Source organism: Schistocerca piceifrons, chromosome 3, assembly GCF_021461385.2.
Source record: "Schistocerca piceifrons isolate TAMUIC-IGC-003096 chromosome 3, iqSchPice1.1, whole genome shotgun sequence".
NCBI classification, from domain to species: domain Eukaryota; kingdom Metazoa; phylum Arthropoda; class Insecta; order Orthoptera; family Acrididae; genus Schistocerca; species Schistocerca piceifrons.
Window position 1 is genome coordinate 168894483 of NC_060140.1, and position 576716 is coordinate 169471198.

General features: G+C 45.7%; 1 protein-coding gene across 1 annotated transcript; it reads right to left on the bottom strand.

Moving 5' to 3' along the window:
- Positions 1 to 6210: 6210 nt before the first annotated feature.
- LOC124788490 (odorant receptor Or2-like) lies at positions 6211 to 477638 on the bottom strand. The gene is made up of 5 exons (XM_047255759.1): positions 477232 to 477638; positions 52193 to 52292; positions 31970 to 32083; positions 11077 to 11241; positions 6211 to 6282 (listed from the first exon to the last, which is right to left on the bottom strand). The coding sequence occupies exons 1-5, from the start codon at positions 477636 to 477638 to the stop codon at positions 6211 to 6213; spliced, it is 858 nt and encodes a 285-aa protein (XP_047111715.1).
- Positions 477639 to 576716: the final 99078 nt, after the last annotated feature.

Sequence of the window (576716 nt, forward strand, 5' to 3'; positions counted from 1 at the left end):
GTGTGCGGGGTGACAGCAGATCTCTCTCTGAAAGTGTGTGAAAGAGTAATTTTAGTTTCCTATTCCCAGATTGCTGTACGCCAGAATTAAGGATGGAGGGAAACCTAATCATGGCGGTACTTCATCTCCTCATCAAAGGTGGAATGGGAATGTTGTAAGATCAAGAACTGGAAAATGCTTTTATTAGGCAGCAGCATGTGCTTCTTAACAAGCCTTCAATGGATGTTGAGATTAAACTTCTAATGTCTGACAGATGAAAAACAATGGGAAAAGATTGGAGGATGAGTTCTCAGAGTTACAGTAAGAAGATGAGGAGCAAAGGGATACTCAGGGAAGTGTGTGGAGAATATGAGAAATCGCATAGGTCCTATAAACAACTACAGGGGTAAATCCAGCAAGCAACAGACATGGTGCTGCATACCTTTTGACGACACAAAAGGTGTTGGAGCTAAGTGGAGTTTTCAGTAATCTCCCCTGCATCTAACCATGATGTCAACATCATCTGCAGTTCCAAATACAATCTTGGGAAGAGTGAGGGAGATGGCAAGAGGAAACAAGGCAGTGGTTGAGTGGCTTACCATGCAACTGACCAGTTTGAGACAGGTGCTGCTAAATAATACATGCATGTTATGAACATAAACCACTGAGGTACTGGAGAATGTAAAGTCATGAGTTGGTAGCATGAATCAAAATCTAGGAATCATACAAACTTGAGTGGATACATTGGACACAAGGGTAAAAGTCATGGGGCTAATTAGCCAACAGCATATTGGAGGAGCATGGTAATAACAGCGAAAAAACTCCAGCACTGTCAGAGAGAAAGGATTACTGTATGGCCAAACTGAGTGATCCAGGCTTGCACAGACACGTGTGAGGTTCAGTTATTTTTAGGCAAAACAGATGACCAACATTGTTGGAAATGTGGTTAAGGCTTCAGTATGTGACACAGACAAACAGCGCTACACTAGATCTCTTCTGCGTACAACACCATAGTGCTGGTGGCAAATTGCTAGAAGGTCGGGAGCCTTGCAGGCACAAAGCAATTGGAACTGCAGAACAATGGGCTATTAATTAATGGGATGGTATGTGACACAACAGAACCAATATTTCACTTGTCAGCCGCAGTTGTAGGAACTACCAAATTGAACATAACGCAGCCGCAATTTTACTGGTCAGACAAACCACTAGGTGTGCTCCCAATACAAAATGTGACCTAAAGCTATAATATATTGAGACCAGACCTAATTCTCTCTTTCAACATGTTCACAGTGACGCAAGAAGAGCATATTTCAGTGGATCAGATACTCTGGTGTGTGCAGCAATATAGTGAAAAACAGAGTCTTACAGCTGTGACCTTCAATGTCACCATATGCAGTATCATGCTGGCTCTAACTCTGTTCTTTGCTGCCTTCATCTACCTTAAACTCAGAACTGCTCACCCAAATGGAACCCCCGTAATGTAGATCCCAATGGAATGGATCACCGATGAAGCATGAGGTGGGGATGGAAGGCGAGAAATTTTTGTGGACATGTAGATAGTAACACAAGTAACAATAAGAACATGCCGCAGCCAGCATTTCGTATGAGAAAGCAACTTCATTCTTGGTATGATACCAGCACCTAAGTGTGGACCCAAAAATATGGCCAACAACCCAAATGGGCCCAGGCGACCATCGAAGAGACAAATATCTGCAATACCTTTACCCATAACGGAGATGGCTTTTCATGCCATCATCACATTTCCACCACTGCCCCTGGTGACACACTAAACCTTTGAAGCAAAACAGTCTTCAGCTTGGTCCATAGGCCATGTGACTGCCACCTCAACATCACCCTCTGCCATGGAATCAGATCTCGCACAGTAGTAAATTTGGGATGCCAGTGAAATGATCCCCAGTGTTGTCTGCAGTAGAGTGGTAGGATCTCCGTTTCTACTCATTTCCAGTGCAGCCAGTCCTGTATTGAACCAGCAACACTTGGGACGACACCACAAAACCTGTGTGTGTCGCTCAACCAGCTGACACCACCGATGTCAGGATGCCAAAAACCAGCAACCTCCCACCCTGCAAGATGCAATGAGCAAAAATTTGGGTGCTTGCACTAATACATTTTGTCACAGTGGTTGGGAGGCGGGTGCAGGATGCTGTAACTGACTGTGAAATGGACACCAGTCAGGAAGAGGTCACCTGTCTATTATCACTGTGGGAAGTGCACCAACTGAGAAGCTCATCACAGGAGCAGTGTTGCTTATGACAGACCCATCCCTAGTCACTATGTCATATCATGGAGTGTGAACCTGTGGCTTCTCTGGAGTATGAAGTAATAGGGCATTATGACAGGAAAAGGATTCCTTTTGTATGCGTGCACTACATGTCCAGCTCAACCAACCGCCATTTTAATGGTGATAAACCTTGCAATGGACTTTGTATAGCTGTTGCATTCTCTTCAATGGTTTTTTGTGTTACTTTGGTTACTTGTGGCATCATAGCACAGAAATAAAACCACAGAAGTAAAGAGTTGAAATTTTTTAAACTGACACCTTGTATGGTAGGACTCACTGTTCCATCACCTTGTACACGTGGTACGAGCACCTCTGTGCAGATGTCCGTCATGGTGAATGTGGCTGTAACTTTGAGAATTTAAGGAACAGAGCACCTATTTTTCCCCTTCACAACGAAAAATGCTCTGAGCACTATGAGACTTAACATCTGAGGTCATCAGTCCCCTAGAACATAGAACTACTTAAGCCTAACTAACCTAAGGACATCACACACATCTATGCCCAAGGCAGGATTCGAACCTGCGACCGTAGCGGGTAGCGGTCACGCGGGTCCAGACTGGAGCACCTAGAACCTCTCGACTGCACCAGCCAGCTCACTTTTCTACCACTTAATAGATTTAAAATACTGGTGTTCTGTGCGTCAGTCTGTGCATCAGCTCATTGAGGCAGTAACAAAAGATGTCGGCCATTGGCTGGATGTAAGTCAGGTATGTAAGGTCTAGTTCTTTCTGCAGTGTTCTTAATATGGCAGCACGTGCTTCGCTGCTGTCAAGCATCCCATGAGGATCTTTATATTCTGATCAAGGTTCTTGGTTATTGGGAACTCGTTCAGTCTAAAATTTATAATTTACACTGGGATAAGGTGCTGGTTATGTCCCAGAAGAAATGAGAAAGATTCTGAAAAAAGAAACTCATCGAAATTTAGTTCAAATGCACTTAGTAGTTCTCATATTATTCCCATCAACACTGTATTCAAGGCTTCCAATGTTGTTGATCCATAATAAAACTGGAATTCTACAAAAGAAATATTATGTTAAGTAGTCCTCTCAGCAGCTTGGACATTTTTGACAGTACCGAAACACTTTAGTTTGAAGTGTACATTATATACTAGGGTATAAAAAAAAGTTGTTAAGTGCCATGTTTGGATTGTAAGGTGGTTGGGAAACTGCTGGAATGTTCTTCATACTAAAACACTCTCTCAATTTTAAATACAGTGTTGTTTAATCTTTTGATGCAGGCTTCTACTCCATTTTGTGTTATGGCATCTTCTGGGGCAATTCACACTCATCTAAAAAAATCTTCCTCATGCAGAAAAAAGTAGTCCGTATAATGTGCAGAGTACCCCTAAGAACCTCCTGCCGTATGCTCTTTAAAAAACTTGGAATACTTTCCACAACCTGCCAGTATATTTTTTTCCCCTAATGAGTTTCTTGGTTGACAATGTTGCCCACTATGAAACCAATGAAAGCTTCCATTATCACAATACAAGAAAGAAGGCTGACCTCCACTTTGAACTAAAAAGTTTAACTCGGGTACAGAAACGAGTGCATTACTCCAGTGTCAATATATTTAACTTATTACCAAGCTATATAAAAAGTCTACGTAGTAACAGTGCATCATTCAAAAACAATCTAAAGACATATTTAATCGAGAAAAAGTTTTACTCACTTGATGAATAGTTCAACAGAGAAAAGTAGTCTTTGCATGTATTTATATTTACTGTTGTTTGTTTATGTTCTTTTTGTTCCTATTTGTAACCATATACTTACTGTGACAAAAAGGCTTTTGCAATGTGATAAATAAAGTCGTAGGAATAATACATTATGCTAAGTTTTAGTTCAATATTATTTTTTGCATGTCTTATGTAATTTATGTCTAGTTCTGCTCTTGTAAACCAATTGATACCATGGTCTGTGAACATATATTAATCAAGTCGTTCTACATCCTAGCGTCATACGCATAACAGGATCTATGGAATTTGTAGATAAATAAAATAAATAAAAAAATAAAAAACAAACTCTTTGTCGACATCTCCAATAAAATCAGACAGGCACAATTTTTCCTCTAATATTGAACTCATGGATAATATTGTTTGTGATCAAACAATCAGTCAGCTTGTGTGAAATAGAAGATAGATGAAGATCATAATCCAGATCAAGGTAAATTGTTGAAGATAGAATACAATATGATGCAGATCAGAAGAGACATTTTTAACAAAGCAGAGTGATTCTTTGGTATACTGGTCATTTTTCCTGTATAAGCTGCTCTTTTATTTTAAAATAAACATTTTATTTAATTGTTAATCAGTCAGGTAAATTCAACCCCCTTAAGCTTTACATAACTGCATCACAGTAATTAGTGTTATGCTTATGACATGCTGTTGCTGCCTATACTGATGTGTTGAATTCAAAGAGTTATCACGTCCCTACCAGCAGTTTCAAACAATTGCAGTAAGTACAGACACATCTATTCCAAAGGTGAAGTTCACGTGAAAAATGGAGAAAATTGTAACCCATGCAAAAATGACTTCAAATGATTCTTCAGTATCATTTCATAAACAAATTTGATAGCATATTATGAACCATATGTCACTTATTGAGTCATATCTTGGATATACTATGTGTTACACGTGTGGTGAAACAGACAATTGATAATGTTCCTGTGGAAAACTGAGCCAAGTAAATTTTTTTACCACTCGAAGGTGCTACCTCTGACCATCAATAGCAATTTTCACAGGGATGAATATGTTAAGAATCGCACAAAGCATACAAGCTGTACATCAGTAGAAGTTGCAGAATTCAGTGGGAATGGCAAGCACTTGCACTTTAGAATGTATGCCTGCAGCATAGCTAGTGTACCATGTGCCCTTTTTCCTTGCCTTAGCAGCAGCAGCAGCAGCAGCAGCAGCAGCAGCAGCAGTATGGTGGTTAAATTTTATGTAAGAAGTTCTTCTTTCTTGCTGAGGATGACGAGTTAGCTATCATATTTGTGGGCACTCTGGTCTCTGTATAGTTAGTTGGAGAAGTGGGACACAAGCAGACACAGCTTGCTTTTTTGTCACTTTTCACTGAGGTTGTAGCTTTAAAAATAGATGCTTTAAGATGTGTGTAAAATGTACAAAATCTCTCAATGCACAGCACTAAATAACAAGTCATATCAGTGATTATCAAGTCTGTGCTAATACGGAACACTTTATTTCCTGTTGGGTTAATAAGGTTCTAAATTGAATTATCATCCTTGCATATCTAGCAATAGGCAAATTAATCACTGAAACAACTGAACAGCGGTTAGCGTTGTGTTTACTGTGTTAAAATTTCAGAAAGGACATATCAAGTAATTTCACTTCAATACTGATCACTGTCCATATTCTTTATCTGTTAATAATTTCAGTCAATTTAGTCAGCCCCAAAAACAAGCCTTTCTATTTCTTTAGCTGATTTATCAGACTTTTGCAATAAATCAAATAAACCACAATTTTAATAATACTGATTTGGTGTTTCAACTTCCAATTCAAAACTACACATCACATAAAACCGACTAGTGCAAATGGACAAGATTCTTGCTGAACTGATATGAATACACTGAGAGAATACAACGAATGTTTCACACTTACACAACCCTATAATGCCCAACACCATTGCCCATAGTCCTAAAAAATGTATTTCACCAAAATGTCTTATTATTGCCTCTTTTTACTATTTCCTAAGTATTTCTAACTCGTTTAATATTTTCCACACCAAAATTCTAATGTGACATACTTGTCGCACCAGGCAACAGACAGTATAAAATATTGGATACCAGATCACGTTGTTAAGATTTTAATTTAATTTGTAGGTTCTAGCTGCAAAATCTCTTATTTTTATTTTTTTATGGGAAATTCTATGTTGAAGAATGAATATATTAATACTTTTAAATGCAATTATTTATAATTAATACATATAGAATGAAGTAAATAACTGATCATCATCATACAGCTGCAAGTCACCATATGTATCACCATTCTGCACAGAGACATTGTTATATGCTATAAAACAGCAGCTGGCTCACTAAAGAGAACATTATGCAAAATTGTTAATTCCTTTTCACAATAAAACAGAAATAAAACCAACTGAAATTACCACCAAACTCAATTTTTCAGTTTTTATGTGTGAAATCTTCTCAAACAACACGTATGACACCATATTGACACACATCTTGCATCGTCCTTGTTTCTTTCCATATGGGCCAAAGATCATACTTCTCCTTTGGCAGTCAGTAACTGGCAGAACTGCTGTGGCAACACTCTCACTCTGACGTGTCGTCTTTACTTGGGTGGCCTCACTTTGATTCGTCTTTCTCTGTCCACCTGCTTAGCTGAGTGGTTGTATGCTTGTGTTCCATGCAGTGGGCCCAAATTCAATTACCGGCCGGGTTGGAGATTTTCTCTGCTTGTGGACTGGGTGTTGTGTTGTCATTATCATCATTTCATCCTCATCACTGGCACTCCAGTCGCCCAGTGTGGCATCAATTGCAATAAGACTCACATTCGGCAGCCCAACTTCCTCGGATGGGGCCTCATGGACGGCAGTGCCATACGATCATCTCATTTCATTTCATTTCATTTCATTGTCTTTCCCTGTCAATATTAGTACACCCCAAATTCTGTTTGGGATTTATTCAGTGAAATATGTCATTCTTCAAGAAACTTGCAGCCCTTACAGTATTTGAACCAACTATTGACTACTGCAACTTTAATTGAATGCCAGAAGACGAATAAACACCATCTCCTTGATTTTATGTGGTATTTGTATAGTAGTGATAGCATGCCCATCAGATCCCAGTTTACGATACCTGTATTGTTGATATTGATAACAGCTGATCTTGGAACTTACATTCTCTTTGTGATTTGCCACACACATTTGCTTTATCCTGTAACAACACCAATGTAAGATGACAGCAGAATAACAAGTTTGATGTCATACTATCTCACTACAATGAATTACCCTGTGTGGCCTACTAGGCTTGCTATAGGTCCTCATCTCGGCCTTCGTGTCTTTTTCATTCGGCAGACCACAGTCTTTCAGTCTATTTGTTCTTATGGTTCCAATGAAACAGATACCTCTATTCATCAGATACTGGGCAAGTATATTGCTCGTAAAGAAGTTGTCAGCACGTACCTTGAAATTGCAGTTTTCTGGCAATGTGTCTTAATTTTATGACAAATTCACAGGCAACCCCTTTCCCTGCCACTCTCTTCATTTTTACATTTTCACCTGGTGCACCCTGACAAAATCTCAAAGTAATACACTCCTGGAAATTGAAATAAGAACACCAAGAATTCATTGTCCCAGGAAGGGGAAACTTTATTGACACATTCCTGGGGTCAGATACATCACATGATCACACTGACAGAACCACAGGCACATAGACACAGGCAACAGAGCATGTACAATGTCGGCACTAGTACAGTGTATATCCACCTTTCGCATGGAGACGATCGTAGAGATGCTGGATGTAGTCCTGTGGAACGGCTTGCCATGCCATTTCCACCTGGCGCCTCAGTTGGACCAGCGTTCGTGCTGGACGTGCAGACCGCGTGAGACGACGCTTCATCCAGTCCCAAACATGCTCAATGGGGGACAGATCCGGAGATCTTGCTGGCCAGGGTAGTTGACTTACACCTTCTAGAGCACGTTGGGTGGCACGGGATACATGCGGACGTGCATTGTCCTGTTGGAACAGCAAGTTCCCTTGCCGGTCTAGGAATGGTAGAACGATGGGTTCGATGACGGTTTGGATGTACCGTGCACTATTCAGTGTCCCCTCGACGATCACCAGTGGTGTACGGCCAGTGTAGGAGATCGCTCCCCACACCATGATGCCGGGTGTTGGCCCTGTGTGCCTCGGTCGTATGCAGTCCTGATTGTGGCGCTCACCTGCACGGCACCAGACACGCATACGACCATCATTGGCACCAAGGCAGAAGCGACTCTCATCGCTGAAGACGACACGTCTCCATTCGTCCCTCCATTCACGCCTGTCACGACACCATTGGAGGCGGGCTGCACGATGTTGGGGCGTGAGCAGAAGACGGCCGAACGGTGTGCGGGACCGTAGCCCAGCTTCATGGAGACTGTTGCGAATGGTCCTCGCCGATACCCCAGGAGCAACAGTGTCCCTAATTTGCTGGGAAGTGGCGGTGCGGTCCCCTACGGCACTGCGTAGGATCCTACGGTCTTGGCGTGCATCCGTGCGTCGCTGCGGTCCGGTCCCAGGTCGACGGGCACGTGCACCTTCCGCCGACCACTGGCGACAACATCGATGTACTGTGGAGACCTCACGCCCCACGTGTTGAGCTATTCGGCGGTACGTCCACCCGGCCTCCCGCATGCCCACTATATGCCCTCGCTCAAAGTCCGTCAACTGCACATACGGTTCACGTCCACGCTGTCGCGGCATGCTACCAGTGTTAAAGACTGCGATGGAGCTCCGTATGCCACGGCAAACTGGCTGACACTGACGGCGGCGGTGCACAAATGCTGCGCAGCTAGCGCCATTCGACGGCCAACACCGCGGTTCCTGGTGTGTCCGCTGTGCCGTGCGTGTGATCATTGCTTGTACAGCCCTCTCGCAGTGTCCGGAGCAAGTATGGTGGGTCTGACACACCGGTGTCAATGTGTTCTTTTTTCCATTTCCAGGAGTGTATAAATAGCCAAAAGCTCCTGCGTTACCCCACATTTTGTATCCCCACCTTACAAGGCTGTTTTGCATAAACTGTTTTAAGATGCTTCTGCCTTAATCACTGCTTCATTGACACTGTGGTGTTGTTCTGGAACTTCATTCAAACTATTTTTTCTGGACTGATTCAGCCGTGGTTGAATTGTCCAGAGCCTATCACTAGTTTTAGTTTCATCAGTTACTAATAAATTAATTTTGATGTGAAAGACACTCAACAATTTTTCCAAATGTGTTTAGTCCTATGACATTACAAACCAATGGGTTAGCATGTGGGTCTCCTAGGAGTAGCGAATGCTAGGCTTTGAGCAAGTCCCATTCTCAGGTACATTCCTAACATTTGTTTCAGTTGTGCCTTGCTTATTTCACTGTTATTCTGGTTTTTGTACATTGTACTGATTTTTATTGACGTACGAAGTTGTGAAGCGTATCATTAGTCACCAAAATAGTCTGAAATATTCAAGAGGACTCATTAATACAGTAGGAGTTGATGCAGGAACAAATGGCTGAATGACTGGAGCAAAATTTCCCTTCTTCCACTGCAGTTAATCAAACTTTTCTGCAACATTGTCCCCCTCCTGTATGGACTCTTCAGTTTCCATGTAAACAATCTTAAGCATCATTTTGACACACAAAAACATTTTATAGAATTGAAAGTACAGGGTTTTCCAGAAAGGACTTTTCAACTTCTAAAATTCTTATAAATTAATTGATAGTACCTACAAAGGTGATTGTAGTATCAATTCACAGGAAAATACGTCAAGTTTTGTCGCGTAGTTCGCTTGTGCCGAATTGCACTGTAAGACACGCTTCCAGCAGTTGCGTTACAGATGGCTGTCTTCACTGGACTCGAGCATGCTAGCTGTGTGTTTTGGTTTGAACAATCGACATCTGCGACTACATTTCAGCGTAATTCCCATATCAAGTATGCTAAAGGTCCTTCTAGTAGACCTACAATTTATGAGTGGCATAAATTTTTTGTAGAAACAATGTGCTCGGTAAGACATGGGAAATCAGGTCGTTCAAACACATCTGACAGGATAGTGTAACGGGATATGTTACAACAATTTTTGATACCACAGATCGGCCAGGATAACCAAGAGCGAAATGTTTACGTCATGATAAATGGTGCACCACCCCACTACCTGGCTGACGGCTGGGATTTTCTCAGCGACCTCTTTCCAGGTCTATGGATTGGCCATGATGCGCCAATTGCATGGCCCCCACATTCCCCAGATCTGACACCACTTTTTTTTTATTATGGAGATTCATCAAGGATATCGTGTTTGTACCTCCTGTGCCAACTTCTCTACCTGAACTTACAGCAAGAATTTACGCTGCCACTGGGCAACTTACATCTGCAGTACTACAGCAAGTTTGGAGAAGAAATTGACTCCTGAGGGAGATGTGTACAGGATAACCAACGGAAGCCACATACAACCTCTTTAGTTTAAGGTAAAAAAAAAACACAACTTGATGTGTTTCTCTACAAAATAGCTCTAAACCCAACTCTATCTTCTTTCAATAAATTTATACGGATTTTTAAGTTGTTAAGTCCTTTTTGAAACACCCTGTGCTACTTCAGTGGATAGCATTCCCAACCCCTACTACAGAACGGTATAGAAAAGTTATTCCGTTCCCAAACAATATCAGCTATTTGCAGTATGACCACATAAAATAATATATTTCAACAAACTGCGATAATACGAAGGCAATGAAGGCACAATATTACCTGGCATGAAATGGCTGTCCATAGCAGTGGTCAGATGGCGAAACTACCTCAGAACGCTTTGACCCACGCGATTCATTTGAACGCCACAGGAGATTGCTAGGGAGGCGTTAACAGATGTGTCACACCAGGCATTGAGCAGGAAGGAAGCACTTCGAACCCAGTGTGAAAGACATTTCATGCAGGGCACTAGATGATTAAGAAATTAAAGATCGAGGCCAAAGCTTGTTTGATTTTATAGAACCTTTACTCTTAGTTACTATCCTTCTCCTTTTAAATACTTTTTACAGAAATAGTATTGAAATACTTTTCCGAAATGGTTTGTCGGAAGAAGGAATGAATTAATGGTTACATTAGTTAGCTGCAGAAACGTGTGCCTGGAGAGAGTGTACATTTGGCCGACGGTGAGCTGGAGAGGCTGGCATGCCCTCAGCATGAAGACGAGCAGCACCCGCCGGAAACGAACCCCGCATTCGGGCCACCCGCTGCTGAAGGCCGACGTCGCCAGCCGCTCGCCCTGGAAAGTTTACCTGCTTTGCTCATGGCTACCAATCGGTAAGCAATAGCTCTTTCGTGATGTGCAAGTAAGAGACCTGATTGGTGTCGGATAAAAGAAAAGGCGAAGGAATGCGGAGGACTGTGTGTCGCAAATTGCTTCACTTACGGCGTGTTTCAGAATCACTGAAGTAAAAGTGTACGTATCGAGATTAGTATCAAAATGCGGGAAAAAGTAACAAATTTTTTATGAGATGGTTTGTCAAAAAATAAGAAATAAACCAGATTAGAGACACATCTGATGCGAAACACTGCACAGCAAATGAGACTGCAGGGCTACATAATCCATCAGACAAAACTCTCTGCACAACTCTTTAACAGTCTAAGATTTTAAGTTAAACATTGAACTTTAAATTATCACTCATCACCTCGCCTGTAGTACATTACTTTGAGCATAATTCAAACGCGTGTCCAATAAACTGAAGAGCCAAAGAAACTGGCACGCATGCCCAATATCGTATAGGGCCCCCGTGAGCATGAAGAAGTGCCGCAACACGACGTGGCATGGACTCTGCTAATGTCTGAAGCAGTGTTGGAGGGAACTGACACCATGAATCCTGCAGGGCTTTACATAAATCCCTAAGAGTACGAGGCAGTGGAGATCTCTTGTGAACAGCACATTGCAAGGCTTCCCAGATATGCTCAGTGATGTTCATGTCTGCGGAGTTTCGTAGGCAGTGGAAGTGTTCCTGGAGACACTCCGTAGCAGTTCTGGACGTGTAGGGTGTCGCATTGTCCTGCTGGAATTGCCCAAGTCCGTCGGAATGCACAATGGACATGAATCGATGTAGGTGAGCAGAGAAGATGCTTACGTACGTCACCTGTCAGAGTCGTATTTAGACGTATCAGGGGTCCCATATAACTCCAATTGCACACGCCTCACACCATTACAGAGCCTCCACCAGCTTTAACAGTCCCCTGCTTACATGCAGGGTCCATGGATTCATGAGGTTGTCTCTGTAACCGTACACGTCCACCCGCTCGATACAATTGGAAACGAGACTCGTCCGACCAGGCAACATGTTTCCAGTCATCAACCATCCTATGTCGCTGTTGACGGGCCCACGCGGTGCGTAAAGCTTTGCGTCGTGCAGTCATCAACGCTACAAGTGTGGTCCTTCCGCTCAGAAAGCCCATATCGATGATATTTCGTGAATGTTTCGCACGCTGACACTTGTTGATGGCCCAGCATTGAAATCTGCAATCAGTTTGCGGGAGGGTGGCACTTCTGTGACAGTAAACGATTCTCTTCAGTCGTCGTTGGTCCCAGTCTAGCAAGATTTTTTTCCGGCTGCAGCGATCTCTGAGATTTGATGTTTTTCTGGACACTAGATATTCACGGTCCACTCGTAAAACGGTCGTACGGCAAAATCCCCACTTCATCGCTACGTCGGAGATGCTGTGTTCCATCACTCGTGCGCCGACTATAACACCACGTTCAAATTCACTTTAATCTTGATAACCTGCCACTGTAGCAGCAGTAACCCATCTATCGTCTGCGCCTGACACTTGTTGTCTTATATACAGGTTGCCGACCGCAGTGTCGTATTCCGTCTGTATTTGAATGTGCATGCCTATACGAGTTTCTTTGGCGCTTTATTGTATGTCTCTAATCTATTTTACTTGTTACTTTTCGACAAATCTTTTCACAAAAATTTGAGCCTGCTACTTCAATTTTTTATTCAGAATTGTTTTTACTAAAGTTAAGTATCACTCCAATGTGACTTTTCATGCGCAAAATGTTAGGTCTTGATGAGATAAAGTTTTTAACACTTCATATACACTCATGCTCATAAATTAAGGGTAACCGCAGAATGTGGTGCCACACAACGTGGTACTACACAAAACTGGCGCTAATAGCATAGGCACACACACGACACACATCTGTTAAGTCCACGGTATTGGTGATAAGTTGAGAAAACCATCCCGAAAAGCATGTGCTACAAAACGCCACTGTTTCCTGCGCATGTACCCCGACATCAATATGGGATATGATCACCATGCACACGTACACAGGCCGCATAACGGGTTGGCATACTCTGGATCAGGTGGTCGAGCAGCTGCTGGGGTATAGCCTTTCATTCTTGCACCAGTAGTCCAGTCAAATTGCAGAAACACCGTGCAAAAGGTGGGGTAGAAGAGTTTATTTTTTCAACTCTTTCATATGGTTGGAAATATTAGAAAACCGAGTTTTGCTAACAAAATTTCGCTTGGGAAAACTTTCTGCAGTCAAAAAACTTGGAAAATTTCGGCCTTTTTCCGTTTTTCCAAAATATCTCAGTTTCATTTGCTCCTATCGCTTTAACGTCTATTTTCTTTTTTAAAGAGCACAAAATTCTCTACAAATTTGATTGTTGCCATTTTCTTCTACTCCCAATATCTAAGGCGCTACAGCACCTCAAAAAATACCAATTTTTCAAATTTTGAGCATAGTGGCAAGATACCTTATTTTTGAACACTATTTTTTAGTTTCTGTTTGTGTAGTATAAATATATTATACATCATGTTATATGTTGGAATTTACCACCTCACTTTCAAGTATTCAATCTCTCTGTATGCAATATGAGGATTGCTGGGCACCAAAACTATTGTGATTCTTACATCACTACCTGAAGTTCACTATGGGCCACCTCAGCCCTGGTATTTGTAAAACTATAAATATAAAAATAAATCATTAAGAGACAAACACACAAACACACAAACACACACACAAACAAACACACAAACAAACACACAAACACAAACACACACACAAACACACAAACACACACACACACACACACACAAACAAACACACACAAAATAAATTGTCTCAGGAAACTGAACTATTATTAGCTGCAATAGGCAACATAATTAGGTAGGCAATTATTCTTGTGTATAAAAGCCACGAAGTTGACATTAAAAATAAGTAGCTTTATTACAATTAAAATGCATTGTCAGTTACTAAAAAATGTTGACAGTTCTGGGTGTGTGATACTTGTAATATCGCACATTAGCGCACTTGAGACATATGAGCATAACTTCCAACGTTTTGATGGGCCTGGTTCCTCAGTGTCACCAGAAATACCTTGGGACACGGATTCAGGGTCTGTAACTAGAGTTGATCCCAGATTGACCTCTTCTTTAAACAGCGAGCCAGCCTCAGCAAGTTCATTGATTTCGTCAGCAGTTTCCTCAACATCCTCCATAACATCTTCTTCACTGTCTTCATATAAAAATTTTTGCACGTTTTCACAGTTGACCCCAATACATTTCTTGCAAATTGAAGAACATTTCAAACCCGCTTTTCTGCAGGAGCACGTTCCACTACAGTTCAGCTTGCATGAGCATGAAACAATGTGAAGAAGTGCTTCAGGTGCTGGATCTTGGCTCATTATAACGGGTATTGGACCGTGGTCACTGATTCCAGCCCCATTTCTCAGGAGGTTTCCAGTTTCCCATCCAACTTTGGACTAGTTGGTAAGTCTGTAACGAATGATGTTGTGCAGCATCTAGTGTAGGCGGCGACCGTGCAAGATTCAGTTTGCTTTTTGTGGCAGACTTGACGAATAGCTGGTACCGCAAATGGTCTAGTGTGTGGGAATTGCTGACACCCCCACTATACAATGCGATAGTAACCTGTTTTGTTGCTGTTATTATTTCTTCAAGGGTAACATGTGATTTATTGAACGTGCAAAGTGCTGAGGTTAGGTGTTCATTTTTCGCAACAATATTGCAGTACTTAATTTTTCCTTGACCAAAAAAAGCGGATGTTGTGTCACATCCGCTAAAGGCGTGAGTGAACAGAATATATTCACCGTCAAACTTTTAAGTTGCAGTGGAAAACCACTCGTCTTCTGCATTTCCTCTTCCTGGCTTTAAGAAAACTAAGTTTTCAATGCCTTGCCCCAAACCGGTCATGAGCACAAGCAGGTCATCATCATCTCCTACAATGACAACACTTACAAAATCTTTGATTCTTGAAATGACAGATGTTACAATCGTAACGTCAGCATCTTCTTGTGGCTGGTGCACTTCAACGCTACACTCCAGAAATTCCTTTTTAAGAAGTGTGATCAAACGCATCTTGTTTCGTTCGTTGTACAAGAACTTGTCCTGATTCAACCACAACGTCAACCGAGGAATGTTTTTGGGACCTACGAATTCTCTCAGCACTCTTTGTGCTACATTTGTCTCCCTCACATGGATACCCATCAAATACAATAGCAAATTGAGATCCAAATTGACGTTGCAGGTAAGAAACATAGCTTTGGGCTATTGACTTGAAGCAAACATTTCGAGTCCAAGTCACTTTGTGGATAAGGTACCCTCCATCAAAATGTCGTTTGGCATATGGCAGTCTTAACTGCTTGGTTATAAAGTCATCAGGATTCCCTTTAGCACATAAGAAGCATTTCTCTTTGAACTTCAACGGACCTTTTTCCTGCGACCGACGTAGCACGCCTGTTGGTTCCTGAGGATGTCGAAGGCTAGCTGCTATCATTCTCTCATTAATGTACTTCTTGTAGCATCCTTCATGCACCATCACTTCACTGAGCGTCTTCAAAAAATGGGTGTGAGCAGACTCCCTGCATTTAGCACTACAATCGATAAGTGTGCTCAGTCCTTTCTTTTTCACATTGCATCCACCACTCACCACAGTTTTTTCGCAAATGAAACACAAATTCATGTCAGACATACTCATTTTCAGCACCACAACATATACTGAATGGAAGCGACTCCAAACTGTAGGGCCCTTATTGTTGTGTGCTAATAGCTGTCAGCGTACTGTGAACAATCACCAGAGATCATCGCCTTCCGCCCGCCAAAGAATAAATACGCTTTTGTCCGCTAAAGAACAACTCCTACATTTTCTTATAACTGATCATTAACGTCAATCAACTGTAGAAAATGTACAGCACCTGCTTGCAATCGTATTACATATTGTAACTCAAACTTCACGCGATCCGACGTGAATGTGTTCGTAGTAACTGAATATGATGCTGTTTGTCCTGGCCCTGCAGCAGAGTGAGATGGTAAATTCCAATGAATAACATGATGAGTAGTATGTTTATACTACACAAATAGAAACTGAAATAGCAGTGTTCAAAAATTAGGTAATTTGCCACTTTGCTCGAAATTTGAAAAATTGGTATTTTTTGACGCACTGTAACGCCTTAGATATTGGGAGTAGAAGAAATGGTAAAAATCAAATTTGTAGAGAATTTTGTACTCTTTAAAAAAGAAAATAGACGTCAAAGCGATAGGAGCAAATGAAACATATTTTGAAAAAACTGAAAAAAGTCCGAAATTTTCGAAGTTTTTTGACTGCAGAAAGTTTTCCCTAGAGAAATTTTGTTGGCAAAACTTGGTTTTCTAACCTTTCCAACAATATGAACGAGTTAAAAAAATAAAATCTTCTATCCCACCTTTTGTAAGGTACAGGCTTTTTTTCTGACTGTTTCACTGGACTACAGTGCCTGTCGGAGCTCCTGAAGGGTCCTAGGCGTTTGAAGACGTGCAGCGATATGTCGACCAACAGCATCCCAAATGTGCTCGATGGGGTTTAGGTCTGGAGAACAGGCAGGCCACTCCATTCGCCTGATATATTCTGTTTCAAGGTACTCCTCCACGATGGCAGCTCGGTAGGACCGTGCGTTATCATCCATCAGGAGGAAGGTGGGACTCACTGCACCCCTGAAAAGGCGGACATACTGATGCAAAATGACTTCCTGATACACCTGACTTGTTACAGTTCCTCTGTCAAAGACATGCAGGGGTGTACGTGCACCAATCATAATCCCACCCCACACCATCAAACCACGACCTCCTTACAGGTCCCTTTCGAGGACATTAAGGGGTTGGTATCTGGTTCCTGGTTCACGCCAGATGAAAACCCGGAGAGAATCACTGTTCAGACTATACCTGGACTCGTCCGTTAACATAACCTGGGACAATTGTTCCAATGATCATGTACTGTGTTCTTGACACCAGCCTTTACGGGCTCTCCTGTGAGCAGGGGTCAGTGGAATGCACCTTGCAGGTCTCTGGGCGAATAAACCATGTCTGTTCAGTCGTCTGTAGGCTGTGTGTCGGAAGACAACTGTTCCAATGGCTGCGGTAAGGTCCCGAGCAAGGCTACCTGCACTACTCCGTGGTCGTCTGCGGGCACTGATGGTGAGATATCGATCTTCTTGTGGTTTTTCTTTTTTGTTTTTTTTTGTTTTGGTTTTAGGGCGCAAAACTTCTATGGTCATTAGCGCCCAGCCCGTGACTTAGGAAACAGTAAAAAACCGAATTTGAAAACCAGCAGCAATGGGAACAAAGTCATAAAATTGGAGAAACTAAAAGCAGAAGGAATGCTTAAAAATCCACTACAGAAAGGGGTTGGTTGTCCCCAAAAAAAGCTTCAAATGACTGACGTCATTTCACTGTCACTAATAAACTGGAGAACGCGGTCGGCTGAGCGCGTGTCATCTGCTAAAATCGACGATAGATCAGGCGATAGCTGTAGACGGGAGCGTAACGGATTAAAATAGGGGCATTCAATTAAAAGGTGTCTTACCGTCCACAGCTGAGAGCAGTGGGGACAGAGTGGGGGAGGATCGCCGCTTAAAAGATGTCGATGGCTAAAAAGACAGTGCCCTATCCCGAGTCTAGCTAAAATTACCTCCTCCCGACGACGCGTTCGGGAGGAAGAGCTCCAAGCGCAAGGAAGGGCTTTCACTTCCCGCAATTTATTATGGGGAAGTGTTGACCAATGCGCATGCCATAAATGAGCAACTTTGCGACATAAACCGCTCCGTAGATCGGTGAAGGGAAGCGACTGAATAGCTGGCCGAGGAAGAGAGACTGCAGCCTTGGCCGCTATATCGGCCGCCTCATTCCCACAGATACCAGCGTGTCCCGGGAGCCAGAAGAACGCCACCGAGACGCCCCCCAGGTGGAGCAAGCGCAGACAGTCCTGAATCCGGTGGACCAGAGGGTGCACAGGATAAAGAGCTTGGAGACTGAGGAGAGAGCTGAGAGAATCTGAGCAGATTACGTACTGTATCCGCTGATGGCGGCGGATGTAGTGGACAGCCTGGAGAACAGCGTAAAGCTCCGCAGTATAAACCGAACACTGGTCGGGAAGCCGAAAGTGATTTGGGGTGTCGCCAACAATATAGGCACTCCGTACACCTAACGATGTTTTCGAGCCGTCGGTGTAAATAAATGTGGCGTCCGTCATTTGTGCACATAGAGCAGCAAATGCCCGACGATAAACAAGTGTAGGGGTACCATCCTTGGGAAATTGACAAAGGTCACGGAGCAAGCAGATCCGGGGATGGAGCCAAGGCGGTGCTGTACCCCAAGTTGTCAAGGTGGTTTTAGGAAAGCGGAAGGAAAGAGAATGGAGCAGTTGACGGAAGCGGACTCCCGGGGGTAGTAGGGAGGAGGAGCGGCCTGCATACCCTACATCAAAGGAGGCGTCGAAAAAAAGGTCATGGGCTGGAGTAGCAGGCATGGAAGATAGATGGCTAGCATAACGACTCAGAAGGACTGCTCGCCGATTGGACAGCGGAGGTTCAGCAGTCTCAGCATAAAGGCTTTCCACAGGGCTGGTGTAAAAAGCTCCTGACACTAAACGTAATCCATGGTGGTGGATAGAGTCGAGACGCCGAAGAATAGACGGCCGAGCAGAGGAGTAGACTATGCTTCCATAATCCAATTTCGAGTGCACTAAGGCGCGATAGAGGCGGAGAAGGACCACTCGGTCCGCTCCCCAGGAGGTACCATTCAGGACACGGAGGGTGTTAAGGGATCGCAGACAGCGAGCCGAAAGATAGGAAACGTGGGAGGACTAGCACAGTTTTCTGTCAAACATAAGACCCAAGAATTTAGCGACGTCTGAAAACGGAAGGTTGACAGGGCCTAGATGTAAGGAGGGCGGAAGAAACTCCTTACGTCGCCAAAAATTAACACAAACGGTCTTACTGGGTGAGAAGCGGAAGCCGGTTTCGATGCTCCACGAGTGGAGACGATCGAGACATCCTTGAAGACGTTTTCCAAGAAGCTGTAGTAGATCGCAAAATCGTCCACAAAGAGGGAGCCCGAGACATCAGGAAGGAGACAATCCATAATTGGATTAATGGCGATGGCAAACAGTACAACACTCAGCACGGAGCCCTGGGGTACCCCGTTTTCTTGGGAGAAAGTACGGGAGAGAGTAGTGTTCAGCCGCACCCTAAATGTGCGCTCTGCCATAAATTCGCGAAGAAAAAGGGGCAGCCGGCCTCGAAAGCCCCAAGAGAACAGTGTGCGGAGGATGCCTGTCCTCCAACAGGTATTGTATGCTCTCTCCAGATCAAAAAATATTGCTACTGTATGGCGTTTCCGGAGAAAGTTGTTCATGATATAAGTGGAGAGAGCAACAAGATGGTCAACTGCAGAACGATGCTTTCGGAATCCGCATTGGGCAGGTGTTAAAAGACTGCGGGATTCCAGCCACCAAGCTAAACGGTAATTCACCATACGCTCCAAAACCTTACAGACACTACTCGTGAGAGAAATGGGGCGATAGCTAGAGGGGAGATGTTTGTGCTTTCCAGGTTTCGGAACGGGAACGACAATAGCTTCCCGCCATCGTCTGCGAAAGGTACTGTCGGTCCAAATTCGATTACAAAGGCGAAGGAGGTAACGCAGACTATGGGTTGATAAATGCAGCAACATTTGGATATGGATACCATCCGGTCCTGGGGCGGAGGAGCGCATGGAGAAAACAGTATTGTAGCTTTCGTGATTTTGAGAGGAGAAAGCAAGATGTCGCACTTCCGCTGCACGTTTCTTCGGGAGAAACGCTGGCGGGTAATTTGAAGAGCTCGAAATCTCAGCAAAGTGCTGACCCAATGAGTTAGAAATTGCGACGGGGTCCACTAAGGTATCATGCGCGACAGTGAGCCCAGAGACCGGGGAGAAACTAGGCGCGCCTGAGAACCGTCGAAGCCGACTCCAAACTTCCGAGGAGGGAGTGAAGGTGTTAAATGAGCTAGTAAAGAATTTCCAGCTTGCCTTCTTGCTATCGCGGATGACGCGACGGCATCGCGCACGGAGCTGCTTATATCGGATACAGTTGGCCAAAGTTGGATGGTGACGGAAAATGCGAAGAGCACGTCGCCGCTCACGTATTGCGTCACGGCATGCCTCGTTCCACCAAGGAACTGGGGGGGCGCCGGGGCAATTCGGAGGTGCGTGGTACTGAACGTTCCGCAGCTGTAAGAATAACGTCGGTAATATGTGTGACCTCATCGTCGACGCTGGGAAAGCGACGGTCATCGAATGTCGCTAGAGACAAAGAAAGTGTCCAATCGGCTTGGGCAAACTTCCAGCGTCGCGAGCGCATATATGGCAGTTGAGGCTGCAGTCTAAGGACACATGGAAAGTGGTCACTCGAGTGTGTATCATAAAGGGCGAACCATTCGAAGCGCCGAGCTAGCGGAACAGTACCGACCGTAAGGTCCAAATAAGATAAATTTGTCGTGGAGGCAGACAAAAATATGGGGACCCCAGTGTGAGGCAAACTAGATCCGCTTGGTGGAAGACGTCTAGCAATAGTGAGCCACGTGGACAAGGATGTGGAGATCCCCAAAGCGGGTGGTGGGCATTGAAGTCCCCAACCAGCAAATAGGGGGGTGGAAGCTGACCAAGAAGATGAAGGAGATCAGCTCGCGCCATTGGTGTGGACGATGGAATGCATACCGTACAAAGAGAGAACGTGTATCCAGAAAGGGAAAGACGGACGGCGACAGCTTGGAAGGAACTTTTTAAGGGGATTAGGTGATAATGGAGAGTATCATGGAGAAGAATCATGAGTCTTCCATGGGCTGGAGTGCCTTCAACAGAGGGGAGATCATATTGGACGGACTGAAAATGAGGGAGAACAAAGCGGTCATGGGGACGCAGTTTTGTTTCCTGAAGACAGAAGATGACCGGCGAGTAGGATCGTAAGAGGATCGACAATTCATCCCGACTGGCTCGAATGCCGCGGATATTCCAGTGGATAATGGTCATAGGGTGAACAGAAAATGGAGGAACGTGACCAAGGGTGCTGTCAACTCAACGACTGCTCAGAGCTTGCGACCGACAGCATGGAATGGCATTCAGTCGAAGGCAGAAGATCCTGATCCATAGGTTGGTCAGGAGCAGCTCCTGCCACCAGCGATCGGCCGGTTGACCGGCCACCAGCAGTGCGCCTCGGCGACACAGAAGACGGCCGAGGGCGATTTCCGCCAGGTGGTGTTGTAGATGGGACACGCCTTGGCGGAGAAGGAGAGGAACTGTGTTTCTTTGTAGCCTTCTTGGAAGTATGATGTTTAGATGAAGGAGGAACCGATGGTTGTGAAGTTGCGGTACGTAAAAACTCTTCACGAGTATGCTCTTTTTTTCGAAGACTTGGAGTCTGACTTTTGGGCTCGAGATTTAGCAGAACCCGACGAAGGGTGAGCCATAGAGTGGGCAGGCGAAAGTGGTGAGGTTGAACGGGCGATCTTTGCGCTGGCCGATCTGACGACCGTGGTACTAAAGGTGAGGTCGCAAGTCTGCGTGGCCGCCTCCTTTGTTGGCCGAGGAGAAGCAAGGACAGTGCTGTGTTTTCCTGTCTGAGGCACGGTGGGCTGTCGACTGGCGAATAATTTTCGAGCAGCAAAGGTCGACACCTTTTCCTTCACTCTTATTTCCTGGATGAGCTTTTCGTCCTTAAAAACGGGGCAATCTCGAGAGGAAGCAGCGTGGTCACCCATACAGTTGATGCAGCGAGGGGATGGAGGTGGACAAGCACCCTCATGGGCATCCTTGCCACACGTAACACATTTGGCCGGATTGGAACAGGACTGGCTGGTGTGATTGAACCGCTGACATCGATAGCAACGCGTAGGGTTTGGGACGTAAGGGCGAACGGAAATTATCTCATAGCCTGCTTTGATTTTCGATGGGAGTTGAACTTTGTCAAATGTCAAGAAGACAGTGCGGGTTGGAATGATGTTCGTGTCAACCCTTTTCATAACTCTATGAGCAGCTGTTACGCCCTGGTCAGACAGGTAGTGCTGAATTTCTTCGTCAGACAATCCATCGAGGGAGCGTGTATAAACGACTCCACACGAGGAATTTAAGGTATGGTGCGGTTCCACCCGGAGAGGGAAGGTGTGGAGCAGAGAAGTACGCAGCAATTTTTGTGCCTGGAGGGCACTGTGTGTTTCTAACAACAGGGTGCCATCCCGTAATGTGGAACAAGACTTTACAGGACCTGCAATTGCGTCGACACCTTTCTGAATAATGAAAGGGTTGACTGTGGAGAAGTCGTGACCTTCGTCAGACCGAGAAACAACAAGGAACTGTGGCAACGATGGAAGAACCGTCTGTGGCTGAGACTCAGTGAACTTACGTTTGTGAGCAGACATAGTGGAAGGTGAGGAAACCATTGCGGAAGAATCCCCCATGATTACCGGCGTCTCCGATGGCGCGCTCCTCCCTTGTGGGGGCCCTCATTGAGGGCACACCCGCCTTAGGTGATTGTTCACACCTCAGGTCACACCTCCCGACAAACGGATGGAGGGACCAATCGGCACTTTCGGAAGGTATCAGCTCGGGTAATCACCCCTCCCTGGGTCTGGCCATTACCAGGGGGTACGTACGTGTCCTACCTGTCTACCCGGGGCGGGGAATTACGTGTTACCCCGTCACCGGCTACGCATGGAAGTGCGTGGGTCGGCCTTCAGACACGCACAGGGAGGAAAAAAGAGAAAGGGAAAGGAAAGAAGAGGGGGTCTCAAACGCCGCAGCAGAGAAAAGGGCAAAGAGAAGAGGGAAGGACAGAGGACAGAGGAAGGACGAGGACTTGCAAGTGTAGAAAGCAAGGAATTTGGAACAGTTTCGAGCGTCCGTCTCCGGACGTAGGCACAAACCATACTCCCAGAGGGGGGAGAAAGGGAAGGAAAGAGCCAGAGGTGAGGGGGGGGGGCGAAGATGGGGGATGGGGAAGGATGCGGAAAGGGAAGGGAAGGTATGCAGCCTGGAAAGGGAGGGGGGCCACATTAGCTCGGGGTCCCGTGCTCGCTACGGACGTGTCCACAAAAGAGTTGTGGACCCCCTGGGAGGGGGGTCTTCTTGTGGTGTTTTACACTGTGGACGTCCCGTACTGTAGCGCCTGTACACGTTTCCTGTCTGCTGGAATCGTTGCCATAATCTTCAGATCACACTTTGTGGCACACAGAGGGCCCGTGCTTCAACCTGCTGTGTTTGACCAGCCTCCAGTCGCCCTAGTATTCTACCCCTCATAACGTCATCAGTATCTGTTCTTTGAGCCATTTTCAACACACAGTCTCCATTAGCACGTCTGAAAACGTCTGCACACTTACTCGCTGCACCGTACTCTGACATGCACCAACACACCTCTGCGTATGTGGATTGCTGCCCGTGCCACCGTGCGACGACCGCAGGTCATGTGCACCGCATGGTGATACCCCAAGGTGATTTAAACCCGTAAACCGCCCACCAGAGCGTTTTTTCACCATGTATCAGAATTATTCTTTATTTATGAGCACGAGTTTAGTTAGATAGTAGCCGCTTTTCGTTAAATATTCCAATTTCTCCTCAAATCATTAAGATTTATTAATTAACCTGATTACTTTCGAACAACTAAATCTTTCTTTGCTAAACAAGACCTCACGCTGGTCCGTTTGATTACCCATTTCTCCACTTGCCACTATTCGTTTGGCTATGAAAAATCGGACAAAAATCCATTGCGTAATTTGTAGGGAGACTTTTTTCGTTCGGCTCGAATTTTTTTTTTTTTTTTTTTTTTTTTTTTTTTTTTTTTTTTTTTTTAAAAAGAGGTTGCGGAGAAGATACGAATAACGGTTAAACTATAGCCCAATCGTTGCCCGTTCAGGCCCGTTCAAGTGGCAGTTGCAGTACGCGCGTACACCTGCTATTCTACAGAAGCAAGCGAGAGACATAATTTGCAGAATTTGTCGCTTACCACCACCTCCAGTGATGACTGCTCACATCAAAGGGAATAAAAACACACTAAATAACTTGCCACGATCATGTTTAGTACTTGCATTGGCTACGAAGTTCACAGCAGAACGCTCAGAACACTACTGAACACACACTGCCTGTCGAAAAATGTGCGACGTAGGTTCGCGGAACAAGCCTAAACTTGACCACGATACACGTAACGGAGACTTTAGTCACCAACAATATATTCGCCTCGTGGAAGCAAAAAAAGAAGGGACATGACACTATAGACTTACGCTGTACGTTGCTTTGAACCCAGTGTGGGCGGTGTCTCCCGCCAGCTTAAAGAGCCCAAAACATTAGCAGACTGCTTTTACAGTTGTTTCTGTTCATTATTTCTGTCGTGTGCACCCAACAGCTCTTTTAAATACTAATTACAGTGCTTACATGAGTAACATAGTGTCAGGGAGGCAATTTGGAACGTTTACGGGCGTTAGCTGTAGTAATACGATACATCGGACCTCGTTAATATAACTTGTTTTTTTCCTGGATAAATTTTGAATAACCAAGAAGAGAAGGTTATGATGTGAAAAAGATGCTTTCGTAACCCACGTAATTTCACTTTTACTGTATTTGTATCGATAACAAATTAAGCTGTAATTCCGAAACCAAAGCTCTTTTTTTGCTGGTACCGCTTGTTGTTCGATACATTTTCAGTTCGTATACACATTTTTAACCTCCATTTTTGCAAACAACGTACCTACAAGTTTTTTGTCAGCCCATAAACGTGTAAAATGAGGAAAGAAGCAAGGCGATTATTGAAATATCAATTTCTTATGGAAGAACTACGTCTCCACATAATCTAAGCACCAGATTTTATATGGAATACGATCACGGAAGTCGATAGTTATTCCCAGCTGTCGAAACTGCATGTGGGCACGTCAGAGGGTCATCATTGCGATGAACCATAGAGGTATAAATGTGGTGAACCCAATGGTTTTGGGTTACATAAGACGGCGGACATTGGTTTGCGACTTCCATGATTCTCCGTTATTTACAACAGGCTGCCAACGCTGGGTAACTTTTCGACTCCGCTACTGCAGAAATCACGTGGTTTTGGGGCCCATTTTCATCCGGAAAGGAATTTCCTTGAAGGTTCTTCGACAGAGAGCGGGAAAGGTGAAAATCCGAGCGCGCAAGATCAGGTGGTTGGTTGGTTGGTTTGTTGGGGGAAGGAGACCAGACAGCGAGGTCATCGGTCTCATCAGATTAGGAAAGGATGGGGAAGGAAGTCGGCCGTGCCCTTTGGAAGGAACCATCCCGGTATTTGCCTGGAGCGAGTTAGGGAAATCACGGAAAACCTAAATCAGGACGGCCGGACGCGAGATTGAACCGTCGTCCTCCCGAATGAAGATCTGGTGAATAAAGTGGGTGCGGAGTGGCTTCTCATCCCAACTCATGTGTACTGTTTGTCAGTCTAGCAAAATAACTCCTGTATACTGTTTATCAGTCTAGCAAACTGCCCCCGGGCACTACCATGGAACAGCATCACTTCATGCATTATTTCTAGTCGTTGTTCTTGGAATGCGTCTACAAGAAATGCCAGTACTTGACAGTAAATATCAGGAGTGATGGTTACACCTCGGGGAAGCAATTCGTTACACACCACACCATCGCTGTTCCATAGATAAATATCTTTTGTGGACGAGCGCACGTCTTAGCTTAGGGAGTTGCTGCTTTGTTCTCAACCATTCTTTTCTTTTCCTTATGTTAACGTGAAGACATTTCTCATCACCAGGATACAAATGAAGGGCTTATTTCAATAGTGGTACAAGTCAATTTTTTTTCATTGTTAGATACAGAGTCCTAAAGTTAATTGAGCGCTGAAAAATCTGCAGCTTACATACCAGAAATATTCAAGCATATGGCTTCTTGCTAGAGGTGAACCTTTCTGTTTGTTTGGATCATTAATTCCAGAAGAATTATAGGCAGAAAGGTGGAGGTAATGGACTTGTAAATAACATTGATCATTTGAAGGGCTTATTTCAATAGTGGTATGTGCAAGCAGAGATGCATGCCACAGGCTGATTTTTGTGATTTTGGCTTAGAGCATGCATACGTCGCACTGTGGTGGAATGATCACAGTTAATCTCACCTGCCAGTTCTCGAGTAACTGATGTAGATCATTGTGGATTTATGCGTTTAAACGATCTTCATCAAACCCTGAAGGCCCTCCTGAACGTGGAGAGTCACTAACCCCAAAACGATCCTTGTTAAAACGAGAAAACCATTTTCTTGCCGTGCTCTGACCAATGTACCAATGGCATTATCTCCATACACGGCGCCAAAGTTTCTGGCTGCCTCCGCTGCTGGCAAGTCTCTATCGAACTCAAACAGAAGAGTATGTCGGAAATGTTCCGATTCCCCCACTAGTCACTCCTTTTTTCAACGTCCACAGCTCGATTCACTATCACCAAATGAGAAAATGACAATATGTAAACTCAAATAGCAACAGCGAACAACAAATTAAAAACGACAATCGATAAATTAACCCATAGCAACCACGATAGCAACACGCAAAACAGAAACGCCACCAACTTATGCACCGACTTAATACGAGTACATGTGGCAACGCTAGCGCAGTGCAATCCATCACAAATTGTCAGAGGTGCAAAAGACAGAAAGTTGAACCTGAATGACACAGCCGAGGTACGTTCTACTTTTAATGTATTGCTGAATATTTGAAACAGGTAACAACACATAGTTCGAATGGACATTACCGAAATACCTCATGCTTTGATTAAAACGAGGAGGATGTGAATAAGTGCATTAATGCCCAATTGTAATACAAGCACCGTATATACAGAAATAAACCGCATTTTTGTACTCTTAATAATTCCTGGCCTACATTTTTTGATTTAATTAATTCCAAAGGAATAAAAACGTAACCAAGTTAGAAGATAGCTGGGATCACTTGAGATGCAAAACACAAGTTCAGGATGTCGTAGATGGAATACGAAGGAAGTTAGGCACAATCACGCACATAAGACGTGGTGGTATTACTCCGAATAGTACACGCATTGAAATTCGTTGCAAATGGTTCAAATGGCTCTGAGCACTATGGGACTTAACATCTATGGTCATCAGTCCCCTAGAACTTAGAACTACTTAAACCTAACTAACCTAAGGACATCACACAACACCCAGTCATCACGAGGCAGAGAAAATCCCTGGCCCCGCCGGGAATCGAACCCGGGAACCCGGGCGCGGGAAGCGAGAACGCTACCGCACGACCACGAGCTGCGGACAAATTCGTTGCATTTATTAATATGTGGCGTAGTTTGCTATATGTTGATTAGTTCTATTTCATGTCACTTAAAAAAAATGTCAGTTTACAATTTTCAAAGCCGCCAGTCTTTTTCTATCGGACTACTGAGAACTAGTTCAGAAAGTTATGAACCTCTTCTTTCCCCTCGTCGTCGGAGCTGAATCGCTTTCCGGCCAAATGTTCTTTTAACTTGGGGAACAGGTGATAGTCACTAGGCGTCAAGTCAGGACTATAGGGTGGGTGGGTGGGTGATGATGTTCCACTGGAACTATTGCAGGAGAGCAACGGTTTGCCGAGCTATTTGTGGGCGAGCGTTGTCATGGAGAATGTATACGCCCTTGCTCAACATTCCTCTTCTCCGGTTTTGAATTGCTCGTTGGAGTTTTTCCAGAGTCTCACAGTACCTGTCAGCGTTAATTGTGGTCCCAGCGATTCAGCTACGACGACGAGGTGAAAGAAGTTCTGAACAGCATGGCGGCGAGCTTGTATGACATGGGCATACAGAAACTGCCACAGCGTCTACAAAAATGTATCGACAGAAATGTTGATTATGTAGAAAAATAGCTAAATGTTCAAGCTGTAAACTGATGTAAATCACTGCAGAAATAAAGAGGTCTACGTACTTATAAAAAAAATAGGAGGCCTTACTTTTGGGATTGCCCTCGTATAATCAGCATCGGAGTTTTACAAAATTGTGGTAATAGTAACGATCTTCTGAAAATAATTTAGTCTCGTGACAAACAGAATCGAATCGTTTAGTTTTTACCCCTCGGAAAAAATGCTCTCTACCCATCAGTCGGCAAAAACTCTCTCAATCAAGCACAAGTGCCGCCTTACAAATTTCATCTGTGACCTGGTATTGTTGCCTTTGCGAAGAGGATCGTGTAGCTCGTATGAGGCTTTGTATTTAGTGCAACAGTTACGTTCATAAAGAGTATGTTGGACTAACAAAAATTGATTCAAAGCCCTAAGTGTGAAAATTAATTTATTTTCAAACTGGAATGATATTACCACATTGTATCCTAGGTTTATGTTATTTAATTCCATGTCAACATTTGAAAAACACATTATTTATTACTGACTTCAAATGCAGCTTTTTTTGTTTGAAATCATGTCCATCTAGTAATCGAGGTATTAAGTAAATAGAAATTTTATACTTTATTACATCTGTAAATTCTGACACACTAAGTTGGCTGTTTAGGTTTTTATGTCGGTAACGCCACGTAGTGCTCTGTATGAAAATCGCTGACTGTGCTGTGTGCAGTCTGTGGCTGGTTGGACTCATTGTTGGAATATTTGCTTGTGTGGTATTGGGCAGTTGGAGGTGAGCCGCCATCAGTGGTGGATGTGGGGGAGAGATGCCAGAGTTTTGATAGTGGACGATCTGGACGGTGTCCGATATACACTCCTGGAAATTGAAATGAGAACACCGTGAATTCATTGTCCCAGGAAGGGGAAACTTTATTGACACATTCCTGGGGTCAGATACATCACATGATCACACTGACAGAACCACAGGCACATAGACACAAGCAACAGAGCATGCACAATGTCGGCACTAGTACAGTGTATATCCACCTTTCGCAGCAATGCAGGCTGCTATTCTCCCATGGAGACGACCGTAGAGATGCTGGATGTAGTCCTGTGGAACGGCTTGCCATGCCATTTCCACCTGGCGTCTCAGTTGGACCAGCGTTCGTGCTGGACGTGCAGACCGCGTGAGACGACGCTTCATCCAGTCCCAAACATGCTCAATGGGGGACAGATCCGGAGATCTTGCTGGCCAGGGTAGTTGACTTACACCTTCTAGAGCACGTTGGGTGGCACGGGATACATGCGGACGTGCATTGTCCTGTTGGAACAGCAAGTTCCCTTGCCGGTCTAGGAATGGTAGAACGATGGGTTCGATGACGGTTTGGATGTACCGTGCACTATTCAGTGTCCCCTCGACGATCACCAGTGGTGTACGGCCAGTGTAGGAGATCGCTCCCCACACCATGATGCCGGGTGTTGGCCCTGTGTGCCTCGGTCGTATGCAGTCCTGATTGTGGCGCTCACCTGCACGGCGCCAAACACGCATACGACCATCATTGGCACCAAGGCAGAAGCGACTCTTCTCGCTGAAGACGACACGTCTCCATTCGTCCCTCCATTCACGCCTGTCGCGACACCACTGGAAGCGGGCTGCACGATGTTGGGGCGTGAGCGGAAGACGGCCTAACGGTGTGCGGGACCGTAGCCCAGCTTCATGGAGACGGTTGCGAATGGTCCTCGCCGATACCCCAGAAGCAACAGTGTCCCTAATTTGCTGGGAAGTGGCGGTGCGGTCCCCTACGGCACTACGTAGGATCCTACGGTCTTGGCGTGCATCCGTGCGTCGCTGCGGTCCGGGCCCAGGTCGACGGGCACGTGCACCTTCCGCCGACCACTGGCGACAACTTCGATGTACTGTGGAGACCTCACGCCCCACGTGTTGAGCAATTCGGCGGTACGTCCACCCGGCCTCCCGCATGCCCACTATACGCCCTCGCTCAAAGTCCGTCAACTGCACATACGGTTCACGTCCACGCTGTCGCGGCATGCTACCAGTGTTAAAGACTGCGATGGAGCTCCGTATGCCACGGCAAACTGGCTGACACTGACGGCGGCAGTGCACAAATGCTGCGCAGCTAGCGCCATTCGACGGCCAACACCGCGGTTCCTGGTGTGTCCGCTGTGCCGTGCGTGTGATCATTGCTTGTACAGCCCTCTCGCAGTGTCCGGAGCAAGTATGGTGGGTCTGACACACCGGTGTCAATGTGTTCTTTTTTCCATTTCCAGGAGTGTATATGACTTTTGAACACTATTAAGGTATATACATTGTTTGTTCTCTATCAATATCTTATATTTGCTAAATATGCCTCTCAGTAGTTAGAATCTTCTGTTTAGCTGGCAGTATTGGCGCTCGTTGTATTGCAGTAGTTCGAGGAACGAAGATTTTTGTGAGGTAAGTGATTCATGAAAGAAATACGTTATTGTTAGTCAGGGCCATTCTTTTGTAGGGATTATTGGAAGTCAGATTGCGTTGCGCTAAACAATATTGTGTGTCAGTTTAGTGCTGATCAGAACAACGAAAGAGAGAAATGTCTGAGTACGTTCTTGAAAATCAAATAACTTAAGAAGTTTACCAGCACAGTCATTCTTAATTTTCGAAGGGGAAGTTTCAACACACATGATTTTTCGATCTCGAAGTTTGTTGGTTTGAAACATAAGTATTATCTGCAATCCCATGAAATACGATGGCTTCTCAACGTAGTGGTTGTGGGCTGTGAAGGAAGTACGATCGTGTTGCACATTCGTAGTCGAACGCTTGAATCAGGTTCTTGTGCAGCCGTAAGGAAGGAAGATCAATGTTTACCGTCTCGTCGACGATGAGGCCATTAGAGAAGCAGCACAAGCTCGCATCAGGAAAGAGTGGGGAGAAATATTCGCCGTGACCTTTTCAAAGGAAGCGTTCCCGGCATTCGCCGTAAGCGATTCATGGAAATTTGGAAAAACGTAAATCGAGATTTGGATGGCCGGACGGGGATTTAAACCGTCCCTCCCGAATGCGAGACCAGTGCACTAGCGACTGCGCTATCTCGCTCGTCAGTGCAGCCGAAATTTTATACATCACAAGTTGAATTGGTGTTCACATCTAACTGCGGGAGGCCAGAGTTAAGAGGATCGGGGTAATAGTGTTAAGTTATTTTAACATTGTGTTCCCTACCTGTGATGGATAGGAACACTAAATGACAGCTACAACCGTCACAAATTTATCAAGTTTCCGGCAGAGACGTGATACTGTGACTCTCTGGAAAACATGATTAAACTGCAGTGCATTTCCTGGTTCGAGATGACGTAACTCGGGCTTTACACTTTTAAATATTAGAGAAGCGACTGCTCTACCTTGTTGGTTGGTCTGTTCTTAATTAATAGCGGGAAATCTCCTGGGCCACTCTCCTAGATATCTAGCCGGCGGATTGAGAATTCCATAAAATAAAGAGTAAATTCGTGCTGTTATCAATGAGAAACGAGTCCAGATACTTCAAAGTATACACACATACATCGATTTACTCAAGAGCGGTACTGTATTTGTACTGCTATAAAATTTGAACAACTGAATAACATGCTTTTACACAAATAAAATTCAGTTATGTTTCACAATTACTGTCTTTGTACTTGGGAATAGTATGAATAGCTTCTGTAGAGATGTGCTGTTAAGGCTTTACGAACGTACTAACTGGTTGAAAGGTCGTGCGTCGGATGAGGTTTTGGAAACTAGTTTCCGCATCAATATCTGATACAACCCCGAAAACTTTTCAAGAAGCTTCTGTACATTATGTCGGCTGGACCATTCGCAAGCTCTCACCTGATCGATGATTGTCTGTCCAAAGATGCAGTAGAGTCCAGTCTCGTACATGTAGATCGGAAGAGTGCTAACCATCTTGTACATCGTCGTCGGCTGTACTTCCTTCTGTAGCAGCTAGAAAATAAATGAAGTGTTTATTGTTGCAGCCAAGTATGTGACTGCTCAGTAATGTCGATGCACAACATGCGTTTACAACTAACCTTCAGACATCTACAGAGCTACTTTAACCGTTGTAATCCAAAGTAGAGGACGAAAGAGAGACAGAGCAATTAAAAACTGAAGACTCGTATATAGAAACTACTGTTGTCCTGCTTTAGGATTTGCATTTGCCTTGAAGAAGGTTAGGTAGGTAGCTGCGCTGATGCGATGTGCGTGCAAGCACACGGGAATAATAAGAATGTAGCTGCCCATTTGATTAATGACTGGAAGACCGTAGAAGTGCAGAGTCCATTTACGTGGCTGGCCCAAATGAGACCGATGACTTGTGTCCGGCGCCGCTTCCATTTATCTCCCTCCTCTTGTAACATGTCACACTAGGATCAGCAATTTAGACAAATAGTATGTATTAAATCACAAGGAAATGTTCCTATACCTCATAATTACCGGCTCCACCTTGCCGCCGCCGCCGCCCCCCCCCCCCCCCCCCCCCCTACACACACACAAACCAGTAAGGCTATATTGCTTTTGACGGCGTACGTACCTTTCCGTGAGAAACTTTGAATATACTGTGCGAGTTGATTCTTTAGATATTCTGCTAGACAAGTTTGTTTGTGTGGCCATCCTCCGCAGCAAGCATATAAATATTGGTTTTGTAAATAAAGCTGCTTTTTCTTGCTGCTAGTTACTTTATTTATCCCATACGCGTTTCGCCTTCTCCTGTTCTAAGGCATCATCAGTGGGATCTATAACGATACAGTTTTGTTAGTTTTAGATTATTAAACAGTTCACTTCGCGATTTTTTTGTAAAAAAAAGTAATTACTTACGATTTGCTGATTTGCGTTTCCTCACATCTGTAGAGGTCGTACTACCACTTTTATCACTGCCATATAATCACATCTTTGTGTTCTCGCCTTCCACATCCCAAAGACGATGAAACACGTAATGGAGTCGCAATATTTACTTGTGAAAAACAGTGTACGACGAAGTAGTTGTATCGAGTGACAAAAGAACAATAGTCCACCACAAAAAAGAGTGAGAAAATGGTGAAAAGTGTGTGGAAGGCGAGAACACAAAGATGTGATTATATGGCAGTGATAAAAGTGGTAGTGCGACCTCCAGACCAGATGAGAGGAAACGCAAATCAGCAAATAGTAAGTAATTACTTTTTTACAAAAAAAAATAAAAAAATCGCGAAGTGAACTGTTTAATAATCTAAAACTAACAAAACTGTGTCGTGATAGATCCCACTAATGATGCCTTAGAACCGGAGAAGGCGAAACGCGTATGGGATAAATAAAGTAAGTAGCAGCAGGAAAAGGCAGCTTTATTTACAAAACCAATATTCTGCTGGAGTTTATGGTGCTACACAGTTATGCTTGCATTTACAACGTTACAAAATACATCTGCGACATACTTTTCTATCAGAACATAACTTTTGTCAGAACCAATTTATTGGATGTATGCTACAGTGTTCTGAGATCAAGCCTTTTTTTAATAGGATGTCTGTGGCGAAGTGAACAAGCCCAGCTGCTGAATTTCAGTGATGAAAAACAGGTCAAGATTGAGTACGAAAACAATAGGGCGTATATGAAAGTGAGGTGCTGTTTGATGACTACTGGTACCACTGGACTACTTTTGTACCCTCAGTCATCAAATTCGCATTTGCCTATACTGTGTACCATGATATGCCAGAAAATTACACAATTTATAACTGTCATTGAGAAACATTTTTTGCAGTCCTAAAGCATCGACTACACACTGACCAGCTCAGTACCATGAAACGACATCAAGAAGGCGCTGACCCGCTCGCCAGTGGAAAAGCGGGCAACGTCACACCTCCAGGCAGACAGAGTTGAGTGCTCCCTGTCAACGCCGGGTTAATCCCCACACCTCCAGGCAGACGGAGTTGAGTGCTCCCTGTCAACGCCGGGTTAATCAGCCGCCCATCTCTGGTCAGCCCAGTTTGGTCTCAGACTTCGAGAGCATCACTACTGAATAATAGGATGATGTTACAAAACCTACGATCTGTGTGTAGTAAGAGATTGACGAAGTACTTGCAAGTAGGAAGCACTGGAAGAATAGTAATCAAGTTACACTTATTTCGTTTTTTGAAAAAGTGTTCTGTTAATCTCTAAGTTTAATGTACAGAGCATTTTGGATTCCTGTCACTGGCCATCGCAAATTGCTCTCCTTCCTTCCTTGCGTCGGTGCTGACTCCCACAGAAGCCGACACAACACATTTGTTCATCGGAACGGTAACTTCATTTCTTGTTGCAGCTGGATTAGGAGTCGCCGATATGAGTTACAACAAGCAAGTTCGTAAAATACGACCTAGATGTTTTCCTTCTTAAGGCGACGGTACACACAGCGTGCACTCAAACGTCGACGTTGCGTGTGTCGGGTCCAAAGAGCTGCTGACTGCTCGGAAACAATGAGGCTTGTGCATACGGTACTCGTGTCTCAACGTGGTATATGCGATCGCAGCGCACTACAGCGGCAGTTTTCGACCGTATACGGGCTGGTCCATTCATAGTGACCGGGCCAAATATCTCACGAAATAAGAGTCAAACGAAAAAACTACAAAGAACGAAACTCGTCTAGCTTGAAGGGGGAAACCAGATGGCGCTATGGTTGGCTCGCTAGATGGCGCTGCCATAGGTCAAACGGATATCAACTGCTTTTTTTAAAAGTGGGAACCCCCATTTTTTATTACATATTCGTGTAGTACGTAAAGAAACGAATGTTTTAGTTGGACCACTTTTTTCGCTTTGTGATAGATGGCGCTGTAATAGTCACAAACGTATAAGTACGTGGTATCACGTAACATTCCGCCAGTGCGGACGGTATTTGCTTCGTGATACATTACCAGCGTTAAAATGGACCGTTTACCAATTGCGGAAAAGGTCGATATCGTGTTGATGTATGGCTATTGTGATCAAAATGCCCAACGGGCGTGTGCTATGTACGCTGCTCCGTATCCTGGACGACACCATCCAAGTGTCCGGAAGGTTCGCCGGATAGTTAAGTTATTTAAGGAAACAGGAAGTGTTCAGCCACATGTGAAACGTCAACCACGACCTGCAACAAATGATTAAGCCCAAGCAGGTGTTTTAGCTGCTGTCGCGGCTAATCCACACATCAGTAGCAGACAAATTGCGCAAGAATCGGTAATCTCGAAAATGTCGGTGTTTAGGATGCTACATCAACATCGATTGCACCCGTACCATGTTTCTATGCAACAGGAATTGCATGGCGACGTCTATGAACGTCGTGTACAGTTCTGCGACTGGGCACGAGAGAAATTACGGGACGATGACCAATGTTTTGCACGCGTTCTATTTAGCTACGAAGCGTCATTCACCAACAGCGGTAACGTAAACCGACATAATATGCACTATTGGGCAACGGAAAATCTACGATGGCTGCGACAAGTGAAACATCAGCGACCTTGGTGAGTTAATGTATGGTGAGGCATTATGGGAGGAAGGCTAATTGGCCCCCGTTTTATCGATGGCAATCTAAATGGTGCAATGTATGCTGATTTCCTACGTAATGTTCTACCGATATTACTACAAGATGTTTCACTGCATGACAGAATGGCGATATACTTCCAACATGATGGATGTCCGGCACATAGATCGCGTGCGGTTGAAGCGGTATTGAATAGCATATTTCATGACAGGTGGATTGGTCGTCGAAGCACTATACCATGGCCCGCACGTTCACCGGATCTGACGTCCCCGGATTTCTTTCTGTGGGGAAAGTTTAAGCACTTTTGCTATCGTAATCCACCGACAATGCCTGACAACATGCATCAGCTCATTGTCAATGCATGTGCGAACACTACGGAAGGCGAACTACTCGCTGTTTGTAAGGAATGGTTCAAATTGCTCTGAGCACTATGGGACTTAACTGGTGAGGTCATCAGTCCCCTAGAACTTAGAACTACTTAAACCTAACTAATCTATAACACACATCCATGCCCGAGGCAGGATTCGAACCTGCGACCGTAGCGGTCGTGCGATTCCAGACTGTACCGTCTGGAACCGCTCGGCCACCCCAGCCGGCACTGCTGAGAGGAATGTCGTTACACGTATTGCCAAATGCATTGAAGTTTACGGACATCGTTTTGAGCATTTATTGCATTAATGTGTTATTTACAGGTAATCACGCTGTAAGAGCATGCGTTCTCAGAAATGATAAGTTCACAAAGGTACGTGTATCACATTGGAACAACCTAAATAAAATGTTCAAACGTACCTACATTCTGTATTTTAATTTAAAAAACCTACCTTTTACCAACTGTTCGTCTAAAATTGTCAGCCATATGTTTGTGACTATTACAGCGCCATCTGTCACAAATCGAGAAAAAGTGGTCCAAATAAAACATTCATGTTTCTTTACGTACTACACGAAAATGTAATAAAAATGGGGGTTCCCACTTTTAAAAAAAGCAGTTGATATCCGTTTGACATATGGCAGCGACATCTAGCGGACCAATCATAGCGCCATCTGGTTTCCCCCTTCAAGCTAGACAGGTTTCGTTCTTTGTAGTTTTTTCGTTTGACGCTTATTTCGTGAGATATTTGGCCCGGTCACGATCAGTGGACCAACCTGTATAGCTCGCAAATCAGAAGTTTGTTTACGAATCGAACGGACGTAAAATTACTACGTTAGCTTCATTAAAACCAATATTTCTTCTCTTGACCGAATGTTAGTCATGTTTATCTGTCTATAGTACACATAAATAAAAGACTCAGCAACCATGAACAAGACAAAAATGGAAATATCATGTCCAGTCAACAAGGACATCGGCTTATAAAAGTTCCATTACAAACAGTGAGGTACAAATTTGCAATAGTTCTCCACGTAAGTTAAATATTAATTCACCATTCTCTGCCTAAGGTCAATCTACTTGATCACTGTTCCTACTCAGCAGCAGAATCTTTACAACATGTGAAACACAAAACTTAAATCAAGAAGTCGGAAAATGTCTTACTGCAAGTAGAGCAAGCTGTCTTTTAGATTAAGCCAAGTGAACAATCACTTCTCAGAAAGAACGCACTTATATTTACATAACATAGAATATTACATAATATGCAGTTTTTATCGAAGTGGTAAGACAGTACAAGAACCTTCTAGAAAAAGCGAAGGTTCACAAAAAATGTTTGGATTCAGTGAGACGCGAACCTGCAATCTTACAATTCAGTAAGTTTACTCAATGCGCCTTACCGACCATCGATCGCTTACGACTGTAATTTGCATCTTATCATCTCCTGAAAGCTTTAATTGTACAAATGTTATTAGCTGATATTTAATTGTAACAACTGTACCAAGAATAATGCGTTTTTGACGAATGCGCAGTATGCCTTGAAGCTGCATTCTTTAATAGTACGCAAGCTACAATAATTCTTGATCCACCCATATGATGATCCCCGTCATTTTATTACAGCTAATCATACAACTAACGACGGGTTTTCGGGAGATCCTCAATTTTTTGGTACTCAGAAACGCCATAACTGTACAGGTATAGGCTTCAGGTGAAAGTCACTGTGGCGTGTCGCGACTCAGTACTGAAGAGAGGCAGCGTGCATATGACGTAGAAGGCGTTCTTCCTTCCCCGTGGTCTACGTTCAAACGCATGTTCATGATATATAACACGCTAGATATTGCTCTACATGTTCGAAAAGACTGCCCAACACGGTTTTTCCTCGCTGTGACGTCAGAAGCTCGGCACGCTCCACGTACTTCCCCAGGCCGTCGGCTTTACACCAACTGCAGGTCTGATCACATCATTACAGCTATCGAACATGTATACAGGAGATGGCAAGCATTACCTAATAATTCTGTGAATACTTCACCTGATATACGCCAATGAGACAAAACACTGTCAGCACTGCTCACCGCGAGACTCAACACCGGCCGGTAACAACACTGGCAAGTAACGTAGTACGGAAATTTTGTAAGTGGAGCGGAGATGACTGAGGCGTCTTCTGACGACGATGCGGGCCGAAAAAAGGGAAAATAAACCGACAACCGATTTTGACAAAGGGCAGGTTTTTATAGTAGCCCGGTGCCTGGGAACGAAGACCTCTCAAACGGCGAAGCTAGCAGACTATTTGCGTACCACCGTTGTGTGCAACTACGGAAAGTGGTTGAAGGATGGTGAAGGCGCGAATAGGCGGTAAGGTGTTAACTCCTCGCCTCACTGCAGAGCAGGCAAGCTTTCGACCTCCGTGTTCTGTGAAGCATGACAGGCTGCCATCTGTGGCAGATTTACAACAGATTACAATGCTGTTGTCGGTACGAGTGCTCCAGAGCACACCGTTCAGCGTGCACTGTTGAACATGAGGCACCGCAGGCTGTTGGCCCGATCCTGCGCATTTTTGCCTGTGGCGAGAATGTCGTCTAAGTAATTTTATGTCCTCAGTACATCGCGTGTGAGATGCTCTAAATATTGTTGAAATACAACTGGGCACTGTCTATAACAAAGGGAAGTCTGTCGTATTGGACAAACCCGAAGAGAGTATTGATGACTAGAATACATTGGGTTTCTACGGCCAATGCAGTTGGAAGTACTCATCGCTTAGGTTAATTCCTGCAAACGCTCTGCCGCCTGCTAGAGAGACCATGATGTCCTCTCCTTAGGTATTGAATACGTGTCAATGACTGGGCGTTGACGGTCGTCTTGAAATCTCAAGTGCGTAATGTACCATTTGTTTTTCGAGGTTCCTACCACATTCTATGGCATCTAGTAGTCAGGCCTACTAGATGAGTGGCCTGCCAAGCGAGTGCAATTATTATTCGTACATCAGAAATATTTTCATGATTATCATACCCACTGCAATTATACTTTAAATATGAGCCTTAGTGCCTATCTGTTAAGCTATAATTTATTCTCGTCTTTACTTTTTAATGCAACGTAATGGATAACGCATCTGACAAATAGCTAGTGCACATTTCTGATGGACTTACTCCACCCTGGCAAGGACACATTTCCTTCCTGTGGTAAATATTTTATCCAAAGCTTGGACATCCCAGGAAGAAAATGGAGGTTACGGTAAAATACCTCAACAAAATGGCTACCCACAACTCAATAATCAAGACAACTATTTGTCTCATATATCTCCTCTTTTATTACAATAAATTATATCACGATAATGTTGAAATATTTCTAGCACTACACTTAAACACAATAGTTAAACAAGTGATTCTCCATCCAATGGGCATGATATAACATTAGCATTTTACTATTCTATGGTCTCAGTGTATTTGTCTATTGCTACTGTGCACTATCTGGAATAGTAAGAAATCTTTCGTTACTTCATTCCCTCCCACTCTCTTAACCTCATTCATTACCAACATACCGAATTTACTGACTTTCGTGCAGTACTAGCAAAAATCATGCTTGACTCACTAAATTCGCTACTGTCTCATGCAGATCACGTAGATGAAATGCACAAAATAAATGACACTGGCAACATAAAACATCTCAAAAACAAGATGTTTGGTTATCTGCTCGTTCTGCTTTCCCACATCAAACAATAGTCATCCCATATTCACACGTCACTGCCCCACGTAATAATTTTCCTACCACAAACTCTGGAGGATTTATGCACATGTCCCTGTGCAATGCAACCCACATGGAGTTGCCGGGTAGACGGCTGACTCCCCTTAATTCACTCTCAGAGTATCAGAATATCAAGCTGGCGTCACACGAATGGAAGTTTTGATATCTTATTTATCTCACACACGTATCCTCAACTGAATGCTAGGACAAGCACTTCTAATTTTTTTTATTGTCTCATAGTCAGGTTGAGACTCTCACTGGACTCACCACGTGGAAGTGCTTGTCTCTAATTCAAGCTCTGCACACGGAAATCTTAATTATTTTCAACTTAGATTTACACACGCAAGTATTTCAATACTACCACATGCTAGTATTTCGTCTTGTAATTATAACACGTGGTTTTTTTTGTCTCTTCCGAGGAATCCTATGTTCCCCATGAATTTTTACCTGCCTATCTTTTTCCAAACAATTTACACGAGCCTCCCACCAAAAATTTCTGAAAAGAGGAATTATTAGTTCATCTGCTCTTAAATATTCCACATACATACCACTTTCATTTAATTTTTTTTTTCTGGAGCACACAGAGCACGTCTTCACACCTCGGGAACCAGCGACAGAGTGCTGAAACATGACCGTTCATCCGGTCATTCCGCGCTTCCGCAGAAGTGAGGGAGGACCTTGCCACCGTATTGGTCAGCCACATTCCAGGCCATCTGGTGCTCTGGTATACTTCCTCTGTTTGGTTCGGCCAAAGGTGACCAGAGAACCGTCTCAAAGACGATTAGAGAACCTACCTTCAGTATCTGTGGTCAGCAGACGACCAGCCATTCATTCAATTCACAAACATTACCATACTGGATTCGGGGATCTATTTCAAGGAAGTGCACATCTGAATAATTTAACATACAAATTGCCCTTCTTTCCCACATTGGTAACTGGCTTCGGTGTTTTAAATAAAATGTTATTCCACAAAAAACGCTATTTTGATAAGAACAACGAAGTATGTTGTTGTACATCTTTTCTATGTTGGGCAGTACTGTACCCTTTCAGTTTTTTCAACAATGACAACGGACTTGGCCCACTGATTATTTAGGACTGGAATGAGAACGTTCTCGTCTTTTAAGTGCTGTAATTCCCCGTCAGGTTTACCCCTGAGAGCAAAAGGAGCATTGCTAGCTTTAAAAAAAATTCGGTATTGCCAATGCAAGGAGAGTCACATGGGCTTCAATGTCTCTAACGCCCAAGGAGGATTGTGAAAATATGGAAATTAGTTTGGGTACAAACCAGTACCTCAAAGATTCTTTTTTCCAAAGAACTGACTGTTGGGGGCAGAGTCAGTAACTTGTAACTTAAGTGCATTAATAAGATCCATGCGTAAGAGAGAGACAGTTCTCGGCGCATTCACACCAAAAACCTGGCTGTGAAGTTGTGCGACCAATACTGTACTTTGACTGTGAATTCAGGTGGCAAAGGTTGTCGTTGTAACACGTTTCCTAACCGATATCCGTCATGGCGAACCCTATATCTATTGTAGTGTGGGAACACTGATTGAATGTATGCTACGTTTCGGCACAGCTCATCTGTGTTGTCTGCCCCATATCTGAGGCGTCTACGTGGGCGCAGTCCACTGACATCCCAAAATTGTGTCTGGATTTCCCCATATGAGGTGGAATTTGCTCGCTGGTAGTGGCACTGGTGTTGCTGGTGACTGATAAAACACTGACTGCAGAAAGGCAGCTGTTTGAGACGGCGCTGGGGTACCGTGTCTTTGCCTGAACATTGTAAGTCCGATTTGGGCAGGTGCCCATAACTGGGTTTGCGAACGACATGTTATATGAGCTGCAAACGCCTGTGAGGAATCCTGTAGGGTAGACAAAGTCCTCAGATACTGTTTGTATACTCTGATCATGGGAAGACAAGTTTCTAGAGGTGACTCCTTGAGTGTCAAGAGATGATGAGTTCTAAGTTTCTAAAAAAAAATGGCTCTGAGCACTATGGGACTCAACTGCTGAGGTCATTAGTCCCCTAGAACTTAGAACTAGTTAAACCTAACTAACCTAAGGACATCACAAACATCCATGCCCGAGGCAGGATTCGAACCTGCGACCGTAGCGGTCTTGCGGTTCCAGACTGCAGCGCCTGTAACCGCACGGCCACTTCGGCCGGCTCTAAGTTTCTCACCTTGGTCATGCACTAAATTGTATCTCTAACCAAAGCAGCAATATATGACTGCTTTGAAAACGGCGGACGGAAGATAAATCCTGTAAGCAGGTAATCCATTCTCTGTATTACCGTTCTTGGAGTTTATTACAACTAAAAAAAACTTGTGATGGGCTGCCGCCATGTGCACTTGAGAGCAATCTGGTCTTTGACGTGTCATAGAAAAGTGCCCTGAGCTCCGCCTCCCCATTTAATAGTCATAATAGGTGATAAATATTCAGCTCTATGGACGCAAAAAAGAAAGCGCGCCACTGGTTGTCACCTGAGATGTCGCGAGACAGGAAATGCGTGTAGGCTAGTTTGCCCACAGCTGTGCCTGTCAAACAGCTGGAAAGCTACTGGCCCTAACTGGAAACCCTTGACCGTGGAGACGATCCCAGAGATAAGACGAGATTTTTAGAGGCAACATGGACATGGACATGGCCATCAGATGATCAATCAGGAGTTCTTTGGTGCCCTTCACTGCTGTTGAAGTGTCAATATCTGGGCAGAAAGATCCCACTGTTCAATCAAGCTTTAAGCAACATTATAATGAGTTTAGTGTCAAATGGAAAACACATGTAAGCAGTGACTACCTGGCCCGGACTACGCAGGGTCGAAGTTGTGTGTTCTTATCGGGCTTACACAACAGTATGTCTGCTGACGGTGGCACAAAAAATATCCAGGTAGGAATCATTGAACAAGTTTGCTTACCAATGATTCGAGCCATGTCAGCATAGACGTGCTATTAAACTAAGCACAAAGCAAGTCACTTCTTGAAGTAGACTCACTATAAATCTAACCTTTCTTTACCCACCAGTTTCGTTTTAAGTTCTTTAAACACACACACTATAAAAGTCAAATCCCTATGATGCTCAGTGTTAAAGTACAAACTGAATGAACAAAATTTACGTCCCATAGGGAGGAAAATTCTCTGAGTTCGGCATGTAGCCATTTGAAAGTTCACCAAGAATAAATTTTCAAGTCTGCCACAGCAACAGAGTCCCCATCTTCTACCGCATGGAGGCTACAAACACCAAGTCCTCAGCTAGCAGCTCCTGGGGTCGTGAAGTCAGGCGTGAATGTCGGTGACGTCGTGGAAGCAACTCTGGAGTGAGGAGCTTAATGGATGGAATCCTTGCAGAATCGGACCTGGCCGAGGAAAACTCAAGAGTGCCGCCTAAATACCCCTCAGCACTAGAATACAGCCGGGCTGATTTTCGATCAAGTGTCTTGCGGAAGAGAACAGGTCTGTGGGGCCCATGGCCTCTAGCAGCGCTTGGGTCGCCTCCTGCTCGATGGTCGGAGCATGGCCTGTGTGTCAGGCATCTTCGAAGCGATAATGCAATGTTAGTTGCTGACACTGTAGGCATTAAGCCTCAGTACAACAGTTGCCAAATAAAACACCGACAGACGTTTGCACAGTAGTGGACATTTCTTCGTGCTGCTGCGAGAACAGGGTGCGTTTGCAGTCATTGGCCGAGAGAATGGCCTCTTCTCCTATCCGTGGTATTCCTATCTTCGATGTATGAGAACTCACGTCTTCTCCGAGTTAATTCTTGAATGGTCTTTAATTCCTGTCTTTTTGGTACATTTTTGCGACCTTCCTATAACAGTGCTCTATCCTACTGCGCCCACTGGATGGTCCTGCATCAGAATAATTTCTTCAGTAGCTTTCAAAATCAAAATATACGTAAAAGTGCTAGTAACTTTATGCGCTATACCTAAATAGATTGGTTTTGGTAAGCTCCTATGGGACCAAACTGCTGACGTCATCGATCCCTAGGCTTACACACTGCTTAATCTAACCTAAACTAACTTACGCCAAGGACAACACGCACCCATGCCTGAGGGAGGACTCGAACCTCCGACGGGGGGAGCCGCGCCAACTGTGGCAAGGCGCCCCAAGACCGCGCGGTGTAAGCCGCGCGGCACCTAAATAGAAAAATAATGCAGAGAACTTATTACTTCTGGGCGTATCCCTTCACTGCCGATTGTAAGAAAAGTCATCTCACCAGAAGAAAAGATTTTCTTGACATCAAATTATCTGCCTGCGTAATCAGTTCAAAAATGGTTCAAATGGCGGTCGCGCGGTTCCAGACTGTAGCGCCTAGAACCGCTCGGCCACCACGGCCGGCGCTTAATCAGTAGCTAATTATTTGTTTGCAGTGATATTTCCGGTTTTAGTTTTAAATAAAGTATTTGTAGAAGTGATTTTTCAGTCTTTATTTGAGAAGTACTTTATTTTAATCATAAATTCAATTTAAAATATGTTAGTGAAAAAGTAGTAAACTTATCTCGATTGTTTTCCAAACATTCTTAAAGTAATCATACCACGTCTGAAGTATCAGATCCATAGCATCACTTGCCGCAGCAAGAGATGTATCTGTGCTATTACCCTCTGGAAACAGATTTTTAAGGATTTCTATATCCCAGATAGTAATGCGGTTTGTCTGTGTGGTTCTAATAACTGTAATGGAGCATCAGGATCAGGCTGTGACGAAATTGAGGGTCAATAATTGCCACATTCTCCAACTAGACAGCGTCCCATAAGTGCTTTATTAGAAGTAGTTTCAATCTGACTAACATTCTTTGAGCTGGGCTTTCTGTATGACATTCATACCCCCAACACTTTTTTCAGTGAACACACAGTGGGGCGATCACACTGTTTTAGTAATAGTATTTAAGCTATCTTGGCTTTTGAATTGACATATCAAGGGTCGGTTTCTGATAAAATAGACCGACAGTTTCGTGGGTGCGGCGTGGTCCTGGCATTTAGCACGAAAAATAGTTTGCGCTCGAAACTTAGGCATACGATTAAAGACAGCACTGAAATTTATAAACACAGGGGTATACAGATTACAATGTGCCGGGTGTCAAGGCTTTTATGTGGGGCAAACAGCGAGATTATTCTTTACGCGTTTTCGTGAGCACACGAGTGCCCGCAATAAGTTCGCTTTGGTTTAATATCTGAGGAACTCTAACCATAAAATTGCTGATATGCAACAATGTATGAAAATCTTGCACAAAGCACCTAAAGGAAGCAAACTCTGTTTTTGTAAATTTTCATGTTTTCCAAAACGTTGAAAAGTTTCCAAGCAAATTGTTGAACGACCAATTAGAATCGGCAGACCATAATTTCTTTGACATATTTGATGCGGTGCTCTAGAAATCCTTTGCGGCCTATTCATACACTATGAAGGATGTTGCGTATCTACCACCTATAGAATACTGCTAATATCATTTACCAGTAACGTCTTTTTGCAGGGCGTGGCCTGCCATGTTAAGGTAAATGCTTGTTATGAGGCTTGACGTGTAGTCGGTCAGCCTCGCTAGTAGATCTTTGCCTGATGATTGCCATTGCCCGCCAAGTGTGTCTACGGCAAGTTTCTATATTCCACAGATATATTTGTGTATGGCCGGCCAGAATGGGTGTTTTCTTGGTATCGTAGTAATATGGTTCTCAATTGCTCCCCATTCGATGAGTTGAATGGACGGAACGAGGGCCATGCCGATGGGAGCGCACGTGGAGTGGCTGTGCACCTTGGTACGCACGTCTGTTATTCTCCTCTGTTCACGTGCCCCCTCGGTTTGTTTCTGACCTGGCATTCCTTACTTTCATGTGCCTATGAAGGTATACATAGTCGGTCCTTTCTACGTTCATAATGAGTGCATAGATGGTGAGAGCCTTTTATATCAAGTTAGTACTGTTTTGGCGCTTACAATACCTAAGACCGTAGTTCCCCAGCATACAGGTTTTAATCACTCCTCACATTGTATCTAAGTCATGTTATGAACAACTTACTATGTGCATATTCCTGACTTCCATATATGAATAATGGTTAATTATAGTATGTAGTTTCGTAATTCGCTAATATGGATTATGCCTTTGCTTCAGATGTTTTTATTCTGTATCTGACATACTTTATAGTATGTATAATATGCTTAGTATGTATAGCATGTACAGTAAGTGTACGCGAAAGTGTTATTTGGATGGGTATTCGATTAGCAGTAATATTTAAGTTGTAGTAGTAATGAGTGGTTATACCGTGGGACTGTGTATGCACTGCCTGGACAGCACTATCTAGTGGCCGGTTGTGAACCACTAGAATCGCTGCAGGTGTACCTGCGCAGAATAGTGCTGTGTGATGCCGACCGTTGTTAGCCGAGCAGCGATCATGTACCGAATAGTTTTATTTGTGGCTGAGGTTTTACATATCTTATGAAAAGTATAATCATGAGAGTAGTTTTTTATTTTTGTGACAATGATTTTATATCAGCTGGTCTGCCTCATGTATCGTTATATCCAAAAGGTTTATAAATGTTAATCTACATTCAGGTATGTGGTACTGTACTAGCTGTAATGTATACATGGTGTTACAAAAAGGTACGGCCAAACTTTCAGGAAACATTCCTCACACACAAGTAAAGAAAAGATGTTATGTGGACATATGTCCGGAAAAGCTTAATTTCCATGTTAGAGCTCATTTTAGTTTCGTCAGTATGTACTGTACTTCCACGATTCCCCGCCAGTTGGGCCAATTTAAGGAAGGTAATGTTGGCTTCGGTGCTTGTGTTGACATGCGACTCATTGCTCTACGGCATCAAGCACATCAGTACGTAGCATCAACAGGTTAGTGTTCGTCACGAACGTGGTTTTGCAGTCAGTGCAATGTTTACAAATGCGGAGTTGGCAGATGCCCATTTGATGTATGTATCAGCACGGGGCAATAGCCATGGCGCGGTACGTTTGTATCGAGACATTTCCAGGACGAAGGTGTCCCGACAGGAAGACGTTCGAAGCAATTGATCGGCGTCTTAGGGAGCACGGAACATTCCAGCCTATGACTCGCGACTGGGGAAGACCTAGAACGACGAGGACACCTGCAATGGACGAGGCCATTATTCATGCAGTTGACAATAACCCTAATGTCAGCGTCAGAGAAGTTGCTACTGTACAAGGCAACGTTGACCACGTCACTGTATGGAGAGTGCTAAGGGAGAACCAGTTGTTTCCGTACCATGTACAGCGTGTGCAGGCACTATCAGCAGCTGATTGGCCTCCACGGGTACACTTCTGCGAATGGTTCATCCAACAGTGTGTCAATCCTCATTTCAGTGCAAATGTTCTCTTTACGGATGAGGCTTCATTCCAACGCGATCAAATTGTGAATTTTCACAATCAACATGTGTGGGCTGACGAGCATCCGCACGTAATTGTGCAATCACGTCATCAACAGAGATTTTCTGTTAACGTTTGGCCAGGCATTGTTGGTGAGGTCTTGATTGGGCCCCATGTTCTTCCACCTACGCTCAATGGAGCACGTTATCATGATTTCATATGGGATACTCTACCTGTGCCGCTAGAACATGTGCCTTTAAAAGTACGACACAACATGTGGTTCATGCACGATAGAGCTCCTGCACATTTCGGTCGAAGTGTTCGTACGCTTCTCAACAACAGATTCGGTGACCGATGGATTGGTAGAGGCGGACCAATTCCATGGCCTCCACGCTCTCCTGACCTCAACCCTCTTGACTTTCATTTATGGGGGGATTTGAAAGCTCTTGTCTACGCAACCCCGGTACCAAATGTAGAGACTCTTCGTGCTCGTATTGTGGACGGCTGTGATACAATACGCCATTCTCCAGGGCTGCATCAGCGCATCAGGGATTCCATGCGACGGAGTGTGGATGCATGTATCCTCGCTAACGGAGGACGTTTTGAACATTTCCTGTAACAAAGAGTTTGAAGTCGCGCTGGTACGTTCTGTTGCTGTTTGTTTTCATTCCATGATTAATGTGATTTGAAGAGAAGTAATAAAATGAGCTCTAACATGAAAAGTAAGAGTTTCCGGACACATGTCCACATAACATATTTTCTTTCTTTGTGTGTGAGGAGTATTTCCTGGAAGTTTGGCCGTACCTTTTTGTAACAGCCTGTATAGTGTAATTCATGTAAGCCCTCCCTCAGACCTGTCATGCTATGTCTTCACAGATCCGATTTAATGTGTTGAAATCGGTTATCGAGTAGACAGTTTTTAAGCGATATTGGCTTTTGAATTATTTCTACTTTTTTTTCAGTTCGCAGTTTGAATAGTCGTGTAATGTAGCGTCCTAACTTTCTGATCTTATCTGGAATCTTGCAGGTAAAAGATTCAGTTACAAAACTATCCATAGAGCACGTGTGGAGCTGTAAGAGAACTGTGTAAGAGTGAGCAACAGGTAACGCCTGGCAGTTCTGCTGGCACCCTGGTGCGGGATCCTCCACAAGGTACCGTGCATTGCTTTGACAAGTGACGACACTGCCTGCCAGGCAGACCTGCCAGAAAGACATTGTGGCAGCATCGCTGGTGGCAGGTGCCAGGGAAGCAGGCTCCATTCGATTCCACATGTTGTGTCTGGCCCCTCTGGCAGATGAGCTGCTGTGGTATCACAACGCGGCATGTCCCTTATCCACCACATGGCAACGTGGATGTCAGTTCGCAGAATCTGGTTGGCTGTCTCAAAGCTCTTGCCGGATCAGTTGCGTTTGTCGTGACAAAATGGTATCGCTTAATTGGAGACGGCCTTACAGTTTTACTTGTCATTAAAGTGGGCAGAGGCTCGTATAATGGCCCAAGGCAGCAAGTGCAGAGATCAGACTCCAATATGTCAAAGTATCACCCGAGGGCATCATCTAACTGCATCCACTGAAGGGAAGGAAAGTGGGCTAAGGCAGCTGAGCACCGGACTTGTATAGTCTCCGACTGATTGCTCTTCAGTAAGCTTCCGATCTCAAGAAACCGGTCACGTCACAGGGAAGGACAGTCCTACTTACCGGGACACAGATGACAGACAGTGTGTTTTGGGAGACTGAGGTTCCTCAACTTTCAGTTACATGAAATGCACCAGTGCCGTCGCTTTTACTACTATTGTGCCTCATTGAAGAAGCAGGTGCCGTTCTAATTTCTAGCGGATTTTAACTGCAGTCGCAATTTTCAGCAGATAAGTAAATCCTTTCTTAATGACAGAAACGAAATTACAGAATAATGCTCCAGTATGTAAGGAATCTGGATATGTTACGTTTTACTGAAGTGTAAGTGTAAGATACAGTATTTATGCTATATGTCACCTGTCTACATAACTCTAATTTTGAGAATATTAAACAACAAAAGAATAAAGTCTGCATCAGCAGCTGGTTACAGGGAGGTACCGTTTCTACTACTTATTCCACCAGGAACAGCTTACGGTTTACAAAGTGAGATACTTTTTGTCATACAAGGGTATGGAATGGATTCCAGCTGAATTTGCCTTAAAGGATCGCGTCTGTAGAAGCTTGATTAAGAACCACAATAACTTTAAAGATTCGGCCTCTTCAAGCGGAAGATGGATTTCCTGACGTTTGCTGTTTTCAGAGGGAAAACTGTAACTTCGCGATGTCACCGTGTTCATCTTTGTCAAAGTAATGCAGAAGGTGTCACAAAGTGCAAAATACTTTCGCTGAGCAGCATCAGAAATGAGCCAAACTTTTTGACGTCAGCAGGTAAGTTTTAACGCTCATGCTTTTTTTCAGCGGCGTTGTAAAGAGCATTCTCTCATTTCAACATCTCACTTATCATGACTGTTTTTGAGCCAGCCAGAGGGAAAAGTGAAGAAGCGTGATAACATGATCATAAGGTCATCTCGAAGTATGTGTGGTGTCCACGGATGAATCTTGAGAGACTAAATGAACAGCGTAGATTATTTTTCATGTTTCCATAATGAAATTTTCATTCTGCAGCAGGTTGTGTGCTAATATGAAACTTCCTGATTGATTAAAACTGTGTGCTGGACAGTCTCGAACTCGGGACCTTCGCCATTGGAGGACAAGTGTTCTGCCATTTGTGCTACCCGAGCACGACTCACAACCAGTCCTCACAGCTTTACATCCGCCACTACTACTTCAATCCTACCTTGCAGACGTCATAGAAGTCTTACAGGAGAGCTTCTGTGAAGTTTGGAACTTAGGAGACGAGGTACTGGCGGAAGTACAGCTGTGAGGACGGGTTGTGTGTGAGTAGTGCTTGGGTAGATCAGTGGGTGAAACACTTTCCTGTAAAATGCAAATGTTTCGATTCCAAGTCTCGGTCTAATACATACTTTTAATCTGCCAGGAGCCGGCCGTGGTGGCCGAGTGTTTCTAGGCGCTACAGTCTGGAACCGCGCGAATGCTACGGTCGCAGGTTCGAATCCTGCCTCGGGCATGGCTGTGTGTGACGTCCTTAGGTTAGTTAGGTTTAAGTAGTTCTAAGTTCTAGGGGACTGATGACCTCAGCAGTTAAGTCGCATAGTGCTCAGAGCCATTTGAACCAATCTGCCAGGAATTTCAATTTTCCACGTTATTAAGCTGTGTTGTGCCACCTATATACAAACTTAAGAGAATTCTACGTTGGGTATAAATGAATGAGGTAGTGCATTTGTTAAGGCCTCGATTCAGGAGGATGGATACTCATGCTCTGATCAGCCAGCTTGAGTTTTTCAGAGGTTTTTGTAAATAATTTCGGGTAATTGGCAAGATGGTATCTTCAACAAGTCCACAGCTGACTATCTGTCCTCATTGAAAACGTGTGTAAATTTTCTTATGTCTCAAAATATGGCTTGGGTTTTTCCCTGTATTAATCTGTCAATTTCTGCACCATTGCAAAATGATGGTTGGACGAATAAATTACTAACACTAATGCAATGCCTCAAGTCTTGTCGGACAAAATGTTCTAGGTATATAACTGTAATTACATTGAAACTTCCTGGCAGATTAAAACTGTGTGCCAGACCGAGACTAACTCGGGACATTTGTCTTTCGCGGGCAAATGCTCTCTAGAGCACTCCGCTGCAGAGTGAAAATCTCATTCTGCAATTAAATTGCTTGTAGGAGTACTTCCTCCCACTTTTTCCCGCCTGAACCTGATCTACAGTCCAATACCACATTAACCATCCGAAATGGTTTGTACAGCGGAAACTGAACAGTCGATTCGCTGTCAGATATCGCATCGAGCGAGGTGTCGTAGTGGTTAGCATTTGGGAGGAGAGTAGTTCGAATTCCCGTCACCGACCGAGATCAAGGTTTCTTGTGATTCTCTAAATCAGTTGGGGGAGAAACAGGATTGTTCCTTTGAATAGGACACGGAATGGTCGAGAATGGAACACGATATCTTCCAAGATAGTGCTTAATCTTCAACGACAGCACCACCACCACCATCGACGAGACGTCAAACACCATTGTTAATTATTAATTCCTTCAAGCGGCTAGAGTTTGCCGACGTTATGTCAATCAAACTAGTGGAGCATTATATTTTTTCGCGAATCATCAAGTGATCGTTCGACGTGAGTATACAGGCATGAAGATGTCCGTTTCACTCCAAATATACCCGCGATTGCTTTTTCAATAGCCGTGTATCTGTAGAAGTGTGAGGCGGAATCTCTTTCCGTGGATTTGGAATGCTTCTCCACATAGGCCATCTTCATGGTGCTCAGTATAATATCATTAGGCACACCACGCTCTCGTCAGTGCAAAATATTACCCTGAAGAAGCAGTCTGTTCCCAACAGGACCAGACTACACTGCACACGTCAGTGATAGAAAGCTCATTATTCATTTTTTTGAGAACATATATCGGTATTCTACGCGATGATCGTTCTGTTTGAATTAGTCCCTCACAAGTCACAACATGCTGTATCTGAACACTCGTAAAACCAAGGATACTAATCAATGCTTAAAAAACTTACAAGGGCATTATATATCTATGAATGAGGTCAGTACTAAGCTGTAGAGAGTACAGAGTGTCGACAAACAGTAACACATAACATCACAGAAAGTGCTGACCGTTGAAGGTAAGCAGATAGAAAAATAAACACTTGAATTTATTCCATTTTTGTTTTCCATTACATAACCTATACAGTTCGCTTATACAACTGAACACTATCTTGTCGTCCATGGATTACGCCATTCTAACCCAAAATAACAATTAACTGATTTGCTTTACAATTTAACTAAAAGAATCACTCCAAATTAAAAATATTACGTTATAACAAAAATTTCGATTGTTCATCGGCAATGAAGTGACTTGCAAAGATGCCTTTGAGTAGTGTCTCCAGATTAGTCTTGACATACCTGGTTTCGCTTTATGAAACAGTACGTGTCAAAACTAATAATACTTTGTGGTAGATATGGTGTATGTGAAATGAATATATCTGTTGTTGACACTTTGCTGTGAGGTTCAATGATCTTATTCTATGTGACATGCTGCTGAGTAAATAATGACTGAAAATGTGCTTACCACGGCAGTGACGAAAGTATGTACGCAAATATTCAGCATGTTGAGAAACAGGAGAAGGAATATGGAGTGGTTCATCACGAGTTCCAGTTCTCGTATGGACCTACAAAGACAAGCGAGCAGCATGAAATAAGTAACATATATAATACTTGTGTCTTAACTCTCAGCATGAGCTAGAAATATTTTTACACGATTGTGTTAAAACTGATCTTGGAGAGTAGGTGAATAGCATGTGGTACATCACTTTGCCAAATATAAAATAAATCCAGGAGTATCCAAGTATTTGCCGGGGTCTTAGTAATACATGGAACTTTGTAAGTTCCATGTATTTTCATTCTTGCTAAACAGCTATTGTCAGATAAAATATGTAAAAATACTACACGAGATAAATGAGCAGTGATTTACCACCAGAAGGAGGCTCCTGCTCATACAGCATTTTGGTCTGAAAATGACCACAGGTGTGGTCGAAACAGGTTACCAGAATAAATAAATTTGTGATCAAGACTGATTTTAATAGTAACTATTAGTAATAACATTGATCCCTGTCTGCTCCCATGATGTATTTCAAAAGTAATTAATTTATTGCCAATTCAGGTATTGGGAGAGTACAAGTAGTTTAGAGGGTTATGCACTAAAATCATGAAATTCATTTCCAAAATATCTTAAACAATGCCTAATGAATCCTGTGATTACTAATTATGTAAAAATTAGCTTTAATACCACATCAAATACAGGAAAATCTTTATGTCAGAAGAGTAGCATTGTTTGGATTAGATCTGAAATTAAAGATGTATATAAAACATGCATTAACTCTTGAAATGTATAATTTAGATCTTCAAATTAGTAATCAATTGTCACCTTTAATATTTTCACATTTACTTAAGTTTATAGATGACAAAATTAATGCAGTATGTGAAACTATTCTTAATAGGCATAATAAGAAAATTGCAGTCCTTGTTATTCAACAAATTGTATTTTCACAAGATGTTTGATCAAATGTACGTAACTTTTATCGAAGAGTAACCAATCTAAATAAGATTACTTTCACTCCTGCTCAGACAGCACTTTTAAACAAAGGCCTAAATATAATCTAGCTCAAGAACTGAATAATGCAAGTATTAAACGTAAAGATTGCTGCAAAACTTGCTCAATTTAGCAAGACAAAAATATGTGACATTGCCCATAAAACTAAAAAAGGTCATTACTAATAAGAAATAAACATAACAATGAATTAAAAATTGTAAAACAAATTAACCAGAAGCTAATAACTAATAAAGCAATTGCAATCAAGGCAGATAAAGGGGATACCCTTGCCATCGTTAGTGAAGATGATTATGTTTCTAAGACTTTACAATTTTTCAACACCATGGAATAACTGAAGTTAACAAAGACCTGCCTCCAAGATTCCAAACAAAAATTAAAAAGCTGATTGATAATGACTCTCCATTGTCACCTAAAGATAAAATAACTCTTAAGGTTATCAATCCCACTCTACCTAAGTTGAGATCACAAATCAAATTACATATACCAAACTTACCAATTTGTCCAATTGTTGACAATATTAACAGCTCCTCTCATAACCTGAACAAAACCTTAATGAAATCTTAAAATCCTTTTACATTTATGAAAAAAATTATAGCAATACAAACAGTGTTGAATTAATTAAAGTAATTTATGATGTTAAATTCCACAAAACGCCAGGTTTGCATCTTTGCACATCACTTATCTTTACACGAACATACCCATTCAAGAGGCTATCTCTGTGATTAAGGATAAGCTAATGCATCATAAAATTATGAGCCTTGAAGAGAGAGTGGAGTTCATTGAACTGTTAAATACTACTCTCGATTTAAATTATTTTTCCTTTAATAATAAAATATATATTCAGAAGGATGTTGGGGAATTCCCTGGCTGGCACTGTAGCAGATATCTTCATCAATCATACTGAAATTAAATTTTTCAAAAAAGTCAGAAATAGTGGATAAAATTGTATACTACAAAAGATACATTGATGACACATGGGTATTATAGAACAGTTCTAAGGAAGAAATTGATACTTCCACTAACAAATAATCTCCATCCGAAACTTTTATTGACAGTAGAACATGGAAGTCATAACAGTATTATTTTCCTGGACCTCACAATTGAAAACAAGAACGGAAAACATAATATTTCTATCTACAGAAAACCCACATCAACTGATGTAATAATAAATGCCACATCATGCCATCCATTAAAATACAAAACACCATTCTTTAAAACAATGATACAGAAATTACCTCTTCAACCTGATGCAGTCCAGAAGGAAATTGATACCTTAAAACATACAGCAGTTGTTAACAACATAATCATCATCAGGTTGATGTGTTACATCAAAAATTACAATGAACTCATGACGCTGTTACAAATTCCAAGAGGAGATTTAGTAAAACGACATGCATGGCACTTATTTCAGATAAAATAAGTAAATTATTTAAAAATACAAATGTGTCAATAGCATTCAAAACAAACAACCTACTACAGATGAAATTAAAACACATAATCAGGGAATCAAATAAATATCAAAAGTCATGCACTTACAAAATACAATGCAACAACTGTGAGATACAGTAATTGGCCAAACTGGCTGTAGCTTTCTAAGACATTTTAAGGAACATACTACTGGTATTGCACATACCAAATCTATATTTGGTCAGCATCTTCATGAATACAATCACTCTGAGTGTTACATTTCGAACAGTATGAAAATATTACATAATGTACGAAAAGGGCTTCTGTTAAATACTTCAGAAGAAACAAATATATTCACTTAATAAAAGTAAACCATTATTTGTTTTAAATTAGCAGCTTGAATACAAACATTTCTTTGAGCTTTCTGGCGATTTACTTTAGAATAACCATTCTTCTGTCTCATTTGATAAAAATTATTCAAACCTTTGTAAAACATTTTATACTTCATAACCTTTTTTATTTTGCCAATTATTATTTTATGTCTGACAATCTGTTTTTAGTGTGTTTACTTTTGTCTTGCTTTAAGACTGCATAATGCAAATTCAAATCCCTTTAATATTCTGACACTGTGGCTTTTAGCATTGTAATATAAATATAATATAAACTGTTGTTATATATAATACTTTTGTGCATATATATTATTGACCAATAATGCATGTGACCCACTTCAATGTTTGTTACAGGTACCTGTTATTCCGTACCTTACACTGTCATTGTTTTATACTTAGTCTTTTAGTACTATTTTTATACATGTTAACTACATTTTTGTTTGTGAGTGTGGCATGTAAAATAAATCATAGCAATGCCATTTAATATTGTCAGATGTAAAATTTGCTATATATATATATATATATATATATATATATATATATATATATATATATATATATATACACACACTCCTGGAAATTGAAATAAGAACACCGTGAATTCATTGTCCCAGGAAGGGGATACTTTATTGACACATTCCTGGGGTCAGATACATCACATGATCACACTGACAGAACCACAGGCACATAGACACAGGCAACAGAGCATGCACAATGTCGGCACTAGTACAGTGTATATCCACCTTTCGCAGCAATGCAGGCTGCTATTCTCCCATGGAGACGATCGTAGAGATGCTGGATGTAGTCCTGTGGAACGGCTTGCCAAGCCATTTCCACCTGGCGCCTCAGTTGGACCAGCGTTCGTGCTGGACGTGCAGACCGCGTGAGACGACGCTTCATCCAGTCCCAAACATGCTCAATGGGGGACAGATCCGGAGATCTTGCTGGCCAGGGTAGTTGACTTACACCTTCTAGAGCACGTTGGGTGGCACGGGATACATGCGGACGTGCATTGTCCTGTTGGAACAGCAAGTTCCCTTGCCGGTCTAGGAATGGTAGAACGATGGGTTCGATGACGACGATCACCAGTGGTGTACGGCCAGTGTAGGAGATCGCTCCCCACACCATGATGCCGGGTGTTGGCCCTGTGTGCCTCGGTCGTATGCAGTCCTGATTGTGGCGCTCACCTGCACGGCGCCAAACACGCATACGACCATCATTGGCACCAAGGCAGAAGCGACTCTCATCGCTGAAGACGACACGTCTCCATTCGTCCCTCCATTCACGCCTGTCGCGACACCACTGGAGGCGGGCTGCACGATGTTGGGGCGTGAGCGGAAGACGGCCTAACGGTGTGCGGGACCGTAGCCCAGCTTCATGGAGACGGTTGCGAATGGTCCTCGCCGATACCCCAGGAGCAACAGTGTCCCTAATTTGCTGGGAAGTGGCGGTGCGGTCCCCTACGGCACTGCGTAGGATCCTACGGTCTTGGCGTGCATCCGTGCGTCGCTGCGGTCCGGTCCCAGGTCGACGGGCACGTGCACCTTCCGCCGACCACTGGCGACAACATCGATGTACTGTGGAGACCTCACGCCCCACGTGTTGAGCAATTCGGCAGTACGTCCACCCGGCCTCCCGCATGCCCACTATACGTCCTCGCTCAAAGTCCGTCAACTGCACATACGGTTCACGTCCACGCTGTCGCGGTATGCTACCAGTGTTAAAGACTGCGATGGAGCTCCGTATGCCACGGCAAACTGGCTGACACTGACGGCGGCGGTGCACAAATGCTGCGCAGCTAGCGCCATTCGACGGCCAACACCGCGGTTCCTGGTGTGTCCGCTGTGCCGTGCGTGTGATCATTGCTTGTACAGCCCTCTCACAGTGTCCGGAGCAAGTATGGTGGGTCTGACACACCGGTGTCAATGTGTTCTTTTTTCCATTTCCAGGAGTGTATATATATATATATAGTGTCGTAGGTAGTATTTTAAGAACATGCGCAAGTACTGTCCCATCTCAATTATTTTATTTCTCTGTTTTCATCTTCAAGAACTAATTATTATCCATCGATTAATCTGTACAAATGGATGTCTCTTATTACACCTTTAAATTCTATATGTGTGGCATTTACTACAACACATCACTCAATGATTTTTGCAGCCTCCTTAATGGAAAGCGCCCTGGTAGAGCGTCTATCGTTTCCATAACAGTATGTTGCTGTTCTTGGTACGTCGTCTGACGTGACAGTGTTTGTCTATCGATATTACAACAACCTAGTTGGAGAGTAGCCTGCTGCCATATCATTGGAATGGCGTCTATACTTACCATGCCAACCCGTAGCTTCTAAATGGTTCTCCAACAGGCCCAGAGAAGGTAACCCATGTACTGTCGAAAAGGTTTTCATTTATCTGATATGTTTGATATTGTTACATATTTTATCTGACAATAGCTGTTGAACCAGTTCCATGTATTTTCATTCTTTGTTCTTTTAATTATGAAATTTTACGTTGTTATTTGACTTTTTAACCCATTGGTTAACGATGACATCATTCTGTCAAAAGTGGGTGGAGCCTCCAGTATATACGTAATACGTTCACTGCTCTATCTAGCAATGATTTACCACTAGGAGGAGGCTCCAGCTCATACAGAATTGTGTTAATTCATCGTTTTATAACTTTGTAGTTTCATGTAATTCTCTTTAATGTTCGTAGGCCTCTGATCAGACTTTGCAGTTGACTTATAGGTCTGAAGATAACGACAGGCGTGGTCGAAACCAGTTACCAGAATAAATAAATTAGTGATCAATACCGATTTTAACATTAACTATTAGTAATAACATTTATCACTGTCTGCTCCCACGATTTATTAAAAAATGATCCATTTAAAACACTTCGGTACCGATTACGTGATAACTCCTTTCCAAATTCGAAATTATTCTATGAGCATCAACCAGGAGTGATGAGAATGGCTGTGGGCAGTTTATAATAGATAATACAATTTACGCAACGCTTTTCCAAAGGAAACGGTAACAGAAATTGAAAACATCGAACGTTACAAAGAAAACCGTGTTCATAACAAAACGTATCTAAGATTGTATATGATGATTGTGAATCCAGTGCAGAGCCTGTCCAACAGTACTGATGGTGCAAGTACTCACATTCACGTGTCAGAGTTTTACTTGTACCAACACAGAAGTCCACTAAAAGAAATGCGACTGCTGCGTTCAGGAATCGATTCTTAATTACAGAAATGTTATATCCGTTTATTATTGCATTAAATACTCATTCGTTAAAGACCAGCGCCATGGAAATACCAACTGATGTATTATTTTCATTATCAAATGTGAAGACGGAACCGAACCTAAAAAAGGTTAGTATTTACAATAACGATCTAACGTTAACGTCTCCTCGACACCTGTTGGTAACTAACATTGGTCTATTTGAGTTCTTGGGTACACTCTTCAACATAAAACCTGTCCAGCAGCTGGCTGCCGGAAAGTCTGAAGGCCCTAATAAACAGTCAAAATCGTTTGTCAAATTCGCTCTTTTTTAGGCACTGATTGTCAACAAAGTTCATTCGGGTTCCAGCAAAATTTGTCAGTTTAACCCCACTACTGAAGCAGACGCTGCTCGTACATGCTATATTGTGACACTAATGTACCAGGCGATCAGAAAGTCAGTATAAATTTGAATACTTAATAAACCTCGGAATAATGTAGATAGATGACACACATGCTTGGAATGACATGGGGTTTTATTAGGGAAAAAAACGTTCACAAAATGTCCGACAGATGGCACTGGACAGCAAAACGTCAGTGACTACAGCTCCTTTTAGGCCGGCCGGTGTGGCCGAGCGGTTGTAGGCGCTACACTCTGGAACCGCGCGACCGCTACGGTCGCAGGTTCGAATCCTGCCACGGGCATGGATGTGTGTGATGTCCTTACGTTAGTTAGGTTTAAGTAGTTCTAGGGGACTGATGACCTCATCAGTTGTCCCATAGTGCTCAGAGCCATTTCAATCATTTTGAAGCTCCTTTTATACACGATTGTCATGCGCAATGAGAGAGAGAATCAGATGCGCCAGCAGTCGCAGCGTGTTGACGTTACCTGAAAAGGCGCTTTTAGTGAAGCTGTATTATCAGAATGGAGAATGTGCTAGGTCAGCGTTACGATCCTATCACCATAGGAAGGGGATTCGAACGGGTAAAGGTCCGTTGACAAATGCAGCTGTGGCGAGAATGATTTCCAAGTTCTAAGCCACGGGCTGATTAGACGATAGACCCCGTAGTGGCCGAAAGATCTCTTACGCGCGTCGTTTGGTGGTGATCGTGTGCTCAGCCGCCACTTTCGTCATGCTTGGCCTCCCAGGGCCCCAGACCTCAGTCCGTGCGATTATTGGCTTTGGGGTTACCTGAAGTCGCAAGTGTATCGTGATCGACCGACCTCTCTAGGGATGCTGAAAGACAACATCCGACGCCAATGCCTCACCATAACTGCGGACATGCTTTACTGTGCTATTCACAACATTATTCCTGGACTACAGCTGTTGTTGAGGAATAATGGTGGACATACTGAGCATTTCCTGTAAAGATCATCATCTTTGCTTAGCCTTTCTTTGTTATGCTAATTACTGCTATTCTGATCAGATTAAACGCCATCTGTCGGACATTTTTTGAACGTTTGCATTTTTTTGGTTCTAATAGAACCCAATGTCATTCGGCATTCCAAGTATGTGTGTCAATTTGTACCTCTCTATCTACTTTATTCCGTGATTTATTCAGTTTTCAAATTTATACTGACCTTTTGATCACCCGGTATTTCGATCATTGACTCTGGCACTGCGTTTGAAGTGAAAGAGAGACAAAAGGACATGAAAATCTATTGAAGGATACGCGGAACCTGATGATTACATCAACTTTCAACGAATCGACAGGGAAACCCTGAAGGCAGTTCATTAAAATACCACTACGTGGGAAAATATAGCCTACACCTATTTATTTTTTTATTTTGTTACTCTCCCGCTTGTATGTTGTGTGCAGAATACTGATTTTTTTGCTTAGCCTCTTCCTGTTTAATATTTTTGCTTAGAAAGATGCAATACCGCTACCACTTTGTAATCAAGCATAAAAACATAATACTGGCAACTACCAGTTTCCATAGTTGTGTGAAGTCAGGATACAGTGAGCTGAATTGAAATGAACCTGTTTCTTACGTATCATTTGCAGTGAAACTTTAAAAAAAAAAACCTCCCCACCCTTCCCCCATCTTGTCGGATTTTTCGTCAGTAACATTTCTGTCAAACACGCTCTGTGTTTGACAAACATACAAAAAGCAGCGTAGCACACAGTCAAATATTTGGCACAAAGCTTGTAAGTGAGCGACCATTTGTAGCTGCAGTTTATGGCGGGTCTTGGCCCATCGACCATAGGTTGGTGTGAGGTGGAGCGCAGTAGTGGTTTTGACTTCGTAAATATGTACTGTGTTGTTTTCTTTTATAAATGTATAGCTATGGTGTTCTTTTAATATTGACAAAGGTCTTCTGAGGCACTTGTGGTTTTTGTTGCTGTTCTGAAGAAGGTGTAGTTATCTACGCCGAAACCTGTGTTAATACTTAACGCTAGGTGCTTTTTTCGCAATCGAGGGGGGTTTTAGTTTAATATATTTGATACAAACATTTTAAAATTTGACGACCTTTTCATCGTTTGCAGGGTCCATAAGTCCGCAAATAATATGGCCACTTTGATAATTCTCGAAGTCAGAGTATCTGGACAGTAGGCTGTGGCAGTTTCTGGAAGAAATATTGTCTTCTGTTCGAGCTTTTCTGCGATATCTATGCCAGTGGACTAATGGTAGATCATGTGTCGTGTGAATGCAAACTGTAGCAGTCGACACCCCTTGTTGCCAATTTTGTATAGCGCCGTCCGTCTGAACGCAAAAGTCTTTATTATAATGGCAGCGGAGATACAACGCGTCACACTTTCTGACACACTGGCAGTAGCAGTTCCATGAAGCAGCATTTTTATGACAAATTTCTTGGCAGAATATTTGCCTCGGAACGCAACATGCTCCAAAAGTCTCCCGGATTCATTTACTGGACACTTTCAGCGGCTTCCGCGGCGGCATTTCGCTCCCTCGTCCTTTGTCGTAAACATTGGGATGCCGAGGGATGCACCACAAAACATGTCTACGATTTTCATTTCACGCATGACAAAAAAGGTGGCAGACGATCCGTTTTAATATGACGAGTATTGTATTGCTCTAATATAAATTTTGAGATGTATTCAAGTCTTGCATAATTTGTGATCTAAGTAAGATACCTCAACACACTGTTTATTTTTCTTTTAAACGAGATATAAAGCTGTAACAATATCATAGGTGATTCTTTATGAAATTTTTTGTCAGGAATTCCAGGCCACAGTAACTGTGGTATAACGTGTTTACGTGTCGTCGTTCGATTCCTTATGGTAACACTGTGCGGTGTTCACACAGACACCTTCAACGGCCAGAGAGAGAGAGAGAGAGAGAGAGAGAGAGAGAGAGAGAGAGAGAGAGAGAGAGAGAGAGATTGATTTTAGTTGGTTGGTTGGTTTGTTTGTTTTGGGGTTTGATGGGGGCTAAACATCGAGGTCATCAGTCCCCTATTCCAAAAAGATATACTTGTAAAAGGCCTATACAGTAAAAGCGTAACCTCTAAACCCAGAGGGAGGAGACACCGAGGGATACAGAGCTAAAATGAACACCGCAATAACACAAAATGGACGACACTTAAAAGGAGCAGAGCAAATAGTTGACTAGAGTAAAACAGACTACAGTTGTTGACAGATCAGGTAAATGGTGAACCACTCGACTACAAACGAAGAACCTCCAACTGGAAAGTGTTGAGAGAGGTACCAACACAACTTGTTACCATAAAAGACACTATTTTGGTATCCACGTCACAACTAAAAATCGCTGGAGTGGGTGTAGCCAGAGAAATCATGCGAGAGCGCCCACACTAGAGTGAGTGATAAAACCCAGCCTCACAGATAAAACGTAAAACCGTGTCAGCTATAGAGGCATCGTCACCTAGAATTAAAGGACGTGCAGCTGGTAAATTAAAGGACTGCCGCAAGAGGGCTAAAAGGGGGCAGTCCATCAGAAGATGGACCACTGTCAGCCCTGCATCACAGCGACACTTGGGCGGGTTCTCACGACGAAGGAGATAGCTGTGGGTCAACCGCGTATGTCCATTTCGAAGACGGCAGAGAACAACCGAGTCCCTACCCGTGCTCCTCAAGGATGAGTTCCATACGGCCGTGGACGACATTACCATGCGGAGCTTATTGGGCGTGTTCAAGACAGACCACTCAGAGCTCCAGATATCGTGGACCTTGCGATGTAGGGCTGACCGGAGGTCTCTTTCCACGAGACTAAGCTCCAGGGGTGGCGAAGTGGTGGCCTGCTTGGTCAACCGATCGACACGTTCCTCTCCTGAAATGGTGGCCCGGGGTCCACACAAGCGTCGCTGAACGACCACATTCGGCGAGAGCAAAAACAGCATCTTTAATACCGCGCACGAAAGGGTCCCGAGAAAAACGCTGGTCGAGTGCTTGCAATACACTCAGGGAGTCACTGCATATGACAAATGACTCCCCAGGGCAGGAGGAAAGGTGAGCGAGTGCACGATAAAGAGCAACCAGCTCCGCAGTGAAAACACTGCTCCCACAAGGCAGGGAATGCTGCTCAACGTAGTCGCCGTCGATGAAAGCAAACCCAGTGCGTCCATCGACCACAGAACCATCGGTGTAGACTAAATCTGCATCGCGAAACGAGGCAAGAAGAGCCATGAATTGTTGAAGACTGGCAGGTGGAACGGAGGACTTAGAATCGAAGGACAAATCCAAGCAAAGCCGCAAGCGAGGGAGGGACCAAGGAGGGGTAGAAGAGGGCCGGAAGGAAGGAGGAAGGGGAAAGGACTCGAGTGACGAGAGAAGGGAACGAACGCGGATCGCGATCGGGAGACCCGACCTAGGCCGCCGTCGTGGGGAGGGGAGTGCAGAAGATGGAAAAAGGAGCCTGCGGCTTGGGTGGTCGGGTGAGGCATGGACGCGGTAGATGTATGACGCAAGCAACTATTGTTGGCGGAATCGTAGGGGAGGGATTCCAGCTTCTACAAGAAGGCTAGTCACCGGACTAGTGCGGAAGGCACCTGTCGCCAGTCTGACGCCACAATGGAGAATCGGGTCGAGGATCTGCAACGTTGAAGGTGCTGCTGAGTCGTACACCACGCTCCCGTAGCCGAGACGGGACTGGACTGGACTGGACTGGACTGGACCAAGGCCTTATAGAGCTGTAGGAGGGTTGTTCGTGCAGCCCCCCGAACGGTGTGGCTGAGGCAGCCAGGGATGTTGAGGTGTCGCAAGCACCGTTGTTTACGTTCGCGAAGATGAGGTGTCCAGGTGAGCTGAGCATCAAACAGCATGCAAAGAAAGCGATGCGTCTCCTCAGTACGAACGAGTTCATTGGCAAGGTAGAGCTCTGGATGGAGGTGGACCGTTCGACGACGACAGAAATGCATCACTCGGGTCTTTCAAGCTGAGAACTGAAAATCATAGTTGGATGCCCAAAAATTTGCCTTACGGATAGCTCCCTGCAGCCGCCGTTCAGCGACACTGATTGTTGGGGAAATGTAATAAAGACAAAAGAGATCGGCATATATTGATTTTAGTGTGTGACAAATTTGTTCCCTTGAAAACTTCAGCCCCCTCGTACCACCTCTCTGTTACCACACATGTAGTATCACTGATATCATTAGTACTAAGTTGTACATAAATCGAAGGAGGAAAAGGGAAGGGAAGGGAAGGGAAGGGATTGCTGATGTCAGCTGCATCGGGACATTACGCAGAATCAGCGCCTACGAATGAAAATGTGTGGCAGACTGGATTTCGAACCCGGAATCTCGTGCTTGCTAGGCAGGTGCGTTAACCGCTGCGCCATCTGGGACACAGCGTTTTCGCACGCCTTACGGCCGATCCACACACCCACGGAGCGCCACCTATCCGCAGCCCCTGTCCATTTCATCCATGCTCGCTGCTCAGATTCTCGCAGGTGGTCGGACGTACTTGTGCACCCCCACTGAAGAAGGTGGATCCATTACCCATCTAGGCGAAACAGTTATACGAATGAGTGGTGTCTGTTCTTTCAGACTTGTTCGAAAAAAACAGACACCATGCATTCAAATATTTGTACTAAGATTGCTGTACATGCGAGGTGCCTAGTTGCTTTCACCGTCCTGAGTGCGATGTGCAAGTGCCGAATAATGTCCACCAGTCTACAGTTTTGTATAGTAGTTGTGCCCTGTGCAAGAAACAGCATGTAGGTCGTGAGTCCGTTACCTTGGGACTGTAATAAAATGTTAGCGAGGAACTAGTATTGTAAAAATAATTAAATTCTGAATTGGTTTGTTGAAACGGTAAGCCACTCGCTTTTTTATTAGCAGAATACCAGAAACTGCACACTTACGGTCCACGTTACGAATCGCAAATAATTTCCATCCTTCACAATTTCACAGAATAAACAAAATGAACTGCGGCTTTGCGTAATTACTGTCAAAATAGTTCTCAATTGCATGACAAAAAAGTGAGAGAGATTTTGCTAATTAAGTTCTTAACCGATACCGACTGCGGCAGATAATACGTCTGTCCTTCGACGCTGCCGAACCAGCTCTGATCTTCAGCAGGAACACCTCGCCCGCCATTCAAGTTAGGTATGATCCGATCTTCGAAGTGCTTCGACTGCCTTTTTGTTTAGGAACTATTTATTATTCTGCTGGTTATAAACACTTTTTAAATAATGGAATGACAGCCAACTTGTGAGAATGCTTTTATACGAAAGGCAAGTGAATTAACTGTTTAGTTTTTCTAACATTGGTAACAGAAGTTTGTCACTTTGGCGTGCTACTTCCGAACATGGCAGACTATCGTGGAGAGGGACCACAATTCAGGCGCTCTTTCTCACTGTACACGTAGCGAATAAACCATCTATCAGCGGTACCTCACACCACAATACGTCTTCTTCCCACTACTGCCTTCTCAAATGCTCCAAGAATAGCTTCTTGTAGCTGCTTATGATCTCTGTAAAACCAGAAATATTGCCACTACGTACTTTAGGCACGTATGGATTAATGGTGAATTTAACGCTGATTGGACGTGGCAGTTACGGTATTCAGTTACATTTAATTGAAAAATCTGTCATTTCTGAAGCTACCCAAAATGGAAGGGAGTTGCTAACACAGGCATCCCAGTAGACCTTTGCTGATAGCTAATTGCTATTATGAAGATTTATCAGAGAGGAAGTATATTAATAAAGTATTTTCACTTCATATCTATCACCCAGACATGCGGGTTCTACATGACGAACAAAACCAAGTCGTCGTACATACATATTTAAACTGGATGAAGCTGGGACACAGCTGGTATAATTTTTATTAAAAATGAAATTCCTGCAGCTGTACTTAAGATTTTATATTTACTTCGGTACTAGTTTCTATGTTGCGTCAACGCCGTCTTCAGGCCCGTACACTTTGATGAAATCAGTTGTGTGCGCCCGCCATCCATGTGGAGCACGTGCTTGTCCTTCCCCGGTTTAGGAATTGGGACAACAATAGACTCGCGCCAGCATGCGGGAACATGTCCCTCAGTCCAGATGCGATTGTAAGTACGAAGAAGAAAACCTTCACCCGCAGGAGAAAGGTTCTTCAGCATCTGAATATGAATAGAATCAGGCCCTGGAGCGGAGGACCGTGACCGGGCAAGTGCGTTTTCGAGTTCCCGCATGGTGAATGGGGCATTATAACTTTCACGATTCGAGGAGCGGAAGTTAGGTGGCCTAGCCTCCTCTGCCTGTTTGCGGGGGAGGAAGGCAGGGTGGTAATGAGCGGAGCTCAAAACCTCTGCGAAAAAGCGGCCGAAGGCATTGGAGACATCCTCCGGGGCCACAAGGACGTCATTCGCGACCATCAAGCCAGAAACTGGTGAGTGGACCTTAGTGCCAGATAGCCGGCGCAGGCTACCCCAGACAACAGAAGAAGGAGTAAAACTGTTGAAGGTGCTTGTGAAAGCAGCCCAGCTGGCTTTCTTGCTTTCTTTAATAATACGACGACACTGAGCACGTAATCGTTTATAATTGATACAATTCGCCACTGTAGGGTGGCGTTTAAAGGTGCGTAAAGCACGTCGACGAGCACGTAAAGCGTCTCTACATGCTGCAGTCCACCAGGGGACCGGTACGCGACGTGGAGAAGAAGTAGGGTGAGGGATGGAATATTCAGCAGCAGCGAGAATAACTTCCATGAGGTGTGCGACCTGACGATTGCAGCTTGTGAAGGTTTGATCCTGAAAGGTCGCCCTGGAAGAGAAGAGCCCCCAGTCTGCCTTGGAGATGGTCCAACTAGAGGAGCACGCAGAGGGGGTATGCTGCAGGAGATGGATAACACACGGGAAGTGGTCGCTCGAATATGTATCAGAAAGTGCATACCACTCAAACCGGCGTGCAAGTTGGGTAGTACATATAGAGACGTCTAAATGGGAATAGGTGTGAGATGTGTCCGAAAGAAAAGTAGGGGCGCCAGTATTGAGGCAGACAAGATTGAGCTGGTTGAAAAGGTCTGCTAACAGGGAGCCCCTCGGGCAGGATGCTGGAGAGCCCCAAAGGGGATGGTTGGTTGGTTGTTTGAGGTTAAAGGGACCAAACAGCAAGGTCATCAGTCCCTTGTTTCAAAGAGACTCCATTCTGCTAACGGGACATCTCAGAAAAGTCAGAACAATAAAATGGAAAATGGGGAAACGTAAAAGGGCAGTCACGTTGTCAATAGTAAAAACAAATGAGGGAATTTGGCAAGAGAACGAACCCAACACTATGCTGAAACAGCATAGGCAAGACCACCTGTGGCTTAAAAGGTACAACTGCTATAATGCAGAAAGTACGTATGGGAATAGAAAAACTAACCAAGCCTTAAAAAGAAGGGGTAAAAACAACCAAAGGGGATGGTGGGCATTGAAGTCTCCAGTTAACAAGAATGGTGCAGGTAGCTGAGCAGTAAGTTGCATCATGTCTGCCCTGGTAACGGCAGATGACGATGGAGTGTAAACGGTACAAATGGAAAATGTAAAAGTGGGGAGAGTAATGCGGATGGCAACTGCCTGCAGGCCGGTGTGCAACGTGATGGGATCGTAGTAAATATCATCCCGGACCAGCAACATAACCCCTCCATGAGCTGGGATACCTACCACAGGGGGTAGGTCAAAACGCACAGAGGTGTAGTGTGCCAAGGCAATTTGATCGCATGGGCGTAGCTTCGTTTCCTGGAGGGCTACGACGAGCGGACCGTGCAAGCGGAGCAGCAACTTCAAGTCCTCTCGGTTGGAGCGAATGCTGCGAATATCCCAGGCAGTAAGTGCCATCGTAAGAAGAAAAGGAAGATGAAAGAAGGGGTCACCTCGAAGGCCGCTGAGGGCCTGGCTTCGAGCGAGCACTGCCGCCGCTATCAGTAGGCGGACAGTCATCGTCCATTGGGTCTATAGGTTCATCGGCCATCTTGGGAAGATGGCCGGGAGGGGGAGCTTCCTCCGCCGGTGAACGGCCAGATGTTCGGCTACCAGCGGTGCGGCCAGGCGAGACGGATGACGGCCTGGGGCGGCAACCGCTGGGTGGCGCAGGAGAAGAAATGCGCCGTGGCGGAGAAGGAGAACTGTGCTTCCTATGAGCCTTCTTGGAAGGACGTTTGGTGGAAGTACCGGTCGAAGTCTGGGAGGTCGAGGTACGTAGGAAGTCTGCACGGGACGGTTCCTTCTTGAAGGCACGTGTATCTGACTTCTGGGTCTTCGTCTTGGCAGAAGCTGATGAAGGTGCTTGTGTCTGAGGGGTGACGGGAGGAAGAGGAGACGTCGACCGCGCGATCTTAGCACTGGCCGAATGGACGACCGTGGTGCTGAAGGTCAGATCGCATGTCTGGGTGGCCACCTCCCTGGTAGTCCGAGGAGAGGCGAGGACAGTACTGTACTTCCCCGCTGGGAGCAGCGTGGGCTTCCTACTAGCAAATAGCTTGCGAGCAGCCGAGGTGGACACTTTCTCTTTGACCCGAATTTCTTGGATACAGAGTTCGTCCTTATAGACAGGACAGTCGCGGAAGGATGCGGCATGGTCACCCTGACAGTTCACACAACGAGGAGACGGAGGTGGACAGTCACCCTCATGGGCATCCCTGCCACACGTGACACATTTAGCCGCATTGGAACAATACTGTCATGTGTGATTGAAACGCTGACACTGGTAGCAGCGCGTAGGTGTCGGGACATAGGGGCGAACAGAAATAACCTCGTAGCCCACCTTGATGCGCGATGGCAGCTTAACACTATCGAAGGTCAAGAAAAGTGTCCGGGTCGGTACAAGGTCATTGTTGACCTTTTTCATGACCCTATGGACAGCCGTCACGCCCTGCTCAGCGAGGAAAGACTGAATCTCCTTGTCAGTCAATCCGTCGAGGGACCTAGTATAGACTACACCACGAGACGAATTCGAAGTTCAGTGAGCCTCCACCCAGACAAAGAACGTGCGCAGGAGTGTGGCCCGAAGCAGTTTTTGTGCCTGAAAGGCGCTCTCAGTTTCTAGTAATAAGGTACCATTACGCAACCTGGTACAAGATTTGACAGATCCGGCTATGGCATCTACGCCCTTCTGGATAACGAAAGGGTTGACAGAGGAAAAATCCTTTCCGTCCTCAGAGCGAGATTCGACGAGGAACTGTGGGGCAGGCGGTAGTACTTTTGTCACTGGTGGCTGGTCATGTTTCCGTTTTTGGGCAGAAGTCGAGAGAGATGGAGTGAAATCCATTGCGGAGGAATCCCCCATGATTGCCAACGTCTCCGATGGCGCGCTCCTTCCTTGTGGGGACCCTCTCAGAGGGAACTCCCACCTTAGGTGAATGTTTACACCTCAGGTCATACCTCCCGAGAAACAGACGGAGGGACCAATCGGCATGGTCAGAAGGTATCATGCTCAGGCAATCACCCCTCCCTGGGCCTGGCCTTTACCAGGGGGTACGTGCGTGCCTTATATGTCTACCCAGGGCGGGGAATTACGCGTTACCCCGTCACCGGCTACGCGTGCGAACGCGTGGGTCGGCCTTCAGGCGCGCACAGGGAGGAAGGAAGAAGAGGAAAAAGGAGAGAGAGAGAGAGAGAGAGAGAGAGAGAGAGAGAGAGAGAGAGAGAGAGAGAGAGGAACGACTGTCTCAAACGCCGAGGCGGAGACCAGAGAAGGCAAGGAGAAGAAGGCAACGAGAAGGCAAGGAGAAGAAGGCAACGAGAAGGCAAGGAGAAGAAGGCAACGAGAAGGGAAAGAGAAGAAGGCAACGAGAAGGGAAAGAGAAGAAGGCAACGAGAAGGGAAAGAGAAGAAGGCAACGAGAAGGGAAAGAGAAGAAGGCAATGAGAAGGGAAAGAGAAGAAGGCAATGAGAAGGCAAGGAGAAGAAGGCAAGGGAAAGAGTAAGGAAGACAGTGAGGTGGTAAAGAGCAAAGAAAGGAACCAACCAAAGGAAGGAAGTAACGAGAAGTGAAAAACCAAAATGACCACAAATATAGGTCGTGGAACCGTCCGTCTCCGGACGCAGGCGCTAACTACTCCCTTGAGGGGGATGGACTCCTTTTAGTCGCCTCTTACGACAGGCAGGAATACCTCGGGCCTATTCTAACCCCCGGACCCGCAGGGGGGGGGGGGGGGGGAGGCAACGTTTTGTGTGGAAGTAAGTCCGGGCAGATGCAGAGGTCATACCACGGGAGGCACCACAAAAAGCTCTTAGGGGGTTTACCGCGGCTGGAGTCAGCGACCGGACAGGTGACTCATACTGGAGAGCAAGTAACAGGCCACCAAAAGGACAGAAAGAAGCTTTAGAAAACTGCGTTTCGGAATTCCAAATGGATAAGAACAAAACCTGTGATTCAGTTGATCATGTGAACAGCGAATGGTGGACATGTTATGTACGCATGTAACTTTTCGGGGTCTGGAGCGGGCACAAAACGTCCGATTGGCGGAAACGGTCTAGGAAGGAGTAAAGTGCTGAAATTTTTGCTGCAGTTCAATGGTAGGGCCCTTGCGATTGGCAGAGAGAGATTCCACAAAATAAGAGGAACGGTCCTATTGATCGAAAAAAAAGCCATGACATGGAGAATGAAAGAGCCCAGGTGGGGAGACAGTTCGGCTACGAGAAAGACAAGAGCGAAATTTTCGAGGACTCTTCTCTGAACTGGGGACAAGTGCAGAATGGGCACATAACGCTCTGTGCGGCACAGAGGAGAAATTTGAGTGAACACTACGTTCACTGTGGCTGACATTCAGCTGGATATTAGCTGTAGCGTCGTTTAGCTCCAACTGTGGAGAAACGAACCCGCCAGTTAGTTAACTGTCCTGGTAAGGACTGAGAGGGCATTTTAATATGCACACTGCTCCAGCCATGGGCATGCAAATTCCCGTATTCCAAGACTAGGGATTAATACAAGTTTTCTCACATAACGAGAAGCAAGGGAGAGTTTCTACTGGAAAAATCAGAAAAGGCTTAATTTTTATAGGAATTTCAGTGGGTGAGAGCAACCATGCAGACGACAGCTCATTGCAGCTAAGGTAAATACTGTGAGCAGAGACATGAACTTGTTGGTTCACCAGCTTGCGTCCACTGTGAACTCAAGTGACCTTGCGTAATCTTTTGCTCAACTTGTCACAAAACTAACCATCCTCCATAGACTTGATTGTCATCCTAAATAGTACTGAACTTTGAATCGGAAGATTTATCGTAGTACTGGGCAACATCATGATGTAGTCAGAAGTATAATTTTGTAAAGAAACTTCTAGTTAAAATTTACCAGTGTTGTGTTTAGAATTATTTCGCTTTCTGAGGATGAGATGCATTCGTTCGACAGCTGTTGTACCATTGTCACATTGTAAACTGTGTGTACTTGTGTATTTCTATGATAAGATTGCATAATTAAACCTAAACTGTTTACAACTTACATAGTAGTTGTTCTGACCCCCGAAACCTTACAGAATGGAGACCCTGTCAGGACGGCAACTGGTCTGCCTGAATGGCAATTAGTCAAATTAGAAAGGAAAAACAATTTTTTGATATGAAAAGTTTGTGTTTTTGTGACGAGGTTAAGAATGTATGTGTATGTGTAGTGGTCAGTAAATGTGAGATCCGAATTGTAGGAAAGGTGTAGTGGTCAGTAAATGTGAGATCCGAATTGTAGGAAAGGTGTATTAATAGACAAGATAATGTTTCCGTTTGTGTAAAAGTAGCTTGTGCATGACCTTGCTGGCATGCGCGAAGTTATTCACAGTGTTGTTGAGTTAGTTTGAAATTCTACAAACAGTGAAGGGCGTTGCTAATGACGTGTACATAGTCTAAAAAACTGATGCGTTCTGACGTTGACCAGGTGCAGGATGCAGTGTCTAATGATAAACGAAGAGCTGATAATTTAGCACGTAAGATGTCTGGTAAGGCGCAACAAATCGTGGAAAAGGTCAATTTCAGAGAACGTGTCACACGAGCCGCATTAAAAAGATTCGATACACGCATTGAAAACGTCTCGAAAAATCAGAAACAGTATGAACACCTTTGTACAGAACTTCAACAGCGTATCGAGAGCCGTACAGAAAGCAGTAGTGAGGCAACGGGATCGGTAGTATCATTCAACATAGTGATGGACAGAAATCCAGAAGTTAACAAGTCAGTTGATAAATTCTTCTCGGGCTATCAGCCGAGTGGAGGCGTCGCCTTGTCGCAACGTTGCGACAAGACGACGCCACCACTCGGCTGATGACCCGAGAAGAATTCATCATTGCAATACGCCGAGAAAGACTGCAGTCGCATATATCACACCTCTACGGGGGCGATGTCCAGCGCAGCTACAAGATGCTGCATAATCTATGAAACAAGAAGGGAAAGCTGCTCAGCAGATTGGCCTTCTTGCAAAGGTGTCGGGATAAGGAAGTGATGCCGCAGTTTACGAAGTTTGATCCGATTCCAAGAACGTTACCAAAACGTGACAGCAGCAAATGTAGAGCAAGCCATACGTGGACTCCCACCAAGAGCAGCCGAGGAAGTGAGGAGGAAGACCAGCAGGGTACTCGAGAAAGCAAGAATGCCGAGGAACAACATTACGGCAGATGAGCCCAAGGCACTGGTGAACCTTCTCGATGACAAGGGTGTAGTGGTGTTAGCAGCAGACAAAGGGAATGCGACAGTCTTACTGAAGTCAGAAGATTACTGGCAGAAGATCGACACCTTACTACAAGATCCAGCATACAAAGTGGGGAAAGACTCGACTGCTGCTGTTACGCCCAAGACCATCGATCTTCTCAGCAGCTCAGGACTTGACAGAAACACCATCAGGAAGCTTTACCCTCGGGCACCGGCTCCACCGCGACTGTATGGCCTCCCGAAGACCCATAAGGATAATGTGCCACTATGAACTATATTGAAAACCATACAATCTCCGACGTATGGTGTAGCCAAACACCTAGTACAACTGTTAAAACGACTCTTAGGTCACTGGCCTCACCATGTCAAGAAGTTCAAGAAGTCGACCTAATTTGTTAAGGTACTCCAAGGGTTACGCCTGGACGAGAATGATCTACTAGTCAGCTTGGCAGGATTCGAACCTGCGAGCGTAGCAGTCGTGCGGTTCCAGACTCCAGCGCCTAGAACCGCTTGGCCACCACGGCCGGCACAACGTACTTCAAATGTGGTGGGAAATTCTATGATCAAAGAGATGGTATTGCCATGGATTCCCCTCTGGCTCCAGGCATTGCCGACTTGTACTTTGAAGATGTGGCACTGAGCACCGCCTGCCACAAACCAAAGGTGTTCTGCAGATACGCAGACGACACTTCTGTAGTGTGGCCCCATGGCAAGAAAAAAACTACAGAAGTTCCTACTACATCTCAATGGCATACATGACAGCATCAAATTCACCATGGAGGTAGAAGAGAATGGTTGCCTTCCCTTCTTGGATATTTTGATCAAGAAAAATCCGGACGGTACGTTGGGACATTCTGTCTACAGGAACAAGACGCACACGGACTCACATCTCAATGCTCGGAGCTGCCACCATCTAGCACAATGTAACTCGGTACTAAACATCTTAGTATGAAGAGCCAGGTCGATATGCGACAGCGAGAGTTTGCCGCGTGAGTTAGCAAATCTGCGGATAACCTACAGAAAGAACGGCTACACCGAGACAACGATATATCTCCCAGCGCTGTACTGAACACATCAGGGACGTACGACTAGGACAGAAACTAGTATGCGGTAGCAGAACATAGCATTATCGAGGGACACACCTTCGAATTCGAAAAAACGAAGAATTTGTGCAGCGTTAACAGTTTCTGGGACTCAATCTTCTAAGAGGCAGTGGAGATAGGTCTGCACAGCAATTTAGTAAACAGCGATAGCAGTTTTCAGCTCAGTGCAGCGTGGAATCCCGCAGTTGACAAAATACGTCAGGAACGCTCCGATCTGAAGGCAGCAGCGTCCGTAGACAGATTGGATAGCCACCGGCTGTCGACGCCGGTTGAGGTTGACGCTGAAAAGACGAGCCTGACCTTGGCTCGAGATGGTGCAGTTTAAACAAAAATTTGTTATTCCTGTGGTTCCTAGGGGGACGGGGGTAGGAGGAGAGAATAGATATTACCATTCTTGTTGACTTGTCCCTGCCGGTGGAGCCTGTAAAAAAACACTGATGGGGGATTAGTAAAACTTAGTCCCTCAGCAGGTCAGGCCAACGCGTAGTTGGCCTGTGGTGAGGTGGTTGGCCCAGTCCTCGGATGAGCCGGTTGCGCGAGTGTCCCGCTTTCTCGTAGAACTTCTTGGCGATGGCGCGAATCCTGTTTCGGAGAGGCAGGATCCCGGCGTCCTCGTGGAGTTTGCGAGTCGAGTACCGCCTCGGAAGATGCATGGCAGTCTTCACGGAGCGGTTCTGAATTCACTGCAGAGTCACAATGTGAGCATCTGCGGCTTTCCCCCACACCACAGCCGCATACTCTAACAGTGGGCAGACCAATGTTAGGTATAACGTGATTGCGGTGGCAATGACGACTGCGGGTTTAGCAGCGGATACAGGGCGCGAAGGCGTCCTATTGCTATCCCTTTGAAATCACGGATGTGTTGTTTCCAGGTGAGCGTGCGGTCTACAGTGACCCCTAGGTATTTCGCCGTCCCACTCCATGGGATAGGTTCTCCCAGGATTTCGACTGGCATAAGTCCTGGCGGCAGGAGTCTTCGGGTGAAGACAATTGCCCGGCTCTTCGTGGTGTTGAATTTAAGCCGCCATTCTGTTGCCCATGAGCCCAAGGCGTCGCACCTGCGTTGGAGTCGGTTTCTCAGCACTTGGGCGTTCATGCTGCTGCTAGTGAACAGGCCCATATCATCCGCGTACAGCGCCAGTTCAAGTCCTGCCACTTTCGGGGCGTCAGCAGTGTACAGGGTGTACAGCAAATGGCCGAGTACCGATCCCTGCAGCACTCCTGCACGTATCTGCCGGTCTGTGGACGTACCGTTGTCGGCCCTCACGTGGAAGGTTCGTTCAGACAGGTACGACTACAGTAGCGTCATGTGCGACGTCGGTATCCCTTGTTCAAAAAGTTTGAACTCGAGACCGTAGTGCCACACCGAGTCAAACGCTCCGGAGACGTCGAGGAACACTGCCCCAAGGTATTCCCTTGTTTTCAGTGCCCTCATCGTCGGTTCTACAGCCCTTAGGAGCTGGTGGGAAGTGGCACGTTCTTCTCGAAACCTGAACTGCTCGTCCGGGATGATGCCCTCCAGGGTGACGTGCCGCATCAGTCTTCTCGCTTACAGCCTCTCGAAAACCATCGAGAGGGACGGGAGCTGGCTGATGGGTAGGTAGCTGGACGCCTGGCGTGGGTCCTTGCCGGATTTCAGAATGGCCACAACCTCTGCGTGTTTCCGCGCAGAGGGGTAGACACCTGATCAGAGGATCTCGTTGAAAACATGGGCAAGTAACCGGTGCAATCGCAGCAGAAGGTTCTTCAGAAGGTTTGTGACGCCATTGCTGCCTCCAGCCTTCTTGGGGTTCAGCGAGGGAAGCTGCACAGCAAATACTTCCTCCGTTATCGGCTCGATAGCGTCGCCTTCCTCTCTTGCGGCGCTGAAGCTTGGTAATTGCTTGTTCCCCACGACGATGACCTTGGCCACCGGCGTGAAGTTCGCCGCGAATGCGTGAGCCAGAGCGCTGTCTTTCGCGTCCGGATCATTGGCGAAGTTGTTCCCGACCTGTAAGGGCGGTATACGCTGTCGCCGGCATAGGAAGGATTTTACCACCCTCCATGCACTACCATCCTCAGGATTGAGGGTAGACACAAGGTCTGCCCATTCCTGGTTCCGGTGATGCTCGACTGCTGCCTTAATTTCCCATCTCATACTGTTTAAGTGGCGCTTCATGTCTGGTTTGTTCACGAAACAGTCTGTTCTTCTCAGTGGTCGCGTCCAGAATAGGGCGCGGTAGCAGTCACGAAGCCACGCCGAGACATCGTAAAGGGCCACGAAGCTTCATCTGCTGCCCGGAGTATTCTTCGGCTGAAGAATGGTAGGGCAGAGTCTGCCCCTATTTCTGTGGGGTTTGGTGCATCCTCTAGCAGTTCGAGAGCTTTCGTCCGAAAGCGCTCGGCGTCCAGCCTGCGATAGCTCAAACGGCTCTCTGGAAGAGAAGCTCCGACTATGTCGAGGCCAAAAATGACCAATACGTGGTCAGAAGAAAGGACATTTCGCATCTTGGCGGTCGCGAATTGCCCGATGCCCTCTAGAAGAGCAACATCGAGCACGTCCAGTTGTCCCTGTACAGGGAAGATCATGGGGTCAAACCGCCCTCACGGTGATCGCGCCGTTGCACCGTTATGGTGAAAGCGCGGGAGAGACTGCGCCCACTGCAGTTTACAGTTCGTGATTTCCATTCGGTGTGTTTCACGTTGAAATCCCCAGCAATGAAAGCTCGCCCCTTCAACAACAGCAGGGCGTCGAAGTCTGCTTCATCTAGTGGTCTGCCAGGCTGCCGGTACACTGACAAAACAATCTTTCTGGTGGTGGCATTGACTGCCACTCCTGTGGCCTCCAGGACATTAAGCGTCGGCGGTTGGATCCGGTGGTGGCGCAGTGGCTTCACACAGATGGCAGTGCCGCCCCCGTGGGTGGTTATGTCATCTCAGCAGCAGCAAAAATTTGCTGCTTGCACGTCGACCCCAGGTTTGAGGAAGGTCTCCTGCGCAAGGCAGATGACCGCTTCGTGCTGTAGGAATTGGCGAAATTCACCCTGCTGGGGGTGGAGGCCCCTAGCGTTGAACATGCGAATGTTTAACCCATAAATGTGGTCGTTATCCATTTTATGACAGGATTCTCCCGGCGCTGGCCTGGAGGGCCGCCGTCACTGCTCCCGTGAGTACCGGTAGCTGAGTCATCAGCTGGTTGAGCGACCGCAAAAGCGCGGCCAGATCGGTGGTGTCTTCCTTCTTCCTTCGCTGTGTAGGGAAGGTTCGACTAAATGGCGACGTTTCCCATAGTCGGCAGCGTAGTGGCGTGCTGGCTACACTCTGCACGGGCGGTAACCCTCCTCGCAAGCACGGGCGCTGGCGAAGGCAGCTGGACGGCTGCGGTGCCAGTGCAGCCTCCCCCTAGCTACGTCCTCAAAGCTTCGGCTCGGGTTTACGCGGCTGGCGCGCTTCCCGCGCTTGAATGCGGCGCATCCTCAGTAACAGGCGACGTGGTCCCCACTACAGTTGCAGCACGTCAGCCGTCTTCTTTCTTGGGGCAGTCCCAAGACGGGTGCTCCTCGGCGCACTTGCAGCAGCGCACAGGCATCCTGCAAAACTTTGCCACGTGGCCCATGCGGTGGCAGTTCAAGCACTGGGCCCGTCTGCCTTTTGCGCGGAGTGGCTCGACTTTTACGTCAAGTCGGCAATGTTTCCAACCTGAAAAATTTTCCGGTTGTCAACATTGTCGACCAATACCACAAGGAACAAGGGCATGTCCCTGTGGGTCCTGGGCTACATCATCAGGCCGACGTGGCGGGTCTGGAAGCCGACTTCCTCCAGCTGCCGCTGTATGAACGCCGGTGCCATCTTCAGCGGCAGGTGGCGAAAAACGACCTTCAGCTGCTTCAGCTGTTCCATGCTCTGAGTGAAGCAGTTCCACTTCTCGGTCTCACAGAGCTGCATGGGTTTTGTGTGGTCCTCTATGTCCCCGCGATCATCTTTCGCGGTTTCACGATGGAGTAGAACTTCTCTCTCAGCTCACTGTAGACCTCACGCCACTGGATGGTAATCAGCGGCTGGCGGCGGGACGGTTTTGTCGCCGTAGTCGGCGTGGTCCAGTCCCCTTCGGTCTCTGCTACTTCCGGCAGGTCTCCAAACTGGTTTGCAACCTTGACCTCTTCCGGCGTCACCAGTTCGAACGACCTGGCTCTCTCTGTGTGGTGCCAGGAGGGCGCAATGAAGCCTCCTTCGTCAGGCTTCCTCGGCGACGAGGTCATCCTGCGACGTACCCTCGTCTTCTTCCGCCTGGCGCGACCGGAACTTGCCTGGGGGGAGGGAGAGTCCTCTACGGCCGCGGCTGCGCGCTTCCGCGAAGTTTGCTCGACCTCTGCAGGCTCATTGGGTGTTTGCCAGCCTGGACGTTGGCAGGGCGGCTTCTGTAACGACTGGTGAGACTGCTGGCGCGGCAGCTGTCGTGGCGACTGCGACAGGGACCGGAGTCTCGTACCTCCTCCCTGTCCCCTTCGGTGCCCATGGCCAAGCGTTGAATGCCGATGCAACTCTCTTCGGGGGTCAGCCTGACGATGGTGGCGGCAATTTCCTCCTTTGTCAGGGGGATCGGCGGCTCGATGCGTCGTCTCCGTCCTGAGAGTGTGCGGGCGCGGCGCCGTCCGTTCGCAGAAATTTCCTCGTCCATCCGGCGGCCGCGAACAACAGTCTCACTCGTCGTCTTCATCGGTGGTGGGGCTCAAGACGCTGCCGCCGTCCGGGAAACTTCCCTTGGACCGATATCTGCCACACCCTGCCTCTCCTCCATGTCGTAACCCCAAACACGTCCACTTTGCTTCTTTAGAAAGCCACGACAGTTTTTGCTTTCTTAGAGCGGTCATGCCACGTGGATTTTGCCACACAAGTCCCTAAAGGCCCTTGCAGGCTGTTGTCTAACCTGAAAGAGAGAAACGCTGGTGAGCGAGAACACGCAAGGCGATTAGCCAAATGCGTGAACCCGCGCAACCGGTCACTCCAAGATCACGAGCGAGAGGTTGGCCTCGGCAGCGTCAGCACAGAGCGTCCACACACTTCGGCAGCCACAGCGCAAGCGTGTGCATGTGCATATCGTCGGGATGCTGCTGCTGCTGCTCTCATCTTTTATTTTCCCCTCTTTGGGGAAGTGTGAAGGGGAGTTTGTAGCCTTTCGGCTTTTACTCCCGTGTGTGTGTGTGTGTGTGTGTGTGTGTGTGTGTGTGTGTGTGTGTGTGTGTGTGTGTGGGCGCGCGCGCGCGCGCTCGCTTTTTTATGTAGTTTTTTGGTGTCTGATATGTGATGACTGTTCTGTATGTGTCTGGTATTTGCCTGAGGTTGGCGAGATGTTTGGGGTTATATGGGCAAGGACCAGGATTTGGGATTTGGTATTGGATATTGGGATTTTCTCTTCGACTTAATCGTCGAAGATCGTCATACGGCGCTTATGCTTATCGCGGGACAGATCATACCGACCTAGGGAGTGGATGAGGGCGTTTCCTGATCCGGAAGAATCGGGATGCTGTCTGCCACGCACATTTGTAGCCGCTGTACCGCTATCAGATTCCCAAATTCCTGCCGCCAACCAATCAAGTACCAGCGGAATCGCACCGGGCGCTTGGCGACAGTCGTGGCGGGTGGGGGGGAGGGGGGGGGGGCGACGCGCGCGTGGGCGTCGATTCCCGTTGTCTGTTCATATCAGCGCCGGCCGCGGTCCCCTTCGGACCGGAGTATTCTTGCGGAATTTTCCTAATTGCAGGATCCCAAGCTGTACTGAGATGGTAACCACTGTCTCGATTAATTAAATTTTCGTGCAGACTAATCTCCACTGGTTCCTTTATCACCAAATCCCAAGATCCGCTGGCGCTGCATAACTTCTTTGTTTCTTCTGTATGCTTTTCGTTGATGATGTGTTCCGCCACGGCAAACTTGTCAACCCGTCCAAGAAGCACGTTTCTTGTATGTTCTGTACAGCGCAACGTTGCATCTGTCTTATGTATTGCATTCAACATTAGGACTAATGACACCGGGTGTTTATAGAATTTGATGCAACTGTGCCTTTGGTCGATTTGGTCGATTTGGTTGATTTGGTTGATTTTCTTTGCTGCGTGAAAGACGTTTTCCCTTGGTGCTTCTTAAGCATTCTTGCTATTTTCACTGTTGGCGGTCCACATACGGTAGGAACGCACAACCTCTTGTGTCGTCCTCCTCTGGTTGTAGTACTGTACCAGTCGTACTGTGCAGTGATCACGTGCGAAGCTGCAGGAGCTCTTACGAATATACAGCAAGCCATAGTGACCTGCTTGCGGGTTACGTCTCGAGGGTGCGTAACGCTTTAAAACTTGCGCATACCAAGGACGCAGGAGCGGCCAACTGCGTTTTTAATAAAAATACAGTTTGGCGCTCAAGGACCGTCTGAGGGCAAAGCAGCCTCAGAAAGCATTTGGAGCGGTATTGTGTTTTTCGCCGCTGCAGGATGTCTTATGCAGTTGATGCCTTGGGGTCAAAGCGGGCTTCCGCTGTCGACAGAAGGCGCGTCTTTTCTTTGCCGCGGGCCGCTTTTCCAGCCGTTTCGAGGACTCCAGCTGCCGCAGAGTCAGGCTCTGCCCGCTCCCCCCCCCCCCTCCCTCCCTCCAAAGTTAGGGAAAATGTGGGCCAGGAAGTGGAAGCCGGCTGCGGAACCGCAGAGAAGGTTGCCGCCGCCGCCGCCGCCTAGACCTCCGCGTCCACTAGGCCACCTAACGGTGACAACGAAGGCTGTAACTAGCACCCCCCTGGCAGCAGCCCGCTTTTCCGCTCCAGACATGGCGAGAACACAGAACGCAATATTACACAAATCGCCGAGAACTACATACATAGTCATGTACTTGCGATCCCGCCCCTCCTCCCCTTGTCCCAAGCCCACTCCTGCTTGCCAACGCCGCCAACAACCTCCCAAATTATATCGCGTCCCTCAGTAAAGGCAAGCAGAAGTCCTGTCTGCCCACCGCCGCAACCCAGCCCTCCACCCGATCCAAATTCCTAAAATCCCCCCCACACAAGTCCACTTCCTCCAAACAGCGGCGTGCAAGGAAGGATAGGCACTCCAAGAGTAAGAAAACGTCCACCATCCCTACCCCAACCCCAACCTCAACCACCCCCACTCCCTCTGAGGAGCCTGCGCCCCCGACAGCACCAGTTGTCGCCCTGGCCGGGAACTGCGTAACCGGGCGGGACTCTGAGGGTTTTGTGCTGGCGAAGAAAATCTTTCGCCAGCCGGAGCTTCCAGCGGCCTGGGGAGTAGAACCCACCCCAAACAGGTTTCAGGCGGTGGCTGATGAGCCAGAGACACCACATGACGCAACATAAACACAAAAACACGTCACCCACCACCTCACCACCTCAAATCCTCTCCCCCCCCCCCCCCCCCCCCCATTGTCGCTGAGTTGCTGAAAACAGAAATCAGGGGAGGCAGCTTCCAAGCAAATCCTGTAGGCAGAGACAAAAATTACAGTACACACACTAGAAAACTACACCACTGTCAAGACACTTTTAACAACAAAAACATACCCCACTACACATTCCCCACAACAAAAACACGCAACAAAGACATAGTAGTCAGAGACCTCCCAAGACGACTGTCCCCCCAGCCCCCAGACAATCAAAACAGACTTGACTGCCTGGGGGTGCGTCGTCAAGGCAGTCCAGCAGATGGGTAACGTAGACAGTAAGTGGCCACTACACCAGGTCACACTCCCGAACATCCCTCAAAACAAAAGGGAGATAAAAACGGTCCTGGCTGTGCCTGTCACCACTGAGCCACTGCGCCATACAAACAAGACAGTGCAGTACTTCAGGTGTCAGGGCCTGAACCACAACGCCGCACACTGCACTATGCCATTAAGATGCAGAAAGTGTGCTGAGGCCCACGACACAAGGACATGTACACTAAAACACATGGACCCACAAATAAAGTGCGCACTGTGTGGCAAAAACCGCACATCGGATTACCAAGGATGTGAGGTCCATAAACGTCACACACAGCAGGCAAAGGGCGCAAAGGCCGACCCCACACACGCAAACAAAACACCACCAACCCAACCAGTCACACAAGGAAACAAGGAAACAAAACAACAACAACAACAACAACAACATCATCATCAAACACACACACACACACACACACACACACACACACACACACACACACACACACACACACACACACACACAGAGATGTACAAGGCCTGGGTAAAACCAAGACTGGACACACCAATGGCAACATACGGGGAAGTGGTTTCTCCTCCGAGAAGCCATGAAAGCGTGGCCCTATCACCACAACAGCAAACACAGTCACTAGAACACCAGGAAACACACAACGACCGGGTCCACCAAGGCAGAGGAAGGAACCCCACACACAGTCACCACCACCCCCTCCGTGGATAAGTCGTTAGGCGTTATGGTGCAGACCATGAACCTCATATGGAAATGATGAAGGAATTCAGGGAAGCCCAGAAGCAGAACACACAGATCCTCGTTGTCCTTCAGGCAGCAGTCCAGCAGTCACTCCCCTCTGCGACTTCCTCAGTAGTTTCAAAGACCCATCATGAATAGACGACCAAACATCCAAGCCCTGACAATGTGCGTCTTTATCGCAGACGGCATTTTTAATCACGAGTAGCGTGCTATCTCAACTTCGAAACATGGGGACCAGTCGATCCCACACATTTTCGAAAAAATGAATGTTTGCTCGAAGTGTTAGACATAACCCTCACTAGGTGGATCGCTGGGTTTGTGGCCGCAAGGATAATCTACAGAATGTCCTCCGACCACAACCCAGTTATTCTAGAGGTCGATGTGGGAGAATGGGTAGCACTCCCACGATATCAGACGTCTTACAAACGTAGGGATTGGGAGCGATACCGAGAAACTGTCGCCTCTGATATCGCTCGCGCTCTGCCACCTACTGCCGAAACAGTAGAACAAGAGCTGTAAGACCTAACAGGTACCATCTTGCAGGCAGCGGAAGAGGCCACTCCCCCGCAAAGGGACTGGCCGCCCCCGCAAATACAGTTCCCAGAACACTTTCTAGCTAAAATTCGGCATAAGAATAGTGTCAAAAGAGTGTACGATCACCAGAAATCAGGCCACCAGGAGGCTGCTCAATCGTCTACAGAGAGAACTAAAGGTAGCGCTCAATGAGCACAGGAACTAGCAATGGCAAAGCCGCCTCACAGTTCTCAAAGTAGATGATCACACACTATGGCATGCAACCAAGCAATTCACAAAAAGACGCGCTAGAATGCCGCCACTGCACGGCGAGCGGGTTCTGGCCTACGGCCCTGCTGAAAAGGCCAACGCCCTCGACGACTCCTTCGAGAAGTAGTTTCAAGCGGAAGAACATGAAGAGGTAGTCCGTTGTCAACTGACTGTCATCCTCAATGCTGAGGACACAGAGGACGAACCCCGAATATGTGGCAGAAGTAATTAGGTCCCTCCCCACAATAAAGGCGCCAGGACATGACAGTGTCACCAATCAGTTAGTTAAAAACCTCCCACCCTCGGCGATCACACACCTCGCCAACGTATTCAACGAGATCACTCGTTCCCGCGAGTTCCCAGCTTGCTGGAAACACGCGGAATTGGTCGCAATACACAAACCAGGGAAAGACCCTCTATTCCCGCAGTACTAGAAGCCGATTAGCCTCTTCCCAGCTCTCAGCAAGATCTACGAGCGCCTCCTGCTAATACCCGTACAGGACCACATTACCAGAGAGCAACATCTAACGGATTTCCAATTCGGATTCCGGCAGAACCACTTTGCCCCACAACAGATCATGAGGGTGGTTGAAGCAGCCACAGAGGGGTTCAACCACAGAGGCTACTGTGGGATAGTGGTACTAGACATAGACGAAGCCTTTGACTCCGTATGGCATACAGGGCTACTCTACAAGTTGTGCACACAAGGGTTCCCTGGGAGCATAATTAAACAAATCAAAAGCTATCTCATGGATAGAACTTTTTCTGTCAAAGCTCCACCTCCACCACCTCCACCACCACCACCACCACCACCACCACCTCCACCTCCACCTCCACCTCCACCTCCACCTCCACCTCCACCTCCACCAAAATGCGTATTCGTGCTGGGGTCCCGTTTTGAACAGTTTTTTTACCTGCCCAGGTATCTAAAGCTGCTTCGAAATATAAAGAATTACAAAAAAATATTTTAAATACAAGTATGGCTATCTATTTTAACAAGCAGTGTGAAAAAGGGGACTTGTCCCGACTTATACAAAAGCCTATGCCAATTTTTCTGTATGTAAGAAAAATTCAAAATCTTTTAGACCTATCATTAAGAATATTATTTGTAATAGGATAAAAGCGCTGCACGCTAAAAAAGACCGTCTTAACGAAGAAGCATACCATTTGTACTTAAAATTATAGTTAACACGATAAGTGTTTGTGATATTTAATATTGACGACATGTGGACGCAAATTAACGAACATCTAGAGATTTGTAAAAATAGGTATAATGCAAGAAGGAGAAGAAGCTCAGCAATCTTTTTTGTCTGCTTTCTAATGAAAAATGGCCTCAGAATACATTTCACAAAAAGCGGTCATCTTTCAAGAAATAATTTTAAATAAAACCAACATCGTCTTTACTCAGAATGAAAAAGTCCTGTCAGGAAAAGGACTAAAATACAATGCCAGCCTAACTGTCAGAGAGAAATGCGAGAGAAAATATGCATGTTGATTTAAAAATCGGTCTCGCTTATCGTAAGATAGATAATGCTTCTCAAGCCAGAATTGCGTATGATGTAACCCGCATGCTAGAAAAAAATACAGCTAGTTTGTGTAATGCTACGCATAACGACAGAATTTTAGTAACTTGCATTAATAATAAACTTGAAACAACAAATGCTTTAATAACTAAATCCGATAAAGGTTGTTGTCTAGACATTGCTTATATTTCTGAGTATATTTCTAAAACAGAAAATTTCTTCAGTGAAAACAACATCGGAGCTGCATGATGATCCGACTCCTAAAATACAGAAAGAAGTGAGGTCAGCCATTAACAATGCAAAATTTCTTATAAAACCTTTCCAAAAGAAACTACTCATCAATATGAACCCTCAGCCCCCTAAACTTTGGTCCCACTTCAAAATTCGTAAACCTGATCATCCAATACGTCCAGTATCATGAATAGCGCATATCACGATTTGGCCAGATTTCTACACGAAACTGAAAAAATCCTTCGATTTCGAAAATAATTATTCCGTTCCTAACAGCCACGTTTTGGTCCAAAATATTAAAAACTTAGTATGCAGTTCAGACACCAAGCTCTTTTCCTTAGATATTAAAAATCTTTATAGCAATGTCCCGATACAATAGACGCTCATCATCGTGGAAGAAAATTTACGTCAATTTAAAAAAGATCTATCAGATGAACAGATTACCGATTTTATGAATCTCATTAATGTCGTTGTCAAGTACAACTACTCTGAATTGAACGGACAACTGTAGCAGCATTCTGATGGGCTTGCTATGGGCAACCCTTTAGCCGGCATCCTTGCCGACATCTCTATCAATTCCTCGGAAAAAAAGTCTTTAACCGTGTCTCAGCCGCTTCAATAGGTACCCTTTCTTACACAGGATACGTCGATGATATTCTCTAGTCATCTATAACGGACCTGCCGATAGAATTGATCGTATATTTAAACTTTTTAACGACCTCCACGAAAAAATTTCTTTCGCTATTGAACTCTAAAACGAAAACCGCCAATTACATTATTTAGACTTGACTCTTACTATAGAATACAATAACATCACTTACAATATTTTTCGAAAAGAAACTGATACTGACCAAATCGTGCCTTCCTCTTTTCATCCACAGTCTCAAAAAATGGCCTTTTTTCACTCTGCCATCCACCGAGCCACCTCTATACCACTTTCAACAGAAAAGTTTAATGAGGAGATTAATTTACTTAAAACCATAGCAGTCAGTAATGAATATACGCCCAACATGGTGGACGATATCCTAAAAAAGAGAACTGCAAGAACTACCACGATCAACACCTCATGCACTGAAATTAACCCAAAAAAACTTTTTTCTATTCCTTTCGTAGGACCTATTTCCTATCAGATTCAGCGCATGCTTCGCAACAAATACAACTGCAATGTTGCCTTCTCTACTAATAATAATCTGAACAGAAACTTCATAATTTGAAATCCATTCGCTCTAGTACAGAAAGTTCTGGCGTTTATAAGATCATCTGTGATACTTGCTCCTCCTATTATATAGCGCAAACTGGATGTGCTTTCACCTTCAGATATAAAGAACATCTTTTGAGAAAGAACGACACCAGTCCTAAGTTCATCCTTTGCCGATCATCTCTTAATTACTGGACACGTGCCTAAAGCCGTAGGCGATAGCAATATTCTGCATACCGAAAAGAAGGGGCGTAGGTTAGATGTTTTAGAGGAATTGGAGATTTTCAAACATCTATCTCGTCATGATGGCCTCAATATCAACAAACAGCTACAGCAGCGAAAGAAAAACTTTTCGACTGTATAAAGCCATTGCTTGATCTTTGATCCAGATTTCCTTATGCAGTTTGCTGAAATGATGTTTTCCTGTTACATCTTTGCTGTTTTCTTGTATGTCATAACTGATGCTTCTTTGCGTTACAAAATGTATCTGTTTAAAGCAGATAAATATGTAACTTCATCCTATTATTATTAGTGCCTACGTTATGCCTGAATCAGCTTTATCACAATTTCATGTGCTTAATTTTGAATGTACAGTAGCCCAGTTGTTTCTGGGCTACTAGATGGCGCTCGTAGTACCACCATGTTTACTTGCCCACACTTTCTAACGTGGCACCTCAGTCTTATTGCAACCCTTGTTCACTCAAGTATGGGCAGCCCTTCACGGCTCGCTATCTTATTTCCAACTGTTCATGACGTCGACTTACCGGCTTAGATTTATTTAAAACGTGACTTGTAAGTGCTGCATCTCATCCAAGCCAGTACAAACTTAAATTTTATTAATGTATTATATACCCGAAATATTTTTGAAGTTAGTTTAATTCTGAAGACGACGCACATAGTAGAGTCGAAACCTGGTCATAAAAAGATTCCAGCTCGAGATTTTACCGACATCAAGCAACGAAATGCACTTTTGTCCCCAAGTAACAAAAGTTCACGTATCACATCCACATACCTTCGAGAGGCAGCCTTCGCCACAGCTGTAACGGCGAGGAAGACTCCCTCATCCTACCTCCCCCCTACCCACCGCAGGTTGCAGAAAGCAGAGTGGTCCAGTGCCAACGTCATCAAAACAATTCCAGCTCGAGATTTTACCTACAGCAAGCAACGAGATTCAGCTTTTGTCCCCAAGTTACAAATGTTCACGTATCACGTCCACCTACCTTCGAGTGACAGAACTCGCCTAGCTGTAACTGAGAGGAAGACTCCCTCCCCCTTCCCACCGCAGGTTGCAGAAAGCAGAGTGGTCCAGTGCCAACGCCATCAAAACCATTCCAGCTCGAGATTTTACCTACAGCAAGCAACGAAATTCAGCATTTGTCCCCAAGTTACAAATGTTCACGTATTACATCCACCTAACTTCGAGTGACGGAACTCGCCTAGCTGTAACTGTGAGGAAGACTCCCTCATCCTCCCTCCACCCTACCCACCGCAGGTTGCATAAAGGAGAGTGGTCCAGTGCCAACGTCATCAAAACCATTCCAGCTCGAGATTTTACCTACAGCAAGCAACGAAATTCAGCTTTTGTCCCCAAGTTACAAAAGTTCACGTATCGAATCCACCTAACTTCGAGTGACAGAACTCGCCTAGCTGTAACTGAGAGGAAGACTCCCTCATCCTACCTCCCCGCTACCCACCGCAGGTTGCAGCAAGCAGAGTGGCCCAGTGCCAACGTCATCAAAACCATTCCAGCTCGAGATTTTACCTACAGCAAGCAACGAAATTCAGCTTTTGTCCCCAAGTTACAAAAGTTCACGTATTACATCCACCTACCTTCGAGTGACAGAACTCACCTAGCTGCAACTGAGAGGAAGACTCCCTCATCCTACCTCCCCGCTACCCACCGCAGGTTGCAGAATGCAGAGTGGTCCAGTGCCAAGGTCATCAAAACCATTCCAGCTCGAGATTTTACCTACAGCAAGCAACGAAATTCAGCTTTTGTTCCCAAGTTACAAAAGTTCACGTATTACATCCACCTACCTTCGAGTGACAGAACTCGCCTAGCTGTAACTGAGAGGAAGACTCCCTCATCCTACCTCCCCCCTACCCACCGCAGGTTGCAGTAAGCAGAGTGGTGCAGTGCCAACGTCATCAAAACCATTCCAGCTCGAGATTTTACCTACAGCAAGCAACGAAATTCAGCTTTTGTCCCCAAGTTACAAAAGTTCACGTATCACATCCACCTACCTTCGAGTGACAGAACTCGCCTAGCTGTAACTGAGAGGAAGACTCCCTCATCCTCCCTCCCCCGTACCCACCGCAGGTTGCAGAAAGCAGAGTGGTCCAGTGCCAACGTCATCAAAACCATTCCAGCTCGAGATTTTACCTACAGCAAGCAACGAAATTCAGCTTTTGTCCCCAAGTTACAAAAGTTCACGTATCGAATCCACCTACCTTCGAGTGACAGAACTCGCCTAGCTGTACCTGAGAGGAGGACTCCCTCATCCTACCTCCCCGCTACCCACCGCAGGTTGCAGAAAGCAGAGTGGTGCAGTGCCAACGTCATCAAAACCATTCCAGCTCGAGATTTTACCTACAGCCAGCAACGAAATTCGGCTTCTGTTCCCAAGTTACAAAAGTTCACGTATTACATCCACCTACCTTCGAGTGACCGAACTCGCCTAGCTGTAACTGAGAGGAAGACTCCCTCATCCTACCTCCCTCCTACTCACTGCAGGAAGCAGAGTGGTCCAGTGCCAACGCCATCAAAACCATTCCAGCTCGAGATATTACCTACAGCAAGCAACGAAATTCAGCTTTTGTCCCCAAGTTACAAAAGTTCACGTATCACATCCACCTACCTTCGAGTGACAGCCCTCGCCTAGCTGTAACAGAGGAAGACTCCCTCATCCTCCCTCCCCCCTACCCACCGCAGGTTGCAGAAAGCAGAGTGGTCCAGTGCCAACGCCATCAAAACCATTCCAGCTCGAGATATTACCTACAGCAAGCAACGAAATTCAGCTTTTGTCCCCAAGTTACAAAAGTTCACGTATCACATCCACCTACCTTAGAGTGACAGCCCTCGCCTAGCTGTAACTGAGAGGAAGACTCCCTCATCCTCCCTCCCCCCTACCCACCGCAAGTTGCAGGAAGCAGAGTGGTCCAGTGCCAACGCCATCAAAACCATTCCAGCTCGAGATATTACCTACAGCAAGCAACGAAATTCAGCTTTTGTCCCTAAGTTACAAAAGTTCACGTATCACATCCACCTACCTTCGAGTTACAGCCCTCGCCTAGCTGTAACTGAGAGGAAGACTCCCTCATCCTCCCTCCGCCCTACCCACCGCAGGTTGCAGGAAGCAGAGTGGTCCAGTGCCAACGCCATCAAAACCATTCCAGCTCGAGATATTACCTACAGCAAGTAACGAAATTCTGCTTTTGTCCCCAAGTTACAAAAGGTCACGTATCACATCCACCTACCTTCGAGTGACAGCCCTCGCCTAGCTGTAACTGAGAGGAAGACTACCTCATTATCCCTCCCCCTACCCACCGCAGGTTGCAGGAAGCAGAGTGGTCCAGTGCCAACGCCATCAAAACCATTCCAGCTCGAGATATTACCTACAGCAAGTAACGAAATTCTGCTTTTGTCCCCAAGTTACAAAAGTTCACGTATCACATCCACCTACCTTCGAGTGACAGCCCTCGCCTAGCTGTAACTGAGAGGAAGACTCCCTCATCCTCCCTCCCCCCTACACACCGCAGGTTGCAGGAAGCAGTGTGGTCCAGTGCCAACGCCTTCAAAACCATTCCAGCTCGAGATATTACCTACAGCAAGCAACGAAATTCAGCTTTTGTCCCCAAGTTACAAAAGTTCACGTATCACATCCACCTACCTTCGAGTGACAGCCCTCGCCTAGCTGTAACTGAGAGGAAGACTCCCTCATCCTCCCTCCCCCCTACACACCGCAGGTTGCAGGAAGCAGAGTGGTCCAGTGCCAACGCCATCAAAACCATTCCAGCTCGAGATATTACCTACAGCAAGCAACGAAATTCAGCTTTTGTCCCCAAGTTACAAAAGTTCACGTATCACATCCACCTACCTTCGAGTGACAGCCCTCGCCTAGCTGTAACTGAGAGGAAGACTCCCTCATCCTCCCTCCCCCCTACCCACCGCAGGTTGCAGAAAGCAGAGTGGTCCAGTGCCAACGTCATCAAAACCATTCCAGCTCGAGATTTTACCTACAGCAAGCAACGAAATTCAGCTTTTGTCCCCAAGTTACAAAAGTTCACGTATCACATCCACCTACCTTCGAGTGACAGCCCTCGCCTAGCTGTAACTGAGAGGAAGACTCCCTCATCCTCCCTCCCCCCTACACACCGCAGGTTGCAGGAAGCAGAGTGGTCCAGTGCCAACGCCATCAAAACCATTCCAGCTCGAGATATTACCTACAGCAAGCAACGAAATTCAGCTTTTGTCCTAAAGTTACAAAAGTTCACGTATCACATCCACCTACCTTCGAGTGACAGCCCTCGCCTAGCTGTAACTGAGAGGAAGACTCCCTCATCCTCCCTCCCCTCTACCCACTGCAGGTTGCAGAAAGCAGAGTGGTCCAGTGCCAACGCCATCAAAACCATTCCAGCTCGAGATATTACCTACAGCAAGCAACGAAGTTCAGCTTTTGTCCCCAAGTTACAAAAGTTCACGTATCACATCCACCTACCTTCGAGTGACAGCCCTCGCCTAGCTGTAACTGAGAGGAAGACTCCCTCATCCTCCCTCCCACCTACCCACTGCAGGTTGCAGAAAGCAGAGTGGTCCAGTGCTAACGCCATCAAAACCATTCCAGCTCGAGATATTACCTACAGCAAGCAACGAAATTCAGCTTTTGTCCTTAAGTTACAACAGTTCACGTATCACATCCACCTACCTTCGAGTGACAGCCCTCGCCTAGCTGTAACTGAGAGGAAGACTCCCTCATCCTCCCTCCCCCCTACCCACTGCAGGTTGCAGAAAGCAGAGTGGTCCAGTGCCAACGCCATCAAAACCATTCCAGCTCGAGATATTACCTACAGCAAGCAACGAAATTCAGCTTTTGTCCCCAAGTTACAAAAGTTCACGTATTACATCCACCTACCTTCGAGTGACAGAACTTGCCTAGCAGTAACTGAGAGGAAGACTCCCTCATCCTCCCTCCCCCCTACCCTCCGCAGGTTGCAGGAGGCAGAGTGGTCCAGTGCCAACGTCATCAAAACCATTCCAGCTCGAGATTTTACCTACAGCAAGCAACGAATTTCAGTTTTTGTCCCCAAGTTACAAAAGTTCACGTATCACATCCCCCTACCTTCGAGTGACAGCCCTCGCCTAGCTGTAACAGAGGAAGACTCCCTCATCCTCCCTCCCCCCTACCCACTGCAGGTTGCAGAAAGCAGAGTGGTCCAGTGCCAACGTCATCAAAACCATTCCAGCTCGAGATTTTACCTACAGCAAGCAACGAAATTCAGCTTTTGTTCCAAAGTTACAAAAGTTCACGTATCACAACCACATACCTTCGAGTGACAGCCTTCGCCACAGCTGTACCGGCGAGGAAGACTCCCTCATCCTCCCTCCCCCCTGCCCTCCGCAGGTTGCAGAAAGCAGAGTGGTCCAGTGCCAACGCCATCAAAACCATTCCAGCTCGTGATATTACCTACAGCAAGCAACGAAATTCAGCTTTTGTCCCCAAGTTACAAAAGTTCACGTATCACATCCACCTACCTTCGAGTGACAGCCCTCGCCTAGCTGTAACTGAGAGGAAGACTCCCTCATCCTCCCTCCCCCCTACCCACCGCAGGTTGCAGAAAGCAGAGTGGTCCAGCGCCAACGCCATCAAAACCATTCCAGCTCGAGATATTACCTACAGCAAGCAACGAAATTCAGCTTTTGTCCCCAAGTTACAAAAGTTCACGTATCACATCCACCTACCTTCGAGTGACAGCTCTCGCCTAGCTGTAACTGAGAGGAAGACTCCCTCATCCACCCTCCCCCCTACCCTCCGCAGGTTGCAGGAGGCAGAGTGGTCCAGTGCCAACGTCATCAAAACCATTCCAGCTCGTGATATTACCTACAGCAAGCAACGAAATTCAGCTTTTGTCCCCAAGTTACAAAAGTTCACGTATTACATCCACCTACCTTCGAGTGACAGCTCTCGCCTAGCTGTAACTGAGAGGAAGACTCCCTCATCCTCCCTCCCCCCTGCCCTCCGCAGGTTGCAGAAAGCAGAGTGGTCCAGTGCCAACGCCATCAAAACCATTCCAGCTCGAGATATTACCTACAGCAAGCAACGAAATTCAGCTTTTGTCCCCAAGTTACAAAAGTTCACGTATTACATCCACCTACCTTCGAGTGACAGAACTTGCCTAGCAGTAACTGAGAGGAAGACTCCCTCATCCTCCCTCCCCCCTACCCTCCGCAGGTTGCAGGAGGCAGAGTGGTCCAGTGCCAACGTCATCAAAACCATTCCAGCTCGAGATTTTACCTACAGCAAGCAACGAATTTCAGTTTTTGTCCCCAAGTTACAAAAGTTCACGTATCACATCCCCCTACCTTCGAGTGACAGCCCTCGCCTAGCTGTAACAGAGGAAGACTCCCTCATCCTCCCTCCCCCCTACCCACTGCAGGTTGCAGAAAGCAGAGTGGTCCAGTGCCAACGTCATCAAAACCATTCCAGCTCGAGATTTTACCTACAGCAAGCAACGAAATTCAGCTTTTGTTCCAAAGTTACAAAAGTTCACGTATCACAACCACATACCTTCGAGAGACAGCCTTCGCCACAGCTGTACCGGCGAGGAAGACTCCCTCATCCTCCCTCCCCCCTGCCCTCCGCAGGTTGCAGAAAGCAGAGTGGTCCAGTGCCAACGCCATCAAAACCATTCCAGCTCGTGATATTACCTACAGCAAGCAACGAAATTCAGCTTTTGTCCCCAAGTTACAAAAGTTCACGTATCACATCCACCTACCTTCGAGTGACAGCCCTCGCCTAGCTGTAACTGAGAGGAAGACTCCCTCATCCACCCTCCCCGCTACCCACCGCAGGTTGCAGAAAGCAGAGTGGTCCAGCGCCAACGCCATCAAAACCATTCCAGCTCGAGATATTACCTACAGCAAGCAACGAAATTCAGCTTTTGTCCCCAAGTTACAAAAGTTCACGTATCACATCCACCTACCTTCGAGTGACAGCTCTCGCCTAGCTGTAACTGAGAGGAAGACTCCCTCATCCTATCTAGCCGCTACCCACTGCAGGGTGCAGAAAGCAGAGTGGTCCAGTGCCAACGTCATCAAAACCATTCCAGCTCGAGATTTTACCTACAGCAAGCAACGAAATTCAGCTTTTGTTCCCAAGTTAAGAAAGTTCACGTATCACATCCACCTACCTTCGAGTGACAGTCCTCGCCTAGCTGTAACTGAGGGGAAGACTCCCTCATCCTCCCTCCCCCCTACCCACTACAGGTTGCAGAAAGCAGAGTGGTCCAGTGCCAACGTCATCAAAACCATTCCACCTCGAGATTTTACCTACAGCAAGCAACGAAATTCAGCTTTTGTCCCCAAGTTACAAAAGTTCACGTATCACATCCACCTACCTTCGAGTGACAGCCCTCGCCTAGCTGTAACTGAGAGGGAGACTCCCTCATCCTCCCTCCCCCCCTACCCACTGCAGGTTGCAGAAAGCTGAGTGGTCCAGTGCCAACGTCATCAAAACCATTCCAGCTCGAGATTTTACCTACAGCAAGCAACGAAATTCAGCTTTTGTCCCCAAGTTACAAAAGTTCACGTATCACATCCACCTACCTTCGAGTGACATAACTCGCCTAGCTGTAACTGAGAGGGAGACTCCCTCATCCTCCCTCCCCCCCTACCCACTGCAGGTTGCAGAAAGCTGAGTGGTCCAGTGCCAACGTCATCAAAACCATTCCAGCTCGAGATTTTACCTACAGCAAGCAACGAAATTCAGCTTTTGTCCCCAAGTTACAAAAGTTCACGTATCACATCCACCTACCTTCGAGTGACAGCCCTCGCCTAGCTGTAACTGAGAGGGAGACTCCCTCATCCTCCCTCCCCCCCTACCCACTGCAGGTTGCAGAAAGCTGAGTGGTCCAGTGCCAACGTCATCAAAACCATTCCAGCTCGAGATTTTACCTACAGCAAGCAACGAAATTCAGCTTTTGTCCCCAAGTTACAAAAGTTCACGTATCACATCCACCTACCTTCGAGTGACATAACTCGCCTAGCTGTAACTGAGAGGGAGACTCCCTCATCCTCCCTCCCCCCCTACCCACTGCAGGTTGCAGAAAGCTGAGTGGTCCAGTGCCAACGTCATCAAAACCATTCCAGCTCGAGATTTTACCTACAGCAAGCAACGAAATTCAGCTTTTGTCCCCAAGTTACAAAAGTTCACGTATCACATCCACCTACCTTCGAGTGACATAACTCGCCTAGCTGTAACTGAGAGGGAGACTCCCTCATCCTCCCTCCCCCCCTACCCACTGCAGGTTGCAGAAAGCTGAGTGGTCCAGTGCCAACGTCATCAAAACCATTCCAGCTCGAGATTTTACCTACAGCAAGCAACGAAATTCAGCTTTTGTCCCCAAGTTACAAAAGTTCACGTATCACATCCACCTACCTTCGAGTGACAGCCCTCGCCTAGCTGTAACTGAGAGGGAGACTCCCTCATCCTCCCTCCCCCCCTACCCACTGCAGGTTGCAGAAAGCTGAGTGGTCCAGTGCCAACGTCATCAAAACCATTCCAGCTCGAGATTTTACCTACAGCAAGCAACGAAATTCAGCTTTTGTCCCCAAGTTACAAAAGTTCACGTATCACATCCACCTACCTTCGAGTGACATAACTCGCCTAGCTGTAACTGAGAGGGAGACTCCCTCATCCTCCCTCCCCCCCTACCCACTGCAGGTTGCAGAAAGCTGAGTGGTCCAGTGCCAACGTCATCAAAACCATTCCAGCTCGAGATATTACCTACAGCAAGCAACGAAATTCAGCTTTTGTCCCCAAGTTACAAAAGTTCACGTATCACATCCACCTACCTTCGAGTGACAGCCCTCGCCTAGCTGTAACTGAGAGGAAGACTCCCTCATCCTCCCTCCCCGCTACCCACCGCAGGTTGCAGAAAGCAGAGTGGTCCAGTGCCAACGTCATCAAAACCATTTCAGCTCGAGATTTTACCTACAGCAAGCAACGAAATTCAGCATTTGTCCCCAAGTTACAAAAGTTCACGTATTACATCCACCTACCTTCGAGTGACAGAACTTGCCTAGCTGTAACTGAGAGGAAGACTCCCTCATCCTCCCTCCCCCCTACCCTCCGCAGGTTGCTGGAAGCAGAGTGGTCCAGTGCCAACGTCATCAAAACCATTCCAGCTCGAGATTTTACCTACAGCAAGCAACGAAATTCAGGTTTTGTCCCCAAGTTACAAAAGTTCACGTACCACATCCACCTACCTTCGAGTGACAGCCCTCGCCTAACTGTAACTGAGGGGAGGACTCCCTCATCCTACCTCCCCCCTACCCACTGCCGGTTGCAGAAAGCAGAGTGGTCCAGTGCTAACGTCATCAAAACCATTCCAGCTCGAGATTATACCTACAGCAAGCAACGAAATTCAGCTTTTGTCCCCAAGTTACAAAAGTTCACGTATCACATCCACCTAACTTCGAGTGACAGCTCTCGCCTAGCTGTAACTGAGAGGAAGACTCCCTCATCCTATCTAGCCGCTACCCACTGCAGGGTGCAGAAAGCAGAGTGGTCCAGTGCCAACGTCATCAAAACCATTCCAGCTCGAGATTTTACCTACAGCAAGCAACGAAATTCAGCTTTTGTTCCCAAGTTAAGAAAGTTCACGTATCACATCCACCTACCTTCGAGTGACAGTCCTCGCCTAGCTGTAACTGAGGGGAAGACTCCCTCATCCTCCCTCCCCCCTACCCACTACAGGTTGCAGAAAGCAGAGTGGTCCAGTGCCAACGTCATCAAAACCATTCCAGCTCGAGATTTTACCTACAGCAAGCAACGAAATTCAGCTTTTGTCCCCAAGTTACAAAAGTTCACGTATCACATCCACCTACCTTCGAGTGACAGCCCTCGCCTAGCTGTAACTGAGAGGGAGACTCCCTCATCCTCCCTCCCCCCCTACCCACTGCAGGTTGCAGAAAGCTGAGTGGTCCAGTGCCAACGTCATCAAAACCATTCCAGCTCGAGATTTTACCTACAGCAAGCAACGAAATTCAGCTTTTGTCCCCAAGTTACAAAAGTTCACGTATCACATCCACCTACCTTCGAGTGACAGCCCTCGCCCAGCTGTAACTGAGAGGGAGACTCCCTCATCCTCCCTCCCCCCCTACCCACTGCAGGTTGCAGAAAGCTGAGTGGTCCAGTGCCAACGTCATCAAAACCATTCCAGCTCGAGATTTTACCTACAGCAAGCAACGAAATTCAGCTTTTGTCCCCAAGTTACAAAAGTTCACGTATCACATACACCTACCTTCGAGTGACAGCTCTCGCCTAGCTGTAACTGAGAGGAAGACTCCCTCATCCTATCTAGCCGCTACCCACTGCAGGGTGCAGAAAGCAGAGTGGTCCAGTGCCAACGTCATCAAAACCATTCCAGCTCGAGATTTTACCTACAGCAAGCAACGAAATTCAGCTTTTGTCCCCAAGTTACAAAGGTTTACGTATCACATCCACCTACCTTCGAGTGACAGAACTCGCCTAGCTGTAACTGAGAGGAAGACTCCCTCATCCTACCTCCCCCCTACCCACTGCAATTTGCAGAAAGCAGAGTGGTCCAGTGCCAACGTCATCAAAACCATTCCAGCTCGAGAGTTTACCTACAGCAAGCAACGAAATTCAGCTTTTGTCCCCAAGTTACAAAAGTTCACGTATCACATCCACCTACCTTCGAGTGACATAACTCGCCTAGCTGTAACTGAGAGGAAGACTCCCTCATCCTCCCTCCCCGCTACCCAACGCAGGTTGCTGAAAGCAAAGTGGTCCAGTGCCAAAGTCATCAAAACCATTCAAGCTCGAGATTTCACCTACAGCAAGCAACGAAATTCAGCTTTTGTCCCCAAGTTACAAATGTTCACGTATCACATCCACCTACCTTCGAGTGACAGCCCTCGCCTAGCTGTAACTGAGAGGAAGACTCCCTCATCCTCCCTCCCCCCCTACGCACTGCAGGTTGCAGAAAGCAGAGTGGTCCAGTGCCAACGTCATCAAAACCATTCCAGCTCAAAACCATTCCAGCTCGAGATTATACCTACAGGAAGCAACGAAATTCAGCTCTTGTCCCCAAGTTACAAATGTTCACGTATCACATCCACCTACCTTCGAGTGACAGAACTCGCCTAGCTGTAACTTAGAGGAAGACTCATTCATCCTCCCTCCCCGCTACCCACCGCAGGTTGCAGAAAGCAGAGTGGTCCAGTGCCAACGTCATCAAAACCATTCCAGCTCGAGATTTTGCCTACAGCAAGCAACGAAATTCAGCTTTTGTCCCCAAGTTACAAATTTTCACGAATCACATCCACATACCTTCGAGTGACAGCCCTCGTCTAGCTGTAACTGAGAGGAAGACTCCCTCATCCTCCCTCCCCGCTACCCACCGCAGGTTGCAGAAAGCAGAGTGGTCCAGTGCCAACGTCATCAAAACCATTCCAGCTCGAGATTTTACCTACAGCAAGCAACGAAATACAGCTTTTGTCCCCAAGTTACAAAAGTTCACGTATCACATACACCTACCTTCGAGTGACAGACCTCGAATAGCTGTAACTGAGAGGAAGACTCCCTCATCCTCCCTCCCCGCTACCCACCGCAAGTTGCAGAAAGCAGAGTGGTCCAGTGCCGACGTCATCAATACCATTCCAGCTCGAGATTTTACCTACAGCAAGCAACGAAATTCAGCTTTTGTCCCCAAGTTACAAAAGTTCACGTATCACATCCACCTACCTTCGAGTGACAGAACTCGCCTAGCTGTAACTGAGAGGAAGACTCCCTCATCCTCCCTGCCCGCTACCTACTGCAGGTTGCAGAAAGCAGAGTGGTCCAGTGCCAACGTCATCAAAACCATTCCAGCTCGAGATTTTACCTACAGCAAGCAACGAAATTCAGCATTTGTCCCCAAGTTACAAAAGTTCACGTATCACATCCACCTACCTTCGAGAGACAGCCTGCGCCACAGCTGTACCGGCGAGGAGGACTCCCTCATCCTCCGTCCCCGCTACCCGCCGCATGTTGCAGAAAGCAGAGTGGTCCAGCGCCAACGTCATCAAAACCATTCCAGCTCGAGATTTTACCTACAGCAAGCAACGAAATTCAGCTTTTGTCCCCAAGTTACAAAAGTTCACGTATCACATCCACCTATCTTCAAGAGAGATAGACCTCGCCACAGCTACATGTGAGAAGCAAACCATCCTCCCCTCGGCTGCAGTCTGTCTATTTCGCATGCTTACTCCAGCTTTTCCAGGAGCCTAAACAATCTGTACACGTAACAGGAATGTTGGTGTAACTGCAACGGGTAAGGGTATGTTATTAATATTTGGAAGTATGGATGCTCGTCGCTATTTGTAGATATACTGTATATAGTCGATGAAATAGATGTCAAGGTTCGTAGGTACGACGGTATTTCGCTGTTACGGATGTTATTTTGTCAATGATTCCTCGAAGTATTAGTTTCTATGCGATGAACTTGTTTTACTGTTCATTGAATAATTTATTCAGTTCAGAAATCCACACGTCATTGTGGAGTGTTTTTTTTTTTTTTTGCTTTTTGTCTACTGAATTATCACTAGTGTGAGTGGTGATCTGTTCATTTTTCCTTTCTACTTGGCAACTTCAAAACTCGTTTTACCGTGTCATGCTTCATTCGATGGATACAATTTCCAGCTAAATTCGTGGTACTACGTATTCTACACTAGACTGGAAACAGCAACGTGCAACATCTAACTATAGGTAGCTCAGAAAATGAACCTGTAACCACTGTCAGATTATCCACTGCTTGCCTACAGGATCAATTCACCCCCCAGGGAGTCCACAACTCTTTTGTGGACACATGCGTAGCGAGCACGGGACCCCGAGCTAATGTGGCCCTCCTTCCTTTCTGGACTGCATACCTTCCCTTCCCTTTCCGCATCCCTCCCCGTCCCCCATCTTCGCCCCCCTCCCCTCACCTCTGTCTCTTTCCTTCCCTTTCTCCCCTTCTGGGAGTATGGTTTGTGCCTACGTCCGGAGACGGACGCTCGAAACTGTTCCAAATTCCTTGCTTTTACACTTGCAAGTCCTCGTCCTTCCTCTGTCCTTCTCTTTTCCTTCCCTCTTCTCCTTGCCCTTTTCTCCGCTGCGGCGTTTGAGACCCCCTTTTCTTTCCTTTCCCTTTCTCTTTTTTCCTCCCTGTGCGTGTCTGAAGGCCGACCCACGCACTTCCATGCGTAGCCGGTGACGGGGTAACGCGTAATTCCCCGCCCCGGGTAGACAGGTAGGACACGTACGTACCCCCTGGTAACGGCCAGGCCCAGGGAGGGGTGATTACCCGAGCTGATACCTTCCGAAAGTGCCGATTGGTCCCTCCGTCCGTTTGTCGGGAGGTGTGACCTGAGGTGTAAACAATCACCTAAGGCGGGTGTGCCCTCGGTGAGGGCCCCCACAAGGGAGGAGCGCGCCATCGGAGACGCCGGTAATCATGGGGGATTCTTCCGCAATGGTTTCCTCACCTTCCACTATGTTTGCTCACAAACGTAAGTTCACTGAGTCTCAGCCACAGACGGTTCTTCCATCGTTGCCACAGTTCCTTGTTGTTTCTCGGTCTGACGAAGGTCACGACTTTTCCACGGTCAACCCTTTCATTATTCAGAAAGGTGTCGACGCAATTGCGGGTCCTGTAAAGTCTTGTTCCAGATTACGGAATGGTACCCTGTTGTTAGAAATACACAGTGCCCTCCAGACTCAAAAATTGCTGCGTACTTCTCTGCTCCACACCTTCCCTGTCCGGGTGGAACCGCACCGTACCTTAAATTCCTCACGTGGAGTCGTTTATACACGCTCCCTCGATGGATTGTCTGACGAAGAAATTCAGCACTACCTGTCTGACCAGGGCGTCACCGCTGTTCATCAGGTTATGAAAAGGGTTGACTCTAACATCATTCCAACCTGCACTGTCTTCTTGACATTTGACAAAGTTCAACTCCCATCAAAAATCAAAGCAGGCTATGAGATAATTTCCGTTCGCCCTTATGTCCCAAACCCTACGCGTTGCTATCGATGTCAGCGGTTCAATCACACCAGCCAGTCCTGTTCCAATCCGGCCAAATGTGTTACGTGTGGCAAGGATGCCCATGAGGGTGCTTGTCCACCTCCATCCCCTCACTGGATCAACTGTATGGGTGACCACGCTGCTTCCTCTCGAGATGCCCCATTTTTAAGGATGAAAAGCTCATCCAGGAAATAAGAGTGAAGGAAAAGGTGTCGACCTTTGCTGCTCGATAGTTACTCGCCAGTCGACAGCCCACAGTGCCTCAGAAAGGAAAATACAGCACTGTCCTTGCTTCTCCTCGGCCAACAAAGGAGGCGGCCACGCAGACTTGCGACCTCACATTTAGTACCACGGTCGTCAGATCGGCCAGCGCAAAGATCGCCCGTTCAACCTCACCACTTTCACCTGCCCACTCTATGGCTCACCCTTCGTCGGGTTCTGCTAAATCTCGAGCCCAAAAGTCAGACGCCAAGTCTTCGAAAGAAGAGCATTCTCGTGAAGAGTTTTTACGTACTGCAACTTCACAACCATCGGTTCCTCCTCCATCTAAACATCATACCTCCAAGAAGGCTACGAAGAAACACAGTTCCTCTCCTTCTCCGCCAAGGCGTGTCCCAACTACAGCACCACCTGGCGGAAATCGCCCTCTGCCATCTTCTGTGTCGCCGAGGCGCACTGCTGGTGGCCGGTCAACTGGCCGATCGTTGGTGGCTGGAGCTGCTACTGACCAACCTATGGATCAGGATCTTCTGCCTTCGACTGAATGCCATTCCATGCTGTCGGTCGCAAGCTCTGAGCAGTCGTTGAGTTGACAGCACCCTTGGTCACGTTCCTCCATTTTCTGTTCACTTATGTCCATTATCCACTGGAATATCCGCGGCATTCGAGCCAATCGGGATGAATTGTCGATCCTCTTACGATCCTACTCGCCGGTCATCTTCTGTCTTCAGGAAACAAAGCTGCATCCCCATGACCGCTTTGTTCTCCCTCATTTCCAGTCCGTCCGATATGACCTCCCCTCTGTTGAAGGCACTCCAGCCCATGGAGGACTCATGATTCTGCTCCACGATACTCTCCATTATCACCATATCCCCTTAAACAGTTCCTTCCAAGCTGTCGCCGTCCGTCTTTCCCTTTCTGGATACACGTTCTCTCTTTGTACGGTATACATTCCATCGTCCACACCAATGGCACGAGGTGATCTCCTTCATCTTCTTGGTCAGCTTCCACCCCCCTATTTGCTGGTTGGGGACTTCAATGCCCACCATCCGCTTTGGGGATCTCCACATCCCTGTCAACGTGGCTCACTATTGCTAGACGTCTTCCACCAAGCGGATCTAGTCTGCCTTAATACTGGGGTCCCCACATTTTTGTCTGCCTCCACGGCAAATTTATCTCATTTGGACCTTGCGGTCGGTACTGTTCCGCTAGCTCGGCGCTTCGAATGGTTCGCCCTTGATGATACACACTCGAGTGACCACTTTCCATGTGTTCTTCGACTGCAGCCTCAACTGCCATATATGCGCTGGCGACGCTGGAAGTTTGCCCAAGCCGATTGGACACTTTTTTCGTCTCTAGCGACATTCGATGACCGTCGCTTTCCCGGCGTCGACGATGAGGTCACACATTTTACCGACGTTATTCTCACAGCTGCGGAACGTTCAATACCACGCACCTCCGAATTGCCCCGGCGCCCCCCAGTTCCTTGGTGGAACGAGGCATGCCGTGACGCAATACGTGAGCGGCGACGTACTCTTCGCATTTTCCGTCACCATCCAACTTTGGCCAACTGTATCCGATATAAGCAGCTCCGTGCGCGATGCCGTCGCGTCATCCGCGATAGCAAGAAGGCAAGCTGGCAATTCTTTATTAGCTCATTTAACACCTTCACTCCCTCCTCGGAAGTTTGGAGTCGGCTTGGACGGTTCTCAGGCGCGCCTAGTTTCTCCCCGGTCTCTGGGCTCACTGTCGCGCATGATACCTTAGTGGACCCCGTCGCAATTTCTAACTCATTGGGTCAGCACTTTGCTGAGATTTCGAGCTCTTCAAATTACCCGCCAGCGTTTCTCCCGAAGAAACGTGCAGCGGAAGTGCGACATCTTGCTTTCTCCTCTCAAAATCGCGAAAGCTACAATACTGTTTTCTCCATGCGCGAACTCCAACATGCACTCTCTTCTTCTCGCTCCTCCGCCCCAGGACCGGATGGTATCCATGTCCAAATGTTGCTGCATTTATCAACCCATAGCCTGCGTTACCTCCTTCGCCTTTATAATCGAATTTGGACCGACAGTACCTTTCCCAGGCGATGGCGGGAAGCTATTGTCGTTCCCGTTCCGAAACCTGGAAAGGACAAACATCTCCCCTCTAGCTACCGCCCCATTTCTCTCACGAGTAGTGTCTGTAAGGTTTTGGAGCGTATGGTGAATTACCGTTTAGCTTGGTGGCTGGAATCCCGCAGTCTTTTAACACCAGCCCAATGCGGATTCCGACAACATTGTTCTGCCGTTGACCATCTTGTTGCTCTCTCCACTTATATCATGAACAATTTCCTCCGGAAACGCCGAACGGTAGCAATATTCTTTGATCTGGAGAGAGCATACGATACCTGTTGGAGGACAGGCATCCTCCGCACACTGTTCTCTTGGGGCTTTCGAGGCCGGCTGCCCCTTTTTCTTCGCGAATTTATGGCAGAGCGCACATTTAGGGTGCGGGTGAACACTACTCTCTCCCGTACTTTCTCCCAAGAAAACGGGGTACCCCAGGGCTCCGTGCTGAGTGTTGTACTGTTTGCCATCGCCATTAATCCAATTATGGATTGTCTCCTTCCTGATGTCTCGGGCTCCCTCTTTGTGGACGATTTTGCGATCTACTACAGCTCTCAACGGACCAGCCTTCTTGAAAGACGTCTTCAAGGATGTCTCGATCGCCTCCACTCGTGGAGCATCGAAACCGGCTTCCGTTTCTCACCCAGTAAGACTGTTTGTGTTAATTTTTGGCGACGTAAGGAGTTTCTTCCGCCCTCCTTACATCTAGGTCCTGTCAACCTTCCGTTTTCCGACGTCGCTAAATTCTTGGGTCTTATGTTTGACAGAAAACTGTGCTGGTCCTCCCACGTTTCCTATCTTTCGGCTCGCTGTCTGCGTTCCCTTAACACCCTCCGTGTCCTGAATGGCACCTCTTGGGGAGCGGACCGAGTGGTCCTTCTCCGCCTCTATCGCGCCTTAGTGCGCTCGAAATTGGACTATGGCAGCATAGTCTACTCCTCTGCTCGGCCATCTATTCTTCGGCGACTCGACTCTATCCACCACCGTGGATTACGTTTAGTGTCTGGAGCTTTTTACACCAGTCCTGTGGAAAGCCTTTATGCTGAGACTGCTGAACCTCCGCTGTCCAATCGGCGGGCAGTGCTTCTGAGTCGTTATGCTAGCCATCTGTCTTCCATGCCTGCTAATCCAGCCCATGACCTTTTTTTCGACGCCTCCCTTGATGTCTGGTATGCAGGCCGCTCCTCCTCCCTACTACCCCCGAGAGTCCGCTTCCGTCAACTGCTCTATTCTCTTTCCTTCCCCTTTCCTAAAACCACCTTGACAACTTGGGGTACAGCACCGCCTTGGCTCCGTCCCCGGATCGACTTGCTCAGAGACCTATGTCAATTTCCCAAGGATGGTACCCCTACACTTGTTTACCGTCGGGCATTTGCTGCTCTATGTGCACAAATGACGGAAGCCACATTTATTTACACCGATGGCTCGAAAACATCGTTAGGTGTAGGGAGTGCCTATATTGTTGGCGACACCCCAAATCACTTTCGGCTTCCCGACCAGTGTTCGGTTTATACTGCGGAGCTTTACGCTATTCTCCAGGCTGTCCACTACATCCGCCGCCATCAGCGGATACAGTACGTAATCTGCTCAGATTCTCTCAGCTCTCTCCTAAGTCTCCAAGCTCTTTACCCTGTGCACCCTCTGGTCCACCGGATTCAGGACTGTCTGCGCTTGCTCCACCTGGGGGGCGTCTCAGTGGCGTTCCTCTGGCTCCCAGGACACGCTGGTATCTGTGGAAATGAGGCGGCCGATATAGCGGCCAAGGCTGCAGTCTCTCTTCCTCGGTCAGCTATTCAGTCTCTTCCGTTTACCGATCTACGGAGCGGTTTATGTCGCCAAGTTGCTCATTTATGGCATGCGCATTGGTCAACACTTCCCCATAATAAATTGCGGGAAGTGAAAGCCCTTCCTTGCGCATGGACCTCTTCCTCCCGAACGCGTCGTCGGGAGGAGGTAATTTTAGCTAGACTCCGGATAGGGCACTGTCTTTTTAGCCATCGACATCTTTTATGCGGTGATCCTCCCCCACTCTGTCCCCACTGCTCTCAGCTGTGGACGGTCAGACACCTTTTAATTGAATGCCCCTATTATAATCCGTTACGCTCCCGTCTACAGCTATCGCCTGATCTATCGTCGATTTTAGCAGATGACACGCGCTCAGCTGACCGCGTTCTACAGTTTATTAGTGACAGTGAAATGACGTCAGTCATTTGAAGCCTTTTTTTTGGGGGGACAACCAACCCCTTTCTATAGTGGATTTTTAAGCATTCCTTCTGCCTTTAGTTTCTCAAATTTTATGACTTTGTTCCCATTGCTGCTGATTTTAAATTTCGTTTTTTTCCTGTTTTCTACGTTACGGGCTGGGCGCTAATGACCATAGAAGTTTTGCGCCCTAAAACCACAAAAAAAAAAAAAAAAAAAAAAAAAAAAAAAAAAAAAGATCAATTCAACGATTTATGTGCCATACTGGGAACAGTACTACTCACGCAACGTTCAAGATTCATCCATCTTAAATGCGATAAGTAGTAAAAATACATTCCTTGGTTGTAAGTAGTTTTCGCGTTATTTTGATGTAACAATCTTTTGTCACTGAAATTATGGATGTAAGTAACAGTAGAAATTTACCTAGGACAGTTCTATGAACCATCCGTGCTCCATGGTGAAGAAAACTTCCAAGATATCACGTGAAATGATTTAGAGAGAATGAGTGACGTGAATAATAAATGGTCTACTTAGTCGGCGCTAAATTTTGGCCGTAGGGACTTCTATTTGGGAAGCGTATAATTAGAAGCCATCTCTAGTAAATGCATCCTGTACATTTGGGAAATGTAAATAGACTGAACAAGGACAGACACAACCCAACGGCATGATACGCATTGTTTTTCACCAGGGTCAGCGTTCGCCTGTTCGTAGCAAATCGCAGTTAAAATACGTCTTAGCATTTTAGAATCTTCAACGTTTATTCACATACTACTGGGATACAATTTGAAAACGAGGTGTAGCTAAGTGCGGCAATATTTTATTCACTTCACTCAGCGAGTAATCAGAAAGGTGGTGAAAAATTATAATCCATTTCGCCGAGAAAATATTACTCACTGCCACCAATGTTTGCGCCCTTCTGTTCTGTTGAAAGAAAGAACAGTGTACACCAGTCTTTAATAATGGAGGTACACAATGCGATCTAAGGTATCTGGACACGAATCAATGCTATTTCCACGTGTAACAGCACATAATACATCGTTTTGCTAGGATTAACGTGTTTCTAATAGGAAGGAAAAGACCATTACCTTCAGCATTATATTTTCCACCCTGAAGTTCAATTTGCTACCGCAGTCACTGCGCTGCCTTTCACACTGATGATCCGAAACATTATGACTAGCTGCTTAATAGTCTGTTTCTCCCCTTTGGAAAGAAATAAGTCAGTTATTCTGCTCATCATGGATCCGACAATTTGTTGGTGCGTTTTTGGAGGTATGTGGCATTACGGGTCTGTGCACAGGTCATTTAACTGACCTAAGTAAGGGACCACCGATTTACCGATTTGCGTACGCCGGGACGGCGCTCGGTAGCTACCCGAATGATTTCCATAGAAATAACACCATACAAATTCGGTCGCCGAGGTATCAACCTGAGTTCACTATAACGCTCCTCAAACCATTGTAGCGCAGTTCTTGCTCTGAGACATGGAGGATTATACTACTGAAAGATGACATCGCCGTCGGGAAAAACGTCGAGCACAAAGGGATGCGAGTGGTTCACAGCTACCGGTGTGTGTTCTATTACTACCACACATTCTTGCAAGCGTACGAGAATGCCTCCCACAGTATTTTACAGATCCTAGTAGCCTGCGTCCGTGGCGTACTTTAGTTTTCGAGCCGCCGGTCACCTCAATGACTGTGTTTGTGGAATAGACCATGGACATAGAGCAGCAAAAATGTGATTCACCCTGAGAGCCGACGCGTTTACAATGTACACTGAATGGTGGGCTCCGAAACACTTACGTCTTCACCAGAATTGTAATCAGTCATGAGATCAACCATAGATCGCCACCTACCCTGCTCTCTGGATGCTCCGACTTCTACTTCCTGCGAGGAGGCGTCAATGTCCAACACCTTGTCGCCTATTCATGTTATGATTTTCCTTCTCCTACTCTCCACCAACTCTGGAATTAGTAGCAGCCCATCAGCTTCGCGTATGTCAGGCCGTAGCAGTCTGTCCTTTGTCGAAGTCGCTTACGCCAGTGGTTTTTCCCTATTTGTCCCCCGTACTGTCGCTAGATTGAAAACCCATTTCCCTTTGCTTCGTTAATATACTTTCCCTACCACGTCCCAAGCCAACAACGACATCAGGCGGTTTTCAGTGTAGCGGTGGGCAGTGGTGGCGACGTTTTCACTCATCGCTGCATACTGTTGCTGGAGTAAGTAACAGATTAGAAGTTACACTACAGTGATCGAAGTAGCCGGACACCTGGCTGAAAATGGCAAGTTCGTGGCGCCCTCCACCGGTAAAGCTGGAATTCAATATGATGTTGGCCCACCCTTAGCCTTGATAACAGCTTCTACTCTGACAGGCATACGCTCAATCAGGTGATGGAAGTTTCTAGGGAAATGGCAGCCCATTCCTCACAGAGTGCTACACTGAGGAGAGGTATCGATGTCGGTCGGTGAGGCCTGGCACGGAGTCGGGGTTCCAAAACATCCGATAGGTGTTCTCTAGGATTGAGGTCAGGACTCTCTGCAGGCCAGTCCATTAGAGGAATGTTATTGTCGTTTAAGCACTCCGCCACAAACCGTGCATTTTGAACAGGTGCTCGATCGTGTTTAAAGATGCAATCGCCATCCCCGAATTGCTCTTCAACAGTGGGAAGCAAGGAGCTGGTGCTTTTAACATCACAGTAGGCCTGTGCTGTGATAGTGCCACGCGAAAGAACAATGGGTGTAAACCCCCCTACATGAAAAACACGACCGCACCAGAACACCACAGCCTCCGAATTTTACTGTTGGCACTACACACGCTGGCAGATAACGTTCACTGTGCATTCGCCGTACCTACACCATGCTACCAGATCACCGCATTGTGCGCAGTGATTCGTCACTCCACACAACGTTTTTCCACTGTTAAATCCTCCAATGTTTACGCTCTTTACACCAAGCGAGGCATCGTTTGGCATTTACCGGCGTGGTGTGTGGCTTATGAGCAGCCGCACGACCATGAAATCGAAGTTTTCTCACCTCCCGCCTCACCAGCCATAGTATTTGCAGTGGATCCTGATGCAGTTTGGAATTACTTTGTGATGGTCTGGATAGATGTCTGCCTGTTACACATTACGACCCTCTTCAACTGTCGGTGGTCTGTGTCAGTCAACAGACGAGGTCGGCCTGTACGCTTTTATGCTGTACGTGTCACTTCAGTTTTCCACTTTACTATCACACTGGAAACATTGGATTTAGCGATATTTAGCAGTGCGAAAATCTCACGTACAGACGTATGACAAGTCACCATCACCTGACCACGTTCGAAGTCCGTGAGCTCCGCGGAGCGCCTCATTCTGCTCTCTTACGATGTCTAATGAATACTGATGTCGCTGATATGGAGTACTTGGCAGTAGGTGGCAGCAAAACGCACCTAATATGAAAAACTTATGTTTTGAGGGTGCCCAGGTGCTTTTGATCGTATAGTGCAGAAACGATAAACGGATACAAGGCAATCACAAATCGTGAAAATGAAGCCGATGTGAATAAGCTATCCAAGAAATTATGAAACGCAAGAGAAGACAATGAAGGCAAGATCAAAGCCTGAAGAGACGTCGTCTTATTGTTCTGCGATACTGCTACCCACGTTGGTCGGGATCCCTGAACTGTCATGCGAGTATGGAATTAGTGGATTCAGGATGTCCACATTGAACGCGGTGCTGGTCCTCAGCTGCCCTGCGCCACTACCACCTGGGAGCATAGGCGTTCTTCCCATGGCCGAGTTCGACCTTACAGCCGCATCATATTTCTTGAGTCGGGGAATGACTCTTTTTACCGTCAGGTAAATACCCACATAGTCCGACGTCGACTGTAGCAGCACAAACTGTCAGTATGGCGACCGCTGTTGTCTTGCCTTGCACCCAGCCACAACACACTACACACGAGTGGCAGGTCGCCGTCTTTCCGGGACGTCTCAGTGCTACTGGATACCCACATGACTGCATCTGCTTCGCACTGCCAGTAATTCGAACCTAAGAGTTACGTTTCTGACCTGTTAAGACGAATGGCCATGCCCTGTCTTCGAGGTCTGTGGGAGGTTATCCTATCCAACACAACAACATAACAACGCGTATTGCCTGTGCTATGCTAACCAACCGCGATGCAGAGGTGCTTTCTACTGCTACCTCGTCCACCGAGTACTGATTGACAGTGACACGCCACCAATTGCCAGCCGCAACGATTGGCGAATCCGGTAGGGTGTCGAACACATTCCAGAGGGCATCCGACTACCACTCGTACACTGATATAGAAAGTGCCCGAATATATGGTTAAGAAGTAGGGAATGATGCACTCGCATCTGAGACCGACGCTCAGTTCGAATCCAGGCCTAACAATGTGAGAGGCAGCAGCTTTCTTTACCAAATTTCGCACTCTGTACACCGCCAAATCATCTAAAAATTTAATCACGGTTTCTCCGTACTACACTGTAAGGAAATTTCATTTTCTAAGATTTTTTAACATGTTGCAGCAGTGTCAGCAACTGTGATAAATTATTATGTCAAAAATCCGCCTTAGTTGCGAAATGTTACTGGTCCTTACCCAGGTTTCAGCTGGAGTAATCTAGCATTCTTCAGAAGCATAAAGTAAACCAATACATGCCAGAGTAAGGCAAGCTATCTTTATTCGTATACAAGTCAGCAATTCTATTACTAAGGATGTGTGTGTATAACTTCTTTTCATGGGTGAGGGATTTTTACCTAAGTACCAGTTAACAAATTTAGGGGTCACATTGACCTGTTTACACTTAGGTAAATTAAGCTGTAAATCCCTCTCATAAAAAGAGGTTCACCATACATATACTTAATAATAGAATTGCTGACTTGTACACGAAGAAAGATAGTATGCCTTATTCTGGCGTGTATTGGTTTATTTTATGATCCTGAAGAAGGCTAGGTTACTCTAGCTGAAACCTGGGTAAAGATAAGTAACATTTCGCAACTGAGGTGGATTTTTGACATAATTTCATTTTCTGTTCTTCCTTGTGATGGTTTGACAACTTCAGGTATAAAATTGGCAAGTGCATTGACCTTTGATGAAATTGCTATAGATATCTGTGAGTGTGTGTACCGCAGCCGCGAAGTTTTGAGTAACGAAGAGTAACTATTGAGCACAGGGAATTTTTGGCACTAACAAACAAACGCGCATTATTGGTTGGATGGTTGTTTGAAGTTTAAGGGACCAAACAGCAAGGTCATCAGTCCCTTGTTTCAAATATGCGCCATTCCGCTAATGGAACAACTCAGTAAAGTCAGAACAATAAAACGGAAAAAGGGAAAAAGGGAAAAAACGTAAAAAGGCAGTCATGTTGTCATTGGTAAAAAACAAAATGAGGGAAGTCGGCAAGAGAACGAACCCAACACTATGCGGAAGCAGCATAGGGGAGACCATCTGTGACTTAAAAGGTTCAACTGCTAGAATGTAGAAAGTACGCATGGGAATAGAAAGACTAACCAACCCTTAAAAAAAAGGGTAAAAACAGAGTAAAAGGGGAAGAAAAAGAGGATTTCGGTCAGGGAGGTGAATCAGGAATCTCCGAACACTGCTTACAGTGGGAGACACCCAAACACTCACCGCCCTGCCCCAACACCAGAGAGAGATCAAAAACCTTAAAACTGAGAATAAAAACCACTTTCCCGGAGGAAACCGAGAACCAGAGAGACCATCCGGGAATCGTCAGCCAACATCATAAGTAAAGTGTGGGGGAGCCTGTACTTAGCACGCAGAGCCAAAAGAAGGGGGCATTCAACCAAAATGTGGGCCACTGACTGGAAGGCTCCACAACCACATAGTGGGGGTGGCTCATCACGCAAAAGAAAACCATGGGTCAGCCGAGTATGGCCAATGCGGAGACGACACAGTGTGGTCGAGTCCATTCGGGAGATGCGAAAGGAAGGACGCCACGGGCCTGGTGTCATCTTAATTGCACGAAGTTTATTAGACAGGGGAGTAGCCTCCCAAGAATTGACCCATGACTGTGCGAGGTGGGATTTGATGTGAAGCCGTAAATCCGCTGCAGGAGGGGTTACAGAAAACGGGGGGTAAGTAACTGCTCCCCCAGCCAAACGATCAGCGAGCTCATTACCCGGGATACCCACACGGCCAGGGACCCAAAGGAAGTCAATGGAACAAGCAGCACGGTGAATATCAGCGAGATGGTCATGGATGGCAGAGACCAAGGGATGGCGCGAAAAACACCGGTCAATAGCAATAAGGCCACTCATGGAGTACGTGCATAACAAAACGCGGTTGTGTTGGGACTGTTTAATAAAGGTAAGGGCCTGGGAAATTGCCATCAATTCCGCAGTAAACACCCCACATGTAGGTGGCAGCAGATGACTTTCCCTTCCAACAGAGGACGTGAAGGCATACCCAACACGATCAGCAGATTTAGAGCCATCAGTGTAAAAAACAACAGCATCCCGAAACTCCCATAAAATTTGGCGGAAAAAGGAATGGAACACCACCGGGGGGATGGAATCTTTCGGACCGCGGCGGAGATCCATCCGAATTCGAGGCCGAGGAACTAACCAAGGAGGGGTGGAGGGGAGGGAGCGAGGAAGACAGGACAAAGAAGGAAGCCGAAAATCACGGTTAAGAGACGCAAGGCGCAGTCCAACCGGTAAACCCGCCCGAGGGCGGGAGTCAGGCGGGCGACGTCCATGGTCTGGGAATAGCATAGAATAGGAAGGATGAGCGGGAGAAGAACGGATAGTAAGGGCATAAGACACCAGAAGCTGGGACCGCCGAACAGAAAGGGGGGGGGGGGGGGGATCCCAGCTTCAACCAGGAGACTATCAACAGGGCTAGTAGGGAAGGCACCGGTGGCCAAACGGATACCACGATGGTGGACCGGATACAGCACGTGCAGCGTGTAAGGAGCAGCTGAACCATAAACTTGACAACCATAGTCCAAACGTGACAGAACTAGAGCACGATAAAGACGGAGGAGGAAAGAGGAGTGGGCAAGGAAGCGAAGGACATTGAGTTTACGGAAACATCCTACCTTCAGGAGTCTGATATCGGGCAGCCAAGTGAGCTTGATGTCGACAAGAAGACCCAGGAAACGAAACTGTGGCACCACAGGCAATCGTTGTGTGTCGAGATAGAGCTCTGGATCAGGGTGGATCATAGTACGGCGACAGAAGTGGACCACTCGCGATTTTAAAAGAGAGAATTGAAACCCATGTGAGAGGGTCCATGCAGAGGCACGCCGTATAGCTACCTGGAGCTGCCGCTCTGCAGATGCCATCGAGGAGGAACTAACCGAAACGCAGAAATCATCCACATACAGGGCAGGGGCGACCAAGGGACCGACAGAGGCCACAAGTCCATCGATAGCAATGAGGAAAAGGACACTCAAGACAGAACCCTGTGGGATGCCCGTCTCCTGGGTCCGTGGAGAACTAAAAGCAGTACCAACTCGAACTCTGAATGACCGATGGATCAGGAACTGGCGGATAAAAATCGGGGGTGGGCCCCGAAGACCCCACTGATGAGGGGTAAGATGTGATGGCGCCAGCCCGTGTCATAGGCCTTGCGAAGGTCAAAAAACACTGCAACCAAATGGCGGCGCTGGGAAAAAGCCTGCCAAACTGCGGATTCCAAGCGAAGTAAATGATCGATTGAACACCGTCCCTCTCGAAAGCCACACTGGTAAGGGGACAATAGATCCCGAGATTCGAGGACCCAATTGAGCCGACGGCGTACCATCCGTTCAAGTAACTTACAAAAAACATTGGTCAAACTAATTGGCCGATAGCTGTCAACAGATAGGGGCTTCTTACCAGCCTTAAGGACAGGAACCACAATGCTATCCCTCCACTGAGAACGGAAGTCACCCTGGAGCCAGATACGGTTAAACACCCGAAGAAGATGGTGCCGTTGTGGAGCACTGAGGTGTTGAAGCAGTTGGTTATGAATGGAATCTGGGCCAGGGGCCGTATCATGAGAAGAAGATAGAGCAGAAAGAAATTCCCATTCAGTAAAAGGTTCGTTGTAAGATTCTGACTCAAGTGGTGAAACATAAGGTGGGAGCTTCAGCCCGCTGTTTTTGATGAAGGAAAGCAGCTGGATAGGAGGCTGACGCTGATGCCACTGCAAAATGGGTCGCAAAATGTTCTGCAAGAACTAATGGGTCCGTACAAGTGCCATCTGGGAGGTGAAGGCCTGGGAGGGTGGACTGCCGATGGAGAGAGCGAAGTGTAGCCCATACCCGTGACAGAGGGACAGTAGAACCAAGGGAAGAAACGAATCGTTCAACATATCCGCTTGCTCTGTTTGATGAAATAACGGGCTTTAGCGCGAAGGCGTTTAAAGGTAGTAAGGCTGGCTACGGATGGGTGCCTCTTAAAGTGTTGCAAAGCTCGACGGCGATCACGGATGGCAATGGCAATAGCCGTACTCCACCACGGGACTTGCCGACGACGAAATGGTCCAGGTGAGCGCGGGACAGCAAGGCTAGCAGCGCGAACAATCGCGTCAGACACGTCACGTAGGACGTCATCAATACAACCCGACAAAGAGGGAGAAAACACGACCTGTGCAGTGTAAAGAGGCCAATCGGCGCGTTGGAAAGACCAACGAGGCAACCTGTCCATCGTGGAGAGGGAAGGGAGCGTGATAATCAATGGGAAATGGTCACTATCACAAAGGTCGTCGTGTGGCGACCAGTGTAATGAAGGGAGGAGAGAGGGAGAAGAAAGAGAAAGGTCAATGGCAGAAAATGTACCAAGACCGGCACTGAAATGAGTAGGGGAGCCATCATTAAGAAGGCACAGGTCGTGGTCTGCAATAAATTGGTCTATAAGAAGACCTCGTCTAGATGGAAAGGCACTGCCCCACAAAGGATGATGAGCATTAAAATCCCCAAGGAGGAGGTAGGGAGGAGGAAGTTGCTGAAGAAGGGCGGTTAAGGCAGCAGGTGTAGGAGTCCTGTCAGGAGGGAGATAAAGATTGCAAACTGTGATTGCAGAGTCGAAGTGGACCCTAACAGCAACCGCTTCCAATGTAGTTTGGAGATGAATCCACGTGCTAGCAATGTCTATACGCACCAACGTACAAACGCCACCAGAAACCCGCAAGGGTCCAACCCGATTGCGACAGAAAACACGGAACCCACGAAGGGTCGGTGAGTGAGCATCAGTAAAATGAGATTCCTGGAGAACCACACAAGCTGCAGAGTAGGACGAAAGAAGGGATTTCTATTCCGGAAGGTGACGATAGTATCCATTACAATTCCATTGGAGAACCACAGAACGATGGTTTAAATGGGGGCTGAATACGCTAAATCCAGTCATACTGCCGGGTCCCCACCCGTCACCGACAAGGAGGGGGCGACATCCATGAATGACAGGTCAGAATCCGGTTGTGAAGTCGTGGAAAGGACCTCCAATGACACCAGAGGCTCTTTGTCCCGGGACTTATGTTTCTTCTTCTTTTCAGGCTGAGATCGAGGAGGGCTGTGTGGCATGAAGGAGCCGGCTGCAGCAAGATCAGGAACAGAAAGAGACCAGGCGACCTGGGGGCCGACAGACCGCGGCTCTCGCGGTCGTCGCGCGGCAGCAGACCTTTGACCTGGAAGGTGCCGGGAAGGTGCCGGGAAGGTGCCGGGAAGGTGCCGGGAAGGTGCCGGGAAGGTGCCGGGAAGGTGCCGGGAAGGTGCCGGGAAGGTGCCGGGAAGGTGCCGGGAAGGTGCCGGGAAGGTGCCGGGAAGGTGCCGGGAAGGTGCCGGGAAGGTGCCGGGAAGGTGCCGGGAAGGTGCCGGGAAGGTGCCGGGAAGGTGCCGGGAAGGTGCCGGGAAGGTGCCGGGAAGGTGCCGGGAAGGTGCCGGGAAGGTGCCGGGAAGGTGCCGGGAAGGTGCCGGGAAGGTGCCGGGAAGGTGCCGGGAAGGTGCCGGGAAGGTGCCGGGAAGGTGCCGGGAAGGTGCCGGGAAGGTGCCGGGAAGGTGCCGGGAAGGTGCCGGGAAGGTGCCGGGAAGGTGCCGGGAAGGTGCCGGGAAGGTGCCGGGAAGGTGCCGGGAAGGTGCCGGGAAGGTGCCGGGAAGGGGCATCCCGGGAGAGGCGCCCTTGACCGGCAGACGCCGAAGGAGTGGGACACTTCTCCGGCTGGGGAGGGGAAGCAGCGCCCATAGGAGAAGGTGTGGGAGCCGCAGGGGAGGGGGGAGGAGAGGGGGTCCGGGATGGGGGTAAGGAAGGGGGAGGAAGGGGTGAAGATGTAACCAAGGCGTAACTAGATGTCATGGACACAGGGTGCAGTCGTGCATATTTCTTACGGGCCTCTGTGTAGGTTAAACGATCGAGGGACTTATACTCTTGTATCTTTTTTTCTTTCTTATATACTGGGCAATCTGGTGAACGTGGAGAATGACTACCATGACAATTTACACATACAGGAGGGGGAACACAGGGAGTCCCTTCATGGAGTGGACGTCTACAGTCGCCACAGAGAGGGGCCTGGGAACAGCGAGAAGACATGTGCCCAAAACGCAAGCACTTAAAACACCTCATAGGAGGTGGGATGTACAGCTTCACATCACAGCGACAGACCATAATCTTAACTTTCTCAGGGAGGGTATCCCCTTCAAAGGCCAGGATAAAGGCACCAGTATCAATACGATTGTCTTTAGGACCCTTCTGAACACGCCGAACAAAGTGAACACCCCGCCGTCCGAGATTGTCCCGAAGTTTCTCATCAGTTTGAAGGATGAGGTCTCTGTGAAAAATCACACCTTGTACCATATTTAGAGACTGGTGAGGGGTAATGGACACGGGAATTGTGCCAAGATGGGTACAGGCACGAAGGGCCGCAGATTGGGCAGCCGAAGCAGTTTTTATCAGCAACGAACCCGACCGCATCTTGCTCAGGGAGTCCACTGCGCCAAACTTGTCTTCAATGTGTTCCACAAAGAATAAAGGTTTAACACTGGTGAAAGTATTTCCATCAGTCCTGGTGCAAACTAGATAACGGGGGAAAGGTTTTGCCGCTAGACGACGAGCCTGACCCTCTTCCCAGGGGGTAGCCATGGAAGGGAAGGCCGAAGGGGCAAGAGAAGCAGCACTTGAGGAATCAGTTCCACGCAGAGAGACGGCCGCAGAAGAACGGCCAGAGTTTTGGACCCGTATGCGTTTCATCTGCATAGCGTCCGCCCTGATACCACCCACTCCGATCAGGGGCTCTCAACACGGGCGCCACCCAGCCACAGCAAGGGCCGTCTGGCACAGCGGCCATCGCCGGGAGTTCCGATGCTCCAGGATGACGAGCAACCACTCCAAGGCATGCATGAGGAGGTCACAGCTCAGGTATCGGAAGTGTGATCCCTGTGTGTTCAGGGGGCTCAACCAAAAGGGTACATAGCGACCCCACCACACGAGCTGGCTACCATGCTTGCTATGCACCCTAGTATCAGACAACGACGTGAAAGAAAAGGTGGAATGTACTAGGAGGGCGCACGTCGGAGACACTAGGTAAGGTACTCTTCCCCAAATGGCTCACACTACGGAGGAGAAATTTTGTAATGGAGGTCAAACCCCAGAGGGGGACCAAGGAATGCCAAAAGGAGGAGATGATTATGCAACAAAGCCGAATTGGAAAACCAACAGAACCAGGAGGATAGCGGGGCCAACATAAGCAAGGACACCAAGAGAGGGAGAGGAGAGGGCGATGGGAAAGGAGCAAGGAGGGGAAAGGAGTGGAAGGGAAAGGAAATGAAATGCAGCCCTGGAGAGAAAGAAGGCTGCAATGGCTCGGGGCCCCGTGCTCGCCACGCACGTATCCACAAAAGAGTTGCGGACCCCCTGGAGGGACGCGCATTATTAATAGCAGTAGAAAGACACCGTTTTGCAAGAGTGAAATCGTTCAATTTGTATGAAACTCAGTAGGCTGTTGCCAGAATCGGGTATTACCAGAGACTGGGACCTTATCTGTGCCCAGTGAAGACTCGTCGAATGACTGTTCTTAAAACTGAGGCCCTGGGTATGAGCTTAACAATGCAGAAGTACCTACTGCTCCAGTCAAGCACTGTGCAGTCATTTTGAAGACATTTATTCGAAGCGCAATCATCTGTTTCGGGTACCGGAGTAAGCAGTGCGTCATTAGTTAGGCTTCTGCATCCCATAGACAGGGTGATGTCAAAAATGAGAACCGAAGAAAACTTAATACATAGAAATGAAACGTGGTTCTCAAAAACAGTAGAACAGCACAACGCATCGAATCTTGGGACACTTGTCTACTGTTGGAACACCACCACTGAGTGGTTCTATTCACGGGACAGCTTAAACAATGTACTTGCCTATAGTATTTCTGACATTGTGTTAATTTCTGTATTAATCGCCTTTACAACTAAAGCAACTGTGCTAGTGTAACGTCTTTATTGACTCATTTTCAACGATTATTAAATTATTCCAGTTGCCATGGACTAACATTTTAACATTACGTAAAACAAAAAGTACGCAGAGAATAAAATCACGAACAACATCTTTGAAAATTGTACTCTGATAACTTGGGTGGAAGGTAACTTTGTCATCCAACAATATCCACTATAATTGGTGTGATTGTTGTCTTTACGTGAACGATACAAAACGTATTACTTACACAGAGCCAACACTAGGTGAGTTTAATTTACTGTTCCGTTGGTTCTTGGTATTGTATTTTATACGGTACAGATGAGAAACGTGACACTGGTGTGGTAAAGCGCAGTATTAATATTACCCTCGATTTGAACCGAAGACAGTAGTGACATTACAGAAAAATTTAAATGTAGGTCAAATGTAGGGAAACTTACAATTTTGTTTGGAAATTGGCTTAGTGCTGCTTTCAACGTATTCATTAGTTTGAGACAGCAGCTATTAGATACATGTACACAACAAAACTTTTAGAGCTTACAAGGTAAACTAGTGTAAATAATGAACACAGCCCTTTCTGTACTGTTGATTGCCACAACCTTGAAATGTGGAACTAAAATACATTGTAACCCTTACTTGAGGTGACGTTTCGGGTCTTTTATCTGGTTACTTGTGGGCCCCCTCTAACTGCTCTCCTGTGCCAACATCTTCACCTAGGAGTAGCCCTTTTACCCAAAGTTCTCAGTTATTTGTTGCATATTTAGCATCCCTTGTCCTCTCCTGCAGTTATTTCTATCTCCCTTGAGTAGAACGCAAGGAATTCCTTGACGCCTCAACAGACGTCGTATCGCCAAGACCTTCCTAGTCAGTTTTTTTTCCACATACTTCTCTGGTAACTATTTCTCTACGTAGGGCCTACCCTTGTGTTTTATCAGTTCATCTGCTTTTCAACATTCTTCAGTACCACCACAGACACTTCTATTCCCTTGCTTTCGTCAAGTAATTCTTAATACACTAAAAAGATAATTGCATGTGCGAACCGGCATTTGTCCTTGTCAGAAGAAGCCCGCATTGGTTTCACAGGTTAAGAGCTAATATTACCGAGGCTGTGTCAGGTCACAGGATACACTACAAAGCAAGATACAACCGAAATATAGATAGCACGATTAACAACAGAAGCAATGATGGATATAAAGACTTTGTCTTCCAGCATATAAAAAATTCTTTTGTAACTGTGTGTAAGCATGAATACACAGAAAATTCCCAATTTCTGAGTAGTAGTATGTGGGGCATAAACAAAAGCCTCCACTGAGGAAATTCAGAGCTATTGAAGTTCGGTTACAGCATGTTCCTTTCTTCACACTAAGCTGGAGAGTAATTCCTGAATAGTTAGGAATCCATTTGCTTCGAATTTTAGAGCACAACCTGATGCACTTAAAAAATAACCAACGTATTAGGCTAATAGTTAATTATGTTGGTATTAAGAAGGAAAACACTTCCTAGTGTTCATCTAAAGTTTTCGAAACATTAGAAAGTGTTTTCCTTTTTAAAATTGTATCATGTTCTCCCAAGGACCGATGGCAAATTCTGTTGGTACTTTGGGCCATCCTCTTAGGCAAAAATTGAAAGAAGTTTTTAATTACTAATATTTAAATATAAATATTTAAATATACATATTCAATTATTTGTATCATGACTTACGAACCTAATTAATGAACATAAAAATCGCACTTGTCGATGCTTTTTTGCACTAGATACCACAAATATGTACACAAACACGCTACTAGACGAAGTAGTTTAAATCTCCTAGAAAATTTTTTTTCCTCACGTTACACAGGAGAATCTGCTAAGAAATTATTGGCAGTGTGATGCTGTTTGCTGTCACAACGGCTAACATTCATGAATCACATCAAAATCTATTTTAGTGAACTTTATTAACGTATATGTTTACCTTCCGTAACTTTTTTGTGCTACTGATTCTCTTCAGTGGCAAACTCAAAAAAATTAACTAGAGAATGTCTTTGAAGGTTTTTATAGTATTTGGACGTACACAAATCGAATTTACGTATGCATTATTGTACATGATACACAGCCAAACATCATCAAGCACGTTAGATGATTTGGTGACAATCCTAAAATTATGAATTATTTACACACACAAACTATAACTGAATGAAACTGAAAAGGATCGAATACAATATTCACAAATAAAGCATGGTACATCACATTTCCATAAATTGGTACAATATTTAACAAACAATGAGGGTTTAGAATTATGAGTAAAACAGCATCTAAAATAAGAAAGAAAATCCTCACAGTGAACCCGCAACCGACTACCAACTGAAAGTAGGTTTGTCACGAAGTAACAGACCAGTCCACGTAACACGAACTTGAATGACAAGTAATTGCAGGAGGCGGGAATCGAACGGATATAATGCACGTAGCCACGCAGCTACTATAACAGCTACGCCATAGAAAATGACACTAAGAATTTATTTTTTTGCCCTTGCGCTCCATAGTGTCTGATTTGGATAGATTCTCCATTTCCTGTAATTCTTTTTTCCATTTTCCTAAAGCTTGTTTTCTGCTTGCAATGTATTCTTTTTTTTAAGACAACTTATAAAACGAAGTAAGTCTTTCGTTTGTATTAAAGACTTTTTCCTAGTGATCTGAAGATATATTTTTTCATCTTAAAATCTTATTTATTTATTTAAAGGAGAAAATAATTTCAGAAGAACAAATTTTTGATTACTTTTCATTAGCAAAAATTAAAATATGTATGCCTCCAACGGTTTTGGAACGAGTAAGTGCATCTCATCTACCTCAATTTCAGAAAGTAAACAACGTACTTTGAAATAACAAGACCTTACGTATATAGATAAAAAAAAGGCCTTGTGCCGTGACAGTCGTATCAGTTGGCTATTTGGTTGAAACGCTGGGAACAGAGGCACGACCCCTTAGTTGTCACTCTCGTCGCAGCAACTGTGCTACTAGTTTTTCTGGTCTTTATTCCGTGCACTGCTTATTGTGCTTTACCAGAGAGCCATCCTTATTCTTTTCTTTTATGTAAGTGGCTTAAGGACTCCCAGGACTCAGAATTTTCAAAGTGCTGCAGATTTGGGCATCGCCGCAGGAGCGGTGGGGCGTATCTGCGGCACCGCTGGTGCTTCGAGGCCTTCCACCCACAAACACGTGAAAAATTATACATTATCGTGAAAAATAAAAATTAACTAAAATTCATCATCATGGTATTCCTGACAATCTTGCTTCTTCATGGAATACTTTCTGGCTCGTTTGTTTTCTTTTACTACTTTCTTCAGTTAACCGATTAGGAAATTTTGAACCAAGTAAACCCTTCCTTTCAAAGGCAGTTTTCATCATGTCGTTATATTTCTTCTTGTGGCTAAAATACTTGAAAATTTTCACATTTGCGTTGTGTGCATACATTGATATCTACTGTGGCAATAGGTCCAATGTTGTTAATTACGTAACTCTCACTGATGTATTTTGTTTTGTTTCCGGTTAGTATCTTGTTTGTGATCCGTATACAACTGATGCTATGTTCTCGGATGAAAATTTTACTGTATAGGCTTGATTGCACTGCTGACAACATTTGAGTCGGATTTCTTACAGTAGCTCGTTGGAGTTAACTATGTTGTTGAGTGGTTCGTACCAGACCGTTGCGGTGTCACAGGTTAGTGTGTTGAGACTATCATGCTACCAAGTAGCACGTCGGTGTGCATCTAACAGTTAGGTCTCTTATTTTCTCCTTCACCTATCTTGCCCACATCGTCGCTCTTTATGTAGAGTGTAACTCTTCAGTATGAAACGTCCTAAGATTTAGGGCAAACATTTATTTTTCCTACGTCAGTAAAGGATTGACAACTATGGTGTTCAACAATACCAAAAAGTTTGTTCTTTATTCTGTCTGGGCATTGTCTTGTCCTGTAGGACATTGTCTTGGCTTGTCGGACTTGTGGACTCTCCCTGAAGGAGTGTAGAAGTTGGTGTCATGTTGAAAGCTTCTTTGCCTCTTCTCCTTCAATGTTCTTCTGTTTCTGTTACTAAAATAACTTCCATTATTAAAATGGCTGTCCCCGAATTTATTTCAGCATGGTGATATCCGTCCCTTACTCATGACTATTCCTGAAGTGCCGCTGTTCTCGATTCAGACGTTGGTTTATTTACTTTCATCATGTTAACTAAATAACACTGCGCCACTACACTGTTACTTTTGTAGCTGCTCTCACACTATTTAGCCCTTTATTGCTGGTTCTATTACCCATTAACCTTTCACCGGATGTTTTCACAGCAGTACTAGACAGTTTACAGCTTTCTCTGTAGAACTACCGCAGTTTCTGCTACATTCTGAGATCACTCACGCTTGTCGGTGAAGGATGGGTTTCTGCAAGTTCATACGAATATTCCTTTATTGACTGTTTTTCATAACGCACGACAGCGCTGGTGCGTTCTTGGTCTTTCGTCGTGTTGTCACGGGATCAACTTCATTGCGACGCTGAAATTGACTTTCGTACGTTAAACTATCTGACAATTCTTCATCTATTCAGTATCGGAAACACTTATTCTTGTACTGTGCCTCAGGTACATGGCAGGTCTTCACGTGAAGGAAACGCATGGGGTATAGGCGCTTTTGTCTCCTCGATGGAGGATCACAACAGCCTCGACTTCATACGTGACATTGGAAAAGCGGCGTAGGATTTGGTACGGACGGAAGTAGCGGTTTAACAATTTTTCCGATGGTTTTGTCTTCCTCAGACTTGGAAATATGCATAGCACGTCACCTGGTAATATTATTTACCGTTTTCATACTGGACTTATAACGTCCGAATACACGCTAGCTGTCTTGTTTATTGAGTCATTGGACCGAGCTGTTAGAACTGTATTGAGCACAGTCGGTTTGCAACGAAACCGAGAAATTAACGTAGTCTCAGGTTTCCCGCCACGGATCAGACGAACAGCGTCGTGCTTTACTATGCTGTATATTACTGTTTCGCAGACAGCGTCGTATCCTTTTTTTTAAAAAATTTGTGGTAAGGACTGTGGGACCGAACTGCTGGGGCCATCAGTCCCCATCGTATTCTTATCACACTAAAGGAAGACCCCAATCTGGGGAAGCCTTTCACAGCCCGATTCTGCAAGAGACCTATTAAACCTTTTACTGCTATTACCTTTTCTGATGGATTCGATTTCTGGTTGATTCAATTTCTGGTTACTCGGTGGGGCACAAAAATTTTTTTTCGCTTTGGTGCGATGAGGCTCTTTGCAGGATTGTCAATTGACTATGCTCCTCAGTGTCATCGAAGAAGCAACAGTTTTATCCAGGCAACAAATACATGTCTATTTAAGAAATCGAACCAGGCTATGCACTGTTCGAAGGTGGTTGGAGCACTGCACATATTACGTGGCTGGATTTCGATCTCTGCTTGTCAATGCAGTTTTTCGTGGTTGGCCTTAATCTGTCTGCAGTCAGTCTGCTTATAGATACCGGAGAATTATTATGCTCCCTTTAAACAACCAAAAATGTCGAATTCGTGGCAATGGCTATCAATCTTTTTGGTGTGTGAGTTCAAAAATCGATTGTCGAAGCGGAACCACATAGTACCAATTGTCTTCTTTACTGGAAGCACAGGTTATGAGCAACGACAACATAGAGCTGATTGTGTTACCCTATGTTCTGCGAATACTCCTGAATTATCTTCAATTGTGTCGGAGACACCTTTTCCGAATTCTGAGTGATAAGCGGGATGATCCCGATGTTCACATGGTGCTTCACATTGAGTCGTTTGGTCTGCTACAGTTCTTGTACGAGCGAAAATTTGTCTAATTACCGTCGTTTGCCACATTAGCTCCTCGCTCAAGCTCATACATGTTGGCGGCTGGATAGTAGACCTTCCTGGTTGGTAGTGGACAATGGTGGCATAGCACGTTTACCAATCGATAGCACTATGCTCACATTCATGGCAGTTTGTGACACAGACTTCACATTGCCCACTTGTCATTCGTATCTTCTCCAGAAGATGGAATGGTGATGCTAAGTACCGTTTCACAGTCTAGTAGAATTTCACAGTTGAACAGAGCTTTCTGACTACTGAACTGCTTGTTTATGTAGTACACGGGTGCGTTCAATGGTAGTCTTTCGTTCAGAGAAGAAGTCGTTGCGTGAATTCAGTTGTAAAGGCGATATCGGTAGGCTGTCTGCGCGCGGGCTGGGTTCTTTGTCTAAGATGGGTGATGGGGGCAGAAGCAGAGGCGGGTCCTGGTTAAGATACAACTCTTCAGTAGTGTTTTACTAATTCACACAGTTCAGACGTTCTTCTCGTTGTGCTACGTTCTCTGGCGCAATGCAGTGTTCCCTCGTAATATTCCGCAGTCGCAGCTGCAGACGCTGAAGTATGGCAGGAGGCGTGCACGGGCTGTTCGGGATACAGATAGGTGCGTTGGCGTCTTCGGTATGATAGACGAACCGAGAGTGCAGGAGGTGGCCGCTCTGCTGTCAAGGGCGGCCTTCAGGTCTTCTCTAATGCAGGAGGTCCCGTCGTTCGAGTGGCACGACCATGGCGGTGCCCAGAGTCGAAATCTGGACCGACGATTTGGATCAGGGGCGGGCGGATAGCGAGATGTTGCCTGGTAGGACGGGGCAGACAAGCAGAGGTCCCTCCTCCGCGGTCCGGTGGCGGCAGAGTTAACGGCGAGAATTCCCGGCTGACACACAGCAGGCGCCGGATGTGGCCCTGCTGTGCCCGAATGTGATTTACTCGGCTGCGCCAGCTTTTGAATGCTGATTCCCTGCGCTGAATTTTCCGAAGGGCTGCGTTTGTGGGCCATGGAAAACTATCTGGAATAAGGCAATGACCGGTGTCTGAAGTAATCGTCGATGGCACGGATGTCAGTGGAGCCAGAATGTCTTCTATAACGCTGGCCCAGGGCATTGACACCTGGGACGGTGTCACTGAAGTCTTGATGCTGCTGCTGAGAGGAGCTGATCAAGCGGGAAAGACAGCCGGCTGCGGCCGATGTCCGTAGCTTGTGGTCTGATTTCGGTGCTCGTGGTCAGACGACAAGGGAACCGATCGACCAGTTCAGTTACCAGCATCTGCTATCTGGCTGTGGCCTCGTTGCAGTTGGTGGCTCTGACTTCTGATCGAAGTTCTATACTTTCCTCCCGCTTCACATCAACTCCGTCAATTTAGAGCTCCAATCTTCCGCATCATGACCACTAACAATCCGTGCAGGAAGTCCCATCGAGGGAAAAAATCATCGCTGCATTCTGGTGAGTGAAAGTACATTTTCGAAGAGCTGTTTGCTCTAATGAACAGTTCTTCTCTGAACACAGAACGTGTCTGTTGGATGTTTTTTCCATCTGTGCCATTCATCGCTATGAATAACTAACATCAAAACCATTTTCTTCAGCTGACGATCATGATCATCTGGTACCACGGAGGAGAAGATGATGATGATGATGAGTTGGGTTGAGGGGGCGCTCGACATCACAGTCATCGGCGCCCTGACGAAAAATCTCATGGCTGGGGACGAAGGTTGTCCCCACATGCAGAGCAGTTGATAACGTACTAAAGTCTGCCGCCCTTCTTCACCAGTTTAGGGATGAGGCCTGATAGTTCACAAAATCTCACCACTCTTAACACTGGTATCGGTATCTGCGAGGATGGTGAGAAGATCTCCAGCGAGACCAATTGTCTTATCAGTATACAGGACACACGTAACCACAATATGTTGAACTGAAAGACGCACGCTACAAACTTCACAGAAAGGTGGGCAACACTGGAAAATGTACGCAGCTTCTTCATAGGTTGGAGACCGACAACCTTATAGTCATTCTTAAGGTTTTGGATACGTGCATTTTGGTTGGTTGGTTGGTTGGTTGGTTGGTTGGTTTGTGGGAGTAAAGGGACCAGACTGCGATGGTCATCGGTCCCTTTTTCCAAAAAATGAAAACCGCCCAAGGAGAAGAAAAACGAACAGCAGGAAAGACGTCAGACGACACAGGACAAGAAAGACTCCGACAGAGATCAGACAAAACAAATTAAAACACACAGAGTGACGGTGGTTGGCCGACCATAGAGAAAAAAAGAGGAAAAGCCAACCACCAAGAACACATTAAAAACTCAGTTTAAAATCAGAGGCTAAAAGCCAGAATCAACACTAAAAAACAAACACTCAGATTAAATGATAAAAACACCCTGCCCGAATAAAACGCAAAACTAAGTCCACCATGGCAGAGTCATCTAGTACAAGGGCAGGGAGCGTATCAGGCAGCGCAAATGTCTGCCTGAGCACAGTTAAAAGCGGACAAGTTAATAAAATGTGCACCACCGTCAAAACCGCACCACAGCGACAGAGAGGCGGGTCCTCACGACGCAATAAATAACTGAGACAGTCGGGTGTGGCCAATGTGGAGCCGACAAAGAACCAATGAATCTCTGCGAGTGGCTCGCATCGATGACTGCCACACACGCGTCGTCGCATTGAGAGAACGGAGTTTGTTTGGCGTGGGCAGGTTGCGCCATTCAGTGTCCCAAAGCGAGAGAACTTCGCGGCGGAAGACTGCCCGCAAATCAGTCTCCGGGAGGCCAATGTCCAGGGTGGGTTCACTGGTGGCCTGTTTGGCCAGGCGGTCAACATGTTCATTGCCCGGGATACCGACATGACCAGGGGTCCACACAAAGACCACAGAACGGCCGCAACGGGCAAGAGAATGCAGGGACTCGTGGATAGCCATCACCAGACGAGAACGAGGGAAGCACTGGTCGAGAGCTCGTAAACCGCTCAGGGAATCGCTACAGATGACGAAGGAGCGGATATACTCTAGGGCACGAAAGATGGCGACCAGCTCAGCAGTAAAGACGCCGCAGCCAGCTGGCAATGAATGTTGTTCAGAGTGATCACCTAGAGTCAGAGCATAACCGACACGACCAGCAACCATCGAGCCGTCGGTGTAAACAACTCCAGAGCCCTGATACGTGGCCAGGATGGAATAAAAGTGGCATCGGAAGGCCTCTGGAGGGACTGAGTCCTTCGGGCTCTGTGCCAAATCGAGCCGAAGGCAAGGGCGAGGCACACACCATGGGGGCGTGCGCAGAGGTGCCCGGAAAGGAGGTGGAACTGGGAAAAACCCAAGCCCAGAGAGGAGCTCTTTGACGCGTATGGCGATCGGACAACCCGACCGGGGCCGACGGTCTGGCAGATGGACGATTGACTGCGGGAACAGGACACGGTAATTTGGATGCCCGGGCAAGCTAAAAACATGGGCAGCATAAGCCGCCAGTAAATGTTGGCGCCTCAGTCGCAGTGGAGGGACACCTGCCACAACAAGTATGCTGTCCACACGGCTGGTGCGGAAGGCACCAGTGGCAAGTCGGATCCCGCTGTGTAGTATTGGGTCCAGCACCCGCTACGCAGATGGGATGCTGAGCCATAAGCCAGGCTCCCATAATCCAGACGGGACTGGATTAACGCCTGGTAGAGCCGCAACAGGGCAGATCGGTCGGCGCCCCAGCGGGTGTGGCTCAAGCATCTCAGAGCGTTTAGATGCCGCCAACACGCCTGTTTAAGCTGCCGGATATGAGGCAGCCAAGTCAACCGAGCATAGAAAACCACCCCCAAAAACCTGTGTGATTCCACCACTGAAAGAAGTTCGCCGGCAAGATAAAGCCGCGGCTCCGGGTGGACAGTACGTCGCCGGCAGAAATGCATAACGCAGGTCTTGGCTGCCGAAAACTGAAAACCACGCGCTACAGCCCAAGACTGCGCCTTGCGGATTGCCTTTTTTTTTTTTTGTTTGTGGTTTTAGGGCGCAAAACTTCCATGGTCATTAGCGCCCAGCCCGTAACGTAGAAAACAGGAAAAAAACGAAATTTAAAATCAGCAGCAATGGGAACAAAGTCATAAAATTTGAGAAACTAAAGGCAGTAGGAATGGTTAAAAATCGACTATAGAAAGGGGTTGTTTGTCCCCAAAAAAAGCTTCAAATGACTGACGTCATTTCACTGTCACTAATAAACTGTAGAACGCGGTCAGTTGAGCGCGTGTCATCTGCTAAAGTCGACGATAGATCAGGCGATAGCTGTAGACGGGAGCGTAACGGATTAAAATAGGGGCATTCAATTAAAAGGTGTCTGACCGTCCACGGCTGAGAGCAGTGGGGACAGAGTGGGGGAGGATCACCGCTTAAAAGATGTCGATGACTAAATAGACAGTGCCCTATCCGGAGTCTAGCTAAAATTACCTCCTCCCGACGACGCGTTCGGGAGGAAGAGGGCCATGCGCAAGGAAGGGCTTTCACTTCCCGCAATTTATTATGGGGAAGTGTTGACCAATGCGCATGCCATAAATGAGCAACTTGGCGACATAAACCGCTCCGTAGATCGGTAAACGGAAGAGACTGAATAGCTGGCAGAGGAAGAGATACTGCAGCCTTGGCCGCTATATCGGCCGCCTCATTTCCACAGATATCAGCGTGTCCCGGGAGCCAGAGGAACGCCACTGAGACGCCACCCAGGTGGAGCAAGCGCAGACAGTCCTGAATCCGGTGGACCAGAGGGTGCACAGGGTAAAGAGCTTGAAGACTTAGGAGAGAGCTGAGAGAATCTGAGCAGATTACGTACTGTATCCGCTGATGGCGGCGGATGTAGTGGACAGCCTGGAGAATAGCGTAAAGCTCCGCAGTATAAACCGAACACTGGTCGGGAAGCCGAAAGTGATTTGGGGTGTCGCCAACAATATAGGCACTCCCTACACCTAACGATGTTTTCGAGCCATCGGTGTAAATAAATGTGGCTTCCGTCATTCGTGCACATAGAGCAGCAAATGCCCGACGGTAAACAAGTGTAGGGGTACCATCCTTGGGAAATTGACATAGGTCTCTGAGCAAGTCGATCCGGGGACGGAGCCAAGGCGGTGCTGTACCCTAAGTTGCCAAGAAGGTTTTAGGAAAGCGGAAGGAAAGAGAATGGAGCAGTTGACGGAAGCGGACTCTCGGGGGTAGTAGGGAGGAGGAGCGGCCTGCATACCCGACATCAAAGGAGGCGTCGAAAAAAATGTCATGGGCTGGATTAGCAGGCATGGAAGACAGATGGCTAGCATAACGACTCAGAAGGACTGCCCGCCGATTGGACAGCGGTGGTTCAGCAGTCTCAGCATAAAGGCTTTCCACAGGACTGGTGTAAAAAGCGCCAGACACTAAACGCAATCCACGGTGGTGGATAGAGTCGAGACGCCGAAGAATAGACGGCCGAGCAGAGGAGTAGACTATGCTTCTATAATCCAATTTCGAGCGCACTAAGGCGCGATAGAGGCGGAGAAGGACCACTCTGTCCGCTCCCCAGGAGGTACCATTCAGGACACGGAGGGTGTTAAGGGAACGCAGACAGCGAGCCGAAAGATAGCAAACGTGGGAGGACCAGCACAGTTTTCCGTCAAACATAAGACCCAAGAATTTAGCGACGTCGGAAAACGGAAGGTTGACAGGACCTAGATGTAAGGAGGGCGGAAGAAACTCCTTACGTCGCCAAAAATTAACACTAACGGTCTTACTGGGTGAGAAACGGAAGCCGGTTTCGATGCTCCACGAGTGGAGGCGATCGAGACATCCTTGAAGACGTCTTTCAAGAAGGCTGGTCCGTTGAGAGCTGTAGTAGATCGCAAAATCGTCCACAAAGAGGGAGCCCGAGACATCAGGAAGGAGACAATCCATAATTGGATTAATGGCGATGGCAAACAGTACAACACTCAGCACGGAGCCCTGGGGTACCCCGTTTTCTTGGGAGAAAGTACGGGAGAGAGTAGTGTTCACCCGCACCCTAAATGTGCGCTCTGCCATAAATTCGCGAAGAAAAAGGGGCAGCCGGCCTCGAAAGCCCCAAGAGAACAGTGTGCGGAGGATGCCTGTCCTCCAACAGGTATCGTATGCTCTCTCCAGATCAAAAAATATTGCTACCGTTTGGCGTTTCCGGAGGAAATTGTTCATGATATAAGTGGAGAGAGCAACAAGATGGTCAACGGCAGAACGATGCTGTCGGAATCCGCATTGGGCTGGTGTTAAAAGACTGCGGGATTCCAGCCACCAAGCTAAACGGTAATTCACCATACGCTCCAAAACCTTACAGACACTACTCGTGAGAGAAATGGGGCGATAGCTAGAGGGGAGATGTTTGTCCTTTCCAGGTTTCGGAACGGGAACGACAATAGCTTCCCGCCATCGCCTGGGAAAGGTACTGTCGGTCCAAATTCGATTATAAAGGCGAAGGAGGTAACGCAGGCTATGGGTTGATAAATGCAGCAACATTTGGACATGGATACCATCCGGTCCTGGGGCGGAGGAGCGAGAAGAAGAGAGTGCATGTTGGAGTTCGCGCATGGAGAAAACAGTATTGTAGCTTTCGCGTTTTTGAGAGGAGAAAGCAAGATGTCGCACTTCCGCTGCACGTTTCTTCGGGAGAAACGCTGGCGGGTAATTTGAAGAGCTCGAAATCTCAGCAAAGTGCTGACCCAATGAGTTAGAAATTGCGACGGGGTCCACTAAGGTATCAGGCGCGACAGTGAGCCCAGAGACCGGGGAGAACCTAGGCGCGCCTGAGAACCGTCGAAGCCGACTCCAAACTTCCGAGGAGGGAGTGAAGGTGTTAAATGAGCTAATAAAGAATTGCCAGCTTGCCTTCTTGCTATCGCGGATGACGCGACGGCATCGCGCACGGAGCTGCTTATATCGGATACAGTTGGCCAAAGTGGGATGGTGACGGAAAATGCGAAGAGCACGTCGCCGCTCACGTATTGCGTCACGGCATGCCTCGTTCCACCAAGGAACTGGGGGGCGCTGGGGCAATTCGGAGGTGCGTGGTATTGAACGTTCCGCAGCTGTGAGAATAACGTCGGTAAAAAGTGTGACCTCATCGTCGACGCTGGGAAAGCGACGGTCATCGAATGTCGCTAGAGACGAAAAAAGTGTCCAATCGGCTTGGGCAAACTTCCAGCGTCGCGAGCGCATATATGGCAGTTGAGGCTGCAGTCGAAGAACACATGGAAAGTGGTCACTCGAGTGTGTATCATCAAGGGCGAACCATTCGAAGCGCCGAGCTAGCGGAACAGTACCGACCGCAAGGTCCAAATGAGATAAATTTGCCGTGGAGGCAGACAAAAATGTTGGGACCCCAGTGTTGAGGCAGACTAGATCCGCTTGGTGGAAGACGTCTAGCAATAGTGAGCCACGTGGACAAATATGTGGAGATCCCCAAAGCGGGTGGTGGGCATTGAAGTCCCCAACCAGCAAATAGGGGGGTGGAAGCTGATCAAGAAGATGAAGGAGATCAGCTCGTGCCAGTGGTGTAGACGATGGAATGTATACCGTACATAGAGAGAACGTGTATCCAGAAAGGGAAAGACGGACGGCGACAGCTTGGAAGGAACTGTGTAAGGGGATTGGGTGATAATGGAGAGTATCATGGAGCAGAATCATGAGTCCTCCATGGGCTGGAGTGCCTTCAACAGAGGGGAGGTCATATCGGACGGACTGAAAATGAGCGAGAACAAAGCGGTCATGGGGACGCAGCTTTGTTTCCTGAAGACAGAAGATGACCGGCGAGTAGGATCGTAAGAGGATCGACAATTCGTCCCGATTGGCGCGAATGCCGCGGATATTCCAGTGGATAATGGACATAGGGTGAACAGAAAATGGAGAAACGTGACCAAGGGTGCTGTCAACTCAACGACTGCTCAGAGCTTGCGACCGACAGCATGGAATGGCATTCAGTCGAAGGCAGAAGATCCTGATCCATAGGTTGGTCAGGAGCAGCTCCTGCCACCAACGATCGGCCAGTTGACCGGCCACCAGCAGTGCGCCTCGGCGACACAGAAGATGGCCGAGGGCGATTTCCGCCAGGTGGTGCTGTAGTTGGGACACGCCTTGGCGGAGGAGGAGAGGAACTGTGTTTCTTCGTAGCCTTCTTGGAGGTATGATGTTTAGATGAAGGAGGAACCGATGGTTGTGAAGTTGCAGTACGTAAAAACTCTTCACGAGAATGCTCTTTTTTCGAAGACTTAGCGTCTGACTTTTGGGCTCGAGATTTAGCAGAACCCGACGAAGGGTGAGCCATAGAGTGGGCAGGCGAAAGTGGTGAGGTTGAACGGGCGATCTTTGCGCTGGCCGATCTGACGACCGTGGTACTAAATGTGAGGTCGCAAGTCTGCGTGGCCGCCTCCTTTGTTGGCCGAGGAGAAGCAAGGACAGTGCTGTATTTTCCTTTCTGAGGCACAGTGGGCTGTCGACTGGCGAGTAACTTTCGAGCAGCAAAGGTCGACACCTTTTCCTTCACTCTTATTTCCTGGATGAGCTTTTCATCCTTAAAAATGGGGCAATCTCGAGAGGAAGCAGCGTGGTCACCCATACAGTTGATGCAGTGAGGGGATGGAGGTGGACAAGCACCCTCATGGGCATCCTTGCCACACGTAACACATTTGGCCGGATTGGAACAGGACTGGCTGGTGTGATTGAACCGCTGACATCGATAGCAACGCGTAGGGTTTGGGACATAAGGGCTAACGGAAATTATCTCATAGCCTGCTTTGATTTTTGATGGGAGTTGAACTTTGTCAAATGTCAAGAAGACAGTGCGGGTTGGAATGATGTTCGAGTCAACCCTTTTCATAACCCGATGAACAGCGGTGACGCCCTGGTCAGACAGGTAGTGCTGAATTTCTTCGTCAGACAATCCATCGAGGGAGCGTGTATAAACGACTCCACGCGAGGAATTTAAGGTACGGTGCGGTTCCACCCGGACAGGGAAGGTGTGGAGCAGAGAAGTACGCAGCAATTTTTGAGCCTGGAGGGCACTGTGTGTTTCTAACAACAGGGTACCATTCCGTAATCTGGAACAGGACTTTACAGGACCCGCAATTGCGTCGACACCTTTCTGAATAATGAAAGGGTTGACCGTGGAAAAGTCGTGACCTTCGTCAGACCGAGAAACAACAAGGAACTGTGGCAAAGAGGGAAGAACTGTCTGTGGCTGAGACTCAGTGAACTTACGCTTGTGAGCAGACATAGTGGAAGGTGAGGAAACCATTGCGGAAGAATCCCCATGATTACCGGCGTCTCCGATGGCGCGCTCCTCCCTTGTGGGGGCCCTCACCGAGGGCACTCCCGCCTTAGGTGATTGTTCACACCTCAGGTCACACCTCCCGACAAACGGACGGAGGGACCAATCGGCACTTTCGGAAGGTATCAGCTCGGGTAATCACCCCTCCCTGGGCCTGGCCGTTACCAGGGGGTACGTACGTGTCCTACCTGTCTACCCGGGGCGGGGAATTACGCGTTACCCCGTCACCGGCTACGCATGGAAGTGCGTGGGTCGGCCTTCAGACACGCACAGGGAGGAAAGAAGAGAAAGGGAAAGGAAAGAAATGGGGGTCTCAAACGCCGCAGCGGAGAAAAGGGCAAGGAGAAGAGGGAAGGAAAAGAGGGAAGGAAAAGAGGGAAGGAAAAGAGGGAAGGAAAAGAGGGAGGGAAAAGAGGGAGGGAAAAGAGGGAGGGAAAAGAGGGAGGGAAAAGAGGGAGGGAAAAGAGGGAGGGAAAAGAGGGAGGGAAAAGAGGGAGGGAAAAGAGGGAGGGAAAAGAGGGAGGGAAAAGAGGGAGGGAAAAGAGGGAGGGGAAAGAGAAGGACAGAGGAAGGACGAGGACTTGCAAGTGTAAAAGCAAGGAATTTGGAACAGTTTCGAGCGTCCGTCTCCGGACGTAGGCACAAACCATACTCCCAGAGGGGGAGAAAGGGAAGGAAAGAGCCAGAGGTGAGGGGGGGGGGCGAAGATGGGGGACGGGGAGGGATGCGGAAAGGGAAGGGAAGGGAAGGTATGCAGCCCGGAAAGTAATAAGGGCCACATTAGCTCGGGGTCCCGTGCTCGCTACGCACGTGTCCACAAAAGAGTTGTGGACCCCCTGGGGGGGCTTGCGGATTGCGCCCTGTAGCTGACGTTCAGCAGCTGCAATGCCAATAGGGCTATAGTAAAGGCAGAAGTCGTCAGCATACAGGGAAGCGGTGACAGAATTGCCCACGGCCGCAGCGAGCCCGTTAATGGCTATTAAAAACAGGCAGACACTTAAAACAGAACCCTGTGGCACACCGTTCTCCTGGACGTGGGAGACCGCGACTTGCACGCGGAAGGTACGAGACGACAGAAAATTGCGGATAAAAAGCGGCAGAGGACCACGAAGACACCATCCATGAAGCGTAGAAAGGATGTGATGACGCCATGTCGTATCGTACGCCTTCCGCATGTCGGAAAAGACAGCGACCAGGTGCTGACGGCGGGCAAAGGCGTCTCCAGGCTCACCAGATGGTCGGTGGCGGAGCGGCCTTTACGGAACCCACCCTGAGATTGAGCGAGAAGGCCCTGAGACTCCAGTACCCAATTCAAGCGCCGGCTCACCAGCCGTTCAAGCAACTTGCAAAGAACGTTGGTGAGGCTAATGGGACGGTAGCTGTCCACTTCCAGAGGGCTCTTTCCAGGTTTCAAAACGGGGATGACAACGCTTTCCCGCCATTGCGACGGAAACTCCCCCTCGACCCAAAGACGGTTGTAAAGATCGAGGAGGCGCCGCTGACAGTCCACTGAAAGGTGTTTCAGCATCTGACAGTGGATGCCATCGGGCCCAGGAGCTGTATCAGGGCAAGCGGCTAGGGCACTGCGAAATTCCCACTCACTGAATGGAGCATTATAAGATTCTGGGAGGCGGGTGTGAAATGAACGGCTCCGACGTTCCATCCGCTCTTTAATGGAGCGGAAGGCCAGTGGGTAATTGGAAGAAGCGGAACTAAAAGCAAAATGCTCTGCCAAGCCGTTGGCAATTTCGTCGGAGTCAGTACAGACTGCTCCATTCAGTGAGAGCGCAGGGACGCTGACAGTGGTCCGATAGCCACAGAGGCGTCGGATCTTGGCCCAGAACCGCGATGGAGAGACATGGAGGCCAATGGTGGACACATACCGCTCCCAGCACTCCTGCTTGCTTTGGCGGATATGGCGGCGGGCCCGCGCACGCATCCGTTTGAAGGTGATGACGTGTTCAATGCAGGGATGTCGCTTGTGACGCTGTAGCGCCCGCCGGCGACCTTTAATCGCTGCAGCGATCTCAGGCGACCACCAAGGCACAGTCCGCCGCCGAGGGGACCCAGAGGAACGGGGAATGGCAGATTCGGCGGCAGTAACGATGCCGGTGGTGACCGATTGAACCACCGCATCAACGTCATCATGAGAGACAGGCTCAATAGCGGCAGTGGAGGAGAACAAGTCCCAGTCAGCCTTATTCATAGCCCATCTGCTAGGGCGCCCAGAAGAGTGACGCTGTGGTAGCGACAGAAAGATCGGAAAGTGGTCACTACCACACAGGTCGTCATGCACACTCCATTGGACAGATGGTAAGAGGCTAGGGCTACAGATTCAAAGGTCAATGGCGGAGTATGTGACATGCGCCACACTGAAGTGTGTGAAGGCACCATCATTTAAAAGCGAGAGATCGAGCTGCGACAATAAATGCTCAACGGTGGCGCCTCGACCTGTTGCCACTGACCCACCCCACAGAGGGTTATGGGCGTTGAAGTCGCCCAATAGCAAGAAAGGCAGCGGCAATTGGGCTATCAGCGCAGCCAGGACATGCTACGAGACATCACCATCCGGTGGAAGGTAAAGACTGCAGACGGTAACAGCCTGTGGCGTCCACACCCGAATAGCGACAGCCTCTAAAGGTATTTGGAGAGGGACTGACTCGCTGTGCAGAGTGTGAAGGACAGAGGCAGACGCCACCAGACACCCTTTCATATGCTGCCCGGTTCTTATAATAACCCCGATGGCCACGGAGGGCGGAGGTTCGCATTGCTGGGAACCAAGTGTCCTGAAGAGCAATGCAGAAGAAAGGGTGAAGGCTGATAATTTGGCGGAGCTCAGCTAGATGGTGGAAGAAACCGCTGCAGTTCCACTGGAGGATGGTATTGTCCATGGCGGAGAAAGGCGTGACGGGACTGGGAAGGCAGATTACGCCGCTGGGTCACCTGCTGCCTCCGATGGACCACCTGTGCAAGTGCTATCCATTGCGTCTGAGGGACCGGCGAGAGCGAGGTCCTCAGCGGACGCAAGGATCTCCACCTCATCGTCAGACGCAGAGCTTTTAGGTAGCGGTGGAGTAGGTGCCACCGCAGGTGTCTTCGTCTTACGGGTCTTCAAAGTCGTTTTCTCTCGCTGTTCCTTTGGTTGCCGTTGTTGAGAGGGCTTATTGGAGTCAGTCTCCGGGACCGAAGAGGATCGCGAAGCCCATCGACCAGCGACCTGTGGCTTCTTCAGCCACTGGTTGGCGTCTGCTGTGCCGCTGGTAGGAACCTGGGAAGGGAGTGACCCAAGGGATCCCTTCCTAGCGAGAGAAGCCGAAGAAGACTTACGCTTCTCCAGCTTAGAAGTGGGGACTGGTGTCCCCAGTGGTTTAGTGGGTGCTGCTCCTGAGGTAGATGGTGTGGGAGCAACAGTGAGAGAAGGGGGCCCCCATCGTCAAGGGGGCAGGTGAGGTCCTCGGACTGAGAGCTGACTGTATGTCTTGAAGCTGAAGGAGCTGGAGCAGGAGTGACAGCGGAGGCATAAGATGATGACATGCGCACGGGATGTAGCCGTTCAAACTTCCGCTTAGCCTCAGTGTATGTCAGTCGGTCCATGGTCTTATATTCCATGATTTTGCGTTCTTTCTGTAAGATACTGCAGTCCGGCGAGCAAGGGGAATGAGGCTCTCCACAGTTGACACAGACGGGAGGCGGAGCACATGGAGTATCGGGATGAGATGGGCGTCCACAATCTCGACATGTGAGGCTAGAAGTACAGCGAGAGGACATGTGACCGAACTTCCAGCACCTAAAGCACCGCATCGGGGGAGGGATATAGGGTTTGACGTCACATTGGTAGACCATCACCTTGACCTCCTCTGGTAATGTATCTCCTTCGAAGGCCAAGATGAAGGCACCGGTAGCTACCTGATTCTCCCTCGGACCCCGATGAACGCGCCGGACGAAATGTACACCTTGGCGCTCTAAATTGGCGCGCAGCTCGTCATCAGACTGCAAAAGTAGGTCCCGATGGAAAATAATACCCTGGACCATATTTAAACTCTTATGTGGGGTGATGGTAACGTTAACATCCCCCAACTTGTCACAAGCAAGTAACCTGCGTGACTGGGCAGAGGATGCCGTTTTTATCAAAACTGATGCAGAGCGCATTTTGGACAAGCCCTCCACCTCCCCAAACTTGTCCTCTAAATGCTCTACAAAGAACTGAGGCTTCACGGATAGAAACGAGTCACCATCAGCTCTGGTACAGACGAGATACCTGGGCGAATACACGTCAGTGTCATTCATTGCCTTTCGTTCCTCCCGTGGTGTGGCCAAGGATGGGAACGATTTGGGGTCATAAACGTTAGCTTTAAAATGAGCCCTCTAACGCTTAGAGACTGCTGGTGGCTGGCCGCCAGCGAGAGATGATGTACCACGCTTCATTGCGGGTCATCCGCCCTGATGCCACCTACTCCGACCAAGGGCCCCTCCCCACGGGCGCCACCCAGCCGCAGGATGGCCATTGCCGGGAGTCCTGATGCCCCAGGATGATGGGCATCTACTCCTTGGCATACGTGGGGAGTTAACGGCGCAGGCATCAGTAGAGCGATCCCTGTGTTGTCAGGGGGCTACAACCAACAGGGTACATGGCGGCCCCACCACAACGGACTGGCTACCGTGCTGGATCTTAGGTGCAAAAATGTTTAAGGTCGTCGTCGCAGTTAAAGCAACACTGCAGAGTGCAGCGTGGTAATCGCACCCAGGGACGTATCCTCGCCCAAGAGATGGAAAACGAGCGGGACACCATTGCAACGACGAAAAAACCGGCTAAAGGTCTCAATGCACGACGGATACAGTGCACCATGTAAGGCGCCCTTCCCCAATTGGCTCGCTCTTCGGAATAATTTAGAAAGCTGGAGGTCAAACCCGAGAGGGGACCATCACATAAGGCCGAAACATTTGAGACTCCTTTTAGTCGCCTCTTACGACAGGCAGGAATACCGCGGGCCTATTCTAACCCCCGAACCCGCAGGGGGGGATACGTGCATTTTAAACGAAACAGTGATGTAATATTGCACGTACAGTTAGAACTAAAAAAAAGAATTTTTAATGATAATTTCAACGACGTGTTGAAAGCATTTTGATAACAGAAATCTTTATCACAACTTTCCTTATAGTTAGTTACGGCAGTGCGACATTGACGTCCTGTTAAATCGATAGACTATATACGTCATCATCATCATCATCATCATCATCCTCCAGTAACTTTATCGTTCATCCCACGTTTCCACAGCTTTTAATACACAAAACGGTTAAAATGGCTCTGAGCACTATGGGACTTAACTTCTGAGGTCATCAGTCCCCTAGAACTTAGAACTATTTAAACCTAACTAACCTAAGGACATCACACACATCCATGCCCGAGGCAGGATTCGAACCTGCGATCGTAGCGGTCGCCCGGTTCCAGACTGAAGCGGCTAGAACCGCTCGGCCACACAAGCCGGCTTTTATTACACATACATAAAATAATTTACTATGTGATTTCACAATAAAACGGTGTACGGTATCTTAGTACATCACTTCCACAACTCTTTTTTTGTTGACTGTATCTACGTATCGACTTTGGGGTTGCTGAAGGTTCTGTATCACTAAAAGATGCGGAAGACCAACTACCGCAATTTAGATAAAGAACTCATGTTCTGTGACCAAAACCTTAGCTTCTCCTGATCGTTTTCATGTAGTCTTTTAGATCAACACACTGTGATGTATTATTAATTCTGATGAAGCTGTTTTCTGTATGCACAGCGTAAGAGGTCAGTCTGTTTTCAATAGTACTAAATCTGAAATTATTACAGGAGATAATTTTATAACCTAAGATAATATGCTTCGGTTTTAGTGGTCCTGGTCAACGATGTCTTTACGGATGTATGTATTATGTGCAACCAATGTAGTGGATGTTGTTAAATGATAAAGCTAACGTCTCCGAACTAACACCACCGTTTTTGCCAATATTATATTGCACTGGAAGTGCTTAATCAGTATTGACCGAGTCCTTCCTTCGATTAATATAGAAACTGGCACGAAAGATTTTTGACTTACTGCCGTGAGTAGTTATAACCATGTATTTGCTGTTCGTTGTGGTTCACACGTTTGACGGTGATGATGTTCCAACAGTTTAACATTTCTTCCTCCTCCCCCCCCCCCCAACTTCGATGCGTTGTACCACTGTATTATGGACTCGTTTTTTTTCTTCCGGACTATGCTGATGTAGCTCTGCACTGCAACAAACTTCTAGAAAGTACGTTACTCGATTTTACAAGTTTATCCCTCTTTTGTTACAAAAGTCTGTTCGTACACGTTTTAAGGTGCATGACCATTACTAACACTCTAAACTGCTACAATAGTAAATGTTTTCGGAAATGTTAATGACGGTGTAGTGCGTTTCCCGATTAATATCGGCAAGTTGTGGCGCACTTACTACTGAAAATATTTCAGAACTAGCTAAACTGAGTCTAAAAGGGTATTAACATTATTAAAGGTGACAACATACCCGGAGATCGCGCATTGAACAGTACTAATCATCTGGTGCGAGTATTTTATTTAAACATGACAGTTTCTGCTATCTCGATCTCACACTAGATTCCACAAGAGTTACAGTCCAATCAGTCAGGCTTTACTTGCGAGAAACATACGTCCCCAAATGGTGTCAATGTAAAGAAGTTTTTCCACGAAACAGGTAGCACCTCCCTTCAACTCCTTAGCAAATGCCTGTGAAATGTGTATTCTTATAGGAGAACTATCCAAGGAGTTCCACCCAATAATATCCAAAAAGCAGACTCTGTACACAATTTTTTAAATTGCCAATACTAAACTCTTTAAAATAACACATTCATATAACTTACAGAACTTAACAATTGGTTAATTGAGTGAGCTTTAAAAACAATAACGGCGGCTTGCCTCCATAAAATCAAACAACCTTTTAAAATAGTGCTTCTGGAGTTTACCGAAAAGACAAAATCCAATAAAAAGTTAACTTGGCATTACAATTTAAAATTATTTATATAAAAAACTTTGACAAAGATAATGGCGCTTGGCACCATAAAATGAAAGAAGCGCAACACACAACCAATAAATATAAAAACAAAATAATAATTTGATGCAATCAAAGGGCGAGGGCAACTCCCAACGCAATCACAGATGAGCGAGCTCTCAACACTTCGGAGCCTTCCCCACTAGAAACGGTCCCCGAAATAAACCGCTAAGAGCTCCCCACATGCCTTCCACAATTGCCCATCACTTACGTACCTTGGTTCTGTAACACAAGACAGATAATATCAACACAAGATAAAATTCAAAATACAGTATAACATCCCGACAGCACATGATAACCACAGCGGCGTTAACTCGGGCGCTCTTAAGTGCCGGAAGCCAACACACACAAATCTCAATAAACAATTCTCGCTTCTTAAAACGAAACAATAAAAGCCAAGCGCAGATGAGTAGTCAAACCTGTCTTGGAAGTGCCTTAACGACACCAAACGCGACTATTCCACCAAGTCAATAATAACACAGTAAGAAAAATACAGATCATATCACTAAATGCTGTTACACAACCAAATTGACGAGATCGTGTTGTTCAGTTCCCAGAAGACCACATATACCAAGCAGCAGTAATTCACTATGTATATACCGTACAAAACCGCCCTTCTTAGGCAGACTTTACCTAACACATCCAATGCCAAATGTACCATACATGAACGCATCTCCGGGCAGGACTCCAGTTGAGCAATCTGACGAGCCAACCGAGCCCACACCCTAACCTGGCAAAGGACTCCAAAATTCAGCTACTAGTTGTCTCCAGGCCAGAGTATCACTGGACCCCACCGGACCTCCACATCAGACAGGCAGGAAGAACAAGTACGCCGTCTCCAATTAATCACCACCGCATGGCCAGCACAGCGGCGAGTCGCCTCCGCCCCAGACCACTCTGCTCATAGGTTTGTTGGTTGGTTTGTGGCATTGAAGGGACCAGACTGCTAAGGTCATCGGTCCCTCTTTCCAAAACTTCAAACACCCACACAGAATACAAACGAACAATGGATATCACAACAGACGGCACAGGACAAGAAAGACGCAGACAGAGACCAGACAAAAGGAATTAAAATCACAAAGAATGTGACAGTGGTTGGCCGACCATAGAGACAAAAAAGGAAAAGCCAACCACCTAGAAACACACTAAAAAAGAACAGTCTAAAATCGTAGGCGAAAGGCCAGACTCAAAACAAAAAAATTGCAAACGGATTAAGTGATAAAAAACCCCTTCCCGAATAAAACGCAAAACTAAGCCTGGCATGGCATGTCATCAGTTAAAAGGGCAGGGAGCGTATCAGGCAGCGCAAACGTATGCCTGAGCGCAGCTAAAAGGGGACAGGCCAACAAAATGTGGACCACTGCCAAAGCGGATCCTCAGCGACGTAGAGGTGGGTCCTCACGGCGCAATAAGTTGCTGTGCGTCATCCGGGTGTGCCCAATGAGCAGCCTGCAGAGGACAACAGAGTCCTTGCGAGAGACCCGCAAGGAGGAGCGCCACGCACCGGTAGCCTCCTTGATGGCCCGAAGTTTTTTGGGTGAAGGCAGGGAGCACCAGTCTTCACTCCAGGTGCGGAGTAACTTCTGCAGCAAAATGGATCCGAGGTCATTCTCCAAAAGGCCAATCGATAAGGCTGGTGCACAGACTGCCTGTTTGGCCAGCATGTCAACAGCTTTATTTCCTAGGATACCGACATGACGCGGTGTCCACACACAGACCACAGAGCGGCCGCAACGGGCAAGAGTATGGAGGGACTCCTGGATAGCCATCACCAGACGAGAGCGAGGGAAACACTGGTCGATAGCTCGTAAACTGCTCAGAGAGTCGCTACAGATAACGAAGGACTTACCTGAGCAGGAGCGGATATACTATAGGGCACGAAAGACGGCGACTAGCTCAGCAGTAGAAACGCTTCAGCCAGCCGACAATGAGTGTTGTTCTTAATGGTCCCCTAGAGTGCGAGCATAACCGACACGACCAGCAACCATCAAACTGTCAGTGTAAAGAACGCCAGAGCCCTGATACGTGGCAAGGATGGAAAGAAAGCAGCGGCGGAAGGACACCGGAGGGACTGAGTCCTTTGCGCCCTGTGCCAATTCGAGCCGAAGGCATGGGCGGGGCACACACCACTCTGCTCATACTGCGAGGTACAGCAGCCTTAGCACTAGTCACTAGCAGGTCAGGCAGATCGAACTTCACGTTCCGTACAATATCCGGAAACCAACCACCCTCTCGCTTTCCGCCGGACACCGCAAACACACGCTAGCGACGTCATAGCATATCGCCACCGGAGCGCCACCCGCATCAGGACAGCGAACTATAATCGATTACAGCGCGCCCTCCGAACAAGATCACAGGACAGCGGCGCGCACCATATTAGCCTGTTTCGAGAATAATAGAAGGCTACATTTTACGATTTTGGCAGAGGATCTGGGTATAGAAAATGTCGATTAACCTACGCCTACACGCCATTCGCTACACATACACAAGTACAATTTCCTCTAGGCGACTTGATTGGATTCATAAATGCTCAAAATATTTTAACTAATGTAAATGATAAAGAAATGACGAAATTCTTTTTCAAACCAATGCAAATATGTGAGTGAGCATACGAAACAAAAAAGCTTTTCTTCTCCAAGGCGTGTGCTATGTGATGTGCCCGCAGTGGAAGAAACTGCATCCCCCAAGCCATTTACTGCGCTTGTACGAATTATCACCGGAGACAGTTTACCATGGACAAGTCGTATTGTGGGCGGAGTATTTAGGGACATTTCCAGCGTTGGCCCTAATTTTTGCTGTTTATTAATTATGCGTTTTCAGTGGTTCACCAATTAGTATGTTGTTGTCTGTTATTGTTCTTAGCTGTTGTGATATGCATTTTATTTCATATTTTCCCCAACGCCAGGGTGTGTTACCACTAGTGCCACTTGTCAGTCGTTTCGTAATTGTAGACCCATGTCATGCCTTATATAGTTCAGTAACGTCCTGGAATGTGGCAGACGCACATGGCCCCATACTGCCTGTATAAAGTAGTTCTCGCTGCACTGGTGTATCTTAGAAAATCTGAAAACTCCGGAAAAACGTAGGAGTAGCAGAGTGACGATGTCTGATGGTGATTGTAATGAAATCGCGTAAATGAATCAGTCGCCTAGAATCCAATGAGAGTCCCATCTAGTGACATGAAGAAATTTATGGTGTCCATGTAAGCACTGTTTCCTCAAATTAATTCATGAAATTGGCGAATACCTCTTCCGTAGTTGCTACACCTTTTATCTATGGTGCCTAGATGGGAAACTGAAGAGACTAAATCATTTTATATGGCTATGAGGATGGGAAAGCAAATATTAGATTCAACAAATCGTGCCTGCACAATAAGGTCTCACCCAAAGATGCTACGTCAAAAATTTGCAATAAATCAAGAAGTACACCGTGTGTGAAGAACGAATTGTGAGTGAAGGCTCTACATTGATTACTGAGGTTTACCGAAAACCCACAACAACAGATGTAATTACTGGTGAAGATCCAAATCATTTTAACGCTTACAAGCATACATATTTTTCGTCCAGGTTTAACATCTATGTCTACATGGTTACTATGCAATTCACACTGAAGTGCCTGGCAGAGGGTTCATCGAACCAGTTTTGTACTTCTCTACCATTCCACTCTCGATTGGCGCGTGGGGAAAAGAACACGTAAATCTTTCCGTTCGAGCTCTGATTTCACTTATTTTATTATGATGATCATTTCTCCTTACGTACGTGGGTGTTAAAATATTTTCGCATTCGGAAGAGAAAGTAGGTGATTGAAATTTAGTGAACAGATCTCGCCGCAAAGAAAACCTCCACCCCAACTCGAGTATTATATCAGTGACACTCTCACCCCTATTGCGCGGTAACACGAGACGAGCTGCACTTCTTTGCAGTTTTTCGCTGTCCTCCGTCAATCCAACCCGGTACGGATCCCACACCGCGCAGCAATATTCCAGCAGAGGACGGACAAGTGTAATGTAGGCTGTCTCTTTAGTGGGTTTGTCGCATCTTCTAAGTGTTCTGCCAACAAAGCGCAATCTTTGTTTCGCCTTCCCCACAATATTATCTATGTGGTCTTTCCAATTTAAGTTGCTCGTAATTGTAATTCCTAGGTATTTAGTCGAACTGACAGCCCCTCGATTTGTGTGACTTATCGTATACCCAAAATTTATCGGATTTCTTTTAGTGCCGATGTGGATGACGTCGCACTTTTCTTTGTTTAGTGTCAAATGCCACTTTTCGCACGATTTAGAAATTCTCTCCAGATAATTTTGTAATTGGAATTGATCGTCTATGATTTTACTAGACGGTAAATTACATCGTCATCTGCAAACAACCTAAGGGGGGCTGCTCAGATTATCACCTAGATCATTTATATAAATCAGTAACAGCAAAGGACCTCTGACACTACCTAGCGAAACGCCAGATATCACTTCTCTTCTACTCGATGATTTGCCGTCGATCACTACGAACCGTGACCTCAGAGGGAACCACGAATCCAGTCACACAGCCTAGACGATGTTCCTTCTGCATGCAATTTAATAGTCGCTTGGGAGGAACGGTATCAAAAGCCTTCTGGAAATCTATGAATATGGACTCCATCTGAGTTCCCTTGTCGACAGCATTCATTACTTCATGGCAATAAAGAGCTAGCTGTGTTGCACAGGAACGATATTTCCTGAGTCCGTGTTGGTTATGTATCAAAAAGTCATTTTCTTCAAGGTGATTCATAATGTTCGAGTACAGTGTATGCTCCAAAATCCTCCTGCAAATTGATGTCAGTGACATGGGTCTGTAATTCAATGGCTTACCCCTATTTCCTTTCTTGAATATTGATGTAACCTGTGCTACTTTCCAGTCTTTAGGAACAGACCTTTCGTCAAGTGAGCGGCTGGATCTCTTTGCTAAGAAAGGCGCTATTGTGCCTGAATACTCTGAAAGGAACCTCATTGGTATACCATCTGGACCGAAAGACTTGCCTTTCTTGAGTGATTGGAGTTGTTTCGCAACACCTAAGATATCTACTTTTATGTCACTCATGCTAACAGCTGTTCTGGTTTCGAATTCTGGAATATTTACTTCGTCTTTTTTCGTGAAACAATTACAGAAAACTGTATTTAGTAAATCCGATTTATTGGCACCACCATCGGTAATATTTCCATCGCTATCGCGCTGTGACGGTATTGACTTTTTTTTCCACTGGTGTACTTTACATACGACAAGAACCTCTTTAGGTTTCCTACCATATTTTGAGACAATGTTTCATTGTGGAAACTATTAAAATCATCTCGCATTGATGTCCGCATTAAATTTCGAGCTTCCGTTAAACTTAGCCAGTCTTGGGGATTTTGCGTTCTTCTGAATTTGGCATGCTTTTTTCCGTTGCTTCTGCAACAGTGTTCTGACGTGTTTTATGTACCATAGTGTATCAGGCCCGTGTATTGTTAACTTGGGCGGTATGAATCTATCTATTGCTGTCGATCCTGTATCTTTGAACCATACCTGGTATACACTTACATAATTTATATTAAAAATGGAGAAATTCCTCCAGCTGTGTTTAAATACACCTTAAATACAGCTGGAGAAATTTCTTCATTTTTAATATAAATTTATATCAGCTGACGTCCCACTGTCCTCCATTTCAACTATGGATGTACGAAGACTGACATAATTAGCTTGGAAGGAATGGAGACACTCTTAGGGTGGCATCAACCGAATTTTTATCTGCTGGCCTCATGAACCAACTGTTCAAAGTAATTCTCAGAGAAAGCATTTAGTACAATTTGGGAAAATGGTTTCCTCTCTACCACCGGCTTTGAACATTTATTTTAGCCAACAAATCGAGCGTAGATTTAAGACTCCAATTATAACCGTATGAGTGGGGTACTTATTTGTACTGAGATTCATGTTTTCTTTGAACCGTTAAGGTATCGTATCGTTCGAGTCGGGGGTTGTTAGAAGGAGCCAATTATTGTTTTGGTACAGCTGTTGAGTACCCATAGTAATTCACAAGAACTATTTCAACTTCGCAACAAGAAAACTACTACAAAGAGACACAAACATACCATCGCCTACTCTATTTAATCTATCCTTTCTGAACACGGTTTGCGCCTCTAAAGCCGGAGATAAGTTCTGCCGAAATTTTTAGTTAGCTTTCTGTTCCTATAACGATTTCAGCTTCAGTGCTTTCTATCAGCGCTTGAAGCTCTGGTACTTTTCGAACACAGTTAGGACAATTTACTACTACAATACCGACTGTTGCTTGGTCGATTCTCGTCGTTTCTTTGCCCTGTACCCTTTGAGAATGGAGCCCTTTTTTATCTTTCCCGAGACTGTCTAACCTAAAAAACCGCCTAGTCCACGCCACACAGCCCCTACTTCCCGTGTAGCCGCCTCCTGTGTCTAGTGGACACCTGACCTATTTATCAGAACCCGAAACTCCACCACCCTATGGCGCAAGTCGAGTGATCTGCAGCCTACACGGTCGCAGAACCGTCTAAGCCTCTGATTCAGACGTTCCACTCGGCTCTGTACCAAAGGTTCGCAATCGGTCCTGTCGACGATGCTGCAGCTGGTGAGATCTGCCTTCTTCTCGCTAGCAAGACTGGCAGTCTTCACCAACTCAGATATCCGCCGGAAACCAGAGAGAATCTCTTCCGATCCATAGCGACACACGTCATTAGTGCCGACATGAGCCACCACCTGCAGTTGGCTGCACCCTGGCATCCAGAAGGACCCTTTCCATATCTTTGATGACTCCCCCCGGTATGCACACTGAGAGCACATCGGCTTTCTTCCCGTCCTTAGCTTCCATATCCCTAAGGGGCTCCATTACCCACTGAACATTGGAGCTCCCAATGACAAGCAATCCCACCCTCTGCGCTTGTCTGGACCACAGGAAGGCCGGCCACTGCCGCAACAGGCGAGGCCGTCCTTTCTGGCTCACAAGTACTTTCAGCAGTGGGCAGTACCTCGAACCAGTTACGGAGGCGTAAGGGTACAGCCTTTCGGCCAACATCAACTTTCGCCTTCCTCAGGGATTCGCGACCCCGCCACGGTTCGCCAGTCACCTTCAGACAAGTGTCGACCGGCAGGGACGTCCGAATCCGAGGTAGCAGTGGCATCAGAGATCCCAGGCGATGCTACAGATTCCAGAGGCGCCAAAGCGCTCGCTCGGGTGTCCTAATGTCAACGCGGCCCAGGGCCTGGAGCCTGGAACCTGTCGACCACGGCGAACCCATCTACCAGCTGTTTACGGACGGTGGCCAATTCCCCCTGAATCCGTACACAACAGGCGCAGTCCCTATCCATCCCTAACAATTTTTTTCCTCTCTTTTATCTCACAAGCCGTTCAAAACAAACAGATGACTGACGACTATGCGAATTTACTCTCTTCAGGTACTAATAGGCTATCTAATAGGCCATCTAACTTTCAAATTGAGTACTATGCTGTCAGAGAGGACACTGACATCACTGAGAACGCACTGTCCAGTGGATACACGGAAAGCACCCTGGTGACAAATGATGGAATTCGTAAAATGAGCTGGGGATCTTTTGACTATAGGTAGGATAGACATAAGTAATTTGCAAAATGGTTCAGAGAACGTTCTGGGTGGTTATAATTTAAGTGGAGCTACTCGTGGATTTCCAATATGGCCTACAGTTTCCGTATGGAAGTGAAACTTGGTGTATGTTATTGTGGAACCGACTTACGCCGAAAAAAAAAAAGTCCCAATTGCAGCCAACAGGGGCAAATCTTGTGCTCTTGCAATCATAGCGCCAGATTTGCAACTAGTGGCCGAAATTAGATCTAAGTTTTTTTCAGCATAAATCAGTTTTGTATTAACGCTTTAGAATATTTACCATGTTCTACTTCCGGACGCTAATGATAGCCTACATTGGAACTCTGTGAGCAGCTGCACTGTAAAATTGTAACAAGCTGGTATTTACAGTTTCTGAGAAGTGGAAACGAAACCGTAGTGGTATGGGAATGTATACGAGTATTGGGTGGGGTGGGGGGGGGGGGTGCAGCCTCCTAGGCAAGTGCAAAATTTCAAGCCCGGAACTGTCAGGTTTGGAGGATGGGGCGTTTCCCTCAGTGGCAACGAGAACTCGTCATGAACATGTCGTGGTCCAACCATCAGTTGCCCATTCCTATGTTAGATGTGGACAGATGTGCTTGGAATGGCTGACATTAATTCGCTCTGAAATACTATGGCAGAAATAGTCATCATAAAATAAAGGTGCCACACTTCATCTACATGCATTTCAGGTTTCTATTCATGACTCTTGGAAAGAGTTGTCTGAATAGCCAAGGCATGTAGCAAGCTCAAAGCCACGCAGCCTTCATGATTTGTGGAAGTAGGCGGCGGCTATATATGGTACTCAGGACAGTTACTAGCAGTATTTCTCTCTTAAGGCTCAGTTACTGACGCCAAGTGGTGGTGCATCATAAGTTACTTTTTCGGGCATAGGCTTCATCGTAGGAATGTTAAGGTCTTTCAAACGTTCTGCAGTTCTCGCAATGTGCCACGAGTTTTCACACAAGACGACGAAAATTTAGTGCGCTACATTTCAAGTACCCAATGTGATACTTGCGTTGTGAAATTTTAATTCATGCTTTTATTAATGTGTAGTTCAGTTTTAAGTTATAGGGCATTTTCAGTTTAGGCAACACACAATTTGAAAGTTTACATTTTGAAAATGCGTGAAGTAGTATTAGTACAGCCCACGAAATAAGCTGATAAAACATTATTGAAAGAGTAAGCTGGTCTATAAATGGCGATAAAGTTAGCCGTCTCCTTGAGATGATACGGAATACAGTCAAACATCGTGTTTGGACAACATGGTTGTGGAGTAACAGTCTCGTGGCACACCTTGGTAGACGTGACGCCACCAGCAGTCGACCGTATGTTCGCCCTGAAGATGGCCCCTGCGATGGGTTGAAACCGGTAGGCACTAAATAAATAAAAAAAGCGATTAAGACTGTTTTCTTAATACTAAGCAAACTTCGAGTGCCGAGCTGCTTAGTATCCAGGTGCAACCGAGTTACCACTCGCCCCCAGCAGGAGGTGCTTCAAACAAGACCTACGGGGGTCTATCAAGAAAGACTGGTTTTTCCTTGTAACTTCTGTGATGCTTTGCTATCTACACCATGAACATTTGAGAACAGGGAGTTTTGATGTGTAGTGTCCATAGGCGGCGAACGTGTGGATTGGTAGGTTGGTACGAATGCTGTATTAAGTAGCTCTTCGCATTTCGTTTACCAAACAATGGAGGAGCAGTATGAGCAATAAAAATTGTGTGTTCATTTGAAACATACAGCCGCTAGAAGTTACCGAAAGCTGCGGCAAGCGTACAGTGGAGATGCACTACTCATGCTACAGTGTACAAGTACAGTGTAAACTTGTCCATACTGCTGGGCCTGGTGTGTCGGCTTTCGCTGTGACTGAAGTCAATGTTAACGTATCTGCTGTTACTGTCTGTGAGGAACGACAAATGAAATTCGTAGGCTCGATCAAGTGTTGAGCATTTCACGAAGCAGTGTTTTACGATTATGCACGATCTCCGTTACACCTGAATGAGGAAGCACGTTGCAAGGAAACCACAAGAATTTATCCGACTGGGTGGCGACTTCATCATCATTACTAGAAACCAGATTATATGCATTTTCATGTTGCATATTTGGCCCCTTTCCGCAGATTTTAAAAATTTTGGCGGGTGGCCTCTAGCCCTTTCTAGTTTTGATGCCTCACAGATTGGCCGCTCTCTGTAACTGCGTGCAATCGCTAACCGAGAGGCCACTGCCTAGCAAAAGGGTTACAGAAGAGGAACAGGCAGACAGAGTCAATGCTATTACGCTCGCGCACTCAATCCCTTCCGCTGTCATACCGTACGCGTCGGCAGCAATTAAACTACACAAGCTTTTAGTCGCACGTCCGTTGTTCCAGTTTAGCTTTCTGCTTGCTTGTACATATCAAATACGACGAGCTAATAGTATCGAACATGCTTAGACTTAACCGACACTCAAATTGAAGTGAGATCGAGAAGAAGAGACGGAAAAACGTGAAAACCGAGGAAGACTGAGGTGTCTGTGACAGCAGCGAGAATGTCATTGAAAATGTGGTGTCACCGCCAGACACCACACTTGCTAGGTGGTAGTCTTTAAATCGGCCGCGGTCCATTAGTATACGCCGGACCCGCGTGTCGCCATTGTCAGTGATTCCAGACCGAGCGCCGCCACACGGCAGGTCTAGAGAGACTTCCTAGCACTCGCCCCAGTTGTACAGCCGACTTTGCAAGGAAAGGTTCACTGACAAATACGCTCTCATTTGCCGAGACGATAGTTAGCATAGCCTTCAGCTACGTCATTTGCTACGACCTAGCAAGGCGCCATAGCATTTGATATTTATCTTATGAAGCATGTACAGTCAAGAGCGATGTACACCAATTATGGATTAAAGTTAAGTATTCCACCAGTTACCTCCTGTTTTGCTAGTCTTATTTCTCTGACCTGTTCCAGACCTCACGCCAATCTGCGTGAGCTTAAAAGCGTGCATTTCGGCCTCCTCTAGCAACACGGTGTTGGCTCTTCTGCCAACACAGCAGAAAATACATTATGTAAGGAGAACATACGTGCACAAAATTCGACAGTATTGCTAGGAAGAGCGCTGAAGAACAATAATGTTAGTACTAGAGATGAAACAACCACTGAAGGACAGACGGATCAATCTATCTGCCAATTTAGTTTTCACTGTCATCATCAAAAACGAAGTGCGCTGACCGACACCAATATATCTAGGATTCTGAATTAGATCTAACGTGCTGGGGATTTCCACGACGAATCAGGCTATGTTCTTACTGCGAATTGAGCAGAAATGAATCTTTCAGTTCACGTATTTATAAGCAGAGACAATGCTCCGAACAAAATAGAAGCAGAGCTCCTTCTGATGTAAGTAAGCGCGCGTTTGTCATGTATACCTATGCGGGAAGAGGATATCTGAGCATTTGAAGTACGCGATTATTACGATTATGGGACCTCCTTCCTGTCATACTTTTCGAGAACATGTATGGCGTGTATCAACTACTTTTGACGATTCTGCGAAATGTCTCGTGATAGGAAAAATACAAGAAGTGCCAGAATTGTTGGGAGTAAGATTCCTTTACATGTATGGTCACAATTTTTTTTGTAATCAGACTACCGGGATCAGTCGGTAATGACCATCTTCTTATGTGTTTTATAAAAAAAATGTCCTGATGTGCTGCTGACAAGATGACTCTTGCATATACTGTTATTTATATGTGACTATGCTGGTCTCTTTTGTGTTTAACATTTGACGATGGTCATTGTGGACAGAAACGGTAATGTGTGACAAAAAATTTGTGACCATACAGGTAAAGTAAAAGTAATTTATTCTATATTCTGGTCACTGTTTTATTGGCTTCTGGCCGCTGTACCCAACGTCGCCCCTCACCTGCGTACTCAGGGACGCCGTCAACCCATGGCACTGTCGTGGTAACTGCACCGCCATCCAGCTTCACTCCTGGGACCACACTCGCACCTTTCTGTCACGCAGTCTTCACACCCAGACCTACCCACCAAGCTAAGTGTGGCTAAGCCGTCACAGTTTACTTTGGTCCAATTTCCTGGTATTGCACCCATACCTGGTGCAAGGCAGTTACGTAATCCAGCTCCACTCACCATCACAGAAGCACACAAGCACACTCTTTTCTTTGAACCTGCTGTGTCAACTCAGCCGAAATCCTTACCCACACTTTCTAGTGCAGCCCACCTGCAGTCTCTGTCTCCTCGACTGGGTCCGCCTCCCCAATCACATTGTTATCAAATACAGCCATTCAGGGTAGTCGCGCTGTCTCAGGCGCCTTGTCATGGTTGGCACAGCTCCCCACGTCGAAGGTTCGATTCCTCCCTCGGGCGCACGTACGCGCGTGCGCACATCAGTTGAAGTTAGTTTATGTATTGTGTAGGCCTAGGAGGCACGGATGAACTCAACAGTTAGGTCCCATACGAACTTACCAAAAATTTCCAAAAAATCAAATACAGCCATTTCTAGGACAAAAAAAAAATGTTGACACACTGGGTCATCCTATCACAGCTTCGGTCTCCACTACTACCTTTCGCAATACCATCAGCACCCATGTTGGAAAATGCATTAACCATCACCACTTTTTGAGAATCTGGAAGACCCAAGTAGAAGGAAACATCTCCCTCCCACAAATGTATGTTCAATTATTAATTGTGCAACATTCCAATATTAGTACCAACTGCAGCAGCAAAGTGCTCAATATGCCAAACCAGCCCTCACTAAAACCATACCAAGCGTCAGCAGTACCAAGCATCAGCAGCAAGTCCATTTGTGCTACTGCCATTGCCTCCCATAGGTAAGACGTTCCCACCACCTGTTGCTGTCCACATTATGAAACTTTACAACCCAAACTGACTATCCACGATCCATGCTTTTATTTCGCAACCAATAGGTCAATTATTCTCACCTCACAGTTCAGTTCCCGGTATAAAGGAGTCAAATGCACCACTGCTTTCTCTGTTGCCTTTTAAATTACCAGATCTGCTGCTCGCCAGGAAAGAGCAGTCACCTTTATCAGTCTCTCTGGTAAACACTACAGACAGGTGAAGTTTCCATCACAATCACCTCCATTTTCAAGTTCCTTCGCCAAACCATCTAGAACTGTACCGTAAATCTCCTGCAGATCCATTTCAGCTACCTAGGACAGCATCACTACCACCTGGCATCACAGGTTCTAGGAAACCCTATGTCCCAACCGCACGTCCACCACACTAACTTGTGTTATCGATGTTTCCCATGTCTAGAAAAGTCGTCCCACCTCCATCCACTAATGCATTTGCCCAAATTCCCATACCACCACCACCACCACCACCACCACCACCACCATTACCACCACCACCACCACTCGTAGTGCCTGTTTTATCATCCAAATGTGACTTACAGTCACATACGGTTGCTCCAGGTAGCTGATGGTCAAGTGGTCCATTACGATCCCAATCAAGACAATTCCAGCTGGAGACTGTAGCCTCAGCGAACAAAGACTTTCTACATCTTGTCACCTGATCCAGTAAGGAAACTGTTCAGACGACCATTACCACCACCTTCTATCTTTGAGATAGTACCCCTGCACACACCTCCAGTTGAACTGCAACCTCCCCCCCTACGCCCCTCACCATCCCCACCACCACAATTCAGTCATTAAATCTGGAGTCGCTTACCCCAGCTTTTCGATGCCCCTGACAGGAATGCTGGTGTACCTTCAACAAGTGAAGGTATATTATTTTTATGTAAAAATAGGTACCCCACCGCTGTTACTGGATACCTGGTGTACAGTTGATGGAACAGCTACTAAATACTTGACAGGTGCCAATGTATTTGAATGTTATGAGTGTTATTTTATACATTATTCCTCGAAAGATCAATTTCTATGCCATAAAATAAATTTACTGTGCATTGAATTTTATCTTTATTTCACAAATCTACATGGCATTCTAGAGTGTACTGTCTATCATTTAGTCTACTGAATTATTCTGCACATGAAACATTAGTTTTCTGTTCATTTTTCTTTGTTACTTTACAACTGAGGTGCCAATTCCACGGTGCTATCCTTTACTGGTCTCTTATGATTTTCGAAGTTTTATGCAGAATACATATCGTACTTCGAGTAAAATATGGAAAAGGAAAGTAATGTGTAATTCAGAAAATGAACCTGTGACCATTACAGGATTGTTCACTGTTTGTCCACAAAAGCAGTGCAACGAATAATATATTTATGACATACTGATAATAGTATAACACACATAACGATGGAGGTACAGCAATCTCAAACACGATATAGAATACTAACATTTTATTGACTCGTATGTAGTTTACGCTTTATTTTGCTGTAAGTGGTTTGTTTTTGGAATTTTGGCCGCAGTTAACAGAAATTTATACACGTTACTACCTAGATGTAGATAAATCAGAAATAAATAATTCTGACTTCCAAACGACAGCGTCGCTTGTTGGAGTTGCGACTGTCAACCTGTTGGATGTGTGTGGAGCAGTAGGCTCCAAGAAGGCCATCAACTAAGAACTGGGAATAGTCAGTATCACGAAACCATGAAAAATGAGCTGAGATAATTAGAAGAGGAGAAGAGAAAAAAAAGGAGTGGGGAAGGTACATCTCGTTGAGATCTGGATCATTAAAGACTAATGGAGGACAGTGTTATACACCATCGGTGCTCCATTGTGAAGGAAGCTTTCAGAACATCATGTAAAAGTATTATAGAGACAATGAGCGCAGTGAATAAAACACACACCTTACTTAGTCGACGCTAAATCTAGGCCCTCGAGACTACTATTTGTGAAGCAAATAATTAAAAGCTAGATCAAGGTTAAGTTATCCTGTGCATTCAGGAGATGCAAGCAAATTGTACAAGGATAGATACAAACTAAGGGCAAGCTACATCTCGTTTTTCAACGCAGTCAGCGTTCGCTTGTACGTGGAAGATCACAGTTACGATACGTCTCAGCATATTAGCATATTCAGTGTTTATTCAGAGACAACTTGGATACAACTTGAGGTCTGTGTGTAGATAAGTGTGCACGATTTTATTCACATCATTGAGTTAGTAATAAGAAAGATTGACCAAAATTATAGTTCATTTCGCCGAGAAAGAACTACAGACTGCCACATATGTTTGCGCCTTTCTGCTGTGTTGAATGAAGAAACAAAATACACCAGCCTTCAGTAACAGAGGAAGCATGACGGGATCTGAAGTCTCTGGACAACTATCACTGATATTGCTACGTGCAACACCACATTGTACAATGCAGTTACTGTGCTGGTGTTAACACTCATGGACAACCTGAGGAACACCCTGTTTATCCGACTTTGGAATGAAATCAATCACTCATTCTGCACATCAGGTGTCCTACAATTTATTGCTATGTTTATGGAGCAATGTGACATGGTGGGGAGGGGGGAGGGGGAGGGCGGGCGCGATGCGGCGGTCAACGTGTGGGGGAGGGCGGGCGCGATGCGGCGGTCAACGTGTGGGGGAGGGCGGGCGCGATGCGGCGGTCAACGTGTGGGGGAGGGCGGGCGCGATGCGGCGGTCAACGTGTGGGGGAGGGCGGGCGCGATGCGGCGGTCAACGTGTGGGGGAGGGCGGGCGCGATGCGGCGGTCAACGTGTGGGGGAGGGCGGGCGCGATGCGGCGGTCAACGTGTGGGGGAGGGCGGGCGCGATGCGGCGGTCAACGTGTGGGGGAGGGCGGGCGCGATGCGGCGGTCAACGTGTGGGGGAGGGCGGGCGCGATGCGGCGGTCAACGTGTGGGGGAGGGCGGGCGCGATGCGGCGGTCAACGTGTGGGGGAGGGCGGGCGCGATGCGGCGGTCAACGTGTGGGGGAGGGCGGGCGCGATGCGGCGGTCAACGTGTGGGGGAGGGCGGGCGCGATGCGGCGGTCAACGTGTGGGGGAGGGCGGGCGCGATGCGGCGGTCAACGTGTGGGGGAGGGCGGGCGCGATGCGGCGGTCAACGTGTGGGGGAGGGCGGGCGCGATGCGGCGGTCAACGTGTGGGGGAGGGCGGGCGCGATGCGGCGGTCAACGTGTGGGGGAGGGCGGGCGCGATGCGGCGGTCAACGTGTGGGGGAGGGCGGGCGCGATGCGGCGGTCAACGTGTGGGGGAGGGCGGGCGCGATGCGGCGGTCAACGTGTGGGGGAGGGCGGGCGCGATGCGGCGGTCAACGTGTGGGGGAGGGCGGGCGCGATGCGGCGGTCAACGTGTGGGGGAGGGCGGGCGCGATGCGGCGGTCAACGTGTGGGGGAGGGCGGGCGCGATGCGGCGGTCAACGTGTGGGGGAGGGCGGGCGCGATGCGGCGGTCAACGTGTGGGGGAGGGCGGGCGCGATGCGGCGGTCAACGTGTGGGGGAGGGCGGGCGCGATGCGGCGGTCAACGTGTGGGGGAGGGCGGGCGCGATGCGGCGGTCAACGTGTGGGGGAGGGCGGGCGCGATGCGGCGGTCAACGTGTGGGGGAGGGCGGGCGCGATGCGGCGGTCAACGTGTGGGGGAGGGCGGGCGCGATGCGGCGGTCAACGTGTGGGGGAGGGCGGGCGCGATGCGGCGGTCAACGTGTGGGGGAGGGCGGGCGCGATGCGGCGGTCAACGTGTGGGGGAGGGCGGGCGCGATGCGGCGGTCAACGTGTGGGGGAGGGCGGGCGCGATGCGGCGGTCAACGTGTGGGGGAGGGCGGGCGCGATGCGGCGGTCAACGTGTGGGGGAGGGCGGGCGCGATGCGGCGGTCAACGTGTGGGGGAGGGCGGGCGCGATGCGGCGGTCAACGTGTGGGGGAGGGCGGGCGCGATGCGGCGGTCAACGTGTGGGGGAGGGCGGGCGCGATGCGGCGGTCAACGTGTGGGGGAGGGCGGGCGCGATGCGGCGGTCAACGTGTGGGGGAGGGCGGGCGCGATGCGGCGGTCAACGTGTGGGGGAGGGCGGGCGCGATGCGGCGGTCAACGTGTGGGGGAGGGCGGGCGCGATGCGGCGGTCAACGTGTGGGGGAGGGCGGGCGCGATGCGGCGGTCAACGTGTGGGGGAGGGCGGGCGCGATGCGGCGGTCAACGTGTGGGGGAGGGCGGGCGCGATGCGGCGGTCAACGTGTGGGGGAGGGCGGGCGCGATGCGGCGGTCAACGTGTGGGGGAGGGCGGGCGCGATGCGGCGGTCAACGTGTGGGGGAGGGCGGGCGCGATGCGGCGGTCAACGTGTGGGGGAGGGCGGGCGCGATGCGGCGGTCAACGTGTGGGGGAGGGCGGGCGCGATGCGGCGGTCAACGTGTGGGGGAGGGCGGGCGCGATGCGGCGGTCAACGTGTGGGGGAGGGCGGGCGCGATGCGGCGGTCAACGTGTGGGGGAGGGCGGGCGCGATGCGGCGGTCAACGTGTGGGGGAGGGCGGGCGCGATGCGGCGGTCAACGTGTGGGGGAGGGCGGGCGCGATGCGGCGGTCAACGTGTGGGGGAGGGCGGGCGCGATGCGGCGGTCAACGTGTGGGGGAGGGCGGGCGCGATGCGGCGGTCAACGTGTGGGGGAGGGCGGGCGCGATGCGGCGGTCAACGTGTGGGGGAGGGCGGGCGCGATGCGGCGGTCAACGTGTGGGGGAGGGCGGGCGCGATGCGGCGGTCAACGTGTGGGGGAGGGCGGGCGCGATGCGGCGGTCAACGTGTGGGGGAGGGCGGGCGCGATGCGGCGGTCAACGTGTGGGGGAGGGCGGGCGCGATGCGGCGGTCAACGTGTGGGGGAGGGCGGGCGCGATGCGGCGGTCAACGTGTGGGGGAGGGCGGGCGCGATGCGGCGGTCAACGTGTGGGGGAGGGCGGGCGCGATGCGGCGGTCAACGTGTGGGGGAGGGCGGCGCGATGCGGCGGTCAACGTGTGGGGGAGGGCGGCGCGATGCGGCGGTCAACGTGTGGGGGAGGGCGGCGCGATGCGGCGGTCAACGTGTGGGGGAGGGCGGCGCGATGCGGCGGTCAACGTGTGGGGGAGGGCGGCGCGATGCGGCGGTCAACGTGTGGGGGAGGGCGGCGCGATGCGGCGGTCAACGTGTGGGGGAGGGCGGCGCGATGCGGCGGTCAACGTGTGGGGGAGGGCGGCGCGATGCGGCGGTCAACGTGTGGGGGAGGGCGGCGCGATGCGGCGGTCAACGTGTGGGGGAGGGCGGCGCGATGCGGCGGTCAACGTGTGGGGGAGGGCGGCGCGATGCGGCGGTCAACGTGTGGGGGAGGGCGGCGCGATGCGGCGGTCAACGTGTGGGGGAGGGCGGCGCGATGCGGCGGTCAACGTGTGGGGAGGGCGGCGCGATGCGGCGGTCAACGTGTGGGGAGGGCGGCGCGATGCGGCGGTCAACGTGTGGGGAGGGCGGCGCGATGCGGCGGTCAACGTGTGGGGAGGGCGGCGCGATGCGGCGGTCAACGTGTGGGGAGGGCGGCGCGATGCGGCGGTCAACGTGTGGGGAGGGCGGCGCGATGCGGCGGTCAACGTGTGGGGAGGGCGGCGCGATGCGGCGGTCAACGTGTGGGGAGGGCGGCGCGATGCGGCGGTCAACGTGTGGGGAGGGCGGCGCGATGCGGCGGTCAACGTGTGGGGAGGGCGGCGCGATGCGGCGGTCAACGTGTGGGGAGGGCGGCGCGATGAGGCGGTCAACGTGTAGAGAGGGGGGGGGGGAGCGGTATTTTGTTTTAGGGGGCAAGAACTTGTTGGGTCATATTCGCCCATGTCGAGTCTGAAAACCATGAAGATAAAAAGGAACTAACGACTACGTGTCACTCCCAGTGGGCAGAAGAAATGACAGCTAAATACAGAGATGTGGAAAAGGCCTATAAATTACGCCATTGAGAAAGGGAGGTCCAGAACTACACTACTGGCCATTAAAATTTCTACACCACGAAGTTGACGTGCTACAGACGCGAAATTTAACAGACAGGAAGAAGATGCTGTGATGTGCAAATTATTAGCTTTTCAGAGCATTCACACAAGGTTGGCGCCGGTGGCGACACCTACAACGTGCTGACATGAGGATATTTACCAACCTATTTCTTATACACAAACAGCAGTTGACGGGCGTTGCCCTGAGAAATGTTGTTGTGATGCCTCGTGTAAGGAGGAGAAATGCGTACCATCACGTTTCCGACTTTGATAAATGTCGGATTGTAGCCTATCGCAATAGCGGTTTATCGTATCGCGACATTTCTACTCGCGTTGGTCGAGATCCAGTGTTACCAGAATATGGAATCTGAGTTCAGGAGAGAAATACGGAATGCCGTGCTAGAACCCAACGGCCTCATATCACTAGCAGTCGGGATGACAGACATCTTATCCGCATGGCTGTAATGGATCGTGCAGCCACATCTCGATCCCTGAGTCACCAGATGGGGACGTTTGCAAGACAACAACCACCTGCACGACCAGTTCGACGACGTTTGTAGCAGAATGGACTATCAGTTGAAGACCACGGCTGCGGTTACCCTTGACGCTGCATCACAGACAGGAGCGCCTGAGATGGTGTACTCAACGACGAACCTGGGTGCTCGAATGGCAAAACGTCACTTTTTCGAATGAATCTGGGTTCTGTTTACAGCATCATGATGGTCGCATCCGTGTTTGGCGTCATCGCGGTGAACGCACATTGGAAGCGTGTATTTGTCATCACCGTACTGGCGTATCACCCAGCGTGATGGTATGGGGTGCCATTGGTTACACGTCTCGGTCACCTCTTGGTCGCATTGATGGCACTTTGAGCAGTGGACGTTACATTTCAGATTTGTTACGACCCATGGCTCTACCCTTCATTCGATCCCTGCGAAACCTTACAAGCAGGAAAGCAGGATAATGCACGACCGCATGTTGCAGGTCCTGTACAGTCCTTTCTGGATACTGAAAATGTTCGACTGCTGCCCTGGCCAGCACATTCTCCAGATCTCTCACCAATTGAAAACGTCTGGTCAATGGTGGCCGAGCAACAGGCTCGTCACGATACGCCGGTCACTACTCTTGATGGACTGTGGTATCGTGTTGAAGCTGCATGGGCAGCTGTACCTGTTCACACCATCCAAGCTCTGACTCAATGCCCAGGCATGTCAAGGCCGTTATTACTGCCACAGGTGGTTATTGTGGGTACTGATTTCTCAGGATCTATGCATCCAAATTGCGTGAAAATATAATCACTTGTCAGTTCTAGTATAATAGTCCAATGAATACCCGTTTATCATCTGCATTTGTTCGTGGTGTAGCAATTTTAATGGCCAGTAGTGTAAAATGAATTGGCCTTCGCTATATTGCTACGACGGATAAGAAGTAAAACGAAGTCGACAGCCAGCGCGTCGTTCGCTAAAATGGCCGATAACAGACAGCAAACACAAATGAGAACGTAAGCTATTACAAAAAAGGACATTCCGCCAGGAGATGGACAGTCAAAATTTTACTGCAATGGGCAGAAAGTGGTGGAGGAGCACCGCATAAATGGTGATGGCTAAAAAGAACCTAGATAGAATGATCTCTTCACGGCCCGAATAACCCGGAGATCGTTCCTGTGAAGAGAGGCCCAGTGGAGATATGGAAGTGACACCACCTGCTGACAGACGGCTACACAGATTATTGGAGTGAATGTAAGAATGAGCGGATTGAGGTACGAGGACTGCGGCCTTGGCAGCTGCGTCTTGTCAGACGGAGGTAACCGGGAACCAATATGAACATCACAGTGGCTCCAACAGGAGTGAACAAGTGACAGATTTCCTGGACCCATTGCCCTAAGGACGGTTGGTGCACAGCAAACGGTGGCTTTGGAGGGCACAGTGTTGGAGCAGATGACGCAACCGAATAGTTTGTGTTGGCGGATGTAGTCCACGACACGATACAGGGCGAAGAGTTCTGCTATAAATACTGAGCAGTGTTTCGGAACCCAATAGCAAGAAACGTCGGCGCCAATAATGACTGCTCACCAGATACCGCGGTCAGTCTAAGAGACATCAGTGTACACAAAGGTACTATCGCCTAGTTCCGTGTGAAGGTTTGTTAAACTGAAGACGATAGAGCAAAGCTGGAATCGCGTCCTCAGGAAGCGAATGAAGGCCAAGGTGAACACGGGCTGCTGCATGAAGGAAAGGTGGTGCAGGATTTACACCCACTGGGAAAGTTGCAGGTAGTGTGAAGTAAAGCTGCCAGAGCAAGAGATGAAAGCGAACCCCAGGCGGTAACAGAACAGGGTAGCGCCCCGTAGTGGCTATCAAAAGGGTTACTGAAGGAGAAAGTGGATAGGCGGCCATGCATGACAAATGGCATGCTTATCTACTGAGGAGAAAGTCGTTGCGGTAGGACAGTGGTAGTCTGGCAGCTTTAGCATGCAGACTTTCAACCAGGATGGTGTAAAACGAGCCACGATGGTGGATAGTATTGAGATGGTTTAGAAAGGACGGATCTGCTTATGCATAAAGCACCTATATTCCAATTTCGAATGGACAAGGGACCAGTACAAATATAGGCGAGTCATTCAATCTGCTCCCCAGGAAGTACCACCGATGGCAAGTAGGACATTAAGGGATGACGTACCGTGGGCTGCCAGGTAGGACACGTGGGAGAACACGAATGTTTGCTATCGAGCGTGAGACCCAGGAATTTCCTGGATTCAATAACGGAAGAGCAACAGGCCGACGATGTAAAGACTGCGGGAGAAACCAATTCCACCGCTAGAGGTTCATAGAAACGGTTTTGTCAGTGGAAAAACGAAAGCCATTGGTGATGCTCCACGAGTAACACCGCTGAAGATACCGCTGAAAGAGACAGGTCAGTGGAGAATAACCATAGATGGAAAAAATCTGCAATGGAAAGGGAGCCGGTGATGCCTGGCAGGAGACTGGCCACTAGTGTTAAAGGCGATACCAAAGAGGATGACGCTCAGGAAGGAACCCTGAAGCACATCGTTTTCTAGGACAAAGGTGTCCGACGAGGCACAACCCCAACTGACATTGAACTCTCTGCCTTTTAAAAGTTACTGAAGAAACCGGGGCAGGCGGCTACAGAATCCTCACATGTAGAGGGTACGAAGGATACCAGTCCTCCAGCAGGTCATACGCTTTCTCCAAATCGAAAAACATTGCCAAAGTTGGGGACTTCCACAGAAAACCGTTCATGATATGGGTGGACAAAGTAACGGGTGGTCAACTGCATAATGGCGTCCTCGGGATATACACTGTGCAGTTGCTAGGATTGACGTGTGACTGGTATGATAGCTCGCGTCTGGCAATTTACTAAGTTCCATCACCTTGGAAACACAGCTGATGAGAGAAATTTGGCGATAGCTAGAAGGAAGGTTTTTGTTCTTACAGGGTTTAAGTATGGGTACGTGAGTGGCATCACACCAGCGTTTGGAATACGTGCCCTCTGCCCAGATGCAGTTGTACGTATTAAGAAATAAGTGCTTGCCAGCAAGAGAAAGATGCTTGAACATCTGAATGTGAACATCGTCTGGCCCTGGGGCGGAGGATATGGATGAAGTGAGATCGTGATCTAGCTCCCTCATAATAAAGGCATCACTGTCACACGATTCTGAGAAGAGATGGGTATCACCCGAGCCGCCTCCGCTCGTTTCCTATAGAGGAAGGCAAGGAGCCGAAATCTCCGCAAAATGCCGGCCCAAGGCGATGACATCGTCTGCTGCTGTCAGGCTGGAAATTGGGGTTGGACCTTGGTCCCAGAGAGCCGTCAAAGGGGATTGGAACTGTTAGAAGAACAAGTGAATGAAACCGAGTTAGCTTTTTCGCTGAAAGAACGCGACGGCAAAAATGCACGCAACTGCTTATAATGAATGCAGTTTGCCATTGTAAAACAGCAATATTTTGTACCTGGTGATCTCAACTGGGGAAATGTTCATTGGAAGTTGCCAGGGAGGTATATAGCCTCCAGTCGGCCTTAGGAAGCTGCCATCTGCGTGGGCACAGGTCGGGTAGGAGTCAGCAAATGGACAGCACATGTGAAATAGTCCCACGAGTATCTGTCAGAGGGAACGGACCACTCGAGACGATGGGCTAGGAAGCAGTGCAGAAGGATGGGTCCAAATGGGTATAGGTGTGCTTTGAGTCTGAAAGGAACTTTGGTTCTGTGTTAAGGCAGACGAGGTTAAATTGATTGAGGTCAGCCAAGAGAGCACCTCTGACAGGTTGTGGAAGAACACCAAAGAGTGTGCATTAAAGTCACGAAGCAGCAGAAAACGGTGAGGTGGCATCCCAGTAAGCTGGAGGAATTATGTCCTGCTGACACCGAATGATGGAGGCATGAAGACATTAAGAAGGGAAAAGGTCAAGTGAGGAAGGAAAAGGGTAACTGCAACAGCCTGAAGACTTATAGTCCCAGAGTTGGGTTGACTATGAATGTCATCTCAGATGAGCACCATGACTCCCCCGCGGGATGGAATGCCGTCCTTTGAGGGGGGGGGGGGGGGGGAGGAGAGGTATGGTCGAAGTGGACCCACAGAAGCAGGAGGTACCTGCTCCATGGGGTGCAACACCATCATTGGCTTGCTTGTGCATTCGGTCTGTAGAGTCCAACACTGAAAAACGGTTGGTGGTGCGCACTAGCGATACTGAGGCCAGCCGGCGTGGCGACACCGTCGATGATGACCTTTGAGTCAGTGAAGGGAAAGACTGTTTGCCTTCGTTGAATTTGTCTGAGCCTTTCCAGTTAGAGTGAGGGTGTCGTTTGGCTGGAGGAATTCTTCACGGAAGTACTTGTTCTGTCATTTCCAGCCTACTGGTTGTGTAGCTGGTGGCTTCGCCCATTGAGGCGAGAAATTGACAGCTTGTTGCACAGCTGGCGCGCGAGAGGGGAGGGGGGGGGGGGGAGGATAGCGATGCTACCTTGACAATAAGCGATTTCATAACCTTAGAGCTGAATTGGAGGTAGCTTGTCTGTGTGACCATGTACTTCGTGGAGCGAGAGATAACAAGAACAGAACTATAGGTGCATAGGTGCCAGACAGGAGAACACTAGCCAGTAACTTGCGAGCGATTAGGTATGGCACTTTTTCCTTCACCCATTTATCTTGGACAGCCTGCTCATCACGATACACAGGACAATCCTGAGAGGCGGCGGCGTGGCCGCCATTGCAGTTGATACAGCACTGAAGCAGGCAGACAATCGCCCTGATGCACATCCCTACCACAGGTTGCAAATTTGGCTAGGTGTCGACTAGACGTTCTAGTGTGGTTGAAACGGTGACAATGGTAACAACGCATTTGATTTAGAATGTACGGCCATAATTTTCATAGCCAGCTTTGAGCTTGGATGGAAGCACCACTATCAAAGCTGAGAGAGTGTGTGTGGGCACTGAGGAGGAATCAACCTTTTTCATTACACGACAGATGGCAATGACACCCTGATCAGAGAGTTAAGACTGGATTTCGCCCTCGGTTAGACCATCGAGCAGCCTGGTGTAAATTACACCACAGGAACAATCAGTTCTCTGCGCCTTGACACGAACAGGGCAGCCGTGGAGAAGCGAGGTAGTAAGCAGATGTTCTTGAGAATCAGTAGTGGTCTCCAAAAGCAAAGTGCCATTCCGTAAACGAGAGCAGGATTTCACAGGGCTGGCGATTGCATCAACACTGTTCTGAATAATAAACAGATTTACCATAGTGAACGACTGACTGTCTTCATTAAGCGCGACCACGAGGAGCCGTGGTGCAGTGGTAAGGGTCTTTGTATCATTAGCCTCATCACATTTACATTTCGTAGACGTTGGTTAGGAAGATGATTGACTCATAGCGAGAAAATCCCCATGATTCCCAGCGTCTCCAATGGCGTGCTCCCTTCACAAGCAAGCACACCCACTTTAGGTGATTCTTCACACCTCAGGTCACACCTCCTGATCACCTGACAGAGGGACCAGTCCGCAATTTGGGAACTTGCAGCTCATGCACTCACCTCTGCCTGGGCCTGGCCTGTACCAGGGGGTACGTGCAACCCTGCCTGTCGACCTGGGAGTGGGGATCACGGGCTACCCAGTCACCTGTTACTCATCAGACGCATGGGCCGGCCTTCAGGAGCACACAGGGAGGCAGAAGAAAAAGACGAACATCAAACGCCGAGGCGGAGGAACGAGAGAAGGGAAAGGAAGGAAGGAAGGAAGGAAGGAAGGAAGGAAGGAAGGAAAAGGGAGCGAAAAACAAAGGTGTGCCTGTTCTTACGTCAGCAGACAGACAATGCAGAACATTCCCAGACATGTTCCCCAAGGAAGGGGAGAAGGAGTACCAAGAGGATAGACATGCAGCAAGAAATGAAGAAATGCTGCAAAGGCTGGCGCCCGTGGCAGCCAACCACGTCTTTTATCTCTACTTCCACCTTTCGAATTACCATCAGCACCTATCTTACAAAATAAACTTGATCCTTCAGGTGTTCGTTCTGTAATGGGTATCTGTAACATACCACCACTACCCAGAACAGTTTCACAACCAGTACATTTTACCACATAGTGCAGTTCCAAGTAGAAATCAGCTTAATGCACCACTACCTTACCACAGCCATTAGAATTACCCGGTCAGGTACACGCCAGAAACGAGCATTCGCCACCTATCAACCTCACTGGAAAACCACCCCCACTGCCACCACCATCCACGTTACCTGAGATACAGGTAATGTTTGTATCGCCATCACCTCCATTTTTAAATTCCTTTCTCAAACCATATAAAACACCTGCAAAGCAATTTGAGCTACCTACACCACAATCACTGACAACTGGCATCACAGGTTCCAGGAGACCCAATACTACCTCCACCACACGAATTTGGTAAGATGTTTCCTTTGTCTGGCAAAGCTATCTCACCTCGCCGTACTAGTCCGTCTGCTGAACTTCCATACCTGCACCGCCACCAGCAGCATCAAAGTGATTTGAACCACCTGTTACACAACCTAGTGAGTTATTCTTGTCACCTACTTCTGCTCCAGATGGCCAACAGCCAACTGAACCACCACCACCACCACCACCACCACCACCACCACCACCACCAATCTGTGAGAGTCGCACTCCTCCATGGTTCTGTCAGTCTGTCTGGAGCCGCTCATGCTTTTACTGATGCCTCTACGATTGATAATCCTTGTAGCGATGATGGTGAACCTCCAACAAGTAAGGGTATATTAATAATATGTCAAATATGTAACCCGTTGTTATTAGTACATACAATGGAGATAGTTGATGCAATAGATATGAAGACTGTGAGAGGTACCAAGGTATGTGGCTGCTGTAGAAGTTATTTTATGCATTACTCCTGTAAGGATCAATTTCTATGTAATGAAATTTGTTTACTGTGCTTTGCATTTTGTCTTTATTTCGTAAATCTATACGGCATTCTCGAGTACATTGTCTTTCAATTAGTCTACTGAATTATTCGTAAAGCAAAAAAATAATTTTCAGTTAATTTACCCTTACTACTTTACAACTGCTAAGAACGTTTCACAGTATCATGCGTCATCCGGTGGATACAATTTCGAGCTAAATACCTGGAACTACCTTTCAGTGATCTCTCAATTTTCGGAATTTTATGCCGACTACATATTCTACCACATGTAAAATGCTGTGAAACATATAATTCACACACAACACAGGAAATCAACTTGTTGCCACTGCAGGCTTATCCACGGGCTGCCCACAGTAATAGTGGAACGTTGAATGTAAATAACAACTGATAACCGTACAACACACGGAACGCTGGAGGTACAGGAAACTCATATATTAAGATTTTATTGACTTCTTGTACGTAGTTCTTGTGTTATATTGATGAAAGTTTTTGTTATTTAAATTATGGCTGCAATGAACAGAAATTTATCCAACATAGGTGTACATAAATCATAAATAAATAATTCCGACTTCCAAACAGGAGCGTTGCTAGTTAGAGCTGTAACAGTCTGCCTATTAAATATGTACAGACCAGCGGGTAACAAGAGGTCGTCAAGTTAAAGTTGTGTATCAACTGTCCGTAACACGAAACTTCGTAGAGAACTGCCCACAATGCAAGTAAATACTAGCGTACCCATGAAAAATGAGTAAGAGATAAGTAGGAGAGGAGGAGAGATGGAAGACAGAGCGAACTTCTCATCGACATGCAGATCATTCGAGGCTAATGGAGGACAGTTCTATACACCATCCGTGCTCCATGGTGAAAAACGTTAAGAATATCACGTAAAACGATTTAGAGAGGCAACGAGTGATGTGCATGAAACAGTTACTTAGACTAGGCTCTCGAGACTACTATGTACGAAGCTAATAGTTAGAAGATAAAGCTAGGTAGACGTATCTTGTGCATTCGGGAAATTCACGTGGATTATATAGCTATAGGTGCAACCCAAGGGCAAGATACATCCTCTTTTTTTCACCGTAGTCAGTGTTCGCGACAGATCAGAGTTATCTAAGGTTCGTCTGAGCATATTAGAATCGTCAACGTTCATTCACATACAGCTTTTATACGATTTAAATTCGTGCAAGACTTAGCTCCATCTCATTTTATTCGTATCAGTCAGTGAATAAACAGAAAGGTAGACAAAATTTTAATCCATTTCGCCGAGAGAAAGAGTCACTGCCACAAATATTGGCGCCCTTCTACTCTGCTGAACAGAAGTCTCTGGACAGCAATCACGGCTAGTTCCAGTAAAACATCACATTATACAATGTTTTGTTAGGATTGAGGTATTTAGAATAGTAATGAAAAGATGTAATCATTAACTTGAGTATCATCTTTTCGACCAGTCAGTTGTGAGCAGTAATCTCCTGTTTACCGTTCTATCTGTACTGTTACTGCGCGGACTACACTGTTGATCAAAAACATTACGACCACCTGCTTAATAGCTTGTTTGTCCCCCTTTGGAGCGATACATCACCGATTCTGCGGATCAGGCATCCTACAGTTTATTGGTAGTTTCTGGATGTATGTGTTATTAGTATCTATGTACAGGTCATGTAACTGGCATAAATAACGGGCCGCTGAGTTTTGCACGCGGGTATCGTGCCCTACTGATCCAGATGGGTTGGTCTCGGCAACTAGATCCGCCTGATGTAAATACTATGGAACCCGAGTTCATTATAATGCTCCTCAAACCACTGTAGCACGGTTCTGGCTCCGAGACATGGACAATTATACTGCTGAAAGATGACATCACCATCAGGGTAGACATCAAGCGAGAAGGTTCAAATAGCTCCTTGCCCTATGGGCCTTAACATCTGAGGTCATCAGTCCCCTAGACTTGGAACTACTTAAACCTCACTTACGTAAGGGCATCACACACATCCATGCCTGAGGCAGGATTCGAACCTGCGACCGTAGCAGCAGCGCGGTTCCGGACTGAAGCGCCTAGAACCGCTCGGCTACGAGGTCGGCCAAGCAAGAAGGGATGCAGGTGGTTCGCAGCTGTCAGTGTCTTCTGTTAGTACTGTACATTCCCTGCAAGCATAAGAAAATCCCACCCATAACATAATACTGCTCCCACCAGCTTGCGTCCAAGGCGCGCTGCATGTTTCGAGCTGGCGTTCACTTTGAGTACAGCGTTCGTGGAGACGACCATGGACCTAGTGTGGCACAAATGCGATTCTTCCGAAGAGCCGACAGTTCCTGCTCATCATCAACGGTTGAATCCAGATGGTCCCGTGACCACGACAATCTTAATTCTCCATGTCAGTGGGTGAACGTGGGTTCACGTAGGGGTGGTGGTCTGCTGCGAGCTCGAAGTCCAACGTTGTGTGCTGAATGGTGGGCTCCGAAACATTTGTGCGGGCCGACCACTGTACCCCGTCATGCGATCGACCTCAGATAGCCATTCGACCAGCCTTCTTGAGCAGTCAGGCCCACGGCATCACCATTGTGTGATGAGGCGCGCGCCTTCGCATGGTATGATTGTCCTTCACATACTTTCGTAAGTACTGAAGTCAGTAGCAGGCCACCAGCTGAGGAGCTTCGCAAACGTCAGGCCAAACGATCTGCCCTTTCTCGAAGTCGCTTATGCCAGTGGTTTTTCCCTGCTATGCAAAGAGGGGTGAAAAACATGGGAAAACAATTAAGGCATGATTGAAGCCTAAGGAGAGGTCTGTTTATTGTGCTGCTACTGCCACTCGTGTTTGTCAGGATCCCAGAACTGTCATGCGAGTACGGTGTCAGTGGGTTTATAAGGGCCACCGTCAACGCCGTGCTGGATCTCAGCTGCTCTGCGCCACTAGCACATGGGCGGACAGACGTTCGTCACTCGGCCGGGTACCATCTTACATACAATTTACGTACCTTTATCAGTCACAATACGCGCTTTCTTTTACAGTCCGGTAAATATCCACACAGTGCGATGACAATGGAGCAGCGCGGACGGTCGGTACGGCAACCGCCGCTGTCTTGTCTCGCAACCAGTCGTAGCACTGGACATCGGTGTTGCACGTCGTCATTGTTCTGACGTGTCTCAGTTCTGCACTCATTTGGGCGCATTAACTGCCGTCATGTGAAAAGTACCACTTTGTATCCACATCTATACCTCTGCCTCGCGCTGCCAGTAACTTTAACAGCAGTCACATTTCTCACCTGTGAAGACCGGTGGCTGTACCCTATCTTCGATGTCAGTGTGAGGTAATCTGAAACGACGCAACCCATGAACTATTGTTGAACGTGCTAGTATAACCTACCTCGATACAGAGTGTTTTCGACTGTTGGTTTGGCCAGCGCTTTCTCCTGACCGACAGTGGGACGCCGCCATTTGCCAGCCGCAATAACTGGTGGATCCGGCAGAGGGCTAAACACATTCCAGATGGCACCCGAGCCCCACTCGGGCACTGACATACCCAGTGCCCGAGCGCAGGGTTAAACAACATGGAATGATGCAGCTGTGTCTGCCACCCGAACTTATTTCGAATCTAGCCCTAACAATGTGAGAGGTGGTTGCTCTCTTTACCGAATTTCGCACTCTGTAGACCACCGAATCACCTAGAAGTTTGATCACGTTTCCTCCCTACTACCCTGTATTCGCAGTGTAGGGCAAATTTCTTTATTCTCTCATCTTCCTTGTGCTGATGCTACAACTTCAGATATAAAATTGCTAAGTGCACTGAGCCTACGATGGGGCTTATCTGTGATAATTAACAGTACAAAGACACCGCTTTCCAAGATGGAAGGATTCCTGTTTATATGTACGGCAATAGGCTGTTGTCAGCATAGGATATTACCGGACAGTCACCCTACCTGTGCTAAAATGGTATTTCTTAAAATGGAAGCGCTGGCTGTGAGCATAACACTTCACAAGTTCCTATCTCTCTCGAGTCAAGCGCTATGCAGTCATTTTCAAGACATTTATTGGAAACGCCGTGATCTGTTTCCGGCGCCGTATTAGCTAGGACCCTGCATCACAAACGCAAGTTGTCTTTAAAAATGAGAATCTGAAAGAACAGAATTCAAACGTTCAGAAAACTAGTACGGCAGCACAACGAATCCAACCTCTGGAGACTTGGTAACTGTTGAATGATGACCAATTTAAGAGGTTCTAGCCACTAGAACCAACACGAAGTCTAAGTACCTGCTCAGGGTGTACCCTAATTGTTACTTCACAACTAAAGCAAATATGCTACCTTAACGTCTTTGTTGACGCATTTTCGAAGATTATTTTTTAAATTATATTCCAGTTTCCATGGACGTAACATATTAGTATTATGTAAAACAAGCACTGGGAATAAGATCTGATGTGACATAGTTGGAAATTTTACCTTGGTAACAGGTGTGAGACCGTAACTTCCATCCACCAATATCCACTACAATTTCAGTGATGATTTGTTGTATGAACGATACAAGAAGTATACCTAACTTAGAGTTGCACTAATTTACTTCTCCGTTAATTTCCTGCTCCGTCGTATCTTAGTAGCATACTTTATAAGAGTATGGATGAAAAAAACCTGTCACTGATGTGATATTCCAGAGCCTTAAGATTAAGCCAGTGTTGAGTGCCACATTCATATGTAATGTGTACATCTGAAGTATGATTACTTCGATTTAAACCTAAGGCAGTAGGGACATTACAGAAAAATATGTGTAGTTCAAATGTAGGGAAACTGCTGTCAGTTTTGTTCTATAAATGTATCTAATAGCATCTGTTTCCCTAGTAATAAATGCACTAAAAGCAGCACTTAAGTAATTGATTTAGTGAATTCGTTAACTTGCAAAGGAAAATAATATAAATAATGAACACAGTTTAACCGTTTTAGGATGTTGATAATCGCTTGGATGTGGCCCATCGCGAATATCTCTCTTGTGGCAACCTCTTCGTCTTTTAGTAGCAGTTGTACCCAGCGACCTTTATTGTATGTTGTATTTAACCCTCGGTTTTGCAATCACCTTATCTGATTTTCAACTTGTTTCAATAGCTACACATTTCTGGCACTTCGATTCTCTTCTTTTCTACAAAAAATTTTTAAATTATTAGGAAGTTAACTGCACATGGTGTATCAGGATTTTGCCTCTTTGCAGCAAACACACTTGAGATTCATACGTTAAGAGCTAAAGTCACCGAGGTTGTGTCCACTTACATGTGTGACACATCAAATCACAAAACAGCCAAAACCGACACAAGACTTATCAACAGAAGCAATGATGAATATAAAAACCATTTCTGCTCCAGCAGTCTTAAACCGAGTGTAAGAATGAATATACAGAGAACATTCCCAGCTTCGAAATCAGTAATGTGGTTTCGATTACCGAAAACCATCACAGAGAATATCCAAAACTATAAAAATTTGGTTACAGTACGTTCATTTCCTTATACTAATGTGGAGTCCCGTGAAGTTACGAATGCATTTGCTTCCAAGTTTAGAGCACAACCTGATGTACATAAAAGTAACTTATAGTGTTAAGAATTATATTGGTGTTAAAAAGGGGAACACTTCGTAATGTTCTGAAACATTGTGGAACATTACGAATTGTTCTCCTTTTTTATAATATACCGTCTTCCGTCAAGGTCCGATGGGAAATTGTTCAAAATGGCTCTGAGCACTATGGGATTTAACATCTATGGTCATCAGTCCCCTAGAACTTAGAACTACTTAAACCTAACGACATCACACACATCCATGCCCGAGGCAGGATTCGAACCTGCGACCGTAGCAGTGGGGCGGTTCCGGACTGAGCGCCTAGAACCACTCGGCCACCGCGGCCGGCAGAAAATTGTTAAAATTATGTTGCTTTGAGCTATCATCTTAGGTAAAAATAGAATGGTATTTTTCATAATGTCTAAATACGCAACGTATTTAAATTCTCTTTATGTTCATCTTAACTTGTGGACCTAATTAATAAGTAAACATAAAAATCGCACATTCAGCTTGCTTGCTTCCTCCTTTTTATTAGTTATCAGAGGTAATATACAAATGCGCTAGTAGCCAAACTAGTTAATCTCCTCCAACGATTTCCTTCTCTCATGCCAGAAGATAGTCATGTCACAAAATAAATTATTAGCAACGTGATACTGTTTAGCTGGAGCAATGGGCGACGATAATCACATCACAATCTATTTTACTGAACGTTATTAACTTCCCTATCATCTGTAAAAATGGTTTTAGTGCTATTTATTCTTTTCAATGGCAAATTCTGATGAAATAACTGGACTTCGTAATACCTTCGAAGATTTTCATCTTAACTGGATATATAAAATTTAAGTTTATATTTGAATGCATAATTATACATGAGAAATGGAAATGCAAGAAATGCAAGAAATTCTTTTAGTATTTTCGTCAAGTCAGCAACTACAGAAGGCATTATCCACAACATTCATGCCACACAGCTGAACATTAAACGAATTAGGTAGTCCCAGTCTTCAAGAAGGGTCGTCGAGCAGATGCGCAAAACTGTAGACCTTTATCTCTGACGTCCATCTGTTGCAGAATTTTAGAACATTTTTTTGCTCGAGTATCATGTTTTTGGAAACGCAGAATCTACTCTGTAGGAATCAACATGGATTCCGGAAACAGCTATCGTGTGAGACCCAACTCACTTTATTTGTTCATGAGACCCAGAAAATATTATATACAGGCTCCCAGGTAGATGCTATTTTCCTTGACTTTTGGAAGGCGTTCGATACAGTTCCGCACTATCGCCTGATAAAGTAAGAGCCTACGGAATATCAGACCAGCTGTGTGGCTGAATTGAAGAGCTTTTAGCAAACAGAACACAGCATGTTCTTATCAATGGAGAGACATCTACAGACGTTAAAGTAACCTCTGGCGTGCCACAGGGGTGTGTTATGGGACGATTGCTTTTCACAATATATATATAAATGACGTAGTAGAAAGTTCCATGCGGCTTTTCGCAGATGATGATGTAGTATGCAGAAAAGTTGCAGCATTAGAAAACTGCAGATAAATGCAGGAACATCGGCAGCGGATAGGCACTTGGTGCAGGGAGTGGCAACTGATCCTTAACACGTACAAATATAATGTATTGCGAATACATAGAAAGAAGGATCCTTTATTGTATGATTATATGATAGCAGAACAAACACTGGTAGCAGTTACTTCTGTAAAATATCTGGGAGTATGCGTGCGGAACGATTTGAAGTGGAATGATCATAAAAAATTGTTGGTAAGGCGGGTACCATGTTGAGATTCATTGGGAGAGTCCTTAGAAAATTTAGTCCAACAAAGGAGGTGGCTTACAAAACACTCGTTCGACCTATACTTGAGTATTGCTCATCAGTGTTTTTTTTTTTTTTTAATGGGGTTTAAGGGCGCTCAACTGCTGAGGTCATTAGCGCCCAGTCACTGTTGTTAGAGCACATGGAATGTATTAAAACTCAAGGGGATGGGGGGGACACCAGAAGGACCTGACAAAGATTCGGATAAAATAAGTAAAAAGGTTAGATGTCATTGGACAAACCAGTTACAGTTATAAAACGCAGAATACGGGCAGCTGCTCGAGCGTCATCAGCTAAAACATCTGGTAAAGTAGATGGCAGGGACAGGACAACACGAAATTGACTAAAACGGGGACACGACAATAAACCATGGCGCACTGTTAATGCCTGACCACAAGGGCACTGCGGAGCTGGGTCACCGGAGAGCAGGTAGCGGTGGCTAAACCGGCAATGCCCAATCTGCAACCTGGTCAGAAGGACCTCCTCTCGCCGAGATGGTCGGGAGGAGGTTGTCCAAGCAGTTGGGAGCGGTTTTACTGCTGGGAGCTTGTTTCCTTGGAGGGATGACCAAGCATCCCACCACAACGACACAAGGCTCTTACATACATCCCCACGAACGTCAGATGATGGGACACAATGGGAGGCTGGCCGAGGCAGGAGGACTGCAGCCTTGGCTGCAGCATCCGCAGCCTCATTCCCAGGCACTCCTACATGTCCGGGAACCCACAGAAAGCTGACAGAACCACCATTATCAGCGAAAGAATGGAGGGACTGCTGTATCCGTTGAATCAAGGGATGGACCGGAAAGGGAGCTCCAAGGCTCTGAAGAGCACCGAGTGAGTCAGAGCAAAGTACATACGATGAATGGCGGTGGCGGCGGGCATACTGAACGGCCTGATGGAGAGCAAAAAGCTCGGCCGTAAGGCTCTAACATTGGTCGAGGAGCCGGTATTTAAAGGTGGCGGCCCCGACGACAAAGGCACAGCCGACACCATCGTCAGTTTTGGAGCCATCGGTGTAAATAAAGGTGTGACCGGCAAGTCGAGCACGAAGTTCGACAAACCGTGAGCAATATACTGCAGCCGGAGTACCCTCCTTCGGGAGTGAGCTGAGGTCGAGATAAATAGGAACCGCAGCCTGGAGCCCAGGTGGTGTCGGGCTCACACCCTCTCTGAAGGTGGTAGGGATGGTAAAATCCAATAGCCGAAGCAGGCGACGGAAGCGGACTCCGGGGGGCAGCAGGGCAGACACATACAACCCGTACCGACGGTCGAGAGAATCGGCGAAGAAGGACTCATAAGAGGGGTGGTCGGGCATAGACAACAGCCGGCAGGCATACCGACACAGCAGTACGTCGCGCCGGTAGGTCAATGGTAACTCGGCAGCTTCAGCATAAAGACTCTCAACAGGACTAGTGTAGAAAGCTCCGGTCGCAAGACGTATCCCCCGATGGTGGATGGAGTTGAGCCGGCGTAAGAGGGATGGCCGAGCGGACGAGTAGACGAAGCTCCCATAATCCAGCTTCGATCGGACAATGGACCGATACAAGCGAAGCAGGACAGTGCGATTCGCTCCCCAAGATGAACCGCTAAGAACTCGGAGGACATTAAGGGAACGTGTACAACGGGCCGCCAAATAAGAGACATGTGGAGACCAACACAGTTTCCTGTCCAACGTGAGCCCTAGAAACTTAGTTGTTTCCACGAATGGGAGAACAACGGGACCGAGATGTAAGGATGGCGGAAGAAACGCTTTATATCGCCAAAAGTTGATACAAACCGTCTTCTCTTCAGAGAACTGGAAGCCATTTGCCACGCTCCATGAGTAGAGGCTGTCTAGACAACGCTGAAGGCAGCGCTCCAGGAGGCATGTTCTCTGGGCACTGCAGTAGATCGCGAAGTCATCGACAAAGAGAGAGCCTGCGACATTAGGTGGAATGCAATCCACAATTGGATTGATCACGATGGCAAAAAGGGCTACACTCAAGACGGAGCCCTGAGGCACTCCGTTCTCCTGGAGGAAGACGTCGGACAATACGGAACCTACACATACCCTAAACTTTCGATCCGTTAAAAAGGAATCAATAAAAAGGGGCAGGCGACCACGTAGGCCCCACCTGTGCATAGTGCGGAGGATACCTCCTCTCCAACAGGTATCATAAGCCTTCTCCAAGTCAAAGAACACTGCTACCATTTGGCGCCTTCGCAAAAAGTTGTTCATGATGAATGTCGACAAGGTCACAAGGTGGTCAACAGCGGAGCGGCGGCGACGAAAGCCGCATTGGACATTAGTAAGTAGTCGTCGAGATTCAAGAATCCAGACTAACCGAGCATTAACCATGCACTCCATCACCTTACAGACACAGCTTGTAAGAGAAATGGGGCGGTAACTAGAAGGAAGGTGTCTATCCTTCCCGGGTTTGGGTATAGGAACAACAACAGCGTCACGCCAACGCATGGGGACTTGACCTTCGGTCCAGACGCGGTTGTAGGTACGAAGAAGGAAGCTTTTGCCCGCCGGAGAAAGGTGTGCCAGCATCTGAACGTGAATGGCATCTGGCCCCGGAGCAGAGGACCAGGACAGTGCAAGCGCACGTTCGAGTTCCTGCATAGTAAAGGGGGCATTATAAGTTTCCAGATTCAGCGAGTGGAAGGAAGGTCGCCGAGCCTCTTCTGCCTCTCTCCTGGGAAGGAAGGCAGGGTGGTAATGGGCGGAGCTTGAAACCTCCGCGAAAAAACGGCCAAAGGCGTTGGAGACCGCCACAGGATCAACAAGGACCTCATTACCTGAGGTCAGGCCAGGTACCGAGGAGTGGGCCTTAATGCCCGACAGCCGGCGCAGGCCACCCCATACGACAGAAGAGGGAGTAAAACTGTTAAAGGAGCTGGCGAAAGAGGCCCAACAACCTTTTTTGCTGTCTTTGATGACTCTACGGCATTGCGCTCGGAGTCGTTTGTATCCAATACAATTCGCCAACGTAGGATGGCGGCGAAAGGTGCGTAAAGCACGTCGTCGAGCACGGATAGCGTCCCTACAAGCCTCGTTCCACCAGGGGACGGAAACGCGACGTGAAGAAGAGGTAGTACGAGGAATGGAACGTTCGGCAGCATTGATGATAACAGCCGTGAGGTATCCGACCTGACTGTCACAGCTGGGAAAATCGTGGTCCGGAAAGGTCGCCAGGGAGGAAGAAAGTCCCCAGTCAGCTTTTGGTATGTTCCAGCTCGAAGGACGTGGGGATGGGGTGTGGTGCAGGAGACGAACGACACAGGGGAAGTGGTCGCTCGGATAGGTGTCAGAAAGGTCATACCACTCGAACCGACGGGCAAGAGTGGTAGAACAGATCGAGAGGTCCAAGTGGGAGTAGGTATGAGTGGAGTCCGAGAGGAAAGTCGGAGCGCTGGTATTGAGGCAGAAAAGATTGAGATGGTTGAAGACATCCACCAAGAGTGAGCCTCTTTGACAGGATGCAGGAGAGCCCCAAACGGGGGAATGGGCATTGAAGTCGCCAAACAATAAAAACGGCGGGGGAAGCTGAACGACCAGGTGCATCATGTCAGCCCGACTTACAGCAGATGACGGAGTGTAGATGGCACAAACTGAAAAAGTAAAAGCAGAATGAGTAATGCGGACAGCTATTGCTTGGAGTGGGGTGGTCAATGGGATGGGACGGTAATAGACATCGTCCTGAACGAGCTACATGACCCCACCATGAGCTGGGATACCGTCCACAGGGGTGAGGTCATACTGCTCCGAGGTATAGTGGGTAAAGGCAATACGGTCAGTCGGGCGCAACTTGGTTTCCTGGAGACCAAGGACGAGCGGACAGTGCAGGCGGAGGAGCAGTTGTTATTCCTTCCGATTAGATCGAATACCTCTTTTGTTCGAATGAAACAACGCCATCGCTAGTCAAAAAGTTGGGGGAACGAGACGGGGAAGAGCTGGTCACGTCGACGGCCACGGAGGGCCAGGTTGCGAGGGAACAATGCTACAACCGTCGGGAGGCGGATCCGGTTCCATTGACTCGGCGCCAGCTGCGGCCGCTTTCCCTGGTTGTGTAGGAGGGGCAGCATCATTTGCCGACGAGAGGCCAGCTGAGCGCCTGGCAGCAGAGCGTCCCGGCGAAACTGAGGACGGCCGGGAGCAGCTACTCATGGATGGAGCGTCAGACGAAACACGCCGGGGTGGAGAGGGGGATAGAGACTTCTTTGAGGCCTTCTTGGAAGGCCGAGGAGGCACAGGGATGGTGGGCTGGGCCCGAAGAAGGTCCTCACGAGCGGGGTCCGTTTTGGAACGCCAGACCTCGGAAGCTGGGGTCCGGAACGTTTCCCCGATGGACGCCTGAGAAGAGGATCGCTTCTCAGGTGGCGGGGGGAGAGGAGGAGGAGGAAGAAGGGTGGCCCCTGGGGCAGAGGGGGTTGGGGCCACAGGGGAGGAGGATTTGGAAGGGAGGGATTTGGGAGGCGGAGGCAGAGCCCCCTGATGGGCAGAGGAGGCGGAGGGGGGACAGCATAGGGGTGAGGATACTGCGGAAGGAGTGGACACAACTGAGGCAAACGAAGTGGTCAATGGCACGGGATGGAGGCGGTCATACTTCTTCCTGGCCTCAGAATAAGAGAGCCAATCCAAAGTTTTGATTTCTTGTATCGTCTTCTCCTTCTGATATGCGGGGCAGGCTGAGGATCTAGGCGAGTGGACGCCAGGACAATTAATGCACCGAGGTGATGGGGTGCATGTGTGTTCCTCATCAAGAGGATGTCCACAATCGCCACAAAGGGGCTCAGCCTCACACCGTGACGACATGTGCCCAAAGCGCAAACACCTAAAACAGCGCATAGGAGGCGGGACGTAAGGTCGCACGTCGCACCGGTAGCACATCACCTTTACCTTCTCCGGGAGAACGTCCCCTTCAAAGGCGAGGATAAAGGCCCCGGTGTCGAGGCGACGGTCTTTGGGGCCACGCTGGACTCGCCGGACGAAATGCACGCCGCGGTGCTCCAGGTTGGCCCTGAGCTCCTCATCAGATTGTAGCAGGAGGTCACGACGAAAAATAACCCCCTGCGTCCTATTTAGTGCCAGATGTGGGACAATGGATACTGGGATGTCCCCTAGGCGGTCGCACGCCTGGAGCGCCGCCGACTGTGTGGCGGAGGTGGTCTTGATAAGAACGGACCCTGAACGCATCTTGCTGAGAGCCTCGATTTCCCCGAAGACGTCCTCAATGTGCTGAACAAAGAACATGGGCTTGGAGGTGGCGAACGTCCCCCCATCGGTTCGAGAACAGACCAGATAGCGGGGGAAGTACTTCGCCCCAAGCTGGCAGGCCTGTCCCTCCTCCCATGGAGTGGCCAAGGGAGAAAGGGCAGGAGAAAGGGCAGGAGAACCAGAACTAGAAACGGTACCTTTTCTTTTGAAAGACTCGGCCGCAGAGCGACCTGATACGTGTTGACGTTTCATCTGCGAAACATCTGCCCCGATACCACCCACTCCGACCAGGGGCTCTCCCCACGGGCGCCACCCAGCCGCAGCAAGGGCCACCTGGCAGGATGACCATTGCCGGGAGTCCTGATGCCCCAAGGAGACGGGCATCTACTCCTTGGCCGACGTGAGGAGGGTGCAGCTCAGGTATCGGCAGTACGATCCCTGTGTTGTCAGGGGTCTACAACCTAGAGGGTACATGATGAACCACCACAACGGGCTGGCTACCGTGCTGGATTTATGGTGCCATGGAAAGTCCATCATGATCGTAGGTGCAGATGGGGACGCACTATGGGCGTAACTTGTACAACCCATCAGGCGTTTAGGCCCAATTTGAGGAATAGTGGGTATGGTTACAACGCTGGTACAATGCTGAGTGCCAAGGTCTTAGTGCACTGAGGACCAGTGGTACACCACATAAGGCGTCCTTCCCCAAAAGGCTCGTACTTCTGTAAAATTTTGAAAAATGGAGGTCAAACCCTAAGTGGGACCATCACATGGAAGGCCAAAACGGTTGGAACTCCTTTTAGTCGCCTCTTACGACAGGCAGGAATACCTCAGGCCTATTCTTACCCCGGACCCGCAGGGGGAGAACTGATGGGGGTGACAACTGTTCTTGTAGTGGCAACATATGAGGCGGTCATAGCCATAGGATGTAGGTACTAAAATTTCCTCTTATCCTCAGTGTATGTCAGTCGGTCCAGGGTCTTCTATTCCATGATTTTCCTCTCTTTCTGTAAAATCCTGCAGTACGGCGAGCAAGGGAAATGATGCTCTCCACCGTTGACACAGATGTGAGGAGGGGCACAATGAGTATTGGGATGCGATGGACGTCCACAATATCTACAGATGGGACTGGAAGTACAGCCGGAAGACATATGGCTGAACTTCCAGCACTGCATCAGGGGAGATTATATATGTAAGACTGAACCCTGTGGGACACCATTCTTGATACCACCCCATTAAGACGACTCTGGTGGTTTCTGTAGACAAACCATACTATTTATTTCAACCTTGTGCATTCTTCCAGTTAAGTATGGAATAAACCATTTGTGCACTGTCCCACTCATACCACATTACTTGAGTTTATCTAGAAGAATTTCGTGATTGACACAAACAAAAGCTTTTGATAGATGTTTGGTTATTCTTGGCATCTCATATTTGATTAGTGAAAGCATATATAGCGTTTTCTGTTAATATGTGATGCTACTCTTGAATACATTATTTTTTCAAGAATTTTGGATAAAGCTGTCAGAAGTGAGTTTGGGCGGTAGTTGTTAGCATCAGATCCATCCCCTTTTTATGCAATGGTTTAACAGTAGCATTTTTCAATGTATCTGGAAAAATTCCCTATTTGAGTGATCTATGACATATGTGGCTGACATTCCTACTTATTTGTTGGGAACAAGCTTTTAGTACTCTGTTGGAAATGCCATGAATTCCATTTGAGCTTTTGCTTTTATGTGGATTTATTATTTTCCTAATTTCAGTAGGAGAGGTGGGTTCAATTTCAGTTTTATAAAATTGTGTAGGTTCTGCCTCTTCCATGTTATGAGCGGAACCTATTTTCTCTACAACACTTAAAAATGATTATTAAAGATGTTTTCTACTTTGACTTCTGTTTCCTTTTTCACAAAATTGAAATTGTTTTAATTTTATTATCAGATGCGCTAATCTCTGACATAATGCACATACTTCTGCACTTTTTAATAACTTTTTTACCTAGCTATAAGTTACGCTTCCCATTCCCATTTACAAAATATCCCTTTAGTAAGTCATGGCTTTTTCCATGGTTTCTTACAATTATATTTCACTGTTTCCTTAGGGAAAGTGTTTTCAAATATACTCACAAAGGTATCATGAAACAGGTTAAATTTTAAATTAGCATTATGTTCCTTGTACACCTCATCCCAATCTAGCTGATGCACGTTTCCCTAAAATTTTGAAGTTTTAAATCGTTGATGGAATGCACTATTTTGGAGGACTGTTTTGCATTACTGGACAAAGCAGTATCATATACTGTAACTAGCTGTGCATTGTGATCAGACAGACCATTCTTAACAGGAAAAGTTTTTATTTGATTGATTATATCTTGGTCTATGAAAAAATTATCAATGTGCTGCTTTCTTGTACCAACCGAGTAGGAAGATCATTAACTGACGTCAAATTGAAAGAACCAAGTAATACTTCAAGGTCAAGCTTTCTATAGGACTCTTTCAGAAAATCTAAGTTGAAATCCCCACAAACAACAATTTGCTTCCCTTTGTCTGACAGAGCAAATTCAGAAGGATGTAGGTTGCAGTAGGTATTGGGAGATGGAGCGTGCACAGGATAGATTAGCATGGAGAGCTGCATCAAACCAGTCTCAGGATTGAATACCACAACAACAACTACAACAACATTGACAGGTAGCACAACAAAGAATCTAAGTTTTTCAAAAATAGTTGAAAATTTCGTAATGGCGACCTATACATGGCTACAATTATAAAAGTGTCGTTATTAAGTTGAAGTTCACATGCAAATGCTTCTCTGTATTGCTCTAAACAAAATTTTTATGTTTCCAGATTTTTCACACAATGATTTTAATATATATGGCAATCCTCCTCTCTCCATGGTGTGTCTACTTTCATGTGCTGATAGCTTATATCCACCTACATTTACTATTTACATACCTGTGACTATATCATGTTCAGATAGGCATAGCACATCTGTTCCATCCTCAGTTTCTAAATTTCTATACAAACAAGGAGATCATCTACTTTGCTTTTTATTCCCCTGATAGTCTGATGTAATATATTAACATTATTTTTAACTGTACTCTTATGAGAATCTTGTGATATTTTCACATCACTAGTACCTGCTCGGCCCAACTTTTCATTAAGCTTAATTTCAATCAATGTAGGAAGATTGGATAATGATCATGGCCTAAAAAAGTAATCCCGTGACTTTCAGTGCGCGCGCCCCCAACCCCACCTTAAATATTTTCCTATCATCCCAGCCAGTTTACCCTTCCCTTTCCAACTGAGATGCATGTCTTGTCTTGGGGAACGAAGCGATTTTGTGTGTGGGGTGGGGTGGGGGGGGCGGAACGAAACGAGTGGGGTGGGGTGGGGGGGGCGGAACGAAACGAGTGGGGTGGAGTGGGGGGGGCGGAACGAAACGAGTGGGGTGGGGTGGGGGGGGCGGAACGAAACGAGTGGGGTGGGGTGGGGGGGGCGGAACGAAACGAGTGGGGTGGGGTGGGGGGGGCGGAACGAAACGAGTGGGGTGGGGTGGGGGGGGCGGAACGAAACGAGTGGGGTGGGGTGGGGGGGGGCGGAACGAAACGAGTGGGGTGGGGTGGGGGGGGCGGAACGAAACGAGTGGGGTGGGGTGGGGGGGGGCGGAACGAAACGAGTGGGGTGGGGTGGGGGGGGCGGAACGAAACGAGTGGGGTGGGGTGGGGGGGGCGGAACGAAACGAGTGGGGTGGGGTGGGGGGGCGGAACGAAACGAGTGGGGTGGGGTGGGGTGGGGTGGGGGGGGGCGGAACGAAACGAGTGGGGTGGGGTGGGGTGGGGTGGGGTGGGGGGGGGGGCGGAACGAAACGAGTGGGGTGGGGTGGGGTGGGGTGGGGTGGGGGGGGGGCGGAACGAAACGAGTGGGGTGGGGTGGGGTGGGGTGGGGGGGGCGGAACGAAACGAGTGGGGTGGGGTGGGGTGGGGTGGGGCGGAACGAAACGAGTGGGGCGGGGGGGGGGCGGAACGAAACGAGTGGGGCGGGGGGGGCGGAACGAAACGAGTGGGGCGGGGGGGGGCGGAACGAAACGAGTGGGGCGGGGGGGGCGGAACGAAACGAGTGGGGCGGGGGGGGGCGGAACGAAACGAGTGGGGCGGGGGGGGGGGCGGAACGAAACGAGTGGGGCGGGGGGGGGGCGGAACGAAACGAGTGGGGCGGGGGGGGCGGAACGAAACGAGTGGGGCGGGGGGGGGGCGGAACGAAACGAGTGGGGCGGGGGGGGGGCGGAACGAAACGAGTGGGGCGGGGGGGGGGGCGGAACGAAACGAGTGGGGCGGGGGGGGGGCGGAACGAAACGAGTGGGGCGGGGGGGGGGGGGGCGGAACGAAACGAGTGGGGCGGGGGGGGGGCGGAACGAAACGAGTGGGGTGGGGTGGGGTGGGGGGGGCGGAACGAAACGAGTGGGGTGGGGTGGGGTGGGGTGGGGGGGGGCGGAACGAAACGAGTGGGGTGGGGTGGGGTGGGGTGGGGGGGGGCGGAACGAAACGAGTGGGGTGGGGTGGGGTGGGGTGGGGGGGGGGCGGAACGAAACGAGTGGGGTGGGGTGGGGTGGGGTGGGGGGGGGGCGGAACGAAACGAGTGGGGTGGGGTGGGGTGGGGTGGGGGGGGCGGAACGAAACGAGTGGGGTGGGGTGGGGTGGGGTGGGGGGGGCGGAACGAAACGAGTGGGGTGGGGTGGGGTGGGGTGGGGGGGGCGGAACGAAACGAGTGGGGTGGGGTGGGGTGGGGTGGGGGGGGGCGGAACGAAACGAGTGGGGCGGGGGGGGGGCGGAACGAAACGAGTGGGGCGGGGGGGGGGCGGAACGAAACGAGTGGGGCGGGGGGGGGGGCGGAACGAAACGAGTGGGGCGGGGGGGGGCGGAACGAAACGAGTGGGGCGGGGGGGGGCGGAACGAAACGAGTGGGGCGGGGGGGGGCGGAACGAAACGAGTGGGGCGGGGGGGGGCGGAACGAAACGAGTGGGGCGGGGGGGGGCGGAACGAAACGAGTGGGGCGGGGGGGGCGGAACGAAACGAGTGGGGCGGGGGGGGGGGCGGAACGAAACGAGTGGGGCGGGGGGGGGGCGGAACGAAACGAGTGGGGCGGGGGGGGGCGGAACGAAACGAGTGGGGCGGGGGGGGGCGGAACGAAACGAGTGGGGCGGGGGGGGGCGGAACGAAACGAGTGGGGCGGGGGGGGGGGCGGAACGAAACGAGTGGGGCGGGGGGGGGGCGGAACGAAACGAGTGGGGCGGGGGGGGGGCGGAACGAAACGAGTGGGGCGGGGGGGGGGGCGGAACGAAACGAGTGGGGCGGGGGGGGGGCGGAACGAAACGAGTGGGGCGGGGGGGGGGCGGAACGAAACGAGTGGGGCGGGGGGGGGCGGAACGAAACGAGTGGGGCGGGGGGGGGGCGGAACGAAACGAGTGGGGCGGGGGGGGGGCGGAACGAAACGAGTGGGGCGGGGGGGGGGCGGAACGAAACGAGTGGGGCGGGGGGGGGGCGGAACGAAACGAGTGGTGGGGGGGGCGGAACGAAACGAGTGGTGGGGGGGGCGGAACGAAACGAGTGGTGGGGGGGGGCGGAACGAAACGAGTGGTGGGGGGGGCGGAACGAAACGAGTGGTGGGGGGGGCGGAACGAAACGAGTGGTGGGGGGGGCGGAACGAAACGAGTGGTGGGGGGGGCGGAACGAAACGAGTGGTGGGGGGGGCGGAACGAAACGAGTGGGGGGGGCGGAACGAAACGAGTGGGGGGGGCGGAACGAAACGAGTGGGGGGGGCGGAACGAAACGAGTGGGGGGGGCGGAACGAAACGAGTGGGTGGGGGCGGAACGAAACGAGTGGGTGGGGGCGGAACGAAACGAGTGGGGGGGGGCGGAACGAAACGAGTGGGGGGGGTGGAACGAAACGAGTGGGGGGGGCGGAACGAAACGAGTGGGGGGGGCGGAACGAAACGAGTGGGGGGGGCGGAACGAAACGAGTGGGTGGGGGCGGAACGAAACGAGTGGGGGGGGGGCGGAACGAAACGAGTGGGGGGGGGCGGAACGAAACGAGTGGGGGGGGGCGGAACGAAACGAGTGGGGGGGGGCGGAACGAAACGAGTGGGGGGGCGGAACGAAACGAGTGGGGGGGCGGAACGAAACGAGTGGGGGGGCGGAACGAAACGAGTGGGGGGGCGGAATCATGAATCCTTCCGTCTCACTGTATACATTGCCTTCTCTTAGCCATGTGTTGGATGCATCTTGATGTGTGGATGTGTTAGATGATACGGGTGTTTTCTTTTTCCAATTTACTTTCTTCGTATCTCTTGATGTTATGTGATCTAAAGGGTTGCAGTGGTGTAGCCAATGTATTTATATGAGTGATTGCTTTGTGTATTTTGCTAGTTTCTGCTAGTGCTATAAAGAATTTTCTTAAATTGTGTACCTGTCCATAATGTAGGTTTTTTATGTTGATAAATCCCCTTCCTCCTTCCTTTCTGCTTAATGTGAATCTTTCTGTTGCTGAATGTATGTGATGTATTCAATATTTGTGGCATTGTGATCGTGTAAGTGTATTGAGTGCTTCTAGGTCTGTGTTACTCCATTTCACTACTCCAAGTGAGTAGGTCAATATTGGTATAGTGTAAGTATTTATAGCTTTTGCTCTGTTTCTTGCTGTCAATTCTGTTTTCAGTGTTTTTGTTTGTCTATATTTTTTTAATTCTTCTTTAATATTTGTATTATCTATTCCTGTTTTTCGTCTGCATCCTAGATATTTATAGGCATCTGTTTTTTCCATCGCTTCTATGCAGTCGCTGTGGTTATCCAATACGCAATCTTCTTGTTTAGTGTGTTTTCCCTTGACTATGCTATTTTTCTTACATTTGTGTGTTCCAAAAGCCATATTTATATCATTGCTGAATACTTCTGTTATCTTTAGTAATTGGTTGAGTTGTTGATTTGTTGCTGCCAGTAGTTTTAGATCATCCATGTACAGCAAATGTGTGATTTTGTGTTGGTATGTTCCAGTAATATTATATCCGTAACTTGTATTATTTATCATGTTGGATAGTGGGTTAAGAGCAAGGCAGAACCAGAAAGGACTTAATGAGTCTCCTTGGTATATTCCACGCTTAATCTGTATTGGCTGTGATGTGATATTATTTGAATTTGTTTGGATATTAAGTGAGGTTTTCCAATTTTTCATTACTATGTTTATGAACTGTATCAATTTAGGATCTACTTTGTATATTTCCAATATTTGTAGTAACCATGAGTGGGGTAAACTATCAAAAGCTTTTTGGTAATCAATGTATGCATAGTGTGGCGACCTTTGTTTAGTTTTAGCTTGATATGTCACCTCTGCATCTATTATCAGTTGCTCTTTACATCCTCGTGCTCCTTTGCAAGAGCCTTTTTGTTCTTCATTTATAAATTTGTTCTGTGTTGTATGTGTCATTAATTTCTGTGTAATGACTGAAGTTAATATTTTGTATATTGTTGGTAGGCATGTTATGGGGCAATATTTTGCTGTGTCTGCTTGATCTTTAGGTTTCAGATAAGTTATTCCTTGTGTAAGTGTATCAGGGACTGTGTATGGGTCTGCAATTTAACTATTAAATAATTTAGTTAGATGTCAATGTGTTGAGGTGAACTTCTTTAGCCAGAAATTTGCTATTTTATCTTATCCAGGGGCTTTCCAATTGCGCATAGAATTAATTGCTCGGGTGACTTCATGTTGCAAAATTATCACTTCAGGCATTTGTGGTATCATCTTGTATGTGTCTGTTTCTGCTTGTATCCACCGTGCATGTCATGTTGTACCGGGTTTCACCGTATGTTGCTCCAGAAGTGTTCCATGTCTTATGTTTGGTGGGTTGTTAATTTTAATGTGTGTGTTATCTATTGTCTGATAAATTTTTTTTTTGGTTTGTGTTGAATATTTGGTTTTGTTTCCTTCTATTTTCACTTTTTTTTATCTTACAAGTCGTTTGGCCAATGCTTGTAATTTCTGCTTCTTTTCATCTAATTGCTCTATCGCTTCTTGTTGTGAGATTTTACCTAACCTTTTTCGTTTTTGTCTGATTTCATTTCTTATAAATTGTGTTAGCCGTCCGATGTCTTTTCTCAGTTTTTCTATTCTGATCTGTAGCCTGTGTTGCCATGCTGGTTTTGTGGGTTTCTTCTGCGTGTTGGTTGGTTCTGATCTCTGTCAACTGTGCGCTCCTATATAAACCAGTAGTTTTAACTCTTCCATAGTTGTATTTTCATTTATTTTGTTGTGTATGATTGTGTTGATAGTAGTAGTAGTAGTAGTAGTAGTAGTTGTTTCGACTTGGGGGTTATTTGGTGGTCTATGCAAGAATGGTCTAATGCATGTATTTGTGTCTTTGTATTCTATATATGTCAGCTGAAATTTGTTCTATATCCAACATGTGTGTCACTTAGTGTTCTATTTGTGCTTGTTTTGTTGGCTGTCTTAAGATTTTGTTTTCCTCTGATTGTTTAATTGATGCATGGTGTTCTTTGTTTGTTTGTGCTGGGATGTTTGAGTCCATTACTGTATTTTCTTCTTCTTCTGATTGCACATTATTTTGTTCCAGTATTTGTTGTACTTGTTGTTTGGTGTTTTCTAATTCTGACTAGGGTATCCTGTTATTTTTGATTATTACACGGATCTGATCAGCTAGTCGTTGTTCGGTTAAAAAATTTCATTCTGGGTATCTGGTAATAAATGTTGAGTATACTTGTGATCTGTATCCAGTTGTGTTGGTTCCTAAGTTTGTTGCTTGGTAATAACAGAACATGAGGTGTCGGTTAACTTCATCTGACCATCTCATCCTCTGTCTGTTTTCCTTCTAGGGTGGTTGCAGGAAGCATATCCTGCAAAACACCTCTATTTGGATTTAAATCGTTTTCCGTGTGGCTAGAAGTGTCGTTACCGTTGTGGACGGGCATAGGGTTCAAGCTTCGTCCCCGACCATGACAGCGCTTGTCCGAGGATTCATTAGTTCTGTTCTGAACCAACTAATGACACTATTATTATTATTATTATTATTATTATTATTATTATTATTATTATTATTATTATTATTATTATTATTATTAAAACCACATTTTATTTTATGCTTCCATAAAGTCCCTACTTGGCCTACGAACTCAGAGCCCACGTGACGTATATAGAGGGTGTAAACGATTATTGTTTACAACGTAGCATAGCTATGTAGTGAAAGTCGAAACGAAGAATATTATAAAAGGCACTTGTGGTGTATTACGTTGGGAAACAGTAACCAACATGTTTGAGAGACTACATGAGCTATAGCTCATGCGCGTCACGTGAGATTTTCATGTTCTCTTCTCCAGCTCTCTACCCATCGTCCTCGATTGTTTCGCCACTGTTGCTTGCATTTGCTTGTTATTTCTTCATTGCCTAATTATTAGGTTTTACTGTTTTTGTTACGGTTTCAGGGTGGAAAACTACTACGGACATTAGCGCCCGGTCTGTGACTTACGAAAAGGTAAAAAATGGAACTGGAAACCAGCAGCAATAGGAGCAAAACTCAAAAAATTGGGGAAACTAAAGACAGAAGAAAAGCTTAAAAAACCACTACAGAAGGGGGCTTGTTTGTCCCCAAAAAGAGCTTCAAATGACTGACGTTATCTCACTGGCATTAATAAACTCGAGAACGCGATCGGCTGAGCGCGTGTCATCTGCTAAAATGGAAGATGTATCAGGCGACAGCTGTAGACGGGCGCGTAACGGAGAAAAATAGGGGCACTCAATTAAAAGGTGTCTTACCGTCCACAGCTGAGAGCAGTGGGGACAGAGTGGGGGAGGATCGCCGCTTAAAAGATGTCGATGGCTAAAAAGACAGTGTCCTATCCGGAGTCTAGCTAAAATTAACTCCTCCCGACGACGAGTTCGCGAGGAAAAGGTCCAAGCACAGGGAAGAGCTTCCACGTCCCGCAATTTATTATGGGGAAGTGTCGACCAATGTGCATGTCATAAAAGAACAACACGACGACATGAAACATTCTGTAGATTGGCGAAGATTGGCGAAGGGAATCATGCGAATAGCTGGCCGAAGAAGAAAGACTGCAGCCTTGGCCGCTATATCGGCTGCCTCATTAATACAGATACCAACATGTCTTGGGATCCAGAGGAACGAAACAGAGACGCCCCCCTAGTGGAGCATGTGGAGGCAGACCTGAATCCGGTGGACCAGAGGGTGGACAGGGTAGACAGCTTGGAGACTGAGGAGAGAGCTGAGAGAATCTGAGCAGATAACGTATTGTATCCGCTGATGGCGACGGATGTATTGGACAGCCTGGAGAACAGCGTAAAGCTCCGCAGTATAAAACGAACACTGGTCGGGAAGCTGAAATCGATTGGGGGGTGTCGCCAACAATATAGGCACCCCCAACTCCAAACGTAGTTTTTGAGCCATCAGTGTAAATAAATGTGGCATCCTTCATTTGTGCGCAGAGAGCAGCAAATACCAGACGAGAAACAAGAGAAGGGGGTACCATCCTTCGGAAACTGACAAAGGTCGAATAAAATGTCATGGGCCGGATTTGCAGGCAAGGAAGACAGATGGCTAGCATAATGACTCAGGAGGACAGCTCGCCGATTGGACAGCGGAGGTTCAGCAGTCTCAGCATAAAGGCTTTCCACAGTACTGGTATAAAATGCTCCAGACACTAAACGTAATCCACGGTGGTGGATCGAGTCGAGACGCTGAAGAATAGACAGCCGAGCAGAGGAGTAAACTATGCTGCCATAGTCCAATTTCGAACGCACTAAGGCGCGATAGAGGCGAAGAAGGACCACTGTCCGCTCCCCAGGAGGTGCCATTCAGGACACGGAGGTTGTTGAGGGATCGCAGGCAGCGAGCCGAAAGATAGGAAACGTGGGAGGACCAGCAAAGTTTTCTGTCAAACGTAAGACCCAAGAATGTAGCCACGTTTGAAAACGGAAGGTTGACAATACCTAGATGTAAGGAGGGCGGAAGAAACTCCTTACGTCGCCAAAAATTAACACAAACGGTCGTACTGGGAGAAAAACGGAAGCCGGTTTCGATGCTCCAAGAGTGGAGGCGATCGAGACTTCCTTGAAGAGGTCGTTCAAGAAGGCTGGTCCGTTGAGAGCTGTAGTAGATCGCAAAATCGTCCACAAAGAGTGAGCCCGAGACATCAGGAAGGAGACAATCGATAATTGGATTTATGGCGATGGCAAACAGTACAACACTCAGCACGGAGCCCTGGGGTAACCCGTTTTCTTGGGAGAGAGTAGTGTTCACCCGCACTTTACATATGCGCACTGCCGTAAGTTCACGAAGAAATAGGGGCAGACGACCTCGAAAGCCCCTTGAGAACAGAGGATGCCTGTCCTCCAACAGGTATCGTACGCTCTCTCCAGACCAAAAAATATCTCTACTATTTGGCGTTTCCGGAGAAAATTGTTCATGATACAAGTGGAGAGAGAAACAAGATGGTCAACTGCAGAACTATGCTTTCGGAAACCGCATTGGGCAGGTGTTAAAAGACTGCGGGACTCCAGCCACCAGGCTAAACGGCAATTCACCATACGCTCCAAAACCTTACATACACTACTCGTGAGAGAAATGGGGCAATAGCTGGAGGGGAGAAGTTTGTCCTTTCCAGGTTTTGGAACAGGAACTACGATAGCTTCCCGCCATCGTCTGGGTAAAGTACTGTCGGCCCAAATTCGATTACAAAGGCGAAGGAGGTAACGCAGACCATGGGTTGATAAATGCAGCAACATCTGGATTTTTTTTTTGTGGTTTTAGGGTGCACAACTTCAATGGTCATTAGCGCCCTGACTACGTTAAGAATGCACCGTGGGGCACAAGTTTAAAACAACAACTAAAAGGGAAAACACGATAAAAGACAGACTGACAGGCATAGGACTAAAAAACATCATCAAATGTCCTTAGCGAGGTTTGTCAAATTGATAAAACAAAGAACACGAGCAGCTGCTCGTGGGTCATCCGCTAAAATGGCATCTAAAGTATTAGGCAGGTTAAGATCGAGGCGCAGTGTGTTAAGATCTGGACAGGACATTAAAATGTGTCTAACCGTCAGCAAGTGCCCACATGGGCAGAACGGCGCCGGCGCAGCCGTCAGCAGATGGCGATGGCTGAACCGGCAGTGTCCAATTCGTAACCTTGCTAAAACGACCTCCTCCCGCCGAGAAGGGCGTGAGGAGGACGTCCAAGCCACGGGAAGAGGTTTTAAGGCCCGAAGCTTGTTGTCGGTAAGTGCAGCCCAATCGGCATGCCACAGCGACACAACGCGCCGACAAATGACCCTGCTAAAATCGGACGAAGGGACACAACAAGAAGCTGTCCGAGGCTGGAGGACCGCAGCCTTGGCCGCGGCATCTGCAGCTTCGTTCCCAGGGATACCGACATGGCCAGGAACCCACATAAAGCTAACCGGCGTACCGACGTCCACCAGCTGCTGAAGAGAGCGTTGGATCCGGTGTACGAAAGGGTGAACCGGGTACGGATCACTGAGGCTCTGGATGGCGCTCAGGGAATCTGAGCAGATGACATAAGCAGAATGTCGGTGGCGGCAGATGTAAAGAACAGCCTGGTAGAGGGCAAAGAGCTCAGCTGTGAAGACCGAACAATGGCCATGGAGCCGGTATTGGAAACTTTGTGCCCCAACAATAAAGGAACACCCGACCCCGTCATTGGTCTTAGAGCCATCTGTATAAATGAAAGTCATGTCGATGAACTTCGAACGAAGTTCCAAAAAACGGGAGTGGTAGACCGAACCGGGGGTGACCTCTTTTGGGAGCGAGCTGAGGTCGAGGTGAACGCGGACCTGAGCCTGGAGCCAAGGTGGCGTGCGGCTCTCGCCCACTCGAAATGTTGCAGGGAGTGAAAAATGAAGGTGTTGAAGGAGGCGACGAAAGCGAACTCCAGGGGGTAGCAAGGCAGAGACATACAACCCGTATTGAAGGTCAAGAGAGTCGTCAAAAAAGGAACGATAAGACGGATGGTCGGGCATTGACAGTAGCCGACAGGCATACCGACAAAGCAGTATATCGCGCCGGTAGGTGAGTGGCAATTCGCCAGCGTCAGCATGAAGACACTCTACGGGACTGGTATAAAATGCTCCGATCGCAAGTCGTAAACCCCGATGTTGTATGGAGTTGAGTCGGCGTAAGATGGATGGCCGTGCAGAGGAGTATACGAAGCTCCCATAATTCAGCTTGGAGCGGACGATCGACCGATATAGACGAAGTAGGACGGTTCGATCCGCTCCCCACGACATACCACTGAGAACACGGAGGACATTTAAAGAACAGGTACAACGGGCGGCCAAATATGACACATGTGGAGACCAGCTAAGTTTCCTGTCAAAGGTAAGGCCTAAAAATTTGATTGTCTCCACGATTGGGAGAGCAACGGGACCGAGTCTTAAGGACGGTGGGAGAAACTCTTTGTAGCGCCAGAAGTTAATACAGACCGTCTTCTCGGCAGCAAAACGGAAGCCATTGGCGACACTCCAGGAGTAAAGACGGTCAAGAGAACGCTGAAGACAGCGCTCCAGGACACGTGTACACTGCGCGCTGCAGTAGATGGTAAAATCGTCCACGAAAAGGGAGCCTGATACATCAGCTGGGAGGCAATCCATTATTGGATTGATCGCGATGGCAAAGAGAGCGACGCTCAAAACTGAGCCCTGTGGCACCCCATTCTCCTGGCGAAAGGTGTCGGACAGGACAGATCCCACACGTACCCGAAACTGTCGATCCAGTAAAAAGGAACGAATAAAAAGAGGGAGGCGACCGCGAAGGCCCCATGTATGCATGGTGCGGAGAATGCCCGCCCTCCAACAGGTGTCATAAGCCTTCTCCAAATCAAAGAACACAGCCGCGGTCGGGCGCTTCCGCAAGAAGTTATTCATAATGAAGGTCGACAAGGTAACCAGATGGTCAACAGCAGAGCGGCGCCTACGAAATCCACATTGTACATTGGTAAGTAGGCGTCGAGACTCGAGCAGCCAAACCAATCGAGAGTTAACCATTCGCTCCATCACTTTACAGACACAGCTGGTAAGCGAGATAGGTCGATAACTGGAAGGCAAGTGCTTGTCCTTCCCCAGCTTAGGAATAGGGACAACAATAGACTCGCGCCAGCATGCGGGAACATGTCCCTCAATCCAGATGCGATTGTATGTACGAAGAAGAAAACCTTTACCCGCAGGAGAAAGGTTCTTCAGCATCTGAATATGAATAGAATCAGGCCCTGGAGCGGAGGACCGTGATCGGCCAAGTGCGGTTTCGAGTTCCCGCATGGTGAATGGGGCATTATAACTTTCACAATTCGAGGAGCGGAAGTCAGGTGGCCTAGCCTCCTCTGCCTGTTTGCGGGGGAGGAAGGCAGGGTGGTAATGAGCGGAGCTCGAAACCGCGGCGAAAAAGCGGCCGAAGGCATTGGAGACAGCCTCAGGGGCCACAAGGTCTTCATTCGCGACCTTCAAGCCAGAAACTGGGGAGTGGACCTTAGTGCCAGATAGCCGGCGCAGGCTACCCCAGACTACAGAAGAAGGAGTAAAACTGTTGAAGGTGCTTGTGAAAGCAGCCCAGCTGGCTTTCTTGATTTCTTTAATAATACGACGACACTGAGCACGTAATCGTTTATAATTAATACAATTCGCCACTGTAGGGTGGCGTTTAAAGGTGCGTAAAGCACGTCGACGAGCACGTAAAGCGTCTCTACATGCTGCGGTCCACCAGGGGACCGGTACGCGACGTGGAGAAGAAGTAGAGTGAGGGATGGAATATTCAGCAGCAGCGAGAATGACTTCCGTGAGGTGTGCGACCTGACGATCGCAGCTTGTGAAGGTTTGATCCTGAAAGGTCGCCCTGGAAGGGAAGAGCCCCCAGTCTGCTTTGGAGATGGTCCAACTAGATGAGCACGGAGAGGGGGTATGCTGCAGAAAGTGCATACCATTCAAACCGGCGTGCAAGTTGGGGAGTACATATAGAGAGGTCTAAATGGGAATAGGTGTGAGATGTGTCCGAAAGAAAAGTAGGGGCGCCAGTATTGAGGCAGACAAGATTGAGCTGGGTGAAAAGGTCTGCTAACAAGGAGCCCCTCGGGCAGGATGCTGGAGAGCCCCAAAGGGGATGGTGGGCATTGAAGTCTCCAGTTAACAAAAATGGTGCAGGGAGCTGAGCAATAAGTTGCGTCATGTCTGCCCTGGTAACGGCAGATGACGATGGAGCGTAAACGGTACAAAAGGAAAACGTAAAAGTGGCGAGAGTAATGCGGATGGCAACTGCCTGCAGGCCGGTGTGCAACGTGATGGGATCGTAGTAAATATCATCCCGGACCAGCAACATAACCCCTCCATGAGCTGGGATACCTACCACAGGGGGTAGGTCAAAACGCACAGAGGTGTAGTGTGCCAAGGCAATTTGATCGCATGGGCGTAGCTTCGTTTCCTGGAGGGCTACGACGAGCGGACGATGCAAGCGGAGCAGCAACTTCAAGTCCTCTCGGTTGGAGCGAATGCTGCGAATATTCCAGTGAATAAGTGCCATCGTAAGAAAAGGAAGATGATAGAAGTGGTCACCTCGAAGGCCGCTTAGGGCCTGGCTTCAAGCGAGCACTGCCGCCGCTATCAGGAGGCGGACAGTCATCGTCCATTGGGTCTATAGGGTCATCGGCCATCTCGGGAGGATGGCCGGGAGGGGGAGCTTCCTCCGCCGGTGAACGGCCAGATGTTCGGCTACCAGCGGTGCGGCCAGGCGAAACGGATGACGGCCTGGGGCGGCAACCGCTGGGTGGCGCAGGAGAAGAAAGGCGCCGCGGCGGAGAAGGAGAACTGTGCTTCCTATGCGCCTTTTTAGAAGGACGTTTGGTGGAAGTACCGGTCGAAGGCTGGGAGGTCGAGGGACGGAGGAAGTCTGCACGGGATGGTTCCTTCTTGAAGGCCCGTGCATCTGACTTCGGGGTCTTCGACTTAGCAGAAACTGAGGAAGTGGATGATGTCTGTGGGGTGACGGGAGGAAGAGGAGACGTCGACCGCGCGATCTTAGCACTGGCCGAACGGACGACCGTGGTGCTGAAGGTCAGATCGCATGTCTGGGTTGCTACCTCCCGGGTAGTCCGAGGAGAGGCGAGGACAGTGCTGTATTTCCCCGCTGGGAGCAGCGTGGGCTTCCTACTAGCCAATAGCTTGCGAGCAGCCGAGGTGGACACTTTCTCTTTGACTCGAATTTCCTGGATACAGCGTTCTTCCTTATAGACAGGACAGTCGCGGGAGGATGCGGCATGGTCACCCTGACAGTTCACACAACGAGGAGACGGAGGTGGACAGTCACCCTCATGGGCATCCCTGCCTCAAGTGACACATTTAGCCGCATTGGAGCAAGACTGTCGAGTGTGATTGAAACGCTGACACTGGTAGCAGCGCGTAGGTGTCGGGACATAGGGGCGAACAGAAATAACCTCGTAGCCCGCTTTGATGCGCGACGGCAGCTGAACACTGTCAAAGGTCAAGAAAAGTGTCCGGGTCAGTGCAAGGTCATTGTTGACCTTTTTCATTACTATGGACAGCCGTCACGCCCTGCTCAGCGAGGAAAGACTGAATCTCCTCGTCAGTCAATCCGTCAAGTGATCGAGTATAGACCACACCACAAGACGAATTCAAAGTGCGGTGAGCCTCCACCCGGACAGGGAACGTGTACAGGAGTGTGGCCCGAAGCAGTTTTTGTGCCTGAAAGGCGCTCTCAGTTTCTAGTAATAAGGTACCGTTACACAACCTGGTACAAGATTTGACAGATCCGGCTATGGCATCTACGCCCTTCTGAATAACGAAAGTGTTGACAGAGGAAAAATCCTTGCCGTCCTCAGATCGAGAAACTACGAGGAACTGTGGGGCAGGCGGTAGTACTTTTGTCACTGTTGGCTGGTCACGTTTCCGTTTTTGGGTCGAAGTCGAAAGAGATGGAGTAGAATCCATTGCGGAGGAATCCCCCATGATTGCCAGCGTCTCCGATGGCGCGCTCCTTCCTTGTGGGGACCCTCTCAGAGGGCACTCCCGCCTTAGGTGAATGTTGACACCTCAGGTCACACCTCCCGAGAGACAGACGGAGGGACCAATCGGCATGGTCAGAAGATATCAGCTCAGGCAGTCACCCCTCCCTGGGCCGGGCCTTTACCAGGGGGTACGTGCGTGCCTTGCTTGTCTACCCAGGGCGGGGAATTGCGCGTAACCCCGTCACCGGCTACGCGTGGGTCGGCCTTCAGGCGCGCACAGGGAGGAAGGAAGAAGAGGAAAAAGAAAAGAGAGGGAGAGAGAGGACAGACTGTCTCAAACGCCGAGGCGGAGACCAGAGCAGGCAAGGAGAAGAAGGCAATGAGAACGCAATGAGAAGGCAATGAGAAGGCAAGGAGGAGAAGACAAGGGAAAGAGTAAGGAAGACAGTGAGATGGAGAAGAGCAAAGAAAGGAACCAACCAAAGGAAGGAAGAAAGAAACGAGAAGTAGTGGAAAACCAAAATGACCGCAAATAGGGGTCGTGGAACTGTCCGTCTCCGGACGCAGGCGCTAACTACCCCCTTGAGGAGGAGCGACTCCTTTTAGTCGCCTCTTACGACAGGCAGGGATACCTCGGGCTTATTCTAATCCCCGGACCCGCAGGGGGAATTAAGGGGCTGTGAATTTAATACATCGTGGCATGTTGAATTCAGTAGATAAATCCAATTTTTTGAACTAACGTTTTTCGCACTTTCGGATTTCTGAATTCTAAAAAAGATGTTCTCGAACCCATACGTGGAGAAGTTGTCACGATCTGTATACACGAAAATGTTTAAAACTGATGTACCTTTTTTTCCTGTAATTCTGGTTTTTCAGGAAGTTTCAGTTAGTTTTCTACCGCCCGACAGACACACGGCAAAAATTTAATTGGAACAATTGTATCTGAATTTGTCCCTATGTTCATAATCTGTACATTTATACGTAATCATGTGTGTATATGTGCGTAAACCTTATGTACATTCAGTGTCTGCAAAAAATGTGAATTACAGTTTCCTATATGCAGATATACATTAGGGGCGAACTCAATTGTGAAATGCAAAGTTAGTATTTATAAATGTATCTCGTGCGGGATGGGTGGCGGCACGGTGTGAGTTCCTTAGGGCGAGTAGCTGATCGACATTAGAACGAAGTTCGGTTACTCTACGTAACATTGGTCTTGTCAAAAAAAGAAAACAAAAACACACACACACACACACACACACACACACACACACACACACACACACACACACACTAGCAGTAACTCCCCTGCAGTCCATCTCTAATGCGACGCGGAAGCACGGCCATTGATGACAAAACGACGCCTACCGGCCAGGAAAGTTCGTCTTCTACTTCGCGCTGTCCGCTATCGCAGCTGACGAACCGCCCTTGCGGATGCAGTGGCAACAAGAACGAGCTTCCGCGTTGGAGGGTGAATGAATGTTCGCGTGCTCTACTTCATCGCTCTCTTACGTGTTCTTTGATATAATGAAATACCACGAACTAACATTATCAAACATGCCTAGACGTAAGAGACACTCAAATTGTATTAGATAGGTAAGAAGAGACGGAAAAAAAATGAAAAGCAAGGAAGACCGAGGCGTCACTGACAGTAGTGAAAGTGTCCATGAAAATACATCATGTCAGAAGAATATATGTACACAAAATTCGGATGTATTGCTAGGAATAGCGCTGAAAAAACTATGTTGCCAGTACTAGTGATGAAAAAACCATTGAAGGCGACAGACAGATCAATCTGAGAATATTCCACTTTAGTTTTCCCTGCCGCGCCGTTACTACAGTGTAGCGCGACCAGCGCCACTAAAGTGTCGCACTCTGCCGAATGCCATGAGGGGAGGCCGGAGCCAGCTACTGGGGAGGACGGTTGCAACCAGGAAGCTGGACGGAAGAGCGGGGCCCCGGACTACACGATAGGTTCCGGACAGAAGATGCCTTTGGTCGGTATCGGTGAGACCGTGGATAGTACCGATTATTAAACTTTTTGAGTTATGGTGAGGTGTGGTGAGGTGTGGTGTGATTGGAATGGAATGGCCTCGCCCAAGGATCAGAATACCGGGCGTGTTCTATGTGGCTCAGCTGTGGCGTATATTTAACTAAGAGATCTCTGCAGGAGGCAGAGTCCGAAAACTTGTCATGCTACTCATATGTACTGTTTCCAGATGGTTATTTTCGTGTCCCTTACAGAGAGAAGTTCTGATAGTTCCCTTTTATTTTGTAACCGTTTGCATTGCGCAGAGAGAGACGAATGAGGAACAGCAGTAATTTTGATAGGATGAGCGCGTGTGTATTATTCACTTCTGGTTGTCAAGTTTTTCTCGGGCGAGGAACCACATCAACTAAAACGTTTCATTGTAAACTTTTTTGACATTTTTAGATCTATTATTTCGTGCTGCTTTTAAAAGTTCGGTTTTAAAAGTATCAGTGGATTTTCCTGGGTGGTTAGTTACAAAAAGTTATGCTTAGGACAGTTGTATTACGCGCGTCGCCTCACCCCGCAGCCCTTCCACTTAATGCTCTGTTACACCGCGACGAATCAGGGTATGTTCTTATTGCTAACTGACCTGAAATCAATCTTCCAAATCACGCATTTGTAAGCAGAGGCAACGCTTAAAAAAATTACAAGCTGAGCTCGTTTTGAAGTAAATACGTGTGCGTTTGACATTTATACCTATGCAGTGAGAGGATATCTCAATATTTGAATTTCGCAATGATTATGACTATGCCACCCTACTGTCACACTTTTCAAGAATATGTGCGGCGTTTATCAACTGCTTTCGACGATTCTACCAAATCTCTTGTAATAGAAAGAATACAGACTATCAGACTTTGAGAATGATTGACAGCTTATTAAAAGGGACACTGGCACTGTGACACGGGCCTCCAAGCCTGGTGGCTGGGAGACCCCTGGGCACTGTACCCAGCTCCGTTCCTCACCTGCCTACTCAGTGACGCCGCCCACGCATAGCACTGTCGCGGGTTCTGCACCGCCATCCAGCTTCAATCCTGGGTCCGCACTCGCACCTTTCTGTGACCCAACCCTCACAACCAGAGCTACCCACCAATGCAAGTGTGGCTAAACCGTCACTTTCTTTCGGTTGAGTTTTCTCGTATTGCACCCATACCTGGAGCAAGGCAGTCAGATACTCCAGCACCACTCAAGCACTAACGCCACATATCCTTACGCTTTACTATAAACATTCTATGTTACCTAGGCCGAAATCCTTACCCGCTCTTACTGGTACAGTCACGCGGGGTAGCCGTGCATGCTCAGGCGCCTTGCCATGGTTCACGCAGCTCCCCACGTCGGAGGTTCGGTTAGCGCGCGCGCGCCCAGTTTAGTTTAAGTACTGTGTAAGTCTAGGAGGGCCCGATGAATTAAATAGGTCCCATACGAAGTTACCACAAATTTCCAAACAATCAAATACAGCCATTGCTAGGGCCAAGAAAATGTTGCCACATACGGTCATCCTACCACAGCTTAAATATCCCCGTTTCCACTACTACCTTTCGAATTACCATCACCACCCATGTTACAAAATGCTTTTAATCCAACAAATGGTCGTTTAACTACGCGTATCTCTTACCACCACCACCACCACCACCACCACCACCACCACCACCACCACCACCACCACCACCTCGATTTGAGCTAATGACATTGCCTCCTCAGGTAGGCGTCCCCACAGCCTGCTACCGTCCACGTTACGAAGTTGACAACTGACTGACGACCCACGATCCATGATATTTCGCAACCAATAGGTCAATTATTCTTATCTCACAGTGTAGCTCCTGGCATAAAGAAGCCAAAAGTACCACTGATTTTCCCATAGCCTTTTAAATTAACTGATCTGCTGCTCTCCAAGGAGGAGATTTCACCTTTATCAAGCTCATTGGAAAACAATACCAACAGGTTGAGTTTCAATCAGTCACCTCTATTTTCAAGTTCCTTTGTCAAACCTGCAGATCCATTTCAGCTACTTAGGACAACATCACTACCACCTGGCATCACAGATTCCAGGGAACCCCATGTTACAATACCACTTCCACCACATGAACTTTTGTTACCGATGTTTCCTGTGACTAGAAAAGGAGTTCCACCGCCCTCTTCTACTGCATGTGTCGAACTTCCCATACCTGCACTGACACCACCACCAAAGCCATTTGAACTGCCTGCTTCATCACCCAGAACTGACGTACTGTCACCTACTGCTGCTCCAAGTAGCTGACAGCCCATACTATCCCAATCAAAACTATTCCAGCTGCAGACTGTACCTAGAGCGAGCAAAGAATTCCTACCTATGTTACCTGATGTAGTTAGAAAACTGTCCAGACCACCTCCACCTCCCATCTTTGCGAGAGAAACCCCGACCACGACTCGAGCTGAACTGCGACCTACCCTACTACCCATCCCCAGAATTCAGTCATAAAATCTGGAGCTTACTCCAGCTTTACCAGGCGCCTGAGCAGTCGATACACCTGGCAGGAATGCTAGTGTACCTCCAAAACAATAAGGTATATTATTTGTATGTAAAAACAGATACCGCCGCCGCTGTTAGTGGATACGTTGTACAATGCATTTGGCTGTTATGGGCGTTGCTTTATACATTATTCCTTGAAATATCAATTTCTATGCCTTAAAATAAATTTGTGTACTGAATTTCATCTTTATTTCACAAATCTACACGGCATTCTGGAGTGTATTGTCTACTGAGTTACTCTGAATGTGAAATGATAATTTTATGTTCATTTTTCTTGCTACCTTACAATTGAAAACCACGATTCACAACATCATGCTTCATTCAGAGGTTTCAGTTTTGAGCGAAATCCGCAATACTATTCAGTGGTCTCGTATGATTACCGAAGTTTTATGTAGATTACATATTGTACTACACGTAAACCGTGGAAAATGTAATTAACGGGTAGTTCAGAAAATGAACTATTGACCATTATAGGATCGTCCACTGCTTGCCCACAAAAGCAGTGCAACCAAGAATATATTTATGACATACTGATAACAATACAACACACACAACGATGGAGGTACAGCAATCTTAAACACGTTATGGAATATTAACATGCTGTTGACTCGTTATATGCAATTTATTACGTTTTTGATGTACCTCTTTTGTTATTGAAATTATGGTTGCAGTTAACAGAAATTTGTACATGTTACTACCTAGATGTAGATAAAACATAAATAAATAATTCTGACTTCCGAACAAGAGCGTTGGTAGTTGGAGCTGTAACTGCCAACCTGTTGGTTACGTGTAGAGCAGTAGGCTCCAGGGAGGTCATCAACTAAGAACTGTTAATGGTCAGTATCACTAAACTTCGAAGAGAACTGCCCACAATGAAAGTAAATACCAGTGAAACCACGAAAAACGAGCAGGAGATTATTAGGAGAGGAGGAGAGATGAAAGGAGGGGGAAGGAACCTCTCGTTGAGATCTCTATTATTCGAGAGTAATGGAGGGCAATGCTGTAAACCATCCGTGCTCCATTGTGAAGGAAGCTTTCAGAATATGATCTAAAATTATTTAGAGAGACAATGAGCGCAGTGAATAAAACACACACTTTACTTAGTCAGCGCAAAATCTAGTCTCTCGAGACTACTATTTGTGAAGCAGGTAATTAGAAGCTAAATAAATGTATAGTTATCCTGTGCGTTCAGAAATCCAAGCAAACTGTACAAGGATAGATACAACCTAATGGCAAAATACGTCTTGTTTTTCAACGCAGTCAGCGTTCTCTTGTTCGTGGAAGATCGCAGTTACGATACATTTCGGCATATTAACATCTGCGATATTTAGTCAGAAAAACTTCTATACAATTTGGAAACTAGGTGTAGTTAAGTGCGGCTCTATTTTATTCGCATCACTCGGTGGATAATTCATCTCCCCGCGAAAGAACTACCCACTGCCATATACGTCTGCGCACTTCTGCTCTGTTGAATGAAAGAATATTATACACCAGCCTTCAATAATAGAGAGATTCTTTGGGATCTGAAGTCTCTGGACAACCATCACTACTGAGTGTACGTGTAACAGCACACTTGTACAACGTTTTGTTGGGACTGAGGTGTTTGGAATAGGAAAAACCTAACCATTTTCTTCAGTGTTGTATTTTCAACCATTCAGTTGTGAGCAAGTCGTCGTCTTCGGAATAACACATTTGGAGGGTATGATGAATCAACTTTGGCTACTCTTCGTTGCATTGTATTTTCTTAGCTTCCAACTTTCCTTCATCCTTGTGGAGTGGTGTTCCCTTCTTGAGTACTCTTTCATCTATTTGTTTTCTTTCTCTCCTGAAATTCTGTCTTTTGAATTGCCTTTTTGATATATGTTCTGTGTTCTATTGTATCTATTGTAATTCCAACATTTTCCATGTCCTTTCAGTCTCTATGAACCATGCCGTCTCGGATTTGTAGCTATTGAGTAATGTGTATATCCGCTTGTTAAGTCTGTTATCCATTCTGAACTTATGTCCAAAAAACTGTAGTCTTCTCGTCCTCATTACATCAGTTTCTCCGTTTTCAAGTATAGCTCTCTGTTTGGTCTTAACCAGTATTCAGCATTACCGTTTCTTTTAGCTCCCACTATTTTCCTTAAAATTCCTTTCGACCTTCTCTAGGTTCTCAAGATGTCTATTTCTTATTAGTTTAAGTGTTTCTACCGCATACAGAGCACGGAGTCTGCTGTTTATAGTTCAACCTACCACCGCTGTTACTGCTTGGGCGTTGACACTGGTAAGTCAAAACGGTGACAACCTGCATAATACCTTGTTGGTCAGATTTCGTAACGAAATACATCACAGATGTCTGTGGAGGTATGTGGCACTACACGTCTATGCCCAAGTCATGTAACTGGCATACGTGGTTACAGCGCCATATAACGACCCAGATTATTTCCATAGGAATTAAACCAGATGAACTTGGTCGCCGAGATATCAACCTAAGTTGTCTACAATTCTCCTCAACTCACTGTATCACCTTTCTGTCTCCGAGACACACACAATTGTGCTGCTGAAAGATAGTGTGTGGGGTGGAGCAGAACAACAGAGGGGGTGGGGTGCAGAACAACAGGTGGGGGGGGGGGGGGGGTGCAGAACTGATGTGTTCACGTTGAGGTAGTAGAATCTATCTCCTCTGGTCCAAAGACTATGTAAGCTAGCCAGTATCGATTTTGCCTCACGTTGGCTGGGTATATAGTGCATGTCTGAGGAAGGAAGGGGGCTGACTAAACTGAGCGACCAGGAGGCGCAACTGTGGTGCGCTGCGGCTGGAGCACAGTGTGCGAGAGAGGCGAGTGACGGCTGGACTGCCCTGGTGTTAACACCGGACGTTGATCCGCTCTCCGGCCTTCAGAAGTTGGTTATTGGGCTCCGTTTCCATCTGCTGGAGTTTGTCTTACCGATAATTTTTCTAGCGAGCATCATTCCAACGACAACTGTGGTTATCGCAAAAATTAAAGAATTGCGCAGGCTCGTTCGTCGTATAAAAACTTTCTCAGTTCAAATTCAGATTATGATACTTGTGCTGCTCATCACTTGTTAATTAATATTCGACTAAGCCGGGACGTACTAATTGGTTGCGAAAGAGAGATTTTGGTTTTCGTATGTGTACATCAGTGAATGTCCTTTTCATTAAAGAGAGATGTGTAATTGTTAAGGTTTTTTACTCGTAATTAAATTGCGGGGTTGTTTCCTTAATATTATGACCACTATTTTATTGTGTTTGATTTCCATGTTAAAGACTGCAACGTATGTATAAGGCCGTGGGTGGAAATGTTTCTAATAGATTTGTGTGTGTTCTAGAAGGGGTGAGAAGACCAATACACCACAATACGACGGAGTGCTGATGGTTCATCATGAACGAAGAAGAATTTTCTGAATGTTTCACATGGTTGTATGAACGTCTAAAGCATGAAACCATTTTGACCACCATAAACTGTCAGTTTTACTCCTTTAATGCACTATTTGTATTACTTACATTCTTAGCCATCGAGTGTTTGCAGTGTAATACGAAAAGAACGGTAGACAGGAAAGACGTTAGACGATAACATCATACTAGCGTATTACAATTTTTCTTTGAATTACTTACACGATATTGGTGGTAGTGTATGTGTGCGTATTTTTTGTTTCTTCTTATCCGTAACATTCTACATCTGTATGTGTGGCAATGTGTGTGTCCCTACACATTGTCTTCCACATAACCATAGGCCTACAACAACATTACGAACATGTCATGTAGGGAAAAATCTTGACACGTAGGGTACTATCCCTTGTACATTGGTTTAGCAGCATATTGTTTACTTTCCGCACTCATAAGCACACACAACTATTGCAAATCGTGGAAAACGTGCAGCAATCAAATAGCAAGCTAAGACCTGTCTTTTGCACAGACGAAGTTACCACCAGACGGATCTGCTTCATGTGACCGCAGTCTTACGTACATGACGTTAACTCTTATTGAACTTCATGCGATGAACACTGATTGTTCCTGTAACGGTTGTAAGTATAGTCGAACTTTCGTTATTGCTGCTACGAAACTACATGGGCGTATTACTTCTTTAAAAAAAAAACTGGCTGTGTGATGTTGCTGAAAATAGGCTTTACGCTTATTGTCATTGGCAACGGCCTTGTCGCAATGGATACACCGGTTCCCGTGACATCACCCAAGTTAAGCGCTGTCGGGCGTGGTCGGCACTTGGATGGGTGACCATCCCGGCCTCCATGCGGTGTTGCAATTTTTCGGGGTGCACTCAGCCTCGTGATACCAACTGAGGAGCTACTCGACCGAATAGTAGCTTCGGTAAAGAATACCATCATAACGACCGGGAGAGCGGTGTGCTGACGGGTATCATTTTAGGATACTCTCGAATACGAAGTCAAGTAGTAAACGGAAGCCTCTGCAGAGGAAGCTATGGAAGTGGTAGCCCAGTGAAACGTGTATGCAACCATCACCACGTCAAGTCTCTAATTAGTAACTGCACTGACCATTCATCAGCCAGATTTCAAACGGCTCGCATCGAATGACCACATATCTGTAATTAATTTCTTCTAGTTCAATAAAATAGTTACGTAATGTTCTTTTTAAAATACTGCTTCTTAATTATGTGTAAGACGTAGTTTGCTTCGAAACAGCTCCGAAAGTTTGCAGCTCCCAAAGGCAATAAAGTCGCCACCGCTGCAGTGACCAGTTGTTTTGCTCACAGTGATTTACAAAATTCTGGAAAGATTGGTCTGCAGCACGATCAACCTTGAGATGCATCAACATATGCAAACTGTACAGGAAGGATTTTGCACTTACCGAAGCTGCTCAGATGAAGGGCTCTCGATAGAACCGTTATGAATCCTCTGTTAAACGGCCTATATATAGCTGATCTGCTCGAAACCACCGTATAGAAGTTCGGATACGCCGACAACTGGGCCCTGGCAGTAAGTTGTAAAGGTGTAGAGGCCACTGAGAAACGTTATTGGAAAATATATTCGCCCTCAGAGATTTGATCCCACTGCCGCAATGACGAATCTCTATGTTCCACCTATATAACGAGTTAGTCAACAAAGAACAAAAAATTTACTTTTATAACAAACTACTGGCCCACAATTGGCATCCGCAATATCTATACTTGTCACCCTGGACCGATTACAACTTCATAACCGTGTGTCAAACACAGCTACCGAACTTAAAACTCGCATTGTCATCTTGCAGAAAATTGCCGGCAATCATTGTTTTCTTCCGACACGGCACTACGGACCTCAGCTTCAGCTGTAGTGCATGGTAGCCCAGATCACGTAATTACTTGATCTGGGATGGTAGTTTACCGATTGATATTCCTTTTCTTTCTAGCGGCTCAGTACCGTGTTTAACGTTTTTATCTCATAACCTCAGCTGGGGGCCTTTATCCTTAAGTTATTGTGATTATTTAGGGAGTCCAAAGCTGAACGCTGTTTTAGTAACACTTAACCACAACTACTTTCGCTCATGCTCTGTCACCCTTAAAACTTTTTCTGAATATATGTGTGAGGTTAAGATTATTATTTAACATGCGTAAATGTCATATCCTGTATAGTTTTGCAGCCAAAGGTTAGTAGTTGTCTGAATTGGTGGCTTAACTATTTAAATGCTCTTTTTAATTTGTTTCTTTTGATAGTTCTGTAGCATTTCTTATTCTTCGGCGGTTGGCTATTGTTGCTGCTAGTCAAAGGCTCCAGTTGGTTTGTCAATAAGCCCCCCTGTTACGTTGCCTCGTTTAACTCTGATGTCAACGTCTGTAAACCCAATTATTTCACAGGTCTGTCTGTTTTACTCAAGCATTGAAGGAATTATGTTTATTTAATTGAGCTGAAGGCAGAGTTATTTATTTCATTTAAGCAGTCATTCTAAGGCCTACGTTTCTTACTAATTCCACAAATGTCATCTCGTAGAATCGGGTGTACTGCCGGTGGTCCGTATCTTCCCAACACGGTATTTCGACGTCGTAACTCGGCGTCTTCATCAGGTGTTCCCCGAGACTGGTTGACGAGCTGACCTTGTCCCATATTTATGCCCATATCGTGTTGGAAAGACGCGGATCATCAGCAGAGATGATGACGAATCACCGGGAAAGTCTTATAAATTATATTGCTAGACTCTAAAGGGGGGGGGGGAGGAGGAAATGTGCAAGAAAATTAAGTTATTGGACAAGCTACGACAGCGCGAAGAGAGGATGTTGAGCTCTCTCAAAATCGTACTCAGACGTGGTGCCTGTTTTTACCAAGGTTATACATCATAACTCATCTAAGGCAGCTAATAGGATCAAGCATCGTGCTAGTATAGCCACGGTAAGAGAAAGGATCCGGGACATGCGGCATAGAGCGGACGTCACCTCCAGGGAGCTACTACGTTTATATCTGGACTTAGTCAGCAACTTGGCACCTGAAGACTGGGACAGAGCAGATGGTGCATCATGGGCGCTGGAGGCATGCATCACACACAATGCTACAGCTTGAGAAAGGGCGAAATTTGAGCGCCTGAATAACAGAGTGAAACAAACATTACACTCTCACAGTGGAAAATCTGAGCGGTCGCACATTTAATGTCACCACCTTGAAAGTACTCAGTAAGGGCTGGAACTTAACTGTCACTCCTAAAGAGCTACCGGTTTCCGGCTTCATCAGCTCTGTGGAGGAAATAGTCAACACACTACCGTCAAATGTTGCAGAAGATATTCGGAAAGACACATGCACGGCGCTAACGAGAGCCAGGCCATCCGAAACAATCATCTGAAGAGACGAGAGGATGGCGCTGAAGAGGTTGCGGGAAGATGAAGACTTGGTGGTGTTACCAGCAGACAAGGGGAACTCTGCTGTCATAACGCTGGAGACTCACTATGACCAGAAGATCTGTCAACTTTTGGAGGACCCTGCTTACAATCCATTAGAGACAGCCCCGCCGATAGAGTGGACAGGAAAACTGTCCCTTCTTATGGAAACAGAATGGCCTGAGAAGGTTGTCAAACAACTAAAAGCTAAGGCACCAGTACCTCCCTGACTGTATGGACTACCGAAGATCCATAAACAGGGTCTACCACTTAGCTCGATCGACAGTAATACCAGCGCATCCACCTACCATACAGCCTCCTACCTCGAGATGATGTTGGCACCGTAAGTGGGAAAGTGTGTCTACCACATCCGAAACTCCTCTGACATTGTGGATTGTCTTAAAAACCTACGGATCTATGACACAGGCATCATGGTCAGTTTGGATGTGTCAGGATACAATCGATATAAGTGAGAAATTCTACGGATCCTTGCTGGATCTTTTCAAGCATATTTTGACATCGACGTACTTGCTTTGTGGAGGCCAATTCTATGAGCAGACCGAAGGAGTGGCCATTTGTAGCCCCTTATCTCAAGTAGTGTCGAATCTGTTTATGGAGATATTCGAGGAAGAGGCACTTACAATTGCTGCCTACCAGCCGACGTATTTCTTTAGATACTTTGACGACACGTTCTTCATCTGGTCACATGGCAAGGGAAGACTGGATGAATTCCTGGACCATCTGAATACAAGACACCCTAACAATAAGTTCATCATGGAACTAGAGAATGATGGTCAGCTCCCATTCCTCGATGTCTTGGTAATGAGGAAGGCAGACGGCACCTTATGCCACAGTGTATACAAGAAACCAACGCACATAGACATATCTACAGGCTGACATCTTCCATCACCCAGCACAGAAGCATGGAGTGCTGAGAACACACACCAAGCCAAAACATACTCTGACCCAGACAGCCTGACAGCTGAATAATAACATCTACATAGAATTATACTAGAACAAATAAGCCCTCGGTCACAAATATTAAGTCAAAGTTGACCAAGTTTCGACACTACTACGAGCGTCGTCTTCAGACGCTCATAGTAGCGTCGAAACCTGGTCAATTTTGACTTAATATTTGTGACCGAGGGCTTATTTGTTCCAATATAATTCTGACACGGTCACTGAACCTTAGCAGCTATGTTCAAAGATCTACAAAGAGTGTTTACAGACAACGGATACTCCACCTGGGACATCCACAAAGCGCTCCATCCCACCAGGCGACCTGAGGTAACAGGAGAGGAGCAGGAAGAAGAGACCAGGAAAGTAGCCTTCCTATCATATGCTGGACCTATATCTGGCAAGATCAGCAGAATCTTGAAGAAACACAATATCAAGAGAGTGTTCTGCCCACCTAAGAAGATAATGACGCTCCTTGGGACTGTCCAGGATGATCTGGGGTTTAGGAAACCTTGGGTCTACTAGATTCCATGTGACGTGGGGTGCCTTACATTGGTTGAACTACCAGAAGAGTTGAAATAAGAGGTGAAGAACACCAGAGATATACCGGGCTACGACAGGTAACTAAATCTGCAATAGCAGAACATGCAGAACATTGCCTGGACCTTGAGCACACTATGGATTATGACAAAACCAGGATCCTGGCTCGACCCCCCCCCATTCCGGGCTACTGTGATTAATGAATCGATTGAAATTAATATGGTGGAGAACTTGATCAACCGGGAAGCAGGATATCAGCTTACTACTGCTTGGAATCCTGCTTTGGAACTACTACGGAAACAACGGAAGTAAGTTCCCTCCTCCAGGAGTAAACTACAGACATCCAATGGCGTAAGTAACGGAACAGAACAGCATACGCGATACCAGGCGGCAGCAAGCTCCTTGGAGCGCCTAGAGGCCGATACCATCGCCAGAAGTGGCCACAGTGGGCGCGGACGGCATAGGGAGCGCCACACATCGCCCAGGCATAAATATGGGACAAGGTCAGCTCGTCAACTGCGCGCAGTCGAGTCGTGGCAGCTGAGCGCGTCAGCATAGCACGCAGCCGCGACGCTCCGCTATTGAGGGAGGGTTTGTTCGGAAGACCGCACTGCGCGCGGGGTGGCAAACTATCACGCTGCTGTTTTAAGAGCAAAAAGTAACTTGTCGTGACCCCAGCGCGCGTTATGGTAAAGATGAGCAGCATAGGAAGGAATGTCGCGAGAAGCGGCAGTTCGTAGGCAGAAGATGGAAGTTCCCCCGCTCCCGCCCCGTACATCAAGTGCAGGGAGGTCGAGCGGCTGGAACTCTTCGACGAGATGGGGCAGTGATGCGAGGAAGAGGTTGTCGTCGAGTTGGTCGATTCTGACCCCACCATCACGCCCCAGGCAGCGAGTTCGAACTACCCTGAATGACCTTGTGGCCGCTCATATAGTGGACACTGCACAGAAGAGGACGATGGAGCCCGTAATTCGTCGCGGGAAGATAATGAAGGCGCTCCTGAGGATCTGCCCTGGGTCTTGACGGAGCACGCAGTCAGAAGGGCTGCGCCGCCGAGGCTTCGTCAATGCAGCCGTCAAGCTGCATAATGAAACCAATATGAAGAAACTGCCAATTTTCACCGTCGCCACACCAGCGGCAGACAACGGTGGCGATATATTTGGCATACGAAAGCTGTCAGGCTTTCCCGTGGAGCCACAAACTCCCGGCGTGATGGTATCGGGAGCCAATAGTTACACGTCTCGGTCACCTCTGGTTCGCATTGACGGCACTTTTAACATTGGACATTACATTCCAGATGTGTTACGAACCGTGGCTCTACACTTCATTCGATCCCTGCGAAACCGTTATTACGGCCAGAGGTGGTTGTTCTGGGTACTGATTTCTCAGGATCTATGCACCCAAATTGCGTCAAAAATTGATCACATGTCAGTTCTAGTATAATATATTTGTCCACTGAATACCTGCATTTCTTCTTGGTGTAGCAGTTTTAATGGCCAGTAACGTCTATTCATAAATGTTGTCCAACAAATGAACTGAGTAAACGATTTTATACTTGATTGATGACAGGTGAGATTCATTTTCATGGAAAGCATTGTTTTATCAAATGCCATGTTGAGAAACTGATATTTCACACGAGGACAAGCCAACTTTGGTTAAAAAGTTCGCTGTGCAAATATCCTGGTTAGAACTGCGCACGTTCATGGTGTGGCAACTTACCATTCAAGGCTTCCTGCCTGTTACCTAGGAGCTGTAATTTTAATATTACTTTTCAAATATCTGCTGATTCGATCTAGCACACACTTACCATACCGGAAGATCTTGCGTATTTATTGCGAAAACTGGTCGTATGTAACACTGTAGTGTTGTTGACTGGATATAACGAAAGAAGACTCAAACACCGCTGTTCCAGAGTAAGACTTCAAAGCTGCAGTGATTAACAGAATGCTGTATTTGCACACGAATTGCGGCTGAATGCGTATTCTCAAAATAAAGTGCACTATGATTAAGATTCGTTATCAAATTCCTCATGCCTGTAACTAATGAACGGAGAATTAATGGGGACACACAAACATTTGCTAACGTGCTTCTGAATGGTCAGACAAATATGTGCCGCGAGACAGTAAATCGTACACCAGGACTAAGGGTGTCTACGCGCACGTCACAAAATCTTCGTAAATTACGGGCCGAAGATTTTTGGGCGCTGAGCAGATGCTAGATAGCGTCTCAGATGACGTCCGCGAGGTTCTTATCAGGCAAATTGTGTCGTCACGACAACTTGGGATCGGTATCCTGCTTTTGTAAACACTGTAGCCGGCTTCTGGCCTTTTACTGTCTTACCGGAAGCCGCCGCCGTCATCAGACAACGTCCGGCATGGAGGGATGCAGCTGATGCGCAATGATGGTCTAACAGATCGCAGGTGTCACGGTGCCTTCGGTTACTGTCGTAGGTCCCATGGAAATCAAGGTGAATGTCCCCCACAACGTAATGCTTCCCCAGTGTACTACGTCCGTGGTGCGGTGAATGTTTCTAGTAACCCTTCGTCTCTAAGAGGGCGTATCCAGATACGACCGTTCTCCTGTTGTAATGAAGATGTCAGCAAGTGGGAGGACGTCTCGCATTCTGAGTGTTCCGTGCAAAATTATCTACATGGATTAGGGTGATGCTTATTTTCTCGAATTTCATGTTTCTTCACGCACATACGCCCCGATTTTTTCCTTTTGTTTGAAGAAGAAACGTAAGCTCTATTTTGTCGAAATGGAAGACGAGGAACCCACACCACAGTACGTGTTGTTTATTACCGCTTATGTGTGCGCTTGACTGCTATCATTAGGGTGGTCCTTGTAAGGGGGGGTTGAACGAAACTGTCAAGCGTTTGAATATCCCCGTCCCTCTTTTTTACTTTTGGCACGTTCTGATAATTGTTAATTAATGCTAACCCATACCGCAATGGATTTACGTATTTCAACACGATTATATCGAATTAAGTGTGTGTATCTTCTATTGGAACAGAAGGTGATCTCAAGCTGTATGCTTTGCAAATATACATAAAATACATTTCAATGGGACAAATTTAAGTACTATTATTTAACAGAACATACAAAATGCGTTAATGTGCTAAAACTGGTACTAATTTTTTTTTCGTCCACGGTCGCTGAGTATTGTCTCCGGTGATGTAATTTCCAAGAATGTTTGCCTATAGAAGCCCGGGGCGCCATAGGATGGACATCGAAAGTGTGATTGTAAATTGATCACGCGACTGGTGGCGGGCGTTATGAGCATGTTTATAGTTGTCTCTACAGCAACGACAAAAGAAGAGAGTTACTAAAATATTTGTCATTACAAAGAAAAACGACTTACCTCACTCCTCTTTCTCGTACCATATGTCAAGTTACGACTTATCGTAGCCCCTTCAACACTAAGCAAGAAAGAGCCTGACTCAAGAAAAGGGAACCTTATCAATTCTTAATTAGGATGTTCAAACTCTTGACCGACGTGAACTCACCACTCCTCTGCAGAGTGAAAATTTTTGAGTATGATAGCATTCCAGCACACGCCTAAGCAATAAGTAAGAAGCAGAAACATCACTCCACTTCCCAGCCACTGCAGCATGGGTTCGTTGTCAGGTTCAACGAAACAGGCCTTAAAACTATTCTTAAAACAAAAGGAATCTAGTAGGGTGGATGCGTGAAAAAACACTGAATCCGGTATCATAAAAACCGCCCTAGTATCTCATCCTTAGTTTATTCTGAGTGAGTTCGTGAGTATAAAAATGTGTAATACACACTGATTAACCAAGACTACCGCGATTTGGGTGAGGCCGTTTCAATCCTACTTGGCGTTTTGTATCTACCTCCTCAACCCATACTCCCATAACAACCCGTCACTTTAAGAACAACATTGAATAGCCATATCGAGTAACGATAAACTACAATCTCGATAGGTCACACTCCTGCCAAATTTAATGTCGATGCTGCTAACAGAAAATCCTCTTATTTACAGGAACTATAACACGATGTTCTCGTACGCAGCTTATATGTTAATGAGATTTGTTAGTGAGTAATTTCCGTACACACAGAATGTCAATGGTATTACTCCTAACTTACTGTGGTTGCACTCAGATTCTAATGACTTGCATATCCCAGCAGATCTCTTACTTCATGCCAATGTTACTTTTGTTGCAAACTTAATCAGAAGTATACTAGCTTTAACCATTAGTAGTGATACAGGATAACATCACTGTACTGGCTGGGACACGCACAGGTGCAGACCGCGTCACCGTGGGCCCCAGGCAGTAACTGGCCAGCAGTGCCAGTGCAACTGACGCTGGGACACCCGTCTCCAGCCTGGGGCCTCCAGGCTTGTGCTCACTGTATGCGGCGCCGTCGTGGTAGCTGCACCGCCACCCACCTTCACTCATGGGTCCACCGCTTACACCCAGTCCTGCCCACCAACCTAACAAGGGAACCTCCCCATCGCACCCCCCTCAGATTTAGTTATAAGTTGGCACAGTGGATAGGCCTCGAAAAACTGAACACAGATCAATCGAGGAAACAGGAAGTAGTTATATGGAACAATGAAAAAATAAGCAAAATATACCAGCTGAGTAGTCCGTGTGTATGATGTGCAACATCAAGGCTAATGGGGCCTCGGGAGCCCCGTGGTCCCGTGGTTAGCGTGAGCCGCTGCGGAACGAGAAGTCCTTGGTACAAGCCTACACTCGGGTGAAAAGTTTTTATTTTCAGTTTATGTAACAAACGCTTATATTTTCATCAATTTTTGGGAGTGATTATCACATCTACAAGAAAACCTAAATCGGGCAATGTAGAAGAATCTTTTTACCCATTCGCCAAGTGTACTAGTTAGGTGGGTAGACAACATATTCCTGTCATGTGACGCACATGCCGTCACCAGTGTCGCATAGAATATATCAGACGTGTTTTCCTATGGAGGAAACTGTTGACCTATGACCTTGCGATCAAATGTTTTCGGTTCCCATTGGAGAGGCACGTCCTTTCGTCTACTAATCGCATGTTTTGCTGTGCGGTCGCAAAACACAGACACTAAACTTATTACAGTGAACAGAGACGTCAATGAACGAACGGACAGATCATAACTTTGCGAAAATAAAGAAAGTAAACTTTTCACCCAAGGGAAGACTTGAACCAAGGACCTCTCGCTCCGCAGCTGCTCACGCTAACCACCAGACCACGGCGATACTGAGCTTACACTATCCTTTATGATGCCTATCTTGCACATGGACTACTCAGTTTGTATATTTTGCTTATTTTTTCATAGATCCACACAACTTCTTCCTGTTTTCTCGATTGATCTGTGTTCATATTTTCAAGGCCTATCCACTGTGCCAACCTGTAACTAAATCTGAGGGGGTGCGATAGGGAGGTTCCCTTGTAAGTGTGTCTAAGCCACAACTTATCCACGGCACAACTTCGTGGGTTTGCACCCATACGTGGTGCAAGGCAGTTAGGTACTGCAGCACTACATATCACACTAGTGCCACATTCCCATACGCCTGTCTTCTCTGAATCTGGAGTTTTAAAATTGCCCAAGTCCTTACCATCTCCCTCTGGTACAGAACAACTGCAATCCCTTCCATCTGTGACCATCTTCCCAACACACATTATCCTCAAATACAGCCACTTCTCGGGCCAAGTGAAATGTTGCCACCTACCATCATCCCGCGACAGCTTAAATCTCCACTACTACGTTTCAAATTACCGTCAGTATCCATCATAGAAAAAGAAATCGATCCTCCAGAAGGTCTTTCAACCACGAATTTCTTAACACACCATCACCACCGTTATTCTCACCACGAAGTATAGTTCCTGGTATCAAGCAGCCAAATGCATCACTATCTTTCCCAAAGCCATTTAAATTACTTAAGTTTATACAGCCAACCAGTTGCAAATTACTTTTTGGTAGAGTCACCTAGGGTTCGACACCTAGGAGTGTCTTCATCAGAATGAAATTTTGATAAATCGTAAAATTATATGGCAAAAAAAATCAGTGGTCAAAATTTAGAGCCGCTACGCTCATGTCAAAAATGAAATAATACATTGCAAAATTGAGTATAGGTCCTCTAAATTCAGACCATCGGACCATTGCTTTTTTGCAATGTAATTTTCCGGGGGAGAGGTGGGGGGTTGGCGGAAGAGACCAGACAGCAAGGTCATCAGTCTCATCGGATTAGTGAGGATGAGGAAGTAAGTCGGTCGTGCCCTTTCAAAGGAACCATCCCGGCAATTGCCTGGATCGATTTAGGGAAATCACGGAAAACCTAAATCAGGATGGTCGGACGCGGGATTGAACCGTCGTCCTCCCGAATGCGAGTCCAGGGTGCTAGCCACTGCGCCACGTCGCTCAGTGTGTGATTTTCCGGTTTTTCACCCATAGTAGTTGACGAAATCTAGGTGAACGTATCGAACATTAATTTGCAACTGGTTGACTGTATAATCCTATGTTGAAGCTAGTATACGTTTTCTGAGTAACAGTTATGTTTATAACTGAAATCTGCTATTCCCCAAAAAATAGCATTCACCGCCATCTATCATCCTCACTGGACATCCACCCTCACCGCCACCCAAGCTGCTCTACAGGCGAAGTTTGTATCATGATCACCTTTTCGAAGTTCCTTTGTCAAACCGTCTGACACTCCATTGACATCTCCAGGAAAGCTATCTGAACTACCTACTCCAGCATCAATGCCATCTGGCATCGTAGGTTCTACGAAACCCCTACAGTCCGATACTGCTCCCAGAATACCAGCTTGAGCTACCAATGTTTCCTTTGTCTGAGAAAGCTGTCTCACCTCGCCCTGTTAGTGTATCTGCCGTACTACTTATATCTGCAACCCAACTACTACCAATGCCATCTAAACTGCTTGTTTCTCCACTCAAATCTGGTATGATTATCTATTAATGCTCCACGTGGCAGACAAGCAAGTGATTCAATACTCTCCCTGTCAAAACCATTCCAGCTGGGGGCTTTACCTACAGCAAGCAAAGAATCCCGACCTTTCGCCTGTCGCCTGTCCCAGACCACCACCACCACCACCACCACCACCACCACCACTTGGCAATCAGTGAGTCAATTATTCTCACCACAAAGTTTAGGTCCCAGTATTAAGCAGCCAAATGCACGACTACTTTCCCCGCAGCCATTTAAGTGCTATTCTCCAGTAGAGAGCATTCACCGTCATTATCACCCTCGCCGAAATTCCACTCCCACCACCATACAAGCTGCTCTGTGGATGGAGTTTATATCACCGTCACCTTTTCTGAGTTCCTTAGTCAAACCATCTAGAATTCCATTGCCATCTCCTGCGAAGTCATTTGAGCTACCTACACCACCACCATCTCTGACATCTGGCATCATAGGTGCTGTGTTTTTCCGAACAAGACACAGCCAGAACAATATCATCACACGCGTGAAGATGCAAGCTGGTGCCAATGCTATCGACTCGCTACTAGCGCAACTTCCACCAGCGCCACAGGTGGCGCTGAGGATGAGGATATCGACTTCGCCTCGGTTAAGTGCCGGCCGAGTACAATCCACCAATGACCGGACAATGGACAAAGCCTACACGGAAGATGGAAGAGCAGCTCTCGCCAACTTTGTTATAGATCATGGTCCAGGGCTGACAGACAGGGAACGCCGTTTCGTGAATTCTTAGAAGTGGACAATAGTTGTAAATCGCATTGCTGTGTACTAAGAAGTTTACCTACGATTATTTTCCAGCAGCCATTGAGGGCCTTTTTTGTATTATATTGCACGCAGTGTTGCAGGTTTCACTATACAACAAGTCACAATGGTAGGGAAACCTATGCTGTGTAATGTGTGGCAGGAAGAAATTGTCTTAGTGGTGTACTGCACCAGAAGCTGTTGCACCAACTTACAGTCTGCCTACCGTTAGAGCAGTAGCGACGCGACCGTTAGAAAATTGTGGACGAGGGTTTACAAAAATGGGTTCTAGGAAAACCTACGTTCCAATACTGCCCACAGCACACTAAAGATTTGTCACCACCTACTAGTGCATCTGCCGTACTTCCCATACCTGCATAGCTATCGCCAAAGCTATTTGACTTGCCTGTTTCACCGCTGACACGTGTGGTATGATCACTTACTGCTCCAGGTGGCATACAGCCAAGTTACCCAATACTATCTCCATCAAGACCCTTCCAGCTGAAGAAGGTACCTACAGCAAGCGAGGAAATCCCTGCTACGTCACCAAGTTACAAAATTTCTCACCTTCACCTCCTATCTGGGAGACAGCCCTCGCTTACAGCTACAGGTGAAGCACCGCACCACCTCCTCCCCCCACCCCTCCCACTCCTGACAGTGACCCTACCTGTGTGAAGACTCGACAAACGACAGTTCTTAAAAGAGAGCCCCAGGTATGAGCCTAACAATGCGGAAGTCCCTACTGCTCAAGTCAAGCACTACGCAGTTGTTTTCAAGACATTTATTGGAAGCACCGTCATCTGTTTCAGGTACAGGAGCAAGCAGTGCCTTATTAGTTAGGCCTGTTCATCATCCAAGCAGCCTGTCGTCAAAAATGAGAACCAAAGAGAACTTAATACATACAACTGAACGTGGTTAGGAAAATAGTACAACAGCACAACGCATCCAACATCTTTACACTTTTTAACTGTTGGTATATCACTTTGAAAGGTTCTAATCACGAGAGACAGCACAAAAAATATACTTGCTCATGGTATCTGCCACTGTTTCTCTATTATGCTAGTGTAAAGTCTTTAGTGACGCACTTTCAACGACAAATTTATTCCAGTTGCCATCGACGTAACATAATACTATGTAAAACAAAAAGTACACTGACAATGAAACCCCTGTCATCATCTTTGGAAGTTATACCGTGGTAACTTGGGTTCAAGGCAATAACTTGAAGTTATATCCACTACAATTGGTGTGACATGAACGATACCAATACACAGAGCCAATACTAGGTGAGTTATTAATATATTGTTCCATCGATTCTAGGTATGATATTTTACACAGGATAGATGAAAAATACGTGACCTTTTTTAGAGCTATAAAAATTCGGTTACAATGTGTTCCTCTCTTTACACTAAGCTGGAGACAAAGTCCTGCATAGTCACGAATCCATTTCCTTTTACATTTAGAGCACAACCCATGTATCTTGTGTAGCTTACTTTGTGCTACTTTTTCTCTTAAATGGCAGATTCAGATCACATGAATCAGTTTCATAATACCTTGAAACGTTTTCACTATTTAGTTTGATTTACATTGGAATGTTTGTCACACATGAGACCTGGCCATTTAAAAGCAAACAATACTTTCAATGTTTTCTGCATGGCAGCTTCTACCGATTGCACTATCCGCCATCATGCCACACAGCCAAACTTGCAACAAATTACATGATTTGGTGACCATCCTAAAATTATGAAACATATATATACATAGAAATTAAAGGCTAGTAAATGACATTTCCATTAATTGGTCCAATACTTGACAAATATTGGGGGTTTAGAATAATCAGTGTAAAACAGCATTTCAGATAAATAAGACTATCCTCACTGTGAATCTCCAATCGACTACCAGCTATGACGGTAGGTTTGTCAAACCGACCATTCCATTTAACGCGAACTTAGATAAGTAATTGCAAGAGGGGGGAATCGAACCGATGACGTGGACGTCGCCACCCAACTACTATAGTAGCTGCACCACTGCAAAGGACACTATTTCTTATTTTTGAAATTAACACACATCTTCCTCCAACTGTTTTACAGGTTCAAATATGAAACACTGCCGTAATGACTGTAAGGGCTTCGTAACTATCTCGCTTTGGAGAACTAACAATTTTGTTATTCAGAAAGTAGCAAACACTTTCATTGCACAGTGTCTCTTCTCTACTTATGTAACATCTTGTTATTGTAGCCACATCTGTTCACAAATTTGTGAAATTACTGGGAATTTCAGCCTCTTAGCTGGAAGTCTTGCCGTAGCCGTTATACTACTACTTTTTCTTATCTATTCCATTTACTGCTTTTTGCACTTGACCACAGAGCCGTATTTATGCTTTAAATTCCTTTTATGTGAAGGACTTCAGGACTCTCAGGTCTCCGAATTATCCTCGTGCTGCAGGTTTGGGCCTCGCCGCAGGAGCGATGGGGCGTATCTGCGGCACCGCTGGTGCTTCGAGACCTTCCACCCACAGACACATCGAAAATTATAACTAGATGATTGAACAGTATCTTATTGGTGACAATCTCGCTTATTCGTGAAATACATAATGGCTCATTTTTCTCATTTCATTTCTTCCTTTATGTAACTGATTAAAAATCCTTGAACCAGTAAGTCATTTTTTTATCGCAAACCCTTTCTTTCAAAGGCAATTTTCATCATGTCAACGTATTTTCGTGGTAGATGCATTTTAAAACTGTCACATTCACTTTCATGCATTCATTAATATCTATTGTGTCAACACTTTCAATTTTGTTAATTACAGGATTTACATTGATTCGCACGTAACCAGCACAAGGACGTGCATTTGTTTCCGAGTAGTATCACGTTTGTGATCAATTGTTTTTGTTTGTAATATGTATCCAACTGATGTTATGTCATCAGCGGAAGATCTTGTAATGAACGCTATTTCTCGCTGGTCCGCTTCCAATTATTTGTGGCCTCCGCATGTATGTGTGTGTTACTGTATGGGCTGGATTGCACTGTTGACCTCAGTTGAGTCCCATTCCGTACAGTCGTTCGTTCGTCCGTCCGTCCTAATTGTGTTGTTGACTAATTCGTACTAAACCGTTACGTGATCAGAAGGTAGTCAAGAGGGACTGAAGTTTTGCCAAGAAGCGGTTCGGTCTACATCTAACCAATTGGGTTTCTCTTGTATTTTTGACTACACAATTCTTGCCCACATTATGGATCTGTATTTCCACTATCGTGTACTAAATTTCTGAAATAACTCCGTTCAGTATGAAACGTCATCAGTTGCTGGGCGCGAACATTTACATTTCTTAAGTCAATAGGTGATTGAAAACTATGGTGTCTAACAATCTGAAAAAGTTTCTTTTTAACTATCTGGGCATCGTCTTGTATTCGTTGTCCTTTTTAAGTCTAGTGTAGATGCTTTCTTATCCGGCTTTCCACATAACGTTCATCTTCGACTTTCTTCTAGCTATCAATTTTCGTAACAGCAATCTGTGCTGTGTAATGAGCTTTAGTGAGGATACGTGAGTTGCTGTATTTTCTCAAACCTTGTGCATGTCAGGCGATTGATTCTCAACTACGGCTCACTGTAATTTCTGATGCTTTCTTCAATTTTATAGCGGTAATTTTCATCGCACATGCTGTTTGGTTTTTGAGCTACCTGATTGAACTTTCTACGCAAATTAGTTTGAAGAATTATTTTTTTGTCGTGACACTTTCGAAGAAGCCATCGTCTGAAAGCTATGACGATGTACTGCCGCGGAAATCACAAGATATTCGTCAAAATGCAGGATTTTTCGGAGTGGATTTTTCACAACTGCGATGGATTTCCTTCAGTATCTCCTTCTGCTGTCTGAGTACCATCCCATTTTTAGTTCGGATTTCATCAATCAGGATTCGTCTTATTTCTAGCATGCTTCCGCGAGTGATGCAGGGAAGTGAATTCGTCCTCATACAGTTTTCGTCTTAGACATATTTAGCGTTTCCACTATTTCCTTTTGGCATTTAGTAATTCGGCGACAATTTTTTTTTACTGCCATCCATATAAAATGTGGACCCCGATGCCTGATCGTGCCAATTTGTGAACATTGTTTAGTATGAGTATATAGTCCCTCTGGCTCTTTGCGTTATACCGCATAACGGCCTTCGTTAACTTTGGCTTTTAGGAATAACATACGGGAATCGTGCAATTTTTAATACGGATGTTTGCAGATTTTTTCAAATTTAAAATCATTATTCCGATACATGCTTTGGGAGCTGCAGGTATGTACTTAGTACCTCACATCCTGCAGTTTCAACTTATTTAGGTGTTTTAATTCATCAGAAAAATGAAATTGGTCTTGTGGTCTCTCTGATTCAAAAAATTTTAGGTCACCACCAATGACTTGGTTTGGGTTTTTCTGCGATACATACATAACTATGTCTTTGCTTGTCGGATTTGCAGACGCTCCGTGAAGGAGTGTGGATGTTGGAGTCATATTGAAGGCTTCTTTCCCTCTTCTCCTTCATTGTACTTCTGTTACTAGGATACATTCCCTTATTAAAATTGGTGTCCCCATACTTATTTCAGCAGGGTGATATCCGTCCTGATATCCGTCACTTACTCCAGACAATTTCTGAAGTGCGGCTGTTCTCTGTTCGGGCATCGATTTATTTATGTTTATATTATTAACTGAACAACATTGCGTCATTGTGTTACTTTTATAGCTGTTCTCTTACTGAACTGTGGGAGTTATTGCTGATTCTCATGTTCAAACCATCACGGTAAATCTTCGCAGCAATACTTGACAGTTCACAGCAATCTCATTAGAATTACCCCAGTTTCAAATACATTTTCTGCTAAATTGTGATATCTCTCGCGTATATCGTTAAAGGGTGGGTTCCTTTAATTTCACACGAATATTCCGCAAGTGATTCTTGTGTAAAAATTTCATAGAGCACGGCAATTCTGGTGTAGTCACGGTATCATCCTCACTGCAACGCTCATATTGACTTATCGTCCTTTGAAGCATGGCGATAGTCTAGCAGGCCATCACGTGTTGCTTAATGCAACAATGGAAGTTTTCGATACGTCTCAAAACTGTGGCACGCCTTCACGTGAAGCAAATCCACATAGTCCCTGCGCTTGTCTTTTCGATGGTGGATCGCGAAAGCCTCGACTTCGAAGGTGACATCTGGCAAGTGACGTAGGGATTTGGTACGGACAGGAGAAGCGCTTTAATAATTTTTCCTGTAGTTCCGTCTTCTGCACACTTGGAAATATCTATAGCACGTCACCCGGTCGTAGCTAACAGGAGGGTGATTAGGTTATATTGTTCACCGATCTTATCCTGAGCTTCTGATGTCCCAATGCACGCCAGCTGTCCCGTTTATTGAGTCATTGCCAGGAATTGCTATAACCATACTGAAAATAGTCAGTTTGGAATGAAAACGCAAAGTTTAGGTTGTCTCAGGTTCCCCGCCAGCGATCAGAAAAACAGCGTCATGCTTAACGGTACTGTCTCGGCAGACAGCACAGCATCTCTGTCGCGCTTTGGCTACACAATGGCGGCGAACAATGCTCCAACGTCTTATTAAAACTTTCCGTAAGGTATTCACACAGTTATCACCTTGTGGACTATATTCCACGGTGAAATTCTTTTGACATCAGTTTTGTCTGAAGAACTCATCCACAATGAAATCATTACACGTGGTATCAGATTCTTGTAACGCTATATTTTAAAAGGAAACTGCCGAATTCCCAAGCTTCGCCATTCTCTACAAATGCAGTGACAATTTAGTGGGTGACGTAGTTCATGCGTACTGACATTTTTTGACTTCAGGCAATGCTGAAGAGACCCACTGCGATCTGGTGAAACACATCAACAGCAGGAGAAACTGGTAACCCATGTACTGGGTAAGTGAAGCACATTTGTCTGCCGTAGAAATTTCCCACTGTGGTTTACAGAGAATCTAATATGTCGGTATTGATTGGGCAGTACCACGTGTTTGTATGAACGGTCTTCGCAAATCCCAAGCAACCTTCCCCGCCGCTCTGAAATTAAAATGCTTTATTTAGTATAGCTCATCAAAGCGAACTGGGACGCGCAACACCTCACTTCCTTCACACGGAGTCGTTAGTCTTGTTACACAACTTAGCTTCCGCTAGTTTTAATTCGCCCTTTACGATATCCCTCTTCTTTTAGGTCCCTACAATAATCGATAACGTTTGATCTTGAAATTGTTCGGTTGCAATATTCGTTGTATCAGCGAAGACGGACATCTGTAGCACCTTTATAATGTATTCCTCAAAAGACAGTCACCATCCTTACGTCTACTCAATTTATGTCTGCTACTGTGACTACCTATTCCTGGAAGCTCAGCTCTCATGTCGCACAACGTCCGAATGGATGCTTCATGATTGTCATCGAGGATGAAGGATGGTAAACCACAATAGTGAATGGTCTGTCATGTGAAAAATGTCTGAATTTATTGACCGTATTTCGGTTGTTTTTGTACACTTTCTCGGTCGTTAACTTGCCCTTCTCGGACTTGGGAGAGTTTCCTGGAGGCGTAAGCTATCACACTTTCAGCGTTCCCCTCCTTTTACTTTACAGTTGCACCTAGTACGCAATCAGTATCATTAATGTGTACTTCCGTGTCTGCATTTTAGTCAATAAGTGCGTCTTTATATATATCTTGCTCCTAGCAGCCGAAACATTTGGCGTCTCACTGCAACAGTTCTTTTAAGAGGTCAATCTTTGGAAGCCTTTCACAGCGCGATTGCGTTAGAGAGCTGTAATGTCTTTTACGGGTATTGCCTTTTCTGTCTGATTCCATTTCCAATAGCTCGGTGGCTCAATTTTTTTTATTTGACTACGGTTAGGGTCTTCACCGAATTGCGATTGACCTACGTTCTTCAGTTTCGTCGACGAAACATTTCATCCAACTAGCAAGTATGTCTTCTGTTAATGACGTCGAATCAGGCTGTCCGAATTTCTAAGGTGACTGGAGCATTGTATTTATTACACGACTGAATTTCCATCTCGTAGAGGCTTTGAGGCAGTATCTTTTCACCGTCAGCCTTTATCAGCTGGCAGCCAGTCAGCTTATAGATACCGGAGAATTATTCTGCTCCCTTCAAACAATCCAAACCGTTGAGTTCGTGGCAATGTGTATATATATCCTATTTTGGTGTTTTTGTTTCAAAGCCGATTGACGCAGAAACACCAAGTGCCAATTGTCGTCTTTACGAGTAGCACAGGTAATGACTAAGGATACAGGGAAGCTCATTGTTTTGCAGTTTCTTCCGAGAATCATCGTGAATTACGTTTAATTTTGCCAGAGATACCTTTTCAAACCGCTGAGTAATAAGCGGGATGATCCCAATGTTCGCATGGTGCTTCACACACAGCCGTTTGGTCTGCCACAACTCCAATATACGAGCAAAAATTTTTGTCGAATGACCGTCGTTTACCAAATTAGTTCCTCACTCAAGCTCATACCTGTTGGCGGCTGGTAGTAGACTCTCCTGGTGGGTAGTGGGCATTGGTGGCACAGCAATTTTATTCGTCGATGGCACTACGCTAACATTCATGGCAGTTTGTGACCCCGACTTCACACTGCCCGCTTAATTTTTATCTTCGCCGGAATATTGATTCCTTTCGTGGTGCTAAGTACTGTTTTGCAGTCAAGTAGAATTTCACAATGGACTAATGCTTCCTTAAAACTGTACTTGTTGGTGTGGGACATGGGTGCCTTCAATGGTAGAGTTTCGTTCAGAGCAATAGTCTTTGCGTGAACTCAGTTGTGAAGGCGAGAACGGTAGGCTGTCTGGGTTCAGGCTGAGCTAAAATGGATGATGTGGACAGCAGCAGAGAGGGGTCCTCGTGAAGATGCAAGAACTCTTTAGTAGTTCTTTAATGTCTGAGTCGCAGCTGCAGACGTAGACGAATGGCGGCCGTCGTGCACGTTCTGCTCGGGAGAGAGTGTTGCATTGGCGTCTCCGGTATGCGAGACGAGTTGAGACGGCAGGATCGGCCGCACTAATGCGGAATGTCTCGTCTTTCCAATGACACGGCGATGCCGATGACCGGAGTCGATGTCTGGACCGACGGCGAAGAGCAGCTGTGGGCGGATGGCGTGGTGTTGCCTGCCCGGGCAGGGCGGACAGGGAGAGGTCCCTCCTTTGCTGTCTAGTGCGGCAGAGTTCACAGCGAGGATTCCCGGCTGACACATAACAGGCGCCAGGTGGAGCCCTGCTGCGCCCTAATGTGACGTAGTCGAGTGGGCCAGCCTTTGAAATTCTGGTTTCCAGCGCTGAATTTGCTGAAGAGCAGCGTCGGTGGGCCATGGCGAACCATCCGGAATACCGCAGTGAACGGCGTCAGGCGAAGTCGTCGAAAACGTGGAACTCAGTCGAGCCAAAGTGGCTTCTAGAAGACTGGCCCCGAGCATTGATACCTGGATCGTTTTCATAGAAGCTGAGGGGGGGCTGATCAAGGAGCGACGACCGATGTCCGTGACTTGTGGACTGATTTTGGCGTTCGTCCCGACAAGAGAGACGATCGCGCAGTTCAGTGACCAGTGTGTGGCTGTGGTCTCGTTGCAGTTGTGGGCTATGACTTCTGCTCCAAATTCTCCTACAGTTTTCTCCCGGTACACATTAACTCCGTCAATTTAGAGCTCCGATCTTCCACATCATGACTACCAGCAATCCCCGCAGAAGTCCCATCGAGAGACATCACTATTCTGGTGGGTTAAAAGACATTCGAAGAGCTGTATGCAGTCATTAAGTTTCTTCCAAACAAGGGAGCCTGTTTGTCTGACTCAATTTCCGTGGGTGCCATTCAACACAATGAATACTGAACTCGAAACCGTTTTCTTCAGCTGATGACCATAAACATCTGGTACCACAGGAAAGAACTCCCCAGACTCCACTAATGCCCATATTCGTTGGTCGTTAATACAAATGTGGCTTAGCTACTTCTAGACAATTTGAAGTAGGATTTCCCTTTATGGCGACCCAACATCCATTGTTGGTCGTCTTTAATTTTCTTTGTTGCGTTGGTTTTGCTAGAGACTAAACATCTGTAGAGCGAATCGAAGAACGACTGCGGACCGTGGGATAATTTGTGGGCAACACTACGAACTATTCGCAGCTTCTTCACAGGGTGGACACCGACAACCTTATAGTCGTTCTTGAGGTTTCCGACACATGCATTTTAATCGCAACACTAACGTAATGTTGCACATACGGTTAGAAATAAAAAAAAATTTTGCCGATAATTTCAGTGACACATTGAAAGCATTTTGACAATAGAAATCTTTATTACATATTTCCTTATAGTTAGTTATGTCAGTGCGACATTGAAGTCTTGTTAAATCGGTAGACTATATACATCATTATCTTAATTAACTTTAATCTGAGTATCATTCATCCTACGTTTCCACAGCTTTTACTATACATGCATAAAGTAACTTACTACGTGATTTTATAATGAAACGGTGTATAGTACCGTAGTACATTGTTTCCACAAATCTTGTTTTCTTTACTGTATTTATCTCTGCATCATCTCTGGTGTCACTAGAAGTTTGTACCACTGAAATATGCGGAAGGCCAACTACAGCAATTTAGGTGTACTCTTGTTTTTGTGACCAAAAGCTTTGCTTGTTCTTATCGTTTTGATGTAGTCTTTTTGATCAACACACTGTGATATTAGTAATTCTCATCAAGCTGTTCGCTTTATGTGCACCGTAAGGCAGAAAATATGTTTTCAGTAGTGCTATATCCGAAATTATTATACGAGGCCATTTTGTAAGGTAATATGCTTCGGTTTCAATGGTCCTGGTCAACGATGTCTCTACAGATGTACGGATTATAAGCACCCAATGTAGTGGATATTGTTCGGTGATTAAAGTAACCTCGTAGAAGTAAACATTTTTTCACCATCGCTTTTGCTAATACTATATTACATTGGAAGTGCAGGTTGTTTCACGGATGTTAATTTGTACTGTTAATGACAACTTTGTTTGCAACTTTACAGATACATTTATGTTCATAAACTGTAGAACTAGAGGAACAGTGCTAGTGCACCATCTTTGACCAATTTCCTTCTTCAACTCGTACAGAAACTGGCACGTACCGCTTTGACTTCTTATCGTGAGTAATTAGAACAGTTCATTTGCTGTCCGTTGTGATTCAAAAGTTTGACAGTGACAGTATTTCAACAGTTTATCATTCCTAACAAGTTCGATGCGTTGCAGCACTGGATTATGGACGCATTTTTTCATCTGTAATATGCTGATGAATCTCTACACTGCAACAAACTTCTAGGAAGTACGTTACTTGACTTTAGGAGTCTGTCCCTCTTTTTTAAAAAATGGTTTTTGATACATGTTTTCAGGTGCCTGACAATTACTAACAACTTAAACTGGTACAACAGTGAATGTTATCGGAGGATGCTTTTCGATTAAAATCGACAAGCACTGGCGCACCCTCTTAAAATATTTAACAACTAACGAAATTTAGTCTAAGAGGTTTTAACATTATTACCATGACAGAACTGTTGTCGAAGAAGGCAACAATATACCCGGAGGTGGTGCATTAAACAACAGCAAACTCGTCATTTTCTGCAGTAATATGTTATACTACAGTAAATTCCACAGGAGTTGAAGCCCTTTATTCAGAATTAAATTTTGATAAAAGCACATCCCCAAATGGTGTCACTGGGAAAGACAAGTTTTTCACGGCACAGGTAGCATCTCTCTTTAACTCATTAACAAATGCTTGTTTCCTAAAGAAAAATTGACAGGACTATATTTTATGACTGACAGAGCGGTCTGGATGTAGAAGATGTTTCCACCTACGCCTACACGGCATTGGCAGCACATAAATAAGTACTATTTTCGCTAGCGGACTGGATTAGATTTATAAATCCTCGAATATTTTACTAATGTAAATAATAATGTAATAAGGCACGTGACCTTTTCAGACCACTTTGCATATGAGAGTGATAAGTCACACGGAACAAAAAAAACTCCTGTTCGCCAAGGCGAGAGAGATTTGATGTGTTCGGAATGGAAGAAAGTGCACCTCCATGCCCTCTACTGCATTTGTACGAATTGTCACCTGAGACATTTAACACCACGGACATGTGGTATTGTGTGCGGACTGTGTGTACCCTCATTTAGGTACGCTTCCAGCGTTGGCCATTATTTTTTCTATTTAATAATTAATTCTTTAACAATTTGTATGTTATTGTCTGTTTTAGCCGTTTTTTTGTGGTTTTAGGGCGCACAACTTCAATGGTCATTAGCGCCCTGACTACGTTAAGAATGCACCGCGAGGCACAAGTTTAAAACAACAACTAAAAGGGAAAACACGATAAAAGACAGACTGACAGGCATAGGATTAAAAACAGCATCATCAAATGTCCTTAGAGAGGTTTGTCAAATTGATAAAACGAAGAACGCAAGCAGCTGCTCGTGGGTCATCCGCTAAAATGGCATCTAGAGTACATGGCAGGTTAAGATCTAGACTCAGTGTGTTAAAATACGGACAGGACATTAAAATGTGGCGGACCGTCAGCAATTGCCCACATGGGCAGAACGGCGCCGGCGCCGGCGCAGCCGTCAGCAGATGGCGATGGCTGAACCGGCAGTGTCCAATGCGTAACCGGGCCAAAACGACCTCCTCCCGCCGTGAAGGGCGGGAGGAGGACGTCCAAGCCGCGGGAAGAGGTTTCAAGGCCCGAAGCTTCTTGTCTGTAAGTGCAGCCCAATCGGCATGCCACAGCGATAAAATGCGCCGACAAATTACCCTGCTACAATCCAACGAAGGGACACAACAAGAAGCTGTCCGAGGCTGGAGGACCGCAGCCTTGGCCGCGGCATCTGCAGCTTCGTTCCCAGGGATACCGACATGGCCAGGAACCCACATAAAGCTAACCAGAGAACCGATGTCCACCAGCTGCTGAAGAGAGCATTGGATCCGGTGCACGAAAGAGTGAACCGGATACGGATCACTGAGGCTCTGGATGGCGCTCAGGGAATCGGAGCAGATGACATATGCAGAATGTCGGTGGCGGCAGATGTAAAGAACAGCCTGGTAGAGGGCAAAGAGCTCAGCTGTGAAGACCGAACAATGGCCATGGAGCCGGTATTTGAAACTTTGTGCCCCGACAATAAAGGAACACTCGATCCCGTCATTGGTCTTCGAGCCATCTGTATAAATGAAGGTCGTATTAATGAACTTCGAACGAAGTTCAACAAAACGGGAGTGGTAGACTGAACCGGGGGTAACCTCTTTCGGGAGTGAGCTGAGGTCAAGGTGAACGCGGACCTGAGCCTGGAGCCAAGGTGGCGTGTGGCTCTCGCCCACTCGAAAGGTTGCAGGGAGTGAAAAATTAAGGTGTTGAAGGAGGCGACGAAAGCGAACTCCAGGGGGTAGCAGGGCAGGGACATACAACCCGTATTGACGGTCGAGAGAGTCGTCAAGAAAGGAACGATAAGACGGGTGGTCGGGCATTGACAGTAGCCGACAGGCATACCGACAAATCAGTATATGGCGCCGGTAGGTGAGTGGCAAATCGCCAGCGTCAGCATGAAGACTCTCTACGGGACTAGTATAAAACGCTCCGATCGCAAGTCGTAAACCCCGATGTTGTATGGAGTTGAGGCGGCGTAAGATGGATGGCCGTGCAGAGGAGTATACGAAGATCCCATAATCCAGCTTGGAGTGGACTATCGACCGATATAGACGAAGCAGGACGGTTCGATCCGCTCCCCACGACATACCACTGAGAACACGGAGGACATTTAAAGAACGGGTACAACGGGCAGCTAAATACGACATGTGGAGACCAGCTAAGTTTCCTGTCAAATGTAAGACCTAAAAATTTTGTCTCCACGATTGGGAGAGCAACGGGACCGAGTCGTAAGGACGGTGGGAGAAACTCTTTGTAGCGCCAGAAGTTAATACAGACCGTCTTCTCGGCAGAAAAACGGAAGCCATTGGCTTCACTCCAGGAGTAAAGACGGTCAAGAGAACGCTGAAGACAGCGCTCCAGGACACGTGGACACTGCGCGCTGCAATAGATGGTAAAATCGTCCACAAAAAGGGAGCCTGATACATCAGCTGGGAGGCAATCCATTATTGGATTGATCGCTATGGCGAAGAGAGCGACGCTCAAAACTGAGCCCTGTGGCACCCCATTCTCCTGGTGAAAGGTGTCTGACAGGACAGAACCCACACGTACCCTGAACTGTCGATCCATTAAAAAGGAACGAATAAAAAGAGGGAGGCGACCGCGAAGGCCCCACGTATGCATGGTGCGGAGAATGCCCGCCCTCCAACAGGTGTCGTAAGCCTTCTCCAAATCAAAGAACACAGCCGCGGTCGGGCGCTTTCGCAAGAAGTTATTCATAATGAAGGTCGACAAGGTAACCAGATGGTCAACGGCAGAGCGGCGCCTACGAAATCCACATTGTACATTGGTAAGTAGGCGTCGAGATTCGAGCAGCCAAACCAAACTAGAGTTAACCATTCGCTCCATCACCTTAAGACACAGCTGGTAAGCGAGATGGGTCGGTAACTGGAAGGCAAGTTCATGTCCTTCCCCGGTTTAGGAATCAGGACAATAGACTCGCGCCAGCATGCGGGAACATGTCCCTCAATCCAGATGCGATTATAAGTACGAAGAAGAAAACCTTTACCCGCAGGAGAAAGGTTCTTCAGCATCTTAATATGAATAGAATCAGGCCCTGCAGCGGAGGACCGTGACCGGGCAAGTGCGTTTTCGAGTTCCCGCATGGTGAATGGGGGCATTATAACTTTCACGATTCGAGGAGCGGAAGTTAGGTGGCCTAGCCTCCTCTGCCTGTTTGCGGAGGAGGAAGGCAGGGTGGTAATGAGCGGAGCTCGAAACCTCGGCGAAAAAGCGGCCGAAGGCATTGGAGACATCCTCAGGGGCCACAAGGACGTCATTCGCGACCGTCAAGCCAGAAACTGGTGAGTGGACCTTAGTGCCAGATAGCCGGCGCAGGCTACCCCAGACAACAGAAGGAGTAAAACTGTTGAAGGTGCTTGTAAAAGCAGCCCAGCTGGCTTTATGCTTTCTTTAATAATACGACGACACTGTGCACGTAATCGTTTATAATTGATACAATTCGCCACTGTAGGGTGGCGTTTAAAGGTGCGTAAAGCACGTCGACGAGCACGTAAAGCGTCTCTACATGCTGCGGTCCACCAGGGGACCGGTACGCGACGTGGAGAAGAAGTAGGGCGAGGGATGGAATATTCAGCAGCAGCGAGAATGACTTCCGTGACGTGTGAGACCTGACGATCGCAGCTTGTGAAGGTTTGATCCTGAAAGGTCGCCCTGGAAGGGAAGAGCCCCCAGTCTGCTTTGGAGATGGTCCAACTAGATGAGCACGGAGAGGGGGTATGCTGCAGGAAATGGATAACACACGGGAAGTGGTCGCTCGAATATGTATCAGAAAGTGCATACCATTCAAACTGGCGTGCAAGTTGGGGAGTACATATAGAGAGGTCTAAATGGGAATAGGTGTGAGATGTGTCCGAAAGAAAAGTAGGGGCGCAAGTATTGAGGCAGACAAGATTGAGCTGGTTGAAAAGGTCTGCTAACAGGGAGCCCCTCGGGTAGGATGCTGGAGAGCCCCAAAGGGGATGGTGGGCATTGAAGTCGCCAGTTAACAAAAATGGTGCAGGTAGCTGAGCAACGGCAGATGACGATGGAGTGTAAACGGTACGAATGGAAAATGTAAAAGTGGGGAGAGTAATGCGGATGGCAACTGCCTACAGGCCAGTGTGCAACGTGATGGGATCGTAGTAAATATCATCCCGGACCAGCAACATAACCCCTCCATGAGCCGGGATACCTAGCACAGGGGGTAGGTCAAAACGCACAGAGGTGTAGTGTGCCAAGGTAATTTGATCGCATGGGCGTAGCTTCGTTTCCTGGAGGGCTACGACGAGCGGACGGTGCAAGCGGAGCAGCAACTTCAAGTCCTCTCGGTTGGAGCGAATGCTGCGAATATTCCAGTGAATAAGTGCCATCGTAAGAAGAAAAGGAAGATGAAAGAAGGGGTCACCTCGAAGGCCGCTGAGGGCCTGGCTTCGAGCGAGCACTGCCGCCGCTATCAGTAGGCGGACAGTCATCGTCCATTGGGTCTATAGGTTCATCGGCCATCTTGGGAAGATGGCCGGGAGGAGGAGCTTCCTCCGCCGGTGAACAGCCAGATGTTCGGCTACCAGCGGTGCGGCCAGGCGAAACGGATGACGGCCTGGGGCGGCAACCGCTGGGTGGCGCAGGAGAAGAAATTCGCCGTGGCGGAGAACGAGAACTGTGCTTCCTATGAGCCTTCTTGGAAGGACGTTTGGTGGAAGTACCGGTCGAAGGCTGGGAGGTCGAGGTACGTAGGAAGTCTGCACGGGACGGTTCCTTCTTGAAGGCACGTGCATCTGACTTCTGGGTCTTCGTCTTAGCAGAAGCTGATGAAGGGGCTGGTGTCTGTGGGGTGATGGGACGATGAGGAGACGTCGACCGCGCGATCTTAGCACTGGCCGAACGGACGACCGTGGTGCTGGAAGTCAGATCGCATGTCTGGGTTGCCACCTCCCTGGTAGTCCGAGGAGAGGCGAGGACAGTACTGTATTTCCCCGCTGGGAGCAGCGTGGGCTTCCTACTAGCCAATAGCTTGCGAGCAGCCGAGGTGGACACTTTCTCTTTGACCCGAATTTCTTGGATACAGCGTTCTTCCTTATGGACAGGACAGTCGCGGGAGGATGCGGCATGGTCACCCTGACAGTTCACACAAAAAGGAGACGGAGGTGGACAGTCACCCTCATGGGCATCCCTGCCACAAGTGACACATTTAGCCGCATTGGAACAAGACTGTCGAGTGTGATTGAAACGCTGACACTGGTAGCAGCGCGTAGGTGTCGGGACATAGGGGCGAACAGAAATAACCTCGTAGCCCGCCTTGATGCGCGATGGCAGCTTAACACTATCGAAGGTCAATAAAAGTGTTCGGGTCGGTATAAGGTCATTGTTGACCTTTTTCATGACCCTATGGACAGCCGTCACGCCCTGCTCAGCGAGGAAAGATTGAATCTCCTCGTCAGTCAATCCGTCGAGGGATCTAGTATAGACTACACCATTAGACGAATTCAAAGTTCGGTGAGCCTCCACCCGGACAGGGAACGTGTACAGGAGTGTGGCCCAGAGCAGTTTTTGTGCCTGAAAGGCGTTCTTAGTTTCTAGTAATAAGGTACCGTTACGCAACCTGGTACAAGATTTGACAGATCCGGCTATGGCATCTACGCCCTTGACAGAGGAAAAATCCTTTCCGTCCTCAGATCGAGAAACGACGAGGAACTGTGGGGCAGGCGGTAGTACTTTTGTCACTGGTCGCTGGTTAAGTTTCCGTTTTTGGGCAGAAGTCGAGAGAGATGGAGTGAAATCCATTGCGGAGGAATCCCCCATGATTGCCAGCGTCTCCGATGGCGCGCTCCTTCCTTGTGGGGACCCTCTCAGAGGGCAGTCCCGCCTTAGGTGAGTGTTGACACCTCAGGTCACACCTCCCGAGAAAGACGGAGGGACCAATCGGCATGGTCAGAAGGTATCAGCTCAGGCAATCACCCCTCCCTGGGCCTGGCCTTTACCAGGGGGTACGTGTGTGCCTTACGTGTCTACCCAGGGCAGGGAATTACGCGTTACCCTGTCACCGGCTACGCGTGGGTCGGCCTTCAGGCACCCACAGGGGGAAGGAAGAAGAGGAAAAAGAAGAGGGGGAGAGAGGACAGACTGTCTCAAACGCCGAGGCGGAGACCAGAGAAAGCAGGGAGAAGAAGGCAATGAGAAGGCAGGGAGAAGAAGGCAATGAGAAGGCAGGGAGAAGAAGGCAATGAGAAGGCGGGGAGAAGAAGGCAATGAGAAGGCAGGGAGAAGAAGGCAATGAGAAGGCAGGGAGAAGAAGGCAATGAGAAGGCAGGGAGAAGAAGGCAATGAGAAGGCAGGGAGAAGAAGGCAATGAGAAGGCAGGGAGAAGAAGGCAATGAGAAGGCAGGGAGAAGGAGGCAATGAGAAGGCAATGCGAAGGCAAGCAGGAGGAGGCAATGAGAAGGCAAGCAGGAGGAGGCAATGAGAAGGCAAGCAGGAGGAGGCAATGAGAAGGCAAGCAGGAGGAGGCAATGAGAAGGCAAGCAGGAGGAGGCAATGAGAAGGCAAGCAGGAGGAGGCCATGAGAAGGCAAGGAGAAGGAGGCCATGAGAAGGCAAGGAGAAGGAGGCCATGAGAAGGCAAGGAGAAGGAGGCCATGAGAAGGCAAGGAGAAGGAGGCCATGAGAAGGCAAGGAGAAGGAGGCCATGAGAAGGCAAGGAGAAGGAGGCCATGAGAAGGCAAGGAGAAGGAGGCCATGAGAAGGCAAGGAGGAGGAGGCCATGAGAAGGCAAGGAGGAGGAGGCCATGAGAAGGCAAGGAGGAGGAGGCCATGAGAAGGCAAGGAGAAGGCAAGGAGGAGGAGGCCAGGAGAAGGAGGCCAGGAGAAGGCAAGGAGAAGGCAAGGAGAAGAAGACAAGGGAAAGAGTAAGTAAGACAGTGAGGTGGAGAAGAGCAAAGAAAGGAACCAACCAAAGGAAGGAAGAAACGAGAAGTGAAAAAGCAAAATGACCGCAAATAGAGGTCGTGGAACCATCCGTCTCCGGACGCAGGCGCTAACTACCCCCTTGAGGAGGAGGGACTCCTTTTAGTCGCCTCTTACGACAGGCAGGAATACCTCGGGGCTATTCTAATCCCCGGACCCGCAGGGGGGTTTTAGCCGTTGTGATATGCGTTATTTTTTTCCCATAAAGGTTCCTTAAAAGAGCCGCAGTTTCGAACGTGCAAGCGCCGAGAAACGCATGGCTCAAGCGAGATCGATGAAGACTGAGGACGAACATTGTTCTCCACAAAGCGCAGCTCTTTGTTGAAGGCTCTGGCGCAGAAGAACGTATTACACAATTTGAATGAACAAAACTTATTTCTCGTATTTCCCCAAGAATTAATTACCGACAACGTTTCTCGATCTGTTGATATCTCATTGGATGGTTGGTGGAAGGGGACCTAACAGCGAGCTCTTCGGTCCCATCGAATTAGAGAAAGGTGAGTGAGGAAGTCGGCCATGCCCTTTCATAGGAACCATCCTGGTATCTACCTGAAGCGATTTAGGAAAATCACGGAAAACGTACATCAGGATGGCCAGATGTGGGTTTGAGTCATTGACTTTCTAAATGCGGGTACAGTGTGATTACAACTGCGCCATCTCGCTCCGTGTGTGACATTAACTATGTTCGAATTAATAATTAAATCAAGACCCCAAGCTGTTATCAGGCGTTGATATACATCAACAGGGACAGTTGAAAATGTGTGCCCCAGAACCCAGGATCTTCTGCTTAGATGGCAGATGCTCTGTCTATCTGCGCCACCAAGGGCACAGGGGATACTGCAACTGCAGGGATTTATCCCTTACACACTCACCGTCATACCCACATTCCCAACTTAATGTTCGCACACTACATTCAAAGTGCCCCTGTCCATTACACTCATTACTCGCGGCAGACAATCTTACAGAGTCACGTGAGAGTTCCGTGAGTTCTGGCAATGCTTGTGCATCCAGCACAGAAGGAAAATGTCAATGGCCAGTTAGCCATAACTATATGAAGATAGTATCTGTTCTTTCAGGAAACCAGTCCAGGTTGGTTGGTTGGTTGTTTGTGGTTAAAGGGACCAAACAGCAAGGTCATCAGTCCCTTGTTTCAAATAGACTTCATTCTGCTAACGGGACATCTCAGAAAAGTCAGAACAATAAAACGGAAAAAGGGGAAACGTAAAAGGGCAGTCACGTTGTCAATAGTAAAAACAAATGAGGGAAGTTGGCAAGAGAACGAACCCAACACTATGCTGAAGCAGCATAGGCAAGACCACCTGTGACTTAAAAGGTACAACTGCTATAATGCAGAAAGTACGTATGGGAATAGAAAAACTAACCAAGCCTTAAAAAGAAGGGGTAAAAACAGAGTAAAAGGGAAAGAAAAGAGGATTCCGGTCAGGGAGGTGAATCGGGAATCTCTGAACACTGCCTACAGTGGGAGACACCCAAACACTCACCGCCCTGCCCCAACACCAGAGGGAGATTAAAAACTTTAAAACTGAGAATAAAAACCACTCTCCCGGAGGAAACCTAGAACCAGAGAGACCATCCGGGAATCGTCAGCCAACATCAAAGGTAAAGTGTGGGGGAGTCTGTACTTAGCACGCAGAGCCAAAAGAAGGGGGGCATTCAACCAAAATGTGGGCCACTGACTGGAAGGCTCCACAACCACATAGCGGGGGTGGCTCATCACGCAAAAGGAAACCATGGGTCAGCCTGGTATGGCCAATGCGGAGACGACACAGTGTGGTCGAGTCCTTGCGGGAGAGGCGAAAGGAAGAATGCCATGGGCCTGGATTTACCTTAATGGCACGAAGTTTATTAGACAGTGGAGTAGCCTGCCAAGAATTGGCCCATGACTGTGCAAAGTGGGATTTGATGTGAAGCCGTAAATCCGCTGCAGGAGGGGTTACAGAAAACGGGGGGTAAGTAACTGCTCCCCCAGCCAAACGATCAGCGAGCTCATTACCCGGAATACCCACATGGCCCGGGACCCATAGGAAGTCAATGGAACAAGCAGCACGGTGAAGATCAGCGAGATGGTCATGGATGGCAGAGACCAAGGGATGGCGCGAAAAACACCGGTCAATAGCAAGAAGGCCACTCATCAAGTCCATACATAACAAAACGCGGTTGTGTTGGGATTGTTTAACAAAGGTAAGGGCTCGGGAAATTGCCATCAATTCCGCAGTAAACACCCCACATGAGGGTGGCAGTAGATGATTTTCCGTTCCAACAAAGGACATGAAGGCATATCCAACATGATCAGCAGATTTAGAGCCATCAGTGTAAAAAACAACAGCATCCCGAAACTCCCATAAAATTTGGCGGAAAAAGGAATGGAATACCACCGGGGGGGATGGAATCTTTCGGACCGCGGCGGAGATCCATCCGAATTCGAGGCCGAGGAACTAACCAAGGAGGGGTGGAGGGGAGGGAGCGAGGAAGACAGGACAAAGAAGGAAGCCGAAAATCACGGTTAAGAGACGCAAGGCGCAGTCCAACCGGTAAACCCGCCCGAGGGCGGGAGTCAGGCGGGCGACGTCCATTGTCTGGGAATAGCATAGAATAGGAAGGATGAGCGGGAGAAGAACGGATAGTAAGGGCATAAGACACCAGAAGCTGGGACCGCCGAACAGAAAGGGGGGGGGGATCCCAGCTTCAACCAGGAGACTATCAACAGGGCTAGTAGGGAAGGCACCGGTGGCCAAACGGATACCACGATGGTGGACCGGATACAGCACGTGCAGCGTGTAAGGAGCAGCTGAACCATAAACTTGACAACCATAGTCCAAACGTGACAGAACTAGAGCACGATAAAGACGGAGGAGGAGGGAACGGTCCGCACCCCAAGAGCAAGGAAGCGAAGGACATTGAGTTTACGGAAACATCCTACCTTCAGGAGTCTGATATGGGGCAGCCAAGTGAGCTTGTTGTCGAAAAGAAGACCTAGGAAACGAAACTGCGGAACCACAGGCAATCTTTGTGCAGCGAGATAGAGCTCTGGATCAGGGTGGACCGTAGTACGGCGACAGAAGTGGACCACCCGCGATTTTAAAGGAGAGAATTGAAACCCGTGGGAGAGGGTCCATGCAGAGGCACGCCGTATAGCCACCTGGAGCTGCCGTTCTGCAGATGGCATCGAGGAGGAACTAACCCAAATGCAGAAATCATCCACATACAGGGCAGGGGTGACCAAGGGACCGACAGAGGCCACAAGTCCATCGATAGCAATGAGGAAAAGAAGGACACTCAAGACAGAACCCTGTGGGATGCCCGTCTCCTGGGTCCGTGGAGAACTAAAAGCAGTACCAACTCGAACTCTGAATGACCGATGGATCAGGAACTGGCGGATAAAAATCGGGAGTGGGCCCCGAAGACCCCACTGATGAAGGGTAAGTAAGATGTGATGGCGCCAGGCCGTGTCATAGGTCTTGCGAAGGTCAAAAAACATTGCAACCAAATGGCGGCGCTGGGAAAAAGCCTGCCGAACTGCGGATTCCAAGCGAAGTAAATGATCGATTGGAGATCGTCCCTCTCGAAAGCCACACTGGTAAGGGGACAACAGATCCCAAGATTCGAGGACCCAATTGAGCCGACGGGCTACCATCCGTTCAAGTAACTTACAAAAAACATTGGTCAAACTAATTGGCCGATAGCTGTCAACAGATAGGGGCTTCTTACCAGGCTTAAGGACAGGAACCACAATGCTATCCCTCCACTGAGAACGGAAGTCACCCTGGAGCCAGATACGGTTAAACACCCGAAGGAGATGGTGCCGTTGTGGAGCACTGAGATGTTGAAGCAGTTGTTTATGAATGGAATCTGGGCCAGTGGCCGTATCATGAGAAGAAGATAGAGCAGAAAGAAATTCCCATTCAGTAAAAGGTTCGTTGTAAGATTCTGACTCAAGTGGTGAAACATAAGGTGGGAGCTTCAGCCCGCTGTTTTTGATGAAGGAAAGCAGCTGGATAGGAGGCTGACGCTGATGCCACTGCAAAATGGGTCGCAAAATGTTCTGCAAGAACTAATGGGTCCGTACAAGTGCCATCTGGGAGGTGAAGGCCTGGGAGGGTGGACTGCCGATGGCAACCTTGGAGAGAGCGAAGTGTAGCCCATACCCGTGACAGAGGGACAGTGGAACCAAGGGAAGAAACAAATCGTTCCCAACATATCCGCTTGCTCTGTTTGATTAAATAACGGGCTTTAGCGCGAAGGCGCTTAAAGGTAGAAAGGCTGGCTACAGATGGGTGCCTCTTGAAGTGGTGCAAAGCTCGACAGCGATCACGGATGGCAATGGCCGTACTCCACCACGGGACTTGCCGACGACGAAATTGTCCAGATGAGCGCGGGACAGCAAGGTTAGCAGCGCGAACAATCGCGTCAGACACGTCACGTAGGACGTCATCAATACAACCCGACAAAGAGGGAGAAAACACGACCTGTGCAGTGTAGAGAGGCCAATCGGCGCGTTGGAAAATCCAACGAGGTAACCTGTCCATCGGGGAGCGGGAAGGGAGCGTGATAATCAACGGGAAATGGTCACTATCACAAAGGTCGTCGTGTGGCGACCAGTGTAATGACGGGAGGATAGAGGGAGAAGAAAGAGAAAGATCAATGGCAGAAAAGGTACCATGACCAGCACTGAAATGAGTAGGGGAGCCATCATTAAGAAGGCACAGGTCGTGGTCTGCAATAAATTGGTCTATAAGAAGACCTCGTCTAGATGGAAAGGCACTGCCCCACAAAGGATGATGAGCATTAAAATCCCCAAGGAGGAGGAAGGGAGGAGGAAGTTGCTGAAGAAGGGTGGTTAAGGCAACAGGTATAAGAGTCCTGTCAGGAGGGAGATAAAGATTGCAAACTGTGACTGCAGAGTCTAAGTGGACCCTAACAGCAACCGCTTCCAATGTAGTTTGGAGAGGAATCCACGTGCTAGCAATGTCTGTACGGACCAACGTACAAACGCCACCAGAAGCCCGCAAGGGTCCGACCCGATTTCGACAGAAAACACGGAACCCACGGAGGGTCGGTGAGCGAGCATCTGTAAAATGAGATTCCTGGAGAACCGCACAGGCTGCTGAGTAGGACGAAAGAAGGGATTTCAATTCCGGAAGGTGACGATAGTATCCATTACAATTCCATTGGAGATCCACAGAACGATGGTTTAAATGAGGGCTGAACACGCTAAATCCAGTCATACCGCCGGGTCCCCACCCGTCACCGACAAGGAGGGGGCGACATCCATAAACGACAGGTCAGAATCCGGTTGTGAAGTCGGGGAAGGGACCTCCGGTGACACCAGAGGCTCTTTGTCCCGGGACTTATGTTTCTTCTTCTTTTCAGGCTGAGATCGAGGAGGGCTGTGTGGCACAATGGAGCCAGCTGCAGCAAGATCAGGAACAGAAAGAGACCGGGCGACCTGGGGGCCGATAGACCGCGGCTCTCGCGGTCGCCGCGCAGCAGCAGACCTTTGACCTGGAAGGTGCCAGGAAGGGGCATCCCGGGAGAGGCGCCCTTGACCGGCAGACGCCGAAGGAGTGGGACACTTCTCCAGCTGGGGAGGGGGAGCAGCGCCCAGAGAAGGTGTGGGAGCCGCAGGGGAGGGGGGAAGGAGAGGGGTCCGGGATGGGGGTAAGGAAGGGGGAGGAAGGGATGAAGATGTAACCAAGGCGTAACTAGATGTCATGGACACAGGGTGCAATCGTGCATATTTCTTACAGGCCTCTGTGTAGCTTAAACGATCAAGGGACTTATACTCCTGTATCTTTTTTTCTTTCTTATAGACTGGGCAATCTGCTGAACGTGGAGAATGACTACCATGACAATTTACACATACAGGAGGGGGAACACAGGGACTCCCCTCATGGAGTGGACGTCCACAGTCACCACAGAGAGGGTCCTGGGTACAGCGAGAAGACATGTGGCCAAAACGCAAGCACTTTAAACACCGCATAGGAGGTGGGATGTACGGCTTCATATCACAGCGATAGACCATAATCTTAACTTTCTCAGGAAGGGTATCCCCTTCAAAGGCCAGGATAAAGGCACCAGTATCAATACGATTATCTTTAGGACCCTTCTGAACACGCCGAACAAAGTGAACACCCCGCCGTCCGAGATTGTCCCGAAGTTCCTCATCAGTTTGAAGGATGAGGTCTCTGTGAAAAATCACACCTTGTACCATATTTAGAGACTGGTGAGGGGTAATGGACACGGGAATTGTGCCAAGATGGGTACAGGCACGAAGGGCCGCAGATTGGGCAGCCGAAGCAGTTTTTATCAGCAACGAACACGACCGCATCTTGCTCAGGGAGTCCACGCGCCGAACTTGTCTTCAATGTGTTCCACAAAGAATAAAGGTTTGACACTGGTGAAAGTATCACCATCAGTCCTGGTGCGAACTAGATAACGGGGGAAAGGTTTTGCCCCTAGACGACGGGCCTGACCCTCCTCCCAGGGGGTAGCCACGGAAGGGAAGGCCGAAGGGGCAAGAGAAGCAGCACTTGAGGAATCAGTACCATGCAGAGAGACGGCCGCAGAAGAGCGGCCAGAGTTTTGGACCCGTATGCGTTTCATCTGCATAGCGTCCGCCCTGATACCTCCCACTCCGATCAGGGGCTCTCCTCACGCGCACCACCCAGCCACAGCAAGGGCCGTCTGGCACGGCGGCCATTGCCGGGAGTTCCGATGCTCCAGGATGACGAGCAACCACTCCAAGGCATGCATGAGGAGGTCACAGCTCAGGTATCAGAAGTGTGATCCCTGTGTGTTCCCTGTGTGTTCAGGGGGCTCAACCAAAAGGGTACATAGCGACCCCACCACATGGGCTGGCTACCGTGCTGGCTATGCACCCTAGCATCAGACAACGACTTAAAAGAAAAGGTGGAATGTATTAGGAGGGCACACGTCGGAGACACTAGGTAAGGTGCTCTTCCCCAAATGGCTCACACTACGGAAGAGAAATTTTGGAATGGAGGTCAAACCCCAGAGGGGGACTAAGGAATGCCGAAAGGAGGAGATGATTACGCAACAAAGCCGGAGTGTAAAACCAAAAGAACCAGGAGGAGAGCGGGGGCCAACATAAGCAAGGACACCAATAGAGGGAGAGGAGAGGGCGAGGGGAAAGGGGTATGGAGGGAAAAGGAGGGGAAGGGAAAGGAAAGGAAATGCAGCCCGGGAGAGAAAGAAAGCTGCAATGGCTCGGGGCCCCGTGCTCGCCACGCACGTATCCACAAAAGAGTTGTGGACCCCCCTGGGGGGACCAGGCCAGGTACGAAGTTTGCGAGGGGGTGGGGGCAAACCAAACGAGGTACGAAGTTTGCGAGGGGGTGGGGGCAAACCAAACGAGGTACGAAGTTTGCGAGGGGGTGGGGGCAAACCAAACGAGGTACGAAGTTTGCGAGGGGGTGGGGGCAAACCAAACGAGGTACGAAGTTTGCGAGGGGGTGGGGGCAAACCAAACGAGGTACGAAGTTTGCGAGGGGGTGGGGGCAAACCAAACGAGGTACGAAGTTTGCGAGGGGGTGGGGGCAAACCAAACGAGGTACGAAGTTTGCGAGGGGGTGGGGGCAAACCAAACGAGGTACGAAGTTTGCGAGGGGGTGGGGGCAAACCAAACGAGGTACGAAGTTTGCGAGGGGGTGGGGGCAAACCAAACGAGGTACGAAGTTTGCGAGGGGGTGGGGGCAAACCAAACGAGGTACGAAGTTTGCGAGGGGGTGGGGGCAAACCAAACGAGGTACGAAGTTTGCGAGGGGGTGGGGGCAAACCAAACGAGGTACGAAGTTTGCGAGGGGGTGGGGGCAAACCAAACGAGGTACGAAGTTTGCGAGGGGGTGGGGGCAAACCAAACGAGGTACGAAGTTTGCGAGGGGGTGGGGGCAAACCAAACGAGGTACGAAGTTTGCGAGGGGGTGGGGGCAAACCAAACGAGGTACGAAGTTTGCGAGGGGGTGGGGGCAAACCAAACGAGGTACGAAGTTTGCGAGGGGGTGGGGGCAAACCAAACGAGGTACGAAGTTTGCGAGGGGGTGGGGGCAAACCAAACGAGGTACGAAGTTTGCGAGGGGGTGGGGGCAAACCAAACGAGGTACGAAGTTTGCGAGGGGGTGGGGGCAAACCAAACGAGGTACGAAGTTTGCGAGGGGGTGGGGGCAAACCAAACGAGGTACGAAGTTTGCGAGGGGGTGGGGGCAAACCAAACGAGGTACGAAGTTTGCGAGGGGGTGGGGGCAAACCAAACGAGGTACGAAGTTTGCGAGGGGGTGGGGGCAAACCAAACGAGGTACGAAGTTTGCGAGGGGGTGGGGGCAAACCAAACGAGGTACGAAGTTTGCGAGGGGGTGGGGGCAAACCAAACGAGGTACGAAGTTTGCGAGGGGGCGGGGGCAAACCAAACGAGGTACGAAGTTTGCGAGGGGGCGGGGGCAAACCAAACGAGGTACGAAGTTTGCGAGGGGGCGGGGGCAAACCAGACGAGGTACGATGCTTGCGAGGGGGCGGGGGCAAACCAAACGAGGTACGATGCTTGCGAGGGGGCGGGGGCAAACCAAACGAGGTACGATGCTTGCGAGGGGGCAGGGGCAAACCAAACAAGGTACGATGTTTGCGAGGGGGGAACCAATCGAGATACTACGTATCTACATCTACATCTACATCTACACACTGTAAGCCACCCAACGGTGTGTGGGGGTGGGCACTTTGTGTACTGAGAGAAACGAAATGAGGCGGTTTGGTTCGGGGCGGGGAGGAAAACCGAAACGAGGCGGTTCGGTTCGATTCGATTCGATTCGGGGTGGGGAGGAAAAACTAAACGAGGCGGTTCGGTTCGGGGCGGGGAGGAAAAACGAAACGAGGCGGTTCGGTTCGGGGCGGGGTGGGAAGGAAAACGAAACGAGGCGTCTCAGTTTGGGGCAGGGCGGGGAGGAGAACGAAACGAGGCGGTTCGGTTCGGGGCAGGGCGGGGAGGAGAACGAAACGAGGCGGTTCGGTTCGGGGCAGGGCAGGGAGGAGAACGAAACGAGGCGGTTCGGTTCGGGGCAGGGCGGGGAGGAGAACGAAACGAGGCGGTTCGGTTCGGGGCAGGGCGGGGAGGAGAACGAAACGAGGCGGTTCGGTTCGGGGCAGGGCGGGGAGGAGAACGAAACGAGGCGGTTCGGTTCGGGGCAGGGCGGGGAGGAGAACGAAACGAGGCGGTTCGGTTCGGGGCAGGGCGGGGAGGAGAACGAAACGAGGCGGTTCGGTTCGGGGCAGGGCGGGGAGGAGAACGAAACGAGGCGGTTCGGTTCGGGGCAGGGCGGGGAGGAGAACGAAACGAGGCGGTTCGGTTCGGGGCAGGGCGGGGAGGAGAACGGAACGAGGCGGTTCGGTTCGGGGCAGGGCGGGGAGGAGAACGAAACGAGGCGGTTCGGTTCGGGGCAGGGCGGGGAGGAGAACGAAACGAGGCGGTTCGGTTCGGGGCAGGGCGGGGCGGGGAGGAGAACGAAACGAGGCGGTTCGGTTCGGGGCGGGGAGGGGAGGAAAACGAAACGAGGCGGCTCGATTCGGGGCGGGCCGGGACGGGGCGGAAAACGAAACAAGGCGGTTCGGTTTGGGGCGGGGCGGGGAGGAAAACGAGACGAGGCGGTTCGGTTCGGGGCGGGGCGGGGCGGGTAGGAAAACGAAACGAGGCGGTTAGGTTCGGGGCGGGGCGGGGAGGAAAACGATACGAGGCGGTTAGGTTCGGGGCGGGGCGGGGAGGAAAACGATACGAGGCGGTTAGGTTCGGGGCGGGGCGGGGAGGAAAACGAAGCGAGGTGGTTCGGTTCGGGGCGGGGTGGGGAGGAAAACGTAACGAGGCGGTTCGGGGCAGGATGGGGAAGAACGAAACGAGGCGGTTCGTTGGGGTGGGGAGGAACGAAACGATGTTGGATTTGTCGGTTAGTAGGGTTTTTGGTTTGTTGAGGTTGAAGGGACCAGACTACAGAGGCCATTGCTCCTTATTCCACGACCATGAGAAATCCACAAGGAAGGAAAACAAGGAATGGAGGCATGGGACGGCACAGAGAAAGGAAGACAAAGACCAGAAAATAAGAATTACAAGCACACAGGGCGTTACAGTGGTTGACTGACAATGGAAACAAGAAAGGAAAAGCCAAGCACCAAGAGGCACACTATAAACCGAATCTAAAACCGTAGGCCAAGGCCAGACTCCACACAAATCTGACAAACCCTCATACCGATCGATAAAAGTCAAAACTAAGCCTGCCACTGCAGCGTCATTTGTTGAAAGTGCAGGGAGCCTATCAGGCAGTGCAAACGTCTGCCTGAGGGCAGTTGAGAGCAGACAGGCCAACAAGATGTGAACCACTGTCAACACTGATCCACAGCGACACAGAGGTGTGTTCTTGCAGCGCAGTAAGTGGCCTTGCATCAGCCAGATGTGGCCAATGTACAGCCAGCAGAGAACACTGAGGCTTTGCGAGAGGCCCGCAAGAAACAGCACCATACCTTTATGACCCGAAATTATTTGAGGTAAGGCAGGGAGCACCATTTATCACCCCATATCAAGCTAAGTACGAGGGACACACTGCCGGAATACTGACTGGTAACCACATTCCGGAAGGTCAATCTCCAGGGCCGGAGCACTGATAGTCTGTTTGGCTCGCATGCCAACACATTCATTACCCGGGATGCTGACATGACCCAGGTTCCACACAAAAACCACGGAGCGGCAGCAGTAAGCAAGAGTATCGATGGATTCCTGGATAGCCAGGACCAGACGACAACGAGGAAAACACTGGTCGATTACTCGTAAACCGCACTGGGAGCCACTAGAATAATGAAGGAGTGGACATAATCTAGGGCGCGAAAGATGGTTACAAGCTCTGCAGTGAAAACTCTGTAGCCAATCAGCAATGAGCGCTGTTCAGATTGTTCTCAGGAGTAAAAGCATAACCAACTCAACCAGCAACCATCGGTATAGATTACGACAGAGCTGGGAAATGCGGCAAGGATGGAAAGAAAGCGTCGGCGGGGCCCTCAAGAGGGTCTGAGTGTCTTGCCAAATCCAGATGAAGGCATGGGCGTAGCATACAGTATGGTGGTACGCATATATGTGCGCTGATACGGTCCCGAGTTCGAGCCTCGGTGCGGGACACAGTTTTAGTTTGGCAAAAGGAGTCCTGTGAGACGTTAGTGAATAGTAAGCTGACGAGAACGACACGACGGCAGGAACGACCACTATACGAAGAGAATACAAGCGCCGCCCAGCCTTGCCGCGGCCGCTATGGAAGGCGAGTCTTAACGTGTAAGATGTACGACCGTTTCCCTGGTGCAACAAAGCTTACCCCGTGTGAGCAGGACTCGCATTCTGAGGGTTACATACAAAATTTTGTATGTGAATTACACTGATCCTTATTTTTTCGAAATTTGTGTTTATTCACGGACACGCTCAGGTTTTTCCTTTTCATTTAAAGAAGAATGATAGGATATATTTGATTGAAACTAAAGACAAGGAAACCATGCCCCATTAGACGAGATGATGCGCTGTGCCATTGTGTGTTAACGGTTATGCGTGTGCTTGACTGCTATCATTAGGGTGGTTCTTATGAAGGTGTGAAATGAGATTATGATTATATCATCCTAAGTCCCTCTCTCCCGAACACTAACCCCACACACCTTTTTTTTTGCTTTTGGCATGTTAATACTAACCCACACACTGCAACGCTCTTACGTATTTCAGTGAACTATGAACGGTAATAAGACTATTTCCTATTGGAACAAACAAACTATGAACATATGTTCTGCAAATATGCTTAAAATATATTTCAACGAGACTGATTTAAGTAGTACTATGTAGCAGAACGTACAAAATGTGTGAATACACCAGTTTTAAGAGGATTTTTCCTGCAGTGTTTTTATTTTTTTTAAAAAGTGCGTGGCGTGTCTCCAGTGATCCTGCACACATCTCATAACTAATGCTGTTTGTTCTTATTCGGCTATTAATAGTCCATTGAAATCCTAACATTAACGTCGCTCCTCGTTCCATCGTGTCATACATCGCCTTACGACTTTTCTTAGCCTGTTGAGAAATAAGATAGGAAGTGTTTGAATCCAGAGAAAAAAGCAACCTTTTCTAGGGTTAATTTCATTAACATGTCCAAACGTCTGACAAATGAACTCACTCTGCTTTCATTCTCCAGAAGCAGACACACAACCAGCAGTAAACAACATGTAGGGAGACGACTCAAATTCCCGCCACTGTGGCATGGGTTCGTCGTCTTCAGGTTCAACAAAATGTGTCTTACAATTCTTCTTTAATCCATAGTAAGCAAGTAGGGTCTGTACATCAAAGACACGGAATTCGATAAGACGAAAACCACCTTAATACAGGCACTCCAAATGTATGTTATGAAGGGAGAGTCCGCGAGCATCTAGGTGTGACACGTATGATGCTAAGACTAGCCCTAGTTGTGTGGAGCTATTTCGATTATGCTAGGCGTTTTGTATCGACCTCCTTCAGCCATCCTCTCATAACAATCCTCACTTCGCGAACAACGTTGAATAGCAATATCGTGTTAAGATTAAATGCGATCTCGATAGGCCACAATCCTCCCGAATCGGATGCCGACACTGCTGGCAGGCCATTGTCTTCCTCACACAAGGCGTAACACGGTATTCTCGTAAGCAGCCACTATTGCGTGATTTCCGAAAGAAATCCTTACACAGTCTTTCCTGATACATGGAACGTCGGTGGCGCTATTCCAAACTTACTGCGGTTGCACTAGAATTCTCATGATCTGCATATCCAAGCAGATGCCACGTTTCATGCCAATCTTACTTTTGTTGCAAACTGAAATAACAGTTGTAAGTTTAACCGATAGTAGTGTATTTATAGTAGCTGTACACGATCAGGTGACTGGACTGGCTGGAAGACGCACAGGAGTGGACCATGTGAAGTGGGCGCCAGGCGGTAATCGGCCCATAGGGGCAGTGATACTGGCGCTGCGACACGAGCCTCCAGCCGAGCTCGAGCGCGCCTATATATTTTTACTTGTCTCTGTTGCTGGAAAATCAAACTTGCGCAACTTCCGGCAGTGTTATTCTTATGGAGATTAGAGCGCTGATAAGGAAGTTGACTTGAAAATCAAGTGAAAATCAAACGCTGTTCTGCAGCAACAAGGGACCTAGATTTACTAGGACCTTGTTGCAGAATAATCATGTTTAGGTAATTAGGGTAAGTAATTATATAACCTCTACTGCAGGTACAGAAATCTTAAAATAATGCAAAAACTACATTAAAACGTCAATATTATTTCAGTATCTCATATCGTGCTCGATATAAATTGTTTGTTATTGAAATTATGGTTGCGATTAACAGAAATTTATCCATGTTGCTACCTAAATGTACATAAATGTGAAATAAGTAATTCCGACTTCTAAAAAGAAACGTTGCTCGTTGGATCTGTAACTGCCATCCTGTTTAATGTGTACAGAGCAGCAAGCTCCAAGAAGGCCATTTAGTGAAAATTGACTATTCCCCGTCAGTATCACAAAACTTCATAGAAAATCGCCCGGAGTGAAAGTAAATACTAGTGAAACCATGAAAAATGAGCAGGAGATAATTAGGAGAGGAGGAAAGATTGAAGACAGGGTGGACTTATCCAGATGTTTATCATTGGAGAATAATCGAAGACAGTTCTAGAAACCGTCCGTGCTCCATTGTGAAGGGAACCATCAACCGGAATGCTACGTGTAACAGCATATTATACAACGTTTTGCTACAATTGAGGTGTTTCAAATAGGAAGGAAACCTAAGCGTTAACTTAGCATCGTGTTTTCGACCAGCCAGTTGTAAGCACGTGATCTGTTGTTTATTGTTCAATCTCCCATCGCAGTTAATTCGCTGACGTTTACACTGATTAACCAAAACATTATGACCACCTGCTTAATAGCTTGTTTCTCCGTTTTTGAAACTAAATACATCACTGATTATGCGGACCAGGGGGTCCGACTGTTTGTTGATATGTTTGTGTAGGTATGTGGCATTGGGTATCTACACTCCTGGAAATTGAAATAAGAACACCGTGAATTCATTGTCCCAGGAAGGGAAAACTTTATTGACACATTCCTGGGGTCAGATACATCACATGATCACACTGACAGAACCACAGGCACATAGACACAGGCAACAGAGCATGCACAATGTCGGCACTAGTACAGTGTATATCCACCTTTCGCAGCAATGCAGGCTGCTATTCTCCCATGGAGACGATCGTAGAGATGCTGGATGCAGTCCTGTGGAACGGCTTGCCATGCCATTTCCACCTGGCGCCTCAGTTGGACCGGCGTTCGTGCTGGACGTGCAGACCGCGTGAGACGACGCTTCATCCAGTCCCAAACATGCTCATTGGGGGACACATCCGGAGATCTTGCTGGCCAGGGTAGTTTACTTACACCTTCTAGAGCACGTTGGGTGGCACGGGATACATGCGGACGTGCATTGTCCTGTTGGAACAGCAAGTTCCCTTGCCGGTCTAGGAATGGTAGAACGATGGGTTCGATGACGGTTTGGATGTACCGTGCACTATTCAGTGTCCCCTCGACGATCACCAGTGGTGTACGGCCAGTGTAGGAGATCGCTCCCCACACCATGATGCCGGGTGTTGGCCCTGTGTGCCTCGGTCGTATGCAGTCCTGATTGTGGCGCTCACCTGCATGGCACCAGACACGCATACGACCATCATTGGCACCAAGGTAGAAGCGACTCTCATCGCTGAAGACGACACGTCTCCATCCGTCCCTCCATTCACGCCTGTCGCGACACCACTGGAGGCGGGCTGCACGATGTTGGGGCGTGAGCGGAAGACGGCCTAACGGTGTGCGGGACCGTAGCCCAGCTTCATGGAGACGGTTGCGAATGGTCCTCGCCGATACCCCAGGAGCAACAGTGTCCCTAATTTGCTGGGAAGTGGCGGTGCGGTCCCCTACGGCACTGCGTAGGATCCTACGGTCTTGGCGTGCATCCGTGCGTCGCTGCGGTCCGGTCCCAGGTCGACGGGCACGTGCACCTTCCGCCAACCACTGGCGACAACATCGATGTACTGTGGAGACCTCACGCCCCACGTGTTTAGCAATTCGGCGGTACGTCCACCCGGCCTCCCGCATGCCCACTATATGCCCTCGCTCAAAGTCCGTCAACTGCACATACGGTTCACGTCCACGCTGTCGTGGCATGCTACCAGTGTTAAAGACTGCGATGGAGCTCCATATGCCACGGCAAACTGGCTGACACTGACGGCGGCGGTGCACAAATGCTGCGCAGCTAGCGCCATTCGACGGCCAACACCGCGGTTCCTGGTGTGTCCGCTGTGCCGTGCGTGTGATCATTGCTTGTACAGCCCTCTCGCAGTGTCCGGAGCAAGTATGGTGGGTCTGACACACCGGTGTCAATGTGTTCTTTTTTCCATTTCCAGGAGTGTACATACTTAGGCGAATAACGTGAGCTGTAACAGGCCGCCGATTTGCGCTCCCGACGATGGAGCCAGATAGTGACATACGATTTCTATCAGTAGAATTTGGCCATCGAGACATGAACACGAGTTCACTGTAGTGCTCCTAAAACCACTGTAAAAAGAAACTGACGAGACAAAATCAGTTACAATGCTGAAAGAGGACATCGACATCGGGGAAGACGTCAAGGATGAAGGGATACAGTGTTTACAGCTGCCATCGTGTCTTGCGTTACTAGCACAAATTCCTTGCAGGCGCATGAGAATGTCTCCCATAGCATCATACTGCTACCACCAATCTGAGCAGAGGGACGCTATACATTTCGAGCAGTCGTTCACTTCAATAACGCCATTTTTGGAGACGACCATCGACCTTGTTTAGCAAAAATGCGTTTCACCCGAAGAGCAGACACGTTTCCGTACATCAGCGGTCGAATACCGATGGTCCCGTGCTGACTGCAATCGTAATTGACGATGCCAATTGGTGAACATGTGAACACGTAGGTGTGGTCTGCGGCGGAGCTCTATATCCAACAACGTGTGCTTAACAGTGGGCTCCATAACATTTGCGCCTTCGCCAGGGTTGAACTCACATAGTCACCGTTCGCCATAAATCCTGTTTTCCAGAGTGGACAAACCTCAGACCTCCAAATTCTGGGAGGCGGCATGGATGTCCAGTACCTTGTCCCCAGGTCATGGTATGGTTGTCCTCGACCTCCTTTCCACTGATTCCGAAATTAGTAGCAGACCAACAGCTGAGCAGCTTCGCAAACGTCAGGCCGTAACAATCTGCCCTTTATCGAAGTCGCTTACGCTAACTGTTTTCCCCACCCATTTGCGCCTCGTATCGTCCCTAGCTCATAACCCATTCCTCTCTGCTTCGCTTATAAACTTTCCCCACAGCATCCCATACCAGCAACACAATCACGTGGCATTCAATATCGCGGTGGACTGCGGTTGCCACGTTCTGGCTTACCACTACAGGAAGTTGTTGCAGCAAATGATTTATGAGCTAGGAGCGATAAACGGATACATGTTAATCACACATCTTTAAAATGGATCCAGTGTGGACCAGTTATGTAACGAATTGCTGAACACACCGGGGAAAACAATGAAGGCTGGGTTGAAGCTTAACGGGACGTCCGTTTATCGTTCTGCAATATTGCCATTGCTGCTTGTTGGATTTCCACGACTGTCATGCGGATACGGTATCAGTGGATTCAGGAGGGCCACTAGCACCTGAGAGGACAGACGTTCTTCACTCGGTCCCGTTCGATCTTACAGCCACGTCATGTATCTCCAAGAGTCAGGGAATGGGCTTGTTTACCGTCAGGTAAATAAGCACCTAGTGGGACGTCTTCTGGAGGAGCACGGACTGTCAGCAAGGAGACCGCCGTTGTATTGCCTTGCACCCAGTCTTAACACTCTACACACGACTGGCACGTCGTCTTCTGTTCCGGCAACTCTCCGTTCTGTGTACAGCATTGTGATGTAAGTATTCGTTATGTAGGTTCCTAGAAAAACAAACATCGCCTGCGAGGTTGCGTACGGTAGTCACATGGGCGCAGCAAATGGCGTGATGGTTGGTGGTGCAACTCACACCCCCATGATCATCTTTGCTTCGCACTCTCTCGATTTTGCACTTACAAAGTTTGGATCGTTCACTGTTTTTATTGTTTTTTTTCGCAGATCAGCACACTTTCTTCCCGTTTCCGTGCTTGAGCTGTGTTCACAGGATATCCACTATGACATCTTACCACTAAATCTGAGGGGTTTGCGATGGGTTGTTTCTTGTGGTAGAGCCACCAGTAGTTGAATTTTATTAATTTACTGTTCCATGTGTTCTTCGTAGGTAATTTTATACATTATGGATTAAAAACACGTGACACTGGAGTGATATTCCACAGTATTAATATTAGGCAAGTGTTGTGTGTATCATTCATTCGGAATATTTAAAAGTAAAGTACGGTATCCTCGATTTATAAGGGAGACAGAAGTAACCTAACAGAAAAATTTAAATTTAGTGCAAATGTAGGAAAACTGGTCCAAGTATTTTTAGTATATTGGGTAAGTGCTGCTTTTGATGCATTCATTACTAGTGGGACAGGAGCTATTAGATCCACCTATAGAACAAACGTACCACTTATAAAGGAAGACACTATAAATAATGAATGCAATTTCACTTTACCGTTACTTTTGAACGTAATCGAACATAACCTCTGAACGAAGGACTAAAATGGAGTAACGATTAATTCATGTGACATTCCGTCTTCCGAGTGGTTTGATGTGACCTACCATGACCTACTCTCCTTCGCCAGCCTCGTCGTCTCCGAGTAACACTTTAACCCAACGCTCCCACTTACCTATTTGATATTTTCCTGTTTTCTCTTAAAGTTGTTACTGTGTACAGCCTCATGAAGCATCACACACGACTTATCATCCAGTCCCTTTCTCTGGTCGATGTTTCCCATACGGCCATCTCCTCACGATTTCTATACAGAAACTTCTGTTTTGTTATCAGCTCACCTAATTTTCAACATCCTTGAATAGCACCACATCTGACACTTCGGTTCTCTTCTTTTCTACATACAATTCTTCAAATATTAACAAAGTAATTGCACATGCTGTATCAGCATTTGCCCTTGTTTAAAAAAAAACACACACACACACACACTTCACAGCGTATGAGCTAAGCTAAAGCTCACAGTGGTTGCATGAAGTCACATGATGTATAACAAACCAAATAAGAAGCAACCGAAATATAGACCGCTTGATTATCAGCAGAAGCAATGATCAATACAGAAACTATTTCTACCCCAACCGACCAAACGAAGTCTTGTTATTGAGTAAGGATGAATATACAGAGAAAACTCCCAACAACAACCTAGACTGAGAAAATGCGTGACTATAAAAGTTCGTTTACAATACGGTTCTTTCTTTACACTCAACTGGAGAAACAGTCCTGTATAGTTATGAACCATTTGGTTACAAGTGTGGAGCACAACCTGACGTACATAAAAAGCAAATTGGTTAGGTTAATAGTTATATTGATATTAAATATGAAAACACTTCCTAATGTTCTGCAAAATTCTGTGTATCATAAGGATAGGTTTTCCTATTAAATGGTAACTCACGTTCTGCGGAACGACCTGCGGAAGATCTTGTTAGTACTTTCAACTGTGATCTTCGGCGAAAGTTGGTTGACTTTTTAATAATGTCATTGTAAACATACATTTAAATATTCAATCGTCTATTCATGTTAACTTGTGAACCTAATTAATGAACATACAAATCGCACATGCTGCTTCCTTTCTTGCATTATGTAGCAAATACATATACAAATGCGGTAGTAGACGATCTAGTTGAAATCTAGAAATGTTTCCCTCTCTCATTTCACACGACAATCTGGTAGCAAAGTAAGAGATTAGCAATGGAATGTTGCTTTGCAGGTGCAATGGATAACCATAATTCATCACATCTGATTCTATTTTACTGAACGTTTTTAATTTATCTATGTGTCATTTGTAACAACTATTTTTGTGCTATTTATTGTCGTCAATGGAAAATTCTGATGAAATAAATGAACATAACTTGAAAGGTTTTCATAGTAACTGGACATACTAAAATTTAATTCACATATTCATGCTTAATTATGCTTTAGAATTGCCCGTTTAAATGCAAGGAATTGTTTTAATATTTTCTGCATGTCAACAGCTATAGTTGGCATTGTGCACCCACATCATGTCCCACAATCGAACATTACACGAATTAGGTGATTTGGTGAGAACCCTAAAATTATGAGTGCTGTATACATAAACACAAAAAAAGAACTGAATAAACTGAACAGGATCGAAAGCAACATGCAAGGATATGAAGCCTGGTGCATCGCATTCCCTTAAACTGGTACAATATTTTACAAATCAGGTGGACTTTGAACTGTCAGTGTAAAACGGCATTTCAAATAAAGAACACTATCCTCACTATGGATCCACAATCGAATAACCGCTGTGAGAGTAAATGTGTCAACAACTAACAGGCTATTTAACATAACATAACGTTCCTGTGTTACAAGTTTGGAGCACAACCTGACGTACATAAAAAGCAAACTGGTTAGGGTAATAGGTGTGTGTGTGTGTGTGTGTGTGTGTGTGTGTGTGTGTGTGTGTGTGTGTGTGTGTCCTATGCAGTGGATATTGTTCGATGAGCCTACCGTCTTAGAACTAACGAATGGTTTCACCATTGCTTTTCGCCAGCAAAATACTGCACAGGAAGTGCATGTCGTTTCATGGAATATTAATTTGTAGTGTTAGTGACAACTTTGTTTGCATCTTTACAGATGTATTTACGTTTATAAACCGCGGAACTAGAGGTACAGCGCTAGTTTACGATCTTTGACAAACTTCCTTTTTTTTGGTGGGGTTTAAGGGCGCTCAACTGCTGAGGTCATTAGCGCCCAGTCACTGTTGTTAGAGCACATGGAATCTAGTAAAACTCAAGGGGATGGGGGGGACACCAGAAGGACCGGACAAAGATGCAGATAAAATAAGTAAAAAGATTAGATGTCTTTGGACAAGCCAGTTAAAGTTATAAAACGCAGAATACGAGCGTCATCAGCTAAAACATCTGGTAAAGTAGATGGCAGGGACAGGACAACACGAAATTGACTAAAACGGGGACACGACAATAAACCATGGCAAACTGTTAATACCTGACCACAAGGGCACTGCGGGGCTGGGTCACCGGAGAGCAGGTAGCGGTGGCTAAACCGGCAATGCCCAATCCGCAACCTGGTCAGGAGGACCTCCTCTCGCCGAGATGGTCGGGAGGAGGTTGTCCAAGCAGCTGGGAGCGGTTTTACTGCCCGGAGCTTGTTTCCTTGGAGGGATGACCAAGCATCCCACCACAACGACACAAGCCTCTTACATACATCCCCACGAACGTCAGATGACGGGACACAATGGGAGGCTGGCCGAGGCAGGAGGACTGCAGCCTTGGCTGCAGCATCCGCAGCCTCATTCCCAGGAACTCTTACATGTCTGGGAACCCACAGAAAGCTGACAGAACCACCATTATCAGCGAAAGAATGGAGGGACTGCTGTATCCGTTGAATCAAGGGATGGACCGGATAGGGAGCTCCAAGGCTCTGAAAAGCACTGAGTGAGTCAGAGCAAAGTACATTCGAAGAATGGCGGTGGCGGCGGGCATACTGAACGGCCTGATGGAGAGCAAAAAGCTCGGCCGTAAAGCTCGAACATTGGTCGAAGAGCCGGTATTTAAAGGTGGCGGCCCCGACGACAAAGGCACAGCCGACACCATCGTCAATTTTGGAGCCATCGATGTAAATAAAGGTGTGACCGGCAAGTCGAGCACGAAGTTCGACAAACCGTGAGCAATACACTGCAGCCGGAGTACCCTCCTTCGGGAGTGAGCTGAGGTCGAGATAAATAGCAACCGCAGCCTGGAGCCAAGGTGGTGTCGGGCTCTCACCCTCTCTGAAGGTGGTAGGGAGGGCAAAATCCAATTGCCGAAGCAGGCGACGGAAGCGGACTCCGGGGGGCAGCAGGGCAGACACATACAACCCGTACTGACGGTCGAGAGAATCGGCGAAGAAGGACTGGTAAGAGGGGTGGTCGGGCATAGACAACAGCCGGCTGGCATACCGACACAGCAGTACGTCGCGCCGGTAGGTCAATGGTAATTCGGCAGCTTCAGCATAAAGACTCTCGACAGGACTAGTGTAGAAGGCTCCAGTCGCAAGACGTATCCCCCGATGGTGGATGGAGTTGAGCCGGCGTAAGAGGGATGGCTGAGCGGACGAGTAGACGAAGCTCCCATAATCCAGCTTCGATCGGACAATGGACCGATACAAGCAAAGCAGGACAGTGCGATCCGCTCCCCAAGATGAACCACTAAGAACTCTGAGGACATTAAGGGAACGTGTACAACCGGCTGCCAAATAAGAGACATATGGAGACCAACAGTCTCCTGTCCAACGTGAGCCCTAGAAACTTAGTTGTTTCCACGAATGGGAGAACAACGGTACCGAGATGTAAGGATGGCGGAAGGAACGCTTTATATCGCCAAAAGTTGATACAAACCGTCTTCTCTTCAGAGAACCGGAAGCCATTTGCCACGCTCCATGAGTAGAGGCTGTCTAGACAACGCTGAAGGCAGCGCTCCAGGAGGCATGTTCTCTGGGTACTGCAGTAGATCGCGAAGTCATCGACAAAGAGAAAGCCTGAGACATAAGATGGAATGCAATCCATAATTGGATTGATCGTGATGGCAAAAAGGCCTACGCTCAAGACGGAGCCCTGAGGCACTCTGTTCTCCTGGAGGAAGACGTCGGACAATACGGAACCCACACATACCTTAAACTTACGATCCGTTAAAAAGGAATCAATAAAAAGGGGCTGGCGACCGCGTAGGCCCCACCTGTTTATAGTGCGTAGGATACCTGCTCTCCAACAGGTATCATAAGCCTTCTCCAAATCGAAGAACACGGCTACCGTTTGGCGCCTTCGCAAAAAGTTGTTCATGATGAATGTCGACAAGGTCACAAGGTGGTCAACAGCGGAGCGGCGCCGACGAAAGCCGCATTGGACATTGGTAAGTAGCCGTCGAGATTCAAGAATCCAAACTAACCAAGCATGGACCATGTGCTCCATCAACTTACAGACACAGCTTGTAAGAGAAATGGGGCGGTAACTAGAAGGAAGGTGTCTATCCTTCCCGGGTTTGGGTATAGGAACGACGACGGCGTCACGCCAACGCATGGGGACCTGACCTTCTGTCCAGACGCGACTGTAGGTACGAAGAAGGAAGCTTTTGCCCGCCGGAGAAAGGTGTGCTAGCATCTGAACGTGAATGGCATCTGGCCGTGGAGCAGAGGATCGGGACAGTGCAAGCGCACGTTCGAGTTCCCGCACAGTAAAGGGGGCATAAGTTTCCAGATTCAGCGAGTGGAAGGAAGGTCGCCTAGCCTCTTCTGCCTCTTTCCTGGGAAGAAAGGCAGGGTGGTAATGGGCGGAGCTTGAAACCTCCGCGAAAAACCGGCCGAAGGCGTTGGGGACAGCCACAGGATCAACGAGGACCACATTACCTGAGGTCAGGCCAGGTACCGAAGAGTGGGCCTTAATGCCCGACAGCCAGCGCAAGCCACCCCATACGACAGAAGAGGGAGTAAAACTGTTAAAGGAGCTGGTGAAAGAGGCCCAACAAGCTTTTTTGCTGTCTTTGATGACTCTACGGCATTGCGCTCTGAGTCGTTTGTATCCAATACAATTCGCCAACGTAGGATGGCGGCGAAAGGCGCGTAAAGCACGTCGTCGAGCACAGATGCGTCTCTACAAGCCTCATTCCACCAGGGGACGGAAACGCGACGTGAAGAAGAGGTAGTATGAGGAATGGAACGTTCAGCAGCGTTGATGATAACAGCCGTGAGGTATTCGACCTGTCACAACTGAGAAAATCGTGGTGCAGAAAGGTCGCCAGGGAGGAGTAAAATCCCCAGTCAGCTTTCGGTATGTTCCAGCTCGAAGGACGTGGGGATGGGGTGTGGTGCAGGAGATGAACGACACAGGGGAAGTGGTCGCTCGAATACGTGTCAGAAAGGACATACCACTCGAACCGACAGGCAAGAGTGGTAGAACAGATCGAGAGGTCCAAGTGGGAGTAGGTATGAGTAGAGTCCGAGAGGAAAGTTGGGGCGCCAGTATTGAGGCAGACAAGACTGAGATGGTTGAAGACATCCGCCAAGAGTGAGCCTCTTTGACAGGATGCAGGAGAGCCCCAAACGGGGGAATGGGCATTGAAGTCGCCAAACAATAAAAACTGAGGGGGAAGCTGAACGATCAGGTGCATCATGTCAGCCCGACTTACAGCAGATGACGGTGGAGTGTAGATGGTACAAACTGAAAAAGTAAAAGCAGAAATAGTAATATGGAAAGCTATTGCTTGGAGTGGGGTGGTCAATGGGATGGGATGGTAATAGACATCGTCCCGAACGAGCAACATGACCCCACCATGAGCTGGGATACCGTCCACAGGGTTGAGGTCATACCGCTCCGAGGTATAGTCGGTAAAGGCAATACGGTCAGTCGGGTGCAACTTTGTTTCCTGGAGACCAAGGACGAGCGGACAGCGCAGGCGGAGGAGCAGTTGTAATTCCTCCCGATTAGATCGAATACCTTTTATGTTCCAATGTAACAAGGCCATCGCTAGTCAGAAAAAAGGGGGGAACGACACGGGGGAAGAGCTGGTCACCTCGACGGCCGCGGAGGGCCAGGTTTCGAGGGAACAACGCTACAACCGGCGGGAGGCGGATCCTGTTCCATCGAGTCGTCGCCAGATGCGGCCGCTGTCCCTGGTTGTGTAGGAGGGGCATCATCATTTGCCGACGAGAGGCCAGCTGAGCGCCTGGCAGCAGAGCGTCCCGGCGAAACTGAGGACGGCCGGGAGGAGCGACTCACGGATGGAGTATCAGATGAAACGCGCCGGGGTGGAGAGGGGGATAGAGACTCCTTCCTGGAGGCCTTCCTGGAAGTCCGAGGAGGCACAGGGATGGTGGGCTAGACCCCGAAGGTGGTCCTCACGCGCGGGGTCCGTTTTGGAACGCCGGACCTCGGAAGCTGGGGTCCAGAGCGCTTCCCCGATGGACACCTGAGAAGAGGATCGCTTCTCAGGCGGCGAGGGGGGGGGGGGGAGGAGGAGGAGGAGGAGGAGGAGGAGGAGGAGGAGGAGGAGGAGGAGGAGGAGGAGGAGTGGCCCCTGGGGCAGAGGGGGTGGAGGATGTGGAAAGGAGGGATTTGTTAGGCGGAAGCATAGACCCCGGATGGGGGGAGGAGGTGGAGGGGGGACAGGATAGGGGTGAGGATACCGCGGAAGGAGTGGACACAACTGAGGCAAACGAAGTGGTCAATGGCACGGGATGGAGGAGGTCATACTTCTTCCTGGCCTCAGAATAAGAGAGCCGATCCAAAGTTTTGATTTCTTGTATCGTCTTCTCCTTCTGATATGCGGGGCAGGCTGAGGATCTAGGCGAGTGGACGCCAGGACAATTAATGCACCGAGGTGGTGGGGTGCATGTGTGTTCCTCATGAAGAGGATGTCCACAATCGCCACAAAGGGGCTCAGCCTCACACCATGGTGACATGTGCCCGAAGCACAAACACCGAAAACAACGCGTAGGAGGCGGGACGTAAGGTCGCACGTCGCACCGGTAGCATATCACCTTTACCTTCTCCGGGAGAACGTCCCCCTCGAAGGCGAGGATAAAGGCCCTGGTGTCGACGCGACGGTCTTTGGGGCCGCGCTGGACTCGCCAGACGAAATGCACGCCTCGGCGCTCCAGGTTGGCTTTGAGCTCCTCATCAGATTGTAGCAGGAGGTCACAATGAAAAATAACCCCCTGCGTCCTATTTAGTGCCAGATGCGGGACAATGGACACCGGGATGTCCCCTAGGCGGTCGCACGCCTGGAGCGCTGCCGACTGTGTGGCGGAGGTGGTCTTGATAAGAACGGACCCTGAACGCATCTTGCTGAGAGCCTCAATTTCCCCGAAGATGTCCTCAATGTGCTGAACAAAGAACATGGGCTTGGAGGTGGCGAACGTCGCCCCATCGGTTCGAGAACAGACCAAATAGCGGGGGAACTACTTCGCCCCAAGCCGGCGTGCCTGTCCCTCCTCCCAGGGAGTGGCCAAGGGGGAAAGGGCAGGAGAACCAGAACTAGAAACGGTACCTTTTCTTTTGAAAGACTCGGCCGCAGAGCGACCTGATACGTGTTGACGTTTCATCTGCGAAACGTCCGCCCCAATACCACCCACTCCGACCAGGGGCTCTCCCCACGGGCGCCACCCAGCCTCAGCAAGGGCCACCTGGCAGGATGACTGTTGCCGGGAGTCCTGATGCCCCTAGGAGACGGGCATCTACCCCTTGGCCGACGTGGGGAGGGTGCAGCTCAGGTATCGGCAGTATGATCCCTGTGTTGTGAGGGGGCTACAACCTAGAGCGTACATGACGACCCCACCACAACGAGCTGGCTACTGTGCTGGATTTCTGGTGACATGGAAAGTCCATCATTATCGCTGGTGCAGATGGAGAGGCACTATGGGCGTAACTAGGAGAACCCATCAGGCGTTTAGGCCCAATTTGAGGAATAGTGGGTATGGTTACAACGCCGGTACAATGCTGAGTGCCAAGGTCTTCGTGCACTTAGGACCAGTGGTACACCACGTAAGGTGTCCTTCCCCAAAAGGCTCATACTTCTGTAGAATTTTTAAAAATGGAGGTCAAACCCCAAGGGGGACCATCACAAGGAAGGCCAAAACGGTTGAAACTCATTTTAGTCGCCTCGTACGACAGGCAGGAATACCTCGGGCCTATTCTTACCCCGGACCCGCAGGGGGGTTCCGAGGAGGCAGTGAAGGTGTTAAATGAGCTAATAAAGAATTTCCAGCTTGCCTTCTTGCTATCGCGGATGACACGACGGCATCGCGCTCGGAACTGCTTATAGCGGAGACAGTTGGCCAAAGTAGGACGGTGGCGGAAAACGCGGAGAGCACGTCGCCGCTCACGTATTGCATCACGGCATGCCTCATTCCATCAAGGAACTGGGGGGCGCCGGGCCATTTCGGAGGTGTGTGGTATTGAATGTTCCGCAGCTGTAAGAATAACGTTGGTAATATGTGTGACCTCATCGTCGACGCTGGGAAAGTGACGGTCATCGAATGTCGCTCGAGACGAAAAAAGTGTCCGATCAGCTTGGACAAACTTCCAGCGTCGCGGGCGCATTTACGGCAGTTGAGGCTGCAGTCTAAGGACACATGGAAAGTGGTCACTCGAGTGTGTATAATGAAGGGGCGAACCATTCAAAGCGCCGAGCTAGCGGAACGGTACCGACCGCAAGGTCCAAATGAGATAAATTTGTCGTGGAAGCAGACAAAAATGTGGGGACCCCAGTGTTGAGGCAAACTAGATCCGCTTGGTGGAAGACGTCTAGCAATAGTGAGCCATGTGGACAAGGATGTGGAGATCCCCAAAGCGGGTGGTGGGCATTGAAGTCCCCAACCAACAAATAGGGGGGTGGAAGCTGACCAAGAAGATGAAGGAGATCAGCTCGTGCCATCGGTGTGGACGATGGAATGTATACAGTACAAACAGAGAACGTGTATCTGGAAAGGGAAAGACGGACGGCGACAGCTTGGAATGAAGTGTTTAAATGGATTGGGTTATAATGGAGAGTTTCATGGAGAAGAATCATGAGTCCACCATGGGCTGGAGTGCCTTCAGAGGGGAGATCATATCAGATGGACTGAAAATGAAGGAGAACAAAGCGGTCATGGGGATGCAGCTTTGTTTCCTGAAGACAGAAGATGACCGGCGAGTAGGATCGTAAGAGGATCGACAATTCATCCCGATTGGCTCGAATACCGCGGATATTCCAGTGGATAATGGACATAGGGTGAACAGAAAATGGAGGAATGTGACCAAGGGTGCTGTCAACTCAACGACTGCTCAGAGCTCGCGACCGACAGCATGGAATGGCATTCAGTCGAAGGCAGAAGATCCTGATCCATAGGTTGTTCTGGAGTAGCTCCTGCCACCAGCGATCGGCCGTCAGCAGTGCGCCTCGGCGACACAGAAGACGGCCGAGGGCGATTTCCGCCAGGTGGTGCTGTAGATGGGACACGCCTTGGTGGAGAAGGAGAGGAACTGGGTTTCTTTGTAGCCTTCTTGGAAGTATGATGTTTAGAGGAAGGAGGAACCAATGGTTGTGAAGTTGCCATACGTAAAAACTCTTCACGAGTATGCTCTATTTTCGAAGTCTTGGTGTCTGACTTTTGGGCTCGAGATTTAGCAGAACCCGATGAAGGGTGAGCCATACAGTGGGCAGGCGAAAGTGGGGAGGTTGAACGGGCGATCTTTGCGCTGGCCGATCTGACGACCGTGGTACTGAAGTTGCGGTCGCAATTCTGCGTGGCCGCCTCCTTTGTTGGCCGAGGAGAAGCAAGGACAGTGCTGTATTTTCCTTTCTGAGGCACGGTGGGCTTTCGACTGGCGAATAATTTTCGAGCAGCAAAGGTCGACACCTTTTCCTTCACCCTAATTTCCTGGATGAGCTTTTCGTCCTTAAAAACCGAGCAATCTCGAGAGGAAGCAGCGTGGTCACCCATACAGTTGATGCAGCGAGGAGATGGAGGTGGACAAGCACCCTCATGGGCATCCTTGCCACACGTAACACATTTGGCCGGATTGGGACTGGCTGGTGTGATTGAATCGCTGACACCGATAGCAACGTGTAGGGTTTGGGACATAAGGCCGAACGGAAATTCTCATAGCCTGTTTTGATTTTCGATGGGAGTTGAACTTTGTCAAATGTCAAGAAGAAAGTGCGGGTTGGAATGATGTTCATGTCAACGCTTTTCATAACCCAACGAACAGCCGTTACGCCCTGGTCAGACAGGTAGTGCTGAATTTCTTCGTCAGACAATCCATCGAGGGAGCGTGTATAAACGACTCCACGCGAGGAATTTAATGTACAGTGCGGTTCCACCCGGACAGGGAAGGTGTGTAGTAGTGAGGTACGCAGGAATTTTTGTGCCTGGAGGGCACTGACTGTTTGTAACAACAGGGTGCCATTCTGTAATCTGGAACAAGACTTTACAGGACCTGCAATTGCGTCGACACCTTTCTGAATAATGAAAGGGTTGACCGTGGAGAAGTCGTGACCTTCGTCAGACCGAGAAACAACAAGGAACTGTGGCAAAGAGGGAAGAACTGTCTGTGGCCGAGACTCAGTGAACTTACGCTTGTGAGCAGACATAGTGGAAGGTGAGGAAACCATTGCGGAACAATCCCATGATTACCGGGGTCTCCGATGGCGCGCTCCTCCCTTGTGGGGGCCCTCACCGAGGGCACACCCGCCTTAGGTGATTGTTCACACCTCAGGTCACACCTCCCGACAAACGGACGGAGGGACCAATCGGCACGTTCGGAAGGTGTCAGCTCGGGTAATCACCCCTCCCTGGGCCTGGCCGTTACCAGGGGGTACGTTCATGTCCTACCTGTCTACCCGGGGCGGGGATTTGCGCGTTACCTCGTCACCGGCTACGCATGGAAATGCGTGAGTCGGCCTTCAGACACACATAGGGAGGAAAAAAGAGAAAGGGAAAGGAAAGAAGAGGGGTCTCAAACGCCAAAGCGGAGAAAAGGGAAGGAAAAGAGAAGGAAAAGAGAAGGACAGAGGGAGGACGAAGACTGGCAAGTATAGAAAGCAAGGAAATTGTAACAGTTTCGAGCGTCCGTCTCCTGACACAGGCATAAACCATACTCCCAGAGGGGGAGAAAGGGAAGGAAAGAGCTAGGGGGTGAGGGGGGGGAAGAAGGGGGACGGGGAAGGATGCGGAAAGGGAGGGTATGCAGCCCGGAAAGGAAGGACGGCCACATTAGCTCGGGGTCCCGGGCTCGCTATGCACGTATCCGCAAAAGAGTTGTGAACCCCTCTGGGGGGCCAAATTAAGAGTGTATTTTCTATTGGAACAGAAGGTGATCTCAAGCTGTATGCTTTGCAAATATACATAAAATACATTTCAATGGGACAAATTTAAGAACCATTATTTAACAGAACATACAAAATACGTTAATGTGCTAAAACTGGTACTAATTTTTTTTTTCCTCCACAGTCGCTGAGTATTGTCTCCGGTGATGTAATTTCCAAGAATGTTTGCCTATAGAAGCCCGGGGCGCCATAGGATGGACATCGAACGTGTGATTGTAAATTGATCACGCGACTGGTGGCGGGCGTTATGAGCATGTTTATAGTTGTCTCTACAGCAACGACAAAAGAAGAGAGTTACTAAAATATTTGTCATTACAAAGAAAAACGACTTACCACACTCCTCTTTCTCGTATCATATGTCAAGTTACGACTTATCGTAGCCCCTTCAACACTAAGCAAGAAAGAGCCTGACTCAAGAAAAGGGAACCTTATCAATTCTTAATTAGGATGTTCAAACTCTTGACCGACGTGAACTCACCACTCCTCTGCAGAGTGAAAATTTTTGAGTATGATAGCATTCCAGCACACGCCTAAGCAATAAGTAAGAAGCAGAAACATCACTCCACTTCCCAGCCACTGCAGCATGGGTTCGTTGTCAGGTTCAACGAAACAGGCCTTAAAACTATTCTTAAAACAAAAGGAATCTAGTAGGGTGGATGCGTGAAAAAACACTGAATCCGGTATCATAAAAACCGCCCTAGTATCTCATCCTTAGTTTATTCTGAGTGAGTTCGTGAGTATAAAAATGTATAATACACACTGATTAACCAAGACTACCGCGATTTGGGTGAGGCCGTTTCAATCCTACTTGGCGTTTTGTATCTACCTCCTCAACCCATACTCCCATAACAACCCGTCACTTTAAGAACAACATTGAATAGCCATATCGAGTAACGATAAACTACAATCTCGATAGGTCACACTCCTGCCAAATTTAATGTCGATGCTGCTAACAGAAAATCCTCTTATTTACAGGAACTATAACACTATGTTCTCGTACGCAACTTATATGTTAATGAGATTTGTTAGTGAGTAATTTCCGTACACACAGAATGTCAATGGTATTACTCCTAACTTACTGTGGTTGCACTCAGATTCTAATGACTTGCATATCCCAGCAGATCTCTTACTTCATGCCAATGTTACTTTTGTTGCAAACTTAATCAGAAGTATACTAGCTTTAACCATTAGTGGTGATACAGGATGACATCACTGTACTGGCTGGGACACGCACAGGTGCAGACCGCGTCACCGTGGGCCCCAGGCAGTAACTGGCCAGCAGTGCCAGTGCAACTGACGCTGGGACACCCGTCTCCAGCCTGGGGCCTCCAGGCTTGTGCTCACTGTATGCGGCGCCGTCGTGGTAGCTGCACCGCCACCCACCTTCACTCATGGGTCCACCGCTTACACCCAGTCCTGCCCACCAACCTAACAAGGGAACCTCCCCATCGCACCCCCCTCAGATTTAGTTGTAAGTTGGCACAGTGGATAGGCCTCGAAAAACTGAACACAGATCAATCGAGGAAACAGGAAGTAGTTATATGGAACAATGAAAAAATAAGCAAAATATACCAGCTGAGTAGTCCGTGTGTATGATGTGCAACATCAAGGCTAATGGGGCCTCGGGAGCCCCGTGGTCCCGTGGTTAGCGTGAGCCGCTGCGGAACGAGAAGTCCTTGGTACAAGCCTACACTCGGGTGAAAAGTTTTTATTTTCAGTTTATGTAACAAACGCTTATATTTTCATCAATTTTTGGGAGTGATTATCACATCTACAAGAAAACCTAAATCGGGCAATGTAGAAGAATCTTTTTACCCATTCGCCAAGTGTACTAGTTAGGTGGGTAGACAACATATTCCTGTCATGTGACGCACATGCCGTCACCAGTGTCGCATAGAATATATCAGACGTGTTTTCCTATGGAGGAAACTGTTGACCTATGACCTTGCGATCAAATGTTTTCGGTTCCCATTGGAGAGGCACGTCCTTTCGTCTACTAATCGCATGTTTTGCTGTGCGGTCGCAAAACACAGACACTAAACTTATTACAGTGAACAGAGACGTCAATGAACGAACGGACAGATCATAACTTTTCGAAAATAAAGAAAGTAAACTTTTCACCCAAGGGAAGACTTGAACCAAGGACCTCTCGCTCCGCAGCTGCTCACGCTAACCACGAGACCACGGCGATACTGAGCTTACACTATCCTTTATGATGCCTATCTTGCACATGGACTACTCAGTTTGTATATTTTGCTTATTTTTTCATAGATCCACACAACTTCTTCCTGTTTTCTCGATTGATCTGTGTTCATATTTTCAAGGCCTATCCACTGTGCCAACTTATAACTAAATCTGAGGGGGTGCGATAGGGAGGTTCCCTTGTAAGTGTGTCTAAGCCACAACTTATCCACGGCACAACTTCGTGGGTTTGCACCCATACGTGGTGCAAGGCAGTTAGGTACTGCAGCACTACATATCACACTAGTGCCACATTCCCATACGCCTGTCTTCTCTGAATCTGGAGTTTTAAAATTGCCCAAGTCCTTACCATCTCCCTCTGGTACAGAACAACTGCAATCCCTTCCATCTGTGACCATCTTCCCAACACACATTATCCTCAAATACAGCCACTTCTCGGGCCAAGTGAAATGTTGCCACCTACCATCATCCCGCGACAGCTTAAATCTCCACTACTACGTTTCAAATTACCGTCAGTATCCATCATAGAAAAAGAAATCGATCCTCCAGAAGGTCTTTCAACCACGAATTTCGTAACACACCATCACCACCGTTATTCTCACCACGAAGTATAGTTCCTGGTATCAAGCAGCCAAATGCATCACTATCTTTCCCAAAGCCATTTAAATTACTTAAGTTTATACAGCCAACCAGTTGCAAATTACTTTTTGGTAGAGTCACCTAGGGTTCGACACCTAGGAGTGTCTTCATCAGAATGAAATTTTGATAAATCGTAAAATTATATGGCAAAAAAAATCAGTGGTCAAAATTTAGAGCCGCTACGCTCATGTCAAAAATGAAATAATACATTGCAAAATTGAGTATAGGTCCACTAAATTCAGACCATCGGACCATTGCTTTTTTGCAATATAATTTTCCGGGGGAGGGGTGGGGGGTTGGCGGAAGAGACCAGACAGCAAGGTCATCAGTCTCATCGGATTAGTGAGGATGAGGAAGTAAGTCGGTCGTGCCCTTTCAAAGGAACCATCCCGGCAATTGCCTGGATCGATTTAGGGAAATCACGGAAAACCTAAATCAGGATGGTCGGACGCGGGATTGAACCGTCGTCCTCCCGAATGCGAGTCCAGTGTGCTAGCCACTGCGCCACGTCGCTCAGTGTGTGATTTTCCGGTTTTTCACCCATAGTAGTTGACGAAATCTAGGTGAACGTATCGAACATTAATTTGCAACTGGTTGACTGTATAATCCTATGTTGAAGCTAGTATACGTTTTCTGAGTAACAGTTATGTTTATAACTGAAATCTGCTATTCCCCAAAAAATAGCATTCACCGCCATCTATCATCCTCACTGGACATCCACCCTCACCGCCACCCAAGCTGCTCTACAGGCGAAGTTTGTATCATGATCACCTTTTCGAAGTTCCTTTGTCAAACCGTCTGACACTCCATTGACATCTCCAGGAAAGCTATCTGAACTACCTACTCCAGCATCAATGCCATCTGGCATCGTAGGTTCTACGAAACCCCTACAGTCCGATACTGCTCCCAGAATACCAGCTTGAGCTACCAATGTTTCCTTTGTCTGAGAAAGCTGTCTCACCTCGCCCTGTTAGTGCATCTGCCGTACTACTTATATCTGCAACCCAACTACTACCAATGCCATCTAAACTGCTTGTTTCTCCACTCAAATCTGGTATGATTATCTATTAATGCTCCACGTGGCAGACAAGCAAGTGATTCAATACTCTCCCTGTCAAAACCATTCCAGCTGGGGGCTTTACCTACAGCAAGCAAAGAATCCCGACCTTTCGCCTGTCGCCTGTCCCAGACCACCACCACCACCACCACCACCACCACCACCACCACCACCACTTGGCAATCAGTGAGTCAATTATTCTCACCACAAAGTTTAGGTCCCAGTATTAAGCAGCCAAATGCACGACTACTTTCCCCGCAGCCATTTAAGTGCTATTCTCCAGTAGAGAGCATTCACCGTCATTATCACCCTCGCCGAAATTCCACCCCTACCACCATCCAAGCTGCTCTGTGAATGGAGTTTATATCACAGTCACCTTTTCTGAGTTCCTTAGTCAAACCATCTAGAATTCCATTGCCATCTCCTGCGAAGTCATTTGAGCTACCTACACCACCACCATCTCCGACATCTGGCATCATAGGTGCTGTGTTTTTCCGAACAAGACACAGCCAGAACAATATCATCACACGCGTGAAGATGCAAGCTGGTGCCAATGCTATCGACTCGCTACTAGCGCAACTTCCACCAGCGCCACAGGTGGCGCTGAGGATGAGGATATCGACTTCGCCTCGGTTAAGTGCCGGCCGAGTACAATCCACCAATTTCCAGCAGCCATTGAGGGCCTTTTTTGTATTATATTGCACGCAGTGTTGCAGGTTTCACTATACAACAAGTCACAATGGTAGGGAAACCTATGCTGTGTAATGTGTGGCAGGAAGAAATTGTCTTAGTGGTGTACTGCACCAGAAGCTGTTGCACCAACTTACAGACTGCCTACCGTTAGAGCAGTAGCGACGCGACCGTTAGAAAATTGTGGACGAGGGTTTACAAAAATGGGTTCTAGGAAAACCTACGTTCCAATACTGCCCACAGCACACTAAAGATTTGTCACCACCTACTAGTGCATCTGCCGTACTTCCCATACCTGCATAGCTATCGCCAAAGCTATTTGACTTGCCTGTTTCACCGCTGACACGTGTGGTATGATCACTTACTGCTCCAGGTGGCATACAGCCAAGTTACCCAATACTATCTCCATCAAGACCCTTCCAGCTGAAGAAGGTACCTACAGCAAGCGAGGAAATCCCTGCTACGTCACCAAGTTACAAAATTTCTCACCTTCACCTCCTATCTGGGAGACAGCCCTCGCTTACAGCTACAGGTGAAGCACCGCACCACCTCCTCCCCCCACCCCTCCCACTCCTGACAGTGACCCTACCTGTGTGAAGACTCGACAAACGACAGTTCTTAAAAGAGAGCCCCAGGTATGAGCCTAACAATGCGGAAGTCCCTACTGCTCAAGTCAAGCACTACGCAGTTGTTTTCAAGACATTTATTGGAAGCACCGTCATCTGTTTCAGGTACAGGAGCAAGCAGTGCCTTATTAGTTAGGCCTGTTCATCATCCAAGCAGCCTGTCGTCAAAAATGAGAACCAAAGAGAACTTAATACATACAACTGAACGTGGTTAGGAAAATAGTACAACAGCACAACGCATCCAACATCTTTACACTTTTTAACTGTTGGTATATCACTTTGAAAGTTTCTAATCACGAGAGACAGCACAAAAAATATACTTGCTCATGGTATCTGCCACTGTTTCTCTATTATGCTAGTGTAAAGTCTTTAGTGACGCACTTTCAACGACAAATTTATTCCAGTTGCCATCGACGTAACATAATACTATGTAAAACAAAAAGTACACTGACAATGAAACCCCTGTCATCATCTTTGGAAGTTATACCGTGGTAACTTGGGTTCAAGGCAATAACTTGAAGTTATATCCACTACAATTGGTGTGACATGAACGATACCAATACACAGAGCCAATACTAGGTGAGTTATTAATATATTGTTCCATCGATTCTAGGTATGATATTTTACACAGGATAGATGAAAAATACGTGACCTTTTTTAGAGCTATAAAAATTCGGTTACAATGTGTTCCTCTCTTTACACTAAGCTGGAGACAAAGTCCTGCATAGTCACGAATCCATTTCCTTTTACATTTAGAGCACAACCCATGTATCTTGTGTAGCTTACTTTGTGCTACTTTTTCTCTTAAATGGCAGATTCAGATCACATGAATCAGTTTCATAATACCTTGAAACGTTTTCACTATTTAGTTTGATTTACATTGGAATGTTTGTCACACATGAGACCTGGCCATTTAAAAGCAAACAATACTTTCAATGTTTTCTGCATGGCAGCTTCTACCGATTGCACTATCCGCCATCATGCCACACAGCCAAACTTGCAACAAATTACATGATTTGGTGACCATCCTAAAATTATGAAACATATATATACATAGAAATTAAAGGCTAGTAAATGACATTTCCATTAATTGGTCCAATACTTGACAAATATTGGGGGTTTAGAATAATCAGTGTAAAACAGCATTTCAGATAAATAAGACTATCCTCACTGTGAATCTCCAATCGACTACCAGCTATGACGGTAGGTTTGTCAAACCGACCATTCCATTTAACGCGAACTTAGATAAGTAATTGCAAGAGGGGGGAATCGAACCGATGACGTGGACGTCGCCACCCAACTACTATAGTAGCTGCACCACTGCAAAGGACACTATTTCTTATTTTTGAAATTAACACACATCTTCCTCCAACTGTTTTACAGGTTCAAATATGAAACACTGCCGTAATGACTGTAAGGGCTTCGTAACTATCTCGCTTTGGAGAACTAACAATTTTGTTATTCAGAAAGTAGCAAACACTTTCATTGCACAGTGTCTCTTCTCTACTTATGTAACATCTTGTTATTGTAGCCACATCTGTTCACAAATTTGTGAAATTACTGGGAATTTCAGCCTCTTAGCTGGAAGTCTTGCCGTAGCCATTATACTACTACTTTTTCTTATCTATTCCATTTACTGCTTTTTGCACTTGACCACAGAGCCGTATTTATGCTTTAAATTCCTTTTATGTGAAGGACTTCAGGACTCTCAGGTCTCCGAATTATCCTCGTGCTGCAGGTTTGGGCCTCGCCGCAGGAGCGATGGGGCGTATCTGCGGCACCGCTGGTGCTTCGAGACCTTCCACCCACAGACACATCGAAAATTATAACTAGATGATTGAACAGTATCTTATTGGTGACAATCTCGCTTATTCGTGAAATACATAATGGCTCATTTTTCTCATTTCATTTCTTCCTTTATGTAACTGATTAAAAATCCTTGAACCAGTAAGTCATTTTTTTATCGCAAACCCTTTCTTTCAAAGGCAATTTTCATCATGTCAACGTATTTTCGTGGTAGATGCATTTTAAAACTGTCACATTCACTTTCATGCATTCATTAATATCTATTGTGTCAACACTTTCAATTTTGTTAATTACATGATTTACATTGATTCGTACTTAACCAGCACAAGGACGTGCATTTGTTTCCGAGTAGTATCACGTTTGTGATCAATTGTTTTTGTTTGTAATATGTATCCAACTGATGTTATGCCATCAGCGGAAGATCTTGTAATGAACGCTATTTCTCGCTGGTCCGCTTCCAATTATTTGTGGCCTCCGCATGTATGTGTGTGTTACTGTATGGGCTGGATTGCACTGTTGACCTCAGTTGAGTCCCATTCCGTACAGTCGTTCGTTCGTCCGTCCGTCCTAATTGTGTTGTTGACTAATTCGTACTAAACCGTTACGTGATCAGAAGGTAGTCAAGAGGGACTGAAGTTTTGCCAAGAAGCGGTTCGGTCTACATCTAACCAATTGGGTTTCTCTTGTATTTTTGACTACACAATTCTTGCCCACATTATGGATCTGTATTTCCACTATCGTGTACTAAATTTCTGAAGTAACTCCGTTCAGTATGAAACGTCATCAGTTGCTGGGCGCGAACATTTACATTTCTTAAGTCAATAGGTGATTGAAAACTATGGTGTCTAACAATCTGAAAAAGTTTCTTTTTAACTATCTGGGCATCGTCTTGTATTCGTTGTCCTTTTTAAGTCTAGTGTAGATGCTTTGTTATCCGGCTTTCCACATAACGTTCATCTTCGACTTTATTCTTGCTATCAATTTTCGTAACAGCAATCTGTGCTGTGTAATGAGCTTTAGTGAGGATACGTGAGTTGCTGTATTTTCTCAAACCTTGTGCATGTCAGGCGATTGATTCTCAACTACGGCTCACTGTAATTTCTGATGCTTTCTTCAATTTTATAGCGGTAATTTTCATCGCACATGCTGTTTGGTTTTTGAGCTACCTGATTGAACTTTCTACGCAAATTAGTCTGAAGAATTATTTTTTGTCGTGACACTTTCGAAGAAGCCATCGTCTGAAAGCTATGACGATGTACTGCCGCGGAAATCACAAGATATTCGTCAAAATGCAGGAGTTTTCGGAGTGGATTTTTCACAACTGCGATGGATTTCCTTCAGTATCTCCTTCTGCTTTCTGAGTACCATCCCATTTTTAGTTCGGATTTCATCAATCAGGATTCGTCTTATTTCTAGCATGCTTCCGCGAGTGATGCAGGGAAGTGAATTCGTCCTCATACAGTTTTCGTCTTAGACATATTTAGCGTTTCCACTATTTCCTTTTGGCATTTAGTAATTCGGCGACAATTTTTTTTTACTGCCATCCATATAAAATGTGGACCCCGATGCCTGATCGTGCCAATTTGTGAACATTGTTTAGTATGAGTATATAGTCCCTCTGGCTCTTTGCGTTATACCGCATAACGGCCTTCGTTAACTTTGGCTTTTAGGAATAACATACGGGAATCGTGCAATTTTTAATACGGATGTTTGCAGATTTTTTCAAATTTAAAATCATTATTCCGATACATGCTTTGGGAGCTGCAGGTATGTACTTAGTACCTCACATCCTGCAGTTTCAACTTATTTAGGTGTTTTAATTCATCAGAAAAATGAAATTGGTCTTGTGGTCTCTCTGATTCAAAAAATTTTAGGTCACCACCAATGACTTGGTTTGGGTTTTTCTGCGATACATACATAACTATGTCTTTGCTTGTCGGATTTGCAGACGCTCCGTGAAGGAGTGTGGATGTTGGAGTCATATTGAAGGCTTCTTTCCCTCTTCTCCTTCATTGTACTTCTGTTACTAGGATACATTCCCTTATTAAAATTGGTGTCCCCATACTTATTTCAGCAGGGTGATATCCGTCCTGATATCCGTCACTTACTCCAGACAATTTCTGAAGTGCGGCTGTTCTCTGTTCGGGCATCGATTTATTTATGTTTATATTATTAACTGAACAACATTGCGTCATTGTGTTACTTTTATAGCTGTTCTCTTACTGAACTGTGGGAGTTATTGCTGATTCTCATGTTCAAACCATCACGGTAAATCTTCGCAGCAATACTTGACAGTTCACAGCAATCTCATTAGAATTACCCCAGTTTCAAATACATTTTCTGCTAAATTGTGATGTCTCTCGCGTATATCGTTAAAGGGTGGGTTCCTTTAATTTCACACGAATATTCCGCAAGTGATTCTTGTGTAAAAATTTCATAGAGCACGGCAATTCTGGTGTAGTCACGGTATCATCCTCACTGCAACGCTCATATTGACTTATCGTCCTTTGAAGCATGGCGATAGTCTAGCAGGCCATCACGTGTTGCTTAATGCAACAATGGAAGTTTTCGATACGTCTCAAAACTGTGGCACGCCTTCACGTGAAGCAAATCCACATAGTCCCTGCGCTTGTCTTTTCGATGGTGGATCGCGAAAGCCTCGACTTCGAAGGTGACATCTGGCAAGTGACGTAGGGATTTGGTACGGACAGGAGAAGCGCTTTAATAATTTTTCCTGTAGTTCCGTCTTCTGCACACTTGGAAATATCTATAGCACGTCACCCGGTCGTAGCTAACAGGAGGGTGATTAGGTTATATTGTTCACCGATCTTATCCTGAGCTTCTGATGTCCCAATGCACGCCAGCTGTCCCGTTTATTGAGTCATTGCCAGGAATTGCTATAACCATACTGAAAATAGTCAGTTTGGAATGAAAACGCAAAGTTTAGGTTGTCTCAGGTTCCCCGCCAGCGATCAGAAAAACAGCGTCATGCTTAACGGTACTGTCTCGGCAGACAGCACAGCATCTCTGTCGCGCTTTGGCTACACAATGGCGGCGAACAATGCTCCAACGTCTTATTAAAACTTTCCGTAAGATATTCACACAGTTATCACCTTGTGGACTATATTCCACGGTGAAATTCTTTTGACATCAGTTTTGTCTGAAGAACTCATCCACAATGAAATCATTACACGTGGTATCAGATTCTTGTAACGCTATATTTTAAAAGGAAACTGCCGAATTCCCAAGCTTCGCCATTCTCTACAAATGCAGTGACAATTTAGTGGGTGACGTAGTTCATGCGTACTGACATTTTTTGACTTCAGGCAATGCTGAAGAGACCCACTGCGATCTGGTGAAACACATCAACAGCAGGAGAAACTGGTAACCCATGTACTGGGTAAGTGAAGCACATTTGTCTGCCGTAGAAATTTCCCACTGTGGTTTACAGAGAATCTAATATGTCGGTATTGATTGGGCAGTACCACGTGTTTGTATGAACGGTCTTCGCAAATCCCAAGCAACCTTCCCCGCCGCTCTGAAATTAAAATGCTTTATTTAGTATAGCTCATCAAAGCGAACTGGGACGCGCAACACCTCACTTCCTTCACACGGAGTCGTTAGTCTTGTTACACAACTTAGCTTCCGCTAGTTTTAATTCGCCCTTTACGATATCCCTCTTCTTTTAGGTCCCTACAATAATCGATAACGTTTGATCTTGAAATTGTTCGGTTGCAATATTCGTTGTATCAGCGAAGACGGACATCTGTAGCACCTTTATAATGTATTCCTCAAAAGACAGTCACCATCCTTACGTCTACTCAATTTATGTCTGCTACTGTGACTACCTATTCCTGGAAGCTCAGCTCTCATGTCGCACAACGTCCGAATGGATGCTTCATGATTGTCATCGAGGATGAAGGATGGTAAACCACAATAGTGAATGGTCTGTCATGTGAAAAATGTCTGAATTTATTGACCGTATTTCGGTTGTTTTTGTACACTTTCTCGGTCGTTAACTTGCCCTTCTCGGACTTGGGAGAGTTTCCTGGAGGCGTAAGCTATCACACTTTCAGCGTTCCCCTCCTTTTACTTTACAGTTGCACCTAGTACGCAATCACTATCATTAATGTGTACTTCCGTCTCTGCATTTTAGTCAATAAGTGCGTCTTTATATATATCTTGCTCCTAGCAGCCGAAACATTTGGCGTCTCACTGCAACAGTTCTTTTAAGAGCTCAATCTTTGGAAGCCTTTCACAGCGCGATTGCGTTAGAGAGCTGTAATGTCTTTTACGGGTATTGCCTTTTCTGTCTGATTCCATTTCCAATAGCTCGGTGGCTCAATTTTTTTTATTTGACTACGGTTAGGGTCTTCACCGAATTGCGATTGACCTACGTTCTTCAGTTTCGTCGACGAAACATTTCATACAACTAGCAAGTATGTCTTCTGTTAATGACGTCGAATCAGCCTGTCCGAATTTCTAAGGTGACTGGAGCATTGTATTTATTACACGACTGAATTTCCATCTCGTAGAGGCTTTGAGGCAGTATCTTTTCACCGTCAGCCTTTATCTGCTGGCAGCCAGTCAGCTTATAGATACCGGAGAATTATTCTGCTCCCTTCAAACAATCCAAACCGTTGGGGGGGAGTTCGTGGCAATGTGTATATATCCTATTTTGGTGTTTTTGTTTCAAAGCCAATTGACGCAGAAACACCAAGTGCCAATTGTCGTCTTTACGAGTAGCACAGGTAATGACTAAGGATACAGGGAAGCTCATTGTTTTGGAGTATCATCTGAGAATCATCGTGAATTACGTTCAATTTTGCCAGAGATACCTTTTCAGACCGCTGAGTAATAAGCGGGATGATCCCAATGTTTGCATGGTGCTTCACACACAGCCGTTTGGTCTGCCACAACTCCAATGTACGAGCAAAAATTTTTTGTCGAATGACCGTCGTTTACCAAATTAGTTCCTCACTCAAGCTCATACCTGTTGGCGGCTGGTAGTAAACTCTCCTGGTGGGTAGTGGGCATTGGTGGTAATTCAAGTTTATTCGTCGATGGCACTACGCCAACATTCATGGCTGTTTGTGACCCCGACTTCACACTGCCCGCTTAATTTTTATCTTCGCCGGAATATTGATTCCTTTCCTGATGCTAAGTACTGTTTTGCAGTCGAGTAGAATTTCACAACGGGCCAGTGCTTCCTTAAAACTGTACTTGTTTATGTGGGCATTGGTGCCTTCAATGGTAGAGTTTCGTTCAGAGCAATAGTCCTTGCGTGAACTCAGTTGTGAAGGCGAGAACGGTAGGCTGTCTGGGTTCAGGCTGAGCTAACATGGATGATGTGGACAGCAGCAGAGAGGGGTCCTCGTGAAGATGCAACAACTCTTTAGTAGTTCTTTACTAACTCATACGGTGAGTAGACTCTTCTGTTGTCCGGTGTCCCTCTTAATATCTCTGAGTCGCAGCTGCAGACGTAGACGAATGGCGGGCGTCGTGCACGTTCTGCTCGGTAGACATAGTGTTGCATTGGCGTCTCCGGTATGCGAGACGAGTTGAGACGGCAGGATCGGCCGCACTAATGCGGAATGTCTCGTCTTTCCAATGACACGGCGATGCCGATGACCGGAGTCGATGTCTGGACCGACGGCGAAGAGCAGCTGTGGGCGGATGGCGTGGTGTTGCCTGCCCGGGCAGGGCGGACAGGCAGAGGTCCCTCCTTTGCTGTCTAGTGCGGCAGAGTTCACAGCGAGGATTCCCGGTTGACACACAACAGGCGCCGGGTGCAGCCCTGCTGTGCCCTAATATGACAGTCGAGTGGGCCAGCCTTTGAAATTCTGGTTTCCGGCGTTGAATTTACTGAAGAGCTGCGTCGGTGGGCCATGGCGAACCATGTGGAATACGGCAGTGACCGGCGTCAGGCGGAATCGTCGACGACGCGGAACTCAGTCGAGCCAAAGTGGCTTCTAGAAGGCTGGCCCCAGGCATTGATACCTGGTTCGTTTTCATAGAAGTCTTGCTCTTGTTGAGGGGGGCTGCTCAAGGAGCGACGACCGATGTCCGTGACTTGTGGACTGATTTTGGCGTTCGTCCCGACAAGAGAGACGATCGCGCAGTTCAGTGACCAGTGTCTGCTGTCTGGCTGTGGTCTCGTTGCAGTTGTGGGCTATGACTTCTGCTCCAAGTTCTCCTACAGTTTCCTCCCGGTACACATTAACTCCGTCAATTTAGAGCTCCGATCTTCCACATCATGACTACCAGCAATCCCCGCAGAAGTCCCATCGAGAGACATCACTATTCTGGTGGGTTAAAAGACATTCGGAGAGCTGTATGCAGTCGTTAAGTTTCTTCCAAACACGGGAGCCTGTTTGACTCAATTTCCGTGGGTGCCATTCAACACAATGAATACTGAACTCGAAACTGTTTTCTTCAGCTGATGACCATAAACATCTGGTACCACAGGAAAGAACTCCCCAGACTCCACTAATGCCCGTATTCGTTGGTCGTTAATACAAATGAGGCTTAGCTACATCTAGACAATTTGAAGTAGGATTTCCCTTTATGGCGACCCAACATCCATTGATGGTCGTCTTTGATTTTCTCTGTTGCGTTGGTTTTGCTAGAGACTGAACATCTGTAGAGCGAATCGAAGAACGACTGCGGACCGTGGAATACTTTGTGGGCAACACTGGGAACTACTCGCAGCTTCTTCACAGGGTGGACACCGACAACCTTATAGTCGTTCTTCGAGGGTTCCGACACATGCGTTTTAATCGCAACACTAATGTAATGTTGCACGTACAGTTAGAAATAAAAACAAAGTTTTTTGCCGATAATTTCAGTGACATATTGAAGGCATTTTGACAATAGAAATCTTCATTACAAATTTCCTTATAGTTAGTTATGTCAGTGCGACATTGACGTCTTGTTAAATCGGCAGACTATATACATCATCGTAATTAACTTTAATCTGAGTATTTCATCCTACGTTTCCACAGCTTTTACTATACATGCATAAAGTAACTTACTACATGATTTTATAATGAAACGGTGTATAGTACCGTAATACATTATTTCCACACGTCTTGTTTTCTTTACTGTATTTATCTCTGCATCATCTCTGATGTCACTAAAAGTTTGTACCATTGAAAGATGCTGAAGGCCAACTACAGCAATTTAGGTGAAATCTTGTTTCTGCGACCAAAAGCTTTGCTTGTTCTTATCATCGTCTTGATGTCTTTTTGATCAACACACTGTGATATTAGTAATTCTAATCAAGCTGTTCTCTTTATGTGCACCGTAAGGCAGAAAATGTGTTTTCAGTAGTGCTATATCTGAATTAATTATACGATGCCATTTTGTAAGGTAATATGCTTCGGTTTCAATGGTCCACGTCAACGATGTCTCTACAGATGTACGTATTATATGCACCCAATGTGTTGGATATTCTTCGGTGATTAAGGTAACCTCGCAGAACTAAACATTTTTTCACCGTCGCTTTTGCATTGGAAGTGCAGGTTGTTTCACGGATGATAATTTGTACTGCTAATGACAATTTTGTTTCCAACTTCACAGATACATTTATGTTCATAAACTGTAGAACTAGAGAAACAGTGCTAGTGTACAACCTTTGACCAATTTCCTTCAACTCGTACAGAAACTGGCACGTACCGTTTTTGACTTCTTATCGTGAGTAATTACGACAGTTCATTTGCTGTCCGTTGTGATTCAAAAGTTTGACAGTGGCAGTATTTCAACAGTTTATCATTTGTAACAAGTTCGATGCGTTGCAGCACTGAATTATGGACGCATTTTTTCATCTGTAATATGCTGATGTATCTCTACACTGCAACAAACTTCTAGGAAGTACGTTACTTGACTTTAGGAGTCTGTCCCTCTTATTTACAAATTTCTGTTGATAGATGTTTTCAGGTGTCCGACAATTACTAACAACTTAAACTTGTGCAACAGTTAATGTTATCAGAGGATGCTTTTCGATTAAAATCGACAAGCACTGGCGCACCTTCTTAAAATATTTAGAACTAACGAAATTTAGTCTAAATGGCTTTTAACATTATTACCATGAAAGAACTGTTGTCGAAGAAGGTAACAATATACCCGGAGGTGGTGCATGAAACAGCAAACTCGTCATTTTCTGCAGTAATAATGTTATACTACAGTAAATTCCACAGGAGTTAAAGCCCTTTATTCAGAACTAACTTTTGATAAACGCACATCCCCAAATGGTGTCACTGGGAAAGACAAGTTTTACACGGCACAGGTAGCATCTCTCTTTAACTCATTAACAAATGCTTGTTTGAAAAAAAATGACAGGCCTATATTTTATGATTTTGACAGTAGTCTGGATGCAGAACATGTCGTTTCCACCGACGCCTACACGGCATTGGCAGCACATAAGTAAGTACTACTTTCGCTAGCGGACTGGATTAGATTCATAAATCCTCGAATATTTTACTAATGTAAATAGTAATTTAATAAGGCAAGTCACCTTTTCAGACCACTTTGCATATGAGAGTGATCAGTCACACGGAACAAAACTCTTGTTCGCCAAGGCGTGTTCGCCAAGGTGTGAGAGATTTGATGTGTTCGGAATGGGGAAAGTGCATCCCCATGCCCTCTACTGCATTTGTACGAATTGTCACCTGAGGCATTTATCACCACGGACATGTGGTATTGTGTGCGGACTGTGTGTACCCTCATTTAGGTACGCTTGCAGCGTTGGCCCTTATTTCTGCTATTTATTAATTATGCGTTGTCAGTTCTTTAACAATTTGTATGTTATTGTCTGTTTTAGCCGTTGTGATATGCGTTCTTTTTTCCCAAAAACGTTCCCAAAAAGAGCCGCAGTATCGAACGTGCAAGCGCCGAGAAACGCATGGCTCAAGCGAGATCGATTAAGACTGAGGACGAACATCGCTCTCTACAAAGCGCAGCTCTTTGTTGAAGGCTCTGGCGCAGAAGAACGTATTACACAATTTGAATGAACAAAACTAATTTCTCTTATTTCCCCAAGAATTAATTACCGACAACGTTTCTCGATCTGTTGATATTTCACTGGATGGTTGGTGGAAGGGGACCCGACAGCGAGCTGTTCGGGCCCATCGGATTAGAGAAAGATGAGTGAGGAAGTCGGCCATGCCCCTTCATAGGAACCATCCCGGTATTTACCTGAAGCGATTTAGGAAAATCACGGAAAACGTACATCAGGATGGCCGGATGTGGGTTTGAGTCATTGACTTTCCGAATGTGTGTTGTGTGATAACAACTGCGCCACCTCGCTACGTGTGTGACATTAGCTATGTTTGAATTAATAATTAAATCAAGACCCCAAGCGGTCATCAGGCGTTGATATACATCAACAGGGACAGTTGAAAATGTGTGCCCCAAAACCCGGGACCTTCTGCTTACATGGCAGATGCTCTGTCTATCTGAGGCACCTAGGGCACAGAGGATACTGCAACTGCAGGGATTTATCCCTTGCACGCTCACCGTCATACCCACATTCCCAACTTAATGTTCGCATTCTACATTCAAAGTGCCCCTGTCCATTACACTCATTACTCGCGGCAGAGAATCTTACAGAGTCACGTGAGAGTTCCGTGAGTTCTGGCAATGCTTGTGCATCCAGCACAGAAGGAAAATGTCAATGGCCAGTTAACCTTAACTATATGAAGATGGTATTTGTTCTTTCAGGAAACTAGGCCAGGTACGATGTTTGCGATGGGGTGGGGGCAAACCAAACGAGGTACAATGTTTGCGCGGTGGTGGGGGCAAAACCAAACGAGGTACGATGTTTGCGAGGGAGGAACCAATCGAGATACTATGTATCTACATCTTCATCTACATTTACACTCGGTAAGCCACCCAACGGTGTGTGAGGGTGGGCGCTTTATGTACCGGGAGGAACGAGACGAGGCGGTTCGGTTCGGGGTGGGGAGGAAAACGAGACGAGGCGGTTCGGTTCGGGGCGGGGAGGAAAACGAGACGAGGCGGTTCGGTTCGGGGCGGGGAGGAAAACGAGACGAGGCGGTTCGGTTCGGGGCGGGGAGGAAAACGAGACGAGGCGGTTCGGTTCGGGGCGGGGAGGGGAGGAAAACGAGACGAGGCGGTTCGGTTCGGTTCGGGGCGGGGAGGAAAACGAGACGAGGCGGTTCGGCTCGGTTCGGTTCGGGGCGGGGAGGAAAACGAGACGAGGCGGTTCGGCTCGGTTCGGTTCGGGGCGGGGAGGAAAACGAGACGAGGCGGTTCGGCTCGGTTCGGTTCGGGGCGGGGAGGAAAACGAGACGAGGCGGTTCGGCTCGGTTCGGTTCGGGGCGGGGAGGAAAACGAGACGAGGCGGTTCGGTTCGGTTCGGGGAGGGGAGGAAAACGAGACGAGGCGGTTCGGTTCGGTTCGGGGAGGGGAGGAAAACGAGACAAGGCGGTTCGGTTCGGTTTGGGGCGGGGAGGAAAACGAGACGAGGCGATTCGGTTCGGTTCGGGGCGGGGAGGAAAACGAGACGAGGCGATTCGGTTCGGTTCGGGGCGGGGAGGAAAACGAGACGAGGCGGTTCGTTGGGTTGGGGAGGAACGAAACGATGTTGGATTTGTCGGTTAGTAGGGTTTTTGGTTTGTGGAGGTTGAAGGGACCAGATTACAGAGGCCATTGGTCCTTATTCCACGACCATGGGACACCCACAAGGAAGGAAAACGAGGAATGGAGTCAGGGGACGGCACAGAGCAGGGAAGACAAAGACCAGAAAACAAGAATTAAAAGCACACAGAGCGGTACAGTGGTTGACTGACAATGGAAACAAAAAACGAAAAGCCAAGCACCAAGAGACACACTATAAACCGAATCTAAAACCGTACACCCAGGCCCGACTCCACACAAATCTGACAAACCCTCATATCGATCGATAAAAGTCAAAACTAAGCCTGCCACTGCAGCGTCATTTGTTGAAAGTGCAGGGAGCCTATCAGGCAGTGCAAAAGTCTGCCCGAGCGCAGTTGAAAGCAGACAGGCCAACAAGATGTGAACCACTGTCAACACTGATCCACAGTGACAGAGGTGTGTTCTTGCAGCGCAAGAAGTGGCCGTGTTTCAGCCAAGTGTGGCCAATGTACAGCCAGCAGAGAACACTGAGGCCTTGCCAGAGGCCCGCAAGAAGGAGCACCATACCTTTCTGACCCGAAATATTTGAGGTAAGGCAGGGAGCACCATTTATCACCCCATATCAAGCTAAGTACGAAGGACACACTGCCGGAATACTGACTGGTAACCACATTCCGGAAGGTCAATCTCCAGGGCCGGAGCACTGATAGTCTGTTTGGCTCGCATGCCAACACATTCATTACCCGGGATGCTGACATGACCCAGGTTCCACACAAAAACCACGGAGCGGCAGCAGTAAGCAAGAGTATCGATGGATTCCTGGATAGCCAGGACCAGACGACAACGAGGAAAACACTGGTCGACTACTCGTAAACCGCACTGGGAGTCACTAGAATAATGAAGGAGTGGACGTACTCCAGGGCGCGAAAAATGGTTACAAGCTCTGCAGTGAAAACGCTGTAGCCAATCAGCAATGAGCGCTGTTCAGATTGTTCCCAAGAGTAAAAGCATAACCAACTCAACCAGCAACCATCGGTATAGATTACGACAGAGCTGGGAAATGCGGCAAGGATGGAAAGAAAGCGTCGGCGGGGCCCTCAAGAGGGTCTGAGTGTCTTGCCAAATCCAGATGAAGGCATGGGCGTAGCATACAGTATGGTGGTATGCATATATGTGCGCTGATACGGTCCCGAGTTCGAGCCTCGGTCCGGCACACAGTTTTAGTCTGGCAAAAGGAGTCCTGTGAGACGTTAGTCAATAGTAAGCTGACGAGAACGACACGACGGCAGGAACGACCACTATACGAAGAGAATACAAGCGCCGCCCAGCCTTGCCGCGGCCGCTATGGAAGGCGAGTCGTAACGTGTAAGATGTACGACCGTTGCCCTGGTGCAACAAAGCTTACCCCGTGTGAGCAGGACTCGCATTCTGAGGGTTACATACAAAATTTTGTATGTGAATTACACTGATCCTAATTTTTTCGAATTTTGTGTTTATTCACGGACACGCCCAGTTTTTTCCTTTTCATTTAAAGAAGAATGATAGGATATATTTTATTGAAACTAAAGACAAGGAAACCATGCCCCATTAGACGAGATGATGCGCTGTGCCATTGTGTGTTAACGGTTATGCGTGTGCTTGACTGCTATCTTTAGGGTGGTTCTTATGAAGGTGTGAAATGAGATTATGATTATATCATCCTAAGTCCCTCTCTCCCCAACACTAACCAAACACACCTTTTTTTTGCTTTTGGCATGTCAATTCTAACCCACACACTGCAACACTCTTACATATTTCAGTAAAACATGAACGGAAATAAGACTATTTCCTATTGGAACAAACAAACTATGAACATATGTTCTGCAAATATGCTTAAAATATATTTCAACGAGACTGATTTAAGTAGTACTATGTAGCAGAACGTACAAAATGTGTGAATACACCAGTTTTAACAGGATTTTTCTTGCAGTGTTTTTATTTTTTTTAAAAAGTGCGTGGCGTGTCTCCAGTGATCCTGCACACATCTCATAACTAATGCTGTTTGTTCTTATTCGGCTATTAATAGTCCATTGAAATCCTAACATTAACGTCGCTCCTCGTTCCATCGTGTCATACATCGCCTTACGACTTTTCTTAGCCTGTTGAGAAATAAGATAGGAAGTGTTTGAATCCAGAGAAAAAAAGCAACCTTTTCTAGGGTTAATTTCATTAACATGTCCAAACGTCTGACAAATGAACTCACTCTGCTTTCATTCTCCAGAAGCAGACACACAACCAGCAGTAAACAACATGTAGGGAGACGACTCAAATTCCCGCCACTGTGGCATGGGTTCGTCGTCTTCAGGTTCAACAAAATGTATCTTACAATTCTTCTTTAATCCATGGTAATCAAGTAGGGTCTGTACATCAAAGACATGGAATTCGATAAGATGAAAACCACCTTAATACAGGCACTCCAAATGTATTATGAGGGGAGAGTCCGCGAGCATCTAGGTGTGACACGTATGAGCTAAGACTAGCCCTAGTTGTGTGGAGCTATTTCTATTATACTAGGCCTTTTGTATCGGTCTCCTTCAGCCATCCTCTCATAACCATCTTCACTTCGCGAACAACGTTGAATAGCAATATCGTGTTAAGATGAAATGCGATCTCGATAGGCCACAATCCTCCCGAATCGGATGCCGACACTGCTGGCAGGCCATTGTCTTCCTCACACAAGGCGTAACACGGTATTCTCGTAAGCAGCCACTATTATGTGATTTCCGAAAGAGTAATCCCTACACAGTCTTTCCTGATACATAGAACGTCGGTGCCGCTATTCGAAACTTACTGTGGTTGCACTAGAATTCTCATTATCTGCATATCCAAGCAGATGCCACGTTTCATGCCAACCTTACTTTTGTTGCAAACTGAAATAACAGTTGTAAGTTTAACCGATAGTAGTGTATTTATAGTAGCTGTACACGATCAGGTGACTGGACTGGCTGGAAGACGCACAGGAGTGGACCATGTGAAGTGGGCGCCAGGCGGTAATTGGCCCATAGGAGCAGTGATACTGGCGCTGCGACACGAGCCTCCAGCCGAGCGCGCCAGCAGGCCTCATTGCACTGAATCAGTCGCGTCCCGTCGCCCGACTCAGGGCTGCTGCCCATGCACGGCACTCTTGTATCTGCACTGGCATCCAGCTTCACTCCTGCGACTACACTCGCACTTTTCTTTCACCCAGTACGTACACTCAGTCTGACCCACCGACCTAAGTGTGGATAAGCCACCGCCGTTGAACACGGTCCAACTTGTGTTTAAAACATTCTCGGTATTCTTGCCGCGTCAGTTCTTGATAAAATCTCGAGCTTCCTGGGATTACCTCTATCGTCATTGTCAGGAGCTGACTTTCTTCACTGCTGCTGTGGTACCCTTATTTATAGCCCGTGGACGGCTTCTGATTGGTCGGCGGTTACGTACTTCAGTCGCACACGATGTCACACTGTGCGCCGGTGGCGCCACCGTTTCCGTTTGAACGTAAACCTTGGAAGGAACGTCTTTGCTGCTTCTCTGCATGAAGCGCTCGTTTCCATGCACAAATCATATGGTATCAGCTATCGCGGTTAAAGTTATTTTGGCTCATTCTTATTTCAACAGCCTCCTTAATAACAGAATCCCAGTACGTTGAAGCACGGGACAGAATTTTTGTTTCATCGAACAAAATTTTATGTTTGTTGGTCAGGCTGTGCTCTACAATTGCCGTTTTCTCCAGTTCTCTATTTTTAATACGGTGTTGATGTTCTGCACAGCGGTCGGAAACGGTACGAATCGTCTGACCTGTATAATTACTTCCACACTCACAGGGTATATTATCAACTCCAGGGACCCTGAGGCCGAGATTGTCCTGAACAGGGCGCATCATTTCCTTAATTTTCTTAAGAGGACGAAAAGGAAGAACCGCAACCGGTGTTTCACCCTGTGAGTGATCGGCTTATGATTGTGCACCATTTTCACGTTTCCTGTTTTTGGACCAATCAGAATCCGTCCACGGGCTGTAAATAATCTACCAGCCCCACTGGATTACTACCCGACCGCCACCCAGGCTACACGAGAGGCAGGTTATGTTGCTTTCACTATCACTTCGATTTTTAAGTTCCTTTGTCTAACCACATCTCCTGCAAAGCCATTTGAGCTACCTACACCACCATCACTGACCTAGCATCACAGATTCTAGGGAGCCCAATATTACAACACTGCCTCCACCGCACGATCTTTGACTACCCACATTTCCTCTACCTGGCAAAGCTGTCTCACCTTCCCCTGCTAGTCCATGTTGGACTTCCCATGCCTGCACCGCCACCACCTCCAAAACTATTTGAACTGCCTGTTCCACCGGCCACAAGTGAGGTATTCTGGTCACTTACTGCTGCTCCAGCTGGCAGACAGCAAATTGCCCAATGATATCGGCATCAAAACCATTCCTTTCCATGCAGCAAGTCCAGGCTCTTGTACAATCGATACACCTGGTATCAATGCTGATGTACCTCCAACAGGCAAGGACGTTATTGTTAGTACGTCAAAAAAGTACCCCTGTCTCTATTAGTAGATGCAGTGGAGATAGTTATGGAACAGCTAGAAAGACTGACAGGTACCAAGGTATTTGACTGTTGCGGAGGTTATTTTAAACACTACTACTATAAGGATCAATTTCAATGCCACGAATTCAATTTATTTTGCACTGAATTTCGTCTGTACTTCGTAAATATATACAGCGTTCTCGAGTGCAATGTCTACCATTTAGTCTACTGAATTATTCGCAATGTAAAATAATGGTTTTCTGTTCATTTCCCCTTGCTACTTTACGACTGCAAATAATGTTTGGTAGTATCATGCTTCTACCTGTGGATCCACTTTTGAGCTAATCCCTGGCACTACCCTTCTGTGGTCTCTTACAAGTTTCGAAATTTTGTGCATATTACATATTCTACTGCAGGTACACTACATTCAAACGTCAATAAAACTTCAGTATCTCATATCGTGTTTGATATAAATTGTTTGTTATTGAAATTATGGCTGCGATTAACAGAAATTTATTTATCCATGTTGCTACCTAAATGTACATAAATGGGAAATAAGTAATTCCCAATTCTAAAAAGGAACGTTGCTCGTTGGATCTGTAACTGCCATCCTGTTTAATGTGCACACAGCAGCAAGCTCCAAGCAAACTTCATAGAAAATCGCCCACAGTAAAAGTAAATACCAGAGAAACCATGAAAAATGAGCAAGAGGTTATTAGGAGGAGAGATGGAACACAGGGTGGACTTAACGAGATGTTTATCATTGGAGAATAATCGAAGACAGTTCTAGAAACCGTCCGTGCTCCATTGTGAAGGGAACCATCAACCGGAATGCTACGTGTAACAGCATATTATACAACGTTTTGCTACAATTGATGTGTTTCAAATAGGAAGGAAACCTAACCGTTAACTTTAGCATCGTGTTTTCGACCAGCCAGTTGTAAGCACGTGATCTGTTGTTTATTGTTCAATCTCCCATCGCAGTTAATTCGCTGACGTTTACACTGATTAACCAAAACATTATGACCACCTGCTTAATAGCTTGTTTCTCCGTTTTTGAAACTAAATACATCACTGATTATGCGGACCAGGGGGTCCGACTGTTTGTTGATATGTTTGTGTAGGTATGTGGCATTGGGTATCTACATACTTAGGCGAATTACGTGAGCTGTAACAGCCGCCGATTTGCGCTCCCGACGATGGAGCCAGATAGTGACATACGATTTCTATCAGTAGAATTTGGCCATCGAGACATGAACACGAGTTCACTGTAGTGCTCCTAAAACCACTGTAAAAAGAAACTGACGAGACAAAATCAGTTACAATGCTGAAAGAGGACATCGACATCGGGGAAGACGTCAAGGATGAAGGGATACGTATTGTGTACAGCTGCCATCGTGTCTTGCGTTACTAGCACAAATTCCTTGCAGGCGCATGAGAATGTCTCCCATAGCATCATACTGCTACCACCAATCTGAGCAGAGGGACGCTATACATTTCGAGCAGTCGTTCACTTCAATAACTCCGTTTTTGGAGACGAGCATCGACCTTGTTTAGCAAAAATGCGTTTTACCCGAAGAGCAGACACGTTTCCGTACATCAGCGGTCGAATACCGATGGTCCCGTGCTGACTGCAATCTTAATTGACGATGCCAATTGGTGAACATGTGAACACGTAGGTGTGGTCTGCGGCGAAGCTCTATATCCAACAACGTGTGCTTAACAGTGGGCTCCAGAACATTTGCGCCTGCGCCAGGGTTGAACTCACAGTCACCGTTCGCCATAAATCCTGTTTTCCGGAGTGGACAAACCTCAGACCTCCAAATTCTGGGAGGCGGCATGGATGTCCAGTACCTTGTCGCCAGGTCATGGTATGGTTGTCCTCGACCTCCTTTCCACTGATTCCGAATTTAGTAGCAGACGATCAGCTGAGCAGCTTCGCAAACGTCACCCCGTAAAAATCTGCCCTTTATCGAAGTCGCTTACGCTAACTGTTTTCCCCACCCATTTGCGCCTCGTATCGTCCCTGGCTCATAACCCATTCCTCTCTGCTTCGCTTATAAACTTTCCCCACAGCATCCCTTTCCAGGAACACAACCACGTGGCATTCAATATCGCGGTGGACTGCGGTTGCCACGTTGTGTCTTACCACTGCAGGAAGTTGTTGCAGTAAGTGATTTATGAGCTAGGAGCGATAAACGGATACAAGTTAATCACACATCTTTAAAATGGATCCAGTGTGGACCAGTTATGTAACGAATTGCTGAACACACCGGGGAAAACAATGAAGGCTGGGTTGAAGCTTAACGGGACGTCCGTTTATCGTTCTGCAATATTGCCATTGCTGCTTGTTGGATTTCCACGACTGTCATGCGGATACGGTATCAGTGGATTCAGGAGGGCCACTAGCACCTGAGAGGACAGACGTTCTTCACTCGGTCCCGTTCGATCTTACAGCCACGTCATGTATCTCCAAGAGTCAGGGAATGGGCTTGTTTACCGTCAGGTAAATAAGCACCTAGTGGGACGTCTTCTGGAGGAGCACGGACTGTCAGCAAGGAGACCGCCGTTGTATTGCCTTGCACCCAGTCTTAACACTCTACACACGACTGGCACGTCGTCTTCTGTTCCGGCAACTCTCCGTTCTGTGTACAGCATTGTGATGTAAGTATTCGTTATGTAGGTTCCTAGAAAAACAAACATCGCCTGCGAGGTTGCGTACGGTAGTCACATGGGCGCAGCAAATGGCGTGATGGTTGGTGGTGCAACTCACACCCCCATGATCATCTTTGCTTCGCACTCTCTCGATTTTGCACTTACAAAGTTTGGATCGTTCACTGTTTTTATTGTTTTTTTTCGCAGATCAGCACACTTTCTTCCCGTTTCCGTGCTTGAGCTGTGTTCACAGGATATCCACTATGACATCTTACCACTAAATCTGAGGGGTTTGCGATGGGTTGTTTCTTGTGGTAGAGCCACCAGTAGTTGAATTTTATTAATTTACTGTTCCATGTGTTCTTCGTAGGTAATTTTATACATTATGGATTAAAAACACGTGACACTGGAGTGATATTCCACAGTATTAATATTAGGCAAGTGTTGTGTGTATCATTCATTCGGAATATTTAAAAGTAAAGTACGGTATCCTCGATTTATAAGGGAGACAGAAGTAACCTAACAGAAAAATTTAAATTTAGTGCAAATGTAGGAAAACTGGTCCAAGTATTTTTAGTATATTGGGTAAGTGCTGCTTTTGATGCATTCATTACTAGTGGGACAGGAGCTATTAGATCCACCTATAGAACAAACGTACCACTTATAAAGGAAGACACTATAAATAATGAATGCAATTTCACTTTACCGTTACTTTTGAACGTAATCGAACATAACCTCTGAACGAAGGACTAAAATGGAGTAACGATTAATTCATGTGACATTCCGTCTTCCGAGTGGTTTGATGTGACCTACCATGACCTACTCTCCTTCGCCAGCCTCGTCGTCTCCGAGTAACACTTTAACCCAACGCTCCCACTTACCTATTTGATATTTTCCTGTTTTCTCTTAAAGTTGTTACTGTGTACAGCCTCATGAAGCATCACACACGACTTATCATCCAGTCCCTTTCTCTGGTCGATGTTTCCCATACGGCCATCTCCTCACGATTTCTATACAGAAACTTCTGTTTTGTTATCAGCTCACCTAATTTTCAACATCCTTGAATAGCACCACATCTGACACTTCGGTTCTCTTCTTTTCTACATACAATTCTTCAAATATTAACAAAGTAATTGCACATGCTGTATCAGCATTTGCCCTTGTTTAAAAAAAAACACACACACACACACACTTCACAGCGTATGAGCTAAGCTAAAGCTCACAGTGGTTGCATGAAGTCACATGATGTATAACAAACCAAATAAGAAGCAACCGAAATATAGACCGCTTGATTATCAGCAGAAGCAATGATCAATACAGAAACTATTTCTACCCCAACCGACCAAACGAAGTCTTGTTATTGAGTAAGGATGAATATACAGAGAAAACTCCCAACAACAACCTAGACTGAGAAAATGCGTGACTATAAAAGTTCGTTTACAATACGGTTCTTTCTTTACACTCAACTGGAGAAACAGTCCTGTATAGTTATGAACCATTTGGTTACAAGTGTGGAGCACAACCTGACGTACATAAAAAGCAAATTGGTTAGGTTAATAGTTATATTGATATTAAATATGAAAACACTTCCTAATGTTCTGCAAAATTCTGTGTATCATAAGGATAGGTTTTCCTATTAAATGGTAACTCACGTTCTGCGGAACGACCTGCGGAAGATCTTGTTAGTACTTTCAACTGTGATCTTCGGCGAAAGTTGGTTGACTTTTTAATAATGTCATTGTAAACATACATTTAAATATTCAATCGTCTATTCATGTTAACTTGTGAACCTAATTAATGAACATACAAATCGCACATGCTGCTTCCTTTCTTGCATTATGTAGCAAATACATATACAAATGCGGTAGTAGACGATCTAGTTGAAATCTAGAAATGTTTCCCTCTCTCATTTCACACGACAATCTGGTAGCAAAGTAAGAGATTAGCAATGGAATGTTGCTTTGCAGGTGCAATGGATAACCATAATTAATCACATCTGATTCTATTTTACTGAACGTTTTTAATTTATCTATGTGTCATTTGTAACAACTACTTTTGTGCTATTTATTGTCATCAATGGAAAATTCTGATGAAATAAATGAACATAACTTGAAAGGTTTTCATAGTAACTGGACATACTAAAATTTAATTCACATATTCATGCTTAATTATACTTTAGAATTGCCCGTTTAAATGCAAGGAATTCTTTTAATATTTTCTGCATGTCAACAGCTATAGTTGGCATTGTGCACCCACAAGATGTCCCACAATCGAACATTACACGAATTAGGTGATAACCCTAAAATTATGAGTGCTGTATACACAAACACAAAAAAAGAACTGAATAAACTGAACAGGATCGAAAGCAACATGCAAGGAAATGAAGCCTGGTGCATCGCATTCCCTTAAACTGGTACAATATTTTACTAATCTGGTGGACTTTGAACTGTCAGTGTAAAACGGCATTTCAAATAAAGAACACTATCCTCACTATGGATCCACAATCGAATAACCGCTGTGAGAGTAAATGTGTCAACAACTAACAGGCTATTTAACATAACATAACGTTCCTGTGTTACAAGTTTGGAGCACAACCTGACGTACATAAAAAGCAAACTGGTTAGGGTAATAGGTGTAGGTGTGTGTGTGTGTGTGTGTGTGTGTGTGTGTGTGTGTGTGTGTGTGTGTGTGTGTGTGTGTGTGTCCTATGCAGTGGATATTGTTCGATGAGCCTACCGTCTTAGAACTAACGAATGGTTTCACCATTGCTTTTCGCCAGCAAAATACTGCACAGGAAGTGCATGTCGTTTCATGGAATATTAATTTGTAGTGTTAGTGACAACTTTGTTTGCATCTTTACAGATGTATTTACGTTTATAAACCGCGGAACTAGAGGTACAGCGCTAGTTTACGATCTTTGACAAACTTCCTTTTTTTTGGTGGGGTTTAAGGGCGCACAACTGCTGAGGTCATTAGCGCCCAGTCACTGTTGTTAGAGCACATGGAATCTAGTAAAATTCAAGGGGATGGGGGGGACACCAGAAGGACCTGACGAAGATGCAGATAAAACAAGTAAAAAGGTTAGATGTCTTTGGACAAGCCAGTTAAAGTTATAAAATGCAGAATACGAGCAGCTGCTCGAGCGTCATCAGCTAAAACATCTGGTAAAGTAGATGGCAGGGACAGGACAACACGAAATTGACTAAAACGGGGACACGACAATAAACCATGGCAAACTGTTAATGCCTGACCAAAAGGGCACTGCGGGGCTGGGTCACCGGAGTGCAGGTAGCGGTGGCTAAACCGGCAATGCCCAATCCGCAACCTGGTCAGGAGGACCTCCTCTCGCCGAGATGGTCGGGAGGAGGTTGTCCAAGCAGCTGGGAGCGGTTTTACTGCCCGGAGCTTGTTTCCTTGGAGGGATGACCAAGCATCCCACCACAACGACACAAGCCTCTTACATACATCCCCACGAACGTCAGATGACGGGACACAATGGGAGGCTGGCCGAGGCAGGAGGACTGCAGCCTTGGCTGCAGCATCCGCAGCCTCATTCCCAGGAACTCTTACATGTCTGGGAACCCACAGAAAGCTGACAGAACCACCATTATCAGCGAAAGAATGGAGGGACTGCTGTATCCGTTGAATCAAGGGATGGACCGGATAGGGAGCTCCAAGGCTCTGAAGAGCACTGAGTGAGTCAGAGCAAAGTACATTCGAAGAATGGCGGTGGCGGCGGGCATACTGAACGGCCTGATGGAGAGCAAAAAGCTCGGCCGTAAAGCTCGAACATTGGTCGAAGAGCCGGTATTTAAAGGTGGCGGCCCCGACGACAAAGGCACAGCCGACACCATCGTCAATTTTGGAGCCATCGATGTAAATAAAGGTGTGACCGGCAAGTCGAGCACGAAGTTCGACAAACCGTGAGCAATACACTGCAGCCGGAGTACCCTCCTTCGGGAGTGAGCTGAGGTCGAGATAAATATGGACCGGAGCCTGGAGCCAAGGTGGTGTCGGGCTCTCACCCTCTCTGAAGGTGGTAGGGAGGGCAAAATCCAATTGCCGAAGCAGGCGACGGAAGCGGACTCCGGGGGGCAGCAGGGCAGACACATACAACCCGTACTGACGGTCGAGAGAATCGGCGAAGAAGGACTGGTAAGAGGGGTGGTCGGGCATAGACAACAGCCGGCTGGCATACCGACACAGCAGTACGTCGCGCCGGTAGGTCAATGGTAATTCGGCAGCTTCAGCATAAAGACTCTCGACAGGACTAGTGTAGAAGGCTCCAGTCACAAGACGTATCCCCCGATGGTGGATGGAGTTGAGCCGGCGTAAGAGGGATGGCTGAGCGGACGAGTAGACGAAGCTCCCATAATCCAGCTTCGATCGGACAATGGACCGATACAAGCAAAGCAGGACAGTGCGATCCGCTCCCCAAGATGAACCACTAAGAACTCTGAGGACATTAAGGGAATGTGTACAACCGGCTGCCAAATAAGAGACATATGGAGACCAACAGTCTCCTGTCCAACGTGAGCCCTAGAAACTTAGTTGTTTCCACGAATGGGAGAACAACGGGACCGAGATGTAAGGATGGCGGAAGGAACGCTTTATATCGCCAAAAGTTGATACAAACCGTCTTCTCTTCAGAGAACCGGAAGCCATTTGCCACGCTCCATGAGTAGAGGCTGTCTAGACAACGCTGAAGGCAGCGCTCCAGGAGGCATGTTCTCTGGGTACTGCAGTAGATCGCGAAGTCATCGACAAAGAGAAAGCCTGAGACATAAGATGGAATGCAATCCATAATTGGATTGATCGTGATGGCAAAAAGGCCTACGCTCAAGACGGAGCCCTGAGGCACTCTGTTCTCCTGGAGGAAGACGTCGGACAATACGGAACCCACACATACCCTAAACTTATGATCCGTTAAAAAGGAATCAAAAAAAGGGGCAGGCGACCGCGTAGGCCCCACCTGTTTATAGTGCGTAGGATACCTGCTCTCCAACAGGTATCATAAGCCTTCTCCAAATCGAAGAACACGGCTACCGTTTGGCGCCTTCGCAAAAAGTTGTTCATGATGAATGTCGACAAGGTCACAAGGTGGTCAACAGCGGAGCGGCGCCGACGAAAGCCGCATTGGACATTGGTAAGTAGCCGTCGAGATTCAAGAATCCAAACTAACCAAGCATGGACCATGTGCTCCATCAACTTACAGACACAGCTTGTAAGAGAAATGGGGCGGTAACTAGAAGGAAGGTGTCTATCCTTCCCGGGTTTGGGTATAGGAACGACGACGGCGTCACGCCAACGCATGGGGACCTGACCTTCTGTCCAGACGCGACTGTAGGTACGAAGAAGGAAGCTTTTGCCCGCCGGAGAAAGGTGTGCTAGCATCTGAACGTGAATGGCATCTGGCCGTGGAGCAGAGGATCGGGACAGTGCAAGCGCACGTTCGAGTTCCCGCACAGTAAAGGGGGCATAAGTTTCCAGATTCAGCGAGTGGAAGGAAGGTCGCCTAGCCTCTTCTGCCTCTTTCCTGGGAAGGAAGGCAGGGTGGTAATGGGCGGAGCTTGAAACCTCCGCGAAAAACCGGCCGAAGGCGTTGGAGACAGCCACAGGATCAACGAGGACCACATTACCTGAGGTCAGGCCAGGTACCGAAGAGTGGGCCTTAATGCCCGACAGCCAGCGCAAGCCACCCCATACGACAGAAGAGGGAGTAAAACTGTTAAAGGAGCTGGTGAAAGAGGCCCAACAAGCTTTTTTGCTGTCTTTGATGACTCTACGGCATTGCGCTCTGAGTCGTTTGTATCCAATACAATTCGCCAACGTAGGATGGCGGCGAAAGGCGCGTAAAGCACGTCGTCGAGCACGGATGCGTCTCTACAAGCCTCATTCCACCAGGGGACGGAAACGCGACGTGAAGAAGAGGTAGTATGAGGAATGGAACGTTCAGCAGCGTTTATGATAACAGCCGTGAGGTATTCGACCTGTCACAACTGAGAAAATCGTGGTGCAGAAAGGTCGCCAGGGAGGAGTAAAATCCCCAGTCAGCTTTCGGTATGTTCCAGCTCGAAGGACGTGGGGATGGGGTGTGGTGCAGGAGATGAACGACACAGGGGAAGTGGTCGCTCGAATAGGTGTCAGAAAGGACATACCACTCGAACCGACGGGCAAGAGTGGTAGAACAGATCGAGAGGTCCAAGTGGGAGTAGGTATGAGTAGAGTCCGAGAGGAAAGTTGGGGCGCCAGTATTGAGGCAGACAAGACTGAGATGGTTGAAGACATCCGCCAAGAGTGAGCCTCTTTGACAGGATGCAGGAGAGCCCCAAACGGGGGAATGGGCATTGAAGTCGCCAAACAATAAAAACTGAGGGGGAAGCTGAACGATCAGGTGCATCATGTCAGCCCGACTTACAGCAGATGACGGTAGAGTGTAGATGGTACAAACTGAAAAAGTAAAAGCAGAAATAGTAATATGGAAAGCTATTGCTTGGAGTGGGGTGGTCAATGGGATGGGATGGTAATAGACATCGTCCCGAACGAGCAACATGACCCCACCATGAGCTGGGATACCGTCCACAGGGTTGAGGTCATACCGCTCCGAGGTATAGTCGGTAAAGGCAATACGGTCAGTCGGGTGCAACTTTGTTTCCTGGAGACCAAGGACGAGCGGACAGCGCAGGCGGAGGAGCAGTTGTAATTCCTCCCGATTAGATCGAATACCTTTTATGTTCCAATGTAACAAGGCCATCGCTAGTCAGAAAAAAGGGGGGAACGACACGGGGGAAGAGCTGGTCACCTCGACGGCCGCGGAGGGCCAGGTTTCGAGGGAACAACGCTACAACCGGCGGGAGGCGGATCCTGTTCCATCGAGTCGTCGCCAGATGCGGCCGCTGTCCCTGGTTGTGTAGGAGGGGCATCATCATTTGCCGACGAGAGGCCAGCTGAGCGCCTGGCAGCAGAGCGTCCCGGCGAAACTGAGGACGGCCGGGAGGAGCGACTCACGGATGGAGTATCAGATGAAACGCGCCGGGGTGGAGAGGGGGATAGAGACTCCTTCCTGGAGGCCTTCCTGGAAGTCCGAGGAGGCACAGGGATGGTGGGCTAGACCCCGAAGGTGGTCCTCACGCGCGGGGTCCGTTTTGGAACGCCGGACCTCGGAAGCTGGGGTCCAGAGCGCTTCCCCGATGGACACCTGAGAAGAGGATCGCTTCTCAGGCGGCGAGGGGGGGGGGGGGAGGAGGAGGAGGAGGAGGAGGAGGAGGAGGAGGAGGAGGAGGAGGAGGAGGAGGAGGAGTGGCCCCTGGGGCAGAGGGGGTGGAGGATGTGGAAAGGAGGGATTTGTTAGGCGGAAGCATAGACCCCGGATGGGGGGAGGAGGTGGAGGGGGGACAGGATAGGGGTGAGGATACCGCGGAAGGAGTGGACACAACTGAGGCAAACGAAGTGGTCAATGGCACGGGATGGAGGAGGTCATACTTCTTCCTGGCCTCAGAATAAGAGAGCCGATCCAAAGTTTTGATTTCTTGTATCGTCTTCTCCTTCTGATATGCGGGGCAGGCTGAGGATCTAGGCGAGTGGACGCCAGGACAATTAATGCACCGAGGTGGTGGGGTGCATGTGTGTTCCTCATGAAGAGGATGTCCACAATCGCCACAAAGGGGCTCAGCCTCACACCATGGTGACATGTGCCCGAAGCACAAACACCGAAAACAACGCGTAGGAGGCGGGACGTAAGGTCGCACGTCGCACCGGTAGCATATCACCTTTACCTTCTCCGGGAGAACGTCCCCCTCGAAGGCGAGGATAAAGGCCCTGGTGTCGACGCGACGGTCTTTGGGGCCGCGCTGGACTCGCCAGACGAAATGCACGCCTCGGCGCTCCAGGTTGGCTTTGAGCTCCTCATCAGATTGTAGCAGGAGGTCACAATGAAAAATAACCCCCTGCGTCCTATTTAGTGCCAGATGCGGGACAATGGACACCGGGATGTCCCCTAGGCGGTCGCACGCCTGGAGCGCTGCCGACTGTGTGGCGGAGGTGGTCTTGATAAGAACGGACCCTGAACGCATCTTGCTGAGAGCCTCAATTTCCCCGAAGATGTCCTCAATGTGCTGAACAAAGAACATGGGCTTGGAGGTGGCGAACGTCGCCCCATCGGTTCGAGAACAGACCAAATAGCGGGGGAACTACTTCGCCCCAAGCCGGCGTGCCTGTCCCTCCTCCCAGGGAGTGGCCAAGGGGGAAAGGGCAGGAGAACCAGAACTAGAAACGGTACCTTTTCTTTTGAAAGACTCGGCCGCAGAGCGACCTGATACGTGTTGACGTTTCATCTGCGAAACGTCCGCCCCAATACCACCCACTCCGACCAGGGGCTCTCCCCACGGGCGCCACCCAGCCTCAGCAAGGGCCACCTGGCAGGATGACTGTTGCCGGGAGTCCTGATGCCCCTAGGAGACGGGCATCTACCCCTTGGCCGACGTGGGGAGGGTGCAGCTCAGGTATCGGCAGTATGATCCCTGTGTTGTGAGGGGGCTACAACCTAGAGCGTACATGACGACCCCACCACAACGAGCTGGCTACTGTGCTGGATTTCTGGTGACATGGAAAGTCCATCATTATCGCTGGTGCAGATGGAGAGGCACTATGGGCGTAACTAGGAGAACCCATCAGGCGTTTAGGCCCAATTTGAGGAATAGTGGGTATGGTTACAACGCCGGTACAATGCTGAGTGCCAAGGTCTTCGTGCACTTAGGACCAGTGGTACACCACGTAAGGTGTCCTTCCCCAAAAGGCTCATACTTCTGTAGAATTTTTAAAAATGGAGGTCAAACCCCAAGGGGGACCATCACAAGGAAGGCCAAAACGGTTGAAACTCATTTTAGTCGCCTCGTACGACAGGCAGGAATACCTCGGGCCTATTCTTACCCCGGACCCGCAGGGGGGTTCCGAGGAGGCAGTGAAGGTGTTAAATGAGCTAATAAAGAATTTCCAGCTTGCCTTCTTGCTATCGCGGATGACACGACGGCATCGCGCTCGGAACTGCTTATAGCGGAGACAGTTGGCCAAAGTAGGACGGTGGCGGAAAACGCGGAGAGCACGTCGCCGCTCACGTATTGCATCACGGCATGCCTCATTCCATCAAGGAACTGGGGGGCGCCGGGCCATTTCGGAGGTGTGTGGTATTGAATGTTCCGCAGCTGTAAGAATAACGTTGGTAATATGTGTGACCTCATCGTCGACGCTGGGAAAGTGACCGTCATCGAATGTCGCTCGAGACGAAAAAAGTGTCCGATCAGCTTGGGCAAACTTCCAGCGTCGCGGGCGCATTTACGGCAGTTGAGGCTGCAGTCTAAGGACACATGGAAAGTGGTCACTCGAGTGTGTATAATGAAGGGGCGAACCATTCAAAGCGCCGAGCTAGAGGAACAGTTCCGACCGCAAGGTCCAAATGAGATAAATTTGTCGTAGAGGCAGACAAAAATGTAGGGACCGCAGTGTTGAGGCAAACTAGATCCGCTTGGTGGAAGACGTCTAGCAATAGTGAGCCATGTGGACAAGGATGTGGAGATCCCCAAAGCGGGTGGTGGGCATTGAAGTCCCCAACCAACAAATAGGGGGGTGGAAGCTGACCAAGAAGATGAAGGAGATCAGCTCGTGCCATCGGTGTGGACGATGGAATGTATACAGTACAAACAGAGAACGTGTATCTGGAAAGGGAAAGATGGACGGCGACAGCTTGGAATGAAGTGTTTAAATGGATTGGGTTATAATGGAGAGTTTCATGGAGAAGAATCATGAGTCCACCATGGGCTGGAGTGCGTTCAACAGAGGGGAGATCATATCGGATGGACTGAAAATGAGGGAGTTCAAAGCGGTCATGGGGACGCAGCTTTGTTTCCTGAAGACAGAAGATGACCGGCGAGTAGGATCGTAAGAGGATCGACAATTCATCCCGATTGGCTCGAATACCGCGGATATTCCAGTGGATAATGGACATAGGGTGAACAGAAAATGGAGGAATGTGACCAAGGGTGCTGTCAACTCAACGACTGCTCAGAGCTTGCGACCGACAGCATGGAATGGCATTCAGTCGAAGGCAGAAGATCCTGATCCATAGGTTGTTCTGGAGTAGCTCCTGCCACCAGCGATCGGCCGTCAGCAGTGCGCCTCAGCGACACAGAAGACGGCCGAGGGCGATTTCCGCCAGGTGGTGCTGTAGATGGGACACGCCTTGGTGGAGAAGGAGAGGAACTGGGTTTCTTTGTAGCCTTCTTGGAGGTATGATGTTTAGAGGAAGGAGGAACCAATGGTTGTGAAGTTGCCATACGTAAAAACTCTTCACGAGTATGCTCTATTTTCGAAGTCTTCGTGTCTGACTTTTGGGCTCGAGATTTAGCAGAACCCGATGAAGGGTGAGCCATACAGTGGGCAGGCGAAAGTGGGGAGGTTGAACGGGCGATCTTTGCGCTGGCCGATCTGACGACCGTGGTACTGAAGTTGCGGTCGCAATTCTGCGTGGCCGCCTCCTTTGTTGGCCGAGGAGAAGCAAGGACAGTGCTGTATTTTCCTGTCTGAGGCACGGTGGGCTTTCGACTGGCGAATAATTTTCGAGCAGCAAAGGTCGACACCTTTTCCTTCACCCTAATTTCCTGGATGAGCTTTTCGTCCTTAAAAACCGAGCAATCTCGAGAGAAAGCAGCGTGGTCACCCATACAGTTGATGCAGCGAGGAGATGGAGGTGGACAAGCACCCTCATGGGCATCCTTGCCACACGTAACACATTTGGCCGGATTGGAACAGGACTGGCTGGTGTGATTGAATCGCTGACACCGATAGCAACGTGTAGGGTTTGGGACGTAAGGCCGAACGGAAATTCTCATAGCCTGTTTTGATTTTCGATGGGAGTTGAACTTTGTCAAATGTCAAGAAGAAAGTGCGGGTTGGAATGATGTTCATGTCAACGCTTTTCATAACCCAACGAACAGCCGTTACGCCCTGGTCAGACAGGTAGTGCTGAATTTCTTCGTCAGACAATCCATCGAGGGAGCGTGTATAAACGACTCCACGCGAGGAATTTAATGTACAGTGCGGTTCCACCCGGACAGGGAAGGTGTGTAGTAGTGAGGTACGCAGGAATTTTTGTGCCTGGAGGGCACTGACTGTTTGTAACAACAGGGTGCCATTCTGTAATCTGGAACAAGACTTTACAGGACCTGCAATTGCGTCGACACCTTTCTGAATAATGAAAGGGTTGACCGTGGAGAAGTCGTGACCTTCGTCAGACCGAGAAACAACAAGGAACTGTGGCAAAGAGGGAAGAACTGTCTGTGGCCGAGACTCAGTGAACTTACGCTTGTGAGCAGACGTAGTGAAAGGTGAGGAAACCATTGCGGAACAATCCCATGATTACCGGGGTCTCCGATGGCGCGCTCCTCCCTTGTGGGGGCCCTCACCGAGGGCACACCCGCCTTAGGTGATTGTTCACACCTCAGGTCACACCTCCCGACAAACGGACGGAGGGACCAATCGGCACGTTCGGAAGGTGTCAGCTCGGGTAATCACCCCTCCCTGGGCCTGGCCGTTACCATGGGGGACGTTCATGTCCTACCTGTCTACCCGGGGCGGGGATTTGCGCGTTACCTCGTCACCGGCTACGCATGGAAATGCGTGAGTCGGCTTTCAGAGACACATAGGGAGGAAAAAAGAGAAAGGGAAAGGAAAGAAGAGGGGTCCCAAACGCCGAAGCGGAGAAAAGGGAAGGAAAAGAGAAGGGCAGAGGGAGGACGAAGACTGGCAAGTATAGAAAGCAAGGAAATTGTAACTGTTTCGAGCGTCCGTCTCCTGACGCAGGCATAAACCATACTCCCAGAGGGGGAGAAAGGGAAGGAAAGAGTTAGGGGGTGAGGGGGGGGAAGATGGGGGACGGGGAAGGATGCGGAAAGGGAGGGTATGCAGCCCGGAAAGGAAGGACGGCCACATTAGCTCGGGGTCCCGGGCTCGCTATGCACATATCCGCAAAAGAGTTGTGAACCCCTCTGGGGGGCCAAATTAAGTGTGTATTTTCTATTGGAACAGAAGGTGATCTCAAGCTGTATGCTTTGCAAATATACATTAAATACGTTTCAATGGGACAAATTTAAGAACCATTATTTAACAGAACATACAAAATACGTTAATGTGCTAAAACTGGTACTAATTTTTTTTTCCTCCACAGTCGCTGAGTATTGTCTCCGGTGATGTAATTTCCAAGAATGTTTGCCTATAGAATCCCGGGGCGCCATAGGATGGACATCGAACGTGTGATTGTAAATTGATCACGCGACTGGTGGCGGGCGTTATGAGCATGTTTATAGTTGTCTCTACAGCAACGACAAAAGAAGAGAGTTACCAAAATATTTGTCATTACAAAGAAAAACGACTTACCTCACTCCTCTTTCTCGTATCATATGTCAAGTTACGACTTATCGTAGCCCCTTCAACACTAAGCAAGAAAGAGCCTGACTCAAGAAAAGGGAACCTTATCAATTCTTAATTAGGATGTTCAAACTCTTGACCGACGTGAACTCACCACTCCTCTGCAGAGTGAAAATTTTTGAGTATGATAGCATTCCAGCACACGCCTAAGCAATAAGTAAGAAGCAGAAACATCACTCCACTTCCCAGCCACTGCAGCATGGGTTCGTTGTCAGGTTCAACGAAACAGGCCTTAAAATTATTCTTAAAACAAAAGGAATCTAGTAGGGTGGATGCGTGAAAAAACACTGAATCCGGTATCATAAAAACCGCCCTAGTATCTCATCTGTAGTTTATTCTGAGTGAGTTCGTGAGTATAAAAATGTGTAACACACACTGATTAACCAAGACTAGCGCGATTTGGGTGAGGCCGTTTCAATCCTACTTGGCGTTTTGTATGTATCTCATCAACCCATACTCCCATGACAACCCGTCACTTTACGAACAACATTGAATAGCCATATCGAGTAACGATAAATTACAATCTCGATAGGTCACACTCCTGCCAAATTTAATGTCGATGCTGCTAACAGAAAATCCTCTTATTTACAGGAACTATAACACGATGTTCTCGTACGCAGCTTATATGTTAATGAGATTTGTTAGTGAGTAATTTCCGTACACACAGAATGTCAATGGTATTACTCCTAACTTACTGTGGTTGCACTCAGATTCTAATGACTTGCATATCCCAGCAGATCTCTTACTTCATGCCAATGTTACTTTTGTTGCAAACTTAATCAGAAGTAAACTAGCTTTAACCATTAGTGGTGATACAGGATGACATCACTGTACTGGCTGGGACACGCACATGTGCAGACCGCGTCACCGTGGGCCCCAGGCAGTAACTGGCCAGCAGTGCCAGTGCAACTGACGCTGGGACACCCGTCTCCAGCCTGGCGCCTCCAGGCTTGTGCTCACTGTATGCGGCGCCGTCGTGGTAGCTGCACCGCCACCCACCTTCACTCATGGGTCCACCGCTTACACCCAGTCCTGCCCACCAACCTAACAAGGGAACCTCCCCATCGCACCCCCCTCAGATTTAGTTATAAGTTGGCACAGTGGATAGGCCTCGAAAAACTGAACACAGATCAATCGAGGAAACAGGAAGTAGTTATATGGAACAATGAAAAAATAAGCAAAATATACCAGCTGAGTAGTCCGTGTGTATGATGTGCAACATCAAGGCTAATGGGGCCTCGGGAGCCCCGTGGTCCCGTGGTTAGCGTGAGCCGCTGCGGAACGAGAAGTCCTTGGTACAAGCCTACACTCGGGTGAAAAGTTTTTATTTTCAGTTTATGTAACAAACGCTTATATTTTCATCAATTTTTGGGAGTGATTATCACATCTACAAGAAAACCTAAATCGGGCAATGTAGAAGAATCTTTTTACCCATTCGCCAAGTGTACTAGTTAGGTGGGTAGACAACATATTCCTGTCATGTGACGCACATGCCGTCACCAGTGTCGCATAGAATATATCAGACGTGTTTTCCTATGGAGGAAACTGTTGACCTATGACCTTGCGATCAAATGTTTTCGGTTCCCATTGGAGAGGCACGTCCTTTCGTCTACTAATCGCATGTTTTGCTGTGCGGTCGCAAAACACAGACACTAAACTTATTACAGTGAACAGAGACGTCAATGAACGAACGGACAGATCATAACTTTTCGAAAATAAAGAAAGTAAACTTTTCACCCAAGGGAAGACTTGAACCAAGGACCTCTCGCTCCGCAGCTGCTCACGCTAACCACGAGACCACGGCGATACTGAGCTTACACTATCCTTTATGATGCCTATCTTGCACATGGACTACTCAGTTTGTATATTTTGCTTATTTTTTCATAGATCCACACAACTTCTTCCTGTTTTCTCGATTGATCTGTGTTCATATTTTCAAGGCCTATCCACTGTGCCAACTTATAACTAAATCTGAGGGGGTGCGATAGGGAGGTTCCCTTGTAAGTGTGTCTAAGCCACAACTTATCCACGGCACAACTTCGTGGGTTTGCACCCATACGTGGTGCAAGGCAGTTAGGTACTGCAGCACTACATATCACACTAGTGCCACATTCCCAGACGCCTGTCTTCTCTGAATCTGGAGTTTTAAAATTGCCCAAGTCCTTACCATCTCCCTCTGGTACAGAACAACTGCAATCCCTTCCATCTGTGACCATCTTCCCAACACACATTATCCTCAAATATAGCCACTTCTCGGGCCAAGTGAAATTTTGCCACCTACCATCATCCCGCGACAGCTTAAATCTCCACTACTACGTTTCAAATTACCGTCAGTATCCATCATAGAAAAAGAAATCGATCCTCCAGAAGGTCTTTCAACCACGAATTTCTTAACACACCATCACCACCGTTATTCTCACCACGAAGTATAGTTCCTGGTATCAAGCAGCCAAATGCATCACTATCTTTCCCAAAGCCATTTAAATTACTTAAGTTTATACAGCCAACCAGTTGCAAATTACTTTTTGGTAGTCACACCTAGGTTTCGACACCTAGGAGTGTCTTGATCAGAATGAAATTTTGATAAATCGTAAAATTATATGTCAAAAAATCAATGGTCAAAATTTAGAGCCGCTACGCTCATGTCAAAAATGAAATAAGACATTCCAAAATTGAGTATAGGTCCACTAAATTCAGACCATCGGACCATTGCTTTTTTGCAATGTAATTTTCCTTGGGAATGGGGGGGGGGGGGTTGGGGGAAGAGACCAGACAGCAAGATCATCGGTCTCATCGGATTAGGGAGGATGAGGAAGTAAGTCGGTCGAGCCCTTTCAGAGGAACCATCCCGGCATTTGCCTGGATCGATTTAGGGAAATCACGGAAAACCTAAATCAGGATGGTCGGACGCGGGATTGAACCGTCGTCCTCCCGAATGCCAGTCCAGTGTGCTAGCCACTGCGCCACCTCGCTCAGTGTGTAATTTTCCGGTTTTTCACCCACAGTAGTTGACGTGATCTAGGTGAACGTATCGAACATTAATTTGCAACTGGTTGACTGTATAATCCTATGTTGAAGCTAGTTTACGTTTTCTGAGTAATAGTTATGTTTGTAACTGATATCTGCTATTCCGCAAAAAAGAGCATTCAGTGTCATCTATCATCCTCACTGGACATCCACCCTCACCGCCACCCAAGCTGCTCTACAGACGAAGTTTGTATCATGATCACCTTTTCTGAGTTCCTTTGTCAAACCATCTGACACTCCAGGAAAGCTATCTGAACTACCTACTCCACCATCAATGCCATCTGGCATCGTAGGTTCTACAAAACCCCTACAGTCCAATGCTGCTCCCAGAATACCAACTTGAGCTACCAATGTTTCCTTTGTCTGAGAAAGCTGTCTCACCTCGCCCTGTTAGTGCATCTGCCGTACTACTTATATCTGCATCCCAACCACTACCAAAGCCATCTAAACTGCTTGTTTCTCCACTCAAATCTGGTATGGTTATCTATTAATGCTCCACGTGGCAGACAAGCAAGTGATTCAATACTCTCCCTGTCAAAACCATTCCAGCTGGGGGCTTTACCTACAGCAAGCAAAGAATCCCGACCTTTCGCCTGTCCCAGACCACCACCACCACCACCACCACCACCACCACCACCACCACTTGGCAATCAGTGAGTCAATTATTCTCACCACAAAGTTTAGGTCCCAGTATTAAGTAGCCAAATGCACGACTAATTTCCCCGCAGCCGTTTAAGTGCTATTCTCCAGTAGAGAGCATTCACCGCCATTATCACTCACTGAAATTCCACTCCCACCACCATACAAGCTGCTCTGTGGACGGAGTTTATATCACCGTCACCTTTTCTGAGTTCCTTAGTCAAACCATCTATAATACCATTGCCATCTCCTGCGAAGTCATTTGAGCTACCTACACCACCATGACTGACATCTGGCATCATAGGTGCTGTGTTTTTCCGAACAAGACACAGCCAGAACAATATCATCACACGCGTGAAGATGCAAGCTGGTGCCAATGCTATCGACTCGCTACTAGCGCAACTTCCACCAGCGCCACAGGTGGCGCTGAGGATGAGGATATCGACTTCGCCTCGGTTAAGTGCCGGCCGAGTACAATCCACCAATGACCGGACAATGGACAAAACCTACACGGAAGATGGGAGAGCAGCTCTCGCCAACTTTGTTATAGATCATGGTCCAGGGCTGACAGACAGGGAACGCTTTTTCGTGAACTCTTAAAAGTGAACATACAATAGTTGTGAACTGCATTTGCTATGTACTAAGAAGTTTAACTACGATTGTTTTCCAGCAGCCATTGAGGGCCTTTTGTATTATATTGCACGCAGTGTTGCAGGTTTCACTATACAACAAGTCACAATGGTAGGGAAACCTATGCTGTGTAATGTGTGGCAGGAAGAAATTGTCTTAGTGGTGTACTGCACCAGAAGCTGTTGCACCAACTTACAGACTCTGCCTACCGTTACAGCAGTAGCGAGGCGACCGTTAGAAAATTGTGGACGAGGGTTTACAAAAATGGGTTCTAGGAAAACCTACGTTCCAATACTGCCCACAGCACACTAAGGATTTGTCACCTCCACCTACTAGTGCATCTGCCGTACTTCCCATACCTGCATAGCTATCGCCAAAGCTATTTGACTTGCCTGTTTCACCTCTGGCACGTGTGGTATGATCACTTACTGCTGCTCCAGGTGGCAGACAGCCAAGTTACCCAATACTATCTCCATCAAGACCATTCCAACTGGAGAAAGTACAGCAATTGAGGAATTTCCACCTATGTCACCAAGTTACAAGATTTCTCACGTTCACCTTCTACCTGAGACAGCCATCGCCTACAGCTACAGGTGAACCACTACCACCTCCCTCCCTCCCTCCCTCCCTCCCCCCCACTTGACAATGACCCTACCTGCGTGAAGACTCGACAAACGACAGTTCTTAAAAGAGAGCCCCAGGTATGAGCCTAACAATGCGGAAGTCCCTACTGCTCAAGTCAAGCACTACGCAGTTGTTTTCAAGACATTTATTGGAAGCACCGTCATCTGTTTCAGGTACAGGAGCAAGCAGTGCCTTATTAGTTAGGCCAGTTCATCATCCAAGCAGCCTGTCGTCAAAAATGAGAACCAAAGAGAACTTAATACATACAACTGAACGTGGTTAGGAAAATAGTACAACAGCACAACGCATCCAACATCTTTACACTTTTTAACTGTTGGTATATCACTTTGAAAGTTTCTAATCACGAGAGACAGCACAAAAAATATACTTGCTCATGGTATCTGCCACTGTTTCTCTATTATGCTAGTTTAAAGTCTTTAGTGACGCACTTTCAACGACAAATTTATTGCAGTTGCCATCGACGTAACATAATACTGTGTAAAACAAAAAGTACACTGATAATGAAACCCCTGTCATCATCTTTGGAAGTTATACCGTGATAACTTGGGTTCAAGGCAATAACTGTCATCCAGCTATATCCACTACAATTAGTGTGACATGAACGATACAAAATGTGTGACACAGAGCCAATACTAGGTGAGTTATTAATATATTGTTCCATCGATTCTAGGTATGATATTTTACACAGGATAGATGAAAAATACGTGACCTTTTTTAGAGCTATAAAAATTCGGTTACAATGTGTTCCTCTCTTTACACTAAGCTGGAGACGAAGTCCTGCATAGTCACGAATCCATTTCCTTTTACATTTAGAGCACAACCTGATGTACATAAAAATATCCAACTTATTAGGCTAACAATTATATTGGTATTAATAAGGAAGCAGTTCCTAGTGTTCTCCAATTTTTTTTCACAACATTAGGAAGGGCTGTCCTCAGTATTGGATCATGTTCCCAAGAACCGACGGAAAATTCTTTGGTACTCTGAGCCATCATCTTAGGCAAAAATTGGAAGACTTAATAATCAATATTTAAATATACAAAATATATACATACTCAATTATCTGTTTATCTTCACTTATGAACCTAATTAATGAACATAAAATCGCACCTACCACTACCTTTTGTATTAGTGAACAATGTTAACGTATCTATGTATCTTGTGTAGCTTACTGTGTGCTATTTTTTCCTCTTCAATGGCAGATTCAGATCACGTAAGTTAACTTCATAATACCTTGAAAGGTTTTCACTATTTAGTTTGATTTACATTGGAATGTTTGTCACACATGAGACCAGGCCATTTAAAAGCAAACAATACTTTCAATGTTTTCTGCATGGCAGCTTCTACCGATTGCACTATCCGCCATCATGCCACACAGCCAAACTTGCAACAAATTACATGATTTGGTGACCATCCTAAAATTATGAAACATATATATACACAGAAATTAAAGGCTAGTAAATGACATTTCCATTAATTGGTCCAATACTTGACAAATATTGGGGGTTTAGAATAATCAGTGTAAAACAGCATTTCAGATAAATAAGACTATCCTCACTGTGAATCTCCAATCGACTACCAGCTATGACGGTAGGTTTGTCAAACCGACCATTCCATTTAACGCGAACTTAGATAAGTAATTGCAAGAGGGGGGAATCGAACCGATGACGTGGACGTCGCCACCCAACTACTATAGTAGCTGCACCACTGCAAAGGACACTATTTCTTATTTTTGAAATTAACACACATCTTCCTCCAACTGTTTTACAGGTTCAAATATGAAACACTGCCGTAATGACTGTAAGGGCTTCGTAACTATCTCGCTTTGGAGAACTAACAATTTTGTTATTCAGAAAGTAGCAAACACTTTCATTGCACAGTGTCTCTTCTCTACTTATGTAACATCTTGTTATTGTAGCCACATCTGTTCACAAATTTGTGAAATTACTGGGAATTTCAGCCTCTTAGCTGGAAGTCTTGCCGTAGCCATTATACTACTACTTTTTCTTATCTATTCCATTTACTGCTTTTTGCACTTGACCACAGAGCCGTATTTATGCTTTAAATTCCTTTTATGTGAAGGACTTCAGGACTCTCAGGTCTCCGAATTATCCTCGTGCTGCAGGTTTGCGCCTCGCCGCAGGAGCGATGGGGCGTATCTGCGGCACCGCTGGTGCTTCGAGACCTTCCACCCACAGACACATCGAAAATTATAACTAGATGATTGAACAGTATCTTATTGGTGACAATCTCGCTTATTCGTGAAATACATAATGGCCCATTTTTCTCATTTCATTTCTTCCTTTATGTAACTGATTAAAAATCCTTGAACCAGTAAGTCATTTTTTTATCGCAAACCCTTTCTTTCAAAGGCAATTTTCATCATGTCAACGTATTTTCGTGGTAGATGCATTTTAAAACTGTCACATTCACTATCATGCATTCATTAATATCTATTGTGTCAACACTTTCAATTTTGTTAATTACATGATTTACATTGATTCGCACTTAACCAGCACAAGGACGTGCATTTATTTCCGAGTAGTATCACGTTTGTGATCAATTGTTTTTGTTTGTAATATGTATCCAACTGATGTTATGCCATCAGCGGCAGATCTTGTAATGAACGCTATTTCTCGCTGGCCTGCTTCCAATTATTTGAGGCCTCCGCATGTATGAGTGTGTTGCTGTATGGACTGGATTGCACTGTTGGCGTTAGTTGAGTCCCATTCCGTACAGTCGTTCGTCAGTCCTAATTGTGTTGTTTACTAATTCGTACTACACCGTTACGTGATCGGAAGGTAGTCAACAGGGACTGAAGTTTTGCCAAGAAGCGGTTCGGTCTACATCTAACCAATTGGGTTTCTCTTGTATTTTTGACTACACAATTCTTGCCCACATTATGGATCTGTATTTCCACTATCGTGTACTAAATTTCTGAAATAACTCCGTTCAGTATGAAACGTCATCAGTTGCTGGGCGCGAACATTTACATTTCTTAAGTCAATAGGTAATTGAAAACTATGGTGTCTAACAATCTGAAAAAGTTTCTTTTTAACTATCTGGGCATCGTCTTGTATTCGTTGTCCTTTTTAAGTCTAGTGTAGATGCTTTGTTATCCGGCTTTCCACATAACGTTCATCTTCGACTTTCTTCTAGCTATCAATTTTCGTAACAGCAATCTGTGCTGTGTAATGAGCTTTAGTGAGGATACGTGAGTTGCTATATTTTCTCAAACCTTGTGCATGTCAGGCGATTGATTCTCAACTACGGCTCACTGTAATTTCTGATGCTTTCTTCCATTTTATAGGGGTAATTTTTATCGCACATGCTGTTTGGTTTTTGAGCTACCTGACTGAACTTTCTACGCAACTTATATCTTAAGAATTATTTTTTGTCGTGACACTTTCGAAGAAGCCATCGTCTGAAAGCTATGACGATGTACTGCCGCGGAAATCACAAGATATTCGTCAAAATGCAGGATTTTTCGGATTGGACTTTTCACAACTGCGATCGATTTCCTTCAGTATCTCCTTCTGCTGTCGGAGTACCATCCCATTTTTAGTTCGGATTTCATCAATCAGGATTCGTCTTATTTCTAGCATGCTTCCGCGAGTGATGCAGGGAAGTGAATTCATCCTCACAGTTTTCGTCTTAGACATATTTACCGTTTCCACTGTTTCCTTTTGACATTTAGTAATTCGGCGACAATTTTTTTTTTTTACTGCCATCCACATAAAATGTGGACCCCTATGCCTGATCATGCCAATTTCTCAACATTGTTTAGTATGACCATATAGTACCTCTGGCTCTGCGCGTTATACCGCATAATGGCCTTCATCAACTTTGGCTTTTAGTAATAACAAACAGGAATCGTGCAATTTTTAATATGGATGTTTGCAGATTTTTTCAAATTTAAAATCATTATTCCGATACATGCTTTGGGAGCTGCAGGTATGTACTTAGTACCTCACATCCTGCAGTTTCAACTTATTTAGGTGTTTTAATTCATCAGAAAAATGAAATTGGTCTTGTGGTCTCTCTGATTCAAAAAATTTTAGGTCACCACCAATGACTTGGTTTGGGTTTTTCTGCGATACATACATAACTATGTCTTTGCTTGTCGGATTTGCAGACGCTCCGTGAAGGAGTGTGGATGTTGGAGTCATAATGAAGGCTTCTTTCCCTCTTCTCCTTCATTGTACTTCTGTTACTAGGATACATTCCCTTATTAAAATTGGTGTCCCCATACTTATTTCAGCAGGGTGATATCCGTCCCTTACTCCAGACAATTCCTGAAGTGCGGCTGTTCTCTGTTCGGGCATCGATTTATTTATGTTTATATTATTAACTGAGCAACATTGCGTCATTGTGTTACTTTTATAGCTGTTCTCTCACTGAACTGTGGGAGTTATTGCTGATTCTCATATTCATACCATCACGGTACATCTTCCCAGCAATACTTGACTGTTCACAGCAATCTCATTAGAATTACCCCAGTTTCAAATACATTTTCTGCTAAATTGTGATGTCTTTCGCGTATATCGTTAAAGGGTGGGTTCCTTTAATTTCACACGAATATTCCGCAAGTGATTCTTGTGTAAAAATTTCATAGAGCACGGCAGTTCTGGTGTAGTCACGGTATCATCCTCACTGCAACGCTCATATTGACTTATCGTCCGTTGAAGCACGGCGATAGTCTAGCAGGTCATCACGTGTTGCTTAGTGCAACAACAGAGGTTTTCGATACGTCTCAAAACTGTGGCATGCCTTCACGTGAAGCAAATCCTCATAGTCCCTGCGCTCGTCTTTTCGATGGTGGATCGCGATAGCCTCGACTTCGAAGGTGACATCTGGCAAGTGACGTAGGGATTTGGTACGTACAGGAGAAGCACTTTAATAATTTTTCCGATAGTTCCGTCTTCTGCACATTTGGAAATATCTATAGCACGTCACCTGGTCGTAGCTAACAGGAGGGTGATTAGGTTATATTGTTCACCGATCTTATCCTGAGTTTCAGATGTCCAAATGCACGCCAGCTGTCTCGTTAATTGAATCATTGCCAGGAACTGCTATAACAATACTGAAAATAGTTTGGAATGAAAACGCGAAGTTTAGGTTGTCTCAGGTTCCCTGCCAACGATCAGAAAAACAGCGTCATGCTTAACGGTACTGTCTCGGCAGACAGCACAGCATCTCTGTCGCGCTTTGGCTACACAATGGCGGCGAACAATGCTCCAACCTCTTATTAAAACTTTCCGTAAGAATATTCACACAGTCATCACCTTGTGGACTGTATTCCATGGTGAAATTCTTTTGACATCAGTTTTGTCTGAAGAACTCATCCACAATGAAATCATTACACGTGGTATCAGATTCTGATAACACTATATTTTAAAAGGAAACTGCCGAATTCCCAAGCTTCGGCATTCTCTACAAATGCAGTGACAATGTAGTGGGTGACGTAGTTCATGCGTACTGACATTTTTTGACTTCAGGCAATGCTGAACAGACCAACTGCGATCTGGTGAAACATCAACGGCAGGAGAAACTGGTAACCCATGTACTGGGTAAGTGAAGCACATTTGTCTGCCGTATAAATTTCCCACTGTGGTTTACAGAGAATCTAACATATCGGTATTGATTGGGCAGTAACACGTGTTTGTATGAACGGTCTTCGCAAATCCCAAGCAACCTTCCCCGCCGCTCTGAAATTAAAATGCTTTATTTAGTATAGCTCATCAAAGCGAACTGGGTCGCGCAACACCTCACTTTCTTCACACAGAGTCGTTATTCCTGTTACACAACTTATCTTCTACTAGAGGGAATTCGCCCTTTACGATATCCCTCTTCTTTTAGGCCCCTACAGTAATCGATAGCGTTTCATCTTGATATTGTTCGGTTGCAATATTCGTCACAGCAATGACGGATATATGTAGCACCGTTACACTTCGCCAATGTATTCCTCAAAAGACAGTCACCATCCTTACGTCTACTAAATTTATGTATACTACTGTGACTACCTATCCCTGGAAGCTCAGCTCGCATCTCGCACAACGTCCGAATGGATGCTTCACGATTGTCATCGAGGATGAAGGATGGTAAACCACAATAGTGAATGGTCTGTCATGTAAAAAATGTCTGAATTTATTGACCGTATTTCGGTTGTTTGTGTACACTTTCTCTGTCGTGAACCTGCCCTTCTCGGACTTGGGAGAGTATCCTGGAGGCGTAGGCAATCACACTTTCAGCGTTCCCTCCTTTTACGTTACAGTTGCACCTAGTACGAAATCACTATCATTAATGTGTACTTCCGTCTCTGCATTTTAGTCAATAAGGGCGTCTTTGTATATATCCTGCTCCTAGCAGCCGAAACATTTCAAGAGCTCAATCTTTGGAAGCCTTTCACAGCGCGATTGTGTTGGAGAGCTGTAGCACCTTTTACGGGTATTGCCTTTTCTGACTGATTCCATTTCCAATAGCTCGGTGGCTCGATTTTTTTTTTATTTGACTATGGTTTACCGAATTGCGATTGACTCTTATGTTCTTCAGCTCCGTCGACGAAACATTTTATCCAGCTAGCAAATGTGTCTTCTATTGATGACGTCGAATCAGGCTGTCCGAATTTCTAAGGTGACTGGAGCATTGTATTTATTACACGACTGAATTTCGATCTGGTAGAGGCTTTGAGGCAGTATTTTTCCCCGTCAGCCTGTATCTGCTGGCAGCCAGTCAGCTTATAGATACCGGAGGATTATTCTGCTCCCTTCAAACAATCCAAACCGTTGAGTTCGTGGCAATGTGTATATAAATCCTATTTTGGTGTTTTTGTTTCAAAGCCAATTGACGCAGAAACACCAAGTGCCAATTGTCGTCTTTACGAGTAGCACAGGTTATGACTAAGGATACAGGGAAGCTCATTGTTTTGCAGTATCTTCTGAGAATCATCGTGAATTACGTTTAATTTTGCCAGAGACACATTTTCAGAACGCTGAGTAATAAGTGGGATGATCCCAATGTTCGCATGGTGCTTCACACACAGCCGTTTGGTCTGCCACAACTCCAATGTACGAGCAAAAATTTTTTGTCGAATGACCGTCGTTTACCAAATTAGTTCCTCACTCAAGCTCATACCTGTTGGCGGCTGGTAGTAGACTCTCCTGGTGGGTAGTGGGCATTGGTGGCAATTCAAGTTTATTCGTCGATGGCACTACGCCAACATTCATGGCTGTTTGTGACCCCGACTTCACACTGCCCGCTTAATTTTTATCTTCGCCGGAATATTGATTCCTTTCCTGATGCTAAGTACTGTTTTGCAGTCGAGTAGAATTTCACAACGGGCCAGTGCTTCCTTAAAACTGTACTTGTTGGTGTGGGACATGGGTGCCTTCAATGGTAGAGTTTCGTTCAGAGCAATAGTCCTTGCGTGAACTCAGTTGTGAAGGCGAGAACGGTAGGCTGTCTGGGTTCAGGCTGAGCTAACATGGATGATGTGGACAGCAGCAGAGAGGGGTCCTCGAGAAGATGCAAGAACTCTTTAGTAGTTCTTTACTAACTCATACGGTGAGTAGACTCTTCTGTTGTCCGGTGTCCCTCTTAATATCTGAGTCGCAGCTGCAGACGTAGACGAATGGCGGGCGTCGTGCACGTTCTGCTCGGTAGACATAGTGTTGCATTGGCGTCTCCGGTATGCGAGACGAGTTGAGACGGCAGGATCGGCCGCACTAATGCGGAATGTCTCGTCTTTCCAATGACACGGCGATGCCGATGACCGGAGTCGATGTCTGGACCGACGGCGAAGAGCAGCTGTGGGCGGATGGCGTGGTGTTGCCTGCCCGGGCAGGGCGGACAGGCAGAGGTCCCTCCTTTGCTGTCTAGTGCGGCAGAGTTCACAGCGAGGATTCCCGGTTGACACACAACAGGCGCCGGGTGCAGCCCTGCTGTGCCCTAATATGACAGTCGAGTGGGCCAGCCTTTGAAATTCTGGTTTCCGGCGCTGAATTTACTGAAGAGCTGCGTCGGTGGGCCATGGCGAACCTTCTGGAATACGGCAGTGACCGGCGTCAGGCGAAATCGTCGACGACGCGGAACTCGGTCGAGCCAAAGTGGCTTCTCGAAGGATGGCACAGGGCATTGACGCGGGGTCGTTGTCATTGAAGTCTTGCTCTTGCTGAGGGGGGCTGATCAATGAGCGACGACCCATGTCCGTGACTTGTGGACTGATTTTGGCGTTCGTGGTCCGACAAGGGAGACGATCGCGTAGTTCGTGACCAGCATTTGCTGTCTGGCTGTGGCCTCGTTGCAGTTGTGGGTTCTGACTTCTGCTCCAAATTCTCCTACAGTTTTCTCCCGGTACACATTAACTCCGTCAATTTAGAGCTCCGATCTTCCACATCATCACTACCAGCAATCCCTGCATAAGTCCCATCGACAGACATCACTATTCTGGTGGGTTAAAAGACATATTCGGAGAGCTGTATGCAGTCGTTAAGTTTCTTCCAAACACGGGAGCCTGTTTGACTCAATTTCCGTGGGTGCCATTCAACACAATGAATACTGAACTCTAAACCGTTTTCTTCAGCGGATGCCCATAAACATCTGGTACCACAGGAAAGAACTCCCCAGACTCCACTAATGCCCGTATTCGTTGGTCGTTAATACAAATGAGGCTTAGCTACATCTAGACAATTTGAAGTAGGATTTCCCTTTATGGCGACCCAACATCCATTGATGGTCGTCTTTGATTTTCTCTGTTGCGTTGGTTTTGCTAGAGACTGAACATCTGTAGAGCGAATCGAAGAACGACTGCGGACCGTGGAATACTTTGTGGGCAACACTGGGAACTACTCGCAGCTTCTTCACAGGGTGGACACCGACAACCTTATAGTGGTTCTTCGAGGGTTCCGACACATGCGTTTTAATCGCAACACTAATGTAATGTTGCACGTACAGTTAGAAATAAGAACAAAGTTTTTTGCCGATAATTTCAGTGACATATTGAAGGCATTTTGACAATAGAAATCTTCATTACAAATTTCCTTATAGTTAGTTATGTCAGTGCGACATTGACGTCTTGTTAAATCGGCAGACTATATACATCATCGTAATTAACTTTAATCTGAGTATTTCATCCTACGTTTCCACAGCTTTTACTATACATGCATAAAGTAACTTACTACATGATTTTATAATGAAACGGTGTATAGTACCGTAATACATTATTTCCACACGTCTTGTTTTCTTTACTGTATTTATCTCTGCATCATCTCTGATGTCACTAAAAGTTTGTACCATTGAAAGATGCTGAAGGCCAACTACAGCAATTTAGGTGAAATCTTGTTTCTGCGACCAAAAGCTTTGCTTGTTCTTATCATCGTCTTGATGTCTTTTTGATCAACACACTGTGATATTAGTAATTCTAATCAAGCTGTTCTCTTTATGTGCACCGTAAGGCAGAAAATGTGTTTTCAGTAGTGCTATATCTGAAATAATTATACGATGCCATTTTGTAAGGTAATATGCTTCGGTTTCAATGGTCCACGTCAACGATGTGTCTACAGATGTACGTATTATATGCACCCAATGTAGTGGATATTGTTCGGTGATTAAGCTAACCTCTTAGAACTAAAGATTTTTTTCACCATCGCTTTTGCTAATATATATCGAATTGGAAGTAGAGGTTGTTTCACGGATGTTAATTTGTACTGTTAATGACAAATTTGTTTGCAACTTCACAGATACATTTATGTTCATGAACTGTAGAACTAGAGAAACAGTGCTAGTGTACAACCTTTGACCAATTTCCTTCAACTCGTACAGAAACTGGCACGTACCGTTTTTGACTTCTTATCGTGAGTAATTACAACTGTTCATTTGCTGTCCGTTGTGATTCAAAAGTTTACAGTGACAGTATTCCAACAGTTTATCATTCCTAACAAGTTCGATGCGTTGCAGCACTGGATTATGGACGCATTTTTTCATCTGTAATATGCTGATGTATCTCTACACTGCAACAAGCTTCTAGGAAGTACGTTACTTGACTTTAGGAGTCTATCCCTCTTTTTTTTAAAATGTCTGTTGATACATGTTTTCAGGTGCCTGACAATTACTAACAATTACTAACAACTTAAACTGGTACAACAGTGAATGTTATCAGAGGACGCTTTTCGATTAAAATCGACAAGCACTGGCGCACCTTCTTAAAATATTTAACAACTAACGAAATTTAGTCTAAAGGGCTTTTAACATTATTACCATGAAAGAACTGTTGTCGAAGAAGGTAACAATATACCCGGAGGTGGTGCATGAAACAACAGCAAACTCGTCATTTTCTGCAGTAATAATGTTATACTGCAGTAAATTCCACAGGAGTTAAAGCCCTTTATTCAGAATTAACTTTTGATAAACGCACATCCCCAAATGGTGTCACTGGGAAAGACAAGTTTTACACGGCACAGGTAGCATCTCTCTTTAACTCATTAACAAATGCTTGTTTGAAAAAAAATGACAGGCCTATATTTTATGATTTTGACAGTAGTCTGGATGCAGAACATGTCGTTTCCACCGACGCCTACACGGCATTGGCACCACATAAGTAAGTACTACTTTCGCTAGCGGACTGGATTAGATTCATAAATCCTCGAATATTTTACTAATGTAAATAGTAATGTAATAAGGCAAGTCACCTTTTCAGACCACTTTGCATATGAGAGTGATCAGTCACACGGAACAAAACTCTTGTTCGCCAAGGCGTGTTCGCCAAGGTGTGAGAGATTTGATGTGTTCGGAATGGGGAAAGTGCATCCCCATGCCCTCTACTGCATTTGTACGAATTGTCACCTGAGGCATTTATCACCACGGACATGTGGTATTGTGTGCGGACTGTGTGTACCCTCATTTAGGCACGCTTGCAGCGTTGGCCCTTATTTCTGCTATTTATTAATTATGCGTTGTCAGTTCTTTAACAATTTGTATGTTATTGTCTGTTTTAGCCGTTGTGATATGCGTTCTTTTTTCCCAAAAACGTTCCCAAAAAGAGCCGCAGTATCGAACGTGCAAGCGCCGAGAAACGCATGGCTCAAGCGAGATCGATTAAGACTGAGGACGATCATCGCTCTCTACAAAGCGCAGCTCTTTGTTGAAGGCTCTGGCGCAGAAGAACGTATTACACAATTTGAATGAACAGAACTAATTTCTCTTATTTCCCCAAGAATTAATTACCGACAACGTTTCTCGATCTGTTGATATTTCATTGGATGGTTGGTGGAAGGGGACCCGACAGCGAGCTGTTCGGTCCCATCGGATTAGAAAAAGATGAGTGAGGAAGTCGGCCATGCCCCTTCATAGGAACCATCCCGGTATTTACCTGAAGCGATTTAGGAAAATCACGGAAAACGTACATCAGGATGGCCGGATGTGGGTTTGAGTCATTGACTTTCCGAATGCGTGTTGTGTGATTGCAACTGCGCCACCTCGCTACGTGTGTGACATTATCTATGTTTGAATTAATAATTAAATCAAGACCCCAAGCGGTCATCAGGCGTTGATATACATCAACAGGGACAGTTGAAAATGTGTGCCCCAAAACCCGGGACCTTCTGCTTACATGGCAGATGCTCTGTCTATCTGAGGCACCTAGGGCACAGAGGATACTGCAACTGCAGGGATTTATCCCTTGCACGCTCACCGTCATACCCACATTCCCAACTTTATGTTCGCACACTACATTCAAAGTGCCCCTGTCCATTACACTCATTACTCGCGGCAGACAATCTTACAGAGTCACGTGAGAGTTCCGTGAGTTCTGGCAATGCTTGTGCATCCAGCACAGAAGGAAAATGTCAATGGCCAGTTAACCTTAACTATATGAAGATGGTATTTGTTCTTTCAGGAAACTAGGCCAGGTACGATGTTTGCGATGGGGTGGGGGCAAACCAAACGAGGTACGATGTTTGCGCGGTGGTGGGGACAAAACCAAACGAGGTACGATGTTTGCGAGGGAGGAACCAATCGAGATACTATGTATCTACATCTTCATCTACATTTACACTCGGTAAGCCACCCAACGGTGTGTGAGGGTGGGCGCTTTATGTACCGGGAGGAATGAGACGAGGCGGTTCGGTTCGGGGCGGGGAGGAAAACGAGACGAGGCGGTTCGGTTCGGTTCGGGGCGGGGAGGAAAACGAGACGAGGCGGTTCGGTTCGGTTCGGTTCGGGGCGGGGAGGAAAACGAGACGAGACGAGGCGGTTCGGTTCGGGGCGGGGCGGGGAGGAAAACGAGACGAGGCGGTTCGGTTCGGGGCGGGGCGGGGCGGGGAGGAAAACGAGACGAGGCGGTTCGGCTCGGTTCGGGGCGGGGAGGAAAACGAGACGAGGCGGTTCGGTTCGGTTCGGGGCGGGGCGGGGAGGAAAACGAGACGAGGCGGTTCGGTTCGGTTCGGGGCGGGGCGGGGAGGAAAACGAGATGAGGCAGTTCGGTTCGGTTCGGGGCGGGGAGGAAAACGAGACGAGGCGGTTCGGTTCGGGGCGGGGAGGAAAACGAGACGAGGCGGTTCGGTTCGGGGCGGGGAGGAAAACGAGACGAGGCGGTTCGGTTCGGGGCGGGGAGGAAAACGAGACGAGGCGGTTCGGTTCGGGGCGGGGAGGAAAACGAGACGAGGCGGTTCGGTTCGGGGCGGGGAGGAAAACGAGACGAGGCGGTTCGGTTCGGGGCGGGGAGGAAAACGAGACGAGGCGGTTCGGCTCGGTTCGGGGCGGGGAGGAAAACGAGACGAGGCGGTTCGGCTCGGTTCGGGGCGGGGAGGAAAACGAGACGAGGCGGTTCGGCTCGGTTCGGGGCGGGGAGGAAAACGAGACGAGGCGGTTCGGCTCGGTTCGGGGCGGGGAGGAAAACGAGACGAGGCGGTTCGGCTCGGTTCGGGGCGGGGAGGAAAACGAGACGAGGCGGTTCGGCTCGGTTCGGGGCGGGGAGGAAAACGAGACGAGGCGGTTCGGCTCGGTTCGGGGCGGGGAGGAAAACGAGACGAGGCGGTTCGGCTCGGTTCGGGGCGGGGAGGAAAACGAGACGAGGCGGTTCGGCTCGGTTCGGGGCGGGGAGGAAAACGAGACGAGGCGGTTCGGCTCGGTTCGGGGCGGGGAGGAAAACGAGACGAGGCGGTTCGGCTCGGTTCGGGGCGGGGAGGAAAACGAGACGAGGCGGTTCGGTTCGGGGTGGGGAGGAAAACGAGACGAGGCGGTTCGGTTCGGTTCGGTGCGGGGAGGAAAACGAGACGAGGCGGTTCAGGGCGGGGCGGGGCTGGGAGGAAAACGAGACGAGGCGGTTCGGGGCGGGGCGGGGCTGGTAGGAAAACGAGACGAGGCGGTTCGGGGCGGGGCGGGGCTGGGAGGAAAACGAGACGAGGCGGTTCGGGGCGGGGCGGGGCTGGGAGGAAAACGAGACAAGGCGGTTCGGGGCGGGGCGGGGAGGAAAATGAGACGAGGCGGTTCGGGGCGGGGCGGGGAGGAAAACGAGACGAGGCGGTTCGGGGCGGGGCGGGGAGGAAAACGAGACGAGGCGGTTCGTTGGGTTGGGGAGGAACGAAACGATGTTGGATTTGTCAGTTAGTAGGGTTTTTGGTTTGTGGAGGTTGAAGGGACCAGATTACAGAGGCCATTGGTCCTTATTCCACGACCATGGGACACCCACAAGGAAGGAAAACGAGGAATGGAGTCAAGGGACGGCACAGAGCAGGGAAGACAAAGACCAGAAAACAAGAATTGAAAGCATACAGAGCGGTACAGTGGTTGACTGACAATGGAAACAAAAAAGGAAAAGCCAAGCACCAAGAGACGCACTATAAACCGAATCTAAAACCGTACACCCAGGCCCGACTCCACACAAATCTGACAAACCCTCATATCGATCGACAAAAGTCAAAACTAAGCCTGCCATTGCAGCGTCATTTGTTGAAAGTGCAGGGAGCCTATCAGGCAGTGCAAAAGTCTGCCTGAGCGCAGTCGAAAGCAGACAGGCCAACAAGATGTGAACCACTGTCAACACTGATCCACAGTGACAGAGGTGTGTTCTTGCAGCGCAAGAAGTGGCCGTGTTCCAGCCAAGTGTGGCCAATGTACAGCCAGCAGAGAACACTGAGGCCTTGCCAGAGGCCCGCAAGAAGGAGCACCATACCTTTATGACCCGAAATTATTTGAGGTAAGGCAGGGAGCACCATTTATCACCCCATATCAAGCTAAGTACGAAGGACACACTCCCGGAATACTGACTGGCAACCACATTCCGGAAGGCCAATCTCCAGGGCCGGAGCACTGATTGATTGGCTCGCATGCCAACACATTCATTACCCGGGATGCTGACATGACCCAGGTTCCACACAAAAACCATGCAGCTGCCGCAATAAGCAAGAGTGTTGATGGATTCCTGGATAGCCATGACCAGACGACAACGAGGAAAACACTGGTCCATTACTCGTAAACCGCACTGGGAGTCACTAGAATAATGAAGGAGTGGACGTACTCCAGGGCGCGAAAGATTGCTACAAGCTCTGCAGTGAAAACGCTGTAGCCAATCAGCAATGAGCGCTGTTCAGATTGTTCCCAAGAGTAAAAGCATAAGCAACTCAACCAGCAACCATCGATCCATCGGTATAGATTACGACAGAGCTGAGAAATGCGGCAAGGATGGAAAGAAAGCGTCGGCGGGGCCCTCAAGAGCGTCTGAGTGTCTTGCCAAATCCAGATGAAGGCATGGGCGTAGCATACAGTATGGTGGTATGCATATATGTGCGCTGATACGGTCCCGAGTTCGAGCCTCGGTGCGGCACACAGTTTTAGTCTGGCAAAAGGAGTCCTGTGAGACGTTAGTGAATAGTAAGCTGCCGAGAACGACACGACGGCAGGAACGACCACTATACGAAGAGAATTCAAGCGCCGCCCAGCCTTGCCGCGGCCGCTATGGAAGGCGAGTCTTAACGTGTAAGATGTACGACCGTTGCCCTGGTGCAACAAAGATTACCCCGTGCGAGCAGGACTCGCATTATGAGGGTTACATACAAAATTTTGTATGTGAATTACACTGATCCTAATTTTTTCGAATTTTGTGTTAATTCACGGACACGCCCAGTTTTTTCCTTTTCATTTAAAGAAGAATGATAGGATATATTTGATTGAAACTAAAGACAAGGAAACCATGCCCCATTAGACGAGATGATGCGCTGTGCCATTGTGTGTTAACGGTTATGCGTGTGCTTGACTGCTATCATTAGGGTGGTTCTTATGAAGGTGTGAAATGAGATTATGATTGTATCATCCTAAGTCCCTCTCTCCCCAACACTAACCCCACACACCTTTTTTTTGCTTTTGGCATGTTAATACTAACCCACACACTGCAACGCTCTTACGTATTTCAGTAAACTATGAACGGTAATAAGACTATTTCCTATTGGAACAAACAAACTATGAACATATGTTCTGCAAATATGCTTAAAATATATTTCACTGAGACTGATTTAAGTAGTACTCTGTAGCAGAACGTACAAAATGTGTGAATACACCAGTTTTAACAGGATTTTTCTTTCAGCTTTTTTCTTTTTTAAAAAAAGTGTGTGGCGTGTCTCCAGTGATCCTGCATACATCTTAAAACTAATGCTGTTTGTTCTTATTCAGCTGTTAATAGTCCATTGAAATCTTAACATTAACGTCGCTCCTCGTTCCATCGTGTCATACATCGCCTTACGACTTTTCTTAGCCTGTTGAGAAATAAGATAGAAAGTGTTTGAATCCTGAGAAAAAAGCAACCTTTTCTAGGGTTAATTTCATTAACATATCCAAACTTCTGACAAATGAACTCACTCTGCTTTCATTCTCCAGAAGCAGACACACAACCAGCAGTAAACAACATGTAGGGAGACGACTCAAATTCCCGCCACTGTGGCATGGGTTCGTCGTCTTCAGGTTCAACAAAATGTATCTTACAATTCTTCTTTAATCCATGGTAATCAAGTAGGGTCTGTACATCAAAGACATGGAATTCGATAAGATGAAAACCACCCTAATACTGGCACTCCAAATGTATGTTATGAGGGGAGAGTCCGCGAGCATCTAGGTGTGACACGTATGAGCTAAGACTAGCCCTAGTTGTGTGGAGCTATTTCGATTATGCTAGGCGTTTTGTATCGACCTCCTTCAGCCATCCTCTCATAACAATCCTCACTTCGCGAACAACGTTGAATAGCAATATCGTGTTAAGATTAAATGCGATCTCGATAGGCCACAATCCTCCCGAATCGGATGCCGACACTGCTGGCAGGCCATTGTCTTCCTCACACAAGGCGTAACACGGTATTCTCGTAAGCAGCCACTATTGTGTGATTTCCGAAAGAGAAATCCTTACACAGTCTTTCCTGATACATGGAACGTCGGTGGCGCTATTCCAAACTTACTGCGGTTGCACTAGAATTCTCATTATCTGCATATCCAAGCAGATGCCACGTTTCATGCCAACCTTACTTTTGTTGCAAACTGAAATAACAGTTGTAAGCTTAACCGATAGTAGTGTATTTATAGTAGCTGTACACGATCAGGTGACTGGACTGGCTGGAAGACGCACAGGAGTGGACCATGTGAAGTGGGCGCCAGGCGGTAATCGGCCCATAGGGGCAGTGATACTGGCGCTGCGACACGAGCCTCCAGCCGAGCGCGCCAGCAGGCCTCAGTGCACTGAATCAGTCGCGTCCCGTCGCCCGACTCAGGGCTGCTGCCCATGCACGGCACTCTTGTATCTGCACTGGCATCCAGCTTCACTCCTGCGACTACACTCGCACTTTTCTTTCAGCCAGTACGTACACTCAGTCTTGCCCACCGACCCGAGTGTGGCTAAGCCACCGCCGTTGAACACGGTCCAACTTGTGTTTAAAACATTCTCGGTATTCTTGCCGCGTCAGTTCTTGATAAAATCTCGAGTTTCCGGCGATTACCTCTATCGTCATTGTCAGGAGCTGACTGTCTTCACTGCTGCTGTGGTAGCCTTATTTATAGCCCGTGGACGGCTTCTGATTGGTCGGCGATTACGTATTTCGAGTGCGACTGATGTCACACTGTGCGCCGGTGGCGCCACCGTTTCCGTTTGAACGTAAACCTTGGAAGGAACGTCTTTGCTGCTTCTCTGCATGAAGCGCTCGTTTCCATGCACAAATCAGATGGTATCAGGTATCGCGGTTAAAGTTATTTTGGCTCATTCTTATTTCAACAGCCTCCTTAATAACAGAATCCCAGTACGTTGAAGCACGGGACAGAATTTTTGTTTCATCGAACAAAATTTTATGTTTGTTGGTCAGGCTGTGCTCTACAATTGCTGTTTTCTCCAGTTCTCTATTTTTAATACGGTGTTGATGTTCTGCACAGCGGTCGGAAACGGTACGAATCGTCTGACCTGTATAATTACTTCCACACTCACAGGGTATATTATCAACTCCAGGAACCCTGAGGCCGAGATTGTCCTGAACAGGGCGCATCATTTCCTTAATTTTCTTAAGAGGACGAAAAGGAAGAACCGCAACCGGTGTTTCACCCTGTGAGTGATCGGCTTATAATTGTGCACCATTTTCACGTTTCCTGTTTTTGGACCAATCAGAATCCGTCCACGGGCTGTAAATAATCAACCAGCCCCACTGGATTACTACCCGACCGCCACCCAGGCTACACGAGAGGCAGGTTACGTTGCTTTCACTATCACTTCGATTTTTATGCTCCTTTGTCTAACCACATCTCCTGCAAAGCCATTTGAGCTACCTACACCACCATCACTGACCTAGCATCACAGATTCTAGGGAGCCCAATATTACAACACTGCCTCCACCGCACGATCTTTGACTACCCACATTTCCTGTACCTGGCAAAGCTGTCTCACCTTCCCCTGCTAGTCCATCTGTTGGACTTCCCATGCCTGCACCGACACCACCTCCAAAACTATTTGAACTGCCTGTTCCACCGGCCACAAGTGAGGTATTCTGGTCACTTACTGCTGCTCCAGCTGGCAGACAGCAAATTGCCCAATGATATCGGCATCAAAACCATTCCTTTCCATGCAGCAAGTCCAGGCTCTTGTACAATCGATACACCTGGTATCAATGCTGATGTACCTCCAACAGGCAAGGACGTTATTGTTAGTACGTCAAAAAAGTACCCCTGTCTCTATTAGTAGATGCAGTGGAGATAGTTATGGAACAGCTAGAAAGACTGACAGGTACCAAGGTATTTGACTGTTGCGGAGGTTATTTTAAACACTACTACTATAAGGATCAATTTCAATGCCACGAATTCAATTTATTTTGCACTGAATTTCGTCTGTACTTCGTAAATATATACAGCGTTCTCGAGTGCAATGTCTACCATTTAGTCTACTGAATTATTCGCAATGTAAAATAATGGTTTTCTGTTCATTTCCCCTTGCTACTTTACGACTGAAAATAATGTTTGGTAGTATCATGCTTCTACCTGTGGATCCACTTTTGAGCTAATCCCTGGCACTACCCTTCTGTGGTCTCTTACAAGTTTCGAAATTTTGTGCATATTACATATTCTACTGCAGGTACAGAAATCTTAAAATAATGCAAAAACTACATTAAAACGTCAATAACATTTCAGTATCTCATATCGTGCTCGATATAAATTGTTTGTTATTGAAATTATGGTTGCGATTAACAGAAATTTATCCATGTTGCTACCTAAATGGACATAAATGGGAAATAAGTAATTCCAACTTCTAAAAAGGAACGTTGCTCGTTGGATCTGTAACTGCCATCCTGTTTAACGTGTACAGAGCAGCAAGCTCCAAGAAGGCCATTTAGTGAAAATTGACTATTCCCCGTCAGTATCACAAAACTTCATAGAAAATCGCCCGCAGTGGAAGTAAATACTAGTGAAACCATGAAAAATGAGCAGGAGGTAATTAGGAGAGGAGGAAAGATGGAAGACAGGGTGGACTTATCCAGATGTTTATCATTCGAGACTAATCGAAGACAGTTCTAAAAACCGTCCGTGCTACATTGTGAAGGGAACGATCAACCGGAATGCTACGTGTAACAGCATATTATACAACGTTTTGCTACAATTGAGGTGTTTCAAATAGGAAGGAAACCTAACCGTTAACTTTAGCATCGTGTTTTCGACCAGCCAGTTGTAAGCACGTGATCTGTTGTTTATTGTTCAATCTCCCATCGCAGTTAATTCGCTGACGTTTACACTGATTAACCAAAACATTATGACCACCTGCTTAATAGCTTGTTTCTCCGTTTTTGAAACTAAATACATCACTGATTATGCGGACCAGGGGGTCCGACTGTTTGTTGATATGTTTGTGTAGGTATGTGGCATTGGGTATCTACATACTTAGGCGAATTACGTGAGCTGTAACAGCCGCCGATTTGCGCTCCCGACGATGGAGCCAGATAGTGACATACGATTTCTATCAGTAGAATTTGGCCATCGAGACATGAACACGAGTTCACTGTAGTGCTCCTAAAACCACTGTAAAAAGAAACTGACGAGACAAAATCAGTTACAATGCTGAAAGAGGACATCGACATCGGGGAAGACGTCAAGGATGAAGGGATACGTATTGTGTACAGCTGCCATCGTGTCTTGCGTTACTAGCACAAATTCCTTGCAGGCGCATGAGAATGTCTCCCATAGCATCATACTGCTACCACCAATCTGAGCAGAGGGACGCTATACATTTCGAGCAGTCGTTCACTTCAATAACGCCGTTTTTGGAGACGACCATCAACCTCATTTAGCAAAAATGCGTTTTACCCGAAGAGCAGACACGTTTCCGTACATCAGCGGTCGAATACCGATGGTCCCGTGCTGACTGCAATCGTAATTGACGATGCAAATTGGTGAACATGTGAACACGTAGGTGTGGTCCGAGGCGGAGCTCTATATCCAACAACGTGTGCTTAACAGTGGGCTCCAGAACATTTGCGCCTGCGCCAGGGTTGAACTCACAGTCACCGTTCGCCATAAATCCTGTTTTCCGGAGTGGACAAACCTCAGACCTCCAAATTCTGGGAGGCGGCATGGATGTCCAGTACCTTGTCGCCAGGTCATGGTATGGTTGTCCTCGACCTCCTTTCCACTGATTCCGAATTTAGTAGCAGACGATCAGCTGAGCAGCTTCGCAAACGTCACCCCGTAAAAATCTGCCCTTTATCGAAGTCGCTTACGCTGTTTTCCCCACCCATTTGCGCCTCGTATCGTCCCTAGCTCATAACCCATTCCTCTCTGCTTCGCTTATAAACTTTCCCCACAGCATCCCATTCCAGGAACACAACCACGTGGCATTCAATATCGCGGTGGACTGCGGTTGCCACGTTCTGTCTTACCACTGCAGGAAGTTGTTGCAGTAAGTGATTTATGAGCTAGGAGCGATAAACGGATACAAGTTAATCACACATCTTTAAAATGGATCCAGTGTGGACCAGTTATGTAACGAATTGCTGAACACACCGGGGAAAACAATGAAGGCTGGGTTGAAGCTTAACGGGACGTCCGTTTATCGTTCTGCAATATTGCCATTGCTGTTGGTTGGATTTCCACGACTGTCATGCGGATACGGGATCAGTGGATTCAGGAGGGCCACTAGCACCTGAGAGGACAGACGTTCTTCACTCGGTCCCGTTCGATCTTACAGCCACGTCATGTATCTCCAAGAGTCAGGGAATGGGCTTGTTTACCGTCAGGTAAATAAGCACCTAGTGGGACGTCTTCTGGAGGAGCACGGACTGTCAGCAAGGAGACCGCCGTTGTATTGCCTTGCACCCAGTCTTAACACTCTACACACGACTGGCACGTCGTCTTCTGTTCCGGCAACTCTCCGTTCTGTGTACAGCATTGTGATGTAAGTATTCGTTATGTAGGTTCCTAGAAAAACAAACATCGCCTGCGAGGTTGCGTACGGTAGTCACATGGGCGCAGCAAATGGCGTGATGGTTGGTGGTGCAACTCACACCCCCATGATCATCTTTGCTTCGCACTCTCTCGATTTTGCACTTACAAAGTTTGGATCGTTCACTGTTTTTATTGTTTTTTTTCGCAGATCAGCACACTTTCTTCCCGTTTCCGTGCTTGAGCTGTGTTCACAGGATATCCACTATGACATCTTACCACTAAATCTGAGGGGTTTGCGATGGGTTGTTTCTTGTGGTAGAGCCACCAGTAGTTGAATTTTATTAATTTACTGTTCCATGTGTTCTTCGTAGGTAATTTTATACATTATGGATTAAAAACACGTGACACTGGAGTGATATTCCACAGTATTAATATTAGGCAAGTGTTGTGTGTATCATTCATTCGGAATATTTAAAAGTAAAGTACGGTATCCTCGATTTATAAGGGAGACAGAAGTAACCTAACAGAAAAATTTAAATTTAGTGCAAATGTAGGAAAACTGGTCCAAGTATTTTTAGTATATTGGGTAAGTGCTGCTTTTGATGCATTCATTACTAGTGGGACAGGAGCTATTAGATCCACCTATAGAACAAACGTACCACTTATAAAGGAAGACACTATAAATAATGAATGCAATTTCACTTTACCGTTACTTTTGAACGTAATCGAACATAACCTCTGAACGAAGGACTAAAATGGAGTAACGATTAATTCATGTGACATTCCGTCTTCCGAGTGGTTTGATGTGACCTACCATGACCTACTCTCCTTCGCCAGCCTCGTCGTCTCCGAGTAACACTTTAACCCAACGCTCCCACTTACCTATTTGATATTTTCCTGTTTTCTCTTAAAGTTGTTACTGTGTACAGCCTCATGAAGCATCACACACGACTTATCATCCAGTCCCTTTCTCTGGTCGATGTTTCCCATACGGCCATCTCCTCACGATTTCTATACAGAAACTTCTGTTTTGTTATCAGCTCACCTAATTTTCAACATCCTTGAATAGCACCACATCTGACACTTCGGTTCTCTTCTTTTCTACATACAATTCTTCAAATATTAACAAAGTAATTGCACATGCTGTATCAGCATTTGCCCTTGTTTAAAAAAAAACACACACACACACACACTTCACAGCGTATGAGCTAAGCTAAAGCTCACAGTGGTTGCATGAAGTCACATGATGTATAACAAACCAAATAAGAAGCAACCGAAATATAGACCGCTTGATTATCAGCAGAAGCAATGATCAATACAGAAACTATTTCTACCCCAACCGACCAAACGAAGTCTTGTTATTGAGTAAGGATGAATATACAGAGAAAACTCCCAACAACAACCTAGACTGAGAAAATGCGTGACTATAAAAGTTCGTTTACAATACGGTTCTTTCTTTACACTCAACTGGAGAAACAGTCCTGTATAGTTATGAACCATTTGGTTACAAGGGTGGAGCACAACCTGACGTACGTAAAAAGCAAACTGGTTAGGGGAATAGTTAATTATATTGATATTAAATATGAAAACACTTCCTGATGTTCTGCAAAATTCTGTGTGTCATAAGGATAGGTTTTCCTATTAATGGTAACTCACGTTCTGCGGAACGACCTGCGGAAGATCTTGTTAGTACTTTCAACTGTGATCTTCGGCAAAAGTTGGTTGACTTTTTAATAATGTCATTGTAAATATACATTTAAATATTCAATCGTCTATTCATGTTAACTTGTGAACCTAATTAATGAACATACAAATCGCACATGCTGCTTCCTTTCTTGCATTATGTAGCAAATACATATACAAATGCGGTATTAGACGAACTAGTTGAAATCTAGGAATGTTTCCCTCTCTCATTTCACACGACAATCTGGTAGCAAAGTAAGAGATTAGCAATGGAATGTTGCTTTGCAGGTGCAATGGATAACCATAATTAATCACATCTGATTCTATTTTACTGAACGTTTTTAATTTATCTATGTGTCATTTGTAACAACTACTTTTGTGCTATTTATTGCCGTCAATGGAAAATTCTGATGAAATAAACGAACATAACTTTAAGAGTTTTCATAGTAACTGGACATAGTTGGCACTGTGCACCCACATCATGTCCCACAATCGAACATTACACGAATTAGGTGATTTGGTGAGAACCCTAAAATTATGAGTGCTGTATACACAAACACAAAAAAAGAACTGAATAAACTGAACAGGATCGAAAGCAACATGTAAGAAAATGAAGCCTGGTGCATCGCATTCTCTTAAACTGGTACAATATTTTACTAATCTGGTGGACTTGGAACTGTCAGTGTAAAACGGCATTTCAAATAAAGAACACTATCCTCACTATGGATCCACAATCGAATAACCGCTGTGAGAGTAAATGTGTCAACAACTAACAGGCTATTTAACATAACATAACGTTCCTGTGTTACAGGTTTGGATCACAACCTGACGTACATAAAAAGCAAACTGGTTAGGGTAATAGTTAATTGTGTGTGTGTGTGTGTGTGTGTGTGTGTGTGTGTGTGTGTGTGTGTGTGTGTGTGTGTGTGTATTATGTGCATCCTATGCAGTGGATATTGTTCGATGAGCCTACCGTCTTAGAACTAACGAATAGTTTCACCATTGCTTTTCGCCAGCAAAATACTGCACAGGAAGTGCATGTCGTTTCATGGAATATTAATTTGTAGTGTTAGTGACAACCGCGGAACTAGAGGTACAGCGCTAGTTTACAATCTTTGACGAACTTCCTTTTTTTTTGGTGGGGTTTAAGGGCGCTCAACTACTGAGGTCATTAGCGCCCAGTCACTGTTGTTAGAGCACATGGAATCTAGTAAAACTCAAGGGGATGGGGGGGACACCAGAAGGACCGGACAAAGATGCAGATAAAATAAGTAAAAAGGTTAGATGTCTTTGGACACGCCAGTTAAAGTTATAAAACGCAGAATACGAGCGTCATCAGCTAAAACATCTGGTAAAGTAGATGGCAGGGACGGGACAACACGAAATTCACTAAAACGGGGACACGACAAAACATGGCCCACTGTTAATGCCTGACCACAAGGGCACTGCGGGGCTGGGTCACCGGAGAGCAGGTAGCGGTGGCTAAACCGGCAATGCCCAATCCGCAACCTGGTCAGAAGGACCACCTCTCGCCGAGATCGTCGGGAGGAGGTTGTCCAAGCAGTTGGGAACGGTTTTACTGCCCGGAGCTTGTTTCCATGGAGGGATGACCAAGCATCCCAACGACACAAGCCTCTTACTAACGCCCCCACGAACGTCAGATGACGGGGGACAATGGGAGGCTGGCCGAGGCAGGAGGACTGCAGGCTTGGCTGCAGCATCCACAGCCTCATTCCCAGGCACTCCTACATGTCTGGGAACCCACAGAAAGCCGACAGGAGAACCATTATCAGCGAAAGAATGGAGGGACTGCTGTATCCGTTGAATCAAGGGATGGACCGGATAGGGAGCTCCAAGGCTCTGAAGAGCACTGAGTGAGTCAGAGCAAAGTACATACGATGAATGGCGGTGGCGGCGGGCATACTGAACGGCCTGATGGAGAGCAAAAAGCTCGGCCGTAAAGCTCGAACATTGGTCGAGGAGCCGGTATTTAAAGGTGGCGGCCCCGACGACAAAGGCACACCCAACACCATCGTCAGTTTTGGAGCCATCGGTGTAAATAAAGGTGTGACCGGCAAGTCGAGCACGAAGTTCGACGAACCATGAGCAATACACTGCAGCCAGAGTACCCTCCTTCGGGAGTGAGCTGAGGTCGAGATAAATATGAGCCGGAGCCTGGAGTCAAGGTGGTGTCGGGCTCTCACCCTCTCTGAAGGTGGTAGGGAGGGCAAAATCCAATTGTCGAAGCAGGCGACAGAAGCGGACTCCGGGGGGACAGCACAACCCGTACTGACGGTCGAGAGAATCGACGAAGAAGGACTGGTAAGAGGGGTGGTCGGGCATAGACAACAGCCGGCAGGCATACCGACAGAGCAGTACGTCGCGCCGGTAGGTCACTGGTAATTCGGCAGCTTCAGCATAAAGACTCTCCACAGGACTAGTGTAGAAGGCTCCGGTCACAAGATGTAACACCCGATGGTGGATGGAGTTGATCCGGCGTAAGAGGTATGGCCGAGCAGACGAGTAGACGAGGCTCCCTTAATCCAGCTTTGATTGGACTATGGACCGATACAAGCGAAGCAGGACAGTACAATCCGCTCCCCAAGATGAACCACTAAGAACTCTGAGGACATTAAGGGAACGTGTACAACGGGCCACCAAATAAGAGACATGCGGACACCAACACAGTTTCCTGTCCGATGTGAGCCTTAGAAACTTAGTTGTTTCCACGAATGGGAGAACAACGGGACCGAGATGTAAGGATGACGGAAGGAACGCTTTATATCGCCAAAAGTTGATACAAACCGTCTTCTCTTCAGAGAACCGGAAGCCATTTGCCACGCTCCATGAGTATAGGCTGTCTCGACGACGCTGAAGGCAGCGCTCCAGGAGGCATGTTCTCTGGGCACTGCAGTAGATGGCGAAGTCATCGACAAAGAGAGCCTGAGACATTAGGTGGAATGCAATCCATAATTGGATTGATCGCGATGGCAAAAAGGGCTACGCTTAAGACGGAGGCCTGAGGCACTCCATTCTCCTGGAGGAATACGTCGGACAATACAGAACCCACACGTACCCTAAACTTTCGATCCGTTAAACAGGAATCAATAAAATTGGGCAGGCGACCGCGTAGGCCCCACCTGTGCATAGTGCGCAGGATACCTCCTCTCCAACAGGTATCATAAGCCTTCTCCAAGTCGAAGAACACGGCTACCGTTTGGCGCCTTCGCAAAAAGTTGTTCATGATGAATGTCGACAAGGTCACAAGGTGGTCAACAGCGGAGCGGCGGCGACGAGAGCCGCATTGGACATTGGTAAGTAGCCGTCGAGATTCAAGAATCCAAACTAACCGAGCATGAACCATGTGCTCCATCACCTTACAGACACAGCTTGTAAGAGAAATGGGGCGGTAACTAGAAGGAAGGTGTCTATCCTTCCCATGTTTGGGTATAGGAACAACGACGGCGTCACGCCAACGCATGGGGACCTGACCTTCTGTCCAGACGCGACTGTAGGTACGAAGAAGGAAGCTTTTGCCCGCCGGAGAAAGGTGTGCCAGCATCTGAACGTGAATGGCATCTGGCCCCAGAGCAGAGGACCAGGACAGTGCAAGCGCACGTTCGAGTAAAGGGGGCATAAGTTTCCAGATTCAGCGAGTGGAAGGAAGGTCGCCGAGCCTCTTCTGCCTCTTTCCTGGGAAGGAAGGCAGGGTGGTAATGGGCGGAGCTTGAAACCCCCGCGAAAAACCCGCCGAAGGCGTTGGAGACAGCCACAGGATCAACGAGGACCTCATTACCTGACGTCAGGCCAGGTACCGAGGAGTGGGCCTTAATGCCTGACAGCCGGCGCAGGCCACCCCATACGACAGAAGAGGAAGTAAAACTGTTAAAGGAGCTGGTGAAAGAGGTCCAACAAGCTTTTTTGCTGTCTTTGATGACTCTACAGCATTGCGCTCTGAGTCGTTTGTATCCAATACAATTCGCCAACGTAGAATGGCGGCGAAAGGTGCGTAAAGCACGTCGTCGAGCACGGATAGCGTCTCTACAAGCCTCGTTCCACCAGGGGACGGAAACGCGACGTGAAGAAGAGGTAGTATGAGGAATGGAACGTTCAGCAGCATTGATAACAGCCGTGAGGTATTCGACCTGACCGTCACAACTGAGAAAATCGTGGTGCGGAAAGGTCGCCAGGGAGGAGTAAAGTCCCCAGTCAGCTTTTGGTATGTTCCAGCTCGAAGGACGTGGGGATGGGGTGTGGTGCAGGAGACGAACGACACAGGGGAAGTAGTCGCTCGAATAGGTGTCAGAAAGGACATACCACTCGAACTGACGGGCAAGAGTGGTAGAACAGATTGAGAGGTCCAAGTGGGAGTAGGTGTGAGTAGAGTCCGAGAGGAAAGTCGGGGCGCCAGTATTGAGGCAGACAAGATTGAGATGGTTGAAGACATCCGCCAAGAGTGAGCCTCTTTGACAGGATGCAGGAGAGCCCCAAAGGGGATGATGGGCATTGAAGTCGCCAAACAATAAAAACGGCGGGGGAAGCTGAACAATCAGGTGCATCATGTCAGCCCGACTAACAGCGGATGATGATTGAGTGTAGATGGTACAAACTGAAAAAGTAAAAGCAGAAAGAGTAATGCGAACAGCTATTGCTTGGAGTGGGGTGGTCAATGGGATGGGATGGTAATTGACAACATCCCGAACCAGTAACATGACCCCACCATGAGCTGGGATACCATCCACAGGGGTGAGGTCATACCGCTCCGAGGTATAGTGGGTAAAGGCAATACGGTCAGTCGGGCGCAACTTGGTTTCCTGGAGACCAAGGACGAGCGGACAGTGCAGGCGGAGGAGCAGTTGTAATTCCTCCCGATTAGATTGAATACCTCTTATGTTCCAATGAAACAACGCCATCGCTAGTCAAAAAGTTGGTGGAACAAGACGGGGGAAGAGCTGGTCACCTCGACGGCCGCGGAGGGCCAGGTTGCGAGGGAACAACGCTACAACCGACGGGAGGCAGATCCGGTTCCATCGACTCGTCGCCAGCTGCGGCTGCTGTCCCTGGTTGTGTAGGAGGGGCAGCATCATTTGCCGACGAGAGGCCAGCTGATCGCCTGGCAGCAGAGCGTCCCGGCGAAACTGAGGACGGCCGGGAGTAGCGACTCACGGATGGAGCGTCAGACGAAACGCGCTGGGGTGGAGGTGGGGATAGAGACTACTTCTTGGAAGTCTGAGGAGGCACAGGGATGGTGGGCTGGACCCAAAGAAGGTCCTCACGCGCGGGGCCCGTTTTGGAACGCCGGACCTCGGAAGCTGGGGTCCAGAACGTTTCCCCGATGGACACCTGAGATGAGGATCGCTTCTCAGGCGGCGGGGGGGGGGGGGCGGGGGAGGAGGAGGAGGAGGAAGGGTGGCCCCTGGGGCAGAGGGGGCGGAGGCCACTGGGGTGGAGGATGTGGAACGCAGGGATTTGGGAGGCGGAGGCATAGACCCCGGATGGGGGGGAGGAGGTGGAGGGGGGACAGGATAGGGATGAGGATACCGCGGAAGGAGTGGACACAACTGAGGCAAACGAAGTGGTCAATGGCACGGGATGGAGGAGGTCATACTTCTTCCTGGCCTCAGAATAAGAGAGACGATCCAAAGTTTTGAGTTCTTGTATCTTCTTCTCCTTCTGATATGCGGGGCAGTCTGAGGATTTAGGCGAGTGGATGCCAGGACAATTAACGCACCGAGGTGGTGGGGTGCATGTATGTACCTCACGAAGAGGACGTCCACAGTCGCCACAAAGGGGCTCAGCCTCACACCGTGACGACATGTGCCCAAAGCGCAGACACCGAAAACAGTGCGTAGGAGGCGGGACGTAAGGTCGCACGTCGCACCGGTAGCACATCCCTCTACCTTCTCTGGGAGAACGTCCCCCTCGAAGGCGAGGATAAAGGCCCCTGTGTCGATGCGACAGTCTTTGGGGCCACTCTGGACTCGCCGGACGAAATGCACGCCTCATCAGATTGCAGTAGGAGGTCCCGATGAAAAATAACCCCCTGCGTCCTATTTAGTGCCAGATGCGGGACAAAGGACACTGGGATGTCCCCTAGGCGGCCGCACGCCTGGAGCGCCGCCGACTTTTTTTGTTTGTTTTGGTTTTAGGCCGCAAAACTTTTATGGTCCTTAGCACCCGGTCTGTGACTTAGGAAACAGTAAAAAACCGCCGTTCAAAACAGACTGTATATAAGACTATTGAAGATGTTGAAATGTCAACGACCGCCGCCGACAAGAAGAAGAACACGATTAAATCTGTTGCTGCACATGCATTGCTAGATGGACCGTCTGTGTTTTGTGGTTGCAGATTGAATTTTAGCATTGATTTGAATGACATTTTCCCATGGTAATGGCTGGTTGACAGTAGCAGTTGTACGTGGTGGGAGTGGTGTTCCCAACGTCTCTGGATTGGAAAGCTTCGTCGACAGAGACATCATCGCCTACAAAACATATTATGTTACTGAAAATGCTAATAAAGACTTTGGTAAATCATCATATATGTCTCCTTCACCTTTTGTCCTGTATACCCGTAAGAGAGCTAAAATTAATGTAAATGAAAGTGTATTTATTTGAAGTTCGTTGGAGCTTGTACTCTTTATTTTCATCAATAAAGTTATTGATTTAGGTGACACATTGAACTGTAGCGTAGCCCTGGTAATCGAGGTTAGGGTAGGTTTTTTTTTGGCAGGGTGGGTCGGGGGGGGGGGGAACGCAATGAGAACGAAAGTCATAAAATTGGAGAAACTAAAAGCAGAAGGAAGGCTTAAAAATCCACTACAGAAAGGGGTTGGTTGTCCCTAAAAAAAAGCTTCAAATGACTGACATTTCACTGGCACTAATAAACTTGAGAACACAGTCGGCTGAGCACGTGTCATCTGCTAAAATCGACGATATATCAGGCGATAGCTGTAGACGGGTGCGTAACGGATTAAAATAGGGGCACTCAATTAAAAGGTGTCTCACCGTCCACAGCTGAGAGCAGTGGGGACAGAGTGGGGGAGGATCGCCGCTTAAAAGATGTCGATGGCTAAAATGACAGTGCCCTATCCGGAGTCTAGCTAAAATTACCTCCTCCCGACGACGCGTTCGGGAGGAAGAGGTCCAAGCGCAAGGAAGGGCTTTCACTTCCCGCAATTTATTGTGGGGAAGTGTTGACCAATGCGCATGCCATAAATGAGTGACTTGGCGACATAAACCGCTCCGTAGATCAGTGCAGGGAAGCGACTGAATAGCTGGCCGAGGAAGAGAGACTGCAGCCTTGCCCGCTATATCGGCCGCCTCATTCCCACAGATACTAGCGTGTCCCGGGAGATAGAGGAACGCCACTGAGACGCCCCCCAGGTGGAGCAAGCGCAGACAGTCCTGAATCCGGTGGACCAGAGGGTGCACAGGGTAAAGAGCTTGGAGACTTAGGAGAGAGCTGAGAGAATCTGAGCAGATTACGTACTGTATCCGCTGATGGTGGCGGATGTAGTGGACAGCCTGGAGAACAGCGTAAAGCTCCGCAGTATAAACCGAACACTGGTCGGGAAGCCGAAAGTGATTTGGGGTGTCGCCAGCAATATAGGCACTCCCTACACCTAACGATGTTTTCGAGCCGTCGGTGTAAATAAATGTGGCGTCCATCATTTGTGCACATAGAGCAGCAAATGCCCGATGGTAAACAAGTGTGGGGGTACCATCCTTGGGAAATTGACAAAGGTCACGGAGCAAGTAGATCTGGGGATGGAGCCATGGCGGTGCAGTACCCCAAGCTGTCAAGAAGGTTTTGGGAAAGCGGAAGGAAAGAGAATGGAGCAGTTGACGGAAGCGGACTCCAGGTGGTGGTAGGGAGGAGCGGCGGCCTGCATACCCTACATCAAAGGAGGCGTCGAAAAAAAGGTCATGCGCTGGATTAGCAGGCATGGAAGACAGATGGCTAGCATAACGACTCAGAAGGACTGCCCGCCAATTGGACAGCGGAGGTTCAGCAGTCTCAGCATAAAGGCTTTCCACAGGGCTGGTGTAAAAAGCTCCAGACACTAAACGTAATCCACGGTGGTGGATAGAGTCGAGACGCCGAAGAATAGACGGCCGAGCAGAGGAGTAAACTATGCTTCCATAGTCATATTTCGAGCGCACTAAGGCGCGATAGAGGCGGAGAAGGACCACTCGCTCCGCTCCCCAGGAGGTACCATTCAGGACACGGAGGGTGTTGACGGATGGCAGACAGCGAGCCGAAAGATATGGAACGTGGGAGGACCAGCACAGTTCTCTGTCAAACATAGGACCCAAGAACTTAGCGACGTTTGAAAACGGAAGGTTGACAGGTCCTAGATGTAAGGAGGGCGGAAGAAACTCTTTACGTCGCCAAAAATGAACACAAACGGTCTTTCTGGGAGAAAAACGAAAGCCGGTTTCGATGCTTCAAGACTGGAGGCGATCGAGACATCCTCGAAGACGTCGTTCAAGAAGGCTGGTCCGTTGAAAGCTGTAGTAGATCGCAAAATCGTCCACAAAGAGGGAGCCCGAAACATCAGGAAGGAGACAATCCATAATTGGATTGATGGCAATGGCAAACAGCACAACACTTAGCACTGAGCCCTGGGGTACCCCGTTTTCTTGGGAGAAAGTACGGGAGAGAGTAGTGTACACCCGCACCCTAAATGTGCGCTCTGCCATAAATTCGCGAAGAAAAAGGGGCAGCCGACCTCGAAAGCCCCAAGAGAACAGTGTGCAGAGGATGCCTGTCCTCCAACAGGTATCGTATGCTCTCTCCAGATCAAAAAATATTGCTACCGTTTGGCGTTTCCGGAGAAAGTTGTTCATGATATAAGTGGAGAGAGCAACAAGATGGTCAACTGCAGAACGATGCTTTCGGAATCCGCATTGGGCAGGTGTTAAAAGACTGCAGGACTCCAGCCACCACGCTAAACGGTAATTCACCATACGCTCCAAAACCTTACAGACACTACGCGTGAGAGAAATGAGGCGATAGCTAGAGGGGAGATGTTTGTCCTTTCCAGGTTTCGGAACAGGAACGACGATAGCTTCCCGCCATCGTCTGGGAAAAGTACTCTCGGTCCAAATTCGATTATAAAGGCGAAGGAGGTAACGCAGACTATGGGTTGATAAATGCAGCAACATTTGGACGTGGATACCATCCGGTCCTGGGGCGGAGGAGCGAGAAGAAGAGAGGGCATGTTGGAGTTCCCACATGGAGAAAACGGTATTGTAGCTTTCGCGATTTTGAGAGTAGAAAGCAAGAGGTCGCACTTCTGCTGCACGTTTCTTCGGGAGAAACGCTTGTGGGTAATTTGAAGAGCTCGAAATCTCAGCAAGGTGCTGACCCAACCAGTTAGAAATTGCGACGGGGTCCACTAATGTGTCATGCGCGACAGTGAGCCCAGAGACCGGGGAGAAACTAGGCGCGCCTGAGAACCTTCGAAGCCGACTCCAAACTTCCGAAGAGGGAGTGAAGGTGTTAATTGAGCTAATAAAGAATTTCCAGCTTGCCTTCTTGCTATCGCGGATGACACGACGGCATCGCGCTCGGAACTGCTTATAGCGGATACAGTTGGCCAAAGTAGGATGGTGGCGGAAAACGCGGAGAGCACGTCGCCGCTCACGTATTGCATCACGGCATGCCTCGTTCCACCTAGGAACTGGGGGGCGCCGGGGCAATTCGGAGGTGCGTGGTATTGAATATTCCGCAGCTGTAAGAATAACGTCGGTAATGTGTGTGACCTAATCGTCGACGCTGGGAAAGTGACGGTCATCGAATGTCGCTAGAGACGAAGAAAGTGTCCCATCAGCTTGGGCAAACTTCCAGCATCGCGGGCGCATGTACGGCAGTTGAGGCTGCAGTCTAAGGACACATGGAAAGTGGTCACTCGAGTGTGTATCATCAAGGGCGAACCATTCGAAGCGCCGAGCTAGTGGAACAGTACCGACCGCAAGGTCCAAATGAGATAAATTTGTCGTGGAGGCAGACAAAAATGTAGGGTCCCCAGTGTTGAGGCAAACTAGATCCGCTTGGTGGAAGACGTCTAGCAATAGTGAGCCACGTGGACAAGGATGTGGAGATCCCCAAAGCGGGTGGTGGGCATTGAAGTCCCCAACCAGCAAATATGGGGGTGGAAGCTGACCAAGAATATGAAGGAGATCAGCTCGTGCCATTGGTGTGGACGATGGAATGTATACAGTACATAGACAGAACGTGTATCCGGAAAGGGAAAGACGGACGGCGACAGCTTGGAAGGAAGTGTTTAAATGGATTGGGTGATAATGGAGAGTTTCATGGAGAAGAATCATGAGTCCTCCATGTGCAGGAGTGCCTTCAACAGAGTGGAGATCATATCGGACGGACTGAAAATGAGGGAGAACAAAGTGGTCATGGGGATGCAGCTTTGTTTCCTGAAGACTGAATATGACCGGCGAGTAGGATCGTAGGAGAATCGACAATTCATCCCGATTGGCTCGAATACCGCGGATGTTCCAGTGGATAATGGACATAGGGTGAACAGAAAATGGAGGAGTGTGACAAAGGTCGCTGTCAACTCAACGACTGCTCAAAGCTTGCGACGACAGCATGGAATGGCATTCAGCCGAAGGCAGGAGTTCCTGATCCATATGTTCTTCAGGAGCAGCTCCTGCCACCAGCGATCGGCCGGTTGATCGGCCGTCAGCAGTGGGCCTCAGCGACACAGAAGACGGCCGAGGGCGATTTCCGCCAGGTGGTGCTGTAGATGGGACACGCCTTGGCGGAGGAGGAGGTGAACTGGGTTTCTTTGTAGCCTTCTTGGAAGTATGATGTTTAGATGAAGGAGGAACCGATGGTTGTGAAGTTGCGGTACGTAAAAAATATTCACGAGTATGCTCTTTTTTCGAAGTCTTGGTGTCTGATTTGGGCTCGAGATTGAGCAGAACCCGATGAAGGGTGAGCCAGAGAGAGGGCAGGCGAAAGTGGTGAGGTTGAACGATCGATCTTGGCGCTGGCCCATCTGATGACCGTGGCTCTAAAGTTGAGGTCGCAAGTCTGTGTGGCCGCCTCCTTTGTTGGCTGAGGAAGCAAGGACAGTGCTGTATTTTCCTGTCTGAGGCACGGTGGGCTTTCGACTGGCAAATAATTTTCGAGCAGCAAAGGTCGACACCTCCTTCACCCTAATTTCCTGGATGAGCTTTTCGTCCTTAAAAACGGAACAATCTCGAGAGGAAGCAGCGTGGTCACCCATACAGTTGATGCAGCGAGGGGATGGAGGTAGACAAGCACCCTCATGGGCATCCTTGCCACACGTAACACATTTGGCCGGATTGGGACTGGCTGGTGTGATTGAACCGCTGACACCGATAGCAACGTGTAGGGTTTGGGACGTAAGGGCGAACGGAAATTATCTCACAGCCTGCTTTGATTTTCGATGGGAGTTGAACTTTGTGAAAGGTCAAGAAGACAGTAAGGGTTGGAATGATGTTCGTGTCAACCCTTTTCATAACCCTATGAACAGCCGTTACGCCCTGGTCAGACAGGTAGTGCTGAATTTCTTCGTCAGACAATCCATCGAGGAAGCGTGTATAAACGACTCCACGCGAGGAATTTAATGTACGGTGCGGTTTCACCCGGACAGGGAAGGTGTGTAGTAGTGAAGTACGCAGCAATTTTTGTGCCTGGAGGGCACTGACTGTTTCTAACAACAAGGTGCCATTCCGTAATCTGGAACAAGACTTTACAGGACCTGCAATTGCATCGACACCTTTCTGAATAATGAAAGGGTTGACCGTGGAGAAGTCGTGACCTTCGTCAGACCGAGAAACATCAAGGAACCGTGGCAACGATGGGGGAACTGTCTGTGGCTGAGACTCAGTGAACTTACGCTTGTGAGCAGACATAGTGGAAGGTGAGGAAACCATTGCGGAAGAATCCCCATGATTACCGGCGTCTCCGATGGCGGGCTCCTCCCTTGTGGGGGCCCTCTCTGAGGGCACTCCCGCCTTAGGTGATTGTTCACACCTCAGGTCACACCTCCCAACAAATGGATGGAGGGACCAATCGGCACTTTCGGAAGGTATCAGCTCGGGTAATCACCCCTCCCTGGCCCTGGCCGTTACCAGGGGGTACGTACGTGTCCTACCTGTCTACCTGGGGCGCGGAATTACGTGTTACCCCGTCACCGGCTACGCATGGAAGTGCGTGGGTCGGCCTTCAGACACGCACATGGAGGAAAAAAGAGAAAGGGAAAGGAAAGAAGAGGGGTCTCAAACGCCGAAGCGGAGAAAAGGACAAAGAGAAGAGGGAAGGAAAAGAGAAGGACAGAGGAAGGACGATGACTGGCAAGTATAGGAAGCAAGGAAAATATAAAAGTTTCGAGCATCCGTCTCCGGACGTAGGCACAGACCATACTCCCAGAGGGGGAGAAAGGGAAGGAAAGAGCTAGGGGGTGAGGGGGGGGGGCGAAGATGGGGGACAGGGAAGGATGCGGAAAGGGAGGGTATGCAGCCCGGAAAGGAAGGGCGGCCACATTAGCTCGGGGTCCCGTGCTCGCTATGCACGTATCCACAGAAGAGTTGTGGATCCCCTGGGGGGCACGAATTAAGTGTGTATTTTCTATTGGAACAGAAGGTGATCTCAAGCTGTATGCTTCGCAAATATACATAAAATACATTTCAATGGGACAAATTTAAGTACTATTATTTAACAGAACATACAAAATGCGTTAGTGTGCTAAAACTGGTACTAATTTTTTTTTTTACGGTCTTTGAGTATTGTCTCCGGTGATCTGGTAATTTCCAAGAATTTTTGCCTATAGAAGCCGTGGGCTCCAAACGATAGACATCGAAGGTGCGATTGTAAATCGACTGTGGTGGCAGACGTTATGAGCATGTTTATAGTTGTCTCTACAGCAATGACAAAAGAAGAGTCTTACTAAAATATTGGTCATTACAAAGGAAACCACTTACCTTACTCCTCTTTCTCGTATCGTCAGTCAAGTTACGACTTATCGTAGCCTCTTCAACACTCAGGAAGAAAGTACCTGACTCAAGAGAAAGGAACCTTATCAATCCTTGATTTCATTAGGATGTCCGAACTCTTGACCGGCATGAACTCACCATTCCTCTGCAGAGTGAAAATTTTCGAGTATGATAGCAGTCCAGCACACGCCTAAGCAATAATAAAGAAGCAGGACCATCACTCCACTTCCCAGTCACTGCAGCATGGGTTTGTCGTCGTCAGGTTCAAGGAAACAGGCCTTAAAATTCTTAGAACAAAAGGAATCTAGTAGGGTGCATGCGTGAAAAAACACTGAATCCGGTATCATAAAAACCGTCCTAGTATCTCATCTTTACGTTATGCTGAGCGAATTCAGGGGTATCAAAATGTGTAACACACACTGATGAACGAAGACTACCGCGATTTGGGTGAGGCCGTTTCAATCCTACTTGGCGTTTTGTATCTATCTCAACAACCCATACTCCCATCACAACCGGTCACTTTACGAACAACATTGAATAGCCATATCGAGTAACGATAAATTACAATCTCTATAGGTCACACTCCTGCCAAATTTAATGCCGATGCTGCTAACAGAAAATCCTCTTGTTTACAGGAACGATAACAAGATATTCTCGTAAGCAGCCAATATTTTAATGCGATTTGTTAGTGAGTAATTTCCGTACACATAGAATGTCAATGGTATTACTCCTAACTTACTGTGGTTGCACTCAGATTCTAATGACTTGCATATCCCAGCAGATCTCTTACTTCATGCCAATGTTACTTTTGTTGCGAACTTAATCAGAAGTATACTAGCTTTAACCATTAGTAGTGATACAGGATGACATCACTGTACTGGCTGGGACACGCACAGGTGCAGACCGCGTCACCGTGGGCGCCAGGCGGTAACTGGCCAGCAGGGCCAGTGCAACTGGCGCTGGGACACCCGTCTCCAGCCTGGCGCCTCCAGGCTCGTGGGCACTGTATCCCGCGCCGTCGTGGTAGCTGCACCGCCACCCACCTTCACTCATGGGTCCACCGCTTACACCCAGTGCTGCCCACCAACCTAAGTGTGTCTAAGCCACAACTGTTATCCACGGCACAACTTCGTCGGTTTGCACCCATACGTGGTGCAAGGCAGTTAGGTACTGCAGCACTACATATCACACTAGTGCCACATTCCCATACCACTGTCGTCTCAATCTGGAGTTTTAAAATTGCTGAAGTCCTTACCATCTCCCTCTGGTACAGAACAACTGCAATCCCATCTGTGACCATCTTCCCAACACACATTATCCTCAAATACAGCCACTTCTTGGGACAAGTGAAATGCTGCCATCCACCATCGTCCCGCGACAGCTTCAATCTCCACTACTACGTTTCAAATTACCGTCAGTATCCATCATAGAAAAAGAAATCGATCCTCCTGAAGGTCTTTCAACAACGAATTTCTTAACACACCATCACCACCGTTATTCTCACCACGAAGTATAGTTCCTGGTATCAAGCATCCAAATGCACCACTATCTTTCCCACAGCCATTTAAATTGCAGCCAACCAGTTTATACAGCCAACCAGTTGCAAATTACTTTTTGGTAGAGGCACCTAGGTTTCGACACCTAGGAGTGCCTTCTTCAGAATGAAATTTTGATAAATCGTAAAATTTTATTGCAAAAAATCAATGGTCAAAATTTAGAGCCGCTACGCTCATGTCAAAAATGAAATAATACATTGCAAAATTGAGTATAGGTCCTCTAAATTCAGACCATCGGACCATTGCTTTTTTGCAATGTAATTTTCCGGGGGAGGGGGAGGGGGTTGGGGAAGAGACCAGACAGCAAGGTCATCGGTCTCATCGAATTAGGGAGGATGAGGATGGACGTCGGCCGTGCCCTTTCGAAGGAACCATCCCGGTATTTGCCTGAAACGATTTAGGGAAATCACAGAGAACCTAGATCAGGATGGTCGGACGCGGGATTAAACCGTCGTCCTCCCGAATGCGACTCCAGTGTGCTAGCCACTGCGCCACCTCGCTCGGTGTGTAATTTTCCGGTCTTTCACCCATAGTAGTTGACGAAATCTAGGTGAACGTATCGAACGTTAATTTGCAACTGGTTGACTGTATAATCCTATGTTGAAGCTAGTATACGTTTTCTGACTAACAGCCATGTTCATAACTGAAATCTGCTATCCCCAAAAAAGAGCATTCATCGCCATCTATCATCCTCACTGGACATCCACCCTCACCGCCACCCAAGCTGCTCTACAGACGAAGTTTGTATCATGATCACCTTTTCAAAGTTAGTTTGTCAAACCATCTAACACTCCATTGACATCTCCAGGAAAGCTATCTGAACTACCTACTCCACATCAATGCCATCTGGCATCATAGGTTCTACAAAACCACTACAGTCCAATATTGCTCCCAGAATACCAACTTTAGCTACCAATGTTATCTTTGTCTGAGAAAGCTGTCTCACCTCGCCCTGTTAGTGCATCTGCCGTACTACTTATACCTGCATCCCAACCACTACCAAAGCCATCTAAACTGCTCGTTTCTCCACTCAAATCTGGTATGATTATCTATTAATGCTCCACGTGGCAGACAAGCAAGTGATTCAATACTCTCCCTGTCAAAACCATTCCAGCTGGGGCTTTACCTACAGCAAGCAAAGAATCCCGACCTTTCGCCTGTCCCAGACCACCACCACCACCACCACCACCACCACCACCACCACCACCACCACCAGACATCATAGGTGCTGTGTTTTTCCGAACAAGACACAGCCAGGGCAATATCATCACACGCATGAAGATGCAAGCTGGTGCCAATGCTATCGACTCGTCACTTGCGCAACTTCCACCAGCGCGACAGGTGGTGCTGAGGATGAGGATATCGACTTCGCCTCTGTCAAGTGCCGGCCGAGTACAATCCACCAATGACCGGACAATGGACAAAGCCTACACGGACGATGGAAGAGCAGCTCTCGCCCACTTTGTTATAGCTCATGGTCCAGGGCTGACAGACAGGGAACGCCGTTTCGTGAACTCTTAGAAGTGGACAATAGTTGTAAACTGCATTTGCTATGTACTAAGAAGTTTAACTACGATAATTTTCCAGCAGCCATTGAGGGCGTTTTTTGTATTATATTGCACGCAGTGTTGCAGGTTTCATTATACAACAAGTCACAATGGTAGGGAAACCTATGCTGTGTAATGTGTGGCAGGAAGAAATTGTCTTAGTGGTGTACTGCACCAGAAGCTGTTGCACCAACTTACAGACTGCCTACCGTTACAGCAGTAGCGAGGCGACCGTTAGAAAATTGTGGACAAGGGTTTACAAAAATGGGTTCTAGGAAAACCTACGTTCCAATACTGCCCACAGCACACTAAAGATTTGTCACCACCTACTAGTGCATCTGCCGTAACGCCCTACCTGCATAGCTATCACCAAAGCTATTTGACTTGCCTGTTTCACCTCTGGCAGGTGTGGTATGATCACTTACTGCTGCTCCAGGTGGCAGACAGCCAAGTTACCCAATAACATCTCGATCAAGACCATTCCAACTGGAGAAAGTACAGCAATTGGGGAATTCCCACCTATGTCACCAAGTTACATAATTTCTCACCTTCACCTTCTACCTGAGAGAGCCATCGCCTAGAGCTACAGGTGAACCACTGCCACCTCCCTCCCTCCCTCCCCCCCCCCCACTTGACAATGACCCTACCTGCGTGAAGACTCGACAAATGACAGTTCTTAAAAGGGAGCCCCAGGTATGAGCCTAACAATGCGGAAGTCCCTACTGCTCAAGTCAAGCACTATGCAGTTGTTTTCAAGACCTTTATTGGAAGCACAGTCATCTGTTTCAGGTACAGGAGCAAGCAGTGCCTTATTAGTTAGGCCTGTTCATCATCCAAGCAGCCTGTCGTCAAAAATGAGAACCAAAGAGAACTTAATACATACAACTGATCGTGGTTAGGAAAATAGTACAACAGCACAACGCATCGAACCTCTTGACACTTTTTAACTGTTGGTATATCACTTTGAAAGGGTCTAATCACGAGAGACAGCACGAAGAATACAGTATACTTGCTCATGGTATCTGCCACCGTTTCTTTATTATGCTAGTGTGAAGTCTTTAGTGACGCACTTTCAACGACAAATTTATTCCAGTTGCCATCGACGTAACATAATACTGTGTAAAACAAAAAGTACACTGATAATGAAACCTCTGTCATCATCTTTGGAAGTTATACCGTAATAACTTGGGTTCAAGGCAATAACTGTCATCCAGCTATATCCACTACAATTGGTGTGACATGAACGATACCAAATGTGTGACACAGAGCCAATACTAGGTGAGTTATCAATATGTTGTTCCATCGATTCTTGGTATGATATTTTACACAGGATAGATGAAAAATACGTGACATTTTTCAGAGCTATAAAAATTCGGTTACAATGTGTTCCTCTCTTTACACTAAGCTGGAGACAAAGTCCTGCATAGTCACGAATCCATTTCCTTTTAAATTTAGAGCACAACCTGATGTACATAAAAATATCCAACTTATTAGACTAACAATTATATTGGTATTAATAAGGAAAACACTTCCTAGTGTTCTCCAATTTTTTTTTTCACAGCATTAGGAAGGGCTGTCCTCAATATTGGATCATGTTCCCAAGAACCGACGGAAAATTCTTTGGTACTCTGCGCCATCATCTTAGGCAAAAATTGGAAGACTTAATAATTAATATTTAAATATACAAAATATATACATAATTATCTGTTTATCTAAACTTATGAACCTAATTAATGAACATAAAATCGCACCTACCACTACCTTTTTGTATTAGTGAACTATGTTAACTTATCTACGTATCTTGTGTAGCTTACTTTGTGCTATTTTTTCTCTTCAATGGCAGATTCAGATCACATAAATTAACTTCATAATGCCTTGAAACGTTTTCACTATTTAGTTTGATTTACATTGGAATGTTTGTCACACATGAGACCTGGCCATTTAAAAGCAAAAAATACTTTCAATGTTTTCTGCATGGCAGCTTCTACCGATTGCACTATCCACCATCATGCCACACAGCCAAACTTACAACAAATTACATGATTTGGTGACCATCCTAAAATTATGAAACATTTATACACAGAAATTAAAGGCTAGTGAATGACATTTCCATTAATTGGTCCAATACTTGACAAATATTGGGGGTTTAGAATAATCAGTGTAAAACAGCATTTCAGATAAATAAGACTATCCTCACTGTGAATCTCCAATCGACTACCAGCTATGACGGTAGGTTTGTCAAACCGACCAATCCATTTAACGCGAACTTAGATAAGTAATTGCAAGAGGGGGGAATCGAACCGATGACGTGGACGTCGCCACCCAACTACTATAGTCGCTGCACCACTGCGAAGGACACTATTTCTTATTTTTGAAATTAACACACATCTTCCTCCAACTGTTTTACAAGTTCAAATATGAGACACTGCCGTAATGACTGTAAGTGCTTCTTAACTATTTCGCTTTGGAAAACTAACAATTTTGTTATTCAGAAAGTAGCAAACACTTTCATTGCGCAGTGTCTCTTGTCTACTTACGTAACATGTTGTTTTTGTAGCCACTTCTGTTCACAAATTTGTGAAATTACTGGGAATTGAAGCCTCTTAGCTGGAAGTCTTGCCGTAGCCACTATACTACTATTTCTCATCTGTTCCATTAATGCTTTTTGCACTTGACCACAGAGCCGTATTTATGCTTTTAATTCCTTTTATGTAAATGACTTCAGGACTCTCAGGTCTCCGAATTTTCCTCGTGCTGCAGGTCTGGGCCTCGCCGCAGGAGCGATGGGGCGTATCTGCGGCACCACTGGTGCTTCGAGACCTTTCACCCACAGACACATCTAAAATTATAATTAGATGATTGAACAGTATCTTATTGGTGACAATCTCGCTTATTCGTGAAATACATAATGGCTCATTTTTCTCATTTCATTTCTTCCTTTATGTAACTGATTAGAAATCCTTGAACCAGTAAGTCATTTTTTTATCGCAAACCCTTTCTTTCAAAGGCAATTTTCATCATGTCAACATATTTTCGTGGTAGATGTACTTTAAAACTGTCATATTCACTTTCATGCATTCATGCATTTATTAATATCTGTTGTGTCAACACTTTCAATTTTGTTAATTACATGATTTACATTGATCCGCACTTAACCAGCACAAGGATCTGCTTTTGTTTTCCAAGTAGTATCACGTTTGTGATCAATAGTTTTTGTTTGTAATATGTATCCAACCGATGTTATGTCATCGGAGGAAGATCTTGTAATGAACGCTATTTCTCGCTGGCCTGCTTCCAATTATTTGAGGCCTCCGCATGTATGTGTGTGTTACTGTATGGGCTGGATTGCACTGTTGACGTCAGTTGAGTCCCATTCCGTACAGTCGTTCGTCAGTCCTAATTGTGTTGTTTACTAATTCGTACTACACCGTTACGTGATCGGAAGGTAGTCAACAGGGACTGAAGTTTTGCCAAGAAGCGGTTCGGTCTACATCTAACCAATTGGGTTTCTCTTGTATTTTTGACTACACAATTCTTGCCCACATTATGGATCTGTATTTCCACTATCGTGTACTAAATTTCTGAAATAACTCCGTTCAGTATGAAACGTCATCAGTTGCTGCGCGCGAACATGTACATTTCTTAAGTCAATAGGTGATTGAAAACTTGTGTCCAACAATTTTAAAAAAGTTAGTTTGTAACTATATGGGCATCGTCTTGTATATGTTGTCCTTTTTAAGTCTAGTGTAGATGCTTTTTTATCCTGCTTTCTACATAACGTCTATCTTCGAATTTCTTCTAGCTATCAATTTTCGTAACAGAAATCTGTGCTGTGTAATGAGCTTTAGTGAGGATACGTGAGTTGCTATATCTTCTCTTAAACCTGGTGCATGTCAGGCGATTAATTCTCAACTACGGCTCACTGTAATTTCTGATGCTGTTTTCCATTTTATAGCGGTAATTTTCATCGCACATGCTGTTTGGTTTTTGAGCTGCCTGATTGAACTTTCTACGCAAATTAGTCTTAAGAATTATTTTTTTGTCGTGACACTTTCGAAGAAGCCATCGTCTGAAAGCTATGGCGATGTACTGCCGGGGAAATCACAAGATATTCGTCAAAATGCAGGGTTTTTTGGAGTGGATTTTTCACAACTGCGATCGATTTCCTTCAGTATCTCCTTCTGCTGTCTGAGTACCATCCCATTTTTAGTTCGGATTTCATCAATCAGGATTCGTCTTATTTCTAGCATGCTTCCGCGAGTGATGCAGGGAAGTGAATTCATCCTCACAGTTTTCGTCTTAGACATATTTACCGTTTCCACTGTTTCCTTTTGACATTTAGTAATTCGGCTACAATTTTTTTTTTGCTGCCATCCATATAAAATGTGGACCCCGATGCCTGATCGTGCCAATTTCTTAACATTGTTTAGTATGAGTATATAGTCCCTCTGGCTCTTTGCGTTATACCGCATAATGGCCTTCGTTAACTTTGGCTTTTAGGAATAACATACGGGAATCGTGCAATTTTTAATATGGATGTTTGCAGATTTTTTCCAAATTTAAAATCATTATTCCGATACATGCTTAGGGAGGCGCATTTATGTACTCAGCAAACGCAGGATGTTTTAGTACCTCACATCCTTCAGTTTTAACTTATTTAGGTGTTTTAATTCATCAGAAAAATGAAATTGGTGTTGTAATCTTTCTGATTCAAAAAATTTTGGGTCACCACCAATGAGTTGGTTTGGGTTTTTCTGCGATACATACATAACTATGTCTTTGCTTGTCGGATTTGCAGACGCTCCGTGGAGGAGTGTGGATGTTGGAGTCATAATGAAGGCTTCTCTCCCTCTTCTCCTTCATTGTACTTCTGTTACTAGGATACATTCTCTTATTAAAATTGGTGTCCCCATACTTATTTCAGCAGGGTGACATCCGTCCCTTACTCCAGACAATTCCTGAAGTGCGGCTGTTCTCTGTTAGGGTATCGATTTATTAATGTTTATATTGTTAACTGAACAACATTGCGTCATTGTGTTACTTTTATAGCTGTTCTCTTAACTGTGGGAGTTATTGCTGATTCTCATGTTCATACCATCACGGTACATCTTCGCAGCAATACTTGACAGTTTACAGCAATCTCATTAGAATTACCCCAGTTTCAATTACATTTTTTGCTAAATTGTGATGTCTTCCGCGTTAACGGGTGAGTTCCTTTAATTTCACACGAATATTCCGCAAGTGATTCTTGTCTAGAAATTTCATAGAGCACGGCAATTCTGGTGTAGTCACGGTATCATCCTCACTGCGACGCTCATATTGACTATCGTCCGTTGAAGCTGACTAACGTCCGTTGAAGCATTGCGATAGTCTAGCAGGTCATCACGTGTTGCTTAGTGCAACAATAGAGGTTTTCGATACGTCTCAAAACTGTGGCACGCCTTCACGTGAAGCAAATACACACGGTCCCTGCGCTTGTCTTTTCAATAGTGGATCGCGAAAGCCTCTACTTCGTAGGTGACATCTAGCAAGTGACGTAGGGATTTGGTACGGACAGGAGAAGCGCTTTAATAATTGTCCGATAGTTCCGTCATCTGCACACTTGGAAATATCTATAGCACGTCACCTGGTCGTAGCTAACAGGAGGGTGATTAGGTTATATTGTTCACCGATCTTATCCTGAGCTTCTAATGTCCAAAAGCACGCCAGCTGTCCCGTTTATTGAGTCATTGCCAGGAATTGCTATAACCATACTGGAAAGAGTTAGTTTGGAATGAAAACGCGAAGTTTAGGTTGTCTCAGGTTCCCCGCCAGCTATCAGAAAAACAGCGTCATGCTTAACGGTACTGTCTCGGCAGACAGCACAGCATCTTTGTCGCGCTTTGGCTACACAATGGCGGCGAACAATGCTCCAACGTCTTATTAAAACTTTCCGTAAGAACATTCACACAGTTATCACCTTGTGGACTATATTCCACGGTGAAATTCTTTTGCCAGTAGTTTTGTCTGAAGAACTCATCCACAATGAAATCATTACACGTGGTATCAGATTCTTGTAACGCTATATTTTAAAAGGAAACTGCCGAATTCCCAAGCTTCGCCATTCTCTACAAATGCAGTGACAATGTAGTGGGTGACGTAGTTCATGCGTACTGACATTTTTTGACTTCAGGTAATGCTTAGGAGACCCACTGCGATCTGGTGAAACACATCAACGGCAGGAGAAACTGGTAACCCATGTACTGGGTAAGTGAAGCACATTTGTCTGCCGTATAAATTTCCCACTGTGGTTTACAGAGAATCTAATATGTCGGTATTGATTGGGCAGTACCACGTGTTTGTATGAACGGTCTTCGCAAATCCCAAGCAACCTTCCCCCCCCCCGCTCTGAAATTAAAATGCTTTATTTAGTGTAGCTCATCAAAGCGAAATGGGACGCTCAACACCTCACTTCCTTCACACAGAGTCGTTATTCCTGTTACACAACTTAGCTTCCGCTAGTTTTAATTCGCCCTTTACGATATCCCTCTTCTTTTAGGTCCCTACAATAATCGATAACGTTTGATCTTGATATTGTTCGGTTGCAATATTCGTTGTATCAGCGAAGACTGACATCTGTAGCACCTTTATAATGTATTCCTCAAAAGACAGTCACCATCCTTACGTCTACTCAATTTATGTCTGCTACTGTGACTACCTATTCCTGGAAGCTCAGCTCTCATCTCGCACAACGTCCGAATGGATGCTTTATGATTGTCATCGAGGATTAAGGATGGTAAACCACAGTAGTGAACGGTCTGTCATGTGAAAAATGTCTGAATTTATTGACCGTATTTCGGTTGTTTGGGTACACTTTCTCGGTAGTTAACTTGCCCTTCTCGGACTTGGGAGAGTAGCCTGGAGGCGTAAGCAATCACACTTTCAGCGTTCCCCTCCTTTTACTTTACAGTTGCACCTAGTACGCAATCACTATCATTAATGTGTACTTCCGTCTCTGCATTTTAGTCAATAAGTGCGTCTTTATATATATCTTGCTCCTAGCAGCCGAAACATTTGGCGTCTCACTGCGACAGTTCTTTTAAGAGCTCAATCTTTGGAAGCCTTTCACAGCGCGATTGCGTTAGAGAGCTGTAATGTCTTTTACGGGTATTGCCTTTTCTGTCTGATTCCATTTCCAATAGCTCGGTGGCTCAATTTTTTTTATTTGACTACGGTTAGGGTCTTCACCGAATTGCGATTGACTCTTATGTTCTTCAGTTTCGTCGACGAAACATTTCATCCAACTAGCAAGTATGTCTTCTGTTAATGACGTCGAATCAGGCTGTCCGAATTTCTAAGGTGACTGGAGCATTGTATTTATTACACGACTGAATTTCGATCTCGTAGAGGCTTTGAGGCAGTATCTTTTCCCCGTCAGCCTTTATCTGCTGGCAGCCAGTCAGCTTATAGATACCGGAGAATTATTATGCTCCCTTCAAACAATCCAAAACGTTGAGTTCGTGGCAATGTGTATATATATCCTATTTTGGTGTTTTTGTTTAGAAGCCCATTAATGACGCAGAAACACCAAGTGCCAATTGTCTTTACGAGTAGCACAGGCTATGACTAAGGATACAGGGAAGCTCATTGTTTTGCAGTATCTTCTGAGAATCATCGTGAATTTTGCCAGAGACACCTTTTCCGAACGCTGAATATTAAGCAGGATGATCCCAATGTTCGCATGGTGCTTCACACAAAGCCGTTTGATCTGCCACAACTCCCTTGTACGACTGAAAATTTTTATCGAATTATCGTTTGCCTGTTGGCGGCTGGACAGTACGCTGTCCTGGTGGGCAGTGGGCTGTGAGATGGCGTAGCAAGTTTATCCATCGATGGCACTACGCTGACGTTCATGGCAGTTTATGACCCCGGGTTCACAATGCCCACATTTAATTTTTATCTTCGCCAGAATAAGTATTCCTTTCGTGATGCTAAGTACTGTTTTGCCGTCAAGCAGTATTTCACAACGGACCAGTGCTTCCTTAATACTGTACTTCTTGATATGGGACATGGTGCCTTTAATGGAAGATTTTCGTTCAGAGCAATAGTCGTTGCGTGAAGTCAGTTGTGAAGGCGAGAACGGTAGGCTGTCTGGGTTCAGGCCGGGCTAACATTGATGTGGACGTCAGCAGAGAGGGGTCCTCGTCGAGATGCAAGAACTTTCTAGTAGTTCTTTACTAACTCACACGGTTAGTAGACACTTCTGCTTGTGCTCCGTTCTCTGGCGCTGTCCAGTGTCCCTCTTTATATTTCAGAGTCGCAGCTGCTAACGTACACTATGGTGGGAGGCGTGCACGGGCTGCTCGGGACAGACAGCTGCGCTGGCGTCTCCGGTATGCGAGACGAGTTGGCGCAACAGGATGCGGCCTCTCTGCGGTCACGGGCGGCCACCAGACCAACCGTAATGCGAGGATTCCTAGTTGACACACAACAGGTGCCGGGTGCTGTACCGTGATGTGACTTACTCGGGTGAGCCAGCCAATGAAATTCTGGTTTCCGGCGCTGAGTCTGTGGGCAATGGCGAACTATCCGGAACAGGGCAGTCACCGGGGTCAGGCGTAACCGTCGACGACGCGGAACTCATTCGAGCCAAAGTGGCTTCTCGAAGGATGGCCCAGGGCATTGACACGGGGTCGTTGTCATGGAAGTCTTGCTGAGGGGAGCTGATGAAGGAGCAACGACCCATGTCCGTGACTTGTGGACTGATTCTGGCGCTCGTGGTCCGACAAGGGAGCCGATCGCGTAGTTCAGTGACCAGCATTTGCTGTCTGGCTGTGGCCTCGTTGCGGCTGTGGGTTCTGACTTCTGCTCCAAGTTCTCCTACAGTTGTCTCCCAGTACACATTAACTCCGTCGATTTAGAGCTCCGATCTTCCACATCATGATTACCAGCAATTCCCGCAGAAAGTTCCATCGAGAAACATCACTGTATTCTGGTGGGTGAAACCACATCTTTGAAGAGCTGTATGCGGTCATGAAAAGTTCTCTCAAAACACAGGAGCCTGTCTGACATTTTCCATGTGTGCCATTTATCACAATGAATACGGAACTCTAAACCATTTTACTCAGCTGATGACCATAAACATCCGGTACCACAGAAAAGAACGCCCCAGACTCCACTATTGCCCGTTAATACAAATGTGACTTACCGACATCTACACAATTTGTAGTATTTGCCTTTATGGCGACCAATCATCCATTGATGGTCGTCTTGTTTAATTTTATTTGTTGCGATGGTTTTGCTAGAGACTGGAACGTCTGTAGAACGTCTGCGGACCGTGGGATACTTTGTGGGCAAGACTGGGAACTATACGCAGCTTCTTCATAGGGTGGACACCGACAACCTTATAGTCGTTCTTTGAGGTTTCCAACACGTGCATTTTAATCGAAACACTAATGTAATGTTGCACGTACAGTTAGAAAAAACAAAAATTTTTTGCTAGTAATTTCAGTGACATATTGAAAGCATTTTGACAATAGAAATCTCCATTACAAATTTTCTTAGAGTTAATTATGTCAGTTCGACATTGACGTCTTGTCAAATCGATCGACTATATATATCTCATCTTAAGTAACTGTCATTCATCGTACGTTTCCACAGCTTTTACTTTACATACATACAGTAACTTACTATGTGATTTTATAATGAAACCGTGCATAGTACCGTAGTACATTATTTCCACAAATCTTATTTTCTTTACTGTATTTATCTCTGCGTAATCTCTGGTGTCACTAGAAGTTTGTACCACTGAAAAATGCGGAAGGCCAACTACAGCAATTTAGGTGAACTCTTGTTTCTGTGACCAAAAGCTTTGCTTGTTCTTATCGTTTTGATGTAGTCTTTTTGATCAACACACTGTGATATTAGTAATTCTCATCAAGCTGTTCTCTTTATGTGCACCGTAAGGCAGAAAATATGTTTTCAGTAGTGCTATATCTGAAATTATTATACGATGCCATTTTGTAAGGTAATATGCTTCGGTTTCAATGGTCCACGTCAACGATGTCTCTACAGATGTACGGATTATATGCACCCAATGTTGTGGATAGTGTTCGGTGATTAAGGTAACCTCGTAGAACTAAACATTTTTTTACCGTCGCTTTTGCTAATACTATATTGCATTGGAAGTGCAGGTTGTTTCACGGATGTTAATTTGTACTGTTAACGACAACTTTGTTTGCAACTTCACAGATACATTTATGTTCATAAACTGTAGAACTAAGAAACAGTGCTAGTGTACCATCTTTGACCAATTTCCTTCTTCAGTTCGTACAGAAACTGGCACGTACCGCTTTGACTTCTTATCGTGAGTAATTACAACAGTTCATTTGCTGTCCGTTGTGATTCAAAAGTTTGACAGTGACAGTATTTCAACGGTTTATCATTCCTAACAAGTTCGATACGTTGCAGCACTGGATTATGGACGCATGTTTTCATCTGTAATATGCTGATGTATCTCTACACTGCAACAAGCTTCTAGGAAGTACGTTACAAGAGTTTAGGAGTCTGTCCCTCTTATTTACAAATGTCTGTTGATACATGTTTTCAGGTGTCCTACAATTACTAACAACTTAAACTGGTGCAACAGTGAATGTTATCAGAGGATGCTTTTCGATTAAAATCGACAAGCACTGGCGCACCTTCTTAAAATATTTAACAACTAACGAAATTTAGTCTAAACGGGTATTAACATTATTACCATGAAAGACCTGTTGTCAAAGAAGGTAACAATATACCCAGAGGTGGTGCATTAAACAGCAAACTAGTCATTTTCTGCAATAATAATGTTATACTACAGTAAATTCCACAGGAGTTAAAGCCCTTTATTCAGAATTAACTTTCGAGAAACGTACATCCCGAAGTGGTGCCACTGGGAAAGACAAGTTTTTCACGGCACAGGTAGCATCTCTCTTTAACTCATTAACAAATGCTTGTTTCCAAAAGAAAAATTGACAGGACTATATTTTATGACTGACAGAGCGGTCTGGATGTAGAAGATGTTTCCACCTACGCCTACACGGCATTGGCAGCACATAAGTAAGTACTATTTTCGCTAGCGGACTGGATTAGATTCATAAATCCTAGAATATTTTACTAATGTAAATAATAATGTAATAAGGCATGACACCTTTTCAGACCACTTCGCGTATGGGAGTGATCAGTCGCACGGAACAAAAAACTTCTGTTCGCCAAGGCGTGAGAGATTTGATGTGTTCGGAATGGAAGAAAGTGCATCCCCATGCCCTCTACTGCATTTGTACGAATTGTCACCTGAGACATTTAACACCACAGACATGGTTTATTGTGTGCGGACTGTGTGTACCCTCATTTAGGTACGCTTCCAGCGTTGGCCATTATTTTTGCTATTTAACAATTAGTTCTTTAACAATTTATGTTATTGTCTGTTTTAGCCGTTGTGATATGCGTTCTTTTTTCTCAAAAAGGTTCCCAAAAAGAGCCGCAGTATCGAATGTGCAAGCGCCGAGAAACGTATTGCTCAAGCGAGATCGATGAAGACTGAGGACGAACATTGCTCTACAAAACGCAGCTCTTTGTTGAAGGCCAGAAGAACGTATTACAGAATTTGAATGAACAAAACTAATTTCTCGTATTTCCTTAACAATTAATTACCGACAAAGTTTCGCGATCTGTTGATATCTCATTGGATGGTTGGTGGAAGGCGACCCAACAGCGAGCTGTTCGGTCCCATCGGATTAGAGAAAGGTGAGTGATCGAGTCGGGCATGCCCTTTCATAGGAACCATCCCGGTAGTTACCTAAAGTGATTTAGGAAAATCACGGAAAACGTAGATCAGGATGACCGGATGCGGGTACAGTGTGATTACAACTGCGCCACCTCGCTACGTGTGTCTGATATTAACTATGTTCAAATTGATAATTAAATCAAAACCCCAAGCTGTCATCAGGCGTTGATACACATCAACAGGGACAATTGAAAATGTGTGCCCAACTGGGACTCGAATCCAGGATCTCATGCTTACATGGCAGATGCTCTGTCCATCTGAGCCACCGAGGGCACAGAGGATACTGCAACTGCAGCAATATATCCCTTGCACGCTCGTAGTGCCCCTTTCCATTACACTCATTACTTGCGGCAGACAATCTTATCGAGTCACGTTAGAGTTCAGGCAATGCGTGTGCATCCAGCACAAAAGGAAAAGGTCAATGGCCAGGTCTTTCAGGAAACTACGCGAGGTACGTTGTCTGCGAGGGGGAGGGAGGGGGGGGCAAACGATGTACGATGCTTGGGATGGGGGGGGTGAACCGAACAAGATACTATGCATCTACATCTACATCTACATCTACATCTATACTCGGTAAGCCACCCAACGGCGGTTCGGAGGGGGGGGGGGGGACGAAACGAGGCAGTTCGGTGGGGGGGGGGGGGGGGGGGGACGAAACGAGGCAGTTCGGTGGGGGGGGGGGACGAAACGAGGCAGTTCGGTGGGGGGGGGGGGACGAAACGAGGCAGTTCGGTGGGGGGGGGGGGGACGAAACGAGGCAGTTCGGTGGGGGGGGGGACGAAACGAGGCAGTTCGGTGGGGGGGGGGGACGAAACGAGGCAGTTCGGTGGGGGGGGGGGGACGAAACGAGGCAGTTCGGTGGGGGGGGGGGGGACGAAACGAGGCAGTTCGGTGGGGGGGGGGGGGACGAAACGAGGCAGTTCGGTGGGGGGGGGGGGGGACGAAACGAGGCAGTTCGGTGGGGGGGGGGGGGGACGAAACGAGGCAGTTCGGTGGGGGGGGGGACGAAACGAGGCAGTTCGGTGGGGGGGGGGGGGGACGAAACGAGGCAGTTCGGTGGGGGGGGGGGGACGAAACGAGGCAGTTCGGTGGGGGGGGGGGGGACGAAACGAGGCAGTTCGGTGGGGGGGGGGGACGAAACGAGGCAGTTCGGTGGGGGGGGGGGGGGGACGAAACGAGGCAGTTCGGTGGGGGGGGGGGACGAAACGAGGCAGTTCGTGGGGGGGGGGGGGGGACGAAACGAGGCAGTTCGTGGGGGGGGGGGGACGAAACGAGGCAGTTCGGTGGGGGGGGGGACGAAACGAGGCAGTTCGGTGGGGGGGGGGGACGAAACGAGGCAGTTCGGTGGGGGGGGGGGGGACGAAACGAGGCAGTTCGGTGGGGGGGGGGGGGGACGAAACGAGGCAGTTCGGTGGGGGGGGGGGACGAAACGAGGCAGTTCGGTGGGGGGGGGGGACGAAACGAGGCAGTTCGGTGGGGGGGGGGGGACGAAACGAGGCAGTTCGGTGGGGGGGGGGGACGAAACGAGGCAGTTCGGTGGGGGGGGGGGACGAAACGAGGCAGTTCGGTGGGGGGGGGGACGAAACGAGGCAGTTCGGTGGGGGGGGGGGACGAAACGAGGCAGTTCGGTGTGGGGGGGGGACGAAACGAGGCAGTTCGGTGGGGGGGGGGGACGAAACGAGGCAGTTCGGTGCGGGGGGGGGGGACGAAACGAGGCAGTTCGGTGCGGGGGGGGGACGAAACGAGGCAGTTCGGTGCGGGGGGGGGGGGACGAAACGAGGCAGTCCGGTGCGGGGGGGGGGGACGAAACGAGGCAGTCCGGTGCGGGGGGGGGGACGAAACGAGGCAGTTCGGTGCGGGGGGGGGGGACGAAACGAGGCAGTTCGGTGGGGGGGGGGGGACGAAACGAGGCAGTTCGGTGGGGGGGGGGGGACGAAACGAGGCAGTTCGGTGGGGGGGGGGGGACGAAACGAGGCAGTTCGGTGGGGGGGGGGGGGACGAAACGAGGCAGTTCGGTGGGGGGGGGGACGAAACGAGGCAGTTCGGTGGGGGGGGGGGGGACGAAACGAGGCAGTTCGGTGGGGGGGGGGGGGGACGAAACGAGGCAGTTCGGTGGGGGGGGGGGGACGAAACGAGGCAGTTCGGTGGGGGGGGGGGACGAAACGAGGCAGTTCGGTGGGGGGGGGGGGACGAAACGAGGCAGTTCGGTGGGGGGGGGGACGAAACGAGGCAGTTCGGTGGGGGGGGGGACGAAATTAGGCAGTTCGGTGGGGGGGGGGGGACGAAACGAGGCAGTTCGGTGGGGGGGGGGGGACGAAACGAGGCAGTTCGGTGGGGGGGGGGGGGGGACGAAACGAGGCAGTTCGGTGGGGGGGGGGGGACGAAACGAGGCAGTTCGGTGGGGGGGGGGGACGAAACGAGGCAGTTCGGTGGGGGGGGGGGGACGAAACGAGGCAGTTCGGTGGGGGGGGGGGACGAAACGAGGCAGATCGGTGGGGGGGGGGGACGAAACGAGGCAGTTCGGTGGGGGGGGAGACGAAACGAGGCAGTTCGGTGGGGGGGGGGACGAAACGAGGCAGTTCGGTGGGGGGGGGGACGAAACGAGGCAGTTCGGTGGGGGGGGGGACGAAACGAGGCAGTTCGGTGGGGGGGGGGACGAAACGAGGCAGTTCGGGGGGGGGGACGAAACGAGGCAGTTCGGGGGGGGGGGGACGAAACGAGGCAGTTCGGGGGGGGGGGGACGAAACGAGGCAGTTCGGGGGGGGGGGGGACGAAACGAGGCAGTTCGGGGGGGGGGGACGAAACGAGGCAGTTCGGGGGGGGGGACGAAACGAGGCAGTTCGGGGGGGGGGACGAAACGAGGCAGTTCGGGGGGGGGGACGAAACGAGGCAGTTCGGGGGGGGGGACGAAACGAGGCAGTTCGGGGGGGGGACGAAACGAGGCAGTTCGGGGGGGGGACGAAACGAGGCAGTTCGGGGGGGGGGGGGACGAAACGAGGCAGTTCGGGGGGGGGGGACGAAACGAGGCAGTTCGGTGGGGGGGGGGGGGGGACGAAACGAGGCAGTTCGGTGGGGGGGGGGGGACGAAACGAGGCAGTTCGGTGGGGGGGGGGGGGACGAAACGAGGCAGTTCGGTGGGGGGGGGGGGACGAAACGAGGCAGTTCGGTGGGGGGGGGGGGACGAAACGAGGCAGTTCGGTGGGGGGGGGGGACGAAACGAGGCAGTTCGGTGGGGGGTGGGGGGGACGAAACGAGGCAGTTCGGTGGGGGGGGGGGACGAAACGAGGCAGTTCGGTGGGGGGGGGGGGGGACGAAACGAGGCAGTTCGGTGGGGGGGGGGGACGAAACGAGGCAGTTCGGTGGGGGGGGGGACGAAACGAGGCAGTTCGGTGGGGGGGGGGGGGGACGAAACGAGGCAGTTCGGTGGGGGGGGGGGACGAAACGAGGCAGTTCGGTGGGGGGGGGGACGAAACGTGGCAGTTCGGTGGGGGGGGGGGACGAAACGTGGCAGTTCGGTGGGGGGGGGGGGACGAAACGAGGCAGTTCGGTGGGGGGGGGGGGGACGAAACGAGGCAGTTCGGTGGGGGGGGGGGGACGAAACGAGGCAGTTCGGTGGGGGGGGGGGACGAAACGAGGCAGTTCGGTGGGGGGGGGGGACGAAACGAGGCAGTTCGGTGGGGGGAGGACGAAACGAGGCAGTTCGGTGGGGGGAGGACGAAACGAGGCAGTTCGGGACGAAACGAGGTGGTTTGGAGGGGGGGGGGGACGAAACGAGGCACTAGCCAGGCCAACCATGTATCAAAAAGTGATCCCAAAAACCGAAACGACTCCACCACAGCAAGAGATTCGCAATCAAGATAAAGCTGTGGCTCAGGCTTAAGAATCTGATCCCAGCAGGAATGCATGACAAGTCTTGGTGGCCAGAAGACAGCACCTTGCAGATAGCGCCCTGCAGCTGCCATTCTGCAATTGTAATTCCAGTGGAGCTGTAGCACAGGCAAAAGTCATCAGCATACAAATAAGCTGATAAGGACGTTCCCACAGCTGCTGCTAGCCCATAGATAGCAGCTAAGAAGAGGCAGACACTCAAGACAGCGTCTTTCAGGACCCCATTCTCCTGGACTCGCGATGGGACCAACTTACATGTTGAAGGAATGAACGAAAGGAAATTTTGAAAAAATCTGGAGCAAGTGCCTAAGACCTGGAAGAACAGGGAATTGCAGATTCCACTGTAGAAACGATGCTGGTGGTTATTGTGTGAAGCACCACATCAACAATGTCGTGTAGAAGAGGCTCAATAGTGGCAATGGAGGCGAACGAGTCACAGTCAGTCTGATTCAAAGCCAATCTGGCGAGGCGCCCTAAAGAGTGATGGTGTGGCAGTGATAAAGACCGGAAAGTCGTCACTATCGCACAAGCCGTCAGGCACACTATTTAACAAATGGTAGTAGGCCAGCGCTGCAGACTAGAAGATCGATAGAGTACGTGCCATGCGCCAGACTGAAATGTGTGGAGGCACCATTATTTGAAACAGAAAAGTGGAGCTGTACCAACACTTGCTTAACAACAGTGCCTCAGCCTGTTGCGACCAATCCACCCCAGAGGGTAATGGGCGTTTAAAGTCGCCCAGTAACAGAAAAGGTAGCGGCAGTTGGGTTGTCAGGGCAGCCAATACTTGCTATGGGACATCACCATCCGGTGGAAGATAGATACTGCAGACTGTAACAGCCTGTGGCGTCCACACCCTAATACCAACAGCCTCTAAAGGTGATTGGAGGGTACACACTCGCTGTAAAGAGAGGTAAGGACATAGACGCGAACTCCACCAGATATCCTCGCATAAGCGGCCCGATTCTTATAATAACGCCGATACCCATGGAGGGCTGGGTTCACATTGCCGGAAACCTAGTTTCCTGGGGAGCAATGCAGAAGAAAGGGCGAAGGCTGATAAGTTGTCAGAGCTCGCTCGGTGGTGGAAAAAAACTGCCGCAATTCCACTAGAGTATCGTAATATCAGAAGGCTGGGAAGGCACTGAACAATCAACAAGGTGGCTTATGCCTCTGTCACCTGCTGCCAGCAACTGATTTCCTGAAGAGTCGATATCAGTTGTACCTGAGGGTCTGGCGGGATCCAGGTCCACAGGGGACACCAGGATCTCCACCTCATCCTCAGACAGAGCTTGTAGGTAGTGGTTGGGTGGGTGACCCCGCAAGTTCCTTGGTCTTAGGGGTCTTCTTGGCTTTTCTCACAGCTCACTGGGTTTCACTGGCTGGGAGGGCTTCACTGAGTTAGTCTCTAGGACTGAGGAGGATCGTGAAGCCCTATGACTAGCTGCTTGTGGGCACTTCAGCCACTGGCAGGTGTCACCTTTCCCCATAGGTGGAAACCTGGGAATGGACCCCTTCCAAGCAAGAGGAGCTGAAGAAGTTCGATGTTTCTCAAACTTAGAAGTGGGGACAGACATCACCAATGGTTGGGTGGGGGGTGTTTCTCCCAAAGTAGGGGGTACAGGAGCAACAGGGAGGGAACTGGCCCCACCATCAAGGGGGCAGGTGTGGTCTTGAGGCTCAGTGAGGTGACTGGGGTAGGTGGAGCTGGTGCAGCTAGAACAGTTGTAGCAGCGGCGTAAGAGGAGATCATACGAAGAGGATGGAGGGATTCGAAATTCTGCTTAGCCTCAGTGTAGGGCAGTCAGTCCAGGGTCTTACATTCCATGATTTTCCTCCTTCTGTAAAATACTGCAGTCTGGCAAGCAAGGTGAACGATGCTCTCAGCAGTTAACACAGATGGGAGGCGGGGCACACGGAGCATTGGGATGTGATGGGCATCCGTAATCTAGACATGTAATGCTGGAAGTACAGCAGGGAGATATATGACCGAACTTCCATCACTTAAAGCCCCACATCAAGGGAGAGAGAGAGAGAGCAGTAGACCATCACTTTAACCATATCGGGCAATGTATCACCCTCAAAGGCCAAGATGAAGGCACTGGTGGCAACCTGATTATCCATCTGACCCCAATGAATGTGCCAGACGAAATGACCACCACACTGCTCTAAATTGGGGCACAGCTCGTGATCAGACTGCAAAAGAAGGTCCGTGTGGAATATAATATCCTGGACCATATCTAAAGTCTTATGGGGCGTGATGGTAACAAACGTACCCAACTTTAAACAAACGAGTAATGCCCATGACTGGGCAGAGGATGCTGTATTTATCAAAACTGACCCAGAGCTCATTTTGGACAAGCCCTCCAACTCCCCAAACTTGTCCTGTAAATGCTCTACAAAGAAGTGAGGCTTCATCATGAAGGACTACCTATCAGCTCTTTGTATTGCCAGGGAGGGGAACGATTTGCGGTCATACTTCTGCACACTGAATTGAGCACTCTAATGGATGGACTAGATGGTGGTTGGCCACCACAAGAGAAGATGTGCGACAAGTGCAGGTGAAGCCACCCACTCTGACCAAGGGCCATCCCCATGGGTGTCACCCAGCTGCAGCAAAGGCCACCTGGCAGGATGGCCATTGCCGTGAGTCCCAATGCCCCAGGGAGTTAGGCATCCACTCCTTGGCATATGTTGGGAGTTAACGGTGCAGGCCTCGGCAGAGCCATCCCTGTGTTAGGGGGGGCTACAACCAAAAGGATACATGGCGCTCCAACCACAGCCGACTGGCTATCGTGCTGGATGTCAGACGCAAAGAAGTCCATGGTGGTCGTCAGCGCAGAAAGCGACACTGCATAGTGCATGGCGGAAACCGCACCCAGGAATGTATCCTCGCCCAAGAGATGGCGAATGAGTGGGACTACAATGCGATGACGAGAACAGGGGCTAAAGATCTAAACGTACTACGGATACGATGCACCATGTAAGGCTCCTTTCCCGAATTGGCCCACTCTTCAGGAAAATTTGGAAATATGGATGTCAAACGCTACAGGGGACCACATTAAGGCCAAAACGTGTGACACTCCTTTTAGTCGCCTCATACGACAGGCAGACATACCGTGATCCTATTCTAACCCCCGGCCCCTCGGGGATGGGGAGGGGGGGGGGGTGTGGACGTCGCGTCCTACCCACTCATCTAATAAAGGTGCGTAGGAAGTTGTTTTCTAGGATATCTAGACAATATACAAGCGAATCTTATTAATGGTGTTTGTTACAGTGAATAGGGTTAATATACTTGGCTTACAAAGATGGTTTGCAAGCAAATATTGACACGCAAGTAGTCGATATACTTCGATATATACAATTTCCATGCAAACAAACGATACAGATCGCAAGCCGCTGCTATATCGTACGTATTACGGCTCGTCTTCCAGTGCGGCCGCGGCTAGGCTCTTGCATTCTCTTCGTATAGTGGTCGTTCCTACCGTCGTGCCGTCCTCGTCACCTTGCTATTTATGGACGTCTCACAGGCTTCTCTGCTGTATTGTTCCAGGCCGACGTGCCGGTGCTTGATGTCCCCCATCCAGTGGTCTAAGTACTACGTGTTTACCCTGTTTGGGCGGAATACAAGCGCCGCTCTGCCTTGCCGCGGCCGCACTGGAAGACGAGCCGTAATACGTACGATATATCAGTGACTTGTGATCTGTATCGTTTGCTCGCACGGAAGACTGTATCTTGGCACGACTGTTGTCTTGGTGCAACAAAGATTACTCCAGTGCGAGCAGTACTCGCATTCTGAGCGTTATATACAACATTTTGTATGTGAATTATAGTGATCCTTATTTTCTCGAATTCTGTGTTTCTTCACGTACACGCCTTTTTATTTAAAGAAGAGTTTTAAGATATATTTTATTGTACCTAGAGACTGAGAAACAATGCCGCAATAGACGAGAGGCTGTGCTGTGCCACTACGTGTTGCCGGTTATGCATGTGCTTTACTGCTATAATTACGGTGGTTCTTATGAAAGGGGTAAATGAAAATATGATTATATCATCCCACGTCTCCAACATTTTTCTCTTCGCGACATTTTTTTGCTTTTGGCATGTTAATGCTAACTCTTACACCGCAATGCACTTACGTATGTCAATAAGACATACGGAAATAGGACTATTTTCTATTGAACAAACTAACTGTAACAGTATGTTTTGCAAATATGCTTGCAGTATATTTCAGTACGACAGATTTAGTTACTACTACGTAGCCGAATGTATGTATGAATATGAAGAGCTCAGATGGAAACCCAGTCCTAACCAAAGAAGGGGAAGCAGGAAGGTGGAAGGAGTATATAGAGGATCTATACAAGGGCGATGTACTTGGGGACAATATTATGGAAATGGAAGAGAATGTAGATGAACATGAAATGGGAGATACGATACTGCGCGAAGAGTTTGACAGAGCACTGAAAGACCTGAGCCGAAACAAGGCCCCAGGAGTAGACAACATTCCATTGGAACTACTGACGGCCTTGTGAGAGCCAGTCCTGACATAACTCTACCACCTGGTGAGCAAGATGTATGAGACAGTTTAATAAATAACAGCTGGCCCTCGGGGAAGATCAGTTTGGATTCCGTGTTAATTTTGAAGACAGACTTGTGTTAATAAAAACGGTATAACTCACACTCAGATTTTCCTATCCACGGACGGCGGATATATTACGAAGCTTGTCCAGCTTCATTTTCCTGTGCATCTCCTCCCCGTAGAGGTACTTTGGTTGTGATCTGAGGATTTCCCGGCGTACAGAGATCTTTAAAATTTCTCGGGTATTCAGCCGGGTAGCGTCGTCCGCACCTCCTTTACTTGCCGCGCCACTGCACTAACGGCGCACGCTAGGCCGTAAGGCACCCCCCCCCCCCCCCTCCGCTTCCGTAGGACCAATTAGTTAGCTGTTTTCTTTTCAGAAAATGCAAATTGTCGTACCCTTCCACTCCAAATAGAACTCTCTAGAATACCGAGACCGCGAATTTCACCATTATTTCCTCCGCAGCAAGGCTGCAGCGTAAGAGGCGCGTGAGTCGGCTGGGCGCGTGAGTCGGCTGTTCCCGTCGACGTCAGCGTCCCGCTTGCTGCCATAGAGGAGGTATTGGCCGGCAAGGATCTGCAGATCGCTGTGCAATCGCAGGAACTGCTCGACCAGCGTCGGATAATCACCGACCTCTGCGGCAGGAGCGATTCCCCCACACGAACAAGCACACCGGATCACCTTACTCTCACCTGCAACTGGTGACTCCTGCACTACCGTCCCGCTGCAGCCGCTGACAGCGGAACTGATGGCCCTCACACTTGCAGCGTTATTCACACCGAACCTGGAGCCCTCAGACCCAGCGTCCACACTTGCGACCGACCAGGAGGTTACAAACATCTTGGCCCAACCATCGGGTAACGACATCCGACAGGCTAGCACAGTTGAAGTCAAATGAGCCATCATGTGTACCATAGCTAGGAAGGCCCCTGGTCACGATGGCATTCAAAACCGTGTCCTCCAGGAGTTCACGGATAATGCAGTAGAATACCTCACACACATCACGAATGCCATACTTAAACACCAACACTTCCCCGCCTTTTGGAAGATGGCCAACTTCCTGATGTTCAGAAATCCGGGGAAAGACCACTCCCTCGCACAAAACTACCTACCCATCAGTCTGTTGAGCGCGCTCAGCGAGATCGTTGAGAAGGTAATACTAAAACGACTCACTAGGCACTCCGCAACAACTCCTCCGCCTCGAATACATAAAACACGGATAAAACACAAACAAAGCAACTGGGACGGTGTTCCTGGACATCGAAAAGGCCTTTGATCGTCTGTGGCACAACGGCCTCATACACAAACTCAGCGACGCACGGTTCTCCGACGGGCCCGTACATCTCAAATTCATATCCCACAGACAGGAGTTTCAACATCGACGTGGAGCGCAAACAATCAACACGACATGATATGATATCCAGGCTGGGGCACCTCAAGGAAGCATCCTAGGGCCCACACTGTCTAACCTCTACATTAACGACCTCAAAGCTACACAGAACACGACGGTGGCAATCTACGCGGATGACACTGCCATCCTCGCCCAAGATTGGAAACCGTCTAACATTAACTATAGAGTGACTGCACTCAGAGCGGCAGAACCTTGGTTGGTGAAATCGCGTGTTAGAGTAAACGTCGACAAGTGCGAAGTTATTCTGTTCACTAGAAGACCGAAACTACTGCGCAAACAACACTGCGTCTCCACAAGAATTATGTGAGGGAGGTACTCAGCAAGATTGCAGACTCCCTACGCGACAGCAGCTATCCCCACCGTGGAAATTCAACCCATTAACTGAAACCGATATCCCTCCCCTCCCCCACAAACCCTATTCATTCCGTTGGGGGTGTGAACACCTAAACCAGAAGATCAAAGGGGGGGAACTCGTCCGGCGTGCAGATCTGGAATTAATAAACTGCTACCTGATCTTCACCGACGACGACTGGAAGTATACGACGGAACAAGCCGTCCTCTACATCAAACAGAACACGCCGCCAGTGGACATCTCCCACTGGAACAAAATCGAGTTCAGACAGCCAGGAAACCACACGAAGAAGAACAGGAAGCCGCCAGAGACATCTGCCGATAGTTCTTTGTTACAGATAACCAGAGGCCCATCCAGAACCAGAGGCAAAACAACCCAACCAGCCAGGAATGTAGGAGGAACAGCTTACTAAAATTTAAATTCTTATGACTTGGGCCAAGGACAAGGCCCGTCATTTTAGCGTCAGCGTTAGAAATCAGACTCCAAGAACGCCTGAAGACGGCAAGAAGTCTGCTTGTGTAAATATCGCGCCTTTTGGACGACGCTACCCAGCTGAATACCCGAGAGATTTTCGAGATTTCTGTACGCCGGGAAAACCTCCGATCACAAAGCTAAAAACTAATTGACATACTAGTTTTGCAAATGAAACCGCCTTCTCCTGCTGCCAGCAAAAATCGGTTTGATTTACAGAACATGTATTTCTGTGCTTGCTGCAGAGGATGGGAACGCAAACATGTTTGAGATTTACCTCTTATCTATTGTCTCGGTCCTCAAATTTGTTTTATTACTTGGAGCTGTAATGATATTGTATGTGTCAAGCCAAATTTTTTCCACCATTGCAGGTGGTAGAGCTGGAGTTGCTGGACAATTTTATATTCAAGAACGTAGCGTTTGATTGAATCTTATGTTGGCGTGTTACGCTGATTATCCTGTTGATGAAATAAGTATTCTCATTTGTGATTTTGTATACTGAGAAACGTATTTTTTTTTTGGTAGGGTTTAAGGGCGCTCAACTGCTGAGGTCATTAGCGCCCAGTCACTGGTGTTAGAGCAAATGGAATCTGCTAAAACTCAAAGGGATGGGGGGACACCAGAAGTACCTGACAAAGATGCAGATAAAATAAGTAAAAAGGTTAAATGTCTCTGGACAAGCCAGTTAAAGTTATAAAACGCAGAATACGAGCAGCTGCTCGAGCGTCATCAGCTAAAACATCCGGTAAAGTAGATGGCAGGGACAGGGTAACACGAAATTGATGAAAACGGGGACACGACAATAAAACATGGCGCACTGTTAGTGCCTGACCACAAGGGCACTGCGGGGCTGGATCACCAGAGAGCAGGTAGCGGTGGCTAAACCGGCAATGCCCAATCCGCAACGTGGTCAGAAGGACCTCCTCGCGCAGAGATGGTCGGGAGGATGTTGTCCAAGCAGTTGGGAGCGGTTTTACTGCCCGGAGCTTGTTTCCTTGGAGGGATGACCAAGCATCCCACCACAACGACACAAGCCTCTTACATACATCCCCACGAACGTCAGATGACGGGACACAATGGGAGGCTGGCCGAGGCAGGAGGACTGCAGCCTTGGCTGCAGCATCCGCAGCCTCATTCCCAGGCACTCCTACATGTCCGGGAACCCACAGAAAGCTGACAGAACCACCATTATTAGCGAAAGAATGGAGGGACTGCTGTATCCGTTGAATCAAGGGATGGACCGGATAGGGAGCTCCAAGGCTCTGAAGAGCACTGAGCGAGTCAGAGCAAAGTACATACGAAGAATGGCGGTGGCGGCTGGCATACTGAACGGCCTGATGGAGAGCAAAAAGCTCGGCCGTAAAGCTCGAACATTGGTCGAGGAGCCGGTATTTAAAGGTGGCGGCCCCGACGACAAAGGCACAGCCGACACCATCGTCAGTTTTGGAGCCATCGGTGTAAATAAAGGTGTGACCAGCAAGTCGAGCACAAAGTTCGACAAACCGTGAGCAATACACTGCAGCCGGAGTACCCTCCTTCGGGAGTGAGCTGAGGTCGAGATAAATACGAACCGGAGCCTGGAGCCAAGGTGGTGTCGGGCTCTCACCCTCTCTGAAGGTGGTAGGGAGGGCAAAATCCAATTGTCGAAGCAGGTGACGGAAGCGGACTCCGGGTGGCAGCAGGGCAGACACATACAACCCGTACTGACGGTCGAGAGAATCGGCGAAGAAGGACTGATAAGAACTCTTAGGACATTAAGGGAACGTGTACAACGCGCCGCCAAATAAGAGACATGTGGAGACCAACACAGTTTCCTGTCCAACGTGAGCCCTAAAAACTTAGTTGTATCCACGAATGAGAGAACAACGGGACCGAGATGTAAGGATGGCGGAAGGAACGCTTTATATCGCCAAAAGTTGATACAAACTGTCTTCTCTTCAGAGAACCGGAAGCCATTTGCCACGCTCCATGAGTAGAGGCTGTCTAGACAACGCTGAAGGCAGCGCTCCAGGAGGCATGTTCCCTGGGTACTGCAGTAGATCGCGAAGTCATCGACAAAGAGGGAGCCTGAGACATTAGGTGGAATGCAATCCGTAATTGGATTGATCGCTATGGCAAAAAGGGCTACGCTCAAGACGGAGCCCTGAGGCACTCCGTTCTCCTGGAGGAAGACGTCGGACAATACGGAACCCACACATACCCTAAACTTTCGATCCGTTAAAAAGGAATCAATAAAAAGGGGCATGCGACCGCGTAGGCCCCACCTGTGCATAGTGCGGAGGATACCTCCTCTCCAACAGGTATCATAAGCCTTCTCCAAGTCGAAGAACACGGCTACCGTTTGGCGCCTTCGCAAAAAGTTGTTCATGATGAATGTCGACAGGGTCACAAGGTGGTCAACAGCGGAGCGGCGGCGACGAAAGCCGCATTGGACATTAGTAAGTAGTCGTCGAGATTCAAGAATCCAGACTAACCGAGCATTAACCATGTGCTCCATCACCTTACAGACACAGCTTGTAAGAGAAATGGGGGCGGTAACTAGAAGGAAGATGTCTATCCTTCCCAGGTTTGGGTATAGGAACAACAACGGCGTCACGCCAACGCATGGGGACTTGACCTTCGGTCCAGACGCGATTGTAGGTAAGAAGAAGGAAGCTTTTGCCCGCCGGAGAAAGGTGTGCCAGCATCTGAACGTGAATGGCATCTGGCCCCGGAGCAGAGGACCGGGACAGTGCAAGCGCACGTTCGAGTTCCTGCATAGTAAATGGGGCATTATAAGTTTCCAGATTCAGCGAGTGGAAGGAAGGTCGCCGAGCCTCTTCTGCCTCTTTCCTGGGAAGGAAGGCAGGATGGTAATGGGCGGAGCTTGAAACCTCCGCGAAAAAGCGGCCAAAGGCGTTGGAGACAGCCGCAGGATCAACAAGGACCTCATTACCCGAGGTCAGGCCAGGTACCGAGGAGTGGGCCTTAATGCCCGACAGCCGGCGCAGGCTACCCCAAACGACAGAAGAGGGAGTGAAACTGTTAAAGGAGCTGGTGAAAGAGGCCCAACAAGCTTTTTTGCTGTCTTTGATGACTCTACGGCATTGCGCTCGGAGTCGTTTGTATTCTATACAATTCGCCAACGTAGGATGGCGGCGAAAGGTGCGTAAAGCACGTCGTCGAGCACGGATAGCGTCCCTACAAGCCTCGTTCCACCAGGGGACGGAAACGCGACGTGAAGAAGAAGTAGTACGAGGAATGGAACGTTTGGCAGCATTGATGATAACAGCCGTGAGGTATTCGACCTGACTGTCGCAACTGGGAAAATCGTGGTCCGGAAAGGTCGCCAGGGATGAGTACAGTCCCCAGTCAGCTTTCAATATGTTCCAGCTCGAAGGACGTGGGGATGGGGTGTTGTGCAGGAGACGAACAACACAGGGGAAGTGGTCGCTCGAATAGGTGTCAGAAAGGACATACCACTCGAACCGACGGGCAAGAGTGGTAGAACAGATCGAGAGGTCCAAGTGGGAGTAGGTATGAGTAGAGTCCGAAAGGAAAGTCGGGGCGCCGGTATTGAGGCAGACAAGATTGAGATGCTTGAAGACACCCGCCAAGAGTGAGCCTCTTGGACAGGACGCAGGAGAGCCCCAAAGGGGATGATGGGCATTGAAGTCGCCAAACAATAAAAACGGCGGGGGAAGCTGAACGATCAGGTGCATCATGTCAGCCCGACTAACAGCAGATGATGGTGGAGTGTAGATGGTACAAACTGAAAAAGTAAAAGCAGAAAGAGTAATGCGGACAGCTATTGCTTGGATTGGGGTGGTCAATGGGATGGGATGGTAATAAACATCGTCCCGAACGAGCAACATGACCCCACCATGAGCTGGGATACCGTCCACAGGGGTGAGGTCATACCGCTCCGAGGTATAGTGGGTAAAGGCAATACGGTCAGTCGGGCGCAACTTGGTTTCCTGGAGACCAAGGACGAGCGGACAGTGCAGGCGGAGGAGCAGTTTTAATTCCTCCCGATGAAACAACGCCATCGCTAGTCAGAGAAAAGGGGGGAACGAGACGGGGGAAGAGCTGGTCACCTCGACGGCCGCGGAGGGCCAGGTTGCAAGGGAACTACGCTACAACCGACGGGAGGCGGATCCGGTTCCATCGACTCGTCGCCAGCTGCGGCCGCTGTCCCTGGTTGTGTATGACGGGCCGCATCATTTGCCGACGAAAGGCCGGCGGAGCGCCTGGCAGCAGAGTGTCCCGGCGAAACTGAGGACGGCCGGGAGCAGCGACTCACGGATGGAGCGTCAGACGAAACGCGCCGGGGTGGAGAGGGGGATAGAGACTTCTACTTGGAGGCCTTCTTGGAAGGCCGAGGAGGCACAGGGATGGTGGGCTGGACCCGAAGAAGGTCCTCACGCGCGGGGTCCGTTTTGGAACGCCGGACCTCGGAAGCTGGGGTCCGGAACGTTTCCCCGATGGACGCCTGAGAAGAGGATCGCTTCTCAGGTGGCGTGTGGGGAGGAGGATAGGGAAGGGTGGCCCCTGGGGCAGAGGGGGTGGGGGCCACGGGGGAGGAGGATTTGGAAGGGAGGGATTTGGGAGGCGGAGGCAGAGCCCCCTGATGGGTGGAGGAGGTGGAGGGGGGGACAGGATAGGGGTGAGGATACTGCGGAAGGAGTGGACACAACTGAGGCAAACGAGGTGGTCAATGGCACGGGATGGAGGCGGTCGTACTTCTTCCGGGCCTCAGAATAAGAGAGCCGATCCAAAGTTTTGATTTCTTGTATCGTCTTCTCCTTCTGATATGCGGGGCAGTCTAAGGATCTAGGCGAGTGGACGCCAGGACAATTAACGCACCGAGGTGGTGGGGTGCATGTATGTTCCTCACGAAGAGGACATCCACAATCGCCACAAAGGGGCTCAGCCTCACACCGTGATGACATGTGCCCAAAGCGCAAACACCTAAAACGGCGCATAGGAGGCGGGACGTAAGGTCGCACGTCACACTGGTAGCACATCACCTTCACCTTCTCCGGAAGAACGTCCCCCTCGAAGGCGAGGATAAAGGCCCCGGTGTCGATGCGACTGTCTTTGGAGCCGCGCTGGACTCGCCGGACGAAATGCACGCCTCGGCGCTCCAGGTTGGCCCTGAGCTCCTCATCAGATTGTAGCAGGAGGTCACGATGAAAAATAACCCCCTGCGTCCTATTTAGTGCCAGATGTGGGACAATGGATACTGGGATGTCCCCTAGGCGGTCGCACGCCTGGAGCGCCGCCGACTGTGTGGCGGAGGTGGTCTTGATAAGGACGGACCCTGAACGCATCTTGCTGAGAGCCTCGATTTCCCCGAAGACGTCCTCAATGTGCTGAACAAAGAACATGGGCTTGGAGGTGGCGAACGTCTCCCCATCGGTTCGAGAACAGACCAAATAGCGGGAGAAGAACCTCGCCCCAAGCCGGCGGGCCTGTCCCTCCTCCCATGGAGTGGCCAAGGGGGAAAGGGCAGGAGAACCAGAACTAGAAACGGTACCTTTTCTTTTGAAAGACTCGGCCGCAGAGCGACCAGATACATGTTGACGTTTCATCTGCGAAACGTCCGCCCCGATACCACCCACTCTGACCAGGGGCTCTCCCCACGGGCGCCACCCAGCCGAGCAAGGGCCACCTGGCAGGATGACCATTGCCAGGAGTCCTGATGCCCCAAGGAGACGGGCATCTACTCCTTGGCCGACGTGGGGAGGGTGCAGCTCAGGTATCGGCAGTACGATCCCTGTGTTGTCAGGGGGCTACAACCTAGAGGGTACATGACGACCCCACCACAACGGGCTGGCTACCGTGCTGGATTTCTGGTGCCATGGAAAGTCCATCATGATCGCTGGTGCAGATGGAGATGCACTATGGGCGTAACTTGGACAACCCATCAGGCGTTGAGGCCCAATTTGAGGAATAGTGGGTAAGGTTACAACGCCGGTGCAATGCTGAGTGCCAAGGTCTTAGTGCACTTAGGACCAGTGGTACACCATGTAAGGTGTCCTTCCCCAAAAGGCTCGTACTTCTGTAGAATTTTGAAAAATGGAGGTCAAACCCCAAGGGGGACCATTAGATGTAAGGCCGAAACGGTTGAAACTCCTTTTAGTCGCCTCTTACGACAGGCAGGAATACCGCGGGCCAATTCTAACCCCCGAACCCGCAGGGGGAGAGAAACGTATTGCATACACCGATAGCATTCCCGTTACTTCCATCCGCTCACTCCCCGCGTGCTGTAGTTGACTCCAGCAACACTGGCTCTGCCTACGAACATCCTTTTGCGGCTGGAGTTGTCATCTTGTCCAACTTCGAAGTATTGAGCTGAGGAGGCTCTGTAAGTGAACGTATTGGTGAATTTTCAACCCAATAGTGAAAAAACCATAGGGGGGGGGGGGGGGGAGCTGTGAATGTAATTGACGTATCGTGGATTGCTGAATTCAGTACGTAAAACCAATTTGTTGAATTAAATTTTTTCACATTTTCGGATTTTTGAGTTTTGAAAGAGATTTTCGAACCCATACGTGGAGAAGTCATCACGAACTGTATTAAAACTATGTTTAAAACTGATTTACCATTTTTTATTCCTGCATTCTGGTTCTTCAGGAAGTTTCAGTTTCTCACCCGACAAAGACACGGCAAAAATTTAATTGAAGCAATTGTATGTGAATATGTCTACGTATGCATGTACGTACAGATCATGGACATATAATTATCTGTGTATGTATGGCTAATCCCTAAGTACATCCGGAATCTACGTAAATATACGAAGCTGTACTTCAAATTTTTGGCAGATTTACGTTAGCTGCGAACCCGTATGGACTGCGAAGTGAATAATTCTAAGCGTGTCTAGTGCAGGATGGGTGGCGGAGGGGTGTGAGGTTCTTAGGGCGACCAACTGATCCATATTCGAAAGCAGTCTAGTTATCCTACATAACGTTACTCATACCACGGTACGTACACTAGCAGCAACTCCCCTGCACTCCATCTTCCGCTCCGCGGCCAACAACCCGCCCATCTTTGCGACAGGAACTAGCTTTCCGCGTTGGAGGGTGAATGCATGCTCGCGTGCCCTACTGCATCACTCCATTACGTGTTCTTTGATATAATCAAATACCAGGAACTAATAGTATCGAACGTGCCCAGACGTAAGAGAAACTCAAATTGTAGAGAGAGAAAAAGAGACGGAAAAACGTGGAAAGCGACGAAAACTGAGATGTCCGTGACAGCAGTATAAGTGCCAATGAAAATACATCATGTGGTAACATACCTACACAAAATTCGACATGATTGCTAGGAATAGCGCTGAAAAACAATGTCGCTAGTACTAGAGATAAAAAAAAAAGCACTGAAGGACAGACATAACCTGAGTATATTCCACTTTAGTTTTCACTGTTAATATCAAGAACTGAGTGTGCCGATTGCCGCCAAAGTATCCAGAATTCTGGATTAGATCTAAGGTGCTGGGGAGTTCAGCGACGAATCAGGCTATGTTCTTATTACGAACGGAGCAGAAATTAATCTTCCAGATCACATATTTGTAAGCAGAGACAATGCTTCAAACAAAATACGAGCAGAGCTCCTTTTGATGTAAATATGCCTGTGTTTGGTATTTATACCTAAGCAGAATAGTGATACCTGAGCATTTAAAGTTGCCCATGATAATGACTATGGGACCTCCTTCATGCCACTTTCCAAGAACATGTGCAGCGTGTATCAATAGCTTTTGACGATTCTATAGAATCTGTCGTAATAGAAAAAAATACGCAAGGTATCAGAATCGGAGACTGATGGAGAGCTTATTGAAAGGGACACTGGCGCTGGAACACACCGAGACCTACCCCCCATTCCAAGAGTGGCTAAGCCTTTCTGTGCAGTCTCCTGGTATTGCACCCATACCCAGTGAGAGGCCGTTTGGTGCTTCAGTACCTCTCACCATCACCCAAGCGCCACATTCCCTTACGCTTTACTGTAAACCTGCAGTGCTAACTCTGCCGAAATCCTTACCCGCTCTTTCTGGTGCAGCCAAGCTGCAGTCCCTACCACCTCCACTGGGACCACCTTTCCAATCACATCAAATACAGCCACTGCTGGGGCCAAGACATCAGCATGTTAGAAAATGCATTTAATCCTCCAGATGGTCGTTCAAACCTCCCATCCACAAATGTATGTTCAGTAACTAATTGTCTAACATTCCAATATCAGCACCAACTGCAGCTGCAGAGTGCTCAGTATGCCAACACGATCTTCACTGAAACTGACTGAAGTGTCAGCAGCAGCACCAAGTCCATTTAAGCTAAAGACATTGCCTCCCGTAGGTAAGACCTACCCACCAACTGCTGCTATCCACATTATGAAACTGACAACTCAAAATGACGATGCATGGTAATTTCGCAACCAACAGCTCAGTTATTCTCACCTCACAGTATAGTTCCCGGTATAAAGCAACCATATGCATCACTGCTTACCCTTAAATTACCTAATCGGCTACACTCCAGGAAAGAGCATTCACCTCTATCAGCCTAAGTGGAAACCCTAGAAACAGGTGGAGTTCGTATCACAGTCACCTCCATTTTCAAGTTCCTTTGTCAAACCATCTAGAACTCTCCTGCAATCTACTGCATACTGCAGAGCCATTTGAGCTACCTAGGACATCACCAGTACCACCTGGCATCACAGGTTCTAGGAAACCCTACGTTCCAACCCCACTTCCACCACACAAACTTGAGTTACTGAGGTTTCTTGTGTCTAAAAAAGCTGTCTCACGTTCCCCTACTAGTGCATCAGCCGAAATTGCCACATCACCACCACCACCACCACCACCAATCTTTGGGAGAGAAGCCCTACCCACAGCTCCAGCTGAACTGCAACCCGCCACCCCCACCCCCAACCCCAACCCCAGAATTCAGCCATTAAGTCTGGAGCCACTGGTGAGCTTACGAATGATGATGTACCTCCAACAACTAAGGGTTTATTATTTGCATTTAAAAATAGGTACCCCCGCCACTGTTAGTGGCTACGACATATACAGGGTGTTACAAAAAGGTACGGCCAAACTTTCAGGAAACATTCCTCACACACAAAGAAAAGATGTTATGTGGACATGTGTCCGGAAACGCTTAATTTTCATGTTAGAGCTCATTTTAGTTTCTTCCACCTACGCTCAATGGAGCACGTTATCATGATTTCATACGGGATACTCTGCCTGTGCTGCTAGAACATGTGCCCTTACAAGTACAACATGTGGTTCATGCACGATGGAGCTCCTGCACATTTCAGTCGAAGTGTTCGTAGACTTCTCAGACTCTTCGTGCTCGTATTGTGGACGGCTGTGATACAATACGCCATTCTCCAGGGCTGCATCAGCGCATCAGGGATTCCATGCGACGGAGGGTGGATGCATGTATCCTCGCTAACGGAGGACATTTTGAACATTTCCTGTAACAAAGTGTTTGAAGTCACGCTGGTACGTTCTGTTGCTGTGTGTTTCCATTCCATGATTAATGTGATTTGAAGAGCAGTAATTAAATGAGCTCTAACATGGAAAGTAAGCGTTTCCGGACACATGTCCACGTAACATATTTTCTTTCTTTGTGTGTGAGGAATGTTTCCTGAAAGTTTGGACGTACCTTTTCGTAACACCCTGTAATGTTGGTGGAACAGTTACGAAGTTTTTGACATACCAATGTATTTGGCTGTTATGGTTGCTATTTTATACATTATTCCATGAAAAATCAGTTTCTACGCCATGAAATAAATTTACTGTGCACTGAATTTTATCTTTATTTCATTGATCTACATGATATTCTGTACTATTTAGTCTACTGAATTACTCTGTATGTGAAATAACAGTTTCCTGTTCATTTTTCCATTCTACTTTACAACTGAAATACACGTAAAATGTGGAAAACATAATTGAGTAATTAAGAAAATGAACTCGTGACCACTATAGGGTTGTCCACTGTTCGCCCACACAAGCAGTGCAACCAAGAATATATTTATGACATACCGATAACAGTAAACACATAATGAGGGGGGTACAGCAATCTCAAACACGATATGGACTATTAACATTTTATTGACTCGTTATATGTAGTTCACACTTTATTCTGCTGTAACTGGTTTGTTTTTGAAATTATGGCTGCAGTTAATAGAAATTTATACATGTTACTACCTAGATGTAGCTAAATCAGAAGTAAATAATTCTGACTTGCGAACAACAGCGTCGCTGGTTGGAGCTGTAACTGACAACCTGTTAAATATGTTTAGAGCAGTAGGCTCCAAGAGGGCAATCAACTGTCAATGGTCAGTATCACTAAACTTCAATGAGAATTGCCCACAGTAGAAGTACAAGAGAAACCATGAAAAATGAACTGGGGATAAATAGGAGAGGAGAAGTGATGAAAGGCGGGAAAAGGAACCTCTCGTTGAGATCTCAATCATTCGAGAATAATGGAGGACAGTGTTATACACCATCCATGTTCCATTGTTAAGAAAACTTCCAGAATATCATGTAAAATAAATTAGGGAGCCCATGAGCGGTGTGAATAAAAAACACCATTTCATTAGTCGGCACTAAATCTAGGCCCTCGAGACTACTATTTGTGAAGTGAATAATTGGTAGCTAAATCAAGGTGAAAGTATCCTGTGCATTTAGGAACTGTCATCAGGTTGTAGAAGGATAGATACAACCCAAGGGCAAGATACGTTTTGTTTTTCGATGGAGTCAGTCTTCGCCTGTTCGTGGAAGATCGCAGTTACGATATGTCTCCGCATATTGGCATCTTGAGTGTTTGTTCACGGGCAACTTTGATACAATTTGAAAACTAGGTGTGGGTAAGTGTGGAACGATTTTTTCACTTCGCTCAGTGCGCATTCAGAAAGAGACAAAAATTATAATCCATTTCGCCGAGAAAGAAGTACCCACTGCCACATACCTCTGAGTCCTTTCGCTCTATTGAATGATAGAACCATGTACTCCAGCCTTCAGTATGGACATACTTTATGGAATCTGAAGTCTGTGGACAAGCATCACTGTTAATTCCACGTGTAACAGCACTTTGTACAACTTTTTTTTTGGGATTGAGGTGTTTGGTATAGGAAGGAAAAAATCTAACCACTAACTTCAGAATTTTATTTTCGACCAGTTGGTTGTGAGCACTCAGTCTCCTGTTAACGGTTCAATCCGCTATGGCAGTTACTGCTCTGGCATTGATGCCGATGAGCCAAAACATCATGACAACCTGGATAATAGCCTGTTTGTCAGACGCTGTAACGAAATACATGACTGATTCTGTGTAACAGGGAACTGACAGTTTGTTGGTATGTTTGTAGAGGTATGTGAGATTGCAGGGCACTAACTTCTGATTCGGTGTAGGGAATACGATCTACAGCGATTTGACTTCATACATTGTGATGAAATGGTGGGCAGCAGTTTATGGTCTTGTTTGCGTGCTCTAGGGAAAGAAATACGGTAAGCTTTACCTGCGTTCAAAGGAACAGGGTGCTGACAAACGACTGCAGTAAAAGCACAGCGCTGATGGGCCGACAAAGCGCGTTTTTTCTGGGGAACGATGAAGAGAAATTTCCAGCAGCTGCATGCAGTGGTCACATTGAAAACATTAGCTTTGGCGCTAGACAGGAGGCAGCCATCCAGGTATACGGCCTAGTGCCAAAAAGCCGCCGACAGCGCATTGTAGGCCTTGTTAGCGAGTAAGCCGCCAAAAGAAATGTAAACGTTTTGCAAATGTCCATGGGACAGGGAAACTGGCGCCCAGACATCCAGACTGTTTCAGAACATGTTTTTGTCAATGTGAGTTTATGGCAGTTCTTTGCAAACTTTGAAATTGGCGCAACAGGGGAGATAACAAGCTGTTTATGGAGGGGTGTGCTTCCACCCTGTATTGTGTTAGCAAAAGACATGGGAAATGTATGGGAAACAGGCTGCGAAGCTGAACTTTTTTTCCGTTTTCTGCCAATTAAGTTTGAAGTCTGATTGGTGAGATCGGTTTGCACTGCAGAGACCATTCTCTGAGGTTAGAATGACGGGCTCCAGCTCGTGATTGGCTTGTGTGTAATTGGAGGAAGTCAAAAAGAGAAATGTGCTTTTGGAATCGAGCTGAGGAAGAAACAGAGAGGAAGGAAGAAAGGGCTCTCTTGTACAAGTCTCTTGTACAGGCGCTTCACTAGTAAAGAACTGCAGGTCTCCACCTAAATGGTGAGACTTGCGTCCTTTACTAGGTTGTGACTTAGAGCCTGTACCAGTCACCTTCTGAGCCGTCGGAGGTACTGCTTACATCATCATGGTCACAACAAGTGACGCATGTGTGTACTTACGTGTCTCGAGTCTGCCGTCTAAACATTTGACGTATTCCAACACGCACAGAGTCAAATTGGTTTGGCAGACCAGCAAACGGGTCCACCTGCACACTGGAATCCATTGGGGTTTCAGAGGCTGTTAGGGAAGTACCTGCATTCTGAATTAACCAAACGCGAGACCGCGTAATTGCATATTTCGGGAACGCGCATTTAGTAACAGATTGCCGCTAACCATGACTTCAGTCGCCGAACGCATCGTGGTGTGCCGCCTTGACCAGTAGGATGGTAAAGTATTCGCTGCTGCGACGTAGGGCTATAATATCTATTGCTCAGCACCCTGTTCTTTGGAACCATATTTTTCCTTCTTTTTTGTATAATATAGTATAGATGCTTGGTGGTGGCGTAGTTTGATGCCATAACCTAGATTCTCGTGTATGAAGTCAGATAGAGCGAGTGGTGCTCTGGTTAGTGTCGTGTGTCGATCCCAGCAAATCACTTTGTCCACCATAGATCCCATGTTGGTAAGGCATTTGTTAAATGAAAATGTTTGTGTGATGTTTACTTAATAATTTTGTTGTCATGTTTAAGATCAATAAATCGATTGTCAATTAGACTACAATTTCTCTGAGTTCTAATTAACAATTCCTATTTTTTTTATGGCAGTCTAGATCTGAAACATAAGGAGTAGTTTTCACTTGGTCTACTGCGTGGATTTTTAGTTTATTAACTATAATCCTGTTTCAGTATGTGGCCTTAGACGTGTATCTCCAAGTCATGTGATTTGCACAGACGGTGACTGCGCCAGATAGGGGCCCAGATGATTTCCATAGGAATTGCGCCAGACAAATTTGGTCGACGAGAGACGCTCCCGAGTTCACCATCACGCTCCCGAGTTCACCATCACGCTCCCGAGTTCACCATCACGCTCCCGAGTTCACCATCACGCTCCCGAGTTCACCATCACGCTCCCGAGTTCACCATCACGCTCCCGAGTTCACCATCACGCTCCCGAGTTCACCATCACGCTCCCGAGTTCACCATCACGCTCCCGAGTTCACCATCACGCTCCCGAGTTCACCATCACGCTCCCGAGTTCACCATCACGCTCCCGAGTTCACCATCACGCTCCCGAGTTCACCATCACGCTCCCGAGTTCACCATCACGCTCCCGAGTTCACCATCACGCTCCCGAGTTCACCATCACGCTCCCGAGTTCACCATCACGCTCCCGAGTTCACCATCACGCTCCCGAGTTCACCATCACGCTCCCGAGTTCACCATCACGCTCCCGAGTTCACCATCACGCTCCCGAGTTCACCATCACGCTCCCGAGTTCACCATCACGCTCCCGAGTTCACCATCACGCTCCCGAGTTCACCATCACGCTCCCGAGTTCACCATCACGCTCCCGAGTTCACCATCACGCTCCCGAGTTCACCATCACGCTCCCGAGTTCACCATCACGCTCCCGAGTTCACCATCACGCTCCCGAGTTCACCATCACGCTCCCAAAACCACTGTAGCACAGCTTTAGCTCAGAGAGACACACACAATAACACCTCTGAAAGATGACATCGCCGTCGGGGAAAACATGAAGCATGAAGGGATGCAGGTGGTTCACAACTGTCGGTGTGTGTTCTACTACTATCATTGATTCCTTGGAAGCGCAGCACTATGTCTCCTGTAACGTTGTATTGCTCCCACCAGCCTGCCACATTTCGAAGCACCATTTGTCTCGATGGGAGCGTTTGTGGAGACTACTATTGAACTACGGTAGCAAAAATGTGTCACCCAAAAAGCCGACACGTTTAAATAAATGACGTGTGGAATCGCAATGGACCTATGGCCATTGCAATAGAAATTGCCGATATCGATGGGTGAACATGTGAACATGCAGGTGTTATCTGCTGTGGAGCTCCATGTCCAACGGCGTGTGCTGAACCGTGTGCTCCGAAACAATTGTACCTGCACCAGCATTGCAGTATGTCGTCAGATCAACCACAGATCGCCACCTAACCTGCTTTCTAGACTTGGCAAGCCTCCGAATTCCTTGATTGTCCTTCACCTGCTTTCTATGAATTCTCCCATTAGTAGGAGACGATCAGCTGAGCAGCTTATCGACTTCGCAAATGTTAGGCCACAGCAATCTGCCCATTGCGGAAGTTGCTTAAGCCAGTGGTTTTTCCTTATTTGTGCCCAGTATCGTCGCTAGATTGACCATCAAGGCAGGAGGGTAGGTTGGTTGTTCTGTGATACTGACACTTCTGTTGGATAGGATCCCAGGACTGTCACGTGAACATGGAATCAATGGATTCAGAAGGGGCACATTCAACACCGTGCTGGATCTCAGCTTTCGTCCACCACTAGCACCTAGGAGGATAGACAGTCATCCCTCGTCCGCGTACCATCCAACAGCTGTATCATGACTCCTGAGTCAGGGAATGAGCTTGTTTACAGCCAGTTAAATACGCACATAGCGCGACGTCGTCTGGCGATTCACGGACTGTCAGTATGGCGACCCGCCGTTGTGTCCTACACCCACTCACCAAACTGGACACACGAGTGGCACGTCTCATCTCTTCGGACAAGTCTCAGTTCAGCGTACAGCATTGAGAGGGACGTATTTGCGTCTTGAGGTTCCGTGGAGAACGAACATCGCCTGCCAGGTTGCGTTCGGCAGTCACATGTGTGCAGGAACTGGCGTGACGGTTGGAGTGACACTGGTACTTATGTGATTACCCTGCTTCACGCTGCCAGTAATGTGAACAGTAGAGTTACATCTCTAACGTGTTTAGACCAGTAGCTGTGCCCTATCGTCGAGGACTGTGACGTTACCTGCCAACAACGAAACACAGGAACGCGCGTTGCCCTTGCTGTTCCAACCTACCGCTTACAGATTGTTTTCGACAGTTACCTTGGCCAGCGATTTCTTCTGATCGACAGTGGAACGCCACCTCTTGCCAACTACAATGAATGGAGAACCCGGCTGAGACACAAGGCATACAAGCCGCACATGTGCACTGACTTAACTAATGCCCGAGTGTAGAGCTAAGCAGTATGGAATGATGCTCCCATACCTACCACCCTAGCTCAGTTCGACTCCAGACCTAACTATGCCAGCGAATCATCTAAAACTTAAGCATGTTTTCTCCCTTCTACTATGAATATGTACTCTAAGGAAAATGTCATTTTCTATACTTCCTTGTGCTGTGGAGACAGCTTGAGACATAAAATTGCCACTCATTCGATAAAACTGCTATTTATCTGTGAAGCTAAGCTGTCTACCGCAGACTGGGACAAATTATCACAGCCTCTCAGCCTGGATATTTTAAGTGACGTAGAAAAATTGAACACTGAGCGGATCGTTGACGCTGTAGACATACGTGGATAATTAACAGTGGCGGAATGGTACCTGTTGTGTCTAGGAATCCTGCATACTCGGTTCGCTAGACAAACAAACCAACATACGAGTTTTATTACAACCACACACACACACACACACACACACACACACACACACACACACACACACACACACACACACACAGAGAGAGAGAGAGAGAAAGCGTACTGTCATATCGCTGGCTTAGTTGTGGAGTATCTTTGCGGGTAGCCGCGTCTAGACAGTCGAGAGCGGGACACGGAACTGTTATGTTCTGTAGTGTGTAGCTCTGCATGTGAGAGGCATTGTTAGCATGGAAGTTGAAGTGTTGCTACAAGTGTTATTACAGTAAAGTGATAAAATAAGTAAATGATTCAGAGGAAAGTGCGTCAAGTAATAATTTAAAAATGAGCTGTGCTGCTGATAACGTATTTGTGTATACTTTCTATGCGTGTCGTACCGTACTGTATCAATCATCCGCGCCGTGTTCGGTCTCCCAGAATGAACTAATGTGAATCAGTAATACTATTTTTTAGTAAAGAGAGCATTTAAGTGCCCGTGTCTTGTAGCGAGCGTGAGAACATGCGTTCGATCATCGCGTTCTGCATCACCAACAATCAGCCGCGCCGCGACGGTTACGCGCACGCTTGTACAACTGAAGAACTGAACTGTAAATTTAACCTTGTGAATAGTGATAAAATTTATTACTAGTGTCAAGGAGGACTGGTACCAAATATCAGTGTATGCGTGACGAGCGTAAGAACTTCCGTGCGACCATTCGGCTTCCGCATAATCAACAATCATCCGCGCCGTGTTCGGTACGCGTACACGCTCGTTCAGGTGGACAGTATCATTAAGACTATCAGTTGCGATAAACATTTACGACTGTGTAAACAGTGCAACCTGTGATTTCCATATCGTCTCAGAATATAGATGTTTATACCAGACGTAGAACAGTGTTGTGCTTAACGTTGATTGGCTCCCCTTATTCGCTTGCATATTTCGATAAACAATTGCAGGCAAGCCAGCAGCAGTGTGGAGCAGAACAGTACGACCGCCGCGGGATTTTTTTGTTTTGGTTTTGGTTTTAGGGCGCAAAACTGCTATGGTCATTAGCGCCCGGACCGTGACTTAGGAAACAGTAAAAAACCGAAAATGGAAACCAGCAGAAATTGGAACGAAACTCAAAAAATTGGAGAAACTAAAAGCAGAAGGAAGGCTTAAAAATCCACCACAGAAAGGGGTTGGTTGTCCCTAACAAGAGCTTCAAATGACTGACGTCATTTCACTGGCACTAAAAGTCGAGAACGCGATCGGCCGAGCGCGTGTCATCTGCTAAAATGGACGATATATCAGGCGACAGCTGTAGACGGGCGCGTAACGGAGTGAAATAGGGGTACTCAATTAAAAGGTCTCATACCGTCCACAGCTGAGAGCAGTGGGGACAGAGTGGGGGAGGATCGCCGCTTAAAAGATGTCGATGGCTAAAAAGACAGTGCCCTATCCGGAGTCTAGTTAAAATTACCTCCTCCCGACGACGCGTTCGGGAGGAAGAGGTCCAAGCACAAGGAAGAGCTTTCACGTCCCGCAATTTATTATGGGGAAGTGTCGACCAATGGGCGTGCCATAAAAGAACAACTCGACGACATAAAACGCTCCGTAGATCTGTGAAGGGAATCGATTGAATAGCTGGCCGAAGAAGAGAGACTGCAGCCTTGGCCGCTATATCGGCCGCCTCATTTCCACAGATACCATACTGTATCCGCTGATGGCGGCGGATGTAGTGGACAGCCTGGAGAACAGCGTAAAGCTCCGCAGTATAAACCGAACACTGGTCGGGAAGCCGAAATTGATTTGGGGTGTCGCCAACAATATAGGCGCTCCCTACACCTAACGATGTTTTCGAGCCATCAGTGTAAATAAATGTGGCGTCCGTCACTTGTGCACATAGAGCAGCAAATGCCCGACAAACAAGTGAACGGGTACCATCCTTGTGAAATCGACAAAAGTCACGGAGCAGGCAGATCCGGGGACGGAGCCAAGGCGGTGCTGTACCCCAAGTTGTCAAGACAGTTTTAGGAAAGCGGAAGGAAAGAGAATGGAGAAGTTGACGGAAGCGGACTCCCGGTGGTAGTAGGGAGGAGGGGCGGCCTGCGTACCCTACATCAAAGGAGGCGTCGAAAAAAATGTCATGGGCTGGATTAGCGGGCATGGAAGACAGATGGCTAGCATAACGACTCAGAAGGACTGCTCGCCGATTGGACAGCGGAGGTTCAGCAGTCTCAGCATAAAGGCTTTCCACAGGGCTGGTGTAAAAAGCTCCAGACACTAAACGTAATCCACGGTGGTGGATAGAGTCGAGACGACGAAGAATAGACGGCCGAGCAGAGGAGTAAACTATGCTTCCATAGTCCGATTTCGAGCCCACTAAGGCGCGATAGAGGCGGAGAAGGACCACACAGTCCGCTCCCCAGGAGGTACCATTCAGGACACGGAGGGTGTTGGATCGCAGACCTAGCCGAAAGATAGGAAACGTGGGAGGACCAGCACAGTTTTCTGTCAAACATAAGACCCAAAAATTTAGCGACGTCCGAAAACGGAAGGTTGACAGGTCCTAGATGTAAGGAGGGTGGAAGAAACTCCTTACGTCGCCAAAAATAACACAAACGGTCTTACTGGGAGAAAAACGGAAGCCAGTTTCGATGCTCCAAGAGTGGAGGCGATCGAGACATCCTTGAAGACGTCGATCAAGAAGGCTGGTCCGTTGAGAGCTGTAGTAGATCGCAAAATCGTCCACAAAGAGGGAGCCCGAGACATCAGGATGGAGACAATCCATAATTGGATTGATGGCAATGGCAAACAGTACAACACTCAGCACGGAGCCCTGGGGCACCCCGTTTTCTTGGGAGAAAGTACGGGGGGGAGTAATGTTCACCCGCAATCTAAATGTGCGCTCTGCCATAAATTCGCGAAGAAAAATGGGTAGCCGACCTCGAAAGCCCTAAGAGAACAGGGTGCGGAGGATGCCTGTCCTCCAAAAGGTATCGTATGCTCTCTCCAGATCAATAAATATTGGTACTGTATGGCGTTTCCGGAGAAAATTGTTCATGATAGAAGTGGAGAGAGCAACAAGATGGTCAACTGCAGAACGATGCTTTCGGAATCCGCATTGGGCAGGTGTTAAAAGACTGCGGGACTCCAGCCACCAAGCTAAACGGCAATTCACCATACGCTCCAAAACCTTACATACACTACTCGTGAGAGAAATGGGGCGATAGCTAGAGGGGAGATGTTTGTCCTTTCCAGGTTTCGGATCAGGAACGACGATAGCTTCCCGCCATCGTCTGGGAAAAGTACTGTCGGTCCAAATTTGATTATAAAGGCGAAGGAGGTAACGCAGACTATGGGTTGATAAATGCAGCAACATTTGGATGTGGATACCATCCGGTCCTGGGGCGGAGGAGCGAGAAGAAGAGTGCATGTTGGAGTTCCCGCATGGAGAAAACAGTATTATAGCTTTCGCGATTTTGAGAGAAGAAAGCAAGAGGTTGCACTTCCGCTGCACGTTTCTTCGGGAGAAACGCTGGCGGGTAATTTGAAGAGCTCGAAATCGCAGCAAAGTGTTTACCCAAGGAGTAAGAAATTGCGACGGGGTCCACTAACGTATCACGCTCGACAGTGAGCCCAGAGACTGGGGAGAAACTAGGCGCGCCTGAGAACCATCGAATTCGACTCCAAACTTCTGAGGAGGGAGTGAAGTTGTTAAATGAGCTAATAAAGAATTTCCAGCTTGCCTTCTTGCTAACGCGGATGACGCGACGGCATCGCGCACGGAACTGCTTATTGCGGATACAGTTGGCTAAAGTAGGATGGTGGCGGAAAACGCGAAGAGCACGTCGCCGCTCACGTATTGCGTCACGGCATGCCACGTTCCACCAAGGAACTGGGGGGGGGGGGGGGGGGGGGGGCGCCGGGGCAATTCGGAGGTGCGTGGTATTTAACGTTCTGCAGCTGTAAGAATAACGTCGGTAAGATGTGTGACCTCATCGTCGACGCTGGGAAAGCGACGGTCATCGAATGTCGCTGGAGACGAAAAAAGTGTCCCATCGGCTTGGGCAAACTTCCAGCGTCGCGGGCGCATATATGGCAGTTGTGGCTGCAATCGAAAGACACATGTAAAGTGGTCACTCGAGTGTGTATCATCAAGGGCGAACCATTCGAAGCGCCGAGCTAGCGGAACGGTATCGACCGAAAGGTCCAAATGAGAGAAATTTGTCGTGGAGGCAGACAAGAATGTAGGGACCCCAGTGTTGAGGCAAACTAGATCCACTTGATGGAAGACGTCTAGCAATAGTGAGCCACATGGACAAGGATGTGGAGATCCCCAAAGCGGATGGTGGGCATTGAAGTCCCCAACCAGCAAATAGGGGGTGGAAGCTGACCAAGAATATGAAGGAGATCAGCTCGTGCCATTTGTGTGGACGATGGAATGTATACAGTACAAAGGGAGAAGCTGTATCCGGAAAGGGAAAGACGGACAGCAACAGCTTGGAAGGAACTTTTTAAGGGGATTGGGTGATAATGGAGAGTATCATGGAGAAGAATCATAAGTCCTCCGTGGGCTGGCGTGCCTTCAACAGAGGTGAGATCAAATCGGACTGACTGAAAATGGGGGAGAACAAAGCGGTCATGGGGACGCAGCTTTGTTTCCTGAAGACAGAAGATGACCGTCGAGTAGGATCGTAGGAGGATCAACAATTCGTCCCGATTGGCTCGAATGCCGCGGATATTCCAGTGGATAATGGACATAGGGTGAAAAGAAAATGGAGGAATGTGACCAAGGGTGCCGTCAACTCAACGACTGCCCAGAGCTTGCGTCCAACAGCATGGAATGGCATTCAGCCGAAGGCAGAAGATCCTGATCCATAGGTTGTTCAGGAGCAGCTCCTGCCACCAGCGATCGGCGGGTGATCGGCCGCTAGCAGTGCGCCTCGGCGACACAGAAGACAGCTGAGGGCGATTTCCGCCAGGTGGTGCTGTAGATGGGACATGCCTTGGCGGAGAAGGAGATGAACTGGGTTTCTTATTAGCCTTCTTGGAAACATGATGTTTAGATGAAGGAGGAACCGATGGTTGTGAAGTTGGGGTACATGAATCTTCAGGAGTATGTTTTTTTTTGGAAGTCCGGATGCCTGACTGGTGGGCTCGAGATTTAGCAGAACCTGATGAAGGGTGAGCCATAGAGTGGGCATGCGAAAGTGGGGAGGTTGAACGGGCAATCTCTGCGCTGGCCGATCTGACGACTGTGGTACTAAAGGTGAGGTCGCAAGTCTGCATGGCCGACTCCTTTGTTGGCTGAGGAGAAGCAAGGACAGTGCTGTGTTTTCCTGTCTGAGGCATGGTGGGCTGTCGACTGGCGAATAATTTTCGAGCAGCAAAGGTCGACACCTTTTCCTTCACCCTAATTTCCTGGATGAGCTTTTCGTCCTTAAAAACGGGGCAATCTCGGGAGGAAGCAGCGTGGTCACCCATACAGTTGGTGCAGCGAGGGGATGGAGGTGACAAGCACCCTCATGGGCATCCTTGCCACATGTAGCACATTTGGCCGAATTGGAACAGGACTGGCTGGTGTGATTGAACCGCTGACACCGATAGCAACGCGTAGGGTTTGGGACGTAAGGGCGAACGGAAATGATCTCATAACCTGCTTTGATTTTCGATGGGAGTTGATCTTTGTCAAATGTCAAGAAGACAATGCGGGTTGGAATGATGTTCGTGTCAACCCTTTTCATAACCCTATGAACAGCCGTTACGCCCTGCTCAGACAGGTAATGCTGAATTTCTTCGTCAGACAATCCATCGAGGGAGCGTGTATAAAAGACTCCACGCGAGGAATTTAAAGTGCGGTGCAGCTCAACCCGGACAGGGAAGGTGTGGAGCAGTGAAGTACGCAGCAATTTTTGTGCCTGGAGGGCACTGACTGTTTCTAACAGCAGGGTGCCATTCCGTAATCTGGAACAAGACTTTACAGGACCTGCAATTGCGTCGACACCTTTCTGAATAACTAAAGGGTGGACCGTGGAGAAGTCGTGACAGTCAGACCGAGAAACAACAAGGAACTGTGGCAACGAGGGAAGAACTGTCTGTGGCTGAGACTCAGTGAACTTACGCTTGTGAGCAGACATCGTGGAAGGTGAGGAAACCATTGCGGCGCAATCCCATGATTACCGGCGTCTCCGATGGCGTGCTCCTCCCTTGTGGGGGCCCTCTCTGAGGGCACTCCCGCCTTAGGTGATGGTTCACACCTCAGGTCACACCTCCCGACAAACGGACGGAGGGACCAATCGGCACTTTCGGAAGGTATCAGCTCGGTTAATCACCCCTCCCTGGGCCTGGCCGTTACCAGGGGGTATGTACGTGTCCAACCTGTCTACCTGGGGCGGGGATTTACGCGTTACCTCGTCACCGGCTATGCATGGAAGTGCGTGGGTTGGCCTTCAGACACACACACGGAGGAAAAAAGAGAAAGGGAAGGGAAAGAAGAGGGGTCTCAAACGCCGCAGTGGAGAAAAGGGCAAAGAGAAGAGGTAAGGAAAAGAGAAGGACAGAGGAAGGATGAAGACTTTCAAGTGTAGAAAGCACGGAATTCGGAACAGTTTCGAGCATCCGTCTCCGGACGTAGGCACAAACCATACTCCCAGAGGGGGAGAAAGGGAAGGAAAGAGCCAGAGGTGAGGGGGGGGGTGCGAAGATGGGGGACGGGGAAGAATGCGGAAAGGGAAGGTATGCAGCCCGGAAAGGAAGGAGGGCCACATTAGCTCGGGGTTACGTGTTCACTACGCTCGTATCCACAAAAGAGTTGTGGACCCCCTGGGGGGCGCCGCGGGATTATCAGGTACGTGTTGTGGATAGGGCGCACGGTCAAGCAACGGTCCGAAACAACAAACAGTTTAAAATACCCCCACCCATACGTACTCCCCGGCGTGTTACAACACTGAACACTTTTTGTCCTTTTGAAAGCTACTAACAAAAGTCTGTCAACCGAACTGCAGTGACTGCTGATCTCTCACTGTACTATGTAGAGATTTCTAATTAAGAGGCTACAATGCATCGCGTAACGGAGAAGCTAACGTTCAAGCTGCTATTGGAATGACTGCCTCCAATCAGGCAAGGCGCTAATGTCGCCTTCACATTGGGACCGCTCCTGTCGCGTTGTCGGCCTGGGAGGAGATCGGTCAACGTACGATTGGCTGACCTCTTCTCACAGCTGTCTCTTCTGTCGTTCACGACAGACTGTCGTGCCGGCGCCGGCTTTACTCCGTAACATTTCTCCCGCACAAACCCACGGACCGTCGTCATGTATGGAGTACTACAACGGGAGGGCGGAAGACGAAGCAGGAGTGTGGACGCTCTGATGGTCCCGAAGCTATGGCTGCAGGTGACTTCTAGGTTTCCGGTCGTACCCCACATGCGGCCTACGCTCTGGAGGGAAACTTCTCCCGGTAAAGGAACGAAGGCGTCCACATCCTCAGACCCATACCAATATGTAGAAGGTGTCGGCAGCTGCGGCGTGGCTGGGGCCAGCTCCATCGTAAGACGAGAGGAGGCGGAGGTAGCGCAGCCTCCGGCTCCAAGGGGTGGTTCCGCCGTGTCGTCCTGACACGCTGCTGTGGCCGCGCTGTCCTCAGAATTCGCGAATCTGAAGGAGGGGAGGGGGGGGGGAGAGAATGACCGCTCACATGACAGTGGCAAATTTGATTCCGATATCGGCTCTGTAATCCGTCTGGGCCTGAAATGAGATACTTGCATGCGCCAAGTCGACTAAGGATTCGCCTCGTGTCCACCGTCTGCTGCCTCTAAAAACCCTTGAAAACAATACCACACTGCGCGAGAGGTACTTGTGGCCTTCCTTCGGCGACCAATCTTGAGGACGGAACAGGTGCAGCAGATTCCGATTAGCGCCGTGAAGCGAATTCCGCGGGCGATGCTCCATCTCGTAGATGCGAAGGATAGGAGGTGAGAAACAGTTGCAATGCTTGATCCTGATGTGTGTGTTGCGAAGTTTGGCCATCTGCTGCTTGAATGATTTGACAGAACGTTCCGCTTCGACATTTGACTGTGGATGGAACGGTGTACTAGTTAGATGCTGTAGGCCTTTGCGTTCACAGAATGTTTGAAGTTTATTTGACGTGAACTGAGGGGTGTTGTCCGACACTGACTTCAGGCAAACCTTAGAGGCAAAAATTAAGGTAAAATGCCTGAACTGTACTACGTGATGTTGACGAGTTCATTGACACAGCAAAAGGAAACTTGCTATGAGAGTCCACCACAATTAACCAACGAATGTTTGTCCTGCAAACACTATCCACACACGTTGTCATGCTGACTGCGTCTTAGGCCACGGAGAATTTTTGTGGCGGAACGGACTGATTTTCCGCATGCGTGACACTGACGAAATCTGTTCTATTTGGGTGTCCATACACTGCCAAGAACAGTGTCGACGCGCTAACTGCTTCATACAAACAACCCCCCAGTGTCCTTGGTGAAGTAACTGCAACACTTCTTTTGCAAAGCTTTGGAGATCAACAATCGTGACTGTCCTCTGTCAATCTGCACAAAAATCACACCTTGCTGTATATCGAGCTATGCCGACGGGCGAAGTATCAGCGTACTACATAGTTCTTTATGCTATGCAATGAGCGAGGCCAAGATGTGTGAATTTATTTGAGCAAAATGTTCAAAGCTGAATCAGCTTCCGTGACCTGTGCAATTTTTCTATAGTTCAGACGAAAGGATTGAAGCAATTCAGGATGCTGAGCATTGATGTGGCAAGATGCAGCAGAAGCGTCAAAGCCTGTATACGGGCCAATCGGAAGACGTGAAAGTGCGCCCGCATCACTATCTTGAGCTGTCTGACTGCACAATCTCGTACTGGTATTGAGACAACAACAAAGCCCATCTTTGCAATTTTTAGGCAGTTCGTACAGGAACCGGCTTCATCGGATGAAACAAGGGCTACAATGGCTTGTGATTCGTTGCAAAATAGAGTTTCCTACCATGCAAATATGGTGAAATTTGGTGACATCATACACAACAGCCAATGCCTCTTACTCAATAGTTATACTGAGCTTTGGACGACACTTTTGATGCGAAAGCAATAGGCCTGTCTTTATCACCAAGTTTGTGCAAAAACACTGCACTGATTCCCTAAGAGGAAACGTCAACTTGCAACACAACTGGTTAGTCAGGGTCAAAGTGAACCGAGCATCGGTCGGTGTGCAAAGCTTCTTGGTACTCATCTGTCCCAACAAATGATGCAGTGGAGCTGTGATTTGTGCAGCATTCGGTATGAACCGAATATAATAGTTCATTTTGTTTAAGACTGACTTCAGATTTGTGGCATTGCGAGGAACTGGCAGGTCACGTATGGCTAACAAATGTGACTGAAGAGTATGTACACCTTGACTGTATGCCATGACCAATATCCTACAACTCAGTTTTTAAAAAAATCACTTGTCCAGTCTACACTTTAGTAATGCATCAGATAATACTCGAAAAAGCACACAAATTTGCAATGTGTTCTTCAGGAATACGACCTGCTACGACAATATCGTCCAAATGGTTTGAACAATTTGGTGCTTGAGCAGTCAACTGTTCCAAGTAGCGTTTAATTTGCATTTCGGCATCAAACCCTGTAAATCTGTTACCCACTCGCACTAAGTTTGTTCTGACCTATCCTTGCAACGAAAGAATTTGCACCTAGCTGCCACCATATTGACATACTGGTCATAGTAGTAACCGCTATTCAGATGTGATGTTGGGCCATGCAATCCTACGTAAGGTATGTAAAACTTACAAAACAGAATTTGAAAGTAGGATCCATCATTTCAGCGCGTAGTGCAACTACTAGATCAGTACGATTCAGGTGCTGTGTCGGCCGATAAATTTGGGCAGGCTCCGATTTGTTGGGTTGGGTTGTCCCTTGCTCCCGAGCAGTCCATTAGGCTGCAGCAGCCCATGCGCGCCACACCATGTAAACAATTCTCTGCATTAGCGGTTATTTCAATGAAAAGAATTAACTCATACCCTCAGCGCTATTGATGGCACAAACGCCAACATTGCCCGTCCCGACAAGCACAGTGCTACGCTTGTGGGAAGAAAGGTCATTTACAATCCGTATGTTTGCAATGGAACAAAAGTAAGAATTCTGCCCACTCACAAAAATATGGTCACAAGGCCCATGTAATCAATGCACTGTACTCAAGCCTGCTGAGGATATTAGCTAAACTAGGAAGCAAACAGTTTCTTCAGTGCCACGCATGCCCAACAAACTTTTTGTTCATTTGCATTTAGTGGAAAAAAGTGTAAAATTTCAGTTGGGCCCAGATGACCGTTACACTGCTGAATCTTAACACACATCAACTGCTAGGCTCCCCAGGCCTGTCTGAAACTAGCAAGCAACTGACGGCTTGTAATGGACAACCCATTCCCGTTCTCGGAAAATGTACTTTGCCTGTCAAGTATCACTCTCATACGCGAACTGTGACTTGCTACTATCACGTGACTGAACATATTTGGCCTTGATTCTTTTGGTTGGTTTGATCTGTTTGGCTTTAAATTCAGGGCAATGCATTTTCAGTGACAGCATTCAATGCCAAGGACAGTGTAGCTAGCTAGCTTGCTTCCCTTAACCCTTTCTACGAAAGTTTACTCAAGGCTAGCAATTTTGTTGCACCTGTTACTATGAAAGACAATGCTCAGTCAAAATTTTGCCGGGTCAGAACTGTTCCCACCGCATTACGGGATGATGTCGTTGCTGAGCTCCGAGAATTGCAAGATAGTGGAGCTATTGCGCCTATAGAAGCTACTCAATGGACAAGTCCACTGGTTTTGCTCCCCAAACCTTCAGGTCGCATTCGCCTCTTTGCGAAGTCTACATTCAACGTACAAACTGTGACATACTTATCCACTGCCACGCCCAGAGGATCCTATAGACAAATTAGGCGTTGGGCATTACTTTTCAAGAATTTATTTGCGTGACGCCTATCTTCAATTACCAATAGATTAAGAATCCCAAACCATGTGTGTTGTGAACGCTCACTTGGACTTATTTAAATATTTGCGTTTGTCTTTTGGTAGTGCTTCCGCACCCGACATTTTCCAATGATATTTGGAACAGCTGACTGCTGAAGTACCAAACTGTTCAAACTATTTGGACGATATTGTCCTAGCACGTAGTACACCTGAACACATAGCAAATCTGCGTGCTTTGTTTCACGTGTTAACTCATGCAGGACTGAAGTGTAGATTTGGACAAGTGTGATTTCTTAAACCCGAGTTGCAGTATCTTGGTCACGTCATAAACAGTCAAGGTGTACATCCTCACTAACATTTGTTAGCCATACGTGACCTGCTAGTGCCTCACAATGTCACGGAATTGCAGCCAGTCTTAGGGAATACCGAATGCTGCACAATCACAGCTCCAGTGCATCGCTTGCGTTGCAAAAGCGTCCCCGTTGTTGGGACAGACGAGTGCCATGAAGGTTCTCAAAAATGTAAACATGCATTGAACAGTGATCGATGTTTAGTTCACTTTGATCCTGACACACTAGTTACGTTGCAAGCTGATGCATCCTCTTACAAAATCAGTCCAGTGCTTTAGCACAGAATTGGTAATATAGACAGGCATATAGCTTTCGTATCGAGTGTGTCGTCCAAAGCTCATTGTAACTATTCACAAAAAGAGGAAGTGGCCTTGTGTATGATGTCACCAAATTCCCCACTATTTGTATGACAGAAACTTCTACTTTGTAACCAATCACGAGCCATAGTATTCCTTGTTTCATCCGATGAAGCCGGATCCTGTTCGAACTGCCTAAAAATTGCAAAGATGGGCTTTGTTGTTGTCTCAATACCAGTACGAGATTGTGTATCGTCCGACTGCTCAAGATAGTGATGTGGACGCACTTTCACGTCTTCCTATTAGCCGGGACACAGACTGACGTTTCTGGTGCATCTTGCTGTCACATCGAAGCTCAGGATTCTGAATTGCTTCAATGTTTTCATCTGAACTATAGGAAAATTGTACAGGCCATGGAAGCTGATTCAGATTTGAACATTTTTCTCAAATACACACATCTTTGTCTCCCTCATTGCATACCATGAAGAACTCAGGAGTGCGCTGATACTTGGCCCGTCGGCATAGCTCGATATACAGCGAGGTGTGATTTTTGTTCAAAATGAGAGTGGACAGTCGCGTGTGTTGATCCCCGAAGCTTTGCACGAGGAAGGGTTGCAGTTACTTCACCAAGGACACTTGGGGGTTGTTTGTACGAAGCAGTTAGCGCGTCGACACTGTACTTGGCAGTGCATGGACACACAGATGGAACGTATGACGTCAGTGTCACGCATCGGCGGAAAATCAGTCCACCCCGCCACAAAAATTCTCTGCCTGGACTAAGTCTAAGTCACCATGGCAACGTGTGTGGATCGAGTTTGCGGGGCAAACATTCGTTGGTTAATTGTGGTAGACTCTCTTAGCAGGTTTCCTATTGCTATGTCGAACTCGTCAACGTCACGTAGCACACTTCAGACGTTGTTCCCTAATTGTTGCCTCTAAGGTTTCCCTGGTGTCATACTGTCTGCCAACGGCCCTCAGTTCACGTCAAATGAACATTAAACATTCTGTGAATGGCATACAGCATCTAACTACTGCACCGTTCCATCCACAGTCGAACTGTGAAGCGGAACGTTTTGTCAAAACCTCCAAGCAGATGATGGCCGAACTTCGCAACGTACACACCACGGCTCAAGTATTGTAACTTATTTCTCGCCCGCTTTCTTTCGCATCCACGCGATGGATGATCGCCGGCAGAACTGCTTCACGGCTGCCGCCAACGGACACTGCTCCTCACGATCCGGCGCCGTAGCAAGGCCGGAAGTATCGGTTCGCGACGCATGATGTGTTTTTCAGGGTTTTTAGCGGCAGCAGACGGAGAACGCGAGGCGAGATCCTTCGTCCACTTGGCGCATACGCGTTTCTCATTTCAAGTCGAAACGGATTGCAGCGCCGACGTCACAGTCGAATTCGCTATTTTCGTGTGAACGGCGACCCTTCTTTTTATCTTCACTCAGATTCACGGATTTCGAGAGCAGCGCGGCCACAGCAGCCGCCAGAGATCGCGACACTGCCGAATGACCACAAGGGGACGAAGCGTCCGCCTTCTTTCGTCCTACCGATGGAGCTGGCCCCGCCCACACCGTAGCAGCCGCCGATGCCTACGTCGTAGGGCCACAGAAAGTGGACGAGTACCCTTCTCGGCGATTTCCAGGGGGCAATTGCACCCGTGCGAAGGCCGGATGGCGGGTTACGACCTGAAATCTGCAGCCACACCTTCCGGTCCATCAGAGCATCCCCGCTCCTGCCTCCTGCTGCCGCCGCCGCCGCCTCTTTCCTCCTCCTCCTCCTCCTCCTCCTCCTCCTCCTCCTCGCCCCCCCTCTCCCTCCCCCCCCCAAGCCCAGGCCATTTAAGTGCTCGATATACCACGATGGCCCGCCGCTTGGGCGGAGGGAAGGGGGGGGGGGGAGTTACGGCTTAAAATGAGCGCCACAATGCCAGTCGGGAACGACAGAGAAGAGACGGCTGTAGGTAGAGGACAGCCAATCGCACGTTGACTGACTTCCGTCCAGAACGACGCGTCAGCGGCGGCCCCTATGTGTAGAGGACAAACGCCGCACCTGATTAGTGGTGGCCGACTGCCAGCAGCTTCAACGTTTTCCACTTCGTTAGTCAACGCATTGTAGACTCATCTCTACATAGCTCAGTTAAGGATCAGCGTTCTCTGCAGTTCAGTTCATTCTGCATGTGGCCTTTTGCTTGTGACATTTATCGAAGTATTTGTGCATTTCTAAGTTTAATGAAACTCATTAATATGAGTAGTTCGGTTTTTTGTCTAGCGAATCTAGCATGCAGATTTCCTAGACAACAGTTTTATTTCAGTTTTTTTGGTTTTGTTTTGCTTTAGGGCGAAGAAAGTAACTGCAGTCATACGCGCCCAAGGCGAAACTACAGAACACAGATGGGAGTTAAAAAAACGACTATACTTCAGTCCCAATTGACATAACAGATGACAGCTAAAAACAGGCACGTGAGAAATGGTTAAGAAAGACCACACAGAAATGGAGGTCCAAAACTAAAAAATTATATGGGCTTCGCCATATTGCTTTGACGAATACAAAGCAAAACGCAGTCGACAGCCCGCGCACATTTGCTCAAACGGCCGATAAATCAAATGGCAAACCCAAGCAGGAACGAAAACTTAAAATATGGGCAGTCCGTCAGGAAACGGTGGGCAGTTAAATCTTCGGTGCAATGTGTACAAAGTGGTGGAATGCCACTGATCAAATGACGATGGCTAAAAAGGCAATGCCCAATACGCAGCTTTATTAAAATGACCACCTCGTGGCGGGAGGGCAGAGAGGAGGTCGTCCAATCCGCTGGGAGAGGCTTAACAAGCCGGAGTTCATTCCCGTGAAGGGGGCCACTGGCGACACCGAAGGGACACCACCACCTGACAGACGGGAACGCAGATACCATCGGAGGGAATACAGGAACTAGTGGGCAGAGGTACGAAGACTGCAGCCTTGGCAGCAACGTCAGCAGCCTCGTTTCCTGGTGGACCGACATGACCAGGAGTGAGCAAGTGACAGTTTTCCTGGACCCGCTGCACTAAGGGATGAGCAGTGTACAGTGCACAGAGGTTCTGGAGCGCGTTAAATGAGTGAGAAGAGGACAACTGGGAAGTCTGTGTCGTTAGATGTACTCCGTGCCCTGATACAAGGCGAAAAGCTCGGCTGTAAATACTGAGGAGTGTGCCAGAAACGGATATCGAAAGGCATGGGTGCCAATGACGGAGGCACACCGGACCTCATGGTCAGTCCGAGAGCCATCAGTGTATGCAAAGGTACAATAACTAAATTCCATGCGAAGGTCATGAAACTTAAGGCAACAGACCGAGGCTGGAGCAGTGTCCTTAGGAAGAGAATGAGCGCCAAGATTAACGTGGGCCGCTTCACGAAACCAAGGTGGTGAACGGTTCACACCCACTGGGAAAGTTGGAGGTAGCGTGAAGTTAAGCCACCGTAGCCAGTGGCTAAAGCGGACCCCAGGAGGTAAAAGAACGAGCCCCATACTGACACTCAAAGGAATCATCAGAGGCGGCGGCATAGGATGGGTTGCCACGCATAGCAGACAAACGGCATGCTTACCTGCTGAGGAGAAAGTCACGGCGGTAGGACGGTGGTAGTTCAGCAGATTCAGCATACAGACTCAACCAGGCTGGTGTAAAAGGTGCCCATGGTCAAACGGATGCCATCATGGACAGTGTTGAGATGGCATAAAAGGGATGGGCGTACAGATGCATAAACAAAGCACCCATATTCGAGTTTCGAACGGACACGGGAACTGTACAAACGGAGGAGGGTGGTTCGATCGGCATCCCAAGAAGTACCATTGAGGACACACAGGACATTGAGGGACTGTGTACAGTGGACTGCCAGGATCAAGAGTACTTCCTATCGAGCATGAGCCCCAGGAATTTCGTAGTTTCAAAGAAAGGAAGAACAGGCCCAAGATGTAGAGATGGTGGGAGGAACCATTTGCACCGCCAGAAATTCATATAGACGGTTTTGTCAGTCGAAAATCGAAAGCCATTGGCGATGCTCCAGTAGGGAAGACAAGAACGCCGCCCAGTGAGAAAGGTCCGTGGATAACGGCAATAGATGGCAAAAAGGGATCCGGAGACACCTGGATAGAGAGGCCATTGTAGGGTTAATGGCGATAGCAAAGAGGGTGACGCTCAGGACGGAATCTGAAGGCACACCATTTTCCTGAATAAAGGTGTCTGACAAGGAAGAACCCACATGCACCTTGGAAACTCTGTCTTTGAAGAATGCCCGAAGACAACGGGGTAGGAGCCCAGGGAAGCCCTCATGTGTAATGAGTATAGAGGATACCAGTTCTTTAGCAGGTGTCATAAGCCTTCGCCAAATCTAAAAGCACGGCCACAGACTGGGATTTCCGCAGAAAACCATTCATGACATGGGTGGACAAAGTAACGAGATTGTCAACTGCAGAACGCCTTACTCTAAATTCACAATGTTCACTCGTGAGTAAATGGCGAGACTCGAGCCACCACACCACCGGGGCATGAATCATATGTTCCATCACCTTGCAAACGCAGCTAGTAAGACAGATGGGGCGGTAGCTAGAAGGAATGTTTCTGTCCTTACCGGGATTATGTATGGGTATGACGGTGGCTTCACGCCAGCGTCCAGGAAATTAGCCCTCAGCCAAGATGCAGTTTGTGTTAATCAGGAAGTGCTTGCCCACAAGATGTACGTCAATATGTTTACAGTGAGTTGTGTATACATAGATGTGCAGTCATCTACTTCATAGCCATTTTGTTTCCGGTCTTTGTATCTGAAAATTCGTAAATCCTTTTTCTGGGTCTATCCTGGTATAACCCAGTTTTGAAAGAAGGAAAAAATAGAATAGTTACGTTGGGTACCAAGGGTCATGGACAACTTTAGGACACTGCAATAAAAGAACTTGCAAAATGTTACAAGAAAATCTATGGAAATAAAGGTGATGTAAACGTACGTATAAACATACTTTTCGATATGACTGACATTTTACCGCTGCAATAGGTCAGCTAATTATTGTGTACGGAATATGGAAGATATGTGCAATATATCATTGCGCTTCTAGTGACAAAAAACCAACATTCTCACTGTCCAAATGTGGAGTAATTGTGGTTTTTTCGTCTATCACTACTCGCGCTTTTAATATAAAAACAATAAATCGGGTTGGTTTGGATAAAATACTGCATCTTTAAATTCGCTTGTCTGTGTGCTTTATGTCTAAGACAAAATGCTAATGAAAGTTTATACAGCATTACACGAAACAGGTGTCCCGAGGGGACGTATGTTTCTTCAAAGAGTGAAAGTAGCGGCTTTTGAGTCTGAATATAATGTTGGCTTTCTAAGAGTTATTTCAGAAATAGTGACAAAATTGGGACTCAAATATGATTAACGAACAGCACAAGCATCAGTGATAAAGGACAAAGCAGCAGTGTAGCAAGTTTAAGTGAAAAAATCTGGAAATATAAATGAGTTCGTCGAAAAATTGATTTCGCCGAACAAGGAGTATGAGCTAGACTAACATGATTTTTTAAACTAATGTCCCTGGTTGTTCCGATGTAATTGGATATTATTCAAACATATACGGTGCACATGTGATGTAATACGGAAAATGAAAAAGAATACAATTTTCAGACTATCAAATAGTCTTATTTTTCCTTCATATTGCGTCAAACATTATAAAATGTTTTAGTATTTCTATTTTACACTAAATTCTTGTCATGTATTGTAAAAAAATTTGTAATTGATCTACATTTTTCGTATGTATACAGTATAGAATTATTTTGAAGAATCGAAATAGCCGAAACAAGAAAATAGTACTGCGTCAGTTGGGCTCAAAACATTTTTGCGAATACACTGGATGATAACCAACTCCATGTTTGGCTTTACAACAATGATTTTTCATCAATCTAAAATTAAAAATTGATGGCAGAAATTGTTTAACTATTTTTATTTTCCCACTGGAGTCAGCATGCCAAGGTATGTCATGAATCAAATATTCAGCCCCCTATGACTTTACGACGGGATTGGAATATGACTGATACCGCCCCTTAAAGGAGCGAAATTTAATCTTCTGGCAAAGAGGGATATACAGAGTATTCAAAGGACGATAACTGAGCTAAAAGGTGTCTTAAGTGTCCAATCTCCCAGCCTCAGCAAGCCAAAATCGCTGACACTGCTCATAAAGCTCCACGGTCTGACCATTTTGCACATTCCCTTTTAACAACAGCAGGTAGGTTGAATAACGGTTTACATGAAATCATTATCACGAGGGTTCGTAAGGGTAGCTCTGTAGTAATCTCAGATTCAAACTACATTTTGGATACTGCAGAATTTTTTCAACCAATGTTGAAATCAAACGCCAACTTCAACGGTATCACAACGATACGAAAAATTTAAAAAACTAATTTCTTGTTTGCTTCAGATTATGTAAAAAAGGCAGAGCTCAATGAATCCTGAAGTTCCCTCCCCACGTTCACATAATTTGCAGAAAATGGAGCACCCCGTTCGTCCAATTGTGAATGAGTTAACATCGTCAATAGCTTCTACTATGTAGAGCTGAAAGCTGCATTTACGTTCACTGAAACTTTGTAAAAAGTAGCTACGAAATTGCAATGCTTCTGAGGGACACCACCATCCCTCAAAAGACAGTTATTGCCTCGCTAGGCATCAACCCTTGCATTAGTATTACGATCAACGAGACACTGCGCGTTGCACATACAAACCTAACGCATAGGAAGATGCACGTTGGAGAAATACGCGAGCTAAGAACATGTTGTTGTTGTTGTTGTTGTTGTTGTTGTTTTCAGTCCTGAGACTGGTTTGATGATGCTCTCCATGCTACTCTATCCTGTGCAAGCTGCTTCATCTCCCAGTACTTACTGCAACCTACATCCTTCTGAATCTACTTAGTGTATTCATCTCTTCGTCTCCCTCTACGATTTTTACCCTCCATACTGCAATCCAACGCTAAATTTGTGATCCCTTGATGCCTCAGAACATGTCCTACCAACCGGTCCCTTCTTGTCAAGTTGTGCCACAAACTCCTCCCCAATCCCTATTCAATACCTCCTAATCTTCAGCATTCTTCTGTAGCACCACATTTCGAAAGCTTCTATTCTCTTCTTGTCCGAACTATTTATCGTCCATGTTTCACTTCCACTTCACTTTCACTCCACACAAACACTTTCAGAAACGACTTCCTGACAAATCTATACTCGATGTCAACAAATTCCTCTTGAGAAACGCTTTCCTTGCCATTGCCAGTCTACATTTTATATCCTCTCTACTTCTACCATCAGTTATTTTGCTCCCCAAATACCTAAACTCCTTTACTACTTTAAGTGTCTCATTTCCTAATCTAATTCCCTCGCATCACCCGACTTAATGCGAATACATTCCGTTATCCTTGTTTTGCTTTTGTTGATGTTCATCTTATATCTTCCTTTCAAGACACTGTCCATTCCATTCAACTGCTCTCCCAAGTCCTTTTAATTCTATCAGACAGCGATGTCATCGGCGAACCTCAAAGTATTTATTTCTTCTCCATGGATTTTAATACCTACTCCGAACTTTTGTTTCCTTTATTACTTGCTCAATATACAGATTGAATAACATCGGGATAGGCTACAACCCTGTCTCACTCCCTTCCCAATCACTGCTTCCCTTTCGTGCCCCTCGCTCTTATAACTGCCATCTGGTTTCTGTACAAATTGTAAATAGCCTTTGGCTCCCTGTATTTTACCCCTGCCACCTTCAGAATTTGAAAGAGTATTCCAGTCCACATTGACAAAAGCTTTCTCTACGTCTACAAATGCTAGAAGCGTAGGTTTGCCTTTCCTTAATCTATTTTCTAAGATAAGTCGTAGGGTCAGTATTGTCTCACGTGTTCCAACATTTCTACGGAATCCAACCCGATCTTCCCCGAGGTCGGCTTCTACCAGTTTTTCCATTCGTCTGTAAAGAATTCGCGTTAGTATTTTGCAGCTGTGACTTATTAAATTGATAATTCGGTAATTTTCACATCTGTCAACAACTGCTCTCTTTGGGATTGGAATTATTATATTCTTCTTGAAGTCTGGGGGTATTTCACCTGTCTCATACATCTTGCTCACCAGATGGTAGAGTTTTGTCAAGACTGGCTCTCCCACGGCTGTCAGTAGTTCCAATGGAATGTTGTCTACTCCCAGGGCCTTGTTTCGACTCAGGTCTTTCAGTGCTCTGTCAAACTCTTCACGCAGTATCTTATCTCCCATTTCATCTTCATCCTCTTCCATTTGCATAATATTGTCCTCATGTACATCGCCCTTGTATAGACCCTCTATATACTCCTTCCACCTTTCTGCTTTCCCTACTTTGTTAAGAACTGGGTTTCCATCTGAGCTCTTGATATTCATACAAGTGGTTCTCTCATCTCTAAAGGTGTCTCTAATTTTCCTGTAGGCAGTATCTATCTTGCCCTTAGTGAGATAAGCCTCTACATCCTTACATTTGTCCTATAGCCATCCCTACTTAGCCATTTTGCACTTCCTGTCGATCTCATTTTTGAGACGTTTGTATTCCTTTTTTCCTGCTTCATTTACTGCGTTTTTATATTTTCTCCTTTCATCAATTAAATTCAATATATCTTCTGTTACCCAAGGATTTCTACTAGCCGTCGTCTTTTTACCTACTTGATCCTCTGCTGCCTTCACTACTTCATCCCTCAGAGCTACCCATTCTTCTACTGTATTTCTTTCCCCCATTCCTGTCAATTGTTCCTGTATGCTGTCCCTGAAACACTGTACAACCTCTGGTTTAGTCAGTTTATCCATGTCCCATCTCCTTAAATTCCCACCTTTTTGCAGTTTTTTCAGTTTTAATCTACAGTTCATAACCAATAGATTGTGGCCAGAGTCCACATTTGCCCCTGAAAATGTCTCAACTTAAAACCTGTTTCCTAAATCTCTGCCGTACCATTATATAATCTATCTGATACCTTTTAGTATCTCCAGGGTTCTTCCATGTATACAACCTTCTTTCATGATTCTTAAACCAAGTGTTAGCTATGATTATGTTGTGCTCTGTGCAAAATTCTACCAGACGGCTTCCTCTTTCATTTCTTAGCCCCAGTCCATATTCACCTACTAAGTTTCCTTCTCTCCCTTTTCCTACACTCGAATTCCAGTCACCCATGACTATTAAATTTTCGTCTCCCTTCACTACCTGAATAATTTCTTTTATCTCATCATACATTTCATAAATTTCTTCATCTGCAGAGCTAGTTGGCATATAAACTTTTACTACTGTAGTAGGCATGGGCTTCGTGTCTATCTTGGCCACAATAATGCACTCACTATGCTGTTGGTAGTAGCTTACCCGCGAAGGAGAGGAAAGGGGGGGGAAGGGGGGAAAGTTTCTTTATTTCCAGCCAACCCATTTCCTCTTATCATGCTCTTAAATGGTAAACAATTTATTTAATGGGGGGGATTATGTGGAACAACGTCCTAGAATGGGAAAAACGTTTCTCCTGCTTGAATGTAGCACTTCTATCGTCTTTGTTGGAGCCGGTGTTAACGATCTCCACGTAGTTTACAACCTGAAATTATGTAGGCGGAACAGTTTATAAGCTTGTCTGACTGGAGTTATGATTTAACGGCTTGCACAGGAAATAATAATAGTAACCACCACATCCAGTAAGGGTAGTTCGTATCACTAATGAAGCAACTTGAACTGACACACTTAGTTGGAAAATTAATGTTCTCTCTGCTAGAATTTATACTTCTTTGAAGTCGGGAATGTATTTAGAAAAGCTCTTCTGGTGGGGGAGGGGAGTGGGGAGAGATTTTTCGAAACCAATTACGGTGTACTCTGAGGGGTGATGTCCTACAGTTGGAGTCGAGATGGGTCTGAACACGGAAAGTAGACCAATTTGTAAGCCCGGCAGTAATTATTCACTTAATAACAGCAGGATCATGAATACATACCTATGTAGTTTGAAGAAACTGATTGTATTTCATTCATCTTCTCCAGTCCCAGTGGAGCCCGGCACGAGATTGTGGGAGAGTGATTTCAGTGACTAGGGTGGAGATACTGTCTCCAGCGCCGAACAGTTTAATTTCCATTTATGTAAGCGGTGTGTGTGTGTGGGGGGGGGGGGGGGTTGAGTTTAGTTTTACAGTTATCTCATACCCTCCCACTTGTAGCAGACATGTTTAAGCTGTTATTCTTATAATAACAGTGAAACATTTGAAGACTCCTACCACCTCATGGCGATGCTCGCCGAGGACTACACAGGTAACTACAGAGCCTACAGAGCTGAGTACATGATTCCGCGTATGGTAGTGAACTCCTGTATATGCATATACATTTAACTATGTATTGGGCTTATGCATTATAATAATCAGAATAAAAATACGGTAGATTGAACCATAAGTGAAAATATGTTCAGGTCTCGTGCAAGATTATAGAATTGAGCAGTGAGTATGAACAACTATTTTACCATAATTTCAGGATTTATTTTTACTGTACTTGGGGTAAAATCTATAGTAACCGAACACAGACGTATTGTTCAGCACTTACTCTGTAGAACAATTCATTGATGCTGATGATAGGTTTCTCTATAATCATGTGGCTTTGTGATTTTAAAAGATAACCATAGACAGATGAGAGATGGAGCAGTGTAGTCCATATGCATAATCTGTTTCTCCTGTAGTGGTTTCATACCTTTATTCAGCACCAAATGGACTGTGTAGTGAAGTTGAAAACACCGTTGAAATTGTGAAACAGTCGCAGAAAGGAATATACATCTTGCATAGATGTAAAAGTGCAGAATTGTAATGGAGCGGTGTAGCTCATATGTGCAACCAGTTACCTGCTATCAAGAAAACCCGAACTGTCTCCATTGTTGGAGATGGTTGGTCTATAGCTAGATGCACCCAGCACACAGCATAATGTAAAGCGGGTCAAATGAGAAAGTAAACGTTTTCGATTCTGTTTTGACTCATGTTCCATTTCGGTCACTTTAGTATAAATGTTAAAATCTCATACCCTCCCACTTGTAGCAGATATGTTTAAGTTGTTATTCTTTAATTTGCAGTGAATATACACCCCGAAGTAGAGGAAGAAACGATACCACAGAGGGATATGAATATCAATGATTGCGCTGCTGCTACAAAGATGATGTAAGCATTGTGTACGAGTCGATAGCATCGAATGAAAATAAAATAATTTTATGCTGGACAGGCGTTCGTGCTATACACGGTGCCAAAACTTTCGAAATTTACAGTAAATGAAAGAAAACAAAGCCAATGGACACTTGTATTTAGGTTTGGCGCCAATATACCTTTAATGTGTAATGTGATCAACTTAATTTATCTTCAGAGGCGATCTCTCTATCAAAAATACGTGTTTTATATCGCTATCTTTTTCCATTTCCCCATTTACTGGTAGAGCAGGGTGAGATTCGTCGAAAACAACCCTACTTCTGGAAGCGTGTCTTACCCACAGCCTAGGGGATATTGCCACAAGATATTTCCACTCTTCAGTGGAGTGCTAGTTCTGCAAGGTTTACAGAAGGGCTTCTGTGAAGTTTGGAAGGTCGGAGACGAGGTACTGGCGGAATTAAAGCTCTGAGGGCGGCTCGTGAGTCGTGCTTGGGTGGATCAGATGGTATGGAGCACATGCCCACGAAAGGCAAAGGTCCCGAGTTCGAGTCTCGGTCCGGCACACAGTATTAATCTGCCAGGAAGTTTCATATTGTCACTTACTGTTAATTTTAGGTGGTTATACGTTTGTGTGCTTACTGTAGAGCGGTTTACTTGATAAACTCCGATGTGTACATGGTAAACCAGAGCTCTGCCGCCAATTTCTGAAGCTGTTTAGGGATATTTTTCTCAGTGTTTTCGCGTAAGGAACTTTGGGTCTCCTGTGGACTGAGTTTGTGAGGGACTTCCTCCTACGTTTAGGAGGCATGATTATTAAGGAACGTGATAACTTTGAGAGCGAACTGGCCAAATCAGCCTCTAGGATCATGTGATGCACTGTCAGCATCTTACATTAATTTGGGATCATAATAATAAGTTTAACGTCTGAGAGGTTGAATGTGGCTAATGAGGAACCCGAGACTGGCAGTGTAGTGCGAGCGGAATTAATGGGCGTTTCCAGATTAAGGCACGGGCGGCTGCTGGACTGCCCCGAACCTGTCAGGTGGGACGTGAGTGTCCTGTTGACCTACGGATGTGTTTCTGCGATCTCTGTGGTCTCAGACATTCAATACTGATTTTAAGTCAGTGACAGGGAATTGTGAAGCACTGCAAACCCCACGTACCCATCTGGATGACAGTCACTGTGCGTGGAAGAGACGGTGTTCCTTCAGTGAGTTAGTGCAACATGACGTGCAATTTGAGAACTCAAACACAGCAGCTGTGCCTTGCCAATACCTTATGGTACTGACCCCAGACACTTCCACAATACTTCAGAATTTATAGCACAGTTGATTTAACAGCAATGAAATGAATACCCCTAACTGCGTACAAGCGTTGATATAACAGGGATAGTTTAAAATGTGTGCCCCAACCGCAACTCGAACCCGGGATCTCCTGCTTACATGGCAGACGCTCTATCCATCTGAGCCACCGAGGACACAGAGGATAGTGCGCCTGCAAGGACTTATCTCTGGCGCGCAACAGAGCCCTCAGATTGCCACTTAAGGAAGATGAGATGTAGAAAGAACTAGGTATTATTAAGCAAGTAGCAGCAGCTAATGGATACAGGACACAAGATGTTACACGTATGTTTAACAAGATCAAAAACAAATCCGCGGGTATCAGTAGCGATTCTAGGAAAATTAAAGTTAAGAAGAAGTTTGTCACCCTGACATACAAAGGGCGTGTGACGGAAAGAAATGCTAAATGTTTTCCAAAAAAAACATCGCAGTGGCATTTCAGAATGAAGGGGAAATGGTACATAGACAAACCAGCAACGACAAAACAAATGAAATACAATAATTCCGGAGTATATAAGATCAAATGTGCTGTGTGTGACAGTTATTATATAGGACAAACAGGGCGGAATTTTGAAATTCGATACACGGAACATTGCAGTAATAACAATCTAACAGCATTTGGAACACATGTAAAAGAGAGTAGACATGAAGTGAGTAATATAAATGAACAAATGGAGGTGCTACATAAAGCTCCAAAAAGTCTATCTCAACGTGCTCTAGGAGATTGAAATATACGCTCATCAAAGAAAAACCCCAGGCCTACTAAATGAGCAAAGTGATTTTATGCTCACGAATTATGAGATTTTTAAAGACCTGTTTTAGGCTTACTCTTGAATGCAACAGCACGCCCCAGTAAGAAACAGCTGCAGCGGAACGGCCCTCAGCGTACTGGCGGCGAGGTGAATTGGGCGCGGCGGAAGAGGACTCGGCATGGCGTTGTATACGTTCTGACGTAGGGCAATCCACTCCACCTAGGGTTCCCATACGCCACGGATTTCACGGACAGTCCGCGATTTTAGAGTAAATGAAAACGTCCGGGCCTAAAAGGCAAATGTCCGCGATATTTGCTGGATTTGAAGTCAACTTCCGGTAATTTCAAAAATTGCTGTCAAAGAAGCATCAATATGTTATCTCTTTGCCTTTACATTATATACAATCCAAAGAGAACAGAACAGCTTTCGAGATATGGAAACAATGGGCAGTCAGGCTCGGGCTTACGGTACATCCTCTTCGATTTGCGAGATTGCGAGTTGTCGATATAGTGGAGGGTCAGTCATCTCTGGCAATGAAGTGTTATCCTCTTTGATTAGATTGTTGAATGTTCGCATGGTTTGTTGTGCTTGCTATTTCGTTGTGTTATATTGTATTAAATAGTTATTTGCCTGGTGGTTCAATAATGTCGGCTAGACGGAAGGTTAAGTACAGGGAGGAATATACTGAACAGTTTCCAAGTATAAAGCAAGGAAGAACTGAATACGAAACTTTCTGCAAAATTTTCGGTTGAGTAACATTACGATTATACACAGACCCATTGAAACCGTTGTTTTCCTAGAAAATTTTAGGAGAGAGAAAACTGTGTTTTCGGTACGTCTGAAGTTAAAGAATTAATGTCTGACCTCACACAATATCAGCAGTCTACATTTCTATGGGAAGTCTTTTCTATCAAACTGTTATTGATTACTTGATAAATGGAGTAAGTCCTTGTCTGATATTAAACATTTTGACTGGATTTTGCTAAATACTGTACCTTCATGGGAAAATGTTGAAAAGATATTCAAGTGGATGCATGAAAACACAAGCTGTAAATTGAATGAGTCCTTCTCTTTGACCAAGTACTGAAATTAAAGAGTGTTTTGTGGGAGGTAAAAGATGAGTTTTGAGAATATGATGTCTCATAAGAAATAGGTGTTGTTCATTCATAATTGTACTTCTAGTGAGCAGTATTCAGAGTTGCTGAAAATTGTGGAATTTTATGTCTCCATTCCAAGTCATAACGCCAATGTAGAGAGAGTCTTTTCCCTCATGAATTCTCAGTGGACAGAAGAAAGGAATAGGTTAACAGTAAAATCAGTTAATGCAATGATGCAAATACAGTACAATATGAAAAATGTAAGTTGCAGTGAATTTCATAAACTGATTGAGAACCAGATTAAGTTCCTTTCATCTATTCAAGTTTCTGAGAAATACGATTGGTATAAGAAAAGCTCAAATGATGACAATAGAACTTCGTAAACTGAATAATGTAATGCATATTCTTATTTTTGTAATAAATGCCTTCTTAATGATGCAGTCCTTCCTAAACTCTGGATCATTAATTAAATGCACATTTCCCTTAGCTTATGGGCATGGGGACTCATTCCTCTTATGTCCTTCGATCGGCTACGGTGACCGTAACTTTTGTCCTGGTTTTGGATTCCGAGATTATGGCAACCCTAACTCCACCACCAATCAAAACAAAGGAGAGGAAGCGCACATTTTCGAAAGAATATATACATTTTTATTATATTTAATGTTTCTTTATAAAGAAATTTTATATTAGTGTAAATTTTTCGTTTCATGGTCCACTCAAAAAAGATTATTCATATGTTATTACCTTAAAAATTGTTTTATTAAAAAGAATATTCGCCATTAATATATACGGTGAAATAATAACAGACTCAATTGTTATAGGTAGAGGGCACTTTTTACTGTTACCAATCAGGTTACTCTTAAAAACTGCGATATAAGGTTTTAACAGATGGAAATTTACTTGTGACAGCGAACCGAGTGATCTGTACGGACAAGTTACTCTTTAACTACAATATATGATCTGAAGATGGGCAGCTAGCCCGAAACCGGTAATTGAAAATAAAAAATAGCGATCGAAGACTGAAATACATCATTTTCTTAACCTGTATCAGATTAATTTTCCTACAAATCACACTTCTATTTTCAACACTCAACACTGATTTGAGTTACCAAGCTCCGATACATGCACAATATGTGACTCACTTCAGCGGAAGACCAATGCAGCTATGTACATGACTATAAGAAGCCCTCTATATAGTTTATATTTACACTTAAAAAAACCTGTGTTCATGTGAAAGCGCCATTCATAACGTGTCATGTGAGTGCATGACGCTGTATTTGCGTCTATAGTATGAGGCTAAAAATGGCCCAACATTCAGCAAGAGGATCAAATGCACAATTGACTTTTTTCTGATCTCATGAGTGCCTTGGACAGAATAAACAATGGTTCAGTTTCTGTACAACTCTGTTTTTGTTCTCAGACTTTTAAAAATCATACTACTTCCCCATTACAGCAGTGTGTCCTCACTGCTGAGTATTGTGGCCTAAATGGTAGCAAGAGAAACTAAACATTGGTCAACACAGCAAAATTCGACGTAACATTTGTGTCATTCTAGCCAGGTTGAAAGACAAATATCATGGTGTATACATCGCCGGGATTACTATTGGAGTTTGACAGATATTAATGGGTCTATGTATGTGCCATTCCACAACACGTAGCAATGGATAATGGTAATTACTATTAAAATCAGTCTTTATCACAAATTTATTTATTCTCATAACTAGTTTCGACCACGCCTATGATTATCTTCAGATCAAAATGCTCGATGAGCAGGAGCTTCCTTCTGGTGGTAAATCACTGCTAGATAGAGCAGTGCAAGTCTTACTTACATACTTGAGGCTTCACCCACTTTTGACAGAATGTCATCGCTAACCAATGAATTGGAAGTCAAATAACGTAAAATTTCGTAATGAAAGAACAATGACAAGAATGAAAAATACATGGAACTTTGCTGGTTCAACAGCTACTGTCAGATAAAATACACTCCTGGAAATGGAAAAAAGAACACATTGACACCGGTGTGTCAGACCCACCATACTTGCTCCGGACACTGCGAGAGGGCTGTACAAGCAATGATCACACGCACGGCACAGCGGACACACCAGGAACCGCGGTGTTGGCCGTCGAATGGCGCTAGCTGCGCAGCATTTGTGCACCGCCGCCGTCAGTGTCAGCCAGTTTGCCGTGGCATACGGAGCTCCATCGCAGTCTTTAACACTAGTAGCATGCCGCGACAGCGTGGACGTGAACCGCATGTGCAGTTGACGGACTTTGAGCGAGGGCGTATAGTGGGCATGCGGGAGGCCGGGTGGACGTACCGCCGAATTGCTCAACACGTGGGGCGTGAGGTCTCCACAGTACATCGATGTTGTCGCCAGTGGTCGGCGGAAGGTGCACGTGCCCGTCGACCTGGGACCGGACCGCAGCGACGCACGGATGCACGCCAAGACCGTAGGATCCTACGCAGTGCCGTAGGGGACCGACCCCCACTTCCCAGCAAATTAGGGACACTGTTGCTCCTGGGGTATCGGCGAGGACCATTCGCAACCGTCTCCATGAAGCTGGGCTGCGGTCCCGCACACCGTTAGGCCGTCTTCCGCTCACGCCCCAACATCGTGCAGCCCGCCTCCAGTGGTGTCGCGACAGGCGTGAATGGAGGGACGAATGGAGACGTGTCGTCTTCAGCGATGAGAGTCGCTTCTGCCTTGGTGCCAATGATGGTCGTATGCTTGTTTGGCGCCGTGCAGGTGAGCGCCACAATCAGGACTGCATACGACCGAGGCACACAGGGCCAACACCCGGCATCATGGTGTGGGGAGCGATCTCCTACACTGGCCGTACACCACTGGTGATCGTCGAGGGGACACTGAATAGTGCACGGTACATCCAAACCGTCATCGAACCCATCGTTCTGCCATTCCTAGACCGGCAAGGGAACTTGCTGTTCCAACAGGACAATGCACGTCCGCATGTATCCCGTGCCACCCAACGTGCTCTAGAAGGTGTAAGTCAACTACCCTGGCCAGCAAGATCTCCGGATCTGTCCCCCATTGAGCATGTTTGGGACTGGATGAAGCGTCGTCTCACGCGGTCTGCACGTCCAGCACGAACGCTGGTCCAACTGAGGCGCCAGGTGGAAATGGCATGGCAAGCCGTTCCACAGGACTACATCCAGCATCTCTACGATCGTCTCCATGGGAGAATAGCAGCCTGCATTGCTGCGAAAGGTGGATATACACTGTACTAGTGCCGACATTGTGCATGCTCTGTTGCCTGTGTCTATGTGCCTGTGGTTCTGTCAGTGTGATCATGTGATGTATCTGACCCCAGGAATGTGTCAAGTTTCCCCTTCCTGGGACAATGAATTCACGGTGTTCTTATTTCTATTTCCAGGAGTGTATGTACAAATATTAAACATATGAGAGAAATAAAAATCGTGTCTACAGTACATGGGTTGCACTCCCTGGGTCTGTTTGAGAGGCATATAGAAGCTACTAGTTGCCATGGTAAGTATACACGCCATTCTCAAGAGTATATTATTAAAGATAACCTAATGCATCATAAAATCATAAGCCCTGAAGAGATAGTTCATTGAACTGTTAAAAACTACTCTATTTCAATTATTTTTCACTTAAAATGTACATTCAGAAGGATGGCCTTGGAATGGGGAATTCCCTGGCTGGCACTGTAGCACATATCTTCGTGAATCATGTTGAAATTCAATTTTTCAAAAACAATCCAGAAATAATAAAATTATATACTACAAAAGGTATGTTGATTATATTGCTATTACAGAACTGTTTTTAGGAAGAAACTGATGCTTCCACTAACAAGTTAAATAATCTACATCTGAAACTTATTTACAGTAGAACATGAAAGTCATAACAGTATTAATTTCCTGGACCTCACAATTGAAAATAGGAACAGAAAACATAATATATCTACAGAAAACCCACATCAGCTGACGTAATAATAAATGCCACATCATTCCATCCATAATAATAATGGCGTGTGACGAGGGCCTGCCGTCAGGTAGACCGCTCGCCTGGTGCAAGTCTTTCGATTTGACGCCGCTTCGGCGACTTGCGCGTTGATAGGGATGAAATGATGATTAAGGCAACACAACACCCTGTTCCTGAGCGGAGAAAATCTCCGACCCAGTCGGGAATCGAACCCGGGTCCTTAGATTGACAGTCTGCCGCGCTGACTACTTTATTTTGTTCGATATAGTTCGTTGCGTATGGTCTGGGCGGACGTCACAAGACATCCGTTCAAGTTGATCGTTGATTCTTTGACTCAGTTTTTTTATTACAGAGAGCACGCAGCCCTCTGACCGAACACGCTTTTTTTTTTAATCTCATTTTGTTCGCTTTTGTTCGTTGTGTCTGCTCGGGGCGGACGCCGTAAGACATCCATTTATGTTTGTTGTTGATCGATTGAGTCAGTTTTTTTTATTACAGAGGGCACGTAACCCTCTGACCGAACACGCTGAGCTACCGTGCCGGCTATAATAAACGCTTTTTCTCATATCGGCACACTACCACAGAGCTAGCAATGAGTATGACCACTCAGCTACCGGGGTCGGACATTCCATCCATTAAAATACAAAACAGCGTTTTTTTTTTTTAAATTAATGATTCATAGGGTATTGAAATTACCTCTTCAACCTGGCGCAATCCAGAAGGAAATTGATACCTTAAAACAGATAGTCACTAACAACTATAACGCTCATCAGGTTGATGTGTTACATCAAAAATTAGAACTAACTCATGATGGTGTTACAAATTCGATGATTAGATTTACTAAAATGACCTACATGGGACTTATTTCAGATAAAATAAATTATTTAATAACACAAATGTGACAATAGCATTCAAAACAACCTACTACAGGTGAAATTGAAAATCTGGGAATCAAATATCAAAAGTCGGGCGTTTACAAAATACAATGTAACTACTGTGAGAAACAGTATATTGGCCAAACTGGCCCTCACTTTCTAACACGTTTTAAGGAACATACTACTGGTACTGCACCCACGAAGTCAATATTTGGTCAGCATCTTGATGAATACAATCACCGAGGGTTACATTTCAAACAATTTGAAAATATACATAATGTACCAAAAAGCTTCTGCTAAATACTTTATAAAAGTAAACCGTTATCTGTTTTAAATGAGCAGCTTGAATTCAAAGACAAACATTTCTTTGAGCTTTTTGGTGATTTGCTTTAGAATGCTCACTCTTCTCGTTTGTTAAAAATTATTCAAACCTTTATAAAACATTTTATACTTTGTAACCTTTATTATTTTGCCAAATATTTTATGACAATTTTTTTAGAATGTTTACTTCTGTCTCCCTTTAAGACTACATACTGCAAATTTCTAATCTTTTTAATAAACTATTATATATAATTTTGTGCATATATTTTATTCAATAATACATGTCACCTGCTTCAGTGTGTCACAGGCACCTTTTAAGTATCTGTATCTTACACTGTCATTGTTTTATTCTTAGCCTTCTAGTACTATTTTTATGCTTTAAATATATTTTTGTTTATAAGACGCATGTAAAAAACATAGCAATGCCGTTTAATATTGTCACATGTAAAATTTGCAATATACTGTATATAGGAGCGTCATAGTATTTATGCGCAAGTGATGTACCCTCTCGATTACTTTCTTTCTCGGTTTTCATTTGCAAGAACTAATTATCTCTCGAATTATCTATACAAGTGGATGTCTTGTTACAGCTTGAAATTTTATCTGTGTAGCATTTACTACAACACATCAATGATATTTGCGGCCTCCTTAATGGAAAGCGCCCTAGTGGAGCGTCTAGCGTTTCCATAACAACATGCTGCTGCTCATGGTACGTCGTCTGACGTGACAGTGTTCGCCTAACGGTATTACAAAAACCTCTTTGGAGAGTATCCTGCAGCCGCATCTTTGGAATGGCGTCTATACTTATCATGGCAACTAGTAGCTTCTAAATGGGTCTCCAATAGGCCCAGATAGGGCAACCTATGTACTGTCGAAACGATTTTTATTTATCTCTTACGTTTAATGCTTTTACATATTTTATCTGACAATAGCTGTTGAACCAGCTAAGTCCCAAGCAAGAATTTTTATTTTTCATTCTGGTCATTGTTCTTTCATTACGAAATTTTACGTTGTTGACTTATCTCATTGGTTAGCGATGATGTATTGTCAGAAGTGGGCGAAGCCACCAGTATGTAAGTAGAACTTGCACTGCTCAATCTAGCTGTGATTTACCAACAGAAGGATGCTCCTACTCATACAGCATTTGGGTCTGAAGATTACCACAGGCGTGGTCGAAACTTGTTACCAGAACAAATAAATGTGTTATCAGTACTGATTTTGATTGTAACTATTAGCAGTAACATTGATCGTCTGCTCCCACGATGTATTCGAAAGTAATTAAGTGGATAGTGGCTTTTACGTCCCCTATATTACCATCTGGGTGGATCTACACCAGACATCTCAGTTTATCTTTGCTGTGATTATGCCTTTTAACGACGCAGAGTTCACGGACTACTCGCTGAGGGCAGTCTTCATTCACAGAAGCTATTTCCGTTGGTCTACTAGCTGTAATTTAATGAATATTCTGGCAAGTTACTTCCTCCAACGGTTTTTTGTCATTTGGTTCGGATATCACATTTATTGTTATGCTACTACATTGTATTTTATTTTTGTAACGTTTTTACTTACTGTCATCCCCATTGGTTGCTATTTACGTCATGCGGAAGGTGGTGGGCGGAGTCTCTCCCACTTAACCTACAGTCACTCCATTCTACCCAGCACTCAACGGTCGTGTTTCAACCTACTGTACCAGCTCCGTCCAACACTTCAACCTGCAACCAGCGAGCGTGTTTTTGTTATATGTGCCTCTAAGTTTGTATATGTACTTATATTTCATGGACTGATCTCAATATGTCGAATCTAACGTCTTTCAGCCGTGTAATTTCTAAATTTGTTTTATTGGGCTACCAGTTTCAGCGATTTACTACGCCATCTTCAGCTCCCCTGACCGACTTGCAGGAAGATTCCAACCTCGGTTGCAATCGACATACGGGCCATCTCTGAAAATATGGACATACAGACAGCTGATTTGAATATAGTTTTAAGTTGACAAAGTCACCATTTTAATATATTTTTATGCAATCAAAATTGTTTTAATTTTTAAAAATATTTTATTTATATCTCTGTTCTTTAACATGTTTACAAAAATTACAAACAATATGCTGAATTACCTTTAAAGTGTGACGAAGTGATAGAAGCAAGGAAGTATCCTACACGTCTTGACCCTAAGTTCCACATTTCTTCAACAAGCAGTGCCGAAGAACCTTTGTCCTTGAAGACATCAATGCCCCCTATAATCGCAGTTAAGAAGACGATGCTCAACGAAGGTAACACTAACGCGGCGAGCGTACTTTGGGCCTTGGAAAATATTCATAAGGAGCAAAACCTACCGATAACAATTTTCCATAGCTCTGAGTTACCAACTGGATTGCAGCCTGCTAAGGAAAGACTTGCTGACTCTCATATTACCACAAGAACGCTGTATATCGGAAGTACTGTTAGTCTGTATTGGAGGAACAGTACTCGCAGACGGATCCACTCGCAGAGGAGTGTCTAGACTGACAATTTTGATGGTTATAAAAGTGTTCGATCACCAGGAATGTTTAGTTTCAAATAACTTGTATTTTGTCAGTTATTACGCAATAAATACACATTTCAAGATTAAATACTTTTTATTACTTAATCTAATTTTCCCGCAAAAACCAAGGAAAGTTTCTACATAGATTCTCAACTAAGTCGCTAAAAATAAAGGTTTCTTTCATTTGCGATGGAAAGCTTCTAGAGAGCAATAATTAAGACAATGTTAATTTGTTTCATTCAACACAAAGCTAGGCTCTTCTTTCAAGTTCCCGAAAATTGTGCTTTTTAGACTCGTCTGGTTCTTGAAATACACCCTTTATCTGACGTGGTTACATTGTATTATTTTGAAGTCAATGAATTTCTTATGTAAGGTAAAGCATTTATTATTGTAAAAAGTGGGTAATGCTGTAACTATTCCGACAACGATATGGAATCATCGCAGCCATCTGAGATGGACCATCACTCATGGCCCTCACCCCAGGCGGCGCCGCAATCAAGGCTAGTTCAACGCAAGCGGCGATGGCATTCGACTAGGTCAGTGGTTTCCACCCTGTGGTAAATGCCCCCTGAAGGGTAAAATGCAATTCTCTGGGGGCAAGATCAAAAGAACTGAACTGCGGTTGGGACACTAAAGAAAATTATTTTTCCAAGATCATTAGTATTATCACTATTTCCGAAGACTGAAATATCCACTACGTAACTTGACATTTAACTTTTTTCGAATAAGATCATTAGCGTGTCACACAATGCGGTCCAGGTTAAAGCCTGTTAAAGAAATGAACAAAGAACATTCTTCACATTTCCATTCACTAAACAAATATTTTGCATTTTGTGCCATGCCTTCTTGACAGCAAAATCTGTATGTATGCTACAGCATGCACTACTTAATATGTTCCAAAATGGCGCACATAAAAATGGTATTCTTCCCGAGCTCAAACCTGGGGTTCTAATGCGATAAAAAGTTAGGGTGAAGTGTTTTGGATAGCCCTTGAGCTAGGAACCATTTGTATCCGCAACAAAACGATCTTCAGAGTCCCAGTCATGGTACAAGGTCTAAGTATGAATATAATAAACTTCCTCCTGCTTAGGCAAATGGAGCAAACCTGTTTGTACTGCATTTGGTGTGGTCTACTGTGGGCTCTTAGATTACAATTGGTTCCTTAGAATATACAAAAAAATCTGTTTACCATTTTCCCGTACCAAAACTGATCCGCGGATACGAAGACGACCAGGCAAAGCAAAATGGCTTTACTATATATTCCAAACATCCCGATCTCTAAAAATCTTTGACGTTTTCTTGATGTGTGTATCCGTTTCCGAAGGTTCAAAGTTACTTTACATCGACACGTAAAATACGTAAAGTCTGGTGTGAGGCGAAATCTACATAAATAACAGCAGCAAATTACTGGAATTTTAAGGCGATTTTTGCGGTATAGGCCGCAATCTGGACAGCCGCACATTCGAATACGCGCGCCGCTAATTACACTGCAGCGTTTCCTGCATCCGCCATCGCAACAGGAGGGCGCTGTCACGAACGATTACGCCGCAGCCAATGAGATGCAATCATCCCCTCTCCGGAGATACAGGTATGGGTGTACTTTAATTCGGACATTCATACACTGGCCTCTGTGTCTCTTTACCAGTTGAACAACATTTACAGAATTTCACAGTGACCAGGGCTCGTCATTTACTGGTCTTGTACTGAACGCAGTCTGAACTGTAAATCATTTGTACTTGTAAACATTTCTACATTCAGATCTGCTGTAAGTAACTGTCACTGCAAGTCCAGCAACAAAGTTGTGTATACTTTTACTGTTTGATATTAGGTAACTACCTGAATTCTCGGTTCGTTTATCTTATCTATTGCTCGCGCCTGTATCCACTTAAGTCACACAACATGCTAGGAGAAGTAATATTCTCTAGGCACATATCTAGCAGTACCGTCTTCCCCTTTTCAAAAATCTGTATCAGTTATTGAGAAACATCCAAAAACATTGTTTTTCGGTGCCAAAACCGAGCCGCAGATCCCAAGAAACTTTTACACAACAATAGGGTGCAATTTTTACGATTTATTTCTAAAAGGGCAATCTCTCTCAACCTTGAAAATTATCTTAATATCTTTCAGTTTTCGAGGTACACAGGTTCAAATTTACCCACATGTACGTGCAAAATCCGATGTGAGGCGAAAACTTATTTTATAATGTGAAGTTGAACGAAGAAATATGCTGTGAAGTGTCCGTTATCAGAACGATTCTGGGAACCTTATGTTGTACTGAAGCACACGCAAAATTTTGTGCACGTAAAATCCGATCGGAGGTGAAAATTAGTTTTGCATTATTGCAGTTTCACATAAGGAAATTATCTAAAGTTTACTGACTAATACATGCCTTTTAATATGTGTGGCATGCTGCAGGAAAAAGGGGACCAGCAGAAAAATGCTATCAGAACACAAAAAATGCAAATACGTTCCTGCTTATTTGAAAGACCGACAGAACTGGGGTACCAGAGCTGCCTCTTTCTACCTACCTCAGTACCTTTAAAAACTCTCAAAAATTTTGGCATGCGATCATATCTGCGCTGTAAGTTGAGAGGAGGCTGTGGCAGCTCCAATGAGACGGAAAAGAAATACTATAAGTTAGCAGGCAGTGGCTCTGATACAGAAAGAGCGAAGAAGACAATGGCTGTGAGGGAAACGCAGTGGAACATAGTTGACTGACATAACAGCACGAGGGAAAGAATGAAGGAGACGGCGCCATGGGAGAGGAACAAAGGGAAGGAGAAAGCAGAGGTGGGCGAGAGGCAGTGATAAGAGAATCTATTACAATGACAACGAGAAAGAGAGAATGATAGTCAAAATAGATAACAGCAACGGGAAGGACTGAATGAAATAATAGCAGCAAGAGAGAACAAGAGGGAGACAGTGACAGACTGTAGAAGTAGGAAAGAAGGGAGACTGTGGGAGAGGGACAGTGAGAGATAATGACAGTTGCGATGAAAAAAATGAGCAAATGGGATTGGAGAGGCATGAATAACTTTCTGCGATGGAGTAGTCGGTGTGAGCTAGTTAGGGAAGCTTGTCTGAGCAGGAGGTGAGCTGCAAGTTAAAGAGTGCGAGTATGTTCGCATGCCAAAATTTTTGGGATAATTTTTAAAGGTGCTGAGGATAGTATGTTGCAGCCAGAACTACACTTTTTAGTCAGACTTTTAAACAGGAGCATATTCGCCTTTTTTGTGCTAACATGGAAATGTCTTCGAGTTGTATGCCGTTTCCACTATAGACCAGAAATTTCTTCATTGTTGCTTCATAATAAGAACGAATTATGGTGACAGTACACCACCATAGTAACCATGTAATGACACACGAAGTTTTATTTACTTCGCAACCTGTATATCAAATAATTCGTGTTTGTCGAGTACTGTGCCTCCCTCGTCCCCCCATGGCTTTCAAGCGCATATAATACATACGTAGTCGATAAATCCGTTGTATGCTTTCCTACTGGCTATGATCTTTGATAGCTATCTATTGTCTGTATGGTTGCTAACATCTGTTGCCGGAAATTCTTTTTCGTTGCCACTACATTTCTCGACGTACACTGCTCGGCAACTGGCTCCACATAAATGAAAACTAAATTTTTGGTACCTCGTGTGCCCACTTTTTTGTTGTTTTATTTTGGATTTTACTGTAAGTGTTGAAACTATCCAGGGTGGATGTATTTTTTCTGAGGGATCTGTTTCACCACAGCTGTGCCCGATGACGCATCAATAAATTAATTTGCACTACGACATTCCACGATTGTGTGGCAACGCTGAATGGTGGCCTGCCCCATAGATTGAATCATTTCCCTGTCAAGAGAAGGAAACTATGCCGTCATCAAATAGGCCCATTAGCCTTACGCAGTGTAGAGGTGGGCGTTTTCCTTCCTTTGTGCCCAAATTTCTTTAATTCTTTTCCTGTGGGTTTTTCTCTCTTTAGGCCATGTTCTAGTTTCCTCCTTTGGTTTTTCCTCTGTCAGCTTGCCATCTGTAAATTTTTGACCTTAAGATTTCGTGGTTTTGGACGTCTTCTGGATTAATTCCTGCCAATTTCAGATCAGTTTTGGTCTTGCCAACCCATTTCATCATGTCCATTTTAGTTTTACTCCTTTTGTCAGAAGAGTACCATTTGTTTTGAAAGTCTGGTTCTTTCTTTTAATGTATTGACAGAACCGTTGTCTGCGTTTTCTAACGTCACTGTTGATATTTGTGCATTGAATTCCCGGTTGCTTCCGAGTCAGTACTGTTTGGCTATACGTTTTCTTAAGATCCTTTTTCTCCACTTTTTCAATGTCTTTCGCTTCAAAATTAGTGTTTCTTATCCACTGCGCCATTCTGGTTTAAGTATTGTCTTGTAATGAGTTATTTATGCATTGATATATTTTGTTGTAGGTTTTTGGTCAAGTTAATATGCCGTTTCCAATTTTTTGGCATCTAATTTCGTTTGTTTTAATCTCTATGTCATCAAGATACTTAAATTATGAAACTCTTAATTTTACCGGATTCGCCTCCATGAATTTTGGTGCCTGTTTGTCGCACGCTATGTTGCATGCTGTCTTTTCAAAAGATGTGTTGAGATCTATTTTTTCCGTTCTTTGGGTTTGGTCTGATTTTGTGCTGATGGAATGTCTTGAGTTAATATTGTTAAATCGTCTGCAAATGTTAGCCGACCTGTAGATAACCTGCGTCTGCCTGAGGTGATTTGTTCGTCTATTTTGAGGTCTGATTTCCGCTTGCGCTTTTCTCATATCACTCTCGAAGACAGTCGAAAAAAAGAGTGTCAGCCCATCTCCGTCTTACTCCAGCTTTGATTTGGATGTGATCCTAGAGTTCCGTATAAATTTAACTTTGGGCTTTGTTTTATGATAGCAAGTGTTTACTTGACCTAGTTCTTTTAAAATTTGGAAGAGTGATTCGCAGTCAACTGCTTCGTAGGCATTTTTGAAATTAAATTTCCGTTGGATTTTTTGGTATCTTATTAGGATTAGGTTACAAATTTCCTCTGGATGGCCTCGCCTGAATTCAACCTAATATTCTCTAAATTTTGGTTCCGATTAGTCGTCGTCGTCGTCGTCGTCGTCGTCGTCATTGGTAAGAAAACATTGTCAGCCTGAAGTCTTCCAATATCTGATCGGTCAGAAGTAAAATGTCCAACGATCAAGTGATTTACAAACAAAATATAGCGCACAGATTTTAATCTATTTGAGTTTTGAATCGGGGTGCAGGATGTGGGTGAAGTAAATGTAACGAGGGAGCAGGGGAGGGGAGTGGTGCAGAGGAAGCAAATTTTGTTGCATATTTCTACCCTTAATTTGCGTATCTAGCTTTCTTTTCTGACAAGGAGCTGTAGCTAGCGCTCGCGATGCACTGAGAAGTGTTTCGTAATTTTATTAAAAAAATATTGTTAGTAGCAAGCAGTGCAAACTGATTAGTTCGTTATTTAATAAAACAAAAACAATCCATTATCTTTCGTCATTTTAAACATTAAAGTATTTAAAACAAAAATCTTTCCCATTCTGAAGTTTAGTTACGAGCTAATGTTGATAATGGTGGGGAGACGGGTAATAGCTAGCACCTGACTGCTCTCCGAAGTAATGTCTCAGAAAGGTTGGGAACCAACGAACTAGAGTGAAGGAAACATCGCCAATGCTAAATCAGCCGTTCAATAGAAATGCACACAGTCAGCTCTAGAAATACGTGAATAATCTTTACCTAGATCCCAAGAGGAGCAATTGTCCCCTCCTGGCTCCCTTGCGGGTAGCCTTTGGGCATAGACTCTTATGTACCCATCATAGCTGCAGCGCGGTACCGTTGTTCCAATTACATGACGTTTTGCCTGCTACCTTCCAATGCCAGCGCTACATGAACATTTGATCTTTTGGTCATTTCGTAGGCGCAGCTACAGCTTATAGTTTTTGGTCTGCTTTTTCAGCCACCCAGTGAAAAATCATGTGAAAATAGTCCGTGCCCAGTATTTGATTAACGATCTCAAGTAACCAAAGAGCACTTCAACCGCAAAGCCAACGTATCATCCACAGCTTTTAATATCATCACTAACTTCGTGGATACGTCTTAGGAGTACGTAATCCAAATTCATGAACACATTTGACATTTGAATTAATTATTTGACTAACAGTATACAAGCAGCCTAGTTACGAGACCTGTTTCATGAAGGCTTTGTCAGGTGATATCAAGCGCAAACGAGCTAAGAAGTCCATTATTGTCGACAGTGCAGAAAGCAATACTGCACAGAGGATGGAGGAGAACGCACCCAAGGAGGGTGACCTCGCCCAGAAGCTGTAGAATGAGCGGAAGTGCAGACCCACGTCGGCAAAGGATGCGAGAGGACACACGACGGACACTATGCACCATGTAAAGCACCCTTCCGCAATTGGCTCGCTCTTCGGGAAAATTTTGAAAAATGGAAGTCAAACCCTACAGGGACCATCACAAAGGCCGAAACGTGACTCCTTTTAGCCGCCTCTTAAGACAGGCAGGAATACCTCGGGCCTATTCCAACTCCCGGACCCGCAGGGGGGGGTTCGAAGAATTAACGCACATTAGATGAGCTCTACTGCAACATTCTTAAATCACTGTGGTTGGCTGTGACTTCACACAAAACCCTAGCTGACAGGTGTTTTCCATTCACAGGTTATGATCAACGTAGCTGGTTAATACTATTGTTCCATTCCTTATTCTTGTTGACATTTTATTTGAAGGACCTTACATACGAAGCAAATTAGCGTCCCACAAACCAACAAACCAATTTAGTAGCAGTTTCCACCAACTGCACTCCACGATTGTAGCGCTGACATATCTATGGTTGCGAACTGTTAACAAGTTCATTGACGTTATGTTCGAAGAGATGCCGTTTTTGACACAAAATCTGGGATTTGCCTCTGATGTTTTAGAGGTAAAAAGGATAAGAAATGAGAGAGAGAGAGAGAGAGAGAGAGAGAGAGAGAGAGAGAGAGAGAGAGAGAGAGAGAGAGAGAGATTAAGTGACTTATGTAAAGAAGAAATTCCCCATGCTCCATTAATTCAGGAGCTGGGAGTCCGCTACTTTCGTAATTATCTAAGAATCGACGAATCATGCTTTTTGGAGTTACTAAATATCATGAAACAATTCACAAATAAAAGAATACAATCAGTCTGTGAGGGGACGATGTTCTTTTACGGTTTCTACCCTCTGGAGGAGGATTCAGTGCTGTTTTATCTTCGCAAGTACTCCCGAAAATGATTCCTGAAACCTGCAATATGATTTACAGTTGCTTGAGGGAATATATCAGGATAATATAAAACAAAAAAGATTCATTGTATATTTGTAGCATGAATAGTTTTAATAAATAACAGTAATGAAAGAAACAGTAGGTCCCTTACTGTTAGTGAATCAAAGTATCATTGCTCTTGTCTGCCTCACTATCTGCCACATTAGCCATTTTGAACATCGTATATATTCGCCCGTACAGATACTATTATCAGTCGTGAAGAGGGTCGGATAGCGCTATGTACCGCCATAGCTGCCAATTTAGAATTTTTATGGCCTAATTTAGCATGTTTTCGAGTATGTAGCATGAAAAATTCAATTTAACGTGTAGCATATTTGTTAGCCTTTTTCTGATAGGTCAACGATTGTGTTTTGTTCAAAAGACAAAACTGCATTAGGAAGGACGTTTTAGTTTCTTCCACTCCGCCGCACTGCTTTATCGACGTTCGAGCTCCCACCTTATGTTAATGTCATGCTGGGCGTAGACACTTTGGACAGTCTACGTCTGTCATTGGCGATAGACAGGAAAATCCGGGAATTTCAAAGCCGAAACTTACAAACCTAGATCAGGGATTGTTGATTTTGTTGTTAGTTAGCAAGTAATTCATGCGTGGTGGTCAAATCTGATTCGTGATTACAGTTCACTAATAGTATTTTAACAATGACCGCGAAATATAGTCATTATCGCTGACGTTTACTGGTTTCAACGCGCCGAAAACTACTGCACAAAAGCATATAGTGAGTACTGCAAGTGCAACATTGTGACTAAAATCTACTGTTGGTAACATCTTTCGTGGTCGAAACATCATTAAAAGATCGAACAAAGACGGTTTCCAAACATTGGAGTATTCTAAACACGCGGAAGGCTTTAAACAGTAGCTATATTTGTAGCTGAGCATGCTTCTATTTTGGTAAGAAGATTTATCGTTGTGTATGGAGGACATTCAGCGAGTCAGTCCTGACTTACGACCACACAGAACAAAAGGCACAAATACAATCAAAAATGTATTGGCATCATTTTTATCGATAATTGGTAGGCGACATTGGGTATCAGGAATACAGTACGTTAATTGATGAATCAACGGATGTTCCGGTGAGGAACTTAACACGTATAGCCAGATATTTCAGCAAATAGTTGCTACCTTTATTGATTTATTTTTTGGTAGTTTACTATTGTAATGGCACTCAGAATATCTTTTAAACATTGGCCCATTTCTTGTATTTTCTAAACGTAGATTTGGGATAAAATCTCCCATAGTAGGCAGCATGCACGCTAGTGGTGGCAGAACATAACAGTAGAAATAACAGGATACTAAGGAATGGGAATTACTGTACTAATCTCCTCAGACTAGGAGCAGGGTAGCCGTTATAGTGAAAAAGTTGCTAAAACTTACGGATTTTATGAACTTTCAGCGGACAAAATTCTGGTTTTAGCGGAAAAATTTAGCGACTTCTGGCTACTTTTTAGAGGGTCAAATAGAGCAAGGTTTTTTAGTTTACAACTAAAGTGGGACTAACCGAGCATGATTAACGAAATTTATTACAGTCATGCACTTCTCGTATTTTCAGCTTGTGATACTGCTAACTTTAAACTGCAATCCCCGGTACCAGGAACATTGTCAACCAGTAAACTCTATAGGGCAACACAACAGACCCTGTTGATAGCTGCAGCGACTGCAGCTGCAGCTGGACTGTAGAGAGATGAATACCATCAGATAATCCGAGAAACAGCGTCGGGCACTAACTGGGAAATGTATTTAAAGTTGTACCCTGTTTCCTATTAATTTTTTAACAATAATAAAATCTGAGCATATAAAATGTGCGGTTCACAGTAGCAGAGACGTAATCCTATCATCGAAAATGTTTTCTTGTTAGCCGAGAAAGGAATTGTGGCCTGACTTGTTTAAGTTTAAAAATAACTTTACTGATATATCCACGTGCCTGGGGTATTTCCTTGGCCGCTTCGTCGATTGTAGTTTGTTTCGCGAGTTTCTGCAGTCCTGGGATTAACTGCTACTACGTCTTCTGAACGTCCTGTAGGCCTTGTTGCTTTTATGCCTTCCCAGGTACCAAAATATGACTTGGTTCTGTTACCCCCTGTGACGTTTAGTTTTCCTGCAATTCTACCTGTGATGCTTTCTTGTTTAGCTTATGTCAGTGTCTTAAATTACACCTATCACAAGTTATAAATCGCAAAAAAAGTAATTAGTGTTCACTGTCTACTATATACCATTGCTACATCCTCAGTGTTGCTCCTAACAAATATCAACTGTCTTTACTTCCCTAATTCTGCTTCTGGGGAGGGTAAAGTATTACTCCATGGGGAAAAACTCCACGCACGTACATTGTACCTCTGAACACCTTACACTGCCAGTATCCGCTGGACACAAACTCTTCGTTTATACTCGCATAATGCAGTCTAATGCGATCCAAAACGCTCCGTTGCTTCCATGAAATTTCTTACAACCTACTGATTATAACAATTTGTCAATTTATATGCAGCTATCTTAATTATGAAGAAAAATATCTACGTATTCCCTTAATCTAGCACGAACACACAGAAATACAGAAGTGTGTTCATTTTTAGTGAGATTTAGGTATGAAACGAAGTACTAGTGTTTCGGTAGGTAGCTTACATACTAAGAAAGCTGTCGACTGATACTTCTCTGCTTTCAGCAACGGTCAGCAATTTACATAGCAGTAATATCGGGAAAAGATGGTAAAGGTTTTGTGAGTCTCGTTCAGAGACGAAGTTCTGATGACAGAGTGAAGTAAGTTTAACATTTTACCGCAAGTGTAAATGTGTAAGTACGCTCAAGTGAGCAGGTTTTAAGTCTAACTGCATCTTCTCAGCATTCTTTAGAAATCGAAAGTGATTTTTGGCAGCTACTGCAATTTATAACGCCATATTAAGTCCAAAATACGGTCGCATTGTTTATTTTGAATGTGCTTCTGCTCTTCATTTACCAATGCACAACCGTTTCGCAGTGTTTGCGCAGACCAGCCGCTTGGCGGCACTGCAGTATCGACCTTGCAGAAAAATTGTGGGAGCTTCGTTACTCAACGATGAGTGCGAACAAATAATTTGTCGGAATTTGTCTTTTGTAATGTCATTCTCTTTACTTATATCGATATGTAGCAGTTTTATTTCTTACAGCTATTTACAAATTTTTGATTGTGTTACGATGGTTAGTGTGTGGAATTAATGCTATTTAATAAGAGAAATTTCTACAGCCAGAGCTATAGAAAAGCGCGGGAAAACTACGTGGAATTCGAACATTGGCTTAAACCTGTGCCAGGTAACTCAACTAAAGCCTGTGGTAGCTATTGCCAGTCCGAAATGTATGCAAAAATAATGACCTGAGGCGGTTGGAAACGAAAAAACGGAGCAAAATATGAACTGATTTCTGAAAATATGCGACTGACATTTTCTCCAGTACCAGTGAAAACGCGTAATTTTTGTGCAAGAGCCAAATGGACAGTAGCTTCGTACATTGCTGAACATCGCTCAATTCTAAAGATGACATTAAATTATATCGAACCTAATTCACAGAGCTAATAAACTACGTTCTAGCACCTCATTTTAAAAATGAACTTAAGTGACATAGGTGATCGAAAACAGATTATTAGATGAATCAACAGATTTAAGCATCAGAAAATTTCCCGGGGTCGTCAAGATATTTTGAAAAAAGTAGCGTGTGTTTTTAGTTTTGCAGTCGCTGGAGAGCTCTGGTGCCGCTGGAATGGTATCATTACTGATGCGGTATTTAAAAGTTCATGACTAACTACGATAGTGCAGCTGTCATGACTGGTTATGGGCACAGCATGTATGCAATTCTCAGAATGCAGCATCATCTTCCACATCTGGTCTTGATACATTGTGTGTCGTTCATTACAGCTGGCAGTAGCGCCCGCAGCAGAAATCACTGCCACAAAACAGTTTGTGGTCCGTGAACCCAACGCCTGGTTCTCATAATCGTCAAAGCGCTAAATTGGTGTATTGGGCTCAGTTTGCTGTTGCTCAGTGTCGAGTGCTGCTTGCGTATTTTTGAAACGGAATTTGTATCAGTGAGTTAACAGTTTTGTGTGAAGGTTAATGTAGTGATTGCTGTACGTCGGGTGGTTTTGTTGTTAAGTTTAATCGGTTGTGGTTTTTTGTTCAGGAATGGATATGAAAGACAAGATCAATAGTTCTCGTTTGAGGGCTATGATGCGGGACACAGCTTTAGAGCTGATTAAGTTCCTACAGCTTTTTGGCCTAATTGCCGAGGTGGTGAAGTGCGGTGTGTGCCGTGAAGCAATGAAATTGGTTAAAGTTCCGGCCTCTCGGACCAGGGACGGTTATATGTGCCGCTGTCGCAAAGACGACATATGGCGTTCCATACGGCGCGGTACCTGGTTCGAGAAGTCTTGGTTGGGCACGCGCGAGTCTGTACTTGTTACATATTTTTGTTATAGATCCCCACAGAGTTTTTGCGCGCATGAGACTGGTGTAAGAGGAGCGTTCTAGATTGGTATTCCTTTTGTCGTGAAGTGTGTTGGGAATTTATTAAGTACATGGGTAAGTTGGGGCGGCATGGGGTGGTTGTTGAGGTGGACGAGTCACAGTCTGGGAAAAGGCAGTATGGGAGGGGGAAGTCTGTGGCTGGTCTTTGGGTGAGGGGCTGTTGTTCTGGGGGGTGGGGGTTCCGAATGTGTTTTTAGGGTTGTGGAAGGGAGGTCCAAGGCTGAATTAGTGGGGTTAATTGGGGAATATATAGAGCTGGGGTCCACAATAGTTTCTGATGCTTTTTCTTTTTATAGGGGGTTGGGTGAGAGGGGATTTAATCATTTAGTAGTGAACCATAGTTTAGACTTCAAGAATTATGAGACAGGGGCTTGTACTAATACAATGGAGGGGATGTGGGGGGGGGGGGGTTAAGTCAGTTCTTGGGAGGGGGAAGAGGCGCTCTTCCAACCTTCAGTCTCATTTAGATGAATGCTGTTGGCAGAAGAGTGTCCCAGAGGGCTATTGTGTTGTTTGGGTTTTCTTAAGGGCTGTGGGTAAAATGTATAGGCCGAAAGTGGTTCGTTAAGGCGGTCTGGGTAGGTGGCTGTGGCTCAGGGTGGGGTGGGTGGTTTATTTTGTTAAGGTGGGGGAGGGGGAGTGTGTTTTGTTTTAGTTTTGGAGGATATATTTTGTTGAAGTTTTTGTTGAGTTGTGTGTGATTGAGATTTTTAGGTTGCATTAGGTTTTTGTTTGGGGCTTTTATTTTGGGGTCAGGGGGAAGGGTGGGTCGATTGGGGGGGGGCTTGAGGTGTGGGTGGGTTGGGTTTTTCTTTTGGTTTAGTATTTTTTCGTTGGTTTGCGCGAGCGTGCTTGTGCATTTGTGTGTGATTGTGGTGGCCAATCTAGTTTGTGGGGCTGGAACTTTGTGGTAAGTTGTCATTTTTTGTTCTTGGTGTATGTGTTGTGTATTGGGGTATAGAGAAGTGTTTCATTGAAATTTGTGGCTGTGAAGGTTGGTATTGGCATTGGGAGATGATTTATGGGGTTGGGAGCTGCTATTGAGCTATATAGTTGGAGGGAAGTGTTCAATCTCAATGTTTGGTGGAGTATGTTGGTTTTTGTAACGGGAGATGGGATCGGGAGCTGCTGTTGAGCTACATAGGTCAAGGGAAGTGTTCTATCCCAATTTATGGGATCGGGAGCTGCTGTAGATCTATGTAGGTCAAGGGAAGTGTCCGATTACAGATAATATTGTGTTTTGTGGTATTTGGTGAGTTTTGTGATGTCTATTTTTTCGTCGTTTTGCGTGGTTTTGTATGGGGGTGGGTGCCTAAATTTGTTTATATTTAGTTTGTCCCCACCCAAAAACCCAATTTCCCACGCGTGACCCGTTACAGTCATTAGGCTTTTTGTGAAACGTGTGTGTGTGTTTTTCGATGTATTTTCGTCTTTATGACACGTATGTAACGATTTTATATCCACCATATTGGAATTGTCGTTTATGGTCGTTTCGCCATATTTGTGACGTCATGGGTCAAAGCAGATGGGCGTTATCGGACGCTTCCGTATTTCCAAAATATTTGAGCTAATTAACTGAGGCGTTCCACTGTTAAAAATACCCGAAGGCGTGTGACAATGTAGCAATAGAAACCATCAGATTTTTTTAATGGAAATTATTAATACTTTTTCTATGCTATTTCAAACGTGTGATTTTTTAAACATAATAACTGCGCACAGGGAACCGGAAGCAACTTCTTGTACACAGTAACTCTTCAGTGCTAGTATTAAGTACAAATAACAATGAAAATCATTTGAATTTAAAATTAGTTCTTACGTTCACTTTAAGATGAGTCCATGGCAATAAAGAGGTTGAATCTGACAAACTATGTCCTGGGAGGGCGGCGGGAGGGGGGGGAGGGGCGGGGTACGTAGGCAATCTATTTTTCCTGAAAATTTTCCGTATCTGCTAGCACTCTTAGGCGCAAAGAAGAAAATCTGGAAATACGGAAGCGTCCGATCTAACCCGTCGGCTTTGACCCATGACGTCACAAATATGGCGGAAACGACCATAAACGACAATTCCAATATGGCGGATATAAAAACGTTGCATACGTATCACAAAGACGAAAACACATAGAAAAACAACACACACAAAGGTTTCACAAGAACAATCTGCTAACATTGATAGCAAACAAAGATAATAATAAACAAGTGGTACTCAAGGCCAGATTTTTGTAACTGTGCATGTTTGAAGTGATTTTTGACATTAACGCCCTTTCAGTACAATAAACCAATAATTAATGTGATTTTTTAGTCTTTCATACTAAGTTTGTAAAATATCACTAGAGTAACAGGAAAATATCATTAAAAGTATCTTAGTACATTATCTGGCAATAACCAAGAGCTGAAAATAACTTCCTGCTCAGACACCTTTGCCCTTAAGAAAATTTATCGACGTCTAACGGATTTTTAACTTTTTTACAGAACTAGCAGAACTTTTAACACCGGCTGCAGACTTTAAATTCTAGGCAACGGCAACATTGACTAGGAGTAATTGAAATAACTGCCCACAGTGCATGGCGCGATCTGTTTTACCCCGCTTTTCGACCACGATAAATTAACAGAGCAAAGGGACTGACCATCTGTAAGAGTACAGTTCACGAAAATAAGTGTCAGACTACGCACAATCTGTTTATCGGAGGGTGTCCTTCGGTTTCGTGCTATAGGAAGACAGTGATCAATGCGAATTCGGGCGACTATGGAAGCAACTGTCAGAAGATGCCTGAAGCTATTTTTCCGTAACAGTTACTTCCGGCTTTCAATTCTTTTTCTGGGAGTTACGGGTACCACTACTGGTAACTTAGAAACTTATCTGCCCTGGACTGCAGTAGGTCGTAGTAAACGATAGTATCTCCAAACATCTGGGTTGAAGTACTTTCGTACTTCTACGGAAATAACCGCCTGCCGTCAGCGGATGACTAACTCTTCTGGTGTGTAGCGCAGGGTCGTTTGTGTACCACTACCTTATCCCCTTTTCCTGTTTCACTCCAGAATGTTTCGCTGTAAGAACGATTGCTGGTAAGACTTTATAATATTTGTACGTTCGTGGGTTTTTCGCGATAGGGTATATACGTAGAAGCAACATATTACTTGGCGCAGATGAAAAACAAACCTGAACTTCACAAAATGTCTTGCGAGGTCATCAAATTGAAATCTATTGAAAAATTTCGCACGCAATACAAAAAACGATGTTTTAAGAAAGAACTTGGTAACATGTTTTTAAAACAGACTAAGAAGTGAATTTTCTCCTAGCCCCATACAGATTCCTACCTCATACCGACTGCCCCGAAAATCGGTGCTTCTGAATTTTCTATAGATGTGACCATAGTTGTAAAATTTCAAACCAAAAATGTGGTGAGGATGCAATGGATAACAGCAAGGAGAATAGAGAGTAGCTGTCATTGAGAAAAATCACAACAGTTGCTATCATTTGCAGCGCAATAAAATTGTTAGTGATTTAGGGCAACTACTCGTGCATCCATCGTTTATTACATGTGCCCATTTTTATTTTTTTTTTTTACAAGTATTGCCACACCTATTGAAACTTCACAAGAACAAGTTTTCAAGACCTCAAGACCATCAATATGGTTAGTTTTTAGCCTATTTTCAAAGTGGTTTTAAAATGCTAAACTGAAGGTATGCGACACCTAAGCCTTGGAGAAATGTAATTTGTCACCCACACTTAAGACCCCATCGGTAGCTTAAGAAATTTTGCCGAAATCTGGCAGTTTTTCGAATCTCGCTGAAACTTACCACCTCACTTCCTCAACTGGAATGTCCACTGGGATAAACGAATCTCATGTTGCGTTTATTGTTTATGTTTTATCTCATGGCCCTACAGCAGCAGAAATTAACCTCCGAAGTTTGCCTACAGTATTCGTTCATACTTGCAAAAGCGCGTCCAACATTTCGCATTTAATAGTTCTGTGACAAAACTTTTGATTTGTGTACCAGCTTCGAGAATTTATTTTTAATAGCACCTGACAACCTATGTTCAGAAAATAGGAAACACTGATAACCCACAAAAAACATAATAGGCAATTTATCAGCTAGGGTTATGGCACGATTCAGCCGAAATTCCAGCCAGTTTTAATTATACTTGTAACCTAAGCTGAGGAATTGCACATATCTACCTGTACCCCCGTCGCGAATTTGGTAGTAAAATGAACTTACTTATAACAAAATTTGTATAAACAAAACATATTTGTGACAACCTATACTTGTAAATAACCGTCTGGCGCATCTACTGCACGCGGGGCAATTTGCTGCGTGAAGTGGGGAAAGGGTAGAGAGGCTGTTGGATTGTCAGACCCAACCGACCGCCAGACGAAAAGAACGATCGGGAAGCGTCCACGCGTCCAATTTATTGGACGACCGATAACTTTGGATGTGTTTAGACCCCTTTATTGAGGCACATACGAACCCATGTTTCCTTAAATGCACTCAGCAGTACATTAGAAGCATCGTAACCATTGATGGTGATAATGGGATGTCAAATTTAATGTTCCGTAAATAATTTTCCCACGTTATACAAAGTCTATAAATTTAATACCCTATCACTGATTATATTCGGAAGATAGCTGCTGCCAGATTCGTAAACTCCGTAGTGTAACATTCGCACTGTGCATAATAATTCACATTATTCCAAGACATATAATACACGAAAATCAGTATGTATCTTTAAGCCGATTTCAAGCCAACAGCAAAAATCTTATTTCACAACGAATCCTTACATGTATGATACAGAACCCATCATCTAATCAACTGTGTGAAAAGTATGACGCACGCGGCAACAAATTCTTATGAAAACGATCCAAAGGAGCTCCACTTACAGTGCTAAAAATATTAACGCTACGCAGTAACTACAAATACCTTCTCATGTCGCCGATTACCAAGAACGTCAGTGCCTTTGCAATGCTATCAACCACGCTTGCTGTATAATGGGTTCCAAATAAGAAATATTATATATACAATGCGAATTCTTACCTGTTGACGTCTTCCGGCACAGTCACTAATTTTACCTGCAAAAGTTTTGGTGCGTTTCTCCAACGACGACAAACGTCTAATAGCAGCGAACGCTGTTAATTTGCTATAGCTTGATGTAGTGAGCTGAAACGATTTTTTTCTTGGTTTAAATACGTTAGAGTGCAAATAATTTTTTGAAAAATGCCCATCTTATACTACACTCACAGTCTAAACTTCACTATTGCGTTATCAGTCCATATAAAACGAAGTTACAATGAATTACTAAATGTATTAAGCATACTGCTGAGTATCCGGTCGTGTTTACCTGATTTCATCGTAGAGGTGCTCCTTGCGAATCACCAGAAGTTATTTAATATTGTACCGTTGGTGTCAAAAAAAATTGTAGCGCGAGGAAGAAGGATATTTAGCTACGACTCTCTTCCACGACGTATCTCGCGACACACTACATGATATTTGTTGTTTCTCTCACGCCCGCCCTGTTCGACTCAACTGAACGACTCTGTACCTAAACGGTATAGATCGATCCGTACTACATCTCGACCGGTATATCTAAAGTAAACCGAGTCGAATATTGACAATGTGTATTGCACTGTAACTGAAACGATCGTGTATTTAAACAAAACTTACTAGTAAGCAGTAAGTGAATAAATTATCCAAATTTAGTTCTCAGATATCTAACAGTAGTTAGGAATATTTCCCTTGGAATGGCATTCCTGGCAGCCTCGGCTCGTGCTGAGAAAAAAAGATACCGATCTCATCAATAATAGCGGACGACAAAACTTCGAACCTTCGTTTCTAATCACAGTTTATGCTGTACACTTCTTCGAAACAGTACTCTATTGTTTGTTTTCGGGTATGTACGCTCAGTCTGCTAAAAATTATGGGTTCTTCCAGCCGGTGAGACAGAGGATAAAGTACTGGGATTCGCAGCAGATGTAGTAGTTCACCCGGGGAACACATAAAAGCGCGCTTCACCACATCGAAATCGATGAAAATGAAAAATTATGCTGTAAACTGCTCAGATTAAAGAGCAGCAGATCATTGGATTTACTTGTTCTTTTGATACTGCCATGCAAACTTGTAAAAATAACATCAGCGGACAAATAATTACTATAATTTTGGCGGACAGAAGCCGTACCTAACTATGTCTCGTGAGTTCTCTGCTGTACCCTTATGCTATTGATTCAAGACATCTGCATGATTTCATTGTGCAGAATTCTAACCCACCTAACACAACGAGAGTAACGTCGTTTAAGCGAGCCGGTAGCCTGCGTTGTCCACTTGAAAGTTGCCAGATATTTGTATAAAGTACGTGGAAGACGTCGGATTGGCATTAGCTCAGCAGCAGGCAAACCACGCACATGACTACACGGAATGCTGGCTCGCGATATGTATAATTCGAACTGTGTCCGTGAACAAGTGGAAATGGAAATGAGCGTTTGGCGTCATTGGCCGGGAGGCCCCTTGCGGGGCAGGTCCGGCCGCCTTGGTGCAGCTCTTTATTACATTCGACGCCACATTGGGCGATCTGCGCGCCGGATGGGGATGAAATCATGATGATGACAACACAACACCCAGTCCATGAGTGGAAAAAAATCTCCGACCCAGCCGCGAATCGAACCCAGGCCCGTAGGACGGCAATCCGTCACGCTGGCCACTTTTTTTTTTAAATTCTTTGTTGGTCTCATTTTGTTCGTTGTATATGATCGGGGCGGACGTCTCATGACACCCGTTCAGGTTGTTGGCTGAACCGTTCACTCAGTTTTTTTATTACAGAGGGTAGCTAAACCCTCGACCGAACACGCTGAGCTACCGTGCCGGCGATATATATCAACAGGGACAGGTGAAAATGTGTGCCCCGACCGGGACCACTCAGCTATCGGGGTGGAGCGTGAATAAAATAAAGAAATAGAAGCACAAAGAGAAGAAGTAAGTTGATATAAAAATCAATAAAATGTTCGTAAATTTCATTACACTCCTGACAAAGAGGAGGACTGAGAAAATTTGACAGATTCATGAGGAATGGCCGCCGTCTTCATGTTCCAACAAAATTGCGTTACTCTGAATAACACAAGAGGAAACTCAAGCCCAGACGCAAAATAATACATAATTATATCGTTTTCAGTACGTTCTCCAGTTGAACTGTGATCAGCTCACCCGAATAACGCGAAAAAAGAAACTTCTGCGTAAACTTCATCTGTCTGTCTAGGATTCAGTGTGTTACTCTTTACCCAACAGAAGATACTCGACGAGCTCATATCAGATGTAAATAAGAAATGTACAATATCTATAAATTCAAAAGAAAAACTAAAAACATGCATGATTCTTGCAATTTGTCGGTCACTGAAGAATCCTGTTAACTGCAGGGTATCCAGATAATGTTCATTGTGAAGAGGTTTCTCTTGGTATAAATAAAGATAGCTGCTTCACAGTTACGGAATATTCCACTTTTAACAAAAATATGAGCAGGTCTCTAACAGTAGGAGACGATTAGCAGCTGCTTAATACATCTGAAAAAGCACCACTCTTTTTTTTTAACGCAGCAGCATTCCTCTTAATTTTTCCGTATTCAATTAGTCGTAGAATGAATATATATCTTTTAAACCGTTTAATGTGGCTGATGGCTAGGAATGCCACCTTTCAAGAAATCCAGCCCTGGACAACTTCTTGGTCATACGGAGTGAAGAAAATGCTAAAAGTTTACTAGGAATCTCATACGCAATACAACTAACATGCTGTGTCTAGAATTTATAAACATATCAAAATTAGGTGTTAATTTTTCGTTAATACAAAAATAAATACTGAAGGTCTTCTCCTATCCATTTTTATTAGTGATGTATGGGTCTGCCATTTAAATAATGTAAACGAACATTTACAGGTAATGTAATGAATTCAGTTCAAGGTTCAGAAAAAATAGAGAGATAAAAACTCTTGAAGGAAATGTCCAACAGTAATACGATCAATATTTCTGAATTCGTATTTTAGTTGCTCTTTGCTGCTTTCAGTAGTCCTTCACTGTCCCCGCTCTCTTTCAGAAAATTCAAGATTTCATGACAACTTTCAAAAAAATTCACTTTCATTTGAAGTTCTGCGTTCACTAAGGCCAAGGACATTCACTTTCTTTCATCTGTCCACTGCTTCTTCATCATATTGAAGATTAATTTACGTAGTCTATAATTTGATGAATTGGTCAGAGATGAAGGAATTGTAATGCAGAGAAAACTAGAAACCAGTATCCATTTATTAATCCAGTTTACGCGTTTCGGCGATAGTGACCATTAAAAATGGATACATATGTAATACAAATATATGGAGGCACTTAGTGCTAGCATGTAGCAAACAGACGATACGTCAGATTTTATTTTTATTTACTCGTGTCCAGAACATAACATACATATATAGCCGATAGACAGAAATTTACAAACAATTAAGTACATGATTAAATTCCATATGACGTTAATTTACAAACAGTTTGAGTACATGATTAAATTCCATATGGCATCCTAAATTCTGCCGCTTGAACTGCTGTATCGTTGGCGATAACCAGATCATCCATCGGGCATGGGGCTGGGAGGTTCCTACAGTTGAACAGGTGTTGATGATCTTGCTGTACGCCACATTCGCATAGTTCATCTCCTGGAGAGAAACCCCATTTCTTCAACTTGATCTTGCATTCGAATACGCCAGTTTTCAGCCTGTTGAGGACCTTCCATGTCTTATATGGGAGATGATGTCCTTTAGCAAGTTCTTCTTTAGGGTTGTTCGAGTACCTCTCTGATGGTGAGTTACGCCAAAGCTGTATTCGACGATTTGCAGGTGACGTTTAAAGTGGTTTGTTGAACGGAGGAAACTCTTTCTTGATCTTAAGCTTGGATGTTCATCTTCACATCCGAACAAGGGGTCTCTTGGATCTGTCTCCTGTTTCCGCTTCTCTTTTTCAGCTGCTGTCCTTCTTCTGATACGTGGAGATGCTATGCCCATGGCTCAAATGGCTCTGAACACTATGGGACTTAACATCTGTGGTCATCAGTCCCCTAGAACTTAGAACTACTTAAACCTAACTAACCTAAGGACATCACACACATCCATGCCCGAGGCAGGATTCGAACCTGCGACCGTAGCAGTCTATGCCCATGAGATGATACATTATATTAATAGGAGTTGCCCGCAAGCAGCTAGTGACAATGCGTCCTGTTCCATTAAGGGCAATGTCCACTTGTTTGGCATGGTTGGAGTTCAGCCACACAAGTGCTGCATATTCAGCAGCGGAGAAACGTAAGGACAATGCAGATGTGCGAAGATCATCTGGTTGTGCGCCCCAATTGTTACCTGTCAGTTTCCGAATGATGTTATTCCTAGCATGTTATTCCTAGCATGTTATTCCTAGCAGATACTTTAATTTTTGTGTCCTTGCAGTGGACTTGGAAGGTGAGGGAACGGTCTAGCTTTACTCCCAGGTGTTTTGGGTTATCGCAGTTGGTCAGTTGTTCTCTCCAGGTAATGTTTACGTTCCTTCTAGCCTCTCTGTTCCGTAAATGGAAAGCACACACTTGTGTTTTAGAGGGATTTGGTTTCAGGTAATTGTGATCATAATAGGCAGACAGTATTTGAAGACCTGTAGTTAGTTTTTCTTCCACCTCCTCAAAGGTTCTACCTTGGGCAGCAACTACTGTATCATCTGCGTAGCTGAAAGATCTTGTGATAGGTTCGATTGGTTGGTCACTGGTATAGATATTATATAACAATGGGGCTAATACACTTCCTTGTGGAATGCCATTATTCTGTATCCTCCATCGACTTCTTTTGTTTTGTAGAGTAACAAAGAAGCGTCTATTTTGTAATAGACATCTCATAAATTGCGTCGGATGATAGTCTTTCGCAACAGCATAGTTCTTTTCTAATAATTTCTTATGGTTGATGGTGTCATAGGCGGCAGTGAGGTCGACGAATGCAACACCAGTTACCTGTTTGCGTTCGTAAGCGTCTTCTACGAGTATATATTGTGTCAAATTCAAGATCTGTCCACAACAAGACTTCCATGGACGAAAGCCCGCCTGTCCTCTTATCAGTGTTTGGTCAATATGCGCTGAGATACGATTAAGTATCATGCTTTACAGGACTTTATAAAGATGACACAGAAGTGATATCGGTCGGAAGTTGTCTGTGGGCTGTTTTCGAGGTTTCAACAGAGCCCCAATTTTGGTTTTTCTCCAGATATTCGGTATTTGCAGTCTTGAGGCACATATGTTCATCGTGTCTAGACTCCACTTCTTAGTCGTTGGCCCAAACATTTCTACTTGTTCCATTCTTAGGTCATCTAAGCCAGCGGCTTTGTTATTCTTCATTGCGTGTATTACGGTTTCTAATTCTCCCAGAGAGAAAGGTGTGCCAATATTGTCGTTCTCTTCAGGAAATCTTTGATGTCTTTGGCTTACGTATCTTTACTTTATTTCCCCATACGTCAGATAATTACAGATAAGACACATGTCGCAAAATGGAACCATACTATACATGAAGAACAGAAACGTTCAAATTTTACAAAAGCTACCTACACCAGTTCAGATAAAAACTAGAGGATTACGTAGTTACGTGGCTGACTTGCAAGGAACATGAGAAGACTGTCGGAATTCAGATTGTGTGTACAAAAAGGTGGAAGGGCATGGTCGCTAAGTAGTGCCACAGTTCATTCATGCTGACAATCAGCCCCATCCAAGAAGAACAAGAACAACACAATTAGCTATTTATAAATAGTCACCAACGACATTGCATGATCTGCATAGATAAATGGCACTAGCGCAATGGCCAAAAAGTTAAATTATTTTAACATATGATAGATCGTTGGCCAACGTCTGAAACATTTTGTATAGAGAAAAACGAAGCAACATCTTTTTTCTTACACGGCATATACTCAATGAATAACCACCGCTATGTTAATTGTCAAATTATAATAGCAATAATCATTAGCAAGGGACAAAAAGGATAAATATAACAGAGGGCATATTACGGAAAACGTAGGTACATAATAAACACTCATATGTAAAAACCAATAATGCCATTTACAGTGCCAATGGATAGCAGTATTAAAACAATACAACGGTATACTGCCCCCTCTCCTGTACGAGCATGCCTAACAAAGCATTATGGTGTGCTAAACAACCTTCAGGTCGAAGACAGCTTTCCTTTACTTAAGCCTACATTATTAATGTAATTTCCAAGAGCTTCTTCTCCTTTTTACTGCGTAACGTGACATGTTTCGCTTCTCTGAAGGCTCTCCTTTTACTGATGTTTTCCCGGCGTGACTCACAGAACATGTATTTTGAGGTGTCCAACCTTATTTGTGATTCTATTTTTCTGCGCAACAGTTCGATTACTGACGTGCCGTCACGAACTCTTGTGGGCAATGATCTACAGCAGGACTTTACTGACTGGTCCTATTCGATATTTTTAGTACTTATTGAGTCAGTTCCTGGATGTCACTGTCCTAAAGCAGTACTTCTCAAGAACACTCGAAGAAATCACAACAAGTATATCGTATTAATATGTAATTTAATTATCAATTCCTCTAACAATGGTTACACAGAGAAGCACTGAATGATTATAATTAAACTGACGGTGTTCCGAGTGCCGTAGTGCGTGCTGTATACATCGCATGACGCTGAAACAGCGTAGATATGTTTATTAATCGGTGCACTCACGATCCTGGAAAAAATAATAATTCCACTTTCTGCCACAAGGTGAAAATATAACGCTGTACTAGTCAGAATGTGTTTCCTGTCTTGACGTTAGTATGCTGTTTGTCCTTCGGCAACGCATGTTGATTTCTTTTGTGGTGACTATTGATGTAAGGGGTTAAGGAGATTGAAGTTTTCCGTACGAAACACAATGACTATTGAGATGAAAGATCGTGCTCTGCTGGTAAAGTTGTTTGATCAGAACGATAGTAATAGCAGCGCTGCATCGCGGCAGCATCGCCGAAGAGGCCCCATGTCAATAAATGGGCTCATGAACATGATCAAGAAATATGAATAAACATATGAATTAGGTGGTGCAGCAGGGAGACGGAGGCAGAAAGTAAAGGAAGACCAGATCCAGGATGAGCAGAGATACCGTACGAAAACGACAGGTAGAGAGATCTAAATGTTAAGAGTGTAGTAGTAGAAAAAAATAAAGACAAGGAAAAATAGTTTTATAGATAATGTAAACTTAATTCATATTCAGAACTGAAGAAAGGGATAAAAAAGTTCATGTACTTGTAATTCTATGTGTAGTGGTTCATTATTGTAATCAGTAAAGTAGACTATGATAAATAAATAAATAAAAATAATAGAAGGAAATCATATGGGACAGCATCTGTCTATTTTGCTTTTTTCAGCTAATTATGATCCGTAAGCACTTCACAATGACATTCGAATCAGTTTCCCACCTAAATACGTTTCCACGCCACACGAATTTATAATGTAACACAAAGCTAATTCGAAACAATCACGCACATGCTCTTACACTGCTACAATGTAGGCACCAATATTGCGTGACAGTCATGTTCAAATATGAGCCGTCCGTTGTAGGTTCAACCATTTTACAACTTTATTAGTCTTGTAGTTATTATCGATTCAAATTAAAAAGTTCGATGAACGAGGGAACTAAAGTTTTCACGTAAAAATCGACTTTTAATGTTTCCGAGTGCTGTTAAGAATAAAATAGTAAATCATTTATAATATATAAACCGAGCTACCTGTAACTCAGTGTGTAGTGTTCTAGTTTCATCATTCCAAGTTGCTGATCAGATACTCGCTAATGTAGATTTGTATTTTGTTTTATTCAATTTTTTTTATTTATATCAAACTGAAATCTGAATTCACAAATATTGGAACATAGTTATTAATAAAAACACTAATTTTATTTTTAAGTTTAAACCAAAAAAAACACGAGTATTCATATTAAATTAAGTTTGATAGAATCATCAAGAGATGTGTTACTGATAAAAGAGAGAAAACTGCACATATCAGTACAACTGTTCAATCCCCAAAAAAAATCAAAAAGAATTTTACTTTCTATTTGATGTTCTGTATTAATGAAACAAACCGATTTACTGCAAATACCTGTATTTCCATGCAATTAGTTATTCAATACAAAAATATATTATTTTATTCAGAAGCTATGATTTAATACGATGATAGATGTATAAGAGTTACTTTATTGTTGATCTTAGTTGGTTGGCAATTGATAATGTCACTGTCGCAAGTAGGGCAGCACTGACAGTTCTGGTTCAAATCGCTGATATCAGCACTTTTGGTGTCAGCGCTCCAGAATCTGCATTGATGTCAGCACATTCTGGTGTCAGTGTTCCCAGAGTTAAGGCAACTGTCCTCTCCCCTTCTCATTATAAAAGTCCAACTGTCTCACATTCGAGCTCTGTACATCATAATTAAATGATCAGCATGAATTGTCATCAATACAGAGCAGCCATTACATACATCCAGAATAGAAAGCAGAAGAAGACTGTTAGATTTGAAAGTAAGTATTTGTCTATCAATTATTTATAATAATATCATAATTATTCATTTATAAATATATTCCTTTACACTTACATTTTGGTGTTTATTTTATTTACAGAAGCAAGATGTTCCTTATCCAGTACTAACAGAACTGCAGGTATTGTCTGTGCTATCACAGCAACATTATCAGTTCAGAAGTGGTCTTCCTGATTTATCAAACCTGCTGTTCAATTGCTCTGTACCACCACAACAGCAGCAGAAGCAGCTGCTGCCACTGCTGGAGCACTCCTAATCTCTCTGAGCCTCGGTTAAGTGCCAACAGAATTCTGCTATTCACCAATACATGTAATGTGATTGTTAGTTGATCTAATCGTGTGAATGCTGACCTAGAACTGATGTGACTTTGATGTAATAAATAAAGTAGAAGTTGTTCAAGTGTCAGGACTATAGTGCAGTATTTATAGTACAAATGGAGCAATTTGTGCAACATGAAGAATTACAAGGGAAGAAGATGATAACCCATCCCATAAACCTATTAACAACGATATATTTGGGAGGAAGGTTTCAGTAGTGGATATTTATGAAGAAGCTGTGCTTAAATGAACCTCAGGGGCATGTGGATTTACATAAAACATTCAAGTGTCATGAATCTAGATGATATGTACTGGATGTTACTGATTGCTATAGATGGGCTGAACCACTTTCAGGGGTGCATACTATGATTTTGTAAACTATTTGTGTGAAAGTAGTGTAAATATGCAGCAATCAGAACTGTGTATAAACGTGCTTGTATTCAGCCACTGCAAAAGTGTGCATGTGTAGATCCTGTAAGTATCAAGTCCATAGAAGCTGCACTCAAGGGTGATGTATGTTGTGTGTGCAGGTTTCAACGCCTTACAGGATGAATTTAAAGTATATAGAAGGCCATTATCCGCTAAATATTTCAGAAATTAATGATTGTAACAGTGTATATATGTAAATGAAACAAAATACTTCTTACAAAGTTGTTCTTATTTCTCCACATCATCCCCTTTCTCAGTATTCAGATGTAAACAAAGAGTAAAGAAAAAGGTGTAGCAACCATGGATTAGTGAGTAAAGGATCTGATTCCTAAACAACTATAAAGTTACTAAGCTCCAAGGGTACACATATTATCACTATTTTCAAGAAACAAATAAAATAATTTATATATACAGGACTCGCTGCGAGGAAGTAGATGAATGGACAGTGGACACTTCAAAGCACGTGACAAGCTGAGAATTAGGGTTGTACAGGAAGTATGTCTGGATGACCAGAGTGGTTAATGCAACCACTCATATTAAGCAGATCTGGGTTCAAGTCCCAGTTTGGCACAAATTTTCAGCTTTCACCATCAGATTACTTTGAAGCCCATTTGTGGCTGGCATTCATTTTTCCTTCCAAAGAAACAATGCATTCTGGAAAAATTATTTATTCTTCCTTTTTTACAACCCTCACAGACCAGCTTAATAGAAGAAGGACAATTTGTCTTGCAATAACAACATAATGTTTATGGCAAGGCTCATACTTAGAAAGAAGCACACACATCTAAACACTTGAGGCAGCCAGTTAAATCTGAGTGAAATATAACATGAAAATGGTGTAAGTTGAGTAGGAACATATAATAGTCAATAACGTTTAAACTACGACATCTTGCTGTAAGTTTCCTATAAATTATTAAAATCACTTTACACACATTTCTATATTTCAGATTGTTATATTATGTTATGTTAACTGGGGTCCTAGAAACGATGGAGAGGCTCCATCCCCACTGCAGCCGCAGTGGTCCACAACCCCACAACTACTACTGCAGACCACTTCACCCCTCCGCCGCCCCACACCAAACCCAGGGTTATTGTGGGGTTTAGCCCCCAGTGGACCCCCCAGGGAACATCTCACACCAGACGAATGTATCCCCTATGTTTGCGTGGTAGAGTAATGGTGGTGTACACGCACGTGGTCTAGGGGTAGCGTCTTTGATTCATAATCAAAACGTTTTCGGTCCCGGGTTCGATCCCCACCACTGCCTAAATTTTGATAAACAATCAGCATTGGCGGCCGAAGACTTCCGGCATAAGAAGTCAGCCTCATTCTGCCAACGGCCTTGTCAAAGAGGGCAGAGGAGCAGATAGAGGTTCAGGGCACTCTCTTGTCCTAGGGGTGGGAAATTGCCCCTAAAGGCGGAAGAATCAGCAATGATCAACGACATGAGGATGCAGAAGGCAATGGAAACCACTGCATTAAAGACACGTAACATGTATCCACGAGACATGTGGCCTGTAATTGAAGAAGTATCATGATGATCTCTCCATTGGCAAAAGATTCCAGAATAGTCCCCCATTCGGATCTCCGGGAGGGGACTGCCAAGGGGGAGGTTACCATGAGAAAAAGATTGAATAATCAGCGAAAGGATAACGTTCTACGAGTCAGGGCGTGGAATGTCAGAAGCTTGAACGTGGTAGGGAAACTAGAAAATCTGAAAAGGGAAATGCAAAGGCTCAATCTAGATATAGTAGGGGTCAGTGAAGTGAAGTGGAAGGAAGACAAGGATTTCTGGTCAGATGAGTATCGGGTATTATCAACAGCAGCAGAAAATGGTATAACAGGTGTAGGATTCGTTATGAATAGGAAGGTAGGGCAGAGGGTGTGTTACTGTGAACAGTTGAGTGACTGGGTTGTTCTAATCAGAATCGACAGCAGACCAACACCGACAACGATAGTTCAGGTAAACATGCCGACGTCGCAAGCTGAAGATGAACAGATAGAGAAAGTGTATGAGGATATTGAAAGGGTAATGCAGTATGTAAAGGGGGACGAAAACCTAATAGTCATGGGCGACTGGAATGCAGTTGTAGGGGAAAGAGTAGAAGAAAAGGTTACAGGAGAATATGGACTTGGGAAAAGGAAGGAAAGAGGAGAAAGACTAATTGAGTTCTGTAACAAGTTTCAGCTAGTAATAGCGAATACCCTGTTCAAGAATCACAAGAGGAGGAGGTATACTTGGAAAAGGCCGGGAGATACGGGAAGATTTCAATTAGATTACATCATTGTCAGACAGAGATTCCGGAATCAGATACTGGATTGTAAGGCGTACCCAGGAGCAGATATAGACTCAGATCACAATATAGTAGTGACGAAGAGTAGGCTGAAGTTAAAGACATTAGTCAGGAAGAATCAATACGCAAAGAAGTGGGATACGGAAGTACTAAGGAATGACGAGATACATTTGAAGTTCTCTAACGCTATAGATACAGCAATAAGGAATAGCGCAGTAGGCAGTACAGTTGAAGAGGAATGGACATCTCTAAAAAGGGCCATCACAGAAATTGGGAAGGGAAACATAGGTACAAAGAAGGTAGCTGCGAAGAAACCATGGGTAACAGAAGAAATACTTCAGTTGATTGATGAAAGGAGGAAGTACAAACATGTTCCGGGAAAATCAGGAATACAGAAATACAAGTCGCTGAGGAATGAAATAAATAGGAAGTGCAGGGAAGCTAAGACGAAATGGCTGCAGGAAAAATGTGAAGACATCGAAAAAGATATGGTTGTCGGAAGGACAGACTCAGCATACAGGAAAGTCAAAACAATCATTGGTGACATTAAAAGCAACGGTGGTAACATTAAGAGTGCAACGGGAATTCCACTGTTAAATGCAGAGGAGAGAGCAGATAGGTGGAAAGAATACATTGAAAGCCTCTCTGAGGGTGAAGATTTGTCTGATGTGATAGAAGAAGAAACAGGAGTCGATTTAGAAGAGATGGGGGATCCAGTATTAGAATCGGAATTTAAAAGAGCCTTGGAGGACTTACGGTCAAATAAGGCAGAAGGGATAGATAACATTCCACCAGAATTTCTAAAATCATTGGGGGAAGTGGCAACAAAACGACTATTCACGTTGGTGTGTAGAATATATGAGTCTGGCGATATACCATCTGACTTTCGGAAAAGCATCATCCACACAATTCCGAAGACGGCAAGAGCTGACAAGTGCGAGAATTATCGCACAATCAGCTTAACAGCTCATGCATCGAAGCTGCTTACAAGAATAATATACAGAAGAATGGAAAAGAAAATTGAGAATGTGCTAGGTGACGATCAGTTTGGCTTTAGGGAAATTAAAGGGACGAGAGGGGCAATTCTGACGTTACAGCTAATAATGGAAGCAAGGCTAAAGAAAAATCAAGACACTTTCATAGGATTTGTCGACCTGGAAAAAGCGTTCGACAATATAAAATGGTGCAAGCTGTTCGAGATTCTGAAAAAAGTAGGGGTAAGCTATAGGGAGAGACGGGTCATACACAATATGTACAACAACCAACAGGGAATAATAAGAGTGGACGATCAAGAACGAAGTGCTCGTATTAAGAAGGGTGTAAGACAAGGCTGTAGCCTTTCGCCCCTACTCTTCAATCTGTACATCGAGGAAGCAATGATGGAAATAAAAGAAAGGTTCAGGAGTGGAATTAAAATACAAGGTGAAAGGATATCAATGATACGATTCGCTGATGACATTGCTATCCTGAGTAAAAGTGAAGAAGAATTAAATGATCTGCTGAAGGGAATGAACAGTCTAATGAGTACACAGTATGGTTTGAGAGTAAATCGGAGAAAGACGAAGGTAATGAGAAGTAGTAGAAATGAGAACAGCGAGAAACTTAACATCAGGATTGATGGTCACGAATTCAATGAAGTTAAGGAATTCTGCTACCTAGGCAGTAAAATAACCAATGACGGATGGAGCAAGGAGGACATCAAAAGCAGACTCGCTATGGCAAAAAAGGCATTTCTGGCCAAGAGAAGTCTACTAATATCAAATACCGGTCTTAATTTGAGGAAGAAATTTCTGAGGATGTATGTCTGGAGTTCAGCATTGTATGGTAGTGAAACATGGACTGTGGGAAAACCGGAACAGAAGAGAATCTAAGCATTTGAGATGTGGTGCTATAGACGAACGTTGAAAATTAGGTGGACTGATAAGGCAAGGAATGAGGACGTTCTACGCAGAATCGGAGAGGATAGGAATTTGTGGAAAACACTGAGAAGGAGAAGGGACAGGATGATAGGACATCTGCTAAGACATGAGGGAATGACTTCGATGGTACTAGAGGGAGCTGTAGAGGTCAAAAACTGTAGAGGAATACAGAGATTGGAATACGTCAAGCAAATAATTGAGGACGTAGGTTGCAAGTGCTACTCTGAGATGAAGAGGTTAGCACAGGAAAGGAATTCGTGGCGACCCGCATCAAACCAGTCAGTAGACTGATGACCAAAAAAAACACGCACGTGGAGAAGTTGTTTGTCCAGCTATCGGCGACATAGTGTAGCTGAGACGGAATAAGGGGAATCAACCCGCATTTGCCGAGGCAGATGGAAAACCACCTAAAAACCATCCACAGACTGGCCGGCTCACCGGACCTCGACACAAATCTGACAGGCAGATTCGTGCTGGGGACCGGCGGTCCTTCCTGCCCGGAAAGCCGTGCATTAGACCGCACAGTCAACCGGGTGGGCTAGATTTCAGATTACTTGAACATGTAATTAGCAGTAACACAAGTTTCTTTTTCTTTTCTTTTGTTGAAAGCGTAATTCTCCATCTGAATCACTGACACATATTTGGGGATAATTAGTTCCAGAATATTTAGATTACTTAGGCTAAGCAGATTTCTTGAATACATCAAAGCTCTGATATCAGCTTTAAGAGCGAATTAGTGGATGTGTTTAAAGACAAGCACGTGCACCAATGGTCATAACTTGCAATATACGTTCACTTACCTCACACTGGTCTACAAAAAGAACTGTAGCACTGCATTTATTGAATTTAGCTTCAAGGCTTATAATCTTGCTCACTTTTACATGAGCAACAGCGATGAAATGACTGCAGAGCTCAGAGCATTTATTCTTTTGTAGCAAAAACAATATGGTATAAATTATTTTTTAAAAGTTGCATACACTGCTATCTACATCGATAAATCATTCACCTAGTTGTGTGAGAACTCTCAGAGGATAACCATGTCAAGACATATAGCAACACTTCCTGGTGCAAGATCGACGATAATGTGTAAAAATGTAGACCGAAAAAAATACGCACTCCAGTCATAGTAATGTGACCACCGGCAATGTTCGACGTCAGTGTGAAATAACCACTCACAAGCGGCAGGTGGAAGCACTAGCAATGGTGGGTATATAAAGTATGTCGAGGGACGTGGGAAGTAATGAAATCGTTGTTGTATACGAAAACAGAACGACTTATCCCATGTCGAAAAGGGAATAGTCATTGGCTTTCAGGCTGAGGGTGGAAGTATTTCCGAAACGGCTTTGTTTCTAAACTGTTCACATTCCAATGGGATTAAAATACAATGCGCATGGCAAATGGCGCTATCCAAAACTGGCGCTGGGCAATGGCTGCGGAGATGCATATGGGCAAATCGACATGGAACTGTTGAGCAACATACCACCAAGATGAAAGAAGGGGCTACGAACAGTGTCCCCACAATGACCATTCAGCGAAAGTTGCAGCGAACAGGCCTCCACATCAGGCACCGGGTTCATGCACCCATTCTGACTGCTGTTCATAGGCGACAAAGCTTGGAATTTGCACGCCAATACCATAACTAAACGTCCACTGAGTGATGACAAGTGGCCTTTTCAGACGAATCACATTTTATGTTTCAAAATGTTTCAAATGGCTCTGAGCTCTGTGGGACTTAACATCTTAGGTCATCAGTCCCCTAAAACTTAGAACTACTTAAACCTAACTAACCTAAGGACATCACACACATCCATGCCCGAGGCAGGATACGAGCCTGCGACCGTAGCAGTCCCGCTGTTCCGGACTACAGCGCCTAGAACCGCACGGCCACCGCGGCCGGCCACATTTTATGCTCCATCGGACAGATGGTTGAAGGAGTGTGCCGGCCTTTGTGGTCGAGCGGTTCTAGGCTCTTCAGTCTGGAACCGCGCTGCTGCTACTGTCGCAGGTTCGAATCCTGCCTCGGGCATGAGAGTCTGTGATGTCCTTACGTTCGTTAGGTTTAAGTAGTTCTACGTCTAGGGGACTGATGACCTCAGATGTTATGTCTCATAGTGCTTAGAGCCATTTGAACCATTTTATTGGTGTGTGCGGCATTAAATGCCTGATAGCAAACATCCTCCATCTGTTATGATATGGGGAATATTTTCATGGCATTCCCTGTGTGACCTTGTCACTCTGAGAGGCACAACAGATCAACACACATATTCATGTGTCCTTAACGACAATGCCCATCCCTTCATGCAGTTCGTTTCTTCTCAGCAAGACAGTACCTACCGACAGGATAACGCAACGTGTCACACAGCTCGCAGTGTAAGTGAGTGGTTTGAAGAGCACCAGGATGATTTTACTGTACTCTCCTGATCAGCAATTTCCTGGATTTAAAACGAACCTAGAATCTGCGGGCCACCTCCATCGGGCTGTTAGCGCCACGGATCCTCAACTGAGAACCCTAGCGCAACTGGCCTAGCCACTGGAGTCGGCATGGCTCCACATCCCTGTCAGAACCTCACTGACCCTCTTCCTGCACGTCTGGCAGCTGTCTGTCTTGGAAAAGATGACTATTCAGGCTTTTGATGGGAGCTCACATTAATGTGACTGGCTAGTTTATGTAAACTTGATTTCTTTTTCCTTGAAGGTATGGCAAACTCATCACAGCAGCGGTGGAAAAGATGTTCTTTAAAGTCAGTTACAGTTTAAACAAGAGTGCTTGTAAAAGTGTCAGCATGTGAACGATGTCAAATCGTGAGTTCTATCCAGTGGCGGTTTTCAAAAACCCTCGGTATAGTGACTTTGAAGGAATATTACCCCAGATGAGTGGGATTATTTATGTGGTGGTGCTTCAATGTAGATTCCTCCTTTATTCCATGGAAACGCTCACTCTGCATCAGTGATCCTGGATGATCATACGATCACAGTAGCGGACTTTCTGTGTACAGTTAAACTGTTTAATGAGAGAGTCCACTCATCTACTGCAGCGTATTTTTAAAAATATGGGGTATGCTGGTTATAGAATCCCGCATGTTCTAGACTTTTGACCATGCTGGCAACATTATGTCTATCGATTCTACAAGAAAATGTGATGCAGTTGATTGCAGATGGTGTGCGGACCTCTTCAGCCATCAGAAGAAATCACCATTCAACTTTAAGAGTTATGTTGTGCGTCAATACAAGCAGATACGTACGGACCAGCTGTGTAGGATGCAGACCACAACGACGATCTTACATGAATATCTTGATTTACCCTGCTGTATGTCAGAGTTCCTAAATAAATATACCAAAAAGTGTAGTGTGCGTTTTTCAATCTTTTCCATAAGGGCCCTGTATGCTAATGGAAACACACTGTCATCACCATGACAGAGTGGACAAAGCACCCTCACCGCAAGGGCCTTGTAGTAATAATACCAGAAATCAGGGCCAGAAAAACAGTGGTTTAGTACTTTCTGAAAATATACATACTTTGATTGCTGCACCATCAGACTGTGGGAAGACTGATGTTGTTCTATCAGTCTTAGTACATCCTGAACACAGCTGTTACAGGAGATTTTGCATGGAATTGATGGAGTAACCTACCAACATTCAGCGAAAGAATTGATAATCCACCAGCTGAAAAAGTAAAGCCAAAGAGTATATTCGTATTTGATGACATTATAGTGGAAAACTGGGATCAGACATGCAAATATTTTTGCTGTGGCCGTCATATGAAAGCCAATGTCTTCCATTTGAGCCAGACAATTCCAGGATTCCAAACTAGTTGGTAAGGGATAATGGGAGCCTTATTATCGTTTCAAACAGGACAGTATGAATTTGCAACATGTTTACCAAGCACATGTAGGAGCCGACCCGACAGTAAATGAATTTCTCAACATACGTGGGGATTGCTGGAACCTCATGCAGTATGGTTTTCTGCTTATAGATAAAACAAGAAGAGTGAAACACAGTCAGTACAGATGAAACTTCCAGTTTCTGCTTGAAAGGTAGTGTATCAGTATATAATTGTATCAGTATATTGTAGACTATAGACAAATTTGCACGCATCTGATGCCGTCATCACAAGGCTGGGAAACACAGACCAACCATAATCTATATGTTGATACAAAATCAAGGTAATCAACACAAAACGAACGGAAATCGATTGTCTTTTGAAGGCAGTAGCTACCAAAGACAAGACGCTGAATGACAGAATTCAGCAACATGTATTATATGTCGATGGGAATTGAAGCAGTTGAAGGCACACTAATGGACATTCTTGGTTTTATCACGGCAATGATGTGGAAGATGCGTCCCACCACCAGTAGTAGTCTCATGATATAAGTAAGCTGTATGCTATCTCAAAGCCAGTTTAACATAGGACAGCATGTCAATAAAATGTGGTTATCAAGGTGCAGTAGGCTGTTCATCATAAATAACGATTACTAAGATTTGGACAGGTGCAATGAGATTATTCTCTCTCAGAAACATTTAATCCAGTTACAGAAAGACTGAAAAGGCTCTCAAACACTGTGCATGAAGGTAGAAGCAGTGGAAAGGAAGAAAAAAAGAAAAACACGAAGAAGAAGGATGTGCTGAACAGATTTCATTAACAGAATGCGATTTTCACTCTGCAGCAGAGTGTGCGCTGATATGACAAGCACGACTCACGATCCATCTTCACAGCTTTCTTCCAGGAGTGCTAGTTTTGCAAGGTTCGCAGGAGAGCTTCTGTGAAGTTTTGAAGGTACGAGACGAGGTACTGGCAGAATTGGACGGGTCGTGAGTTGTACTTGGGTGGCTCAGATGGTAGAACTCTTGCCCGCGAAAGGCAAAGATCCCGAGTTTGAGTCTCGGTCCGGCACACAGTTTTAATCTGCCTGTAAGTTTCAGATTTCATTAACCATCGCGATGATAGTGATACAGAGCAGAGATAAAGTATATGTGACAGCTAAGCACCTTGTACGTTTGACCGAGCGTTCAATACAGGCTGGGAATAAGGAATTTGAAGAGACACCAAATTACTGAATCTCACGTTCTTAAAACTTCGAACCCAGGCAAGTAATGGCTGAAAGAGATACAAACGTATGCTGAAATATTATGACCAACATACATAGGCGAAACAATACCTAAAATGGAGGAGTAAAAGCCTGAAAGATAAGAAATACTAGAATGTTATTGGACCTGTTTTAGCAGGTGTAAATGGCGCGGGCAAAGGTGCTGACATTCCGCATAAAAGACTGAACGCACTACCTCTGGAGTACATAAACAGTGGTGACCCGAACGAAATCAAGGAATGACTATGACTACTCACAGCACCAGCTGCCACACGGAATACAGCTCACTTGAACGAAATCTTATCAGTCTTTTCAGAGCTTGGAGAAAAACACATTGAGTTACTGTGGAGATAGATATTCATGAGCTTCACAAACCTGTAGACAACGTTTGGCTGATTAACAACAGCCCGATCTCGTAGAAATGAAACAAAGGAGCATTCGCCTCAGTCCCGTCTGTCACGCCCTAGACTATGCCAACATTGACAACAGTATACGTAGCAGCATTCTGTTACAGATCACCAGGTAAAACACTCAACTGCATTGGACTACCCTGCGGTTGCTGGCACCTTTGGGGATAGGATCATACAAGCTCATACTGACAATACTAATGCGGATCATTGAGATTCTGCCTCGTTCCTCAATATCTGTCAGGACATTTTTGACGGGAAGCTCCTAGATATTGTCAACGACCCATGGTAATCCGCTGTTAGGCGCAACACAGTTCTGTGCTGTGAGCTCATGCACCACTGAAAATAAGGCAGTGATGCTGAGGAAAGGAGCACTGCCAAACTTCGGAAGAAAAATATCGTGATAACGCTGGCGAGTCAATTTCAGAGTGGTTTGGAACTTTTACCAGGACTATCATACTGGGCCATTTTACCGAAATGCAGGAAAGAGGGTCTGGCAAGGCATTCAGCCATGTACTCCACCTCGATGTGTACTCACACGTTTTTTACTCAATAGGGGGTTCAAATGGTTCTGAGCGCTATGGGACTTAACATCTGAGGCCATCAGTTCCCTAGAACGTATAACTACTTAAACCTAACTATCCTAAGGGCATCACACACATCCATGCCCGAGGCAGGGTTCGAAGCTGCAACCGTAGCAGTCGCGAGGTTCCGGATTGAAGCGCCTAGAACCACTCGGCCACCACGGCCGGCTCAATAGGGGAAAGGGGGGTATAGTGCCATCCCCCTTCCGAAAGATACTGCTGCTAGAAAAGCATGTACTAATGTCCAGAATACTGCAGAGTGAGATGAATATGGTCGCTTCAGGTTTGCAAGACAAATTACCAAAAACTTCACTGGTTGCAGATACGAGTTGTTTGAGAGAAGTTATGAGACTGACAACACAGCGAGCAATTTGGCAACGCTGTGTTGTTCTACTTGTGAAGACCAGTGTCTCCATCCCTTCCAGTTGCTCAGTCCGAGTTTCAGCTCCATCCAGCCATCACGTGATTTTTGAGAACGTCATCAATGAAGTTGTGTTTTTGTTGCTTGTTACGAAAATGGAACGTCGAAATTTACGACAATGTTATGCCATCAACTTTTGTGTTAAAATTGGGAAATCCGCGAGTGTGACGTTTGATAAGTTGAAACAGGCCTGTGGGGAACATTTCTTACCAATAGCAAAGTTCTTCGCTGGAACAATTCATTTTTGGAAGGCCGAGAACACATTGAAGATTTAACCTCATTCAGGGAGACCTTCAACTTCAAAAACCGACGAAAACTTCTACCGCATTTGTGTACTGTTGTGAAATTGTTTCTCCAGGACAAACTGTCAACCAATTGTTTTGCAAAGATGTCCTTAAAACGCTCAGGAAAAGGGTGAATCGAGTATGATCTGACATTGCCTCGTGACAGTGCTTCTTCAATCACGGAATTTTTGACCTCATATTTACCTAATCTGAGTGCTTATGACTTTCTTCTGTTCCAGAAATTGAAAAATATCTTCAAAGGCCGTCATTTTAGGGCTCTGAAGAACACTTAAAAGAATGCGGCCGACATGTTAAGGGCCCTACCAGTTGAAGCCTTTTCGGCACTGTTACCAACACTGGGAACAACGACTCTAACGGTGTGTAGCAGCCGGAGGAAACTCCTCTGAGTGAGACAATGTAGATGTTTGAAAAAACAAAATAAATAAAAACTTTGGTAGATAAAAAATCAGTCTCATTACTTTTCTCACACACTTCATACATATGAAATTTCTCACACACTTTATACATACGAAACTTCTAACATTTGTGAGTATTTAACTTCAACAGCAACTCATTCCCCGCAAAAGTCCAGGACATGGCAAAATTTGTGAGGCAGATCCAAATTATTCAGTCATGTTTACAGCCTGGGTGTAGATGATAGCAAGCCAGAAGATGAAGAGGAGCACAGTATACAGAACATAAACGAGAAAGATGCAAAGCACAAAGTATTGGACTCCTCTATTTCTCCAAAGTAGACAGTCGTTGTCCCAAATACGTAGATTTGTTGTTACTCTCTGAAAGTGAGCAGCAACAGTACATCTAAATCACAAGGATTTCCCGCCTACTTTCCGACCAGTTGAGTAAAAATGAATATAAGCGCTATTTTTGTTGTAGATGCCTCAACCCATTTACTAAGAGCAAGTATCTAGAAGGGCATATGATTGATTGCTCGAGCCAGGAACCGGTATGTGTGGAAATGCCTACTGAGGTTGAACAGTTCTTAAAGAATGCCCACGACCAGGAGCACTGTCCCATCACCATGTACGCCAATTTTGAGTGCTTACTAGCTCCTGTGGCGCTTTGTGAAGGTGACCCCACAGCCTCTCATATTACCTTCACTAAATGGCACTTATTGTACGTGGCAGCATATCAAGTAGTGTGCTCGTGTAGCTCTAATCCTTGTACGTGGCGGCATATCGAGTAGTGTGCTCGTATAGCTCTAATCCCAATCGATTCGAATTATACATTGGGAATAATCCTGCATGATGATTGCTCTCTGAGTTCGAAAAACTTACTTGGTGAGTTGATGCTATTTATAGCGAAAACATTCCCATGACCAAATTCCAGGGGGAGGATGCCTTATATGAGCAGGCAGTTGACTGTCATATTTGTGAGCTGTGGTTGAATAGTTCAGTAGAAACTCCAATTGAAGAACACTGTCATCTAACGGCGAAGTTCCGTGTTGCAGCTCACAATTATGCAACTTGAAATAACAACTGCCACGACACCTATACCTTTTCTTCCACAATTTGAGCTGAGCACTTGGATGATTTCAGCTTCAAAGATAATAAGGCCAGTGTTATTCTGGGGTCACTCAAAAATATGGAAACACTGCGAAAAATGCGTGGTTTAACATAAAATAAGCAGATGCTGGCCAAGCCTTAAGTTTTGCGCTGTTGTATTTGACCACCAACCTGTGGCAAGTCCTCATTAAGCTGTGAGTGTCAGTAGTGGTCAGAACAGTTGTGACTTCATTATGCTATAGCTAAGTGAATTCGAACGCGGAGAAATTCATGGTGCTTGTATTGTGGCTGCTTCCACATCCAAGGTAGCTGAATTGTTCGGTGATTCAAGTGACACCATATCGAAAATTTATACCGCATACAGGGAAAGTGGGGAAAATATCATCCGCCAACACGCAATGCGGACAAAGGTGTGTGTTGTGTGTTAGTAACAGACGGTCATTGAAGAATACCGTGACGAAAAATAAGAGACGACAGCTGCAAAAGTAAGTAGAGAACTGAATGTAGCCTACGCGAACCCTGTCAGCACCAAAACAAAAAAAAAGGGAACTCCACAACTACTCGTTAGTGATGAAAATAGTGATAACAGGAAAATGTGGTGTAAAATCCATAAAATCTTCACTATGGTGCAATGGAAAAAATGTCGTTTGCTTGGATGAGTCTTGTTGCACCCTGTTTCCAACAACTGGCCAAGAGTGAAACTGCGCAGGGGTTCCGTGATGATTTGGGCAAGCATATCGTGGTATTCCAGAGGCCCATGGTTACTCTTGGTTACTCTGCAAGGTCACATTACTGCCAGTAATTATGGGAGCATTTTGGCTAATCAGGTCAGTCCCATGGAACAGTGTTTCTTCCTCAATGGTAAAACTATCACGAAGACTACAGGGACCCTGTTCACACAGCTCACATAGTCCTGGACTGGTTTTGTGTACGTGGGGATGAATTGTCACATCTCTCCTGGCCAACAGTCACCAGGTATGACTATTATTTAGCGTTTATGGACTACTTTGGAGAGAAAGGTCCGTGCCCATTATCCACCTCCATGATTGTTACCTAAACTTGCCACTGTTTTTCAGGAAGAATTGTATAAGATTTCCTAGTAGACCATACAGGAGCTGTACTTATCCATTCCGAGACTACTGAAAGCTATTTTTAATGCCAGAGGTTGTCCTACACTGTATTAAGCATGGTAATGTTTTGTGCCCTTAGCCTTTCCACAGTTTTATCCACTCCCTGTACCTGGCAATGTTGAAAACTACATCTCATTTTCCAAGCGAATCGCACCAAGAATAACACTCCAATTCCTGAATTCATAAAGTTTCATACAAATATCTCTTCAGAAATTTGCTGAGACAAAGCGTCAGAAGGATATGAACATCACCAGAGCTGCGTATTCTGATTATACAAAGTTTCAGCTTTAAACGAAGAAGGGATGCTTACCTTACGAAAACCTGGATTTGAAGGAGAGACTCAATAAATCCACGTTGCCCGAAATAACCGCATTCGACAGTAAACAAAAGCACCACCACAACTGGCAAGAGGTGTAGCATTGCGGTAAGTATTTGGCATGAGTTCTCTAATTTAGGGGAAAATGCTAAATTGTACGTGGACACTGACGCACGCCCCCTCACAAACATTTCTGAGAAATTCTGGAATGTGTGCATGAGCACTATCACTCTGGATCATGCCTTCTATTACTCCTTGCCAAGGCTTTCGCGGAGCGCAATGTTAAAAACAACGCGTATCGATATCAAGCCGTTGACTCATGTTTACATGTTGCTCTATTTCGAACGCGGGATTCACGGGAGGCTTTGCCAGTGTATACTCAGGTATGCCAAAGCGAATGACACGTGAATGAGCGAGGAGGAGTACATACCATCCGACGATTTAAGTTATATCCTTTACTTGGATGTAAACAACGTCTATAGACACGCCATGCAACAATCGCTGCCATTTGGAGTGTTCCAGTGGTTGCCCAAAAAGGAAATCGTCGGACTGGAAAAAAAGATTTAAGATGTGGCTGGGAATTCTGGCAAAGGACGTGTCTTGCGGGCAGACCTCGCATATCCTACCCACCTGCATGACGTGCACAGCTCCGTTCCACTGTGTCCGTAGCTTCCAGTTCTGCGCAATGTTTCCGTCCCCAAGCTAATGACAATAAACAGAGATACATTTTGCACTACAGAAACTTGCAGCAATGTCTCCTTTTGGGTATGGAACTTATAAGACTTACCCGCAGCATCTCCTTCAACTGGCATCCGTGACTGAAGGAATACATTGGTGACAATAGCGAAAAGAGGGTTCCAGTGACGTGTGATTTTGAAAATAATTTTTACAAATTAAAGAATAATGCTGTTTGTGGCAAAACCATGGAAATTGTTCTAAACCACCAAGAACTTCATTTAGTTTACATTTGGGAGCGGCGTTGGGGCGCAGAAGACTACACAGCCAGGCCAAATTTTAAGTGGGTTAGAGTCTTCTATGAAGGACTAGTCGCTGTGGAGATGGATAAGGTTTCAGTGCCGTTCAAAAATCCAGTCTGTATCGGTGTATGTATTCTGGACCTCTCGAAACTCCACATTTCCTGATTCCACTACAAGTTTGTGAAGACAGACTTCGGTGATACCAGTTTACTTTATACGGATAGAGAAAATTTCATCTACTGGATGAAAGGCTGCTATCCATAAGAAGTAATTAGGTACAATCCCGACGCATTCGTTACATTTGGATATGCAACTGATAATTCCAATGGCCTAAGACCTCAGAACAAGAAGCTTATCAGCCTGATGAAAGATGGGGCAAACGAATCGCAGACTGTGGAGTTTGTGGCGCACAGATCTAAAATGTTTGTTTACCGTTTGCTACGCAAAGACGGCCTAAAGGTGTGCATTGTGTTGCCTCAAAAGTTCTAACGATTGAAGATTATAAGAAGTGTCTGCTCGAGAGCATTGGCGGTGTTGCGAATATGGTCAGGCAGCAGCAACAGGTCGAGACAGACGCAGCAACAGGGAAGTAACAGATTCTGTGACTTTTACGAGTTCCTAACCAAAAGCGAATTGTATAATTTCATCTCTGTGCTTTGATAGTTAAGTTTCTTCAGTTTCGGCGTGATAATTTAATATCTAATAGCCACAGCTCTTGCGTTTTCGTTTTCGTCGGAAAGTAAACCGATTTTGTGACATATTACAACTTCCTAATCACGGAAGAATTATTTAATGTCACATTAGTGCTTCGGTAGTTAGGTTTTTCAATCTCTGCATATTAATCTAACTTATTAAAAACAGTTCCTGCGTTTTCGTCAGCGTCTGCAGCAGACTTCTGCACCATATGCCGATAGTCCGTTTATTTGGGTATTTTAGTGTGGTGTGCATACTGTAAGATCTTCGGTACACACACCATCCGATTATTTGACTTGTCGCTCTAACGAAGTAGGCGAGTGTCAGCAATATGTCTCGTGGTCTTATCGTGGCGTGTTTATCTTCTGCCGTTAGGTCAGACGATAGAAATGCCACTTGCACGCTTAGTGTAGCAGATTGACGGTGACCGACTTTAAACAGAACTTGATTAATTTTCACACACATTTATTAAAATAATAAAAATCATAGATATTACGTACCTTGATTCTGGATGCTGTTTACAATTGACAATCTGAAGTTCCTTTGGTCTTGGTACGTTAATCTTATTCTCACATATCTCTGATACTTGACAAAGTGTCTAGTCATTTATCTTCATGGCTATGTACAGGAATATGATAATCTTATTAGGCGCAGACTGAAACTTGACTATAGACTGGTACAGACAAATGTAGACTGGTACAGACTAATGCAGACGGACTAATCGGAGGTCTGTACACTCGTTATAATACCTCGAGCGTTCAGGTATCACTGCGCGAGTGTGATCCGCAAGGAGAAAAGGTTCTACGTTAGCAGCAATCTCACTGGCTGCGAGACATATCAATACGCGGATCGGCGGAAGCAGAATTTGGTCCGTTTCTAAGACAGCACCATCTCGTAGTGCGGAGACAGACGAGCGCTGCGCCTGCGCTGTTGTGCTTAGCGGGGCGCGCTCTAGTGGGAAAGTTGTGTACGCGCTGACTACGCGGGACCATGTACACAACAGTTAGTTTTCCACAGTCTTTAGTATGGATAGGGACTGGGATCGTTGTTTGCGGATGCAAGCAGATTTGGTGACACTTCGCTCTCAGCTCCAGGCTGTGTTGGCTTCAGTTACACAGCTTGAAGCTGCAGTGGACGGGCACTACTGTTGTGGATCGGCCGTGGGGATCCAACGGACGTCCAGCACATCCGAGTCCTCTGATCGGTCCTCACCAGTGGCCAGCTCAGTTGCTGCTCGCACTGAGGTTGACCCCTCACCTGTGGTCAAGTGGGATGTCGCACTGGGGCATAGCAGGTGGCGAAAAACTTCCCAATGGGTCGCAAATATGGCCTCCCCAGTTAGCCTTACAGATTCCAGGTGCTGTCTGGGTCTGACACTGTAGCTCAACCAGATGCCATCGTTTGCCCTGTTTCAGAGGAAACCTCTCAGCCTGTAAGATCCGGACAATCACAAAGGGTGAGACTGTTGATAGTTGGCAGCTCCAACGTTAGGCGCGTTATGGGGGCCCTTAGGGACTTGGCTGAGAATAAGGGGAAGAAAGCCAATGTGCACTCCATGTGCATACTGGGTGGAGTCATTCCACACTTAGAACAGGCCCTTCCCGATGCCATGAACAGCACAGGGTGCAGCGAACTGCAGGTGTTGGTTCACTTCGATGCCAATGATGTGTGTCACTTTCTCTGGTTTCGAGCGGCTAACAGAAGTGGTAAAGGCTGCCTGTGTTGCTTGCGAGATGAAAGCAGAGCTGACCATTTAGTGACAGATTTCGGATTGGAGGGAGTGGTGGGTCTGAATCAGAGGCTCAGACGGTTTGGCGACCCTGTAGGCTACAGATTTCTCGACTTGCGCCATAGCACTGGTAGCAGAGGCTGTGTGGCGTGGATTGGGCAGTTGGTTAGGTTAGAGGGTCTTGGGAAAACACAAAAAGGGATTCAGTCCCAAAGGATGCAGGCCAAACACAGGAAGAACGTAGATACAGGAACCATTCGTGTAATAGCTGTAAATTGTCGTAGCTGGTTTGTGAAAGTACCAGAACTCCAAGCGCTAATAGAAAGCACTGATACTCAAATCGTTATAGGCACTGAAAGCTGGCTAAAGCCGGAAATAATTTCAGCCGAAATTTTTGCGAAGAACCTAACGGTGTTCCGAAAGGATAAGCTAAACATAGTTGGGGATGACGTGTTTGTTGTTGTTAGAAGTAGTTTATGTTCTCACGAAATAATAGACAGTTCCTGAGAGTTACTTCAGGCAGAGGTCATTGTTAGCAATCGGAATAAAATAATAATTGGATCCTTTTACCGACCTCCCAATTAGGATGATACAATTAATGAAAGGTTCAAAGAAAACTTGAGTTTGATTTCAAACACGTACCCGATTCATACAATTATAGTTAGTGGTGACTTTAATTTACCGTCGATATGTTGGCGAAAATACATTTTTAATTCCGGATGTACGCATAAAACGTCATCCGAAATTGTGATAAACGCATTCTCTGAAAATTATTTCGAGCAGTTAGTTCATGAGTCCACGCGAATAGTAAAGTGTTGTGAAAACGCACTTGACCTCTTAGCAACAAATAATACTGAGTTAACAACGAGCATCAAAACGGATACAGGGATTATTGAACATAGGGTTGTCGTAGCTAAATTCGAATACTGTAACACCCAAATTCTCTAAAAATAAACGAAAAATATACCTATTCATGAAAGCAGATAAAAATTCACTTGACGCCTTTCTGAGAGACAATCTCCACTCCTTCCAAATTAACAATATAGCTGTAGACCACTGCGGCTTGAATTCAGAGAAAACGTATCGGCAGCAATTGAGAGATTTATACCAAATAAATTAACAAATGACGGAGCTGATCCTCCTTGGTACACACAATGGTACAGAACACTGTTGCAGAAGCAACGAAAAAAGCATGCCAAATTTAAACAGACGCAAAATCCCCAAGATTGGCGATCTTTTACAGAAGCTCGAAATTTAACGCGGACTTCAATGCGAGATGCTTATAATAGTTCCCACAATGAAACTTTGTCTCGAAATCTGTCAGAAAATCAAAAGAGATTGTAGTCGTATGTGAAGTATGCTAGGCAAGACACAATCAATGCCTTCTCTGCGCGATAGCAATGGAGATACTATCGAAGACAGTGCAGCCAAAGCAGAGTTACTAAACACAGCCTTCCGAAATGCCTTCACAAAAGAAGGCCAAGTAAATATTCCAGAATTCGAATCATGAACAGCTGCCAACATGAGTAACGTAGAAGCAGATATCCTCGGAGTAGTGAAGCAACTTAAATCACTTAATAAAAGCAAGTCTTCTGATCCAGACTGTATGTCAGTTAGGTTCCTTTCAGAGTATGCTGATGCAATAGCTCCATACTTAACAATCATATATAACCGTTTGCTCGACGAAAGATCCGTACCCAAAGATTGGAAAGTTGCACAGGTCACAATAATAATTAAGAAAGGTAGTAGAAGTAATTCACTAAATTACAGGCCCATATAATTAACGTCGATATGCAGCAGGATTTTGGAATATATATTGTGTCTAAATATTATGAATTATCTCGAAGAAAACAGATTATTGACGCACAGTCAACACGGATTTAAAAAACATCGCTCTTGTGAAACACAACTAGCTCTTTATTCTCATGAAGTGATGAGTGCTATTGACAAGGGATTTCAAATTGATTATGTATTTCTGGATTTGACGCTGTAGCACACAAGCGGACTGTAGTGAAATTGCGTGCTTATGGAATACCGTCTCAGTTATTTGATTAGATTCGTAACCTTGTAAGATGTATGCGATGTATGCGCTGCCTGCAATAGGCAAGGCAGAGGAGAGTCTCTGACCAGAGAGCACTATGTAGTTAGTTGTTGCTTGTCGCTAGTCCAGTAGTCTGCAGTAGTCGGCGGTAGTCTGCGCGTGTCTGCGCTTGTCTTCAGTTTGCTGTGGTCGGGCCTCTGGAGGATGAGTTTTATTGTAGAAGGTAAAGAAGCAGCCTTGCGCATATCTAGTAATGTATGTTAACTGTCATTCAATTTCTTTTTAAAAAATGCCCCAATAATAATTTTTATAATATAAAGTAATTTTTTTTTAAAAAAAAGCATTCATTTCAATTTAAAGATTTTATCCAATGAATAATTAATTCCTTTCATGAGTCATAAAGCATAGGCCAGCATTGCACGGAGCTGTGCCGAAACTTTTTTAGGTAAGAGCAGATATATTCGCAGTTTTTATTGAGGTAAGAATTTTTGCTTTTTTTATTCAGAATACAGGGCCGTGGCGCAGCGCTGCTGTCGTTATAAAATTTACCAGGTTACTGAATTTTTTTTTTATTATTTTTGGGTTTAGGAGTTTTTCAGTTTCGAACTTAACATTAATTGAGAAAAGAATTTTGTGGGTACATTAAATGTGAATGCATTTCTGCACAGAGATTATAAATGGGAACCAATTTTGTTCAGAGGTTACAATATTTCAAATTCATTTAATTATTATTTCTGTGGGAGGTTACACTTGGTTCATTTTAATTTTATATTTTTGTGGGGAGGTTACACTTGGCGACATCCGGCCAGGATCGTATTTCTTTGTGAATCTTCTGTGAAGTAGTCATATATCTGCTCTTATTTACTTAAACGTAGTTTGCATCTGGCGCAACGCATTTACTAATTTGTCACTCTTGCTTTCACAGATCATCGGCAATTTATTGCTCTTTGTTATAATTGTTTGTTCTATTTCGCTTTGTCTTTATTTCATTTGTGCTTAATTTTGATTTGTGAAAAATGCCGCGAAAAACTGTTAACAGTAAATCGCGATGTACAATGAGTGAAATAGCCGACTCGAATAATTTGACCGATAATATTTGCGACACTCAGTGTAATGATGACAATCCTCCATTTACAGACAATCAGTGCGTACCGACCACTAATATTGATTTTGATCCTAATGATGAACAAATAAATTCAATTGTGTCGTCTGTCAATTTAACGACAATTGATGACGCGGCACGTTCTGTTACAATGAACGCTGCCCCGTTAAACACACCCGATTTGCAAAATTTGAATTGTGAACAGATGAATTTTTCTAACGAAAATGAACAGTGTACTCAAAATACGACAAATTTATTTGATTCCGATTTAGTGACCAACAGCGCACATCCGATGGGCAAACCTTTTTGTGAATCACAGAATAACCAAATGGTTACAGAAAACGTGACAAATGCAGATACATCATTACACAGTACAGAGAATAGAGCCGATAATTTTGGCTGCGATCAAGTTATGGCATTATTACAACAACTCAATAAAAAAATAGACAATGAGTACAAACAACTTGATGAAAAACTCAAACGAATTAATGAATCGTACAAACAACGTAATGAAAATCTCGGACAGTGCAATGAAAAACTAAACAACAATTTCAAACAAATTAATGAAAAACAAGACAACCTTAATGAAAATTCCAAACAGTTGAATGAAAAACACGACAACCATATTAAACAACTTAATGAATCGTGCAAACAACTCAATGAAAAATACGATGACAATCCTTAAAATACAGACAACCAGTGCGTACCGAACACTAGTAATGATTCTAATGCTAATGAGGAACAAACAAATTCAATTGTGTCCTTTGTTAATTTAACGACAATTGATGACGCGGCACGTTCCGATACAATGAACGCTGCCCAGTTTGACACACCAGGTTTGCAAAATTTACGTAACGGACAGATAAATTTTTCTAACGAAAATGAACAGTGTAATCAGAATACGTCAGATTTATTTGATTCCGGTGTAGTGACCAACAGTGCACATCCGATTAGCAAACATTTTCAAGTATCACAAAATGACCGAATGGTTACACAAAACGTGACGATTGCAGGTACGCCATTAAACAGCACAGAGAATAGAGTAGGTAATATTGGGTGGGATCAAGTTGTAGCATTATTACTACAAATCAAGAAAGAACAAGACGACCTTCTCAAACAACAAATTAATGAAAACAATAAAAAAAAAGACGACAATTACAAACGACTCAATGAATCGAACAAACAATTCATGAAAGTCTCAAACAGCGGAATGAAATACTAGATAACCATTTCAAACAACCTACTGAATCGCGCAAACAACTTAATGAAAGTTTCAAACTGTCGAATGAAAAACACGACAACTTTAACGAACAGAACAAACAACTTAGTGAACAGATTACAGCTGTTACCGTGCAACGTCATGATACTAAAAAACAATTACCTGACGAAATTAAGGCTTGTGCTAGTAACAGTAGTGAAGAAATTAGATCTGTTGCACAAGAATTAGGTAATAGACATGCAGGCACAACAGAATCACTTAGAGATGAAATTAATGCAGTCACTGAACAATGTTCAGAAAACGCAACACAGATACGCGAGGAGTTTAAATTAATGTCAGCAGAAGTTTCACGCACTCTGAATACGGAAGTCGATAAGAAATTTGAACAACAGATCAGGCAAATTGACGAACATATTAAAGTGACAGAAATGAAAATTGTTTCACTCAATGACACATCACAGCATACGACACGTTCTGAACATTTATCAGACTCACACAGCCAGTATAATTTAGGTAATTTACAGAGACTACGTGACTTAGAATCCGAAAAGACACAGACAAACAGATTCTCACACAAACCTGAACCTATTCACAAATTCAGAGACGATAACATTGATTCGAGCAATTTTTACCCGTAAAAAAATCTAAGGTATTTAAAAATGACAGAGCACAGTTACACGCTTTGAGCTGTATACGTCGATTTATTTTTGTACTTTCACCAGCTTGGCCTGTAACGCAGTAACTAGAATTAGCATGGATACAGCAATTTGCTTTTAAATTTTCGCCGGCATTGCCTGTAACGCAGAAGCTAAAATTTATTTGTAGCGCGTAATTGACCTCAGGGGATTCATTACGCTTTAATGAATGTGTGCCGTAGCGAGCACAGGGCCCCGAGCCGTAGTAGTGCTATTTCATCTTTAGTTTTCTGCACTGCTGCCCTCTCTTCTACTATCCTTTATATCTATCAGAATAGCTCTTCAACTATCGATCTATCTAGGATTAAGAAACGTGTAAAGAAAACCTGATACGACAAGTTATACCGAAAGTGACAAATTTCATTAGACGCTCCAGAAATGACAACCACGAGAACTTTAATACCAGATAAAATTGTAATCATCAGTATGTGCAGCATTTTCAGCAATCGTCAAAATTATCAGCAACAGCGAACGCATTTTTGTAACAATAGAGGTTTTTCTCCGCAACAGCAACAAAACCAGCCGGTTAGCATACCTAACCAACAATGTAATGTACAAGGTCAACCAAGCTTTAATGTCTCGCCGCCTGCACGTATAGCATCAGCTCCAACAAATAGTAACGTACAGCAACAAGGAAATCAGTACGTACAGAAAACACACCATTTCAATTCCTATCGCAATGCACCGTATAGAAATGACTATCATGACAGACGTAAAAGTAATGAGTACAATTTTCAGCTTACGTTTATTAACAGTCGGTCTTATCAGCAGCAGAATCATCCGCAACATCACACTATCATGAATGTACCAGACAGTAGATATCATCCCGAACGTAATACGTCAGGAAGAAATAACAGAACAGTACAAATAGTCGAAATGCCACAGCATCCTCCCGAAAATAATAGCACGTCAGATAGAATTTGACTAGATACGGTACAGGTTACATCTTCCAGCAACGTAAGCAATACTTCAGATACACAGAATCTTGTTCACGAAAATGTTATTTGAAACATGTTTTGTTGAATGCACTTCTTTTATCACATCCAGATCTTACTAGAAATTTTTCCATTGCCACCGACAGTTCTAACACCGCTTTAGGCGTACATATTTTTCAAGAAATTGAAGAAGATGGCACTACAGTAATTAAAAACATAGCCTTTGCGAGTCGCATTCTGTCACCTGCTGAACGCAATTATTCTGTTACAGAACTTGAAACATTATGTGTTGTATGGGCATTTACGAGATTTCGGCATTTTCTTTATGGAAGACATACGACCGTTTACACAGATCATAGAGCTATACAGTTTTTACTTTCCGCTAAATTTACACACGACAGATTAAGCAGATGGAAACTTTACTTGCAGGAATTTAATTTTACAATTGTCCACATTCCCGGTACACAAAATATTGTAGCAGACGCACTATCCCGTTCTCTCAGCAACAATCAGCAAGACATCGCAACCAACTTCTGCAAAGCAAATTTCAGCGTCATGTACATTCAACAAGTTGCATTTGAAAATTTCATTTCGTCGTCATTACAAGACATAGCACAAGAGCAGAGTAAAGACAACGTGTGGAAAGAAATTAAACACCTTTGGCAAGATAGGAATAATGTTATCATTAGAAACCATTACACTGTACGCAATAACATTCTGTTTCGCCGCTCTCACCCTGACAGCAACAATTCGTTATTATGCATTCCTGACGAACTTGTTAACAAATTAATCTGGTATACTCATTTAAGAGCTGACAAGTGCGAGAATTATCGCACAATCAGCTTAACAGCTCATGCATCGAAGCTGCTTACAAGAATAATATACAGAAGAATGGAAAAGAAAATTGAGAATACGCTAGGTGACGATCAGTTTGGCTTTAGGAAAAGTAAAGGGACGAGAGAGGCAATTCTGACGTTACGGCTAATAATGGAAGCAAGGCTAAAGAAAAATCAAGACACTTTCATAGGATTTGTCGACCTGGAAAAAGCGTTCGACAATATAAAATGGTGCAAGCTGTTCGAGATTCTGAAAAAAGTAGGGGTAAGCTATAGGGAGAGACGGGTCATATACAATATGTACAACAACCAACAGGGAATAATAAGAGTGGACGATCAAGAACGAAGTGCTCGTATTAAGAAGGGTGTAAGACAAGGCTGTAGCCTTTCGCCCCTACTCTTCAATCTGTACATCGAGGAAGCAATGATGGAAATAAAAGAAAGGTTCAGGAGTGGAATTAAAATACAAGGTGAAAGGATATCAATGATACGATTCGCTGATGACATTGCTATCCTGAGTGAAAGTGAAGAAGAATTAAATGATCTGCTGAACGGAATGAACAGTCTAATGAGTACACAGTTTGGTTTGAGAGTAAATCGGAGAAAGACGAAGGTAATGAGAAGTAGTAGAAATGAGAACAGCGAGAAACTTAACATCAGGATTGATGGTCACGAAGTCAATGAAGTTAAGGAATTCTGATACCTAGGCAGTAAAATAACCAATGACGGACGGAGCAAGGAGGACATCAAAATCAGACTCGCTATGGCAAAAAAGGCATTTCTGGCCAAGAGAAGTCTACTAATATCAAATACCGGCCTTAATTTGAGGAAGAAATTTCTGAGGATGTACGTCTGGAGTACAGCATTGTATGGTAGTGAAACATGGACTGTGGGAAAACCGGAACAGAAGAGAATCGAAGCATTTGAGATGTGGTGCTATAGACGAACGTTGAAAATTAGGTGGACTGATAAGGTAAGGAATGAGGAGGTTCTACGCAGAATCGGAGGGGAAAGGAATATGTGGAAAACAGTGATAAGGAGAAGGGACAGGATGATAGGACATCTGCTAAGACATGAGGGAATGACTTCCATGGTACTAGAGGGAGCTGTAGAGGGCAAAAACTGTAGAGGAATACAGAGATTGGAATACGTCAAGCAAATAATTGAGGACGTAGGTTGCAAGTGCTACTCTGAGATGAAGAGGTTAGCACAGGAAAGGAATTCGTGGCGGGCCGCAGCAAACCAGTCAGTAGACTGATGACAAAAAAAAAAAAAACTCATTTAAGTTACGCACATTACGGAGCCAGAAAATGTTTTCTTATACTGAGACAAAAAAATGGTTCAAATGGCTCTGAGCACTATGGGACTTAACATCTGTGGTCATCAGTCTCCTAGAACTTAGAACTACTTAAACCTAACTAACCTAAGGACATCACACACATCCATGCCCGAGGCAGGATTCGAACCTGTGACCGTAGCAGTCGCGCGATTCCGGACTGCGCGCCTAGAACCGTTAGACCACCGCGGCCGGCTGTACTGAGACAGAACTGTTATTTTACCAACATGGAGAAACGTATTCGACGAGTTTTAGCGTCATGTAAAATCTGCCAGAAAGCTAAGTCAGATACGACTTCACATATTCCTCCATTACATCCCATTGTACCCGTTAAATTGAGACACATGGCCGCTGTAGATATTTTTGGTCCGATTCCTAGAACTAATAGAGGTTTTTGCTACATCTTTGTCGCTGTTGAACTCACTTCGAAATTTATTACCTTCACTCCGTTACGCAAAGCTACTGCGAAAACTGTTTCGAAAACATTTGTAAAATATTTTGTATTTCATGTAGGGCATGTATTGAAAGTAATTTCCGACAATAGATCACAGTTTCGATCTGCTATATGGACACGTATGTTACGAGCTAGAAACATTTCTCCGATCTATATATCCAGATACCATGCTTCTTCGAACCCTTGTTAACGATTAATGAAAGAACTTGATAAACTGTGTAGAATATACTGCCATAAAAAACATATTGATTGGGACACACACATAATCTCATTCCAGGATGTAATTAATTCCATACCAAATGAATCTACTATGCTATCTCCGACTGTTATACTGAAAAATGTTGAACCACCTAACAAAATTAAAGAATTAGTAACCTTTCCTACATCTCGTCGACTACGACACCATGAAGTAATTGACATTGCGCTGAACAACATCAAAGGTGCCGCAGAGCGCCGGAGAAGACAGCAAAAACAGGTTTGTACACGCCGTGACTTTCACATTGGACAGAAGATACACTCCTGGAAATGGAAAAAAGAACACATTGACACCGGTGTGTCAGACCCACCATACTTGCTCCGGACACTGCGAGAGGGCTGTACAAGCAATGATCACACGCACGGCACAGCGGACACACCAGGAACCGCGGTGTTGGCCGTCGAATGGCGCTAGCTGCGCAGCATTTGTGCACCGCCGCCGTCAGTGTCAGCCAGTTTGCCGTGGCATACGGAGCTCCATCGCAGTCTTTAACACTGGTAGCATGCCGCGACAGCGTGGACGTGAACCGTATGTGCAGTTGACGGACTTTGAGCGAGGGCGTATAGTGGGCATGCGGGAGGCCGGGTGGACGTACCGCCGAATTGCTCAACACGTGGGGCGTGAGGTCTCCACAGTACATCGATGTTGTCGCCAGTGGTCGGCGGAAGGTGCACGTGCCCGTCGACCTGGGACCGGACCGCAGCGACGCACGGATGCACGCCAAGACTGTAGGATCCTACGCAGTGCCGTAGGGGACCGCACCGCCACTTCCCAGCAAATTAGGGACACTGTTGCTCCTGGGGTATCGGCGAGGACCATTCGCAACCGTCTCCATGAAGCTGGGCTACGGTCCCGCACACCGTTAGGCCGTCTTCCGCTCACGCCCCAACATCGTGCAGCCCGCCTCCAGTGGTGTCGCGACAGGCGTGAATGGAGGGACGAATGGAGACGTGTCGTCTTCAGCGATGAGAGTCGCTTCTGCCTTGGTGCCAATGATGGTCATATGCGTGTTTGGCGCCGTGCAGGTTAGCGCCACAATCAGGACTGCATACGACCGAGGCACACAGGGCCAACACCCGGCATCATGGTGTAGGGAGCGATCTCCTACACTGGCCGTACACCACTGGTGATCGTCGAGGGGACACAGAATAGTGCACGGTACATCCAAACCGTCATCGAACCCATCGTTCTACCATTCCTAGACCGGCAAGGGAACTTGCTGTTCCAACAGGACAATGCACGTCCGCATGTATCCCGTGCCACCCAACGTGCTCTAGAAGGTGTAAGTCAACTACCCTGGCCAGCAAGATCCCCGGATCTGTCCCCCATTGAGCATGTTTGGGACTGGATGAAGCGTCGTCTCACGCGGTCTGCACGTCCAGCACGAACGCTGGTCCAACTGAGGCGCCAGGTGGAAATGGCATGGCAAGCCGTTCCACATCCAGCATCTCTACGATCGTCTCCATGGGAGAATAGCAGCCTGCATTGCTGCGAAAGGTGGATATACACTGTACTAGTGCCGACATTGTGCATGCTCTGTTGCCTGTGTCTCTGTGCGTGTGGTTCTGTCAGTGTGATCATGTGATGTATCTGACCCCAGGAATGTCTCAATAAAGTTTCCCCTTCCTGGGACAATGAATTCACGGTGTTCTTATTTCAATTTCCAGGAGTGTATTAGTACGCACACATTATTTATCTAATAGAGGAAAAAGTAGATGTAGTAAATTTGAGCTTCTATATGCAGGTCCGTATCGAATTCGCAGCATTCCTCCTCCCAATGTAGTACACGTCGAAACTCTGAGAACCAGAAAAACCAAAGGGAATCACCAAATCTCCAACATCAAACCCTTTATTGAATGAACATACTTTATGATTTATCACACTGTAATGCCATTTACTGATTTTTTTTAATGACCACTTATGCAATTATATTCACATGAACACTTACTGATGATTATCGTATTTTTTTTTTGGCAAGTGCCCGGCAAGGTAAGGTTAGCAGGTCGCTTTTCTTGTCGTTACACATCAGACCGTGTACATTTTTCCAGATGAACTTACACATTTTATGACCACTTATGCAATTATATTTATGTGATTACTTACTGATGATTATCGTATTTTTTCTTGGCAAGGTAAGGTTAGCAGGTCGCTTTTCTTGTCGTTACACATCAGACTGTGCACATTTTCCATTTTTCGTGTATGTATGATTGTTTTCCTGTTTTGTTTGTATGCACTGTGAAATATTAAGATGTAACAAACACCAGTTGATTTTGACATTTTGCCTTATGATATCTCGACATCGTGGCTATTTTACATTTTTTTTTTTTTTTTTTTTTTTTTTTTTTTTTTGCTGCTACATTGTGATACTCTGTGTACATTTTTCATCTGAACACTGTCTATGTTTTTTGACATATTACGTTTTCTGTCATGCTATGCTGTATGCTCAATTATATCACTAGAAACCAGCTTTTATTTAATGGGTATATGATTTAAATGCAAGACATTAATCATTGTTCATCATTTTCAGAAAGAAATAACGTGTAAAAGAAATAAATTATAGGAATTTCACCTTCGCAATGAACGAAAGAAGATGCAATACCTCGTCACGAAGAGTAAATGGATCAGAATTAACCAGCATTACACATCGTATGATAGCAGTCTTAACTAATTTTTTCTTTCAGAATACGAGGCGATTGATGCAGGCTGTCAGACAGAACTACACATCTTAGTTTTAGTGATGAAATATGCTAGAAATAAGGAACTTTATACTATGAATAGTTGTAGTGATTTTTTTGCAGATGGTAATGAATGATGATGAATGGTGATACAGAATATGCGAATATGGATAATGAAGTTTTTCTTTACAAGTGATGATAATAATGGAGTTATGATGATATGGATAATGAAGTTTTTCTTTGCAGGTGATGATAGTAATGATAATGAAGTTTTTCTTTGCAGATGAGGATAATGTTGAAGTTTATGTATTTATGCTATGTAGTTATTTAAGTATTTATTGCAGTTCGTCTTGACAGTATGTCTTATGTCGCATGGTATGATGACAGAAGGTTTTGGAAAGGACAGCTAGAGAACATATATATTTAATACACATTTCATTACCTGTTAATTCGAAGTTCACTACTTTTCAGCATAATATGCGTTTCTTCTTTCAGCTTAATAATCCATTTTGTATTTTTTGCAGGAGAAATGATTCACGAAATTAATATGCTATAAGCAGTAGGTCATTAAACCTGTGTCATTCATGAATGTGATCCACATATACTCTATTTGTTTCATAACTTTGCTACAGCTGACTCATGACGAATGACGTTACACATCTTCATTTGCAGCAATAAGTCAAAAGCAAATATTGTTATGCCCCAGCAATTAATTATCGATCCCAACGCAATGCATTGCTAGCACACAAAAAATGTATTACCAGTCCCAAATAATAATACCAATTTAAAAGAGTTATGAGTAATACTGAACGATGTTTTCCAACCACAGACTTGAGTAATAGTTACAGACTGTTACATTTTAATTATGTCTTATGTCACTTAAATGATGAGTTCTGAGTAATAGTGAATGATATTTTGTAATAATGCATGCAAGCTCTACACTCTTTAACTCCTGTTTTGACTGATGATTTCTGATCTTTTGTAACTGATCAATGAGTGCCAATAATTATTTTTAAATATGTCATATGTTACTTGAATGATGAAAAATGTTTTTTAATATTCAATATTTGCTAGCCAATTAATGCCACTGTTTATTATATTTTAAATTTATATTATGTCACTTACATGCTATATATATGATTACCAATAGCGTGATGCTACACTCATTAGCTCCTGTTTTGAATGATGACTTCTGATGATTTGTAACTGGCCATTGAGTGCCAATAATTATTTTTAAATATGTCATATGTCACTTGAATGATGAAAAATGTTTTGTAATATTCAATACTTGCTGACCAATGAATGCCACTGTTTCTTATATTTTAAATTTATATTATGTCACTTTCATGCTATATATATAAATGCCAGTAGATTGATGCTACACTCATTAGCTCCTGTTTTGACTGATGACTTCTGATGATTTGTAACTGACCAATGAGTGCCAATGTTCTCTGTAAACAGATAACTTATGAACATTATTCTGTAATACTTCATACATGGTACAGAAATGTTCAATAACTGGGCGATGAGTGCCACGAATTACTCAAATTAGTTGTTAGACTAGTGTAATTCTCAATGAAGACTAGCATGTGACTTAATGTCCTTCACCTTCTGATCTAATTACCAGAAATTACTGCAATATCCGTTTGTCCTGTCTATCCTCATGCTCATGGAGCACTATATTTGGTTTTTGCACTAATTATACGTTGGTGTACCTTACAAGAACGTGGTGTTGACACGACATGCTGTCCACCACCTTGAGCGATGGAGATGTTATTATGGTCACACTGTTTGGTGTACCTAATGTACTACCAAAATGATAGCATGGAATATTAATACATTTCAGTGTCTTGGCTACACTGATTAATACTTCAGGGAAAAGAGCTTCAGATTGTCTCACTTGGTTTTGTGCTTCTGTAGAAAGATATGGACTTTCAGTGCAGCTGCGTGCAACCTAATGTGCTACAACCATGATGCAATCCTTCCCTTTCCTATCCTAGTTCTTGTAAAATAGTAAAAAAAAAACTACAGTGCGTGTGCACTTTATGTCATTTGTTAATATGATTTGTACTCATTGCCTACACATTTTGTGATTTTCTGATATGTTCTGTACTACAGTGCTTGTGCACTTTTGTCATTTGTTAATATGTTTTGTACTCATTGCGTGTACTTTTTGTGACTTCCTGATATGTTCTGAACTACAGTGCGTGTGCACTTTTGTCATTTGTTAATATGATTTGTACTCATTGCGTATGCATTTTGTGATTTCCTGATATGTTCTGTACTACAGTGCGTGTGCACTTTATGTCATTTGTTAATATGTTTTGTACTCATTGCGTATACATTTTGTCATTGCTTGATATGTTCTGTACTCTGTGCAGGTGCACTATATTTTATTTCATGTTCTGCACTTATATATATGTATATATTCTGTGATTGTATACTTAGTTAATTAGGAAAAATTTGTTGCTCATGGCAAGTCCAATTGACTCACCATCGCTGCCAAATTTTTGCCCCCTCAGTGGAGGGTTATGTAAGAGGTATGCGATGTATGCGCTGCGTGCAATAGGCAAGGCAGAGGAGAGTCTCTGACCAGAGAGCAGTATGTAGTTAGTTGTTGCTTGTCGCTATTCTTCAGTAGTCGGCGGTAGTCTGCGCGTGTCTGCGCTTGTGTGCAGTCTGCTCTGGTCGGGACTCTGGAGGATGAGTTTTATTGTAGAAGGTAAAGAAGCAGTCTTGCGCATATCTAGTAAAGTATGTTAACTGTCATTCAATTTCTTTTTAAAAAAATGCCCCAATAATAATTTTTATAATATAAAGTAATTTTTTAAAAAAAAGCATTCATTTCAATTTAAAGATTTTATCCAATGAATAATTAATTCCTTTCACGAGTCATAAAGCATAGGCCAGCATTGCACGGAGCTGTGCCGAAACTTTTTTAGGTAAGAGCAGATATATTCGCAGTTTTTATTGAGGTAAGAATTTTTGCTTTTTTTATTCAGAATACAGGGCCGTGGCGCAGCGCTGCTGTCGTTATAAAATTTACCAGGTTACTGAATTTTTTTTATTATTTTTGGGTTTAGGAGTTTTTCAGTTTCGAACTTAACATTAAATGAGAAAAGAATTTTGTGGGTACATTAAATGTGAATGCATTTCTGCACAGAGATTATAAATGGGAACCAATTTTGTTCAGAGGTTACAATATTCAAAATTCATTTAATTATTATTTCCGTGCGAGGTTACACTTGGTTCATTTAATTAAAATATTTTTGTGGGGAGGTTATACTTGGTTCATGGTTCATTTAATTTTAATATTTATGTGGGAAGGTTACAACCTCCTATCAGAGAGGTCACAGTTCGCAGCAATAGACAGAAAGTCATCGAGTAAAACAGAAGTGATTTCTCACGTTACCCAAGGTAGTGTTTAGGCCCTGTTCCTTATCTTTATAAACGATTTGGGAGATAATCAGAACAGCTGTCTTAGGTTGTTTGCAGATGACGCTGTCGTTTATCGACTAGTAAAGCCTTCAAAAGATCAAAACAAATTGCAAAACGATTTAGAAAATATATCTGTATAGTGCGAAAATTCGCAATTGACCCTAAATAACGAAAAGTGTGATAGTTATGTTATCCACACGAGTGCTAAAAGGAATCCGTTAAACCTCGGTTACACGATAAATCAATCAAATTTAAAGGCCGTAAATTCAAATAAATACCTAGGAATTACAATTACAAACAACTTAATTTGGAAGGAAGACACATAAAATGTTGTGGGGAAGACTAACCAAACACTGTGTTTTATTGGCAGGCACTTATGAAATGTAACAGATCAAATAAGGAGACTGCTTATACTACGCTTGTCCGTCCTTCTTTAGAATACTGCTGCCCGGTATGGGATCCTTACCAGATAGGATTGATGGAGTACATCGAAAAAGCTCAAAGAAGGGCAGCACGTTTTGTATTATCTCGAAATAGGGGAGATATTGTTACTAAAATGATACAGGATTTCAGATGGACATCATAAAAAAGAAGGCATTTCTCGTTGCGTAGGAATCTCCTCATGAAATTCCAATCACCAACTTTCTCCTCCCAATGTGAAAATATTTTGTTGACGCCGACCTACATAGGGAGAAACGATCACCCTGGTAAAATGAGGGAAATCAAAGCTCTTACGGAAAGATATAGATGTTCGTTCTTTCTGTGCGCTATACGAGAATGGAATAACAGACAATTTTGAAGGTGGTTCGATGAACCCACTGCCAGGCACTTAAATGTGATTTGCAGAGTGTCCATATAGATGTAGATATAGAGCTGTAGATGGTCACCACGTAGTCTTCCGATAGCAAGGTCATGACCAGAGCTAGGAATTTTTTGGTGCCACATCTATGTTAAAAAGGTGCAGAAAAGGTGCTATAATTTAAGCGAAAAAGATACTATGTTTGTATGTTAATATTCGTACAGACATCATCAAAACCAGTTTTACATAATATACGACACAAAATTCTCTCATGTTATCATGTATTAAAAATCTGCGTAAAACAATTAGCAAAACACAATATTATTACAATCACATGTCCATTATTCTGTTAAAAAAATTAACATTTCATGTTATTTCTGGTGATGCTGTATCTCTGATCAGTAAGTAGATAAATACTTGTACGTAGAATTTGATTACGCATTTATTCATCGTATGTCATGTACTGAACGTAGCGTATGTTTGGGAATAGAAGCCTACGTTTTGGGTCTGAGTTAGACTCAATATGCCAAATGCGTTAGAATTTCTTGTTGTTTTGTATTCCATCTCCACGAAGGTGAATGATACAGACAGTTGGGGTAACTTACCATTTCATTCCTTATTTTCCTCTAGTTCACGAATACCACTATATGTTGCCATTCAAAGCACGAAGCAGCAGACCACTGCCCTCAGGGCCAGTTTCATACTTTGCTTCTCTGTTCCACAGACGCGAGAACAAAACGCGTTACAATACACAAGTGATTAAACACTGTTATATGTCGATAACACGACATACACTACTGGCCATTAAAATTGCTACACCAAGAAGAAATGCAGATAATAAACGGGTATTCATTCGACAAATAGATTATTCTAGAATTAACATGTGATTACATTTTCACGCAATTTGGGTGCATAGATCCTGAGAAATCAGTACCCAGAACAACCACCTCTGGCCGTAATAACGGCCTTGATACACCTGGGCATTGAGTCAAACAGAGCTTGGATGGCGTGTACAGGTACAGCTGCCCATGCAGCTTCAACACGATACCACAGTTACCACAATTCATCAAGAGTAGTGACTGGCGTATTGTGACGAGCCAGTTGCTCGGCCACCATTGACCAGACTTTTTCAATTGGTGAGAGATTTGGAGAATGTGCTAGCCAGGACAGCAGTCGAAAATTTTCTGTATCGAGAAAGGCCCATACAGGAGATGCAACATGCGGTCGTGTATTATCTTGCTGAAATTTAGGGTTTCGCAGGGATCGAATGAAGGGTAGAGCCAAGGGTCGGAACACATCTGAAATGTAATGTCCACTGTTCAAAGTGCCGTCAATGAGAACAAGAGGTGACCGAGACGTGTAACAAATGGCACCCCATACCATCACGCCGGGTGATACGCCAGTGTGGCGATGACGAATACACGCTTCCAATGTGCGTTCACCGCGATGTAGCCAAACACGGATGCGACCATCATGATGCTGTAAACAGAACCTGTATTCATCCGAAAAAACGACGTTTTGCCATTCGTGCACCCAGGTTCGTCGTTGAGTACACCATCGCAGGCGCTCCTGTCTGTGATGCAGAGTCAAGGGTAACCGCAGCCATGGTCTCCGAGCTGATAGTCCATGCTGCTGCAAACGTCGTCGAACTGTTCGTGCAGATGGTTGTTGTCTTGCAAACGTTCCCATCTGTTGATTCAGGGATCGAAACGTGGCTGCACGATCCGTTACAGCCATGCGGATAAGATGCCTGTCATCTCGAATGCTAGTGATACGAGGCAGTCGGGATCCAGCACGGCGTTCCGTATTACCCTCCTGAACGCACCGATTCCATATTCTGCTAACAGACATTGGATCTCGACCAACGCGAGCAGCAATGTCGCGATACGATAAACCGCAATCGAGATAGGCTACAATCCGACCTTTATCGAAGTCGGAAACGTGATGATACGCATTTCTCCTCCTTACACGAGGCATCACAACAACGTTTCACCAGGCAACACCGGTCAACTGCTGTTTGTGTATGAGAAATTGGTAGGAAACTTTCCTCATGTGAGCAACCTTGCGTGAATGCTCTGAAAAGCCAATCATTTGCATATCACAGCATCTTCTTCCTGTCGGTTAAATTTCGCGTCTGTAGCACGCCATCTTCGTGGTAAGTCTAGTACGCATTTCTTTACCTATCTGTGAATGCAGCAATACGTTATCCTATGCCTATGTCCCTTCTTCGACTCCCTTGCTTGGTTTAATCAGCTAAAATTCGATCTACATCGTGATACTGACATTCTGGCAACCCTTTATTTGCAGCGTACGCTAAATCATGCTCTTTACAGGCCTCGTCAAGTCGATTAATGCCCTTGTCAACATCACCCAGACACTTTTTCAGTTCATTGAATTTCCTTAAATCAACAAATTATGCTTTTGCTGAAGCTTCCTGGCAGATTAAAACTGTATGCCAGACCGAGACTCGAAATCGGGACCTTTGCCTCTCGTGGGCAAGTGCTCTACCAGTTTGGAAGATAGGAGACGAAGTACTGGCAAAGTTGAAGCTGTGAGGACGGGTTGTGGGTTGTGCTTGGGTAGCTCAGTTGGTAGAGCACTTGCCCGCGAAAGGCAAAGGTCCCGAGTCGAGTCTCGATCCAGTACACAGTTATAATCTGCCAGGAAGTTTCATATCAAAGCACACTCCACTGCAGAGTGAAAATTTCATTCTGGAAACGTGCTCCAGGCTGTGGCTAAGCCATGTCTCCGCGATATCCTTTCTTCCAGGAGTGCTAGTTCTGCAAGGTTCGCAGAAGAGCTTCTGTGACGTTTGAAAGGAAGGAAACGAGGGACTGGCAGAATTGAAGCTGTGAGGACGGGTCGTGGGTCGTGCTTGGATAGCTCAGATGGTAGAGCACTTGCCCTCGAAAGGAAAAGGTCCCGAGTTCGAGTCTCGGTCCGGCACACAGTTTTAATCTGCCAGGAAGTTTCATATCAGCACACACTCCGCTGCAGAGTGAAAATCTCATTCTATCCCTGTGCTGTTTGGTGGTTCACTGTCAAATTGGAGGTGAAATGCCTTCTGCGTTGAGATTAGTGACTCATCTTTTCCGAAAGCACGAAAAAAGAAAACCTCATGCTGCTTGGAAATCATCTTATTCACTAATGATCGAACTTGTTATCTGCGGGCATGAGCACTCTATCGGTCGTTTACGTAATTATCAGTGCTCTACTGATTGAAATCAAACCTTTAGATCCTCATCTTTCGAAGGTGTGTAGATTATTCATACTCAATTTATATTTAAAATAAAATTAGTTGAGTCACGTCCTTGTTTTTGAGTAATTCCGTATTTTTAGTTACATTTTATTGCTTTCTTGATTTGGGAAGAAAATGTGTGGGTACTTACGCCAAGATCAGCTGATGACGGCTCACGACGCCGACCATAGCCTTGTAGGCGCTCGGGGCGGCACCGGTGGCGACATCCACAGTGCCAGTAACCGCACGTGCAGGTACAGCGTGGCCCGGCCTGCCGGCTGGCGACCGGATGGCCGCCACGGCGTCGTTGAGCGCGTGCAGCTCGCCGGCGATGGCCAGCATCAGCACGACGAAGAAGACGTCCAGGTAGAGCGACGCCTCGACGGCGACGACCAGCGTGCACACCTGCAGCACGTACACCAGCTCGTAGAGCGGCGACGCCGACGTGTCCAGCCCGGGCAGCCAGATGGGCAGCGGCAGGCTGCGCCCGGACGACGCCTCTCCGCCGTCCACGATCACAGGGTCCAGCGTCCACATCACCGTCGGCACCGACACCATCATCTGCACAGCGCGGAAGACCAGTCTCAGAAACGTCTGAAACATCCGAGGCCCAGCTACTGTGTTCAAAAATACAATATGGGTTCGGTACGAAGAGTCTTATACCCGTATTAACCACCAAGCAAACACGACCCGCCTCTCACGTTAAGGGGTTCAAAAATGGTTCAAATGGCTCTGATGGCCATCTGAGGTCATCAGTCCCCTAGAACTTAAAACTACTTAAACCTAACTAACCTAAGGACACCACACACATCCATGCCCGAGGCAGCATTCGAACCTGCGACCGTAGCGGTCGCGCGGCTCCAGACTGTAGCGCCTAGAACCGCTCGGTCACCCAGGCCGGCTCACGTTAAGGGGGGGGTAGGACGTCAAATGGGCCGACTTGGAGCAGGAAAGGCATCACAAGATATTTTAATTTCCAGTGTCTATACTGTTACAAGTAAATTCATAAAACCTTGTCAGCATCACCAGGAAGGATTCAGGATTCACACTCATAGCAGTGGAAGTTCGAAAACATAGCAAAGTAATTTTTTTTTCGTGTGAAATTTCATCATTTTTATTCACTTACTAATGGCTGCATTTGTTGCTATAGGTACACTTTTCTTCATAAGTTAGAGAGATTCTTCGATGAATTTTGCGCAGCATACATACCATACTTACATGTGTATGAAACTCTAGAATTTATTTAATTTATGAAAAAACGAATGAGCTGCTATATTTTAAACTTCATGTTTAGAAAAAACACAAAATTCGTAGTTAATTACCTCAATTTTTACCACAGTTTTTAATAGATTTTGAATATTCTAGAGTTTCATACACCTTTAAGTATTGGTTTGTATGCTGCGCAAAATTCGTCTAAGAATTTCTCTTACTTATGAAGAAAAGTGAACCTGTAGTACCAAATGAAGCCATTAGTAAGTGAAAACATGTAAAAAAAATTACTTCGTTATGTTTTCGAACATCCACTGCTATGAGTGTGAATCCTGAATCCTTCCTGGTCATGCTGACAAAGTTTTATGAATTTATTTGTAAAAATATGGACAGTGGAAATTAAAATGTCCTGTGGTGCGTCTCCTGCTCCAAGTCGGCCCGTTTGACGTCCTACCTCCTGTAACTAGCAAACTGCCTAAAAATGTACGAGGGCTGTTCAAAAAGTAAGAAGACGTTTCAAATTGGACGGGCAACGTAGCATTCAATTATCAATCTTTTTTTTCGTAATGTTGGTACACATGTCCCAAACATATGTTCACAGTTTCAATTGCACAGCATCTTCGTTTCATTTTGACAGATAGAAAGGTTAGACGCGTTTCAGTGTGCTCGGCGATATTCGATTATTATAAAAAACGGAGCAAAGATTTTGCTTCAATTTTATGTGAAAAATGAAAGTGCTCTAAAACATTTGAAATCTTGATAGTGGCATACGGCGAGTCTGCTCTAAGTAAAAAAAAAAGTTTCCAAGATGTCCGAGAAGATCCCAATGACGAACCTCGCTCTGGACGCCCCAGCACATCAACAACAGATGATAACGTCGAAGCTGTGAAGAAAATTGTTTTGGAAAATCGTCGAATTACCGTAAGAGAAGTTGCTGAGGATGTTGGTATATCCATCGGCTCGTGTCATTTTTTTCGGATATTTTGGGCATGAGACGTGTGTCACCAAAGTTTCTTCCAAAACTTCTCAATTTTGATCACAAGAACCGTCGCATGAGCAACGCTCAGGAGCTCTTGACTGACGTCAGTGATGATCCTGATTTGCTCAAATGGGTCATAACTGGTGAAGAAACATGGGTTTACGGCTATGACGTCGTAACCAAAGCCCAGTCGTCCCAGTGGCACCATACCAGAGACCCAAGTTCGATCAAATCTCAAAGTTTTGCTCACTGTTTTTTTCAATTAGCGTGGCGTGGTACATCATGAATTTTTGAGTCAAGGTCGAACGGTCAATACGGAGTATTATCTCGACGCTTGCGAGAAGCAATACGCAAAAAAGTTCCGGAATTGTGGCTTTTGCATCACGACAATACACCTGCTCATTCATCGTTGCTTGTGAGAAATTTTTGGCCACAAACCACACGACAATCATGCCTCAGCCACCATATTCACCGGATTTGTCCCCCTGCGACTTTTTCCTGTTCCCAAAACTAAAGAGAACTATGAAAGGACGAAGATTTTCAACGACTGAGGAAATAAAAATTGCATCGTTGGAAGTACTCAAGGCGTACCAAAAAGTGCTCATGAGAAGTGCTTCGAGGATTGTAAGAAGCGTTGGCACAAGTGTGTTGTATCTGTGGGGGATTACTTTGACGGGGACAACATGAATATTGATCAATAAATAAACATTCTTTTCATAAAAATATAAAGTCACCTAACGTTTTAAACACACCCCGTACATAAAAGAAAAACTTGACAGCATGAACACCTTTTCCAGTACGAAGTTACACGCTCTCTGGCTTGTATGCATGCACTCATTCGATTGGGAAGGGTATAAAAAGGTCATTTTATCCACTCCTGAGACAAGGTGATCCACAACTGTTGTAACTGTCCCCGATATCCTGGATAGTGGCACTGGGGCAGAATTGACGTCCCAGATGGTCCCACGCTTCTTCTGTCAAGGACAGATCTGCGCATCTTGGAGAACCTCAGAATCACACGGACAATTTGTGCTTATTCAAGTTAAGCTTAAGACAGTAACATTAACAGTAAAGTGAAGATATTTTCTTTTCTTTTAAAAAAAGGAAACTGTATCATATAACTGATTTGCTTCTCAGTTATTAATATTATCCAAATAGGCACATCCATAGTGATCATAAAATAATAGTTATCTGTGTGTTATAAGAGCATAGGTACTTGTCATTAACCTAACAGGACTCTCTAGTTATTGAATCGACATAATCAGTTCAGTGAAAGGAGTGGCTCCCAAGTTAGGTTTTTAAAATTCTCTTGAACTGTCACACAATTTGTGTTACGTAATACTTTCCTTTCTTTCAAAAACGATTCTGTTCCATCAACGAACCAGCTACTGTTGATACTCAGATGATTTGCCTCCAGTAATTTCCTTCTCTCCGTTGGAGACTTCATTGGCATTGACAAGGGGATAGTTACCAGTATTATTAAAAGGATGTGTATGTGAATGGACAACATTCACAAAAGACAGTTTTATTTCAATTCTCTTTTGTAATTAAATTAAAATAAAATAAACAAGTGAATGTGGAATATGAACAATGTAAGTAGAGATAGATTGCTACTTACCACGAAGAAGACACATTAAGTTGCAACAGGCACAAATAAAAGACACTTACACAAAACTTTCGGCCACAGTGTTCATCAACAAAAGAGAAACAGAGAAACGCACACTATCCATACACATCAGCAAGCACACCTCACGTAGACACGCCTGCCAACTCCAGCAGTTCGGGCCGGAATACAAACAAATGTATGTCGATTAGTAGATTTTTATTCTGAAATCATTTGTTTTGATGTCTCTTTACTAATCCTAATTTTTAGCTTTATGCCTTTTTTTAAACTGATACAGTTCTTGTTTCCTTCTCTGGTCCTTGTCATGCTACTTTTGAAGCAGCGCTATCTGCAGCTCTGCTAATTCTGTCACATTTGAGAATAGGTATTTTTATTCTGAAAAGAAACAATTTAAAACTGGGATGGTTCTAGGAAAGAAGAAAGAACACAGTGAAGGTGTCACATCTCCAGTTACTTCCCCTTCCCTCCCAGATTACATATAGCAGATAGAGGGGATGGCATAAGCCAGAGTTGTGTGTAAAACAGTTACTGTTCCTCAAACATTTAGGGTGAGATACAATAACAACAGCCTGCAGTTTGGGTATGTGCCATCGACATATCTCTACCCCAGCAATACAAAAAACAGAATATGGTTATTCATTGGAAGTGTTAGCATCTTATTCCTTATACATGCCCCCAATATAAATAATAATCATCACGTCATAGAAATGGGATTTTTATATGCCAAAGATTTGCGAAAGTTGGTGCACAGCTAGTGTTCAATAATTCAGCGAAGGTATATTCTGCAGAAAACCCATTGCTGTTGTAATGAATTACCATTCTAAAACGTAAATACAACAGTAGGCTAGCCCGTAACACATCTCGGAATTGTCAGTCAAATCAATATCCATACTGTTTGTGTTGTCACAGTTTGTCAGAGACACAGAAAAGACCAACTATTTCACAAAACACATCGAATTTCACCATACAGTTACAGTTAATGGGACATTATCTTGCCTAGAAATGTTGGAGCGGAATCTAACTGACTGTGGCGTCCTCCAGTTGACGAGTTTATCAACTCGTCTATTTCATTGCACACAACTTGGAACTGATATTCCACGTATGGCCCATCGCCAATCTGTAGCATCTAGCATCTGACATCTTTTCTGGGCATAATATTTACATATTTCTATCTTAAACAAAAAAATCATACTTTTGTTGGATCTGCTCTTTCGATCTACGTGAAGTTGTTTGGAACTGAAACGCGCATATTTTGTCCCACGCTTTATTCGGCAATGTATGGTTCAAATGGCTCTGAGCACTATGAGACTTAACATCTGAGGTCATCAGTCCCCTAGAAATTAGAACTACTTAAACCTAACTAACCTAAGGACATCACGCACATCCATGCCCGAGTCAGGATTAAATGGTTCAAATGGCTCTGAGCACTATGGGACTTAACATCTCAGGTCATCAGTCCCCTAGAACTTAGAACTACTTAAACCTAACTAACCTATGGACATCACACACATCCATGCCCGAGGCAGGATTCGAGCCTGCGACCGTAGCGGTCGCGCGGTTCCAGACTGAAGCGCCTAGAACCGCTCGGCCACATCGGCCGGCTATTAGGCAATGTAGAAAGATCTTTGAACAAATACCTGATTCTTTTAACTAATTTCAAGATATATCGTCATGTTATACCAAATATCTTACACGCTTAGTTCAATGTTTTACATTCATCTTTTCATTGCATGAGACCACATAAGGTTTCGTGTTTTCTGCTACGCTCTTGAACTCATTTACAGTTTCGTCAGGCGATAAGTTCTGCGATGTGGGACGCATATCGCTCATGTTTAACACGGCTGTTTCTGCAGACGACGACTAAATAAAAATATGAAATGTCGTACGCAGAAATACCCAGAGTGCTCCTCAGCTGTTTCCAACTTAACTGGACGGGAAAGCTACTCCTGGAATGACTAACCGGGGAATAAATTGCGCCGTACAATGTGCACTCAGAGTTAACGCGTGGTTAGCCTATTACTCGATTAGCTACCCCCGGGTACACAACGAAATTGTACAACTGGCCCCCAGAGGCGTACAGCTGGCAGCTCATAAGAATGCCTGCGAGTGGTGAAGTGTGGGGAGGGGAAATGGTCCTTGAAGTGTGGTGTGGGGAACGGTCCTTCCCCTCGGCCCCTTCCGCCCAGTAGCTGCCCGCTGTCCTCGTCATTTACCGTCCGAAAATATCGCCTTACTGCTAGGCTTCATTGACAGCCTTGTTGTGCTTCGCCGTTCGCCGTTTATGGTTTCCGATTTTTTTTTATTTTATGACCAGCATCAATGCCACAGGAGAAGATTGTAGCATTACGACCAACAGGCAATAAAAAACCATACAGTGTCCAGACAAGAAGTTATGGGATATGTAACGTTTGTTTTCCCTCTATTTATTGATCAATGAATGTGGCATTAGATGTACAGGAGTTGGACAGAACTATGGAAACACCAAAAAACTTAACACACTGACAAGCCAAATAAGTTGTGAGCAAACCATCAGTGTTTTTTTAACACTGATGGTTTGCCCACAACGTTGCAATCGTCTCGGGAAAATAAACTAGTAATAATAATAATAATAAATGAATTGAAAAAAATAACTGACATAGCTCGGAACCCCAGCACTACTGTGTACATTATCAGTGTATCAACGTTCCAGTCAGTAGCACTCTACCAAGGCCACAGTGAATGGTTATATATATATAGTTTAGCGGCCAACCAATCACTCGTCGTATTCGCTCTAAAATTCTCAACTGAAAAGAGGAAACTTTCAATTAAATGCAGACAGGCATTTGCATAAAGTGTTAAATACAGTCACGAATTAATGTTTAACAATAAATGTATTTATTTCCCGTTTTTCTCACACTTACAAGTTTATGAATTGCCAATGCTGAATGTTATTACGGCTTGTGAGAACTGAAAAATCAGGCAGTATCCCATGTACTCTAAAATCTCGCAACAATTCTCTGTCCCAATCGCTTAAAATTTAAATTCCTCAGTCTGAATTGGCAAAATAACCAGTTTCAAAAACCACTCCCTAAGGTTGGCGGTGAAATTTCAGAGTTGGGAATGGTTTCCTGACGAAAAATCTTCAAAGTTCGCTATTCAAAAACATTTTAAGTATTTGCTAGCGACACGCGAGTATATTTTGTAAGTCCATGTTTAGACACGTGAGAAAATTTTCAGATTTTCGTGAAACCGCGAGTACAAAATTCACCACAACGACTAACTGCAAATACTGCCAGAACAAGACCATTTTCCTCCTAGTGCCCCCAAAACCAGACTGTCTGCGCCAAGATGGATACTAGATATTTATATGCTCGTATTGTAACTTCCTTTCTTCCGACACATATAAACACTATAAATATATCACTGTGCATATGTATTGCACAGGAATTTGCATGCAAATTTTCTCATCTTTTCGTTGCTACCTTCAGTTCATTACATTCATTAGTTTTCTCGTAAATTCTAATTCCATAATGCAAATTTTCTGTTGTTTTATTGTCGTTAATAGATATAAGCAATTAACAGTAAGTGAACTCATACTTCCCGAACTATGTTTATTTTACAATTCTGCCGCTACTTTCATCATATTAATTAATCTTATGACTAAAAATGCACTATTTTCCATTTCAAAATTGGTTATGTACATAACAATTATGTTTCGCTTCTTTGATAAATCTCTACGAGACCTTTCCATAGACACGTTAATTTATTTATTTAATCGTATGGTGGTTTTATACAATATGCAGCTGATGTAAGACAAATGATTTTATACAATATACATATGATATAAGACAAGATTAAACCTTAAAGTCCGTGTTTTTTAAATAATTAATTAAGCTGGGTGTGAGAGTGAACAAGTCGTCGTGAATTCCAGGGAATGAATGAAGTGGACAGCGTTGGATTAGATGTTCAATTGTCTGCTTTTCTTGATTACATTCACACAGTGGAGAACTGATCCAGCCCCATTTGTACCTGAAGTAGCTACAACAACCATGTCCAGTCCTTAACCTGTTAAGGCGGCACCAGAGGTTCCTCGGTAGGGCAAAACCTTTTGGCTTCTTTGTGGGATCAAGGTGACGGGCTCTTGTTCTCAGTGTTTTTGTTGACCATTCATGCTTCCAGATTTATAAAAATCGATAAAAGTGTCGTCACGTTATTAATTTTTGAAGTTTATACTGTTCACAAAGTATTTAACATAAAATAAATTAGAGACTATACATCGTACAGAGGGCGCGTCTAAGCCCTTGCACTTGTCATAATTTTCTTCTTTTTTGTGGTATTGGCTTTCCAGTATCTTAATAGATGGACTTTTTTATTGAAATACCTTGTATTCAGCATTTTAGTTGGTCCCTCTGGCTAGTCATGACGGCCTCTTCTTCCATTCCCTGAAACCAACGGTCAGCGAACACGGGAAATTCCGACCGCATGTTTTCAGCATCCCGGATGTCTGCTTGTAACCAACATTTTTCAAGCCTCCAGAACGACCCAATAGCAGAGGCTAAGAGCGCCGACATCTAGGGGTGGAACTTAAAAGTTAATACCGCTGTGGTCAACTCAGCGCGGCCCTATGAATACATCACTTAACATCGAAGATTAAGAACATCGATGTTTTGAGGGTGAGTATTTTCGGTCGTCTGCGTTTTGAAGTCGATGATGAAACTGAAACCTGCGTCGATGATTTGGCAACATTCCGATGACTGCCAAACGCTATTTATTACCTGCACTCTCTTCGAGGAAACGGAAAAAGTGGTTACGTGATGTTGTTTGTGGTAAACGAGGAGACACTAGTTCCACCGTGTTTGCACGGACCTGTGACCTTGTGCAGACCATTTCTTCATTTACTCCCAAATGTCTCTAACGGCGAAGATCTTGATCAACTTCAACCGTGTGTCGTCAGTCTCCTAGCCAAAAGACAAAAAGGGACAATAAGACGTACGAGAAATATGCGTAATTAGTTACTTACATGTCTCGTGAACAACTCGAAAAGTGACACAAGCTCACTGAACAGGAGATTTTGACTAACTCCAATCGCGCATTGTCAGTTGCCTATTTAAAAGAGAGAAAGGTAAAAATGTGTACGAGAATCATGCCTAACTCGGAGACAGAAAGCGCTGCCTATAGGAAAATTAAAGAGTCCTCTGAATAAAAGAGAAGCGATTGTATGAATATCAAGAGCTCAGACGGCGAGCCAGTACTTAGCAAAAAAGCAAAAGCTGAAAGGTGGAAATCATACGTACAGGATCTGTGTAAGGAGGACAAGCTTGTGAACAATATATACACATAGAACAAGAAGTAGGTGAAGATGAGATGGGAAGTATGATATTACAAGAATAATTTGATAGAGCACTGAAGTGAAAATAAAGCCACTGGAGTAGACGACTTCCTCCCACAACTGTTGACATCGTCACATCCTTGAGAAAGCCATCCACGGCAAAATTATTCCACTTGGTGTGCAAGAACCATTGGTTTGCAACTCATGGTTGCAAACATTTGGCGAGAAATTATTTACATAAGAATGGTAGAATGGTGGATGCTGGGCTTGGGAAGGATCAGTTTGGTTTCTGGAGAAATGTGGGAACACGCGAGACAGTATTACTTACCCTTGATAGGTTCAGAACAGGCAAACCTACATTTATAGCATTTTCAGATTTAGAGAAAGCTTTTGATAATGTGAACTGTACTACATGCTTTGAAATTTTCAAAGTAGCAGGGACAAAACACAGGGACCGAAAGGTCAGTTATAATTCGTGCGGAAAGCAATCTACAGTTGTGAGAATCGAAGGACATGAACGGAAATCCATAGTTGAGGAGGGGATTGGTACAGGTTTGTAGCCTGTCACCAATGTTATTCAGTCTGTACATTGAGCAAGCTGTGAAGGAAATTAAGAAGAAATTTAGAAAGGATATTAAAGATCAGACCTTGTGATTTACTGATGACAGACAGCAAAAGACATGGAGCAGCAGTTGAACAGAATGGATAGTGTCTTGAAAAGACGTTATAAGATGAACATAAATTTTTAAAAAAACAGTAAAACAAGGGTAATAACTTATAATCGCATTAACTCGGACGGTGCGGAGTCAGTTAGATAAAGAAATGAGATACTAAAAATCGTTATTTGGGCAGCAGAATAAGTGATGATGGTCGAAGTAGGGAAGATATAAACTGTAGATTAGCAATACCAAGAATCGCGTTTCTGAAAAAGAGCAATTTGTTAATATCTAATACAAACTTAAGTGTTAGGAAGTCTTGTTGGAAGATTTTTTCTAGATTGTAGACCTGTACAGAAGTAAAAGATAGACGATAACTAGTTCAGACAATAAGAGACTAGAAGCTTTTGAAATGTGGTGCTATAGTATAACGCTGCAGATTAAATCGATAGATCGAATGGCAAATGAGAAGTTAATGAATCGAACAGAGGAAAAAATAAATTTATAGCTCAACTTGACTAAAAGAAGGGATCGGTTGAAAGGACACATCCTAAGACATGAAGGTATTGTCAATTTCGTAATGGAAGAAAAAGTAGCGGGAAAAAGCTGTAGTGGGAGAACATAAGGTGAATACGTAAGCAGGTTCAAATGGATGTAGTTTGCGGTAGTTATGCAGAGATGAAGAGGCTTGCACAGGACAGAGTAGCCTGGGGATCTGCATCAAATCATTCATCGGACAGAGGACCTCAACAACAACGACGAAAAATTTGTTAAATCGTTCTCGAGAATGATATTCTATTATTGCTACGACAAGCTTAGTCTCTATATAGTCTCTGAGAACGTACAGCCACATAATTATATAAATTCAAATGTGTTTTACACAGCAATATTCATCTCGAAGTAAACATTATCAAGTATGCAATTCACTAAAATTCTCCTGGATGTGTAACCCTTCATGTGTATATAACTGCCAGAGTTCGTAACCTATTTCAGTAATCCTTAAACAGGATGATTACTTGGGTTTATGATTGTTGCTTTATATCTGTTACTTCAAAATGGCTGTGAACTTGGCATACTGTACTGTTATTAGGTGACAGAATCAAGGGGGAGGAATATCACTTTGATGTCGTCGCATAAGGAAGCAGCTGCCATCGTGACGTAGTACTGCTGACGTAGGGGCTGGTGGCGACTGACACCTGTCAGAGTTTTCTGTAACCTGCAGAGAGTTGTTTACGTCGCGCAGTGGATTGAAATCAGCCCAGGTCGCGGAAGTTTATGCTCTTAAAGTAAGAACTTATTTATAAATAAGTTAGTACTTGTTTGATTCAGACTTGCCCCTATTTCTTCCACGTTGCAAACTTTGTTCCACGCATTGTTGCACGCGGCCGATCTGAGTCATGTAAGACAGGCATGCACTAAGAACAAGTAAGCACAAGAAGCGCTGTACAGGAAACAGGTGGACAGGCGTGTTCTCTCACCTAGAAGTGTTTCCTTCTTACTCTACGGATTCGATATAATAACTACAATTTATTAGTGGAATACTTAAAAGAAGTGGATACATAGATTAAAACATAGCGTCATAACTCCATGTGATTCAGTTAATATTACCGGAGGCAACTCAGTTAGACCCATGCATTGTGTGTTATACACAGATCAAAAAAAGTTTTCCATCACTCCAGTTCCCAGAACTCCTGAAGATAGACGTTTACTGTAGATATTGTATCGCAGACACAGTCCCTTTGCAGAGATGTCACTAAACCCGCCCAAAGATGTAAGCAACCATGCACGTGCAGCGCTTGTTAGGCCGATCAGTTGCAGTCATTCCATCAGGAAGGAGGTACACAGCTCGTGTTGCCTGCAGTTCAACTGCTATATGACTGCTGGTTGGCTGTATGCTGGTTCTTTATATATTTTTTATTTATATTGAACCTGTATGACCATCTCCTCGCGTTACCTTAGAGAATTATACTCGACTTTGCGTCCTGGCTGCTAATATACCAGGCCCATAAGAAATGGTATCTATATTTTGACCCTTATTTGATTAAATTGGTAAACAAATTAATTATTTTTGAGATGTGCGCAACGGAAACTGGAGCGAGTTTCTCTAAGATAACACGTTCTGGGGTGGTTGAATTCAAAGCCGTCACTATAGCAGCTGGTAGCCTATCTAAATTCACATTGCAGATTATTTCTGTCTTTCATTAACTTTAGAAAATCGAACTGAATAAGATACATCCTACCCATTTCATGTGTCAGGTGTCTGGGGGAATATTTCTTAACTGAAATGCTGACTCTCATTTAATAGATTTATTTTCAACTTTGATGAAAACTTTAGAAGCCGACACATTACAATTTTTCTTTAGTTACAAGACTTACGTCTGAATCAACGTTACCTCTCATGGGTAGGACAATGACAAAACGAAAACACTACAGGAATAATTTCATATATGACACATAATTTCACAATTACACAAAAAATATATGACACATAATTTCATAATAACACAAGAAATACATAAGTGGGCCACACAGTCTTTAGCGGGAAAATCGTCATTCATTCTTTAAGACTCACTTACCGTCATGCATGAATTACACCATTAGAACTTTAAGATAGGCCACTGCTGAAGGCAGATAACTTCTATCAGGGAAAAGGTTCTGGGCAAAAATGATGTACTATTGGCGCCAAAATGAAGTGCGAACTGAACTCACAAAGAAAGTACAAAAATAATTAAATTTCGCGACAGAAATTTCTCGATCTACCATCCGATACGCACTCTGCACTCATTGAGCTAAAAGTGAAGCTTACAACTCGGGAATAGCTACATGAACTGATGGTTCCTGTTGCATGCTCACTACCACAAAGCAAAATTTCGCAAACACATTTCAGAGAAAACTATTGCAAATAAATTAAAACCGTAACCTGTACCGATGAAGGGATGTTGAATGCGTGCTATGAACACACCCTGTCGTGAATTTTTAGCCATATTACCTCATTTCTATCTCACCAAATCTGCGAGCTGCTGTGCTCCCGCGCCCCGTCCGTCTCATGGCTGGCCCCACAGTGCCCTCCACGCGCCAAAATCCGACCAACGTTCCTCTTCAAACGCGGTGGTGGGGAAACTCACCTCACCCCCGCACCAACTTTGTAACCTACCCTCGTGCCTGTTTTCATCTTTACTTGCTGCTCTGGCCTACCTGCCGTTATTCTCGTAATGTTGGCAATGACTGCTATTCCCTTAAACTGTTCCCTTTGGTCCATGCTCCCGCTACACTTGACTTCCATTCACACCCATGTACACTCATACAGGGTGGAACAAGGAGTATACATATAAACGGCGTCTGACTTCTTTGTGAAATGATGAAAAGAAATAAACAAATGCGTCAAATATTCCTTTCACCCAGCGAAGTATTGAAGCTGCTGGCAATCAAAGAAAAACTTGTATCTCGATACATAAAACATAATTACTTCCTACTGTAACCTTATGCAAAACGAAAGTAACGCCTCACAACCATGCGTAGACCGTCAATACCGCGGTTCGATCGCATCCGCATTGTTACTTAGTGCCAGGAAGGGCTCTCAACGAGGGAAGTGTCCAGGCGTCTCGGAATGAACCAAAGCAATGTTGTTCGAACATGGAGGAGATGCAGAGAGACAGGAACTGTCGATGAAATGCCTCGCTCAGGCCACCCAAGGGCTACTGCTGCAGTGGACGACTGCTACCTACGGATTATGGCTCCGAGGACTCCTGACAGAAACGCCACCATGTTGCATAATGGTTTTCGTGCAGCCACAGGACCTCGTGTTATTACTAAAACTGGTCGCAATAGGCTGCGTGATGCGCAACTTCACTCCCGACGTCCATGGCGAGGTTCATCTATGCAACCACGACACCATGCAGCGCGGTACAGACGGGCCGAACAACGTGCCGCATGGACCGCACAGGATTGGCATCATGTTCTCTTCACCGATGAATGTCGCATATACCTTCAACCAGACAATCGTCGGAGACGTTTTTGGAGACAACCCGGTCAGGTTGGACCCCTTAGACACACTGTCCAGCGAGTGCAGCAAGGTAGTGGTTCCCTGCTGTTTTGGTGTGGCATTATGTGGGGCCGACGTACGCCGCTGGTGGTCGTGGAAGGCGCCGTAACGGCTGTACGATACGTGAATGCCATCCTCCGACCGATAGTGCAACTATATTGCCAGCATATTGGCGAGGCATTCCTCTTCATGGACGGCAATTCGCGCCCCCATCGTGTACATCTTGTGAATGACTTCCTTCAGGATAACGTTCATCGCTCGACTAGAGTGGCCAGCGCGATCTCCAGATATGAACCCTATCGAACATACCTGGGATAGATTGAAACGGGTTGTTTATGGACGACGTGATCCACCAACCACTCTGAGGGATCTACGCCGAATCGCCGTTGAGGAGTGGGGCAATCTGGACCAACAGTGCCTTGATGAACTTGTGAATACTATGCCACGACGAATACAGGCATGCATCAATGCAAGGGTATTAGAGGCGTGTCAGGAAACTGGACCAGCACTTCTGAAGGTCTCTCTGTATGGTGGTACAACATGCAATGTGTGGTTCTCATGAGCAATAAAAAGGACGAAAGTGATGTTTATGTTGATCTCTATTCTAATTTTCTGTACAGGTTCCGGAACTCTCGGAACCGAGGGTATGCAAAACTTTTTTTGATGTATGTCTATACAGAGTGTCCCAGGAGGAGTGATCAATATTCAGGGATATGACAGGAACGACCATCCGAAGAAAAAATTGTGGTAAACATGGGCTCTAAAATGCGTACCTTAAGACCTACGAGCGCTTATTAGTTAGTTAGTTAGTTACATCATGTTTCTTGGTTCATTTTGCACGATAGAACTAGTTATTGTACATTCACTCTGCAAATTAATTTGTACATACAGTTACATTCTGAACATTTCTACGGGCTTTACCCAAAACGAAAAAAGATATACAGATGTGAGTCAGCAATTTCTACCCACCACGTTTCCCACATTACATGCAGCACGTTTTTGCGCAATGAAGACTTTCTTTCTTAAAGGTGAGCTACCCCAGAACATTATTCCATATGACATTACTGAATGAAGACATGCAAAATATGTCAATTTACTGGTTTGTCTCTCCCCAAGATTTGCAATGATTCTAAGCCCAAATGTGGTTGAGCTAAGTTGTTTTAGGAGTTGCAAAATGTGGTTTTTTTTCAATAAAATTCTGATCAGTATGAACCCCTAAGAATTTTGAGATTTCCGTCCTATTTATTATTTCCTCGCCATGTTTTACACTTATTATTAGTGTGGTACCTCTACATACGCAGAACGGAATATGTTGTGTCTTTTTAAAATTGCAGGTGAGACCATACCCAGAAAAGCACGCAATGATACTTTAGAAATTTTGTTTACCATTTCCTCTGTTTCTGCACATGTGTTTGGACTGATTACAATACTAGTGTTGTCTGCAAAGAGCTTGTTGTATACTAGACAGAAGATCGTTTACATACATGAGGAACAGTAGTGGACCTAAGATTGAACCTTGGGGAACCTGATAAGTTAATTCTCCCCAGTCAGAATTATATCCCTGGACAATGTCGCTCGAATTACTAAGTACAACATTCTGCATTCTTTTAGTTACTATGACATTATCCTTTGGATGGCCACACCATCAGTCCCATAAAATGTCAATTTATCTAGGAGAATACTGTGATTCACACAGTCAAATGCCTTAGAGAGGTCGCAGAAAATACCAACCGGCGTTATTTTAATATTTAATGCTTGTTAAATCTGGTGAGTGAACGTGTAAGTGGCATTCTCAGTAGATCAACTCTTTTGAAAGCCAAACTATGATTTTCTAAGTATCTCCTTGTTACTGTGGTGAGATACTACTCTAGAATACATCATCTTCTCAAAAATTTTGGAGAATGGTATCAGCAGTGAAAGAGGTCGGCAGTTATTGACATATCTCCTATCACCTCTCTTAAAGAGAGGTTTAACAACGTCATATTTCAGTCTTATTTATCTTCACTACTGTGAAACCCATCTCTTTTCCTGAAAATCTTTTCTGTTATGTACGACCTACAGATGGCTGTGATGACACTTTTCTCTGTTACAGTCCATGGATACAGCATACAGTCAACATCTTTCAGTGTTCTTACTGTTAACGTTTTTTTACCGTTGTGCACTGCATACATAACGTCTAATGGAATAATTTTACAGTTAGATAAGTTTGCCAAATGCTTTTAGATTTTAGTTTTATCTTAGCACTTACTAGCGTAATGGAAGCCCATTATTCCACATGGAAAATAACAGATATAGCGTTCGTTTTTGTAAGGCCTGGCAAACGGAAGCAACCATCGAGACCATTTCATGTATGCTGAAAAATGTCCAGAATGCGTGGTACTGTCTTCACAATAATTCACCAACCTTTGCTGGTGACTAACAGACTCTGGCTCCATAGCTCCAGCAAAGGCGGATCGTGGTAGATCTGTCACTGTTCGTACTCCCGCTCTGTAGAAGATCCGGAACTAGTAGAAATTCCACATCTAGCGGGGCTAGTTATCCTCTAGTCTGTTGCTATACCCATATCAGGTACAGTGTTTCTAAGCACTTTGGCCACAAGATCATCCTGCCGGAATGCAGTTCCGCCAATAGCTGTTGCGAAGGTGTGGAGAAAATCCACTTTTCACAACAAAAATACTGTTCATGGACGGGGATCGCTACAGGCGTAGTGAGATTATCAATTTTGATAGCCAACATGTCCCATCCGATATAAATCCACACACAGTTGAAGAAGAAAGCCATCAGCTCACAAGTGAAGGTCATTTGTAGTAGCAAGCAGATTAATTTAGAAGCTGTTTTGTTTCACTGTAAGAGAATATTGTTTTCTCATTGGTTTACTCATTTGATTACTTAATGCTGTAGGTCGTTTATAATACCAAAGAACTTGCTGTAGAAGAGATGTATGTGTTTCACAGTACAGAAGATGAACAAGCTCTTACGGTATGTATTTTACGGCTCATTGTGACATTACTGTCACATATCGCTAAGCGATATTGTCAAATTTTCTGCCACTGTTTGGTAGTCATTTCATTGAGAGTACTGAACATGTATGCTTGGAGGAAGGCTTTACGTTCTTCTGCTGGGAATCCGTACTCCTGATGTGATTTCAGGGTCCTGCTGTCAGCAGAAGGCAATCAGAGAATCTCATTAGGAGAGGGGCGCTTCCCATGGGAGACGAACAGTTTTCGCAAACGTGAAGCCGTGACCTCCTTCGTGCTTTTATGGGCAGAGCCTGCCGAGGGTAGGGATGTTGTGCCGCCACTGCCATCTCCAGAGAATAACTGCCTATGAAATTTTTGCCTTTTCTGCACAAACGTGACAGGTCGAGATGCCGCGGCGCCGTCCAGCCAGAATGAGAAAGACGGCTGCTTTTGCTCCAAAATTTCGGTCATCTAATCGAACTGAGTAGCCCCGTCATTGACATGGACACGCTGACCTATACGAGGAGAGACTACTGTGGGCCAGTAGCAACCTCCTGTTTTTTAATGTACGTTTTTTATGCCAAGAGTGGGAAGTTTCTTCTACATTTCCGTTTTTTTCTTTTTTTGTTGAATAAGCCATATTCTCGTCCATCACATTGGCAACAGCTTTGTGTCGTTTCCTCCATGTAGCGTTTTTTTGAAAGTAGAGAGTTGGTATTCGTGTTCCGGCCACACTGTGATTCGGTTCCTCGCTGCTGTCTGGTGCTGATGGGCCACACTTAGGGAAAATGTGTAAGTTTTGCAGCCTGCAGTAGCACCATCTGTATTACGAACAGCTCGATACTTATTTGTTCTGGCACACAACTTGAGTTGCTCATTTAATTACAATTTGTGATTTTGTCTCATTAGCACTGAATTCGTGAGCTCTCCAGAAATGGATTACTTGTTGCGTTTTCTCCGTGCAGTCTTCCACATAATTTCGCACCTCGCCGCAGTGTTAGTATCATTTTGTGTGAATTCATTCCAGATTTTTTAGGAAACCCTGCTCTCTGTTAACTCCCTACGTATTGTATCCAATTATTAGAGGAAATAAAAAATCTGTTAGACTTGTTTTAAATTACAATATCCTTTAAATTTTCCTACAACTTTTCTGTGGCTAGACGACCCACCAATATTAAATGTCACCTGTTGCATACCTACGCATGTTGTTCTCCCTGTGTCGTTGTTATCGCTGTGCAGACTGGCCAAACTCAACGGTCATTCCCGTATTACTCAGTGAAGGTAACGAGCGTTGCACTCACTCATCTTGTTTGGTTATATGTGTATTTATTAACGAGCGAGAGCTCTGTCAGTTTCCTCGAGGATTATAAGTTCTTTTGTGTTGTTTCATAATTATACGGCTAACAACGTTACAGTATTCAGAACGTAGTAAGGTATAACATTTTCTAGCAAGGCCATAACATAACACAGGTCCAGTGTCACGGCCCATGCAAACAGCTTCGACTTTGATGTCTACCCTGCCAGGGCTCTCCTTTTAGTATCTTTTGATATTCTGCAATTATGACGGCACAGTGAGACACTTCTTGGGGAGCAAAAAGTTGTAGCAACCATTTTTGTCCCATTTTGTAGGTTGCGCATTGATCTGCAGCTGCAGCAAATACTTGGTGCATGCACATTATGTGTCATTTATAATTTATTTCTTGCGTATGTACATATATTTTGGGGGAATTTATCGAGTGAATTTACGTTAGATGTGAAGAATTTTGTATTACACGTGAAGATGTTTTTGTGCTCAGGGTCATTCATTCATCTTAAATTTGTGATATTGATAGTTCACTGTGTAGCAGATTTTGATTTCATTTGTTTCACGCGTAGATAGGGATAATCGAGAGCGATCTGTAGATGCAAGGAGGGTATGTAACAAGGAGGATTCGGTGTAATCGTAGAAAGTCGTGTCGGAATTTTACGAGGGGTAGCCATCTTCAGCAACTGCGCTGCCTGAAACTCAGAGAACCACAGAGATAGCCGGACAGTGTGAAACTGGTGCGACACGGGGAGCGGAGTCGATAGTGGCCCACATCAGCTCAGATTCCGGAATCATGTCGGATACTCCATTCTGGGCCAAACAGGCGTTAGAAAAAACCAAAGCGGATAGCAAACAAGCAGAGGAGAGAGACAGGGAACGTGAAACAGACAGGGAAGAATTTAGGAAAAAGATGACGGTGCTGCACAAAAAATTCGATTCCGAATTTAAATAATTGGACGAAAAGCTCGGCAGCTTTCGAAATAAGTACAAAGCAACGTGGCTAGGCGGACCCAGGCTGAGTCGAATTTGAAGAAAGTAGAGGAAACCATCACCTCATTTTGCCAAAGAATACAGGCTGTAGAGGAAGTATATGTGAATTTTATCTATATTTAATGCTGTTGAACTCCGTGACTGTTCCTTTATAGGGTGTAAAAAAATTTCCGCTACCAGTCACAATAAAAGATTATTTATTCGTCACACGACCGGTTTCGGGCTTGTGCCCACCCTCAGATGTTTATGCATTCATGTACGTGTTTATAGTTCTGGAGATCAATAAAGATGAAGCAACCTTATTATAATTGTGCTAATAATTATAGCAAAGATGCTTCATCTTTATTGATCTCCAGCAATGTAAACATGTACATGAATGTATAAACACCGGTCATGTGACACGTGCTGTCACCGCAAGGCACCACACTTGCTAGGTTGTAGGCTTCAAATCGGCCGCGGTCCTACAGTACACATCGGACCCGTGAGTCGCCACTGTCGACGCTAGCAGACCGAGCGCCGCCACTCGGCTGGTCTTACAAGCTAGCGCACTGGCCAGTTCTACAGCCGACTTTAATAGGAATGGTTCAGTTGTTATAGCTTCAGAGATATAATTTGCAGAGACGCTAGTTAGCATAGCCTTCAGCTAAGTCAGTTGCTACGACCTAGCCAGGTGCCACATACAGTTTATGCATTGACAGTTGATCTACACTCCTGGAAATGGAAAAAAGAACACATTGACACCGGTGTGTCAGACCCACCATACATGCTCCGGACACTGCGAGAGGGCTGTACAAGCAATGATCACGCGCACGGCACAGCGGACACACCAGGAACTGCGGTGTTGGCCGTCGAATGGCGCTAGCTGCGCAGCATTTGTGCACCGCCGCCGTCAGTGTCAGCCAGTTTGCCGTGGCATACGGAGCTCCATCGCAGTCTTTAACACTGGTAGCATGCCGCGACAGCGTGGACGTGAACCGTATGTGCAGTTGACGGACTTTGAGCGAGGGCGTATAGTGGGCATGCGGGAGGCCGGGTGGACGTACCGCCGAATTGCTCAACACGTGGGGCGTGAGGTCTCCACAGTACATCGATGTTGTCGCCAGTGGTCGGCGGAAAGTGCACGTGCCCGTCGACCTGGGACCGGACCGCAGCGACGCACGGATGCACGCCAAGACCGTAGGATCCTACGCAGTGCCGTAGGGGACCGCACCGCCACTTCCCAGCAAATTAGGGACACTGTTGCTCCTGGGGTATCGGCGAGGACCATTCGCAACCGTCTCCATGAAGCTGGGCTACGGTCCCGCACACCGTTAGGCCGTCTTCCGCTCACGCCCCAACATCGTGCAGCCCGCCTCCAGTGGTGTCGCGACAGGCGTGAATGGAGGGACGAATGGAGACGTGTCGTCTTCAGCGATGAGAGTCGCTTCTGCCTTGGTGCCAATGATGGTCGTATGCGTGTTTGGCGCCGTGCAGGTGAGCGCCACAATCAGGACTGCATACGACTGAGGCACACAGGGCCAACACCCGGCATCATGGTGTGGGGAGCGATCTCCTACACTGGCCGTACACCACTGGTGATCGTCGAGGGGACACTGAATAGTGCACGGTACATCCAAACCGTCATCGAACCCATCGTTCTACCATTCCTAGACCGGCAAGGGAACTTGCTGTTCCAACAGGACAATGCACGTCCGCATGTATCCCGTGCCACCCAACGTGCTCTAGAAGGTGTAAGTCAACTACCCTGGCCAGCAAGATCTCCGGATCTGTCCCCCATTGAGCGGTCTGCACGTCCAGCACGAACGCTGGTCCAACTGAGGCGCCAGGTGGAAATGGCATGGCAAGCCGTTCCACAGGACTACATCCAGCATCTGTACGATCGTCTCCATGGGAGAATAGCAGCCTGCATTGCTGCGAAAGGTGGATATACACTGTACTAGTGCCGACATTGTGCATGCTCTGTTGCCTGTGTCTATGTGCCTGTGGTTCTGTCAGTGTGATCATGTGATGTATCTGACCCCAGGAATGTGTCAATAAAGTTTCCCCTTCCTGGGACAATGAATTCACGGTGTTCTTATTTCAATTTCCAGGAGTGTATATGTGTGAAGCAATCAGAATTGTAAAGAACTATTCGCAGTTCAGTGTATATTTGCACTTTTAAATATTATTGTACAAAGTCAAGATCGACGTTCACCGCTGATGCTGAGTTAAAGCTAAGTACGTAATTGTATTCCTGTCTACTAACTTTGTAATGTTCCAGATACATACCATCAAGTATAGTTCACTGATCCTCACGTCAGCCTTCGTGATCAACGAGTTCAATAAATGGTCACACCTCTTAATCAAACTAACAGTCAAATTGCGTGACTCAGCCGGGTCATGAGGCCCATAGTTCCGCCTCATACATAATATGACGAATAAGTAATCTTTTATTGTGACTGGTAGCGGAAATTTTTCTACACTCTAGGGAGCATATGCCTCAGTATCTCAGAGAATGGAGTTTCTGGAGGAGCGAACTGAATCTGAAGCTACAGAATTGTTTCAGTTCTCGGAAACTGAGGAATGTGTCTTGTTTAAATGAGATCTAGAGAAGCTAATGAAGGGGACTGAGTGACCACAAGTCGCGGATCTATTGATTTTCCTAGCACAGAGTAGGCTGATATTCAGTGATGAGCTGCATTTTTGTGGAAGCTCGGGACCTAGCTGCTCACCATCATCGATGTAAGATTGGCCCATCCCGAGGAAGTCGTGTGTGGCATCAGGGTCCGCGTCCGTTAATGGACGGGGCATTGATAACAAGCACCTCTTCTATCTGAGGTAATTTCCAACTTCTACGACAGGCACATCTTAAGATGTGTATTTGGCAGTTTAAGTAAACGCTCCGAACACCTGGCCAGTTCAGAGAAAGTTGGAGTTCATAAGTGACCACATGAGCGGAGAAGTAATCGCGAACAATACACTGTACAACCTTCGCAGAATTAGAATTCGAAACTATGAAGTTGTACTGGTCTGGTGCGGAACAAAATAAGGTGCATCTGAGCACCATAAAAGCTCCTCCTCTCGCGGCAACGCGGTTACAGTCTTACTCAAAGTATTTTCAGCGAGGTCCTAAAATGGAATCAGCATCTCAACCATCCATACAGCAATGGTGAGCTGATTTAGTTGTTCGCTAACACAATGCCAACACAACACAAGAGATCTCTGCTCTGTGTTGAAATGAGCGACCTCGAAGCATTTAAATTAATGTTAACGAACCTCGATGAATACATGTGGAAAGATTAAGTTGTGCAAGGAGAATAAGCGTATGAGTGGCTTCGTACGCAAGAGCAGTAATGGCAGCAGGTCTCAAAATGAGACAAGTCGGAGACTCAGACATTATGAGGAGATACACCATTCGGGGAATGGCATCCAAGGACAGCCAATGGAACAGGAACATTTAGCAGTGAAGGTAATTGTAATATGGAATGCAGTTCCGGATCATAGTCAATAAGACTGGCTAAAATACGAGTAGAAAAGAAGTGCAGGTGGGGCCACGTCTACTCTCTGAACATAATAAAATATGTCAGTGTCAGAGAAGACCCTGTGGCCAAGATGGCCAACACTGAAGTAGCAGTGAGTTCCGTCATACACATTAAAACTGGGAAAGTTCTTGTTTGTGTTTAGCAGTAAATCTTTATATTCGTTGAGATATATACCGTAAATGCAAGTAAATGAAGGGAGTTTGTTGCCATACGCGTTTCGCTTCATTTATTTGGGATGATGCTTCCCAAATAAATGAAGCATCATCAGTGGCCTGAAATACATGTTTCTTTTTATACATACAATAAACGTATTATGTGATAGATATAATATGTTGATACAATACATTTTGTCGTGTTTTTCTCTTGCTTTTTAGGTTAGAGGCAACTTTTGTTGCACAAGTTTCGCATTGTTAATGTATAGTTCGGTGTTACTTACGATTTCCAGCGCTATTAACACATGTGGATGTTTTCCTGGAGATGTATTTGTTGTTCTTGATACTGGAGTAAAGCAAGAGAAAAACATCACAAAATGTAATGTATAAGCATATTATACCTATCACATAATACGTTTATTGTATGTATAAAAAGAAACATGTATTTCAGCCACTGAGAGTGCTTCCCAAATAAATAAAGCGAAACGCGTATGGCAACAAACAAATTGCCTTCATTTAGTTGCACAGACGGTGCATAGCTCCGCGAATTTAAAGCAACTAAGGGAAAGACGGAAAACAGATAAAAATGATGAAATCTTTATAAGTCTGTACCTTCTGGAGTTAAGCCAGGAGCAGAACGATGCGTAGGGCATTGGAGTCAGCACGGGGACCGGACGTGCCTCAGAATTATTATTATTATTATATTCTTTTACGTGGCTGTCTGTATGCACATGTTTACCGTTTTGTGAGTCACATGACTTGATAATCTCATAATGCATGACCGTAATGCCTGATTTGCAAATGTTTCATATACTTAAGTGCAGCTACAATCAGGGAGAATCGTCGACATATCCTGACGGTACGTCTTATTTGGTCTATTTTACAAGCATCAAGGACCTGTGAGGTTCTCTAAAATTGTATTTTTTCACAGAGCTCGCCTTTTTTTATTTTGACAATTTGTCCGTGTGTTGTATAAAATAAGTTTTGTAGTGAGATGGTAAATCTTTCTTCGTGGAAACCATTAGGTTCTTTCACTTATATTAGATGGTGGAAGGGTGAAGCCAGTCGCATCGCGATGTGAGCCGCGATGAGGAGGATTTATGGAATTTATACACTGTATAGTCATAGAACGCACTGCAGACATTATTATGAGCTTTTGGCCTACTGCTAGCTGCGCATTAGGCGCTGAGGTACTTGCAGAGACGTTTTGAGGATTTGTCAGACACCAGCTTTTGCCAATAGAGTGTTGAGTGACCCTGACCATGTTTATGTTAGGAGTTATGTCTTTGTCTAATTTGAATAGCATCCTTTCTGAACTTGCAGCGCGTAGAGCACATCTCACTCAGCCATCATATGGACAAGCCTTTGATAAAGAACCAGTAGTTTGCTAAACTTAAGGGTTACCGGGGGTGATGAGATTTATATAACATAATGATTAACGAGGCTGTCTGGTTCACGATTTGGACCTGATTTTTGTACGGAAATTGTATTTTCTTGTGCTTTGAATCGTGATGAAGTAAAATGTAAATCCTAGTCATCCAGTTGAACTGAGTCACCCCGCCACTGTGCTTGATGTGAAGACACCGACCAATCAAGGAGAGCCGCGCGGGATTAGCCGAGCGGTCTAGGGCGCTGGACTGTGCGGCTGATCCCTGCGGAGGTTCGAGTCCTCCCACGGGCATGGGTGTGTGTGTTTGTTCTTAGGATAATTTAGATTAAGTAGTGTGTAAGCTTAGGGACTGATGACCTTCGCAGTTAAGTCCCATAAGATTTCACACACATTTGAACATTTTTGAATCAAGTAGACTCTGCTCTAGAAGAACCACAATCTCATGTTTGTTTATGTGTTTTTTGTATGCAAGAGTGGGGAGCTTCTACTGCATTCCCATTCTTCATAAGCGATGTTCCAGTCCATCACGTTGGTACTAGATTTGAGTCGTCTACTCCATATGCATTTTCTTGAAATCGGATTATTGAGGCGGTATTCCTGTTGTGGCCACAGTACAACTGAGCTCCTGGCTGCCGTCTGACGCTGATCGGCACACGCTTTGCTGACATTAGGAAATGCAAGTTTCGCAGTCTGCGATAGCACGATCTGTGCTCTGAGTAGCTCGCCACTTACATGTCCTGGCAGGCAACTTGAGTTCCCCATTTGATCGTAATTTGTGATTTTGTCTCGGTAACATTTAATTCGTGAACTGCCCAGATAAGGATAATTTTTACCGTTTTCTTCGTACAGTCTTTGCACATCCGCACAGTGTTAGCATCATTTTCTCTTAATACAATCCAGGTTTTTAGAAAACTTTGCTGTCTGTTAACTGCTTGTTTATTATGTCCAATATTTATAGCCATTAAAAATTATTATAGTCAGACTCGATTTAAATTAAAAGACACTTTAAATTGTCCTAAGACTTTTCTATATTTAGAAGACTCATTTATGATTAAATATAACCTGTTGCACACCTAAGCTTGTTGCTCTCACTGGAGTAAACCTCACGCTGGGATACAACGCTAGATCGGAAATTAATTCTTACTGTGCTTCTACGACAGTTGTAGTATTCTTCCTAGAAAGGTCAGTGACCTTGTCACAAGCGTTGCTTGCATTTCAGGTTTCAGATAGATTATTTCTGCACTTTTCCTTCCACGAAGCGGAGCGTTTATTTTCTCCTGAGGTATGAATAGGCAGAAATCAGACACTCGCCGAGATATTAGCAGTTGAGTTCAATCCTAACGCAATGGAATCCATTTAATTCGTATTCAAAGGACTACTTCAGAACACTGCTATTATCCATGGACATATTATGGACATTTGTAAACAATATGTCGTATTTTCTGTTTTTCTCTTTCCCTTCCTACACGATGGCCGTGAAATCGGGCTATCATTTCACAAAATCATAACTGAGAAACTATTAGAGATGTACTGTAGAATCGCGGTTTTTTGCAAAATGTTTAACAGCTTTTAATTTTTTGTATCCTTTGTTGCAGATTTGACTTGGACTGCACTAAAATGGCGACAGATTAGGAGAATGCGCAGTGCGTTCGTCTGGTACGCAGAATCGAATTTTGTGACAACGGTACTGCGGATTTATCGACTCCAGTCGATAATTCCACCAAAAATAAGCATAATGAGGTGATAGGAAGACTTTAGAGAGTCAGACCATGTCAAAGACCTTCCTCGAACTTGACGTCCCAATGTGTCACAAGCTTGTGTTAACGGAGTACGAGCTGCATTTAATCGGAGCTCCCAGAAGTCTGTTCGTCGTGTGTCAACGTGAACCGCAGGAAAAAAATGGCTCTGAGCACTATGGGACTTAACTTCTGAGGTCATCAGTCCCCTAAAACTTGGAACTACTTAAACCTAACTAACCTAAGGACATCACACACATCCATGGCCGAGGCAGGATTCGAACCTGCGACCGTAGCGGTCGCGCGGTTCCAGACAGTAGCGCCTAGAACCGCTCGGCCACTCCGGCCGGCGAACTGCAGGAAGCAAGATTAACTGTCCATAAAAATGTTACATAAGTGTTACGTCTTTTTGCGTATAAAGTGCAAATGGATCAAGCATTCCAGCCAAACTATCGTCCTCTGCCACATGCATTCGCGTGTTCCACTCTGGCTTCTATAGATCTTGGAAATGATTACCTGAAAAAGCGCCTATTCCAGATGAAGCAACGTTCCACATTTCTGGACGTATGAATTGCCACTAAATTAGGATCTGGGTCTCCGAAAACACATCTGTAATAGCACGATGCTGAATAGTGTGGCGTAATGTATGATAGGGGGATACACCCACTTTCCTTTGCAGAGTAAATAAACAGGAAGCGTTTACCTGGACATACTCGAACTTCCTGCTATCACAGAGCGAAGAGTTGCAGCCGTTCATTATCTTCCAGCGTGATGGTTTACGCACACATTGGAGTTTGAACGTGCAGGATGTGCTTAAAGACACATTTCCTGCAAGGTAGATGGGTCGTGATGGTCCAATCGCATGTCGCATCGTTCTCCCGATGTAACACTGTTAGATTCTTTTTGTGGGGTGTCAAGGATCGCATGTACACAACACCAGTCAATGGCTGCCCTTCGTGGACGAATCAGTGAGTCAATCAGAACTGTTGATTTGCAGTATTGACTGGTACATGAGAAAAACTCGAATAACGTCTTGATGTTTTACGAGCGACGTGTGGGGCACGCACTGAAACTCTAGCATAACAGAAAAAAACTGAGGGAGCTGCTAAACGTTTTGCAAAAAAAAACACAATCCCCTTTAATACACTGTAAGACAAAAAGAAAGACGCTATCACGAAGGAATAATCCGAATGGGACGGAAGTAGGTAGATGTAATGTACAAGTGCAAACAAACAAACAAATGATTACAAATTCAGGAAAATTGGATTATTTGTTCAAGAGAAAGAGCTTCAATATTGAGTAAATCGGTAATGTGTTGGTCCATCTCTGACCTTTATGCAAGGACGTACTTGGTGCGGCACTGATTGGTAAACCTGCTGGATGTCCCCCTAAGGGATATCGCGCCAAATTTTGTCCATCTGGAGCGTTAGATCGTTAAGATTCCGAGACTGTTGGAGGTGCCCGCACAACATGCTTCAAACGTTCTAATTCTGGGGAGAGATCGGACAACCTTGCTGGACAGGGTAGAGTTTGCCAAGCACGAGGACAACGAGTAGAAACTGGTTCTGGAGGGGCATTAACTTGCTGAAATGTAAACCTAGGATGGCTTTTCATGAAGGGGAACAAAATGGGGTGCAGAATATCGTCGATGTACTGCTGTGCTATAAGGGTACCACTGATGACAAGGGATCCTGCTATGAAATGAAATGTCACTTCAGACCATCATACTTGGTTTTCCGTTGACATGGCGGGTGACAGCCAGATTGGTATCTCATTGCTGTCCAGGGCGTCTTCGTGCATGTCTACGCTGATCATCGGGACTAACTCATCACGGAAGACAGTTGTACTCTAGTCAATGAGATTCCAGGTCGAATGTGCCTGACACCATTGTAAACGGGGTTGTTAGTGTACCGAGGTTATGGCAGTCAGTGCAAGGGGCGCTGCGAGCTCCGTTCTCTTTCTGTGAGCCGCATATTAATGGTCCTTGTGGTCACTCAAGCACCAGTTAGTTGCATATCGGATCGATGATAATGATGAACCCGGGGCCCCGAGCACCTGTCTGACGACCAATCCCCACGTTCCGTCGTCTCTTTTTGGGTCGACCGTTTCCTTCTTGACGCTGTGTTCGGCAGCGATTCACCCATCCCTGCCAACATCGTCAAGCAGTAGCATCCCTCCTACTGAAATGTCGAGCGATTCACCGATTACTCCAGCCGGCTTCTTTGAGCCCAAAAACACTTCCTCTCTCAAGTGCTGACGTACTCATATTGTTCATGCACCGCTCTGCGAGCGTAGTTACTGTCCAACTGAAATTCGCGAATACCTTATACCCTGGTATCGACATGACACCTGTTTACTATTCTTGCCAGCTAAGCGGTGATCTACAGCGTCATACATGCATACATCGCCTGCCAAAGTTTACAGTTTTGCATGATTCGACGGTGTATTTTTTTTTCCTTTATTGTAATTTCCAAAAGGAAAACGACGATAATGTAATGTAGTCGAATTAAGTCGGGTGATGTTGAGCGAATTAGATTAGGAAATGAGACACTTAAAGTAGTAAACGAGTTTTGCTATTTGTGGAGAAAAATAACTGATGATGGTCGAAGTAGAGAGGATATAAAATGCAGACTGGCAATGGCAAGGAAAGCGTTTCTGAAGGCGATAAATTTGTTAACATCGAGTATAGATTTAAGTGTCAGGAAGTTTTTTCTGGGCCGAGCGGTTCTAGGCGCTTCAGTCTGGAACCGCGTGACCGCTACGGTCGCAGGTTCGAATCCTGCCTAGGGCATGGATGTGTGTGTTGTCTTTAGGTTAGTTAGGTTTAAGTAGTTCTAAGTTCTAGGGGACTGATGACCTCAGATGTTAAGTCCCATAGTGCTCAGAGCCATTTGAACCATTTTTTAGTCTTTTCTGAAAGAATTTGTATGGAATGTAGCCATAGATGGAAGTGAAACATGGACGATAAATAGTTTGGACAAGAAGAGAGTAGAAGCTTTTGAAATGTGGTGCCACAGAACAATGCTGAAGATTAGATGGGTAGATCACATTAAATACAACTGGGGAGAAGAGGAGTTTGTGGCACAACTTGACTAGAAGAAGGGATCAGTTGGTAGGACATGTTCTGAGGCATCAAGGGATCACCAATTTAGTATTTGAGGGCAGCGTGGAGGGTAAAAATCGTAGAGGGAGACCAAGAGATGAATATACTAATCAGAGTCAGAAGGATGTAGGTTGCAGTAGGTACTGGGAGGTGAAGAAGCTTGCACAGGACAGAGTAGCATGGAGAGCTGCATCAAACCAGTTTCAGGACTGAAGACCACAACAAAAACATTGTAATTTCATGCCTTATACGAGGCAGGCTGGCAGTGGCCTACATACGCCGCTCTTTGGCCAATAGATACAACAGATAGACATAGAAGACACAGAACATAAAAAGCATGGAAATACATGATGAACATTACATGATAGATTAGAAGCCGTTCGACTGAAGGCACAGTACACAAAGGTGGTCACCAGTAGAACTGACAAAGACATACAGTTGGAGACACGAACGTAGGAAGACACCAAGGAAAACACTGTAGCACAAAATGGAGAAACACTGATGCAAGGAAGCACTGGTGACAATCATCAGCGAAGCACTCAGAAACACACTGATGAAGAGGGGGTCCCGCCTCCAGGTGGAAGGGAGAGGTAGGAGAGAAGGAAGGAGGGGGAGGGGTGGAGCCAGTGTGAGAAAGAAGGGTGAGTGGGGGGAGTGGGGAGGGGTTGGAAGCCCGGGGAGAGGGGAAATGGGAGATGTGGGAGAGAGGAGGGGGGGGGGCAGGAGAAAGGAAGGTGAGGAGGGAGAGAGAGAGCCGTGGTGGAAAAGGAGGGAATGGGAGGGGAGAGTCTGATCTGGTAGGAGGGGTAGATGGCGGGAACAAGGACATCATCAGGGAGGGGGAGTTGCCACCTTGGGCAAGGGTATGGAGGGTGTGAAGATGGAGAGCAGGTGGGATGCAAGAATACAGGCGCGGTTCGACGGTAACCGCGAGTATCAATTTGTGAGCAGTTTGCATAACTTCATAGAGCGTCGTTGTCTTCTTAGAGTATAGTTTCCAAGTTTACGACGTTCTGAAATGATAATGGGACTTTGTGGGCACACTGCATTTAATTTTTCATTTCTTTCTTTTGTTCGCCAGAGGGCCCTTTGTCCTGAGGGACCAGAGGCACTGCTCCAGTCGCCCCAACCTAGTTCCGCCCTTGCAGTGCACTAGTCTACGCTAGAGCTGACCGCCCACCGACCTGCATGTAGCGCACCACCCTGGCAGCGTTGCGCCGGTAGCGGGCGCGCGCTCCGCCGCTGCCTTCCCCGGCAGCCGCCAGGATGCGCGCCAGTCGACGCAGCCGGCTCCGGTGCCACAGGAAGGCCGACACCTGCAAATGCAGAAGTGCCACAAGTCGTCCCGAGTGTTGCGACATCGTTTCTAGACTTTTTCAAACAGATGGGTTCTAACGTAAGAAAAAAATTCGTGAGTGGCTTTTGTAGCCAAGTGCGTAATAAATTATATTCTGTGTATCACGACCATATAAATTCTCCAACTTACTGCACTGCTGTGTAATCTAACAGTCACGTTTTATTCAAACTTTTATTAGTACGTTTAGCTTTCTAATGAATGCACATTTTAAGTGATATCCAGAGAGATCCACAATAGGTGTAAAACGAATTGTTGGCTATAGACAGGTATTGTCTTCTACTTCTGGCTGTCAACACGGTAATGCGTGAAGCTATCAACGACTACTATACGACAATATTATAGAAAGACCTTTCATAAAACCCAAAGAAATTCTATCAGTACACAAAGGGTGTTACTGGTACCAAAGTTACTTCCAGACACCCATGGGCGAGACAGGGACTGAAATCGAGAGTTACAAAGCAAAAACAGAAATGGTTACCTCTATTTTTAAATATTTATTTACTGAGGAAAACCCAGGAGTAATGCCCCAATTTCTTTCTCTTACCGCTACCAAGGCGAGTGAAGTAAATATTACTTTCAGAAGCATTGAGAAACTACTGTAATCGTTGAAAATTAGCAGCGCTCCAGGGCCTGATGGAATAATAATCAAATTCCATACCGAATTTGCGGATGAGCTAGCCCTTCTTTTAGCCTTATTGTATTGCTTATCTGTTACGACTAACAACTTTTATTAGTGTAAGAAGTGGCATGCCTGTGGGAAATGATATAAATTTTATTAAGAGTAATATTACGACAACACACAAGGCACGGTGTCAGACGGCCGTCAGATAGTGGGTGGTGCTCCACATGAAGTCGTACTTGTTGACAGCTTACTGAGGAAACGGCGATGCTGTAAGGGCTAGGCGAGGACTACACCCTTGGGCACCAAGTGGGCTACTAGACGCCGCCATACAGTCAGAATGTTTAAGAACCTGCTGGAAACTTTTGGAAAAATCTTTAGGAAGACCTTTGGAAGAGTCATGGGAAACCATCTCTACAGCAGAAACTCGCACTAGTATATAAACGGCCTGTGCACACGGTCAAGTCCGTGTGATGAGTTAGAAGGAATGGTTACCACGAAACAACTAGGAGCAGATGAGTTGTCGGGAGCAGTGTCAATGCCGAGCTTTTAAATCACTATAGAGTGACACCTCGATGCCACTGCAGTAAGACACCGACAAGACTGTACTCACTCGAGGAATGGCAACTGAATTTCTGATAAGTATCCAGCAACAGTTACTATCTTGAGTTTTCTGCCTGCTAGAAAAGAGCAAGCTCCTTAAAGTATGGCTCAACTCCTAACAACGAATAATAGTTGATATTTGCTGTGTGTCAGAACGTAAAGAGAAACAAGCGCTATCTCACATTTGTCTCTCATTGTGGTTAAAGTATTTAACAAATATTTAACTGTGTATTGTCGGAATGAGCAGAGTAACAAGGCAAAACTTACTGAAATGAGTAATATAGATAGAGTCATAGTGTGAACCCATTGATTTGCAGAGATATGTAGCCACTTTTTCAATACATCTCTACAAATAAGGTCGAACAACTGGGAAGTAAATTGTTTCCAATTTGAATCCTTAAGTTATTATACCCTTATTCACTTGCTATGAAGTCAATAACTTCTCCTCGTCGTTCCAAAATTACTTGTACTAAGCATCGTAGGAGACCTTTTCCCCTCTCATTCCGTTAAAAGTAACTTTCTGTAGACATTAGCCCACACTGTCGTCAATGTCCTGATTGCACCACGTGGACGACACGTTCATCCAAAGCTTGTGATGCGACCTGTGCCGACATTTGTCAAAAAATTTCTGGCGTCAGATGTGTGAGGTGTGCCTGTAGAGGCATTCCACAGCACGGAGTGAGATGATAAAGCATCGGGCGAGAAGCAGGAAGACTATCAGAATCAGCAAGAAGATCGATGACCAGTCCTGTGGAACAGGTCAAAAGAAGCAGAAGCCATCCTGAGGGCCCAGTAGAAAGTTGGTGAACTTGTCCAGGCCAGATACGTTACACGAGAGCCCAGTAGAGGAAGGAATACTCGTGTAAGAAACTAAAAAAGGAACACCAGTAGAAGACAAAGAGTTCAGGCAAGCGTCAACAGCAATATTTTTAACACTCTGTGTATAACATTTTATTAACTTAAGACGATTTCAGCTAGTAGTTCAGATATTAGAAGCTTCATTGCAAAGGATGCTCTTATATTAGTAATAAGTCATTTAGTGTGGGGGGGGGGGGGCAGGGGGCAGGGGAGATAGAGAGGCTAGGTGGGTAATATGCCTGTTAGAAAATAACAAGCTCTGCCGAGTTTGTCTCTAGTAACAACTAGGTGATACTTTCTGAGTGTCACAGTGTAAAGAGGAACAAGCATTGTCTGACACTTGTCTCTTATTGAGAATGATTTTGTGTAGTTGCTATAAAAACAGTTGCTACTTTCTGTGTGCCAGAATATAAAGAACAACAAGTGCTTTCTCAAGCTTATCTCCTGTTACGTTCAAAGTATTTGTATATTGTCGAAAAGAGAGCCTAACAGAACACTCTTCTGGTACACAAAAAGGCAAAACTCAGTAGCTCGGTGTTGCTGGAAATTCATATTGAACACTTAAGCGTTTGTACGCTTATTCACTTCCTACAAATCCAAAAACTTCTCCTTTCTGTTCCAACATCACCTGTGCTAATCATTCTAGCAAGCATACTCCCCCTCCGTCCATTAAAGATAGTAGACATCAGCTGTGTAGTCAACGCCCAGATAGCGCCACACCGGCCGCACCTTCGTCTATAGCTCGTTATCGGACGTGTGCCGGAGCGGGACAGATCTCTCGAACGAAACGCTGTGCCCATTTTTAGGAAGAAAGCACAGGTCACACCCATTTACTAGAAGGGCAGCTGAAGTGACCCACAAAACTACCGTCCAATGTTGCTGACATGCCTTTGTTGTAGAATCTTAGGACATATTCTCCGCTCAAACGTAATGAGGTATCTCGAACACGATGACCTTGTCCACAGCGATCAACATGGATTTCGAAAATGTAGATATGTGAAACCCAACTCTCGCTTTTCTCACACGACATCCTAAAAAGTTACGGGTCAAGGCAGTCAAATAGATGCAGTTTTTGTAGACTTCCGAAAGACTTTTGAGCTCACATATGCTTATTATCGAAAGTACGGCAAAAAGGAGCATCAAGAGAGATTTATTACTGGACTGAGAAATTCTTTCGTGGGGAAGACAGGGCATGTTATCTTGAATGGAGAATCATCGACAGTTGTACGAAGGATTTCAAGTGTGCCCCTGGGACGTATGTTGGAAACCCTGCTGTTCGTGCTGTATGTTAATGTCCTTGCAGACAATATTAATAGCAACCTCAGAATTTTTGCAAAAATTGTTCAAATGGCTCTGAGCACTATGGGACTTAAACATCTGAGGTCATCAGTCCCCTAGAACTTAGAACTACTTAAACCTAACTAACCTAAGGACATCACACATATCCATGCCCGAGGCAGGATTCGAACCTGAGGCCGTAGCGATCGCGCGGTTCCAGACTAGAAGCGCTGTCTGAAAAGAGTCAGTTCTTGATAAGACTTCAAAGTGGTTCAGACATTGGCAACTCGTTTGAATGTTCAAAATGTAAAAGTGTGCACTTTTTGAAACGAAAAAACATAGTATCTTATGACTACAATGTCAGTGTATTATATTCGCTTGTCATGTATCATGTCAGTTAGAATCAGTCTACTCATAGATATACCTGGGTATTGCGATTTGTAGGGATATATAATGAAAGGATCACAGTCTCAGTCGTAGGTAGAGCACGTTGCCGATTGATGTTCATTGGTGGAATAGTAGAGAAATGCTGTCAATCAACAAAAGAGATCGGGTACAAAACACTTGTATGGGCCATCCTGGAATAATCCTCACGTGAAGGGGACCCATAACAAATGCACTCCTCTGCAAAACTTAAGAACGAGATAGATAAAGTAACATGACATACTAACAACTCAGTGGAAATGAATGCAAATTCGGGAGCATGTTGCCAGATGTCTCCCAGTCGTGCACAGGAAGTTGGAGATCACATGGCGTAAGGGGAACATGAGTATATCGCCAAATGGCGGCGGACGTGCTAGACGAGGCAGCTGAATGAGCGGAAGTGTATCTATCACCGAGAGTTACGGTTCGCATTGGTGGTGTTCTTCATTACAAAATGGCCCGGGGCCAACACCTGGATGACATCGCATGGGGAGGAGTCATCAATAAACTGGAAACAGAACACAGTGTAGCCCTGGAGTTTGGTATTGCTCACGCGCATTGTTCCTAGGGCATAGGGAGCATTCCGAAAAACAGACAATGGTGCCCAAAGGCGAGGAGACGGTCGCCCACAGTCAACTACAGCATCAGATGACCGCAACATTATGAAACAGTCAAGAAGGGGTCCGCATCAAACAGTGGGTGTAACTGCAACCACATGTAACGGTAGCGCGGCGAGAGTGCACGGGGATTGTCTCTTTGTCCGATGGACCAGTACATTGCGTTCTATCATCACCCATACATCAGCGGCACAGTTTGCGATGGTGCCGAGACTACAGGGACTGGACCAACGAGGACAGTTGTCTTGTGCTCTTGCTCTTCTCGGATGACAAGGCATGTGAGACGTGCTGCAGCTCGCGTTGGTGCCGTGTGTAGGTTTCTGCCAGACCGTATCGTTTAGTTGGCATGGTTGCGTTGTTTGTCTTCTTCTCGTGTTCACTGGCGCCACTCGGTTACGTAACCGTTGCCTGTTCACTAGTGGCAGCAGTGCCGCTCATCGATATGTAGTTCTGCTGCCCTATCTTTGGGGCGACCACCTTCTTCTTCCATGTGGAGTGAGTGGGGAGTTCGGTTGGGGACGAGGAGCAGCGAGGTCTGCGCTGAGCGACAACGCGCTGGGACCGCTGGCGGCCTGTATGGGCTGCCGGTTCGAAGAGCAGTGGTCACGAGGGTGCACGACCTCGTCGAAACCGGATCAAAATGGTCCAAATTCCTCTAAGAACTATGGGACTTAATATCTGAGGTCATCAGTCCCCTAGACTTAGAACTACTTAAACCTAACTAACCTAAGGACATCACACACATCCATGCCCAGGGAAGGTTTCGAACCTGCGACCATAGCAGGTTTAAAAACATGCAACACTATTCCTAAAATCACATCATCAAACTGCAATCTGCTTCTACGAAGCGTTAAAGTTGTGCAAATACCCCACGACGCATATAACATATATGATCTATATAGAACGGGCAGTACGATATTTCGAATTACGACCAAACATCAGTATGCTTAAAACGAAAATATGAACGACTTTACACAGGAAAATTCAATGGGATCACTACGAGATTTCTCAAAGGATCAAATTCTGCAGAAGTATCAGAATAAATATTACGGCTCAGTTCATTCAATGGATATACTACCGGTTAGCACAATTCGAGTCGAATGGAACGTGGGTATGAATTCATATCTGAAGAACAAATTGATTAACTCAATCTGTGGAATCCTCCCTTCAATTAGTCAAGGATATAAAACTGTACAGACACCAACAACGTCATCTAGTTCTCAATGAGTGATAAGTCATTAGCTCATCTTGAGTTGAATATTGTGAAGCAGAACGGTCGCGGTCGCAGGGAAGAAATCCTGACACGACTACATTTTAAACAGGGTGGGCGTACGGTATAAAACCAGCACATCCAGCCACCAGTACTTGTCGTTACAATCAAAACACAGTGGGTTAACACCAAAGAACCAGTAATTCTTTAAAGAAGATACACATCATCAAAAAAAGGTTTGCATCACCTCGGTTCCGAGAGCTCCGGAACCTGTACACAAAATTGGAATAGATATCAACACAAACATCATTTTCGCCCCTTTTATCCAGTAGTACGTCCTCTTGCGTTGATGCATGCCTGTATTCGTCGTGGCATACTATACAAAGCTTCATCAAGGCATTGTTGGTCGAGATTGTCCCATCCCTGAACGGCGATTCGGCGTGGTTGGTGGGTCACGTCGTCCATAAACAATCCTTTTCAATCTATCCCACGCATGTTCGATAGGGTTCATGTCTAGAGAACATGCTGGCCACTCTAGGCGAGTGATGTCTTTATCCTGAAGGAAGTCATTCACAAGATGTACACAAATAGGGAGTGAATTGTGATCCATGAAGAAAAAACGCCTCGTCAATGTGCTGCCGATATGGTTGCACTATCTGTAGGAGGTTGGCATAAAACGCTATGGCGTCTTCCACGAGCGCCAGTGGCGTACGTCGGCCCCACATAACGCCACCCCAAAACAGCAGGGACCTTGCTGCACTCGCTGGACATTGTGTCCAAGGTGTTCAACTTGACCAGGTTGCCTCCAAACACGTCTCCGACGATTGTCGGGTTGAAGGCATAGGCGACAGTCATCGGTGAAGAGAACGTGATGCCAATCCTGAGCGGTCCATTTGGCATGTTCTTGAGCCCATCTGTACCGCACTGCATGGTGTCATGGTTGCAAAGGTGGACCTCGCCATGGACGGGGAGTGAAGTTGCGCCTAATGCAGCCTATTGCGCACAGTCTGAGTCGTAACACAACGTCCTGTGACTGCACGAAAAGCATTATTCAACATGGTGGCGTTACTGTCAGGGTTTCTCCAAGCCATAATTCATAGGTAGCGGACATCCACTGGAGTAGTAGCCCTTGGGCGGCCTGAGCGAGGCATGTTATCATCAGTTCCTGTCTCTCTGTATCTCCTCCATGTCCGAACAACATCGCTTTGGTTCACTCTGAGACGCCTGGACACTTCCCTTGCTGAGAGCCCTTCCTGGCACAAAGTAACAATGCGCACGCGATCGAACCGTGGTATTGACCATCTAGGCATAGTTGAACTAGAGACAACACGAGCCGTGTACCTCCTTCCTGGTGGAATGACTGGAACTGATCGGCTTTCGGACATCCTCCAGCTAATAGGCGCTGCTCATGCATGGTTGTTTACTTCTTTGGGTGGGTTTAGTGACATCTCTGAACAGTCAAAGGGACTGTGTCTGTGATACAATATCCACAGTCAACGTCTATCTTCATCAGTCGGGGAACTGTGGTGACGCAAAACTTTTTTAATGTGTGTAGTTATGCTTGAAACAACGCAAGAACAATATCATCACTCAATATAACCTATCCAGTCGAATATGATGAGCAAACCACTCAGCAGGAATACTTTTTCCATACACTTATTCTTCGCGACGTTCGAGAACAACTGTGAGGTCCAGGTTATGATACAGGACCAAGATACTGCACCAATCCAAGCAACAGTTTCCTCTACATGGAGGTGAAAGTTTTCAAAAATGATGTAGATCCTACAGTGACGTTTCATCTTACATTCACTTTTCTGTTTCAGGAAATTAAATACAGAGTGAACTGTGTTGAAGTTAACTGCACACGGAATGTAGGTACAACATCAACCTTAAAAATATACATCTCAGTGTCAGAATCAGTCTTGAGCGGTTTAGGAAATGCTGGATGATTTATGGAGAAACCGACATCAGCAGATGAATACAAGTGAATAAGTGCACAGATACCTCTCAAGAACCTGATGGGATACTTCGGGAACATGAAATGCATTCTAGTTAATGTTCAGCAGGAATTTATTTTAGTATAAAGGGGAAAGGATGCCAATGCTTATATCCAAAGAGGAGATGGCAACCCAGAAGAGGATAAGACTATACTTGAGAATTTAATTTGGAAGATGCCTGTGTCTGTGTAACAAACGAGCAATGCTTTGGCCTTTTAAACATACTTGGCTTTGTCAATCAGTTGCCTTTAAATTTAATATCTTGTGAGCTCTATGAAGTCCTCAACTTCAAAACCTATACAAACTGTCATGGACCATTAAAACGTGAGTTCATTTCGAAACATCACAATTTATCGTACTTGCATTTCCAAGCTTATCTGAAGTATCACGGACTATTTAAACATCAGCTGATTTAGAAACACCGCAATTCATCATACTTGCATTTCAAACCGATAGGAAAGTGAACCTGAAATGCGATCTGACTGAATTCAACATCTGTAATTTTATAAATACTAAAGTTTATTTTAATTCAGAGTTCTACTCGTGTAAAAACTTAAAGCAAGACTGGTCTAATAACTTGTAGACCCTGCTTTTCCATATGCACGCAAGGTTTCGTCCGGCATACTATGAGGTTGAAGAGAATGAGGGGGTATCTGCTCAGTCCAAACAAATGTAAGAAGTTAGTTCCAGTTGTCATTATAGATTGCTCAAAACAGAACAAAAGTGAGAAGAGAGACCAATCGGCTTCCATATTGAATTTGAAGCCTCTCAAAGCTTCCCAGCAAACACGGCAGCATTTGCCTTAATGTTGTACATTCGCTTCATTAACCAGTCCTCCATTATCCTAATTCTGCAGAGATTTATTTAAATTAATAGTGTAAGGCATCCGGATTTTACGGACCTTACACGAGCTTGATCCATAATGACAGTACGATGTAGTATGACATCCTCAGAAAATAATAATTATATTTTATCAACAAAAAGCTATTGCAGTAATCTCATGTACCGAAAACTAACAAAACAATATCTACCAATATAAGGACAGGGTCATGCATAAGTATGTTAAAGTGAAAAATATTTTGGAGATGAACTGAGCAGGTGGTTAATGGCATTGGAAAACCCCACTTAACAAAAGAATGGCCAGCTTCAGCACAGAAAGGGATAAGGCCAGAACAATACATTATTCCTTTTAACGTAAATACGGCTGGGACCGAGGATAAGTGGGTGAATGGCTTTAACAGGGCTAGGTGGCAACCCGGTAAGAAAAATAAAATTCTCCTTTAACGAGATGGTGACGCAGACACGACACGGTGGGGAGATCCACATTATATAAAAGCATTTTGAAAACTAAAATTGCTAGAAATCTCTCGCGTCTCGTGGCAGACTGCACAAGTGTGTGGAAAATAGTGAGGGCATTGAGAGCTTTGCTTCTGCAAAGTGTAGACGATATGCTTCATGTATCGTGGCAACAGACAACAAAGAGGTAGTTAATTATTCCTGTGGGAACTTTTGCAGGCCAACAAATTGCACACGTCACTCCAACCCTTAGCGAGTGTGCAATAGCCATTATTTCAACTAGGGAAAAATTAACATTCTACTGAATGCGGGAAACTTGAGACTGAGTAAATTCAGTCAAGGCCAGAGTAGGGAATTAGTGTTTCAGATCTAGCATGGAGATCCCACTTGGTAAAGTACCATCAGGCATTAGGCCACTGTACATGTTGAGTCAAGATTTGCTCACTCTAACTTGCGTATGCTTTGACCATTGAATATCAAAAGCTAGGATACTAGCTTACCCTCACATTGAGTACATGAGAGTTTTTCTTTGGTTAAAAAAGTAAAATTATTCTTCAGCAACTCAGTGCATTGACCAGCTACACCATCGTAGACGTTAAGTTAGCTGATGAAGATTTTAATCATTCTTGCCTATGATAAAAATTTTCATATGTACAGATAACGAATTTAATAATCGCCAATCCAATATGTCCAAGAGTTAAATATTTTGTTATTGGGTGTTGGAAGTAACTGAACATGATTGTTGTGTATCACTTGATCCCTGGAAGCACAGTGATAAATTATATGTAGAATGAAAAAGGAAATCGCTGTTTTTTTTCTAGAATAAATCCCAACCATTCACTTTTACTAATTTATGCATTCTAATTTATGCATTTCTAATTGCACCTAATGTTGGCTGCATTACAGGGCCAGGTTCATAATTATCTAGAATGCCTGTTTAACAACCTGGGATTGAGAAGAAAGTTCAGATGTTTTATCCATTTGTGCCCCTCATAATAGGTGCATTATAGCATCTATCTCATTTCATAGTGGCACCTCAAACTGTGAATATTATAGTCGATGGTCAATGATTCCTCGATGAATATGAACACTTCATATTTAAAGACATCCTCCTTCGTCACCTTGACGAATAATGAGCGACTCAACACCTCATTCTCTACAATAGTTACTTCGAGAAAGCCTTTTAGAGATGTGAAATGTCTGAAAATACATGAAAGTGCACTATGGTTAAGTTGGAATTTTCTAGAAATGAGCTGTAACAAAGATGGGATGATTGTCATTCATAGAAGTGAACTCGAACAAAGATGGCATGAGAACGAAAATCAGGTGTCATTACTTTGAAATTTGATGATACTTCCTAAATTGTTAACATGAAAAAAAATTGGAAATTTGTGGTAAGGTCTCACTGCTGAGGTCATCGGTCCCTAAGCTTACGCGTTACTTAATCTAACTTAAACTAACTTATGCTAAGGATGACACAAACACCCACGCCCAAGGGAGGACTCGGACTTCCATCAGGGGGAGCCGCACGGACTGTGACAGAACGCCTCAGAGTGAGCGGTTCCCACCTGCGGCCATGAAAGAGAGTAACAAATCGTAATGGATACATGATATTTACAAGAAGTCTGCTGCTATCATAATCTTGAAACGTATGTGTGTCCTCCACTACACATCCTTAGGCAGAAGAATTAGACATGCAGAATTGTTCTGTGTGTGCATTAGATAATGTAAAACTGCTGTTACAGTGGGTGACAAGAACATGATTTTTGCTTTAAAAACGCTCTATCACGTCTTATTATTCACAAACGCAACTTGGGCCCCCTCAAGTTCGCCCTCACCCTTCAAGAGATGCTATGTCATGAGCCCATCAGCTCTGAAAACTGCGTTGCTACTGGCTGAAATCCAGTGTTGTCTTCCAAGATGGCCGCCGAGCAAGTGACGCCAGAAACTATTTCCAGAAAGTTAAGTGATTTAGACAGGAATATAATTTAGTTTAACACCGACAACAAATTAAATACGTGCATTAGTGTATCGTTTCGTCTTGCCGTTAAAGATTTCACTTTTCTTTGCGTATTTTTTCAGAAAACACGAAAAGATCGTAACTTCGCGAAGTCGCGTTTAGGCTTAAATTTTGTAAACGTGTTTGTTTCTTGTTTCACGGTAATTTGACTAGTTTCTCGGTAACAAATAAGTAAACTACCGTAAATAGCGTATACCTTCATTGTTTTAATACAGATCTCAGAAAACAGCGGAATTTTAAATCGTAAACTTGCTTATATACATTTGTGAATAGGCTTTATTCTTGTAACGTCTTTTTTGATTTTCGGTAATTTAATTGATTTATTCTAGCTAAAGTATTATTTTTGCCATGAGTGAGAAGTGCCTGACTTGCCGTAGAATTGTTAGTTCCGGGGTTTGATGTGATGGATGCAGTAGTTTCTTTTCATTGGGGGGACTGCAGTGGCGTGGGTGTCGGGAAAGTGGATCAGGCTCATCAGTGGTTATGTAGGATTTGCAGCAGAGATAGGGAGGTAGTGGAACAGGAGGGGAAAATTGCTGCCCTTCAGGCTGAGCTTGATCAGGCTAGGGAAGATCTGGACAGGTTAAGGAGGGAGAAGGGCAAAGAGAGGTGGGAAGTGACAACAGGTAACAGAAGGAACAGGCCTAGAACTAAGTCTGACAGTTTTGTGGTGAATGTCAAAAATAAGTTTGTCCTGTTGCTTCAGTTAGAAACTGATGAGCCTCAAGCAGAGGTAGGTGTAGACAGGACACAACAAACTTTCAATAGGAAATTGAAAAAGAATGTAGGAAAGTCATCGAAAAGAAAGAAAATTTTGTTGTTAGGCAATTCTCATGCCAGAGGTGTAGGCCAACTTCTGCAGGAGGAATTAGGACCAGAATACCAGGTCACAATTTTTTTCAAACCAAGTGCTAGTCTGGATCAGCTGACAGAGGATTTAGTTTCACTCTGTAAAGGATTTACCAGGGAAGACACCGTGGTTATTGTGGGAGGGCCAGGGAACAGTCTCGACAGAGATCCTGGGTACAGTATAGAGTGTGACCTGGTAAAGATTGCGTCGGCATCGAGACACACCAATGTTGAATTTGTATCTGTCCTGAGGCGCCATGACCGGCTTCATTTGAACTTTTCTGTCGGGAGAGTTAATTTGGAGTCGGAACGGCAGCTTGGGTCAGGTGTGGGGGCTCATATTGGTGTGATTCCTGTTGACTCTCTCAGTAGGTGGGACTATACCAGGCACGGCCTACATCTCAACAGGAAAGGGAAGGGGAAACTGACTGGGGTAATAGCAGGAAATTTAAGGGGGGGGGGGGGGGGGGAGGCACTGCCAAGAATGGTTACAGGTGTTGGAGCTGCACCTTTTTTGGGATAGGTAAGACAGAAAGGTGTCAAGTTCTACGAGAGATCAGTATTGAAACAAATCTTCAGTTTAGGAAAGAAATTAAACAGCACAATTCTAGCACATTGGATCACCAATCACAGCTGTCAATTATAAATTTTCACCAATCACCAGAAATTTTATCTCCACCAAGTTGTATCTCAGTCCCAGGTAATTGCATTGATGAATTAAAGTCACCCAACCCAGTTGACATAATCTGCCTCTCTGAACACCATGTGACCACTGGTATAGGAACTAGGCCTAAGCACAATGAGAAACTCGGACAGGAGAGTACTGCAAATGTTAGAATAAGGAAAGGGTCTCATAAAAGTATAATTAAAAATAATGTAAGTATATTTCAGCAAAATATTGGAAGTTTATAGAATAAAATAGATGAGCTTCTGGTTTGTTTAGAAGATTTAGAAGCTGAGGATGAAATAGATATACTATGCCTGTCTGAGCATCACATTGTTACTGATATGGATAAGGTAAATGTAAGTGGATATAAGCTCTCTGCACATGTAATTAGAGAAAATATGGAGAAAGGAGGAGTTGCCATATATGTCAAAAGTTATCATTGTGCAAAAAGTATAAAACAAAAAAGTTTTATGTAGAGAAACATATAGAAGCATGTGCCTGTGAGCTTAAATTAAATAAAGGCACATTTATAATTTTAACTGTATGTAGGTCCCCATCGGGAAATTTTCATCTATTTCTGAAAAATTTGGACTCCATGTTGTGCTATCTATCTGTCAGACAGGGGGGAGCAAATTATTATTTGTGGGGACTTCAATGTAGATTCTCTGAAAGAGGGTAATAGGAAAAATGACCTTGAAGTGTTACTCGGTTCTTTCAATTTGACACCCATTATCGATTTTCCTACTCAGGTGGTAAAGGATAGCAGCTCACTGATAGATAACTTCTTTATAGACCAAGATAAGTTTAACCAGATAAATGCTCAGCCTGTTGAGAATGGTCTCTCTGATCATGGTGCACAGCTAGTTACAATATATGACATAGCTCCATTCAGCAGTACTAAACAGTCCTCCAAAGTAGTACGTTCAGTCAACGATTTAACAATTGCAAATTTCAGGGAAAGCCTACAGCAGTTAGACTGGGATGAGGTGTACCGTGAACCTGATGCCAATTTAAAATATAATTTATTTCATGACACTTTTGTAAATGCATTTGAAAACTGTTTCCCCAAGAAAATAGTAAAATATACTCATAAGAAACCATGTAACAAACCATGGCTTACTAACGGTATAAAAATATCTTGTAACCGGAAAAGGGAAATGGCTCTGACAGCAAGAAAGAGTAGTGACCCAGAAACTATCAAACATTATAAAAACTACTGTGCTATATTAAGAAAAGTTATTAAAAAATCCAAAAGTATGTGTATCATGTCTGAAATCAGCAACTCTGATAATAAAATTAAAAGAATTTGGAATATTATTAAAAGAGAAACAGGTCAACCAAGAGCACAGGAAGACAGTATTACCATCAAATTGAATGAAAAATTTACGAACAAAAGGTCAGAAGTTGAAAATATTTTTAATAATCATTTTCTAAATATTGTGGATATAGTAGGATCCAGGTGTTCATTAGATGTGCTAGGCTGTTAATGGAAGAGGCCATACCTATGCAATTTGATACAATTGAAATCTCACCCACTTCTCCCTCTGAAATGAGGAAAATAATAAACTTGCTTAAAAGCAAAAACTCACATGGAATTGATGGCATTTCCAGCAAAATACTAAAAGCTTGTTCTCAACAGATAAGTAAGATTCCTAGCCACCTGTGTAATAGCTCTCTGGAAAAGGGCATTTTCCCAGATAGATTGAAATATGCTATTTTTATACCTTTGCATAAAAAAGGGGATGGATCTGATGTCAACAATTACCATCCAATCTCCCTTCTAACAGGTTTATCCAAAATTTTTGAGAAAGTAATGTATTCAAGAGTAGCTTCACATATGTGTAAAAATGAAGTACTAACAAAATGTCAGTTCGGTTTCCAGAAAGGTTTCTCAACAGAAAATGCCATATATGCTTTCACCAGTCAAATTTTGAATGATCTGAATAACCGAACACCACCCATTGGGATTTTTTGTGATCTCTCAAAGGCTTTTGATTGTGTAAATCATGAAATTCTGCTAGACAAGCTCAAGTATCGTGGCATGAATGGGACAGTGCACAAATTGTTTAATTCGTACCTAACTGGAAGAGTGCAGAAAGTTGAAATAAGCAGTTCTCATAATATGCAAAGATGAGCACATCCCTTAAACAGGAGAACTATCAAGAAAAGGGGTTCCACAAGGGCCGGTCTTGGGTCCTTTGTTGTTCTTAATATATATTAATGACTTGCCATTCTATATTCATGAAGAGGCAAAGTTAGTTCTCTTTGCTGATGATACAAGTATAGTAATCACACCTGACAAACAAGAATTAACTGATGAAATTGTCAATAAAGTCTTTCAGAAAATTACTAAGTGGTTCCTTGTAAACGGACTCTCACTGAATTTTGATAAGACACAGTACATACAGTTCTGTACAGTAAATGGTATGACGCCATTAATAAATATAGACCCTAATCTGAAGCATATAGCTAATGTAGAATATTCAAAATTTTTAGGTGTGTCCATTGATGAGAGATTAAATTGGAAGAAACACGTTGATGATCTGCTGAAACGTTTGAGTTCAGCTACTTATGCAATATGGGTCATTGCAAATTTTGATGATAAACATCTTAGTAAATTAGCTTACTACGCCTATTTTCACTTATTGCATGCATATGGCATTATATTTTGGGGTAATTCATCACTGAGGAATAAAGTATTTATTGCACAAAAGTGTGTAATCAGAATAGTAGCTAGAGTCCACCCAAGATCATCCAGCAGACATTTATTTAGGGATCTAGGGATATTCACAGTAGCTTCTCAGTATATATACTCTCTTGTGAAATTTGTTATGAATAACCAAACCGAATTCAAAAGTAATAGCAGTGTGCATAACTACAATACTAGGAGAAAGGATGATTTTCACTATTCAAGATTAAATCTAACTTTGGTACAGAAAGGGGTGAATTATACTGCCACTAAAGTCTTTGGTCACTTACCAAAGAGTATCAAAAGTCTGACAGATAACCAACAAGCATTTAAGAAGAAATTAAAAGGATCTCTGAATGACAACTCCTTCTACTCCATAGAGGAATTTTTAGATAAAAATTAAGAAAAAAAAGAAAAAAGCCAAACAAAAAATTATCTAAAAAAAGAAATAAATAAAAATGTTATATTAACTTAATTATGTTGTTGAATTAACTTAACTATGTCATGTATTGGAAAATTTGACTCGTTCCACATCATTACGAAATATCGTATTCATGATCCATGGGCCTAGTATTAATCTAATCTAATCTAATCTAACCATCCCCACGACCGCTCTCCTGGCCACAGCTATATAAGGTACGTTGGCATATTTTACTTCAGCTTGATAGTAGCATTTGTGATGTTTGCACCATCAGCAACCGCATTATGAAGCCATCCAGCAGCACCAGCTGTAGCCGATGCAGTGGCAGCAAGTACCATTGTTTCGAGGGTGCCACGGATGATAGCATGCCTTCACTCATCCTTGATGAAAAGAAACTTGCACTGTTAATACAACATGGTGCAGAGGAAGTTCTTACATGTAGATATCAGTTACTTACTGCATTCATGTTTTGTGTGTGTGTGTGTGTGTGTGTGTGTGTGTGTGTGTGTGTGTGCGTATTTTTGTTCATATTTTACTGTTGTTTTTGCTGTTTTAGGAATATTGAATAATGATGAATTAAAAGCAACCACTGCAGATGAGTTGACTTAATCACATTGTCTTAGAATCCATATGATGATGATGATGATGATGGTATGTAACGAATATCTCTTTCTCTGTCTATATAGGGTGATTCAGTTGCTGGCTATACATTTGTGCATCTGCAACGCCTTCAAAAACCGCGCGGTAAATTTTCATATTCTCTCGTTCATCATGCACAAACTATTAGTCGTACAGAAAAACTGAATAAGACTTTTATGTAGGAAATTTAATATACACTATATGATCAAAAGTATCCGGACACCCGACTGAAAATGACTTACAAGTTCGTGGCGCCCTCCATCGGTATGCTGGAATTCAGTATGGTGTTGGCCCACCCTTTGCCTAGATGACAGCTTCCACTCTCGGAGGCACACGTTCAGTTAGGTGCTGGAAGGTTTCTTGGGGAATGGAAGCCCAATTCTTCATGGAGTACTACACTGAAGAGAGGTATCGATGTCGGTCGGTGAGACCTGGCACGAAGTCAGCGTTCCAAAACATCCAAAGGTGTTCTATAGGATTCAGGTCAGGACTCTGTGAAGGCCATTCCATTACAAGGATGTTATTGTCGTGTGACCACTCCGCCACAGGCCATGCGTTATGAATAGGTGCTCGATCGGGTTGGAATATGCAATCGCCATTCCCGAATTGCTCTTCTATAGTGGGAAGCAAGAAGGTGCTTAAAACTTCAATGTAGGCCTGTGCTGTGATAGTGCCACACAAAACAACAAGGGATGCAAGCCTCCTCCATGAAAAACACGACCACACCATAACACCACCGCCTCCGAATTTTACTTTTAGCGCCACACATGCTGGCAGATGACGTTCACCAGGCATTCGCCACACATACACCCTGCCGTCGGATCGCAACATTGCGTACCGTGATTCGTCACTCCACACAAAGTTTTTCCACTGTTCAATCATCCAAAATTTAAGCTTCTTACACCAAGCGAGGCGTTGTTTGCTATTTACCGGCTTGTTGTGTGGCTTTTGAGCAGCAGCTCGACCATTAAATCCAAGTTTTTTCACCTCCCGCCTGTCACAGCACTTGCAGTGGATCCTGATTCAGTTTGGAATTCCTGTGTGATGGTCTGGATAGATGTCTGCCTATTACACACTACGACCTTCTTCAACTGTCGCCGGACTCTGTCAGACAACAGACGAGGTCGGCCTGTAGCTTTTGTGCTATATGTGTCCCTTTACGTCTCCACTTCACTATCACATCAGAAACAGTGGACCTAGGGATGTTTAGGAGTGTGGAAATCTCGTGTACAGACGTGTGACGCAAGTGACACCCAATCACCTGAACAAGTTCGAAGCCCGTGAGTTCCGCAGAGCACCCCATTCTGCTCTCTCACGATATCTAATGACTACTGAGGTCGCTGATATGGAGTACCTGGCAGTAGGTGGCAGCACAATGCAACTAATATGAAAAACGTATGTTTTTCGGAGTGTCCAGATACTTTTTATCACATAGTGTAGTTAAATTTTGCACCCGGATACGTTTTCGCTAGAGGCCACAGATTCGAGTTACTGAAGAAAAACGCGTTCGAAGGTCACTTTTGTACGTTTTTCTTGAATAAGTCTGATCTCCAAAACTCAGCTTTGCAAAATTTTAATGCACTAAAATAGGTTATCCTTATGTATTTCGACCTGCTGAACACAAATCTGACATTGATTTTTCCACAGATCCCACAGTTTTTGTGTAAATTGTACTAGTCACTATCAAATTGTATTCGGTTGTTGTTGTTGATGACGATGCACCTGGAGGGCACTCAACATCGTGGTCATCAGCACCAGTACGAAGACTGTGTAAGGCGAATAGGTCTATAGCACACAAAATGAAGATAGCCTAAAATACAACATAAGTACACTCCCTTGTACTCTTTTTTACATGAACACACACGGTTCCTCTGAATGGTGCAAAGGAGCAAGCCAGTCAAGGCAGACCATTACGAACAGTCATATCTAATATGGACAGCCACTAAGAGGCAAGTCCAGAAAAGAAGGTTGGCCCATCATGAAAATAGTAACTGGATGAGTCAGTCGTTCTGTAATATACTAAAAGCTTCGACCTAAGAGCTTAGGTAGAAGGCAGTTGCCACTTTCGTTTTTGTCATCACACTAACTTTAACTATGGGCTCCTTCATAGCCAATGCAAATGGGTATTCACCCAATCCAGTTGCTTCCAGAAGTCTGTGTACGTACCCTGAAGTGGCCGTTTCAATCAACAATGTACCTTTACAAAGCCTTTTTATCGTCTTCAGACCACTCGTAATACCATGGAAACCCTTCTGGATGTACACTCCTGGAAATGGAAAAAAGAACACATTGACACCGGTGTGTCAGACCCACCATACTTGCTCCGGACACTGCGAGAGGGGTGTACAAGCAATGATCACACGCACGGCACAGCGGACACACCAGGAACCGCGGTGTTGGCCGTCGAATGGCGCTAGCTGCGCAGCATTTGTGCACCGCCGCCGTCAGTGTCAGCCAGTTTGCCGTGGCATACGGAGCTCCATCGCAGTCTTTAACACTGGTAGCATGCCGCGACAGCGTGGACGTGAACCGTATGTGCAGTTGACGGACTTTGAGCGAGGGCGTATAGTGGGCATGCGGGAGGCCGGGTGGACGTACCGCCGAATTGCTCAACACGTGGGGCGTGAGGTCTCCACAGTACATCGAAGTTGTCGCCAGTGGTCGGCGGAAGGTGCACGTGCCCGTCGACCTGGGACCGGACCGCAGCGACGCACGGATGCACGCCAAGACCGTAGGATCCTACGCAGTGCCGTAGGGGACCGTACCGCCACTTCCCAGCAAATTAGGGACACTGTTGCTCCTGGGGTATCGGCGAGGACCATTCGCAACCGTCTCCATGAAGCTGGGCTACGGTCCCGCACACCGTTAGGCCGTCTTCCGCTCACGCCCCAACATCGTGCAGCCCGCCTCCAGTGGTGTCGCGACAGGCGTGAATGGAGGGACGAATGGAGACGTGTCGTCTTCAGCGATGAGAGTCGCTTCTGCCTTGGTGCCAATGATGGTCGTATGCATGTTTGGCGCCGTGCAGGTGAGCGCCACAATCAGGACTGCATACGACCGAGGCACACAGGGCCAACACCCGGCATCATGGTGTGGGGAGCGATCTCCTACACTGGCCGTACACCACTGGTGATCGTCGAGGGGACACTGAATAGTGCACGGTACATCCAAACCGTCATCGAACCCATCGTTCTACCATTCCTAGACCGGCAAGGGAACTTGCTGTTCCAACAGGACAATGCACGTCCGCATGTATCCCGTGCCACCCAACGTGCTCTAGAAGGTGTAAGTCAACTACCCTGGCCAGCAAGATCTCCGGATCTGTCCCCCATTGAGCATGTTTGGGACTGGATGAAGCGTCGTCTCACGCGGTCTGCACATCCAGCACGAACGCTGGTCCAACTGAGGCGCCAGGTGGAAATGGCATGGCAAGCCGTTCCACAGGACTACATCCAGCATCTCTACGATCGTCTCCATGGGAGAATAGCAGCCTGCATTGCTGCGAAAGGTGGATATACACTGTACTAGTGCCGACATTGTGCATGCTCTGTTGCCTGTGTCTATGTGCCTGTGGTTCTGTCAGTGTGATCATGTGATGTATCTGACCCCAGGAATGTGTCAATAAAGTTTTCCCTTCCTGGGACAATGAATTCACGGTGTTCTTATTTCAATTTCCAGGAGTGTATTATGGTGACACCTTAGCAAAGATGCCCTCGGCCCTCTTAACTATCACAAAAACATTTTCACTCCTGTGCCCTGTTAGTATAACTGATTCATCATTTCCCAGGAGTATGCTCAGGAGAGATACTCATGGCTTCTCTTGTTGGGATAGGTAATAGTGCTCAACAGTGGCCCATCCGATTCACTGGGAGCAATTTTTGACGAATTAAGCGGCTCCATGGTCGTCCCACGAGCAGCTAGGGAAGGGATATCCAACCAGACAGAGTGCCGCTCACCTGGGTAAACCTGGTACAACTGAGGTGCGGCAGGTTCCCCAGAAGTCGTCCAATTACGATTGTTCCACTTCAGTAGCCATGCATCCCATCAGCGTGCAGCACGTCTTGGGATTGAGGGTATTTTTTTTAGAGAGGTGGGTGCCATCCTCGCGATCCAGGCTGTTAAGCCAAAATCCCCAGCCCCAGCAACACAACGTTCGACCGCAGCGCAGCACGGTGCTCGTTGAAGCATGACCAGAGCTTAACGGTGCCAGACAACTGGCGGCACTCACCAGACCCAGTTCGGGAAACCCGAGTCCGCCAACCCCGTATTCAGAAAATGAATGCTAAGCCTTTGGGGGGGGGGGGGGGGGGGGTAGGGGGTGATTCGGTTTTTGAGTTGCTTAGGCAACATGACTTCGTCTGTAAATGCTAATTTATCAGCTCTAAGAGCGTGAAACGCTAGTGCAATACGTTTTTATACAAACCTAAATTATTTTTGGACGTTTGCTGCACCTCCCATGTGTGGCATTACTATCCTCCAGGAGTATCTAACTGTAGTCTGTCATATTACTTGCTGCACATTGCCCCTGATAGCGTTGCTCCAATGTAGATATAGTCTGATGAAATCTTTCCCCATGTTCATCAGAGACTTGTCAACGACCATCAGTGGGAACAAAATCCAAGTGTGACTGAAGAAGGTGCAATTTTAACGACATGTTACAACCGAGATTAGGGTAAGACTATAGTTGTTCATTGACTAACACATCACTATTATCTGCCATCTTGTTTCCAAATAAATCAGAACACAATGTTTTTAAAAAATTTCCAGCAGTCCAATGCAAGAGGGCTCAAACCTCTGACAAAGTCAGGACCGTGAAAAAGCCGTATAATTTGAGGGCCATCAAACACATCTGCTTTCACCTTGGCTTCACTCAACGCAGGAATTTCTGACGTAAGTACATAAAACCAGGACCACCTTTGTCCATTGCAACAACGAACAACCTCATATGTCCAAGTTTGTATGAACTGATGGTAACAAAATGTCTTTCAAATGCACCTATGGGAGATTTGCCACATTCTTTCAACCAGGTTCCACTTGTGAAAGGGCAGGCCAAGTCCATCTGTCGTAATGACTTTTCCAATCACAGATGTCCCATTCGCAAAGAAAACAGCAATGTGTTGTATACCCAGATTGTAATCCTGTGAGTATCCATATTACTTTGAAGTCAGCACAGATTTGCTACTTGTTGCTGTTACATTGAATTTTATTCAACGAAAGTTGCACACTGCTACATGTTTCCTTCAAAATAGTGGCATAAGCTATGGGAACGGAAGGATGTACATTTCTGTTGTGAAGATGTACTGCTTTGAGGCCAGTTTTGGAGCCATCAACAAATACAAGGTGACACACGGCAGACGGACGGTTTTGAACTGTGTAGTACTGAGGGCGCGGTTGTGGGAGGTGGTCGTGGTGGGACAGCTCTTATCCACACAAGACGCCGTTTCATTTACTCAGTCACTATGGAGCAGTGGGACTTGCAACGTCGAGTGTTTGTCTACGACAGTTTTGTGAATAGTGGGGAGTCTATTATTGCTACGCAGCGATTGTTTCGTGCGCGCTTTAATGTCGGTCGACATGGAGCTGTTCCGAGCCTTAACACAATCCTCAGATGGGTGGAAAACTTCAGATCAACTGGAAACGTACTGGATAAGAAGCATCCTGGCCCGAGACGCAGAGTAATGACACCAGAAAATGTTGAAAGGGTAAGGCAAGCGGCAGGTCAGCTAGATGTCATGCTAGTGAGTTACGAATCAATCGTGAATCGGTTAGACGAATTTTGCATAAAGAATTAAAATTCCATCCTTACAAAACGCTCATTGTCCAACAACTTAAGGAAACTGATTTTGCTGTACGAGAAGACTTCGCCTACAGAATGCAAGTGATTTTGGGATCGAATGAAAATAAAATTTTATTGATGAGCGATGAAGCTCATTTTCATTTAAACGGGACCGTGAATAAGCAAAACCTACGTTACTGGGCTCCAGAGCATCCACACCTTATCCATCAGCGTCCTCTACACTCAGAAAAAGTAACAGTCTGGTGGTGCTCTTGGCTCTGTTAGCATTATTTGACCTTTTTTTTATGAGAACGGGGCCACAGTTACTGTTAATTCGGTTCGTTACATTCGTAGGCTTAAAACATTCTTGAAACCAGAACTTAGAAGACGACGAATCCCTTTAAAACGCGTTTGGTTCCAGCAGGATGGGGCAACATCGCACACCGCAAACACTTCAATGACAGTTCTTAGACGCAGGTTTCCTGGCCGGATTATCTCACGTTTTGGCAATGTTCCTTGGCCTTCCAGGTCTTCCGACTTGTCAGTATGTGACTTTCTTCTGTGGGGGTACCTTAAGAACTGTGTCTATAACCACAAACTACGAAATTTGGACGAGTTGAAGAATGCAATCATTCAAGAAATTGCTGCCATACCTGCAGAGATTTTAGTCCGTGTGATGGAGGATTTTGAGAAGAGACTTGAGTCCTGCATTCGAAATGATGGACATCAACTTGACGACATTATTTTTCACAAATAACTTTGTTAACTAAAATGGCAAATAATGAGCTTTGATTTTTTGTAAATAAACATGCATTAATTTTAAAGTTGGCTGAGTATTATTTCATTAAAAACCGTCCATCTCCCATGTGTCACCTTGTAGTTACCATTCAGATAATATATATTTCATTCCCACAGCATTAAACAGACCATTCACGTCACTGCAGTAACAGAGTGAGTCTTCCACGTCAAAGAATGACGTGAAGGCAGCTGGCGTTGTCGAAAGAAACAAACCCTAGCATCTCTGACTAGTAAATAGCACTGTTTCAGTCGCGAAGACAAAAGCTCAGCTTGTGCCTTAGGAAGATTCGATATCCTAATAAGTTCATTCAACATATTTTGTTTCAGGAGATGTGGCACCATTTCTTCGTAATGGAAATCAGACTTTGCATTCTCCGAATCTGTACTAGATTCGACAAGGGTTTCAACTTCCATTGAACATGTGTCGGGAGAAAAGGGGACAGGCAAGGAAGAACTGTGCGGTACAGCTCGAATACCTGACTTAATGGAGGGATACTTGATCGTCTTTCTATCGTTGCCGTCCCTTCCTGCTATTTTAACCGTGTAGAAATAGCAATCATCTATGTAATTGGTCAGTTCCTTCCATATCATTAGAATACTAAAAGGCTTTGCAACTTTACCTTTATTCTTCACCCAACCAATAAGACGACACGGATAGTTTACACAGACAATATGTAGTGCCTATTTTCGGTCCTGATCACTGGACTTGTAGTGCTTAGAGAATTTACACGTAAGTTCTGGAACCCCTCGACCTCCTGCCGCCTTGAACACGCGATATTTTAAAGATAAGTGTTTGAGAGAGAAAGAGCCTATTTACTGCGCAACACACGTCTGTGTGCGCAGGATTGACGTTAATCGTGGGAAGACAGGAGCTGCGCAAGACGAGTGGCACCGACAAATGCTTGCCGGTCGCGCCTTGGAAGCTGTATTAAAAGGACAAGGAGTGTCTGTGTAACAATCCGTGGTTTTTGGTACTGTTTTTTTTTTTTGGTCATCAGTCTACTGACTGGTTTGATGCGGCCCGCCACGAATTCCTTTCCTGTGCTAACCTCTTCATCTCAGAGTAGCACTTGCAACCTACGTCCTCAATTATTTGCTTGACGTATTCCAATCTCTGTCTTCCTCTACAGTTTTTGCCCTCTACAGCTCCCTCTAGTACCATGGAAGTCATTCCCTCATGTCTTTGCAGATGTCCTATTATCCTGTCCCTTCTGCTTATCAGTGTTTTCCACATATTCCTTTCCTCTCCGATTCTGCGTAGAACCTCCTCATTCCTTACCTTATCAGTCCACCTAATTTTCAACATTCGTCTATAGCACCACATCTCAAATGCTTCGATTCTCTTCTGTTCCGGTTTTCCCACAGTCCATGTTTCACTACCATACAATGCTGTACTCCAGACGTACATCCTCAGAAATTTCTTCCTCAAATTAAGGCCGGTATTTGATATTAGTAGACTTCTCTTGGCCAGAAATGCCTTTTTTGCCATAGCGAGCCTGCTTTTGATGTCCTCTTTGCTCCGTCTGTCATTGGTTATTTTACTGCCTAGGTAGCAGAATTCCTTAACTTCATCGTGACCATCAATCCTGATGTTAAGTTTCTCGCTGTTCTCATTTCAACTACTTCTCATTACCTTCGTCTTTCTCTCAAACAATACTGTGTACTCATTAGACTGTTCATTCCGTTCAGCAGATCATTTAATTCTTCTTCACTTTCCTCAGGATAACAATGTCATCAGCGAATCGTATCATTGATATCCTTTCACCTTGTATTTTTATTCCACTTCTGAACCTTTCTTTTATTTCCATCATTGCTTCCTCGATGTACAGATTGAAGAGTAGGGGCGAAAGGCTACAGCCTTGTCTTACACCCTTCTTAACACGAGCACTTCGCTTTTGATCGTCCACTCTTATTATTCCCTCTTGGTTGTTGTACATATTGTATATGACCCGTCTCTTCCTATAGCTTACCCCTACTTTTTTCAGAATCTCGAACAGCTTGCACCATTTTATATTATCGAACGCTTTTTCCAGGTCGACAAATCCTATGAAAGTGTCTTGATTTTTCTTTAGCCTTGCTTCCATTATTATCCGTAACGTCAGAATTGCCTCTCTCGTCCCTTTACTTTTCCTAAAGCCAAACTGATCGTCACCTAGCACATTCTCAATTTTCTTTTCCATTCTTCTGTACATTATTCTTGTAAGCAGCTTCGATGCATGAGGTGTTAAGCTGATTGTGCGATAATTCTCGCACTTGTCAGCTCTTGCCGTCTTCGGAATTGTGTGGATGATGCTTTTCCGAAAGTCAGATGGTATGTCGCCAGGCTCATATATTCTACACACCAACGTGAATAGTCGTTTTGTTGCCACTTCCCCCAATGATTTTAGAAATTCTGATGGAATGTTATCTATCCCTTCTGCCTTATTTGACTGTAAGTCCTCCAAAGCTCTTTTAAATTCCGATTCTAATACTGGATCCCCTATCTCTTCTAAATCGACTCCTGTTTCTTCTTCTATCACATCAGACATATCTTCACCCTCATAGAGGCTTTCAATGTATTCTTTCCACCTATCTGCTCTCTCCTCTGCATTTAACAGTGGAATTCCCGTTGCACTCTTAATGTTACCACCGGTGCTTTTAATGTCACCAAAGGTTGTTTTGACTTTCCTGTATGCTGAGTCTGTCCTTCCGACAATCATATCTTTCTCGATGTCTTCACATTTTTCCTGCAGCCATTTCGTCTTAGCTTCCCTGCACTTCCTATTTATTTCATTCCTCAGCGACTTGTATTTCTGTATTCCTGATTTTCCCGGAACATGTTTGTACTTCCTCCTTTCAACAATCAACTGAAGTATTTCTTCTGTTACCCATGGTTTCTTCGCAGCTACCTTCTTTGTACCTATGTTTTCCTTCCCAACTTCTGTGATGGCCCTTTTTAGAGATGTCCATTCCTCTTCAACTGTACTGCCTACTGCGCTATTCCTTATTGCTGTATCTATAGCGTTAGAGAACTTCAAACGTATCTCGTCATTCCTTAGTACTTCCGTATCCCACTTCTTTGCGTATTGATTCTTCCTGACTAATGTCTTGAACTTCAGCCTACTCATCATCACTACTATATTGTGATCTGAGTCTATATCTGCTCCTGGGTACGCCTTACAATCCAGTATCTGATTTCTGAATCTCTGTGTGACCATGATGTAATCTAATTGAAATCTTCCCGTATCTCCCGGCCTTTTCCAAGTATACCTCCTCCTCTGATTCTTGAACAGGGTATTTGCTATTACTAGCTGAAACTTGTTACAGAACTCAATTAGTCTTTCTCCTCTTTCATTCCTTGTCCCAAGCCCATATTCTCCTGTAACCTTTTCTTCTACTCCTTCCTCTACAACTGCATTCCAGTCACCCATGACTATTAGATTTTCGTCCCCCTTTACATACTGCATTACCCTTTCAATATCCTCATACACTTTCTCTATCTGTTCATCTTCAGCTTGCGACGTCGGCATGTATACCTGAACTATCGTGTTGGTACTGTAATTATTTTAAAAAAGACAAACGAACAATTGACCATAGACTTTTACTTACTTCATGTCTAAGCTCTGAACGAAGCAACATACCAAACTGTGTTTAATGGATTCTAATGTTTGATGACTAAGTTGACTTGCACAAGTTTAAATGTTCGTACGAGAAACGGCAAGGTTGTTTTGTGATAGCTGAAAATATATTTTGTGACTGTACTGAAAGTATTCGGCGAGTAACCAATTATTTCTAAAGTAGTCTTTTAAATTCCTATAACCAGCGAAAGTCTTCGAAGAAGAGGTTTTGGAAGATCGAGCTAGGTGATTATCCTGAAAAGGGGATCGGCTAGAGACATCAAGTAAGTCAACTGATGAGAGGGAGGTGTGAATTTTGAATGCAATCCAGTTTCGCACTGCTTCTCGTGTCTTTAAAACGTTAGAACTTGTACCCGAAATCAAGATCACACAATTTTTTCACCACAGGTGTCAAATGAAGTCTGCATAGTTTAATAGTGTACTCGTCGCAGATGTAGCAAAAGTCATTTGGGTAATTTAAAACTACCTGTTACATTGTACAAACGCTCGCACAAATGCACCACTAAAACAATACGAAATGCTCAGCACAAGGTACATTTAGATCGTACTACTCACACTCGTGAAAGCACAGCCAAATAAAGGAAGCATTTTTCACGACTGAGAAGAACATGTGTTCAGGAGCAGCAGATAATGTGCCACAAGCGCTGTTGCCATTTAGTAAAAGATTAATTATCAGAAAACGTTTCGGTAGTCGCGTCATGAGGTCGGCCTATTTGCTTTTTATAACCATTCTTATATAAAGAAGTATTTTTAAAACTGAGGGTGCCAAAAAGGAAAAAGAAAGCACATGATTGTGGGAAGGGGATCAGAATACATAAGAAACACCTTCTTGAAAATATTTTATTGTTGAACAGTGTAATTCTAAATCTACGTCCTCTAGCGGAAACGTTTTACAGAACTAAATTTAACTAAAGTACATTTCATACAAATATGTGCTATTCATTTTTCTGTGGCAGTAACCGTTTGCATGGAGCGAGCGAGAGAATATGAAAGTCTTGCAGGTGTGAAGGTGTACTTATCTTTGTGTATCTGGGGAAAGGAGGTGTACGTGACCTTTTTTTTTATGGGACTGATGAATTATCGTGGCCTGCCACTCACTCAGTTCATCGCATTGACAGTCAGAGGGCTGGTGTTCTGACATTGCTCCCTCACCAACAAACTGGCAATACCATTTCAAGGTGAGTACACATGAACATGTTTGCTAATGTCTGTGTTTTTCACATTTTACTAAACCAGTGTCACTGTTTAAGGATCGATGAATTATGATGTATTACCACCTACAAAGTTCACTGGAATGACAGTGTCAGAGGGCTGGCGCCCTATTGTTAATGGTTGCATAGACATGCTGCGCACGCCACCTCTGGGTTAGTATCGTTTATTTCTATATGTGTTCTAGTCTCCATATACTTCGCATTTTACCTAGTCAGATTTATTGCTGTTTTGGGATCAGTTAATGGAGATGATATGTCCCACATTTGTTCTCAGCTTCATCTGTACCAGAACTCAGGTACCCTGACATTAATGGTTGCACAGAAATGTTGGCCACACCATCTCAAGACCCTGATGATGATGATGGTATGATATTATACACACACACACACACATATATATATATATATATATATATATATATATATATATATATATATGTGTGTGTGTGTGTGTGTGTGTGTTAAATGTCAGTTGCTATTGTTTTTATTTATACTTAACAGTTGCTGTTAATTTCGTTCTAGTGAGCTAGACGAGGGATATGTGGTACATCACCAGTCATTACATCCTGGTGACCCAGATTACAGCATCTCAGAACCATGATGATGATTTGGCCACACCAACACAGAGCCTTACTACTCATATGTGCTTGTGAATATTAAAATTAATATGAATACACTAAGAGATATGGACTACAGGCAAGGTGGGGCGACACGACTAAGACACAATTTTTACATAAGTATCTGTCTCCCTACTTGAGTATGTGTGTCTCTATAATTTTTTTTCATGATACAGATATAGACTGTTGTGCTGTTTTTGAAGTGTTGGATGAACTGGACTTGACATCCCCATCACCTGCACCCGCACCTGGGCTCTCACGACTGGCACTGATAGTACCATCTGGATCCACAGCACCAGTAGCCATGACACAGTCCGTGCCTGAACCGACGACAGTGCACCCACGTCCCCACTGGCTGTAACACATGAAGTGCATGGACTACAGCAGGTGGAATTGCCAGTACCTAGACCATCATGTGTACTACCACTGTTGCCAGCATGTGAACCATCACAAGTAACAGCAACATCTCTGACAACAAGACCATCTGGACTTGGTCTTCATAATATTTGTGACAATTGTCTAAAGGCCAGCAGCAGCTTCTGTGCCTGATCTGATATCAAGGATGATGATGATCAGGTATTTCACACATAACTTCATAATTACTATTTGTAGTTTTGAGGATAGGATATCATTTTCCTTTCCAAGATCATGACTGATTTGCAGGATCTGACCATTAAGTGTAGCACCATAACATACTGCAATCTCACTCCCCTGTTGAGGGAGAGTGTCTCCATAAACACCAGTGTACATAAGCAGCGTGATACAGTGGGGCTCCTCAAGACTTGAGTGGTTTTAGGACTTTACCCTGAACAATTTAAGGTCGAGCTCCATCAATTCCTAGAAAGAGGTTCTGAGAAAGATCTGGTAGTGCCCTGTATTTGGAAAATGACATACATGTCTTTGATAGATTACATGTGGGACGCTCCTATACCACTCTTCCAGAGGATGTAGCTACCAATTGGGGTATTATTAATGTCCGAAATAATGATAAATATTGCTCTGTGTGATCACTTATGGCTTGCAAGAGAAATTATAAGAATGATGCAAAGGGTGCAAGAAAATATCAAGTGGATACCAGTGGGTATTATAGAAAGGATGGTACTGAATTCCCCTTGAGTCTTCAAGATATCAGTATATTTGAGAGATAGAATCTTGATATTCTGTTCATGTATACTGCCTGAAGGTGTGCAAGTCAGATGTTGGTGATGTTACCCTTAAAATCAGTGGACCCCCTTCTCTTAGAGAAATTCGCAGGTCACCTTGCAATAAATGAAGATTTATTGCTAATTTACTTGGGTGAGAAACAACACTACTGTTGTATCAAAAACATGCCCCACCTTCTTTCCTTCCAATTGTCCACACATTTTGGTGTAAGACACATTTGTCCCAGGTGCCCAAACCCATTTGCTATGTGTGAGTGATTAATAAAGCATCTGGTGGGTTGCTGTACATGTGACCCCATATGTACAAAAATGCCCACTGAGGCGAATAAAATCTTATAATTTAAAAATATTCTCTACAAGGAGCGAGTAGTCTTTTCAGCATATGCTGATATTGAGTGTCTTCTCTCTGCTGGTGGATTGCCCTTACAGAAAGGCATGTACCTCTTTTGGCACATATGAAGTTGTATGTGCATAGGAATCATTTTTGTTCACGCATTGGGGGAGATCCTGCAAGAGGGTTGCTCATTTAGCTGGAAGACCTTGTTGTGATTTATGACACCAATATTCCTATGACCGACATTCAGGAAGATAGATCAGTGTACAATGATTCAGCTTATTGCTACAACTGTGAGTAGCCATTAGCTAATGAAGCTGAAACACCACACTGAACCATTGCCATCTAACTAGCAAATTCCACAGTGCTGCACACAATTTATACACTTGAATTACAAATCCCCATGACACATATCTGCTTTAATCCATGATTTAAGCCAGTGTGATGCTCACTTTCTTGTTGAGTCCTCGTCTAACTTCCGTCTACACGAAGATCCGGTTAGTGTCCTGCCTGACAGCACAGAGAACTATATTTCATTTTCAAAGAGAATTTCCAAGGCTATCATGCTGCACTTCTTGGACTCGCTGAAATTCATGCTAACACCAATACAGAAATTTGTTGAAACAATGTGTCATGAGGATGTACATCTCACTTAAGCTACGCATTTTGATGATGCTAAGTTTTACCCAAAACAAATAAAGGAGTCTTCCAACACGAATATCTAGATCTGGTGGGGAAACTCTCCATCAAAGTCAGAGGGATTGTAATATAATATGAGGAGTATGGGGGAACTGAATGAGAGTTTGGCAGGAGCTTAATATCTCTAATGCATGCCTTTATACAGACACAGGAGTTTGGGTATTTGCAGAGATTTTTGTATGATTCTACAATGTATGCTTAGAATCATACCCTCTGGATACCACACTCTGCCAAACGCCACCAGAACTGTCATGGGAAGCCATGCTCAATCTCTCACATGTCAATGTCGTCTCTTTAATTGTACTTGGGTGTAAACAACTTACATGGAAATGCTATGCAGCAGTCTCTACCCATTGGAGATTTTCAGTGGCTGTCCAATGATGAAATCATCCGACTGCGAGATTTGTTATCTGTGGCAGCAGATTTTGAAATGGGATACATTTTAGAGATAGATTTAATGCATATTATTAGTTTCTATGTTGCACACAGTGATTTGCCGTTGTGTACAGAATACCGATTTCTGCAAAATGGTTCCAACACCAAGACCTTGACGACACAGGGGGGAAGACGGGGAGTACATTATAGAAACCCCCTGCAATATCTTGAGTAGTGGATATAGTCACCTGCAGTATTACCTTCAAGCAGCCCTCCTGGCTGAAGGATTACATTGCTGTAAACACAGAAAAGTGGGCTTCCATGTCATGTGATTTAGAGAAGACTTTTACAAACTTATGAATAATTCAGGTCATGGCAAAACTATGGAAAATTTTGAAGACCACCACGAAATTCACTTAGTCACCCACTAGGATCGGCGTTATGGTGCAAAAGATTGCAGCATCAGGTCAAATTTTAAATTGGCCACAATCTTCAATAAAGAATTTGTCACTCTGGAGATGATGAAGGTTTTGACAAGGTTTACAAAACCTGTTTATGTAGGTATGTGTGCAATGGACCTAACCAAACTTCACATGTATCAGTTTCATTATGAGTTCGCAAAAACCCATTTTGCTAAACCAAAGTTACCTTATATTGAGTAATGAGATGCCACCCTAATGCATTTGACACATCTGGATAAGCTGGTGATAATCCTTACAGAATGAAACCAACTGAGGAAAAGGTTATCAGCTTGATAGAAGATGAGGTGAATGAGCTACAGATTGTGAGGTTGGTAGATCTACACTCAGAATGTATATACATATTGTACTGTGACATGTATGGAAGTGAAACTTGGACGATAAATAGTTTGGACAAGAAGAGAATAGAAGCTTTCGAAATGTGGTGCTACAGAAGAATGCTGAAGATTAGATGGGTAGATCACATAACTAATGATGAAGTATTGAATAGGGTTGGGGAGAAGAGAAGTTTGTGGCACAACTTGACCAGAAGAAGGGATCGGTTGGTAGGACATGTTCTGAGGCATCAAGGGATCACCAGTTTAGTATTGGAGGGCAGCGTGGAGGGTAAAAATCGTAGAGGGAGACCAAGAGACGAATACACTAAGCAGATTCAGAATGATGTAGGTTGCAGTAGGTACTGGGAGATGAAGAAGCTTGCACAGGATAGAGTAGCATGGAGAGCTGCATCAAACCAGTCTCAGGACTGAAGACCATAACAACAACAACTGTGATAGATGCCAATGACAGACGGACTAAGGGTGTGCAGTGTGTGGCTTCAATGGCTGTCACAGTAGGAAAGTACTTGGAGGCCTACTCGGTGGTAATGGTGGTGCTCCACCTTCTCCTCTGCATATGATATACCAAGTCAGTATTCAGTCACAAAGACATGAGGCTTACACGCTGTATCGCAACTGAAACCTGGTCTATCACAAAATGATGATAAACAGATCAGTTGTAGTGATGGGATCCGAATGCTACTGTACACACACCATTCACTTGAATGCAGAGTGCATTTTTGTATGGATGTGTGTTTTTTATTTCGTGAAAAACCATGTGTGTATGTGGAGTAGTATGAACTACTTACCATAAAGATGGACTCTAAAATGTATACCTTCAGAGCTAAGAATCTTCTTCACCTTGAACACCTTGAAACAAATCTCTTCTAATTCAAGCTCTTTGCTTTATATGTTTTGGGAGGACCAAAACAATTAAAAATTATCTGGTAAACAAGGGTTCCAAAATGCATACCGTAAGAGGTGTGGGCATTCGTTCAGTGGAAGAGATGTGTGTCACAGTAGCAGAGATGAACAAGTGCACATCGCTCTTACGGTATGTGCTTTAAACTCCATATTTACTGTACATTTTTTCTTGTGTTGGTAGGCACTATCACCTCTCAAGATTAAGAAGTACTCGTAGGCCTCAAGGTATGGGCTTTAGAGCCCATATTTATTAGCTTATGTAATATCGTATTTGTAATTTGCAAAAATATTTCATATGTTTTTGCTCTGAATGACCATTCAGGTCATATCCCTGTATACTGACCACTTCTTCTAGGAAACTTCCAACACAAATATCTATATTCTATATTCTATAAGAAGAGATGGATTTGTGCTGCATCAACAGTGTTCAACTTTATAGTAGACAGATACGTATGCATTGCATGTAACTTTTCTATAAGAAGACATGCAGCTGCACTTCACTTAGGAGTGTTGAAATATGATCTCCTGCACTTGACTCCAGAAATTCGAATGGACGTATATATATATATTTGTGTGTGTGTGTGTGTGCATCAAATCAACTCTAAAGTGTATTCCAACGGCTGTATCAATCTGTGCTGAAAGACTTAGTTTGTATACATATTTCTTTCTGTGCACTATTAAATTATTTTTGTATAAATTTGATGTATATTGTTTGTATCTAGTTTTTCTATAAACACATATTAGTACTTGAACTGTAAAATTGTATGAACTGTTTAATGCGGTACATTGTTCATGAAATCTACAGTAATTAACTTGTGGAAGGTATACATTTTAAAAAGCACGTTAAATGATATGTCAAAAAAAAACAATTAAATAATTTTTTAAGAAAATGAGAAGAAATTATTCCGCTTTGTTAAACTCTACTGACTCGACTTCGTTCTTTTTATGTGAACCCTGTTGCATATATAATAATTATTGTTTACAACTGTCAGTCGCATTTGCATTGCCATGTCTTTTCTATAAGAAGAGATGGATTTGTACTGCATCAACAGTGTTCAACTTTACTGTAGACAGATACGTATGTGTTGCATGTAACTTTTCTATAAGAAGAGATGCAGTTACATTTGACTTAAGAGTGTTGAAATATGATCTCCTGCCCTTGACTCCAGAAATTCGAATGGACATGACACTAACACTGAAACGGAGTGATACACAGCTGATGGTGATGCAGTGCAGTGAGGCGTCACATTGATTGGCAGCTGACAGTCTGCAGCTGGTGGTCAGCAGCAACAGCTGTGGACTAGCTGGTTCGAAGTGTTGCCTACCCTGCAGACCTCTCATGACATGCAGCACGATGTCTCTGAGTCATACTAGTATGGATCGCACATGGTTGTGAACAGACGCAGCACAGCGCAACATGGCGACCACGAAAAAGATCATTCCACATTTTTCAATAAAATGATCCACACTGGCTGTAAAATGTAGAGCAGTGTGTTACTACCTTGTCTGTTGCCACCAAACCACCTTCCTGCTTGTGGCACAGTAAGGCTCTCTCGTTTTCTGGGTTAATACTTTGAATTTGTCTAGGTGCCTTACAGGTCTACAACTTTGTCTGGACTGTTTAGTTTTTATCCAGATTTTATTTTTATGGGTTCTGCTATCTCCTTCATTTTAGATAAGGACTACCGCTTTCAGGGTGCTATTTGTTTACAACTTGACGTGAGTGATGGAGGATGGCTCTAAGGTTGATACCTTTTTGATATGACTTGTTAAAAAGAATCTTATGAGTACTCTTCAAGTATTGCTCTATAATAATACTTTTCGGTATCCCTTTATTCTTTATACCATTGTTAAGGCTTCTTTGTAGAACAGTTTTTCCTTATTACTTGTACAGATCACCTGAGAATGCGTCTTCAGTCGATGCAAAACTGGCCATGACTTTTACAGCCAGTGCAGATAATCTCATTTAAGATGTGTAAATATGGCTGTGGTTGCCTGCAGTTTAAAATGACTTCTCTCATTTGTTTAAATAGAGATGCAATTGTTCCTGTGCTACCATAAATGTTCAAACAGCACAAGTGAGCTGGGCTGCAACTGGCTGCGGGAAATTGTTAAGCATGCCACAATTGGACTTAAACTTAGGACAAATCAGCTCCCAGTTCCAAACTTAGGGTGGCATTTGTTTAAATATGCAAGCTGTGATAGTGAACTGTGATGTCAGAGGGATATACATGTTTAAATATACCTGTTGTCTGAGTTTAAAACTTAAAGCGACTGGATTTCTTTGAATTTCCCACTATTTTAAACTTACTACAAGGATCCAAACATGGCACAAGTGGTGTGGTAATAATGCAAACTTCGCCAATGAGCTGGTAAATCTGACGATCATGCAGGCTCCAGTAGTATCCTCAGGTCATGAATCTTGGGTTCTACACTTAGTGCAAGTGACCTACTTTCACCAGTACTAAAAGTCCTTATTTTATGAATTTCCTGCCAATTTACACCGGGATCAGAGCTGTGACAACATAGGACTTGGGGAAGCCCCCTGGCTACTTTGAGTTTCCCACCACTTTCTGAATTTCTCTTCGTTTTATACATAGAGCAATTGGCCTAAATCAGTGAGGTGAGGAGGAAGAGGAGGAGAAATCTGCCAACAGAGCATCATGACATGATCGATGATATCATATGAAACCTGGAAACAATGCAGATTGCACCAAAATGTATACAGCTGCACTGCTCGCTGCATGGCCACATTTGGCAATTTGCAAGTGTGTTGTTCTGGTGTCATGATGTGATATGTTCAGAAAAAGATCTGTTTAAATGACGAGAAAATTTTTGCCAATTGTAACAAGAAGCCTATTTTTTATGCCAACATCGGAGGTCGATATTTTGTCATTAACATCGACAATGTGATGTTTTATAGAGTTAAGTATCGATATTTAGAACCCAGTTTCCAAACTCTCAATATCGATATTTTGTAAATATCGACGATCATGGAATATCCCTAGTCTGAATGAATAAGAACGAAATTGGAAACCGTCGACCTGGGGAGGAAAAGAAGAGGATGACGAGGTGCTCGAAGAACCGCATGTCACAGTGTTGGTGAAAGTGGATAAAGTGAAAATCAGTCATGGCGTAGTTTTCAACACATTTTACGACGTTTTGGATGTGATGAAGATCTTCGCCCGCTGCGTTCAGTGACTGTGAACACTCAGTCAGAAAGTCTGCCAAGAAAAGTTGTAGGTGTGTCAGGCCAATTCATACGACTTCCTTGGCCGCCTTAATATCATGGTCAAGAGTTGTGTGTGTCGCTGTGTACAGAGGAGCAAAGCTAATAGCCAAAGAATGCGGATTCACCAGCACTGAAAATGGCGAAGATGCGACAGTCATCTGACAAGGTTTTCTTGAATGTTTTTAGTACTGCCTTGGTGTGGTGTTAGCATATTATACTCGCCCGGAACGAACTGTCACACGAGCGCAGTACCAACGTTTCCTGAAAATGTAACGATAGGCTGTCGAGAGGACATGTTGCGGGGAGCTATCTCAGCTCACTGTACACAGGACACACATACAAGTGCTGCTTCTGTGAGCCTCAAAATTTTACCTCTTTCCTCGGATGGAGAAACCATTGCGTATCAGGCGTTTTCAGATGACGAAGAGGTGATTTTAGAGGTGCAACATTTCCTCAATAGCCGAACTGTGGACTTCTGTAAAGTCTTCGCCAGCTCATCCATTTTGGGAGAAATGTGCCACATTAAACAGTGAATTTGTAGAGAAGGGCTAAGAAGATTACCAAAATCGTTGTCGCAGCTTGATTTTTTAGAGATTATTAAAAAAACTTAAACCAATACTCATACGTATTCTTCATGTTGCCACAGTCGATGGCATTAGAGTCTATTGAGCGAAAACATCAAAAGCCCAGTTCCTTCCTCAGAGCCCCTGAACGAACTGGAACAGCTTTTTTGGCACTGACCACCCTTCAGGACCGGAATGAGTCGATCCGTAGGAGGATTCAGGATGTTTGATGCCGGGGGCGACACGCTACTGTATATGGAACTATTTCAAGTTTATTTTATTTGATCGCATGGCTAGGGCCCCCCACAGGGCAGACGGTTCGCCGGGTGCCGGTCTTTCAATTTGACGCCACTTTGGCGACCTGCAGTCGATGAAGATGATAGGATGATGATGAGGACAACACAACACCCAGTCCCTGGGCGGAGAAAATTCCCCGACTCACCCGGGAATCGAACCCAGAGGATTGATAATCCGTCACGCTGACCATTCAGCTACCGGGGCGGACATTATTTCGAGTAGTGTCAGAAGAGGGAGTATCACCTTGACGGTCATGGCGATGCCGGTGACGCCCACGTAGGCGTCGGCGGCGAGGCGCTCCAGGCTGCGGCCCGGCGCCGCCCACAACGCGAGGGCGGCGCACAGAGTGCCGGCCGCGTTGAGCAGCAGCACCGCACACGCGCGCAAAGGCCGCGCCGGCGGGCCCCACAGGCCCAGAAAGCGCAGCGGCCCGGCGCACGGCCGCAGGAGGCGCTCCTCAGGCTGCTGCATGCCTGCTGCCTGCAAGCACCACACACACACAGCACTCCCTAATACTCAAGAGACAGAATTCAGGAATAATGGCAAACCATTAAAATTTTGTTTTGAAAACAGCTGACGAGTTCTTGGGAAAAAAAGAGAAAGGAGAGGAGAGTTTACAGAAGAAAGTCCGGCTTAAAAACTTAAGACGAAGAAATAGAGCACGCAACGAAAGGAAAGCAACATACTTATCATGTTTACCTACATTTTTGTTGTGGTCTTCAGTCCAGAGACTGGTTTGATGCAGCTCTCCATGCTACTCTATCCTGTGCAAGCTTCTTCATCTCCCAGTACCTACTGCAAACTACATCCTTCTGAATCTGTTTAGTGTATTCATCTCTTGGTCTAACTCTACGATTTTTACCCTCCACGTTGCCCTCCAATACTAAATTGGTGATCCTTTGATGCCTCAGAATATGCCGTACCAACCGATACGTTCTTCTAGTCAAGTTGCGCCACAAATTTCAGTTCTCTCCAATTCTGTTCAATACCTGCTCATTAGTTATGTGATCTACCCATCTAATCTTCAGCATTCTTCTGTAGCACCACATTTCGAAAGCTTCTATTCTTTTCTTGTCCAAAACTATTTATCGTCCATGTTCCACTTCCGTACACGGCTCCACTCTATACAAATACTTTCAGAAACGACTTCCTGACACTTAAATCTATGCTCGATGTTAACAAGTTTCTCTTCTTCAGAAACGCTTTCCTTGCCATTGCCAGTCTACATTTTATATCCTCTCTACTTCGACAATCATCAGTTATGTTACTCCCCAAATAGCAAAACTCATTTACTACATTAAGCGTCTCATTTCCTAATCTAATTCTCGCAGCATCACCCGAGTTAATTCGACTACAGTCCAATATCCTCGTTTTCCTTTTGTTGATGTTCATCTTACATCCTCCTTTCAAGACACTGTCCATTCCGTTCAGCTGCTCTTCCAGGTCCTTTGCTGTCTCTGACAGAATTACAATGTCATCGACGAACCGCAAAGTTTTTATTTTTTTCTCCATGGATTTTAATTCCTACTCCGAATTATTCTTTTGTTTCCTTTACTGCTTGTTACACTATGTGAGCAAAAGTATCCGCACATCTGGCTGAAACTAATTTGCAAGTTCGTGGCGCCCTCCATAGGTAATGCTGGAATTCAGTATGATGTTAACCCAACCTTTGCCTTGATGACAGCTTCTGCTCTCGCAGGCATACGTTCAGTCAGATTCTGGAATGTTTCTTGTGAATGGCATCCCAGTTCTTCATGGAGTGCTGCACTTAGGAGAGGTATCGATGTCGGTCGGTGAGGCCTGGCACGAAGTCGGCGTTGCAAAACATGCCAAACGTGTTCAGTAGAATTCAGGTCAGGAGTCTGTGCAGGCCAGTCCATTACAGGGATGTTACTGCTGTGTAGCCACTCGACCACCGGCTGTGCGTTATGAACAGGTGCTCGATAGTGTTGAAAGATGCAATAGCCATCCCCAAATTACTCTTGAACAGTGGGAAGCAAGAAGGTGCTTAAAACATCAATGTAGACCTGTGGTGTGATAGTGCCACGCACAACAACAAGGGGTGCATGCCCCCTCCATGAAAAACACGACCACACCATAACACCATTGCCTCCGAATTTTACTGTTGGCAGTGCACACGCTGGCAGATGACATTCACTGGGAATTGGCCGTACCCACACCCTGCGATCGGATTGTCACATTGTTCACCGTGATTCGTCACACCACACAACGTTGTTCCACTGTTCAATCGTCCAATGTTTACGTTCCTTACACCAAGCGAGGCGTTGTTTGCCATTTACTGCATTGATGTGTGGTTTTTGAGCTGCCGCTCGATCATGAAATCCAAGTTTTCTCACCTCCCGCCTGTCATAGCACTTGCAGTGGATCCTGATGCAGTCTGGAATTTCTGTGTGATGGTCTGGATAGATGTCAGCCTATTACACATTACGATCCCCTTCAACTGTCGGCGGTCTTTGTCAGTCAACAGACGAGGTCGACCTGTACGCTTTTGTGCCTTACGTGTCCCTTCACGTATCCACTTCACTATCTCATCGGAAGCAGTGGACCTAGGGATATTTAGGAGTGTGGAAATCTCGCGTACAGACGTATGGCACAAGTGACACCCAATCACCTGACCACGTTCGAAGTTCGTGAGTTCTACGGAGCACCCATTCTGCTCTCTCACGATGTCTAATGACAACTGAGATCACTGATATGGAGTACCTACCAGTAGGTGGCAGCACAATGCACCTAAAATGAAAAACGTATGTTTTTGGGGGTGTCCGGATACTTTTGATCACATAGTGTATAATCACACTCTGAAGGGCAACTTCTATTACATAACAGAAAAAGAAATATTCCGGACGGTTAGAGGTAAACTGACATATTCCGAGTGCTGTAATGCGGGACTGTATACATTGCAGGATGCTCAAACATAATAGGTATGTTTATTAATCATTGCACTCGCGGAGTATGCTGAAGAAAATAATAGTTCCACTTTCTGCCACTTGGTCAAAACAGGATGCTGTCAGCAGTCAGAATGTGAAATTTTTGCTGGTTTGACGTCAGTATGCTGTTTGCTGCTAGGCGATGCGAGTTGATTTCTTTTGTGAAGTGACTGTTGATGTAAATGGTTAAGAAAGTTGAAGTCAAATTCTGCAGCCAATGTTCAAGCTGTTTCATGGGTATTCTCTCTCCCATCTTCAACAGTTCAAAAGACTCTGCTGTGCATTTTACACAGCTATCCCTACAAGGTTCAGAATGTGCACCAAATGAAACCGCAAGATAGCTACTACGCCGCGACTTTATCCTTAGTTTTCTGACATGCTTACTACGGGTGGTATGTGGCTAGGGAATATTCTTTGGACGGACGAGAAACAAATGGTTCAAATGGCTCTGAGCACTGTGGGACTTAACATCTTAGGTAATCAGTCCCCTAGAACTTAGAACTACTTAAACCTAACTAACCTGAGGACAGCACACACATCCATGCCCGAGGCAGGATTCGAACCTGCGACCGTAGCAGTCCTGCAGTTCCGGACTGCAGCGCCTAGAACCACAAGGCCACCGCGGCCGGCTGACAAGAAACATTTTACTATCCTCGACGCCATGGATGCACAGAACTGCCGCATATGGGGTTCTACTCCTCCACATGTTGTTCAAGAAAATACAGTCCACTCGGCTTAAGTGATTGTATGGTGTGGTTTCCCAAGCTCCTTCATTCTCGATCCGTGATTCTTCGAGGATATGACACCTAACTGGCCAGTTAGGTGTACAGTGACATCCACACATTATAAGGACCTCCTTGTGTAAAACGTGCTTGCAGCTTTGAAAGAACGTAACTACACTCATGATAATAAATTAAGAATAATTCTGATACATGGTGAAACAACGCCCTGGTCGGCGGTTGGCGTGTTTAAATCACCTCGGGGTGTGACCATGCAGTGCATTTGACCTGCGGCCGTCACACGGTGGCGCTGGCAGGAGTCCACATATGCAGAGGTGTGTTGGTGCATGTCAGAGTACAGTGAAGCGAGTAAGTGTGCAGACTTTTCAGACGTGCTAATGGTGCCTGTGTGTTGAAAATGGCTCAAAGAACAGATATTGATGACGTTATGATGGTAGAATACTAGGGCGACTGGAGGCTGGTCAAAAACAGCAGGTCGTAGCGCGGGCCCTCCGTGTGCCACAAAGTGCGATCTCACGATTATAGCAGAGATTCCAGCAGACAGGAAACGTGCCCAGGTGCTACCCGTACGAGACGTCCACAGTGTACAACACCACAAGAAGACCGATATCTCACCATCAGTGCCCAGAGACGCCACGGAGTACTGCAGGTAGCCTTGCTCGGGACCTTACCGGAACCACTAGAAGAGTTTTCTCCAGACACACAGTTTACAGACGACTGAACATACATGGTTTATTCGCCTGGAGACCTGAAAAGTGCATTCCACTGACCCCTGGTCACAGGAGAGCCTGTAAAGCCTGGTGTCAAGAACACAGGACATGGTCATTTGAACAGTGATCCCAGGTTATGGTCACGGACGAGTCCAGGTATAGTCTGAACAGTGATTCTCGCCGGGTTTTCATCTGGCGTGAAGCAGGAACCAGATACCAACCCTTTAATGTCCTTGAAAGAGACCTGTATGGAGGTCGTGGTTTGATGGTGTGGTGCGAGATTATGATTGGTGCACGTACACCCCTGCATGTCTTTGACGGAGGAACTGTAACAGGTCAGGTGTATCGGGACGTCATTTTGCACCAGTATGTCCGCCTTTTCAGGGGTGCAGTGGGTTCCACCTTCCTCCTCATGGATGATAACGCACGGCCCCACCGAGCTGCCATCGTGGAGGAGTACCTTGAAACAGAAGATATCAGGCGAATGGAGTGTACTGCCTGTTCTCCAGACCTAAACCACATGGAGCACGTTTGGGATGCTCTCGGTCGACGTATCGCTGCACGTCTTCAAACCCCTACGACACTTCAGGAGCTCCGACAGGCAGTGGTGCAACAATGGGAGGCTATACCCCAGCAGCTGCTCGACCACATGATCCAGAGTATGCCAACCCGTTGTGCGGCCTGTGTACGTATGCATGGTGATCATATCCCATATTGATGTCGGGGTACATGCGCAGGAAACAGTGGCGTCTTGTAGCACATGTGTTTCGGGACGATTTTCTCAACTTATCACAAATACCGTGGACTTACAGATCTGTGTAGTGTGTGTTCGCTATGTGCCTATGCAATTGGCACCAGTTTTGTGTAGTGCAACGTTGTGTGGCATCACATTCTACAATTATCCTTAATTTATGAGCATGAGTGTAGTTCACACCGCTTACAGCGGCATGCTTGCACCTGCAAGCAGAAAGTGGAACTCTTATCTTATTTTTTCAGTATACACCGCGAGCGCACCAATTAGTGAACATATCTACGATGTTTCAGTGTGCTGCGGTGTGTACAGCCCAAACTGTAACACACCACATGTTGCTTGTCGGGTAAAAGATTTGTTTCGGGAAACCTTCGGTAACAGCCGCATCATCTCTACGGAATTTCAAGATGTGTGCCTTCCAGATTCCCAGATCTAAATCCGAGAGACTTCTGGTTGACCGAGCGAGGTGGCGCAGTGGTTAGCACACTGATGTAACTAGGAAAATGCAAGAAAGATTCATGAGAACGTTTCATTGACGACATTGAGAATGACATTGATTGACGACAGTCGATAGCATACCAATTAATGAGGAACATGAATCAAGGAGAGAAAGATACAACCAAAATAAATATTATAACTTTAGAACGATAGGAACAGCATTAAACAAATCTTTCGTTTGACGATCCAACAACAGAGGAACACTGTGAAAATTGTCTAATCAACAGTAACATAGACCTCATTGAAATTAATGAATTAGGTGTAGCAATGTAAACATTGAAGAACAGAAAAACAACAGGGACAGGTGCAATAAATGTGGAGTGGTTTAAATACAGAGGTTTTCAATGGAGGAACGTATGCTACATCTCATTAGCCTATGTTGGCCTGTGGGTAAGGTATCACAGGAATGGAATCTGACAAAAATTTTCTCCATATTCACGAACAATAACAGAAGCAACCCAAACAACTATGGAACAATCAGCCTCTTAACATAGACTATAAAATCAATAGCACCATCCTAAATAACACACTGCGCCCTATCTTTGATACAGTTTTTATGAAAGGATTATTCTACATTGATGGTATTTTTAGTCTAAGACAGTTAGTCAGTAAAAGAAACTAATTTAATTTAGAAATGCACATAGCGTTTGTAGATTATTGACACCTGCTGTGGCATATTATGGAAAAAAGACGCTTCCCAAGACATCTAATTAGCTCTGTAAAAGCTCTTTACAAAAATTATACTCGAAGATGGAGATCACTTGTCTAAACAATTAACAACACAGGGAGTCGGTCAAGGGTGTGCCCTGTCTCTGTCTCTATTCACCATCTATGTAGATGACCTAATCAGGTCTCGAAAGAAAAATATCACTAAAGGCATAAAAATCAACAGGAAGAAATTCTGTAACACTCTACTATATGCAGATGATCAAATAATAATTCAAGAAAGCGAAGATAATTTTCAAAGAACCGACTATCACGTCAATCTCTTGACTTATAAAATGAACATCTCCACTAATAAAACGAAGGTTAGGGCAGTCAAGGATAAATCGCCTATAAGATCCGAAATTATAACAGATAATATAATTCTGGAACAGCAAACCCACTTTCAGTATCCCGGTTGTGACGTAGAACGAAAATTCGACAGTGAAACTGATGTCAAGACCCTAAGGAACAATCAGAAATATACTTCAAGAAGGCCACGAAAGATACACAGTTAAAGTTTCACAAAACCTTGGCAGTACCTGCTAATCTCAATGGACCTGAAACCTTCTTTCCCACAAACAAGGATATGACGAGGATTCATGCTGCGAAAATAAGATTTCTCCGTGGTGTTTAAGAGTGTACCAGAGAAGACCGATTCAGAAAAGAAATTCGAAATAAATTGCAAGAAAACAGATGTAGACAGAAACATGGTGGGTACATATGGAGAATGTATGAAAAAAGATTTCCAAATCTAATTCTTGACGGCAAACCTAGAGAGACAATACAGAAGGAATGACTACGTAATAGATGGCTGGATCTTGTTGACCGGAACAGATGAAATCACCTAATCCGTGATGGAAGGAGAAGAATAAGACATTTTACGGTAATTTTCACCACAGTATTATCTAAACTAGTTGGCATCAGACGTTTTAAGGCCCAATGCTGCAATATCGTCTCTTTCTGCAAGCAGTCAGCACCGCTCTCCGGGGCCATAGAAAATCGTTGTAAAGTCTCTGCCTCATACAAAGAAAATGCAGAAAAATTCTGAAACTTACTTGTGGTAGTATAGTATCTCTCACCATGATAAAAAATTTGTTCTTAATTTTAATATGACACAGAGTTAATTTTTACGAAAGGGGTGAAATTTTCCGCTCCGGGTAAGCGCTTCGAACGTATCGCGTCGTATCTCAAAAACTAATCAGCTCACTGAAGTATTTCTTTCTATGGTTACCAAAATAACTCATTTCGCAAAGGATTTCGCCGAAGTTACGCTTCGCTTTCCGCTTGATATGTATAAGTTTCAGAATATGACTTTTTTTTGCGGTTTTGACAATATTTCGCTCGGAGATGTATGAAGTTCCAAGTCTCTATTACCTACAAAAATTGGGTAGAAATTTTTAAGTTCACTCATGTTTGGTCTGTAAGAATGTCAGAAAAACTGTTTTTAATTTTAATTAGGACCGGAGCTACCTTTTTCTTGAAATAAGCGAGACTTTCGTGTCGAGAAAAGTTTCCTACTCGACACGAAGTGTTTTTCGAATCTGAAGTGGTTACACAGTCGACGACGATGGTAATTCCAGGCTGTTAGTCAAATGCCAACTGAACTGAAGCAAAAAAAAAAAAATAGCCCCAAGAAAAAGTTGTGCGACGTACACGGAAGTTGTTAGGCATGTTTCTGCATATGAAATATGATATCTATTCAAATTTCGCGCCTGTAACAAATTTCGCGCTAGTATCGCCACTATGTGGATACAAATCATGTTTGAGCACTTTTATTTTCACAAGTCCGTCTGGATCACATACATTTCTTTACACTTTATGACTGGTTTCGGCTTATCGCCATCTTCAGATCGTTAAAATATTCTGATACAAATTATCGTCAAGTTAAACATGATGATGATTTGTATCAGAATATTTTAATGATCGTTGTCAAGTTAAACATAACGATGATTTGTATCAGAATATTTTAACGATCTGGAGATGGTGATAAGCCGAAACCAGTCATCTATGTGATCAAGACTGACTTGTGAAAATAAAAGTGCTCAAAATAAAATGATCGCGGACTCATATAGCCTAAAGACTTTATTGGCCGAGTGCACCAACCCCGGTCAGAAAGCATGGTAACCAAGGTCCCGCGATCATGGTTAAAACTAAATCCTGTTTAAAATATTTCTGCAGTGCCCCAACGTTAATCGCTGGTCAGCAAACCGTCTTCAGCCAATCGTGCATTTGACCGCGGTAAGCTCTGTACATTGCAATGGAACGTGCCATGGCAAGACAAAGATGTTAGCAAACATGAAATTGCACAGATAATCGCTGGTGAGTTACTTCCTTATGACATTCTCTCTTTGCTGTGCCGGCCGAAGTGGTGCGGTTCTAGGCGCTACAGTCTGGAGCCGAGCGACCGCTACGGTCGCAGGTTCGAATCCTGCCTCGGGCATGGATGTGTGTGATGTTCTTAGGTTAGTTAGGTTTAATTAGTTCTAAGTTCTAGGTGACTGATGACCTCAGAAGTTAAGTCGCATAGTGCTCAGAGCCATTTGAACCATCTCTTTGCTGTGTTTTCCGTCGACTAGCAGAAGTGTGTATACGTACCTCGGTACCTATTACTGATGTCATGCACAGAGCCTGGCCATCGAGAGACAATATCTCTTATTAACCAATTGTGTTCACTAATGTTTTGACAATTAAAGGAAAAATATGATTTCCTATTGCGGAAAAGTTCCGCATTATGTCCTCCAGGAGACTGAATTCTTATATGGGTACAATCCAATGTACCAATAACACCAGGAAATCGGTCCGATTGATTAAAACCATACATCACAGAGCGCACTTCTTCTCCTGTGAGAAATTTTATAAAGCGAGGAGACACCGATGCTATGATGTCTGATACATCACTGATGATGCGTTGTGCTGTTGTGCGATGTTACTGTTGTCCCCAATAAGAAATTGTTGAATGCACCTGTTGCATATGCCCTGAAAGTAATCAAAAGTCTGTTCATCGGCGAAATAGGGTTATTCCGATCAGTAGAAAATTCTAACCTATCATTAATTTGGTTTAGGCCTAATAACCACCACACTGTTTCTTTTGACAGACGAAATCTCTGGCCGGCCGATGTGGCCAAGCGGTTCTAGGCGCTTCAGTCTGGAGCCGAGCGACCGTTACGGTCGCAGCTTCGAATCCTGCCTCGGGCATGGATGTGTGTGATGTCCTTAGGTTAGTTAGGTTTAAGTAGTTCTAGGTTCTAGGGGACTGATGACCTCAGATGTTAAGTCCCATAGTGTTCAGAGCTATTTGAACCATTTTTGAACGAAATCTCTCTTCCAACTTCCTGTCACCATAATCTTCAAAAGGGTTTTCCCTTTCCACAATCACTACAACACGTTTTCGGCCACGATTTAAATGGTCAAGGTGTAACAACTCTTCCTGAATGCCATCCATAACATCAAAACGCGCCGCCATCTTAATAGCGTATGCTTCTAAAACCGCGGTTATGTCGAGAAAACCGGGAAAGAGCCCCGGTTAAATATAACCACGGTCGATTCCTTCGTTTAACTTACATCTACATCTATACTCCGCGAGCCACCTTACGGTGTGTGGCGGAGGGTACTTATTGTACCACTATCTGATCCCCCCTTCCCTGTTCCATTCACGAATTGTGCGTGGGAAGAACGACTGCTTGTAAGTCTCCGTATTTGCTCTAATTTCTCGGATCTTTTCGTTGTGATCATTACGCGAGATATATGTGGGCGGTAGTAATATGTTGCCCATCTCTTCCCGAAATGTGCTCTCTCGTAATTTCGATAATAAACCTCTCCGTATTGCGTAACGCCTTTCTTGAAGTGTCCGCCACTGGAGCTTGTTCAGCATCTCCGTAACGCTCTCGCGCTGACTAAATGTCCCCATGACGAATCGCGCTGCTTTTCGCTGGATCATGTCTATCTCTTCTATTAATCCAACCTGGTAAGGGTCCCATACTGATGAGCAATACTCAAGAATCGGACGAACAAGCGTTTTGTAAGCTACTTCTTTCGTCGATGAGTCACATTTTCTTAGAATTCTTCCTATGAATCTCAACCTGACGCCTGCTTTTCCCACTATTTGTTTTATGTGATCATTCCACTTCAGATCGATCCGGATAGTAACTCCTAAGTATTTTACGGTCGTTACCGCTTCCAATGATTTACCACCTATGGCATAATCGTACTGGAATGGATTTCTGCCCCTATGTATGCGCATTATATTACATTTATCTACGTTTAGGGAAAGCTGCCAGCTGTCGCACCATGCATTAATCCTCTGCAGGTCTTCCTGGAGTACGTACGAGTCTTCTGATGTTGCTACTTTCTTGTAGACAACCGTGTCATCTGCAAATAGCCTCACGGAGCTACCGATGTTGTCAACTAAGTCATTTATGTATATTGTAAACAATAAAGGTCCTATCACGCTTCCTTGCGGTACTCCCGAAATTACCTCTACATCTGCAGATTTTGAACCGTTAAGAATGACATGTTGAGTTCTTTCTTCTAGGAAATCCTGAATCCAATCACAAACCTGGTCCGATATTCCGTAAGCTCGTATTTTTTTCGCTAAACGTAAGTGCGGAACCGTATCAAATGCCTTCCTGAAGTCCAGGAATACGGCATCAATCTGCTCGCCAGTGTCTACGGCACTGTGAATTTCTTGGGCAAATAGGGCGAGCTGAGTTTCACATGATCTCTGTTTGCGGATCGATGTTGGTACACCAGAATTTTGCGTTGAGCAGGATTATACATCTACCTAACCGCGGTTAACTGTTAATCGAGATTGGTGCACTCGGCCATATGTCTTCAAGTGACAAATCATGTTTGCTTTAAATACACGCTGTAACGATCTTGAGCGTTAGTCACCTTTGAGATGTGATGTGATGAGTTGATGTTAGTCAAGAAAGCCTTGAAAGCGACAAAGACGCCATTATCAACACCTCAGTGAGTTTGAACGAGGTCGTGTAATACGACTGCAAGAAGTTGGATGTTTGTTCTACGATATTGCAGAAAGACTTGGCAGGAATGTAGTCACTGTACATGACTACTGGCAGTGGTGGTCACGAGAATGTGGAGTAGCAAGGAGACCAGGCTCCGAACTGCTCAAGTGGCACTATCGAGAGGGAAGACAGTATTTGGGTTATGGCTCCGGAGCATCGCACTGCATCTGCAGCAGCAATCTGAACAGCAGTTGGCACCTCAGTGACACAACGAACTGTTACCAATCGATCACTTCAAGGACAGCTCCGAGTCAGACGCCCTACAGCGTGCGTTCCACAGACCCCAATCCCCCGGCATTTGCGATTTCAGTGGTGTCAAGCGAGAGCTCACTGGAGAGCAATATGGATGTCTGTTGTGTTTTCTGATGAAAGCTAATTCTGTATAGCTGTCAGTGATGGGCGTGTGTTGATTCGATCAGGACCGCGTGAGCGCCTGCAACCAACCAGTCTGCGTGATGGACACACTGGACCTACACCTTGAGTTGTGGTGGGGTGCAGTTTCTTATGACAGCAGGAGCACTCTCGTAATTCTCCCACGCAACCTGACTGCAAATTTGTACGTTAATCTGGTGATTCGAGCTGTTGTGCTGACATTCGTGAACTGCATTCCATGGGTGTTTTCCAATAGGATAATGCTCGCCCATACATCGCTATTGTAACCGAACACGCTCTACAGAATATCGACATGTTGCCTTGGCCTGCTCGGTCACCAGGTCTGTCCCCACTCGAGCACATACGGGGCACCATCGGACGACAGCTCCAGCGTCATCCGCAACCAATATTAATCGTCCATGTATTGATCGATCAACTGCAACAGACATGGAACTCTATCCCACGAACTGACATCCGTCACCTGTAGAACACAGTGAATGCACATTTGCACGCTTGCGTTCAACATTCTGACGGTTACACCAGTTACTAATGTGCCAGCATTTCACATTTTCAATGGATCTCGCGTTTACATTAGCCTGTGATACTGCAATGTTAACACTTTGTCGTCCGCACGTCTCGTATAAATTTATTCGCTTGGCGCCGGCAGCGCTAATTCGGATTAGTTGGCTTGTCGCCGGCCGTTCGAGAAATGGTTCAAATGGATCTGAGCACTATGGGACTTAACATCGGAGGTCATCAGTCCCCTAGAACTTAGAACTACTTAAACCTAACTAACCTAAGGACATCACACACATCCATGCCCGAGGCAGGATTCGAACCTGCGACCGTAGCAGTCGCGCTCGCCGGCCGTTCTTGACATTATCTAAAGATTATAAATTGTTACGTTTTACTAATCTCATCGTTGTCATAAGTTCTCAACCCTGTTCCCCTACATTCATGAAATTTCGAAGATATACATACGTCAATAAATACAAAATTTGTTTGTTTCATAGATTTGTTTATTTGCATTTGGTACTTAGTACTTCTCTTTCACATGATATGCAGCAAAACAGTCTCCAAGATGTAACGCAACTCCACAAGACTTGCACATTAAGTTTGTTGTTCTTTTCTTTGTTTTGTTTTTGGAACATACATGGCAGTTTCTCCGTTTTCGTTTATTCGTTTCGGAAATACATAGGCCTATACGTTGGTGTTGCTTTATGTGACCGAAAAGTCTGTCAACCGGATTATGATGAGACGTACGTGATGTAGTGGCTCCGCGTATTTATCGTAAATAATCTTAATGTCTCTTTCGTCTGCCATGATGAAAGGACACAAGTACTTATAAAAACTAAAAGCTTGTTGACATGTGTAACTTGTTATTACATAAACAAAACACCAACAGAATGCAAAAGATACTATAGTGCTGTCGCCGGTCACTGCGCGATGCTAATGCTCACGACACCACTGTGGTGTCGCCGGCCGTTGACAGCTATTTCGCGCAAGACACCACTGTGGTGTCGCCGGACGGCAGAGTGTTAATCACTTAAATATGTCAGCTTGACAAAAGTATTCCAGAAATTTCATTATTATACGTTAATTACTTTTTTGGTGTTGCGATTTCTCTTCCATCAGCGTACTTTAAATCGGGCTATAATATTCGGCCACTCGTGTTGTCTGAATGACTCTACTAACTATACGCGGGCAAGGAGGCATTTCTCAGCTTGATACTGACATAAATAAAATTTTGTTTCGATATGTTAAACATACGTCACGCCCCTCAAGGATTAGGCCTTAGGCCTGTTGCGATTGGCCAACTGCTGCCTACAAGGTTGTACGAGGAGCGGTATGCGATGGTGGGACATGTGATCAGCATATCACCAATTCCCCCAGCCGTTATCGACAGTAGGTGAATCCTGATGACGCCGCTGAACCTTTATTCAAGCAGCTCCCCATTTGGTCTCATGATGCTGCGTGGAAGCCGTTCTAGACTTCCCTGTCCCAGCAAAATCCGAAGCCGGCTTTTTCTGCACCAAAGGCGTAATAATGTAAGTCACGTATCATTTTAATCTGAGGATCAACTTTCTTTTTCTGGCTTTTTTAAACATGGCACAATATCCTGTTTGGGACGTAAATTTATTTTTTATAAGCTTTCACTCGCTGTTATTTTACCCACGACAGCGTCAAAATTTCAAATTGTATCTACCAGTTAACATGGTCAAACATTATTTCTAAATCTGCAGTCACTGTGGATAATTCGTGTTAGTATGATTGCAGAATCATGACTTATTAAACTATTGATTCAGTGATTCTTGCCTACTTTGCTATGGGGATTAATACAGAGGTATGTCTGGGTTGGTTATGAGGAAGATATTAATACACCCGCTAACAAGGAACCCCTTGAGTGCGAGGTGGCAAAGGGCCAACGATAGTTACGGCATTCAACGCCCCACGTATTGTCTACGATACAGCCACAATACTGGTGCCAATGACAACAGGGAGCGGGGCTGAAGAATCCAGTGGTGAGCACAGCATGATGCTAAGGAGTGTAGTTCAATCGTGCTACAGAGCTAGTGGTGTTGATGCAAAGCAGAGCAATGGCAACGATGAGTAAAGCAAACATTGCATTATATCTACAACAATAGTTGCCTAAAGGAAGTAACCCAAGGAATTTCGCTGAATTAGAAAGAAGTGGCAGAAGAAATATTAGCGTTAGATGAGTCAGTGGAATTTTATACCCTTCACTGTGCGAACAATGTATACCAGTAGTGCAATGACGACGACTCTTGCTTAACAAGGGGTAATGATATTGAAACAGGTATCGAGCAATGTGTTCATCGCCCTTGTCGGACAGGAAGCCACAAACCCCGCCTCCACTGAAACTTAGTAAAGGACAACCGTTGTGCAAGGAGCGGGTACTAAACATAATTAAGTACATCGAAGATCATTCGCAGCGCAGTAGAAAGAAAACAATCATGAACAGATTTCGAGTAAAGTCCGAAGCAATATGGACGTGCAGTGCCTAAGAAAAACTGCGTAAGTTCAATGGAGGACAAGGAGCACTTGTTACAAAATCTGGTGTTTTTGCGTTTCAGTGATACAATTTACAGGATGTGCATGATAGTGTCCTGCTTCGTTATGCACATCAAACTGAGCGCTACATAGATTACAGTGATCTCAATGGAAGCAGTGGATAGTTTATAACATCAAACACAGCTGCGTAATTGGAAAATGTAAGTAACGAAATTTCAAACAAAGTGTCAACATGATGATGCACAGCTAACTGTTAAATCGGCCTGAAATTTGTAGACGAGATAAACAAACTTATCGCATCGTTCAGCAAGAATTTTTTTTTCAACTCCGACCCATCAGGCTTTGAAGAGGAAATGTTTATGAAGGGATTCCCGGAAATTATAATTACCGAGCGAGTTGTATCGAGATCAACTAACATCAATGCACTGACCCATTCGTATATAATTATGCCGGCTGTTAATCTGGACGGTAAATTGTCTGGAAAGTTGTTTGCTGTGCTAAAGAGAAGCTGGAGGTTCTCTGCCTCATACGATTCTTTCTAGTGTGCGCGATGCTGCAAAGTCAATAGGGAATATTTTCGTCACGGCAAGCAAGAGTGAACAAATGGACGTAAGAGAACTACAACTATTGTATGAGCACTGCTTTTTGTCTATAACTTGTCAAAATAACCTGCTTTTGCTTGATCCCTGATCTGCATGTAAAAATCATACTCTTTTAGAGCGAACTATCCCTCCTGAAAAATGTGTGACATTGCAGTTCATATCACCTGGAACCACTGTACCAGTCCAGCCTCCGGATGTTTTTTCCATGCGTGTAAAACATATCATCGTACTGTCTCCAGCTGCGCATTAAAGAATAGCCATTTTTACGATAAGGTACACGAGAGACTATTTCGCCTTAGGTTGCATGCCATCATATTCCGTTAGTTCTCATCGCCCCGACAATATGACCCTGTATGCATTCTTTAAAAGTGGATACCTAACTGAACGTCTTGCACGGTGTCTAGTTCGCAAGGAGTTCGCCTTCGATCTCGATGGTACCCATCTTTGTGATCACTGTGGCGTGCCATTCTTCGTTTAGTGCTCATGATGTAAGTTCATGGTTTTTTTTTGAAAATTTCTTGAGTATCGATGATGTTCATTTTGTGAAGTGTAATAAATGCATCCCATAGAAGGTTGATCTCTGCACCTTCCGGACACTCACTTTCTGTCGCCCTCCTGTTGCACATGGTGCGTCGTTAGCAGCTAACATGTCTCCTGTTATAATTGTTAGCACAACATGATCCTTGTAAGACAAAACCAACGACGCACCACGAAGGAACTATCTCAATAGAACTGAAATCGGTAAATGTCATGTACATATACAGACAAACAAATGGTTACAGTTTCAGAAGAATTGGATGACATACACTCCTGGAAATTGAAATAAGAACACCGTGAATTCATTGTCCCAGGAAGGGGAAACTTTATTGACACATTCCTGGGGTCAGATACATCACATGATCACACTGACAGAACCACAGGCACATAGACACAGGCAACAGAGCATGCACAATATCGGCACTAGTACAGTGTATATCCATCTTTCGCAGCAATGCAGGCTGCTATTCTCCCATGGAGACGATCGTAGAGATGCTGGATGTAGTCCTGTGGAACGGCTTGCCATGCCATTTCCACCTGGCGCCTCAGTTGGACCAGCGTTCGTGCTGGACGTGCAGACCGCGTGAGACGACGCTTCATCCAGTCCCAAACATGCTCAATGGGGGACAGATCCGGAGATCTTGCTGGCCAGGGTAGTTGACTTACACCTTCTAGAGCACGTTGGGTGGCACGGGATACATGCGGACGTGCATTGTCCTGTTGGAACAGCAAGTTCCCTTGCCGGTCTAGGAATGGTAGAACGATGGGTTCGATGACGGTTTGGATGTACCGTGCACTATTCAGTGTCCCCTCGACGATCACCAGTGGTGTACGGCCAGTGTAGGAGATTGCTCCCCACACCATGATGCCGGGTGTTGGCCCTGTGTGCCTCGGTCGTATGCAGTCCTGATTGTGGCGCTCACCTGCACGGCGCCAAACACGCATACGACCATCATTGGCACCAAGGCAGAAGCGACTCTCATCGCTGAAGACGACACGTCTCCATTCGTCCCTCCATTCACGCCTGTCGCGACACCACTGGAGGCGGGCTGCACGATGTTGGGGCGTGAGCGGAAGACGGCCTAACGGTGTGCGGGACCGTAGCCCAGCTTCATGGAGACGGTTGCGAACGGTCCTCGCCGATACCCCAGGAGCAACGATGTCCCTAATTTGCTGGGAAGTGGCGGTGCGGTCCCCTACGGAACTGCGTAGGATCCTACGGTCTTGGCGTGCATCCGTGCGTCGCTGCGGTCCGGTCCCAGGTCGACGGGCACGTGCACCTTCCGCCGACCACTGGCGACAACATCGATGTACTGTGGAGACCTCACGCCCCCACGTGTTTAGCAATTCGGCGGTACGTCCACCCGGCCTCCCGCATGCCCACTATACGCCCTCGCTCAAAGTCCGTCAACTGCACATACTGTTCACGTCCACGCTGTCGCGGCATGCTACCAGTGTTAAAGACTGCGATGGAGCTCCGTATGCCACGGCAAACTGGCTGACACTGACGGCGGCGGTGCACAAATGCTGCGCAGCTAGCGCCATTCGACGGCCAACACCGCGGTTCCTGGTGTGTCCGCTGTGCCGTGCGTGTGATCATTGCTTGTACAGCCCTCTCGCAGTGTCCGGAGCAAGTATGGTGGGTCTGACACACCGGTGTCAATGTGTTCTTTTTTCTATTTCCAGGAGTGTATTCAAGAGACATAGTTTCACAAATTGAACAACTCCATAACGCATTGGTTCACTTCTGGCCCTTAAGCAAGCATTAATTGTTGGCTGTCCTCATGAGGGATATCGTACCAAACACTGTCCAACTGCGGGACATAGTGGCCGAGTGGTTCTAGGCGCTACAGTCTCGAACCGCGCGACCGCTACGGTCGCAGGTTCGAATCCTGCCTCGGGCATGGATGTGTGTGATGTCCTTAGGTTAGTTAGGTTTAAGTAGTTCTAAGTTCTAGGGGACTGATGACCTCAGATGTTAAGTCCCATAGTGCTCAGAGCCATTTGAACCATTTGAACCACTGTCCAACTGGCGCGTTAGGTCGTCAAAATCGCTGAGCTGTTCAGCGGGCCCTGCTCGTAATAGTCCAGACATTCTCAACTGGGGACAAATCCCTCGACCTTGTAGGCCAAGGTGAGAGGTGACACGCTACTCTCTCACTTTCAAAAAATGGTTCAAATGGCTCTAAGCACTATGGAACTTAACATCTGAGGTCATCAGTCCCTTAGACTTAGAACTACTTAAACCCAACTAACCTAAGGACATCACACACATCCATGCCCGAGGCAGGATCTGAACCTGCGACCGTAGTAGTAACGCGGTTTCGGACTGAGGCGCCTAGAACTGCTCGGCCACAACGGCCGGCACTCTTTCACTTAAACATTTTGTCTACAACGCAGTCACAACACGAACCTTACTGTGGTCCCGTTTAGGTAAATGTTTTTTGCCAAAACATGACACCTTGAGAACAACACCTCCCCAGTGTAAAATCTTCTTTTTTCAGAAAAGAGAGATTATGGTCACTGATTGGCTCCTCTCATGATATGCAAAGCAGAGGCTTGCTTCCCCAGCGTAGGAACCCCGGTGCTGAGGCTGGATTGGCTACCAGGCCAACAGAACAGTCGAGAGGGGAGATTCAGTTAGTAGAGGATAGTTCGATTGGTTTGTACAACATGGAGGTGTTTTTTTTTTTTTTTCTTTCTAATTCGGCTCCCATAGCGAGGTTTGGCGGAAACAGATACTGATTCTTTGCTTTCTTCGTCTTCTGGTTCTCCGCTGGTGGAGAACTTCAAGTCTTTTCCTAGTGCAGCAGGCTTGTGGTCTGCAATTTGTGGTGGACAAAGAGCCAGTGGCAGTTTCTAAATGTACCGACAATACAACTGCATATCATCTCGGACGTATCGTGTGTCACGAAGGTGAACTTATTCGTCCTGAGTCGGCCGCGTCGTGTGCCTGTGAGTTACATTGGTTTGGCCAGACCAGTGAACGGGTGCGCCTCGAACTGAAATCTGCCGGGATTTCAGGGCTCTGATAGGGAAGTTCACAGTATGGCTGACACGCCTCTGCGCGTGCTTTTATCGCCCGAATGGCGGCATAGTTGTCTCTCTCGCTACCGATCTGCATATCTGCGCTGTTAGTCATCGAAACTTTGCGCGTTCACGCCTGCGCACTTTCTTCTTTGAGTGTCAGAAATAGGAGGCTTCAGTCACAGCCTGAAGAGTGTATTCGCCGCACCTGAAGATGTCGGTCAGCTGCGCCGACGAAATATTGTGAAGCATTCATAAAAACATCAGACGTCTCGCACGAGAACCATGTCTACAACAACAAAATGGTTCAAGTTAAAATCTTCTGGGTTATTACGCCACGACATGTTTCTTCTAAAATGTTGGACGTTTTGACCCCTCTGCTGGGATCTTCTTCAGGATCTTTTGGTGTCCACTAGTGCTAGAACACTGTGGACATCAAAAGATCCTGAAGAAGATCCCAGCAGAGGGGTAAAAACGTCGAACATTTTAGAAGAATCATGACGCGGCCTAATAACCCAGAAGATTTTAACTTCAGTGACAATGGCCATGAAAGCCTGCAGACTTACAATAAACAAAATAATAAATTTTGCCCCGGAAATCTGGACAGTGCGGCTGCGGTGCCCATAGCATGCACTTTATGTGCTGTATGGAACAACTGCCTGTGGAGTCATTATACAGGACAGATAGCGAACACACTACCTGATCAAAAGTATCCAGACACCGGTATGTAGTAGGGCGTGCTGAAAGGTAGTGCCTCCGAATTTATTATGTGAAAACTCTGAATGCTTTGTAAATAAAACAAACGTTATTAACCATCTAACCTTAATTCTCCAAGTCTGCACATTTGTTTCTCAACGTAATCACCCTGGCGATGAACAAATTACGCTCAGAAAGAGGCCAGGTTGTAATACCTTTACTGTAGAATGTTTGACTTTGTTGACAGAGCCACAACCCAACCTCTGCTTACGCCGCTTCATCATTATGAAACTGAAATCCTCGAAAATGTTCTTTAGGTTTTGGAAACAGATGAGAATCGGATAACTCCAAGTCCGGATTGATGGGGGATGATCGATGACAGTGGACTAAGATGTCGGATTGTTGCGGATGTAGCTTTCTTGTTTGGTCAGACACTGTCATGCTGAAGGAGAGGGTGCTTCATGTGTGGAAGAACGAAACTCGATTACAGCACGCTGTTTCTCACGCATCGACGTAATTACGTTAGAGTCCACACAGAATAGGACGGTCAGTGCATGCGCAGACAGCAGGGCATGCGGCAGAGAGCGGTAGTGGTGGGGGTCAGTGGGCAGATGTTGCACGCGAGATGCCGAGCGCTGGAGGGGAAGTGCCATTCTAAACTGAAGCTGACCTTTCAAAAAGATCTCTGACCTCTGATCTGGTTAGTATGTAAAAACAAAAAGTTCCGCTGAAAATGCAGCGATTTAGTTTCGCCTAGCTTGTCAACCATTTGTAACTTTCAGAGAAGCGTCATGAATGACGAATTTTCAGTAAAACCGACTGATTTCTATTCTTGCCATGTTAAAGTTTGCTTGTTTTGCTGTAACTCAGCAGAGTTTATACAGCGTCACCTCCCTAACATGTCGTACAGGAGCATTTGCGAGAGAATTCTGAAACAGTGTTTAAGTTTGTTATGTGAGGAACGGAGGAAAAGTAAAGTCAGTGGCTTATGAAAAAGCACGTACTCGGTACAAAATAAAGTATAATTTCTTCACTTATGTTCTTCCAAAACCAACTGGTTCAAATGGCTCAGAGCACTATGGGATTTAACATCTGAGCTCATCAGTCCCCTAGAACTTAGAACTACTTAAACCTAACTAACCTAAGGACATCACACACAACCATGCCCGAGGCAGGATCCGAATCTGCGAGCATAGCGGTCGCGCAGTTCCAGACTGAAGCGCCTAGAACCGTTCGGCCACACCGGCCGGCTCAAAACCAACTGCCTTTCTCGTTTCATCATTTGTCGACGGCCCTTAAAAATTACATTCTTTCATGTAAAAAGTTTGTAGTTAGTGAAATAACATGACAGATGTTTTCCCAAAATCTCATTGCGATATCTTAAACCATTTATGAAATTTAAGGAGAGTTGTGGATATCTCACTCTGGCTTTATCGCTCGCGTGGCGCGATCACGAATGAGTGTGCTACATCAGATCAATTTTCTCGAGATTGGTAACAGAAACCTCCACCCAAGTCTAAGGAAAAATTCGATATGTCAGCTCAATTTCATATGCAGCAACATACTCGTATTATGTAATATGCACAAAACACAAAATCATAGCGATCCCTAGTTTTCATTGCAAACTTCTCGAATCTAGCGCATTGTCTTATATGTAAATATGCCAACAACTATGAACATTAACGAAATGATGACAACATCATCATCAACGTGACATAAAAGCTATAAGTAACGCAAATTTTTTGTGTGTAACAGCATCTGTAAAATCCTTTGAGAAACACTACAGGATGTGTGCTTCAGTTCTGTCGTCGTCGACCGGCCGAAAGGGGCAAACAATATTAGCCTCCCCTTCCGAACAAGCGAATGAGCTCGCCCGACGCTTTGGATGAAAAAGGGTCACTTCGCATTAGCCACCGATCCTTCACGGACTCTACGCTCCGCTATGTTAGCCGTTACAATTTGGACGCCTCTAGCGGCAGAGGGGTGCAAATACGGAGACATGAAGAATAAAGACGTAGAACGTTAATAACGTTTATTTCATTTAAAATGCTTTAAGAATATTGGCATCAAACATTCGGAGGCATTACTTTCCAGCACATCCTCACAATGTGGAATTAATTACTAGGTCCCGCCAGTATAAAAAGAGTCGAAGAGTGTTGTGTTGTCAGTAGAGAAGCAGTAACAGCAGTGACAAAGAGAAGTAATTGGATGCCACCTGAGTAACAGATCCATCTTCTAATATGGTCCAAGTCGCCTGTTGATGAAGTGATTACATGGAAATACGAAGTGCGAAGGATCAACCACAGCTAAATCAAGATCAAGCAGACCTTATGTACTAAGGGACAGGGACTGTCGAGCATTGCGGAAGGTGGCTGTAAAAAATAGCATGATAGCAATAGGAACCACCTTTTTTTTTTTTTTTTTTTTGAGTTATCAGGCTTCTGACTGGTTTGATACTGCCCGCCACGAATCTCTCTCCTGTGTCAACCTCTTCATCTCAGAGCAGCACTTGCAACCTGTGTCCTCAATTATCTGCTGCATGTATTCCAATCTCTGTCTTCCACTACAGTTTTTGCCCTCTGCGGCTCCTTCTAGTACCATGGAAGTCAGTCTCTGATGTCTTGACAGATGACCTATCGTCCCGTCCCATCTCCTTGCCAGTATTTTCCACATATTCTTTTCCTCTCCGATTCTGCGCAGAACCTCCTCATTCTATACCTTAGCAGTCTACTTACTTTTCAACATTCGTCTGTAGCACCACATCTCAAATGCTTCGATTCTCTTCTGTTCCGGTTTCCCCACAGTCCATGTTTCACTACCATACAACGCTGTGCTCCAAACGTATATTCTCAGAAATTTCTTCCTCAAATTAAGGCCTATGTTTGATACTAGTAGGCATCTCTTGGCCAGGAATGCCCTTTTTGGCAGTGATAGTCTGCTTTTGATGTCCTCCTTGATCCATCTGTCACTGCTTATCTTACTGCCTGGGTAGCATAATTCCTTAACTTCATCTACTTCGTGACCATCAATCCTGATGCTAAGTTTCTCGCTGTTCTCATTTCTGCTACTTCTCATTACTGTCGTCTTTCTTCGGTTTACTCTCAATCCATATTCTGTACTCATTAGACTGTCCAGTCCATTCAGCAGATAATGTAATTCTTCTTCACTTTCACTCAGGATAGCAATGTCATCAGCGAATTGTATCATTGATACCCTTTCACCTTGAATTTTAATTCCACTGCTGAACTTTTCTTTTATTTCCATCATTGCTCCTTCGATGTACAGATTGAACATTAGGGACGAAAGACTACATCCCTGTCTTACACCATTTTTAATCCAAGCATTTCGTTCCTGTTCGTCCACTCTTATTACTCCCTTTTGGTTCTTGCACGTATTATACATTACCCGTCTCTCCCTACACTTTACTCCTATTTTACTAAGAATTTCGAACATCTTGCACAATTTTGCATTGGTGAATGCTTTTCCCGGCTCAACAAATCCTATGAACGTGTCTTGATTTTTCTTTATTCTTGTTTCCATTATCAACCGCAACGTCAGAACAGCCTCTCTGGTGCCTTTACCTTTCCTAAAGCCCAACTGATCGTCATCTAAAACATCCTCAATTTTCGTTTCCATTCTTCGCTAAATTGTTCTTGTCAGCAACTTGGATGCATGAGCTGTTAAGCTGATTGTGCGACAATTCTCACACTTGTCAGCTCTTGCAGTCTTCGGAATTGTGTGGATGATATTTTTCCGAAAGTCAGACGGCATATTCTCATGCATTCTACACACCAACGTTAATAGGCGTTTTATTGCCACTCCCCCTAATGATTTTAGAAATTCTGATGCGATGTTATTGATCCCTTCTTTCTTATTTGATCTTCAGTCGTCCAAAGCTCTCTTAAATGCTGATTTTAATAGTGGATCCCCTATCTCTTCTAAATCTACTACTGTTTCCTCTTCTATCACATCAGACAAATCTTCACCCTCATAGAGGCCTTCAGTTTACGCTTTCCACCTAACCGCTATCTCCTCCGCATTTAACAGTGGAATTCCCGTTGCACTCTTAATGTTACCACCCTTGCTTTTAATTTCACCAAAAGTTGTTTTGACTTCCCTATATGCTGAGTCAGTCCTTCCGGCTATTGTTTCTTTTTCGATATTTTCACATTGTTCATGAAGCCATTTCGTCCTAGGTTCGCTGCACTTTCTATTTATTTCGTTCCTCAGCGACTTGTATTTCTATTTTCCTGAATTTCCATGAACATTTTCTTACTCCCTTCTTTCATCGATGAGCTGAAGTATTCCTTTTGTTACCCATTGTTTCTTTACAGTCACCTTCTTTGTACCTACATTTTTCTTTCCAGCTTCTGTGATTGCCCTTTTAGAGATCTCCATTCCTCTTCAATTGTACTGCCTACTGGACTATTCTTTATTCCTGTATCTACAGCCTTAGAGAACTTCAAGCGTATCTCGTCATTCCTTAGTACTTTCGTATCCCACTTCTTTGCATACTGATTCTTCCCTGAAACTTCAGCCTACTCTTCATCACTACTACACTGTGATCTGAGTCTATATCTGCTCCTGGGTACTCCTTACAGCCCAGAATCTGATTTCGGAATTCTGTCTGATCATGATGTAATCTAACTCAAAAATCTTCCAGTATCACCCAGCCTTTTCCAAGTATACCTCCCACAGAGACGATAATGTATCAGGATGACAATGCATCCTAGCATAAAGCAACATCTGTGAGGTAATGGTTTGTGGACAGTGTCATTACTGAAATGTACTGGGATGTCCTTTGTCTCGGCCTGAACCCAAAGGAACACGTGTGGGATGAGTTAGAACGTCGACTTCGCTTCAGACCCCAGCACCCAACAACCTTCTCTGTGTTTGGCTCTTGTAGAAGAATGGACAGCTCACTGAAAGTGTCCCCAGCTGAATTCAAGCCACCATAAAGGCGAAGGGTGGACAGACACCATATTAATGTTCACTAATAGATGTCTGGGTTCTTTTGATCTGATAGTGTACTGAGAGCTAATTTGAGTTACTGCTGCATCTAAAACCCAAAATTGAACAGAAGGTGAGGGGAAAGCTTTCAGAAGGTATGATTTTTGCTTCCGGACAATGCTACACTCATACAGCCAAGAAAATAATCCAGCATATTAAAAAAACATTAAAAAACATTAAAAAAACCAGAAACTAACACGAATTCTTTACAGACGAATGGAAAACCTAGTAGAAGCCAACCTCGGGGAAGATCAGTTTGGATTCCGTAGAAACACTGGAACACGTGAGGCAATACTGACCTTACGACTTATCTTAGAAGAAAGATTAAGGAAAGGCAAACCTACGTTTCTAGCATTTGTAGACTTAGAGAAAGCTTTTGACAATGTTGACTGGAATACTCTCTTTCAAATTCTAAAGGTGGCAGGGGTAAAATACAGGGAGCGAAAGGCTATTTACAATTTGTACAGAAACCAGATGGCAGTTATAAGAGTCGAGGGACATGAATGGGAAGCAGTGGTTGGGAAGGGAGTAAGACAGGGTTGTAGCCTCTCTCCGATGTTGTTCAATCTGTATATTGAGCAAGCAGTAAAGGAAACAAAAGAAAAATTCGGAGTAGGTATTAAAATTCATGGAGAAGAAATAAAAACTTTGAGGTTCGCCGATGACATTGTAATTCTGTCAGAGACAGCAAAGGACTTGGAAGAGCAGTTGAATGGAATGGACAGTGTCTTGAAAGGAGGATATAAGATGAACATCAACAAAAGCAAAACAAGGATAATGGAATGTAGTCTAATTAAGTCAGGTGATGCTGAGGGAATTAGATTAGGAAATGAGGCACTTAAAGTAGTAAAGGAGTTTTGCTATTTGGGGAGCAAAATAACTGATGATGGTCGAAGTAGAGAGTATATAAAATGTAGGGGAAGTGAAACATGGACGATAAATAGTTTGGACAAGAAGAGAATAGAAGCTTTCGAAATGTGGTGCTACAGAAGAATGCTGAAGATTAGATGGGTAGATCACATAACTAATGAGGAAGTATTGAATAGGATTGGGGAGAAGAGAAGTTTGTGGCACAACCTGACCAGAAGAAGGGATCGGTTGGTAGGACATGTTCTGAGGCATCAAGGGATCACCAATTTAGTATTGGAGGGCAGCGTGGAGGGTAAAAATCGTAGAGAGAGACCAAGAGACGAATACACTAAGCAGATTCAGAAGGATGTAGGTTGCAGTAGGTACTGGGAGATGAAAAAGCTTGCACAGGATAGAGTAGCATGGAGAGCTGCATCAAACCAGTCTCAGGACTGAAGACCACAACAACAACAACAACAACATTAAAAATCTCGGTTTTGAGCTCCTGGTGCGTCCACCGAACAGTCCTGACCTAGCTCCGAGAGATTTTTCAACTTTTTGGTGCAATGAAGGAACACCAGCGCGAGTTCAAGATTTCTTGGCTGTGGAGGCGGTGCAATAGGAACCACCTTTTTTTTTTTTTTTTTGAGTTATCAGGCTTCTGACTGGTTTGATACTGCCCGCCACGAATCTCTCTCCTGTGTCAACCTCTTCATCTCAGAGCAGCACTTGCAACCTGTGTCCTCAATTATCTGCTGCATGTATTCCAATCTCTGTCTTCCACTACAGTTTTTGCCCTCTGCGGCTCCTTCTAGTACCATGGAAGTTAGTCTCTGATGTCTTGACAGATGACCTATCGTCCCGTCCCATCTCCTTGCCAGTATTTTCCACATATTCTTTTCCTCTCCGATTCTGCGCAGAACCTCCTCATTCTATACCTTAGCAGTCTACTTACTTTTCAACATTCGTCTGTAGCACCACATCTCAAATGCTTCGATTCTCTTCTGTTCCGGTTTCCCCACAGTCCATGTTTCACTACCATACAACGCTGTGCTCCAAACGTATATTCTCAGAAATTTCTTCCTCAAATTAAGGCCTATGTTTGATACTAGTAGGCATCTCTTGGCCAGGAATGCCCTTTTTGGCAGTGATAGTCTGCTTTTGATGTCCTCCTTGATCCATCTGTCACTGCTTATCTTACTGCCTGGGTAGCATAATTCCTTAACTTCATCTACTTCGTGACCATCAATCCTGATGCTAAGTTTCTCGCTGTTCTCATTTCTGCTACTTCTCATTACTGTCGTCTTTCTTCGGTTTACTCTCAATCCATATTCTGTACTCATTAGACTGTCCAGTCCATTCAGCAGATAATGTAATTCTTCTTCACTTTCACTCAGGATAGCAATGTCATCAGCGAATTGTATCATTGATACCCTTTCACCTTGAATTTTAATTCCACTGCTGAACTTTTCTTTTATTTCCATCATTGCTCCTTCGATGTACAGATTGAACATTAGGGACGAAAGACTACATCCCTGTCTTACACCATTTTTAATCCAAGCATTTCGTTCCTGTTCGTCCACTCTTATTACTCCCTTTTGGTTCTTGCACGTATTATACATTACCCGTCTCTCCCTACACTTTACTCCTATTTTACTAAGAATTTCGAACATCTTGCACAATTTTGCATTGGTGAATGCTTTTCCCGGCTCAACAAATCCTATGAACGTGTCTTGATTTTTCTTTATTCTTGTTTCCATTATCAACCGCAACGTCAGAACAGCCTCTCTGGTGCCTTTACCTTTCCTAAAGCCCAACTGATCGTCATCTAAAACATCCTCAATTTTCGTTTCCATTCTTCGCTAAATTGTTCTTGTCAGCAACTTGGATGCATGAGCTGTTAAGCTGATTGTGCGACAATTCTCACACTTGTCAGCTCTTGCAGTCTTCGGAATTGTGTGGATGATATTTTTCCGAAAGTCAGACGGCATATTCTCATGCATTCTACACACCAACGTTAATAGGCGTTTAATTGCCACTCCCCCTAATGATTTTAGAAATTCTGATGCGATGTTATTGATCCCTTCTTTCTTATTTGATCTTCAGTCGTCCAAAGCTCTCTTAAATGCTGATTTTAATAGTGGATCCCCTATCTCTTCTAAATCTACTACTGTTTCCTCTTCTATCACATCAGACAAATCTTCACCCTCATAGAGGCCTTCAGTTTACGCTTTCCACCTAACCGCTATCTCCTCCGCATTTAACAGTGGAATTCCCGTTGCACTCTTAATGTTACCACCCTTGCTTTTAATTTCACCAAAAGTTGTTTTGACTTCCCTATATGCTGAGTCAGTCCTTCCGGCTATTGTTTCTTTTTCGATATTTTCACATTGTTCATGAAGCCATTTCGTCCTAGGTTCGCTGCACTTTCTATTTATTTCGTTCCTCAGCGACTTGTATTTCTATTTTCCTGAATTTCCATGAACATTTTCTTACTCCCTTCTTTCATCGATGAGCTGAAGTATTCCTTTTGTTACCCATTGTTTCTTTACAGTCACCTTCTTTGTACCTACATTTTTCTTTCCAGCTTCTGTGATTGCCCTTTTAGAGATCTCCATTCCTCTTCAATTGTACTGCCTACTGGACTATTCTTTATTCCTGTATCTACAGCCTTAGAGAACTTCAAGCGTATCTCGTCATTCCTTAGTACTTTCGTATCCCACTTCTTTGCATACTGATTCTTCCCTGAAACTTCAGCCTACTCTTCATCACTACTACACTGTGATCTGAGTCTATATCTGCTCCTGGGTACTCCTTACAGCCCAGAATCTGATTTCGGAATTCTGTCTGATCATGATGTAATCTAACTCAAAAATCTTCCAGTATCACCCAGCCTTTCCCAAGTATACCTCCCACAGAGACGATAATGTATCAGGATGACAATGCATCCTAGCATAAAGCAACATCTGTGAGGTAATGGTTTGTGGACAGTGTCATTACTGAAATGTACTGGGATGTCCTTTGTCTCGGCCTGAACCCAAAGGAACACGTGTGGGATGAGTTAGAACGTCGACTTCGCTTCAGACCCCAGCACCCAACAACCTTCTCTGTGTTTGGCTCTTGTAGAAGAATGGACAGCTCACTGAAAGTGTCCCCAGCTGAATTCAAGCCACCATAAAGGCGAAGGGTGGACAGACACCATATTAATGTTCACTAATAGATGTCTGGGTTCTTTTGATCTGATAGTGTACTGAGAGCTAATTTGAGTTACTGCTGCATCTAAAACCCAAAATTGAACAGAAGGTGAGGGGAAAGCTTTCAGAAGGTATGATTTTTGCTTCCGGACAATGCTACACTCATACAGCCAAGAAAATAATCCAGCATATTAAAAAAACATTAAAAAACATTAAAAAAACCAGAAACTAACACGAATTCTTTACAGACGAATGGAAAACCTAGTAGAAGCCAACCTCGGGGAAGATCAGTTTGGATTCCGTAGAAACACTGGAACACGTGAGGCAATACTGACCTTACGACTTATCTTAGAAGAAAGATTAAGGAAAGGCAAACCTACGTTTCTAGCATTTGTAGACTTAGAGAAAGCTTTTGACAATGTTGACTGGAATACTCTCTTTCAAATTCTAAAGGTGGCAGGGGTAAAATACAGGGAGCGAAAGGCTATTTACAATTTGTACAGAAACCAGATGGCAGTTATAAGAGTCGAGGGACATGAATGGGAAGCAGTGGTTGGGAAGGGAGTAAGACAGGGTTGTAGCCTCTCTCCGATGTTGTTCAATCTGTATATTGAGCAAGCAGTAAAGGAAACAAAAGAAAAATTCGGAGTAGGTATTAAAATTCATGGAGAAGAAATAAAAACTTTGAGGTTCGCCGATGACATTGTAATTCTGTCAGAGACAGCAAAGGACTTGGAAGAGCAGTTGAATGGAATGGACAGTGTCTTGAAAGGAGGATATAAGATGAACATCAACAAAAGCAAAACAAGGATAATGGAATGTAGTCTAATTAAGTCAGGTGATGCTGAGGGAATTAGATTAGGAAATGAGGCACTTAAAGTAGTAAAGGAGTTTTGCTATTTGGGGAGCAAAATAACTGATGATGGTCGAAGTAGAGAGTATATAAAATGTAGGCTGGCAATGGCAAGGAAAGCGTTTCTGAAGAAGAGAAATTTGTTAACATCCAGTATTGATTTAAGTGTCAGGAAGTCATTTCTGAAAGTATTCGTATGGAGTGTAGCCATGTATGGAAGTGAAACATGGACGATAAATAGTTTGGACAAGAAGAGAATAGAAGCTTTCGAAATGTGGTGCTACAGAAGAATGCTGAAGATTAGATGGGTAGATCACATAACTAATGAGGAAGTATTGAATAGGATTGGGGAGAAGAGAAGTTTGTGGCACAACCTGACCAGAAGAAGGGATCGGTTGGTAGGACATGTTCTGAGGCATCAAGGGATCACCAATTTAGTATTGGAGGGCAGCGTGGAGGGTAAAAATCGTAGAGGGAGACCAAGAGACGAATACACTAAGCAGATTCAGAAGGATGTAGGTTGCAGTAGGTACTGGGAGATGAAAAAGCTTGCACAGGATAGAGTAGCATGGAGAGCTGCATCAAACCAGTCTCAGGACTGAAGACCACAACAACAACAACAACAACATTAAAAATCTCGGTTTTGAGCTCCTGGTGCGTCCACCGAACAGTCCTGACCTAGCTCCGAGAGATTTTTCAACTTTTTGGTGCAATGAAGGAACACCAGCGCGAGTTCAAGATTTCTTGGCTGTGGAGGCGGTGCAATAGTGGATGTGTAAGGTGTCATAAAGCTTCTTCCAGGACGGAACTGGGAAACTTGTCAAGAGACTGTGAGGTAATGGGCGAGTTGTGGCGCTCTGAAAATATTCTAAGTTCGGAGTTGGCGTGGCTGCACGGACCGCTCGGCAAGCTGGGGCTTGTCAGCAACCGCGTGGTGCCGAACATTAGCCGGAGCAAGGCGGGTAGCCCCAGCGCATGGTCCAGGCTGACTGCTTGGCTGGGAATTCCATGTTGACACTGTAATGAGGACTGTGCTTTGTGTCAATGAAGGGGATTTGTATGCCAGGAGTGCCAAAAATGGCGGACTTTGTGAAACCAGAATGGCAGACATTTCACAGTTCATGTAGAAATTAATAATAGCCAGAGGAATCATGATACCTTAAAAAGAAACATGCACATTACCATTATTTGCATGACGATTCTGATAGTGTAATCAGATTTTCAATATCTTTATTAGTTTAAAGATTAGTATCTGACTGAAAATTATACAAGTAACACCCAGCAACGAATTTCCTAAATATAACCGGTTCATCCAATTTTGTCGATCGACATGTCTTTAGAAATCTATTAGTGTAAACCTAAATTGGTATGAATTACAGGCACGTAACTTGAATAGTACATGAGTTACTGGAGGTCAAATTGGCCGATTACTATTGATCGCATCAGGCCATAAGTACTCCACGGTTACACGAAAAAACGATAGCTGCATGCTTACAAATATATTTATTTGTCTATGTCTTTGTATATATCCAATATATACTATTCATGAAGAAATTGGTCAAATATTTACTGTGTTTTAGAAAGAATATTTGTTTAATTTCAAGTTATTTAAATGTAAATCCAGTATTTCGTATGTGTTTCAATATGTTTGTGAGTGTGTGTTGGCTTGGAGACTGGAAGGGAAGGCACGACAGACGGTCGTGGGAAATGCTTGGAGAGTGTTGAGCAGTTTGCGTGTGGTTGTGGGAGATAGAAATATTTTGTAGTGAGATTGAGAGATTGCAGGCCACTCTCACTTCGGATTCGGTGTTATGCCAGTTCATGTTCTTAAGGAAAATGATCTTTATTACGATTTGACTTCATACATCAAAATGAAATGGTTTTTGCTTGCATGCTCTAGAGAAGGAATAACGGTAAGCTTTAACTGTGTTCAAAGGAATTGTGTGCCGATTTTAACGACTGCAGTAAAAGCACGGCGACTGTGGGCCAACGGCTGAGTTCTGCGGTCTCATTGTGCAGACACATTGGTTGGTGGCGGTTGGTCGGCATCCGTGTCCAGGTAGACTGACTAGCACCAAAAAGTCGCAGCTGCAATGGCCAGCGCATTGTAGTCAGGCAATAAAGCAGAGGATGGGCCCTTGTTAGGCAGAAAGTCGACAAGACAACTGTGAGCATTCTGCGAATTTCCGTGGGACAGGTCACTGGCGCCCAGACGTCCAGACTCTGTTACAAAACATATTTGTGAAAGCACGAGGCTTTTAGCGAGTTTATGACCATTCTTTGGAAACTTCGAAATGGACACAACAGGGGAGATAACAAGTTTTTATGGAGAGGTGTGGTTACATCCTGGTCATGTTGTTATCAAAAGACATGGCATAAACGCGTGGGAAAGAGGCTACGAAGCTGAATCTTTTTTTCCTTTTCTCCCAATTAACTTTTAAGTCTCTGATTGGTCATAATGATGTATGCAGAGCAAGGGGCGCTCTCCGAGCTTCAAATGCCATGCTCCAGCTCGCGATTGGCTTTTGCTAAAGTGGAGGAAGTCTAACATGTAAATGGGCTTTTGCTACCGAGCTGAGGAGGAAAGCAGACAGAAAGAGATCACTCTTGTACTGAACTGCAGGTCTCTACATAAAACAATGTGACTTGTGTCCTTTGCTAGTGTGTCACTTAGAGCCTGTGCTAGTCACCTTCTGAACCATCAGAGGTTCTGCTTCTGGCATCAAGCACACAACGAGTGATGCATGGGTGTACTTTTTTGTCTTGAGTCGGCCATCCAAACATCTGACATATTCCATCAAGCATAGTCGTGGCACGGAGTCGAATTGGTTTGGCAGACCAGCAAACGGGTCCAACTGCACACTGGAATCCACAGGGATTTCAGGGGCTCATAGGGGAATACCTGCGTTCCAAATTAACCAAACGCGAGACCGCGTACTTGCGTTTTTCGGGCGTGTGCCATTAATAACAGATTGTGGCCGTCCATGACTTCAGTCGCCGAACGCATCGTGGTGTGCCGCCTTGACCAGCTGGAGGGTAAATTATTCGCTGCTATGGCGCAGGGCTCCAATATATGTTCCTCAGCACCCTGTTCTTTCGAACCATATTTTTCTTTTTTTTAATAGTAGAGTATAGATGCTTGATGGTGGTGTAGTTTTTGTGCCAT

Bases quoted from the DNA above. Each gene is read 5' to 3' on its own strand.
- LOC124788490 (XM_047255759.1), bottom strand. From the start codon at position 477,638: ATGGTGTCGGTGCCGACGGTGATGTGGACGCTGGACCCTGTGATCGTG. The intron at 52,293-477,231 runs GTAAGTACCCAC...TTGTCTTTGTAG, and splicing joins CGTCATCAGCTGATCTTGGC to GTCCATACGAGAACTGGAAC. The intron at 6,283-11,076 runs GTAACCATTAAT...GTCTCTGTGCAG, and splicing joins CGTTTCTGCAGCTAACTAAT to AATGGTGATACATATGGTGA.